The sequence below is a fragment of the Armigeres subalbatus genome, chromosome 2 (assembly GCF_024139115.2).
Source record: "Armigeres subalbatus isolate Guangzhou_Male chromosome 2, GZ_Asu_2, whole genome shotgun sequence".
NCBI lineage: Eukaryota > Metazoa > Arthropoda > Insecta > Diptera > Culicidae > Armigeres > Armigeres subalbatus.
In genome coordinates, this window is record NC_085140.1 from 158,291,434 (window position 1) to 158,771,385 (window position 479,952).

At 39.9% G+C, this 479,952-nt stretch overlaps 1 protein-coding gene across 1 annotated transcript; it reads left to right on the plus strand.

Annotated features, from left to right (window-relative positions):
• Nucleotides 1-1,334: 1,334 nt before the first annotated feature.
• Nucleotides 1,335-461,903, plus strand: LOC134211083 (cyclin-dependent kinase 14). The gene is made up of 11 exons (XM_062687675.1): nucleotides 1,335-2,029; nucleotides 8,292-8,821; nucleotides 153,441-153,518; nucleotides 337,067-337,258; nucleotides 397,323-397,519; nucleotides 427,855-427,946; nucleotides 448,253-448,427; nucleotides 459,362-459,623; nucleotides 459,700-459,912; nucleotides 459,982-460,161; nucleotides 460,720-461,903. Exons 2-11 carry the CDS (start codon nucleotides 8,626-8,628, stop codon nucleotides 460,791-460,793), a joined length of 1,659 nt encoding a protein of 552 aa, XP_062543659.1. The 5' UTR covers nucleotides 1,335-2,029; nucleotides 8,292-8,625; the 3' UTR covers nucleotides 460,794-461,903.
• The last annotated feature ends 18,049 nt before the right edge of the window (nucleotides 461,904-479,952 follow it).

Genomic DNA, 479,952 nt, shown 5'->3' on the forward strand with positions numbered 1-479,952 from the left:
TACGAAGACAATATCGCCCAAACCCACACTGAAGCTGTCAACCTTTTTGCTGTCTTCTTTGAAAAGGTGTACACCAAATCGTCATCTGCACTGCGTAACAACTTCTTCGCACACATTCCCATTCACGATATCGCTTTGCCCATCATTCAGTTTTCCCCTGATGAAGTACCCTCAAAAATCTTGACAGCAATAAAGGCGCAGGCACGGACGGCTTTCCCTCCCTCTTCTTTAAACAGTGTGCCACCCCACAACCCTGAATGAGCTGATTTCTAAAAAAAAATTAAACAGCTCCATGAGCGAAAGGACGTTCCCGAAGATATGGAAAAAAAAAATTAATGATCATTTAGGACATGTGAATCATCATCGTCCTTTAGCGGAGAAAATCTTTAGTACCCTGTCCAATAACACAATGCATCTAAATATATAGTCAGGATCTTTAGATCCTGATTCTCAATGTAAATGAAATAAAAAGGGTCAGTAGCATCTAGTGAAGAAATTCAGAATTACTATGATCAGATCCAGTATAGTCACGACAACTTGAATATTTTGGGGATTTGCAGAAGCACGGTGCTTGCATTGAAAATCAGATTTTAGTGGTTAGTTGCTGCTTCTTCTGGGAGATCAAGTACTATCATCAGCTTTTTCCTTGCGTGGAAAGACATTTTTTTGGAATTCGAGGAAGGCGAAAAGATAACACCAAGTAAAGGGTTCGAAGGTGTGGCTTGATATCTTGTGATATTCTTCTTATAGATCAAATTTTTCTGGGCAAATTTGCTGACGAGATCATGTGAAAATGTAATGAGAGAATGGGATTATTTTTTATTTAATTTTTATATTTATCACATGAAGAGTTTACCGAGAAATGGGATTATTTTTTATTATTTTTTTAATATTTATCACATGAAGAGTTTACCTAGAAAAGTTCTGTATCTTATCGACACTAGCTCCACCATGTGAGGTAATTTTGAATCAAATCGATCACCATGTGAATAAAATTATTTAATTTAAATTTAAAATTGTAACCACCCTAGCCATTTAAAGCTCAGCGTTAAAATCTGTTGAAAACTCAAGCGCCGCATTCGAAATAGCGGTGCTGTCACCGACAACAAAAAGAGCGAATGAAACGGGCTACACTACACACGCAGTTAGCATCGTTTGTGTGGGCCAGAAAGAAACACGCAATACGTCTCCGCCACCGACATCACTGCTTTGATACGGTAAATACGCGAGTAGAACAAGTTCCGCACCAAACAGCCATGTTTTGCTTCTGCCCACACGGTGGTGCGAACGAGATAGACGCAAAGATCCTTTCCGTCGTGCGATGCGGTTGTCATCGGACCTGCTCGCTGCTGGTGGTGATGCTGTGAAAATCGTCGTCCGGTCGCAGGTTGAACTGGCTGTCTGTAGCCGTTGCCTTTCAGTGTAGTCGTCCTCAAGTCGATTGCGGTCGTCGTCCGTCGTCTTGTCGTGGGTCGTCGCGGCGTAATCGGTCTCCTAGTGCTGCTCTTAACAAGATCTGAGAATAAAAAAAACGGATCCCGTGTGCGAAGATATTCGAAAGGAAAGCAACTAGAAAAATCTGCGGCTTCCTATGGAACGATACTCAATGGAACAAGGTCCGCTGCGGCTATTGAATTTGCGGTTGTTTTTGTTCGCGGAAAAGTGACAAGTGGGTCGAAATTCCTTCCGCGAGTTAAATGCTGGTTAGTGGTTGAATATAGGCAAAAATTAGAGCCAAATCCGGGCGTGAAGAAACCTTGCCAATTGCTAGTGTCGCATTTTTTTGGAGTGTTCTTTTAAAATATTGGAACCCGTGTCGTGAGTGGATTTTGGTTCTCCGGCTGTCAGAAAGCTGCTTCCGGTGACGGAAAACGTTCGATAGGGGATTTGCAGAAGCACGGTGCTTGCATTGAAAATAAGATTTTAGTGGTTAGTTGCTGCTTTTTCTGGGAGATCAAGTACTATCATCAGCTTTTTCCTTGCGTGGAAAGACATTTTTTTGGAATTCGAGGAAGGCGAAAAGAGAGTGGTAAGCAAAAAGAAATACATTCGCAATACATCTGTATTGGTAGCTCAGTGTTCCCAAATATTTTTGTTCGTAATACTTAGCTAAGATGTGCTATTATGTATGTATACGAATACCAATGGTCTGTCTCATATTTTCTAGGATTTAACTTAAAAGTTATTGGTACTATTCATCAAGATAAATGAAATATATTTCCTTGACTCGGTAAAATGTATACGGATTTTCGTTAGGATAATAAGTACAATTACAATCTACAGTCACTCACAAAATTAAGCATGGATTCCTTTAATGTTTATAAACATTAAGGAAAATAATTTGTTGTTTCGATTATCTCTATTGCATTCGAATATTTACATTTTCCTTCAATCTATGCGTGCATAAACATTTTGAAAATTTTACTCTAAACTTTATAGGAAAATAATCTCAAAATACGCCTGTTGAGTACACAGCAAATGATTTTCTATAAAATTTCTCATAATTCCACTGATAAGGGTGCCGCATGAATAAAATTACAATTACAATTGAGCGGTGCCAAAACTTATTTTGAATGAACGCGATGTATGAAAAGTGTTCATGTTTAGTAAACAGCGCGCCTCTCAAACGTCATTGTGTTCATTTGATGATTGTTATCACATCTAACATAAATATAGGGGCAACAGTTATACCAGACACTTTAAGTACTACACCTCCAAGTTAACTAAAGGTAATAGTGTCGCATGATCTAACAACAACTGACAGGCGGGCCCTCCTTAGCCGTGCGGTAAGACGCGCGGCTACAAAGCAAGACCATGCTGAGGGTGGCTGGGTTCGATTCCCGGTGCCGGTCTAGGCAATTTTCGGATTGGAAATTGTCTCGACTTCCCTTGGCATAAAAGTATCATCGTGTTAGCCTCATGATATACGAATGCAAAAATGGTAAACTTGGCTTAGGGCGATGACATAGTGACGCGTCAAGCGATGCGGAACGCGTCCAAGCATTCGTAAAGCAGAATATCAGCAAAAGAAATTTTATCTAGGACGCGTTCGCGCACGCACACGCGTTAGTATGTCATCGGCCTTAGAAACCTCGCAGTTAATAACTGTGGAAGTGCTTAATGAACACTAAGCTGCGAGGCGGCTCTGTCCCAGTGTGGGGATGTAATGCCCATAAGAAGAAGAAGAAGACAGGAGGTTTGCGTAGGCCCAATAAAAAAACAACCATTACGAACGACATAGAAGATAATACGACTCGATACAACCGGCAACGACCTAGGCGACAAATAAAGGATCACGATTGGAAGCTTGGAACATGGAACTACAAGTCGCTAGGCTTCGCAGGTTGCGACAGGATAATCTACGATGAATTACATCCGACGTCGCAGGAAATCTGCTGGACAGGACAGAAAGTGTGAAAAAGCGGGCATCGAGCAGCTACATTCTACCAAAGCTGTGGCACCACCAACGAGCTGGGAATTGGCTTCATAGTGCTGGGAAAGATGCGCCAACGTGTGTTTGGGTGGCAATCAACGCAAGGATGTGCATAAAAGGCCGTTTCTTCAACTATAGCATTATCAACGTGCACTGCCCACAAGAAGGGAGCCCCGACGACGAGAAAGAGCGTTCTATGCACAGCTGGAGCAGACATACGATGGATGCCCACTGCGGGACGTCAAAATCGTCATCGGTGACATGAACGCTCAGGTCGGAAGGGAGGAAATGTATAGACCGGTCATCGGACCGGGTAGTCTGCATACCGTATCAAACGCAAACGGCCAACGATGCATAAACTTTGCAGCCTCCCGTGGAATGGTAGTCCGAAGTACTTTCTTCCCATGCAAGAATATCCACAAGGCCACATGGAAATCACCTAATCAAGTAACGGAAAACCAAATCGACCACGTTCTAATCGACGGTAAATTCTTCTCCGACATCACGAACGTACGCACTTACCGCAGTGCGAATATTGAATCCGACCACTACCTAGTTCCAGTATGCCTGCGCTCAAAACTCTCGACGGTGTACAACACGCGACGGAGTGGTCCGCCGCGGCTAAACATTGGGCGGCTACAAGACGGTAGACAAGCCCAAGACTACGCGCAGCAGCTGGAAGTGGCACTCCCAACGGAAGAGCAGCTACACCCAACCGGCGGTTGTTAGATTTTCTAACAATTCTGTATAAGAATCTAACAAAACCTGTATAAGAACTGGGCATATGCGAAATTGTTAGATTCTTATACAAAAATGTAAGCTCTCAAACAAATATTGTTAGAAAAGCTTACAAAATTGTTAGATTCTTATACAATACTTGTATAAGAATCTAACAATTTCGCATATGCCCAGTTCTTATACAGGTTTTGGTAGTTTCTTATACAGAATTGTTAGAAAATCTAACATCCGCCGGTTGGGTGTAGGCACAGCATCTCTTGAAGATGGCTGGAGAGACATTCGATCCGCCATTGGAAGCACCGCAACCGCTGTACTAGGCACGGTGGCTCTGGATCAGAGAAACGACTGGTATGATGGCGAATGTGAGCAGTTAGTAGAAGAGAAGAATGCAGCATGGGCGAGATTGCTTCAACACCGCACGAGGGCCAACGAGGCACGATACAAACGGGCGCAGAACAGACAAAACTCGATTTTCCGGAGGAAAAAGCGCCAGCAGGAAGATCGAGACCGTGAAGAGACGGAGGAACTGTACCGCGCAAATAACGCACGAAAGTTCTATGAGAAGTTGAACCGTTCACGTAAGGGCCACGTGCCACAGCCCGATATGTGTAAGGAAATAAACGGGAACCTTCTTACAAACGAGCGTGAGGTGATCCAAAGGTGGCGGCAGCACTACGAAGAGCACCTGAATGGCGATATGGCAGACAACGGTGGCGGTATGATAATGAATCTATGAGCACGCGCGCAGAACATGCGACTTCCGGCTCCGAATCTCCAGGAAATCCAGGAGGAGATCGGCCGGCTGAAAAACAACAAAGCCCCTGGAGTTGACCAACTACCAGGAGAGCTATTTAGACACGGTGGTGAGGCACTGGCTAGAGCGCTGCACTGGGTGATTACCAAGGTTTTGGAGGATGAGGTTCTGCCGCAGGAGTGGATGGAAGGTGTTGTGTCCCATCTACAAAAAGGGCGATAAGCTGGATTGTAGCAACTACCGCGCAATTACATTGCTGAACGCCGCCTACAAGGTACTCTCCCAAATTTTATGCCACCGACTAACACCAATTGCAAGGGAGTTCGTGGGGCAGTACCAGGCGGGATTTATGGGTGAACGCTCTACCACAGACCAGGTGTTCGCCGTACGTCAGGTATTGCAGAAATGCCGCGAATACAACGTGCCCACACATCATCTATTTATCGACTTCAAAGCCGCATATGATACAATCGATCGGGACCAGCTATGGTAGCTAATGCACGAAAACGGATTTCCGGATAAACTGATACGGTTGATTAAGGCGATGATGTATCGGATGATGTGCGTAGTTCGAGTTTCAGGGGCATTCTCGAGCATTCGGGCATTCTCAGGGCATTCTCGAGGTTACGGCAAGGTGACGGTCTCTCGTGTCTGCTTTTCAACATCGCTTTGGAGGAAGTAATACGACAGGGATTAACACGAGTGGTACGATTTTCACGAAGTCCGTTCAGTTATTTGGTTTCGCCGACGACATTGATATCATGGCACGTAACTTTGAGAGGATGGAGGAAGCCTACATCAGACTGAAAAGCGAAGCTAAACGGATTGGACTACCCCTGTCACAAGACGAGTTTAAACAATCCCATTGAATTCCACCACTTAATTGTATCCTGACAGATACGTATTTCGACCTCAACAGTAAGGCCGTCTTCAGTGTCTTGTACTTGACGTCGAGTCAAGTACAAGACACTGAAGACGGCCTTACTGTTGAGGTCGAAATACGTATCTGTCAGGATACAATTAAGTGGTGGAATTCAATGGGATTGTTTAAACTCGTCTTGTGACAGGTGAAAGCATTCCACTAAAAAGCTCAAAATAATTTTCTTATCGGATTGGACTAGTCATCAACACGTCGAAGACGAAATACATGATAGGAAGAGGCTCAAGAGAGGTCAATGTAAGCCACCCACCACGAGTTTCTATAGGTGGTGACGAAATCGAGGTGGTTGAAGAATTCGTGTACCTTGGCTCACTGATGACCGCCGATAACGATGCCAGCAGAGAAATTCGAAGACGCATAGTGGCTGGAAATCGTTCGTACTTTGGACTCCACAAGACGCTCCGATCGAATAGAGTTTGCCGCCGTACCAAACTGACTATCTACAAAACGCGTATTAGACCGGTAGTTCTCTACGGACACGAGACCTGGACGATGGATGCTCGTGGAGGACCAACGCGCACTGGGAGTATTCGAACCGAGTTTGCGTACTATCTATGGTGGGGTGCAGATGGCGGACGGTATCGTTCACACCGCGAAAATCGGAAGAATGTGGTGGGCCGGGCACGTAGCCAGAATGTCGGACAGTAATCCGGTGAAAATGGTTCTCGACAACGATCCGACGGGAACAAGAAGGCGAGGTGCACAGCGGGCAAGGTGGATCGATCAGGTGGAGGACGATTTGCGGACCCTCTGCAGACTGCGTGGTTGGCGAAGTGCGGTCCATGGCTGAATGGAGAAGACTTTTATGTGTGACCTGTGCTGCGGCCTTAGTCTGGTAATAAATAAATAATAATGATTATTGATGAACGGAAAGCTAAGATACAGAGTAACATTTATAACAATATATTCAGACTACACGATATAGAGTAACTGCACATAACATATAGGCATCTTTGCCATGGAATGTGGTCCTTCCATGATTTTGAAACGCTAGCGAACCTAGCGGTGGAAGTCAAGCTTTACTGAACAACGCATTTAAGTCAGAGCAGCATCGCATGCTTTGCTGTCTCTTTCTTTTGCCTTGCATATACGAGAGTGCCGTTCGTCGATTGTTGATACACAAAGAGCCTACTTTGAAAATTGCAGTTTGCTCTATGATGTCTATCTGTTTTGTGGTAACAGGATAACTAGAATTACTATTTCCTTCTACAAGACTAATAGCTTGACCACATGAAGATAGATCATATGATGCCCTTATCAACTATCGTTCTCTATACTGCCGTGAATTGCATATTTGTCCCATATTAATAGGAAACCCAGCAAAGATGGGACAGATATGCGATTCACGGGAGTATAGTAGGACTAATAACTTAATAACTTAATCACCCAAGGAATACTGGATATCATGAATCTGAATATCTGTATCTTATCTATTAATTAATTAAATTAAGGAGTGGAATAGAACTTGACCATAACAATAGAAATTACAGACAACGTGAAAGAAATTTCGTTAACATTGTTTGGACTAACGAAAGTTTGGACAAGATTGTAACTTATAGGTTACTACTAACTCGACGACGTATAAACAAACATCCGTTCTCAACTGCATCAAAATAAGCTCTTAGATTAATGTGTTGATTTATTGCAATAGTATTTGATGAATTTATTGTGAAACAAACATCTTCATTCAAAAGTGTTACTTGTAAATGACATCAGTACCACATGTCAACATCGTCTGTTATTAGGTACTAGCAGACCCGACGAACTTCGTTCCGCCTGAAATTAATTTATAATATGATTAGTTATCAAGTTATGTTGAAAATTTTGCTTCATTTCCAGAAGGGAAGGGGTTTCAAACCATCACATACACATATATTCCCATCCAAAACCTCAACATGACAGATTTGGTTCCATTTGCTTAATTAATTCTCGAGTGATAAAGAAATTGGTGTTTCATTTGTATGGAAGCCCTCTTTTAAAAATGAGGGACGGGTCTCTAACCATATTAAGAACCTTCCCCGGTCCCAAAAACCGTAATATCAGATGATTAATCTATTTTTTGTCATTATATGGTGAGAATCTAGCAAAATAGACAAAAGTCTGACAATTCGGTACTACGGACATTATAATTTTAGTACTATGCAAATCGATATGGTTAAAACAAGTGAGATTATTTTATGCTTTCTAATATTTCTAAATGCGAGAAAGGTAGTATCACTTTTCACTGAATTAAGTTGGGTTTTTACTTTCGGGAACGCTATTTTGCAGAGCTTTTATGTAGCGGCCCTAAATTAAGTGCCATTTGGGTTGCCTTTTTCGACTATGCAACGTTGCATATGAGCTGTTTGAAGACTAAATTTGATCAACGTAACCATAATACTTAGTTTAAATTTAATTCATCAAAAATATGTTATTCTTTTTTGCAGACTTGACCATCACCTTTTGAACGACTTTTGAAATGGCTAGCAACACTTTTCAAGAAGAAGAATAAAAGTTTATCAAGTGCGTATGTGAAGTGGGGGACAAGAGAGCAAATTGTGCAATTCAAGTTTTAACCAAAATGTGTTTGTATTAGTGCAAAAAGCGAGCATAAAAATTTAAGTAGAAATATAATACAGTGAATTCCGCCAATAAAGATTATAAAAAATAAATACCACATGACGCAAGTCTGAAGAAAAGATAAGAAAAGTAATATCAGTGTGATATTTTGAGTGTACATATTCGGTGGTGTGCGTGATTAACGTCATACAAGTGTCAAACATGTATTGTTCGGCGGATAAAAATCAATCATCTGGTATCGTCGGCGGCAGCGGCGGTGGCGGCAGTGGCAGTGGGAATGCATGTGGTGCTGGCAGTATCAGCGGCGGCAGCAGTGGCGGAGGAGGCGGCAGTGTTGGCAGTGGAAATGGCAACACAACCACACCGCTGCAGAACAACACAAAAAGTGTCAAAGAAGGTAATGAAAATGCTGTTCATGTTTTTGTTGTTTTGTTTTTTTCGCTTTTGCCTATACGACGACCGCTCTCGATCGGGGAACAGTGTCCGTGGTTGCTGGTAATAATAAGTCTATCAACGGATAGGTGACAGATTTGCGCAATTTTGATTTTGGAAGGGATTTTGGCTTGGCCTTGTTTGGCATATCAAGCACCTGGCCAGTCACTCCCAGTGATGACAAGCTGACATGCTTTTCTATCCTAATTAGCAATCAACTTACATTTTCATAATACTAATCTGTGTTTCATAATGAGATGTTTGTTGTTTGCTCAGTTCATCAAGCTTACATTTATAACGGACATACATATATAGGAAAATTATACATAATACAATATGAATTATGCATATTTTGTCACTCCAAAATAAAATTTTAGTTTTATTTGTTCGTTTTATTCATTGTATTTTATTTAAATTATACCGTAAACAACTTTTATTGCCTGTTTATACCAATTATACCAATGAAATAACTTTTATTGCCTGTTGTTTGTTATGAATCATTTCCGAGTACCTGTCAAGTACCTGTATACCTTTTCGACAAGAAATTAGGAATTCTGTTCACGTATTTTGCCTTGCTAAGGCATAAGCTGATTCATATTTGTGAAGCAAATTATTTTTTTTCCGGCAATTTCCTATTTTATCACTCTAAAATTCAGAGGGGGGCGAGCATTTTAGATCAATTACATTATTTAGACAATATAAATATATCAGACGAGAAAACTCATAGTTATATTATACAAATTATAACAAGGAGTTAGACAAATTATACAAATAAAAAATAGTATGGCGCAATTACATTAAACTATTGGAAATAGTATACAGCCACTGGCCACGTGTCCCACAAACTCGAATATTTTTTTTCTAAACTTCTATTTTATATGCCTTTAATTTTATATTAATTTTATATTAATTTTATATGCAAATGTCACATACTGAACTATTTGCAGCACCGCACTCTAGATCATTTTTTTTGCTTTTGTTTTGTTTTCTCAACAGCTGACCCAAAATTGTGTTCTAATGATTTTTGTACATTTCCCCGTTAAATTCACCAACTTTTTGTATATACAAACCTTGCGAATCTCAAAACGAGTCAATTAGGGAAAAAATCTTGAAATCGGCCAACCCGTTCGCGAGTTAAATCGTCAGGAAGGGAATCTCAACTCATTTTTATTATATAGAAAAAGATTGTTATACAAAAAAATAAATGATTTTTCGCCAATTTTTTTTAAACAATACCTGGAGGAGCTCCCGAAGGAATTTCGGGAGGATTTCTTGGAGAAATTTTGGAAGAAATTTTTAAATGTATTTCGTGACGAATTTCCGAATGTATTCTTGAAGAAATTTCTGAAAAACAACCAGAATAGATTTTAAAAAAATATTTATAAACAAATTCCTGAAGGAATTGTTGAAAGAATTTCCTAAAGAATTATTAAATGAATCCATGAAAAGATTTTCTAGATTTTTACAGGAATTCATTCGGAAATTGCTTCAGAAGCTCCTGCAAGAATTCATTCAGGAACATCTGCAGGAATTCCTTCTGGCATTCTTCCAGAAATTTATCCGGAAATTCTTTCGAAATTTCGGACAGTAGTAAACAAACTCTGTTTTGAATCTGGAATTAGGACTTATGCCAAAAACCCAGATAAATCCACCTAGTGGTGATGGAGCCTTTCTCGTGTGTTTTTTTTGTGTCTTTATTAAGGAGACTTTCAGCCCGAGGCTGACTCGTCTCCGAGCTTTCTCGTGTGTTATAAAAATAGTATTTTGGCCATAACTTTTGAGCCCATAGTCCGATATGGCCAATTTTCAATTACGAATCAATGGGACAGGATACAGACATTGAGTTTTGAAAATGTACTCGAAAACTATAATCAACAGGCAAGTAATTACAAGACTTCATGATATATTTTTTGCAAACCCTTACACTTTTCTTGAACTGATTTGTGGCCGAAATTTCTGTTAACATTATCAACACAATTCTTTCCTTGTTTCTGATAGCAAGATATATAGATAGAAAACATGAATATCTATTACCAGTGTCCAATGAATTTAATAACAACACCATAAAAATGTTAAATATCTTAAATATCTATGTTTCGAAATGGACAAATTGATATGAAATTTGCGAAAAAGAATCCACGTGTCTTGGAGGGACTCGAACCCTCAACCTCCTAACGTAATAACCCCTACACAACAAGACCACTTAAAGGTCACGTCATACGCATAATTGTTCTATGTTTGCTGGGATTCATATGTACATGAGACAGTTATGCGTATAACGGCAGTGCATGGCTTGAAGAAACCCGTTTCTAATCAATTGCTTAAAGCTTAATAAAGCTTTACGGTAGAATTATTCAAAAAAGCAAAAAGATCATGCTCAGGGCTTAAATTATTTCCCCAACCGCCAAAAAATGATCACTGAAGTTTAATTCGGAATAAAGCTTCAACTCATAGATCCGTTTGAGCATACTGATATTCCAGCGTGCTTTGGGATCCGCCTCTAATTCAAATAATTTTTTGGATTCAGAACGGATATATTTTTAGAGCAAATCGTTTTTCACAGCCACAGGTGATCTCCGGAGATGAACTATTATGGTTCAGTGATGAACTCTAGTAATACGTAAAATCACTTAGATAAAACTTCTTCACAATTTTGATGCTTACTTGTGCAATTCATTCTTACTTGCGCATGCATTCATTCAATTGACCTTTCCCGTCAATTTTTTTTATTTGCTTAATCGATTCTTTGGCTTATTTGAGGTCAACTTTCCCAAAGAACCCATATTTTTTTTACGCCTCTAAGTATTTTTAAAATTTAATACAAAAATCGAAAAAGTGCTGTTTTTAAAGTTTGCCCGATTTTGAACGAACATCGGGTGAATTTTTCAGGCCGGTTCACACGTGCAGCACTTTTTCGGTTTTTGTTTTCGATTTTAAAAATAGTTAGAGGCTTCAAAAACTATGGGTTCTTTGGGAAAGTTGCCCTTAAATAAGCCAAATAATCGACTGAGACAATAAAACGAGAAACAATGTTTGGCGGGAAAGGTCAATTGTTGCTTTTTTTCACGATGCGTTTTTGCTCTTTGTAACCGAATACTTCTCCCATCTATATTGGATTTCCTATTTTAATGGGACAGATATACGATTACAGGCTGTTTAACTGATATATGTACTGCCGTTCTACGCATAATTGTCCCATGTACATAGGAAATCCCAGCAAACATGGGACAGATATGCGTATGACGGCAGTGTAGGTGAAAACTAATCGAGATTTGTTTATGCTGACAGCAACATTTGAAATACCGAAAATACCGGTATTTTACGTATTTAGATACCGGTATTTTTGGTATCCAAAATTGGCCGGTAATACCGGTATTACCGGTTTCGGTACTACCGGTTAGACCACCCTACTGCAAACTCACGGGATATATGGCTCTCGATGTTTTGACTGTGGACTCCATGGACTGTTTTGACTATTGGAGGCTTCCGAGCCTCTTGAAAGGAAGTTGTCAAGCATATTATTGGGAGGCTTCCGAGTTTCTCGAAGAGAGGCTTTCAAGCCTATTATTCGGAGCTTTTAAAAGGCGGCTTTTGAGTAACTTTAAAGGAGGCTTCTGAGCTTTTTGAAAGTATGCTTCCAAGCCTCTTGAAAGAAGAATTCCGCGCTTCTGCAAGTGAAGCTTCAAAGCCTCTTGAAAGGAGACTTACGAGCCTCTTGAAGGGAAGCTTCCAGGCCTCTTTAAAGGCGGCTTTCAAGCCCTTGAAAAGGTGCTTCAGAGCATCTTGATAGAAGGCTTCCGAGCCTATTTAAGGGAGGCTTCAGTGCCTCTTGAAAGCGGCTTTCGAGTCACTTAAAAGAAGGCTTCTGAGAATCTTGAAAGTACGCTTCAAAGCTTCTTAAAAGAAGAATTTTGTGCCTCTTGAAGGGAAGCTTCCGAGCCCCTTGAAAGGAGGCTTCCGTGTCCCTTGAAGGGATTCTTCCGAGCCTCTGTGAGGAACGCTTCCGAGCATTTTGAAGGCGGCTTTCAAGCCACCTGAAAGGAGGCTTTCGACCCATTTCTAAACAGCCTTAAAAAAGGCGTCTGAGCCTCTTAAAATGATTCTTCCACCCCTCTTGTAAGAAGAATTTCGAGCCTCTTAAAGGGAAGCTTCCGAGCGTCTTGAATGGAGATTTACGAGCTTCTTGGAAGGAGGCTAACGAGCTTCTTGAAATGACCTTTCTGAGCCTCTTGAAAGTAGGCATACACGCGTTTTGAAAAAAGGCCTCCAAGCCTCTCAAAAGGAGGTTTTCAAGAATCTTGAAGGGAGGCTTTCGAGCCTCTTGAAAGACGAATTCCAAGCTTATTCAAGGGAAGCTTCCGAGCTACTTGAAGCAGCCATTCGAGCCTCCTGAAAGCAGCCTTCCGATCTTCTTGTAAGTAGGCTACTGCGTCTTTTGAAAGTAAGTGGCTTCTGAGCATCTTAAAAGGACGTTTCTGAGCCTCTTGAAAGTATGCTTCCAAGCCTCTTGAAAAAAGAATTCCGAGCCTCTTGAAGGGAGGCTTCCGAATCTCTTGATAGGTGGCTGCTGGGACTCTTGAAAGGAGGCCTTTGAGCCTATATAAAGGAGGCTTCCGAAGGAAAGCTTCCGAGCCTCTCAAAAGAAGGCTTACGAGCCTCTTGAAAGAATGGTTCCGAACCTTTTGAAGGACGCCTCCGAACCTCTTGAAAGGAATTTCGAGCAGTTTGAATGAAGGCTTCCGACAAGAGTAGAAGGATGCTTCAAATTTTCTAGCAACGAAGCAACTGAGTGTTTTTTTTTTGGAAAACAGCCTTCTTGTCTCTCAAATGGAGGCTTTCGTACCTTCAGGAAAGCTTCCGAGCCCCTTGAAAGGAGGCTTCCGTGTCCCTTGAAGGGATTCTTTCGAGCTTCTGTGAGGAACGCTTCCGAGCCTTTCGAAGGCGGCTTTCAAGCCACCTAAAAGGAGGTTTTCGACCCATTTTTAATCAGCCTTAAAAATGCGTCTGAGCCTCTTAAAATGATTCTTCCACCCCTCTTGTAAGAAGAATTTCGAGCCTCTTAAAGGGATGCTTCCGAGCGTCTTGAATGGAGATTTACGAGCTTCTTGGAAGGAGGCTAACGAGCCTCTTGAAATGACCTTTCTGAGCCTCTTGAAAGTAGGCATACGCGCGTTTTGAAAAAGGCCTCCAAGCCTCTTAAAAGGAGGTTTCCAAGAATCTTGAAGGGAGGCTTTCGAGCCTCTTGAAAGACAAATTCCAAGCTTATTCAAGGGAAGCTTCCGAGCTACTTGAAGCAGCCATTCGAGCCTCCTGAAAGCAGCCTTCCGATCTTCTTGTAAGTAGGCTGCTGCGGTCTTTTGAAAGTAAGTGGCTTCTAAGCATCTTAAACGAAGGTTTCTGAGCCTCTTGAAAGTATGCTTCCAAGCCTCTTGAAAGTATGCTTCCAAGCCTCTTGAAAAAAGAATTCCGAGCCTCTTGAAGGGAGGCTTCCGAATCTCTTGATAGGTGGCTGCTGGGACTCTTGAAAGGAGGCTTTTGAGCTTATATAAAGGAGGCTTCCGAAGGAAAGCTTCCGAGCCTCTCGAAAGGAGGCTTACGAGCCTCTTGAAAGAATGCTTCCGAACCTTTTGAAGGACGCCTCCGAACCTCTTGAAAGGAAGTTTCGAGCAGCTTGGATGAAGGCTTCCGAGAAGAGTAGAAGGATCCTTCAAAATTTCTAGCAACGAAGCAACTGAGCGTTTTTTTGGAAAACACCCTTCTTGCCTCTCCAATGGAGGCTTTCGTACCTTCAGACTCTAGATTTTATTTCAGAAGCATGTTGTTAATATATGATTCAATATTTTGTTTCGAATAGGTAGATTACGTTGAATATTTTTAAATATTTTTCATACAACGTTTTATCCGTTTGACAAAAGACAAAAGACTGTACAGATCTTTATATACTGTGCTGGTTTTGCAGGGCAATATTAGATAGGCTTTGATTAACTATTGATTAATCACAATGAAAATTAAGAACAAGTTTCGAAATCAAAAAATTACACAATTATCAAAATTTGATCAATAAGTTTTGATTCCAATTGCAATACATCCGCCATTACGCATTCTTGTGTGAAGTATCCCCTGGGGCCAGCGAAGGTACCCCAGGTTGAGAACCGCTGCTTAAGGTAAACGTTATAATGTTAACATTGATATTCACCCGTCCACGCTGTGATTGATAATAGATTCTTGGAATTATCCACCGCAAGGAAAGGAATGCAAAAGGGAAGCCGGCTTAACAATATCACAATTTCGAACACAATGCGCCAGTTGCAATGTATCTTATCTCTGTTCCCCCATTGGTTCCGACGTTACGTAGCCTCATTTCTTCCCACTATCGCCATGTCCACTTGCTGCTGCGATGCGTCTTACCTGCCTTTGGCAAATGTCTTCAAACCAACCTCTGCTGTCGAAGGAAGTATGGCATTCAAAGGAAACAACCATCATTGTCATTGTAGTCGGCGGCGCCCTGATGTGGAATCGTTAATCCTCCCAAGAGGCTTAATCCTACCTTCTTATTTGGCTTCTCTTGGGTGTCGTTGCTGCCAGCGCACTAGAGCCTAGGTCGAATATAATGCCAACATTGTTGTGGAAATAGCTTAGATTTTACTTCACTGCACTGTCGAAGCTGTGATATGATGCATACTTTGACATTCGAGTTTTGTGAGCAAGGTCTCCGAAGTCCGATATTTGATAGGCTATGCTTATCAGTTTACGTTGGATCGGTTTCCTTCATCAAATGCATGTTGAGTGCGAATACGTTCAGCTTTCGAATTTTGAATGAAACCAATAAATACGATTTTGCGTTAACCGTCAGCTCACCACCCCGTTTATAAAATCATGGTGTTGTCTTTTTTATTCATAATTTATAAATGGGCCGGAAAAGAGCGATATTATATTGCCAAACTTCTTGTGGACGTCACAGATGTAAAATGCTCAACTGTGAATGCGACGGAGAGGATAAAAATAGATTTTTGTTTGCATTGCTGATGTGCGAATGGAGAAAGTTTTATTGGTGATTTGTTTTTAATTAAATAAATCATGACAGACTATCAGCTGACAAACATCTGACGAACTTATTCTTATCTGCATGTTTTCGCAAAGAAATAATGTCAATGTTATTGATTTATATTTAACGACAATTTTGGTGGGGTGTGTTTGAGAATATATAATCTAAAGTTGGGGCTTCTTTCTGTTTTTTTACATTTTGACTATATAAACAATCGAATAAAGCTTTGGTTGTTTAGTAATCAAAAATCATATTTTCTATACTGCCATAAACTGATGACGTTATGTTATGTTACATGCTCTAAAGTTACGGATGGGTTCCTGACACAGGCTGAAAACCCAAAAATACAAACATTATTTTGTCAAAAATCCTACGTAAAGGTGTGTGCCCCTCGAAAATCTACGATGCAGCTGCTAGCTGAAATTGATCATAAACATTGCGGCTTTAGAGAGATGTGACGAAATGCAAGTCTCCTGGGAATATCTGCCCATACCATAGTTAGAAGATTGTGCAGTGCCTATGATTCACTTTTTGTGATTCAGTGGTATGAGGCATTTACACAAGCTCTGTTGATGTCTAATAGATGTTCAGACCAAATTTGAGTTCGATAGTTTTTAGAAAACCGCATATTTATACAAATTCTACGAATGAAGTAAGCCTCCAACAAAATAAATCATTACATGCCATCCGGCATCACTTGTGACAAAACGTTTCGAGAACGATGAATCGATAAAACGAACCAGGCTCTTCAAAACTCGTTCAAGTTGCCGTTCGTACACATGGACGGAAATGGTCGTCTATCCATGCGTGATGTTATCAAGCGTACGCCGAGGAATGAAGCGCAACAAGAGAGAAAAGCGTCTTTACGCAATGCCATTCGGCAGGAATAAGTGCATCCCACATTCAGCATCACACCGCAGAACGCTGTGCTCGTTCGTTTATACTTTGTTGAAGCACATCTTTTCGCAACTGGATTTCACCCCGGTCGGCAGGAATTTCATTCACCTCCTCTTGTGATTCCGGAAGATTGCTCCATGTGGCCCAGTGGTTTGAGACTGGTGCATTACAGCTCTCCGTTTTCTCCCCCTTGTCAAGGTTAGACCTGACAAGATGGAAACATATTAGTTTCTTTACTTTTGATTTTGATTCATTTAGAGTCTTTACGCATTTTAGCGCAACGAACTAAACTAAGTCATTATGTCGCCGAATGTCGCATTAATTTTGCGATATATATTAAAACCAAATTATAACTGTACCTTATTTGTAACTACTGTCGTATTTACATTATCTAAACTTGAGATTCTAAAGACACAACTAGTAAACAAATTTAAAAGAAAAATCATCCCAAACATGCGCCAGTCTAATCTCAGCGTTCATTCCTAGTATAGGTTCTACTGCGACTCTGAGTAGGTATCGTATCGCTTTTGTGTAACAGAGCCATATCGATGCAATACGTACTCCAATAGAGAACACACCGAGATGCCGGAATGAATGGATAAAAATGTGAACAAATTTAACGCACCGTTTAGCAGTGGAGTTTACAGCAATCTGTGCCAGTGTGATGATGCGAGGTGGAGAGAAAAATAAACGATGGTCTCCGAAAAGGAACAGTTTGAGTGATACGAGCTGCGTATGATAAGCCTTTCTCACGTTGCCATTCATTTCCGTATATTTTTTGTAGACCTTTATTACATAGTTCTACTAAACTCTATAATACAAACTGGCATAAAGATGATGTTTCCAAAATTATTTCTAATAATGATCTAAATGTGTAATCGATAGTGCGAAACATTTATAACCTCAAGTTTTTTTTTACTTATGAATCCTGTACACCTCCGGTGGTGCAAAGGGCCGACTTGAAAGATCTCCATCTTGAGAGTTGCACAACTATCGCTTTAACCTGTTGCCAGGTTAGATTTCGGTCGACTTCTTTTATTTCTTCATTGAGGCTTTGCCGCCAAGAGCCTCTGCTGCGATGTCCCGCTGGGTTCCAGTCTAATGCTTGTTTACAGATCTCGTTTCCGTGTAGAGTGTGGCCGACCCAGCCCACTTTCGATCCCGAATTTCTGTTGTTATTGGCCTCTGGTGACAACGACGATGACGCTCGTTTTTGAGATCCAGTTGTGAGGCCACCAGGCCCGAATTATTTATCGCAGGCATCTGTTGATGAACACTTGCAGCCGTTGAGTGTTCTTCACTGATACATACCATGTTTCGCTAGCGTATAACAGCACAGATTTCACGTTAGAGTTGAAAATTCATATTTTGCTGCGTTCACTTATCTGCCATCTGTTTTTCCAGATATTTCTTAAACTCGCAAAGGCAGCCCTTGCTTTCTTGATCCGTGCGCCTATGTCGATCTTGGTACCGCCGTCTGACGCCATTTGGCTACCAAGATATTGGAAGCTTTCAACATTCTCCACTGGTTGCCCGGCTACTGCGAAACTGGAAGGAGTCACCGTGTTTACATCCAACGATTTGGTTTTGTTGACGTTGATGACTAAATCTACCGAAGAGGAGCGCTCGGCAAGGTCGTTGAGCTTACTCTGCATATCAGAGCGCCGTTGCGCGAGGAGTGCAACGTCATCAGCCAATTCGAAGTCGTTTGGGTGCTCCATAGTTATAGGCTGCCATAACAGCCCGCGGTTTGGTTCACGGTCAATCGCATCTACCAGAATCTCGTCGATTACGATGAGGAACAGTAACGGTGATAGAATACATCCTTGCCTCACACCAGATACGATCCCATTGTGCAGCACTCTACACGAGAAGTCCTGATACTGTGCCTCGATGTGGTCGATGATTTTCTCAGGAACCTCCTTGCGTCTCAGCGTGATTGAGACGGTCGAAAGCTTTTTCGTAGTCAATGAATACCAAGTAAAAAAGTTGTTCGAAGTGCTCGAACCAGCGTTTCAGCTCGTCAGTTGGGTCGGTCAATAACTGATCATTCGCGTCTTTCACAGGCATCGTTGCATTCATCTTCGCCCCGCTTAATCGTCGTGAGATATCGTACAGGAGGCGAATGTCCCCGGTTGCGGCGGCTCTCTCTCCTTCGTCGGCCAGAGAGTCTGCCCACGCTCGCTTGTCCCGTCGACATGATCGTTTTACTTCCTTCTCAAGAGCCGAGTATCGTTGACAGGCTAAGACTTTGGCTCCTCTGGTTTTTGATCGCTCTATCGCGGCTTTGGCTTCTCTTCGTTCCTCTATCTTCCTCCAGGTCTCATCGGTGATCCATTGTTTTCTCTAGATGCGTAGTTCGCCCAGATTGTTCTCACTGGTTGCCACTTGAAAATCTTCCGGAAGAATGGTAGACATTTCGTTCAAATAAAAATGCGGGATTGTCCATAGGCTAAGTACATCAATTTGAGGGCATCAGGTGGTCGAAAATCAAAAATCGACATTCTCGGATTCGTAATTCAAGTTGGCCTAGTATAAGCTAATGTAACATGAGGAAAAATAGGTGGCAAAATTTTGAAATAGGGCCCGATGAAAAAATAGTTTTCTTCATACAGAAAGTTTCATAAAAAAGTTTTTCAAAGTTTCGCCTAGGGACTACCACTACGTCTTTCTTTGGACTTTTCAGAAGGGATTAAAACAAAATCTGTGCTGTTATACGCTAGCGAAACATGGTGTGTATCAGTGGAGAACACTCAACGACTGCAGGTGCTCATCAACAGATGCGGTACATAATTCTGGCCTGGTGGCCTCACAACTGGATCTCAAACAACGATCACCATCGACGTTGTCACCAGAGGCCGATAACAACAGAAATTCGGGATCGGAAGTAAGATTGGGTCGGCCATACCTTATGTAGAGGCGGAAATGAAATATGTTACCAAGCATTAGACTAGAACCCAGCGAGACATCGCAGCAGAGGCAGACCCAGAGGCTCATGGCGGCGAAGCCTCAATGAAGAAATAAAAGAAGTCGACCGAAATCTAACCTGGCAAAAGGTTAAAGCTGGACATAGCTGGACATCGCTCACGATGGAGATCTTTCAAGTCGGCCCTTTGCACCACTGGAGGTGTACAGAAGACTGGACCAGCGTTGTATGGGGAGAAAAAAAAGTTGTTGAATTCTGTGAGACACCCCCCAGGATTGTGCATTAGGGTAAACAATTTATTCTCTAAAAATTTCAGCCTGATCGGTTATTGCATAAGGGGCCGTACACTAATTGCGTAAGCAATTTTTCTGGGTTTTTCATAATTATGCATGTTACTACAAAACGCGACGATTGGGATGGTTCATAAATCACTACATTTTACGTAACGTATTTTATGGATTTCCCCTATAGATGTTATGGGAATGAAAAGCTTCAATGTTGCCCTAAACTGTTACTGTCGTTGCGACTCTATTGACTCCATTGACGCTTCCTTACCAAAGCGACAAACTGTCAGCGATAGCAACAGTCTCATCGAGATGGTTTAGAGGAAGCTTTATTATGATTCGTAATTATATGAGTGCGGTAAGACGCGCGGCTACAAAGCAAGACCATGCTGAGGGTGGCTGGGTTCGATTCCCGGTGCCGGTCTAGACAATTTTCGAATTGGAAATTGTCTCGACTTCCCTGGGCATAAAAGTATCATCGTGTTAGCCTCATGATATACGAATGCAAAAATGGTAACCTGGCTTAGAAACCTCGCAGTTAAGAACTGTGGAAGTGCTCAATGAACACTAAGCTGCGAGGCGGCTCTGTCCCAGTGTGGGGATGTAATGCCAATAAGACGATAAGACGAAGTTATATGAGTACATAACATTAAAATGAGTACAAGTTACAAGTTTTGTAACTTAATCGGGCTCGCTGTACCACTGATGATGCTTGCAAAACTCTGTAGTGGAATTCAACTGTTTCTTTTCACTAACTTATGTTTTTTGCTGGATAGCGATGTTATATGTTAATGTTATTTATATCTGTGGAAATAATCGGATCGTTTATTGTTTGCCAAATCTGATTAAAATTGATCATTATTAATTATCTTAAAGATAAATCGTCTAGCTCAAACCTTTGTAGGGGTATGTGGCGGGACCATCATCATCATCATCATCATCAGTATAAAGATAACAAAAAAGCTTATTTCGAAGATGTAAAAAAGAATTTTTCTAAGTTTTTTTTTTAAATTTTATTGCCTTTAGAATTGTTTTTGCCTTTCTCGTACACCATGGTTATAAATCCGAAAAAGCTATAGTCCGCTCCAAAAATTTTGATGGGAGGCCAGGATGGACAACTTTCATATACCGATTACCTTAGCTCGACGAATTGATGTAATGTCTGTAGATAAAGCCTTTAAATCTAAATCATTGGATGGCGACCTAATCACACTTGCAACTAGCGTGGAGCTGATCTCTGACCAAAAAGTGCGACGTGGGAAAATATCTTTGGCAACATGGCCACTAGATCCCCTTCTATTCAATAAAAATGTGGAAATTGTTCTTCAGGAAACTAAAGAATAGCTTCTAGAATGACCCCTGGAATTGCTATTACATTTTTTTTCGTATTTCAGTCTGAAATTATTTCATAACTTTATATGAAATTTGTTTGGAAATTCAAAAATATTTTTGTCTAAAAATTCCTTATGAACTTCATTTGAAGAAACTCCTTATTTAAGAATTTCTCGTAGATTTGTTTCAGAAGAGTATATAGAAGAGTATCAAGGAGTCTCTCTGAGAATTTCTCCAGGAAATCCATCGGAGAATCCATCAAGAATTTATCCAAAAAATCCTCCTGGGACTCAAACCAGGAACTTTATCGCGATTTGCTTCAGAAATTACTTTCAGAAATTCTCTGGGAAATCCTTTTGGAACTCCTTCGAATACTGCTTCAAAAATTTCTTACGAAATTCTTCTTGAAAAAAGAACTTCCCGGAGTAATTCTTGGAGGAAATTACGGAATTTTAGGAATTCTTGAAAAAAATTTCGGGGGAACTTATAAAGAAGGAGTTCTTGAAATAATTTCCGGGGAAATTCTTGCCGAAATTTTTGGTAGAATTCATGGAGGAATTACTGGAAGGAAAAGGGGAAGATTTTCTAGAAGAATGTCCAAGGTTATTGTTTTAAGATATTGCTGCGAATTCCCGGAATAAATTCTCGGGAAATCCTGAAGGACTTTTTTGATGATTTTTTATAGAAATTTGGGTCCAAGTACCCGCAGAAACCTTGAAAATTCCGGCAGGATCTTCCGGAAAAAATATTTAAATAATTTCTAGAGGAATTTCAAGGAGAATTTTTGGAAGTAGATGAATTGCAGAAAAATTTCCAGGAGAATTTCCGAAGAAAAAATCCCTGGATTCCCTGTAGCATTCTTGGAGGAATTCTCGGAAGAGTTTCCGGAGCGCGAGTAGGAGGCTATCGAGCATTTCCACGTTAGCTGCTGAAGAAATTCAAAGGGAATCTCTGGAAAGACCTCGAAGTAATTAATGAAGAAAGCTTGGTGGAATTTCTGGAGTAACTCCAGAAAGAATATCAGTTACATGGGAATTTCTGGGAAAGGAGACGTAGATATTTCTAAGAGAATTCCTGAAAGAATTATTGAAGAAATCACCGATGTTCGGAGGAATTTTTGGAAGAATGCAAGGAAAAATATTCTGGGGAAATTTGACTAGCGCACTCCTATGAGTCCTTACCAAATTTTAGGAGGAATTCCTGGTAGAACTTCAATAAGAATTTGTGGAGAAACTTGCTGAGGAACTCCTAGAGGAACTTTCGGAGGAACTTCTAGAGGAACTACCGCAGGAATTCCTGGAAGAACTTCGGGAGGAATACCTCGAGAAGCTTGCGGAAGATCTCCTGGAAGAACTTACGGTAGAATTCCTAGAGTAACTTCTGGGGGAACATGCGGAGGAACTTCTGGAAGAATTTTCGGAGAAACTCTCTGAGGAATTCCTAGAGAAACTTACGGAGAAATTCCTGGAAGAATTCTGGAAAATTTCTTATGCACGACATTTATTCACCCCGCCGCAAATCATTAGCGAAATGATCTATCACGCTACCGCGGATAAGTCCTGAAAAAGAAATCCTATATGGACTTTTCGAACAAACTTCAATCGTATCCCTGAAAAAGCCCTTGGGAGCTGTTGTTCCAGGATGACGTCCAGTAAGACGTCTTAGAGGAATCTTAGAAGGAACTCCTGATTGAATCTCTTGTGGAATCGACAAGAGCATAGATTGTAACTAATCTTACTGCGCATGCGCCATGATCAAAACATATTAAAATTTTAACTAAAACGATTTTTTTTATGTATGTTCGTACTATCGAGGTAAAATGTACGTACAATTAAGGGTACGCACTATCGAGGGGACGTACTATCGAGGTATGCCTGTATATGCTACATCAGTGATCCCTTCAAGCCTTTTTATGCGGCCCGCGAAGGTTTTCTGAGAATACACTACATGTTGCCAATTGATAAATATTATATGACCCAATTTCTTTGTTTACTCGGGTACTTGCAAGTTCACATCACTAAATATGATGTTAGAGATCGTGAATAGTTTTATTATTATGATTCATGAAATTCATAACTTAATACATACACGATATGTAGGCCGACAACCAATATACTTCGATGTTATCGACCAAATTTGTATTTAATCGCAGATTCAAAGGAGCTGAAGGTTGAAATACAGGTAAAAATAATGTTGTCATACATGCTCCGTAATGCTTTTATTTTTCAAAATAAGTTAGGTTTTGCCAAAAACTACGTTGACTATCGACAATAGATTCTGTCCAGAATACCACTCGAATTATTTCCACAATCTGTTCAGAACCTTCAATCGGATTTTAATCAGAAATGTTTAAAGTCTGAACGGATTCTGTTCAGATTCCCGAAAGAATTCTTCTCAGATTTCCAAACGAGGTCTGTTTAGAATCCTAAAAGGAATCTGTTCAGAATCCCAGACGGATTCTGTTTAGAATCTCAAACGAATTTTGCTCAGAATCTCGAGAGCAGTAGGGGAAGTGCACTGGTTTTGGCCAACTTAGTGCCTAATTTGGCCAACCCTGAAAAATACATGTTTTTCCAAAATAATCGATCAAATCGACCAAAATAAATGATCAGTTGAAAGCAGAGTTGAAGCGTGAGGGATATATCTCTTGTTGGAACTAATAAAACCCTTGCGAATTGCTTTATTTTTGGAGTTATTCGCAAAATTGGCCAAATTAGGAACATGGCCAAAACCGGTACAGTTCCCCTACTGTAATTTCTCATTTTCAATGAGAGATGTCACGCGATGTTTACCTATCTACCCCTTTCAATATCTCTACAAACGCGAAGTATGAATGGCATGCTACAAAAATCTAAAAAAATATTTGTTCCGTGACAGGTCATGAAAGTGTGCAATATCTGCTTTATTTTTGTGATTATTACCATTTTCAACTCGGTTAGGTGTATGATTAATTTATCGACTAGTCACTATTCTTCGCATATTTACATATATATATATATATATATATATATATATATATATATATATATATATATATATATATATATATATATATATATATATTAAATTACTTAGAAATTTTAATTTTTAAATAAAGCACAACATCCTTTCAAAAGTTTCAAGACTGCCTTTCATGCGAAATTGATCAAAGAGCCCACGATTCTTTCATTTGGTCGCCAGAAATAGAAGAAGGCGCTTTGCACTCTGTCTTATGACGATCACGACCAACCCGGGAGCAACTTGACATATGTAGTACAGTGTCAATGTACCCCGAAATTTTGGTCCGGGTGGTCCTGTCAAACTCGAGATTAATAGAATCATTTCACGAATAGGGCGAAAATGGAATTAATGTGCAATGCAGAAAAAAGGTAAATGAAAATCAATCTAAACTTAAATTAATCAAAGGAGAATGGGACTTCCGTAGCTGAGTAGTAAGATGACCGCTTTAAGGTTGTTGAGGCCGATTACCAAAACATTTCTGGTGGGTTAATTTTCTCGGATAACGGTTTATCGTTAAGCGGGAATGTCGCATAACTTGAAAATTTATTCAAATTTTGGAGGCAGACAATTTTGTATTAGGTTTTATAATACAGACATTTTAATATGGAGTACCGTCGTCGGGGGTGACAATGGTTCTGAAGGATAGGAATGGGTCAGAGCCTTCACCGACAGTCAGGAGTGCGGATACTAAAATAGTTCAAAATGGTCTCTTATAATTCAATTTTCTTGTCCTTGGATACTTTAAATCTACTCTACAAGCATTAGTAGTTGAAACAGTGGCCCATTCTCACCCCCCATTTGACCATTTGTCACCCCGACGGCGGTATCATGAAGACAAAATCAAGAAAGTTGGAAAAATGGACGTGTAAGATGTAGCTTTAGAAAGTAATACATGCGGAATTCTAGCGCAAAAGACAGATTCTCCAAAATGAGAAACATTAAGCGTTATTTTGTGAATTAAAATGAAACTGCCGTGTCAGAAAGAAATTTCGATTTTTTTTCAATCAATTTTACAGTTCTCTGAATTATCTAATCCGTATTTGAGCATCAAGCTGCAAAATTGTAAAACAATGAATAATGGATTTGGCTCCGTTGCGCTTAATGCCCTTAAGCATAATAAGTAGACGAACGTATAATAGAAAAATTATTTGTTTTCCTATTTATTTATTTTATTTTCTTATATTTACTTCGCAATTAAAAATCTGCCCTATTCAAATGAGGATATTGTCTGTTATTTGGAGAAAACAAATGACGAAACAAAAAACATGACTTCCTAGGAGAAAAAGTGTGACGGTGGCGTAGGATGGACACATTGTTTATGTTTCGAAGCGCCATCTGCGATTTCCAAGTGGGTACGCGAAACTAAGGCTAAATGTCAAGTTGTTCGGGGGTTAATCACGACCTTTTCCAGTACTGCTCGAGAGGGTGCTGCTCAGAATCCCAATAGAGTTTTTCCCAAAACTTCTTCGTTATTTGCTATGACAAGTTATAGTGAACAATAAACCTCGAGCATGAAAAACACAAGATCATAATTACAGAATCGGTTGCCACATGATCATTTGGGGAAACAGCATAGAATATATTCTGCCAACTGAGCTTTAAAGCGCAGTCAATCATGTTCATGCTCAAGCAAAGGAGAATTCCAATCTTGTTATGAAAAATTCAACATTTTTATTTTGTTTGTCCGAATATGAAACAGTTTTGATATCCCTTCCTTTTATGTAAAGTTTTCATAGTTTTATTAAAGTTGAAGTTGAGGTTGCCTCATATTATGAGACTACTATTAAATCATGGTAAACCTGTATTGCCGGTTATGTTTTCAGTAACAGTATTTCATCAGCAGCATCTCTCCAAGTATGCCGGCACTGGCCACGTCGCGATGTCTAGCTGCTTGCGTGAGCCTATTCTTCGTCATTGTCGCTAAGCTGACACCTTCCATTGCTATCTACAATACTACGCGTGCTTTCTTTCTACTATGTCGTTTGGTTTGGTCATCCACTACCACCGCACGCGGTTGGTATTTTGGCTTGGTATTTTGACGACGCAGTCTGCATTAGGTCTCAGGATCAGGTCTGCATCGGAGCGAGTGCACCATGTTTATTTTTTTCTACGGTCACATCTTTACTTATTTTCTATACGTACGTATTTATAGCTGAAACGTATTTGTCAAGCTCCTCTCTTTTTTCGAAAATTTACGCTTTCTATTTTCGGAACAAGTATTGGAAAGATACTACCGGTGAATAGGTCTCTCGTCATAGTCGCGTGTTGATTTGTTGTGGTGTTTCACCACTTTGGGGAAAATATGGACCCGGTGTTATGGAGGACACAGATACTCCATGTTGTCGAATGATGTGAAGAACCAGCTTCCGTATTTCATGAAAAAAATGATTAAAAAATTATTTTGAAGTTCAAAATGAAATGAAAAGTCGGGCATTATTTTCCCACCACATAAATTCACTCAATCACATGACAATATTAATATTCAATTCCAAACATGGAAATATATGTATACAAACATGGTTAGAAATTATATCAATCGCTTATCTCAAAAGAAGCTTTGCAGGCACACATTAAATGGAACACTGAAGTGATAAAAATAATTTCGATACCCATGAATTCGAAACTGAAATTATTCGAAATTTATTTTGCCCATTTACCCAGAATAAAACATAAATTTTCTTCTTAGTCGATGGCAAACAATTTATTCTCGATAAGAGATCGTAAGTGTGGGTACTTTTTTTTTAATTAATATTATTCTTCTTTTTCGTCAGCCGCAATATATTTTCATTACGCATTCGGTGCTCATTGTGGGCGTGTCGTCGATGGGGAAAAGTTGCCGTTCGTCGTCGCATTTAGTATTCCAATATCGTACACAGAGTTGTTCGAAATCCATTTCCGCGTCTCGCGTTTGTCGTATTTCACTCGAAATTTTGGCCGACGGCTGAGAAGAAGATTTGTTCGTTTGGAATTCGGTACCGGCTATTTAGTCCACCGCAATCCCGGCACCGAACCGGCTCGTTGGTACCGTTCGGGAGGAATAAGATAAACATAAATTTTAGCACGTCCGTCGAAAAGGCACGACACATGTAATTAACGCTTTTCAATGCAAAAGCGCACGTGAGCTTGTTTTTATTGTTATGTAGGGTTACTGTTTCGGTTCTTCATCACATAGCTGAGCTATGATTGCTCTCATATTCAACCTCAAAAAGTGAAGAAATCGAAAGCCGTTTTATTTGTTTCTTTCTTACTTTAGGATTTTTTCGCATGTTAGCAAAAAGAATCGGCGAAAAGGGTGCTTTATTCATGTGTTTCGAGATTAGATGAATTTGTTACAGTGAACTGGATAATGGAACAGTTTCCCTAGTTGTGTTACCGTAGTAGAGTAGCACTGAAATCTTAATCGCGGATTAAGTAGAGAAGAAGTACGTTTAGTTTACTTTGCTATGTGCACAATAATACGATTAAAATGATTTACTTCTTTACTCATTCAATAAGATTTTCTAATTAAATAGTCCTAAATTCTGAGCTGTATAATTTTGTTGTAATTTGAGGTTTGTATAAGAATTACCTTGGAAATATCTGCAGGTACTACGTTTTTACGCTTCCGGCATGCTTTTTGAAGGAAACAACGGGCTAGACAACGAGCCAGTATGTAAGGTCCGTTGACACTGCTATTTTTTTAAAGTTTTGCAAACGTAGTGTAACTCGAACTTCCACTCCAGAACGTGGTGATGTTTATGCTAATTATACATAATCATTGATTTATCTAACACGTGTGGCCAAATCATGTCTACGCGAAACTTACACCACTTCTGATGTAAGCACATTCTCATTAAATTCTGTAATTCCCATTCCGCGAACGCAATCCAACGGCTTGACAGCTCACACATCATTTCGCCAGAAGCAACAGAAGTTTTGAACATCATACCACAGTCATTCCGAAACACGGTGTCTAGCTTATTTGTCCCCAGTAACAGCCAATGAATACGAAATTGTAAACATGTGAAACCGAACATTCGGAAACGGATGTTTTGAACGACGGTACCGGAGCCTTCTCTGTGAACGATGGTGTAAAGGACTAATATGTATGATGTCGGATGCAAAGTACGCGCTCGCCCACGCAGATTGAATACACAAAATTCAGCGATGCCGGGTGAAGTATCGTTTCTTAATTTAGTGTGCGCCGGTCGCGACAACGTTCATGCATTTGCGTATGTATTTTGATTTTCACGGGTCATCGTCCAATTGATATCTGTTGATATAACCATTTAAATTATTGAACAAGCCATGATTTTTGAACCGGTGATGAACTGGAAGGTTTGATTCAAATCTACAAAGTCTAAACACTAAAGATCATCCAACTTAACTCTACACCCTTGTTCACAAATATGAAATGAACGCGTCGAGATATTGGACCTAAAGTACCATCACTTTTCTTAGGGACACGGTTTGTCTGAGTATGCAATATATGTCGCCATCGCTGAGATCGATGCTGGTTGGTATGCATGAGAGATACCGTCATCACATCAACCACCGCTGGCTGCCGCTGATGAAGTCTGTTTCATTGAGGGCGAATGTTTTGGTTACGTACAACCCTATCCACCCCTTTCGTTACATACCGTTGCCTGTTGACTTTTTGCAACTGCTCAAACGCTTGAAGTCTAGCCACGTTCTCATCAACAACGTTTCCGGTTGAGTGGTCCTTCCTCTTCCATATGCTGTTGTCGGTGGTTGTCATCGGAAGAGAATAATCGATATCACTTTGTTGCGATGACAAGTTTTCTTTTTGCGATTTATATAATCATGGAATTTTGGGACAAAATGACAAATTATTCTCCACGCTCTCCATACTATCAGATGCAGAAAACAAAACCAATGACAACCTTAGACAACCAGACACAGCATTTGATGAAAAAAATCACAGACAACAGACGTTGAAAATTTAGATTTTTTGTATGCAGAAAAGAATCTAAACACTTGCCACGGGCGCTACTGCGTCCACAAATAAACTAGTTATCAATAAACGTTCTATATAAATACACTAATTTTTGGCAGTTTATCCTAATCTCTAATTGTAATTTTTTGAAAGTCAGCCAAAAGTTTTTTTTTCATTAAACAATCTAATTTAGCAACTCTCGGTAAGAATTTTGTTAAAAAATGATCGCTTTTTGTCATTCTCACACAACAAAATTGTACCAGAAGAAGGCAATAATTTCCCTTTAAAATCAAATTTGTGATAGAGTGCTAATATGAACATAATTCATATACAAAATTGAATCGATAAACCGAGCAACTGTCTGCCCGTTTTGTGCTATTTGGTTTATGTTCCATGACGTTGTCTGGCCATTTTCACTGCGTTGAATTAAGACAACTAGCTTTTTCATATCAATGCAGATGTGACTAAACGACTGATCCGAGACCATTCAAGTTCCGGAAAGTTACATAACACCTTAAGCATATCGGCTTTTCCCGTTTGGTGAAAAGGCCAATCCGGCTTAACTTTTTATTGACTGCATGCATTGCAACTCGCGTTCGTCATTCTGTGCGTTATAATTTGTGTGATTTTTTTTAAGCACGTAGATACCTTCCATCCGCGGATTAATTATGCTATCGTACCTGAGCAACGGGCGCGGATAATGAGCACTGATATCAATTGATTTAAGGTTTAATTATCTTTCGCGAACAGCGGCAACGGTCGGCCATCGCGAAACAAGAATGCGAGCCATTCGAGGAAGTCGATGCATGTACTTACTCCTTTGCTGCTTTAATTTTTAGCTGAGCAGTCCTGGTGGTGTATTTACCTTATCGAAAACATCTTCTTCGCTTGATGCATGGCACATAATCTTTGTCTTATTATTTTCAAGTCTTTTCGCGCGATGAGTTTTTTTCTTCTAAAAACTATGGGTAAAGATAACCAGGTTGTTATTGGCGATCGTTCAGTTTTGCATTCATTGCATTGATGGTAATCATACGAAATATTTGCACGTGATCATCCAGAGTATTTTGTAATGACACCAACATAGTCGCACGATATTGAAGTGACGCCATGCAAAGATGTACGTGCCTTATCTGTTTGTACTGAAATACTCAATCGTGTAAAACCGATGATGTTGGATAACAACTCATAATATCAGTTTTATGATTTTATTTTTCAAAATGGCTCGATTAAATAGAAAATGTTTTTTTTGAGATTAAGTGCAATGGTTCTCAACATGAAACAATTGCAGTATTTATCTTAGCTTTATTGACTGTACACTTTGTAATTGATAGTCGTGATTTTCCGAGAAGCAACGAATATGTATAGTTCACCAATTAAATCACTATAATAAATAAAATAAAAAAAAAAAAACAATTTAATCAATAGCCTTCTTTGGATTAGAAAACTATTCTCACTGCAGCTGCATGCTATGGAGTTTCATTTTTTCATGATCAATAACGATGTCTGCCACGTCCTCACAGTCAATACAGGAGGACAATTAGATTGTCACTCTGCATCTCCGTGAGTACAATGAGAAAGAGGTAATCTATAGCCTTAGTAAGTGAGTAAATATTTTTTTTGAAAAACGGTAGGTCAATGTAATTTACTCACTCGCACAACGTTCTGCGTGCGATAAAAAACACAAGCAAACGCGCATTCTTCACTTTCTAACCGCACAAAACAAAACTAAACACCAGGAACCGTGTCCGATAAGAAACACGTTCAAATTCGACTGCACAAAACCACGATCATTCTCTAACTTTTAATTGCAGTATTTAACAAACAAATTTTGAGAACTGTTCCCCCCATCTCTTTACAACAAATTAGTTTCAACATGAAATAAAATAATGAAGCTCCAATTTCATCGGATCTTCTTATAAACATGTGTACTCACCGCTGAAATAAAATCACCAAAAAGAAACTTCTTTGTTTTTCATTGGAACTATGAGATGGAAAACCCGAACAGTAGCCCTATACAGGGCTGATAAATGTCAAAGTCAATGCAGTGAAAAACATGGATCTCAGTTGTCATAAGACTAAAAAGCTCAAAATAATTTTCTTAACAAAATGGATCTCAGCATATTCTCCGGTCAATCTAATCGCCGCCGTCGTGAGTGCGACTGTAGCCCAACACAAGTCGCTCTGACAGGCTGCTCAGTTCGTGCGTTACCGCATGAATGTAAGTGACCCATTTGAACGCGTGTTGAATTGTTGTCATTTGCTGGGTGAATGTGTACATTTTACTGTGGTGAATTTCATATTCGTGGCGCATCGCATTGGCTGATGTGAGTTCTGTTGTTTACTCCTCTCCCCCTTCGGGAATGTGAGATCGATTTTAAGGTAGGAAAAAAAAAGAAGTACTAAAACATCACCTTCATCCAGTGCTGCCGTTTATTTACAACCCTGGCCCTATATTCAAATCCTTTTTCCTTTCTCGTACCGAAAAGCATAAGCATGATGACCGTGCATTTCGTAGTTGCTACTCCATGGGCGTAGCCAGGATTTCGAGAAGGGGGGCAACTTTTTTGGTCTTCTAAATCGAAGTTTTATAGTAGTTTTATATTTATTTTATTTATTCAGACTAAGGCCGAAGTGGCCTGTGCGGTATATAAGAGTCTTCTCCATTCGGCTCGGTCCATGGCTACACGTCGCCAACCACGCAGTCTACGGAGGGTCCGCAAGTCATCTTCCACCTGATCGATCCACCTTGCCCGCTGCGCACCTCGCCTTCTTGTGCCCGTCGGATCGTTGTCGAGAACCATTTTCACCGGGTTACTGTCCGACATTCTGGCTACGTGCCCGGCCCATCGCAGTCGTCCGATTTTCGCGGTGTGAACGATGGATGGTTCTCCCAACAGCTGATGCAATTCGTGGTTCATTCGCCTCCTCCACGTACCGTCCGCCATCTGCACCCCACCATAGATGGTACGCAGCACTTTCCTTTCGAAAACTCCAAGTGCGCGTTGGTCCTCCACGAGCATCGTCCAGGTCTCGTGTCCGTAGAGGACTACCGGTCTAATGAGCGTTTTGTAGATTGTCAGTTTGGTCCGGCGGCGAACTCTATTCGATCGGAGCGTCTTGCGGAGTCCAAAGTACGTACGATTTCCAGCCACTATGCGTCTCCGAATTTCTCTGCTGGTGTCATTTTCGGCAGTCACCAGTGAGCCCAAGTACACAAATTCTTCTACCACCTCGATTTCGTCACCACCGATGCAAACTCGCGGTGGGTGGCTCACATTGTCTTCTCTTGAACCTCTTCCTATCATGTACTTCGTCTTCGACGTGTTGATGACTAGTCCAATCCGCTTAGCTTCCCTCTTCAGTCTGATGTAGGCTTCCTCCATCTTCTCAAAGTTACGTGCCATAATATCTATGTCGTCGGCGAAACCAAATAGCTGGACGGACTTATTGAAAATTGTACCACTCGTGTTAATCCCTGCTCTTCGTATTACCCCTTCCAAAGCGATGTTGAATAGCAGACACGAAAGACCATCACCTTACCGTAACCCTCTGCGCGTTTCGAAGGGACTCGAGAATGCCCCTGAAACTCGAACTACGCACATCACCCGATCCATCGTCGCTTTGATCAACCGTGTCAGTTTATCCGGAAAACCGTGTTCGTGCATTAGCTGCCATAGCTGGTCCCGATCGATTGTATCATATGCGGCTTTGAAGTCGATGAATAGATGATGTGTGGGCACGTTGTATTCGCGGCATTTCTGCAGTACTTGGCGAATGGCGAACACCTGGTCCGTGGTGGAGCGTTCGCCCATAAAACCCGCCTGGTACTGCCCCACGAACTCCCTTGCAGTTGGTGCTAGTCGACGGCATAAAATTTGGGAGAGTACCTTGTAGGCGGCGTTCAGCAATGTGATTGCGCGGTAGTTGCTACAATCCAGCTTATCGCCCTTTTTGTAGATGGGACACACGACACCTTCCATCCACTCCTGCGGCAAAACTTCCTCCTCCCAAATCTTGGTAATGACCCAGTGCAGCGCTCTAGCCAGTGCCTCACCACCGTGTTTAAATAGCTCTCCTGGTAGTTGGTCACCCCAGGGGCTTTGTTGTTCTTCAGCCGGCCAATCTCCTCCTGGATTTCCTGGAGATCCGGAGCCGGTAGAATTATGTCCTGCGCGCGTTCTCCCAGGTCCATCACCATACCGCCATCTTCGTCTGCCACATCGCCATTCAGGTGTTCTTCGTAGTGCTGCCGCCACCTTTGGATCACCTCACGCTCGTTCGTAAGAAGGTTCCCGTTTATGTCCTTACACATATCAGGCTGTGGCACGTGGCCCTTACGTGAACGGTTTAACTTCTCATAGAACTTTCGTGTGTTATTAGCGCGGTACAGTTGCTCCGTTTCTTCACGGTCTCGATCTTCCTGCTGGCGCTTTTTCCTCCGGAAAATCGAGTTTTGCCTGTTCCGCGCCTGTTTATATCGTGCCTCGTTCGCCCTCGTGCGGTGTTGCAGCAATCTCGCCCATGCTGCATTCTTCTCTTCCACTAACTGCTCACATTCGCCGTCATACCAGTCGTTTCTCTGATCCGGGTGCACCGTGCCAAGTGCAGCGGTTGCGGTGCTACCAATAGCGGATCGAATATCTCTCCAGCCATCTTCAAGAGACGCTGCGCCTAGCTGCTCTTCCGTTGGAAGTGCCACTTCCAGCTGCTGCGCGTATTCTTGAGCTAGTCTACCGTCTTGTAGCCGCCCAATGTTAAGCCGCGGCGTCCGACTTCGACGCGTGTTGTACACCGTCGAGAGTTTTGAGCGCAGGCATACTGCAACGATGTAGTGGTCGGATTCAATATTCGCACTGCGGTAAGTGCGGACGTTCGTGATGTCGGAGAAGAATTTACCGTTGATTAGAACGTGGTCGATTTGGTTTTCCGTTTCTTGGTTAGGTGATCTCCATGTGGCCTTGTGGATATTTTTGCGGGGAAAGAAGGTGCTTCGTACTACCATTCCTCGGGAGGCTGCGAAGTTTATGCATCGTTGGCCGTTGTCATTCGATACGGTGTGCAGACTATCCGGTCCGATGACCGGTCTATACATTTCCTATACATAGTAGTTTTATAAAAACACATTAAGATTAACACATGAAACCAAATCCAACCCAAATCGAAACAATAATGATTAAAACAATAATGGATTTAAAAATGCGTGATTTATTGCTCATCAGATATTTTTAAATAAAGTGAGAAAAATATTAACGAGCTTAGTATTCAGAAAGAATATAAAATCGGCTATAACAATTATTATAAAAATCCTGCATTCTTCCATAAGTTTAAGAAAACTAGAACCATACATCTGAATTTCTAAACAAATCCACTCTGAAATAATATTTATTATAAAAAGGCAGAACAATCAATATGCAAGCTTTCGTCAGGAATTCCTTCGACAATTGCCCCTGGCATTCTATCCGAAATTCTATCAGGGATTCTTTAGGAATGCCTCCAGCAACTTCTTCGGCAGTGTCTTCAGGAATTCCACCATAAATTTTTCCGGGAATTGATCCGAAAATTCCACCATTATTTACTCCAAGAAAATCTTCACGAACTTCTTTATAAGTTCTGCAGAATTCCCTGCAATAATTCAAATAATTTCGTTGTTTCCCATAATTTTTAAGAATAAGAATATTCCGTGGAAATTCCGCAGAATTGCCAGTAAACATTCCTGAGAATTTCACGAAAAATCTTCAAATTTCTTGTGTAAATTCCATAAAATTTTCCGTGAATTGTTCTGAATACTTTTTTGTGAAAATTTCAAAGAATTTCTCCAGGAATTCCACCGGAAATTTATACAGAAACTAGTCGACCCGGCAGACGTTGTCCTGCATAGTTTTTCGCGTTCTTAACTACCCATACAAATCTTAATTTTAGTTTTTCACGATTTACTCAACTTTACATATGATTTTCACATGAGGAAATATCATATAAACCCGTCGGAAACTATAACGAATGTTTCTGCTGAAGAAATGAAAAACATCCATCCAGCCGTTTTCGAGTTATGCGGATACGAACACAGACCATTTCATTTTTATATATAAGATTATACCGAAAATTAAATTTTCGGAGGAATTCCTAGATTAATTTCCAAAATAATCCTGAAAGAATTCCGGTGAAAACATCAAGATTTCCACTGGGAGATCCTCCAGGAATTTCTCCGAAAATTCCTTCTGGAAGTCTTCCAGTAGTTCCACCGGCATTTCCACCAAGAATTTCTCTAGGATTTCCTTCGAGAATTATTCGGGTAGTTCTATCGGCAGTTCATCTGAAAATTCTTCCGGGAATTTCGGCAGAATTGGAATTTATTTAGGCTTCTTCAGGAATTTATATAGATTTTCCACCAGAAGCTCCTCCGAGAATTTCTCTGTGAGCTCCTCAGGGAATTCTCCAGGTCCTCTGATGATGATGATGGTCCAGCTACAAACCCCAACAAAGGTTTCAGCTAGACTAGATTTGTCTATAAGGTGAATTCTTTTGTTTCCGAAAATGCTTCTGGTAGTTTCCCCGGGGTTCCTTTGAAAATTCTCCCGGGAGTTTCTTCAGAAATTCTTCCAGAAAATTCCTCTGAGAGTTCCTCCGGGAATTCCACTAGCAATTCATCCGGGAGTTTCTCCGGAAATTCCTCCGGGGTTCCACCAGAAGCTATTCCAGGAAATTATTCAGGCTTTTTTCAGGACATCATTTAGACTTTCTTCAGAAATTAAGCTGGAAATTCCTCCCGAAGTTCTTCCGATAGTTTCTCTGGGAGCTCATCCGGGAGGTCCTCTAGGAATTCTTCTAGGAGTTCCTCCTGAAGTTCCTCCGGGAGTTCTTACGGGAGCTCCTCCGGTAGTTCCTTCGGGAAATCCTCCGGGAGATCCACCAGCAGTTTCTACGAGAATCCCTCCGAGAGTTTCACCGGCAGTTTCTCCGCGTGTTTCTCTGAAAAGGAACTCCCGGAGGAACTCCCAGAGTAATTTCCGGAGGAACTCCCGGGGGATTTTCTATAGGAATTTCCGGAGAAATGATCAGAGGAATTCTCGGAGGAACTGCCGATAGAACTTCTGGAAGATTTTATTGAGGAACTACAGGAAGAATTTCCGGAGGAAATCCTTTAGGAACTCTCATAAGAATTCTAGAATGAACTCCCAAAGGAACTTCCGTAAGAATTCCAGGAGGAACTCCTGGAAGAATTCTTAAAAGAACCTCCCGGAGAAATTCCCGTAAGAACTCCCAGAGAAATTCTCCGAGGAACTTCTGGAGGAATTTGTAGATAAATGCCTAAAGAAATGCTAAATGAATTCCTGGAAGAAAGCCTGATTGAATTCCCTAAGGAACTACTGGTGGAACTTCAGAGGAACATCCGTTGGAATACCCTAGAGGAAGAAAAAAAAATTTCTGAAGGAAATTCCGAAATCCCATTTCCCGTGAAATTCCTGCCAAATATCGTCCAGGAATTCCCTGTGAAGTTCCTGGAGGTTATACCGGAGAATTTCTTGGAAAAACTCCTGGAAGAACTCTCGGAGGAACTCCCACAAGCACTTCCGGAGTAATTCTCACATGGAAGTCCTGAAATAATTCTTAGAGAAGTTCCTAAAGGAATTTCCGAAAAAATATCTGAAGGAATTCCCAGAAAAATACCAGGAAGAATTAATGCAGAAATTCCCAGATGAAATCCTGAAAGTATTCCCAGATGAATTGCTGAAGAAAATCCATGCGGATTGTTCCGAAGAAATTTCTGGAAGAACTCTTCGCAGATATCCGAGTAAATTCCGAGTGAAGTCCGGAAGGAATTCTAGTACACTTCCGCGGAAAATCTCCGGGAGGAATTCCTGAAGGAATTCCTGGAGAAGTACCTGAAGAAACTCCCGAAAAAATACCTGTAAGAATTTCTGGGGAAATACTTGGACGAATTCCAAGAGAAATTCATGAAGATATTTCTAGAGGATTTCTTGAAGGATATTCTGAAGTAATTGCGAAAAGAATTCCAGATTGGAATGCTAGATGATTTCGCTATTGAATGTTTGGAGGTATTCCCGGAAAATTTCCTGGAAGTAAACCCGGAGGAATTAAATGAAGAGTTCCGAGAGGAATGCCCGGAGAACTTCCTAGAAGAATATCCGAAGGAATTTCTTATAGATTTACAAGTGAAATTATGGAGCTAAATCGGAAGATTTCCCTCATAAAATATTGAAGAAACTTCTGGTAGAATTTTGGGAAGAAATTCCGTATGTATTCTTTACGGAACTCTCGAATGCATTCCTGAAGAAAATGACGGATTCTTCCTGAAGAGAGAATAGTCGAAGAAATATCTAGAAGTAAATCTTGGAGAGATGAAAAGAAATCTTCAAGGAATTTCCTCGTGAATTTCCTAAAAAAAATTAGGAATTTTGTTATCAAAATTCAAATGACCATAACTCCATGAAATATCAACCGATTTCTTTGGTTCTGACATCGTTCGACGGGAAAATAAATCAAGTTTTGGAAAACTTGATGGACAGACGGCTGGATACCGGAGATAATCCGGATTATTTGAGGGCATGTCAAAAATGCAATTTTTTGAGCGCTTGTATTTTTTACTTGGGTGGAATGCTGACCCTTCTTATATTTTTTACAGAAACTAGAGCTTTTCCTGATTGATATGCTGACGTCACAGATCGAACAGCAAACACCTGAGATATGGCCGATCCCGTGAAACCGGTTCCACCTATTGTTCTCGTAGTCAGCGTTCTTGCATCAAGTGGTACCCCATGAAATAACGGCTGGCGCAGTGTTTCTGAGCATATATTTGAATCACAATTGTTCTAGAGGTGTGCGTCGGTCCGAAAATCGTCGTTGGCGACGGCGGTCAAATCTTCTACATTTGGTAAGGAAAATCGCATGAATTGTGTTTACTTGAGTGTAGGTCATCCGCTCTAACCGCAATCGGCAATTTATAGGCAGTCAACGCGTTCTTCGTTGGCAGTGCACGGTTTGATGCTTACCAAATCGGCTTCAAACAGCGCATGCGCAATTCGGTGAAGAGCGCGCGATCGGAACAAAATCGAAAGAGAAGAGTAAAACACGCGCATTTCTGCTCTCTCAAAGCGTTCAATGACGAACACGCTTAAAATCAATAACACAGATATATGTTTGCTTCACACAAAACGGACCTAATGCAGAACAACACCTAGATGAGCGACAGTTACACAGCCACAAAAATAGCTCGTGTGGTTTTATTGAACCTTGGATTTCAATATTTTCAACAGTATTTGGTTCCTCATGAAACAAGTAATCTGTACAAACGTTTACATCTTAAAAGGACCGTTATCACGACCGTACGAGGCATTTTTGTGCCTGTGTAACTGTCTCTCATCTAGGTGTTGTTCTGCATTAGGTCCGTTTTGTGTGAAACAAACACATCTCTGTGTTATTGATTTTAAAGCGTGAAATTTCCGCTTTGAATTATCATCTCGGAGCGCTTTTGCCTTTGATATTTGATATTCAATGGGATTAATGGCCCGTCTATATATTCGCTAGTTCTAGCGGATGATGCACTGCCCGACAATGCGGTAGGTAATTGTAGGTAATTGTTAATTGCTAAGATTCTATGAGGGTCAAAGTTATATATTAACAAGTTGTGGCTCGTGGATTTCCAAAAAATAACATTTTATTCACATTAGCATTTCTTCTTCTTCTTCTTATTGGCATTACATCCCCACCCTGGGACAGAGCCGCCTCGCAGCTTAGTGTTCATTAAGCACTTCCACAGTTATTAACTGCGAGGTTTCTAAGCCAGGTTACCATTTTTGCATTCGTATATCATGAGGCGAGCACGATGATACTTTTATGCCCAGGGAAGTCGAGACAATTTCCAATCCGAAAATTGCCTAGACCGGCACCGGAATCGAACCCAACCACCCTCAGCATGGTCTTGCTTTGTAGCCGCGCGTCTTACCGCACGGCTAAGGAGGGCCCCATTAGCATTTAATTAATTAATTACAATCACGACTTAACTCTATGCGCACACGAACTGAAGTAATTATTACTGCCAAAAAGTTCCTACACGATACCTATGTGCCTACCCTGTTTCTGCTGACTCCGCAGGGTCCAAAGTTCGATCGACGATGGTCGGTCGATGCACTTATTTGCTAACGCTGCAACCGTTCACCGTCTCCGTGTTCCGGTAGTCGTCAAGTGTATTTTCTGCGTTAGCACTTTCTGGTATCGACGCCAACGTAATTTTATTCCAGACAATACAATTTAAAAACAGTTGAAATAGCTCTATCAAAAATGTTGTTCAGCTATGTTCTACTTGCCACATGTATGTAAAATACAAGGGCAAGTGAAGATTACAAATTTTGGCTGTAATTGAAACGTTTAAATTGTTTTTCGATGTCACATACCTAATTATTCATTTGCTCAAAATATTCTTTTTTCACATCAATAATAAAATTTAAAACGACTATTTGGTTGTAAAATAGAAACCCATTAGCAAGTATTAGCTGTTCCCGGTAGTTTAAATTCATAGTTAAGCAATAGCATTTGTATGGTGCGTCAAATGGTTTTGATACCGAATATTTTTGTGTCGAGTTCGTTGATATTTCTGCTCCAACTTTCTAGAACAATGTAACCATTAAAAAAATTAATCGATTGATTTCATCGGCAATCGTAGTACCCTTTTACCCCGTATTTTCACTTGCTAAAGGGTATCTTTTATAAAACACTACGAGTAGAGAGAGTGTTTATGTCCTTAAACCACATGGATGCTCTCTTTAAAAGCAGAATTTTGCAAATTCACGCCCAGAAATCTGTCTACCGCACAATACTATCTTGGGGTCTATTCAACCACCGATCGAATGAACTTCGATTGTACTGAATGCTACATCCTTAGCATAGTTGGGACGCATCCAAATCGAAATCTCTGATTGGGAAACCCGATTTCAAGCACACTGCTTCCGATTGATTATTCTGATAAGTGCTCCATTCAGTTATGGCTCGTGTCGCATACCTATATATGTTTGTGTGTATGCCCCTGAAAGCGTATATTTGCTTACGTTCCACGTTAAATGACCCAAATATCCGTCGGTTCGATCCGAGATCAATAGAATTTATCGGGGCGTGGTTCGCATCTCTATATGAGCTCCCACCCAGAGTTGTTTAATCTGTGAACTATGCCGACCGTTTTGCGAAATAGGCCTGGGTTAAATGAACAGAATCGAACTAGATATGTTCCAACCCGATTGCAGTTGATTGGAATTTTTAATGAAGCACCCTTCGTCGTCGCTCATCGGTCGACTGGAAGATGGAGCAGCCGCGGTTAGCAAAACCCGGACTGCCCAAATTTCGACGAACGAAACGACAAGGTGAAGTTTCTCTCATGAATAATGAACGACAAATTGACCTGCCGGGAGCATGACTCGGATGATAGAACCATAGAACCGTGGGTGTACCCTTTCCGAGGATGATTCATCGTGTTCGGCGCACAGCAATAACGAAGGACGTCGTCGTAATGATTGACCCTCAACTTTTTATTGAGTGAGACGACGACAACAATGAGTACAAGGAAATGGTTCTATTCCATCAACCAAGGGACATTAATTGGCTCGCGGAAGACAACCGTCACTCGCGTCCATCAATTTGGAATGGTTTTATGCTCGTGCTTGCGCTTTGCAAAGAGGAATGCGTATTTCGGTTGATTAAAACAAGCATGATGCGGGCTGATGGAAATAAGATGACTGTTAGTAATTTTAGCGCGCGTTTCAAATGACTAGTATTGTTATATAAAGGAAGTGGGAAGCATAGTTTTATACAAAAAAAAGCTACTTGCAAATGATTAAAGCTGTTCTTCCATATCATTGGAATGTCACCTCCTTTCTTCTTCATCTTCTTCTTATTGGCATTACATCCCCAACTAGGACATTGTTGCTTCGCAGCTTAGCTTCCACTTTGCTCTTCCACAGTTATTACCTGCGAGGTTTCTAAGCCATGTTACCATTTTTACATTTGTATATCATGAGTATGAGTCGTGAAAATTTTCAACCCGAAATTTCCTAGACCGGACCGGGAACCGGGAACCACCTTTAGCATGGTCTTGCTTTGTAGCCGCACGTCTTACCGCACGGCTAAGGAAGGCCCCGCCACCTTTAGGAATGTCGCCTTTAGGCAAGGTTATGCCGTGCACATACTAATTGAATATTTTTTTTGATAAACTGCATATATTAATTTTACACAACTCCGAGAACCAACAAAAAACTATTTTTGATCAAATTGGAACTGAACCTTTCGATTTCTTCGATAAAGATTAATAGTTTTGGGGCAAACTCAACACCCTGGGGAACTTCCATCTCGAAAACTGCAAGCAGTGCTCCGTTATTATTCTTCGAGGTGCGTGTACATCTGCAATTTCTTATACAAACGGTTAAATTAGACTTACCGAAGTCTTGAAGGTCTCTTCCCATAGTGCTAGCTTAATTTATTGTCAGCAATAAAATCACTTAATGAGTTAGAGCGATTCCAAGCAACAGCATCAAAATTTAAGAAAATTTTTAATTCATGATTTTCTATTGAGTTGAAACTTTGCACAGTTTTTCAATTTCATCTAAATCGTCATTTTTCGATATCAAATCTTCATATTGAGTCACGACTAACTTTTCAAAAGGGTGTATGTGAAAATGGTTCAAAAATATTTAAAAAGCTGCACAGCAAAAACGGAATGTTCGATTGTTATGATTTTTTCAGCAAAGTTAGACAACTAAATGGTGATTCTTAAGAAAATGTGCACAGTAAAAAAAAATTTCTTGCCTTTAAAAATATCATTTTTGTCACAAAAACTCAAATATCTCAAAACCCTATTTTTTTCGAACGTAATTTTTTAGGAAAACGGTCCATTATATTAGCTATCTACCATAAAAATTTGGTGATGGTAAACTAATAAACAAAAAGTTATGACATTTCAAACATTTCACAATTTTCACATATAGTGAACAAAAAAAAATTTCCGTGTATTTTTTTTTTCAAGAATCGCAGTTTGATGCTGATTTTATTGTTAAGGGCCTTGCGTGAGTTAACCTTCTGTCTGTGCTCAAAAAAACTTACGTTGTCTGTGCTCTGGGGTCAAATTGACCCCAAATTGAAATTGCTATAACTTCCTTAATGTTTGGCCGATTTCGGATTTTTGGGGCTGTTTCGAAAGATAATTTAATCATCTTTCAGGTCGTTACCAAAGATTGAATATTGGTGGGCGGGTACATCGCGGGGAGGGGTTTTAGTGAACAAGGGTACAAAAACAGTGATTTTTCATGAATACATTAGTTATATCCGAAAATCCTACCCATTTTGAACTGCACCTTTTTAAAAAAAGGTTATGCAGGAAGGTGTGTGCTTTGGGATGAGGCGTTGATAAGTTTAGAACTTGGCCGCCAGGTGGTGGTATATTTGAATTCATTATTTTAGACTACTCAAGTAATTCCGATATAAAGCATTCTCCTTAGTGTAAATATTCCTATCGCACAAGTTTAAAATTTGTTAAAATGGCGTCTTAATCAAAGGTCGTCTAGTGTGAATGGACTGTCTTGTGACGGAAGTAATAATTGGGAATTTTACAAATAGGCGGAAAATTGGCTGATCTTTGGTTACGCATGTAGACTCAAAGGCCTTAATTCCGGGGTTTTCTTGGATGACCTAAAACATATTCTGTGAACACATTCTATTATTTGCAGCATCGCTGGAACAGGTTGAATACAAAGAAAACTTTTGATGAACTCTACCACAACATTCATGTTTGTCAAAAATGCTACAAACCAAAATACATCAGATCTCACATGAAACAATATACTCAAATATAACCGCTCACTAGCGCCGCATCTTGGAACAAGTGCTTATTATATCGAGCACCGCTTTGTAGTCCTGAACATGCTGAACAATGTTGCCGAATACAACTTGGGTGTAGGTATGAGGGATCTCAACCTAAAGCAATATTTCAAACATCCAAGAATATTGAAGTACACTAGCGCCGCCTAGTTGTAAATTTCCTAATTATTTATTCCGTCACATGACAGACCATTCCTACCAGACGAACTTTGTTAAAGACGTCATCTTTACAAATCTCAAATTTGTGCGATAAGAATATTTACAATGAGGAAAATTCCATATATCGGAATTACTTGAGTAGTCTAAAATAATGAATTCAAATATACCACCACCTAGCGATCAAGCTCTAAACTAATCAATACCTCATGTCAAAGCACACGCCTTCCTGTATAACCTTTTTGAAAAGGTGCAGTTCAAAATGGGTAGGATATTCTGATATAAGTAAAATTAGCATGAAAAATCACTGTTATTGTACCCTTGTTATTGTAAACCCCTCCCCGCTATGTACCCGCCCACCAATAGTCAATCTTTGGTAACGACCTGAAAGATGATTAAATTATCTTTCGAAACAGCCCCAAAAATCCGAAATTGGTCAAACATTAAGAAAGTTATAGCAATTTCAATTTGGGGTCAATTTGACCCCAGAGCACAGACAACGTAAGTTTTTAGAAAAAAGTACACTGTAGCGCATATTTTCAAAATTTTTTAAGTGAATTTGCACTTAGGAGACAGATCTCGGCGAGTTTTATCAAACTACCAAAAATTAGGAGAATCGGTTGAAAACTAAAAAAATGGCAGCCACTCAAAGTGGCCTGGGGTCATATTGACCCCAGAGCACAGACAAAAGGTTAAACAAGTTGTTTGTATGATATTCCATATTTATATATTCATCGATATTATGTATATTATATGTATAAATATTATATGTATAAATAAATAAAAATGAATTAATATTATCCTAAGTATTAAATTAAATGTGGCAGTTACACAATGTTGTTATAGAAACTCTAAGAGTTTTGGGTTTGAATTTTGGTATGGGTTATGATATCATGAAAACAGTTTATTAATACTTATTTTTATTTATTTTTATTCAAATTTTTAAAATATCGAACACTTTTGAATTATTATCAGCACAGTTTGAGTATAGTTTTGCTTTAATTTTATTTTCCGACAATGGAATGAAACAGTGAAATTTTTGGGTTCCTTGGATCGTTTTCGCGTTATTAAATTGCTCGCTGAGCTCTGAAGCCTTTATTTCGTACTCTTCAGTAGTAGTAAAACAAAATGATAATTTGGTTAAATCTTTTTCTTTTCTACGATTTGCCCAATCAAAAAGTTCTTTCGCAGTTTTAATTGGATGCTCACGTTCTTTGGCTAAACTTGCTCTTGTGGCCATGCGCTTTATTGTTCCTCCAATAGCATCACAAGGACCTTTGCCATGTGATGTAGCAAAAAAAAATGCCATTCTGCATCAATTCCGTACATTGATTTAAATTGACATAGGCTCGAAAAATTCTTACGATTTTTGTACTGCGACGCTGCTCCATCAGACATGAAATATATCTTTTTGACTTCTTTATGCTTATCAACGCGTAAAAAGTTAATCAATTTTTTAATGAACAAGTTTACGGATACTGAATCGTGTCTTAAATCTTCGGAAATTATAATAAAACTTAAGTGTTCAATTTGCGTACTTCCATTAAAATAAATAACGAATGGATGAATTGTAGCTTGTTGTACGTTCCAGTGATGGGACTGCACTTCATCTTGCAATACAAAGCTGTAATTTTCAGAAAATCACAAATGACTAAAAATTCACCATTTTGTAATGTATTTTTCGTATTTTTTAAAAAGCTGGATTGTTCTGTTTTAATGAAATCGTGAGGATTAAACTTTCTAATTTCAAGCAAAAATATGACACAAACTCATCTACAGGTTTTACAATAGTTTCTATGTCACACCTATCCGTGGTCACCCATTGCTCAAATGATAACTGATCAATATATTTTCTTCAAACTCAGCGAATAAAGTATTTTCCAATGATGAAGAATCTGGACAATCCGAACAAGATCGTAGATAGCAATTTGATGTTGTATTTTCACACAAAAGACTACCAGTTAACATTTTAATATCCTTTGTTAAATTGATTCTTTTCAAACTATGTAAAATAAGATTAATATTCTCATGGGTTGTGCACACACACACATTATGTGTTCCTGAATTGGAAAGAAGCTTACATTGCCTTGGCCGAAGGCTTGCAAATGAGGAAAAACCTATTTTAATATTATCGTGAATTTCCTTGAAGCGTGTGTACGCTTCTTTCAAAGTCGTCATCATTAATCGTTTTTGGATTGCTTGACGCTTTCCATCTTTTTACTGATACATAATCTTTTTGACCAGGCATAGCTCGACTTACTTCATCATCTTCAAAATATTGAACTACTATTTCTTTTGTCTCATCTGTTAATGCAGTACTAGACCTAGTATTTTTGGTTGAAAGACAGTTATTCTTCAATTGTTTTGCCTCTTTTACTGTATTTCTATTGGTTTTGAACTCATCAATGGCATCCTGAATAGACCACGAACTTGGCAGCATCGACAAAATCAATAATTTTTCTTTCCTTGTCGTGGCTGCATTCGAGAACCTTTCCTTCATATTTATAATTACCTCATCGTAGTCTGTATTTTCCACATCATCAGGTCCTAATTTGAAGAGGTTTCTTCGTACAGCTTCGTTTATTTCACGGTATTTTTCTCCGGGTAATAAACGTAGTCCATCTTACTCCATTTAATCAGGTCACTTTTATCCCAGCTATGCCCTCGTTAAAGCGTTCGATGTTGACCTTTTGGATACACTCATCTTCCGATTGATTTGTTGAAACAGATTTCGCTGATGGTACGGTGGCAAGGCTCTCAGCACAGCACTTAATACTTCTGGTAATTCCTCAGTTGTTGTCGATACATCTGGCAATTCCTCAGTTGCTGTCGTTTTCGAACTTCCTGCGCTCTGCTCAACCGATGATATACAGATTGCTCTTTTGTCAACGTTTAGACGGCAGGACGTGCAAATGCGTAGATTTGTATTCAATGTGGACATTGGAGCATAACCAGTCGCTTTCAGTTTATCTATGGTGCTTTCGGTGAGATTTCGTAACTCTTTTGAACACTTTTTTCTATCAAACGGCCTACAACAGTTGAGAAAGCGGCTACTCATGTTGTTCGTAATATTTCAATAAACAAAATCACTTTTAAGTTTTTACTGCCTAGTTTGGTGTCATTTGCTTGACTGAAGAAAAAAATTACTATAAGATCTTTAACAACCTTAGTAGTAGTAATTTTTTGCTTTTTCGTGAGCATTGTCATGGTATGTACCTATCATGCATTTGTTGTTGTTGAAGATACCCGTTTCCTCCCGATCATAAAGTCTATTCTCTAAGAGGTATATTTTTGCAGGTAAACTATAGACGTACACGTGTATATAAATCTTTGATTTTGCAGCTTTTGTCTTAAAAATAACATTTCTGATATGTTTCTATCAACGTTATTATCAACAGGTTTCAACACTATTAAAAGAATTTTTCGCCAGTCACGTGCAATGAAAATTATGACACTATCAATACTTTTGATCACAACACTGGATCGTGTCTAAGTTTCTTATAGATGCTATGAATAATTAAATCAAAATATCATGAAAACAACTTGTTTAAATCACGTCCCTTAACAATAAAATCTGCATCAAACTGCAATTCTCGAAATAACTTACACAGAAAAAATTTTTTACTAAATGTGAAAATTCTGAAATGTTTGAAATGTCATAACTTTTTGTTTATTAGTTTACCATCACCAAATTTTTATGGTAGATAGCTAATATAATGGACCGTTTTCCTAAAAAATTACGTTCGAAAAAAGATAGGGTTTTGAGATATTTGAGTTTTGTGACAAAAATGATATTTTTAAAGGCAAAAATTTTTTTTTTTACTGTGCACATTTTCTTAAGAATCACCATTTAGTTGTCTAACTTTGCTGAAAAAATCATAACAATCGAACATTCCGTTTTTGCTGTGCAGCTTTTTAAATATTTTTGAACCATTTTCACATACACCCTTTTGAAAAGTTAGTCGTGACTCAATATGAAGATTTGATATCGAAAAATGACGATTTAGATGAAATTGAAAAACTGTGCAGAGTTTCAAATATTTTCGAAATGGTCGCTCAGGATCGACTGACATGCCCCCGTGGAATGCCTCGTTAGCTTAATGCCTACCAAGAGATGAACCATCCTTGTACTGAAAATCTCTCTGATAAAGATTTTAAAACTTAATGGCCCATTTGGACTGGAGAATCGTTCTACTTATGCATGTTTCAAACATTCCGATACGTATGATATAAATGCCATAGTTGTCTTTTGAAATATCTGGAAATAATTTTCTACACCACCAAGACTCAACTGAGCCAAAGTTTTCCTTATTTAGAAGTTCTATCAACAGCAACACCATAGCTGCATGTGACACAGTGAGTCTTCAAATTCTTCGCAAATTTCCGCTTTCTCACACTGACTGCAAATCAACGCGCCCAATTTGTGCCTCACTGTCGAGACTCGACACACCAAATAACCAAAAGAAAGGGAACGTTTCGTAAATTGTTCTAATGTTTTAATTTTCTCTTTGCTGTGAGATCGAACGGACGGATGAATGACGATGATGGATGCGGAACATGTGCCCAGGCAGTATTGGCGGCTCTGTAGCCAACGCCGTGTGGTCCGCTTCATTCCCCAAATCGACCACGATTGGTTCATTTATCAGGCCCAGATTGGTCCGCTGCTGCTGTGCGGGACCGATGAGACATTCATTGCCTCCCCGAACCCCGGCAACGTAAATTGGGTTCGCAAATTGGGCGACTGAGGAGTAATGGTGGTCTGACTTGCGGGACGACGACGACGACGTGCCCGAATGCGAGGCAAAAGAAATGATGAATCGTTTATGATGTTTTATAGCACAAAACTGTCGATGATGCGGTGGGTAATAGATTCTCATGTGGGCTGCCCGAGAGTGTGGTGCTGTGCAATTCTGTGTCGCGTTGCCTACAACGACGACATTAGAGCGTACATGTGTTTCAGCAGTGTTTCCGCGATGCATCGTTGCCGCTGGTTCGTTGCGCTTCATATATGGGAGCTACTATTAGTTTTACTCTGGTTCATTGCAATATTCGCTTTGATAAATGAGATATTAAATAAGTGCCTGTTGGATGGTTTATTAAAAAGAATTGAAATATGATTTATCAGAGGGACATTCGCTGCCACGGAGGGCTAGTGTCGATTCAATTTCGACTGCATACTTCATAAAACTCTTGTATCTCTACACCCAACTTGTTTGAATTTTCAAAAGAATTCATAGAAAAATTCATAAAAGGATTGCTCCTGAAAGGTTTTCCGTTGTAATTCCAAACAAATTACCATTTGAATTTACAAAAGAATTGCCGAAGTAATTCCTAAAAAAAGTGTAAATGAAAAAAACGAAATTTTTTTTTTCCCTGGAGGTGTATTCAAATGAAAATTTTATATATTCCTGGAGGAGCTCTCGAAAGAATATCTGGACGATTTTCTGGAAAAATCTAAGAAGAAATTCTTGGAACGATTTCAAAATGTATTTTAGAGGAATTTCCCAATAAAGTCTCGAAGGAATTTCCAAAGAACAACCTGAATAGGTTTTTGAAAAGAATTACATAACAAATTTCTAAAGGAATTGCTGAATAAATTTCCTGAATAATTATTATAAGAATCCACGAATAAATTTCAAATGGAATTTTCAAGCAAATGCCTATTGGAATTTGCATATAAGTTTTTAGATTTCTGCAGGAATTCATTCGGAAATGACTTCAGAAACTCCTGCAAGAATTCCTTCAGGAATATCTGAAGGAATCCTTTCGGGAATTCTTCTAGGAACTTATTCGGGAATTCCTTTGAAAATCCGGTCAGTACTAAAGTAAAACACTGTTTTGAATCTGGAATTAAGACTTCATGCCAAAAAGAAAGATCCTAAATTGTCGGGATTGCAGTCGATCCATCATCAAACTTTTTTGGACATTCTCAAGAATTCCTTCAGAATTGCTTCGGAAATTTCTCCAGAAATTTCCTAGATTATTTAACCAGGTGATATTCCATGAATTTACCCAAAAGATCGTTCGGAAAGTCCTCCACACATTTTTCCGTAAAAAATACCCCCAGGAATTAATTCGGTTAGTCACCAAAAGTTCTTTCAGGTATACCTTCAAATGATCCTCCAGGAAATCCATCGTAAATTTCTATAAGTAATACATCGGTGATTCCTCCAGTGATTCATTACTAAATTCCTCAAGGAGTTTTTTCGAAAATCCTCCACAAATAAAGCTGGAAATATGTCCAGAAATTTGAAACTAAAGTTTCCTGAATCGACAACAATCAGTACCTAGGCCAGAACAGGACACAAGAGACTCTCCGGCAATCCCAGGGTCGGCTAACTACTGGGTAATCAAGGGTTTTTCGCGGTAAACAAAAACTAACAACACAGAACTTTCAGTTTTCTTGTATATAATTTATTGATTCCTAATTGTGGCGTGTGCGTGTTGTTCTGTGTAATAAATTTGTGGTAATTTGTTAAGTGTGACCTATTTTAAACGTTGGTACCGGTACATACCGCTGCTGCTTCGGTTGTTGGGGCCGGAATAGCCGGCACAGCGACTCCTGTCCAGCTGTGCGGCCAGAAATCTCGTCGGAATAGCGAGGCGAGCGGCTATGCGGACGATCGTCGTCCGACGTGACCAGCGGGCGTTGCAGGACGATGGTGGGCAGGCGTCTTCCCTCGTAGGCGCGATCGGCCGGCCGTGGCTTAGCCACCTTGGACGGCCGAGAGGGGAATTCCTCCTTGACGATTAGGGCCTACGGCCCGAGGAATCGTCCGGTGAAGGACGTCACAATCCTTGACGGATTAGGCGCGGAAGCCTGAAGGCTTCGCGGGCCGAGCCGTGTGCTGGATGGAAAAGCAGTCCGAAAACGTCGTAGAAAAAAAGACGTAGGAAAAGAGAGGTCCTAAAGGACAAGCTGGTATTAAAACCGGGTTTTGCAGTGCACAACGTTGAGTTACCTGAACACTTTCCTCCCATGTGTAATCTAGCTCCTGCTAGGAAAAAGGGGGGTGGGGTTGGTCACTGTTCTCACTGCACTTAAAACACGTCTACAGCACACGGACGCCTGATATTAAAGAGGCCGAGTTTGGGCAATGGCTCCTCTTTTAAAAAGAAATTCCCTCCATATTTCCCGCTATTTTGCATAATTTTCATCCAACATGGCATTTATCCAAGCTTGATGCCATGTTGGATATTTTATAGCACTCTCATATAATTACAGCGGTACCAAACCCTAACGCTTCCGTGGTAGCTCTGCTGGTATTACACGAGAAACGTGAAGGCTCCGACAAACCAACATAAATACAAAACAAAAATCTACAATTTGTAACCAAACGGTTACGAATTCCTTTAGAAATTGTTTCGAAACTTTCTTAAAAAACCCAGATTAATCCACCTAGCGGTGATGGTGCCTTTCTCGTTCGGTTTGGAAAAATCTCAAATAACACCAATATGTGGATTGGTCTTATTTTTCATTTTTGTTTATATGCATAAAAAAATTCTCGCCAAACGCAATTTGTTGCAAACAAATCGGATGAGCATAAGAGCAAAAAATGGCATTTTATTTAGTAGTTTTTAAATTAGTATTTTCGCCATAACTTTTGACCCAATTGTACGATCCGGCCAAGTTTCTATAGGAAACAATGGGACAAGATTCTGCGTCGAATGCAATCTGTTGCTAGCGACCTGAGAAGCACACATATTGCACATCAATCACAGTAACTTACATATGACCGGATTCAGTCACAATATGGTTACTGCAACCAGATTTGTTGAAATTGTGTTGCTTGGGGAATAGATGATGTATAAGTGCTAAGAAAGTGAGCTAGACTTTTTTGAACTCTTTTTCACAATAAATAGTAATTTGACCATAACATCTAAGCCCATAGTCCGATCTGGCTAATTTTCAATAAGAAAATATGAGACATTCTGCGTCGAATGCAAATGCGAGCAAATCGGTTGAGGAAAAGTGCCTGAAAAATGAGTGACATTTTTTTAGCGATTTTTTCATAAAAAAATGGTATAATTTTTTTTTTTCACAATAAATAGTAATTTGACCATAACATCTAAGCCCATAGTCCGATATGGCCAATTTTCAATAGAAAACAACGGGACAGGATTCTACGTCGAATGCAACTTGTTGTGAGCAAATCGATTGAGGATAAGTGCCCGGAAAATGAGTGACATTTTTTACGCGATTTTTTCGTATGAATTTGTATTTTGGCCATAACTTCTGATCCCATAGTCCGATCTGGCCAATTTCAAATAGGAAATAATGGGACAGGATTCTGCGTCGAATGCAATTTGTTGCGAGCAAATCGGTTGAGGCTAAGTGCCCGAAAAATGAGTGACATTTTTTACGCGATTTTTTCGTATGAATTTGTATTTTGGCCATAACTTCTGATCCCATAGTTCGATCTGACCAATTTCAAATAGGAAACAATGGGACAGAATTTTACGTCGAATGCAACTTGTTGTGAGCAAATCGGTTGAGGATAAGTGCCCGGAAAATGAGTGACATTTTTTACGCGATTTTTTCGTATGAATTTGTATTTTGGCCATAATTTCTGATCCCATAGTCCGATCTGACCAATTTCAAATAGGAAACAACGGGACAGAATTTTACGTCGAATGCAACTTGTTGTGAGCAAATCGGTTGAGGATAAGTGCCCGGAAAATGAGTGACATTTTTTACGCGATTTTTTCATATGAATTTGTATTTTAGCCATAACTTCTGATCCTATAGTCCGATCTGACCAATTTCAAATAGGAAGCAATGGAACAGGGTTCTGCGTCGAATGCAACTTGTTGCGAGCAAATCGGTTGAGGATAAGTGCCCGAAAAATGAGTGAAATTTTTTACGCGATTTTTTCGTATGAATTTGTATTTTGGCCATAATTTCTGATCCCATAGTCCGATCTGACCAATTTCAAATAGGAAACAACGGGACAGAATTTTACGTCGAATGCAACTTGTTGTGAGCAAATCGGTTGAGGATAAGTGCCCGGAAAATGAGTGACATTTTTTACGCGATTTTTTCGTATGAATTTGTATTTTGGCCATAACTTCTGATCCCATAGTTCGATCTGGCCAATTTCAAATAGGAAACAATGGGACAGGATTCTGCATTGAATGCAACTTGTTGCGAGCAAATCGGTTGAGGATAAGTGCCCGAAAAATGAGTGACATTTTTTGAGTAGTTTTGCGCACACACACACACACACACACACACATACACACACACATACACACACACACACACACACACAGACATCACCTCGATTCGTCGAACTGAGTCGATTGGTATATAACACTATGGGTCTCCGGGCCTTCTATAAAAAGTTTGTTTTTGGAGCGATCATATAGCCTTTACCGTATACTTAGTATACGAGAAAGGCAAAAATATATAAGAATTATTTTGGAAACTCCTCCGGAATTTTCTTCATGAATTCCCTTAGCAAATTTTCTGAGATTCAGAAATGCTTTCAAGTGTTCCATTCCTTCGGCTCCCTTAATTCCCCTTTCAGGAATTTCCGAACGAATTTCTCAAGGAATTTCTGAAGGAACTCCTGAAGGAATTTCTGAAATTGTTGAATTTCTCTATAAATTCCTCCAAGAATTCCTTCGGAGTTCCCTGCAGGGATTCTTTCGGAAAATTATCATGAAATTAGGAGATAGGTCCAGAAACTCTTTCGAAAATGCATCAAGATACTCCTTCAAAAATTCCAAACCTAGAACAAATCTTTAAGGAATACTTTGTGTATTGAGAACTTCTTTGAAATATCCTTAACGAATTATTTTAAGAATTTCTTGGTCAGAATTCTTATTAGAAATTCTTCAGCAATACCTATAGAAAATGTATCGGGGAAATCTTCCGAATTTACCTTAGATAGCAGAATTCCTTAAGCAATTTATTTGGAAAATTGCTCTAGAAATTCCTACAGAATTTGGTTTAGGAATTCCCTCAAACTTTTTTAAGAAATGCCTCCATCAATTACTTTTTCTTTGGAATTCCTTCGGACATTCCTCCGAAAATTTAACTAGTCTCAAACCTTCGGATATTCCTTTGAAAATTTTTCGGAAATCACTTCAGAAATTCATTCAGAAATTCTTTCAAGAATAATTCGGAAATTACTATAAGAGTTCTTTCGAAAATTTTATCTGGAAATTTCTTTGAAATTTAAATTAGAAACTCTTCCGAAAATTCCTATTTCATTCTTTAATAAATTTCTTGAAAAGTTCTCCTAACAAAATTTCCAGAATAATTACTAAAGGAATTCCGTGTGGCAGAGGAGGTTTCTAAGAATTTCCGAAGACATTTACAAAAGCCTTTCCAGCGAATTTTCAGAAGGAATTCCTGGCGCCATTTTCTTAATTATTCCTGGAATTAATTCCTGGAGATGTTTCCAAAAGAATGTCCGAAGGATTTCCTAAAACATATCCCAAAGAAATTCCTAAATCAATTTCCGAACAAATTCCTAAAGGAATTTCCAAAGAAATTGCTAAAGAAATTTACGAAGGATTTCTCCTAAAGCAATTTTTTAAGGTATTCCTAAAACAATTCTTGTTGATATTTCTAAAGGAATATCCGAAGGATTTTCTTGGGTATTTCCGAAGAAATTTTCAAAGGAATTTTATAGGAATTCGGAAAGGAGAAATTCCTAAAAGATATTGTAAAGTATTTTCCGAAGAAATATTTTCGAAATTTTCTTGGAATTCCTTTTTTAAATTTCCAAAAGAATTTCCGTATATAGAGCTCTTGGAGGAATGTACAAAGATATTCTTGAAGTAATTTATAACAATTGGAAATGCCCATAAGAAGTCCTTTTGAAAATTATGTTTGGAATTCTCGCTGGAAATTCCGAAGGAAATATTAAAGATATTTCCATTATTACACAGGAATAGTAAATTTTTAGAAAATATTCTAAAAAATTCCTAGTGACCTTTTTAATTGAACCAATAAACCGTAATACGAAGGGCAGGGTTCAGTCCGTTCAGCTATTTGGTATCGCCGTCAAAATTGATATTATGGCACGTAACTATGAGAAGATGGATCTAGGGCTTGGGCTCACGGGTGACCACTGAAAACTATACTAGCAGAGAGATTCGTACACGGGTCGTACAAAATGGACTTTCTACAAATCGCTCGTTGGGCCGATAGTCCTCTATGGACACGAGACCTGGACGATGCTCGTGGAGGACCAACACGTACTTAGAGTTTTGTAAAAAAAAGTGTTGGGTATACCTTTTTTGGCGGGGTGCAGATGGAAGACGCTTCATGGAGGGGCGAATGAACCATGGGTTGTATAAACTGTTGGGAGCAAGGATGTTATCGATCATTTAGTAATCTTCGTTCGATCGTTTAGTAGTTTTCAATAGCTTAAAACAGAGGCCTAATTTTAAAATGTGTTGTATGGTGGACTTCCAGTGCGAAGGGCTAGTCGCAGTAATTTATTCTAAATGATTTTTTGAAATTTCAATCATTTAGTATAAGTTACTGCTACTAGCGCTATAGCTCCGTTATTAATTGCGGTGGACAACAGTGGGCCAGGCAGGTAACCAAAATGTCTGATGATAACCCGGTTAAAATAGTTCTCCATTACGATAAGGCGGGCACAAGAAGTCGAGGTAGGTCTCAAACCATTATGCTGTCTATTATGCTGTGGTTGACCACAATTATCGATTCAAATATTCATATATTGGAGATCTTACCGAAATTATGCCACCAAACGGCTTTCTTACTTTTGGTTATTACGCTAAGTATTCAAAAACAATAATAATGGTTCAAAATCTTTTATTTAATCCATCAAAAGTTTTGTGCGAAATGGACTTTATGTTCGGCCAATTTTCCTTATCTCGGCTCTGGTGTTGGATGCTTTTTCGGCCCATGAAATGTTGATGTATTCACTGTAAATCGTTTGTATAAGTCGTAAGGTAGGCAATTATAATGTGGTGCTTCAAGTGAAAATTGTCAGCCGAAGTTTGGCAACGAGTGTTCTAATATTGTTCAAAAAAGTTTTGGTTAATTGTTTCACTATACTAATGAAAATAGTGAATTTAACATGAATGCTAAAATAGTGGGATTGTTATCCGTTCATCTAATGTAATGTAAATCCATTCCAAAAACTACTTTATTGGGCAAAAGGAAAATCTCTTGCACTGCCTGCCTACTTAAGTGGTTTCTAACAAACCGAGTCAAAGCAATTTTTCAAGCAGATTTATTGCGTTTATCAATTGAAGAAGTGCATGAATCGTGCGTATTATAAATAAAGTCGGCTTGATACACTTTTTCAAAGAAGCATTGATAAATATCTCTCTACAAAACGATGTATTATTGCTGATTTATTGATTAATTTGCGTGATCAGCCAACGTTGCATCCTGGCCTAACATTACATCCCGTTACCCTACATAACGAACAAGGGGGAAGATGATTTGCGTACTCTTCGAATACTGCGTGATTGGTGACGTGCAGCCTTGGTTCGATTTATTCAGATTAACGCCACTCCGGTCTTAGTATGAATTTGTTTTTCGGACTTTATTTCATTGAATTTTGAAATAACTTCACTAAACATTGTGAGATAATTATTTTTTTTATAGTTTTTCTTTTATATTGTATATGTATAATAACCCATTTCATGTCTTCTACTTTACAGGTATGCATACTAAATCCATTGCATTTATATAAGGTAAATATTTAAACTAAAACAACCACATATCAGTAATGGTATCCTACCCGTTCTCAAGATCTATTTCAATAATTTTTGAATAGAGATATATATGGCAAAAAACTTTAATTTTGGCTTAATGTAAAACACTTTTCACTTATTTTATATTTTTAGACTCGAAACTTAGACGCTTAGAACTGTCTGAATAGGTTGAAAATTGTCAAAGATTGCAAAATTACATTGCATATTCCATTGCATTGCATATCTCCACCACTTACATACATAGATACCGTTAAAGCATACATATTACTGTATTCAGTCTTCGAAAAGGAGCAATCAGGAATTGCGGTGCGTGCTCACCAATCAATGAATCATTGATATGACTGTGTACTTTTTTGAAATGTGTATGGTGATAAGAAATTGATGGAATTTGAACCGGGCTCTCTCTTGAAGCATCTCAAAGGTACTGACTGGTTACCTAACAGTGACAAGCAGTCAGTGGGCTTGTTTATGTTTTTATACTCCTGAGCGTAAGTTATCATTATTATTTGTTCAAACAAGATTATAAAACGCATCGAAACGCTGTTATCACTTTCATTCGAGAAATAGAAAAATCATCTCTTCCTTCAAGACTCTTTTGTAACTTACCCCGGCGAAGGCTGTTACCTGGCCATAGAGTATTTGAGCCATCTTCATAATTAGCTAATACGGAAATGATAATTTCTGAGAAACCTTGCACATAAAACCTCGGCAGAATAAAGAGAATAGAATACATTTATTAGTATCAACCTAAAATTAAAGTAACCATCATTCCAATAATTTTTAACTGGTTTTGTATTTTATCTCAAATCATCAAAATTTCTCTGCTCTTTTCAACTGGTACCTTTTATCATTTAGATGACCGGCAAATTTCTGTTAGCATATTAAATTACCATGTCGTGAAAAGCACCTGCTACAGAAATGCATCTACCAATCAACATAAAGAAGACGGAATATTCAGAGACTATTGCGACATTGCGAGAAATGAAAAAAAATACATATATATCCTCTTCTGGTTGTATAGCGCTCTATCTGTGGCGCTGTTTGCGATGGCGACAAGAAGCGTATAATCATCAAAGAAATTTTGCAAATTCGCACTTTACACATTGTCGGACCTGGAGGGCATCTTTCCTGCCGACGACACTTCGTTTTGGTTGAGATCCGACGCAGTGACGGGAAATGTCATATCGATGTCATGGGACTAATTTGTTAATAACTTTTTTCACAAGTAATTTACAATCGTATGTTTTATATAAACATAAAGCACTCAAAGGATACTAAAAATTTGTCTAATAGGTCATTGCTCTAAAACTAAAATTGGCGGCGTGAGAGCCGAATTAGTGTCAAATGACATTAATGTCATGACATTCCGTGACATTTTTTTAAATTCGTTATCATGCCTCACACTGTATATTTAGAACAATGACCTGTTTGGCAAAGTTGTAGGATCCGTTAAGCATTACATGTTAATAAAAAAATCCGAATTGTAATCAACTTTTGAAAAAAGTTATTAGCAAATTAGTAATAGCAACCCCATGACATTTTTTTGAACATTTCCCATCACTGATCCGACGACGATGACGACGGGCGGCGGCGACGTTGACGACAACCACGTCCATCCAAACGAGTTGAGTGAGAAAAAGAGACACTGCGCGGTTGTGGTGCAATCGTAGTTTCCTATAGCCAAGAAGACCACCTCTTGATGAACAAATGGAATAAAAAACAATCAACAAACGACGACGACGCTTCCGCACGCCGCACCGGATGATGGCATTCCTCTTACCTTACATATTAGCAGTGGGAGCTGTCTGTGTGTATGATGTTCGCGGATATTTCGATCAATGCAGATTGGATTGCGCGCATCTTGCTGCTCAATGTCATTTGCATATGCCGGTTAAGTTGCACTGCCGTAATATGGAAAAGTGGCGTATGCGTCAAAATCACAGTTTTGTATTAATTTTAGAGGGTAAAATGAAAACTTCTCGGTAATATTTAAATGGGCCTAATTACGTATACTTTATTTTGTCAGATAACGGCAGTATATTGGACAATGCACTTAATTACTATTACCGGATCTCGGCAAAAATATGCCGTAATTCGATGAACCGTGCTGGTTTCTTATTTGGATTCTGTATAAAAATTATGTAAAACCTATTCTTTATGGGCTATATAAACTCTAAAAACCTCCTAGATTCCACAGATTGGTTCTGACACTGAAAAATAAATAAAGATAGAACAAGTAGCATTAACCAGTAGCGTTAACAATTGATAAAATGTAGTGGCGTATAAAACGACCTCAATTAATAACGTTTAAATAGTCGGAGAGCTAAAAATAATAATTTTTGACAATAAAATCCGTTGAAACTTGTTTAGAGAAATTTCCTAACAAGCCTAAAAGACAGATTTGCACTGAGAATATCAATTTCAATCATTTTCGTTGGTTGTGACACTGAAGTCGTTTCTGTCAATTTACTAACTCGTATTTTAGGCTTATACTAGTATACATTTATTTCCTTTATTTTTCTGCGATTCAATTTTTAGAAAAGTGTTACAGTAGATATGTCAACAAGTATCAATCCAATAAGGTAAATTTTAGTAACAGAAAATCAAGCTCAATATTTCATCCACTCAAAAATTTCACGTTCGTAAATTTGCACGAACTTCAAAGGATAACGTTTCCGATCCCTCGTAATACCCAATGTTTACGAAAGTCGTCTATTCTAGTAGAGTGTAGTGTAGTGCGCAGTTATTGCAATGAATCGTCTGCCCTCTTCCGCAAGTCTAGCGGCAAATGCTTCTGGGTATGATGTTTCACAAGCTTAATGGAAAAACGGCTTTTCCTTCGATGATGATTGACCGCCAACGTTTATGAGTGAGTAATGAAAAAAACTGTGTCTGCATTTCTATGGGCAGCGAGTTCATACGGAGCACTATTGTGGTACGGCAAATGATCTTGCCAAAAACGCACAACGAACGTGGCACTGAAGCCTCCGGTATTGACACTTGAGCTGAGCATTGTCTAATGGTGTTCTTCGTTTGGCATGCAGCACGTCGATGTTAGACGACCATAAAGCTGTAAAAATCAATCGGTGTGGTGCAGTTGAAACTTGAAAGGTCTTAGAAAAAATCTATTTTTGCCTTTCCCATATAGGGTTACTGCTCCTGGATTTCATCTCATTGATCCTAAGTTCATCTCATCAACATTTAAACAATTAAGAATAATTTGTTTTGTTACTTATTTTTGTGATTTTTTCAGCAGTGATGATATGAATATATGTTCAGTGAGAAAACAGAACAGTAACTGAGTAACCAATATTGATCAAATAAAAAAAAGTTCCCCAATATGCAATATACAATTTACATATAAGGATGGGCCCTCCTTAGCCGTGCGGTAAGACGCGTGGCTACAAAGCAAGACCATGCTGAGGGTGGCTGGGTTCGATTCCCGGTGCCGGTCTAGGCAATTTTCGGACTGGAAATTGTCTCGACTTCCCTGGACATAAAAGTATCATCGTGTTAGCCTCAGGATATACGAATGCAAAAATGGTAACTTGGCATAGAAACCTCGCAGTTAATAACTGTGGAAGTGCTTAAGTGAACACTAAGCTGCGAGGCGGCTCTTTCCCAGTGTGGGAATGTATTGCCAATAAAAAGAAGAATATAAGGAAGAATATAAGTCAGCAACAGTGCTAAGTTTGTTGCAATGTAGGGAATCTTTATCGAAGCAAAAATAATCTTGGGCAACGTTCCTTAGGAAGCAGCTTTCGATAGCACATCTTAGATTTCAATAAAAAACAACACGATGAAACACGCTATTTCTAGCAACTGGACTTGATTGGAGAGAAATAACAGCAATCCTTGGAAGCTCATCAATTAGTGTAAGAAAAAACAAAAAGTGTCCCCAAGCAATAATGGAATTACATCTATTTTCATCGTTAATCGTTGCTGATCTTCTTCGTATAACGGGAGGCTCGAGGCTACCAAATAATTGGCTTCGCGGATGATACACTTTTTTTTTAGATATGAAGAAAATTTAATTGTGTTATGTCTAATCGAACGCAAGTTGTCGTAAATTTTATCGCATAATGGAGCGAAAAACAAATAACAATTTCCGTTAAAATTCCAATAAAAAACGGATACCTACGATGGCGGAAATAAAATCCGCGTTTAAATCGGATGAACAGTTTTTGAATATTGATGTTCCCTTCTTGTCCACTCTTATTTTAGGCACTTATCTATTTACTCGCCACAACAGGCATTTGTCAGGGAATCCCATTGCTTCCTATTGAAGAAATCGTCCGATCGGTCGTTGCGGTCCGAAGCAAATGCAAAATTACTAAGGGATCCGAAAAAAAAATTAAATACAAATAAACATATCTTGTTGATGTAATGAAATTTTTAAATGAAAGCGCAAAAATGATAAAAAGTGGAAATGAAAGATTCTAGTTTTATAGTGCTAGTGCTTCTCGCATTAATACATTTCATATTCTATAGCACGAAAAAGGCACGGCGTAGGTAAATTAAAAAAGGGTTTATTTTTCAATCCAAATTCAACCCAAATCCAATCTAAACCCAATCCAAATTCAATCCTAATTAATCCAAATCCAATTAAAATCCATTCCAAGTTCAATCACAATCTAATTCAAATCCAATCCAAAACCTATCAAAATCCAATCCAAAACCTACCCAAATCCAATCCAAATTCAATCCAAATCAGTCCAAATCCAATCCAGATCTAATCTGAATCCAATCCTAATTCAATCCAAGTCAATCCAAATCCAATTAAAAATCCAAATCCAATCCAAATCCAATCTAAATCCAATCCAAATCCATTCGAAATCCAATCCAAATCCAATCCAAATCCAATCCAAATCCAATTCAAATCCAATCCAAATTCAATCCAAATCCAATCCAATTCCAATCCAAATCTAATCTGAACCCAATCCTAATTCAATCCAAGTCAATCCAAATCCAATTAAAAATCCAATCCAAATCCATTCCAAATCAAATCTAAATCCAATCCAAATCCAATCCAATCGAAATCCAATCTAAATCCAATCCAAACCCAATCCAAATCCAATTCAAATCCAATCCAAATCCAAATTCAATCTATATCCAATCAAAATCCAATCAAAATCCAATTAAAATCCAATCCAAATCCAATCCAAATCCAATCCAAATCCAATCCAAATCCAATCTAAACCCAATCCAAATCCAATCCAAATCCAATCCAAATCCAATCCAAATCCAATCCAAATCCAATCCAAATCCAATCCAAATCCAATCCAAATCCAATCCAAATCCAATCCAAATTCAATCCAAACCAATCCAAAACCAATCCAAATCAATCAAATCAAACCAAACCAATCCAAACCAATCCAAAACCAATCCAAACCAATCCAAACCAATCCAAATCAATCCAAACCAATCCAAATCAATCCAAACCAATCCAAACCAAATCAAACCAAACCAATCCAAACCAATCCAAATCCAATCAATCCAATCAAATCCAATCCAAACCAATCCAAACCAATCCAAACCAATCCAAACCAATCCAAACCAATCCAAACCAATCCAAACCAATCCAACCAATCCAAACCAATCCAAATCCAAACCAATCCAAACCAACGCAATCCAAACCAATCCAAATCAGGTCAAACCAAACCAATCCAAACCAATCAAATTCAATCCAAATTCAACCAAATGCAATCCAAACCAGTCCAAACCCAATCCAAACCAATCAAACCAATCCAAACCAATCAAATCCAATCCAAACCAATCCAAACCAATCCAAACCAATCCAAACCCAATCCAAACCAATTCAGTCCAACCAATCCAAACCCAATCCAAACCAATCCAAACCAAACCAATCCAAATCCAATTCAAACCAATCCAACCAATCCAAACCAATTCAAACCAATCCAAACCAATCCAATCCAATCAGTCAATCCAAATCCAAATCAATCCAATCAAATCCAATCAAACCAATACAAACCAATCCAAATACAATACAAAACAACCAAACCAATCAAAATTCAATCCAAACCAATCAAATTCAATCCGAACCAATCCAAACCAATCCAAACCAAATCCAAACCAATCCAGTCAAACCAATCCAAACCAATCCAAACCAATCCAAACCAATCCAAACCAATCCAAATCCAATCCAACCAATCCAAACCAACCAAACCAATCCAAACCAGTCAAACCAATCCAGGTCAATCAAATCCAGTCCAATCAAACCAATCCAACCAATCAAACCAATCCAAACCAAGTCAATCCAAACCAGATCAAACCAATCCAAACCAATCCAAACCAATCCAAACCAATCCAAATCCAATCCAAACCAATCCAAATCCAGTCCAAACCAACCAAACCAATCCAAACCAATCCAGTCAATCCAATCCAATCAGTCCAATCAGTCCCAAATCCAGTCAACCAATCCAATCCAATCCAAACCAATCCAATCCAATCCAAACCAATCCAAATCAATCCAAATCTAGTCCAATCCAAACCAATCCAAACCAATCCAAACCAATCAAACCAATCCAAACCAATCCAAAGCCAATCCAACCAATCCAAACCAATCTAAACCAATCTAAACCAATCCAAATCCAATCCAATCCATATCCAATCCAATCAAATCAATCCAAACCAATCCAAACCAATCCAAACCCAATCCAAACCAATCCAAGCCAATCCAAACCCAATCCAAACCAATCCAAATCCAGTCCAGGTTCATTCCAAATGCAATCAGATCCAATCCAAACCAATCCAAATCCAATCCAAACCAATCCAAACCAGTCCAAACCAATCAAACCAATCCAAATCCAATCCAGACCAATCCAAATCCAATCCAAACCAGTCAAATCCAATCCAATCCAGTCAATCAGTCCAATCCAATCCAAACCAGTCAATCCAAACCAAGTCCAACCAAACCAATCCAATCCAATCAATCAAATCCAGTCAAATCCAATCAATCAATCAGTCGATCAAGTCAATCCAATCCAAATCCAACCAAATCAATCCAATCCAAACCAATCCATCCAGTCAGGTTCAATCCAAATTCAATCCAAATGCAATCCAACTCCAGTCCATACCCCATCCAGATCCAGTCCAATCCAAACCAATCCAAACCAATCCACATCCAATCCAAACCAATTCAAACCAGTCAAACCCAATCCAAACCAATCCAAACCAATCCAAATCCAATCGAACCCAATCCAAACCAATCCAAATCCAATCCAAATCCAATCCAAATCCAATCCAAATCCAATCCAAATCCAATCCAAATCCAATCCAAATCCAAATCCAATCCAATCCAAATCCAATCCAAACCCAATACAAATCCAATCCAAATACAATACAAAACAACCCAAATCCAATCAAAATTCAATCCAAATCCAATCAAAATTCAATCCGAACCAATCCAAATCCAATCCAAATCCAAATCCAATCCAAATCCAATCCAAATCCAATCCAAATCCAATCCAAATCCAATCCAAATCCAATCCAAATCCAATCAAACCAATCCAAACCAACCAAACCAATCCAAATCCAGTCAAATCCAATCCAAACCAACCAAACCAACCAAACCAGTCCAAACCAATCCAAACCAATCCAAACCAATCCAAACCAATCCAAACCAACCAAACCAATCCAAACCAATCCAAACCAATCCAAACCAATCAAACCAATCCAAACCAATCCAAACCAATCCAAACCAACCAAACCAACCAAATCCAATCCAAACCAGTCAAACCAGTCAAATCCAGTCCAAACCAAGTCAATCCAATCCAGTCAATCCAATCCAAACCAATCCAAAATGCCAATCCAACCAATCCAACCAAATCCAATCCAACCAATCCAAATCCAATCCAAATCCAATCCAAATCCAATCCAAATCCAATCCAAAGCCAATCCAAATCCAATCCAAATCCAATCCAAATCCAATCCAAATCCAATCCAAATCCAATCCAATCCATATCCAATCCAAATCCAATCAAAATCCAATCCAAATCCAATCCAAATCCAATCCAAATCCAATCCAAACCCAATCCAAATCCAATCCAAAGCCAATCCAAACCCAATCCAAATCCAATCCAAATTCAATCCAAATGCAATCCAAATCCAATCCAAATCCAATCCAAATCCAATCCAAATCCAATTCAAATCCAATCCAAATCCAATCCAAATCCAATCCAAATCCAATCCAAATTCAATCCAAATCCAATTCAATCCAAATTCAATCCGAATTAAATCCAAATTCAATTCAAATCCAATTCATATCTAATCCGAATCCAATTCATACTAAATCCAAACCAAATTAAAACCAAATCCAATCCAAAGCCGATCTAAATCCGATCCAAAATCTAATTCAAATCCAATCCAAATCCAATCCAACTCCAATTCACATTTAATTCATATCCAATCCAAATCGAATTTGAATCCAATTCAAACTCATTTTCAATCCGATCTAAATCCAATCCAAATATAATCCAGATCCAAATCCAATACAATTCGAATTCAAAATGCAATCCAATCCGAGTCCAAATCCAATCCAATCCAAATACGTTTTTAATTCAATCCATTCCGAATCCAACCCTTATCCAATCCAATTACAATCCAAATCAAATCAAAATCCACATCCATTCCAAATATAATATAAATCCAATTCAAATTCAATCCAGATCCAATTCAAAATCAATCCAAATTTATTCCATATCCAGTCCAAATTTAATCACACTTAAATCCAATCCATTCCAAATCCAATCTTAATCCTATCCAATCAAATCTATTCCAATCCAAATTGATACAAACTCAAATATGTTACGGTCAAAATCGAAGATAAAAAAATAATTTTTAAAGATCAATACGTCCCAACAATACGGGCCCTCCTTAGCCGTGCGGTAAGACGCGCGGCTACAAAGCAAGACCATGCTGAGGGTGGCTGGGTTCGATTCCCGGAGCCGGTCTAGACAATTTTCGGATTGGAAATTATCTCGACTTCGCTGGGCATAAAAGTATCATCGTGTTAGCCTCATGATATACGAATGCAAAAATGGTAACTTGGCTTAGAAACCTCGCAGTTAATAACTGTGGAAGTTCTTAATGAACACTAAGCTGCGAGGCGGCTCTGTCCCAGTGTGGGGATGTAATGCCAATAAGAAGAAGAAGAAGAAGAAGACGTCCCAACAAGTCGATGCATTCGCTATATTTCTACTTCTTCATTTTCTTTGATGGTACTTCTACAATGGCATGATTTTTACTTGTGTTCTAGTAGCATTTCCCAATTACCAATTGAAAGCTTCCCTATGCCGGTTATTGCAAGAGTATGTATGTATCTTGTGTGACAAGTGCACTATGCTCAAGGAGTCGAGAACTTTTCCGGACCGATAATCAAATTCGCTATCTCCGGTTTGGCAATCCTACGCCTTTGCTCGCTAGGGCTAACTGGAAAGGAAACCCTCGTCATACTTAACATTCCTCGCTAGATGTGTCGATGCAACAACTTCAAAATGTTACCCAAGTCTATATTTACCGCGTACTTAACAATCAATTCACAACTGTGTGAACGTTTGTCACACTTTCTGCGCAACAAACTACAAAGAATGGTATTCTTTGATCAAACAGTTCTTTTTTTTTCTATTTCCTCGGTTGAAACGTTCTACCGCTTCGAAAGCGCATAAAGTTCACAAAGAAAACGCAAAATATTGTTCCACAATTGCAAGTGAAAATAACCGGCATTTCCCGTTTCGAGCGAGCGCAACTTTTCCATGTCCTTTGCTGAAGTTGTTTTTTTTTTATTTCTTTTTCGAAAACTACAACTTACGTCACGTTTCTGTTTCCAGCCACATTGCAACGTAACGAAAGCAAGCTTCAGTTTGTTTCTTATTTTTTAGTGGAAACTTGCTACAGAAAAGTTGTGCGAAATATAAGTGAATTAAGTTTTTTTTTCTGATGCAGTACACTTCTGAAGTTATTGCATTATAGAAGGTAACTAACGGAAAGTCTTGCTATTGATAGCTTTAAACCCGTTGGTTTTCATGCCGAAAAAAAGGAATATTGTTTGAAAATAGATAAAGGACGAACAGAACTTATTGGCAATAATCTAGTCAGCTGACTTCTGGTTTGATTTTATTGCTATATTGTTTCCAAATGTTACAAACGAAAGCCATTATTTTCTCGCTTCAATAAAATTGCTGTCAGATTTTTGATCGACTATCGAACTGAAATAAATTCGATTTTTTTTTTCATTTTTTTTTCACCATATCTCACGTTATAACCATATGTCCGATAGTGAGTCTTGGGATCTCGTTCTGACGATAGCCACCACAATCCCAATCCCATCTCACGTTGTTGGTATCAACTTGCTTGACGTTCGGTACGTTCGGATGGATCCGTATCAACTTGGCAGCTACAAAAAATGCACATTTGAGGGTAGATTGGCACAGAGTCGGTATCCTGTGCGATTCCAATCTATTGCTGCCGTTTTCCAAGTCGTTGTTAAACGCTCGTTATCTAGTGAAAGGCAGCGGAGTAATTTTGTCGAGAACGTAAAAGTATTCACGTTGAATGGATACTATGGTTGAATGATGAACGATTGAGGACGTTTTCTTTTCATATTAATTATGAATCAATGTATTGTAAATCTAGACCAACATTTGAAAAGGGCGTAACAGCCAACATTTATTCCTTCTGATTCTTCGTCTACATATATAACTATATATGAGGGCAAAGAATCAGAAGGAATAAAGTTTGGCTGCTACGCCATTTTCAAATGTTGGTCCAAAAATACATACCGTTATTTTGATAAAACCAAACCTGTGGCAAAAGATTGCAACCCTTAAAGAGTATTCACTTCTTTGTTATTTCAGCAAATATGAATCTATTGTTTAAATTAACGTTAATGAAACCAAAAATAGGTTCAGTAGAATTATCTGTTTTTCACTGGTTTCAGTTTTCTCTACGGATAACATCGTATACAACCTGTGGCTGTGACTAAATTTCGTTTTTATGCTGTTGGAATGCTGTATCATGTTTCGTTTGTGTTTTCCGTGTTCTAAATCATCGGTGCGCATACCGCACGCGACGCGACATGATATTCCGATATCGGCGAAATGTTCTCTCTACAATCGCTCGTATCGTAAAATCTCCAACCCCAATAACTTGAGCAAACCGCCTCTATCTAGTTGCTGTTCCACCAGACCTATCCGAGCGCTGCGTGCAGCGTTCAATGCAGAGACTATCCGTGCAGCATGACGATTCCCAGATGACGCACCAATCCGCCAGCCGCCTCCAGTGTGGCGCGCTGATGCCATAGAAACGTTGCGCTCCCGAGGAAATTCGATTCCGTACCGATTTCCCCCGCGCCATGTGTGGAGGTACGTGTTTGTCTGGGCGGTGTCATTTTAATAGTGGGTCTGGTTTTATGGATATGTTTCCCAGTCTTCCTATATTTGCAAAACGATAGCGGCTGCGATGCGAACGTACGTTGTTGTGGTGTTATTTATTTTTAATTTGTGGCTAAATTTACCAAACTTTGCGCGTCGAATTGCAAGTTAAATGAACACGTTCTCCAAAAATAACATTTCACCCAAAGTTCAGAGGTGTGTTTTATTGGAAGTCATATATGCTAGCATCGTATTACCATAGAACAACGCTAATTAGCTGAAATTGATGTTATCTAGGCCACCTTTTTGAATTAAGGTGAGTCTTCAGCAAAGCCACAAATCGCCCATTCTGAAAACCACGTGCTTTTCCAAAGTTTTCCAAACCACGGATAAAAAAAAACATGTCGTGCATAGAGATGAAGTAATGGTTGATAATTTGCTTATTGAAATTCAGCAATCAGCATAATCTTCCCTTTGATTAGCATTCTCAGTGTGGATGTTTCAGTAACTCAAATGATAAATGATCAATAACGGCGCCGTCCTTGTAGTCATACACCCCCCCCCCCTATCCACGATCAACCATGTTCGTAAACATTGAATCCGCCCCAGGATAATAAAAAAGTGCCACTAAACTTCATTGAACTTTTTTCAAGCACAAACTCCAATAACTCGATATCGGCTCATGGAAGCCAATAATGCCATATGAAAAAATATGTTCTAGGTTACTGGTAGCTAAGGTACCAAGATCGACATAGGCGCACGGATCAAGAAAGCAAGGGCTGCCTTTGCGAGTTTAAGAAATATCTGGAAAAACAGGCAGATAAGTGAACGCACCAAAATACGAATTTTCAACTCTAACGTGAAATCTGTGCTGTTATACGCTAGTGAAACATGGTGTGTATCAGTGGAGAACACTCAACGGCTGCAGGTGTTCATTAACAGATGCCTGCGGTATATAATTCGGGCCTGGTGGCCTCACAACTGGATCTCAAGCAACGAGCTCCATCGTCGTTGACACCAGAGGCCGATAGCAACAGAAATTCGGGATCGGAAGTGGGGCTGGGTCGGCCACACTCTACGTAGGGGCGGAACAGAAATCTGTAAACAAGCATTAGACTGGAACCCAGCAGGACATCGCAGCAGAGGCAGACCCAGAGGCTCATGGCGGCGAAGCCTCAATAAAGAAATAAAAGAAGTCGACCGAAATCTAACCTGGCAACAGGTTAAAGCGATAGCCGGGCAACGCTCAGGATGGAGATCTTTCAAGTCGGCCCTTTGCACCACCGGAGGTGTACAGGATCCATAAGTAAGTAAGTTACTGGTAGCTAAGGTAGCTAAAGCCGGAAGGGTACGATGGGCAGGGAATGTTGCAAGAATGTCGGGAAGCAACCCAGCAAAGATGGTGCTCGCTTCCGATCCGGCAGGTCGGCGTGGAGCGCAGCGAGCGATGTGGGCTGTCCAGGTACATAACGACTTGGCGATCGTAGGGGGCATTCGAGGATAAAGAGATGCGGCCTCGAACCGTGTATTGCGGCGTCAAATTGTTGATTCAGTGTTATCTGTTTAGATGTAATCTAAATAAAAGAATGAATATTTTCATAATCCATGAGTCGATTTCGATATCAACTAATGTAGGTATGATCCAGTGTTGGCAAAATCTCAAATTCTTAAATCTCATCTATTTAAATCATGCGTGAGGCAAATCCCATCAGAATCATGGCCCAGAGAATCACTCGTGATTCGAATCGCGTTTTGCATCATTACAAGATTTTACGTTTTCTTCATTCTTGAATGCATTGAATTAACTTTTTTCGCCTAAAACATTGACTAATAAATCAATATGCAAACAAAACATATGCCTCGGCTGCGTTTTGTCGCTTTTCAGAGTGAAATCATTTTTCGGCGAGTGAGCGAAGCGATGCAATTCTGCTCGAGAAACTCATGCGCGATGCTCTCCCTACAGAATCGCAAGCGAGTTAGCTCGTGCATGAAGCCTCGATGATTCAGATTTGAGTATGATTCTACCAACACTGTTATTAACCACGAACAGGGTCGTTATGCTGACAAGACTTGATTCATTTCTACAAATCATAGGTCCCGGACCTTTTTGTTGTTTGTCTGTGTTGTCTTAGAATTGAACTAAGATTTCGGGAACATTCTAAAATAGGGGACACTTCTAAAGCAAATTTTAAATAGGGCGTAACAGCCAAAATTTATTCCTTTTGATTTTACATCTACATATCTAGCTAAATATGTGGACGAAGAATCAGAAGAAATAAATTTTGGCTGTTACGCCCTTTTCAAATATTGGTCTAGTTTTGTAAAAAAAATCTTTAATTGCTAGGCAGTTTAATAACACCTAACGTATTTACTACTCGCAAAATTCTAGATCTTCCATTACCCGAGCCGATATCACTTAAAACTGTTGTTTCTGCGGCATACAAGTAGAGGACTCGGAACTTCTTTTATGCCATTGTCTAGCAATTTTCAAATAGAGATTACAGTTTTTCAACAGAGGGCTGATGGAAACCTCTAAGGTTTGGAGAAGAAGTCCCAATACGATAGTATGATTCATCTTCTTCTTCTTCTTATTGGCATTACATCCCCACACTGGGACAGAGCTGCCTCGCAGCTTAGTGTTCATTAAGCACTTCCACAGTTATTAACTGCGAGGTTTCTAAGCCAGCTTACCATTTCTGCATTCGTATATCATGAGGCTAGCACGATGATACTTTTATGCCCAGGGAAGTCGAGACAATTTCCAATCCGAAAATTGCCTAGACCGGCACCGGGAATCGAACCTAGCCACCCTCAGCATGGTCTTGCTTTATAGCCGCGCGTTTTACCGCACGGCCAAGGAGGGCCCCGAGTATGATTCATATCAGAACCATAATACCGCATTGGGAAACGCTGGCTGTCAAGGCGATGTGATAGCTCTACAAAGTAATGGCACGTAGTGGGTCTCCAGTAGTCTTGCGAACAAAGGCGTAGGATTGCTAATCCGGAGATGGCAAGTTCGATTCAAGGTCTAGTCTAGAATGTTTTCGAGTGCATTAAGAAGAAGAAGTAATGGTACGTCAACTTGACAAACTACATCATCTAACGAATGGTCGCAGGAATTGAAATACCTAACAAGGAAAACAACTATTTTAATATGCACAGATGTAGCAAATAATAGTAAATGTATGGGAATGAAAAGCAAACCTCAACTAACCTTATTGGAAATAAATGACAAAATATGAAGCAGGATTTATTGACCTTGAATAAATTATGAGCTCACAATATTTGATGGACACATCATACTGCAATCCGTTTCAAGGGTTCCAAGTAATAAATTTGAAATCTAGTGTGCCCTTTTGTTGATTTAAATTTGGCTAACGTCAACAATGGTTCAATTATTAACTCTTGATAATACAATTTGTTTATTCTTTTTCAAGAAATTTCTTTCAACAAATATCCAACTAGCTCGAAACTCTTATCACCAAACATATTTAATCGATTTTTCTTATTTGCGGAAAATCTGAATAGTTATTTTGGTTTTAATTTGTTGGGGTCTGTATGAAATATTGATTACACGCACAAGATGACTAAACATTAAAAAGCAAAAGAGAAACTAGAACAGTTTCACAAAAAAGGAATATTACAATTGATTTTGTGTTTCTTAAATTCTTTATTTGTTCTCAACCCAATAGATTATTAGCATTTCGCACAACATACAACATTTAGCACATTAACGCTATATTTTTGGAGACCACTTTGCGTTTTAATTAAGATCAATCAGAGCATGTGGATGCGCCCTTTATGGAACAGTTTGTATAGTTTCACCTGGTGCACGATTGTTCAACAGCTATAAAACTCTCCATTGACTATACAATGTTGTGAAAACTCATATGTGAATATGTACATTAATATGTGGAAGATATTGATTTGGAAAATGTATTGAAGGTAACCACATTCCCTTCGATGGGACTCGAACCCATGACCCTACAGTACGCTAGACTGGTGCTTTAACCAACTAAGGTACGAAGGACCTCCGTCGGTGGTTACCTCCAACACATTTTCCAAATCAATATCTTTCACATAATGTACATATTCACATATGAGTTTTTACAACATTGTAAATTAATGTCCAAGTCGGGTGGTTTAATCCCCGGAAAAATAGGCAATTAACTTTGATTGAACTCTCCATTGACCTTAAAAAGTACAATTCTGTAATCGATTGCTCGTTACATCTTAGACGGGAAAATTTTAAAATTTGAAATAGGAAATTGAGTGGCCACTCTAAAGTAAAAAAAAGTTTGTGCAACATTTGACCGTGTGTAGAGCAGTTTGACGAACCAAGTTGATCAACCCAGTTCGTCAAACGGCTCTACAAACATAGAAAGCATAACGTTAACCTGACTAAATTCCTGTGGTCGGAGTCAATGATTGTCATACATGTCTGACAGTGTGTATTTACCCTTCATACAAACTGTCAGACAGAAGAATAAAGAAATATCAGTAGTTTTTGTTATTTGAAGACCTTGTTTAACTCTGCGTCAAAATCCACAGGAAGGTATATTAGTTAATTGGAAGGCATCGTTGGGTGTGGATACACTGTGATCAATGATGCGACCGTGTCAGTTTTTTCCACTCAATAATTTAAACGAACTTATTGCATATCGAGTAGAAACACGATCAACCACGCACTGATCAATTTACTTTTCTGCCCCACAAATCAGAATAAAGCAAGATCGTTCGAACCATTTGCGTATCGAGCAGAAACATGATCAATCGTACACTGGTCAATTCTCTTTTCTTCCACACGAATCCGAATAAAACGCACGAACTTTCTGCGTACCGAGCAGAAACACGATCAATAGCGCGCTGATTTATTTACTTTTCTTCCGCACAAAGCGATATAAATCGCTCGAGCTTTCTACGTACCGAGCAGAAAAACAATCTGATTAATTTACTTTTTGCTCCACAAAGCATAATAAAACGCACGAGCTTTCTGAGTACCGAGCAGAAACACGATCAATCGTGGACTGATTAATTTACTTTTCTGCCGCACGAAATCGAACAAAACGCATTTACTTTTCTGTCCCACAAATCATTCCTGATTTATTTACTTTTCTGCTGCACAAAGCAGAATAAACGCTCAAACTTTCTGCGTAACGAGTCGAATCAATCCTGCCCTGATTATTTTACTTTTCTGCCGCACAAAGCAGAATAAAACGATCGGACTTTCTTCGTACTCAGCAGAAACACGATCAATCGCGCACTGAGCAGTTTAATTTTCTAAAACGTTCGAACTTACTGCGTACCGTGCAGAAACACGATCAATGCACAGATTGATTTATCTTTCTTCCTTGCGAAGCCGAACAAATGCACAAACTTTCTGCATATCGAACAGAAACACGATCAACAGCGCACTAATTTATTTACTTTTCTGTTACACAAAGCAGAATAAAACGCTCGAACTTACTGCGCACCGAGCAGGAAAACGATCAATCGCGCACTGATTAATGTTATTTTCAGTCCCACAAATCAGAATAAAACCGGATTGTTTGAACTTTCTGCCTATCGAACAGAAATAAGATCAATGGTGCACTGATTATTTTTTTTCCGCGACACGAATCGCTCAAACTTTTTGCGTATCAAGCAGAAATACGATCAATCAAGCACTGGTTTATTTACTTTTCTGCCGCACAAAGCAGAATAAAATTCGTGATAATTCGGAAGATTTTTCATTCGAAATTAAAAAAATAATCCTTGGAATAATTTTCCGTGAATATTTATGTTTTTTTTCTGCGGAGATTCAGAAGAATCGCATATTGAACTTCAAAAGATCTTTCCGTAGAAATTAAGAAAATGAAATGGGAAAAATTAAGTAGCATTTCCTAGAACAATCTAGACAATTTTCCAAAAACCACAACGTTTTCCGCCGACGCCAGGTTTCTTAAGTTAAGTTAAGACGGCTTTGACGGCTTTGGCTCTATTATTGTCAGGGGTTTTTTTTATGACTGATTATGCTCAAATTTGGCCTAAACATTCTTTGTATATCAAAGAATATTGTGGCCAAATTTCATAAAATTCGGTCGACAAAAACCCCCCTGCCAATAATAGAACAAAACCTGCCAAAGCCGTCTTTCCCCTATCTTAGGAATCGCTTTTTAATTCAATGATTTTCACAAAAATAATAGCTTTCCAAAACTCTATCAGAAATCAAAAAAGAGAGGGATCCTTGAATCCAGTCTTAGCAGGAATAATAAAAGCATGAGGAAGCAAGCGGTAGTTTCGAAAAATTGGCAAAGCACATTTTGATGAGTTTGTGTTGAAAATCCGATAAATTTGACGGAGAAACTCTCAAGAACATTCTGAGGAAATTACAAAGCATTTCTCGAGGAAGTACCAAAGAATTTCCCGTGGAAATATTGAGGAAATTCTTCCATTCTTCCATTCAAGAACATTCTGAGGAAATTACAAAGCATTTCTCGAGGAAATACCAAAGAATTTCCCGTGGAAATATTGAGGAAATTCTTCCATTCTTTCATTTGTTGAACTATAAAAACTATCTCTGAATTTTTTTTCTGCTAGTTAGGATAGGCTGAGAGCAAACTATCATTGCGAAACCCATACCATTTGACATGTTTGGAATTAAGAAAAAAGGGAGCCCCAGCGACAATCTCTTTTAAATAACATTTTCGTAGATAAAACTTTCGTTTTGTTTTTTTAAACTTATTATAATCAGAATAAGATGCTTAGAATTAGACGTGGTTATAGTAATATATGAGAAGACGACTTATTCTATTAGAATTTCCTCATTGATTAATTGAAAGCTATTATATACCTGCCAATCCATGAATATTGAATATGTATCTTGTGTGGCAAGTACTATATGCACAGGGAGTCGAAAATGTTGCCCACCCGAAAACATCCTAGACCGGAACGAGAATCGAACTCGCCATCTCCGGATTGGTAATATTACACCTTTGCCCGCAAGGCTAACTTGAGACCAAATACCTACCTCCACTAGATAAGTAATTTCCTACCGAAGATAGGACTTTGTCATATGTTTTATTGTGTTTTAATATGTTTTCCTACAAAACCCGATTGCACTATATACTCATCATATTTTGCAGTTCGTTGCCTGGTTAGTTGATAGCATTCGCATTCAATAATCTTTAAGTGACAACAAAAAATGTGTAGTAATACATTTTTTATTTTAACTAAGAAAGTTCCCACTCCAATTGCTAATCTAATCAACCTCGGAATTGTGCATATCAATGGACTACAGTGAAAGAAAAAAAAACTCATCCACGCCAAACCAACTGCTGGTGCAGAGAGCAACCCCAGCTTCGACAAGGGGGAAAATCTCTAGAAACCCGAAGCGACAAGAGAACCCGTGAAAAATACGAACCATTTACAACGATGCTATTATTCATGTGATTAAAATTTCCATGAAATATTCATGTCAGCGCGTCAGAGTGCACCATTTCGTAGGTTGGTCGGTTCTCTTGGTTTTAAACGATCCGCGCCCCCACCGCCTTTCTTTGCGCGCCTCGGAGGCATGTGGTGCAACGGGCTGTTACTGCCACTTCTGCTACATTACGTATCACGAATTCAGCTGCGCTAACTCTACTCCGGAATTTGATTTCGGTGTTGTTTCCTTTTTCCGCTGCTACGATACGTTCTGGGTGGACCATTGTTCCCATTGTTGGTCTATTCTCCCACTGGGAATCATTTTATGAGTCCGATCTCTATCACACCATCCAGTCATTATCGTCGTTGGTCTCGTTGAGATGATGAAGGAAGGTCGGAGTTTTTCGGATTGAGAGGAACTTTTCTTCTCTATGAAATGGACGACTGGCTAGCGTTCTGATTGCGATTGTTAGATAAAGTGAACATTTTTGAGTTATATCCCTTGAGATTCGCTGAATAATATTGTTTAATTGGCTTTAAAGGAATAATCGTTCAAGCTTGAATCATTCGAATTGCTGGAGGCTTATTTATCGGTCCGACCACATTTAGAGTACAGATAGATACGAATAGATAGACATTTGCTTAATATAAATCCGACATTTTCTTGTATATTACACTATGATTTGCAAGGATTCATAAAAAAATGATTCGGTTTCGAAGTGATTCAAACATGTTTTTTCCGACAAAGACAACAGAAACAAACCAATAGCTGCGAAATCAATATTGAAACCTGATTTTTGCATAACATTGTCAGTCTAAAACATATCTTACTAGTAAATACCATCTAATTTAACTTGGAATCACCTAGTTAATAACAAATCGAATTACATATCTAAATGCTAAAATGATATTTTTTTTATTATTGGGCAAGAATTATTAGCTAAAAATTGTGGCTATTTACTATTTTTTTCTTATTATACCTCCCAAGTCCATACCAGCTCTTGTTTTCAAATACTATAGCTTCTTCTTATATTTGCTTTTGACAACTGAAAAGTTCTAAAGGTATTTAATCATCTCGCTGCAATACGAACATGTCGAATTATCTTAATATGTAATCTTATTAATAATGGATCAGCCAGAACATATTATTATGTGTACCACCACGACGCAAAGCAAAAATCATATTACTATGTGGCTATTATCATTAACTACGCCGAGAAACTTACGATAACTCAATAAGAAGCTTATGCTAACGAACTTGAACACTTTGGCACAAAATCTGTCCAACAACTCACTGAGGCACGCTATCCATTTCCAGAGCCACATCTTTCAGAGCACACATAAGTGTCGCTTCTGCACCGTTCTAGCAATTTTGCTAAAATTAGCACTCCCAACCAGTAGTAGCTGCATTGCATCGCCGTATTCTGGCTTCCACTCTCTCATTATGCTACATTAATAATTCAATTACCACCAACGCTCGGAAAATTGCATTCCATTTTACACCTCTGCATATTGACAGCCTGCTGTTTGCCCGAAGTACTCCGCTAGCAGCCGGCACTACTGACTGACTGGTCATCGCCCTTGCTCTTGTTGCGCACAGCCAGCCGATCATCGACGACGACGAACGTGAAAATTCCGTCAATGTCGATTTTTGCACGCTATTTGAAGTCCCGGTCCCGTGGACGGCCAAGATCATTGGCTTATGCAAAATATTTACGGGCTTGAGTGATGCCACGCCGGGCACAGAATCCGAGCGTCGGCAGACCCGCCCGGGCGTGTTCTAAATATGAATGCTAGTTTTTCGACCAAGTGCACGGTTGAGCCGCAGTCCAAATGGAAAATCGATGAGGGATGTTTAAAATAACAGGAGGGCGGATTTCCAAATAAACAAACTCGTTGATGATGCCGGCCACGGAAGTCATTCAGTCATATGACGACTCATTTGTGTACCTTATGCGTTCTCGTTCAAAAGATGATCGGATTGACGAAGACGCGGATGGGAACGATGTAGGACGGGTTAGTATAGTACTGGTGCTTCAATAACTGCAAGTTAAAACAACTGTTGGGAAACGATAATAAACAAAACGCTGCTGGATTTTTGACAGAGGATTTGGGAACAAGAGCGTGCACTAGTAAATAATTCAATTTTTATACAGGGAGTGTTGCAATTCCGTAACTCTGCAGCTGAAGGAGAAGTTTAAACTAGCCGTTATGATTTCCAGGGCTGTTACAACAGTCGCGGATTTAACAATTTTTGCGTTTTTGCGGATTTATATTTACACTTTCTCGAAAATTGCAATTTAAGATTTTTTAAAAAATTGATTGAATAAATTCTAAATGCTAATACATGCTAATCTGCTGATCTAATGCTAATCTTAATAAAAATGCCAATCTTTTACGTGAGTATATGAAAAGTAAGCAATACTTTGGGATCCAAACATATTATATCTTTATAATATTTTAGTTATCGTATGATCGTGTATGACCATAATCTTGCTGTTTATCAACCTGTCCACTGTCGGTTGAGCGATAGAGAGCCTCTCCATCTTTCTGACCTTCTGTTGCATCCAGTTTTGTTCTGTTCCATAGTGATTCCCAGAACTCCAGGCTATTCCAACTATTAACACCATTGCTTGGTTGGATATTTTTTTCGGTTGAAAACGTTTCTGCCATTTCGCGATCAAAAATGCCTCGTTTCTGTGAAAGATCATCTGCATGTCATTTGAATATTTTGTCTGAATCTTTTTCTAAAAGCCTAAATAACTTCATATTTTTAATGAACCCACACTTGAGTGGTCCTATGTTTTTAACCGAAGGCACATTTTTCTAATTATAACATCTGAGGCTTGAGAGTGAACTTTCTTTTTCTTTCAAAATGTCCCTTGTCATTTGATATAATGTCATTTGAATGACATTTTGCCTCCCACGCCTTAGACTACATATTAACCCTCAAAGCCTGAACGTACGATCCACGCTTTCATATAATCACTAAAAAAATGATAATTTTTGCATTTCTCAACCGATTGTGACAATCAACCCCTCAAAACAATCGCTCAGATCTCTAGTTTCTGGAAAAAGGATAATATTTTATATTTGCCACTTGGTTCCGGAAATATTCCGGGGTGTACTGGGTCAGGTTTTTTGGCATCCGTGGGAACACTTGTTTAGCACTCAGCATGTCATGATTTTGCAAAAGAAGAGCTCATTTGATGGGTTTCTGGACAACTTAGACATGTTCGGGAATCTTCCGGAATGGTGGAAAATGAACAGTAGTGATAATTTATGAACCTCGCTTGTGACATCTCAAACTTCATGATTTTGCAAACGAAGATCAATGGAGCTGATGATAATGATGATGGTCCCGCCACATACCCCTACAAGGGTTTGAGCTAGACGAGTTATCTTTAAGATAATTAATTGATATGCATTTAATCGGATTTACAAAAAGAAAAACGATCCGATTTCTTACGACAGATATAAATTTGAATATTTTACATCACTATACAGCAAAAAATATAAATTTAAAAAACTGATCTTTCCAAAACCGCAATCTTGCTAAAACATCAGTAGTGATACATACAGCTCTATGAAAATGCAAAACTTGTGATACCTCTCGCACAGATTTCAAAAGTTTCACCAGGAATCGCGTATCAAGTCAATTTTCGCTCAACAACTAGTATGTATCTATAGTATTCATGATTCTCGACAATACAGGCACCAACACTTGTGATACCGCTCCGTCGATATCAAAAGTTTCAGTTTAACCGCGAAACAATCTACTGGATAGCTATATCGAACATTCAAAACTCTTTCAGCAGTAACCATACAAAAGTCATTCACTCCTAATCATTCAAACAGATCAAAATGTGGCACACGAAAATTAAATTTGAAATAATTTATACCTGTATTTCGCGCGCCAGGCTCAAACTCTTGTAGACTACACAAAGAAAAGTTAAATTAATAATTACGTCAATAAAGTAAAAAATCCATCATCATCATCGAGGCGATCGTTGTAGTCGTTAATGCCCCAAAAACAATAAATAAAATAAAAATAAAACACACAAAAGTATCCGTTGGGTAAAACTTCGTCAAAACTTAAATTAGTTAATGCTAAAAAATTGTCGAGTAGCTGTCTAAAATGCAGCTTTGACGTGTGAAATACATTGTCTCTTGAACTGTGCTAGTGTCGCTGCACGTTTGATGTGTGTAGGCATCGAATTGAAAACATTTACACCCTTGTAGAACAATGAATTTTGTGAAGCACCATGCAAAAGAAAGGTGTTCTTACATCAACCGCGTTTCTCGTATTACCTCTATGAATGCCACTTCCTCTTTCACTTAGAACACCCACATATCGCAGCAGCCAACCATAAATTACTTTAAAAATCTACACCATCCTCAAATCACCAACTCCTTGCTTCACTGACAGCCACTGCAAGGCGTCTAACAAAATAGTTGAGGAAGTGAACCTATTGCATCTCAAAATCAAGCGCATTATTTTATTTTGCAAACGCTGTAATCTCGATATTTGTGTACCGTTAGCCAAGAATAGGATGGACGGGCAGAAATCCAGATGAGGAGAGATGATTGATTTATACAACAATATTTTACTAGCAATGGTCAAATAGTTTTTTAATCGGCAAAGAATTCCATACTTCTTGGCAATTTTCTTGATAACATTGTCAATATGTTTGTCAAATATTAGCTTGTCATCAATAATCACGCCAAGATATTTAATCTCCCGTACGCGATCAATTGCCTCATCATCCATCATAACAGAGACATTTTCACTTATTCGGTTCCGCGAAATTATCATGAACTTAGTTTTACTTATGTTCAATTTTAACTGTTTATATTTCAACCATCTACTTAGAGAATGCAAATCTTCGTTTAAGTGTGAAACGGCCTCTTCTAGGTTTTTAGCTGCAATGAACAGCACGGTGTCATCAGCAAAAAGATTTATATCACAAAATCGTAAGACTCGTCGCATGTCATTTATGTACATAATGAATAAAATAGGCCCTAATACACTTCCCTGTGGCACGCCGAGCGTGTTCTCCACGGGACTTGATACACAATCGTTAAAAAGCAGTCCGTTGAGATCTGTCACTCAAATAGCTTTCAAACCATTTGTAAGCAGAACCCGAAATTCCAAAGCGCTGAATTGTTTTTAACAATAAGGGCCGAGAAATTGTTTCAAAAGCGCGTTTTAGATCCAAGAACACCGCAACAATCGTATCTTTTTGCTCTACTTTTTCTTTCCATTTAGCCAATACCAAGTTCAATGCGGTTTCACAAGAATGACCTTCTCGATATCCCGATTGTTCCGGTATGAGCAAGTTATTATTATTTAAATACTCTAGCAGCTGGCCTTTAATAACAAGTTCTAAAATTTTCTCTAATGTGTGCAACATGTTGATGGGACGAAACTCTTCGGATTTAATCGTTCCAGCAACTTTTTGTATGGGAATCACAAGGGATTCCTTCCAAACTTGTGGCACGTGCCCAGTTTGTATAGATTCATTAATTAGGTCCAGCAAACTGTCTCCGATGACATCAAAGCAGTCTTGTATCACTTTTGCATTTACGTTATCTACACCAGCCGTTTTTCCCATCGAGAAGCAAATATTCCTTAATTCTTCCAATGTTATTGGGTGAAAGCCTTCAAATCTACAGTTAACATTGATCGGCTGTCGGATTTCGTCGGGTTCATCAACTAATTCAATAGATGCATTAATCGATGAAACACTGCTGACAAAATATTCGTTAAACTTATCTGCAATTAATTGTTCTGATAGTTCTAGTGTGCCATCAAAAGTTATGGACCGCGGTTTACTAGTACTAGGTTTCAAAAGTGATTTCAATTTCAGCTCACTCATTTGAAGGGTTTCTGAACAAGTTGTGAGTCCCTCCAATCAGTGCTAAACACTAGCTTACGACATCTCAAACTTCATGATTTGCAAAACAAGCTGGGCAAGTTTGAGAGTTCTTCAAGCATTGTTGGGTAGGATGTTAGGACCTGTCTGGGGGATCAGTTTATAAAAATCAAGCTCTTAAGGATTCTGGTCCTCTGGGTTTCTAAATAGTTAACACATTTTAAGTTATTGCTCAAGATTATCATTTACCAATTTGTGATTTACGTGTGAACCAACGCCATCTGAACAACTTACTTTGAACCTCGTATCGATGTCAGTTCATGTGTGAGGAATCCTTTGGTTCCACCAATAGATTGGAGCAGCTAACTGCTCTTATCACACTAGAATCAAATTCATGCAATTTCAGGCCTCGAAGCTCTTCAATTAACTGTGAAATGATGATGATGATGATGATGATACTACCATCTATTGTAGCAAGGCACCTGGTGATAGCACTGGCCATATCTGATAAACGATTTGATCATGACGGTGTTGAACTTAGTCTGTAGATTAAAAAAACACCTTAATAAAGATTAAAAAAAAAAGATTTGATCATGATTTACTATTGTTTGTAATTCATCAAACTCCTATTATAGAGTTACTTTGACCCTAGCATTACCAAATTTAGTCATATATGAGTTCCTGCAACCAAATCGGGTCAAATTGTGCTATTCGGGTACCCAAGTAGCACAGTTCTGACTGATTTGGTGTCAGCAACTCTATTGTCACCAGATTAAGTCGCACATAAGTCGCAGTCACTTGTCTATGACAAATGTGCTGCTCGGGTAGTCCCCAATGGCGGATCTCCGACGAGAAGTTCCCCGACAGGGGAACCGCGTTCTGTGGCTACGCGCTCGTCGCAAGCTGACAACAATTGCAACGTAGGAAACTGGCGCTTGCGTTTCCGTTCATTATTGACCTCTATCTTTCGCGGCGGTGTACTCTGACTCATGAGCGTCATGAACCGCTGTCAGCAAAACAGGTCTGCTGCTGCTCCTTGCGTTGTAGGATGTCAGTTATCTTGGTCGTCACTCTTGCGACAGTACTCCACTGCGTTCTGGCTCATTCTTCTGACGATGTTATCAGAGAGTAGTGTTCATTCCGCATGGCTCCTCACACTTCTCTTCGTTTCAAACCGAAAACATGTGAACAGAATGTACAGAGTCGTTTATGTCACGGCTGGGCATTGCGGGCATGTGGAGGAAGCTGCATGTTCGAACCTGTGCAGGTACCACCTGAAGCATCCGTGGCCTGTTAAGAGCTGGGTCAAGCCAAAGTTTAGTTTTTCTTAATGTCTGCTAATCCATGCCGACACATCTTATCTGAGTTGTCCCACTCCCTCTGTCATTTTGCTGCCTTTATATTTTCTCGCGCATTACATATTCCCCTGAGGGCGTAGCGCTCCTTGTCTTGCTTCAGCACCAGTTTGATGGGTATCTTTGCAGCATCTCGGTTAGTGAACGATTATCATCTCCGGTTTATGGTGCACCAGCTGTGGCTTCTTGCAGCACAACCATTCCTCGACGAGACTGATCGAATAGTTGCAGTAATTCGAACTATTCGATGGACTCTCCGTACACGGTCATCGTTACATCATCGGTAAATCCCACTAGCTTGATTCCTGGCGGGAGGTTCAACTTCAGCACACCGTCGTACATCACGTGCCACAGCAGTGGACCCAAAGGTGATCTCTGCGAGTGTTATTACTGCACAGTAACGGATACCACGCCGCATTCGATGGCGATCTCTACAGTGTCATCCAGTGATTTAATGGCGCCCAGAGTAGACCGTCTTCTCCGAAAGCCGAATTGCTCGTTCGACAATCCTTCCGCCTTCTCCACGTACGGTGAAAGTCGGTTTAGGATTAACATCTCCAATAGCTACCCTATAGTATCTATTAGACAGCTTGGTCTGTATGCTTAGGGATCTCCTGGGGGCTTGCCAGGTTTCGGTAACAGGACCAAATGCTGTGTTTTATATATATCCTGGAATGTCCGCTCGTTCAGGCACCTCTGCATGGCTGACCTGAACATGTCCGGATTTGTCATTATGGCTGCCTCTAACACCATGTTCAGGATTCCGTCTGGGCCAAGTGCTTTCCTCGGGTCGAGAGACTTTGCCACCGCCATTAGCTCCCCTACCGCCATCTATTCGTCGTTTGCTCGTACTCTCGCTGCTGGGCCAATGGATTGAGCTGCAATGCGGGAATAGTACTTCAATTTTCGTCTTCAGCCTCGTTGGACATCGCTTGGGAGGAGCCAGAGCTTCTCTTGTTTTAACCGTCACCACCTGGAAGGCATCTCCCTATGAGTTCGAGCAGGCGCTCTGGTACAATCTGTCGAAGTAGGTTTGTTTGCTCTCTTTGATGGCCTTGTTTGGGGCCTGGCTTGCCATTTAGAATAGCTCGATGCATTCCTCCCTCACTTCCGCCGAACGTGTTCTTTGCAGTCTTCTTCTATCCCTGAGGCAGGTTGCTCGAAGGGCTGAAATTTGCTTGCTCCACAAGTATACCCGTGGCCCGCAATTACACGGTCGCGTTTTCCTCGGCATGGCAGCGTCATACCCTCGTTACTGAACCGCATCCAGTTTGGCACCGCTCATACTTCCCGTTTTTTCGCCAGACTCATAGCTTCACACAGCCCTACGCTCGGGTTCTAGAAGTAGTTCCCCGGCTTTCTCTCCTTGCCTCCTGCTTATCCTGTACCGCAGTGGTTCTCAACCTTTTACTTGAGAGGTACCCTTCCAAGCCTTTTGAAAGAATAATTCCAAACCTCTTGAACGGATCTTCTGAATCTCTCGAAAGTAGGCTTCCGCAGGTCTTGATAAGAGGCTTCTTAGTTTCTTGTAAAGAGGCTCTCGAATCTCTTGAATGGCGACTTTTGAGCCACTTTAAAGAAGGCTTTCTTTGCATCTTGAAAGGACGCTACTGAGCCTATTGATAGAATAATTCCGAGCTTCTTGAAGGGAGGCTTCCGAGGCTCTTGAAAGGAGGCTTTCGAGCCTCTTAAAATGAGCCTTCCGAGCTTTTTGAAAGAAGGCTTTTGAAAATCTTAAACATATGCTTCCGCAACTATTGATAAGAGGATTTTGAGCATCTTGAAGGGTGACTTTTGAGCTACTTAAAAGGAGGCTTCCTTTGCATCTTTAAAGGATGCTTCTGAATCTCTTGAAAGTATGCTGTCAACCCTCTTGGAAGAAGCCGAGCTTTTTGAAAAAAGGCTTTCTTCCCTCTTATAAGGTGGCTTCCGAGCCTCTTTAAAGCAGGCGTCCGGGCTTATTGACAGGAAGGTTTTGAGCGTCTTGAAAAGAGGCACATGAAAGGAGGCTTCCAAGTCTCTTGAAAGGAGGCTTCCGAACCTTTTGAATGAAGCTTTCGAGCCTCTTGAAAGGAAACTTTTGAAAAAAAAAACACCTTCTGAGCCTCTTGAAAGGAGGCTTCTGATCTTTTTGAAAAAAGTCTTCCGAACCTCTTGAAAGGATCCTTCCGAGCTTTTTGAAAAAAAAGGCTTCCGGCTCTCTTAAAACGAGGCATCCGGGCCTCTTGCCAGGAGACAAAGGCCTTTCGAACCTTTCGAAAGAAGACTTCTGAACATCTTGAAAGGACGCATTCGTGCTGCTCTGAAGAAGGCTTCCGAGAACCGTAGAAAGATGCTTCTAAACCTCTTGCAACGAAGCAATAAAGCTTTTTTTTTTTAAAAAAAAGTCCTACATGCCTCTCAAACAAAGGCTTCCAAACCTTTAGATTCTAGATTTTAGTTCAAAGCATGTTTCTAACATATTATTCAACATTTTGTTTAGATCAGGTAGATTGCATTGAAGATTTTTTAAATTTGCTCATTCGACATTTGTCCGTTTGATCTTTTGTTCCGCAGCCCTTCATACGATGTTCTAGTTGAGGAAAGCAGAGTGCAATTAGCTTTGATTTACTGATCGCCATCCATATTATGTACAAGACAAAGTTTTGAAATAAAAAAATCACAATAATCAAAACTTTATCAATAAGCTCCGATTGGAATTGTAATACGTCCGCCATTATACATTTTCACCCGAGGTACCCCCTAGGGCCAGCGAAGGTACCCCAGGTGTACTTGTACCCCAGGTTGATAACCGCTGCTGTACCGGATAGCCAAATTGTTACTGTATGGGTTTAACCATCGTTACCGTACTACTGACTTGCTACCCACTAGGTCAATGTTAGGCCGATGACATAGTGACGCGTGTGCGTGGGCGAATGCGTCTAAAGAGCGGAGCAGAATGGATACGTTTGCGTGCGTTTTGACAGTTTTCCCATGGCAAAACTGTCAAAACGCACGCAAACGTATCCATTCTGCTCAGCTCTTAAGCACTCGTGAAACAGAATATCAGCAAGAGGATTCCTTTTGTCGTGGACGCGTTCGCGCACGCACACGCGTCACTATGTCATCGGCCTTAGGCGGTCGAACATCTGAGTGAATTGTTCTGTCGGCTTGTTTCGCCCTTGCTCTCTTCTTGCGCCCTTCTCCCTTGCTTGTGACTGTCATGGGCCTGCTCTCCTGCTCTACTGACGCCTGTTTGCATTCTGTGGGTAGCGCACATTGTCGGGCGAGTCTCTGGTGGGCTTGTCTGTCCTCCTTTATGCCGCTCTATCCTGTCGTAATCTGACAGTGTGACGAATCCCGTGCAGGAGCGACTACCTCGATACCATAGTCTGTTATGAACTAGCCTTGCATAAGAGGTAAAATACCAAAAAATAATACCAACATTTGATATGCAGAATACTTTCGGCATAATATACTTAGGTATTCCAACACCAAACGAATAATAATTTGTGATGCGTTTGGTATTGTAATAACTGAGTATGTTATGGCTTAAGTATTGTGCATATTAGTTTTTGGTATTATTCCTTTGGTATTTTACATCTTATGCAGGGCTAGTTCATAACAGAGAATGGTATCAATAACAGAATTAGGTATTATTGAGCTAATTTCTTCTGCTCGGGCATGCTACTTTTTGTAGAGGTTTAACAGAGCCCACTGTCAAACCCCACAGCACCTAACTCGTACTGGCCATGGGGAGGGGTAGCCCTTGGACATAGTTCCTAATATCTCCAATTTATACCACTCTAGCACGTGCTTCGTGTAGTGGTATGATGTTAAATCCGGCAAGAAGCTCATCGGATCGTTGTGAGTTTTCAGGAAATACACCTGTCCATTCATGGAGCTTTCGGTAAAAAAAAGATGTACTCTGCTTTCCGCATGTATAAATCGCTTGGTAAATTTTCTTGGCGAACTAAGGAACATCACATTTATCTTTGGAAGTCACAAACAGTTTTCCGGGAATCTGGTTGATGTCCTCCTTCACATATGTCTCATTATCCATTACGCAGGATTGTGGTTTCGTAAACATCTGGTTGTACAACATCCGGACACGGCTTTTGTGATTGTATTCTGTTTCTCGTCATCAATTGTGGACTTCTGAACCTTAAACGTACGTAGTCCACCTCTAGTTTTGATATTCTGCACGAAAGTCACATGTAACTTTTTAGCCACATCTTGAACTGAGGCGTTTAGTTTTCGTTAAAAAGCCACAACCACGAGTTTGTGATCGTTCTCGTTGGCCCGACTGCTTTTTTCTGAATCTTCGCTTCCGATCAACAGTCAGACATTCTTCGAACCCAATAATAAATATCCTCATTTTTATTTATGGAGTGTATTATTAAAAATATGTCTATGGCATATCTATTGAAAGCGTTTTTTACATTTTTTAAGTGGAGGCAGAACCAAAATTTTTAAAATGTTTGCATGTAACCATTTTTACATTTTGTTCACTATAATAGCGACCCAATATGTAATCTGCTATACTGCCGCTAACTGCAAGTCGAGCACATCTGTATATGGAGGCCCATATACAGATGTGCTCGACTTGCGGTTAGCGGCAGTATACATCTACATACCAACATTGTTTTATTTTTATCTATTCACTTACCACCCTCTGCCCAACACTGTCTGTGCCGATGTGCTACCGGCCGGCGGCACGTGTTAGATTCACCCGAGAGTTTAAGCACGGTTGCACTCGGATAATGTGTGTCGAAATTCTATTCAGCTGCTGGTGCGAGTAAATTCTCGCAGTCCATCAATAGAAACCCAACCTCATCTCCTCTACCTATATAGAGGAATTGTAGAAGCTGCGCGTAGTAAACCAACAAAACTCAGCGACTTCAATCGATCATGGTCAGCGAATGGACGGTGGTTGGTTGGTCGAGTGGATGATGCAGTAGCCATACGTAGGAAACAACGGCCGGATGGTGGCGGTGCACAGTGACTGGAAGTGCAACCTTATTACCGTCGTGGCCTCGATGGCCGCCACCGGTAGTTATATACAAACTTCAAAGGTTTGTTTTTGTTTTCGTTTGGAACGTACTGCTACTTGAAATCTATTTTCGGTGGTTCATAAAGTTGATTGCTTTATTAAGTATAAAGGTTTCAGACGTGGTGTGTATAGTTAGTGCCAAATAAAACGGCTGTTTGTGCATTACTGCTGAAGGCTATTGCCAAATGCGACCGCTGACTTAACTGACGACGGGTCAATTGGTGATCCTATTTTTTTTTTGTAGTTTACGTCGAATGACCTTTTTAAACAAGTCTTTGCACTGCTTTGCATTTCGGCACCGTCTGCTGATGAACTGCAGATTTACCAGTTTTGACATGATGATTAATAGCTTCCATTTTTGGTCTAGAAAAGTAAACTATATGGGACTTTTCAGTGCGCTTTTTTCAAATGAAATTCTCGTGGAGAGGATTAAGAAAATTGAAGCTTCTCGACTCGCAAGTACTCAAATGCGGGTTGAAACATGCGATGAAACGATGTCCAACTTCCGGTTATTACATCTTCTTATATATAAAAATGAAATGGTCTGTGTTCGTATCCGCATAACTCGAAAACGGCTGGATGGATTTTTTTCATTTCTTCAGCAGAAACATTCGTTAAAGTTTCCGACGGGTTTATATGATATTTCCTAATGGGAAAATTACGAGTAAGGTTGAGCAAACCGTGAATAACTAAAATTGTGATTCCTATGCGAACTTTGCATGGGTAGTTCGAAATGCACATTCTCGCCTACTATGCAGGACAACGTCTGCCGGGTCAACTAGTTATTAATATATATAATTTTTTTAAATTTATTGACAATTTATTTATTGAAATTTAGCTAGAATTGTGGTTCTCACCACAAAAACTCAACAAGTGGATGCAATTGTACTCGTTCCAAATTTGCTAAGAAATTTGACAAAATAGTTTCTTTTTCTGGAATTGTTTAAGGAAAAAATTGGTTGGGCAGCACCCCCATTCCCGCATTTTAACCAAATGACCTTATTTTTTGTACATCGCTAGATATCTACAGATAACAAAAATGTACCGAAAATCAAATTATTTGGATGAATAGCAGCTTAGCACTTCCACAGTTATTAATTGGGAGGTTTTTAGGCCAAGCTACCATTTTTGCATTTGTATATTATGAGGCTGACACTATGATACTTTTATGCCCAGGGAGAATGTCTGCAACCCGAAATTTTACTAGATCGGAGCTGTCTTGTTTATAGCCGCGCATCTTACCGCCCGGCTAAGGAGGGCCACCTTCCTTATCTGTGCTATATAAGGTTACAGTTTCGGTTCCTATTTAATTCCTATCTACATCGAAGGAACGATAAGCAGATTGGCTGGATTCTTGTTCTTGTTATGAAAAAAAAAGTCTTCTTCTAGCTTTTGCAATAATGCGGATTTGTATCACTGTCAGTCTAATATCCATGCATCACATCGAAGAACCATCGATATTTATGATAGCCAGCTATACAACACATTCTACTCTTATAATACCTTCTTCACGTATTCGTAGAAAATCCCGTACGTATCTCCAATATCGAATCAAAGAAAAAAACAATCGTTTAACGAGCACTCCCTCGCTCTCAATCACCATAGCCAGCAGCGGTCTGCATGCATGGATGGATAGCGGGTGATGATTCATAAACTGTTTTCTGTGGCCATACCAACCAGCAGCGGAAGGGTTGTGTTGTGCAAAGTTCAGTAAAGTAACAAAGCAAGGGACAGGTATTATACCGCCGTCATCGTCGGCCCGGACTGCTTTTAAGTGTATTAGTGCCCTCGTATTGCCCAAATTCTCTCGCTTTACCTTTTTATTTACATTTCTGCTGGGAACCCCTTCTTGTCAAGCATGGCTGTTCTTCAACTTGTCAACTTTTTTCTCCACACTAGAGCAGTTCTACCAATACTACAATCGTTGCCACCTACGACAACAAGACCGTCCATTCACAACACCGTTCAAACGTGTACCCAAACCGAGCCGTTCTCGTCAGTCGGTTGTGTTGTCGTCGGTGCTTGGGGTCGTGACAATCATGTCACGAAAAAGCATCATCGCCAGCAGGAGCAGCAGCAGACTGATCGTCCGGGGGTTGGCTTGGTATGATGACGTTAGTTGCGCGCAATTCGAATCTCGGTGAAAGGGAGATACTGACGTTTACTGCGTTCGTTCCCTCTATCAACGCTCACTACACCACACCACCGCCGCCACAGGACGTAGATACGCTGAGAAACAGGGATTGCGGGAGAAAAGCGATGCAATGTGCTGCATTACGGGGAGGGTTAGATTGAATGATTTTCCGGGTCGCACGGTGGGAGCGATTGCGAGAAAATATGGTTACTAATGTTTAATATTATAATGAGTCAAAGTGTATGACACGACTATTCACTACTTTAGTTACTCAAGATGCGACGAGCTTAACCCTTTCGTTGCCAACTCCCCTTTTGAAAACGAAAATAAAAATCTGTTTTGGCTGTAGCTGTAACTTTTTTATCTTTCAACATTTTTAGCAAGTTTCACCAAGAAAGGCGGAATTTATTCAAGTTTTAGGAATTTTATGGATTTCCAGAATTGGTTACTGGGTTCCGGAAATATTTCGGATTTAAATAGGTGTTAGCTGTTGGCCATTGTTGCAGTACAATGTATACAATTTCGATGATGAAACCGCGAATTTGACACTCTTGGCCCATTCGTGGACGGGCAGTAGTTATCGTCGCAGTAAGAAAAGCCACAGTAGCGACGAGTTGTATTGTCTTCATTGCTACTCGACGCATCGTCAATGACGCGCAAGGCGCTAGTTTCCGTCGTGCAACCAAATCGTCATGACGACATCGAAGAACGAAGACTTCATGCCATTATTCTTCAAGCGGCAGCTGCCATGCGAAGATTTTTATTAATTCTTTGTAATAATAAATTTGAAGTAACGTATGATGATGATGATGATGATGATGATGGACCCGCCACATACCCCTACAAAGGTTTGAGCTAGACGATTTATCTTTAAGACAATTATTTGAATTTGAGTTTTCAACAATTTAATCAGATTTGCAAAACAAAACAAAAACGATCTGATAACCATCACAGATATAAATTTCATAACTTTCCATTACTATCCAGCAAAAATAATAAATGTAAAAAAAACTGTTTATTTTATCTACAGATTCTCATAAGTATCAGTAGTGATGCTTCGAGTTCATAAAAATGCAAAATTTGCGATACCTCTTGCAAAGATTTCAAAAGTTCCACCAAGAATCGCGTTTTATGTTATTAAAAGTAACGTTATCCACTCGAAAGCATCAATAATAATCTATAAACTATGTCGTTGTCAACAAAATTGAAACTTGTGTTACCGCTCCGTCGATATCAAAAGTTTCGGTATCAACCGCGGAAACCAAACTCTACTAGATAGCCTATTACTAATCCGCAGAATCATTGAAACAGCTGAAAAAGCGCAAGTCTGTACTTAAATTTAAAAATCATTCATATCTGCTTTACGCGCGTAAGACTTAAACTTTTGTAGACTACACAAGAAAAAGGTCAAATTATAATTACGTCAATAAATATAAAATCCATCATCATAATTGAAAAACACAATTGTCCAAACAAAATATCCGTAGGTCAAACTTCGTCAAGATACAATTATTAATGATTTTTAAAAAGTCAACTAAGTAGCTGCTTAAAATACAGCGTTTACGTATAACACAAAGTCTCTTGAATTGTGATAATGTCGTTGCACGTTTGATATGTGTAGGCATCGAATTGAAATCATTGATTCGATCACACAAATATCGAGGCTGCAAACCATTTACTACCTTAAAAATGAACACCATTGTTAAATACACAATTCTTTGCTTCACCGAGAGCCACTGCAATGCATCCAGCAAAAAAGTTGAGGAAGTGAATCTGTTACATCTTAAAATCAAACGCATAATCTTATTCTGCAAGCGCTGCAATCTCGATATTTGTGTCTGATTTGCTAAAAACAAAATATAAGGACAAAAGTCCAAGACGTGAAGACGTTATAAATGATATCGAAGTATGTCCAAGTTAAAGACGTTAAAAATTATATCGAAAGATTTATGTTATCAAAGTTCGTACTTTTTGCAATCAATTGTGTGAAGAAGTGACGACGGAAATCGTCTTAACTTTTGGCTGCGCGACTATCTTCGTGGTAGGCATGCGGCGCGAAGAAACCGAATAGGTGTCGCGTCGTGCAATGTTATGACGAAGACTATGTTTTTTTCGGTTTCTGCATACGACGAGAATGACTATTGTCAGCCCTGTGGACGGGTTTGACGGCAGTCTACAGTTTCCGTTGCAGTCCTTCGGTTTTATGTCTTCCGCACCAAGAGAATGTCACTTATCATAAGACGTGTTCGTACTATCCCATTTAATTCCACTACTTGAGTGTGCCTTTGACTGATATTTCGACCTCAACAGTAAGGCCGTCTTGCCGTACTTGACTCGACTCAAGTTAAATTCAGACCGCATCGTGCTTTCGTGCTGTGCGGTTCTTTCTCTCTTTGCGGAAGGAAGTTTTTAATACTACCCGAAGCTATTTTAATTTCAACAGTGCTTCTCAGCGCTATTTGTACCCACTGATCCCGTTACGATCTTTGCAAGGACCCGTGCCTTCGTTTTACGTTGGACCCGTTTGCGGAAGTAAAATTCCGACAAGCGGTGGTAATCCTGCAGGGACACCGTTCTGGGAAAAACCTCTTAGAAGGTCACGTCTCCACGCTCAGCAATGAGTATTAATAAAAACAAGAGGAAGGGGGAGTCTTTGAATTCTCCACTTCCTTCTAAGAAACAAGGTTTCAAGACCGTCCTGCCAAAGCGCGGAAAAAATAGAAGGAAGCTGGAGAATTCAGATATTCCTTCAAACTCTAATGTCGGAAATAATTTTTCTCCTATCGAACTGAGCAATCAGTTCGATTTGATTGAGCAATCAGTTCGATTTGATTAATGATGATATTGAGCAAATCAAATCTAGCCCAGGTGATTCGATTCATGCGAAAAAGCAAAGGATTCCGCCGATTGTGGTATCTGTTGCCGAGTTTTCTGGCTTTAGGAATGAGATTTTGAGTAACCTTCAGGGGATCAAGGTTTCATTTCAGATTGCTAGGAAGGGTGACTGCCGCGTTTTGCCGGGATCCTTCGACGATCGCAAACGCCTTCTTCAGTATTTAACTGAGAAGCGTCATAAATTCTTCACATACGACGACAAAACTGAGCGATTGTTCAAAGTCGTCTTGAAAGGTCTCCCCAGTGATGACAAATCACTGGATGAGATGAAAATTGAAATTTCTCAATTACTTGGATTTTCAACAGTCCAAGTAATTAAGATGAAAAAGAAATCCCATTCTGGTACTTCACAGAGGGACATTTCTCAAGAATTTATTTAGTTCATTTTAACAAAAGTGAACTAAATAATATGAAAAGTTTGGAAAAGGCCTGTATTATGTCTCATGTCCGTGTTACATGGGAACATTTCCGCAGGTCTGGGGGAAATTTCCAAAACCCCACCCAGTGCCGTAAGTGCCAAAAGTGGGGTCATGGAACCAAACATTGTCACATGTATGCTAAATGCATGATTTGTGGTGGAACCTCTCACGCCAAGGACGCATGTCCTGTGAGAGAAGATTCCAATAAATTTAAGTGCGCAAACTGTGGGGGCAATCATAAATCCAATTTCTGGGAATGCCCTTCACGCAAAAGTTTTGAATTCCGTGCAAAATTGATGACGGAAATTCCAATCGGATCCCAGATTCGACGGGTAGAAATTTTTCAAACGCTCAAATTTCGAAACCGGTTACCGGTCGAGCAATTCATACCCACCACAATTCACAAACAAATTTTGCCGCTCGTCAACGGGTAGCAAGCACTTCAGTAAATTCCAATTTTTCCAATGTACCTACGTATGCAAACATCGCTGCTGGTAGACAAAATTTCTCTTCTCAAAATGAGGTTTATACCCATGTCCCAACGGAAAATAACGGTCATGTTGCCGATTCAGGTAGCATGACTGCTTCCGATTTTGATTTTTAACTGAACAATTGCATCACATGATTGATGCAATGTTCAAAGCAAATACCATTCCTGAAGCTGTTCAGGTTGGTATAAAGTACACACAAAAAATTGTTATCGGACTCCGTTTCAATGGATCCAAATAATTGTGTGAAAGTTCTAAATTGGAATGCCCGCTCTCTAAAGGGTAAGGAAGATGAATTATTCAACTTCCTTTCAGTTCATAATGTGCATATTGCCATTATAACTGAAACGTATTTAAAACCAGGACTCTCCATTAACAGAGATCCAAACTATTTTATCTACAGAAATGATCGTCTTGACAGCGCCTGTGGTGGGGTCGCCATTGTCATTAATAGACGTATCAAACATAAATTATTTTCTTCGTTTGGAACCAAAGTTTTGAAACCTTGGGAGTTTCTGTTGAAACAAATTTTGGTCAATTTTCCTTCATTGCAGCCTACTTGCCTTTTCAATGCAATGGGCAGCAAAAGAATTTGTTGAAAGCTGATCTTCAAATTCTGACTCGCAACAAATCAAAATTCTTCGTAATTGGTGACTTCAATGCCAAACACCGTTCATGGAATAATGCTCAAAGCAATTCCAATGGTAAAATTTTATTTGAAGATTGTTCTGCGGGATATTATACTATTCAATATCCCAATGGACCAACTTGTTTTTCTTCCAGTCGAAATCCTTCTACAATTGATTTAGTTTTAACGGATTCAAGTCAGCTGTGTGGCCAATTGGTAACTCATGCTGACTTTGACTCTGATCATCTTCCTGTGACATTTGAAATCTCACAAGAAGCCATTTATAATCCAATCAGCTCTACTTTTAATTATCATAGAGCTGATTGGGATTTATATAAAACGTATATCGATAGGAATTTTGATGTTGATATTCCTCTCGATACCAAAAGTGATATTGATAATGCTCTCGTATCTTTGACAAATTTAATTGTCGAAGCCAGAGGCATTGCAATTCCTAAATGTGAAATTAAATTCAACTCCATTATTATTGACGACGATCTTCAGCTACTGATCCGTCTTAAAAATGTGAGAAGAAGGCAATACCAAAGAACTCGCGATCCCGCGTTGAAAGTTATTTGGCGAGATTTGCAAAATGAAATTAAAAAACGTTTCGCTATTCTGAGAAATACCAACTTTGAGAATAATGTCTCGAAGTTGGATCCCAGTTCGAAACCCTTTTGGAAATTAACGAAAATTCTTAAAAAACCTCAAAAGCCAATTCCAGCGTTTAAAGAGGGAAATAAAATTTTATTAACAAATGGCGAAAAGGCTCAAAAACTTGCTCAGCAGTTCGAGAGTGCCCATAATTTTAGTCTAGGTCTCACTAGTCCAATTGAGGATCAGGTTACACGGAGCTTCGAAGACATTCTCGAACAAGTTGGGAACTAATTTGGATGAAGTGAGATCTATTACTAGAAAATTTAAAAATATGAAAGCCCCGGGTGATGATGGTATTTTCTACATACTTATCAAAAAACTTCCTGAGAGCTCTTTATCCTTTTTGGTTAATTTATTTAACAAATGTTTTCAATTGGCATACTTTCCAGATAAATGGAAAAACGCCAAAGTTGTTCCAATTTTGAAGCCGGACAAAAATCCAGCTGATGCTTCTAGTTATCGCCCAATCAGTTTGCTTTCTTCAATAAGCAAACTGTTTGAAAAGATTATTTTAAATATAATGATGGTTAATGACAATTCTTTTTTTGCTGATGAACAATTTGGTTTTCGCCATGGGCATTCAACCACCCATCAGTTATTAAGAGTAACGAATTTAATTCGGCTCAACAAATCTGAAGGATATTCGACTGGAGTTGCTCTTCTTGATATAGAGAAAGCATTTGACAGTGTTTGGCATGAAGGTTTGATTGTAAAATTGATGAATTTTAATTTTCCTCTGTACATCATTAAACTGATCCAAAATTATTTATCAGATCGCTCACTGCAGGTAAACTATCAGAATACTAAATCTGATAGATTACCTGTAAGGGCTGGTGTCCCCAAGGCAGCATACTGGGGCCCATATTGTATAACATTTTACTTCTGACTTACCTGATTTACCACCAGGGTGTCAAAAATCTTTGTTTGCAGATGACACGGGCCTTTCAGCCAAAGGGCGAAGCCTTCGTGTCATTTGTAGTAGATTGCAAAAAGTTTGGATATTTTCTCCACTTACTTGCAAAATGGAAAATTTCCCTGAATGCTTCCAAAACTCAGCTTATAATTTTCCCACATAAGCCGAGAGCTTCTTATTTGAAACCTTCTAGCAGACATATTGTCACTATGAATGGGGTTCCAATTAATTGGTCTAGCGAAGCTAAATATTTAGGACTTCTGCTAGATCAAAAATTAACTTTTAAAAATCACATTGAAGGCCTTCAAGCCAAATGTAACAAATATATTAAGTGCCTATATACACTTACATATAAACAGAAAATCAAAACTTTGTCTTAAGAACAAACTTTTGATTTACAAACAAATTTTTAGACCTGCCATGTTGTATGCTGTGCCAATATGGACTAGTTGCTGCAATACCAGAAAGAAGGCACTCCAGAGGATTCAAAATAAAATTTTGAAAATGATTCTGAAGTTGCCTCCATTGCAACAAATGTCCAACAAAATCATTTCCAATTTTAGACAAAAATCGTTGCAATCTTCTATTGCAACGATTAACTCCTTGTACCCTTAGTATAAAATAGGTTAAGTTTAGTTTAAGTTGAAAACATTGTAATTCATACATGGTTCAATTCAACCAGAGGAAAACTTCTAACTGCCAGAGGCAATTGAAATGTATTAATAATACCTAAAAAGTAACATAGCAAATAAGGATGATAGTGTTAAGAAAACACGGAACACCTAGTCTAAGAGATGAATGCATGTATTAGATAATTAGCAAATAAAATTAGTTAAAAAAAAAAAAACTCAAGTTAAATACCAGACACCAAAGACGGTTGAGGTCGAAATACGTATCTGTCAAAGGTACAATCAAGTGTGGACTTAAATGGGATAGTACGAACTCGTCTTATGACGAGTGAAGACATTCCACTAAAAGCTCAACGTAATTTTTTTTGTCAAGAAGAATGTCGTCTGCGTACGAGAGAATGTCAACTCTGGCGACAAAGGAGCTTGTCGCGACGATACAGGCCCCCATTTTTCAGAAAGCAGATGAAGGCGGCGTTACTGGCGGTATCGTTTGCAAGAGTGTCTCTCATGCTTATGGGTCGGGAGTCGTAGGGGACTCTGGGAACTTAGTATTTGTGACACTGGTAGAAGTTAAGTTCCATCGAATTAGGAACATCGAAGACTTAACAAAATATTCGGAAGCAATCAACCATACAATTAGGGAGGTCTGCCCAGGTGAGTGTGGTACCTCCTACTTTCTGAGTTGCGTCTTGGTGCACACTTAATTTTTTTACCGGGATCTCAGTGAAAAGGTCAACTTTTACCGAGATTCGCACAGCCGTGCCCCAGCAAACATGTTTTTTGTCGAGATTTCTGTCAAAATTGCTGAAAATCAGCAAATAATTTGCCGAAAATCAGCTAACAAACATATTTTTGGCCGGAATATCAGTTTTTTATTTTGCTGGCGCACGGCTGTGCGGATTTTTGCCGAGCTGCAGAAATAAAAACTAAGTGTGTGGATATTTTCCAACTGTGGTACCAATCTTCTCATAATACCTTTTTTACCCAGGGTTGGGTATCCCACAGAGAGACGAATATTTAGCATCGATGATTTTGATACGCAGTTTCAGCATGACGACCTACGGTAGTATTGCCAGTTTTTCTTGTCAGCTCGCTAGTTGGCAAGAATGTTCTTTTGGTTTCTAGATAATAAATTAATATCAAATTATAGCTATTCTTTCCCGGATTAGTGCAATGACAGTACAGTACTGTTATAAGGACGAACTCGGTAGTCTAGTGACTACCGTTTCTGCCTTGTAAGCAGGAGGTCGTGGGTTTAATTCCAGGCTCGCCTCTTTCCTACTTTGTATTTCTATCTTAGTTCTTTCTGTGTTTGAAATACTCCAGTGGCATCTATGAGAGGTCGTAGAGGTCTCTGCATCTTTCTTAAGTAGGTGTCCAACTAACCATCCTTCCCTTTCCTTAGCATTCGCAAGGACGTGTCCAGGACAGATCTCGGCTATTAGAGAGTTTATTGCTTCTATCTAAGACAGCGGTTCTCAACCTTTTTCTTGAGAGGTATCCCTTCGTGTTTTTGTATTGATTGAGGTACCCCCTATTTAATGAGCGTTATTCATAAGATTATTTTGAAAGAGTGCTTTCGAACCTATTGAAAAATAAAGCTTTTGAGCATCTTGAAATGACGTTTCTAAACCTTTTGAAAGTAGGCTTCCAAGCTTCTTGAAAGAAGAATTCCGAGCCACTCGAAAAAAAGTTTCCGACCCTCTTAAAAAGGGAACTTCCGAGCCTACTGAATTGAGCTTCCGAGCCACTATTGGGAGTTCTTCTTCATTGGCATTATATCCCCTACTGGAATACTGGCGCCTCGCAGTTTAGTGTTCATTAAGCAATTCCACAGTTATTAACTGCGAGGTTTCTAAGCCAAGTTACCATTTCTGCATCCGTATATCATGAGGCTAACACGATGATACTTTTATGCCCAGGGAAATCGGGACAATATCCAATCCGAAAATTGTCTAGACCGGCACCGGGAATCGAACCCAGCCACCCTCAGCATGGTCTTGCTTTGTAGCCGCGCATCTTACCGCACGGCTATGGAGGGCCCCACTCGTGAGAGTTGGCTGACAGAAGTATGAGCCCCTCGAACGGAGGTTTCTGAGTCACTTAAAAGGGGCTTCCAAGTCTCATGACAGGGGTCTTTTGAGCCTCTTGAAATGAGCTTTAGGGCATCTAGAAAAGACGTTTTTGAGTCTCTTGAAAGTGGGCTTCTGAGCCTCTTGAAAGGGGGCTTCCGACCCTTTTGAAAAGAGGCTTCCGAACCACTTGAAAGGGGGCCGGCGGAAAAAAGAATTCTGAGTCCCTTGAAAGGAGGTCTCCGAGCCTAATGAAAGGAGACTTTGACTATCTCAAAATGACGTTGCTGAACCTTTTTAAAGTAGGCTTCCAAGATTCTTGAATGAATAATTCCTAGCCCCTCGATAGGGTGTCCGAGCCTCTTGAAAGTCCGAGCCTCTTGAAAGAGGGCTTCCAGGTCTTTTGAAAGAGGGCTTCCAACCCTCTTGAAAAGGGAGCTTGTGACCCTCTTGAAAAAGGGGCATCTGAGCCTCTTGAATGAGAGCTTCCTATCTTTTCAAAGGGGGGCTTTCGAATATTTTGAAAGAGGGCTTCTAACCCTCTTGAAAAGGGAGCTTCCGACTCTTTTGAAAAGAGGCTGAAAAAAGAATTCCGAGCCCCTCGAAAGAAGGTTTCCAAGCTTCTTAGAAGGGGACTTGGAAGGAGGCTTTCGAACCGTTTTGTGTTGATCACAAACACAATGTCGGTAGTAATTACAAACGTATACTTATCAGTATGTTCACTTGATTCGCGAACCCAAATCAAAATTCCGATATAATAATGTTCATAATTTTTCGCGTGTAGTGAGATTGTTTTGTTTAAAATTACAAGATCTAATAATGATCCATAATTCGCATCCGCTGAACCATTCTGAACCTTTTGAAAATCTTAAAAAATACACGTCAATTACTAAACTAAGAACCCACAACATACGTAATCATACATGTACAAAATTAACCATCATATTAAATCATGTCATACTAAGGTCAACTTTTATAGTACTGTACAATATTTTAACATCTTTTTAAACAGCACTTGGGGTTATTATCAATGAATTTTCCAGCTTATGCTTTTACTCCAGGCTATGATACCCTTCCGTGTATCACGCAAAACCGAAAACACCCATGTGTAAGGAGGTTGCGATGCCTATTTGCCTCCCAATAGGTACGATGACTTGGCCCAGCGACTCCCTTGTACAACATTAAAATAAAAATGAAAAAAAAAAAAATTTCCCCTATATTATAAAGGTAAACAATTCTCGCTTAACTTTTCAAAAGGACCTAAGTAACATTTTTTTCATGATTTAATTTGAGTACTGCAATCAAAAGCTTTCATGTTTTGCTGTTGATTGCGCTATTCAAATTAATTCATGAAAAAAATGTTACTTAGGACCTTTTGAAAAGTTAAGCGAGAATTCAAACTATGTAATGTTTTAGAAAATACTCAGTAATTACGAGTAGCGAGCTGAAGAGAAGCAAACATTATTTTGACCATGTTCGCAACTGCACTACGCCAACTGTATTTCCAGCTGTTAATGCTGTGCTTCTTAGATCACAGCGTAAAACAACCCTACAACACAGAGAGTGTTGTGCTGCTTCAAGAGCGAGCACAAACGGCTGTGTGGGCGCAGAAGCGCTGGCTGGGACTGCGAGACTGAGCTGTAGACAGATAGAGCATAGAATCGCCAAACAAAAACATACCTAGTTGAATCACTGATAAACGTGCTGCCTCATCGGCCATGCAACCGGGAGCCCGCTGGTTTTTGGTGAGAATTATATTGTGATAGGAAGGGCCGAGCTCTCTGCTTCTCTCCGATAGTACCCACACGCTGATTTCAAACTACATAGCAATGAGTGACGTTATTTCTTGATTCGACGCGATTTTTCTATGCTTCTGGAATCCAGTTCTAGGGAACAATCTGCGCGTGTTAGAATGTAGTCTCACCGCTGGGTACAATCTTCGCTCATCGTCTTTCGCGACTTCCCTCCCTATCCTGGGTGCAGGGGATTATTTATTTTATCGCCAGTCCGGTCCGGTTTGAGATGGAAAGAACCGAAGAGAGCGAACTGCGACGCGAGAGCGAGGTACAATCAGGTCAGCGCCCAACAACGACAGACTTCGATAGTAAGTGCTCCAAGTTACTGCGTTTAGTAGCAATTTGTACTCCCTCGTGTTGAAGCGCCGTTGATCGTCGTGTCGCCGCCGTCTTAGCGTTGTGCTATTCCGTGGTTCTTGGCTGTCTACCAGTACGGTTCGTTGGTATTTGTGCGTCTTGGGTGTGTGCGTCTTGTCCCATAGAGAATTGCGGATCTCGCCAGGCCTCTGTGCTGTCTATCCGTCGTGGCTGTCGTGCTGTTTGCAAAGTATTTGAAGATTGTTGTATTATTGGGAGTGAAGATTGCGGTGCATAAGAGTTCATTGGCGGTCCCTCGGGAATTGAATGCAATCAGATAGAATCACGGTGCTCGTCGTCGTCGTTGGTCGCCGAGATTATGCGTTACACGTTTCGAGACTTGCGTGACTTCGGATTGATGCGTTCGCTAATTAGCTAATTAATTCTGTGGTCCACTGTGTGCTGGTGTGATCTTTGCGCCGGTCGTTGAGGTAATCCGACCTTATTCTGTGCTGCCAAAGTGCATATGTGCTGAATTGTAATTAATCGTCTAGCCGCGTGAAATCCGAGCAAGACAGAAAAAGGTGCAGCGTGTCGATAATCCTCTGAAACTGCCTGCCAGTGCTAATTTCGTAATACACGGTGCAGTTATATACTGTGGTGTGGTCCGGGATCTGTTGTACCCCACGCGTAAACGACTACGTCAACTGCTCCCATTTAAGGCATGAGCAAGTATTACTCACATATAGTGCTGTCGTGCTGCCGTTCAATTTGTATGGGCCTGTTCGTAAGCACTGGAAAATTTGCATGAATAACTGAGTGCTACTAATCAGAACCAATCTCGGGTGTCACCGTTAGTGTTGAATGTCTATTCGTGTTGTGCTCCGCAGTAGTGTCGCAAAGTGAAGTATCGTGTTCAACGTGTGTTGCCGCTCCGTAAATCGATTCAATCTATGCTATATTGTATCATAACTTCAATGCATCGTTTTAGTTTTAATAGTAGCACCAGCTGTCGTAGTTTACACGTTGTGAATGAATATTACATGTACAAACTTTAGGCTTTGAAAAAGGTTTGTAAGGTAAACACATTTGTTTAGAATGCGAATCGATCAAACAGGCTCATAGTGTCAGAATCACGATAATTTTTGAATATTTATTTATTGGGTAAATCTTATAAGTGATTTTCATCTTTCTCACTAATGATCAAAAACGATTATATTACCCGTTTACGTTTTTTTGCACAGAAGACGTTGAAGTAATTAACTTATTATCGAACTCGAATCATTCAAAACCAGAAGGAAGTATCAGCATTTTGTGTATGAATTGCATGATGCCTGGCCAGACACGAACAACAAAGAGCTTAGCAATTTTAACTTGTTCTTACCAGAAAAGAATAAAGACAATATTGCGCACAATGTTATTTGAAACGGGTGATATATTTGTGATGTATTCCCAGATGGAGATTTTAAGTTCATTTCCGAAAAAAAAAAAATGATTTCATTTGTTGCGCCTCAATTTTGACAATCAGTTTTCCATTGTGAGCTTATCGACGGGAAACAGAAACGTTATCCAGTTATCAGCTCAGACAACGATAATCTCACCACTTGCAAGTTAAATATACATTGAAATGAATCAATGTTTAGGTTCATTTTTCATTCAGAGGGACACTAAGGAATGTCAAAAGTTGAATAGAGTTCCAGTTACCCATGATGTTTTTTTTTTAAATATTAGGCCATGTTCGTTTCATAGGGGCCCTCCTTAGCCTAGCGGTAAGACATGCGGCTACAAAGCAAGACCATGCTGAGGGTGGCTGGGATCGATTCCTGGTGCCGGTCTAGGCAATTTTCGGATTCTAAATTGTCTCGATTTCCCTGGGCATACAAGTATTATCGTATTAGTCTCATAATATACGAATGCAAAAATGGTACCTTGGCTTAGAAACCTCGCAGTTAATAACTGTGGAAGTGCTTAATGAACACTAAACATCGAGGTAGCAATACCCCAGTGGGTGCCAATAAGAAGAATAAGAAGATGTTCGTTTTACTGATAACTGCTGTTGACGTTTTTACTTACTGTCTTGGCTGCTATAGTAAGTGTGAATTGAGGATAAACTACAATCCATTTATTTGGTTTAAAAAATCTATGCAATTTGAAATTCTTGATGTCTATTGTGGTTGCATAGAACACAATAAAATATCTGTTCATTCCTTTTCACTAAAAATAAATTTCTCTTTTGGGGACTCTTCAAGTTTTGTTCAGATTTTCTAGGATTCAAAATTGTCAATAAAAAAATTAAAATAGATAATAATCATGATTTTGACACTGTGAAGCTTCTCCCAGAACAAGTAGTCGAAATATGTATTGAATCGCATCTGTTTAACTTTCCAATTTCCTACCAGCATAAACCGAAATCGCCGAATGAAAGATTATCAAAACAAATCACTACCGGATCGACCTTTCCTCGCTATCTCCCAGCATTAGTGAGTGGCTCATAAACCCCCGAAAAGAGTAATGATGTTTGAAAATTAATCCCAGCAAAAGTGGCGAAGATTTATTCTCCTCCTCCTCCTTCGCACCGTCATCATCGTCGCTCTCGTGTTGTGCTCGTGTTAGAAACCAGCAGAAGCAAGAGGAAACCCAGTTTCCCGAACCGTGTCAGTGGCAATAACATCATTTTCCTGCCATAGTCAGTGAAAGTTTGTGTGAAAGATATCCCTCGTTCCTGCTGCTGTTACTATAGCCGGAGCCGTCAGATTGAAGAATTAATTATTAATTGACGGGAAGAAGAGAGGAGGCCTCCCGAATTTTGTTCTGTGTGCACAGCTGGTAATATTTGGTTGTGTGTTCTGAAAATAAAAAAAAATCGAAGGAGCCAAACTTAGAACAACTGGAAACAGAAGCGGTGTAACAACGACCGTCGACTGGTTTTATCATTGATTTACTTACCTCACCCGGTCGGAGGTGAGGCATCAAGTGAGAAACGCGGCAACGCGTTCTAATCGGTCAGGATTGAGCCGCCTATGTACATCAAGAAGGAGTCGAAGAAGGAAGGTAGGTTCAACCTTGGCGTTTTTTTCCTCGCAGTTTGTTTTATTGGTAATCGGATGGATTTGTGTTTTATCATTTAGCTATTTGCTTGCCTCTTCATGACACGAAGACATTACATAGATACGTTTGGAAGATTATGCAAGCAAATAGAGTTTTATTGCTCTCTGAAACTACTGAGTTGTGTGATAGAATATAAATAGAGACGTCCCTTTTTGGGTTATCAAACATTCGATTTACGAACATTGGCTTTGCAAATACAGCAAATGTCTAGTTTTATTATAATGTTTTTCTTTTTGTTGCTACAGAACGTTCACCGAAATGATGCTATGCATGTGAAATGTGAGGACCGGTAGTCGAAGTCTATCCGTAAATCAATAAAGATACAAATTTATAGTTGCGCTCTATGTCACCATTGATTGTAGAGCAGCGATATGGCAGTTTCAGTTTTATATCTCATTGGCCTCTGATATTTACATGCTAGCACCGAACGTACTAGCGCTTTTTTATTTATCTCGGAGTGCGCTATGCTATTACATAGTTTGATTAACTATGAGTTTGTTGTTTACGTTGTTTAGTGGTTTAAAGTTAATTTTAAGTTCATTTATAAAAAAACCAGATTAATCCACCTAGCGGTGATTGTGCCTTTCTCGTGCATAATAGAAATAGTATTTTGGCCATTACTCTTGAGCCTCCCCATTACTCAATTTTCAATATAGGAAACAATGAGAGAGTATTCTGCGTCGAAAGGAACTTGTTGCGAGTTGGCTTAAAGATAAGTGCTTGAAAAATGAGTGACACTTTTTAATATTTTTTTTCTATAAAAAAAGTGGTATTTTGGTATTCTGACCAATTTTCAATAGGAAACAATGGTAGAGTATCCTGCGTCGAATGCAACTTGTTGCGAGTAAATCGGTTAAGGATAAGTACCTGAAAAATGAATGACATTTTTTTTGGTGGGTGCGCACAGACACACACACATACACACACACCGGGACCATAGTCCCTAACCCCTAATCCCAAGGCGTCAAGCGACCCGTGCCGAGGGGATGCATGGCCAGGGGGGTGAAATAATAAGCTAGGCCTTTAACGGAGCCTGTGGGGTACCTGGGCACCCTCCACAGTAATTGTCCCTTACCGCGTCATGCTGGGCTCAGGCGTGGTGGACCTCTTTTCCCGAGCAACTCGTGGGACCAAAATGGAAAACCAAGTCAATTCTTCAATTAGTGGTAGTAGTGTAGGCGACAACCCCTTCGCAAGAAGTGGGTTGTTCAGGTCTCCGCCTAGGAGGCCAGAGGCAATAGTCGGCAGCTCAGTGCGCAGCGCCAGCGTGGGTCACTCAACCTTCCTCTCGGCTAGAAAAACGCCGGTAGGGGTTATTGACGGCCCATGGCTTGTAGAGGAGATGAACCGCAAACGCGATGGGCTTTCTGCCTTCGAGGTGGCGACGGAACAGCTGGACGCCATCATCGACTTTGCGTCATCGAAGCATAATATCAGCAAGGACCTCAAGAGGAGCTTGCAGAAACTTCGAAAGTCGATGCTGGACGCCAAGCTGGAGAGGGCGGTCGGGGCGGCCAAGTGTAAACCCGTGAAATCGGTGGAGTCGAGGTCTACCCAGACTGAGGCCCAAGGATTCGCGGACTCGGGCAAGGTCGAATCGACCGAAGGCGTGCCAGCGAAGACGGTGGTGCCAAAGTCTACCCAGACTGAGGCTCAAGTATTTGCGGGTACGTCGGGGGTGACTGCTCCAACGGAGCAGACACAAAAACGGGGGAGACAGTCTCCAGGGGATGAGCTCCCTGGGGGTCGCTGGGGGTTACGGCAGGCTGGAAGTTCTCAGCCGCACCAGACCAGGGAAATAGAGGGGGATGACGCCTCCTGGACCCTGGTCAAGAACAAGAGGAAACCGAAGACGTCAAGGGCCGAAAAGAAGGCCCAGGCGAATGAGGGTAGCAAGAAGTCTAGGGTAGGCGCCAATCGCTCTAGGGGCGATGCCCTAGTCATCACGGCGGACGAGGCTAAGTACTCGGACGTTTTGAAGGCGATGAGGAGTGACATCAAGCTCGGTGAACTCGGCGCCGACGTACGTCGAATAAGACGTACCCGGATGGGCGAGATGATACTCGAGCTGAAGCGGGGCGTCTCGCAAAAGGGCGCCGCCTACAAGAAGTTGGCGGAGGAGGTCCTAGGCGAGACGGTCAAGGTGAGGGCACTCACGACGGAGGTGAATCTAAGGGTTAAAGACCTGGACGAGATCACTGAAGTCGAAGAGCTCGTCACGGCACTGCGGCGACAGTGTGAAGTAGAGACGCCCACCGCAGCCGTTCGGCTACGGAAAGGTCCGGCAGGGACGCAGGTAGCATTGGTTCGGCTATCTGCAGCGGACGCCTCCAAGGTAGTCAAGTTAGGGAGCGTCAAGGTGGGATGGTCGGTATGCCCTGTGCGCATATACGAGCAACCCGAAGTTTGCTTCAAGTGCCTGGAACCGGGGTACAAGCAATGGGACTGCAAAGGCCCTGACAGAAGCAATCTCTGCCGACGCTGCGGATTGGAGGGACATAAGGCACAATGCTGCACGAACCCTCCCAATTGTTTGATTTGTTCCAGCAAAGCTGTGAACAGCAAGCGGGGTTCGATGTACCCGGCGTTTAAGCGTGCAGCAAAATCAAAGTGCAGGTAACGCAGCTGGCTTACTCAGCCTCGCCCGAGTGTTTGGTGTGCGCAGGTTTAGAGGAAACGGCGGAACACGTGTTGTTCGTGTGCTCACGTTTTCGCGCAATGCGTGACCACATGCTTGCCACATGTGGTCTGGACACTACCCCGGACAACCTAGTTCGGAGGATGTGTGAAGATGAAGTTGGCTGGAACGCCGTTTTATCGGCTATCGCCCAAATCGTCTCGGAGCTACACAGAAGGTGGCGCGTGGAATCAAGGATGGCTAGTTCAGGCGCAAATAAGAGGTGGTCCAAGGGATCGGAGTCGGCTTCATGGGTCATACCGGTGGTCATGCTCTGTGGTCGAACTCGATCCTTTTATCGAACAAGTGGCCGCGCGAAGAACAACATGGTATCGTCGCTTTCGCGGCGGCGGTCAACCGGGCGGGTTCCGAGCCCGAGGACGGAAAGGGGTCCTCGTCAAGGCTGGGGCAGGCGTAGGCCTCGCGTCGGCAAGTCCCTCTGTGTGCTGGCGAATAGGCCCTATCGCAGAAAGGTCAATTTGGGGTGCACGCGGCATCATCATTCTTGATACCAGTCGTGCAGAGGGAAGCAGGCGCGAAGTCGACCCTTCCCACCTTCCGAGGACATAGGGCGTGGTAAGGCCACCTGGAAAGCCGGCAACGCTGGCACGATACCATGGTGTTCTTCTAAAAAGCGAGTTACGGTGTTCGGTGCTGCAAGGACACGCAGCTAACCTCGAGGGTGCGTTGTGCAGTGGCCCCCCTTTGAAGCATACTTTCTGGTTGTACCGAAGGGACTATGGGCTTGGCGGCAATGGAAACGGTTTAGCGGGTCGGGGATGTAGTCCTGCCTCCCTCGGTGATCCCTAACCCCGCACTTCCTGGTCAACCCAGGATGTCTGTTGAGCAGATTCCCCCTCCATTGTTTAGGAAGAAAAAAAAACATACACACACACATACACACACACACGCACACACAGACATCAATGGGGGCAGCAGGGACAGCAGGGACAGCATGGACCATGTCCAAGGGCTTGACGACCCCTCCCCAGCTGTCTGTGAGTCAGGGAGAACTACCTAGGGCGTGGTGGGATTTAGCAGTGGGGTCTGCTAAAATCCCTCCCCAAAAAACCACAAGCGCCCGTAATCAGACTCTATCAAAGCGACTGTGTGCCGCTTCAAAAGCACAAGCCCAGGGAGTGCCCTACTTCGGTAGGGTAGCGCGTGAGCTGCTTCGGCAGGGAGTGAGTGATCTGTTTGTGCTGAGGCAGGAGTGTCATAGCGCGTCGCCGCTATTGTCACCTCGAAGCGCAGCAGAAGTCTGAGTATGGACTGCACATGCTGAGGTAGGAGTGTCGTAGCGTAGTATCGTTGATTCGTCCCTACATACCGCTATCGACACCTCGAGGCATGGCAGTGGAGTGTTAGAGTGAGTTGGGGAGTGTCCCTACTTCGGTAGGGTAGCGCGTGAGCTGCTTCGGCAGGGAGTGAGCGATCTGGTTGTGCTGAGGCAGGAGTGTCATAGCGTGTCACCGCTGTTGTCACCTCGAAGCGCAGCAGAAGTCTGAGTATGGACTGCACATGCTGAGGTAGGAGTCGAGGTAGCTATCGACACCTCGAGGCATGGCAGTGGAGTGTTAGAGTGAGCACCCGAAAAAGGGTCACATGGAGCGAATGGTCTTTGGAGAAGCTGCTTCGGCGGCAGGGTAGCAGTGAGTTGTACCCACACACCTACAGTTGTGCACATGTGGTGCATGGGGAGTGTCCCTGCTTCGGCAGGGTAGCGTGTGGTCTGCTTCGGCAGTGGTGTGATTGATCTGCTCGTGCTGAGGCAGGAGTGTCGTAGCGTAATATCTGTAGGCCCAGGCAGTTACCGCTATTGACACCTCGAGGCATGGCAGCGGAGCGCCCGGGAGAGCATCCAAGTAAGACTCAAATGGAGTGAATGGTGTGCGAGCACCCAAGTCAGTCTCGCATGGGACGGGTGCCTGTGTGAGCGATAATGAGCGAGTACGTTTAGTACTGCCATCCCCCAGAAGTAGTACTGGGAGGTAGTTCCTGGGGGAAACAATGGTGGAGCCCAAGGGAGTTTAGTCGGTATTACCGGTATGGTCGAGTCCGACACTCCAGTACACTTCCGTGTGGTAGTTTGGCAACTACAATGCACGTGTACTGGGTTAGTGTGTAAATGCATTCTCCCTTGTAAAAAAAAAAAAAACACACAGACATCACCTCAATTTGTCGAACTGAGTCGATTGGTATATAACACTATGGGTCTCCGGGCCTCCTATAAAAAGTTCATTTTTGGAGCGAACATATAGCCTTTACGTATACTTTGTATACGAGAAAGGCAAAAATATTGAAAATTGAGTATTTTTTTGTTTCTTAACCCTTTCAGGACGGATGGGTCATATATGCCCAGCGTTTTAGATTGGCTGTGTAAAATCGCAGAAGAGAGATATGTAGGTCCCCACTTTCTTCAGCAAAACTGTTCACCAGGATGTTGAATTTGCAGGAAAAATATCGGGGGTCAAGTTTGACTATGCCCTGAAGACCCAGATATCCGAAACCTTGGGAAGATTTCGCTTCTGAGAGCGTGCAAATGAATCTGACATGTTTGAATCCTAAATCACATTGCTTGACAGTTTTGATTCCTCAGACAAGTTAAGCGGTCCTGAACGTTATGCCTGTGATTAATATTCAGGAATACGAGATGCTCAAGCTGCTCCAAAACGTTCTGGAATTCAGCCCACAGTATCTACCTGACCAACAAAGGTTTTTACAATGTCCTTATCACCAGTTTACACCCAATCTGGTTCAATAAGCATATATGCATCATGCAAATCCAATTTTCTTTAATACGGGATGCTCAAGGTACTCCAAAACGTTCGGGAGTTCAGCCCAGGGTCATTTTTTTTCATTTATTTAGTCTACATCTAAACAGATTTTGAACGAATTTGACGCCACAATACACGGTTCGAGGCCGCATCTCTCCATCCTCGAATGCGCCCCACGCTCGCCAAGTCATTTTGCACCTGGTCTGCCCACCTCGCTCGCTGCGCTCCACGCCGTCTCGTACCTGCCGGATCGGAAGCGAACACCATCTTTGCAGGGTTGCTGTCCGGCATTCTTGCAACATGTCCTGCCCATCGTACCCTTCCGGCTTTAGCTACCTTCTGGATACTGGGTTCGCCGTAGAGTTGGGCGAGCTCGTGGTTCATTCTTCGCCGCCACACACCGTCTTCTTGCACACCGCCAAAGATGGTCCTAAGTACCCGTCTCTCGAATACTTCATGTCCGTAGAGGACTACCGGTCTTATCAGCGTTTTGTACATGACACATTTGGTGCGGTGGTGAATCTTTTTTGACCGCAGTTTCTTCTGGAGCCAGTAGTAGACTTGACATCCACAGACGATGCGCCTTCGTATTTCACGACAGCCGTTAGCAAGGATCCAAGGTAGATGAATTTATCGACCATCCTCAAAAGTATCCCCGTCTATCGTAACACTGCTTCCCAGGCGGGCCATATCGCGCTCGGTTCCGCCCATAAGCATGCACCTTGTCTTCAATGCATTCACCACCAGTCCAATTTTTGTTGCTTCGCGTTTCAGGCAGTTCTGCCACCATTGCAAATGTTCGGCCGACAATGTCCATGTCATCAGCAATACAAATAAATTGACTGGATCTGTTGAGAATCGTACCCCGGCTGTTACACCCGGCTCTCCGCATGACACCTTCTAGCGTAATGCTGAACAACAGACACGAAAGTCCATCACCTTGTCTTAGTCCCCGGGGCGATTCGAACGAACTGGAGTGTTCGCCCGAAATCTTCACACAGTTTTGCACACCATCCACCGTTGCTTTGATCAGTATGGTAAGCTTCCCAGGGAAGCTGTTCTCGTCCATAATTTTCCATAGCTCTACGCGGTCTATACTGTCGTATGCCGCCTTGAAATCAATGAACAGATGATGCGTTGGTATTCACGGCATTTTTTAAGGATTTGTCGTACAGTCAGATCTGGTCCGTTGTCTAGCGGCCGTCAACGAAGCCGGCTTGATAACTTCCCACGAACTCATTCACCAATGGTGAAAGGCGACGGAAAATGATCTGGGATATCACTTTGTAGGCGGCATTAAGGATGGTGATCGCTCGAAAGTTCTCACACTCCAGCTTGTTGCTTTCTTGTAGATGGGGCATATAAATCCTTCCTTCCACTCCTCCGGTAGCTGTTCAGTTTCCCAGATTCTGACTATCAGTTTGTGCAGGCAGGTGGCTAGCTTTTCCGGGCCTATCTTGATGAGCTCAGCTCCGATACCATACTTACCAGCTGCTTTATTGGTCTTTAGCTGTTGGATGGCATCCTTAACTTCCCTCAAGGTGGGGGCTGATTGGCTTCCATCGTCCGCTGAACTGACGTAGTCATCTCCTCCGCTGCAAATTTCGGCTTTTGCGAGATGCGTTGAGCTTCTGATAGAACTTGCGTGTTTCTTGAGAAAGGCACAGCTGTTCCATCGCCTCGCACTCCGCTTCTTCCAGGCGGCGTTTCTTCTCCTGATAAAGGCGAGTCTGCTGTCTTCGTCTTTCGTCTATAACGTTCCACGTTATGAGATGAAGTTGAGAGATTTGCAGTTCCACAAACCGAATTTCCAATCGCTAGTCCCTTTTCGTCGCAATGGTCTTCGCCGACGGTTCCGGTCCGTACTCTCTTGTAGATTGTTCGTTGCGTATGTTTTTTTGGCTGGCTTGTAGGGCCTGACACCAACCCCCCTAAATTTCCGGAGGACCATGCTGCCGTAATCTGGAAGAGTGACGTAACAGCCATTTCACAGCATGCATGTTTTCCATTTTTCTGTTAAAGAGCTCGATGAGTAGTACTCGTTAACGCCATTTTTGGAAAATGGCATATACGTCACTTTTTCAGATTACGGCAGCATGGTGCACCGTTACACTTAGAGTCCTTCGCTGGCACTCGGACGATGATCAGCCGCCCCTAACATGAAGAACAGACGCTATTGTGAGCCGATCCTGACATGGAGAACAGATGCTTAGTAAGATTTGCTCCCGAGAGGAGCAAACACCCTCTTCCCTGTCAGCATACAACCATAGTTCCCACCTGGGTTGGTTACCCGATCTTCCCTAAGGTTGCTCGTATCTCGGCCAGAACCGCGAGGAGGTAGGGATAGGAGTTGCTGGGTAAGAGGCTAAGGACCGCGAGATGGGGTCTATTTTATTCCTTCAGGTACGCGAAGTACCAATGGTACGCTTTACCCAGCATTTGCCGTGCCAGAACTTTTATTTGTCTTTATTAACGAGACTTTCGGCTCTCGGCCAGCTAATCTCATATCTCGAACTTTTTGTTTAGGCTTTTTGAAATCCTAAACAAATTCTTTAAGTTTCGAAATAATTATTGGGTCTCAGATTTATAAACTTTGTTTGTCAAATTAACGATTTGCCCCAATGTTTTGTTTCGTCAGTGGTCAAGGGAAAATCAAAAAATGAATATAAAAAAATGAAATAAAACAAACTCAGATGACTAGACATATTCCATTTAATTCCATTACACTTTGTAAAGATTGATCAGTGTCTCATACTTGACTCGACTTGAAAGACTAAAGACGTCATTATCGTCACTTTTGAAGTCATAGTACGTATACTTGTAAATATTGCAAAGTAATGGAATTAAATAATTCATGACAAGTGAAGACATTACAATAAATAAGCACACAATTTTCTTTTCCTCTGTTTGTAGTAGATTGAGAGTTCGACTGCTAATGTTTGAGTATTTTTGAGTTTTAGCTTTTCAGTCTGTGGATTTTTAGAACAACCGTATAAGATCTGTTCCAATGTTTCGGCAAATTGTTGTTGCCTTCATCAAGGAAAAATCATGAATGTAGTTCTACGTCTAACGTCTTTGCTAAGAAAATTGTCTCTTTTAAAGTTGGTAGATGGTTCGTGTAATATGTTTCATAAATTGAACTTTTCATATTTTAGAATTAATTTTGTTTTGCACTATTAAGCATGGAGTTACTTTTAGCTGATGTTAAACTATTTTTTAGATACTACCAACATATCTACCAACTTTAAAAAAGGCAATCTCCTTAGCAAAGACGTTAGACGTAGAACTACATTCATGATTTTTTCCCTGATGGAGGCAACAACAATTTGCCGAAACGTTGGGACAGATCTTATACTGTTGTTTTAAAAAACCCATAGACTGAAAAGCCAAAACCTCAAAAATACTCATCTGTTTTGTTGAATAATGTTTTGGTTATACATAATTTTTGCCGAATTCATTGCTCCTTCAAATTGGAAGTTTCGGCCAAAAGATATTATATATTAAGATACATTTTATGTCGGCCTCATTACTTACTTGATACTTGATGGGCTACAGCTCTTCGATGAACCTACGCCGAATGGAGTATCCTTCTCCACTGGACTCGATCCTGGGCCAATCGCTTCCAGTCGCCCTGAACATTGAGCGCCCTCAGGTTCTCTTCAACTGCAAAAAGCCATCGTGTACGCGGCCTTCCACGAAGCCTGCGGCCTCTTCCGGGTTCTCTACTAAATATTATCTTCGCTTGACGTTCTTCCGGCATACGAACAACGTGACCAGCCCACCGTAGTCTGCCGTGTTGTATAAGCTTAGTAATATCCAGCCCTTTATACACCTGGTACAATTCGTGATTCATGCGACGCCGCCAGATACCGTTCTCCTGTTTACCGCCGAGTATTGTCCGCAGCACCTTACGCTCAAATACTCCGAGAGCTCTCCGATCAGCCTCCTTTAACGTCTATGTCTCATGGCCGTATAAAGCCACCGGAAGAATCAGAGTAGTATACAGCGCGAGTTTTGTTTTCGTTTGCAGACTACGGGACTTGAGCTGGTTACGAAGTCCGTAATAAGCCCTATTTGCAGCTGCAATACGCCTTTTCACCTCGCGGGTAACATAATTATCGCACGTCTCTAATGTTCCACGATACACAAATTCTTCTACCATTTCAAATTTTTCACCATTCAGCACTATTTTGCTACCACCATCACTAATGAACCCACGTTGATTGCCAGCGACCGTTGATTGCTGGTATTGATCGTGAGTCCAATCCTCGCTGTCTCCCTCTTAAAAGGCGCAAAAGCCTCTTCCACGGCACGGCGATCAATTCCGATAATATCGATATCGTCCGCAAATCCCAGGAGCATATGCGATTTTGTGATAATGATACCGCTTCTTTGCACACCAGGTCTCCTAATCGCTCCCTCGAGCGCTATATTAAACAGTAGGTTCGAGAGTGCATCACCCTGCTTTAATCCATCTAAGGTAACAAATGACGTCGATATTTCATCCGCAACCCTTACACTTGATTTCGATCCGTCCAACGTTATACGAATCAGCCGTATCAGTTTCGCCATACCATGTTCAAGCATAATCTGCCATAATTCATTCTGTTTCACTGAATCGTACGCCGCCTTGAAATCAATAAACAGATGATGTGTCTGCAAGTTGTACTCCCGGAATTTATCAAGGATTTGTCTCAGGGTAAACATTTGATCTGTCGTTGATCGGCCCTCACGAAAACCTGCTTGGTATTCGCCGGCGAAGGACTCTTCAAGCGGTCTTAATCTGTTGAACAGACTACGGAACATAATTTTGTCGAATTAAGGAGGCTTATTCCTCGGTAATTGGCGCACTCCAGTCTGTGCCATTCCTTAAAGAGAGGGCAAATGAGGCCGTCCAACCAGCTAGCAGGCATTTCCTCGTCTTCCCATATTTTCGACATAATATGGTGCAGAACTTCATAAAGCTGCTCACTGCCATGTTTGAGAAGTTCAGCCGGGAGCTGGTCCTTCCCCGCAGCCTTATTGTTTTTCAGCTCTTTGACAGCTTTTTAACCTCATCTAGTGTAGGTGACTCCACAGCTTGTCCATCGTCGCTAATATTTATTCTGTTCACCGATGCACCGTCACTTCCTCCATTCAACAAAGTCTCGAAGTGTTGCTTCCACCTGGCAGCCACTTCAGTTTTATCTGTCAGCAAATTCCCTTGTTGGTCGTTGCACATGATGGGAGATGGCGCTGTCTTTCTCCGCACGCCATTGACAGACTCATAAAACCTCCGCATATCGTTCTGCTCCATTTTTTCCTGCGCCTCACTAATAACTTGTTCTTCGTACTCTTTTTTCTTCCTGCGGTGGGTTCGTTTTTCGGCTGCTCTTGCTTCCTTGCACCGATCTCTATTCGATCGGGTACCTGACACCAACATCCGGCTTCTGGCAACGTTCTTTTCGTCTGTCACTCTCTGACACTCCACATCGAACCAACCCGTCCTGGGTCGCCTCTGTGCAGTGCCTACCACTTCTCGTGCTGTTGTGCTCACCTCACCGCTATACGGATCGACTCCCATAGATCGTTGATGTTGTCGCTAACGTTGATTGCACTTATCCGTTCGTCGAGCTTCTGGCGGTACTCGGCCGATACTCCTTCCGCCGACAATCGCTGGATATTGTAACGCATTGTTCGCTGTGATCTTTCGTTCGATATAGTTGACAACCGTGATCGAATTTTACTGACAACGAGGTAGTGATCAGAGTCAATGTTCGGACCTCTGAATGTCCGCACATCGATAACATCCGAGAAATGGCGCCCATCCACCAGAACATGGTCTATCTGGTTGCAAGTTTCACCATTTGGGTGTCTCCAGGTGTGCTTTCGGATGTTCTTTCGTGCAAAGTAGGTGCTACTGATGGTCATCCCTCTGGCAGCAGCAAAATTTACTAGCCGTAGGCCGTTGTCATTGGTAGCGGAGTGAAGGCTCTCCCTACCGATTATACGGACAGAATAAGTCTTCTCTACCGACCTGAGCGTTAGCGTCTCCGATAACAATTTTCACGTCATGCTTTGGGCACTCTCCATAGGATTTATCAAGACATTCACAAAACGTGTCCTTCACGTCGTCGGATTTATCGTTTGTCGGTGCGTAAACGTTGATTAGGCTGTAATTGAAGAATTTGCCCCGTATCCTCAACACACAGATTCGTTCACTAATGGGTTTCCACCGCATCACTCGCTTCATCTGCTTGCCCATCACTACGAAACCAACTCCATGCTCTGCTTTTTCACCGCCGCTGTGATAGATGTTATACTTGAATACAGTATTGGTTGTGGGGTCCACGGCTCGGAATTCACGTTCTCCGGATCTAGGCCATCGGACTTCTTGAATAGCAGCCACGTTCACTCCAACCTTCTGCAGTTCACGAGCCAGAAGGCTCACTCGTCTAGGTTCATTTAGGGTCCTGACATTCCAGGTACAGAGTTTCCAATCATAGTCCTTATTTCGTTGCCGGGTCGGTTGCCAAAATAACGTTCTCTTTTTCTTCTATCTCCATTTTTCGTGGTATTTGAGAGGCTTCAGTAAGCTACCTTACCGGAATTGCGTTACCTACATCGCGATGATGGGGCTGCCACCTTAGGTATAGCTGACGCGATACAGCATTTCGTTAATCAGCCGCTGGGTACCAGGCAGACGCTGTTTGAGCCGCACCTCCTGGTGAACAGACACTCGAGGCGTACCTTCTCACTCTAGCTGATGTCAGAAGGACAAATGTGCCCAGGCTGCACTACCAGCTAAGTACACAACCCTTAGCTGGCGGTCTTTTGTCATCGGACGACCCGTGGAAGCGTGAGATAGGGACTTGTGGGGACCAGAGCTCTGTTGGGCGCTCCTTCCTTGATGTCAACCCACCATTTTGCAGCCCAATTTCTTATATAAAAAGTGCAATTTTCACAAACAAGCGACAGTGGTAAAGGGTGCGGAAAATCAAAAATAAATATTAAAAAGAATGAAATAAAACAAACTCAGATTTCACAATTGTCATAAGTAAAGATTGTCACTTTGTAAAGATTGATCAGTGTCTTATACTTGACTTGACTTGAAAGACTAAAGACGTCATTACTGTCTTTACTGTTGAGCTCATAGTACGTACACTTGTAAAGATTGAAAAGTAATGGAATTAAATAATTCATGACAAGTGAAGACATTACATTAAATAAGCACACCATTTTCTTTTAATCTGTTTGTAGTAGATTGAGAGTTCGACTGCTAATGTTTGAGTATTTTTGAGGTTTTGGCTTTTCAATCTGTGTTTTTTATTTAGAAAATTTGTTTAAGATCTGTTCCAACGTTTCGGCAAATTGTTGTTGCCTTCATCAGGGGAAATCATAAATGTAGTTTAGTTCTACGTCTAACACGTCTTTGCTAAGAAGAGTGCAATTTGTCTTTTTTAAAGTTGGTAGTTGGTTTGTGTAATATGTTTCATAAATTGAACTTTTCATATTCTAGAATTAATTTTGTTTTGCACTATTATGGATGGAGTTACTTTTAGCTGATGTAAAACTATTTTTTAGATATTATCAATCCATCTACCAATTTTAAAAAAGACAATCTCCTCAGCAAAGACGTTAGACGTAGAACTACATTCATGATTTTTTCCCTGATGAAGGCAACAACAATTTGCCGAAACGTTGGGACAGATCTTTTACGGTTGTTCTAAAAAACCCACAGACTGAAAAGTCAAAACCTCAAAAATACTCATCTGTTTTGTTGAATAATGCTTTGGCAATACAGATTTTTTGTCGAATTCATTGCTCCTTCAAATTGGAATTTTCGGCCAAAAGATATTATATACCTATTAAGATATATTTTTTTTGTGTCGACCTTATTAACTTCATATAAAAGTCAATTTTTGTCACTACAAATAAAATTAAAAGTCACTATTTGGTCAGTTGTTCTGCAGATGAAAGTAACTATTTGGTTCCTTTTTCGCCAGTGTTAGTCACTAAAGTCATTATTTTGAGCGGCATTGATCGCTACCAGCCCTGTAATAGGAACGAGCTTGGGATTGAACCCACGAATTCCTGGTTGTAAGGCAGAAGTGGTAGTCACTAGACAACCGAGCTGGTCTCTAATATTGTTGTTGTTCTTGATAAAAAGGACATATTTCACGATGGCTGGCTTGTGGCTTTGTTTTATGATCATCCTAATATGAAAAATATCGATGTTCTGTTAATTCATTAGTTTTTTTTTCGGATTTGCGCTTTCTGGTGATATTCGACTCCTTTTAGTGATAATGAATCTGCTGCTTTTCAACTCCAATACATGACACTAATTATTTAGCACCAAGATTTCAATCATACTATATTTCATGTTTTTCTAAGGACTCTCATTTACATACTTGTGCGTTTATTGCTTGCTCTACCGTAGCAAGTTGCCAAGTGTTCATTGGTGCAAGTGTCTGGTATAAGATTGAGTTATGCCTGTAATTAATTATTGCGAAACGGTCGATTCTTCCGCACCACACTAACCATTACGCAGCCACAGCCGGTCGGCCAATGAAAGGCGATATAAAATTCAACCGAAGAGAACTCTAACAATCGCGATCGTCACTTGGTGAACGCTGTGACGTGGTGATGATGGTTGCGACCAGCCTCTGTGGGAGTTGCTCGACGAAGGAAATGGGAATCGTTCTGTTTTTGTTCCGAGAAACCACCAGAGCCGGTTTGGTAGAATGGATCTGAACTGAACCCCGTTTGGTGCTGCTGCTGCCCTTGTGCTACCGAGTAGCAGCTGCTGCAAAGTGGTCATTTATTTCGCTCAAGTGAGAAGTTAATTCCGTGCTGAAAACGACTAAGAAAAACACCATCTGCCTCTGACCTATGAGGTCATAACTGTGTTACTGGGCTGCTGGGCGGAGATTGTTGCAGAAATTTCAGCAAAATAGTGGTGGAAGGTTGTTTCAGTTGTGCTGAACTGGTTTTTAAGACGAATCGCACATGAAATGGTTGGTGGGGCACTGGTTAATTATGTCTTTGGAGAAATGAATAAAAAATCCGTATCTTTAAGTATCAACCATTTTTTGAAAGACTAACTATACTATACACTTATTTATACACTGTATAGCGCTTAACAAAATTAAAATAACACTTCTTGATCATCTGATTTAAGATTTGCTTCTTTGAAAACACGAGTAGGCGTCAAGTCAGTCATTTTTGATTTCTGTGATATTCACGAAAGATTTTTTTAAGTGGGCTTTCATCCTGTAAACATTTTAAAGATTTACTTTGCGTATTATTGTCACTATAACTTCCTAAGTAGAAACACAGGTGCTGTGTAAATTATGTATCATTTACCCAGACCCTAATTTTTTTGAGCTAAGTTTGAAAGATTTTTACTAATATTTTATTCATTCTTCTCTATTTCAGGTATGCATTATCATCAAGCAAAACGGAATCATTAGTTCACAAACATCACTGAAAATAGAGTGAAGGTGAGGGCTCAAGCTAATTGAAACCAGTCATGTTGATTGACTCCGGCAATGGCGGTCAACGATGATGAGTGTTTCCCGTATTGCATGTTAAGACCACCGATCGTATCAATAACGTCCAACAGGAACACATTCCATTTGGTGACACCTTCGAAGGGACCTATCCGACTATCCAACACACCACCCATCAAATGGTGTGTATGTAAACATAGCCACATTAACAGAGACGTGATGTGCATTAGTGTACATTTATACGAGCGCGTTAAGCCGGACGAGCAATTACGATGACGCACATCCCGAGCAGAGTTAAATAGCAAACCAGTGACAATACTGTATAATTTTTTGGATGATGTCCAGATTTTTTTCATTCACGTGGAGTCAATATTACTATTATTTATAGTTTTATGATATCCTTCTCATTTTCGACCAATAATTTGCATTATAGACAATGTTTACCGTTGGATTTTTTCTACTAAACACTTCATACTAATGTGAACAATTCTGATTTATGAACATTTTGTTTTTATAATGACATCACACAACGAGTTATTATCTTCTATGTTGAGAGTAAGTCTTTTTTAGAACTTTTTTTTCCTAAGCGAGTTGCTTAAAAAATATGTTTACTATTATATTCATCGTTGAATAAATGTTGAATTTGATAAATACAACGACTAGGGGGAATGACGGCTTTGGCAGGTTTTGTTCTATTATTGTCAGGGGGTTTTTTATGACTGATTTTGCTCAAATTTGGCCTAAACATTCTTTGCATATCAAAGAATATTGTGGCCAAATTTCATAAAATTCGGTCGACAAAACCCCCCTGCCAATAATAGAACAAAACCTGCCAAAGCCGTCTGTTCCCCTATATCTTCTACATATAGATTTACAGCTCCTAAATTTCATCTCAAAGCTCCTTTGTTTATCCTATGGAAAACGAAGCAAGGGCTTTGATTTGTTACTTATTTATGTGATCTGTTTGCTTCGCTGTGAGATGGAAAACGAAACAATTCCTCTATATTTAATCTTATTTTGTTACTATTTAGGCATTTCTTCATATAAAATTCCAATTTTCAACAAACTATTTTATACATACAAAGATTGAAGGTTTTTATTCTGGTAATCATTTACCTTTTTCTCCTGTACGGGATAATCCTACATACATTTGCTTACCCAATCGCGAGCAAGGCTTAGTTCAATGTTCATCGACCTCCGCCACCTGGTAGTCCGTGGTGCTGGTCCGGTTTTGTTGCTGCCCATTAACTCACATGGCTGAATGTCACCATCGTCACAATTCAAGCAGTTTTATTTACTGAGCAGTGACATATATCCATGGCTTGAAAACGCAGCTATGCCCACTGTTGGAATAGACTTTATCAAAATAGTTAAGCAGTGAAGGGAAGAAGCTTTGAAATGATTCTCATAAGAGTACTCTGCTGCTGTAAAGTTTCCGGGGGTACACATGTTCGAAATAATATCAATAATTGGTCAATTTCGCAATTTTTTTCCACAAGTATTAACAGTGTGGCATAATTTACTAAGAACATATGCTTTTGTCTTTTTGTACTCTGATTACATGTATCAGTATCCACTGTAACGAAGGCATATTATCTCCATCTCTCCTATTAACACCACCTTTTTCATACAATCAGGCATGAAATTTCTTCTCATACCGTACTTTCAGCATGAACGATCTCCGACAAAAGAATCCAAAAAAACATCGGAAAGTAAAGCGGAGCATATATTCATTGAAGGAAAAAAGTGCAAACTAGTGCAAAACAGAGTGAATCGAAAACGCGATGTGGATAAACGTTTTCATTTAGCAGCGTGGAATGCTTCCTGGTTTTCACATGCGATACTTTCCACGGTGCTTTTTTTTTCGCTCTCCATCGTTTACATTTAGGTTTTCAGTCACGAACGGAAATAGATAACTGGGAACATTTTTGCAAGGTCACCGAACCAGCAATGCCGGCAAACTGGACAATTACGTCCGATGTGGAGCGAGCAGTGAAAATGTTCCGGATTAGATGGAAAAACAATCGCTAGGACCGTGATAGCTGTTGAAGTTTCTTCCCATGGTAATAGAAGATGGGCTAATGAAGAAGATATATTTTATTAACGTTGTGGGTCAACTTACAGTTAAATCTTTTATGACACTGTGGACAATGATCGTCAGCCACCACGATTTCTCAGCTGTCTTGAATCTAATAGTGGTAATTTATTAGAGTCAATCGGAACATTTCCGCTTCGAAGCTTAGTATAGACTGTTCCAAAAATCATAAGCACACTTGATTTTATAAATATTTGTACCTTTTGATATTTTTAAGTTTTTGGCTGCGTATAGTTTATTATCTTGTCTACTTTCTTCTAGTGTTGAATATTGCCGATTTTATGGAATATAAGTCATGTTTTAGGATTTTTTTCCTTCACATGGTTTTGAGGTGTTTGCACAACTCAGTTTCAAGTAATTTCTTTAAATTTCTCATCATTATCCATACTAAATCCATTGCATATGTTCATAATACATATTAATTAAGCACGATACAGGTGTCAAAATTTAAAATATTGTAACCGAAGGAGAATTCTAGTCAATTGAAATTCACAGGGTGCCGCTACGAAAAACGTTAAATAAATGTCTAGCCCTCGTTTTTATTTATTTAACATGTTTTTTGCTTATGACTAGGATTCCTAATGGACTCCAGCATATATCAAAAGCCAAAGTAATTTGATTTTAAAGCCACGTTGGTATCTATTTATTATTATTTACGTAGACAAAGTTTTGCATTTTTTCGAGGTTTTATAACCAATGCAACATATTTTCAACCACTTCTCGACGACTAACATTCCTATACACATTCCTTCTTCAAATAGCTCTACGTTTTTACTAGATGATTTAAAAAAAAAAGGTGGAATAAAAAGGGTCAATTTGTGCAAACCAATTCTTCTGACCCAAAATAGAAGCTAAATAATTTCTAAATTTGAGCAAAATATTTGGAAAATTTCATCACGTTTATTAAATGGATATATTATCTATCTATAGGATATGTCCAAATTCTCATGGACCATTACATGCTTTTTATTTTGTCGGCAATTTTTTAGTGAACTTATAATTTCTGGAACACTCTATATTTACCCTTTATCAGTTAATCACTGCTAGTGTTCTAAGTCAAATATAACCAGTGCATTTGTATGTGTAGCTTAGATGAATAATTTGGGTTAGGCCACTCGACCTTATTACGCTATTTGAATTACTTATGTGCTGAATTTGTTGATTTTTGTTATCTATCATGTAAGACCTCAAAAAGATGCGCACTCATAATTAATATTAAAATGCGGCGTTCAGAAACATCACTCAATACGAAATACGACACATATACGAGAATTTGAGTTGAAAAATCAGAAGGGTTGTGGTTGTGTGCAATACACGACCGCCCGACGTAAACTACGCCAAACCTTTTGGTCCAATGATAAGTCTAGCATCATGTAAATATTAGGTTGTTAACCGCTACAGACACCGTCCAAGCGAATAAACGACGCACGCCTGTGTTTCTGTTACTGACACCAATTTTCTACCGTCACCCAGCGATTATGTTTTGTACTTGAATAAACGCAAAAAAGCGTTCATGAATTTGTGAGCTATGAAGTTCACAGTGTATTTTGAGTCACAGATTCGGAAACAACAGTCAAGTTTTCTGAAAAGTTCTGGAAAACGTGACTGATGCTTCTTAATCCATGATTTAAATCACGGTGTATTTTTGCTGGTTCACGAATTCGGGAACGCTTTTTTTACGTGTATTATTGAAAATGAATCGGTCCTTGTCAGGACAACCATTATATTCGGAAGAAAGACTGTACTGTGAATTATCAAATGCAAGGCCAGTGAAATTTTCTCGCCAGATTCTGAGCTTGGTTATGTACTGTTAAGGGCTGTACACATGTTACGTAAGCACGAATGGTGGAAGGGGGGTCGGTCGTTTTCTTACGCACCACATAAATAAAAAATCATTTGTATGAAGGAAGTCATACATGAGGAGAAGGGTAAAAAAGAACAGAAAAAATGCTAACGTAATAAGTGTACGAGCCCTTAGTGGTTTGAATTGGTAATTAGGCCGTTTCAAATATTTCATTTAAATTATGTCCTGGTCCACGAAAGGTCAAGGGGGGCGGGATAGTAAAAAAATAATATCAAAACGAACAAAATCACAAAAACTCCTTGAATTTGTTGAAGAATTTACTTACTTACTTACTTATGGATCCTGTACACCTCCGGTGGTGCAAAGGGCCGACTTGAAAGATCTCCATCCTGAGCGTTGCCCAGCTATCGCTTTAACCTGTTGCCAGGTTAGATTTCGGTCGACTTCTTTTATTTCTTTATTGAGGCTTCGCCGCCATGAGCCTCTGGGTCTGCCTCTGCTGCGATGCCCCGCTGGGTTCCAGTCTAATGCTTGTTTACAGATTTCGTTTCCGCCCCTACGTAGAGTGTGGCCGACCCAGCCCCACTTCCGATCCCGAATTTCTGTTGCTATCGGCCTCTGGTGACAACGACGATGAAGCTCGTTGTTTGAGATCCAGTTGTGAGGCCACCAGGCCCGAATTATATACCGCAGGCATCTGTTAATGAACAACTGCAGCCGTTGAGTGTTTTCCACTGATACACACCATGTTTCGCTAGCGTATAATACATACAATAACAGATTTCACGTTAGAGTTGAAAATTCGTATTTAGGTGCGTTCACTTATTTGCCTGTTTTTCAAGATATTTCTTAAACTCGCAAAGACAGCCCTTGCTTTCTTTATCCGTGCGCCTATGTCGATTTTGGTACCGCCGTCTGCCGCCATTTGGCTACCAAGAATTTGTTGAAGAATGTTTTGAAAAACTTCAAAATTCTCCGAAATTTTATTGTTTCCCCCACAAAATATTAATTTGGGGAAAAATCCGAGGGGGGGGGGGGACATAATTGTTATTCAATATTTGTATCGGCCTTATTGAGACGAATAACAAGAGAATTGATTCGAGACGAACTACAAAACCGTGGGTCGTGGAATCATGGGCTCCAAGTCGGTCAGAGGGGAGACAATCAGCGGGTGATTGCTTCAGAAATTCAATGGAGTCTTTATCCATTTGGTTGTCGCCAGCACCCGAGTAGCACACTTGTCACATATCAGTCACTGTGACTCATATGCGACCATATCTAGTCACATTGGAGTTGCTGCAACCAAATCGATCTGAACTGTGCTACTAGGGCAAAAATAACATTTTGTTTTTCAAGATTCTGACTTTGGTTTTATTGCTCAGGGCCAATATTTGTTTAAGAGAAAGTTGATCTTAGACGAATCTTCATCACAATACAAAACACAATCGCTTGGCGACAGCTGACAGTTCGTAGGACGCTGCAGTAAATTTATTCACAGACGACGGTTGAAATTTTCTTTACTATGATGGCGTCTTCATCGGTTTAGCTGTTGTCGAAACTGAAGTTTAGTTTTGCTGCTATTAGTGAATGAGTGATTGTAGCAACCACCCGTCGAGGGCAGCTGCTCGGACGGACAGTATTGCCACGGTTATATGAAGAAATTATGATTAAAAATAAACTTTCACTTGTTATGCTGTTATTTTTAATCATTGACAGCACATAATCGAATACAGAAACACGCGAAAAAAAATCACTGGAAATTTTACAAGTCACTAGCGTTTGCACTTTGGAAAAATCATCTCAACTTTACCTTCTTTCTAAATATAATGATGGTTCTGAAAAGAACCGATTTATTTTAATTTATGCGCCTCACTAACAGCAACTATTCGACTGCACGACCGCCATTCGATGTTTCGCCGCTACAGACGCCGTCGATTGCCGAATCCGCCGACGATCACCTCCGATGCTGATTGGTACACGGACGTGAAGGACGCGCTGCTACTGCCGTGACCGCCACCGTAGCGAAAAATTGTCTACTGCACACCACCACTGTTGCGACAGTCGTTGTCACTGGGACCGCTTCTGGATGCCCTGGTCAACTCTCCATGAAATCTATATTCATAAAAATGAATTTCTGTCTGTCTGAACCTTATAGACTCGGAAACTACTGAATCGATCGGCGTGAAAATTTGTATGTAGAGGTTTTTGGGGCCGGGGAAGGTTCTTAAGAATATTCGAGACCCCTCCCCAGTAAAGAAGGGGGGGGGGTCCCATACAAATGGAACATTAATTTCTTAATAGCTCGAGAATGAATCAAGAAAAAGGAACCAAATCAGGCATGTTGAGGTTTTGGAAGGGAAGATATGTATTGTTTGTGCTAATCACCGCGCGTTTATTAATTAATTAATCCGCTAGATTGGCTTTTCTCGGTGATATTTTAAACTTCACAGCATTATGTTTCGTGACGCGTTTCGGCTTACTGACCTTCAGCCATCATCAGACGTAACGTGCTGGATGTAACCTTTCAGCTTGGTCAGTCAAATGAAAGGTTACATCCAGCACGTTACGTCTGATGATGGCTGAAGGTCAGTAAGCCGAAACGCGTCACGAAAAATAATGCTGTGAAGTTTAAAATATCACCGAGAAAAGCCAATCTAGCGGATTATTTAATTAGGGAAGATATGTTTCAGTGGTGGTTCGAAACTCCTCCACTTTCTGGAAAGAGGAGCTTCCATACAAATGAAGCATAAACTTCTGCATAACTCGAGAACTAATTAATTTTAGGCGAAACGAAGTTCGTTTGGTCTGCTAGTCCTGAATAAAAATGACGCGCACACGCAATACACGGGTCTTTTTATACACAGGGAGAACGAAGCTGTGATCCAAAAGGCCCGTACCTTACATCAAGCTGATGTCCGTGTTGAGGATGCATGAACGGGATTGACTAATTCTGAATTTTTCACCGGGTTTGGAACGTTGAAAATCAATATTAACGATAGAATTGGAAAATTGCTGTAGAGTTTTCGAATCGAATGATAAGCAAATCTCGAAAATCCATCGAAAGACATGGACGCTATTAGTGTTTGAAATCTCTTCTAATTTCGTGATGGTCTCGAATTTGGAAATTCCCGTTTTACACCCTGTATCCGAGTCTTCCTCGAGATAATTCGCTTCATATTTACCAGAAATGGATTGTACGACAATTCCCTGAATGCAATTTCCCCGAGTGAAACAATTCCCCAAAAATAAAGTACCTCTTTGCTAACACATCTTCGCAATCGACTGTATGCATCCGAAAAGAGCAGTGTTTGAGAAGTTCAAGACTGTCCTTTTGGAGATTATCATCTCAATATCCTTCGATAGTATTAGATGTTCTTGATTCTCCAAGGTTTGTTTTAAATTATAAAGAATCAGAGTACAGTGTTTTCAAAGGTAGTTTTTGTTCCAAAATAGTCGAAGTAGAATCGCGAACAGCAGCGTTTGGTATTTTTTTCATCATCGAAAGCAAACTCCTTTTCTGTATATGCCTTCTAAAGAAGCACGCAAAAAAAAAGCGTTTTTGAATTCGTAAACTAACAAATTAACGGCGTATTTTGAGTCACGGATTCGGGAACAACGGTTACGTTTTCTGGAACGTTCTGGAAAATGTGACTGGTGTAATCCATTACTTAAATCACGGTGTATTTTTGCTGGTTCACGAATTCGGGGCCGCTTGTTTTTACGTGAGTGGTGGATGTGAATCCTTGTAAACAAAAATAATGCATTTTCCCGGAATGAGGCAATGGTGAATATGATTTCTTCTTCAAAAAGAATGCATCTGCTCGGGATGACGCAATGGTAAATGTGTCCTTTCTTTTGAAGTGAGGGTTTCCCCGAATAATGAATTGTTATTATTCTTTCTTAACATGTATCTGCCCGGAATAAGATAATGGGGGATGTGATCCAATCTTGAACAGAAGGCATTTTCATGAAGTAACGAAATGGTAGGTTTAGTCCCTTCTTCAGAAATAAGGCAAAGGTGAATTAATAGAGAATGGGAATAAGGATTAATGTGATGTCTTATTTTGATGCAGCCGAATTTGGCCAGCATAAGGAAAGCATATATGAGATCCCTTCTTAAGCAATATGTATTGGATGTATAATATTTCACCGAAAACATTTTGCCGAATCAATTTTCGCAGAATAACGTTAGGTGGTATGACATTTTATGGCTCATACCTTTTCAGAATGTCCTTTAGCCGAATGCCGTTTTTAGAATTTCTATTAAACCATTTGGCATTTTCTTAGATAAGTGTGATGTAGTATAGTAGCAGTTTGAAACATATAATTGCTCCATACCAATCTTTGATTATACCTGACAAGCGCGCTCCTTTAGTGACCGACTTATCTCCTCTTCTTGCCTTGTTGCGGGGAGATGTTTTCTCTCGTGAGACGCCTTATACCGGGTAGACGAGTTCATTTTAAGAAGGCATTATTTCCTCCATTCGCAATACACTGGGCAGACGCGATTATTTAAAAAAGACATTGCCTCATTTTTTCACTGTATTTCAGGAAAATGAGTTCATTTAAAGAAGAAACCGTCTACCCTTTTCGCCTTATACCGGGCAAATGTGTTCATTTGAAGAAGGCATTATCATTTCATTTCCCCTAATACTGGGATATGCTATCATCTCTTTTCACCGAGCAATCTGATTCATTTAATGAAAGCATTTTCACCTCACTTCACCTTATACAGACCAAATGTGTTGATTCAAAGAAAGTATTGCCTTCTTTCAGCGCATTGTCTTCTCCTTCTATGGCTCAACATTCCATCTGAAACTTTGGCCTTTTTTTAACTGTTCTACTAGAATTTCTACAGTTATTATTGGCAAGTTTTCCCGTGCCTGTCAGTTGCAGAACGTCTTGTTTGGCAATTGGCCACTGGCAAAAACAAAAACTGTGCTCAAGGAGCCGAACATGCTACCCACCCGAAAACATTTTTCCGGAGGAATTCAGAAGTTCCTTCAGGAATTCCTTCGGAAGTTTCTTCAGGAGTTTCTTTGGAAGTTCCTCCAGGAATTCCTTCGCAAGTTTCTCCAGGAATTCCTTCGAAACTTCCTCCTGGAATTTCTTCGGAGAAACTTCCGAAGACATTCATGGAGGAACTTCTAAAGGAATTCCTGGTGAAACTTCCGAAGGAATTCATGGAGGAACTCCGAAAGAATTCCTGTAGGAACTTCCAAAGAAACTCCTGGAGAAACTTCTGAATGAATTCCTGGAGGAATGTCCGATGGAGTTCCTGAAGCCGAATCGAGATTGAAACTCGCAACCTCTGGATCGGCAATGCTACGCTTTTGCTCGCATGGCTAACTGGATACCCATTGCTTTATGCCGCACTTAAAAAGAAGAGAGAAAGCATTCGGTGAAATGTTACATTCAGGGAAATTGCATTCGGGGAATTGTCGTACAATCCCAGAAATGCATCACGCTTGAGTTTCTCCGAACAAAAATCGTATTTATTTTAAGATTTACATTTGCGTATTTTTTCTAAGGTTTGCATTTCTATGAACCGAGCCTTCAATCGATAGTCGCTTTTCGTCGCTGTGATCTTCGCCGATTGTTTCGGTCGGTAAGCTCGTGTTGATTTCACTTTGCTTAGGTTGTTTAAGGCCGACTGTCCGTAATTCCACATATTTCTGGTGGACCATGGTTAAAAGTATTGCTTAGTGTACCTCGCTCGGGCTCGGACGTTGATCAGCCGCCCCTAACATGGGGAACAGACGCTTTGTTTTTATCTGTGAATTAAATAAATAAATGTGCCTTATCCGCTTGGTCAAATTGATTTATATTTGTACTTTTAAATACGCGAAGTACACTTGAACTACATCCAAATTTTAATATTCGCCGATCTAAAAATATACATGCAGATGCAGCTAATATAAGTTGCATATACAGTTACATATGAGCGGAAAAAATAGCACCACCATGTTTTTTACTAATATTTTCTTAATTTATGAACAGATGATGATAACTTCAGTGCAAAGTGTAAGCATATTCTGTTTCACAACTTTTCAGTGCATTACATTGATAGTAATGTGAACCATTCACAATTAATCCGAAAAATTCATGAAAAGTTGCGAAATAAAAATAGCACTCCTTTGAAAAAAATATATATTACACCCAATATTTTTTTACACGGTTGGTATTCTTTAATTTCCCGGTTAACATGATTTTTCACATTTTTTCAAATACCACTTGAATTTTCTTTGATTTTTTGTGAATTTTTTCATGGGGTTAACTCATAGTTTCATCAACGCTAACGGTCGTAATCAACTAAAACCCACCCGTGTAAAAAAAGAATCGGGTGTATGGCCCTACTGAGGGTAGTGGGTTCGAGTCCAATCGAAGGGAAAGTGGTTACCTCGAATACATTTTTCAAATCAAAATGTACATATTCACATGTGAGTTTTAAGATCATTGTAAATTAATATCCAAGTCGGGTGGTTTAATACCCGAAAGATAGGCCATCAACTTTGATTGAACTGATGGAGAGTGAAGTTGAATGCAAAAACTGATGAAATTGAGCTTTGTTTTCGGTATTTTTGCAGTTCCTTCGGTCGAAAAGTTCAATCTTGATGGTTGACAATACTATTTGTGCGATTTGCACCTAAAACTGGTTGAGTTGTCAAAATTAGTCGAAACCTTGGTTATGAAGCAATGATGATTATAAGAGTTTTGAGAGTTAGTCTGTCCTTCAGGCCCTAATTCCTTAGAAAACCTTTGTGTTGAAATTGATCGTTACTTTTATACAAAAGGTAAATGAATCGTCAACATAAATATGAAAAAAAATCGTTTTAGTGAATGCTGGGAGCATTTCGAGCTGAACACTCTTGGAAAAACAATTCTGTCCAGCAAACAACACATTTTTGAAGTACAGGGTGCGGCAGAAAATAATGCAAAAATTGGTTCTTTATCTTTCAAATCCCATTTGAACTGCTCCAAGCAATAATCTCAACATTTTCTAGTTCAGTTAACATTATAAGGTCCTTCCAAACAAATTTGCTGAATGTGTGCTTGTGTGTGTGGAACCAGCTCGATCTCGCTCATTGTTTTAACTGTCAATCGTTTGATTGATTGCAGCGTCGCACTCTAGATCGATTTCAATTAGAGTTGATGGATTTCTTCAGATTCAGAACTTATAAAAACGTTGTATTTTGACAATTTTCCAACTTTTCCCCGTCAAATACACCAACTTTTTGTATATGGAAACATAGCTGATCGCAAGACGAATCGATTAGTGATAAAATCTTGCAAATCGATCCATCCGTTCGTTAGTTATATTGCCTCAAAGGATATGCAAACTCATTTTTATATATAGAAAATAGAAGAAGACTAGTTGAACGTACCCGATCTTGCTTGAGTTTGTCTTATTTTGCGTTCTAACTGTCAATTTTCATGGCAGCGCCGCACTTTAGATCAGTTTTTGTGCAATCGCATCGGGTTTCTTCACAACCAGCCCTTAAACTGTAATAATCTTTTCGGATATATAAACACAGCTTATCTTATGGCGGATCGATTAGTGACGAAATCTTGGAAATCCCATTTGTTCGTCAGTTATATTGCCCCAAAGGAAATGTCAACTCATTTTTATATAGATAGAAAAATAAGATAGAAGAAGAAGATAGAAGAAGAAGATAGAAGAAGAAGATAGAAGAAGAAGATAGAAGAAGAAGATAGAAGAAGAAGATAGAAGAAGAAGATAGAAGAGAAGATATCCTCAAGACGACGCTGGAGCTAGAACACGCCTTTCGAACCTAGTTCTCCGACATCGACTGCCATATGCATGTTATGGCTGATGTTGTTGGTTTGCAGGCTCGTGCTTCAACATACGCCCCAATCGTATAACCCAAACGAATTAAGAACCGGACTGCTAGGGGCTACAAACCTTTCAACCAAAATTTTATGTTGTTCTTCAGCTATTGTTGGGTCGATTGGACATGTAACATGGCACTTCACCATGCTGTAGGACAACGTTTTGATCCTCGGAGAATTTGGCCTTCACCCAGGGAAGCACTAGGTCCTTTAAAATATCGATAAACAATTCGGTATTGATTTTAACCCCAACATCAATGAAATCATTGATCACATTTTCAAACCGTTGGACGCCACCAAGCCAAACATCATGACACCAGCCGGATTGGTTTGGAATTTAAACTTCACTTTCTCGAGAATATTTGCCATTTTCTTCGGTGAAATCAACCGGTTCGTGCGGCCGTTGGCGTCAGCGTCGATGCTGAAAAGATTTTCAAATCGGAGAACAGGATTATATTTTTTCCTTCTTCAGCAAAGAAAGCAATCTATTTGAACGAGTCACTCGTAGTTCCTATACCCGGTCCGTAATCAAGTGGCGTTTCACTCAACCTTTGGAAGGTACATACAAGTTCTTTCTCGGCTTCCGCTGCTTAGATCCATCATGCAGATACATTTTAAGGCTATAAACTGTAGCCAAAAGACATTCTACCATCATAGCAATCTCATTCGGCGTCTTCTGGGCGAGCAACAAGCAGCAATCACTTCTCTCGCGTACATTTTTGCCTTTCTCGTACAACTAAGTTGTACCGAAAGGCTATCATTTCACTCCGAAAACGAACTTTTTATAGAAGCCTCTGAGACCCATAGTATTATATACCAATCGTCTCAGCTCGACGAGCTGAGCACATGTCTGTCTGTCCGTGTGTATGTATGTGTGTATGTGTGTGTGTATATGTGTGTGCACAAAAGCTATAAAAAACATTAGACAACTTTTCGTATAGTAATCCTTAACCGATTTTCTCGAAACAAGTTTCATTCGACAGGGGACAAAGCATTGTTGATCACTATTGAATTTTATAACGATCCTTCATTGCGTTTAAAAGTTATGAATAAAACGGTAAATCGAACTATAGAAGCGCCATGTAAGGTTGGTGTCTTAACTAAATGCGAGAAAGGCACCACCAACGCTAGGTGGATTAATCTGGTTTTTTTTTACAAATTTGGAATAAAATAATTACCATCTCTCAGTGCGGCATTTTAAAGTAAACATATTACGGAGAAAAAGAAAAATTTGGATAGCTCCGCGGAAATAACGCGCAATGAGCAATCCCCGCAAGGAAGAAGTATAACATAGAATGCGTTGATTTCCACTCTTATTTTGAAAATATGTTTGACAAGTTTGGTTATCCTACAGTTGAGAGAATTGTTGTTCCTAGGAGGTTTGGCGTGGAGGTCGGAAAGCTTTTAGTTTACTCAATTCAAATAAGCGAGTAAAGGGGAATTGGACTGAAGTTTGTTATTCAGCATCATGGTCATTGAGGTATCGTAACTGAACAACCAATATGGATTGGAACTGCAGTTCTTGCCATGGCTAGTCCTCGAACCCATTTCAATGCAAACGAATTAGACATGTGCCAGTCTAACCCGTTTGCAAATATTCGCATTTAAAGCTTATCTATACAGCATCATGACATTATCTTCCTTTTTCTCCTGCCGTTCTACACTGCTCGTATTTGCTATTCTTAGGACGATAGAACATGACAAAGATGACGACACATGGGCAGAAGCAATTGAGTAATTTTCATAAATTCATAAAAAAAGTTTTCATATGCATTTTCCAAATCATTAGCAGTTCTGATATGACATATGAGTCAACTTCATGTACTTACTCCTTTGAATAACACATTGTAAGTAAACATAGTAACGATAATTTGGCAAAGCTGTCTATGATCATTTGCCAGGAAAATATACGTTTGATGCGGTTTGGATTTTCCAGGAATCCCAATTTTTCTTGCAATGCGTAATAAACAAATAAACTTTCAACTGAAATTAGTCACTAGCTACTCGAATTAACCCAATATTCAAGTTTAAACATTTTCGCATTATTTTCTGCCGCACCCTGTAATTCTTGAGAATGACTCCTACTATCGAATGGTAGTAGCCGCCAAGTTGCGAAGGCCGACGGAGGTCCTTCGTAGTTTAGTTGGTTAAAGCACCAGTCTAGCGCACTGAGGGTCGTGGGTTCGAGTCCCGTCGATGGAAAGTAGTTACCTCCAATACATTTTTCAAATAATAATCTTCCACATAATGTGCATATTTACATCTGAGTGTTCAGACGTAATTTAATGTCCATATCGGAAGGTTTAATACCCGGAACATAGGCAATTTACTTTGATTGAGCCCCCATAACAAAGTACTTTATCATAAATTTTAAGATAGTTTTTGCTAAAATATTACCAAACATTGATGAAAAACTGAAGTGGTGCTATTTTTATTTCGCACCTTTTTTCATAAACTTTTCAGCCTTAATGTAAATGGTCCGCCTTAATATCAATTTAATGTACTGTAATCATCTGTTCAAAATTTAAGAAAATATTAGCAAAAAACATGGTGGTGCTATTTTTATTTCGCTCTATGTACAAAATTGATGCTAATCTCGATTGACATTTGAATAGAAATAAAAAATTCTTAGCTGATCCATAATAATGTAGGGAGTGCGCAAAAATATCTGTTATCTTTATAAACTGTGTAATATTTCGACTGTAATTCAGATCAATAACAGAATACAGCAAAAAACATAAGACAAATACGCAAACGGTCGTCTATTTGTCGTGGCCGAGCGAATATCCTTAGGACATCCGTCGAATATCTGAATTCTCATGGGCTGTGTACTCACGAGTATGTTCTGACAGAACGAGTAGCTCTAGTGATACATAGACAATGTACCTAATATTCGGATTAGTATCGTCTCTTCTCTTTCTTTGTTTCGTTTTGTCAATCGAATTTATATTCGTGTGCTAATGGGCGCCTACTATTCGAACGCCGATTGCTTCGATTTAAAAATTCAAATCTCATTTAAATAATTCATGCTTTCATTTTCATTCAATATCTTCGATTATTATTTTAATACAAGCCGCTACTACCACAATCCCGCTTACCTCTACTCTTTTCTATGATTCTATTTGGTTAAACAATAAATCGCTAAATAACACTTTGTTGAATTTTCAATTCTCTATCATGTTAGTTTTCCAGTCCCAAAAACATCGATCAAACAACAAAATCAGAAAATCTTCAACCATCGTTCTTTTTCATTGCTTTTCATATTATTTTTTGGCTCTACGTCTATCAGAGGCAAAGGCCAACTGTTTCCTTTCTTTCTTTTTTTGTTCCGACAACAAAATCAGAAAACCTTTAACCATCGTTCTTTTTTCATTGCTTTTCATATTAGTTTTGTGGCTCTACGTCTATCTCAGGCAAAGGCCAACTGTTTCCTTTCTTTTTTCTGTTCTTGTATTCTGTGCATCACTACCAAAGTTCAAACTTGCGTTTCCTTTTTTTTCAGATCATCTTGTACTCTTGCTACTCCGTCTATTTCCACCGGAGAGCATTTTTTCAATCTTTTTCATCGCATTTTTCTGTTTTTTTTTTAATTTTCTTTTCTTTTCGTACCATCTTGTACCTTTGCTTCTCCGTCTATTTCCACCGGAGAGCATTTCTTATCTCTTGTTTTTCCTCCTACTTTCTCTCTTTTACACAAAAAAATACCCCGAATCATGGCCAGCTACCAACCGCGCCATGTCGTGGCCGAGCGAATATCCTTAGGACATCCGTCGAATATCTGAATTCTCATGGGCTGTGTACTCACGAGTATGTTCTGACAGAACGAGTAGCTCTAGTGATACATAGACAATGTACCTAATATTCGGATTAGTATCGTCTCTTCTCTTTCTTTGTTTCGTTTTGTCAATCGAGTTTATATTCGTGTGCTAATGGGCGCCTACTATTCGAACGCCGATTGCTTCGATTTAAAAATTCAAATCTCATTTAAATAATTCATGCTTTCATTTTCATTCAATATCTTCGATTATTATTTTAATACAAGCCGCTACTACCACAATCCCGCTTACCTCTACTCTTTTCTATGATTCCATTTGGTTAAAAAATAAATCGCTAAATAACACTTTGTTGAATTTTCAATTCTCTATCATGTTAGTTTTCCAGTCCCAAAAACATCGATCAAACAACAAAATCAGAAAATCTTCAACCATCGTTCTTTTTCATTGCTTTTCATATTATTTTTTGGCTCTACGTCTATCAGAGGCAAAGGCCAACTGTTTCCTTTCTTTCTTTTTTTGTTCCGACAACAAAATCAGAAAACCTTTAACCATCGTTCTTTTTTCATTGCTTTTCATATTAGTTTTGTGGCTCTACGTCTATCTCAGGCAAAGGCCAACTGTTTCCTTTCTTTTTTCTGTTCTTGTATTCTGTGCATCACTACCAAAGTTCAAACTTGCGTTTCCTTTTTTTTCAGATCATCTTGTACTCTTGCTCCTCCGTCTATTTCCACCGGAGAGCATTTTTTTTCAATATTTTTTATCGCATTTTTCTTTTTTTTTTCTTTTCGTTTCGTACCATCTTGTACCTTTGCTTCTCCGTCTATTTCCACCGGAGAGCATTTCTTATCTCTTTTTTTTCTCCTACTTTCTCTCTTTTACACAAAAAAATACCCCGAATCATGGCCAGCTACCAACCGCGCCATGTCGTGGCCGAGCGAATATCCTTAGGACATCCGTCGAATATCTGAATTCTCATGGGCTGTGTACTCACGAGTATGTTCTGACAGAACGAGTAGCTCTAGTGATACATAGACAATGTACCTAATATTCGGATTAGTATCGTCTCTTCTCTTTCTTTGTTTCGTTTTGTCAATCGAGTTTATATTCGTGTGCTAATGGGCGCCTACTATTCGAACGCCGATTGCTTCGATTTAAAAATTCAAATCTCATTTAAATAATTCATGCTTTCATTTTCATTCAATATCTTCGATTATTATTTTAATACAAGCCGCTACTACCACACTATTCATCGTACATTTAAAGGACACACAATAAACCGTCGCAACGACTACAAAGTAGCGGATGAAATGCTAATGTACTATGAATTCTCTGGTTCTATGCAGGAAATTGCTATGGTTCAGAACATTACGCCACCCACGCTGCTCACATTTTTGCCTCAACTCTACATTTTTTTGTACATGGGGTCGTTTTTTGCTCCCATGTTTTTGCCCAGAGCATATTACACGCTATTTAGTTATTATTGCACCATGCAGTTCCACTTGCCATATCGCTCGGTGATATCGTTTTATGTCGAATGGCTGGAAAAGTTTCCGGTGGTTGCTCACCGCATCCTATTCGAAAATATAAGAGAGAAAATAGTATTCTACCAAAAACTTGTTACATTTTTGTTGGAATATCAATTGTGTCAACGTGGTTCATATACTGTGCGACTCTTTGAAGTCGTTTTTGAAGCGATGTAACCGATTGGTACCGCTGTTTACTAAATGATAAGCAACCATTCCCATGTAAATAACAAATATCTAATTCTATGCGTAAATATGTTAGTCGTATAGTCTATTTGGCGCACTTACTATAAAAACCCGTAGTTACAACCGTTGCAAATAGTAATAAACTCCTAATGAACCATCTGAAAAGAGATATCTATGGTTTACGAAAAAATCTTCAAATATATTAACCTCCCATTGTTTAATGATCTTCTTCCTCATTGGCATTACATCCCCCCCCCCCCACTGGGACATTGCTGCCTCGCAGCTTAGTGTTCATCCCTTCTACAGTTATTAACTGCGAGGTTTCTAAGACAAGTTACCATTTCTGCATTCATATATCATGAGGCTAACAAGATGATACTTTTTATGTCCAGGGAAGTTGAGAAAATTTCCAATCCGAAAATTGTCTAGACCGTCACCGGGAATCGAACCCAGCCACCCTCAGTATGGTCTTGCTTTGAAGCCGCGCATCTTACCGTACGGCTAAGAAGGGCCCACATTGTTTAAGGATGTTTTGCCTCATATGGTCCACTTTCATTCGCATGGAAGGCAAATTTAAGATTACGATCCGCTCACTCTTGCGTGAATATCTTCATTAGAGTAAGTTATATGAAATATCCATGATGATAGTCAACTGTGGGCCTTCCTTAGCCATGTGGTAAGATGTACGGCTACAAAACAAGACCATGGGTTCGATTCTCGGTCCGGTCTAGAAAATTTTCTCGACTTTTCTGGGTCGAATGTAAAAAAGGTAACTTGGATTAGAAACCTCGCAGTTAATAACTGTGGAATTACTTAATGAACACTTAGAGGCGGCAATGTCCCAGTTGGGGATGTAATGCCAATAGGAAGAAGAAGAAAAATTGTAAAATGTATCCATGGTAATGCTTTTCAAGTGCTATTATAATTTTATTTTCAGTTTTCAAAATTCAATAACGATTCCGTTATCAACACACTGGCCAAATGAATAAAAGTATATAAAGGAAACAACTCCCTTATTCTGGATGAATCATGAATCTCCCATTATAACTGATGGATGAATTCATCAGTTATAATGGGGGAATTTTTTTCCAGTCATTTTCCGACCATTGAGAGGCATAATTTCATTTCGAACCAACCGAGCGTAATTTGATGCACTCTGATTATGCAGTTATTGTTTTTCGCAGTCTGCACTTTTTTTTTCTTTGCTACAAACAACCCAACAATAATCGGCCAACCAACCGACGCTCGCTGATGATGATTATGATGTGGATTGCGCGCGAATCGCGAAACTTGCAGCTCCGGCTTAAATGGATACGTACACATATACATATGCCGAAAAAATACCTTCACCATGCGAATTAATATGCGAATAATTAAATTTTCTTCCGGCGTCTGGAGCGGCTTTTTTTTATTCCGTGCATTTTGTGCTGCATGTTGAATTTTAATCTAATTATGTAGTTTATTGAGTTTATACAATTGGGTTTCCGTTTGCGTTCTTTGAGTTGGGAACTTTGATAATGTTCCGAGTCGCAATCTGCATAATTGAAATTTGATTCCGCTGGAACGAATAGTGGGGCAGAAATTGGCAAATGTACAACAAAAAAACTAGAGTTTAAGTTATAATAGTAACAAATACCAAATAGAAATAATGTTATTTGAGTAACATACCTACATGATTGAAAAAGGTGAGTATAAAGTACGAAACAAACAAACGAATGTATATAACATTACATACATTATGTATTATCAACACAAAATCAACAAAAAATCTAATACAATACATAACACGTTAACTATCGGCAAAATCGTCCACCAAATCCACTCGTTTGCGGCCATCTAGTGAAAGGCTGCCCATAACCTTTCGGTCGGTTTTCTGCAAAAGCTGCATCACGGCATCGTCCGGTTCGCAGCTGTACATTCTTTTTTCCACCAGAATGTAATTGCACGGTTCTGCTGAATATTTTTGGTGCTGGTGGTGTTTTCTGAACGAAGGGACTCGTTTGACGGTGGTGGAATCGCAACTTTTGCATCTCGATGGATATACTTTTCTCGCGTGGACCTCCGGAAAGTGGTCACCACCGTCTACGTCTTTGTCTCTCACCATCGGTGGGAAATAGGAAACCTGCCGTTTCTTGGTATCGGTAACTTCTAGTTCGTCTGCCACTGTCGACGTGGGAGAAATCTCGGAACTGACTGATTTATACGGAAACGATGGGAACTGCGAGGATGCTACCGATGACGCCGCAGCTGGAACTGTTTCCTCTTCCGAACTGTTCGGATCACTTGGTCCATGGGGGCTCAAGGGCAGGGCACGTTTTATAAACACCGAGTGTGCCGGATTTGCTAAACTGTTGACGAGGACGACTGTTGTGCACAATATGAGAATAATGAAGGTTGAAATTCTATCCATTTTGGAGAACTTTGCAACTTGAACTAAACCACAGCCGTGCGGTCGGGAGGTCTTTTATAAATTGGAGGTTAGTCGGAACGGAAGCTATCATTGTGGAACGTGTCGGGGCATTAAAGTGCGATTTAGTTATCGCGGAAGAAACGATATTTGGCTGTCTAGTTCCGGATTTTACTGAGGGGTCATTTACAATGTACGTTGATCTTCCGGTTGGTGGAAATGTGAGGGAGGATGATTTCGCACGAAAATAGATGAGAAAACTATGTTTGCCAACTATTTACAAGATATCTTAAAGATGAAGAAACATTTTATGATGCCTAACTAACAGTCTACGTGATTTTTATACAGTCCCTCACACCTTATAGAGCCATACGTGATGTTTTGTGCTTCATAAAATCTTAATAAACAAGGCATGCAGTTTGTTCAGCTCAAATGTTACAAGCTTATTTTCATTACTGTTTCCAAACAAAAATATGAGTCAGATTACGTTATGTACCTTATGTCATACTGCTGTACATTGACGTTAGGTTTTACTTATTAATCATACTAGTGGGTTAGCTATAAACGTTAGGAGCTAAGCAAACACCATAATGTATTAGTTGTATCAAAAATCAAAAAAAATTCGACAATTTAAAAATTTTAATTAACATTTCTTCTCAATCACAAAATTGCAAAGCAAAATTGTACCAGCATTATTGGGATAGTAGAATCCGTACCAGAAATACCTGTCGTTAGCGTTACTCTACTCAAACGAGGTTTTATTACACTCTGATTTTTGTTTTATTTCTGATTACTGATTGCTCTCAGTCAAGTTTTTTTTTCTGAAAATGCTTACTCTTCAACCTTCTTGAGGTGGCCCGATCCATTGTAGTAACGAAAAGTTTAACAGAATAATCTACAAAATTAGCATAACCCCCTTCGTAATGAATATTGTAGTCCTCAGTGCTCTTAATTGCGACTGCACCTATGTTTTTAAAAAACAGCAAATCTTGATAACGCACTGTACATGCACCCATAAATCACTTTTGATTGCCTCTGTATGCGGCGAGAGTACACCAATTAGTGCTTATAATTACTTTTGCAACAAACTCTACACGACGAACAAACACTAGACGCGATCGTTTACTCCTACATAAAGTTCTTTGGTGCCGTCCGTGAACCTGACCTTTGATAGTGCAATTTTCTCCTCGGCTAAAGTTATAGGGAGTGAACGGGACGCACTACACACTATGTCTTGTGTTGTGTGTACTCTTTCTTGCCGAGTTGAGGGTTTCTGCTGACGTGCGTCGTCTTGGCCGTCGTCGTCATCACCGTAGTTATCGTTGATGCAGCAAGTTACAGATTATCGACTAACGAGCGATAAATCTGCCACTTGAGCAGTAACCGGCACTCCCTGTATTCTATGTGCGCGCTGTATTGCAATTATCAAAGATATTGTTGACACACACAGGCGACCACCGTGGAATATGTGCTCAAGTAGTGAGCATTGTTACCAAAAGCCAGCTCAATGAGCTTCCCATAATAAAATGGAAAAATATGAAAAACAGCAACTGAGCAAGCATCAGATGTGGATCGGGCATTCTGTACTACCTTCATTAACGGTTTGTTTGCATTTTTTTTGTTAATAAAAACATTTATTTAATTCAGTTCAATCAAAGGTAATTGCCTATTTCCGGGGATTAAACCACCCGACTTGGACATTAATTTACAATGTTGTGAAAACTCATATGTGAATATGTACGTTATGTGAAAGATATTGATTTGGAAAATGTATTGGAGGTCCCTACAGTACGCTACATGACCTACATGACCCTACAGTACGCTAAAGCACCAGTCTAGCGTACTGTAGAGTCATGGGTTCGAGTCCCATCGAAGGGAAAGTGGTTACCTCCAATACATTTTCCAAATCAATATCTTCCACATAACGTACATATTCACATATGAGTTTTCACAACATTTATTCAATTGTAAAAAAAAAACTTACCTATGTGTGTACAAAAGGATGTTTTGCTATTACTGCCCGGAACATTTGTTTTAGCAAAAAATATTGTAGTTACAAGATAAAGATAGTCGCTATCATCACTGGCGAGGATAGTGCGCTAAATGTCAATAAAGGAAAAATTCATACGATTTGATAGTTCTGTACCCAACATGTTTAGGGCAGCAGAACAAAGAGAACCGAAGCGACATTCTTTATCTTGTAACTAAAATATCTTTTGTTTAAGCTTATTTTTTATCAACGAAAAATGTATACATATTTATATGCTGTATACATTTCAGTCGTTCCTGCTGCAATTTCCAAGTACCATCCTTGGAGGTCTATAGCCTTGCCTGTTGCACAACGCATGTGTGGCATGGCTTGATTACGATGTCAATTGGAGGAAGTGATATCAATCTGTCTAGCGATGGCGTTCCATGTGCGTCCGTCCTTTCCTGATATGACAGGCTTACTGAGTGGTTTGAATAATTGCGCGCGTTGTTGAATTTAAATCATTGTCGCACCGGTAAGGAAGAACATTGAAGGAACAAAATGAATCACATCAGTATAGCGATGACGCGCAAAAGGGTCCCGCCTGTGTTTCATACTACGGTGGAGAGGATTTATTTTAGACTATGGACGCTCAACGTACTTTGAACACTTACCATAATTTTGTGAATGATGATGCCACTCTCTGAGGCTGACATACACCAAATACATGAGGTTCTCATATTCTTGACAATCACAAAGTATAGTCGGCCAATATAGGGACTGGGTCTTTGCCCCAAGGAGGGGAGAAAAGATTGATAATTTAAACGACACACATCCTCTAATAGCTACTAATCATACACAAATGATTCGTATACACCAGTGGTGCTAAGCACTTTGGGCGTTTTTTTTCCTCAATTTGGTTGTCACACAATAGAAATGAGCTTTGACCATACAAATTAGCACTTGGTCGAAAGCTTTCAAATATATCTATCTGCTGAGGGTAATAAAACGGATATTGGTGTTAAATTCACTCCGTATGAATCGATCAAAGCAAAACAAAAGTGCGGCCCGCGGGCCGCAGTGTAACTTTACTTTGATCAAGTCGTACGGAGTGATTTCAACGCCAATATTCGTTTTAATACCTTCAGCTGATAGATATATTTGAAAGCTTTCGTCCAAGTACTAACTTGATTGAAGAATATTTTTTTTCATTGTGTGACAACTAAATCAATGGGAAAAACGCCCAAAATGCTAAGCACCACTAGTATACACGATTAAATTAGTTAGGAAAAAACTCGTATCGTTTATGCGTGAATAGACAGAGTTGATTATGTGCTTCCAGAGGTTTTTGCTGTTTAAAATATGAAAAAAAAAACTGCGAAATAGGAATTGAAATTGTGATGCATTTTTTATCAGAATTTTCTCAATGTTTACGTTTTGGATGTAGGCCCTTTTCAAATCTTAAGCATGAATTTTTCCATCTTAGCTTAGCTTAGCTTGATTGGCTATACCCATCGTGATTGGCCGAGAAACAACAAATAATGCACAGCTCACCAATTGAATAGTTTTCTCGGGACTAGAAAGCTATTCACGCTGAACATGCTTCAGAATTTTCTTTAATTCAAGACCAATAACGATGCCGACCACGTCCTCACAGTCAATAAGGATAAGGGGAAGAAAATTAGTTCTACACTCATTGCTACAAGAGACCGACGAATTCTCTGCATCTCCATGAGAAGGAATAGGAATAGGATGTTACTTGGGAAAGAAATATATTGGAAATCGCCTTGGCAAGCGAGTATTTTTTTTTAACAACGTCATATTGATGATGATACAAAAACGGAAAAGCAACGGGTGAATCTTAGCTACATCGCGACGACTAAAACACGCACTGCACAACGCTTCCTCGATGGCTAATCCTAAAAAACACGCACTGAACTGATTAACTTTATTACCGGCCGCGCAATGCAGAACACAATATTTCGGCAGATCGCGCGATCGTTCTGCTGTCCGAAACAAGAGAAAACACGCACTCTATTGTTTTATTTTCCATCTTTTCTTAAATTTGTTTGTGACGTTCGCCTCATTGAACGACCGGCAGATTGGTTGGGCCAGAAACAAACAGAAAAATGAATGCTGTCGGTCGAGAACATCCAGAATACTCACTGAAAAACTTTGTTTTTGATAAGAAAATTATTTTGAGCTTTTTAGTGGAATGTTTTCACCTGTCATAAGACGAGTTTGAACAATCCCATTGAATTCCACCACTTAATTGTATCCTGACAGATACGTATTTCGACCTCAACAGTAAGGCCGTCTTCAGTGTCTTGTACTGGCTCGACTAGTCGAGTCAGATACAAGTGGTGGAATTCAATGGGATTGTTCAAACTCGTCTTATGACAGGTTTGTTTTTAAACTAATTTTATTAGTTAATTATCTAATACATGCTTTCATCTCTTCGACTAGGTGTTCCGTGTTTTCTTAACACTATCATCCTTATTTGCTATGATACATTTTTAGTTATTATAAATACATTTCAATTGCCTCTGGCAGTTAGGATTTTTCCTCTGGTTTAATTGAACCATGTAAGAATTACAATGTTTTAAACTTAAACTAAACTTAATCTAATTTATACTAAGGGTACAAGGATCTAATTGTTCCAAAAGAAGATTGCAATGCTTTTTGTCTAAAATTGAAAATTATTTTAGTGGACATTTGTTGCAATGTCTCAATATTAGAAATTCTATGCATTTCATTGGTACTATACCACGGAGGCAACCTCAGAATCATTTTCAAAATTTGATTTTGAATCCTCTGAAGTGTCTTCTTTACACTTTACATTTATACAACATGGCTGGCCGAAAAATTTGTTTGTAAACCAAACATTTGTTCTTAAAACAAAGATTTTCTGTTTATGAGGCGATATAAATACTTAATATATTTAGTTGTTACATTTGGCTTGAATGCTTCAATGTCATTTTTAAAAGTTAATTTTTGATCTTGCAGAAGTTTTCAATATTTAGCTTCGTTAGACCAATTAATTGGTACCCCATTCATATATGTCTGCTAGAAGGTTTCAAATAAGAAGCTCTCGGCTTATGTGGGAAAATTATAATCTAAGTTTTGGAAGCATTTGGGGAAATTTTCCATATTTGCAAGTGGAGAAATATCCAAACTTTTTTGCAATCTACTACAAATGATACGAAGGCTTCGCCCTTTGGCGGAAAGGCCCGTGTCATCTGCAAACAAAGATTTTGGACACCCTGATGGTAAATCAGGTAAGTCAGAAGTAAAAATGTTATACAATATGGGCCCCAGTATGCTGCCTTGGGGAACACCTGCTCTTACAGGTAATCTATCAGATTTCGAATTCTGATAGTTTACCTGCAGTGAGCGATCTGATAAATAATTTTGGATCAGTTTAATAATGTACAGAGGAAAATTAAAATTAATCAATTTTACAATCAAACCTTCATGCCAAACACTGTCAAATGCTTTCTCTATATCAAGAAGAGCAACTCCAGTCGAATATCCTTCAGATTTGTTGAGCCGAATTAAGTTCGTAACTCTTAATAACTGATGAGTGGTTGAATGCCCATGGCGAAAACCAAATTGCTCATCAGCAATATGAACCATCATTCTATTTAAAATAATCTTTTCAAACAGTTTGCTTATTGAAGAAAGCAAACTGATTGGGCGATAACTAGAAGCCTCAGCTGGATGTTTGTCCGGCTTTAAAACTGGAACAACTTTGGCGTTTTTCCATTTATCTGGGAAGTATGCCAATTGAAAACATTTGTTAAATAAATTAACCAAAAAGGACAAAGAGCTCTCAGGAAGTTTTTTAATAAGTATGTAGAAAATACCATCATCACCCGGTGCTTTCATATTTTTAAATTTTCTAGTAATAGATCTCACTTCATCCAAATTAGTTCCCAACGAAGGGTCAAAAACATTATCTTGGTTGAGAATGTCTTCGAAGCCTCGTGTAACCTGATCCTCAATTGGACTAGTGAGACCTAGACTAAAATTATGGGCACTCTCGAACTGCTGAGCAAGTTTTTGAGCCTTTTCGCCATTTGTTAATAAAATTTTATTTCCCTCTTTAAGAGCTGGAATTGGCTTTTGAGGTTTTTTAAGAATTTTCGTTAATTTCCAAAAGGGTTTCGAACTGGGATCTAACTTCGAGACATTATTCTCAAAGTTGGTATTTCTCAGAATAGCGAAACGTTTTTTAATTTCATTTTGCAAATCTCGCCAAATAACTTTCAATGCGGGATCGCGAGTTCTTTGGTATTGCCTTCGCCTCACATTTTTAAGACGGATGGATCAGTAGCTGAAGATCGTCGTCAATAATAATGGAGTTGAATTTAATTTCACATTTAGGAATTGCAATGCCTCTGGCTTCGACAATTAAATTTGTCAAAGATACGAGAGCATTATCAATATCACTTTTGGTATCGAGAGGAATATCAACATCAAAATTCCTATCGATATACGTTTTATATAAATCCCAATCAGCTCTATGATAATTGAAAGTAGGGCTGATTGGATTATAAATGGCTTCTTGTGAGATTTCAAATGTCACAGGAAGGTGATCAGAGCCAAAGTCAGCATGAGTTACCAATTGGCCACACAGCTGACTTGAATCCGTTAAAACCAAATCAATTGTCAAAGGATTTCGAGTGGATGAATAGTATAATATCCCGCAGAACAATCTTCAAATAAAATTTTGCCGTTGGAATTGCTTCGAGCATTATTCCATGAACGGTGTTTGGCATTGAAGTCACCAATTACGAAGAATTTTGATTTGTAGCGAGTCAGAATTTGAAGATCAGCTTTCAACAAATTCTTTTGCTGCTCATTGTGTGTGTGTGTGTCATCCTCTACCCCTCACCCAGCTGGGGGTGTTGGTCAAGTATTAATGCGAACAATTTGATCAAATCTCATGCTCCGTAATGGTGCCCTTTTTGTTATGAAGGCTAGTACTATAAAAAGGATTCACTTCTGAAGCAAGAAAGGTGTCTTCAGAAAGTGCAGGGGATTGGGATGTACTAGATGTTCACAACAGGTGCAGCAAAATATCACAAGGACGCCCTTGTTCACACTAACTACTCAGGGAATAGAAGGTCGAGAAGAGCCACCGATGCCAACTAAAGCTTGAACCGGATACCTGGGACTCCCACAATATCCGCGGCAATAGCAGCAAACGTGCGTATTTAGTTTTGGGTAATGTATGGAGCATATAATAATATACACACTTGAAATATTTTACAGTATATTAACAAACTTTGAACAGAACAACGTTCCGTATTCAGTAATAGAAACTTTTACAGGTCATTCGGTAATGTTAATTTGTGATGATTTGTCACAAGTACCGTACAGTTAGTATATTCTAAATGTGAAATAATCGATTACTCGGGTAATAATATACATTGTATTTGATACATTCAATGATTGTTAACATATAAAATAAACTAGCAGATGAATAGCAAAATTGTTTTCAATTCATTTTTTTTTTTTTTTGCAATGTGTCAGCACATGTGTTCATATGTGCTTAAATTCAAAATCAAACACATGTTCATGTATTTCTAACCATTTTTAGTGATTTCACTATAATAAACCTAACGAAAACACCACAGCAGGGAAATGCAAAATAGGCGATCGTTGAAATTATATTTTTTAGCAAATAATGTTAATACAGAATGTGCTAGCTACTAGATATTCAAACATTTTTATTGATAAATATCTGTAAGTTTTAACTCATGATGTTTCTATCACAACACATAACAACTCTCAAAAAGTTTGTTTTAATATGTATATTCCATATGATTTTTCTTTTATTTCATGATCGGCATAAATTATTCGGGGATCCTAACAGTTGAAAAAAAACTTAATCATTTTCTTCGTAAAGAATTAGAGACAGTCTGCAAGAAATTTCCGAATTGGCTCCGAAAATTCGAAAGAGTTTACTAGAATTCCGTACAAAACCGCGAAGATTCTATATCACCGAACGAATTACATATTCAAACTACTGAATTTCGAAAATTGTTATTACCGATGATAGTGTTATTACAGTACCGATACCCGAGGAATAGATCATCTCTACCGAACTAACAGTATTTTTTAGTTTTACCGGAGTGTTTGGTCAAAATAATTGGCTACCAGCGAAATATATATTTCAAATGTGTATCAGACATCAAGGATAAGGCAATAACTGGAACGTGCTTACCAATTCCGTCCGCGCATCGGTATTCCATTAATAAAATAGTTTGATAAGGATCATTATCCTTCCTGGTGGGCATTACGCCTTTAATCGTCCTTGAAACAAATTGCAGCGGTCGATCATTTCATAATTCATTACGAACATTCTTCATTCTGCGACGTCCTATTCCTCTTGCTCCTTTCCGCAACAATTGAACCAGGAATCGCAACGCATTCAAAGGAGGGCGGCTCCGCCGGACAAACAAACATCACGAAAACTTACAATCGGAAACTTCAGCATTTTTTTTTTTTGACGCAAAAAAAATCAACTCCATTTCTCAACAAATTCTTTTGCTGCTCATTGCATTGAAAAGGCAAATAGGCTGCAATGAAGGAAAATTGACCAAAATTTGTTTCAACAGAAACTCCCAAGGTTTCAAAAACTTTGGTTTCAAACGAAGAAAATAATTTATGTTTGATACGTCTATTAATGACAATGGCGACCCCACCACAGGCGCTGTCAAGACGATCATTTCTGTAGATAAAATAATTTGGATCTCTTTTAATGGAGAGTCCTGGTTTTAAATAAGTTTCTGTTATAATGGCAATATGCACATTATGAACTGTTAGGAAGTTGAATAATTCATCTTCCTTACCCTTTAGAGAGCGGGCATTCCAGTTTAGAACTTTCACACAATTATTTGGATCCATTGAAACGGAGTCCGATAACAATTTTTTGTGTGTACTTTATACCAACCTGAACAGCTTCAGGAATGGTATTTGCTTTGAACATTGCATCAATCATGTGATGCAATTGTTCAGTTAAAAAATCAAAATCGGAAGCAGTCATGCTACCTGAATCGGCAACATGACCGTTATTTTCCGTTGGGACATGGGTATAAACCTCATTTTGGGAAGAGAAATTTTTTCTACCAGCAGCGATGTTTGCATACGTAGGTACATTCGAAAAATTGGAATTTACTGAAGTGCTTGCTACCCGTTGACGAGCGGCAAAATTTGTATGTGAATTGTGGTGGGTATGAATTGCTCGACCGGTAACCGGTTTCGAAATTTGAGCGTTTGAAAAATTTCTACCCGTCGAATCTGGGATCCGATTGGAATTTCCCGTCATCAATTTTGCACGGGAATTCAAAACTTTTTTGCGTGAAGGGCATTCCCAGAAATTGGATTTATGATTGCCCCACAGTTTGCACATTTAAATTTATTGGAATCTTCTCTCACAGGACATGCGTCCTTGGCGTGAGAGGTTCCACCACAAATCATGCATTTAGCATCCATGTGACAATGTTTGGTTCCATGACCCCACTTTTGGCACTTACGGCACTGGGTGGGGTTTTGAAAATTTCCCCCAGGCCTGCGGAAATGTTCCCATGTAACACGGACATGGGACATAATACAGGCCTTTTCCAAACTTTTCATATTATTTAGTTCACTTTTGTTAAAATGAACTAAATAAAATTCTTGAGAAATGCCCCTCTGGGAAGTACCAGAGTGGGATTTCTTTTTCATCTTAATTACTTGGACTGGTGAAAATCCAAGTAATTCAGAAATTTCAATCTCATCCAGTGATTTATAAACACTGGGGAGACCTTTCAAGATGACTTTGAACAATCGCTCAGCAGTGTCGTCGTACGTGAAGAATTCATGCCGCTTCTCAGTTAAATACTGAAGAAGGCGTTTGCGATCGTTAAAGGATCCCGGCAAAACACGGCAGTCACCCCTAAGGTTACTCAAAATTTCTTTCCGAAAGCCATAAAACTCGGTAACAGATACCACTATTGGCGGAATCCTTTGCTTCTTCGCATGGATCGAATCACCTGGGCTCATTTTCGTCATGAATCAAATCGAACTCATTGCTTAGTTTGATAAGAGAAGAATTATTTTCAATGTTAGAGTTAGAAGGAACATCTGAAGTCTCCAGGTTCCTTCTGTTTTTATCCGCGCTTTGGCATGATTGTCTTGAAACCTTGTTTCTTAGAAGGAAGTGGAGGATTCAGAGACTCCCCTTCCTCTTGTTGTTATTAATGCTCATTGCTGAGTGTGCAGACGTGACCTTCTTAGAGGTTTTTTTTCCCAGTGCGGTGTCCATGTAGGATCACCACTGCTTGTCGAAATTTTACTTCCGCAAACGGGTATAACGTAAAACGAATGCACGGGTCCTTGCAAAGATTGTAACGGGATAAGTAGGTACAAATAGGGTAGTATTAAAAACTTCCTTCAGCAAAGAGAACAGACAACCGCACAATACAAGAGCACAATGCGGTCTCCCTATTGCTGCCTTTCGTAGACCAATGTTATGCTCGGCCGCTCCATGTTACCGGTTTGAAAACTATTTGTTGTAGTTCGATGAGAACCATGATCACTTTGCTTGTTATGCTTATGTTAGTTTTATCAGCTGCTTTGAACACTAAACTTCTATTGTTGGATAAGCACTGATGTTTGTGGCACGAAACCACTCGCTGCATCCAATGTAATAATTTAAGCCGACCTAACATCCCGAAGAATACCAGCCGTCTGTATAAAAAGGTTACCTAACATGAGTAAGGTGACAAATACAGCGATATTGAACGATTTGTCAATTAAACGAGGGTGCTCATTGCCCAAGTCTATAAGGTACCCCGGGGCAAGTGGGACCTAAAAAACGCTAGTTCAGCAAAATCGCTAACGCATACTTAGAAAACAGGGTATTTCAGGACATTAACCACGGATACATCATTATATGCTTCCGTTGATGAAGTGTAGACGTGTTGTAAGCCATTTATTTAGTTACAAAAATATTGGTAGTGACTTAAATAAATTTACCTGTGGGACCCACTTACCCCTTCAAACGGGGCAAGTGGGACCTAATCTGATCTATACTGTCAAACGAAGCTAATTTGAAGAATGTAGATATAATGTTCATGTAATTTCTGAGTCGTAGTATTTCAGATCATGGATGGAGTTTTATTGCTTGTCAGACTTTTGTTTTTGGCAAAAAAAGGGATTACAATGTTAGCAGATATAAAAACAAGACAACAGCCAGTTTACTGTTTAATTGTCTGTTATCTGGTTTTACATTAGCTCACTTTCTAACCAAATGTGCTAGATGGAAGAGATAAGCAGATCTTTGTTCACTTTTCGAATGAATGTTTCTCTGTTTAACATAAATTAGAACTTTAAAAGGAACGTTTTTATTCAGGCGGTGTTGTAAATTTGTAATAGAACGAAATGGCCAATTTATGTCTTAAGCACTTTATTTATCTGAAAATCTGTTAATCTGATGCGAAGTTCAAAAATCACAAAACACAAGACAAAACCTGTTGATCTATTGTAGGATAAATCGAGGGATAAATAGATTGTTTGCACTGTAAACGGAAAAAAAACGGAAAAAGGTATAACCATTGCTCGTTTCCATGAGGGAGATAATTTTCAGAAAGTAAAATACACATTTGGTAAATCAACTGTACATTACTTCTTAACAACTAAACCAACGATATCAACTGCATTTGATTCAGATCCATATGATATATGAGTGTCGAAGTTATTCTTCACTAGACAACAATCTAAAAACAGGTAAAATGGCTCTATCGAAGATATTGTTCAAATATGTCCCACTTGCCCCATGTATGTTAAAAATCAAGAGAAAGTGAAAATTTGCAGATTTTGGCTTTAATCAAAACTTTTAAATAGTTTTTGTTGTCACACATGAATTTAAAAACGACTATTTTGTTGGAAATCCATTGAATTAAAATAAAAGTAATAGATTTTGCCGGTAGTTTAAAGTCATGATTAAACAATACCATTAGTATGGTGCCGCAAATGGTTTTGATTTCAATTTTTTTTGTGTCAGGCGAATTCGTTGATAATTCTGCTTCATCTTTCTAGAACATTGTTACCATTAAAAACGTTCACCGATTAATCGGCAGCCATAGTACCCACTTACCCCGTATTTTCACTTGCCCCGGGGTACCTTAACCAAATTTCGAAGCCTATTTTTTAAAGTGGTGAAACAAATTTTTGTGATAAAAAAATGGGCTTAAACCCTTTGCTATATATTATCATCTGACATTGATGCACTGATTTTGCGGATGTGATACAACAGACATCATGTCTTGGAACCTTGAATGGTAGTGCAGCCTGGTCGGACTATTTCGTCAGAGATAATGAAATGAAATCTCTTCCTTTCTGCAATACTTTTCTGATACGTTTTTTGATGAAAATGAGTTGTAGCTACGCTTGAATATAGCTATAAAGCACTGCACGTGATGATTTGTCTCTTTTTCGCTGCAAAGAAATTAAATAGAAAGCAACAAGGCCAGTAAATGTCAAAATTTATGGAGAACGAAAGAGAAAGAGATTTTTTCGTGCAGTGCCCTATATAGGTGTTTATATCTCGGTAGAAAATTGATCAAGTTAATCGAAATCGACAGGGAATCGACTACCTAGATTCACTGAGTAGAAGTTTTATCAAAACTAGGAACGCTTTGTTATGTCTCATTAAAAAAAAACAATTAAAAATACTACAGATTATAGCAATGGTATGTAAACAATCTTACATTGAATTCATTCTTGATAATTTTATACTAATACTTAATTGATACAGCTCTTCGATGAACCTACGCCGATTAGATACCGTCAAATGGGTCAAATGCATCCCACTTGATCCCATTCAGATGCATTTTTCAAGGATGTTCGTTATTTTTTTTCAATCTGGACATCAAAGCTATCAAACTTTAGTATGTTATGTATAGCACGTTATGACGTTTAGAAAAGAACATTATTCCGTATCGTTTTCAAGCTACATGTTTAAAAAATTTCTAGTTATTTTCTGCATAAAAATAAAGGCGAAAATCGCGACTCGCCTTACGCAGACGGGAAGTACCCGAAACTCAAGGCTTCCACATTTCGAAAGAATAAATATCATTGAACAAACTGCGTCTTAAAAGTTATATGAATTTAGCAACAAAACTTCAAACAATACAGTAAACAGAGCTGACAATAGTCATCGTCGCAGCCTGAAATGCCACAGAAGCAACGAGTTGTAGTATCTTCACCAGTCTTCAACAGTTCCTTTGCAACTCGTTGCATTGATGTAAACTCTCGATACAATCGATAAGGGAGCACTTTTTCTCAAGTGATCATTGCTTTGATGAACTCATTTAGGAAAATACTGCATCATTGAATTGAATCCTCAGCAAAGGCAAACACGTGGTACGTATTCTTAGAAACCAGTTCGATTTTCACTTTGTTTTACGTCGCAAAGACGACTGATGTTAGCAACTGAATTATGTTACAGATTTTAGCTTTTGTAATAATTTATAATAATTTCGTTGTAATTTCAAATTACATCACAGATCTGAGGTGGTGTAGATACAAAAACATACGAATTATATCCACATAATAAAGAATAAAAAGAGATACAGTCAAACCTCCATGAGTCGATGTTCTATGACTCGATATCGACTCATGGAAGCAAATTATGCCATACTAAAAAAATATTTCTGGGTTACTGAGATGGTCCCTTCAAACAGCTATCCAAGGATTTTCTTCTCCACTCCTCGATATTTCCATGAGTCGATGGTCCCTTCAATATTGACTCATGGAGGTTTCACTGTAGATACAATTGAATACTGACATCACTGGCCATATAACCACATAGCTGCCACTCGAATATTTCTTTTAAACCTTTTGTTAAAATGAATTTGAATTAACGTATATAGGTGTTATAAATGTTTGCGATAGATTTATGTTACCAGCATCCCTACTATTTATTTGACGCATTGCTGGTATTATCTATTCTGTCTATAGTTACGTGCAATCAATCATGTGAAGAAGTGACTTCGAAAATTGTCATGACATTGGGGTGTAAATAATATTTTTAATTTTTTTGTGAAAATAATATTTTCGGGGAAAATATTATTTTCAAAGAATTCAAATTGGAAAGAAAAATCACTTTGAATTTTTTTTTCTATCAGCTCCATCAGTCCATCCCTTCTGAAGACATAAATTCATTCCAGTCAGGCAGGTAGGCAGTTAGGCTACAATGGCAGTATTTTTTATATACATTAGGCATATTTGAAACGATATTTCGATACTCATACATGACCATTCTATATGAAAATCAGCACTGGCGTTATGATTTCGGGGATATATGATCTTCCATTTAGTATAGGGTGTCATTACTGATAAAATGGGCTTCGTGGCCGTGCGGTTAGCGACGTCAATCGTCTAGACGCATGTGCTGCGGAGTGTGGGTTCGATTCCCGCCCCGGTAAAGAGAATACTTTTCGTAAAGCGAAAAGCTCTCCACTGGTCCACTGGGTGTTGTGTAAATGTCCTGTCCGTTGTCTCATGCTAGATGTTAAGTGTTCAGTCTGTGCGACCTCTGGTCGAAGACGCTGATTCTGTCTTTTCTGTCTTTTTTTTTTTAAATAAACAGTAAGCTCTTTAAGTATGATATCTTCAAGTGCTTTTAAACAAAATTTTGTATAACAAATGTTTCCCAAGTAATCAAAACCTTTTGAGCTAATGTAATGCAGCTCACCCGGTTTTTGCGAAAGATTAGTTTTTTTTTTGTTGCGCTAATGAACGATAATTTTATACCTCAACAGACGATAATTGCCGTTTTTGCTTCCCCACGGACAATCTATTACAACCGTATTTTCCTTCGTCACTGGGCAGCCCGCTAATAAATGCTAATGACTATCTCCATAATGCGATATCGTATCGAATCTTTTTGCTTCTTCGACCCAAACGGCGCTCCAGATGGCGCTTCGTCTTCATCCCACCTTTTTTTTCTCCTTTCAGTAATCTTCGTTCAAAGAGCTCTTGCAGTTCATGTGCCTACTACACGTTAATGGCGTTCCGCATTGATCCGGTGTGAAAATGCAAAGATCCGTGCAATCGTAATGATGTACCTTTTCCGCCTACATCAACCACCGCACCGCTGCCATTCCATGATTCCCATCATTCTCGTAATTAATCTGTTTGCATTCAATGAGAGTGCAGTTTAATTGACAGGGGCGATAAATGGATTTATAATCCGCATCTCATGACCGATTAACGAATCGAAAGTGTGTGATTTTCAGCTGACATAACAAACCGAGTGCACCCATACACTTCCTGGTAGGTTTTCGCAATCAAAGGATTCGCTTTTTCCAACAGCAACAGGGAATGTAAATCGAGATGGATAAAAATGTTTGTTTTATATCAGAAGTGTCGTCACTTCAATTAATGCGACAGCTATGACATTTTTGCCTTTGAGGAGATCCATTAATTACGTAACGTAAAAATTGGCCAATTGGCCATTGGTTCAACCCTTCCTCTCCCCTATGTCACACTTTTTGTATGAATAATTTAAAAATTTGTATAGATTGTCACACTTCAGGCAATCCTCCTCTTCCTCTAGGCGTAACGTATTTTATTGATTGGACCTTTGCCAATCTGCCTCTACCAATTCGCTTTATGTTTTAGTTTTAATTGATTTGTAAATAGCAGTTACTGAACAAGCTTTATACGTATTGTATGATTAATTTATTTCTATTTATCTTTTATTTTCTTCTGCAGGAGTAACAATGCGTGAGAAAAAAGGAGGCGCCCTACAAAAGCTGAAAAAGCGGTTATCGCACAGCTTTGGTCGATTATGTAAGTACGCTTGTCATTCGTTTCTTATGCTTTTGAATAAGAAAATGCTTTTTGTGAAATCCAAATATAAACCTATAAAAAAAGAATAGTTTGCATATTTTAAAAATAAGAAAAAATCGTACCAGAAAATCCTATCGAACAACTCCAAGCCAGTTGAACTAGCTTTTACAACTGTTGACACTACCGGGATCGAATCAGAACCATTTACTAAATTACATCATATAGACCGTGAAAGCACCGCACGAAAATTGCAAGTTGAGTCCGCCGAATGCTCCCAGCCAACTTTTGGACCAGGTAAGGTATGGTGTATGAACACCGCCTGAATCGTCCGTATAACCACTGGGAATGGAAACGGGGCTCCCAATGGCGGCTGCCCATTAAATTTACATACAGTGGAAAAAGTTGAAATAGTTTTCCGGGCAAAACCGGATCCATGAACAGCAGAATATTCTATACCCCTATACCCACCGAACGTATTCTGCTACGGGATGCGCTTTGGCTTCAGCAACATTCCGCAGGGGAAGTTCAATGGCTAGGTGGCTCGAGGGGGTTGATTTCAAATTGCCGGATTTCCAAAAGCTTTCAACAGCTCACGCACTATGCCCGGTCAGGTTCTATTCTTAGTATTTTTTTATTACCCAAATGGAATGAAGCAATTTTGAATGAAACTTTTTGTGCTCGGTCAAACGTCGACGATGTATGGATGTTAGTTGCGGTTCCGGCTGGGGTAGAACGCAACACTGAATAATATCCATAATGGTGATGAAAGTTGACGCTTTAGGATGATGATTATAAGTTTTTTTTCTTGTGCGGACATTATCCAACAGAATAATTGACTTGAAATTTCAATGGAAAGTTATGCAAGCGTTTGAAAATAATTGGACATAATAAATTAAATTGCACAACATATATTTCTGCATAACACCGATTATGTGATGCCACGTGAAAAGTCGGTAGGGTGGGTTCCGTCATGTAGAGCTTACGCCCTTGGGGCGTTCGAATCAAAAGTATTTACTGCTTACACTATATTGTAGGATGTGTATGAAAAACAACACATCATGGACACGAATGAACTATAAACTCCTTCAGCTATTGTCGTTCATATCACCCAAGTTGGAAGACTGTGTAGGTCGGGCACGTAGCCATAATGCCAAACAATACGGACTGTTCACAAATCACAGTCAGTTGAAGCGCTACAGTTCACACAAACAAATCGAATCATTTTTACAAAAGATGTTACCGTCGGGGAAAAGGTGTACAATTACCCAAACTTGCGTTACGTAATCTGTGAATGGCGCCTCGTTTGTGTTTCGGGTACAAGAATATAAAGTACACAGCGCTTAAAGTTAATGTAGAAGACGAGTTTTCGGTCCTGATTACACATAAGACATTTTACTCAAAGGTTTTTTACTTAGCCGAGATATCAACCATTTGGATCGCACTAACATTTTCTTCCTAACATTTGAACGTGATGACCAATCGTTATAAAATTCAATAGTGATCACCTAGGCGTTGCCCCCCATCGAAAGCAGCTTGCGAGAAAATCGGTTAAGGATTACTTTAGGATAAGTTGGACTATGTTTCTTAGCCATAGCTAGAGTAAAAACTAATTTCTTAAAAAAAATCAAACATAACAGACGGACCTCGGTAGTAAAACAATAATATAAAGAAACGCCGTTCGAAAAGTTTAGGTAAAGGTATTGTTTTTTTTTATCTTGCTCGTACAATAAAGATGTACAGAAAGGATATCATTACCGTGTTGCCCGCTAGTCTAAGATCTGCGGTGAGGGAATTTTCTTCAAAGCCAGAGACCTTCCACCACCGGGAACGGTGGGTATTGATTGGTCCATCAAACGCTGTGCACACTATGGATATCCTCAATCCTCATAGCGGACTGTCAAGTGGTCGCATTGTGTATAGCCTTCGTCCACTCTCCAGTTCATGTCACTGGTCAACCCAGGGCTAGGACTACAGAACGTGATGTCAATAATCGTCTTCATACCGTTCCAACGAAACGTTCTAGCTGGCGAGAGTACCGTGTCTGGCTAGAGCCTACAATAGGGTTTGCCCTCTAGTGGTGGTGCGGGCTTCTCCATTCCCTTGCGCGTTAAAGTCGTCTGCAATAACCAACGGCTTCCGACCTTCCCGGTCTGTCAGCCGTCTGAATAAACTGCACTGTAAGAAGCTACAGTAGAACACTTTTATTCTATCTATATCTGCTCTCTTCGCTAGCGTTGGAACTACCTCCTGGACCGGAGATCGGCCTTTCGTCCAAATCGCCTGCCATCCGCCACCCAGTTGCCGTTGTCGTCAGGGATTTGGTACGGGTCCGCAATGATAACAACGTCCGTTTGCCACTTGGATACCAACTGTCTTAGTGGTTAAGATTAATCTGTGCTACTTGCACAGTGATCACTTGTTATCTCCGCGAAATGCACAAAACGTTCTCGAGTTATGCCCACGTTATCTTCCAGATCAACCAAGGCTTTTGCAACGTCCTTATTGTCGCTATATACCAGATCCGTTTCAAAAGCATATGCGCATCATGTAAACTGGATATTCTTGAATACGAGGTGTTTAATGTACTCTAAAATGATCTTAATTTAAGATCAAGGTTTCTAACAGAAGCACAATGACTAAAGAGGTGTTTGTGTCGAGCAATGTCCATTCGAATGTGGCCGGGGACTATTTTTTGTTAGGGCGAAGAACCACTGCGCTAAGAAGTTCCAATCACTGAACATGAGTTCTTTAGGAAATTGTACGATACGCTCACCAGAGCAACTTATTCCTCTTATTGATCCATTATTCGATGATCCATTCATTCAAATTTTCAATCCGATATCTGCGACTAAGATTAGACTCAGCCGCCATCAGCATGGTTTTAAATTGCAGCTGCGCATCTTACCGCACAGTTGAGGAAACCAGAGTAACCGAGAACATATTTTTAGTATGGAACCATATGCTTTCCCGAGTTGACATCTGGTCTTAGAACATCAGCTCATGGAGCACCCACTGAAGCGTGTAAAATTAATGAGTGAAATCGTATCGGCTCAAATTACCTGCTTAATTACTTAACGCTGAGCTTTATCATTCATGCCTTGGTTGATCGGGTAGATAAGAAGTTCTGGAGAGCCAAAAATTCTGTAGTAGCTCGCAAAAGTAATGAGTGAAATCCTATCGGCTCAACAGACCCCCCGCTGGGATGTTTAGCGCTGAACGAACACATCGGTCATGATTTGGTTGATCCGGCAGATCAGATGTCACGTTTTGGAGAAGCAAAATGGTCTGTAGTAGCTTGTAAAAGTAATCTGATCGGCTCAATTGACCTGCTGGGATGTTCAGCACTGAACGGATATATCGTTCATGACTTGGTTGATCAGGTAGATCATATGTTCTGAACTCCAGGACGTTTTGGAGAATCAAAAAGGTTTATAGCAGCTTTTAAAAGTAATGAATGAAATCCTATCGGTTCTATGGACCTGCTGGGATGCTTAGCGCAGAACGGGTATATCGTTCATGACTTGTTTAATTTTTATTCTAATGACTTATGGATAAGTAGATGGTGTAGATTTAAAATAAATTAGCTCATGTCATTCATAAAAACTCCATGTAGTCCGATAAATGATCATTATGCCTGCGTTTGACCTGACGACATTTCCGATTCCAACACACCTGAAACTTACATACCTGGATACCTGGTTGGCTACAGCGTCGATACACCTATGCCTGGCGTATTGTAGAGCTCCATAATCGTCGGTCTTGGGCGATGTTCCTCCAGTTTCCCCGAACGTTCAGGGTCCGCAGGTCCGATTCCCCCGCGTGCAGCCAGCGTGTTCGTGGCCTTTCACGAAGTCGCCGGCCCCTATCTGGTTCTCTGTTGAATATTGTTTAACTAAGCTATTTTTTCTTCCGACATTCGCACTAAGTGACCAGCCCACTGAAGTCTGCCGTATTTTATACGATTCACAATATTTTCTTCTTTGTATACTTGATACAGCTCATGATTCATGCGTCTGCGTCACACACCATTTTCTAGTTACCCTCTGAGTATTGTACGCAGGACTTTCCGCTCGAAAACCCTGAAAGCTCTTCGGTTCGCCTCTTTTAATGTCCATGCTTCATGTCCTTAAAGGGCCACTGGTAGAATCAGAGTTTTGTATAGAGCAAATTTCGTTTCCGTCTGCATGTTGCGGGACCTAAGCTGGTTACGTAATCCGTACAAGGCCCTATTTGCAGCAGCAATACGTCTTTCCGGAAACCCAACGTCTTGCATAGCTCTTCTTTCGACGTCGAAACGAGGACATACGAACAGTATGTGCTCTGCAGTTTTATCAACACCTGGGCAGTCCGGGCAAGCGGGGATCTTCGCGTCTATTACGACCCCAAGGAGCTTCAAACTCCGCTTTGATGCGATAGCGACTTCACCCACGTGAATCACTGCATGTTGAACCGACTTGCGGTTGTTGACGATAACCACCTCCGTCTTATGTTGAGCAAGCTCCAGGCCTATAGCGCTCATTCAATCCTCCACCGAACTGGTCGCGTGTGCTGCGGTCAGTTCTACCTCGGGAATTGACTCCCCGTAGACTTCCCAGGTTACGTCATCTCCAAGGCTCCATAATACCGGGCTCAGTATTAACCTTGTGGAACTCCTGCTGTAATAGGTATGCTTCTCTGACCGGCATCGGCTTTCCAAAACCCGGTACAGGACCACCGGCAGGCTAAGCCGGTGTAACGAGAGCGCGATGGCATCCCAGCTTGCGCTGTTGAATGCGTTCTTCACATCAAGTGTCACTAACGCTCAGTACCAGGGATTTGGCCACCGCGAGTAACTCTTCGTTCATCACCGGAGCCACCATTTCGGCCGCACCCATATTGCCTTGCGGTAGTCAGTCCCACTAGCCTGCGCTCTGCGTTTCAGAACCAAAATCATTTCACCGATCTTGGTGCGTCTGACGCTTCGTACGACCTGTCCCAGCGCCGAAAGCTTTCGGCCGCCCGCATCGATTTAAGGACTTCAGCGTACTTTGCCTTATCAGTTTTCACCAACAAGGCCTCGCCTCTGTCCTTAGCTTCCATTGCGGGTCGAGATGCCTTCGACTTCCGCTTTGCACTACTAACCAGCTGCCAGGGATTTTCGGTCCCTTGTGACGTTGGCACAGACTGGACCCTCTTGCGGCCCGGCGACTTGCGCCTGGTTGGTGCCTTTCGCCTTTTTGGGCCGAGAAGTCACCTTCTCGCATCGGAATTCAAAGGAATTATTTTGTTTTGCTTCACTCATTGTAAATGGGTCCCCCTTGTGCTGCCGTCGAATCCTACACGGGTAAAAATCCGTTCCCAGAAATGAGAAAATAATTCATGATTCCATGAATCCATCGTGTTTTCATGCTATGAAAATACACCAGGAATATAAATCATGATTTCATGATTTATTTTCGCGTAACGCAACCAATGCGTTACAATTTGGTTGCTAAGATCGACAGAATAAAAAAAACCCAGATTAATCCACCTACAGTGAGATTTTGACCCTTCCTTAGTTATATGGAATTTTTTTTCCAGACTCCAGTATTTAAAACGAGATAAAACTACTCAGCTTCCCACGGCGATTTACCGTGAAAGTGACAAAATAATTGCCTACCCAAAGGCGGATGTCTTGGGTTGAGTGACAACTTAACGAATGATAACGTACTGTACTTCATGCTGCCTATCTATAAGGCGCTCGTCGGATTGAATAACTATTGTGACATGGTTAGCAACTATCGTAACGCTGGTTGCATATATTGTACTCGTAATTTCCAGAGACCTCGATATTAATTAATCCAGAACTAACTAAATCAGTAATTGATCTGAGCGAAACTCAATAGCGTTCAATAATAACATATATTTCACCTTATGCATGCCTAATTTGGTAAAACTAAACTTGTTCAATACATTAAAAATGAGCGAGATTTTTATGGTAGTAAATTTCAGAATTTGCACACATACGCACACATACATGCATACAAGTGATCTATTAGTGTCTCAAAACATGCTCACATTTGCTATCTAGCTTCTACTGAAGAAATTTTTGAAATCCCTATCAATTTTTACGTTTTTGCTTTTCTGAGAAGATTTTTTTGTACATGCTTCTATATGTTCCTCAATAAAAATCATTTGTTTCTTTGAAACAAATCAGAAAAATAGGCATAATTCCATATCATATCATTTGTTATAATTATGTTTTCAATGTCAAAGTGAATTTGTTTCAAATACCATACATTTTATTTAATAATTCACGAGATTTCTTGATAGATTAATACGTAACACACCTGCGTAACGCATACAAAGTGAAATTATAGACACTTCCGAAGGAAGGGTCAAAAAGTTACACTGAGCGAGAGTCCAGCGTGTTACCTCTCAGCCGTTCTTACTTCTCGGGAATGGAGTGTTCGAAGTATAACCGGTTATGCATACTGTTGTCCAGTGGTGCAATTTATCAACAATGCCTGCTGAGTGTGATTCTTTTGTTTTGTATTTTTCTCTGCTCCTCTTTGCCTATGACGGTGCCTTTCAGTCAGAACGACAAAGCAAGAGTAGCTTAGCAAGCTCGGTTTGCCAACAGCGGGCTGAAGCTGATGATCATTCGGCACAATTTTCCTGTCATTGTCTTTCAAGTGATAGTATTCACCCATGCATTTAAATAGGGCCGTCGCATTCACACAGCAGCGAGTGAACTGAATAGACTGTCAGTGCGGGCTGCGTGTGCAATGAGAAGAGAGATCTTTTGTTTACTTTATCTTTGATTGTTGCTGCTAATCATTTTCAGTTTTCACTGCTAGGAAGTGAGTGTGAAGAGGGAATGGTATCAATATCCAACAAATTTCAGTCACTGAGATTGAGAATTCGCACCCCTGCTGTCGTCTGATTAGGATTGCCTAGTACCATGAATAATGTTCCTGAAATCATGAATTATAATCATGGTTTCATGAACTGACCTGATTCATGATTTCATGATTTTTTTTTAATTCCTGTGGGTATGCATTAGTTTCCGTGTACTGGAGTAGTCGTCTTTAATGATCCCATGGTTATCTTTACATGCCTTACTGCATGCAGGGGGCCATGCAAGGGTTGACTTTTACGTGTTCAGAGCCAGATCAGCGCAAGTCAGGAAAGGGCATCTGAGCCTACTACCACCCTGCAGGCAAAGCTTGGTGGCAGGATTGGACAGCGTGCTACAAGGTCCGCCACGGTTTTAGGGGACGGAAGACAGCCTATCCATTAACCCACTCGCCGTTTCGAGTCAGTATCACCCGGCTCTACTAAGAGAGTAGAATGTCAGACTGCCAGCCCTCGCTTTCACAATATTACGATATCCGAGACAAGATCCGTTAACACGCGGCCAGAATGCCATAATCAGGAGCTCGCTGGCATTGATCCTGATGTGCCAATTGGCACCCCTTGGGCTCCTGTGCGCTTTGAGTGGCACACGGTCGCTTTGATAGGGCCTGCTTGCGGACACATGCAGCTTTTTGTAGAGGTTTAACAAAGCCCGCTGCCAAGCCCCACCACGTCGTAGGCAGGCCCCCTTACTCGCAGAGGCCGTTGGGAGGGGTCGTTAATCCCTTGGACATAGTCCCTGCTGCCCCCAAATCAGATATTGATGTGCACGTAGTTCCTGTAACGGTACTACAGCCTTATCATATAATGAAAAGGCTCGAGTAACACGCGCACGCTAAGATTCATTTAAGCAGCATTTTTGTAAATTCACTCGTAAATATGTGAGTAATTCAACATATTGCGCAGATTCCGCCTTATTAGACTCCTGCGCGAAAATTATTTGCGTGAATATTTTTCCCGTGTCACACACACAAATGAATTGACACTTTTTATTGTTTATTTGAGTAAACAAAAACATGTGTGTTTGATAAATAACAACAACAAAAAACAATTACGAAGATAGTTTGAATGTATTGGTGCGCACGCTAAAAATTCGAAGTAAAACGAAGTCGCGCCAGAGTCTAAAAATTGATGCAACGGGCAATATTCTCCAACGATGTATTTTGATGATAAATTGGGCTGTGTAACAATATACGAGAAAGGTATAATCTAGGGGGACTAATTTGAGCGTTTTATTAACGTACGGGCTTAGGCCAAAGGATCTCAGATTTGAATGCAAATTTATCAATAAATATGTTTTGTTTATATATTAACGTAAATTGAAAATAGAAAAATAGGTCGTCTATTTTCCCGGAAACCTTTAATGAAAATTTGAACCAACAAAAGAAGAATTTCATAAGCTTTAATCCCCGAAATTTAAGGTTGCTGTGAAAATTCGCTTGATTTTCACCAAGAACCCCTATTCGACCAATGTAGCTAGCAATATTCAAATTGTACACACGTCATGGATTGATTGCTCAATATTTATGTAAAAGTTGGGAGCTTTCATTTTGGGAGTTTGAATAGACTGTTGGAGGGTCAGATTAAGTTTCTTGTGATTTGATTTATGTACTGAAACAGTCCTTAGAACAACTTGGTACCATCTCATCAATCATCCTTCAGTGTCAGTGCATCGACCCAATTATTCACTAATTACAATATTGCGGCATCGTTTACTAACAAAATGATAGGTTTGTTCAACAGAGCTGTACATTAATAGCATCAACAACATCACGTGAGAAAACACGCCCCCGGCCAAGCAAAACTAGTGTTTATTCAATATTGTACCCTTCATCGTCAAGCATCAAGCCGGCAACGGCGAATGTACAATCATGCAGAAGTGAATCGGCATCTTCTCACTGGTATGAACGCCGAATTGCAGTGGACCGTGCATCCGAGGGTTGACTAAAATAGATGTTTTCATACGGTATTCATATCAAGTGCAGTGTTACGATCATGTAGGCAAATATTTCGCTAGCTATAGAAAGGCACATGATAAATATGCGAGTTTTTGCGAGCGCAGAAAAAAGTGGATCAGATTTCAGTCAAACGAGCTACAAATTGCTATTTCTGATGAAGTAGCATTGACAGGCTTATTATGCAAATCATGACAGCAAGACTTTCTGAACTTGGGTTTCAAAATATTTGTTTTAATGCGTAAATTTATTAGACGTTTCAGTATATGTAAACACCTTTCGAAGCCTTTTATTCCTTATGTGAGTAAGCAATAATTATTATCTTAAGATTATAAATTGTTACAATTCTTTTTGTAGATCATTTTAAGATCCAGTCAGCACTGATTGAATGCAAATATAGATGAACAAATATTTCGGCGTTTTAGTATTTTGACGGTTGCCTTTATTTCGACCTGAACTGAATGACCTTCCCTTGTGTATCGTATTTGTTTCAATGTCGTTGTCGTTGAAGTTGACAACTTCATAGTTAAAGTTTGTATATTTTCTGGCATGTAGAGTTATTCCACTAAACAAGCTTTAAATTCTAGATAACTTGATGACTTGACATAAGACTTTAATTCAAAAAATTAAAACTATTGGTGCCACACTCAGCATTGTGTAAATTTAATTAGTATTTGTTTGCTCCAGTGTTCAAACAGTTGATTTCCATATCCTATAAACCCATATTTTCATTTATTTCAATACTTCTTCAAATAAGATAACAACCCAGCCACAATTTAATACTCGCAATTAGCAATCGCCTAATTGTGCACCAGCCAGTGAACTGATTTATCTGTTACAACCCGCAACAAAGCCGGGAGTCTACCGCGTCGCGTCGCCGCACTTATTTACGTTCGGATTCTGCCTCCAGTCGGTTCAGGCACTGTAGCTGAGCTATTTATATGTACATATTTCCATATGACTACTGGCGATTGTTGTGGTGATTATCCGAGCAAATAATCACAAAAACCGCCAATCCAGGCATGGTTTGTTTAGCATGGCCCGGCAAACCCGCCCGCGGCCTGTGGTGAACGTTGCTAAATTCACTAATAACTCATGTTTTGGGATCACTGACCGCATCAATGGATAAATGTTTTGCGTTGTACGGATACGGATCGGACCAATCGGTACCCGGCGATCGATCAAAAGTTAGGCACCTATGAAATCGAACGTACAGGCGCAGTAATATTTATGCAAATGTTCTCCATTTGTATAGTTTCGTGCGGTCACGTCATCTGCGTTTGAATTGGGTAAGCATAAAACTAGTTGATGGTTGATACCGGTACCTGTTATGCATTAGATGTGTTTTAGATGAGGAAGGTTTGAATTTATGGAATATCAGATTGCTTCAATCCGATTAGAAAGTACGTGCTTTTCGCGATATCCTACTTGATACTTGATAGCACCCGGTCGATACATTACGAATGCACAATTGGAGCCTTCCTTTAATGCTTGGTAGATAGCATCCGGTCGATACATTTTGAATGTACAATTTGAGGCTTCCTTAACACTCGAGCAGGCGCGGTGTTATTTGTTGTGCAACACTAACGTAAAAAACTCGCTAGCGAAAAAGAATGTGCGTTCAAGGACCGCACAAAATGGCTTCTGCAAGTTATGTTTTCATTCTACGAACAAAATATCAGTCAGTCAAAAAGGCACTTTGTGCGGTTTCGCTGAACCCCGACCATATTATAAAAAGTCTTCTGATTGGGATCATCCATGTGTTGTATAGATAATCCTGAGATTTTAATTGGATTACCCAAGAAAACTGAATTGAATTCTGTTATTCTTGAAAAGAGGGGCAGGCGGTAAGATGCATTAAATTTGTTTGTAATCTTGATCGTCCCGATGAAAATTTTAATTAATTGCATATTATTCGGCAACTCGGCCGTACGAAAACCATTTTTTGTTAAATATCTTGGCTGTGCATATGCACAGCATATGTTTCGAAATGGACAAATTGATATGAAATTTGCGAAAAAGAATCCACGTGTCTTGGAGGGACTCGAACCCTCAACCTCCTACTCTCTAGATAGGCGTGATAACCCCTACACAACAAGACCACTTAAAGGTCACGTTTGCGGAAAAGCCATCAGAATCCGAGTACCAACCTCCACCGCGGTAAGCTCTCTTTTTGCAAATTGAATATCTTTCGGATGCTTGATTTGTCCAATCTCCACATGTGCTTTACTATTGTATACCCACAGCCAAGCGAGTGCACATTGTTTATTAAACGAGAGGATCGCACTCCATGCCCCCCAGAAACTGTCTGGGCGGGACGGTATAGAATGCGAATTCAATCGCACTCTGCTGTGCCAAAGGCTTGCTTGGCTAAAGCATTTGATGAGTTTGATTGCCTTAACGTAAGCGGTCGCGTGTACTCAGACGACTAATGACGGTGAAAGACCGACACTTGATTACAATTAATTGCATATTATTCGGCAACTCGGCCGTACGAAAACCATTTTTTTTAATTTGAGGGTGCTAAAACGCCATGTTCGGGATTTGAGTCAAAACTAGCACTAGTCGACCCGGCAGACGTTGTCGTGCATAGTAGGCGAAAATGCGCGTTGTGAACAGCCCATGCGAAATTTGCCAAAGTTTTCGTGTAACAGATTCAATTAATCACAAATCGCATCGGACATCGTTCAACGCGATAATTGAGGATATCCTACACAGCAAAAAAAAAATACTTTGTTACCCGACTAGAAGGTCATATCAAAATTAAATCAACCTATGTTATTATGTTATACTAAATTTTTATAACAAAATTTGTTAGAAACTTGGTGCAGGATGTTGTTAAAATATCTAAATTTCTATCAAAAATTACACTACTGGAAACAAAAAACTATCAAATTTTGTTACAGTTTTATCATAAAAATAACATATTTTGTTAGAAATTTATAACAGAATCAGATACAAAATATATTATTTCTGTGCAGTTGCAAATTTCTACAGCTCGTGATAGGTCTCCAGATTGTGATCAACAATCAGAAATTTTTGTTTTTGTCTGAACAAGAATGTTTTTCGTCAACATGAAATTAACAACATTACAAATAAGGCAACCTTTGCAAATTATATTTGCGTTGTGATATCCATATGGCCGGAAGACTTTGCTACATCTATTTTAATTGCCTACTGTTGGGCAATTCGGTGTTAAGCATTTTTTAAATCATATTATGATAAAATCCTGTTACAACATTTGAAAGATAATGGCTGCTAAGAACAAAATTCTATCAAAATAAGTTATAAATATCACAATATGTTAATATTGTGTTCAGTTTCAGTTATGCTCTCCTAGTCGGGTGTCAATAGGATTTAAAAAAAAATAATCTCAGATTTTCAGTTTTTCAACCTTAAAGATAAGTATTCTATGATTTTTGAATTTTTAGGAAATCTGTGCGCCGATAACAATATTGTCGGCAACGGCGTGATAAATCATTTCTAGTCGGCGGCAAGGGTGTGTATGGGGTTATTTTAAACGTTAAACTTTTTTCGTCAATATTTGATGTACTATACCTAACGATGAATTCTTTCGGAAAACTCTTGAGAAATTCTCCAGTTCTCTCTCTTCCTTCGAATACTCCTACAGGAATTACTTTAAAAACTCCTCCTGCAATTTTCCAGCAGTTACTCCCAAAATTCCTCCACGAGTTCCTCTGGAAAGTCCTCCATGAGATCCTTCGAATATTTCTCCAGGAGTTCCTGCGGAAATTTTTCCAGAAATGCCTCTCAGAGTTCCTACGAAAAGTTCACCAGTAGTTCCTCTGCAAATTCCTCCAAGAGTTTCTTCAAATATTCCAGGAATTCCTCCGGAAATTACTCCAAAAACTGCTTCGGAAATACATACAGGAGTTTCTTAGGAATTTACTCCAGAAGTTGCTCCGGATATCCCTTCAAGAATTCTTCCAAGAGTTCCTTAGGAAATTCCTCCAGGAGTTCCTCCAGAAATTCCTCCGAAAGTTCTTCACATTCAAGAATTCCTCCAAAAAATCCTCATTAAGGTTCTGCGGAAGTTCTTCCAGTTATTTCTCCTGAAATTCTTCCAGGAGTTCTTCGGACATTCCGTCAGGAGTTCCTCCAGATATTGATCCAGGAGTTCCTCCGGAAATTCCTCCTTCTACGGAAAGACTGCCAAGTGTTCTTTTAATAAAAATCTCCAAGAGTTCCTCCGGAAATTACTACAAAAACTTCTTCGTAAATACTTCAAGGAGTTTCTTCGTATATTCCTCTGGAAGTTCTTCTGGAAATTCCTCTGTGAGCTCGTCCTGAATTTCCTACAGGAGTTCCTGAATTCCTTCAGTTCCTTCGGAAACTCCTCCAGCAAATCCAAAAGCTACTCCAAAAATCCTACAAGAGTTCCCCCGGAATACCCTCCATTAGTTCTTTGGAAAATTCCTCCAGGAGTTCCTTCGGAAATTCCTCCACGAGTTCCACCGATTTGTTAGGTGTTTCGGGAGATATTTTCGGAGGAACTCTAGGAGGGCTTTCCGAAGGAACTTCTAGACGAATATCCGATGTAACTACTGGACGGAATTCCGCAGTCCTGGAGGCATTTTTGCTTTTGAGAGAAACTGCTGGTTGAATTTTCTGAGGAATATCTGAAGGAACTCATGTAGGTCTTTCCTGAGGAACCACTGGAGGAATTACCGAAGGATTCCTCAAAGAACTTTTGTAGTAATTTCTGGAGAAATTTCAGAACGTACTCCTGGTGGGAATCGTTGCGGATTTTCTGGAGGAACATCTGAAGAAATTTTCCGGAGGAATTTTCGTAGGTGCTCCTGTAGGAATTTCTGGAGGAATTTCCGGAAAAAAAAATCCTGGAGGAATTTCTGAAAGGATCAATGAAGGAATTTCCAAAGGAACTCCTGGAGGAATTTCCGACGAAACTATTGGAAGAATTTTCTGAAGAAAATCTGGAAGAATTTTCTGAAGAAAATCTGGAAGAATTTAGGAAATTTATTTTTTCCTCCATTCCTACAGGGGTTCCTCCAGAAACGCCTTCAAAAGTTCTTCCGGAAATTCTGCCATAAATTTCTTGGGAAAATCCTCCAAGAGTTCCTCTCCATTTCTCCAAAAACACCTTTAAGGGTCTCCAATAGCCTTGCGAGCAAAGGCGTAGGATTGCCAATCTGGAGACGGCGAGTTCGATTCTCGGTCCGGTCTAGGATGTTTTTGGGTTGGAAACTTTCTCGACACCCTGGGCATACTGTATCCATTGTACTTGCCACACAAGATACATTCTCATGCAATGGCGGGCATAGAAAGCTTTCAATTAATAACTGAGGAAATGCTGAATATATAACTGAAAAGCAGCCCAAGTTCCAGTTGGAATGTAGAGCCTTTGAAGAAGAAGAACCTTTAAGGACACTCTTCATGAAATTCAAGTTTCAAAGTGCTCGCGTTTTCGGGGTCACGCCACTCGATACGGAGGCGGCGCACAACTGTCATTTTTGTTGATTTAACTTTGCTGCGTCGCAGCATGCGTGAAATAATAAAAATGACAGTTGTGCGTTACTTCCGTATCGAGTGGTGTGCCCCCGAAAACGCGAGCACTTTGAAACTTGGATTCTGTGATAAGTGACCTTAAGAATTCTCACGCATACTTCTCTAAGAATCCCTTCTGGAGTTCCTGAAGCAGACTCTCTGGAAGTTTTTCAAGAAAATTCTTTATGAGTTCCTCCAGAAATTCTTTAATAAATTTCTACACAAATTCCTTCAGAGTTCATTCGGAAATTCATCCATGAAGAGTTTCTACGAAAAGTCCTTCAAGAGATATTCCTCCAAAAATTCCACCGAAAATTTCTCCAGGAATTTTACCGTAAATTACTACAATTAGGCTGTCCATGAGGACATTCAGCGATGGGACTGACAATTGAAATCAAAACAAAGTGTGTATGCAGTTGAACGGAACTCACTTCTGGTGTAAGCCGCGCTTAACAATTTCCTTTGAATTGTTCTGTCAGTCCGGTCATAATCTGTCAAAAAATCAAGGTAAACGAAAATCGTCAGCTGTTCGCAGCTGTCTTATGGATTGCCTTATAACTCCTTCAAGGTTATCCGATAAATCTTACAGCAGGCTTTGCGGAAATTCCTCAACGAGATCCTCCGTAGGTTCTTTTAGTAGTTCCTTCGAAAATTTCTCCCGGAGTTCCTTCGGAAATTCCTCTAGAAGTCCCACCGAATTTTTCGGTTTTTTAAGGTGTTTCGGAAGAAATTTCTGTAAGATCTTCTGGAAGACCATTGGATGCATTTTCAAAGGAACTACTGTAGGAATTTCCGAATGAAGACTTATAAGCATTTCCGTAGGAATTTTTGGAGGAATTTCCGTTGGGACTCCTGAAGGTTTTTCTAGAGGAAGTTGCGAAAGAACTTGTTGAATTTATGGAAAAAAAAATCTGAAAGAACTCCAGTAGGAACCACTGGAGGTTTTACCGAAGTATTCCTGGGAAATTTCCGGAGTAATTTCTGGAGGACCTCCTGGTGAAATTTCTGACGATACTTCTGGAGTAACTCATGAAGAAAATTTCGGTAGAATTTCCGTAGCTACTTCTGTAGGAATTTCTGGAGGTTTTTTTTAAAGAAACTCCTGGAAGTAGTCGCGGAAGTATTTTCGAAGCAGTTTTTGTGTAGTAGTTTCTGGAAGAACAACTAGAGCAGTTTTTGAAGGAATTCCTGGCGGACTTTCCGTAGGAACTCTTGGATGAATTTCTGAAGAAACCCCTAGAAAACTCTTCCATTGGATAATTTTCCAAAGGAGTTTCTGGAGGAATTTTTGGAGGTCTTTCCTGGCGGAATGTCGGAAGAAATTTCTGCTAGAACTCATGGCGGTTTTTCCGTTGGAATAGTTGGAAGGATTTCCGGAAGAATTCCTGAAGGAATTGAAGGAATTTCCTAAAGAGCTGAGTGAAATTTCTGAAGGAGCTCCAGCCTTTCCGTATGAACTCTTTTAGAAATTTCCGGTGAAATTCCTGGATAAATGTCTGGAAGAAATTACCGTAGGAATTCCTTGAGGAAACTTCGGAGGAAATGCTGGCGGATTTTCCGGAGAACTTCCTGAGCAAACTCCTGGAAAAATTTCAAGTGAAATTCCTGGAAGAAATCCAGGCGGATTTCCCGCAGAAACTCTTAGAGGATTTTTCGGAAGACTGCGTGGATAAATTTCCGAAGGAACTCCTTGAGAAATTTCAGGAAGAACTTTTAGAGGAATGTGGGAAATCCAGGACAAACTCCCGAAGAAGATCTTCTGGAGGAATATACGAAGAAACTCTTTGAAGCATTTCTGAAGCAGTTTCTGTAGTATTTTCCGGAGGAACTCTTGGAGATTTTTTTTTTAAATAAATCTTGCCAGACTTTCCCTACGAACTCTTGAAGAAATTTGTGGAGGAGCTCCTGGATCAATATCTGGAGGAACTCCGGGGGGAATTTCCGTAAAGTTTCTTTAAAGAATTTTCTCAGAAAAAGCAAGCATTTCCGCATGGGCTCCTTGAGGAATTTCCGGAGGATGCGCTGGCGGAAGGAACTTCTGGAGGAGTTTCGGTTGACGGAACTTCTGAAAGACTTTCCCGAAGAACTTTTGCGAAAAAATTCGGAAGCACTCCTGAAGGAATTTCGGGATAAACTTCTCTTTCGGGAAGTGCTCCCGACTTCCCTGGGCATTAATTATCATCGTGTTAGCCTCATGATTTAGGAATGCAATGAGCTTAGAAACCTCATAAATAATAATTGTGGAAGTGCCTAATAAACAGGGCCGCTTGGATAATTTTATTAGAATACAGCAGGCAAGGAGAAATTTATGTAGAAGTAGATTTCAAACCGAGCTGAGGGCAATTTATTTTTTGTGATGTCATAAATAAACTTCCTTCTGTTAAGATTCCAATTGGAAAGGAACGGAATATAATAAGCGTTGACACTGAGAGCCAGTGAAAAGAGATAAGTTTCCACGCTGACACTCTTCCCTTCCTCTCCAATTGCTTTTCAGAAGAAAGGTCATTCGATTTATGTGGCCCGATTGAGTTGAAACGCTTTTTGTAGCTTTTAAAATAATCGGCATGAAAAACTGATATGGGAACTGTTCTATTTTCCATCTCACTAAACATATATTCATTTCATCGCAACAAAGAAATTCAGCACCAATTTCGTCGCTTCTTTTTGCTAACATGCGTGTTTAAAATTCCTTTCCATTGCTTTGTTTATCGTAGGATGAATATCGGAGCTATAAGATGAAGTCCAGGAGCCGAAACCCTACTTCAAAATCGCTCACAAGTTTGCGCGTGTATCAGGGCTCAATGATTTATTAAAAATTTTATTATTTAAATTAAATTTTATTATTAACTTTTTAATTTTTTTAATTAAATTTGTTATTGATATCAATTTTCATATTTTCAATGGATTTTTTTTATTCCTTACAGACAGTTGATTTTGTGTAGAATCACATGCTATTCTCGCGGGGCGATTGCGCGGGGGTTGGAACTCAATTCACATGGTTTTTGGTTGAATGATTGGCAATGTTTTGATTTGCACCGTGAATAAGCACCATCAATTTAAATTAAACAATTTTAATAATACGCTCATGATTAGTGTGTTAATTACCTTTCGCACTTTAAAAAGTAACACATAAACAAATTATTCAAATTAGTAAGTTCGACCGAGGCATTGCCTTGTCCAGGGCTACCGATTAGGGTCATCCACATTGTATGCAAATTCGTTCACGTTCCATCGACTCGGCGATTTTTATTATTATTTTTTCCTGCAAATACAACAAACAAAAGAAACCATACAGCAACCGCGCGGAAAGCGATTGTTTATTGCTTCCTTTTTTATGAAGACCCAAACGCAAATAATCGTCTACCCTGGCGGTTCGCTATAAAACATACACACATGTGTTCGCGATCCTTAATATTACAGTCGTCGGGTAGAGTCATATTTGCGCCTCGCCGGCGAAATGGAAGCATATGTTGATAACCTCCTACCGTATAGCGGCGCGGCGACGGGCGGACAGTTCGCGAAGTGCTTCGCTAGTGCAGCATGCAGGATTTGCAAACTAAGCGGAATAAACCGCGCAATATAAGAGCAGTACTCCGGATACGAACCCGCGGATGCGATGCTAATGCGAGAACACACAAGGCACCAAACAAACGCATGCCGGAATGATTTGGCTGGCATGTGTGTTGTTTGTCCGCACTACCTATCTTTTTGGAGTGGGTTCGTGGATTTTTCCCTCTACTTGTTATTAGATATTTGAAGCTTGTGTTCGAGAACTCACGTAAGTCCACATATTTAAACTGATTATATTGCTATGCAACTCGAAATAACTTGTCTAAGAGTACTTTATCAGTGATTCAGAATGTATCGGTTGTGTAGACCTATCCAATAGGTTTGGTTTGTGCATCCAGTTCAAAATTTTGTGACATTCTTTGCATCAATCGACACTATCTGAGAATGTCATACTTGTTATGTCAGATCATTACGAAGAGACGATTTATTTATTTTGGTTCCTCCAGTAACGTATAAGAAACGATCAGAGAAATATAACTTCAAGAACAATCACGCAGATAGGGTCATAAAAAGGCTGTCATATCTGTTATTTTTGGCGGCAAAAATTTTAGTTCACACTTGATAAGCACATCTGAAAAACAATTTTTCGTGCATGTTACAACTGAGCAAAGATAAAAAATAGATTTCCACTGGCTTTTGTGGCTCTTTTTTCAAGCTCTGAGCCCCTGGAAACGTTTATTAGTTTAGAAATTGTATTCTAGCGCGATTAACCTGAAGAAGTTGCTTCCAAATTGTCTAAAGAAATTCTTCCTAGACCATCTGTGAATATTCCTCCGGGTATTCTTCGTAATCATCGGAGACTACATGCGGAAATCCCTCCATGAATTTTTGCAGAAATCACTTTGGAAATACCTGCAGAAATTGGTGAGACTTCGGAGACTCATAGAGTTTTATACCGATCGACTCAGTTCGACGAAAAGAGGTAATGTCTATGTGTTTGTGTGTCTGTGCGCACCCACCAAAAAAAATGAAGTAGAAGTGTCACTCATTTTTCGGGCACTTATCCGATTTGCTTTCAACATTCGATGCAGAATACTGTCCCAATGTTTCCTATTGAAAATTGGCCAGATCGGACTACGAGCTTGGAAATTATGGCCAAAATACTTTTTTCATAGAAATATTGCGAAAAAATGTCACTCATTTTTCAGGAATTCATCCTTAACCGATTTGCTCGCAACAGTTTGCATTCGACTCAGAAACCTCATTGTTTCGTATTGAAAATTGGCCATAGAGTAGAGTGGGGCAAGAGTACGCACTTAGTTTTCAATCGATCATGTGGCCCTTATGAAGCAAGCTTCTGCATATCAAATCAGTGTAGATGATTCATATACTCTTCCTTTATGTTACCCAGTGGAAAAAATATTGAAATTATTGAGATTCGTTTTAGTAGAACCCTTATTGCAAGACAAGTGAAAAACGCACTCTTACCCCACCGGTGGGGTAAAAGTGCGCATCGGGTGGGGTAAGAGTACGCATTTATCCAATCATGTGCTTTAAGTATATATTAACACAAATAAGAGTTAATAACATTTAATTGATGTTTAATGAGCATATATTAGGGAATGTTTAAAGATTACGTAACTCTTAAAGGGGGAGGGGGTCCTAAAAATGTGCACTTTCATACGAAAAACCATTGTTTTTTATATATACAAAAAATTACAGAGGTAAACGTAACGTAAAATTTGGCTATTTCATCACCCCTCCCCCCCTATGTTACACTATTTGTATAAATCCTCTAAAAATTATATGGATCGTCGCACATCTCACAACCCCTCCCAGCTAAACGTTGCGTAATTTATGAATGTTTCTTTTGATTAAATGAAATATCATTTAGATGAAATTGTGTTTTCGTACTATGTTTAGGTGTACAACAAGTCCTAATACAATTTCATTATTTCGCTTCAGTGCTTTGTTCGCTAAGTCCTTTCTAACACCAAATTACTTCAACTTATCCTAAAAACTCGTGATAATTTCAAATTCTGTCCCTTTTTTCTTAGTTGTGGATCTTTACGCTTTGGAAGAAGTCTTATTTCGGCCGGAGATACGGGTTTGACACCATAACTTGAAGATTCATATGCGTACTCTTCCTGCGTACGGTTCCTGCGTACTTTTACCCCACAGTCCCAAAAATTATTCAAGTAATGGTTTTGACTTCTTGGAAAACCAACCGGATTGGTGTTCTGTACCATAAAGTACTCTATACAATAGGTTATCGAAATGGTATAATGTTCTCCTGATTGAACGTATATATGGTAATGAAATACTAGTTGCGGAAATCCAATTATTTTTAGCAAAATGACCAAAAAGTTATCTAACTCCATATCTCCCTTGTTGTTTATTCAAATCGTTTACAATTACACATGATAATAGTTGGCCAGAATACCTGTCAAACTGATGCAGTGCTGCTAGTTTATCTTTTTTTATTACTTCAAAAAATCGAAAACGTACTCTTACCCCACGCGCACTCTTGCCCCACTCTACTCTAATGCACTATGGTCCCGGAAGTTATGGCCAAAATGCCGTTTTTTATTTGAAGAAAAAAATTACGCTTGTTTTTCAGGTACTTATCCTTAACCGATTTACTTGCAACAAGTTGCATTCGCCGCAAAATACTCTACCATTATTTCCTATTGAAAATTTGCCGAATCAGTTTTTTTTTTAATTTTAAATGAACTTCTGTGAAAGCACTTAATCAAATTAGGCATCGGGTTCAAATGAATATAAATGTTTGTGTTTTCATTTGCCTGTATAAAACCTGATTACCTTTAAATGAATGCTATGAAAGCAATATAAAACGTTACGATGAACCACACATCATGATGTATCATATCATTTTTCGAAAGTCGAAAGTGTTGAACACACTATAGAAGAATTCTGAAAACTTTCGAAAAATGATATGATGCATCATGGTGTGTAGTTCATCGTAAAGGAATAATCAATCAGAAATTGACAAATATCTCGAAATTGACGGGATAAAACATGTTATTTGTACTTCAATAGACATGTTCTGTAATCGTCATGTTTCTGAATTAATTAAAAATGACAAGAAATGACGCTCCTGGTACGTTAAATTATGCGACTGTTATAGACTTCGACGTCTTTAGATCTAGCATTTATTAAATATTCAACTAAAAACTAAATCCGCGCGAAACCCCAAAGTTGCAATGTTAATTCGCGCCACATCCGCGTAAATCGCGAAATCCACGAAAATCGCAATATCCGCGTAGTCGTAACAAACCTGCAATTCAACAAGTGCCACCATTGCATTGCTATCTGTTGTGAGTAATTTCCTCCTTCGAAAACAGTGGTGACTCCTGAACATTCGATTGGGTATGATAAACCAAGGGGCATAATAAACATTTGCTGGCCTAAACCGACGCGCCTGTAGTTGGATTATTGGCTCGACGATAACTAAAACCACAAACTACAAACGGACATATACTGGACGACCACCGCAATATAAACTAGGTTCAACTCTAGAAGAATTTGTTTACCTTGGAACGCTTGTGACATGTGACAATGACGTTTCCCGTGAAATGAAAAGACGTATTGCTGCTGCGAATAGGGCCCTTTTACGGTTTACGTAACCAGCTTAGGTCCCGCAACATGAAGACGGAAACGAAATTTGCTCTATACAAAACTCTGATTATACCAGTGGCCCTTTATGGACATGAAGCATGGACATTAAAAGAGGCGGACCGGAGAGCTTTCGGGGTTTTCAAGCGAAAAGTGCTGCGTACAATACTTGGAGGGAAACTAGAAAATGGTGTGTGGCGCAGACGCATGAATCATGAGCTGTATCAAGTATACAAAGAAGAAAATATTGTGAATCGTATAAAATACGGCAGATTTCAGTGGGCTGGTCACTTAGTGCGAATGTCGGAAGAAAGAATAGCAATAACAATATTCAACAGAAAACCAGATAGGAGCCGGCGATTTCGTGGAAGGCCACGAACATGCTGGCTGCACGCGGTGGAATCGGATCTAGAGACCCTAAACGTTCGGGGAAACTGGACGAACATCGCCCAAGACCGACGATTAATGGAGTTCTACTATACGCCCGGCATATGTGTATCGACGCTGTAGCCAACCAGGTATCCAGGTATCAACTCTAGAAGAACCGAATGGTTGTTTACAACCTACGCGATATCACTTTCGCTTTCCTTGATATCTGAAGCCTAGCGGATAGATCTTTAACAGTTAGAAGTCTATTGTTTGCTCGAGTAGCAGCATACAGTAGATAGAAGTTTACTTTTGGTGATGAACAGGAATGTAGCTCGTGAGGTACAATAATCTAACATCCTAACCTACCCAGGAATTGCCTAATTTTCTGAAAAGATAAATAGATTATCCTCTTTGATGGGATAAGAAATGGGAAGGTTGAGATGGAGTCTTTAGTTTCGTTGATTCGCTATTAAATGTAGAAATTGTAAAAACACAATTTTTCTAAAGGTTGTTTAAGTATTCCGAATACCCTTTTTAATGTAATCACACTTACAATCCCGTCAACACCAGGATTTGTCCGATTTTCCATTTCATGGGAGGTTTGTAATCCCCCTGAATAATAATTAGCCCGCCAACATTGATCTTAACAGATGGTTTCCATCGTTTAATTATCCCCTGTAGCTGACATCAGGGGGGGCCTCTTTAGCCGTGCGTAAGACGCGCGGCTACAAAGCAAGACCATGCTGAGGGTGGCTGGGTTCGATTCCCGGTGCCGGTCTAGGCAATTTTCGGATTGGAAATTGTCTCGACTTTCCTGGGCATGAAAGTATCATCGTGTTAGCCTCATGACATACGAATGCAAAAATGGTAACTTGGCTAAGAAACCTCGCAGTTAATAACTGTGGAAGTGCTAAATGAACACTAAGCTGCGAGGCGGCTCTGTCCCAGTGTGGGGATGTAATGCCAATAAGAAAAAGGAGAAGCTGACATCAGTATTCACGCTGCCTTCGCTTCTGAAAGTATTGAAGAAACTTCTACATCAATTGGATGCGGTTAAGCTAGACATTTCCCAAATCAGAAACCGGTAAGTTTGGCTTTTCTCGTAACGCTGCTAGATCACTTTTACGTAGTGTGTTACGGAGTAAGATCTACCAAACCGAGCCCTAGCTTAATCCATTATTCGAGCTAGGGCAATAAGTTGGAGTAATAAGGATTTATCGTATTTAGTCCTCGTTACCAATAAGGCAAAGACAAAGGTGCTGTTTGAACGAGATGGCGCCACAACATTTAAAGTAAAATGAATTTCCTTGTATGGACAAATCATCCGTTCTCATCAACTACGCATCGCATCAATATGAAAGATAGGTCAAAAAGCAACAAATAATTTTTAGATTATTTGTACCCACGACTTGTTCTACAGTTCTAAACAATAAAAGAGATTTCATTGTACCTCCATACTAAATTCTATAGCTTTATACTTTCAATTTCTTCAAGACTGTTCTCCACCTCGTGTGTGTGTGGAAGGAACATTGAAAACTTACGATATCGAACAGCAGATGTCACTAGTGTATATGCAATATTACATTGATACAAACACGCAGCAACACCACCAGTCGCCTGATAATGGAAATATTGCAATTATACCATCAGGTGTAGTGGCTGTTGGTAAAATGTTTTGAAAGGGTCTCAAGCGGAATTTTTGCTAGAATGCAACTGACGATCTCCTATTGCAGTCTCTGAATTATAACTAAATTATCTTTACCTTGCATATGGTTGAAGGACTCGAATTCGCTTCGTTTGAGGCTAAACTATATGCAGCGAAGTAACTTTTTAAACAATTAGTTAAAACACCTCGGTGCCCATCGTCCTCAGCTGAACTGATTGCTAGAAAAAAAACCACATTAATCCACCTACAGTGAGATTTTGAACCTTCCTTAGTTATAAGGAAATATTTCCAGACTCCAGTATTTAAAACGAGATAAAACTACTCAGCTTCCTACGGCGATTTACCGTGATAGTGACAAAATAATTGCCCACCCAAAGGCGGATTTCATGGGTTGAGTGACAACACATGCTGCCTATCTATCAGGCGCTCGTCGGATTGTAGTTATTCAACATAATTAGTAACATTGTAGCATTGTAACATTGTAACATGGTTAGTAACTATCGTAACGCTGGTAGCATATATACTCGTAATTTCCAGAGACCTCGATATTAATTAATCCAGAACTAACTAAATCAGTCATTGATCTGGGCGAAACTCAATAGCGTTCAATAATAAGATATATTTCGTCTTATGAATGCCTAATTTTGTAATACTAATCTTGTTTAATACCTTAACAATGAGCGAGATTTAAATGGTAGTAAATTTCAGAATTTGCACACATACGCACACATACACGCATATAAGTGGTCTATTAGTGTCTCAAAACATGCTCACATTTGCTATCTAGCTATCACTGAAGAATTTTTTGAAATCCCTTTCAATTTTTGCGTTTTTGCTTTTTTGATAAGATTTTTTTGTACAGACTTCTATACGATCCTCAATTAAAATCATTTGTTTCTTTGAAACAAATCAGAAAAATATCATATCATTAGTTACAATTATATTTTCAATATTAAAGTGAATTTGTTTCAAATACCTTACATCCTTTAATCTATCACGATATTTATTGATAGATTAAAACGTAACACACCTGCGTAACGCATATAAAGTGAAATTATAGACACTTCCGAAGGAAGGGTCAAAAACGAGTAAGGTACAGTATTACTGTTCTGTTTTCCCAAGAAAGGATAAGGGGCGCGCCTCCAATTAGATTGTTCTCTGTGGAGGGTCTAACAAAACTGTATCGAAACCGATAACTGTACCGAAACAGATACTGCATTACTTCTCAATAGTAGTGGAGTTATTCATCACGCACTTATACACTGAGGACACAGGAAATGCTACAATAGATCTAATAACTGACCAAAGTGGCACACCCGAACAGAAAAAAGCGTCGTTCATGTCTTAAGTTTTGATCGGTCTTACGGTATCTTTATTTCTTTCTTCATCCCTGCCCATAGCAAAACTGATCCTGATAGTTTTTAGTAGCACTCTACTAAGCCATTTTGAAGCGAGATATAAGGAACTGTGTGAATTATACAAACTCCGTTGTATGGGTAGCAGGTGCTCAGGAATTCTGCTGACAAAAATAGTGATCCATTGTCGCATACAATATCCTCAGCAATTCCGTATCTTGAAAAGATAATTCTTAGTTTGAAAATTGTAACATTTGCTGTTGTAGATGACATTATCTCTATCGCATGATAACCGACCTGATGGCATCTGAATGGTATCTGAACCTATACAGATGGACTTACATGGTTTCTCAAACAAGCGATTTATTTGCTCGTTAACCCTTAAGAGCGCTGTCTCAGAATATCTGTAAGTTGACAGCAGCATGGTTTTCTATGCTAAAGTGTGGACGATGATGGTACTTGTATCTGTAGCGATAAAAATCTCAGCACTATATGGAAGGCGGCGACGGCAACACATTGCACAAAATCAACTCAGACGTCATCGTCGTCGTCAGCAGTCGGCGAATAGCGGCGAGCTTGCACCAGAATGTGATTATGCTGCTGAGCAACAACGGACGGAAATCAAGCAGCAGTTGATGCACACGGGTGTATGTGTGTGCATTATGTACGTGTGCGGTGATATTTTTTATTGGATGAAGGTGTGCGCCTGCCCTCTTCATATTCTGTCGGCAGGAAATGATTATGAGTCTGCGGCGAGGGTTCAGGTTTTGTGTGTTTTTGCCTTTTTTTTATTTTGCGCTGCTTTTAGCACATCGTCGAAGACGAAACCCTGCCGCCGGGTTTGATTGTGGCCGGCAGTAAAAAGTGAAAGAACGACGACCTTTCCAAGGGCACCTAATGCTTCCGGCTCTATGTACTAGCTCTGCCTGTTCGTGGAACTCATTGGGTTCTCTTCAGCATGGAATAGAGCAACAAATCTGCATTTGGTTTGGAATAGCTTATTTATCCATGTCACTTATTGGATTTATTGTGTAGGATACACCGTCTTTATACGCACAATTGTCTTTTTCTCATATGTCAAGTTTTATTTCCAAAAAAATGTGTGTATGTCACTCATTTTTATTCTTAATCAGTTCGACTCGAGCTGAAAGGTTATTTTGTTATTTGTAATTGAAACTTTGGCCGAATTTATAATTGCATTCCACGGTCGTACACTCTACTGATTACTTCAACTGAATCACTCGCTTTTAATAACTGCATGATTAACAGAATAAATTGTTTGCTTAACACTTCTTCATTCGAACTGCCGTTTACGCTATCTTTTTAGAAATGTAGTAAACCACGATACATCAGAAATCCGATAACAATTTTCGCATATCAATGGCTGACCGATCGATAACAACGTCTGATTTATATACACTGGATTTTGTTTTTACGCGATTTACATTTTCTCAATTTTCCACTCATCCTAAATATTTAACGTATATTAATTATCATGTGATTTTTCTTTGATTTATTCTGGATTTTTTGAAACATGTTGCGAAGAGTTTGGTGGCAAATTGAAGTCACACGATCAAAAATACGAGCGAAAAAAATCGTGTAAAAACAAAATCCTGTGTACTCTCACTTCCTAAAGGTCCAACTGATAAGAGCATTGTACCTACTAGGGGAATTTCTTGCTGGTGAACTAGATAAGGCGTTCATGTTGTCATCTGATGATTCCACGTTTAAAGTAGCACGTTTGCAATAATTTTGTTTTTTTCTCTAGAAAATGCACTCACTCATACACTTTCTAAATTTGTTTTTATTTTTCTCTTTTCAGGTACGTATTCATTGAAAATTTTGTACAAAAATGTGTGAGTTGAAGCTGAATTTGAATTGAACTTAATTTCCGGATGATCATTTCTAGATTTAATTCCTTCCAATCTATCTAGCGGCAACTTTGATAAAATTGCTTTATATTGCCGATATATTGCCGTTTATCGGTTTTAATATATTAAGAAAATACCAGCAAGAAATGCCTAATGAATAAACCTAATTAACACGAAATCCAAAAGCTACACACAACGTATTATAAAAATCACTTTAATAAAGAAATAAAAAACCAGATTAATCCACCTAGCGATGATGATGCCTTTCTCGTGCGGTAAAAAAATCATATTTCAATTTTCAATAGGAAATGATGAGACAAGATTCTGCGTCGAATGCAACCGGTTGCGAGGAAATCGGTCAAGAGTAAGTGCATTAAAAATGAGCTAGACTTTTTTTACGCGCTTTTTTATGAGAAAAAGTATTTTGGCCATAACTACCAAGCCCATTGTCCGATCCGTCCAATTTTCAATAGGAAATAATGGGGCAGGATACTGCGTCGAATGCAGCCTGTTGTGAGGGAATCCGTTTAGGGTAAGTACATTAAAAGTGAGCTAGACTTTTTTACGCGCTTTTATATGAGAAAAAGTATTTTGGCCATAACTTCCAAGCCCATAGTCTGATCCGGCCAATTTTCAATAGGAAACAATGGGGCAGAATACTGCGTCAAATGCATCCTGTTGCGAAGAAATCGGTCAACGGTAAGTACAAAAAAAGTGAGCGAGACTTTTTTACGCGCTTTTTTATGAGAAAAAGTATTTTGGCCATAACTCCCAAGCCCACAGTTCGATCCGAACAATTCTCAATAGGAAACAATGGGGTAAAATATTGCGTCGAATGCAACCTGTTGCGAAGAAAACGGTCAACGGTAAGTACAAAAAAAGTGAGCGAGACTTTTTTACGCGCTTTTTTTATGAGAAATAGTATTTTGGCCATAACTCCCAAGCCCACAGTCCGATCCGGTCAATTTTCAATAGGAAACAATGGGGCAGAATACTGCGTCAAATGCAACCTGTTGCGAAGAAATCGGTCAAGGGTAAGTACAAAAAAAGTGAGCGAGACTTTTTGCTCTTTTGGTGCGCACATACACACACACACACACACACACACACAGACATCACCTCAATTCGTCGAGCTGAGTCGATTGGTATATAACACTATGGGTCTCCGAGCCTTCTACAAAAAGTTTGTTTTTGGAGTGAACATATAGCCTTTACGTATACTTAGTATACGAGAAAGGCAAAAAAAAACGTGTTATGATCTAAATTACATCCAAACATGTCAAAAGATCATTTTAATTATTCAATTTTGTATCAGGGGATTTGACTAAGTTCTTTCATATGGATATGACACATTTTGCGTCAACTGGATTAAATGTAGATTTGTAGACATTAACACAAAAAGCAAACTTTGCCTACTTAGTTCTTCCTAAATTGATCTAGACCAGCGGTTCTCAACCTTTTTGCTGCATAGTACCCCTCCAATTAAACCCTTCAGATATAGAAAATGCACGTAGAAGCTTATTGGAAAGAATGACTACATATTGAAGTTTCATTTACCTTCCTTTCATAAAAGAAATAACAGAGCTGTTTGTTGTTCAGAAAAAAAAACCAAACCTTATTTTTAAGTTAAATCGTGAAATTATGTCGAAATTAGGATTTTTTGTATTTAAACATTTGAGATTTAGAGATTAGTTTAGGATGAACATTAAGATTGGGACAAAAAAAAATGGTTATGAATTTGGAAAACTTTTTGAAGATACTTTAAGATATACCTTTGTATCGAAATTCTGGAACATTATCGAGATTTCAAAGAATTTTCATTAGTTCTTGAAAAAACTTTGTGTAAAATAGAAATCTTTAAATACAAAACGGGTACCATTCTGGTTTGAATTTCAGGGATGAAATAGAGATCAACTAAATTTACCCGTAATGCTGGGTAGATACCTTTACGTGGTGTGTTACGGGGTAAGATCTACCACGGTTACATTGCCAGCTACAGGCAAATCCTGACCCAACGAATACCTTCCTCATTATCCAACTCCGTGGTACTTATGAGGGTGTCGCTAAGTCGGTGGCCTCTCGTTAAGTGAGTACTGCAACACTTCCTTCCTCTCCCTAGTTACGGTGAAGATGGGCGTGGCCAGGAGTAGTAATCCTCATGCTTTTGTTATTTTTGTTTAAGACTGGAATCATGGACCACTCCCCTTCTTGATTTCTGATAGCATTCTAGATAAGGATCTCAAAAGTAAAACATGAGTATCACTAGTGTCCAATCTTATCTACGAATTACACCGTAACAATGCTAATGCTAATAATGCTAATGCTAATGAAATAGAGATTAACTAAATTATTCTTTTGAAAATCGAATTATTTGTAGGCATTTTAATGAAAATCGCTAATTATCATATAGCGATGTGTTAACAAATGCAATATGTTTCCTATAAACAAACGCAAACAAATTATTTTAATAATTCCATATAAAAAAAGTTATAAACTCATTAAAATCATTTCGGATTCCTTCATTCTTCTTCTTAAACATATTGGGTTGAAGATAACATTTGAAATGTATGGATTTTGCATTGTTTGGGAGCATTTTCTCATCGTGATATTCCAGTTTAAATTTTCCATTGTCTTCATCGCAAAACTAACTAACTAAGAACCCAACACCGTTGATTCTCGAAATTTGTTGTTGAATATAAGGTGATAGTATGCAAAGGGCCACTGTAGCGCAATGTTATGATTGACATCTGCTGGATTTCGAATCCACATTTTCGAAACGACAATCTTTCTCTGTACTTTATAACTTCTTTTCTCCAGATTTATAGACACTACTATTTTTAAACTCCAGGGGTCTCAAGTAGCCTTGCGTGTTTTATCAATCCGGAAATGGCGAGTTCGTTTCTCGTACCGATCTAGGATATTTTCGAGTTGGAAACTTTCTCGACACCCTGGGCATAGTGTATCCATTGTTTTTAACAAGCTTTCAATTAATAGTGATCTCCAGGCCAACGATCTCGAATCTTTCTACGTAACACCCTTTGAACCAGATCGAAGTGAAGAGGACGTAAAAATTTACGCCTGCGACATTTCGAATGCACACCCGTCCCTAATAAAAGTGACAAAACTAGTTCCTCAAGGCAAAAACATAGCAGATCTTTCTTTCGTGTCTTTTAAAATAACAGTTTGTAAAACATTTTCAAACGTTATCAGCGACGCATGGTATTGGCCGGAAGGGATTACTGTACGCCCTTTTGATTTGAATAAAAAAATGGATCCTTTGTACGTCTTCCGAACAACTCTTAAACAGCAAAATCTCCACCGAAAAGAATCAGCTCTCCTCACCAGGATGCACAACATATAGCACTTTGGAAGCCCCGGAGCCTCCCATTGCAGTCGAGACCTTCCAGCCAGCGCTCATCAGTCATCCTGGTCCTGCGTATGGGTCTGGTATAAGGGGCTTCCAGCCTGTGCAATCAGGCAAGTATTACTCGATTATGAACACTGCTCGCTCTGAAGACATTTCCTCCCGCAGCTCCAATATCACCGATTTGACTCCAATTTCCCACCACCCAGGACGCATGACAGAAAGCACTTTCTCCAATATCACCGATTTGGCTCCAATTTCCCACCACCCAGGACGCATGACAGAAAGCACTTTGGAAGACCTAGAGCCCCCCATCACAGTCGCGACAATGAAGCCAACGTACATCAGCCGTCCTGGTCCTGTGTTTGGGTCAGGCAGTTGGGGCTTCCAGCTCGCGTTACCAGGCAAGTACGATCTAACCAAGGACACCGCTCGCTCTGAAGACATTTCCTCAACAGCTCAACAACCGGGACGCCTGATAATAAGTCCTTTGGAAGTCCCGGAACCTCCCATCACAGTCCTGACCATCCAGCCAGCGTTCAACAGTCGTCCTGGTCCTGTGAATGGGTCAGGTGGTATGGGCTTCCACCCTGCAGAATCTGGCAAGTACGGTTTAAATGAGAACACTGCCCGCCCTGAAAACATATCCTTACCCAGCAGTACTTACATCTCCAACTCAACACGTCGCAACACCACCGAAGCTCGTCATCCACGGCGCGCAATCACCTCCCATGCAAATAATGCAACAACTTCCGTAAACGTTTTGCTGTACTACCAAAACGTTGGTGGTATCAACACTTCACTTGCCGATTATAAGTTGGCAGTCAGCGATGGGTGTTACGACATTTATGCTTTTTCCGGAACTTGGCTCAACGAGAAAACCACATCGAATTTGTTATTTGATGCATCATACTCCGTGTACAGACAAGATCCCGATCAAGAATGCATAACAAAATTATAACAAGGGGTGTTATTTATTTCAGAAAAATATTGTAACAAAATGTGTTATAAATTTTGCTGGTTAGTTGTTAAAATAAAAAAAATTATATCAAAAATACCTCTAGCCGTAACATAATTAAAACAGAGGTTGATACCTTCATATCAACATTACAACAAACGTTGATATAATTTTTCTGTACAAAAATCTACTTTCAATGTAATTGCCTACATCACGGATAGAAATCTGGTACACTACCACGCCGGCTTTACATCCATAATGTAGGCAATTAACTTTGTTCCAGCTATGTATTAATATCGAGCGGGTTTAAGTTATACTGAAGGTGATTACCTCCGATTTTTTTCCAATGTCTACAAAAAATGTAGGCAATTATTTTGTGAAAATATTCATAACTAATGTTGTTAAAATTTTGATATGAAATAAAACTGGCCGAAGACACATTTCTATCGAATTATCTAATTCTCGCGCTTAGTTTCATAGGGGCGTAACTGCATAGATCGATTTCTCTTCGTCGATTTTTTATTTTTATTATTGTACCGAATTTCGCTAGTTTGTCGATGATTTAATGGTTTGGTTTGATAAAGGATGATTGTATCTTGCACCAGAATCAATAATCACGGTTGTAGCTTTTGAAACAATTGAGTTATTAACAAAATATAAAATCGATTAAGAGAAATAGATCAATACAGTTACGCCCCTATGAAACTAAGCGCGAGAATTATAACACACGTTGTTTTAAATAATAACAATTGATAGAATTGAGTTATAATTTTGTTATGCATTCCTGATCGGGATTGCTCGCCGTCAAATAGCCGTAAACTCACCGGGGGCGGCGTCCTGCTAGCTGTTCGTTCAAGCTTTAAGTCCCGTAAGCTGGATCCTCCATCCGACTTAGAAGTTAAGCAAATATGGGTCGCTATTTCTACTATCGATGCCACGCTTTACCTCTGTGTTGTTTATTTTCCGCCTGATAGAGTCAACGACGATAACTTAATTGAAAAATATCTCAACTCTCTGAACTGGATCGTTTCGCAGCTGACACCAAGAGATAACATCGTTGTTTTAGGGGATTTCAATTTGAGTTCAATTTCATGGAAACGAAATTCTTATGGTTCCCTTTTTCCGATTTCATCTAGATCCTTCATCAGTCAAACATCACGAGAGCTACTTGATGCATTCAGTACTGCTGGCCTCGGACAAATAATGGACATCGAAAACGAGAACAATCGCATTCTCGATCTATGCTTTGTTAGCAATGAACTTTGTACAGATTGCACAGTTCAACAAGCCCCATCGCCGCTTGTTAAAATCAGCAGACATCATGCTCATGCCATGATAAGTTTGAATATTAGCCCTTGTCAGGACTTTCGAGACTCTTCTGAAAGCATTTTGTATTATTTTAATAAGGCCGATTTCGTTGGCATGAATGTTTTTTTATCACACGTCGACTGGGATGGCATATTTCAAGACTGTGACTGTAATTTGGCAGCATCGACTCTGTCCGGAATTATGCTCTATGCTGTTGATCAGTTTGTTCCTAAAATTAATCGGCCAGCTCCGGCCAAACCAGCTTGGTCTAATCGTTTTCTCAAAAAAACTCAAAAGGCTCAAGCAGACAGCTTTAAGACAACACAACAAACATCGAACAGAATCCACAAGAAAGCTAATACTGAGTACAAGAAATATAACGATTATTTGTATAATGCTCATCAGGATGATCTGCAACGTCGCTTTAAAGCCAACCCAAAACAGTTTTTGGCGTTACGTCAACGATCAAGAGTCCGGATTGCCTCCGACGATGACTAACGGTTTGATAGAAGCCAACTCTACCGAAAGTATTGCAGACATGTTTCGTCTACAATTTAGCAACGTTTTCAACAATGAGCAGCTCAATTCAAAAGATGTTACTACTGCTACAGCGAACGTTCGCTGTTTACAGAATTCCAAGCAACCAAGCAACAAGCAACGAACTGATATAGTCTACTGGATGTGGACCCGACAATATTCCTTCACTGGTTCTGAAGCGTTGCATTATTTCTCTTGCATCACCGCTAACAAAAGTTTTCAATCTGTCATTGACCACAGGAGTTTTCCCAGACTGCTGGAAGCATTCGTATGTTTTTCCAGTATTCAAAAAAGGCTGTAAGCTAACTGTCTCTAATTATCGTAGTATAGCCGCGTTGAGTGCCACCTCGAAGCTGTTGGAGCTAATCGTACTTCATAAGCTAGTTCAGTGCTACGCGAATTATATTTCACCGGAACAGCATGGATTTATGCCCAAGCGCTCAACAACTACCAATTTGACTTGCTTCACCTCGTATTTGATACGCCAAATTGAAATAGGTCATCAGGTTGATGTCATCTATACGGATTTATCAGCGGCGTTTGATGAAATGAATCATGAAATTGCAGTTGCCAAGTTTGACAAACTTGGCATGAATGGTAACATGCTTATTTGGCTTCGCTCGTATCTAACCGGCCGCAGCATGTCTGTTAATTGGGTCCGGTGTTCCTCAAGGCAGCCACCTCGGTCCATTCTTATTCCTGCTTTACATGAATGATGTGCATCTTGTTTTGAAGTGTCTAAAACTGTCATATGCCGATGATCTAAAGCTATATTTTGCGATAAAAGAGCCTAATGACGCAGCCTTTCTGCAACTACAACTGGAAACCTTTGCCGAATGGTGTCACATTAATCGAATGTCATTGAACGTCTCCAAATGTTCGATTATTTCATTCGGACGTAAACACTCGCTCTACCATTTCGACTATGCAATTGGAGAGATACCGCTGAAGCGTGAATCAACAGTGAAAGACTTGGGAATACTCATCGATTCTAAATTAACCTTCAAGGACCACGTTTCGTATATTGTGTCGAAGGCTTCATCGCAGCTAGGATTCTTGTTCCGTTTTGGAAAGCAGTTCAACGACGTATACTGTCTGAAGGCACTATATTGCTCAATTGTGCGTCCTATTTTGGAGTATTCGTCTGCCGTCTGGTCCCCATATTACCAGAATGAAATTCAACGAATTGAAGCTCTACAAAGGAAATTCATCCGCTTTGCACTGCGTCGCCTCAGTTGGAGGGACCCGCTTAATCTACCCAGTTATCCTAGTCGATGTAAGCTGATTAATCTGGATCTGCTTGAAGCGAGGCGGAACGTGGTAAAAGTCTGTTTCATCGACGATTTGTTACAAGATCATATAGATTGTTCATCTCTGCTAAGTGCGTTGAACATAAACGCGCGTTGTCGCAATCTTCGCATGCACTCATTTTTTAGTATTCCCACCGCAAGAACCAACTATGGGTTACATCACAGATAACAGATGTTGAGGCTGGCATCCCATACGTGTGTAAACATCCGCAACCGTTAATTTAAATGTATTTTAAATTGGGACCGCGTTTGGCAATCGATTGGAGATGGCGCAAGAATCATTGTTATTGAAAACGCAGCCCGATTGCGGCTGTCAAATGCATTGGCTGCGTTCGACGGTTGTAATTCAGCTGCATCCTTAGATACTGCCGCAATCAGTTGAGTAGATGGCAGTAGTGGGCCAACGTATATCAATTTAAAAGTTTACACAGGATTTTCAATAAAATTTGTTCTAGCTTCAATGTCTGTTATCTGTGGTTACATGAACCGTTGCGTAGTATGTGCGGCTTGTTTAATACATGTTATTTTGTGTTCGATTTTAACGTGTCTAGGGAAACAAATAAGTGTAGTTTTAAACGTATTTTATGTTAGATTTATATATAGTGTAGTTCTGAAGTCATTGGGATATAATTTTACCTATAAATAAATAAATAAATAACTGAGGAAATGCCAAAACAGGCCAAGTTCCAGTTAGGTTAAAATGTAGAGCCATTAAGGAAGACAAAGTCTATTTTTAAACTTGCACGGCAAATGCTGGGTAAAGCGCGAAGCTGGTACTTCGCGAACCTGAAGGAATAAAATAGACCCCATCTCGCGGTCCTTAGCCTCTTACCCAGCAACTCCTATCCCTACCTCCTCGTGACGCTGGCCGGGATACGAGCACCCTTAGGGAGGATCGGGTAACCAACCCCGGTGGGAATTATGGTCGTATGCTGACAGGGAAGGGGAAGTTTGCTCCTCTCCGGAGATGTAAGTCTTACTGAGCGTCTGTTCTTCAACGTAGGAGCGGCTCACAACAGCGTCTGTTCTCCATGTTAGGGGCGGCTGATTATCTCTAAGTGAAACTGTGCACCATGGTCCACCGGAAATAAGGAGAAATGGTCCTCTGGAAATTCAGGTGGTTTAGTGTCAGGCCCTGCAAGCCTGCCTTTTAAAAAACTCACGCAACGAATAATCAACAAGAGAGTACGGACCGAAAAAATCGGCGAAAACGACTGCGACGAAAAGGGACTAACGATTGGAAACTCGGTTCGTGGAACTGCAAATCTCTCAACTTCATTGGGAGCACACGCATACTCGCCGATGTGCTTAAGGACCGTGGATTCTGCGTCGTAGTGCTGCAGGAGGTTTGTTGGAAGGAATCAATGGTGCGAACGTTTAGAGGTAATCATACCATCTACCAGAGCTGCGGAAACACACACGAGCACGGAACAGCTTTCATAGTGATATGCAAAGGCGCGTGATCGGATGGTGGCCGATGTGCAGGTTGAGGATCAAAGGCCTCAAGTATTGAATAAAATCCAAATCGAGTTCTACAAAATGGAATTTTGTGACATAGTCACATATTCAAAAAGTTTTATTATTATCTGAGAAGATGCTGCCAGCTCCGATTACGATTTGACGCGAAATGCATTAGATATACAAATCAAAATATCTGCCAGTTTCGTTTGAGACTATGCGAAGACACTGTGTTACCCAACATGCTTTCATTATATGCGAAACAATCAATTTAAATTCTCAAACTTTTGCTGAAAATAATCTTCTGTTCTTATCTGGGGTTAATAGTTCACATATTCTTACAAAATTTAAATTTTCGAACACTCGCCACAGTCAATCGAAATGATCAGCGATAATTCAAAAGTTTAGTTCAGTGTAAATTGCATATACGATAATGGAAAAATAAACATCTGGTTGAATACGTTTGTTGTGCCCATATGCGGTGTGTGATGCAAATTGCAAGAGTCAAAAGTTCTGTAGCTGTACCGTATTAGAAGCAAACTCCTAATGGTTTGAAATGATACAGAAGAGTTTCAGTCAACGTACATTCCATGCGAGTCCACCACGAGGGTATGCTTAATTTAGCAAACATCAAACTAAGACCTTGCCTTGTATTAACAAAAACTTATTTCAATACCCGCTTCATTGGATTCAGCGAATTAACATTATTGGCACTTCTATTCACAACACACTGTTGCTGTTTTGATCCATCTACTCTGCTCAAGTTCTCCCCCATCATCTATGTGGCGCACTAATTTGATGCCACCGTTGAATGATTCGCCCCATCTGCTACGCATGAAGAGCGCCAAGCGAATGTGCGCGGTCAGCACTTTTATTAATCATTCCAATATAGCTCTCGTATCTTGTTTGAACTGATGAAGGCCATGAACACGTGCTGAGAAAATAATACACTGAAGGCTTCCGAGATTAACTGAACAAGAGTATGTGTACAGCGAATGATTTCAAATTTCCGCAAATAATAAGTCTTTTAACAACTTCCTTTTTTGGCGATATAAGTCCAACAAAATGTCACTTGTTTCGTCTCTATTCATACCATTTCGGTATATAATAACCACAAATTATTGTGTTGTGAATAATTCGTATCTTACTCAGAATCTTATTACAAAAAACAACTTAATTCTCCGAGTAATGATACTGCCTTTCTCGCACTTAGCAAAGACACCAACCTTCTCAAGTTACATTTTTAGTTTTATAACGGTCATGAAAACCATTATTTGCTCTTGATAATTTCTTTAAAACCAGCATAAAACCAAAATGTTACTAGGGTTATATGACGCTTATATGGTTCAATGTACAATTTCCTTCATAACTTTCAAACGCAACCTTCGATCGTTTTAAAATTCAATAGTAATCAACTAGGCTTTGTCTCCTGTCAGCGGTTGGTGGCTAAATGCGAGAAAGGAAGTTTCACACTAGGTTTCACCTACTTGGGTAAATCATGAATTGCTTCCAACTAATCATTTCAGATACAGTTCAAGATAAAGAATTAGATTTGCGAGCTATGTTCCATGCATTCCTTTCTCTCCACCTAAAGGAAAAAAGGGTTCGCATCGCAAAACTTCCTAGCGAGAAAAAAATGTATTATTGGATTATACTCCAACAATGCTTCCCTGAAGTAAAGAAATATGCGATTCTATCTACTCTACTCTGCATGTACCATTTCGGAGAAGACGTTTATGTATTTAGGATTGAAGCAGTTTTGCAAATATACATTGCTCAAATACAAACAGGAAACGGATTTTCCAGGATAAGTATTCAAAACCCGATGCTTAAGCACTCAACCAATTCTACAATCCTGTAAGAGAGGGAAGCGCAACGCAATCAAAGGAAAGCGCAACGCACACGCTGCAGCCGTACCGCAATTGCTAGAATATCATAATCTTTCTGAGCGCTAGACGTTCGTCTGCCAACCACACACAACTGTGCACAACTGCTTGCTGTTGCCAGGGAAGATGTGCGCCTATCGGGAAAAATAACTCGGATCAGATACGGATCATTTTGTTAAACAGGCGAAGAAAATCCCATACAGCGGGAGATGAATTCAATTGGATTTTGTTTGCGGTTTGTCGAATGTTGTTTGGAATTAAGCTTCGGTGGAGTTTTTTTTCGGAAATGGATTGCGATGAAATTAAAATATGGAGATGGAGACGTATTGAAATCTGCACTAAATTATTGCATTAGATTAGGTAAAGGGCCATGTCGTTTACACATCGCTTAAGAACAATCACGAAGAGTCCTAAAATGGCTGCCACAATGGCCTTTCTAGCCCCCATCTGACGTTTTTGACGACACAAATGTCAATCGATAGGTGTTCGCACATCAGAAAATCATTTTTACGTATGTAAGTATGATTTAATTAAGATATTACATTGAAATGCGAATCACCTAAAGTAGATGTGGAGAATTTATCGTTGTAAATCCCGATCAAATAAAGGTAACAGACGTATAACCAACTGTGCTATTTTGTTCTGTGGATTTTATAATAAAATCTATTGCACCTTACATTACCGTATTTTTATCTTTTTCATTACTATTCCATGTCTGAACATGTTCTACAGACCAGCAGATCAAGTCTGACATGAGGATTATTTTATTATAATGAAGAGAACGGCGAATTTGCGCAACAAGTGACTACACCAGTCGCAATAAACACATTTGAGTGGAATATTTTACTCCTAATTTAAAGGACAACTCAATAACGGGTGTGAATTTTGTTTAAAATTATCGTTTAATCTATGACACCGTACTGACCGGACCTTTGAATGGGTCCAAATAGAACAGATAAACAACAAAAGTACATTATGCACTCACCCCATGTGTAGGTTCATGTTGTTGTTCTTCTTCGACTGACTGTGGTGCAGTGCAGCGAGTGCAGGCCGACCGGCGGCGGCGGAGTTCAACAAAATGAGACATAAAGTGCAGAACTTAGAAAACACCTGCACCTTTATTCCGTGGTAGGTGTGCACAAACGAAGTGCACTGCAAATGAATGTTTATGGAAGGCAGGCTGCCGGCGAATATGCATTTGCTTTCATCAACAGCTACAGCGGTGCCTGTTGGCTCTGGACGCTGCTGGGGTGAATTGCTATGGAAAGGTGGCGGTATTCGCTGGTTACATAGGATCAGAACAGGTTCGGGTGGATCGGGAAAGACATATGTATGGACTTTTAGTGCAATTACTGTTCATTTATCACGGATATAAAGTGCAATCTGCCGGTTGTGATTAATAAGTTTGTACTTCTTTGTTGGGTCGGAAAACTTGTAGATTCCGCGGTATGATGTCATATTTTCGAAGAAGGGATATAAAGGTAGGCGATGTTTAGTGCCGCAATTTACGAAAAGATTTTGTGACGTTAGAGAAGGCTCCGTTACACGATTCCAACACTATCAGCAGCTTTTATGTAATTTAGCTGAAAACATTGATCAGGATGTGACGCAGGTTTACGACACAAAATTGTTGTTATCGTCGTCGGAGATGACAATGGGTCACTGTTTCATCTACAGGGGTTAGACAAAAAGGTATGTTCAAGATGCATTTTTTCCACTGCTTGTCATTTTATGTGACGTTAACTTTCATCATGTTTTACGCTTTCTCCGAAAACTAGAACTAATATGCCGGCCATTGGTGGCTGTAGATCGAGAATCCATCTAAACTACACAGAGATATGGCCATTTCCGTAAAAACGGTACCGGGAACGTGATGAAATGATAATAGATCGGAATAATGCAAATATGAGTATCTGACTTCTTGGATTTGCGAGACGATGATCACAGAAACATTTCCAGAATGATAGTGTCCATTGCCACCCTTATAGCAGGTTCCATGGGCTTTCCAGGATGGACCGGTTTTGGCACTATCTGGAACCATGCTTATATGGGTGTCAAAATTCATGTTTTCCCAAGACGATGAATATAGGATCTTTATTAAAGATATATTTTGAGGACTGTAAGACTCTTTGGCCAATTTGTAGTTTCTGGTTTTGGCCAATTCGGAAGTTCTGCGAAAGTGACATTTGTTCAAGGTGTATGGCCAATCCCGTATCGTTTTCACGAAAATTACCATATCTCTGCGTATACTCAACGGATTTTCGATTTGCAGCCAGCATTGGTCAGCATATTAGTTCTAGTTTCTAGGGAAAACATAAAACATGATGGCAGCAAACGTCATATAAAATGACAAGCAGCAGAAAAAATGCATTTTTAACATACCAATCAGATGTTTCGCATAGGGCCAGTATACTGGAAGAGTTTCCGCGTTCGATGGTCCCAGTTTGATCAAAATCGGATCATTCTACGCAAAGTTATGCTGATTTGAATTTCGACAATTTTTTGGCTATCTCAACCTTTTTGTCTAACCCCTGTACATACATCTACGATTTTGATATCCGAACTCTATACTGTCGGTGAGGGCGCTGATCCATTCTCACCCCTTAGATCCCGATGACTTAACAAAAGAGAGATTAACAAAAATACCATAAACCCGTTCGTAGATTTAGCCTTGAAATATTAGGGACAACCTAAAATCATTATTTTACAATGAGGATTTTCGTTGAATATAATTTCAATGGAATATTCAACAAAACGTTATTCAGTTCGATTGGTTGGTTGGGGCGTCCAGGCATACCTCGCCTAGCGTTCCGTTCATAGGAGCTGTCCAATCTCTGTCTATCCATTCTTCCCTTGCCCCAACAAAATAAGTAAGATTTTAGACCGAGAACTATCTGACAGTTATTTGTACTGGATCGGAGGTTAATTTTCGAAGCCCTCCTTAGTTCGGATGCCAAGCAGACCGAAAGGAAGCTTGCTCCACTGTAGAACAACGGCGCTTACTGTTCCATGAGCCTCTGGCTCTGCTGCGATGTCCTGCTGGGTTGCAGTGGCAGTTGCTATTGGCCTCTGGTGGCACAGGGATTTCTCAAAATGCTTCTTTAACTCGCTTTTTGATCCGTGTCCAACCTACATCGTTTTTTCGTGTATAGGCTCATTTGTTTAATGAAAAACTCTACGGAGCCGATAGGACATGGTACATTTAATATTCTAACAACGCTTTGGCTACTTCCTTCAGTTTTCACAAGTAGCATTTCAAGATTTATTCCACTCTAGAATTGGTTTTCAAACCCACTATTACGTGACAGCCTTCTGATGACTGCTTTAAGAGTAATTTATGACCGAGTGGCCCACAGTGGAAAGCTGCTTTAAAGCTATTATAAGAGTATTTAGAAACTCTTTTTAAACTACCTGCAAAAATGGGAATTTGGCTATTGACAGTTGTTGCAAAAAGAGAAAAAAAATTGCAAGCATATAATAACCAGATGGATTACTTATTGAAATCATGATGAGGTTGACATACAAATAATATTTGTTCAGGTTTGTTTTTCGATGAAGGAATTAGATAAATCCAAGAAGCATAGAAATTGTTACTTGGGTATGGTTACAGGTTGCTATAGTACCCATGGCTTGGTTCATGTTAATCGCACCTACAAGAATCTCGTCGATAACGATTGAAAACAGTATAGCTGTGATACACTCTTGTCTCACAACAGTTACGACTCTGATGGCATCGGGCAAGACCCCATTCTATAATGATGAGGCCGATCATTTTATCAGGGACTCCCTTGAGTCGCAGGATGCTCCATATATTCTCGTGATTGAGAAAGTCAAGAGCTTTTTCGTAGTAAATAAAAACTACGTAGAAGAAAAAGGACTTCTGAAATTGTTGACCTGTTCTTAAATAGTACAGAGCGTGACAATACAGTATACTTAACATCTTCCGTCACGGAATCCGGCCTGCCGCCGTCGAACAGTTACATCGATCTTCTCCTAAATCCGGGCTAGGACTCACACAGTATAAAAATGTTACGGCATATATGATGTAACAAAAATGATCCATTCGATTCGACTCAATTTTTCACCGCTTTTTTAAAATTACAGGTTGTCTTCACTATGGAACTTGTATTCAAGATTGTAAACAAGTAAAGTGAATGTAAAATTGGGGGATATTGAAAGGAAAATTATGATGACCGATCGATCTCTTGTGTTCATGCGTGGAATACCCCTGACCGTAGGTGGTTGTGGCCTGGCTGGTATTTAAAAAGTTGTTCAAAGTGTTCAAACCAGCGTTTCAACTGTCACTTGGGCCTGTCAGTAGCTGACCATCTGCGTCTTTCACATACATAGTCACATTAATCATAGCATAGATGATGTGAATTTCCCCGTTCGCTTGTCCAATCGACATAAGCCATAACCCGACCAGTTAGTCATAACAAAATTTTATCACAATTATATCAATATGTGTTACACATAACAAAACTTACAATAATTTTGATATAAATTTTCTGCCAAAGATGGAGGAAAGAAAATTTCATGATCGTCATAACATGATTATAACATAATATGTTATGTTTATTTCTACCGAAAAAAAATTGCCTACATTGCCTACATGGAAAAAAAACGAAGGTACCACCTACAGTATAACTTGAACTTATATTCAAAGTAGAAACAGCTGGAAAAAGTTAATTGCCTACATTATGGATAACCATAATCTTTTCAAGAACATAATTTGTTATAGTATAAGCTATTTTCACCCCTTTTTATGTAACACAACGAGTTATAATTTTGTTCAAAAATAACATATTCAGTAATATTTTTGTTAAAACTAGAAGAGATTTTGTTACAATTTTTGTTATTTTAACTACTAATGGTACATGTTTTATAACAACCGCTGTTATAAAAAATTTCTGTAACAGAATAACAAGGCCTGATATAAATCTGTTACTATCTACTGGTCGGGAAGCCAGCGGTTCTCAACCTGGGGTACATGTACCCCTGGGGTTACCTTCGCTGGTCCTAGGGGGTACCTCGGACAAAAATGCGTAATGGCGGACGTATTACAATTAGAATCGAAACTTTCATAAAGTTTTGACAATTGTGTATTTTCCATTTCAAAACTTTGTCTTGTACATAATATGCATTATTTATTTTTATTTTTCAGACTAACGCCGGAGTCTGTGCAGCGCATAAAAGTGTTCTCCATTCAGTTCAGTCCATGGCTGCATGTCGCCAAACACCTAGGCTTCTTGTTCCCGTAGGATCGTTGTCAAGAACCATCTTCACCGCAGTCTTCCGATATTCGCGGGGTGAACGATGGGTGGTTATCCCAACAGCTGATGCAATTCGTGGTTCATTCGCCTTCTCCACCATTTGCACCCCACCTAATGAGCGTTTTGTAGATAGCCAGTTTGGCAGGGCGGTGAAGTCTATTCGATCGGAGCGCTTTATTTCTCGGAAGGATTCACCCAGACAGCTCGTAGGCCTCCTTCCAAGATGTTTAAAAGCCTTCTTTCGAGAGGCTTGGCAGCATCCTTTCAAGATGCTTGAAAATCTCCTTTCAAGAGGCTTGGAAGCCTCCTTTCAAGAGCCCTGGAAGCCTTCTTTCAAGAGGCTCGGAAGCCTCGCTTTGAAATACCAGGAATCCGCTTTTCAATAGGCTCGCAAGCCCCCTTTTAAGAAGGTCGGAAGCCTTCTTTCAAATAGCTCGGAAGACTCCTTTCAAGAGACTCAAAAGGTTCTTTTCGAATGGCTTGGATAACTGCCTTTAAGATGCCGGGAGCCTTGTTTTAGGACGCCCGGAAGTCTACTTTCAAGAGGCTCGGAATGGTCGGAAGCCTTCTTTCACAAAGTTCAGATGGCTCCTTTCAAGAGGCTCGGGAAGCTCCTTTCAAAAGGCTTGTAAGCCTCCTTTTAACAGGCTCGGAAGCCTATTTCAATAGCATAACTTCAAAAAGGCTCGGAAGCTTATATTCAAGAGGCTCGAAAACCTACTTTCAAGTATCTCGGAGGCCTATTTTCAAGAGGCTCGGAAGCCTCCTTAAAGAGGCTCAGAAGCGTCCTTTTGAGATGCAAAGGAAGCCTCCTTTTAAGTGGCTCGACAGCCGCCATGCAAGAGGTTCGAAAGCTATGCAGGAGGCTCAGAAGCCTCTTATCAAGGTGCGGAAGCCTACTTTTATGAGATTAAAGGGCTTGAAATTGTCCTTCCTAGAGACCTGGAAGCCTACTTTCAGGAGGGGGTACCTCAATTAATGCAATAGTTTGAAGAGGTACCTCTGAAGAGAAAAGTTGAGAACCGCTGTCTTATATCAATCAAATCCATATCATGTTTTGTTATTATGTTCGTAACTTCTGCCTGGGACTACATGCATGTGTACACCATCAAAAAATGCACCTTAATATCATTCAAATATCAAGATGTGTTATGGATAAGAACAAATTGATGGCACATGATATTGATCACTTCTTGCAAATAGCATAACTTGATCTCCTCATGATATTTTAGTGCAAAATATTGATATTGTCGTCTGATATTTTATTTCTTAAATTAATCATGTCCATATCTCATTTTGCTATCTAATCATTATTTGATATTATTGAGTTATTTTCGTCTACTCGGGGTGCAGTTGGTGTGAAGTCAAAGAACAAGAATATTCCAAAAGAATAACATCACATGCGCTGGTCTGTCAGATTATTCCGGGGCGACAGTCGCGTAGCTAGGATATTGCAAAATAATCCGGTGAAAGTCGTTCGTGATAGGGTAAAATACCCAATGGTGGAGGAACTAAGCACACCCTCACGCTATTTATACGCTTAGTCTCAATTGATACGGAATTTCGTTCACCTGTAGCATGTATTTGAAAGATTTTCTCATCATCTTTGCATGGAAACTGCTAGCACCGCCTCAAAATTCGCCACCATACTCTAAAATTGAACCTTCAAATACTGGTACACTGTTCCAATAGTTGCGCTATTTTTAACTTGTGTTCCTATAGTTGCAAATCCCATTGTTTGCATACGGGACTCGCAACTATAGGAACACTACCGCAACTATAGGAGCAAAGGGCTTGAAATAATAAACAAATTTACAGATACTTTACCGATTTTCACCTAATTCCCGCACAATTTTTCGTTGCACAAACCCCTCAAGGGCCCATGTTTAAGTCTCCTTCTTTACAATTTTTACGTCAAAGACATTGATGAATGTCTCATGCCAAATTGCTCGTTAAGGCAGCTTGCAGATGATTATGTTGTATCCGTTTCGGAGCCAACCGCAGTTGATCTGCAAGGACCGTTGCAAGATACTCTGGACAATTTGTGCACTAGGGCTACAAAGCTGGGTATCGAATTCTCTCCGGAGAAAACTGAAATGGTTTTCTTTTCAAAAAAAAAAGCCGGCTAAGTTCCCGCTCCAACTGATGGGTAAGACAATCACTCATAGCATGTCTTCTAAATACCTCGGGGTCTGGTTCGACTCGAAATGCACCTTCGGGAAGCACATTGTGTATCTGACACAAAAATGTCAGAAACGGATCACCTTCATGCGATCAATAACCGGAACATGGTGGGGAGCGCATCCCGAAGATCTTATGACGTTGTATAGAACAACCATTTTGTCGGTCCTCGAATACGGTAGTTTCTGCTTCCAATCCGCGGCTAAAACACACATGCTGAAGCTTCCACGGATTAAGTACCGCTGCCTTCGTATCGCGTTAGGATGTATGAATTCGACACATACGATGAGTCTGGAAGTACTTGCGGGAGTACTGTCTCTGACAGATCGTTTCGCGGAATTATCGCTCCGGTTCCTCATCCGTTGTGAGGTTCTCAATCCATTGGTTATCGACAACTTCGAGAAGCTGCTCGAACAAAACCCACAATCTCCTCTGTTACTTTTAATCTGTCAATGAAGCAGGAGGTTCATGGAATACCAGACTTTCTGTGTGCGGAGGTCATACCTCCATTATTTGCAAGCAAATACGGGCACGCCAGTGAGGAGAGAAGCTTTTTTACAGAGGGGTAAAAATTAATGACTCCACTGGTTTCGGTGTTTTCAACGTTTTTCATAGCGCCTACTTTAAGCTCAAAGAGCCTTGTTCCGTGTATACTGCTGAGCTAGCAGCTATACTATTCACTCGAGCAAATCGCATCTCTACCTCCTGACCACTTTTTCATCTTCACCGACAGTCTAAGTTCCTTGGAGGCTGTTCGGTCAATGAAACCGGTTTAGCACTTAGCGTATCTTCTGAATGGGATATGGAAAGCTTTGAGTGCCTTATCACATCGGTCTTACACAATCACCATGGCTTGGGTCCCTTCTCATTGCTCGATCCCGGGAAATGAGATAGCGGACTCTTTGGCTAAGGTGGGCGCTATGGAAGGTGATATTTACGATCGGAAAATCACCTTCGATGATTTTTTCACATTAGTTCGTCAGGAAACCTTGAACAGCTGGCAACAGAAATGGACAAATGGGGAGTTGGATAGATGGCTGTATTCAATTCGCCCGCAGGTGTCGAAGCGTCCATGGTTCAAAAAATTGAATATGGGATGAGACTTCATTCGAACCATGTGTCGTCTAATGTCCAATCACTACACTCTAAATGCACATCTTTTCAGAGTGGGGCTCTCGGAAGGAAATCTCTGTGTTTGCGGCGAGGATTATCAGGACATCGATCATTTCGTATGGGCGTGCGATGAGCATCGTGGCCCCAGATCTGCGCTAACTGAACATCTCCGGGTCCGAGGAAAACAACCAAAGCCTATTAGGGAAGTATTGTCGGGCCTTGATCTTGAGTACATGTCCCTGGTCCACCAATTTTTGAAAGTTGCTGATGTAAAACTGTAATCATTGTCTGCCCATTCCCTTGTCTGTCGTACCCCATATCGAATGTCTTCCTCTTGTTGTACATTTCCATGTCTGTCGTTAATCCCTTCCGTATGTCTTCCTCTCGTCGTTGTCTCCCAAAAAAAAGTTTGTTTGTCCCGTTACAGATGTAATAATGCGAGGAATGTCAACTTTGTGAACATCAGAATCGTAATTACTTCTTCTTCTTCTTCTTATTGGCATTACATCCCCACACTGGGACAGAGCCGCCTCACAGCTTAGTGTTCATTAAGCACTTCCACAGTCATTAACTGCGAGGTTTCTAAGCCAGGTTATCATTTTTGCATTCGTATATCATGAGGCTAACACGATGATACTTTTATGCCCAGAGAAGTCGAGACAATATCCAATCCGAAAATTGTCTAGAACGGTACCGGGAATCGAACCCAGCCACCCTCAGCATGGTCTTACTTTGTAGCCGCGCGTCTTACCGCCCACATCGTAATTACTTAAGCACCCTAAAATCCTTTCCTTTCCTACTGTATTATTGTATTCCCTAACCTCGACTAAACCGCGAGTCTTTCGGTTCCCCAAAACTAACACTATGTATTGTATAAGAATCACGAAATGAATTGTTAAACTTGATTTCGGCTCCGTAACGCTTCACGGCAAATGAGCTTTCCAAATAAACGAAAGATTAAAAAAAACTTTATCAACTATCGGAATAGTAACACTAGTATTCCGACAAGTGGAAGATGATTTGTGGTTCCTCTATACGCTACTCGGTTGAAGATGGGCAGCTATAGATCGAGCAGAATGGAGACAACTTTTGTGTCCTAACTACGAAGGTTTAACCTTATAACGAATAATAAAAATAAATAATTACGAAGCTCACGTGATTTTGTGGTTGATTTACTCCTTTTAACATTTAAATTTCCTATCAGACAAATCCAGTTATGCTGATTAACTCCATCCCGGTATAGCATTCATTGATGCAGCATTCAACTTACGGCTTACACTATCAATTCAATTGATTTATAGCAGACGGCACAATACAATGTATCACACCAACTCTATTAAAAATACAGGAAAATGCAGAACCTGAACCTGTGGTTCAACGGCGGCACAATCATGTGAAGCAACGCGTCGCTTGGAAACAATGTAAGCCATCACTTTTCAATTATTTCAATTTTACAAAAATCTCCCCCAGTCGTACAGTGTAGCCACCTACCTGGAAATCGAGTGCTATCATCCTCTTTTTCGCTGTCCGGAAACAGCAAATCTGACCTTTGGGACACCACAGCAAGCAAACAGCTCTGTAACGATCCCCACTCACTCACTATCAATCATCGACTCTTTTTTATGTCCGTAAAATGTTTTCCCAGGGAATCCGTACATCATTTTAACCACCCCACTTGATTGCTACGAGGTGTGCCAATTGGGAGAAAAATGGATTTCGACTGCTCCATACAGAATCGACAAAATGAGATTCCCTCCCACTATCAAACCCAACAAAATCGCAATATCAGTGGTGAGTGCTGCTACAAACGAGTAAAACTTTTTTCTCACCACCACCACCGATAAATATTATTTCATTTTCAACGCCTGTTTACAATAATAAAAATGCTGAAAGTTATTTTTCCTGCTTCCATCACCCCCGTCCTCCTCTCCTATTTTTCGAGTTATTGAATGGTTGTTGGCTGGGAATTCCACCCAGTGTGCCCACCCATCCAATTCATTTATCCGGACCCCGGGTTCGAGTTTTCGCGTAGAACGGCGGCGCGGTGTGTGCTCTGATGGGTTTCTGTTGTTAAACCATCATCAGCAGCAGCAGTTCAGCCAGTCAGCAGCGCTCGTCAAATTGATGATGCACAACACAGTCGAGCAAAGTGGAGTAAAAGTTACTTTTCCCTTTTACGTAGAACGATCAATTTATTCGCAAATGTCCGCTGAACGAGATTGCAAATTGCGGAAAAAATATTTCACTTGATGTTTCATAACTTTTAACGTCATGTTCAATGGGTCGTGTTTTATCGACGGTTGGTTATACGAATAGAGTAAATTGCGCTAACTTTTTTATACTCTTTCGACCAGAGGGTGAACATAATTTTGATCGGTTCTTGTAGTAGAATGAGTATTAGAACACTAGAACACTTATCCCAAGATGCTGAGCATTACTGATTTAATCCAAAACGAGAAAGATAGCCAACACAACTGACAGTCATTCATTTATTTGATTTATACAAACTTCTTATTTGTCAGTTTTAAATCGACCCATTTATCGAACAAAAATGTTAATTTCTTGAAACATTATTCCTTATACTGTTCTGACCTCAATATGCGACAACGAATTTTTTTCGTCGCATTGAAGGAAAACTGGCTTTTCTTCAATTAGCCAAGAAACCTGACAGGGAAACAGACCATGAATGAAAACGAATCAACAAATGCACAACACCATTTACGCCTGTCGCCGGCCGGTGCCGGTGTAATAGATGAAGATTCATTAAAATTGTGAACATAAGAAACCGAGCCCACTCCTCTGCGTCGCTGCTCAAACCTGGGTTAAGAGGAAGGAAGCTGTACATCAATTCAACCATCATCATACCTCATTTTCCACAACGAGTGTGCTCTTCTTGCATTCAGTAACTCTTGAGCCCCAGGTGTGAAGGGCGAAAACTTGATGCCATTTGCCATTTGGTTGCATCCTTTCCTTTCATTAACGTTATATTCTGCAGGTAATTTTTCGTTTCTCTAGCGACAAGCGACTGCATCTGCACGTAGGTAGCTGGTCGTACTTTATCTAAGAGCAGAGCACGCGCTTCGTCGTCTATTACCGAGGGTGCTTGATGCTATTGGACTCGGGAAGATTGACTATCCTGCTAACTATGCCTGAATGCACGCTAAATTGGAGAATGAACGAACGAACGAACGAGGAATGCATTGTTCCATCAGGTGCTTTTGACGACGATGACTACCCTAGTGCTGGTGCATAATATGGGCGAGCACGTGGCAACGGACAACGTCGCCAGTGGCCTTACCGGAGAAGCAACTGGGGTCTCATATTTGTGTACCGCTCCAAAAAGAGGGGTGCAAGGTGTGCGCTGTGATGATTCTGCTGCATTCATTGCAAAGGTTGTTCATAATTAAGCATTTATTTTCGCTGTGTAAAACGTGGCTGTGAATGTGAATTGTTTGCGCTTGCTGACACACGTTCAGATTGTCTGGGGAGACGGCTTCTTTCTCTCTGGATATTAATCCACCTGTGTAAATGTTTAGTATTATTAGGATAAATAACTTGCAGCCAGTGTTGCCGGAAATTCTCATCTATCGAAATCACACGAAATATAAATATTTGGTTTGAGATTCGGTTATAAAATTTGGAATTGGCAAGAGCAATGATATTCACTGGCTCGTATAAGCCATTTTTTACATGTCCAAAAGTGTATTTGGGAATCCTTATGTTTATCCAAAGCACCCGAAAAGTTTTACTTCATCATTCATTCAAAATATCACTTTCAAATCATCCTGTGCTGCACTTGAGCTGTCACATACAACAACTCCTAGATTTATGATACGGATTGTCCCGAAAGAAACTTTTTCTCAACCTTGCCAGCTGTGTCGTCGGAAACCATCATTGCAGTTGTGAAAGGCTACTTAGACAGACGATATGCACCGTTTGTTTCCTTCAGATTGTCGTATCATTGTTCGGCTGACTCCTGCTTCTGTGCGCTGATAAACTGGCGTAGCTTGCAGCAGCATTTGCATTGCTTAATGTGATTTTAATGTACAAACTACTCTTTCAACATTGGATTACTAGTCTATCCGTGCTGTTGCTCGGTCCGAGGGCGAGCGGTAGGGTCCACCGGTTAGTATTTCAGATCGTCATCTTCCTATCGAATCGATGATGTCGTTTTTCGTGCAGTGTAGCACCGGGGAGACTCTAGCGAATGACATAAGGGGCTGTCCATATACCACGTGGACAGTTTAAGGGGGAGGGGGTGTATAGTAAATGTCTACGGTTCATACATTTTTTTTGAGAATTTATATGAGCAGTTGTCCACGCTGGAGAAGGGGGTATATTAAACTGACCAAAACCTGTCCACTTGGTATATGGACAGCCCCTAACGACATCTCTCGGAGGGTTGATGCTCCCGTCTGTGGCTCAATCGAGTACGGTGTGGTGGAAAGTCGTCCATCAGGGGCACTATAATGCGCTTAAGTGCCAATTTCTGACAATATAAATAAAGTGACATCGATAAAGTAGCAGATGGTGGGGCTCGGGCTCCCAGATAGAACCTATCACCTACGATGGCGTCCGTCATCCGCACAGGAACAGAATGTTGGACACGGGCGACGGACAATCGAGAAGGCAAAATGCATCAGCCTGTGTAGTCAGGGAAGCTCGGCCTGTGAAAGCATTGTACGACAATGTGAAGGCAATTTTCATTTTATCGATGTCGTTTTTTATTTTCCGGATCTTATCGTGAAACGGAAGAGGAGAATGGATTTCAATTTAAGAGAATATAGGTTTATGTCATGAAAAATCTTTCAAAATTAATCCTAAAGTTGTCGCAGGTTTTATTTTCGATATTGGAAAACAAACGAAATCATCCACTATTGGTATTTTAATATAATCTGAATATTCAGAAATTTAACTGATTTTTGTTGTATAAAGAAGTTTAATTCCGCGGAGACGAGCCAGCCTCGGGCTGAAAGTCTCCTTAATAAAGACAAAAAAAAAAAAAAAAAAAAAGTTTAATTCCGAAACCTATGCAGAAGATAATTCAATTATTGACCTATATCCCATCAATTTCTCGCAATCGTAGCAGTTGTATAATTGACATTTGACTTTAAATTCATTTATTTTACTTATTATATTTTTCATTACATGGTAAGTGGCAAGCTATATGGGAAGCCATATAGATTATAATATTTTTGTAATTATTTTTATAATGATATTATTTAAATTGATTTTTCATCCCAGTTTTTAGGACGCAGTATTATTATTATTAGTTTTATTTTTGAGATTTTCAGCCTTTGGATGGTTCAACTCGGCTTAGGAGGCAGTTGATTTGATATCCCAACTTTTTTGTAGACTAATTTTCACAATAAAAAAAAATGATGACCTTACTTGGAACTAGCGGACGATAAGCTAAGGACCCTTAACTTTTCTTTGTGTTCACCAAAGTGTTGGAAGTGTTTTAATTTAAGCCAGACGATGGACCTCTGATGTTCTTGACCTAGGAGGGGTGTTGAGGATCACCTTTTTTGGAGCCACTGAAGTCTTAGGTGATGGGTTTTAGCACTCTTCCCAACAGGCATGCCGTATTCCATCACATATTTGCTTGTAGACAGCAAGCTTATTTTTCAGGGACAATGATGACCGACAGTTGATCAGCAGGTACAGTAGTTTCAACCAAACGTTACATTTCGTCACTGTTTTGTCAACCTGTTGCCTGAAAATAAGCTTGCTGGCTAGGATGAAACCATCAGCCCCATTGGCCCATGTTTCTTTTCACTGCTATTGAGGGTGATTTTACAATCCTCATGCGGAGTGGGAGAAGATAATGGACTGGGTCTTCACTGCATCCAGTCCCCTTTGGTGTTTGGACACTGGCAGGGATTGAACAAAAAAAAAAATGAAAAACACCGTTTAATCACCATTGCATGAGCTGAGCATAAGCACACGGTTGCTACTCCGTTATTGCCAGGTCAGCTCTAATTACACAGAGAACCAACAAATGATGTTTGGGACTAACATCATCTATACAATGTGTAAGAACTGGTGACAGACAAATAAGCAATACCAGCGCCGGTCGTGTTCGAATGCAGGTCAGTTAAGAAATAGGTAAGGAATTGTTGACATGATACTCGCTTTGATAGAAGCCGACGAGTCATCTGCACTTCCACGAGAAATCACTGGGATGTTGGATATACAGGGTGTTCAATAAGTTCGAATACACTTTCAAAAAATGTTTAAAAATGGGGATTAAATTATTTCTTTTCCCGGTTGCATTTCATTGGAAGTATTGTTTATTAGGTACGTTTGTAACATTTCTTTTGGAATGACCTCTATTTTGTACTTCTTCACGAGCTTCAAACGTTTCTAAAACCCATCGCAAGCGGCACGCACGGTCTGCATGGGCATTTCGTTCCAGATTTTGAGAATTACGTCTTGAACTGGTCCAAGATACTGTCCTTGTATTCGTACAGCTTTAACATAATGAAGGACCAAACAAAAAAGTTAAGAGGGTTCAAATCCGGGAAGCTTGGAGGTCGCAATATTTTGTCCAAAAAGTCGATGAAATTGTCCCCATATTAGGCTAAAATCGCAATTTCCGTATATAAAGGGTTATCGTCCTATTGGAACACGTAGGGCTCATCTCCGTCTTAGCACCGGGCCACTGGGGGCATCAATCGTCCCATAAACCTCAGTTTTGTAGTACGCCGCAATGATTTTGACCTTCAAAAACTGCTATTTATGGTACCCCAATCCATTTTCAACGCGCGTAGTAGGCAAACAACAAGTGACAGAATGTCAACACCACACACATGGGATAGCGTATATATAACGCTAACACTGACACCAATACTAATACAGAATATGTACATCGGGCTTACAAACACAATGATCAAACATTTGTATTCGAACTTATTGAACACCCTGTATGGGGTAGGGAGTGTAGCAGGGTTCGTTTTGGTAAATGGTCTGCCGTGTGTAACGTGTAGTTTGATATAAAACAAAAACAATCGAACGAACACTAATTATTTTAATTATCGACCGCACTACACAACTGGATGCGAACTAAATTTTCACTTTCTGATTAATTTACCCACCCGCACAAAGCAGAACAATATTTCGATGACCGGCCGATCGCTCTGCTTACTGGAGACACACGACTAGACAAGAAACAAATGTTCACTTTCTCCACACTGTTTAATCAGCATTGCAATCACTAAGTATAGTATTCACCTTTGAACTACCGTCGGGCGGGGCTTCTTTTGACTCCGGGGGCTACTTTGGATTTTGGATTTTATAAAAAAAACTAAAAGAAAAAAAAATACCAAATTTGAAACAAAAAGGTGCCATCCAACTATCAACAAGACACCCGAATGGTGATAATGGCAATTTGAGGCTAGTTAACGTTGTAATTTTTGTTTCAAAATGTCCAAACTAGCCCCCGATTTGTCAAAAGAAGCCCCGCACGACGGTACGTATTTAATATGTGCAAGATTTTGCGAAGAACGTTTGCAATATATGAAAGTGTCCGGCTTCTGTTTGATTCAAATTTCTGACTTCGGAGGGATTGGATTTATATTTCGGATACAAAGATTCAAACATCGGACACCTGATTACACAGTACCGGGCAGAATAATTGAAAACAATTTTCACTGCACAGCTCAGACTGTCTTTTAATCATTTCGTTGCATTATTTTAACATGTCATATTAGACTGTCATACAGTCTTTTCCCGATTTTGGCAACACGACCGGATTTTGTTGCCAAAAACGGGAAAAAAATTTCATACAAAATTTCATTTTTTTTTGTTTGCACGATTGAAGCTAAATACTTAGAATAAGTACTACAGAGTATGTGGAGTGTGTTTGAATGTTGCACGTGCATCATAATTGATATTTTTGCTATATTATTCAAAACTCGGAGATTGTAGTTCAATCAAAATTGAAACAAACTCAAGAATGGTAATTAAACGATAATGTAACTAATTAGCCAATTTCATAATACAAATTTAATAATAAATAATATTCGAAATTAACAATAGCGTCGGCCACGTCCTTACAAAAATTTGTGGTGATAAAAAAAGACGTTTCTATTGTAGTCCATTGAAGTGCTGACTTCAATCTGACATCTCATATAAATTTTAGTCCACCAAAAATGCTTGTTTTATCATAATTCACTATATAAATCAAATAGCGGACCAACGGATGACTAAATGTGCTACAAATTTTGAATTCTTATATAATGGATTTTGATGGAGGACAAATTTCTTGTGGTCGGTGTGATAAAAGTAAAGTTCTGTGCACAATTATCACTGACACTATGGAAAAAATGAACGCAAGGCATAAGACATTCCATTGTTTTAGAAAATGGTAACGGAAATCTGCATTCTGCACATTGGTGAAGCGTATCCAATGTAGTGTGAGTATGGGTTAACTACACTCGACTCACTAAAACCAAATCCCTTTGCACTGGTCGGTCTTCTATCACTCAACCCAGGAATATTTTAGTCCGCAATGATTTTGCCATTTGCGGCATGCCACCTCTGACACTCGACAGCAGTCAACCTACGGACAAACTGATGCTCGTTACAAATCATCGCACTCCAGTTCTCCATGCACTACTTTCATTATTATAAATTTGAAAAGATGGAAGAATCCTACATCAGACTGAATAGGGAAGCAATCACAAACAGAACACTCGAGTGCGGGCATTGAAATTGTGAGTGAGCATTGATCTATTACAGGCCTGGTAGCGGGTCACTTTTTAGTGACATGGTCACTTTTTTCGGACAAGTCACTAAAAAGTCTCTTTTTTCGACCTAAAGTCACTAAAGTCACTTTTTCTCACAAAAAGTCACTTTTTTCAACTATTTTGAATCTATTGACTAATTTTTTTTTAAATAGAGCTTTATGTATGCGTCGGAAGATGCTTCGTTCATGGCGGGAGTTAAATTACGGATCTTGGAAAAGTGATCGCTCTGAATCTTCGCCAGCCATTCAACTCGCTGCTCATTTCACATGTATGTAGCTTATTGAAGGTGTTTTACGTCACAAATTATAAATTAGTATACAGTCATGCAAGCAGAAGACCTGCTGATTTCGATTTTCCTTAACTCAAACTTTATACAGTAGGGGAAGGTGGGGATTCTTGATTCCCCTGTTTTACCGAGAACTAAAGTAGTATTATTATAGCGCATGTTTATAATAGATCCTCTAGACAAATGATTCTTTTATTGACAACCTTATTTACTCTATTATTAACTGTGTTTTGTTTCTCCTAAAGATGTACTTAGTGGCCACGCAAAATTTGAACAACTTCTCCTAATAATGACCAAATACTATCATTTTTGCACAGCCCAATAAATGATCTTCACTGATAAAAATGCCAACATTCCACCACAATTTCAGGATATTTTGATTTTGAGTTGTTGTCTCAATATGATAAGACTTGATCCCTCATTAGTCATCCATACAAAAAATTGGCGAAAAAATTCAAAAAAAAATAAAAATTGTTTTCAAACGGCATTTTTTTTTGTAGATTTGAGAGATGTAATGGAGGGTTTTCCCAAAAAACTATTTATGGAGTAGATATCATAGAAAGTATATCAAGTCTCCCCAGTTTTGAAAATTGCATGTGCTGTCGAATAGTAAAAATCGTTCACGAAGCAAATCGGAAAATATGCGTATTTTGGAAGAAAAATATTCAAATGTTCAGAGATCATGGTCCTGCATTTTAAGCTGGAGGTCGGGAGTTCAATCCCAGGCCCGTTGTACCTGAATCTTCGTAATTTTTGTTTCGTGTTCTACCAAAACGATCCGTTCTGTTGTTTCTTTCGCACTAAAAATTCTAAAAACTTCCGTGGCACCTATGACTAATCACGCAGATTTTTGCCGAGAAAACATTTTTCGGAAAAGAAAATCAGGTCTATATTATTCGCTCACTTCCAGTGCTTACACACTTAAAATAAATCGCCGAATTCGGTAAAATTTTGCCGAAATCTCAACAGCAGAACTGTTCGGTAAATAATTTAACTGATTTTCGGTGATTTTGACAGTTGAGCAATGGAAAAAAATTCAAAAAGTCTGTAAAATAAATTACCGAACGGTTCTGCTGTTGAGATTTCGGTAAAACTTACCGAATACGGTGAAATGAGTTAAGTGTGTAAGCTTGGTTTACTGCACGTATTTGCTACTCTATTATGACCAGATCAGCTGTTCTTGCACAGAGACTAGCACTCTTCTTCAATGTGCAAGTACTGGTGATCCCATTTATTAGGGTCACTCTGCCACGTCAGGATGCAAGTCAAAGTAGGGAAGGGGGAAGAAATGATGATGCAATCACTCGTCTACTGCAAGTCGAATATACCTCTGCACTTTCCACGACTTCATGCAGAATTTGTAGGAATTTTTGGGTTAGTTTCGTGGCTGTCTTAATGGTAAACGAGCTGTTAATGTAACAGGATAAGAGAAAGCAACTAATAGAATTTATTATTGGTTGGATGTAGAAAACGAGCTTTTTCATTCATTTTCAATTCTAGCAGTTGAAACTAGAATAGTCAAGTTGAAGGTATAGCATTGAAATGGAAGTCCATTTCCAGTTCAAGCGATTACTAGAACATGAGAAATATAGAGAAAGACACAAAAGTAGGAGAATTAAACGGATTGAACCCACGACCTCCTGCATATAAGGCAGAAGCAGTAGTCATATGACTACCAAGCCCGTGTTTCGCTCACTTTCAGTGGCGTAAAAAATAATTTGCTCGCAAGACTACTCATAGTTTTGAGTAGTCCTGCTTTTGACTGATATTGAGTAAAATTTCCGTGAGATTAAAAGAGAGAGCAATACAAGTTTACTTAGTCACTTAGTATATAAAAATTAGCGTGTACGATTTTCATTTCTTTTTTGAGTTCGTTCTAAGAAAAAAGAGTGGTGAGTGAAATATGTTTTCCGCCACAAATCACTAAAAAAAGGTTCTCCTTCGACCCGTTTCATTTCGTCTTATCGAACTTGCAATTGAAACTGAAAGTCACTATTTGGTCACTTTTTCTGCAACTGAAAGTCACTATTTGGTCCCTTTTTTCGTCAGCTTTAGTCACTAAAGTCACTATTTTGAGCGGCATCGGTCGCTACCAGCCCTGCTATTACAACCGTAGCATCCATAGCCAATGAGTGAACTGCCTCGCTCAGATGGATACCAAACAACGAGGAGGAGTGATCATTTCTGTGATAAACAATGAGCAACACCATCTAACAAGCCAAGCCGTGGTGAGGTATTCATGTAAGCAACGATTTTCGCATTAGTACCTCGCTCTTCTTTCAAGGTGATAAGATAGGCGACAGAAAGTATCAACGCCTCTCATTCAGTGTGCTAGAGTTCAAGACTCATAGAGGTCTTCATTTTTAGGATGCTTGAATGGCTTTTATATCAGCACACCGTAACGACGCTCATTTTTGTGTTACCAAGTGATTCGCTTCAATAGGCTTCCCTTTGGTGAGCGTTGAAGATCATAAAAGGTAAATCATCGAAAGTCCAATTTCAAAGATCCTAGAAAGCTCATAACTTGCCCCGCGGAAGAGCATCAAGTTGGCTTAGATTAACCCGATTTTTTCTCATCATCTGATTTTTTTCAATGCCTGCTTGAGAGCCTTACGATTACATGTTACCAAATTCTTACCATCACTGTTGAGCTGTTGGCAAACATGCTGGAATCAAAAGGCTCGTTATGCAATTGACACATCATGAAACTGGAAAAGCCAACAGTGTTCTGATATTAATCACAAGACAAACTTGCGCCAATTCAAAAAAATAAGACTCTTTGAAATAAAATGGTTGCTTATTGTCTATACGGGAATGTAACAGAAAGACGGATAAAATGATAAAATGACAGTTCTCGGCTGGTACCAGAAAAGAGGCGCATAATGAGCAAAACGACTTGATGGCTATATAGCGCATTTAGAAAATCGAATGTGCTAATCACTAGCAATAAAACCTACTGGGGTTTACTCATATAGTACCGTTTGCATTGTAATGTAAACAGGGGGCTTCGCTTATTAGGTTTTGTACTATATTCAACGGTGTGAGTCAGCTTGTCGACGACAACATCAGTGAGAATGACTAAAAATACGACATTCTACGGTGGGCTGGTTAGATTAGGATAGTGTGAATAGGGACATGGAAACGTAAATAAAAAGAGCATAAAAGTTTCAATAGAAATTGTTTGCAATGAGCGTGATACATGTGGTGCTTCATTATTTCAGTGAACGTGCCCACTATTCGTACAGAGACCATAATACGCATGTAAACCTTAATAACATTCACTTTTGGTTTTGTTTATCCTATTACATATTAATGAAAAGGTTTTAGCTCTAAAAAGTAATAAAAAAAATATTTTCGAGGATGTTGCCAAAATCGGGAAGAAAATGTTGCCAAAAACGGGTGTTGCCAAAATCGGGGGTAGACAAAAACGGGTGTTGCCAAAATCGGGATGGGACTGTATTAGACTGTAACTATACTAAAACAAGACAAAACTATTAGTCTTTCCGATCCAGCTTGACGAAACATTTCAAAGAAATATTTCAGAAAATTTCCCATACAAATTGAAGCGTCCGAAGTTTGATTGTTTCCGAAATTTGATAATTCACCTCAATTCTAAACAGTTTTTGCATCTCTTTTATTGTCGTTCGTTATCTAATGAGAGCGATTTCTGCATACCCTGGCCTAGCGCTCTTAACATTTTACCTTTGGCAGATGAATCAAATATTTGGTGAGTGTGTTAATGATTAGGATGTTGTCCACTCTACTAGCCAGGCATTGGTTCGTGTTGTTTATTTGCCTTTGAAAGCGCCTTTTTGAAAGCGTGGATGTCGCTGATAGTCGATCGTCCACGCCCTTTTGGAATCTGCCGGAGTTGACTCGAAGATAGTTTCGCCGGTACTGCAGATGCCGATTTACCGCGAAGCCCACATTCGCCCACACCGGATAGTGACCCGAGCTGAGCTCCTTGTAGACAACCGGTTGCGAGAGGTGGTCTTTCATGTTAGTGATGTACAGGTTGATTGTTGCATGGACTCCGCATTGATTCATCTGAGCGGGAGAATCTTCATGATCGCGTAGTGGCCTTTCTCCGCATCGCTGCTCCAGATGGCACAGTTTCAATAGCCACGACTGTTGCCAAATGCTTGATGTCTGGCATTCAGGTCGCCGGCAATGGCGTACTCACCTTGCTGCGCGTTGGCTTGAAGATGTCCTGGAAGATGAATGGCGGTCGTTGGGGTAGATGAGCGTGATTGTGCTGACAGAAGTGGTAGATTCAAATCCGATGGCCTCGATGACATTCAATTGGAAGCTTGGCAGCGTGCGACAGTAGATATTGTATCGAAGAGCGATGGTCACACCACCTTTCCAGGTCGGCCGGGCGAATCTCACTATGCAAAAGTACGGGATTGTAACCAACGTTCACCCCCAGTTTCAGTAGGCGATGAACGCCTTCTCCTTAGAGGAATTTTTCAGCTCAATTGTTTTGCTCTTAAGCGAGCAAGCGTTCCATTTGATCAGGCTCACCCCTTAGCAGTCTGATCAAATGGATCGTTTGCACCCCCAGGCATTTTCAACGATGAAAATGCCTGAGTGAAAACCTGGTCGAAACGGGTGGCAAAGGTGCTAAAGGTGCCTTCCTTAGCTGTGTGTTAACATGCGCAGCTAAAGGTGGCTGTTGGGGTCGATTCTCTGTCCAGTTTTCTCGATTTCCTTGGGCAGAAAAGTCAGCATCATCGTGTTTGCCTCATATTATACAAATTCAAAAAATGGTTGTTTGACTCAGAAACCTCGCAGTTAATAACCGTGGAAGTGTATTGAACACGAGGTGGTATTGAAGTTGCCAGGCGGCAATGTCCCAGTGGGGGATGTAATGACAATAAGAAGAAGTAGTCGAGTGGTGAGGTGCGTGAAGATCGGAACCGGTTGTTCTTCGGCAGGTTCTTGGTTGAAGTCTTGTTTTGGATTTCTAGGAACTCCGTCTGATTCGGACAAACCTGATAACCTTTCGGTGCAACATTGGGGCTGTCCATATACCACGTGGACAGTTTAGGGAGGAGGGGGTATATCAAATGTCCACGGTTCACACGAAATTTTAAAAATTTGTATGAGCAAGTGTACACACTGGGGGAGGTGGTATCTAAAACTGATCAAAACTTCTCCACCTGGTATATGGACAGTCCCATTGTTGTACGAAGCGATAAATTCAGAAAAAGATTAATCATATTTTTCAAATAAATTGTATTTTTTTCGTTTTTCTTGTAGTATAATATATCAGATACAAATTTTAAAGTAGGATTGTTCACCGTACAGTCTTTTTAGTTGAAACATCGCTTTTATTTATTTTTTATTCGAGTAAGCTTATGTATACCTTATAATAATTTTTGATGTTTTCTTCTACTTTCAGGTAAGTTTTCTACAATGATGTGCCGTTCTGTGATTCAGGTGATATTTTGAATGTTTTGAAAAGGATCGATTTTGGTGCAGATACATACAGTGACCGGCATAATAAAAAGTCCACTTGCCGTTTTTCATAAAAACGGTCAACTTTGGATACCTACCCGATCAAGAATGCATAACATAACTATAACAAGGGGAGATATTTATTTCAGAAAAATATTGTAACAAAATGTGTTATAAATTTTGCTGGTTGGTTGTTAAAATAACAAAAATTATATCAAAAATACCTCTAGCCGTAACATAATTAAAACAGAGGTTGATACTTTCATATCAACATTATAACAAACGTTGATATATTTCTTCTGTACAAAAATCTACTTTCAAGGTAATTGCCTACATCACGGATAGAAATCTGGTACGCTACCACGCCGGGTTTTCCATCCATAATATAGGCAATTAACTTTGTCCCAACTATGTATTAATATCGAGCGGGTACAAGTTATACTAAAGGTGATTACCTCCGATTTTTTTCCAAAGTCTACAAAAAATGTAGGCAATTATTTTGTGAAAATATTCATAACTAATGTTGTTATAATTTTGATATGAAATAAAACTAGCCGAAGACACATTTTTACCGAATTATCTAATGATAACACACGTTTTTTAAATAACAACAATTGATAAAATTGAGTTATAATTTTGTTATGCATTCCTGATCGGGTAGATCTCGGTTGCGTGTGAACAAATTTTGCTGATAATTTGACCAGTAGAAAATTATTGCGGTAAAAAAATGGCAAAAAAAATATTTTTAAAATGAATGGTCGAAACTTCAGATCAGAACAACCGAAAAGAACTTATCGAAATTTCTGTTAAAGTACGCTTTACCAATCTATGATTAAGTTCTGGATCACTTCATCAAATTCTGAGATATTTGCTGTCGTAAAAATTGCCACCAGCGCATTTTTTTTTCTAAGCAATTTCTGCCGGTAATTTTAGAGATTATACACAGTTCTTACTCTGCTATAACCGCAGGTGGCCACCAGACGGCCTAATCCGGAACAACCGTAAAAAGTGTCATTTTGGAAAGTTTGTCCTACAACAGCGCATTTTTTTCTAAGCACCTTCTGTCGGTGATTTCAGAGTTCATACACAGCTCTTACTGTGCTATACCCACAAGTGGCCACCAGACAGCTTTCTGAATCCAGAACATCCGTAGAAATGGTCATTTTGTGAAGTTCATCCTAGAGCAGCGCAATTATTTCTAAACCATTTAGGACGGGGGTTTGAGAGATATTTCACAGATATTACTCTGCCATGACCGTGTGGATGTGTTTGTAATGGTTATTTTCAAATTCCTGAAAATTCCTCAATAAGGTACCATACCTAATTGAGAAACATATAGTGCACTTTGCCTTACTTGATGTATTGTAACTCGATTGGAATCCAGGATAGCGCGATCGATTTCTTGATAATCCCAACAAACATTGAATGCTGTTAGAGTTCTTATTTAGGAAAAAACAAGCTACTTCAGCTAAAAAACTAGCTTATTTAGCATAGATTGTTTGTTGGGATGTGATAGGAACGCAAAAGACGGAATTCTAATTGGTTACTGCTCGAGTAGTCAAGTTGAAGGTTCATGATTGAAATGGAAACCGTGCGAAAATCAATTTCTTGCTCTAGCGATTGCTGGAACATGAGGAATATAGAAAAAGATACAAAGTAGGAGAATGAAATGGGTCTGAGATCGAATCCACGGCCTCCTGTGTATGAGGCAGAAACGGTAGCCATATGACTACCAAGCACACTTTTCTGAACACATTGGTTTTCAAATCCCAAATAACTGTAAATGCCGGCACTTTTAAAATCCACATATTTTGAGATATCTAACAAAACCCATGTTTTACTACCCAGCGGATGTAATCCAAACTAAACAGTTTTTCATTATATTGGTTTTCATCCTCGAACAGCTGTGTAGAAGACGGCCACCCTCTAATATCACAGATCCGGGAATATATAACCAAACTGGTGATCTCTCATGCACTAGCACTACTCTACGGATGAATTTTTAACTTCACATTTTTTTCAACATATTGGCTTACAACCCCTGAACAACTTTGTAAAAGACGGCAATTTTCTAAATCCCATAGATCCCGGGATATCGAACTAAACTAACGGATCTCTCATATACACTAGCGCCGCTTTACGGCTGAATTCTGAACTAAACAGTTACACAACATTTTAATTTACAATGCTCGAACAACTTTGTAGAAGACGGCAACTTTCCAAATCACACAGATCCCGAGATATCGAACTAAACTGATCTCTCATATACACTAGCGCCGCTTTACGGCTGAGTTCTGAACTAAACAGTTTCACTACATATTGGTTTACAATGTTCAAACAACTTTGTAGAAGATGATAAATTTCTAAACCAAATAGATCCCGAGATATATATCAAACCAAACTGATCTCTCATATACAGTAGCGCCACCTTGGGGATGAATTCCAAACTTATCAGTTTCCCAACATATTGGTTTTCAATCCTCGAATAACTTTGCATAATAGCGTCGCTAAGTGGAAGAATTCCAAATTATTTTTTCCTTGACTCATAGGGCTGCATGGGATCGATCATAGACGGATTTAGATTTGTTTCACTACGCCAGGATTTTAAGAAATGTTACAAGAAACACATCGCCGTTTATTCATAAAATTGCCTATTTTTACCGGTGTTCCGTTGGTTCCGGATCTTCCAGAGGACCAGCAGAAGATTCATTGAACTTGAAAAATGCCCTTAATGAGAGTATATATCCCCTTTATTATTTTCCAGAAAAAATATAATTTTAATTGGCTTCAATATAACGGATTTTCGGACTGTTGTACTTTTTACAACACGCGAGTCTCGTGTTATGAAAGTTGATGCGAGTTAGGAAGTTATTAAAAGAAGACTATGGATAATTCAAGGCCTGGATAAATTCTTACTAGAATATATGCAAGTCTTCTTCTTCATCATTGACATTACATCCCCCACTTTGACATTGCCGCCTCGCAGCTTATTGTTCATTAGGCACTTCCACAGTTATTAACTGCGAGGTTTCTAAGACAAGTTACCATTTCTGCATTTGTATATCATGAGGCTAACATGCTCAGGGAGTTTAGACAATTTCCAATCCGAAAATTGACTAGACTGGCACCGGGAATCGAATCCAGCCACCCTCAGCATGGTCTTGCTTAGTAGCCGCGTATATTACTGACTCGACACTGAAGACGACCTTACTGTTGAGGTCGAAATACGTATCTGTCAATATACAATCAAGTGGTGGAATTAAATGGGAAGGTACAAACTCGTCTTATGACAAGTGAAGACACTCCACTAAAAAGCTCAAAATAATCAATTGAAACATTATCGGATCTTGTTGAAATTTTGTAAAGTAAAGTTTTGTAAAGTTAAAATGATTTAGTTTGATCGAAACATTGTTTAGTTTTGTGCAATCAGGTCATGTAAATTCTTAATGGGACGGTACACACATGACTTGGTATTTTTTACTCATGGACATACAAAATCGCAATTTTTATTATTATTTAAGTACGTTATGAACACTATTCATTGGGTTAACTCAAAAGTGACGCAGAGTCAAATGAAACTGTTATGCGAGTGGGGGCAGTTAAGTTTCTATGGAAAGAGTTAATAATGTTAAAATGGCCATTTAAAAATGAATTTTTGGAGTCATGAATAATTTAATGAAAAATTTTGCTTAAAAATTTCAAATTTCATTTCGAATTATTTATAAGTCCGGACTCGGGGGACAGCTACCGGATACATGAATTTATTTTGAATAACACATTGACAATTGCTCCAATTTGACCAATTGTCACCCCCAATGTCGGTACGAGAAATAGCACGAGTTCTGAAAGTATTTTTTGTTTTGTTTAACTCAAAACTCTTACAATACTTACCTTAAAATCCCCAAACTATGCATTTCTTATAATCCTTTGTTGGGAACTTTATAACTTCGAGACAAATGTAATCTAATTTCGTGGTGAATTCAACTTTTATGATCAATCTAGGTTGATGAATCATATTTTGGTATTGGTATCAGCCAATAAACTTAACATTCCGTCTATCGTTATAAACTTTGTGGATGCGTCTACCCAAGATTAACTCTTCACCAAATGGCTGTTATCTTCCTGAAATTCAGCGTTCTATTTACCTAATAAAACTCGGTGCGAGATTCGAGTGGCACTGCCACAGACAGAGACTCTATTTTATTGCGTTTTATTCTAAGGTTGGCCAACGAAAAAGCGCACATAACTATCGGTACAAACCCGACAGCGTAAAGCATGGTGTCATCGTCGTCGACGACGTCGAACTTTTCTAATTTGGTTGATGAAATCACTTCTATATCCACTCGAAAGCGAGGACCCTCCAAAAAAGATGGCAAAGCGTGCGAAACGATTCGTTTTCCTTTGCAAAGTTTTTCAGGTCACACCGAAAAAAAAAGGTACAGCATCGCTCCTCTCGAAAAGCTCCCAGCCTCCATTAACTTATTTCCCTGGGGGCTATCCCCCTGACTACCTGGAGCAGGGGCAAGCTATCTTATGTGTCAGCGTTTCAAAATTTGTTCCAGATATGTGAATAGAGTCGGTTTTATGTCCGTCCGGGAAGGATCATTCTCGCAATCTCGATCCAATTCAACCTTTCAGGGATATGCTACTACACGTGATTGGAACGTTTGTGCACAACTTTTTCTCCAAACAACAATCATGGTGACGCTTGCTTTTATTTTTGTAAGCCGTCATGTTTCCGTGCACTTTATAATTCCGCGTATCAGTCAGTTTGTGTTTTTGTGAATGATGACGAAGATGAATGGTGCAAAATTTGATCCCGTAGGATAAGCTTCTGTCCTTACCAGAATGTGATGCTCGGGTAGGCGTCGTATAATGAAGAATAAGGCGTTCAGTTGTGAGATGAATTTAATCTTTTATTCACTTGATTTTGGTTGCTCTGTCAGTAATACTTTGAGTTGAAAAGGGGACATTAATCTTATATAAGTGCTTATGTAGATTTCCCATATTCAAGTGAAAGTTAAGTTGATTTATCTGAAGAAGGTTTTCATAATAATGTTTACTCTGAAATGCTGATTTATTTTAGCTTTTTACATTTATATAGAGGAACGGTTCGGCACTTCATCTAATAGCTCCAATTTCCATCCCATCAAAAACAAAGCAATGAGAAGAAACTTGAATTGTTTTTTTTTATTTTTGTGATTGTTTTTAGCAGTGAGCACGCATGTTAGCAAAAAGAAGCGACAAGATTAATGCTGTATTTCTCTGTTTTTCTATGAGATGAATATATGGTCAGTGAGATGGAAAATTGAACAGTTCCCCTACCAAAAATAATAATAACAACACGGTTTTTTCTTTTATTTTGTTCTATAGCAAAAAATTAAATCAATTGAAAAATAACGACAAAGATGTTGTAAACAAAAAAGTGGTTTAAGGTGAATCGCGTTGGAATCCAATTTCAAAGCTACATATCACATTCAGGGACACATAACTCTAAAAGCAAACAACGGATAAAAGCGAAAAGCAGTTTTCAGCAGTTTGCTCACTTGCAGTATACACGAAAAATGGTTTTCAGATGTGCTAGTCGCCTATAAAATTACATTTGTGTGAGCAAAAACGCGAGATGAGGGGACTAGCACGGCCACTGTGGCATTCATTTTTGGACTCTTATTTACTTTAAGGTGGTTATACAACAAAGTCACAAATCGGCCATCTTGGAAACCACGTGCTTTTTCAAGTGATGTTTCAAGAGCACGAATTGAGAGAACCACAACGCCAATGGGGATGAAACATCCGTAGATCATTTGTTTACTCATGCTAAACAATCGACTTTAATTTCAGCATTGTACGAAAATTATTACGCTAGATTTGAACTTTTGATAATAGGAGTAGAAAACCGTGTGGTGAATTTGAAATTCACCACATGGCTTGATTGTATAATCACCTTAAGGTGATTATAGAATGAAGCCCGTGGTGAATTTCAAATTCACCACACGTTTATCTACATACATTTCCAAAAGCCCAAATCTGGCGTAATAGCTTTCGTACAGTGCCGAAACTCAAATTATGTTTGTTCAGCATAACTAAGCAAACGATCTACCATTATTTCAGCCCCATACGCGTTATGATTCTTTCATCTCGTGCTCTTGAAAAAAATATTGGAAAAGCACGTGGTTTACAAAATGGCCGATTTCTGGCTTTATTGTATAATCACCTTAAGGGCTATTGCTTTTTCTCAATACGCAGCAAGTTGTGGGATAGAATCCAGGTTGGTCTATTTCATGCTTTATGTATGCGATGTGTATTTTATAATGACTATGTATTGCATTTAGAAAGCATCACAAACACTACACGGAATTGTTCAGCTATCCAGGGCATTTTGAGTTCTTAGGCTCAATGAATCACAAACCCGTTCATACCTTTAATAGTGTTTGCTCCGTATGGATCAGTTGAATTAGGTTATGTTAACGTTCTACAACTCTTTTTTCACCTCACACTTCTGATTTCTCAGAGTGAGGATCGAGAAGGGAGAAAGGAATAGAAGAGGGCGAAAAATAGAAAAACAAGGGAGAAGAAAGAAGGTACAAAAATAAGAAAGAAGGGAGAGTGAAGAGCTAATGGGGAATAATAAGTGAGAAAAAAGAAGAGAAATAAATAAACCTCAATTATTCCACCTAGCTGTGTTGTTGCCTTCCTCGTGAATAATATTCGCCAATTAATATGACTTTTACGTACACTTAGTGTACAAGAAAGGCTAAATAGGAAAGACGTAAGAATTAAAAATAATAAGAAGTTGTAGTAAAAAAAATTAAGATGGGGAAAGGAAAAAAGAGTAATTCTCGCTGAGACCAGGCCACTATTTGCACGAGGTTCTTGAAAATGCCTTAATTTATATTCATTCGAAAGCTTTCTGTGAGTATATTAAGATTTTTTTTTAGATTTCTTAGAAACATGAATCCCTGGTTAGTTATACACGAAATTATTATAATGGAACCCTCGATTTTTGTCAATTCTTGACTCACCACAACTGTTATAACTCCAACATTTCTCAACCGATCATAGAGATAAGCATATCGTTGGAAAAAGGAAGAGTGTATCCTCAATTTTCAATAATAAAAATAGAGGCAGCCATATTGAATTTGGCCGCCATCTTGGATTTCTTCTTTCCGCCTAGTTGGCAACCACCGATTTTGAATATTAATACATCGATGGAATGCTTAGCTTATATTGTGCATTGGGTCTAAAAATCGCAGGTGTATTTTTTTTTCCTTTCAAAAGTTATGTACGATTATGTACGGTTGCACTGAGGAAAAAGGATAAGCCTAATTCTCATCGCAAGAAATGTTCTACCCTGTAGGAATCGGTTATAGGGTATTTGTCAAAATGGCGTTCTGTCGATCGATATCCGGCCAGACACCGTGTTGGTGGTTCAGGAATCTTCTGACGATGCAGGCTTCAAAAATCACTATCGTAATACTATGAGAGATGTGAAATAATTCCAAGTAAAGCTGAGCACCTCGAATATTCCTACTGATTGCAGCAAATACAGAGCATTAAATCCGTGATCAACCCCACACACAGTGCGATAGATTTCGAGGCAGTTCTGTCATAAAACAACCTCGGAACATGTTTATCACGGATGTTCGAGCAAGAACATATTTGTTTATGGTTATTGTGTTTATCTCAAGTGAAATTTATCCATTGTATTCGAAGTAACCACAAATACTCGCGACCGTGATTTTTACACTCTTTTATTACTCGTGCGTGAAGCACCATTGCATTCCTTCATGGACCGTTGTGACTTTTTGCTTTTCTCGTACAACAAAGTTGTACCGAAAGACTATATGATCGAAGTTTTGATAGGAAGCCCGGAGACCCATAGTGCTATATACCAATCGACTCAGCTCAACGAACTGAGATGATGTCTGTTTGTGTGTATGTATGTGTGTGTGTATGTTTTACAAATTTTGTAGACTCACTTTTTGGAACTTAGTATTATCCGAATCACTCGCTACAGGTTCCATTCGACGGGGAATCCACATTGTCCCATTTTTTGCTATTGAAAATTTGCCAATTCGGACCATGGGATCAGAAGTTATGGCCAAAATACTATTTTTCATAGCCAAACCACGCTAAAAAATACTCATTTATATTTTTTAGTATTTTTTGCATGAGTAAGGCATCAAGACCGCTAGGTGGATTAATCAGGTTTTTTTTTAAATATCGGCAATTATGCACAAAATCAGATCTGGGGCAGGATACCTACGACCAGAACTGTCTGACATCTACAATGTCCAGAACTCCCTTACGTTAATAATGGTGAACGTTTTTATTTACTGTGTCATAAAACAAAAAACAAAAGCGATTCTAGCGTTGTTTTCGAACAAAAACATTCAGAATCAAACTGAAGCTAATCGGAAGCTTTCTCAAACACGCACTAATAATTATTAGTTTCAATCGAATACATTTCAAATGAGCTTTTCGAACTGTGTTTGAAAGCCATCACTATTCCTGCTGTGCATCTTGTGAAACATTCTCCATGATTAACACACTTTCAACAAGTGCAGTATGAGTAGCGGAAAACGAATCGGTAATCAGATTACCAGTTTTAATTTTCGATGGTCCAAGTACCAGCACTTGGCATCTGTATTCGCTTTTGAGCACAACAAGCTTTTTCCAATGTCATTGGTGGCACGTGGTGCAGTGGTTGGTGGCTTCATGGAATTGATTGAGAAGGGGTTGTTTTCTTTCATATTTAATTTGTTATCGTACCAATCGATCGACCCACGCTTGCTAATTTGATCTCTCGATGCACTCTTCTGTATGGCAGCACTAGAATGTAAATGTGGTCTGCCTTAGCAAAGGGAGTTACATATATTTAAATATGTTTTATATTCTGTTCGGCACCGTAAAGACTTCGGGTTTGGAGTGTCTGACAACCGAGGCCAAATGCGGGCGTTTGTGGCTGTTTGTAATTCATGTCGTAACCACCACGTTGACAACCTACACATAAATAAACGCCACGGCGGGCTGACGGTAAGCAGCTTCACAAAACGTATTGAATCTCTAATAGAGTTTTGATATTTGACATGTATTTTAATTTCCGTTGCGTCTGGTCGACTTTGAGTTATGACCCAAAAATACATATGTGGAAATATCTTATTTCCAATTTATTTACCAGATCATAAGCATCATTAAAAAAGGAATAATCAAACGATAATTGATACAATTAACTTTGATTTAAACCCGTAACAACAAATTGGTAATGGATAGAATATACACTGAACGATGCCTGATTGATTACAATCCAGCATTATGTTATAGTTTATTTACACCTAATTATTAACAGTTATGTTTACATATGTTATATACATAATGTTCCTCAAATTGTACGTTGGAAACACATAATATGTAGATTTAGGTGTTAAGAAACAGTGTAAGCCCCCTTTGAAAATTTAGCACGCAAATAACCAAATGTTATAAAAACATTCCAAAGTTTGCTCCTGAAGTAGCACTTAAAGCAAAGCATAAAAAGCTGATTACGGTAACAAAGTGAGTGGCTAACCTCCTCCAGTTTTCCCTGAACGTGCTGGCATGCAAATTTCTTGCATTTGTGGAAACTGTAGGAATGAAAAGGGACTCCACCATCCATTCACGCCAAGTGATGGGTCTTTATTAAAACCGTGAGTGTGAACGGTGACGGGGCACAGGTTTTTTTTTCTCCCCATTGGTATCCGATGCCACCAGAACCGACGTTGTCATTAAAAGCAGTCGAAATGGTTTGGGGATGGGATTTTTAAAATTCCATTTGGTTTCCACGAACGACCTCCGTCACAGTGGTTGGTTGTTAACGTCGTCACTGAGAGGCAGGTGTCCCCCCGGTAGCGAACATCATTAATGCTTACGTTTGCTTTTTCATCGGACCCATTTCGGGTATCCATTGAAAAATATAGCGTCGAAATTGTAGATTCGTTGGCCAGAGACTTTGTGGTCCCTGTTGGAATTTAATTAGTTAGAGGCGCTGCGCTGCGTTCCGGTTGTCAACAGGAGCGAGAATCGTTATTTCGCGTGAGAGGGATACTATCCCAAGGGGCAATTTTATGGCATGTCACAGGTTCCGACGGCAATTTAAAATTCCTCGGAAAATCAGATCCTGGATATGGATGTGAATCAGAATTATCATCGGTCGTCATTCACGAGATATTAAGGGTAGTTAAAAGCGCTGGTCTAACCGTAATAAGAATAAAATAGCATCTGTGCACACTAAACCTTGAAAATTTAAATTTTTAATTCTAATTGGAGGAGGAAAACCTGGATGCGTGTTTGGTTCAACGGTTGTATGCAATAAAAAACATGACGTGCCAAAGCGACTGGTCGGATGTATATCTACTGGAGTTAGACAAAAAGATTGAGATTGGCAAAATTTTGCTCTAGTCTAGTTTTCTGTCATTATCCCTATTTTGAACTGGTTTCCGGTCACAGTAGGTGTTCCAGGCTTTCCGAGGATTTGTTGAAAATGCTTGTCATCTGCTTGTAATTATTTGTGGCCTTTCATCATGCATTATGCTTTGCTCAGAAAATAGAACTAATTTGACTGATGCTGTCTGCATATCAAGAATCCATCATGTAACCTGAGATAATATTTTTCCTCGAAAAACTGTTCAGATAAAAATACCCAGTGAGAAGATTGACGTGCCATCCACCAAGCCATAAATCCGCCTTCAATCCACACGTAACCATCTCCCATATTGCCTCCATGTGCCAGGAAAAAAACAATACTACTGACTCCACTGCTTGATCAAGGCAGTCGGAATACCTTAGAACCGGAAGCCATACTTCAACTGGAATCTTCGGGTCGGCATCGGCATCTGATGACAGTCGCGGGCTAAGAAACCAAATGTAGTGCCCTAGGAGTCGAGGCGCAGGTAAGCTGAACCGACTATGGCACCCAGTGGACAATGATTCAAAGAAGAGCCTTTCCTGATCCCTGGTAGTCACCTCTCCTGCACATGGAGATATTAGATAGACGGAAGATGGACGCACCTTCCTCCTAAAAGCCAGTCAAGCACAAGATCTCATATCGCTGTTTCTCGGATCGCATCTTTATTCCCGGACGACGACATGGGATGCAAGTCGCCAAGTATCAGCATCTCAACACGGCAGGATAATGCTCCGCTAACACTCGGTAAAACAAGACTATCTCCAATACAATCAGACACTCCGAACCATCCAATCCGAGCTCCAAGGGCTTTTCTTCACTGGCGCTTTCTGGGCACCTCGAAGATACCAATCCGTGCATAAAGAAGTTTGCGATTTTTTTTCTACCTCGTCTATATTAAAGAGGACCTTGCAGTCGTAGGAGCCCGTCTCCGCTGTAGCATGTCAATATAACACCCACCATCCACCATAACCACCATAACGTCCTTATGCTTAACGTCGCGGACCCCCGGAAAAGCGGGTTTAACTTCAGGCAGATTTCCCTAAGATCGCGTGCTCTTAGGACGCTTAAGATTGAGAGGCTTGTCAACCGTCGACTACGACAGAAAGTGGAGAAGGACGGGAGACTTGGATTCTGGTACCACTCGTATTTCGCCAAACTATGGAATTTGCTTCAGAACGCGTTAGAGGAAGGGAAACATCCGTCTCCCTGGACAAATCTAAGGTGTATAACCGCACCTGGACCCCTCTAGTTCTTAGTCACCTAGTGGAATGGGGTTTCTCTGGGCTTCCATTCAAATCTATCTCCGGCTAGTTCTTTCAGGTGCTATATGACTGCAGATCCAGGACATACCGGGCGGACACTGGGGTCCCACAAGGATCGGTAACGCTGTTCCTCGTGCTCGAGGACATGTATGCATCGGGTGCCACTCCGGTCTCAGTCTTAAACTGAACTTTTGATGGGATGCTTTCGACTGTTGTGCTCAATTTTGTTTGACTATTATCGGCTCTTTTAGTCTTATAAAGCAGCTAAAACGTTGTTGCATCTATTCTCCGATCTAGAACTAGAAGATCTAGATCTAGAACCAACTGAATTAAAAGCCTATCCAAGCCAATGCAAACAGCTTCATCTTACAAATGTTTCGCATCATATACAAAACACGTTCAACCGCACATTTATTCACCAAACATTAAAAACGAAAGTTCTAAATCTAATTTAATTCTAAATTAATCTAATTTAATTACGAAAGTTCTAAATCCTACCTGAAACACGTCCGATCACGCACCAATTGTTTACTCACTCGGCCGTGCGAACTATATGCTTACTGAGCAACTTATCAAACTTGTATACAAGACAAGATGTGTAGAAAAAGTTGAAATGCATTATCAGAACCAGTGCTTCCCGTGCGTGCGTTTGGAACTTTTTAAAAGAACTTTATCATGAGGTATAGCCTCCCGAATAAGTTCTTTATCATGACAGAGAATAAGTTCATTAGTGCAAGACACCTGACCTGGTCATAATGGAGTAGCAACTACCCGTTACGGTTGAAGTTCAAGTTCAAGCAATTTTGAAGATGGATATGTATGTCATTTTTAAAGATTGCACTTAATCAATGTTTTTAACACATAGGGTAAGGGAGGTATTTTGGACCACTTTAGGAGATGGCCGAACAATTTTTCGAATAAAAGTTATATTTTGTAATAATTCTTGATCAATTCCCTATACAACTGAAAAATGGTGAATGCTAGGTAGGATTTGTAGGTAAAAATGTTGTAAATCCCACCGAAAGTACCAAACTATCATAAATTCTAAAGATTTGTGAGATTTAATTTTGGACCACCTGTTTTTATTTTGGACCACCTATTGAACATATTTTGGACCACTCGAATAGTTTAGTATTGCTTGCAAAGTTATGTTACTATTAAATTAAATTAGTGATTTCCAGCATTTTCTACGTTTTTATCCTTGAAGTACTTGTAAAGCAATATATTTTTATAACACGCAAAAGCTAAGAACAATATCTACTAGCTAAGGGTGTTGAAACTAATATCATTCTCAGTACCACTCGTACTCGTACAGCATCATCAAAGCCAAACAAACGTGCGGCCGTGACCGTGATCGTGATGTTTGCACCTGGTCACTCCTACCCTGTCATATTTTTTATGTAGTTTGCCAGATCTGTTCCATTTGCATCATTGGGTTGCCCGGTTCTTCCTTGCTTCTTGCACATTCGTTTTCCAAACAAAACATAATCGTAAAACGCGGAACTCTGTTGCATTGGCAAGCAGCACGGACGGAGAGCTCTAGCAAAGATTGGTTCTTGTCATGGAGCTTCCTTAACTATTTTCGTATGGAAATAATGAAAACAGTTACATGTTGGTTTAATAGATATTTTCCTAGGGCTTAAATCAATGAACAGTAATTTTTAAAATAAATGCGGTATGAACAGTAATTTATGAATGGTTTGGTTGGTAAAAACAAAAATTTATTGTTATTATTATTATTGTTGTCTTTCAGCGCTTGGCTGGCTCACCTCTGGTAGCAAAAAGGCAAAAGTTTAAGAGATCTAGAACTTAAAAAGAAGATATGTCGAAAATATGTTCGGTTCAATGAAAAATGAACCTATTTTGGACATGCCTCAGAATACTTTTTTTAAATCTGCAAAATTTTGCCCGAGATATGAAACTGCTTCAATTAGGTTTTAATAAGTCAACAACATCATTCACATGTTTTAAATCTATGTACAAATAAGCCTACAGCTTTTAAAAGTTGACTTCAATTTTACAATGTCGTCTTGGTTTTGGTCTAATCCAGCCGGGATGGGTAAATGCGTGAAAATATTCTTAATAATTGCTATATTTTATAAGAAAAAAATATAGGAGATACCTTATGGATAGTTTCTTTTTGCAATAAAATTTAAATGTTGCGTGTTTTATTTAGTTTTGTGTGATATAAATGCAAAATTCAGCTAGGTGGTCCAAAATATGAGCCCGGTCCAGAATACAGCCGTTACCCTATCATATTGACCGTAATGATAACAATAAAAAGGATACGATCAGTTATTTAAACCGCTTAGCAATTCGAACATTATGTTTATAGTGTTCTAATGATCTTTATTTTTATAGAACTTAGGACAAGCCTTGTCCAATATGAATTATACCGAAGAGTCAACAAAAATTAAATTTTTAATTTTGCCCTTTTTCTTCATATTTTTTATACCCAATGCCAAATTGACATTTGTAATTCCAAACGAACAAAACTTTTCCTCATTCACTGCTGCACTTAATTAAATTGCTCATAATTAAAATCGGCTAAACTTACATTCCCGCGACGTGCCAGTTCTGGGTGAATTTCGCCTATTTCCCGCTTCCACGGAAAAGTTTTTAGTTGCCTCCCACGCGGTGCCAGTAGAACATGTTTTACCACATCAAGTGAACCACAAAAATCAAGAATTCCTACAATTTTTGCATTTTCCTTCAGTTTAAGTTTAGACGGCGAGGATGCCTGTTCTGATGATTTCCAATTTTATTTTCTTGGTATGTGATGGGTTTGTAGGGTTTTACGTTCGCAGTCAATTGGAATGGTGTAGTATTTCAATTTAATTCTGAATCGAATGCATCAGTAATGAAAGAGCGAAAAATGGAAAACAAATTTTTCAATATATAAGTGTAACATTTACAAAACAAAATACGGTATTTTAGTAAAGATGAAATTATACAAAGGTTAAATATAATTAATGAGTGAGAATAATGAAATGACTTAAAATGTATCTAGGACCTGTTCTCAAAGCTCAAGAAATGTACTTTCACTGCTGAGTTGATTAATCCGTCTTATTTTTTTTTGCTGCTGTTTTTATTTCCTCTGGCCGTTTCCATGAAACGCTCTGGGTATCAAAAGTGACGAAAACAGTTAATTAGCATATTTTCCAGCGAAAGTAGAAGTTTTCGGCACGACCCGGGGTGGCTAGGAGATTCGTTCCTTGTCCAGAAATAAAATCCACGGATGATGTGGTCGTTCCGCGTAAAATGACACTACGTCGTCAACCATGACGCCAATGTACTTGGCTGTTTTATGATTTGGATCGTAATTAAATTGGAATGCAAATTACGAGGCCCTTGGGCTTTGGATTTCAATTACGATCTACAGTAGGCAAATTAGGGCTTCACATTGGATTTGTGATGTTAATTTTCAAACTTATCATAATATTATGCAGCAGGCCAACGGGGAGTGAGAGGCATTATTGAAAAGAGTTTGAAAAATCAATTTCCCGTTTTTTTTTTGTTTTAATCGTGCTGAAAAGTTGTACCGATAGATAATCATTTCTGCCAGCATCCAGGCGCTTACTTATATATGTAAAAGCAGCTTGAAGAAAATCGCCAGAAATTGTTATAACGTAAGTCATGTAACGCGAATTTAGTTCAAAAAAAGCAACCTAAAAAAATCATTTCTGTTGTGCTCATAGAATTTGATTACGATCGATCAGAAATTAAACATTAGGTAATTTGAGTTCAATGGCTGAATTTACAGAGCCAAAGAGGTTCGTTTCTCAGTTCAACACAAGAATATAACATTTGATTGGTTGCTATACAGGCCAGTCATGATAACAACATTCAATATTTCATGTTCATACGTTTTCTATAAGCCAATAAACCCGCATAATTCAACTTCATATCTAAACCTTTCTCCAACACAAACTTCCATGAAACTACTACAAAAAACTCTCGACTGGACCGTATCCACTCTAGATGTGTCACATGATTTGCCACCGACAACGGGTCCTCCTGGTAAGAGCTTGTAATCGGATTATATTTCTTGTGATACTGCACGTACAACTGGTCGCTGAATGAGTTACGATGCGGTGGCTAGACTGTAAAGCTACAGCATCCTTTTCTTTCATGCAGGTTATGTCGGAGAAAATTCTTCCAAAGCACTTGTAAACAGGTTATTTTTCAAGCGAGCTGAGCGGTTTGCCCTTGATAAATCCTGTCAAGGGCAACCGTTTTGCTCTATTCCGCACGTAATGATTTCATTTCAAGCTCCGTTGGTTGGTGGCCGCGGTACAACATCTAGTGAAAAAATATGAATCAAACGGCTACTCACGTCTCCCCCAAAAGTGTGTTATTAAAAAAGAAATATTACGAGCCGTTATTACTCATAAAACCATATTTGCGCTCGGTAAATGAGGGGACGGCGGTGGTTCAGCCATCCATTTAAATCCCGCCCGTTCCACGCTTCCAACCGAAGAATAGGCGGTAATGTACCACACGTGTCCCGTGCTTGGGGCGTGGGAAACGAAAAAGTTGGCCGTCAACAGCGATTTTTTTTCTTCGTTCGTTATGCCTCCGAATTGTTATTTAATTTTTCATTTGCGCGATGAATAATTACGGAATAGAACCCTGCTAGAGAAGTAGAGAATAATGTTTACTAGTAAACTAGGTAATTCATCTACTGAAGCTTTATAATACGAGACGAGATACAATACTAGAAGCCCGTACTTATGATTTATTCGCTTTATCGTAAACCAAGGTGTAACGAAAGGGCTGTATGTCCAATTCGAAAAAAAAATTGGAATATAAGATATAATGGGTAATGTTTACAACATAACCGCGAGTAGATGTAGGACTTGTATAAACGTAACATTTAACTTCTAACTTTTGGATCTATGGAGTTTGATTATAGGTATTGATATTAGAAACGACAACTTCCATGCTGTGTAGAACTATTAGGAAATTGTTTATTCAAAACCCCTGGGAATAAAATTATTATTATTTTTATTAGAATTGCTTTGTTTCTAACTATTAAGCCCTTATTTACTCAAGCAAATGTAGGGCTTGTATATATATTTTTATTAATGATAGTATTTGAATACCGGGATCATGTGGATTATGAAACCAATCACCTGGATGATCAGACCAAATCTCTCTAATTTTATTCTTCTTCGTTCATCACCGCTGCCCTCGCTGTCTCGGCCATCATCGGCCTCTAGCCGTAAACTCCGAGCGATTGGATCCATCGCAATCGACACCACTGCATCCGACCATCATCAAGCACAGAATGACAAAAATAAGCGCCCACTTCTTTCATTCATATTCGCAGACCCACCGCCAGTTCTTCCGCTGCGGTGACTGCATGCTGTCGCTGTGTAGGTAAACACAGCGAACGAACGAACGAAACGAAAAATGCGCGAGCAAAAAGCACGTCAGTACGCGCTGCTGTCACAAATTGTAATGACTCGCACACGGTAGACACTGCTTCTTTTATACTCAAAGAAAATCTTCCGATAGACTCGAAGGTCCGTGACATACCGCATTCTGATGTCCGTGTTAGGAATGCACGGGATTGGTTACATATGAAATTTTTACTGGATTTGACAAGAATTGAAATTTTCAATAACTTATCGTTAATAATTTTAAGTTTCAATGAAATAGGCAAATTGCTGGAGAGTTTCCGAGTCGATTGATATATAAATCTTAAAAATCCATCGAAAGATAAAGGCGCTAGTAACGTTTAAAATCTTCCCTTCCAGCGTAACGCTCTCGATTTCCAAAAATCTAAATGACACCCAGTATAGTAAAGAAAGACGTAAGTCCTACGTCAAAATTCGGGCATATTTTACACCCGATTCTATTTTTACACGGCCGTTTGCACACACTCAAATCATTTTACAGATTTCGGTGAATTTTGCTTCATTTCATCGAAATCTCAACAACATAATTGATCGGTAATTATATCACCGATTTTCTGCGTTTTTTTTCCTTTGTTCAACTGTTAAAACCAGCGAAAATCTGTAAAAAAAAATTTACCGTACATAAATCTGCAGACTCCATTTTTTACCGGGATCTCAGCAATTTACTTAACTTTTACTTAACTTTTACTGAGATAAAAACTGAGTGTGTGTGATTTATTTTAAGTGTGCATACACAGTTTTCACACAGTTGCTACATTTTGCATAGTTCGCCGAAAAGTCATAAAACTTTTTTTTTACACGGATTTTCGAATTTTAAACTGAAAATCGCATTCCCGTGTAAAAAAGAATCGATTGTACAAAACAAATAATTTTGAAAATTCAACAACGTGTAAAATTGTAACTAATCCCAACAAACGAATATTTCTTGCCTTGATTTTTGAAACCGTCTATTGTTTACTTTCTCTTTCGATTATCACAAAGCCATGCTTACGTTTACATTGGATTTTTCAGTAAAGATCTAAAGAACCAAGCATTGTCTAGCCAAGCATTGTCTATTGTAAAAAAATGCAACTAATGCAAAATTAGCCTTTTTATTAGCGAAGGAGAGCGTTATGAAAGAGAGTCTCTCATTTGGACATACGACGTTTCCAAAAAATCATGCTAGATTTGACTGAATTTAATAAGCACGCACTGTTGAAATTTATTTAGATTAGTAAGATTGATTGAATGTAACGTTTATTTGCATGCTCCAGATATGTGCATGAAAATCTTACACTTAAAATCACAACATATTTTGATTTATGTATGTATATAAGCGCATATAAAAAAATATCCAAGATTGTGTACACTGTGCTCGACGAAAACTACGTAAAATATTGTAGAGCCGTATCAAGAATTTTTTACATCTTCTGACGTGAAAACAGTATGAACTTTTACAATGCCAGTCGCTACACATTTTATATATTTAAAATTATACTTAGTTTAAGACAAACGTTTTTACTAAAAGTTCGATTTACTACGAATTTAAAAATTGTTGGGCATTGTTTAGTGACACAACTAATGCTACTTCACTTGTATCAACCAATCATCAAAGATCCATGAAATTTAGTAATAACTCTTCGGAGCCGCAATAACATTTCGGAGCCGGAATTTGTAATCGACTGATGGCACTTCAAATTTGAATGCACTTAGCTGTTTTGTGTAATTTACGCCACTACTCGACGCCTCAGCACTCCTCATGCATTATGAGCACCTGCTTGACCTGCAACAGAAGGCATTAATCTACCTGCAGCATACTGAGATACCATCCGACCGACACTCCTACCCAGCTAATTGGATATCCATATACCACCCTAACACCCTAGTGCAATGATAGATAATATCCTGAAAGTAAAAAAATGATTTATTATTAAACTCGTTACAATTCAATAATGGCTAATACTCGAAAAGTAAGAAATTTCTAAAGCTCAAATCGCGCTATGTAGGGGATGCATGAACGGGATTGGATGGTTCTGATTTTTTACTTGGTTTGTTTATTTATTTAACATCAGACTAAGGCCGGAGTGGCCTGTGCTGCACATAAAAGACTTCTCCATTCAGCTCGGTCCATGGCTGCACTTCGCCAACCACGCAGTCTGCGGAGGGTCCGCAAGTCGTCCTCCACCTGATCGATCCACCTTGCCCGCTGTGCACCTCGCCTTCTTGTTCCCGTCGGATCGTTGTCGAGAACCATTTTCACCGGATTACTGTCCGACATTCTGGCTACGTGCCCGGCCCACCGCAGTCTTCCGATTTTCGCGGTGTGAACGATGGATGGTTCTCCCAACAGCTGATGCAACTCGTGGTTCATTCGCCTCCTCCACGTACCGTCCGCCATCTGCACCCCAATTACAGATGGTACGCAACACTTTCCTTTCGAAAACTCCCAGTGCGCGTTGGTCCTTCACGAGCATCGTCCAGGTCTCGTGTCCGTAGAGAACTACCGGTCTAATAAGCGTTTTGTAGATTGTCAGTTTGGTACGGCGGCGAACTCTATTCGGTCGGAGCGTTTTGCGAAGTCCAAAGTACGTACGATTTCCTGCCACTATGCGTCTCCGAATTTCTCTGCTGGTATCGTTATCGGCGGTCACCAGTGAGCCCAAGTACACGAATTCTTCAACCTCCTCGATTTCGTCACCACCGTTAGAAACTCGTGGTGGGTGGCTCACATTGACCTCTCTTGAGCCTCTTCCTATCATGTACTTCGTCTTCGACGTGTTGATGACTAGTCCAATCCGTTTAGCTTCGCTTTTCAGTCTGATGTAGGCTTCCTCCATCCTCTCAAAGTTACGTGCCATGATATCAATGTCGTCGGCGAAACCAAATAACTGGACGGACTTCGTGAAAATCGTACCACTCGTGTCAATCCCTGCCCTTCGTATTACTCCCTCCAAAGCGATGTTGAATAGCAGACACGAAAGACCATCACCTTGCCGTAACCCTCTACGCGTTTCGAAGGGACTCGAGAATGCCCCTGAAACTCGAACTACGCACATCACCCGATCCATCGTCGCCTTGATCAACCGTATCAGTTTATCCGGAAATCCGTTTTCGTGCATTAGCTGCCATAGCTGGTCCCGATCGATTGTATCATATGCGGCTTTGAAGTCGATACATAGATAATGTGTGGGCACGTTGTATTCGCGGCATTTCTGCAATACCTGTATGGCGTATGGCGAACACCTGGTCTGTGGTATAGCGTTCACCCATAAATCCCGCCTGGTACTGCCCCACGAACTCTCTTGCAATTGGTGTTAGTCGACGGCATAAAATTTGGGAGAGTACCTTGTAGGCGGCGTTCAGCAATGTGATTGCGCGGTAGTTGCTACAATCCAGCTTATCACCCTTTCTGTAGATGGGACACACGACACCTTCCATCCACTCCTGCGGCAGAACCTCATCCTCCCAAACCTTGGTAATCACCCAGTGCAGCGCTCTAGCCAGTGCTTCACCATCGTGTTTAAACAGCTCTCCTGGTAGTTGGTCATCTCCAGGGGCTTTGTTGTTTTTCAGCCGGCCGATCTCCTCCTGGATTTCCTGGGGATTCGGAGCCGGAAGTCGCATGTCCTGCGCGCGTGCTCCTAGGTTCATTACCATACCGCCACCGTTGTCTGCCATATCGCCATTCAGGTGCTCTTCGTAGTGCTGCCGCCACTTTTGGATCACCTCACGCTCGTTCGTAAGAAGGTTCCCGTTTATGTCCTTACACATATCGGGCTGTGGCACGTGGCCCTTACGTGAACGGTTCAACTTCTCATAGAACTTTCGTGCGTTATTAGCGCGGTACAGTTCTTCCGTCTCTTCACGGTCTCGATCTTCCTGCTGGCGTTTTTTCCTCCGGAAAATCGAGTTTTGTCTGTTCCGCGCCCGTTTGTATCGTGCCTCGTTCGCCCTCGTGCGCTGTTGCAGCAATCTCGCCCATGCTGCATTCTTCTCCTCAACTAACTGCTCACATTCGCCGTCATACCAGTCGTTTCTCTGATCCGGAGCCACCGTACCTAGTGCAGCGGTTGCGATGCTTCCAATGGCGAATCGAATATCTCTCCAGCCATCTTCAAGAGATGCTGCGCCTAGCTGCTCTTCCGTTGGGAGTGCCACTTCCAGCTGCTGCGCGTAGTCTTGGGCTAGTCTACCGTCTTGTAGCCGCCCAATGTTAAGCCGCGGCGGACGACTCCGACGCGTGTTGTACACCGTCGAGAGTTTTGAGCGCAGACATACTGCGACGAGGTAGTGGTCGGATTCAACCCAGACAACCACACATCGCATAAGAATGCACGATTAAAATCGTTTACCGATACAAATTTCATCAAAATCACATTGTGGTGCAAAGCTCATCAGTTTATTCATAAATTTTCCCGCACACTAGGCTATTTTACGAGTTTATTCCAGCTTCATTTCTCGGGTACTTATTCAAAAGGACGTATGTGATTTTGTAAACAAAGATTCAAACGTCGATTTGTCCAATCTGATGGCACTCCCACGCAAACCAACACCCCACCAGATAGCCGAAGGCTTCCCCTGCCTGTCTGTGGTGATGGTTTGCGTGGGAGTGCTATCAGATTGGACAAATCGACGTTTGAATCTTTGTTTACAAAATCACATACGTCCTTTTGAATAAGTACCCGAGATTTGTTGACATCGCATATGCCTGCAAGCAAACTCAAACGAAATCGGATTATCTGTCAAACGGAGTTTGTTATCACAAACTACATCGCAATGTATAACGAAGAAACTCGCATAAAATTCGTGCACTTCGCATACACTACCGTGCTAGGGATCCTATATTAAGAGATATGCGAATACTTTTCCAGACGATTTAGCAACGCTGTTACTTTTGTAAACAAACGCTGCCAGCACTTGCCGCACTGAAAAATGTTTAGGCTTGCACATGACTTTACATTCGAAAACACTTTTTGATTATTTTGTCTATCCTCTAGCAGTGCATTTTCGCTAACATTAAAAAGCAATTCGAATGAACACGATATAAGGCATCAACTAGACTACTTTTACTTACGAAAATTGTTTATTCGATAAAACTTTTCATAAAATCTATTCCATCAAAATCGCAATACCTTTCGATCTGCAACAATAACGATGTTTATTTGGCTCAGATTTTGACAGTTCTCAATGCTCGATTGGCTCAAGATGGCCGCTTTCGCATATCTCTGAATGTAGGATCCCTATACCGTGCAACGTCGGATAAGAAATACACATATATCGCCTCCACTTTTGTACGTAAAAAGCGTTTTCGCGACTGGTGTGCGATGAAAATTGTGCGCAAAGGCATCGCATAACAGAAAAACAAGTCTATTATGCATGCATTCTGGTTGTCTGGGAATATTCGCACTGCGGTAAGTGCGTACGTTCGTGATGTCGGAGAAGAATTTACCGTCGAATAGAACGTGGTCGATTTGGTTTTCCGTTACTTGATTAGGTGATTTCCATGTGGCCTTGTGGATATTCTTGCGGGGGAAGAAAGTGCTTCGGACTACCATTCCGCGGGAGGCTGCAAAGTTTATGCATCGTTGGCCGTTGTCGTTCGATACGGTATGCAGACTATCCGGTCCGATGACCGGTCTATATATTTCCTCCCTTCCTACCTGAGCGTTCATGTCACCGATGACGATTTTGACGTCCCGCAGTGGGCATCCATCGTATGTCTGCTCCAGCTGCGCATAGAACGCTTCTTTCTCGTCGTCGGATCTCCCTTCGTGTGGGCAGTGCACGTTGATGATGCTATAGTTGAAGAAACGGCCTTTTATCCTCAGCTTGCACATCCTTGCGTCGATTGGCTGCCACCGAATCACGCGTTGGCGCATCTTTCCCAGTACTATGAAGCCGGTTCCCAGCTCGTTGGTGGTGCCACAGCTTTGGTCGAAAGTAGCCGCTCGATGCCCGCTTTTCCACACTTTCTGTCCTGTCCAGCAGATTTCCTGCAGCGCTACGACATCGAAGTTGCGGGGATGTAATTCATCGTAGATTATCCTGTCGCAACCTGCGAAGCCTAGCGACTTGCAGTTCCATGTTCCAAGCTTCCAATCGTGATCCTTTATTCGTCGCCTAGGTCGTTGCCGATTGTATCGAGTCGTATTATCTTCTATGTCGTTCGTAAAAGTTGTTTTTAAAGGCGGCTTATTGGGCCTGCGAAAACCTCCTGTCTCGTCAGAGGGCCGTCGTGTCAGGTCTGTTTAGCGTCCCAGCTAACACCAGTACTTGGGCTTGTGCGCTTTGAGCGGCACACCGTCGCTTTGCGGAGCATACTTGCGGATACATGCAGCTTTTTTATAGAGGTTTAACAGAGCCCACTGTCAAACCTCACCACATCCTAGACAGGCACCACAACTCGCAGATGGCCTGGGAGGGATCGTCAAGCCCTTGGAGATAGTCCCTGCTGCCCTGCCTTACTTGGTTTGTAATCTAATCTAATCTAATCTCATACTTGTGTAGCCTATACTTTAAAGTAATGTGACCACACAACAGTCCCGCATTATCACTATTCATCCCGCGCTAAATAGCGTCCCACGAATCGTCCCGCATTCAATTCTCGCTTAACTTTTCAAAAGGACCTATGTAACATTTTTTTCATGAATTAATTTGAATACAGCAATCAATAGCTTAACTCATGTTGTTCTGATGATTGCGCTATTCAAAATAATTCATGAAAAAATGTTACTTAGGTCCTTTTGTTAAGCGAGAATTTATTTCTAGATATGTACCGCGAAAATCTGCTTCTGTGACTCAGATAAAATTATCTCTATAGTTTGTTTTACCCAAGCCTTATACTCTGGGAATCTTGTAAGCAGATTTTGCTTGCATCTATTTCCTGCTGCGTGATTGTTTGGTTTTTGACAGGGAACGTCCAAAATTCCACTCCATTTAAATTGCATGCGGACCAAAATCTTGCGGAAAATTTATCCGAAAATTTCAGGCCGGATTCTCCAACTATTTAAAACGGTACGGGATTTTTGATTTTCTGAGGCAAGATCTATTCAGTTTCACTCGTTTATGAGCGATTCCAAGCAACAGCATCAAAATTTAAGAAAATTTTTAATTCATGATTTTCTATTGAGTTGAAACTTTGCACAGTTTTTCAATTTCATCTAAATCGTAATTTTTCGATATCAAATCTTCATATTGAGTCACGACTAACTTTTCAAAAGGGTGTATGTGAAAATGGTTCAAAAATATTTAAAAAGCTGCACAGCAAAAACGGAATGTTCGATTGTTATGATTTTTTCAGCAAAGTTAGACAACTAAATTGTGATTCTTAAGAAAATGTGCACAGTAAAAAAAAAAATGTTTTGCCTTTAAAAATATCATTTTTGTCACAAAAACTCAAATATCTCAAAACCCTGCCTTTTTTCGAACGTAATTTTTTTAGGGAAAACGGTCCATTATATTAGCTATCTACCATAAAAATTTGGTGATGGTAAACTAATAAACAAAAAAGTTATGACATTTCAAACATTTCACAATTTTCACATATAGTAAACAAAAAAAAATTTCCGTGTATTTTTTTTCAAGAATCGCAGTTTGATGCTGATTTTATTGTTAAGGGCCTTGCGTGAGTTAAACAAGTTGTTTGTATGATATTCCATATTTATGTATTCATCGATATTATGTATATTATATGTATAAATATTATATGTATAAATAAATAAAATGAATTAATATTATCCTAAGTATTAAATTAAATGTGGCAGTTACAATAATGTTGTTATAGAAACTCTAAGAGTTTTGGGTTTGAATTTTGGTATGGGTTATGATATCATGAAAACAGTTTATTAATACTTATTTTTTATTTATTTTATTCAAATTTTTAAAATATCGAACACTTTTGAATTATTATCAGCACAGTTTGAGTATAGTTTTGCTTTAATTTTATTTTCCGACAATGGAATGAAACAGTGAAATTTTTGGGTTCCTTGGATCGTTTTCGCGTTATTAAATTGCTCGCTGAGCTCTGAAGCTTTTATTTCGTACTCTTCAGTAGTAGTAAAACAAAATGATAATTTGGTTAAATCTTTTTCTTTTCTACGATTTGCCCAATCAAAAAGTTCTTTCGCAGTTTTAATTGGATGCTCACGTTCTTTGGCTAAACTTGCTCTTGTGGCCATGCGCTTTATTGTTCCTCCAATAGCATCACAAGGATCTTTGCCATGTGATGTAGCAAAAAAATGCCATTCTGCATCAATTCCGTACATTGATTTAAATTGACATAGGCTCGAAAAATTCTTACGATTTTTGTACTGCGACGCTGCTCCATCAGACATGAAATATATCTTTTTGACTTCTTTATGCTTATCAACGCGTAAAAAGTTAATCATTTTTTCAATGAACAAGTTTACGGATACTGAATCGTGTCTTAAATCTTCGGAAATTATAATAAAACTTAAGTGTTCAATTTGCGTACTTCCATTAAAATAAATAACGAATGGATGAATTGTAGCTTGTTGTACGTTCCAGTGATGGGACTGCACTTCATCTTGCAATACAAAGCTGTAATTTTCAGAAAATCACAAATGACTAAAAATTCACCATTTTGTTATGTATTTTCGTATTTTTAAAAAGCTGGATTGTTCTGTTTTAATGAAATCGTGAGGATTAAACTTTCTAATTTCAAGCAAAATATGACACAAACTCATCTACAGGTTTTACAATAGTTTCTATGTCACACCTATCCGTGGTCACCCATTGCTCAAATGATAACTGATCAATATATTTTTCTTCAAACTCAGCGAATAAAGTATTTTCCAATGATGAAGAATCTGGACAATCCGAACAAGATCGTAGATAGCAATTTGATGTTGTATTTTCACACAAAAGACTACCAGTTAACATTTTAATATCCTTTGTTAAATTGATTCTTTTCAAACTATGTAAAATAAGATTAATATTCTCATGGGTTGTGCACACACACATTATGTGTTCCTGAATTGGAAAGAAGCTTACATTGCCTTGGCCGAAGGCTTGCAAATGAGGAAAAACCTATTTTAATATTATCGTGAATTTCCTTGAAGCGTGTGTACGCTTCTTTCAAAGTCGTCATCATTAATCGTTTTGGATTGCTTGACGCTTTCCATCTTTTTACTGATACGTAATCTTTTGACCAGGCATAGCTCGACTTACTTCATCATCTTCAAAATATTGAACTACTATTTCTTTTGTCTCATCTGTTAATGCAGTACTAGACCTAGTATTTTTGGTTGAAAGACAGTTATTCTTCAATTGTTTTGCCTCTTTTACTGTATTTCTATTGGTTTTGAACTCATCAATGGCATCCTGAATAGACCACGAACTTGGCAGCATCGACAAAATCAATAATTTTTCTTTCCTTGTCGTGGCTGCATTCGAGAACCTTTCCTTCATATTTATAATTACCTCATCGTAGTCTGTATTTTCCACATCATCAGGTCCTAATTTGAAGAGGTTTCTTCGTACAGCTTCGTTTATTTCACGGTATTTTTCTCCGGGTAATAAACGTAGTCCATCTTACTCCATTTAATCGGAGTCACTTTTATCCCAGCTATGCCCTCGTTAAAGCGTTCGATGTTGACCTTTTGGATACACTCATCTTCCGATTGATTTGTTGAAACAGATTTCGCTGATGGTACGGTGGCAAGGCTCTCAGCACTTAATACTTCTGGTAATTCCTCAGTTGTTGTCGATACATCTGGCAATTCCTCAGTTGCTGTCGTTTTCGAACTTCCTGCGCTCTGCTCAACTGATGATATACAGATTGCTCTTTTGTCAACGTTTAGACGGCAGGACGTGCAAATGCGTAAATTTGTATTCAATGTGGACATTGGAGCATAACCAGTCGCTTTCAGTTTATCTATGGTGCTTTCGGTGAGATTTCGTAACTCTTTTGAACACTTTTTTCCATCAAACGGCCTACAACAGTTGAGAAAGCGGCTACTCATGTTGTTCGTAATATTTCAATAAACAAAATCACTTTTAAGTTTTTACTGACTAGTTTGGTGTCATTTGTTTGACTGAAGAAAAAATTACTATAAGATCTTTAACAACCTTAGTAGTAGTAATTTTTTGCTTTTTCGTGAGCATTGTCATGGTATGTACCTATCATGCATTTGTTGTTGTTGAAGATACCCGTTTCCTCCCGATCATAAAGTCTATTCTCTAAGAGGTATATTTTTTGCAGGTAAACTATAGACGTACACGTGTATATAAATCTTTGATTTTGCAGCTTTTGTCTTAAAAATAACATTTCTGATATGTTTCTATCAACGTTATTATCAACAGGTTTCAACACTATTAAAAGAATTTTTCGCCAGTCACGTGCAATGAAAATTATGACACTATCAATACTTTTGATCACAACACTGGATCGTGTCTAAGTTTCTTATAGATGCTATGAATAATTAAATCAAAATATCATGAAAACAACTTGTTTAAATCACGTCCCTTAACAATAAAAATCTGCATCAAACTGCAATTCTCGAAATAACTTACACAGAAAAAATTTTTTTACTAAATGTGAAAATTGTGAAATGTTTGAAATGTCATAACTTTTTTGTTTATTAGTTTACCATCACCAAATTTTATGGTAGATAGCTAATATAATGGACCGTTTTCCTAAAAAAAATACTTTCGAAAAAAGATAGGGTTTTGAGATATTTGAGTTTTGTGACAAAATGATATTTTTAAAGGCAAAAAAATTTTTTTTACTTTGCACATTTTCTTAAGAATCACCATTTAGTTGTCTAACTTTGCTGAAAAAATCATAACAATCGAACATTCCGTTTTTGCTGTGCAGCTTTTTAAATATTTTTGAACCATTTTCACATACACCCTTTTGAAAAGTTAGTCGTGACTCAATATGAAGATTTGATATCGAAAAATGACGATTTAGATGAAATTGAAAAACTGTGCAGAGTTTCAAATATTTTCGAAATGGTCGCTCAGGATCGACTGACATGCCCCCGTGGAATGCCTCTTATAAATAAATTGAAGAAAAAAAAACGTGGATCATATTCCTGAAGGCGGAAGTTTCAACCAGAATAGACTTTTAAAAAAATCCTCAGCAATCCACCAATGTATTCACTCGGTTGTGTAACCAAAACGTTTTTTTTATGCTCTAATACTGAGTCGTTTGGCATAACGGACATTTGGCATAATTTGGAACTGTTGAAGCGAAATGGTTATTTGATGTATTTTTTCACATATTTAGAGTAGATCAAGCATATGTTCTAATAGACTTATACTGCCGCCAACCGCAATTCGAGCACATCTGTATATGGAGCACCATATACAGATGTGCTCGACTTGCGGTTGGCGGCAGTATACTGATGATAGACATTTTTTGGAAGGACGGACAAACGAAACGGCAGTACTCCTTCCGTGAAAGGGATCACATTCGTCATAGACTTATTCCATGAGAACGTCTACATAAAGAAAACTTTTGAGGAATGGATCAAATCCAAGATTGTCTCAATCCGGGCGAACGCCTCCTTTCAAAAAAGAAATCACATCCACCATTGCCTCACCCCGGGCCAACACCCGGGATTAAATTCAACACCTAATTCCAGGAAAAAATCCTACACCCAAAGGACGAATATTATCTACCATTGCCGTATTCTGAACAAATTTCTATTCCCATAAAAGGAATCACTTTTACCTTTGAAGAAGGAATCAGAGCTACTATTGCCTTAATCCGGACAAACGCCCTACTTTCAAAAAAGGAATCACACCCACCCTTACCTTAATCCGAGCAAGCGCCTAGTTTTAAAGAATGCATCACATCCACCATTGTGGTTCGTAATCCGAGTAAGCGGCTACTTTTAAGGAAGGGATCACATCCACCATTATCTTAATCCGGGCGAGCGCCTACTTTTAAAGAAGGGGTCATATTCACCATCGCATCATGCCGGGCAAACGCCTTCTTTTGAAGAATAGTTCACATTTACCATTGCCTTAATCCGGGCAAGCGCCTAGTTAAAAAAGAGATTGTATGCACCATTTCTTTAATCCGGGCAAGTGCTTATTTCCAAAGAAAAAAAGCATCCACCATTGTCTTAAGGACAAGCATCACAAAATCCAAAACAACATTCACTCGCGTTTTCAAGGGCACACCACTCAATATGAAAGCATCGCACAACTGTCATTTTCATTATTCCAGGCATGCTGCGACGCAGCAAAGGTGAAATAATAAAAACAAAAGTTGTCCGCTTCCTCCGTATCCAGTGGTGTGCCCTGGAAAACGTGAGTTAATTTAGTTTTGGATTCTTTGATGCTAGTACTTAATTCGAACAAGCTCCTACTTTTAAAAAAGGGATCACATACACCATTGCCTTAACCCGGGCAAACACATCCCGATAGATGCTTTAGTTCCAATAACATTTATCATTGCATCATACTCGGCTAATACGTGCTTTCTTCGAAAGGACTCTGGTTTTTTAAATATTATTATTGAGCTGTGTTATATTAACCATTCCGGGTTTTTCAGCAAAACTTAGTCTAGTAACTAATTTTATGAACACAAAAAATGTATGCCATATGTGCGTTATGCTAATGGACCCTCACTTTTGTCGCTGTTCTCAATTATGCCAAATGTCCGTTAGGCCAAATGTCCATTATGCCAAGTGGTCTTTATGTCAAACGACCCGCTCCCTTACAAAGGTTGTTCAGACAGTTCAGCTCATTTTCTTTCACTGAATCACAGAATCACATGAATCAATCAACAGATGGAGAGTCTGCAAGTTGTAATCTATCAAGAATCATCCGTAGCCTTAACACTTGAGCCGTCCTTGATCGAACCTCATGAGGGCTGCCTGGTCGACGAAGGACTTCTGAAGCGGTCTCTGTCTGTTGAACAGAATACGTTACAAAATTGTGAACGTAGTTTAAGAATTGTGATCCTTCGTCCTTCCAAGCAGCTTTCCTGTTTCCGCTCATTTAGAGCGTTATTAATTCCATCTAGCTTTACATAGTGAGAATAAACGGGCCCTACTTATACTTATCTAGATATCGTTTTTTAGAGGTCCGTAAAAGGCATATTCTTTTGTAAAAAAAACGAAGAATCGATTGGTGATATTTTCACTGCTGATGGGCGAAAAAACATTCTTGCCGAATATTGGTGAAATGGATTGGACAAAATTCGTGTTTTATTCTAAAACCGCTGCTGAAAATTTATTCTCGTGTGTTGGTGCGAATCAATTTCAAGATGATTTCAGGTAGGCAAATTTTAATGACTATTATTATACTGACATTATCTATGTTCGTTCCCCCTCCTACTAACATTGTCGCAATGAACACGCATATCTCAATCGAATGGCAGTTGATAGTTTGCATGATTGGCTTGTGAAGCCCCGTAAGCGAAATGTATTTTTTCATTTATTTAGTTAACATCTAAACAGATAACACTGAATCAACAATTTGACGCCACAATGCACGGTTCGAGGCCGCATCTCTCCATCCTCGGATACGCCCCACGCTCGCCAGGTCGTTTTGCACCTGGTCTGCCCATCTCGCTCGCTGCGCTCCACGCCGTCTCGTACCGTTTTTTTTTTTTTTTTTTTTTTTTTTTTTTTTAACGAAGGTAATGGAAATCTGCAAACAGACACCTGGGGAGGCGAACCCAGGTAGTGTGGGGATGGGATCACCACTCCCGACCCACTAAAACCAACTCCTTCCTCTCCAGTCATTCCCCGGCCCGCAATTAAGCAATACTTCGGGGATGACTATTGGGCATTGCGCCCCTCCATGACGTACACAAGTGCAGGTATGCGCCTCAACTCTTCGACACTCCCCCATGCAACACATTTGCACAAGACATACTGGCACCACATGTGCCCCAACACTCACCTGCCTATGCCGCTTGAATGACTGCAAGGGAAGATCAGGCACCCTGCAGGGGTACCCCAATGCCGCCATCTCACAACATAGACAGTCCTCATTCAGTATGGTGCTCACCCCCGTCCTGCAACAGAATGGCACCACTTGTCTACCAAGCCGAAGGCGACCCTAGGTTGGTGGCTCCTATGCCGCTCCTACCTCAGCTACGAGGCAGACCCTTTCATGTCTCCTATTTCTGAGGTGCCGCAGAGGCATCAACCCCCCGACACTCCTGCCAGTCATAGCGAGACTTTCGTGTCCCCTACTTCTGAGGTGCCGCAGAGGTATCTGCCCCTCGACACTCCTGCCAGGCCTAGCGAGACTTCACTCATTCCGTCTCTGACAGCCGGATCACACTACTGCCTAAGCAGCCACTCTGACCATACGTACCATGCGAGTCTAACTTGTGTGCTCGCTCATACATTCAGTCCCAATCGCTTGCACCACTTGTGCACCACTCTTTGACATTCAGTCACTCACTCAGTGGGGGTTGTAATACCCCATCTCCCATTTTTATCCACTCTGTGCACCTCCTGTGCATCGTTTGGGCGTGGAACACCCGGCACGTCAAGCGTGCCTAACACTCACCTACCCGGGCTTTGATACTGTCAATAGGACTCTGTAAGGTACTATGCCGGTAGCACCCACCCATTGCCGTTTCTGAAGCCCAGGTAGTCCTCAGCCAATGTGGTGGTCTCCCATCCTGGGACGGGGTCACACCACTACCTTACATGTCTCCGATTTCTGAGGTGCCGCAGAAGCATCAACCCCTGACACTCCTGCCAGACGCAGCGAGACTTTCGTGTCCCCTACTTCTGAGGTGCCGCAGAGGTATCTGCCCCTGACACTCCTGCCAGGCCTCACCAGACTTCAGTCATTCTAACACTACCGACCATGCGTACCATGCGAGACTTACTTGTGTGCTCACCCATACACTCGGTCCCTCATTCTGTGGGGGTATTACGAGTAATACCCCCAACTCCCATTCTCTTGCACCACATGTGCACCACTTGGGGGTGTGTGGGTACCACCCACTGCCACCCGCTTGCCGCCGAAGCAGCCCTCACTCTGTGGAACCTCCACAGGCTCCGTTAACGACCTGGCTAATTGTTTCACCCCCCAGGCCATTCATCCCTTCGGCACGGGTCGCCTGACACCTTGGGATTCGGGGTTAGGGGCTTGTACACACGGTCAAGCACACGGTCGCTTGATAAGGTTTGCTTGCGGATATGTGGTTTTTGGGAGGGAATTAACAGCGCCCCCTGTTAACCCCACCACCTCCTAGGCAGAACCCCCTGACTCACAGACGGCTGGGGAGGGGTCGTCAAGCCCTTGGACATGGTCCCTGCCGCCGCCGCCGTCTCGTACCTGCCAGATCGAAAGTGAACACCATCTTTGCAGGGTTGCTATCCGGCATTCTTGCAACATGTCCTGCCCATCGTACCCTTCCGGCTTTAGCTACCTTCTGGATACTGGGTTCGCCGTAGAGTTGAGCGAGCTCATGGTTCATTCTTCGCCGCCACACACCGTCTTCTTGCACACCGCCAAAGATGGTCCTAAGCACCCGTCTCTCGAATACTCCGAGTGCTTGCAAGTCCTCCTCGAGCATTGTCCATGTTTCATGTCCGTAGAGGACAACCGGTCTTGTAAGCGAAATGTACCGTTAGGAAAAGGACGCCAAAAAAAAAAAGAAACCAAATGACTATGGCGATTGGTCTATGTAGGGGCTTATTATGCAGAATCCTTAACATAAACACTGATATAAAAAAGCAAAACACATGTTATAGAAAGTGGAAATGATTGCTCGAGATTTATATGATGTTTTTCGGAGCACGTCACTGTGAATTTCTAATGCCTCTAATTCTACTCCGATTGCAATAGTTTGAGTTTAAACATGTACAATGGTTGGTAAAATAGCTAAATTATCATATTCAATGAATTATTGATTAAATGTGTTGTGCAAACAACACAAAACCATTTGAAGGAAAAAATCAATGAACATGACTTATATTCCATAAAATCTGCAAACCTCAACACATTGAGAAAGCTGACAAGATTCTAAAATATACGTAACTAAAAATGTATGTCATACATATCGGAAACATGGGGTCTGTACAATGAAGTTTATAATCTAAACGTTCCTTAATTGGTCTACTTTTAGTTTATTCCTTTCTAATCTAATCTAATCGAACACAATGGTCTACTTTTAGTTTATTCCTTTGATGAAAAATTTACTTTTGGAGGGGCTGTTCTCATACCACGTGGACAGAAGTCGAACCATTTTAGGTGTGTATTTCCCTCCATCAGCGTACACATCTGCTCATGCATTTTTTCATATCCCTCAATCGCATGGTATACGTAAGGAGCTCCTTAATATTTTGGATATTGGATTTGACGAAAAATTCTTCATAAGCCAAAATCCCAATCAATATGAAAGACGCTTTTGCTCCGATGTGCTTATTCAAAGCCGGACTTTCGCCATGCATGGGACGCTTTGAGAGAGCCTCTTTTCTCTTTCTACACGCTTAAAATAAATAACACAGAGATATGTTTGCTTCACACAAAACGGACCTAATGCAGAACAGCACCTAGATGAGCGACAGTTACACAGCCACAAAAATAGCTCGTGTGGTTTTATTGAAGCTTGGATTTCAATATTTCCAACAGTATTTGGTTCCTCATGAAACAAGGAATCTGTACAAACGTTTACATGTTGAAAAGGACCGTTATCACGACCGTACGAGGCATTTGTGTGCCTGTGTAACTGTCGATCATCTAGGTGCTGTTCTGCATTAGGTCCGTTTTGTGTGAAGCAAACATATCTCTGTGTTATTGATTTTAAGCGTGTTCGACGACATGTGGCGGTGCGTCGTTTCGGTATCGTAGAGTAAAATATAACAAAATATATCACATGGCACATATAAAAAATCTGTGCATATTTTACGATTATGTATTTATTAATCGTCAAATTTGTACAAAACATGATAAATGCACATAATACAAATATATACAATAAGAATGACAAAAAAATCTATCGAGAGTTTAAATGTTAGGGACAACATTTCTGCCTGTGCAGTGCTGTGTCAACTAGGGTAAAACGTCCTATCGATGTGGTATATCCTAATGTTGCATTGATGTTAAAATAGTTCATACTGGATATAACATCATCAAAACAATTGTGGATCCGTTAAAACCCTTCGAACTAACCACTAGAACACCCTTTGTTCAACAAAATTCCATTCAAAATGATGAAAAATCTTTATGAAAAAATCTTTAATTCTTTAAAAAATTGCGTTTCTTGAGCCTATTATTGCGGTAGTGCTAAGGTCCTATTGTTGTGGTATCGCTCTCCATATGAAATACAGGCAATACCGCAACAATAGGGCTGACCTTCAAAAAATATCGCAAGGATAGGCAGCTGCGTCCTATTATTGCGGTAGTTTTTTTTTATTGTAATAAAAACAAAACAACATAAGTTTAGCAAAATTGACGTAATGTTTACGAAACTAGAGTTAAAAGAGCACCCTATTCGACAGCCGCAATGTGAAAAAGATAAACAGGTCATTTTTAAAGAATTTTTTAAATAAATTTGGTATGGAAGCAATGCTTAACCCCTCCATAATGGGTGGCAAAACCTGGAAAACCTGGGAATTATTGTCAACCTGCAAAATTCAGGGATGTCCCGGGACAATCAGGGAAATCAGCAAGTGACAAAGTGAACATGTTGTATTCACATAATTAATTCAAAGGTTCAATTGACGAGTCGCAAGTACACGTTTTAATTTTAATGCATATGTCATAGGCCGGCAGTGAGTCACAAACAAGCTGTCAAACAAGTCGCCTTATAATTGAAGAAGGAAAGAATTTATTTCTTGTGGACTTGAACACTTGCGAAGTGTTTAACTGGGGCACGTGACTCACCAAATTGAATATTTTTCCTCAAATTTAAACATATACCTACGCCATGATTTCTCTAAAAAAAGGATTTTCACCAATTTAATAAATTTTTGCACGATTTTTTGAAGAAATTCCTGCATGAATTGACTATTGAATTCCTGGAGGTATTTAGAAATATCCTTAGAACTTCTTATTAGAATTACTTCTGGAATGGAAAATATCATCAAAAATTCTTCCAGAATTTTTTTTTCAGCAATCTGAATTCTTTTTGGAATACCTCCTGGATTTTTTTTGAGAATTCCTCCTGAAAATTTACTTAGAAGTAATTTAGAATATTCCTCCAACGATTCCTTTATGGAATCCTCCGGAAATTCTTTCGAAGTTTCAAGTTTCAAGTTCTCCGGGTATTCGCTTAGAATCTCTATACGGATTTTATTCTGGATTTTCCTTCAGGAATTCAAAGGACAATTACTTCACGGGTTCTTTCGGATGTAGTTTTAGAGAATCCTTCTAAAATTTCTCCAAGAATTTTTTTGTAAATTCATTCCAAATATACTTAAAAAATCCCTTCGGAAAGTCATTTAGAATTTCCTGAAATAATTTTCAAATTAGGGGAGCTGTTCCGTTTTCCATCTCACTGTGCATATATTCATTTAATCGCAAAACAAAGAAATACAGCCCCAATCCTGTTGCTGAAAAAAATCATAAACATTAAATAAAAAAAAAAACAAATTTCTTTCCATTGCTTTGTTTTTGATGGGATGGAAATAGGAGCTATGAGATGAAATGCCGATCCGTTCCCGAAGCAAATATCAAAGAAGTTTCTGAAGTACTCCTAAAGAAATTTTTGAAAGAATTCCTAAAGGAAATTTCGATGTAATTCCTAAAGGAGTTTTTGAAAAAACTTTTGAAGGCATATTTGAAGGAATTTCTGGGACAGGAGGAGGAATCCTTCAGATATTCTTTTTGATATTTCTTTAAAAAAATATTAGAAAATTCTTAGAATTCTTGAAGGAATTCCTGAAGGAAATTTTCGAGGGATTTTTTTAAAAGAATATCTAAAGGAACTTCAGTGAAAATTCCGACACCTTGCATTCTGTTAGCATTTCCTCAGTTATAAATTGGAAGCTTCTCTATGCCCGCTATTGCATTCTACACACCGGACCGAGAATCGAACACGCCATTTACGGTTAGGCAATCTCTATATGATATCGATTGAGTTGGGAGAATGATCTAATAACTATTGTCCGGTCAATCTTTCTGAAGTTAGGCAAATTTGATCAATTAAGTCACAATAATTTTTCCCTAGGTTAAAATAAAAAAATAGAACTACCCTAAGCTCAACGCACCAGTTTTTGTGCACATCACAACAAAAAATGGAGTCAAAACAAAACTGATGCAGTAGGATTGTGTTGCTACTTCCGCCCCTGGCTGTCATCTCTATTTTGCTGGGTGAGAAATTTCGAACCAAAGCAAAAACAAATGCCTTTGCATGACATCAGCATGCCGTCGCGCGCTCAATTCGCTAGTGGCTTGTTTGAGGGTAATGAAATTTCATTCACAAAAACGCGGCGACGATGGCGCATTTTTTTTTCTCTCTTTTCATTATGATGTTGTAGGTAAATGCTCTCATCCAGAGTGTTGCAAGATGTGTAGATCCAATTTGAAAACGAGCTTAACTGCTCATAGTCGAAAAGGTGAAGGTGCGGATGGAGATATGAATTAGCGTAGGGAGATAAAATAATGGCTTACGGTGAAAATCATTTTGGTAGAGTGTTCAGAAATAAGTCGTAATGCGTCTCAAGTTCATTTCGATGATAATAAAAATCACATGAGAAATTTCAATCTAAAAGTTATGATTTAAAATCTAGTACATATCCAAAATCTCCGACTGCAAACACCCTCTGATAATAGGTTTTGAAAGTGAACTATATTTATGTCATGATGGATTTTTTTTTCATTTTTTGTGATAATTTACGTATGAAATTGTTGTTTTAATTTTCTTAGAATCAAATCACATAATCTTTTTTAAATGCTTTAAAGCTCATTCGCATGATTTATTTACAAAGCCAAACCCCTTATTATAATAGCGAAAGGCAAACTACTAACAACACAGTGTCAAAAATAATCAGCCTCAAGCACGAAATTCGGAATTATTTTCATTCCAATCTTCCGCAAGAACACCACCTCAAAACTAACAGTTTCCGAAGTTTTTCTCACATCAATTGCGTCTGGTTGGAAATCATGTGAGATATCGTTTGATTCATGCCTGCCTTCTTCCACCGTCATCATCGTTGCTGTATCTCGTCGTGCTGGTGCAATTGAATTTCATAGCAGACAACCGCCGAAAACTTTCCGGACAATTGTTTCCGCATCTTTAACTGGGTGCAAAATTAAATAAAGTTTGCGTGCCTTCGTTGTCGTTGCCGTCATCGGCATCGCTGTCGTCGTCGCTGCAGTCTGTTTGTCCCGGGCCAAACTGTTATGCCTGGGAAAATGGCTGGCTCGTACCTAGGCCGGAAATGACTTAAATAAGAACGTCCCATATAAAATTAAAAAAATCATTGAAAATTTGAAAAATTGCTAAGAAGAAGAATAAGGGTGACTAAATATCATCTTTCCAAATATATACACATCTCAATATTTTCATAAGTTAGATAAAGCCATGAGCTTTTTTTTTATATTTTTTCAATTTATGACAACTTTTGGAACATTCAAAATTGACAGCTTTTCTTAATTTGTGGTAGGGGAACAGACGGCTTTAGCAGGTTTTGTTCTATTATTGTCAGAGGGATTTTTGTCGACCGAATTTTATGAAATTTGGCCACAATATTATTTGATATGTAAAGAATGTTTATTCCAAATTTAAGCATAATCAGTCATAAAAAACCCCTGACAATAATAGGACAAAACCTGCCAAAGCCGTCATTCCCCGACGAATTTCGTTTCGCCTAAAATTGATTTATTCTCTGCTTAGTTCTCAGGTTATGCAGAAACTTCTGTTTCATTTGTATGGGAGCCCCACCTTGCCAAAAAGGGAGGGTCTCGAACCATCTTAAAAACCTTCCCTGGCCCTGGAGTCTAAAAGGTTCAGACAGACAGAAATTCATTTTCATGTATATAGAAGAAGAAGAAGATTGGAAGTTTTTAAGTTTCATATAAAAATGTACATTTCTTATAAATCTCGCTAATAAAAAGTCGAAAATAATATTTTTCATGAAGAGTTTATATCGCTGCCATCCGGAAATGAAGCTCCAATTTGGATTGGAGGCAAAATTCGTGACTGCTGCAGTCGGAATTGCAGATCGGATGGCGAACGGCTTTTTTTTATCTGTCCTAATATATCTGCGAATAGGAATGCGTTCCGTTTCGATTCAGTCACTGAGGAATGGCACCGTTTGGATTGTCTCCCTCGGCACCGCAGAACAGGATTTAGTGTCAGTTAGTAAACCAACTCACGACCGGCGATCGCTAGTTGGGTGGAAAGATACCAGCTTGTGGCGAATTTTTGAAAATCGAAAGCTTTTTTCTTGATGCCGTCACGAACTGACACCACACGCTGCCGATTGTGGCGTCGTGGCGCAATGACGTGGTGGAAAATTGGAAATCTAATAAACTGATGGCAATTTTCTATTTGTTCAGATCATTCTTCGTTTGCTCAAGTGGGATTGCTGCGTTGCAGTTCGGTTGTATGGAATTCAGCAGTTCTCAAAGTTGTGTGGATAATTTGAGCGAATAAAAGCGCCCTCGTTGTTTGCTTCTGGACTTGATCTCATAACTCGTATCCCCCATGGATAATAAATGCATGTTGGAAAAGCAAGGGACGAGACTGATGCTGTATTCCAATGTTTCATAATGATGTGAAGAGTTTTACTTATGAATTTGTAGTATTTCAAAATCGAGTTTTTAGTGTCAATCCTTTTAATTTTACTTTTGAATGTACAAAAATATCATAACAGTGAAAAAAAAAAACATTTTAGAAAATCACCAATCTTCAAAAAGATGCACAGGGTGCATTTATAATGAACGGATCGTTGTTGTGTTTGACATATTTTCCATCTGGGAATATTTTAGTTATTGAGAATCGCTGATCTTATCAGATTTTACTGTAGACTTCCAAAGGAAAGTGATCAAAAGCAAACTCTTTGACACATCCCATCGAAGGAATTGTTCTAACGCGAACCGGAAATGTACTGCATAATGATGCGATTGGTTGTCACATGTCCGTTGGGAAACGAACCGAGAGGAGCGTGTGGCAGTGATAAAATTGAAATGCTATCCATTGCAATGGGTCGTACCTTCCATCCAACGAACGACAATCGAAAGGATGATAAATTTTGCATTCCCACAGAATCAGACAACTCCACGTCGCGGTCCCATCGGGCGACAGTTACGAGATGTGGTTTTAGCAGTGTCTGGCTGCTGGAAATAGTGGAAATCTCATTTGCTTGGTCGGCGTGGTTGGCTTGGCAATGTCGATGCTGTCTGTGAATGATGCGCGCCGCGCCAGTCCGAACATCCCGGGGATTAAGGGAGCGGCAACTGTTCTTGATAAATTCAAACTGCGGGTGATGTTTCGCTCATGACGACGGTGATGATGCAGATCCAACAGTGGTATATATGCTACGTACTTTGACGAATATGAATCATGCATATGCACTCCGGTGAATTGTTATGGGAAGCATAAATAGATTGAAATTGGAATGAATATTATTCAGATTGTTCGACAATATGATGCAAATTCAATGCTGATCCAAACTGAGTAATAAATTTACTGAACTCGTCTACCTCTTAGAATGTCGAATAACACCATACTGACATAATTTTCCCTTGTAGAAATATTAAGTATGATGAGCTTACAACAACTCAAAACAATGATGAAAATAATTATAATGCCAGGTATAAATTTTCAAACAAAATAGTACATCTTTTAAGCACTCATGAAATCATAAAATGGATATATGAAAAAAATAATTAAGCCAAATGCTATGAAATCAACCAAATAACAATCAACTAATCAATGTTTTTCCTTTTGATTGCAGGTACGTACCTCAAATGATGATCGAGAAAAATCCCATGCCGGGAGAAGAAATATCTTTGATACTATTGGTAAAACTTAGCAGTAAGAGTTGTTAAGCATTTTCAAATAGTGGCGGCGTAAATCAGCGGTCTGATTTTTTTTTCACATTTTAACATTTTTGCATTTCTTTGAGAATTAAAATTAAAATCCAAGGCCGTTAGTTCAATTGCTACGCAAAATTCAGAAATTTAACATAATTTCCCTGCAAATTGGAATCAATTTCCAAAGATCAAAACACCAATCTGCCGTAAAAATTCAAAAAAACTTTCCATGGAAATCCCAATGAATTTCTTTGGAAATTCCAACTAAATTCCCGTAAAAAATCCGACGAGTTTCCTGTTAACATTCTTTTAAATTTCTCGTGGAAATTCCTTCAAATTTCCTGTGAAAATTACTTCGAATTTCCTGTGGACACTCCTTCGAATTTCCCGTGGAAATTCCTTCGAAATTCCTGTTGAAATTTCTTCAAATTTCCCGTGGAAATGGCTTCGAATTTCCAGTGGAAATTCCTTTTAGATTTCCCGTGAAAATTCCTTCGAATTTCCGTGGTAATTCCTTTGAATTTCCCGTGGAAATTCCTTCGAATTTCCCGTGGAAATTCCTTCGAATTTCCCGTGGAAATTCTTTCGAATTTCCCGTGGAAATTCTTTCGAATTTCCCGTGGAAATTCTTTTGAATTTCCCGTGGAAATTCTTTCGAATTTCCCGTGGAAATTCCTTCAAATTTCCCGTGGAGATTCCTTTGAATTTCCCGTTGAAATTCCTTCGAATTTCCCGTGGAAATTCCTTCGAATTTCCCGTGGAAATTCCTTCGAATTTCCCGTGAAAATTCCTTCGAATTTCCCGTGAAAATTCCTTCGAATTTCCCGTGAAAATTCCTTCGAATTTCCCGTGAAAATTCCTTCGAATTTCCCGTGGAAATTCCTTCGAATTCGAAATTCCTTCGAATTCGAAATTCCTTCGAATTTCTTGTGGGAGTTCCTTAGAATTTCCCTTGGAAATTCCTTCGAATTTCCCGTGGAAATTCCTTCGAGTTTCCCGTGGAAATTCTTTCGAATTTCCCGTGGAAACTCCTTCGAATTTCCCGTGGAAATTCTTTTGAATTTCCCGTGGAAATTCTTTTGAATTTCCCGTGGAAATTCTTTCGAATTTCCCGTGGAAATTCCTTTGAATTTCCCGTGGAAATTCCTTCGAATTTCCCGTGGAAATTCCTTCGAATTTCCCGTGGAAATTCCTTCGAATTTCCCGTGGAAATTCCTTCGAATTTCCCGTGGAAATTCCTTCGAATTTCCCGTGGAAATTCCTTCGAATTTCCCCTGAAAATTCCTTCGAATTTCCCGTGGAAATTCCTTCGAATTTGCCGTGGAAATTCCTTCGAATTTCCCGTTGAAATCTTATATATAAAAATGAAATGGTCTGTGTTCGTATCCGCATAACTCGAAAACGGTTGGATGGATTTTCTTCATTTCTTCAGCAGATATGTTCGTTATCGTTTCCGACGGGTTTATATGATATTTCCTCATGCGAAAATCGAGGGAAAAGTTGAGTAAATCATGGAAAACTAAAACCAAGATTCGTATGGCAATTATCCATGGGCAGTTAGGAACGCGTATTTTCGCCTACTATGCAGGACAACGTCTGCCGGGTCAACTAGTCGACCCGGCAGACGTTGTCCTGCAAAGTAGGCGAAAATGCGCGTTCTGAACTGCATATGCGAAGTTCAGATACGATTCTTAATTTTAGGTTTTAAAAAAATACGGATACGAACACAGACCATTTCATTTTTTTTATTTCCCGTGGAAATTCCAACGAATTTCCCGTTGAAATTCCTTCGAATTTCCCGTCGAAATTCCAACGAATTTCCCGTCGAAATTCCAACGAATTTCCCGTCGAAATTCCAACGAATTTCCCGTGCAAAATCCAACGAATTTCCCGTGGAAAATCCAACGAATTTCCTGTGGAAATTCCAACGAAATTCTCGAGGAAATTCCAACGAGTTTCTAATGGAAATTCCAACGAATTTCCCGTGGATTTTCCAAGGAATTTCCTTAGGAAATTCAAGCGAATTTCTCGACGGAAATTCGAACGAATTTCCCGACGGAAATTCCAAAGAATTTCCCGACGGAAATTTCAATAAATTTCCCGACGAAAATTCCAAAGAATTTCCCATGGAGATTTCAACTAATTCTCCTTGGTATTATATCTGTTAGTATTATCTGAAGTTTGAAAAACAAATTGCTAATTAAACTTAAAATGTTCATTCGCGTGTATATTGAATAAGTGGTACACTTGGCTATGCGTAGTAAATAATGGGAATGTTCTGGGCTGAATCGAATTTATATTGCCTGTTTCTTAATTTCCCACTTAATTAATTTTTAATACGCATAGCCAAGTGTACCACATCATTAATCTTTGCAGACTAATTGTGGCTTCTAGCTACATACCCTCTATGAGAGCTATTAACTTGTGGATATAGTTTTCAAACAACAAAAAACGTTTGCAAGTGATACAAAGCCAAGTTGAATGATATCCCCAACTTGGTTCAGTTGGGTTGCACACGCCATCTCTCGTGTCGCAACGTTAATCAAGTCCGTCGACCTCAAGCCAGAAGCAGCGTGTTCGCCATTTCTTGCCTCGCTCGTGGCGAACAGATCAAGATTAATAGAACCTGGCAGCGTGCACCGAAGATGATGGTGTCATAATTCTCAATCCGCCAATAAACCCCAAGATAAACTGAGGCTGCTCTTAAAGCGCACGCTATTTGGCATGCGCTCGCTATTATATCCACGTCGCGTTGCTGTCGCGATGTCGCTGCAATCGTTATGAATTATGGAAGTCATTGTTTGCCAAACAGATTTCATTAATAATTACGACGTTATTAACGATTATCGTGATTTCATTTTACCACGTATGGGTATTTGTACTGGGATTGGCATATTTGAACGATACTCTTGCGTCAAGACATCATCCTCGGGCTTTAAGATGAATCACAGCGTGTTGATTTTTGATCCACATTAGGATTGCCTGCTGCCGGAGGGTTCGACTTTTACTTTTCGGACTCCTGAAATAAGGTTCAATATATTTTAGCACCACTTTCGTTTATTAGTATGACGCCCTAGTCATTCAATGTGCCGTAGTACAACCCTCGGAGTTCGGTTGTGATTATAATTTAGAGGCTATTCAGGGCACGTTTCTGCAATTTCGAACCTTTTTTTTCGATGTTTTCATCGTTGATTTCATTAGCGTTGTTTGATAGTTTTTTATCCGGGATTTGGTCATTGGCTAATACAGGATTTTAATGATATGGTAAATATTGATACATTTCTGAAATAGAAAGATTAGGGTTTTGTGAACTATATTTCCCTTTTGTCTTTATCTTACAATGAAGTTTTTTATTATCATTATTATTTTACATTTTTATAGGCTTTGGATTGGGCAAGTGTTAGGCAGACTTCGCAATGTTGAGCACTTTTCAAACACATCCAAATTAAGTAAAACAAGTTCTGTTCGACGGAGAGAAAAGAAAGGTTTTGCTATCATCAGTTAGGTCAATGTGTACAATTTATAAGCGGCATCGCTGTATCCAAGTTGTATTCAACTTTGATCATGTATTCGTTATTGAATCCCAGATTTGGTAATATTTGAGTACCAGTCTTGCAACTGCTGCTGCATACGAAAAAGGCCGTTCAATTATCCTAGTTGGTATCTTTCTTAATATTCTTATCTAGCAATTTAAATTTCAATTTATATCCTGTATCTTCAACTTGATTATTCTAAATATAGCAAAAAATACATGAATTGGAAATTGCTTGAATTAGACTGTCATCCTTCGACAACCCGTTCGTTAACCAACACGAATCTCTGCTACAGAACCCCAAATTACGATAGATTTCCACATGAACACATTGACTGCATTCTGATGTGTGACCTAACATTGAGATTACCATGTCTCGTACATTGAAGATGAGTATTAGTCAATAAAGCTCATATTCCATGCTTTTCAATCCTTCTTGATTATGTGAAGAAAATTGTACGTAAAGACTATCTTAAGTTGCATCATACAGTAGTGCAGTGGTCCGAAACCGATGAACTCAAACGTATGGCAGTTCTATTAGCACGTTGAATCAATTCCAATTACTAACTTCCTCGAAAAGAAGTAATTGCGTTTTTGTGTCAAACTCGCCTTTCGTTACCAACCAAAGGATATGGCACACGCACCCCACACTCGATGAGCTGTTCAACCGAAAGGAATCGATTGTGAAAGCATAAAAACACAGAACAGAAGCAGGATCGCCGGCCGCGGAGACAGACCTGCCAAGCTCCATTCGGTCGCACTAGAAAACATCCTGCCGGAATTATTGGAATTTGTTGATAAACTTTGTCGTTTCTCCCGTTCTTCGAATTTTTCAACCGGATGTAAACTTACGGAAGGCAGCCTTTTATCCGTCGCAGGAGGGAAAATGAAGCGATAGAAGAGGACACATTCTGACAAAGAAAATTCCTTCGCAGTAAATAGAATGGGAGATTTCCTCTCGACAATCCGGCGAATTGAAGTAAGAGCCATTGACGCCCCGCCAGCCATAAGCTACAAAGCGAACGGCAACTCCGAAGTTTTCTTTTCTATGGCAAAGGATGGCACTCGAGATGGAAAAGGTAAGAGGACAGCTCATTTAGCGAAGGATTTTTCCACGTGTCTTTTTGTGTTGCTCCTGGTAAGCAAGAGATTGTGCTCAACGGGCCGGTAAGAGTCAGTGTTCCCAGATTGTTATATAAAGAGTTTGTTTGATAAGTCGAATAATGAACGAGATTATGGAAAATATCCTCAACCAGTGGCTGGCCGTTTATTTGGCAGCACAACCTCTTCAGTAAATGTTGCAAAACAGGAACAATTGTATAGGAGCCATAGGAGCACGTGTCCTTAATTCTTCATGAAGTACACCACTCAGGCAAGTACGAGACACTGAAGAATTAAATGGAGCGCTACTATAACACGGCATATAGACAGATGAACAATGTGATGCTGGCATAAGCTCAGCTACTGTAGAAAAATATTTCGCATTCAACCGCTGGTTGTTTGAGCCCAGCTCGCTGAACATAGCAGTTTGCATCATTGGTTTGTTATTTTGACTCTAACTGTTGAAGAGGGTCTACGTGAAAATCTCCTAAAAAATTTCGAGAAGTTTTAACATAAAAACGGATTATTCGATTATTTTGGTATCATTGGTAAAATTTTAGATAACTTATGAGGTCCATGTGACAAAATATGCTTACTTGATACTTGATAAGCTACAGCTGCTTACCTAATGGAGTAATCTTCTTCATAAAACTCGACCCATGACCAATCGTTTCCATTCGATTTGAACGTTGAGTCTTCTCAGCCTCAAGTTCTATTAACCCTTTCAAGCCCACGGGGTCATATATGACCCCAATAGAAAAATGGATGTATAATCGCACGATGGATAAAAGTGAGCGCTCAGCAAAAATTTCTTGAAATCAACTCCCCTATCAGGGAAAATTATCAGGCATGGGCGATCAAGGCCCTACGACAAGCTAGAACGCAATGAACACGGTGATGTTACGAGAGAGAAATTTTTTGGTGTATTGGTAGTGGATTGTATTGTTTCAAAATAAGATTTTTATTCAAACGTATCCGTAGAGTTACTGCGATGTACAAAAAACTATTTTTTAAGTTCCTTGGACGTCCTAGGCCATCCAACATTCCTTGAGTTTAGAACTTGAAATCTACAGTTGCAAGAAAATCGTTTTTCACTACTGAAAGCTTCAATATGCATTCAATTATATCCATTACACCTCTCGGGAGGACAAAGGCTATCGTAGGATAGTTTTGAGTTATTCTGGGCAATCCAAACTATCCTTGACTTCGAGACTTGAGATCTACAGCTGCTAAGAAGCTCTTATCGGTACTCAAAGCTTCAATATTCGATCAACTATACCCATTACATCTCCCGGGAGGTCAACAGATATGGTATGATAATTATGAAATATTCTGAGCAATCAAAAGTTTCCTTGAATTCGGGACTTGAGATCTACAGCTGCTTAGGAGCTCTTTTCGGTACTCAAAGCTTCAATGTCCGTTCAATTATATCCATTACACCTCCCGGGAGGTCAACGGATATGGTGAGATAGTTACGAGATATTCTGGAGAATCCAAATTGTCCTTGAGTTCGGGACATGAGATCTACAGCTGCTTAGAAGCTCTTTCTTCAATATGAATTCAATTATATCCATTACACCTCTCGGGAGGTCATCGGATAGCGCAAGATAATTTCAAGATATTTTGGGCATTCCGAACAATCCTTGAGTTCGGGACTTTAGATCTACAGCTGCTTAGAAGCTCTATTCGGTACTCAAAGCTTCAATATTCGTTCAATTATATCCATTACATCTATCGGGAAGTCAACGGATATGGTAAGATAGTTATATGATATTCTGGACAATCCAAACTATCTTTGAAATCGGAATTTGAGATCGACAGCTGCAAAAAAATATCTTGAAATGTTGACGCTGGTATATTCAACTGTAATAATCACATACATATAGTAACTTTGAGAAAATTTGAAATGTTGGTGCTGATATATTGGAGCTTTGAGTTCCGTAACTCAAAGTAACCATTAGCACTATATTTTGACTTTTTGGCAATATAAAGCTATATAAGCTAGGCTATATAAGGCAGTATAAAGCATATTTACACTGTGGCAGCGTTATAGTCGTACGTACAGATTTTTTTAATGCGTACGGTTAGCAGGAAAATGTACTACTGTGCCTGTAGATCGCATGTTCTGAGCTCACGGTTTTGATGATCCAAGATATTCCAAAATCATCCAAACATGTCCCTTGATTTTCAGAAATGTATTATAATGAATACATATGAATGAATGAACGAATACGTATCCAAACTTGAAGGATGTTCCAAAACCAACTTACCATGTCTCCTGGTCTCCTGGAATATGTTATGGACATAGTTGAATAGATATCAAAGTTTGGAGCGACAAAAAAAGTTAGAGTGATGGTTGCAGATCGCAAGTTCTGACTTCAAGGATGGTTTGGATGACCCAGGATATCCCAAAACCATCTAACCATGTCTCTTGATCTTCACAAGTATATTATGAATATTGTTGAATACATATCCAAGTTTGAAGTGACGAAGAAAGCTAGAGTGGTGGCTGTAGATCGCAAGTTCTGAACTCAAGAACGGTTTGGATGACCCGGGATATCCCCAAACCATCTTACCATGTCTCATGGTCTTCTGAAGTATGTTATGGATATGGCCGAATACATATCCAAGCTTGTAGTGGCGAAAAATCTTGTGTCGTTGCTGTAGATCGCAAGTTCTATACTCAAGGACAGTTTGGATGAGCCAGGATATTCCAAAACCATCTGACCATGTCCTTTGATCTTTAGGAATATGTTATAGACATGGTTGAATACATATCCAAGCTTAGAGTGACGAAAAAAGCTTGCATTGTAACTGTAGATCGCAAGTTCCGGACTCAAGGACAGTTTGGATGATCTAGTACATCCCGAAAAAATATTTTTCAACTTGTTTTGTCAGTTCTCCATTATAAATCACGAAAATAAATGGAACATATCTAATTTACTGCGTAATACCGCTTAGAAAAATTTGGGCCTGAAAGGGTTTAAACTGCAAAAAGCCTTCGTGGTCTTCCACGAAGCCAAGTATTGTCCGCCGTACTTCACGCTTAAATACTCTAAAACAGCGAGCCTCCGAGCCTCTTTCAAGCCCCTTGGAAGGCTTCCGAGTTTCTTGAGAGAAGGCTTCCGAGCCCCTCGAAGGGAGGCTTTCGAGCCTTTTGAAAAGAGACATCTGAGCCTTTTGAAGGAGGCCTCCGCGCTAAAGAGGCTAGAAGAAGGCTAAAATGAGGCTTCTGAGTATCTTGAAAGGGCGCTTCTGATCCTCTTAAAAGTACGCTTCCAAGGTTCTTGAAAGAAGAGTTCCGAGCCTCTTGAAAGGAGGTTTCTTGCAAGGAAGCTCCTAACTCTCTTGAGAGAAGGCTTGCAAGCTTCTCGAAAGGAGGCTTACGAACCTCTTTGAAGACGGCTTTTGAGCCACTGAAGTGGAGGCTTCTGAGCCTCTTGACAAAATAATTCCGAGCCAATAAAGAGCCTTCCAAGCCTTTTAAAAGAAGCAAAAAAGAAAAAAATTTAAAGAGAAAAGCTTAAAAGAAATTTTACGGGCCTCTTTAAAGAAGTTATCCGGGTCTCTTGAAAGAAGGCTTTTGGGCCTCTTGAAATAAGGTTTCCGAGCCTCTTGAAAGGAGCCTTCCGTGCTTCTCGAAAATGGGCTCCCGAGCCTTTTTAAAGAAAGAAAAAAATAAAACAGCAAGAAAGTTTAAAGAAACGCACTTAAAAGGCATCTGAAATTTGGCTGCGTAGCCACTTACCGCCACAAGCGACCACTTGGGCAACTTCCGGAGGGTCGGATATGATGCGGTCTTCAACGTTAAGGAAAAAACTACGCTTGCCACTGAGTTTACTTTTTTACAGTTCAGCGGCGGGTTGGGCCTTGTTGGTGAAGTCATGTAAGTTCTCCCATATGGGACTATGTAGTCCCATTGCATTCTCTTGGAATCTTGAATCTCATAATATTTTTCTCTTTCTTGGAATACTGGCGGAAAATCTTCTAAGGAATTGGATGGCCTTCTTAAGCGCCTTTCGTCCGACTACCAACGAAGAGATTAGAGTTCGGCTGCTGGTTTGTGGAATAGACGCCCAAGCAGCATCTAAACCGGCCGGGGTGAATTCGGATAGTGTTGACGGTGAGCTGTTCTCTAGGGTACGTTGGAGTTAGTGATCTTAGGCTTCGCAGTGGGTGGCATCGTACCGCCATCGTGATCTCCGGGAGATGTTAGGAGGAGATGCGTTGGCAATGACCATCATTGAGAAGTGGTTACTCCCAAAAAGGGTGAAAGGTGCCTCCCACTCAATTAGGGGGAAAATTGGACGACTGGCAGTGATCACCTCCAGTAGCAGAGGTCAAATGACCTTGAAAAAAGTAGGTGAACCATTATTGATCGGCCAGGTCAGCCGACTCAAAAGCCAACAGTAGGTCGACATCACGGGGATCGGACCATGGATCGCCCATGCCGCATTATGTACGTTCATGTTTTTCAAGAGGAAGAGATATTGTTACTCACCTTGTTTCTGATGCCTCCACACTTTATTTATTTCATAGAATTCAATGAACTTCACCGAAATATCAACAGCAGAACTGTTTGGTAACTTTTTTATTATTCAACTGTCAAATTAAAAATCAGTTAAGCTATCTACCGAACAGTTCTTCTGTTGAGATTTAGGTGAAATTCCACCGAATTCTGGAATTTATTTAAGTGAGTGGTAGAGAGTAGCAAGGTAGGTAGATGTTGACTATGCTTATTGCTTCCTCAAAGACGGACTTCAACGACTGGAATGTCCTTGTTGAACACGTCAAAAGGGATGTCTCGAAGGATCCCTATTACCACTGAATGCCAGCAGTTGCATTCTTGTAAATAAACATGCATAATGCAAATGCACATCTGTGCCCTGGCATAGGATCAGCGAGCGGAGCTGAACTAAGAGTAAACTTCTGGACATGGGCGGACTTATCGTGCTTAGGATGCTGGATCAATTGGAACATTTAACCCGGCTTGATGTTCCCGGGATAACCTGATACCTCCTAAGGAGATGGAATTTATCTTCCGGAACGGATGGACCAGGGTGCCATGGAAGGCTAGCGGTTAATAAACTTTTTGAGCGCGAGTGGTGATCGCAAAAGTGCTGAGTGCGTATTCAAATCGCCAAAACATTTTGAGCGTGAGTGGTGCTCGCAAAAGTGCTCAGTGCGTATCCAAATCGCTAACACATTTTAAGTACGAGTGGTGCTGCAAAAGTGCGCAGTGCGTATCCAAATCGCTAAAACATTTTGAGCGCCAGTGGTGGTCGCAAAAGTGCTGAGTGCGTATCCAAATCGCTAAAACATTTTGAGCGCGAGTTGTCCTCGCAATAGTACTTAGTGCGTATTCAAATCGCTAAAACATTTTGAGCGCGACCCGAGTAGACGAAAATAGCTCAATAATATCAAATGTTGATAAGATAGCAAAATGAGATATGGACATGATTGATATAAGAGATAAAAGATCAGACGATAATATCAAAATTTTGCACTAAAATATCATTAGAAGATCAAGTTATGTTATTTGTAATAAGTGATCAATATCATGTGCCATTAGTTTGTTCTTATCCATAGCATATCGTGATGTTTAAATGATATTTCGGTGCAAATTTTTGATATTGTTGCCTGTTCTTTTATCTCTTAGGGTAAACTGGGGTAAAATGCACCCCCGGGGCAAAACGACCTTTTGGAAGTTTTGGCGGTTTTACAGACATATTTCCAAGAATGTTTACTGCTAGATTCGTAGTTCGAGATCCGAACTATATGCGCTGTAGTAAATACTCTCGAAAAATTGCCGAAAATGTCCTCAAAAACGTCAAAGGGTCGTTTTGCCCCGGGGGTGCATATTACCCCAGTTTCCCCTATATCAATCAAGTCCATATCATGTTTTGTTATTCTGTTCATGGCTTCTGCCCGGGGAGTGGTGCTCGCAAATGTGCGCAGTGCGTATTCAAACCGCTAAAACATTTTGACCGCGAGTGGTGCTCGCGAAAGTTCTCGGTGAGTATTAAATTAGCTGAAATATTTTGAGCGTGAGAGGTGCTCTGTACGTATTAGAATCGATGAAAAAAGTATCAACATAAACAAAATGCAAACACCTGAAGAAAATATGTTTGAGCTTCATTGTACCTGTTTCTGAGACTAGTGACGATTGGTGCGAGCACAGTCAACAGGAGGAAGACACCTCGTTGAAAAGACAATTCAGTGGATAATGACAAGAGCAAAAGAAATACACGAAAATGAAAATTTATTCAAAATTGAGTTGTTTTCACTCACTTAGCACTAGGTAGTTTGGCTTAAGCCATGGGACAAGCGAGCGTGGGACATACAGGGGTTAGACAAAAAGGTTGAGATAGGCAAAAATTTGTCGAAGTTCAAATCAGCATAACTTTGCGTAGAATGATCCGATTTTGATGAAACTGGGACCATTGGACGCGGAAACTCTTCTAGTATGCTGTTCCCATGCAAAACCTTAGACTGACTACCTGACTAATGCTGGCTGCAGATCAAAAATACGTTAGGTATACGCAGAGATATGGCCATTTTCGTGAAAATGGTACGGAATTGACCATACACCCTGAACAAATGTCACTTTTGCAGAACACCTGGAACCTGTTACAAATTGGCCAAAGAGACTTACAGTTCTTAAAATATATCTTTGATAAAGATCCTATATTCATCGTCTTGGAAAAACATGAATTTTGACACCCATATATGCATGGTTCCAGATGGTGCCAAAACCGGTTCTTCCTGGAAGGCCCTTGGAACCTGCTATAAGGGTGGCAGTGGACACTATCATTCTGGAAATGTTTCTGTAATCATTGTCTCGCAAAGCCATGAAGATAGATACTCATATTCGCATTATTCCGATCTGTTATCATTTCATCATGTTCCCGGAACCGTTTTTACGGAAATGACCATATCTCTGCGTAGTTTTTAAGAACTCTCGATCTACAGGCACCATTCTTTGGCTTAATAGTTCTAGTTTTTGGAGAAAGCATAAAAAATGATAAAAGTAAACGTCATATAAAATGACAAGCAGTGGAAAAAATGCATCTTGAACATACCCTCGAAAAACCCGGAACATCTCCGGTGACCAAGGGCCAATTTGAGGTTGTACAGAGAGACAGTGTACTAGAAGAGTTTCCGCTTCTGATGGTCCTTATCAAAATCGGTTTGTTTGTACTCACTGAATGAATTTTATTTAATTGTTAAATATTGTGAAAAATAAAAGAGCAGATTTTTTTTCCAACTGTGTAGCACATCACTGCCCGTAGGACATTTTTTAAATATTTGTATAGACCGATACTGAACATTTACATATTTTATTCTCTAAGTTAAATATACTCTAAAATGTTACAAATATAATCTACCTCATAGAAAATTGACCCGACGAAATCGGCTACGAATCGACCGACTATTCCACCATTGCTTATTGAAATTTCACAAGCATCGGCCGGTAGTGCCGATTTTTACGAACTAAATCGGTTGATTCGTCATTCGTTGAAATTGGTGTCTACGAAAGTCCACTATTAAACAAGCTATTTCGTCGGAAGTGGTTAACTAACCCACGCCTGTGTTATAAGCGTATGTTGCAACAATCGGCCGATTGTACCCGACGAAATCGGTCGATTCCAGCTGTCAAATTTTCTCCGTGGTAATATATAAAAATTGAACCTGAAGTTTGGCAACCTTGTAAATTCCATCAGTGGTGATCTAATCTTGATTGAGTTTTCTACGTCTACTGTTAAAAGTTACCCCAAGTTTTCTGCCGGCAAAGCGACAAAAGTAGAGTGCCTATATGTACTACGTTTGGATTAAGGTGAACCGCGTTATAATCCAATTTCAACGCTTTCATACATGTCCAACAGCAATCGCCAGGCAACACCCGAAAACAGTGTCACATGTTTGTTCCGTAGACACATACACGAAATAATGACAATCAGATGTGCGGATGAACTACGAGATGTTGACATTTGTGCCGTCAAAATGCGAGGTCACCAATTGCGGCAGTCACGTTTGGACTTTGCTGTGATTCTCCTTAAGTGCTACCAAAAACATTGAGCCAACAAATAACAATTTCAATGCTATCGATTTCCCACACCTGTAGGCATGGAAAAGCTCTTGTTGAAACCTGATGCTTCAGCTCCATTAAACTTTCCCTCGTGACATGAACAAAAAAAGTTACAGTCCCCGCGAAACACGCTATTCGACTCGAACGCAGACAAATAATTCAATTACGTGTTCCTTCGAGACTTTGAATTATCCTTGCGAACCATAGCACCACCGGGGTGCTATCTTATCGATCTTTATTGTTAGTAAAAGTCTCTTCTCGGAAGGTACCTTTGTTTACCCGAATGGTTAAATTAGCGAGAGAGTGTCTACGTTACGTAGTGCCATTAGAGCGTAAATTATTGCCACCCTCCACCGCCTGTAGCCGACTTTGCCCAGTTCAGCTTGAATACAACTGAAGGACATCAGAATTTGCCGAAGCCCGACATTCCAAGAAATGTTTTGATCAGCTAAATAAAAAGGGGGAAAAGATGATTTGTCACGTGAATGCATTCTTCTCAGAATGAAAAGAAAACGCGTTTTCGTGATTGGGTGACAACTTGGGAAAGTTCATTTCTTATTTTATTTTTCAAAATTCATAAAAGCTGGTCACAAAAAACGTTTAATATCTTCGAATCTACAGTTTTGCAAAACTGCAGACAATAACAGAAATAAACTGACCCAAATTGTCTCAATATGCCAACGAATATTTTTATGTATTCTCTATTATCCGTTGTGTCACATGAGCACAACATCAAGTTATAACGGAAACCGTTTTATGTATCATATAAATTTATTCCGTTTTACATCTGTGATATGCCTATTCCATACCATCATCGCTTTGTTAAAATAAAATTAAGGAATATTAAGAACAATTTCACCAGTCGTTTTAAAATACGGCCACCCTTATTTGATAAACAAACACTTGAATAAATTCACCTATTGTTGTTGTCGCCTTTATTATGCATTAAGAAAGGAATAAGAATGTAAAAAAGCAACGAAAATTAAATTAAAAATTCTTCTTACATTCAATTACTTTAATAATACTCGTAGCCGACTTTCTTACAATGTTTCGAATAGGTCGATTTGTAGACTGATGTTCTCGTCGAATACAACTTGTTAGGAGTCAACCGGTTGTATACTATTTCAGACCAAAATTTTGTATAAATTCACACCATAAATAGACCGTGGGTGAAGTTACCCTAAGACAAAGGGGTTTCGTCATTGTTTTGGAAGACGGTGGCTTCCGCTCGTCATCAGGCAGCAGACGCGCGCGAGCAGTGCAGGAAACTGTGCGGCGGGAGGCAAACGTCTTCCCGGGCACGCACGTATATGAATATATTATAGGAATATGGCGGCCCACGGTTCTTGGCGTAAAATTAACATAATAATAATAACAATAACAGTAACAGTCAGTAGTATTAGGCGTTCCGTATACTGGGTATGGCACCTACCACTAATACTGCCGTGAGTTCATGTAAGGTGGATCCAAGGAGGAAAAACTCAATAACGTTGTTCTACATGGCATGCGACACAGTCACCTCTGTTTTGGCACATTCATGCCATTGAACCGCGTACGAAATTACAGATTTAGGGAGGGAGTATTTGCGGGCCCCTGAAGGAATGCTTGATGATTCGGTGTGTTGAAGGAACATTGTTAGGAAAGCGTGACTGAGATTTCATGTGTTGATTTCTGTGTCAATAATACGATGTTCCTTTGGAAGATATTCGGAGTTTGCTGTGATGGGATAATGTACGCGTAAAAATGGATAAAGAGTCTTCAATATACCTGCATTGCAGATTCTAAAGAAGTCATAAAATTTCATGACGGTTACGGAAAGTCATTACAATTGATTTCTGCTTCCATCAGTGCGAAACGATCTCGTAATGGATTACTTTATTCAATTGTATAAAAAATATAAACCTCATTTTATTAGCTAAGTTAAGGTTTTGTTCTTCAGATTTTCGGATGTTCGATGAACTGTGCAAATCTTGTTTACACTAAGTGAACGTAAAGGCTATATATCCACTACAAAAAAAAACTTTTTTTAGCGTTTTTATGTATGTTGTGTCATAATTCCATTAATTCGCAACAAGGTGCATTCGAGGCGAGTTCATTACCACTTTGAAAAATTGCCCGATCGGTCGTTGCTTTCCGATGTTATTGCAAAATCACAGTTTCTTTTTCCTAAAACCTTCTTGAAGATAATAGCTCATCAAAAATAAAACTAGACATTGACAACAAAACATGATATGAACTTGTTTGAAATAAGAGTAAAAATAACAAGCGGAACAACAATAATTTGCACCGAAATATCATAAAGTCAGGTTTTGCCATTAACAAGAACTTATCAATATCTTGAGCTATTAGTGCTTGTTATTTTTACTCTAATTTCTAACAAGTTCATATAATGTTGTGTTATCAATATCACGGCTTCTGCTCGGGACTCGACAAAGCATCATCGCCGCTAGGTGATTTTTTTCCTATGTAATTCGGCCACAAAAATCTTCAATTTACAATGATTTTTTGGGACAATTTTTAGCGTGGTATGTCTTAAAAAAATCTTGACAAAAATAGGTCACAACCTGCCGAAGCCGTCGTTTCCTCCATATAGCAGGCCTGGTATCGAGTCACTTTTTAGTGACTTGTCACTATTTTGAGTCTAGTCACTAAAAAGTCACTATTTGTATCCAAAAGTCACTAAAGTCACTATTTTTCGGAAAATGGTCACTAATGTCACTATTATTATCAGGGTGAAGGTATGTATAAAAGTTAGACAAAAAAAATCATGGTTTTGAGCTACAAAGCTCACATAAATTATGTTTCGGTTCTAAGGACGAGTGATACTTGGATAAACACACCGATCTATAAGAAGCATACGCATTTTTGGGATGTAAAAGTTTACCGCCGCCGGGAGTGACAATGGATCAAATAGAGGTGAGAATAGATTACTGTTCCAAATACATAGAATGCTTGTATATGAGGACAAGAAAACTGAAGTATAAGTGACCTTTTTGAACGATTTTGTTATCTGACCTCCACACTGTCGGTGAGGGCGCAGACCCATTCTCACCCCCTGACCCACTGTCACCCCTGACAATGCGATTGAATTGCATTCCGTATATATTGGATTCGCTCCATTTGATATTTCAAAACATTATACGGGGACTTCAATATTATCCGATGACAAACTTATATAGTCGAAGTAAATAAACAAAGTACATCTTATCGGAAAATTTAGTAAACAAGTAATAATTAAAGAATGAAGATTAACATAAGAAAGATCATACACACAACACACAGCAGATTTTACCCTTGAACATTGGTGGAGCCAGAGGTGGGCACCATTCGTCGCAAGCAGGCTGTAGTTCACAACGGCAGCGTTCTTGCGCCAAGTGGTGACCTTGTGCCAATAACTGACCCCACCAGTAGTAATACTTAACTGCTAGATGAATGCAAAGAGAATAAAAACAAAAACAAGAATACAAGGTATTCATTAATTTCTCGGTTAATTTGAACTTTCACAGCTTTTTAAAAAACCACTTGAATTTTTTTGGATTTTTTTTTGTTAATTTTTGTCGTGGGGTTAATAACTCATAGTTTTATTGACGCTAATGGTTATAATCGACTAAAAGCCAACCGTGTAAAAAAAGAACTGGGTGTACACATTGCTGTTTATATTGAATGCATTTTCAGAAGGCAAAATGATTGACTTAGTTTTGGCCACACTTTTCCACTGCGTAGTCCTATGTGCATCAAGAAGAATAATGAGCGATTAAAGTGTCGATGACAGAAAATACATTATGATTGTTAAATGGTTGTTAAATCCGCCTTGCAACCCTTCGAGATAAACCTCGAAAAAAAAAGTAGAGCAAGTTATTTCAGAAGTGATTCTGGCATAAGCCACCAAATTCAAAACTTTTTGATTGAAATTATTTCAGAAATATCACATTTTTTAAAAAGATTATGTTAATGGCCAATTAAGAATAGATGCCCAAAAAACTAGTCTGGAGGTTGTGGAAATCTAACATAATGCTGTGAAAAGGAACCACTTGACTAAGCACGTCTTACCTGTCAGTTTGCTTGGAGCTCAATGAGGAAGAGATATTCTGGGTTGCTACGATGCGTGAATACTTGCAATGAATGCAAGTGCGTATAATTGTCATATGACAGGTACAACGTGGCATGCTCTGTTTATGTTTATCATGTAGTACCACACATCTTCCCTCTTCTCCAGAAAAAAAAATCGATTCGATTAGTTCCATTTGAATATTCAATAAATCTTCCGCCATTCTATTAGCAATTGGCGCCACTACCAACTAGGTCATATGTTAAAATTCATTTTGTTTTTTTTTATTTCTACATTGTCAAATAAAACTAACTTCTTAGAAGTTTTTAAAAATATCATAATTGATGACATAACTAATTCACAATCCACGAAGTATTTCATGGCTGAATTAATATGTTATACAAAAAAAAAGTTTTATAATAATGCTAGATGCATCTATGCTTTGGCATCTATCAGCAATCCATTTTCGAAATCTAATAATGAAAACAATATGACTCATAATAATTTTCATGTATCACTATCAGACCCGACGAACTTCGTTTCTCCTAAAATTGGTTTATTTTCTAGTTAGTTCTCGAGTTTGTAGAAATTTCTCTCTTATTTGTATGGGAGCCCCCTTTCCAGAAGAGGGAGGGGTTTCGAACCACCACAAAAACATATCTCTATAAACATAACTCTATAAACATAGCCCTCTTTCCAAAGAAGGAGGGGTCTCGAACTATCTTAATAACCTTTCCCGGCCCCGGAAACCTCTGCATACAAATTTTTACGCCTATCGGCTTAGTAATTTTCGAGTCTATAAGGGTCAGACAGACAGAAATTTATTTTTATGTATATAGAATATAAATTTCCTCTACAAATAATCACCTAAAGCTGGTAGCTTTCGGTTATTTTGCAGGATTCATTGTACAAACTTTGAGTCTTGGAGCTAGAACTTCTCTGATCCAGGCTTGTAAAAATAGAAGTTTTACCAAACATGTACCTTTTATTCGTTCAATTCAAGACAATTTGCTTAATAAATATGCGACATTTTTCAGCTAGTATTCTTATGCTGACAATTTGTTTGCTTTTGTTTGAGAACATCTTGCCAACCGTTCCATTGCACGAATGTTCTTGTTTTTGCTCATATGCAACGCAAGCAACAAGAAATCGAGTTCAACTACCTGTAAATCAAAGCTTTGAAAGTGTGCTAGCCGAAGGCACTGATTCTTTGATCTAGAACTCTAAATTAAGCGAGGAATAGTAAATCTAATGTTTTCTTTCTAAAATCAATCATTCTTTGTGAAATTAAAGTACGAAAACATGAATCTGTTTTTTCTCTCTGATTAGTTGGTTTTCCGAACGGCTAAGAGACATGTCTACGATCCATCTCTGACCGGAATGAAACACAATCTATATCCAAGCAATTATTTATATTTTGACATAAATTCAGTTACATCAATATATACAGGGTCGAGAGAATCATTCGTGCGAGCAATCAATTTTCATCTATTGTGACTGGCCGAGATAAATTCCACAACAGCTAACTTGATTTAATTCACTTTATTAACTTTAATAATGATGCTGATTAGATTTACAATGAGCACATGCTCGCACCCGGGGAGGCTGATTCTAACTGTCAATTAAGGGGCGAGCAAAGTGTGTGTGTTGTCAGGTGTAAGTAGTAAGGTGTCTTACAAAGCAGGTGTAGTGTATTGAGTGCACAGTAAATAAAGCTTAGGTATAACAACATCGCATTCAGTTGTACTACAATTATTAATGTTAGTGGGTATTAATGAGAAATCTTCCATCTTCTTTCTGCTTCATGAGACTTTCAACATTCAACACGGTACAATTGATCCGCTCTGCGCGATCAACTTGACCCGCTCTGCGCGGTCCACTTGACCCGCTCTGCGCGGTCCACTTGACCCGCTCTGCGCGGTCCACTTGACCCGCTCTGCGCGGTCCACTTGACCCGCTCTGCGCGGTCCACTTGACCCGCTCTGCGCGGTCCACTTGACCTGCTCTGCGCGGTCCACTTGACCCGCTCTGCGCGGTCCACTTGACCCGCTCTGCGCGGTCCACTTGACCCGCTCTGCGCGGTCCACTTGACCCGCTCTGCGCGGTCCACTTGACCCGCTCTGCGCGGTCCACTTGACCCGCTCTGCGCGGTCCACTTGACCCGCTCTGCATGGTCTATGTGGCCCACTCTGCGCGATCTTGAAGATCCGCTCAGTGACAGTGCTATACACTTTTCCTCTGCTGTTTCACTTCGCTAACAGTTTTTTTTCTCACCTGAACAGCAAGTAATCTGTTGTCTTCTATTGGTTTAGCAATTCTGATAAGAATAAACTCCAAATGGTTCCTTTTCAACAAAATCACTTTATTAGGTCCCTCTTAGCGTTGCAACGATGAAATTGCAACTCCTGGCACCGTCGGGGAATCAATTTGATTATTTTATATCATTCTTTGGCTGTTATACAGAAAACGTCGAACCCTTCTTCTTCTTCATCATCTATAGCTCTATACTCAACTTTATACAAAAGTCACTATTTGGTCACTTTTTCTGCAATTGAAAGTCACTATTCGGTCACTTTTTCGTCATCGTTGGTTACTAAAGTCACTATTTTGAACGGCATTCATCGCTACCAGCCTGATATAAATTTTATATTAGTTACCAAACAACCCATCACACAGGAATCAGTTGCTAGCAGTTCACCAACTATTCTTGAAACGTTATTTGGCCCGAATTACTGAAAGGCAACAACAACAGTCTGAGAGACAGGCCCATAAATAAGGCTCGTCAGCACATTTACCCTTTGGCGACAATCTTGGTACAGTTTTGACACAAATCCCGAACATCCACTTTTTTGGTAATTGCGACTGTTTATTTCAAATGGCCATCTATATATATAAAAATAAGTTTGCATTTTCTTTTGAGACAATATAACTCAAGAAGGGATGAACCGATTTGCAAGATTTCCTCACTAATAGATTCGTCTTGGGCTCAGCTGTGTTTATGTATACTAAAAGTAGGTCAATTTGACGAGGAAAGTTGGAAATTTTTTTAAATGCAACGTTCTCATGAGTTCTGAAGGAAGCTTCCAAGCTCAAAATGAAATCGATCTAGAGTGCGACGTTGCAATCGACAATAAAACAAACAGGGCCAGATCGGGTAGGATCGACTTGTTTCAAATATAATCGCGTAATTCTCACCATAGGGTATTGAATTCGTATCTAATACCAATGAAACTGTTGTTTTAGGACGCCAAAATGCCATTGTTCGAAATATGAGTTGAGTCATGGTTCGAACTAACCATAATCTATTCTTCAGGTTAGTCACTTTTTCGCTCGTATCATTATTAAACGCTTTTTATCAGTTGTGCTTTCAACAAAATGTTTAGCTGAAATCTAATCATTATTTAGGGTATGCATGGAAGCGATGCCATCCTCGTAAAATTGGGTAGGTACCACCTGCGACATCGTACAAACCCTTAGCCAAGCGCAGCGGTTTTCAAACAATTCGTTGATTGATACCCCATCAGACATTGACATTGATTGTGGTTTGCCTATTTTGTATTTTTTTTGCAACAATTTGCATTCGATGGATAATCCTATCCTATTTTTTATTGAAAGTTGACCGGATCGGACTTTGGGATCAGAGGTTATGGTTAAAATCGGGGACGTGAATGGTTGACATTTATTTTTATAATTCAACCTGCCATGCAGTCAAAGAAAAAAAAAACAAAACCATGGCATCCGCTGTAGCCACGGCCAAGCCTACGGCAGTCAGTGCATGCTTTTACTATTCTAATTTAAATATTTAGAACTAACGAATCAGTACCTGTGGCTAGCACTATTTCCAAGGCAGTACGCCTCAGGTAATGACATAAGATTTGGTTCTGTTTGTGCTGCGCAAGAGCCAAAAAAAAAATCTGTAATTTTTTTGGTTTGTTCGAAGCTTGAAACTAGACCGTAAAAATGTTAATATCCAGAGAATAACAGTGTTTACTGTACTTTTCCCAACATTGCAATGCATTGGTAAAAATACATGTGTTTTGCGCCAGAAGGGCATAAAAAGTCTCGCCCATTTCTAATGCATTTACCCTTCATCGATTTGCTTGCAACAAGTAGCAACCGATAGAAAATCCCGTCTCATTATTTCCTATTAGAAATGGACCATATCAAATTGTATAATCGGAACTTACTTGCTTATGGGTCCTGTACACTCCTAGTGATGCAAGGGCCGTCTTCAAAGATCTCCATCCTGGGCGATGTCCACTGTCCAGCTATCGAGCGCTTTACACTTCTGCCAAGTAATATTTTAGTTGACTTCTTTTATATTTTTATTGGCTGCTAATTTCATTCAGCGTAATGATTTTGCCAGGATTTGAAGACTTGGGACCCGACCACTAGGTGGTAACAGATTTATACCGCAACTTGTTATTCTGTTACAGCATTTTTTATAACAGAGGTTTTTATAAAACATGTACCATTAGTAGTTAACATATCTAAAAATGTAACATAATTTCTTCTAGTTTCAACTAAAACGTTACGAAAAACCCAGATTAATCCACCTAGCGGTGATGGTGCCTTTCTCGTTACTTTCGACTGACTAATTTCTACGCACCTTCGGTGTGAAAAAAAGTATTTTGGCCATAATTTCTGAGCCTATAGTCGGATCCGGCCAATTTTCAATAGGAAACAATGGGACAGGACTCTGCATCGAATGCAACTTGTTCGTTTAAGGGTAAGTGCCTGAAAAATTGGCACAAACATACGATACTTTTATCGAACAAGTGGCCGCGTGAAGAACAACATGGTATCGTCGCTTTCGCGGCGTCGGTCAACCGGGCGGGTTCCGAGCCCGATGACGGAAAGGGGTCCTTGTCAAGGCTGAGGCAGGCGTAGGCACCGCGTCGGCAAGTCCCTCTGTGTGCTGGCGAATAGGCCCTATCGCAGAGAGGTCAATTTGGGGTGCACGCGGCAGCATCATTCTTGATACCAGTCGTGCAGAGCAGGCGCGAAGTCGACCCTTCCTACCTTCCGAGGACATAGGGCGTGGTAAGGCCACCTGGAAAGCCGGCAATGCGTTGGCACGATACCATGGTGTTCTTCTGATAAAGCAAGTCACGATGTTCGATGCTGCAAGGACACGCAGCTAACCTCGAGGGTGCGTTATGCACTGGCGCCCCTTTGAAGCATTACTTTCTGGTTGTACCGAAGGGACGATGGGCTTGGCGGCAATGGAAACGGTTTAGCGGGTCGGGGATGCAGTCCTGCCTCCCTCGTTTGCTGTTGGACGTGGCCCCTAACCCCGCACTTCCTGGACAACCCAGGATGTCTGTTGAACAGATTCCCCCTCCACTGCTTAGGAAGAAAAAAAAAACACACACACACACACATACACACAGACAGACATCACATCAGTTCGTCGAACTGAGTCGATTGGTATATAACACTATGAGTCTCAGAACCTTCTATAAAAAGTTATATTGTTTTGGAGCGAATATATAGCCTTTACTCGTACTAGTGTACGAGAAAGGCAAAAAGGTTTTCAATTGAACAAAAATATAACTTGATGTGTTATACGAAAAGTGATGAAAATAATTGAAATTATTACAAATTATGTTATTGAAAAAAAAGTCATCACTGCTTGTATAATACCAGTATTACTATTCGTGTTGTAATTATATCAAATTTAGTTATGACAATCATGGAATATTTTTATCGTCATCCGGAACAGAGAATTTATAACAAAACTATTCCAGATATTGTTATTTGTAACACGAATTGATATATTTGTGATATAGTTCTGTCGGGGATACATTAGTTTTCAAGGGCCCACTAAGCTGACGTCGAGTGACTGTAGTTTGTGACTTTAATATTGAGGTAAACTCGACCAGTTGGTCATAACAAAATTATATCAATATCAGCATGCATGCTTGTCTAGTAAAAGTAATATCAGGATTTCTTTTGTAGGTGTTGTTTGGGCAGAGAAGTGAGTGAACCATGCGAAAAATCGTAACCCTCAGCAGTTTTTCAGTAAGTCTAGTTCTCAGGAAAATTCAAAACCTTGAAATAGCTCCTCAATTTTCATTGAAAATACAATCCGGAACCATGAGTTTAATGTTTAAATGAGAAAACTGAATCGAATCAAGCCACATTGCTGTGTGCCAGAGTTGAAAACTTTCGAAATGAGATATAGTATGCCATCACTGACGGCTCCAGGGTTCTGATTATAGCGGGTAACCAATAACTTTAACGTAATCGCTTCATTGATAATTTGGCGTCAACAGTCGGAACTATAATTGAATCGGTTAACTAGTTGAAAGCTTGTTTTCACATAAAGTTACGTCAAATGAAATTGAGTTAAAATGTTTAGAATAATTCACCCCAAATCTTGTTTACAGACGAACGAAACTTTCGAACGAATGCAGTTCGTAATTGAGTAATATAATTGTCAATGGCCTTGGCCTCCAGCAGCCTTGCGAGCAAAGGCGTAGGATTGCTAATCCGGAGATGGCGAGTTCGATTCTCGGTCCGGTGGTCTAGGATGTTTTCGACACCCTGGGTATAGTGCATCCATTGTACTTGCCACACAAGATACATACTCATGTTTTGGCGGGCATAGAAAAGTTTTCAATTAATAACTGAGGAAATGCTAATAGAATACTTAGTTGAAAAGCAGGCAAAGTTCCAGTTAGAATGTAGAGCCATTGAAGAAGAAGAAGAATTGTCGAAGTGCGACTTACCGTTAAATTCTTAAAAATCAGCAGCTGAACCTTTGTCATAAATTTGCACGTTAGGACTTCTTCAAACAAGTTGTTCGAACAAAGAAGCTTTGATCTCACTTGATACGACGATGCACTCAATGGTAAAAACATACAGACATATGGTACAATAAACCAAATTTGGAAGTCGTTTGTTGCAAGCATCAAATGTCATATGATTTGATTTATGTTTTGTCACTGACCATGGTAGATCTTACACCGTAACACATCACGCAAAGGTGTCTGCCCATCATTACGGGGAATGAATCATATAATTTTGAATACGAAAAACATAAATATTTCAGAAGCTTTGGTCACCCTATCATTATCCATTCTTGTTCGAAGTTCCTTCAATAATGTCTAAGCATGTTTAGGTTGTTAGCGTTTAGATTTCATAATTCTATCCACGGAAGCCTTGGAATAGGATCTTACGACGGTGGGATGGCCGCAAGTTTCAATACAAGGGCATCATTCTAGCCGAAATTCTGTTTTTCCCTTTTAGCACTAAACCTCTCTCAATTTAACATGAAATTGAAATGGCCCTTTTTCATTAGAATAATTCCACCCAAATCCTTTAAGAAATTAAGGCTAAGCTATAAATAAAGCACAACACTCGGTAACGACTAAGGGGATGAATTATGCCTAGGAGAGCTTAAATCCTTCAATGAGTGAAATTGTGTAATAAATGGCTTTATTCTTTGTCTTCGCCGTTGGTATGGACCCGCCAGCTTCCAGTGGCTCTAAATCAGTGTCTGACTGCGTGCGGCCTGGGGGAGACAATGAAAAATGTTTGGGTCGGTCGGTTCGACGGCTTTGTCGCTGTCACTACTCACCAGTGACAGACACGGTCCCCCAGAAAACACAGTCGACTGCGTTTGACTCCATCCATCCTTCGATTCGATACAGCAGCAATACACGGATATGAGTTAAGGAGCGGATGAGGATGAACTTCGTGCGAGGGGATTTTTTGCTACCCTTCATTAAACGATAAGCCCACATGCTGTGAGAGTTTGTGCACAGACAAGTCGATATAACACATAGCACATTTACTCATAAAATTCATAGTCGCACAAACACTAACGACATCTGTTTTTCCGTCAACTTAGGCAAAGTCAAACTCAAGCAAAGGGATCACGCGTGCTACGAGTGATTGATTGACCAACTAATGAAGTTGAATCATCTATTTGAATCATCGTCGGTTTTCTTTTGTTCTCCTTCGTTAAAAATAGTGAATTTACGTTTGAAGCATAAAATAATAGATGCTCTTCCAGTATAAGCAATGAATTGCCCCCAAATCAATTTCAAATGCGTTTTTGAACCAAAATGATTTTTTGGAGAAATGAGATATAGTATGCCATGAAATGAGATATAGTATGAGTGAAACGATGCGTTTTAGCATGAAAAACTCAAGCGTGATGCATTTCTTTAAAATCGCAGACGATTTCGTTCGCACGGGAGGGCTCGATGATTGAGATTTATGAGTGATTTTACCAACACTGCAATGATTATTCAAAACGGCCAGTAAATCAGTATACGATGATAAGTTCCCAAGTGTTATGTCTAGGGGGCAGCATGGACTTTGTCCAAGGGCTTGACGACCCCTCCCCATGGCCAATGCGAGTTAGACCGGGACCATCGTCCCTAACCCCTAATCCCAAGGCGTCAAGCGACCCGTGCCGAGGGGATGCATGGCCAGGGGGGTGAAATAATAAGCTAGGCCTTTAACGGAGCCTGTGGGGTACCTGGGCACCCTCCGCAGTAATTGTCCCTTACCGCGTTATGCTGGGCTCTGGCGTGGTGGACCTCTTTTCCCGAGCAACTCGTGGGACCAAAATGGAAAACCAAGTCAATTCTTCAATTAGTGGTAGTAGTGTAGGCGACAACCCCTTCGCAAGAGGTGGGTTGTTCAGGTCTCCGCCTAGGAGGCCAGAGGCAATAGTCGGCAGCTCAGTGCGCAGCGCCAGCGTGGGTCACTCAACCTTCCTCTCGGCTATAAAAACGCCGGAAGGGGTTATTGACGGCCCATGGCTTGTGAAGGCGATGAACCGCAAACGCGATGGGCTTTCGGCCTTCGAGGTGGCGACGGAACAGCTGGACGCCATCATCGACTTTGCGTCATCGAAGCATAATAACAGCAAGGACCTCAAGAGGAGCTTGCAGAAACTTCGAAAGTCGATGCTGGACGCCAAGCTGGAGAGGGCGGTCGGGACGGCCAAGTGTAAACCCGTGAAATCGGTGGAGTCGAGGTCTACCCAGACTGAGGCCCAAGGATTCGCGGACTCGGGCAAGGTCGAGTCGACCGAAGGCGTGCCAGCCAAGACGGTGGTGCCAAAGTCTACCCAGACTGAGGCTCAAGTATTTGCGGGTACGTCGGGGGTGACTACTCCAACGGAGCAGACACAAAAACGGGGAGACAGTCTCCAGGGATGAGCTCCCTGGGGCCGCTCCAAAACGCGGAGGTTACTACCCCGAACAAGGGTAGTGGGGCTGAACAGGTACCTCCAAAACCGGGGAGGAAGGACCTGGAAAGGTCCGTCCACTCAGGCAAGACGGTGGTAAGGGGTTACGGCAGGCTGAAAGTTCTCAGCCGCACCAGACCAGGGAAATAGAGGGGAATGACGCCTCCTGGACCCTGGTCAAGAACAAGAGGAAATCGAAGACGTCAAGGGCCGAAAAGAAGGCCCAGGCGAATGAGGGTAGCAAGAAGTCTAGGGTAGGCGCCAATCGCTCCAGGGGCGATGCCCTAGTCATCACGGCGGACGAGGCTAAGTACTCGGATGTTTTGAAGGCGATGAGGAGTGACATCAAGCTCGGTGAACTCGGCGCCGACGTACGTCGAATAAGACGTACCCGGATCGGCGAGATGATACTCGAGCTGAAGCGGGGCGTCTCGCAAAAGGGCGCCGCCTACAAGAAGTTGGCGGAGGAGGTCCTAGGCGAGACGGTCAAGGTGAGGGCACTCACGACGGAGGAGATTCTAAAGGTTAAAGACCTGGACGAGATCACTGAAGTCGAAGAGCTCGTCACGGCACTGCGGCGACAGTGTGAAGTGGAGACGCCCACCGCAGCCGTTCGGCTACGGAAAGGTCCGGCAGGGACGCAGGTAGCATTGGTTCGGCTATCTGCAGCGGACGCCTCCAAGGTAGTCAAGTTAGGGAGCGTCAAGGTGGGATGGTCGGTATGCCCTGTGCGCATATACGAGCCACCCGAAGTTTGCTTCAAGTGCCTGGAACCGGGCACAAGCAATGGGACTGCAAAGGCCCTGACAGAAGCAATCTCTGCCGACGCTGCGGATTGGAGGGACATAAGGCACAATGCTGCACGAACCCTCCCAATTGCTTGATTTTTTCCAGCAAAGCTGTGAACAGCAAGCACCCCATGGGGGGCTCGATGTGCCCGGCGTTTAAGCGTGCTGCAAAATCAAAGTGCAGGTAAAGCAGCTGGCTTGCTCGGCTTCGCCCGAGTGTTTGGTGTGCGCAGGTTTAGAGGAAACGGCGGAACACGTGTTGTTCGTGTGCTCACGTTTTCGCGCAATGCGTGACCACATGCTTGCCACATGTGGTCTGGACACTACCCCGGACAACCTAGTTCGGAGGATGTGTAAAGACGAAGTTGGCTGGAACGCCGTTTTATCGGCTATCGCCCAAATCGTCTCGGAGCTACACAGAAGGTGGCGCGTGGACTCAAGGATGGCTAGTTCAGGCGCAAATAAGAGGTGGTCCAAGGGATCGGAGTCGGCTTCATGGGTCATACCGGTGGTCATGCTCTGTGGTCGAACTCGATCCTTTTATCGAACAAGTGGCCGCGCGAAGAACAACATGGTATCGTCGCTTTCGCGGCGTCGGTCAACCGGGCGGGTTCTGAGCCCGAGGACGGAAAGGGGTCCTCGTCAAGGCTGGGGCAGGCGTAGGCACCGCGTCGGCAAGTCCCTCTGTGTGCTGGTGAATAGGCCCTATCGCAGAAAGGTCAATTTGGGGTGCACGCGGCATCATCATTCTTGATACCAGTCGTGCAGAGGGAAGCAGGCGCGAAGTCGACCCTGCCCACCTTCCGAGGACATAGGGCGTGGTAAGGCCACCTGGAAAGCCGGCAATGCGCTGGCACGATACCATGGTATTCTTCTAAACAGCGAGTCACGATGTTCGATGCTGCAAGGACACGCAGCTAACCTCGAGGGTGCGTCATGCACTGGCCCCCCTTTGAAGCATTACTTTCTGGTTGTACCGAAGGGACGATGGGCTTGGCGGCAATGGAAACGGTTTAGCTGGTCGGGGATGCAGCCTTGCCTCCCTCATTGGAGGTGGCCCCTAACCCAGCACTTCCTGGTCAACCCAGGATGTCTGTTGAGCAGATTCCCCCTCCATTGTTTAGGAAGAAAAAAAAAGTGTTATGTCTGTATGTCTGTGGTATGTGTGTAAAATAATTTAGAACCGTGGGGTAACAACAGTGATACAATGGAGATGATGCGATTTCTGTAATCCTCATATTGTACTGATGACAGTAAAATATGTTATCACAATGTTATGTAATATCAAATAATTCAGTATTTTAATATCATTTTTTTCATATAGCTTAACACAGTTAAACGATCAGCAGTAGCAGGCACATTACGAACTTTATGAGATCAAAGGTCGAACGAGACAAGGTTAAATGAAAAAAAAAAGGAAATTCATTAATATTGTACTCATTACAAAAATGTCTTCTTCTTCTTCTTATTGGCATTACATCCCCACACTGGGACAGAGCCGCCTCGCAGCTTAGTGTTCATTAGAGTGATTCAAATTTTGACTTTTTTGCTCCCCTATGCTTAAACGATGGCATTTGCCATTTTAATAATCGTCCTAAATTTTTAGCTAATTTGGATGTAATTTGACTGAGCACAAGCAGTTTGAAGCTTGTATGAAAATTACTATGAAAACAGTAACTTTTATGAAAAACCGTTCCCCATTATTGCCCATTAAGCTCTAAAAATGTATGAATACGTTAGCAACATAGGAAATTTAACAAGGGAAAATATCGTCGTTGTTGCTAAGCGATTTGATACTGGCAACAAAAGTTATTAGGGAAATACTGGATTATGTGAAATTCAATTTAACACGTAAAAGAATAACATCAATATCAATAATGAGCATTTCTGTTTTCTTTATAATTTTGCTCTCAAAAGTCAGATTGCTTCGCAACAACAACTGACTTTCAGTTTAGAATCTATTCTATGATGGCGATGCGTTAAATATATTGAAATAGATTCTGGGCTGCTTCACGAAACGATCCTTTACATAAGTGACAATTTTCATAGTAATTTTCATATAACCTTCAAACGGCTCGTGCACAACCAAATTACATCCAAATCAGCTAAAAATTTGGGAGGACTATTAAAATAGCAAAAACAATCGTTTTAGCACAGGGGAGCGAAAAAGTCAAAATTTGAATCACTCTAGTGTTCATTCAGCACTTCCACAGTTATTAACTGTGAGGTTTCTAAGCCAAGTTACCATTTTTGCATTCGTATATCATGAGGCTAACACGATGATACTTTTATGCCCAGGGAAGTCAATCCGAAAATTGCCAAGACCGGTACCGGGATTCGAACCCAGCCACCCTCAGCATGGTCTTGCTTTGTAGCTGCGCGTCTTACCGCACGGCTAAGGAGGACAAAAATGTATCAGAAGTAAAAATGAGTACATAACATATTTCGGCGATTACGGCAGTTTTGCTATTTGGACTCTAAGGTTATTCAATTTTAATTCAACAAAGATGTATAATTTTGACTATGTACAGAGTTTTTATCTGGTTCGCAAGGGGAAAACGTAATTCAAAATCGTGATATTCTAAGAAATTTTTAGTTTTTTTTCAGTTTTTGTCTGGTTCGCAAAGAGATATTAAACGTTTTATTAGGTGACACAAAAAACCTCAAATGTGATCCGCACATGGTTGATATATCATAGGAATTCATTCAGCCGAGAAACCATCAAGACCCAAATTTACCCGTTGCTCCTTTCATTATAAGCTTAATTTCCTAAATTTCCAAACTCGATCAACACCGCTCCCAACATTTCCCTCATTAATCCATCGACCCGCGAAACAGTCGGCTTTCGTCAAACCACTTGAGCGTTTTCCCGAAAACGTTTCGCTCGCCTAGTGCTAGGAATAAAAATGTATGCGTTAATCGCAAGCGTAGAGTTGCCAGCAGCCGCCCGCCACCCGCCGAACGCAGATTTGTGGATAGGTTGGCAAACATTTTCACGTCAAGAAAGAGGAAAGAACTCATTTAGCACGTCGTTTATCAAGCGGTCCTCGGCTGATGGCACGGGGCAGGTCGGTGGGTTGGATCACATGTCGAGTGAAGCATCAACTAGGTCGAACGCCTTCATTTTGTGCCGCTTAAAATATTAGTATCACGCAACGCTATACCATACCGGGCGACCACCGACCCGGCGTTGCGTTCGTTGGTGAACTAATGTGGAGGCTCCGCTCTGGCTGCCTGCCCGGTGGTGTTCTGACGATTTAAATGTTCCGGTCGTCGCGCGCCGTCCGGGTACGTACGTACGGTGCGTAGCCATTCGGTTTGTAGCCGCGCTGCACTTGTAGCGATTCCGACTGGTAGAACGTCAACGGTCGGTCCTCGCTGTTAGGAATCCAGGAAGTGGTTTTAATTATAGCGTGTGCGATTTGCACATTTTTCCATCAAGTGGGAAATTATGATCGTATCGTGTGAAGAAGGAAGGAGATGAGAAGACGAACGAGCGACCTGTGGATACATTGTTGCGATACATTTAACGGAGTACAACGATGAGGCTTTGGAAGTGAACTATCGTTTTTTCACGACATTGAGTTAATTAATTCATCACTGCGAATGCAATCCCAGCACTATATAGGATTTCTGATACATTTCGTTTCTTTTCAACAGTTTTGCAAAGTTGGATATTGAGTGGGTATATTCGTAAAGTTAGAGTTTGTCTGAAGCCGCCAATGGTATATTCCATCGATTTGTATATGGATCCGAAGTACTGCATTATCGAACTTTTATGAACCTCCGTAATTTTTCCAAGAAAACAAAGTTTAGAGCACCAGGAAAAGGATACGGGGTGTTTTAAAATCTTAAATCTGTGAAATTTTGAATACGCCCTATTTGAAAATGGTATAATTATTCCCATATACAATGTAGGGTGGGTAGGGGGTCCCGTAGCGTAGTTGGCTATACGTTCGCCTTATAAGTGGACGGTCATTCCCAGCTCCTCCACCAAGCCCTTGTCAGTCGCCAAGGGGCAGCCTAAACGGTGGCGTTTTGGGGTGGGCGTCTTATCGACACGGCTCCCCCCAACAAATTGTTCTTCTCGAATGCATTCCTCCAACGTACCGGGATAAATGGCAACCGAACAATGCAACGAGCAATTGGATTCACGATATGGACAAATGGACACAAAGGACTCACGATGAGGATCCCGGCAATGATAACAATAACGAATGTCTTAAAGTAGATTATGTGTGGACTGTGGATTCTGTTCAGCAGAATACCACAGTAGACCACGGCACAGTATCGGTTAAGAAACACAGAGTGCCTACCAAGTAAAGAAAGGAATAATAAAAAAAAAGTAAAGTGGGGCATTATGTGTACTATACATGCATCTACCCTAAACATTATTCTCTTCTCAATCAGTAGAAGTCATAAAATACATGTTTTAATGAGACACAAGAGACCTGACCCATCCCACAAGCAAAAGAGCTTTAGAGTAGATGCATGTATTTTTTTCCTGTTCGGGTGTGCTACTGCGACCAGTTATTAGATCTTTTGTAGCATTAGATGCATGTATAGTACACATGGTCATTTTTTTCAGATCAGTGTTTTATTTCTATATACTCCTATATAAGGAATTCTCCCGAGAATTCTTGGATATGAACTTTACAGGAATTCTTGTAGAAGGAACTTTTTAGAAGTCCTGTCGAAGGAATTTCCTATTATTCATAAGAGAAGATTTCTTCATAATTCGTGAGGGTAAAATTCCCCATAGTTATCAGAGATAAGAATTATCTAGAATATCTGGGCTGATGTGAGTAATTCACCAGGATCCTACCTACCTGGTTGGCTACAGCGTCGATACACTTATGCCTGACGTATTGTAGAGCTCCACAATCATCGGTCTTGGGCCAGTTTCCCCGAACGTTCAGGGTCCCCAGGTCCGATTCCACCGCGTGCAGTCAGCGTGTTCGTGGCCTTCCACGAAGTCGCCGGCCCTTATCTGGTTCTCTGTTGAATATTGTTTTCGCTATTCTTTCTTCCGACATTCGCACAAAGTGACCAGCCCACTGAAGTCTGCCGTATTTTATACGATTCACAATATTTTCTTCTTTGTATACTTGATACAGCTCATGATTCATGCGTCTGCGCCACACACCATTTTCTAGTTTCACTCCGAGTATTGTACGCAGCACTTTTCGCTCGAAAACCCCTAAAGCTCTCCGTTCCCCCCTTTTAATTTCCATGCTTCATGTCCATAAAGGGCCACTGATAGAATCAGAGTTTTGTATAGAGCAAATTTCGTTTCCGTCTGCATGTTGCGGGACATAAGCTGGTTACGTAATCCGTAGAAAGCCCTATTCGCAGCAGCAATACGTCTTTTCATTTCACGGGAAACGTCATTGTCACTGTCACTGCCACTGTAAACAAATTGTGCAACAACTTCAAACACATCTCCATCACCCCCATGCCACCATGTACTTTGTCTTGGTAGAGTTAATGGTTAAGCCTATCCTCGGCGTCTCCTTCTTCAGTGCGAGAAAAGCCTCCTCTAAGGTCGATATCGTCCGCAAAGCCCAGGAGCATATGGCTCCTTTGCACGCCAGATCTCCTAATAGCGCCTTCAAGTGCAATGTTGAACAATAGATTCGAAAGTGCATCACCCTACTTCAATCCGTCTAAGGTCACAAACGAGGTTGACACTTCGTCTGCAATCCAAAAACTTGATTTCGAGCCATCCAGCGTTGCACGTATCAGTCTAATCAGTTTCGCCCGAAAGCCAGGTTCGGACATTATCTGCCACAGCTCATTTCTGTTCACTGAATCGTACGCTGCTTTGAAATCTATGAACAGATGGTGAGTCTGCAAGTTGTACTCCCGGAATGTATCAAGGATCATCCGCAGGCTAAACATCTGATCCGTTGGTGACCGGCCCTCACGAAAACCTGCCTGGTATTCGCCGACGAAGGACCTCAAGCGGTCTCAACCTGTTACACAGGATACGCGACAGTGATCCCTCTGTAATTGGCACACTCTAATCTGTGCCCTTTCTTATAGATTGGGCAAATGAGGCCATCCAACCAGCCGGCAGGCTGTTCTTCATCCCCCCATATTTTCTGGATAATGTGGTGGATTGTTTGATGCAGCTGCTCACTCCCGTGTTTGAAAAGCTCGACCGGGAACTCGTCCTTCCCAGCAGCTTTACTGTTTTTCAGCTCGTTTAGAGCCTTCTTAACCTCGCCCAGCATTGGTGGTTCCACAGCTTGAACGTTCGCCTGGATCACCGGAGAATAAATTTCTCCAAATTCCTGAAGGAGAAATTCCTCTTAATTTCTGGGGATGGAATTCTCAAAATTCGTGCGAGATTTATTGCTCTCAACTTGTTCAACAAAATCTTCTATGTAATCTACCTAATCGAAACAAAATGTTGAATGATATGTTAAGAATATGCTTCTGAACTAAAATTTAGAGTCTTCACGTTCGGAAGGCTCCATTTTAAAAACATGAAGGTTTTTTTAAAGCTCGGTCGTATCGTTGCAAGGGGATTGGAAGCATCTTTCTACGCTTCTCGAAAGTCACCTTCTAAGCACTTCGAAGTACTCCTTTCAAGGGAATTGCAAGCCTCTTTATTGCGAGTTTCCGGTAGCGGGTAGATCGGAGCTACCAAAGCGGACAAAAGCAAACAAGACTGGAGGGCTAAAGCACCAACAAAACATCAAAAACCACGAATCTTCAATTTAATATATATATATATATATATATATATATATATATATATATATATATATATATATATATATATATATATATATATATATATTTGGGGATTGATCCCACCTTTTTTTTCTTACTACTTCTTCCTAACAACCAGCACCAGATTCGTACCCACGGCTTCTTCTTCAGGGACAGAATTACGACGACCAACGGGAACGAATCAAACCGCTGCACTTGGTCCTTCCGGATCTAACTATGCGTCCGACTGTGGCGAGTGTCTTCTGTGAGTTGAGATTCGGAAAATGAATCACGTCGCATTGGAAGATTCACACAAAGTTACCTTTTACGTTTGCGAAAATTCGGTTATGAACGGTCCGTCCAAGTATTGCGGCCCGGCCCGATACACAATCTTTTTTCCTGCGTGGGCAGTCGTTTACGATTCAGGTGACTTTCAAGAGGCCCGGAAGCCTCCTTTCGATAGGCCCCAAAGCCTCCTTTCAAGAGGCCCGAAAGCTTCCTTTCAAGAGGCCTGGAAGCCTCCTTTCATGAGGCCTGGAAGCCTCCTTTCAAGAGGCCCGGAAGCCTCCTTTCAAGAGGGCCGGAAGCCTCCTTTCAAGAGGCCCGGAAGCCTCCTTTCAAGAGGCCCGGAAGCCTCCTTTCAAGAGGCCAGAAGCCTCCTTTCAAGAGGCCTGAAGCCTCCTTTCAAGAGGCCCGGAAGCCTCCTTTCAAGAGGCCCGGAAGCCTCCTTTCAAGAGGCCCGAAACCTTCTTTCAAGAGGCCCGGAAGCCTCCTTTCAAGAGGCCCAGAAGCCTCCTTTCAAGAGACTCGGAAGCCTCCTTTCGAGAGGCCCGGAAGCCTCCTTTCAAGAGGCTCCGAAGCCTCCTTTCAAGAGACTCGGAAGCCACCTTTCAAGAGGCCCGGAAGCCTCCTTTCAAGAGGCCTGGAAGCCTCCTTTCAAGAGGCCCGGAAGCCTTTTTTCAAGAGGCCCGGAAACCTATTATCAAAAGGCCGGAAGCTTCCTTTCAAGAGGCTCGGAAGCATCCTTTCAAGAGGCTCTGAAGCCTCCTTTCAAGAGGCCTGGAAGCCTCCTTTCAAGAGGCTCGAAGCCTCATTTCAAGAGGCCCGAAGCCTTCTTTCGAGAGGCCAGAAGCCTCCTTTCAAGAGGCCCGAAGCCTCCTTTCAAGAGGCCCGGAAGCCTCCTTTCAAGAGGCCCGGAAGCCTCCTTTCAAGAGGCCTGAAGCCTCCTTTCAAGAGGCCTGAAGCCTCCTTTCAAGAGGCCTGAAGCCTCCTTTCAAGAGGCCCGGAAGCCTCCTTTCAAGAGGCCCGGAAGCCTCCTTTCAAGAGGCCCGGAAGCCTCCTTTCAAGAGGCCCGGAAGCCTCCTTTCAAGAGGCCTGAAGCCTCCTTTCAAGAGGCCAGAAGCCTCCTTTCAAGAGGCCCGGAAGCCTCCTTTCAAGAGGCCCGGAAGCCTCCTTTCAAGAGGCCAGGAAGCCTCCTTTCAAGAGGCGCGGGAGCCTCCGTTCAGGAGGCCAGAAGCCTCCTTTCAACAGGCCCAGGAAGCCTCCTTTCAAGAGCCCAGTAAGCCTCCTTTCAAGACGCCTGGAAGCCTCCTTTCAAGAGGCCCGGAAGCCTCCTTTCAAGAGGCCCGGAAGCCTCCTTTCAAGAGGCCCGGAAGCCTCCTTTCAAGAGGCCCGGAAGCCTCCTTTCAAGAGGCCGGAAGCCTCCTTTCAAGAGGCCCGGAAGCCTCCTTTCAAGAGGCCCGGAAGCCTCCTTTCAATAGGCCCGGAAGCCTCCTTTCAAGAGGCCCGGAAGCCTCCTTTCAAGAGGCCTGGAAGCCTCCTTTCAAGAGGCCCGAAAGCCTCCTTTCAAGAGGCCCGGAAGCCTCCTTTCAAGAGGCCCGGAAGCCTTCTTTCAAGAGACCCGGAAGCCTTCTTTCAAGACGCCCGGAAGCCTGTACCAACTGTGCCCTTTCCTATAGATTGGGCATATGATGCCATCCAACCAGCCGGCAGGCAGTTCTTCATCCCCCCATATTTTCTGGATAATGTGGTGGATTGTTTGATGCAGCTGCTCACTTCCGTGTTTTAGAAGCTCGACCGGGAACTCGTCCTTCCCAGCAGCTTTACTGTTTTTCTCCAGGGACAGAATTACGACGACCAACGGGAACGAATCAAACCGCTGCACTTGGTCCTTCCGGATCTAACTATGCGTCCGTTGATTCGACTGTGGCGAGTGTCTTCTGTGAGTTGAGATTCGGAAAATGAATCACGTCGCATTGGAAGATTCACACAATGTTACTTTTTACGTTTGCAAAAATCCGGTAATGAAATTGTCGAAGTATTGCGGCCCGGCCCGATGTACAATATTTTTTCCTGCGTCGTCGTTTACGATTCAAGTAACTTTCAAGAGATCCGGAAGCCTCCTTTCAAGAGGCTCGGAAGCCTCCTTTCAAGAGGCCCGGAAGCCTCCTTTCAAGAGGCCCGGAAGCCTTCTTTCAAGAAACCCGGAAGCCTCCTTTCAAGAGGCCCGGAAGCCTCCTTTCAAGAGGCCCGGAAGCCTCCTTTCAAGAGGCCCGGAAGCCTCCTTTCAAGAGGCCCGGAAGCCTCCTTTCAAGAGGCCCGGAAGCCTCCTTTCAAGAGGCCCGGAAGCCTCCTTTCAAGAGGCCCGGAAGCCTCCTTCCAAAACCTACGTTCAAGAGGCTTAGATGCGTCATTTCAAGATGCTTAGAAGCCTCCTTTTAAGTGGCTCGAAAGCCGTCTTTCAAGAGGCTCGGAAGCCTCTCTTCAAGAGCTCGGAATAATGAAAATGTCATGGATTGGCATATATGGCAATTTTATGGATTGGCATATATTCCGCAAATTTTCACTCCCATTTTTCATATATCAACTGAGTTACACTTATTTTCATTTACAGCAAAAAATAATTCAAAAGCGTGAATGGGTTCCTCTCAAGAAAAAGGTTGAGAACCGCTACTCTATGTGATCCATGTCACCAAATTGGATAAGCCTTAAACAAAAAGTCAAATGCAATTTGATTCAAATGATTACAAACAGCGGTAAGATGCGTGGCTGAATCGCTGGGAATATTGATATATAGTCCGCTGGAAGATATTAGTTCACGCGAGGAGGTCTGAAAGCCTAAACTGCAGAAAATTCTTGAAAGACCTGAATCATTTGGCTAAAACATATCCAATTTGTGTCTTTGGATTGCTATAATTAGGTATCAAGGAATTATTCGTTTTACGTTCTCCCAATGAGTGACGTAAAAAGAGGTTTGAGTGTACACGTTCTTTTATTATTATTTAATATTTCAAATGTGTAAGGGTTTGGACGAAATTTTTCTTCTAACAAATTATTGCAACGGCGAACCGGTCAAAAATAGTGGCGGCGGCGGCGCTCCAAAACCGTCGGCGGCCGCTGCGCATAGCTCTACCCGGTAATGTTGGCAGAAACATTGATTTCCTGCACACGGTTTGAACAATCCATCTTCGAAGCGCTATAACATTTTTTCATAGACGTCCCGGCATGATATCTTCTTCAGTAAACGTATTGAGTAGGGTAGTAGGGTGAAAATCGACTTTTCGAATTTCAAAAACGGGTAGTGCTCAAAAGTTTCATTTCCTCATAAAAAGTCCTTATGTAAAATTTCAGTTCAATCGGTCTTCGTTAAGTGTTTGACCAAAACGGTCAAAGTTTGACAATTGAATTTTTATTTTTGATGCCAAATTTCTTAGAAATGCATGAAACGTCGAGATCTGAAAAGTCATTTTAAAAAAAATCGATGATACACCAGATCTCGACGTTTCATACATTTCTAAGACATTTGGCATCAAAAATAAAAATTCGAAATTTTCCTGGAAAAGTGCCGCAATTTAGTTTGCATTCTGTGTTCGGAAAGGTCAAAAGTAAAAGATTTGATCCAGTTCACTACTGTAACCCCTATAACAATAAATTTGATGAATTTAATTCGATAATTTTGTAAGAAAAGTGTAACATGTTTGTTTTGAAAGTGTCACATTGTGTTTTCCTATTGTACTTATCAATAATTATAATTGAAACAAATATCTGGTTACAAAAATTAGCAAAAGACCTATGCAAAGTATATACGGTAACCTTAGCAAGTTCTCTGAGCCAGCCAGTAGCATCAGTTAAAAGATCGCATATCATTCATTCTAAAACTTGTTGAAGGGGGCCCTCCTTAGCCGTGCGGTAAGACGCGCGGCTACAAAGCAAGACCATGCTGAGGGTGGCTGGGTTCGATTCCCGGTGCCGGTCTAGGCAATTTTCGGATTGGAAATTGTCTCGACTTCCCTGGGCATAAAAGTATCATCGTGCTAGCCTCATGATATACGAATGCAAAAATGGTAACCTGGCTTAGAAACCTCGTAGTTAAGAACTGTGGAAGTGCTTAATGAACACTAAGCTGCGAGGCGGCTCTGTCCCAGTGTGGGGATGTAATGCCAATAAGAAGAAGAAGAAGAAGAAGAAAACTTGTTGAAAAGCATATAATTTTTTTTTTTGCATGATGACCGTGCATTTCGTAGTTGCTACTCCGTGATCGACCAGAACAATCGCAATTGCACAGGGAATTAATGGATGGAAGCATGGGATTTGCTCTCCAACCTCAATGTGCACAGTCCGAGAGCTCTAGTATTTTGGATAGTCGATAACGGCGCTGGCCACGTCCTCACGGTCATCGGGGATGGGAAGGAATTGATGATGCAGTCACTCGCCCACTGCAAGCCGAGAACACCTCTGCACTCGCCACGAGTTCCTGCGGAGTTTTATTGGAATCTTGGGGTTAAGGTTTTTATGGCAGAGGTTCGTCTTGGTTAACGGGTTGCCAATGTGATAGTTATGAAAGGGTGGTGTAGTATTCTAATTGGATGTCGAAACGAACTTTTTCGCTCATTTCGAATTCTAACAGTTACCTGCTAGAACTAATCAAGTTGTAGGTATAGGGATAGAAGATGGAAACGGTATGAAAGCCCATTTCCAGTTCTAGCGATTGCTAGAACATGAGAAATATATGAAAAGATACAAAGTAGGAGGAATATAACGGGCCTGGGTTTGAACCCACGACACCTCCTGCGTATGAGTCAGAAGCGGTAGCCATATGACCACCAAGCCCGTTCGTGTTGAAAAGCATATAATAGGAAGAAAATATCACACCTATTCATATTGTTGCGTTCATTACTCAGCCACATCTTATCCGAATTATTATACCTCTAGGACGTCTGCATATGGTGTCTTTAGCACATTATCGCGGGTTCAATTAGTTCAATTCATTTAGACACACACACAACTAAGAAAATTTGCTATTTTGTATTTTATATTTCTATCAGCCATATTTTATATATTTTTATGTTTTTGAAAATGTATATAAAATGAGTTTCTACTATTCTGCTTAATGTTCTTTATTTGAATTTTAAAGTATATGAGCCTATACATATACATAATTCTAATAGTGCGAACTGGTCATTCATACTCGTGAAGACAATTATCCTAAAGAAGCTTCATTCGATTTTCATCAATGTATTATATAAACAATCTCTTAGGATTACCCCTAATCCACATATTTGCCCTTCTTCATAGCGACCGCTATGTTAGCCAAGAAACGAAATGGACGGAGACAATCTGCTTCGATCAATCATCTTAAACAATTTTCCCAAAATCAGATTTTCCCCCATCACAACTTGAAGCAATGTATCCTGTTGAGGAAATATTTCAAGCGTCAGTCTAGTGATGCTTTTGCTGCTGCTTCTGCCATTTGTGTACCATCGACGACCGCATGAAAATCATAAATGCCATCGGCTGACTGCACAGAGTCGCAATGCAGGGGGACCTCAATGGGAGCTCAACAATAAGCAAATACCCTTTTTTGTAAAGATTGTTGCCCTTTGGCTTTGCTGTAGCATGCAGGATTCGAACATTTGAACATTTTTCACAAAACTGAAGAGACGAAGAAGGAGTGGATAACATGGTTTTGCCGGAGGCGAACCATAATTTTTCCCGAGCTGACTCGAAATGAGCATAGCGAGCGAGTCACTTCAAGAGGGTAGGCGTTTTTGCTTATGGGAGGGATTTTCCTCGAGGGAGAAACAATTTGGTAAATAGAATGCGTTCCGATGATGTTGAGTGTGGAGTTTTTTCATCAGCAAGATGTAAATTATTTATTTTTTCGCTTAGCTCCTCCAAAATCGCAAGCATATTAGGGGAAACCGCCAAATGTTGAACGGCTAATTTTGTCGCCTATTGTTGAACTCCCATAAGAATTGCACGTGCGTTCAACAATAGGCGAAGAAATTAGCCGTTCAACATTTGGCGAATTACCCTACATCGTTTTCTTTTTTATCTTCTTTCTATTCACAGGTAAGTCTCGATGGAAACGAACGTCACCACTTGAAAGTGTCTTGAAAGGATCAATGGCTTTTTTGCGTTGATCCTTATATCAAGTTCGTCTGAACGCCAATCCAAGGAGAGAGCAGAGAAGCCCATTTACGTAATGAACGAGATTACCATTTATGTTTCATATCACAGCTGTCACATGCATAAAAGTAACGAACCAAAGCCGTAAAAACTTTCCTCAAAAGAAGATGGTAAAAGCTTCAAATAACTGACAAAGAAAGTAACTTTTTCCATCCTTCCAACCTCAGAAGATGGTAAAGGCGCACTTTTCCAAACGAAAAACTATGCTTAGCAGCAAAAAGTGACATTTAGTAGGACGAGAAAGTCCTTTGACTTCACTTGGTTTGTACAGGCACTTGTCCCTGGCGCTTCCTTCTCATCGCTATGTCGTAGCATTGCGATAGATCGATAGGTTATCGTTAGAAAATCGGATATTGCGGTCACAAACGACACAAAGTTAGTTTCCTGTTCGCAGTTAGCCGCGTCGTCCAATGGTTTTTGCGTAAAGGCAACGATAAACCGATATAGATAGATTTCTCTGGTGCTTTAACTTTTGTCTTTGAAATCAACCCAAGCAGTTAGATCCCACCACCCTGCTCGAGAGGAGCGGATATTTTCGCGAGATAATTTCCGCTGGATCGGTTGAAAACTCCATTAAACAACTGGACCGAGCATTTCGGTAATCCTATTGCCTGGCACCCCAAAGCTGTACAATATCGGGTTGGGCTTAACGGATGATAAATTACCTGTGAAAAATAGAGCCTTATGCGGATAAACGGGTATCAAGTGGGAGCGCTCGAGCCATTTATTCTACATCGAGAGCAAAAGTTTGTAGGCTAACAAAAGTTGAAAGGATTAAGATCGCCCCCACCGCCTCCGTGCACGTCCGCCTGCTTGATTTCGAGCGATGGCCCTGACGCCGGTTAGGTTTCTGATAGCCACCAGGATAATAATGATGCGAAGGTCGTAATTTTCTTGAAGAATGGTTATTTTATGTTAATTGTGAAAGCTGACTCTTGGGCGGTTTATGGGATGGAAAGGTTCAACACACTCATTATTCACTGGAAAGGTTGGGGAATAACAAATGAAAATGTTATTTGAACCTTGTAGCTCGAGGTGAAAATAGTCAGCTCTACTGAATTCGTAATAACATTTTTTTGGAAACTGGTATAAAGAACATAGGATTAAGTGTTAAGAGCGATTCCAAGCAACAGCATCAAAATTTAAGAAAATTTTTAATTCATGATTTTCTATTGAGTTGAAACTTTGCACAGTTTTTCAATTTCATCTAAATCGTCATTTTTCGATATCAAATCTTCATATTGAGTCACGACTAACTTTTCAAAAGGGTGTATGTGAAAATGGTTCAAAAATATTTAAAAAGCTGCACAGCAAAAACGGAATGTTCGATTGTTATGATTTTTTCAGCAAAGTTAGACAACTAAATGGTGATTCTTAAGAAAATGTGCACAGTAAAAAAAAATTTTTTGCCTTTAAAAATATCATTTTGTCACAAAAACTCAAATATCTCAAAACCCTATCTTTTTCGAACGTAATTTTTTAGGGAAAACGGTCCATTATATTAGCTATCTACCATAAAAATTTGGTGATGGTAAACTAATAAACAAAAAAGTTATGACATTTCAAACATTTCACAATTTTCACATATAGTAAACAAAAAAATTTCCGTGTATTTTTTTTTTCAAGAATCGCAGTTTGATGCTGATTTTATTGTTAAGGGCCTTGCGTGAGTTAAACAAGTTGTTTGTATGATATTCCATATTTATGTATTCATCGATATTATGTATATTATATGTATAAATATTATAATAAAAATGAATTAATATTATCCTAAGTATTAAATTAAATGTGGCAGTTACACAATGTTGTTATAGAAACTCTAAGAGTTTTGGGTTTGAATTTTGGTATGGGTTATGATATCATGAAAACAGTTTATTAATACTTATTTTTTATTTATTTTTATTCAAATTTTTTAAAATATCGAACACTTTTGAATTATTATCAGCACAGTTTGAGTATAGTTTTGCTTTAATTTTATTTTCCGACAATGGAATGAAACAGTGAAATTTTGGGTTCCTTGGATCGTTTTCGCGTTATTAAATTGCTCGCTGAGCTCTGAAGCCTTTATTTCGTACTCTTCAGTAGTAGTAAAACAAAATGATAATTTGGTTAAATCTTTTCTTTTCTACGATTTGCCCAATCAAAAAGTTCTTTCGCAGTTTTAATTGGATGCTCACGTTCGCTAAACTTGCTCTTGTGGCCATGCGCTTTATTGTTCCTCCAATAGCATCACAAGGACCTTTGCCATGTGATGTAGCAAAAATGCCATTCTGCATCAATTCCGTACATTGATTTAAATTGACATAGGCTCGAAAAATTCTTACGATTTTTGTACTGCGACGCTGCTCCATCAGACATGAAATATATCTTTTGACTTCTTTATGCTTATCAACGCGTAAAAAGTTAATCATTTTTTCAATGAACAAGTTTACGGATACTGAATCGTGTCTTAAATCTTCGGAAATTATAATAAAACTTAAGTGTTCAATTTGCGTACTTCCATTAAAATAAATAACGAATGGATGAATTGTAGCTTGTTGTACGTTCCAGTGATGGGACTGCACTTCATCTTGCAATACAAAGCTGTAATTTTCAGAAAAATCACAAATGACTTAAAATTCACCATTTTGTAATGTATTTTTCGTATTTTTAAAAAGCTGGATTGTTCTGTTTTAATGAAATCGTGAGGGATTAAACTTTCTAATTTCAAGCAAAAATATGACACAAACTCATCTACAGGTTTTACAATAGTTTCTATGTCACACCTATCCGTGGTCACCCATTGCTCAAATGATAACTGATCAATATATTTTTATTCAAACTCAGCGAATAAAGTATTTTCCAATGATGAAGAATCTGGACAATCCGAACAAGATCGTAGATAGCAATTTGATGTTGTATTTTCACACAAAAGACTACCAGTTAACATTTTAATATCCTTTGTTAAATTGATTCTTTTCAAACTATGTAAAATAAGATTAATATTCTCATGGGTTGTGCACACACACATTATGTGTTCCTGAATTGGAAAGAAGCTTACATTGCCTTGGCCGAAGGCTTGCAAATGAGGAAAAACCTATTTTAATATTATCGTGAATTTCCTTGAAGCGCGTGTACGCTTCTTTCAAAGTCGTCATCATTAATCGTTTTTGGATTGCTTGACGCTTTCCATCTTTTTTTACTGATACATAATCTTTTTGACCAGGCATAACTCGACTTACTTCATCATCTTCAAAATATTGAACTACTATTTCTTTTGTCTCATCTGTTAATGCAGTACTAGACCTAGTATTTTTGGTTGAAAGACAGTTATTCTTCAATTGTTTTGCCTCTTTTACTGTATTTCTATTGGTTTTGAACTCATCAATGGCATCCTGAATAGACCACGAACTTGGCAGCATCGACAAAATCAATAATTTTCTTTCCTTGTCGTGGCTGCATTCGAGAACCTTTCCTTCATATTTATAATTACCTCATCGTAGTCTGTATTTTCCACATCATCAGGTCCTAATTTGAAGAGGTTTCTTCGTACAGCTTCGTTTATTTCACGGTATTTTTCTCCGGGTAATAAACGTAGTCCATCTTACTCCATTTAATCAGAGTCACTTTTATCCCAGCTATGCCGTCGTTAAAGCGGTCGATGGTGACCTTGTGTATACAATCATCTTAGGATTGATGTGTTGAGGCAGATTTCGCTGATGGTACGGTGGCAAGGCTCTCAGCACTTAATACTTCTGGTAATTCCTCAGTTGTTGTCGATACATCTGGAAATTCCTCAGTTGCTGTCGTTTTCGAACTTCCTGCGCTCTGCTCAACCGATGATATACAGATTGCTCTTTTGTCAACGTTTAGACGGCAGGACGTGCAAATGCGTAAATTTGTATTCAATGTGGACATTGGAGCATAACCAGTCGCTTTCAGTTTATCTATGGTGCTTTCGGTGAGATTTCGTAACTCTTTTGAACACTTTTTCCATCAAACGGCCTACAACAGTTGAGAAAGCGGCTACTCATGTTGTTCGTAATATTTCAATAAACAAAATCACTTTTAAGTTTTTACTGACTAGTTTGGTGTCATTTGTTTGACTGAAGAAAAAATTACTATAAGATCTTTAACAACCTTAGTAGTAGTAATTTTTTTGCTTTTTCGTGAGCATTGTCATGGTATGTACCTATCATGCATTTGTTGTTGTTGAAGATACCCGTTTCCTCCCGATCATAAAGTCTATTCTCTAAGAGGTATATTTTTTGCAGGTAGACTATAGACGTACACGTGTATATAAATCTTTGATTTTGCAGCTTTTGTCTTAAAAATAACATTTCTGATATGTTTCTATCAACGTTATTATCAACAGGTTTCAACACTATTAAAAGAATTTTTCGCCAGTCACGTGCAATGAAAATTATGACACTATCAATACTTTTGATCACAACACTGGATCGTGTCTAAGTTTCTTATAGATGCTATGAATAATTAAATCAAAATATCATGAAAACAACTTGTTTAAATCACGTCCCTTAACAATAAAATCTGCATCAAACTGCAATTCTCGAAATAACTTACACAGAAAAAAATTTTTTTTACTAAATGTGAAAATTGTGAAATGTTTAAAATGTCATAACTTTTTTGTTTATTAGTTTACCATCACCAAATTTTTATGGTAGATAGTTAATATAATGGATAAAATATACGTTCGAAAAAAGATAGGGTTTTGAGATATTTGAGTTTTTGTGACAAAAATGATATTTTTAAAGGCAAAAAAATTTTTTTTTTTTACTGTGCACATTTTCTTAAGAATCACCATTTAGTTGTCTAACTTTGCTGAAAAAATCATAACAATCGAACATTCCGTTTTTGCTGTGCAGCTTTTTAAATATTTTTGAACCATTTTCACATACACCCTTTTGAAAAGTTAGTCGTGACTCAATATGAAGATTTAGATGAAATTGAAAAACTGTGCAGAGTTTCAAATATTTTCGAAATGGTCGCTCAGGATCGACTGACATGCCCCCGTGGAATGCCTCTTAATAATTTGGGGGAACGCAGTGCACAGAAGGGGTACACAATGAGCGACAAAGTTTTGCAATATATTTAAACTTGGTCGTGTGTACTAAACAGCTGTTCTCCGTTATGCATAAATACGATAGGCATAATGAGCGTTAGGCATAATGCACGTTACGCATAAAATTCTGCTGAAATGACAGTCCATGATATAAGAAGACAAGTGGTGGAATTAAATGGAGCTGCACGAACTCGTCTTGACAATTTTTATCATATGGGATACTTATTAAATACCGTAAACAAACAGTAATCAACTGCCATAGAACAAATTTGCTTTCAACGATGACAAATACTTCCTAATCCCATTTGCTCCACACAATCCGAGGCATTTTGGTTGTAACCTCTGCAAAAGATATTGTAGAACTAAGATAATGCCGCTCATTGATTAAATTTTAATTACGTGATAATGATGCCTCCATCCACAATACTCTAAACGACCTGCGAAGCTGGTGTCACAGCAACCGGGCTATCGTTGCCGAGCATCATCGCCATTAGGCATTGTTGCTCTACAGTAGATTGGAACTGCAGAAAAGAATTCATCGCCCGGTCGCCGAAAGCAAGGATGAACACTGACTGTAAACACAAAAGCTGCAAATAGCTCTTGGGGAGGGGTTCGGTTCAGTCAGTGGCTACTGATAAGCACACACCGGCCGAGATGCTACCTACACTGTTTACGTATGCTAATGTCGTGTATCTCCCCGCATTTAGGTTCGAAGGGTCGGAACGTGTTCGTGCTTTTCTCATTCTATATGCATGTAAATCGGCCCCCTCTATTTGATTATATCGAGCTTCGCATTTTTGGTTGAGATTTAAACGTATTTCTACGTATCGTGTTGGTCGATAAAATGTGTCTTTGCTCTAAATCTGTGCTCTGTGTTTAATCTTTCTTACTTATGGACCGAACTTGTGGCACACATTGTGAATGCGAAATGTTCCAAACATAAGGAACGAAAAGGGTAAAGGTTCGAGGTGTGAAGTTATGCAAACTTTGATATTTTCATGTTTTCGGACAACGTTATTATTTTTTATTATTATTTATTCAGACGAAATGGCCTGTGCAGTACATAAGAAGAGTCATCTCCATTCGGCTCGGTTGATGGCTACACGTCGCCAACCACGCAGTCTACGGAGGGTCCGCAAGTCATCTTCCACCTGATCGATCCACCTTGCCCGCTGCGCACCTCGCCTTCTCGTGTTTTCGGATCGTTGCCGAGAACCATTTTCATCGGGTTACTATCCGACATTCTGGCTACGTGCCCGGCCCACCGCAGTCATCCGATTTTCGCGGTGTGAACGATGGATGGTTCTCCCAACAGCTGATGCACCGTCCGCCATCTGCACCTTGCCATAGATGTTTCGCCACACTTACTTCTCGAATATTCCAAATCGCTTTGATCCTCTACTAGCATTGTCCAGGTCTTTCCCTTTCAGTCTGATGTGAGTTTCTTCCATCTTCTCAAAGTTACGTGCCATAATATCACTGTCGTCGGCGAAACCACACTGCTGAACGGACTTCGTGAAAATCGTTCCACTCGAGTCAATTCCTGTCCTTCGTACTACTTCCTCCAAAGCGATGTTGAATAGCAGACACGGAACACCATCACCTTGCCGAAACCTTCTGCACGTTTCGAAGGGACTCGAGAATGCCCCTGAAACTCGAACTACGCACATAACCCGATCCATCGTCGGCTCGATCAACCGTATCAGTTTATCCGGAAATCCGTGTTCGTGCATTATCTGCCAAAGCTGGTTCCGATCCATTGTGTCATATGCGGCTTTGAAGTCGATGAATAGATGATGTGTGGGCACGTTGTATTCGCGGCATTTCTGCAGTACATGACGTACGGCGAAAATCTGGTCCGCGGTAGAGCGTTTGCCCATGAACCCCGCCTGATACTGCCCCACGATCTCTCGTGCTAGGCATAATTTTTTTTTGTGGGCCAGAATGACTGGGTGGATGGGTAAGACCCGGTGAAAATGATTCTCGACAACGATCCGACGGGGAAAAGAAGCCGAAGTGCGCAACGAGCAATATGGATCGATTAGGTAGAAGACGATTGGTGGACCTTCCGCAGACTGCGGGGCTGGGTACGTGCAGCCATGGACTGAGTTGGATGGGTAAGACTTTCATTTACAGCACACGCCACTCCGGTCTTAGCCTGAGAAATAAATAAATTCCTAAGATGGAAGCCCGGGGTTGGAAAGCTTTCGTTATCATACCGGGAATTTTGTCAGTTCACACTGCGACGTGTTTCTCCGGAATGGTCGACCATAAAACACACGCACACATCTATGCAGCTGAACCAAACTGTCAAATTATGAAGCTTTCAGTTTTGTTGTTTTGTTCGCTCAAACTTGTTTTTACTAGTCGTGTATTCGCTCCCTTGACCGGATGAATTAGTGTTAAATACCGGAGTTATCACGGCTCCATCGATTCCCGCTGGCTCATGTCAACCAGGAGGTGCACGCCTGGTGCGATGGGCCGGTAGAAATTTTAGCTAGAGGCACGGAAGTGAGGAAGAATATTACCGGTGCTCATAAAAAAATAGGAGAAGGAAGTTTTGCGCGGAGACTCAACAGTAGATTGGCCCAGCCTAGTATGGGGAGAAAAAAAGTCGTCGGATTCTAAGGGGCACCCTCCAGGATTTTGCTTTTGGGTAATAAAATCATTCTCTGAAAATTTCAGGCTGATCGGTTATTGCATAAGCTGGCGCATTTGATTTGAAGTTAATATGGGGGTTTCAGCCGAAATATATGGGAAAATACACCTCTGTTGTTACTATTTCGTACAGGAAATTGGATGGAAGAGCCCGATTGAGCCCAGATTTGCAGGAAATGAAGTTAACATGCCCATGAACAACTCGACATAAAATTCTACTATTACTAAATAAACTTTAAATCAATTTTTGGCTGATTTATTTGGAGTTGGGTTGAGCACTTTGAAATTCATTAATTCTAGACCAACATTTGAAAAGGGCGTAACAGCCAAAATTTATTCCTTCTGATTCTTTGTCCACATATATAGCTTTATATGTAGACGAAAAATCAGAAGGAATAAATTTTGGCTGTTACGCCCTTTTCAAATGTTGGTCTAGAATTGCCATGAAAACATACGCATGTAATCAAAAGTGCCTGCGATGCGAATGCGTGGTGGCACTGAAACATAAGTAACTGCACGCGCGCCACAGCACATATCGCAGCTACCTTCGATTACATGCGCTTCTTTTCATGGCAATTAATGAATTTCAAAGTGCTCAACCCAACCCCAAATAAATCAGCCAAAACTGATTTAAAGTTGATTTAGTAATAATAGAATTGTATGTAATTTTAGTTTAATAAAGCACGACAAGTTGTTAACTGTTTCATTTTAATCCACAATCATTTTTATAATAATATAATAAAATAAGACTTTAACTTATGAAAAAATTGAAATTTGAAATATCTTTATTGGAATGTCTTTACTTGTCCGAGTAAGTCGAGTCAAGCACGAGACACTGAAGACGGCCTTACTGTTGAGGTCAAATAAGTATCTGTCAAGTTACAATTAAATGGGATACTACGAACTCGGCTTATGACAAGAGGGATCACTGATTTGTGAAACATTGTACAACCTTATTGATCTTTCGACTTGCATTGACTTCATGACTTGACTTACATCCTCTGTAATTTCCACCAAAGGTTCCACGGCAATTCATTTAATAAATCCGTCAGGACTTCCTTGAGAAATTCCTTCGCAAATTAACCAGAAATCCCAAGAATATTTCTCTAAAATATTCGCAAAAAACTTCTCCTAGAAATTTATCAAAGATTCCTCAGTGTATCTTCAGATCCGTAATTCCTTACGAATTTTCTTACAAATTCTTTAGGGAAATTTCCAAATTTTATCCACAGAATTCTCAGACCACCAATCACAAAATTTCCACAATTCATTCAGGGAAGTATCAGAGTTCTACCCAGAATTCAGGAAACACTCTGGAAAAAATATTGAATTTAGTTTCTAGAAGAATTCTGGGAGTTCCTGGGAGAATGGGGTAAATTCTGGAAATACGCTAGAGGTTATTGACACTTTCATGGAGTAATTCAAGGAATTTCCTGGAGGGGGAATTCTACCAACTCAATGGCCGTGGAATTCTGGGAGTTTACAGAAGGAAGAATTTTGGGAGTTTGCAGAAGGAAGAATTTTGGGAATTCACTAACAGGACTGGGAACTCCCTGGACTATAAATAATAGGAATTTGTTGAATGACTATGAGAACTCATCGGAAGAGAAATCTTGGAAACTCGCTGGAGGAATTCTGGGAACTCCCTGGAAGAGGAATACGTTCGAGCAATTTTGGGAACAATTTGAGCAACTGGGCAATGGCTGGAGGGGTACTAAGAGGAATTCCTTGAAAAGACTCTCAGGGGTTTCCCGGAGAAGTTTCATGATGTATTCCTGATGGAATTCCAAAAAGAAACCCTGCAAGAACTTCAGATGGAACTCCTGCAGAAATTCATGCTATAATTCATTCATGAGTTAGTGCTGGAGTATCTTCTGGAACTCCACAGAAGATCCTGCTGTCGTTTCCTGTTTATGCTGAAGCTCTTCACCAGGTTTTGCTGGAATTTATCCACAAATTCCTCCTGAAATTTCATCATGAGTTTTTCTTAAAGTTCCAACTGGTATCCCTCCGGGAGCTCCTACTGGAATTTGTAGGGTACAGGATAAGCGTATAGAGATTATTATTAATTATTGGTTTAATACACAAAGGAAAATATTATAGGTAACACGTCGTAGCATCACGGATGCCTGAATTCACTCGGAAGTTCTTGTGAAGCTGCTTTTGGAGTTTCTCCAGAAGTTTCTTCTAAAATATCTCCTGGAGTTACAACAGAGTTCCTGCTCCAAAGGTTCCTCCTCGAATTTCCTCCAGTTTCTCCAGGAGTTCCCGAGGATTCTCCAGAATTTTCTGCAAAAAGTTTCTCCATTGTTTTTTCCTAAAGTATCTCCAGGAGTTTCTATTGGACTTTCTCCAGGCCTTTGTCCTGTTTTCTATTTCAGGAGTTTCTCCTGCGTTTTTTCAAAGAGTTCCTCCTGGAGTATCCCCAAAAGTTTCTCCTGGAGTTTCTGGAGGAGTTGTGTCTGGAGTTTCTTCTGCAGCTTCTCCTAACATTTCTCCTGGAGTTCGTTCTACAGTTGATCGTTCGGAAGTCCCTCAGGAAGTTCCTCCGGAAATTCCTCCAGGAATTCCTGGAGGAATTTTCGGAGGAATTTCTGGAGGAACTTCCGGAGGAACTTCCATAATCTCTGAAATTTCCCCGGAAGTTCATCCAGGAATTTCTCCAAAAGTTCCTCCAAGAATTTCTTTAAAAGTTCCTCGTGGAAATCCTACGGTATTACCTCCAGGAATTATTATGGAAGTTTCTCCAAGAATTCCTCTGGAAGATTTTCCAGGAATTCCTTTGTAAGTTTTTCCAGGAATTCCTTTGTAAGTTCCTCCAGGAACTCCTTTAGAAGTTCCTCAAGGAATTCCCCCTGAACTTCCCCCAAGAATATTTCGGAAGAAGAAGAATTCCCGAAGGATTTCGCAGAAGGAATTCCGGGAAGAATTCCCGAAACAATTACCGGAGGAACTCCCGAAAGGATTCCTAAATAAAATTCCCGGAGGAATTCCCAAAAGAACTCCTGGAGAATTCCCGAACAAACTTCCGGAGGAATTCCCGAAGGTGTACTTATGGGGTTATTCCTGGAGGAATTCCTATAAGAATTTCCTAAGTAATTTCCGAAGGAGGTCCCGAAGGAAATACTGAAAGAATTCCCGAAGGAACACCCGGAAGAATTGCCAAAGGAATTCCTAGATGACTTTCCTGGAGGAATCCCCAGAGGAGTTCCCCAATGAATTCCCGAAGGAGCTTCCGAAGGAGGAATTCTCGAAGAAATTCGCGGAGGAATTCCCTGAGGAATTTCTCAGAGGAGTTCCAGGATGATGTCCTGGAGGAATTCCCAGAGAAATGTCTGGAGGAACTCCGGAAGGATTTCACCGAAGAATACCCGAAGGATTTCCCGGAGGAATTCGCGAAGGAATTCCTGAAGGAATTCCCGAATGAATTAAGGGAGGAGTTCCTAAAGGAATTCTCAAGAAATTCCTGGAGGAATTCGCTTCGGAGTTTTTTCGTTGCACGTGTTCATTAAAGTGCGAGAAAAGCAAAGCACTTTTTTTTTAACACAAAAACTGGTCGGTTTTAACTCTTTTGATTTTCTTTGAGAAAATCCCGAAATCATGGAAATCGATGGAGAAATTTTCAGAGAAATTTCTGGAGCAGTTCTCAGAAGATTCCAAAGAAATTGCTGGAGAAACTCCGGATGATTTTCTCGAGAGTATGGAGTCCTGGAGTTCCGGATGGGTATCTGGAGAAATCCTGGATAATTTCACGGAGGAATTCTCGGAGTAATTACTGGAGGAGTTCTCGATAAAAAGAAGAATTTTTGGAGGCATTCCCAGAAAATTTTATGAAAGAATTTAAGAGGGAACTGCCGGAAGAAATTCTGAGGGAACTGCCGGAAGAAATCCTGAGGGAACTCCCGAAAGACTTTCTGCTAGAATTCCTAGAGAGATTCCTGAAGGAATACCAGGTGGAATTGCCGGAGACATTCGCGGAAAAACTCTTCTTAGTGTTTTCGGAGGCATTGTTGGAGAAATGGCAGGAAGAAATTTCAGTAGGCATTCGTGGAAGACTCGGAGGGATTCCTGGAGGGATTGCTGGAGGAATCGCGGAAATCAAAATCGTGCGTAAAATTTCTTCAGGTAGTTCTCCTTCAGGATTTGGTCCGGGAATTTCCCCAGCAATTTCTCTGGATACACTTTCTGAGGAATCAATTATTTATCGAACTAAACAATTTACTCCCATCCTCGCCCTCATCAACCAAGGCCAATGGCTGGGGTATCAACTTGGGCACTGCAGACACCGCCATCATTTACAATTTAAATTGGCTATATCACTATGATATTTATATTTGCATACCAAAAATATATAAAAATCGGTTTTCCTCGAGCTACCGTGGAAAAACAAGTTTTCAATGCAAAAAACAATATTATTTTTTGCAGATTGCTTCCAAAATGAAAACAAAAACAAACTGTCAAAATTATGCGAGAAGCTTTCGTTGCTCACGCATACAATCACAAACAAAAAGTATGCTGCCCACCGGGGAGAGAAAATATCGTCGGCAAGAAATTTTTATGACAGCCCCGGGCACGGCGCGCCGGTGCGATGTGAACGATTGCATTGAAAACACATGCAACCAATTTGAAACATAACCCGACCGGGACCCGGCCCCGGCCCGGCACGGCGCAATGAGAATAGCGCTTAAGTGAGAACCTATAAATGAAAGGATAATCGTTGTGGCAAGGGTTCGGAACATAAGGGCTGGAACATAAGAAACCTGATCATGGACAGAACTTTTGTCCATTACTTCCGCTTGGTGTTGTGCCAATGGCTTATGATTTAGAAAAGCACCTTATAGGCGGCTTTCAACAGTACATTCTGATGGCAATTGCAAAATATTCGAGTTTAAATCTTTTCGTAGATAAGACATTTAACAACTTCTATTTACTCATCCAGTCACATCTCCTTCTCCCATATATTAGTAATCATCAAGTCCAAAAGGCTAGCCAGTATTTATCCATTGCATTTTTAAAGTTGTTTTATAGTAGATCATCCTCAAAGGCTTTGTTAATTGCATCCAACAAATTTTATTTCTGGGCTTCCTGAAGATCTAGCGTGACATACACAAGCAGACAGACGAGCAGCCAAGTTTGTTACCGTTTCATCCTCACCTGCCGCTTTGGAATGAACTTTTTAGGCAAATTTTGCTACATATTTTTCTTGCACAGCTTTTGCATGTTTCCTTAAGTTTCTTCCAAAAATAGTGGAGAAACCGCAAAAAATATCTAAAACATTGCCGAAGACACCAGAACGATCGGACAAGCCGTTTCCAAGTTACATATATATCTTTGGAAATGTTCAAGGTGCTTTTGTTTAGGCCCTTGTCAAAAGTTAGGCTAGAGTCAAAATGGCAAACAATGATGCAAATTATGTTTTGTGATCACAAAGAATGTATATGCAAAATTTGAGAAAAATAAAAAAATACAAAATTGAAATCTCGAAAAAAAAATCATGATTTCACAGAGAATTGCTCTATTGTAAAACATATATTCGTATATCCGAAGCCGTCTAAACTTTTCTGAGTACATACACCGTAACATACTCGGTCTCATCTTGAAATAACATAATGAAGCACCAATTTCGTCGGATATTCTTGTAAACGTGCGAGCTCACCGCTGAAAAGATCACAAAAAAGAGAGTCGTGATTATTTACTTTCCAACTCCTTATTTTCGATAGGATGCACCTAGAAGATATAAGATAAAGAACAGTAACCCTATCTACAGAAGCATCCAGAAACAGAATGTCCCACGTTCAAATATAATAATTCAATACAATTATATCAATTTTATCTAAAGACATAAAATTATTGCCCTTTGAATGTTCATCAAGTGAACCATGTCTCCCGAATTATCCATACTTAGCAAGCTCTCAAATATTAATTCCCCTAGATTTTAAATGCTGGTGAGGTGAGGTGCTCTCTACGATAAGTGCTTAGTGGTTCTTGTTCTTTTCTAACGAATTTGATACTTGCCATGAGTTAATTAACAATACAAGCATTCGTTTCTAAATCTATCATGTTGTCCGAGGGAAAATCACCGGTTAGTCTTGTTCCATTTCTTCCACAACTTCATTCCACAATTTCCACAGTGAACAACTCAGCGTACAGATTTAAACACGTACATGTGTTTATCCTGTAACCCGGTACGTACAAACTAGAAAATGGTGTCGAACGAAAAACAATTGTTGGATGGAACGAACCGTTTCCTCCTTAGAAACTGATGGTTTGGATAGAAGGACCCTTCCGAAGCATACCACCGACTCCGTTTTTGCGAAATGCGATAGACATAGAGCGATTGCGGCGTGTTGCCAGCGTCACTAATCTTCTTCTCCGAGAACGAGAACAGGAAAGTGGTCTATCAACACTTGTCGGCATGGTAGTAATCGACCAGGAAATGGATGCGACTGTGGGAGCCGTCGCAGCCCGTACGTAGCTTCAAAGAGAAAAACCGAACATGGAAAACCTTTTGAAAATTCCCCCCGTGTGACAATTTGTCGTCATCGGTGTGCGGTATGTGTTCTAACGAGCGATGGGTGTTTTAGAGGAAACCATCTGGGCTGTGCATGTTCCGAGTTTGAAGAGAAAGTTTTGTTTCAACAGGCAAAAAGCATTTGCTGCTCTATTCAGCGAACTGGATTTTGTGTAATGATGGAGAAATGTGTCATTCTGGATCATTTACTTCCTGTCTCGTTGTTCAGCCTCGTTTCCGTTTGTCTTCATCCCAAGCAAAATTACTGCTGTCGATGCCGGGGGATGCTATAGCGCAAAGTTTATTGCTTTTAAATCGTTTTGAATAATATAACGAAATCTTGAACGTGCAGCATTGATGGGGGAGTTCGGGAAGATTATTTCGCTCGATTACGATAATGAATATTGCAGATGACAAAAGCGATTGACATGATGTCCCTTGTCACAGGAGCAATGGGGAGTTTATGGGAATTTTGCAGCGTATTTTATATGCCAAATGACATGAATCGTCAATAAAGTAGAATTTCTGGTGTAAAGGACGTATTTTGAAAATAAATGGTAGTATAAATTTGATTCTGATATAATTTTATTAATTCAACAAGACTTTCAATACTAATCATGTTATTCGAAGAATCATGATCCTACAGTGTCTGAATTTAAATGTGGTACTTTTACAACTTTAATAGATGTCAACCATTATTCCGTGTTCAACCATTGTGATTATGACCATATTACAACAAATCCAAGAAATATGCACATCAAACTGAGGTACACTGTTTATGGTCAGCAATATAGCAGGTGGTCTTGCTTTTTCTAGTCTAGACCACATGAAACTGAGGGAACTATTTACTTTTTAGCTTGACTCCCATGTAGCCATGTAATAAAAGTAGCAACAACATGATCGTCTAGCGCAGTGTTTGTTAGTGGCATCACGTCTCTCTGCTGGTGGAAATTCAACCCCTTTCTCACCGCACCGGTGTATACGATCGTACAGGCGCATATTTTCTTCTGTTCCGAGTTCAACCTGACCGAAAGGGTTATAGTCGGTCAGTTATTCCGTTTTAGAAGCATAGAAGACTGTTTCGCTAACCAAGCAAAAGCACACCGGATGGCAGGAAGAATGATTTGGACCATTTACGGCTCGCTCGAAAAGATGGGAATTATTGAAGTGATGGTCGGAAAGTTTTTCCCAGCCATAAAATTTCCTCCCACGACGGCACTTTCTGGGTAAGTCTAGCAGCGGGGTGACCTGCTGATAGCTATTGTTTGCCAGTCTGCGGCAGACGATAACTCATCTCCACTGACCGTAGTCTGGTGTGGCCCTCTTAAAAGGTGATGATGCCATTTTTCATCTGTTCCTGTGGAAACCGAAACATAAAAGCCAGGGCGATGGTGGGGGTGTCTAAAAATTGTAAACCAAGCAAATTTTCTCCGGCTTCGTGGCTTGGGTGCTAATTTGATGTTTCTTCACGTATCAACAGTAACATACATAGTGAGTCCATGATAATAGAAATGGCTAACACATTTTCATATAGAACGTCGACTATTCATTTTCTTTTGATAGGTTGCTTTTGTAGGATCACTCTAAAACGAACTTTTGATAGGAGACCTGGGGACCTATAGTGTCATATCAGTCGTCTCAGATCGACGAACTCTGATGGTGTATGTGTGTTGTATATTTTTGAAACTTAGCCAAGGCCTATTTATTCGCAACAAAATGCATTGTTTGCTATTGGGTATTGGTCCGGACTGGGCATTGCGTTTCGTAACTATTGGGCAATTAAACCCGCATTAGAAAAAAATATTGGAAAGGCAAAAAAAATCAAAATAACTTTTGTTTTTAAGGTCACTCCTGACGGAGTCCAAGTTTAAAAGTGCTCGCGTTTTCGGGGGCACACCACTCGAAACGGAAGCAACGCACAACTGTCATTTTTATTATTTCACGCATGCTGCGACGCAGCAAAGCTAAATAAACAAAAATGACAGTTGTGCGCCGCCTCTGAATCGAGTGGTGTGCCCCCGAAAACGCGAGCACTTTTAAACTTGGATTCCGTCAGGAGTGACCTTAAAATCAGCTGCAATGCATATAAACTAATACAAACAAGTGCTGTTTCGACCTTTCCAATACGATTTTCTCAATGCGTTTTATGATAAACGAGGAAAGCATTAAGGGTTCTTTCTAAAATTACGTAACGCTAAATTCGGTGATTTTGGACCCCCACCCTCCCCTTCGTAAACTTTTTGTATGGAAGGTTTAATATTTTTGTATGGATCGTAACGCTCGGCTTGACTCTCCCTCCCCCTTCAGCGTTACGTAATTTGTGAAAGGCCCCTATTACCGCTAGGTGGTTATGTTGTGTTCGTACGCTTTGTAATTCGATAGATTGAGTGAATCGATTTTCTTAATCAGGATTATATCACATCTTTATTCTCCACCCTGAGAGCAAAGGCGTACACCAAAAAACATATATAAAAAAAACGTTTAAAGTCTTGGCATACACAAAAGGCTTCAAGATTCCAATAAAAACCCTTTTGGTTAACTTAGCGGGAATGATGCCTTCCTATTGCATTATAAAAAAAGTACTTTGGCCATGGACCAAGATCGAGGGCCATAGAGAGATCCGGCCGTGGCTGCCGAAGCTATGGTATGTTCAGACAATTCGGTGGATGATAACGCGCAGTTTTTCGAGTGAAAAAACAAGCGATCTCGTCTCGTGAAGCATCGATTCCCACCCATGTCGATTGGCGGCGAGAGTCAAAAAAGACGGAGTTGGCCGCGGGCCAGTCCTACCGCCTAGGAAAACCAGATGATCTAAATAATGATACAGAGAGTAATCGTATGGTGATTACACCGGTCGTAGGTTTCCGCATTTCATGGACCCTGAAAACACATCGAGACCGCTTCAAATCCTACAGAACCAGGGCGTCAATGATCTGTTGCCATTCAACCCATTTCTTTTTGCCTCTACTTCCAGTCATTCCTTGGAGAAGCGATAGACATGCAAACAAAGAGAACACGGGCGCACTATGGGGCCTCCCCATACAAACTGGCGGACAAAAATATTTTCTTCCTTTTTTCGAGCTTATAAGATGTTTTTAATGTTGTCATAACAGGAAAATGTTGTTAAGTATCAATTCCAGTCATTTCGCGACTAACTTTTGAAAAGGGCTTAATATTTTGACTCTTTTATCAATAATGTATATAAATTTCCAAACGACATCGAATTTTTATTCACAAAATATCAAGAACAAATAGGGAAGAACGTTTATTATAATAGACTATTGAAATTTGTGTTGTAATGATGCACACTAAAAAAACCGACAAGTTTTGGAGCAATGGCGTTTTTTTCTAATCGCGTTTTCTCAAAATGGCGCAAGTTTGCGCAAGATTTTCCGTGGGAATCTGAAAGTACACATCCCAAATATGATCCCCAACTAAATATCTCCGCGGGGAAATGCGGGGAAAAAAAGTTTCTGACTTTTAAAGTTGAAACTACATCTAATTTTCAGTGTTTTCTCCGTATTTTGATTTTTTAATTTTTTTCCTTTATGATATCACGATTTTATTATTATTCCTTTCTTTATTTGATAGGCACTCTGTGTTACTTAACCGCTACTGTGCCGAGATCTACTGTGGTACTCTGCTGTACAGAATCCACACAGAATCTATTTTTAGATTTCCATTATCATTATTGTTGTCGTTGCCAGTCCCAATATCACGATTTTCGTTAGTACGATATGAAAGCTCTTTTAATTATCTTTACAATACTATATATAAACCTCAGTATCGTATCAGAAAAAACCTTTCGAAAACTGGTAGGGGAAGAGGTGGTAAAATGAACAGGGGTGGTAAAATGAACAGGTGGCTATTTTTATGTTAAAACACTATTTAGGCGTATGTTGATCATGCAGACCTTTTCCTCGAAATAAAATAAGGTACCTGAGCTAATATTTTGGTTTTGAGACCGAACGAATAGCTTTTACTATCCAAAATATCAAACGAGGCCGTGAAAATAGGGTCTGATGTAATTTTTAACCATTTTTCCCCAAGCTTTAATTCTTAATAAATTCATAATAACATTGATTCAAACCTTTTCTAACCACAGCGGCAAAGAGGACAACCTTCACAAAGATGTTGCAGGGGTAAATTGTAAAATTATTGGTTTGCATAGTTAGAGAAAGAGTTATTTATCACAAGGTACGTATGGGGGTAAAATGAACACTTGTATCAAACTTTCACAAATTTATGATAAAAGTTGTGCAATTGTGAAGCGGAAGTTCAAGAAACAAACCATATCAAATAACCAAGTTAAAACTTTGAATATGTAAATTTAATTTAAAAATATCGGATATTTCAATACTTTTTTTCTTCTTTTTATTATATTGATAATTAAGCGTTTTTCAAAAGTTATACCAGGTTTTCAAAAGGCACTCATAATCTTAACTAGTTATATATACAGTGCCAGAGATAAAAAAAGAAAATTAAATGTTTCAAAAGGGTTTTAGAAGCGATGTTCATTTTACCACCAGGCAGTGTTCATTTTACCCGCACTATTTTTGTACATACGAAATTTCGATGTTTTCTATTTCGATGAAAAACTATATAAAACAATGTTTTTTAGCGAAAAAATTGTTCAGTGCAATAAGAATATGAGTTAAATTGCTGAACCAAGTGGTAAAAATTGCAAATTATCCTCGTTTTATTATTGAATTCAACGCAAGTCCTTAACGTGTTCATTTTACCACCTGTTCCCCTATAAAGTGCAGCAAGATTTTGAAGAGGAAAACCGCGTTTTTTACCTTTTCTCAACTTTGATAACGAATATCTCAAAAACTATACATCGTAGGGACCTGAAATTTTGGGGTTTTCTTATCTTATGTATCTACTTTCGAAAAAAAATTGTTGGTGAAAGTGGACTTTCCGATTAAAGTCCACCTAAATCCACGTAGTGGGGAAATGAGAAGTGAGAAGTCAGAGTCACACTAACGTAAAATGGACAACCTAAGTGATGATACCCTTGTGTTAATAATCGAACACCCATAGCTCAAAACATTTTGATGCGTAGTGTGAAATGTGGACGCAGTTGAGCCTTCATACAACTACCTCCTCAACCAACTCAAGAACCAAGGCGTTCGAGACTTGCACTGGATTAAGAAAAGTCTACCTGAAGGTCTCCGGTGATCACGGAGAACGTGAACTTCGGTTGATCCCGTTGCCTCGATGGCTACGGACGAAGCTACCAACTTTCCAACCAACCGCCCAAATTGCCTCGATGGTCAATTCAGCAAGTTATGTAAAAACCTAACTACGAGTCATCACGCAGAAAATGCCTCGTGTACCTGCAGGAGGTTGAGTTCAAAAGAATACGAGTTGACCAGAGGGTCTCGTATGTTCAAGCCTAGTCAAACAGGAACCTACGCGAAAACCACCATAGCAAGCAAAGACCAGAAAATCCAGGAGCTACAAAAAATCATCACCGAACTACCGTTTCCGACATAACAGAAACAATCAAAAAGCTGTAAGAAAACCTTGAAGGCAAGTACAAGGCCATTGCTCAGCTACGTACCATGGTTCAAACGCACACCTAAGAAACAGCACCGAAATCGAACAAGCAAACGAAGAAGAAGTAGCTGTAATGCAACGAAAGTTTTTAACATCTTCATCGATTCTTCGGATATGGTGGACGCGACAACGCAAACACCGAAACGGGATCACTCCGAAGACAACAGTGACTCAATGTCCGGTTACTCAAACCCCCTTTTCCGTTACCGTAGTGTCCGTATATGTACATCTCAAATGAAACATTCCCCGACTTCTAGAACAAGATAGCGAAGACCCTCAAGGGCCTGCCGTAGCCGGAAATTGTTCTGGGGGGACGTGAATGGCTACCATCATTCCTGGGGTAGTCGTTCTAATGACGTACGAGGTGGAGGTGTGCGCCCAGCCGACCACAGTTCTTGGCATCACGCCGTCGCCGACATTTTTGAATCGTCGCATACCCGTTTAAAATTTGTTATGCTGCTGATCTATAAATTGTGGGCTTCGTGGCCGTGCGGTTAGCAACGTCAATCTTCTAGACGCATGGGTTATGGGGCGTGGGTTCGATTCACGCCCCGGCAAGGAGGAAACTTTTCGTGATCGAAAAATTCTTCACCGGTCCACTGGGTGTTATGTGTCCTGTCCGTTGTCTAGTGTTGGTAAGTGTTCAGTCTGTACGACCTCTGGTCGGAGACGGCGTTCCTGTCTTTACTATAAATTAGTCGGGTCTACATTTTTGGCCAAATGACATTTTACGTCCAATGGGCATTTTTTTCTGATGGGTATATCCCGTTAGGCATAATTGACGTTAGGTATAACGGACGTTAGGCATAATGAACGTTAGGCATAATGTAAAATGACCTGAAGTACAGCCCATGGCATAAAGAAGGCAGAATTATGCCTAACGTACATTATGTCTAACGTCCGTTATGCCTAACTTATGCCTAACGTCGAGGACGACTATCTCGGCCAAACGGCGTTTTCGGTCAAATGACCTGCTAGGGCTAACGACTTGCTTGTTGCCAAACGACATTTTCGGCCAAACCATTTTCGACCTGTTAACCGTTTTGGGTCAATTTCCCTAAATGACTCTCGACAAATGGCTTTTCATTGAAAAACTTTCGGCCAAATGAGGTAGGCCACAAAACCGAAAGTTGATTGATTGAATGTTATTTGGCCGAAATGGTCGTTTAGTAGAACGGGTCATATGTCATTTGGCCGAACGTGTTGAAATATTCGACCATATTATTTATGCAGCAAATGATATTATCTGCTGTTTGACTTGTGTTTGACATTCTACCGAACAACCATTTTTTCCAAATGACCTGTTAGGGAAAATGGCTAACCAGTTCGGCCGAATGTCCATTTCTACCGTATGTTACTTTTGGCCGATATACTTTTTTGGCCAAACAGGTTTCGACCTAACAGCCGTTTCGATCAAACGACCCTTCCTCTTTTTGAACAATTTCCTCAGATTTGCAAAAAAAGAAACATTTCATGGACAAAACAAGGAATTTCTTCTCCACAGAAGTTATTTTAAAATTCTAAAAAAATCCCGTTGATATTCCGAACAGTCTTCTGTGAAAATTGAAAAATTAAAATTTTCTCGTGGAAATTTTGAAAAATTTCAGTGGAAACTCCGGAATCTAAAAAATACAAAGAATTTTCTATGGTTGATTCGAAGTACTTGCTGTGAAACTTTCAAAGAAATTTTCTTGGAATTTCTGAACAATTTTCCGTTGAAATTCAAAGAGATTCTTGTTGAAAATCACGTCTCGATCCTCGTGGTGCTAGACAGCGCTCCCAGTTGGATGTACCGGACTGCGAAATTGAGCGAGAGCTGGATACTAAGTCGCCAACCTCTGTCGCCGAACTTTCGGAGCTAATTCTCCGGGCAGCACTGAACACGATCCCTGTACTGTACTTTGGTACTTTGTAGAACGACAAAAAGGTGGTCAAAACCAGACGTTAAGCCCTTCAAGAACGGATACAACCTGATAGCCCCGACCTGGATAAGTTTCGTTTCGAATACCAGATTGCCCGGAACGTCTGCCGGTAAACATTCCGCGAAGAAAAAGAAGAGCTGGAACGAGTTTCTGGATGGATACAACAGTGAGCAGTCTACGACGAAATCGTGGCGGCGCGTGAACTGTTTCCAGGGGAAAAGGCGGTCCTGAAGATTGACGGTTCAACTCAGTGCGATTCGCCCCGTGTTGCGGACGCTCTTGACTACCATTTCCGACTACAGTCTTCCTATCAGGAATGTCTCGAAACGTTTAGGAAAAAAACAACTCCACCTCCGAAATTCTCACCTTCAAGGTTCCCCAAAACAACGGGGAAAATTTCAAAGTCGGCTTCTCCCTAGAGGAGCTTGTACGCTCTTTTTCTTACAAGGGAGAATGCATTGACGCACGATCCAGCAAACGTGCTTAGTAGTTGCCAAGCTACTACACGGAAGTGTACTGGAGTGTTGGGCTCGACCAACTAAACTCTCTTGGGCTCCACCCATTATTTCCCCCAGGAACTGCCTTCCAGCATTACTTCTGGGGGACGACTTGTACGCCCTCTTGTAAGTGGCCCTCTTGAAGGCCATCAATAAAGAATGGCTGAGTGGAACACTCTCTGTGGAGTGGCTAATGTTGCCATCAAGCGGATGGTTAACAGGAGATTAATTGGCGTCTTAGAGAGTTCCAGTCGCATAGACAACAGGCGTCTTTCGTTCGGGCTGTGGCACAAGCACCTATTTTGCATCACTCCTGGGCTCTATAATTGCCGTAACGCTATTCCCGATAGCGATGGAGAATGTCTTCGTCAGGCTACCAAAAGGCAAAAATAATGAAGGAAGCTCCAATTGATGACCATGCAAAAATGTTCCGCCCAAATAGGCTGTTGACTGAGAAGATCTTTATTACTATTGTTACGGTTGGTAACACCGTAACACTATGTTTTAAACTCGATTTGTGCATATGTACAACATGTGATACACCTTAATTACTATGTTTAAAACTCGAGTTCTGCATATGCACAACATGTGGAAGATTTAGTTCGGAAAATGTATTGGTGGTGGTGGGTTTAAACCCGACTTGATTAGGTGGGGTTTAAACCCACGACGCCAGTACGCTTGCTTCCACTTCTAAGCTACGAAAGACCATAGTTAGTAAGCAATACACCTGTCTCGCATACTAGGTTCGTGAGTTTGAACCTCATCGAATCAAGTGGTTACCACCAATACTTCGAATTTCAAACATATTAATAATAAAGATCTTCTCAGCCTACTGCCTATTTGGACGAAACATTTGTTTATGATCATCAATTAGAGCTTCCTTCTTTATTTTATTTCCCCATTGACTTGCTTCCATAACAATGTTTCATGTCTTCACCCTTTGTGTCAACTTCATCATACAGTGCAGTTACAGCAATAGAATTGGGTTTCATAAAGAGTAGATGAGCAAGCTCAATAAATCATTCCATTTTGACAGCACTATAACTGCATAGTGCATATAACCAATTTCCATCAACAATACGAAGAGTAATGAAAAATGGCTCTCCCATCTTTCCCATCAGTTTTGGCTCGACAAGTTCATCACAATCAATGGCGATGGGCATGCATCAAACTAGTAATGATGGCGACGCGTGTTAGCAATGTAATTAAACTAATTTTAATTTAGGTGATAGAATAATTTTGAATGGTGTAGTTGATGTCGTTGTTGCTTCGTTGATTTTTGGCAAGCGTTATTCGGGTGTTATATTTTTCATGTAAATTGGGCCAGTTATTTATTACAGCATATGGCACTACTTATTATAAACCTTTTTGAGTAGATTTGATTGGTTTCATTTAACGAATATTATCCAGAGCTTAGCAAATCATATATCTTATCGTATATTGCACAGAGAAATAAATATGGCGAATGCAAAGGTTGGTGTCCTCAATTAGTGATTTAAATCATAAGATCAATTTAATCAAACAGTTTAGTTTTGCGAAACGATAAACGATTCGATTTTTGAAGTGAGTAGTCGATAAGTTCTGACAAATTACACATCCCAGTCAATTTCCTCATAACATCCCTGTTCTAGTTCTAATGTTCTATTGGAGGCTGCATCACTAATTCCAATAATGTGGCCAAACCTGCAAATGATCGCATTTTAATTAACATTTCCCGCTGATGCTACACGGTGTCAGTGAATTCGTTTCCAAGCTCACTTGCAATGCCATTGTTAGATAATCGGCTATAATTTCGTAACGGATGAGTTTCCCTAGCGCGGCAAGGGAAATACTGCTGCTGAACAAAACTGTGTTCCTCGTACTTCCTACTTCGAGTAGTTCCTCCGTTGGGGTTTTCAGATGTATGAACCAACGAGGCGGCAGATGACAGTAACAATAACAGCAGCATTGGAGGAGAGAACAATGGGGCGTAAAATTTAATTACACCCAGGGGAATAGTGAGACCTCAAATGACCCGGTCGGTGGAGTTAAAGTAATACCAAACTGGAAGTGGTGGACTTATTTCTCGATACGGTCGATTGGGATTTTGTGACTATGTACGAAACTCTTGGATTGATTTGTTGACATCAAAAGCTCTCGATTAATAGTGTTGCTGAAGCCGCAATGAGCCTCTTTGAGATTATTACCATGAAGAATGATTTTGTAAGTGTAAAGAGTCGTACATTAAATAAAAAAAGGTGATGTAAACTAAAATGCTACTTACAAATAAAGTTGTATTGTTGGGTATGACACAAAATATTTTATGCTAATTCATTCACGATATCTACTTTGCATTTTCATCAGTTACTAAAAACTAGTTAAATCCGCAGCATGTTCGTTTTACACCCAGTCTCCTTGTCTGTGTTTACGAACCATCATCGCGCTCTCATCATTGGGTGTTAATGAGATTGCATGGGTGAGAACTGCGATAAAGGTTTCTGTGTTATTTCCAGCTTGAATCGCTATCGAAGACGGAAGTTGGGTGGTGGAGTAGTGTCGTTTAACTTAGTACATACCTACTAAATGGCGGCGCCAAGCTTCTTCCAGTGCCGGTTTCTTTTTGTTTTTTCCTGTTTCTGTTGTCTTAAGGAAATACGCTTGCATCTTACATTGAACTGTTTTGTTTGAGAAGCTGCATTGCATATGAGACATTTTTGTACATGCAATTTGGATTGCAATTATCAAGTGTTGGTTGCACTTGTTAGTCTAGCCGTGTTTTAATTTTTGCTGATGGCGACTCATGCAGATAGTCAGAAGATTCGGACTATTTTGTTAAAAAAGATTTTTGTTTATCAAGCAAACAATTCTATTCTATGTGGGTTACTAGAGCGATTCATTTGTTTGCTGCTAGAGCGAATTCAGTCGAATAGGTTACTAGAGCGATTCATTTGTTTGCTGCGTTTAGCTAAATATTAGTTTCTCGTCAACGAATCATTTTCTCCATGAGCCGATCACTTAGGTTCACCGTGTGAGATGCAGTATTGATAATTTTCACGAGTTTTGGTTATCGTCTGTTGCCTTACTTTTTGCTATGTGGAAAACTATATTGAAGGTCGAAAACATGTGTTTTGAGGTGAAGAATATTTATGAAATATGCAAAAATATCCATTTCCTACCGGTAGGAAACGAACCCCACACCTCCCAGTGTGCTATAAGTCTATATTGGTCGTGAATTTCGTGTTGGATGTGGTAATAATAACATTACTGAAGCAGAGACAGTTTGTTCACAATATTTCAATGCCTTTTCGTGAAGAGGGAACAGGGTTTGAAAAAAAAATCACTCTCAATAGATAACAAACAACTATAAAAGGAAGGTGAAAATCTCTTCGAATTATTACAAGTCATAAAAACAAATTTATTGCACTTAGTACCTACTTACTTGATACTTGATGGGCTACAGCTCTTCGATGAACCTACGCCGAATGGAGTATCCTTCTCCACTGGACTCGATCCTGGGCCAATCGCTTCCAGTCGCCCTGAACATTGAGCGCCCTCAGGTCCTCTTCAACTGCAAAAAGCCATCGTGTACGCGGCCTTCCACGAAGCCTGCGGCCTCTTCCGGGTTCTCTACTAAATATTACGCTTGACGTTTTTCCGGCATACGAACAACGTGACCAGCCCACCGTAGTCTGCCGTGCTGAATAAGCTTAATAATATCCAGCCCTTTATACACCTGGTACAATTCGTGATTCATGCGGCGCCGCCAGATACCGTTCTCCTGTTTACCGCCGAGTATTGTCCGCAGCACCTTACGCTCAAACACTCCGAAAGCTCTCCGATCAGCCTCCTTAAACGTCCATGTTTCATGGCCATATAAAGCCACCGGAAGAATCAGAGTAGTATACAGCGCGAGTTTTGTTTTCGTTTGCAGACTACGAGACTTAAGCTGGTTACGAAGTCCGTAATAAGCCCGATTTGCAGCTGCAATACGCCTTTTCACCTCGCGGGTAACATCATTATCACACGTCACTAATGTTCCAAGATACACAAATTCTTCTACCACTTCAAACTTTTCACCATCCAGCACCATTTCGCTACCACCACCACTAATGAACCCACGTTGATTGCCAGCGACCATGTACTTCGTTTTGCTAGTATTGATCGTGAGTCTAATCCTCGCTGTCTCCCTCTAAAAAACACAAGAGCCTCTTCCACGGCACGGCGATCAATCCCGATAATATCGATATCGTCCGCAAATCCCAGGAGCATATGCCATTTTGTGATAATGGTAGCGCTTCTTTGCACACCAGCTCTCCTAATCGCTCCCTCGAGTGCTATATTGAACAGTAGATTCGAGAGTGCATCACCCTGCTTTTAATCCATCTAAGGTACCAAACACGTCGATATTTCATCCGCAACCCTTACACTTGATTTCGATCCGTCCAACGCTATACGAATCAGCCGTATCAGTTTCGCCGGAAAACCATGTTCAAGCATAATTTGCCATAATTCATTCCGTTTCACTAAATCGTACGCCGCCTTGAAATCAATAAACAGATGATGTGTCTGCAAGTTGTACTCCCGGAGTTTATCAGGGATTTGTCTCAGGGTAAACATTTGATCCGTCGTTGATCGGCCCTCATGACAACCTACTTGGTATTCGCCGACGAAGGACTCTTCAAGCGGTCTCAATCTGTTGAACAGAAAACGGGATATAATTTTGTACGCCGAATTAAGGAGGGTTATTCCTCGTTAATTGGTGCACTCCAGTCTTTGCCCTTTCTTAAAGAGAGGGCAAATGAGGCCGTCCAACCAGCTAGCAGGCATTTCCTCGTCTTCCCATATTTTCGACATAATATGGTGCATAACTGGCACGGCAAATGCTGGGTAAAGCGTACCATTGGTACTTCGCGGAGGAATGCAGGAATAAAATAGACCCCATCTAGCGGTCCTTAGCCTCTTACCCAGCTACTCCTATCCCTATCTCTCCTATCCGACGAAAAGGGACTAGCGATTGGAAACTCGGTTCGTGGAACTGCAAATCTCTCAACTTCATTGGGAGCACACGCATACTCGCCGATGTGCTCAAAGACCGTGGATTCGGCATCGTAGCGCTGCAGGAGGTTTGTTGGAAGGGATCAATGGTGCGAACGTTTAGAGGTAATCATATCATCTACCAGAGATGAGGCAACACACACGAGCTGGGGACAGCTTTCATAGTGATGGGCGATATGCAAAGGCGCGTGATCGGGTGGTGGCCGATCAATGAAAGAATGTGCAGGTTGAGGATCAAAGGCCGGTTTTTCAACTTCAGCATAATCAACGTCCATAGCCCACACTCCGGAAGCACTGATGATGATAAGGACGCGCAGCTGGCACGTGAGTACGACAGCTGCCCAAGTCACGACGTCAAAATCATCATAGGAGATTTGAACGCTCAGGTTGGCCAAGAGGAGGAGTTTAGACCGACTATTGGGAAGTTCAGCGCTCACCGGCTGACGAACGTAAACGGCCTACAACTAATTGATTTCGCTGCTTACAAGAATATGGCCATTCGCAGCATCTACTTCCAACACAGCCTTCCGTATCGGTACACCTGGAGATCACCACTGCAGACAGAATCACAAATCGACCACGTTCTGATTGATGGACGGCACTTCTCCGACATTATCGACGTCAGGATATATCGTGGCGCTAACATCGACTCTGACCACTATCTGGTGATGGAGAAACTGAGCCCACAATTATCCGTCATCAACAATGTTCGGTACCGACGACCGCCGCGGTACGATCTAGAGCGACTGAAGCAACCTGATGGGGCCCCTCTTGAGTACTGCTAGAATACAGTCAAAGCAGCCATTAACGACGCAGCGGAGAACAACGTCGGGTATATGGGACGAAGTCGACGGAACGATTGGTTCGACGAAGAGCGCAGACAGATTCTGGAGGAGAAGGACGCAGCGCGGGCGGTCGCGCTGCAGCAAGGTACCCGTCAGAACGTGGAACGTTATAGACGGAAGCGGAGACAGCAGACCCGCCTCTTTCAGGAGAAGAAACGCCCTGGAAGAAGCGGAGTGCGAGGAGATGGAACAGCTGTGCCGTTCTCAAGAAACACGCAAGTTCTACCAGAAGCTCAACGCATCCCGCAAAGGCTTCGTGCCGCGAGTCGAAATGTGCCGGGATAAGGATGGGAGCATCTTGACGGACGAACGTGTGGTGATCGAAAGGTGGAAGCAGCACTACGAGGAACATTTGAATAGCGCTGAGAGTACAGGCAGTGAGAGTCAAGGCAGCGGAGGAGATGACTACGTCAGTTTAACGGACGATGGAAGCCAACCAGTCCCCACCTTGAGGGAAGTTAAGGATGCCATCCAACAGCTAGGGACCAATAAAGCAGCTGGTAAGGATGGAAACGGAGCTGAGCTCATCAAGATGGGCCCGAAAAAGCTAGCCACTTGCCTGCACAAATTGATAGTCAGAATCTGGGAAACTGAACAGCTACCGGAGGAATGGAAGGAAGGGGTTCTATGCCCCATCTACAAGAAAGGCGACAAGCTGGAGTGTGAGAACTTTCGAGCGATCACCATCCTTAATGCCGCCTACAAAGTGATATCCCAGATCATCTTCCGTCGTCTGTCTCCATTAGTGAATGAGTTCGTGGGAAGTTATCAAGCCGCGGCTTCGGTGACGGCCGCTCGACAACGGACCAGATCTTTACTGTACGGCAAATCCTTCAAAAATGCTGTGAATACCAAGCACCATCTGTTCGTCGATTTCAAGGCGGCATACGACGGTATCGACCGCGTACCCGACTGGAAGGTCATATCAAAATTATATCATCCTATGTTATTATGTTATACTGAATTTTTATAACAAAATTTGTTAGAAACATGGTGCAGGATGTTGTTAAAATATCTAGATTTCTATCAAAAACTGCACTACTAGAAACAAAAAACTATCAAATTTTATTACAATTTTATCATAAAAATAACATATTTTGTTAGAAATTTATAACAGAATCAGATAAAAAATATATTGTTTCTGTGCAGTTGGAATTTTCACAGGTCGTGACAGGTCTCCAGATTGTGATCAACAATCATATTTTTTTGTTTTTGTCTGAACAAGAATATTTGTTGAGAACATGAAATTAACAACATTACAAATAAGGCAACCTTCTTAAATTATATCAGCGTTTTGATATCTATGGCTGGGTGACTTTGCTACATCTATTTTAATTGCCTACTGTTGGGCAATTCTATGTTAAGCATTTTTCAAATCATATTATGATATAATCCTGTTACAACATTTGAAAGATAATGGCTACTGAGAACAAAATTGTATCAAAATAAGTTATAAATATCACAATATGTTAAAATTGTGTTCATTTTTTGTAAGGCTCTTCTAGTCGGGTAGAGCTATGGAAAATTATGGACGAGAACAGCTTCTTTGGGAAGCTTACCAGACTGATCAAAGCAACGGTGGGTGGTGTGCAAAACTGAGTGAAGATTTCGGGCGAACACTCCAGTTCGTTTGAATCACGCCGGCGACTAAGACAAGGTGATAGACTTTCGTGCCTGTTGTTCAACATTGCGCTAGAAGGTGTCATGCGGAGGGCCGGATGTAACAGCCGGGGTACGATTTTCAACAGATCCAGTCAATTTATTTGTTTCACGGATTACATGGGCATTGTCGGCCGAACATTTGCAAAGGTGGCAGAACTGTACACCCGCCTGAAACGTGAAGCAACAAAAGTTGGACTGGTGGTGAATGCGTCAAAGACAAAATACAAGCACTCGGAGTATTCGAGAGACGGGTGCTTAGGACCATCTTTGGTGACGTGCAAAAAGACGGTGTGTGGCGGTGAAGAATGAACCACGAGCTCGGCCAGCTCTACGGCGAACCCAGTATCCAGAAGGTAGCTAAAGCCGGAAGGGTACGATGGGCAGGACATGTTGCAAGAATGCCGGACAGCAACCCTGCAAAGATGGTGTTCGCTTCCGATCCGGCAGGTACGAGACGACGTGGAGCGCAGCGAGCGAGATGGGCAGACCAGGTGCAAAATGACTTGGCGAGCGTGGGGCGTATTCGAGGATGGAGAGATGCGGCCTCTAACCGTGTATTGTGGCGTCAAATTGTTGATTCAGTGTTATCTGTTTAGATGTAGACTAAATAAATAATAATGGTGCAGAACTTCATAAAGCTGCTCACTGCCATGTTTGAGAAGTTCATCCGGGAGCTGGTTTTTCCCCGCAGTCTTATTGTGTTCAGCTCTTTAACAGCTTGTTTAACCTCATCTAGTGTAGGCGACTCCACAGCTTGTCGCTAATATTTATTCTGCTCACCAATGCACCGTCACTTCCACTATTCAACAAAGTCTCGAAGTGTTGCTTCCACCTGGCACCCACTTCAGTTTTAAGTGTCAGCAAACTCCCTTGTTGGTCGTTGCACATGACGGTAGATGGCGCTGTCTTTCTCCGCACGCCATTGACAGACTCATAGAACCTTCGCATATCGTTCTGCTCCATTTTTTCCTGTGCCTCGCTAATCACTTGTTCTTTATATTCTTTCTTCTTCCTGCAGTGGGTTCGTTTTTCGGCTGCTCTTGCTGCTGCTGTACGCTGTGATCTTTCGTTCGATACAGTTGACAACCGTGATCGAATTTTACTGACAACGAGGTACTTATCAGAGTCAATGTTCGGACTTCTGAATGTCCGCACATCGATAACATCCGAGAAATGGCGCCCGTCCACCAAAACATGGTATATCTGGTTGCAAGTTTCACCATTTGGGTGTCTCCAGGTGTGCTTTCGGATATTCTTTCGTGCAAAGTAGGTGCTACTGATGGCCAGCAGTGAAATTTACTAGCCGTAGGCCGTTATCATTGGTAGCGGAGTGAAGGCTCTCCCTACCAATTATGAGACTGAAAAAGTCCTCTCTACCAACCTGAGCGTTAGCGTCTCCGATAACAATTTTCACGTCATGCTTTGGGCACTCGCCGTAAGCTTTATCAAGACATTCATAAAACGTATCCTTCACGTCGTCGGATTTATTGTTTGTCGGTGCGTAAACGTTGATTAGGCTGTAATTGAAAAATTTGCCCCGTATCCTCAACACACAGATTCGGGTTAAGTGACTTTTTTTTGTAGTAATTTCCATACAAACTTCGTGTGCTCAAATTTGCTAAAAGTTCCCGATCTGGGAGAAATATTAGGCATCAGCGATTAGGGCCTTACGACAACCTAGAACGTTTTGTATTTCTCAAATTTGTTTGACTAGTCGCGTTTAACGTCATTGAAAAAGAGATAAAGAAAAACCTGTTATGGTCCCTTCAGTGTTTTCGGTAAATTGATACAAAGTAATTATTTTTGTGAATATGTTTAGATGTTCATTAAACTGCAATTGGTTCAGAATTGTTATCGTGCCGGTTTTATCTTTGAAACGCCATAGAAAGAGCTGTTTCGACCTTGTTCGAGGGAAAGGTTTTTCCCATAGTTCTAAAGATTGATCCTTGTTCAAAGAAAATTGAACTCTATTCCGACATTATGTCGTACAGAGAAAGAATCAAAAAACGAACAAAAAACACATTTCCATGACGTTAATCCAATTTCGTATCGTTCCAGATCGGAATACCTTTTCCTATTGTACAAAAAAAAAGCACGACTACCGACCGTCTTGAAGAAAAACTTTTCTTCAATAGAGCCATGTCCTTCAATTTCCTCTGCATTGTAGGTTGTCTGCTCCAGTGCACTTGGTTCTCGATTTTGCCTCCGGCCGGCCAGCCTGACATCCATTCTCCTGGTTTCCTATGCAGTTTCCCAGTCGGTCTACCCACTCAGTGAGGTAGGCGCCGCCGTGTCGTTGCCTCGGCCCCTAATCCGCCCCCAACGATGTTACACACGAGGCAGGTCACTGGCACAGGGCTCGGGTTCAGTAGGCAGATTACGTAGCCAGCGCCAGCGAATGAACCCTCTCGTACCCCTATGAATGAATAATCATCTCCACGGGGCAATCAGGAGTGCCGTACCATATCATCGCAACGTACCTCACCCGTTATACCCCTGGAGTGCCGGATAGCCGTTCTGCGGTGTATAAACTAAAATAACACTCAAATTGCCATATCATTCTTCGTTGGGTGTTTTTTCTGCTCTTCAATTTTCACCGAACTCTCGGTACTATGTACCGGGTGGTGCGGTACCGACCGAACGTTCTCGCGTTGCCTTGCCCATGTCTATTTTATGGTGATCCCATGACGGAAAAACTAGGTCAATTACTTGCATAAACTACGCGGTAAACTGACTGAATTTTATTTCCTTTTTTCAGCCTAGTAGGGTGACTTAACCATAATTTAGTCGTTTTTGTTATTATCAAAAAGATTTTCAGCTCGAGGCTGGCTCATCTCTTCGATTTTCTTTAAATATTTCAGCCTTCGGAATGCTAATCACTAATGCTTTTGAGTTGAAGCGATGGATTTCATTTCTACTAAATGAAATATCAATTTTATATAGATATCTATATACATAAAAATGAATTTCTGTCTGTCTGAACCTTATAGGCTCCAAAACTACTGAACCGATCCTTCGAGACCCCTCCCCGTTTTAGAAAGGGGGGCTCCCAGACAAATGAAACACCAATTTTGTCATAACTCGAGACCTAATCAGAGAATAAATCAATTTTAGGCGAAACGAAGTTCGTCTGGTCTGATAGTGAAAAATATAAACATACCAGAATCGGTGTTAAAATCACAGAAGTAGAGGTACAGAATATACTGAAGTGCAAAATGTAAATATATATGAGATACAATTGATATATAAACTAGAAACGAGCTTCTAATAAAGATATTTATGTGTCTATGGAATAAGGTGTAAAATCCAAGAAAAAGTCAATTGTGAAAATCTAACATTAGTATGTTTTTAAGATGCTATCCTCAGCTAACCAAAATCAGGCACATTCACCCCACCTTGCCATCCAACAGCAAAGAATCCCGCCCCCCGAAAGCAGGAAAGGGATGAAAACGAGAGTAATTTAAATTTAAATTGGAACTAGCTGGTCAACAGCTGGCCATGTTCAGCTATACTCTGTAGTTGGTTGTACCTTGTCGCTGTTGGTACTGGTAGGTCTTCATTTTTAAATCAGGTTGAGAGAGTTGGCTTGCTGGCTGGCGGGTCAAAGCGGCGGGCGATGGTGTAACTTCTATCATGGATGCTCGTCCCAAGTACCCATTTTGCAGCGCACAAGTGGGACTTCATGATCCATGTGCACTTTGCACTTCCCGCCGCCGCAGCCATATCTAATGGAAAGGAAGGAAGTGGAAGCAAAAGTATAAAGTGTATATCATGTTTGTTTGGTGGTTTTCGCTGTAATGGGATACTGACTACACAATCAGGCAACCGTGGTAAGTTCTGGGTCAAGTGGTTTGACTATGAACCGGCTGTAGCAGCATCGTGAAGAGCATCCAATATTTGCTTAATTTCGAGTCCACGGCTTCTCTGGAGGTTAGCATCGCTGTTAACTTTAATCCCAGATGAAATTGAGGTTTTGTGCCTTGATCCTACATTGATTGAATATTAATGGAATTTTCTTAGAGGATTGCCAGCGCGAGATTCAAATGGAATACTAGGAAAATCCATTTGCTCAATATAATAAAACCGGCGTTTCGCCGCGAACAGTGTATGCGTGAGCACATTTTTCTCGGAAGCCCACCTTAATCTGGCGCCGTAGACAATGGAAAGCACTGAGTTTGTGTTTTATTACGTGAGAGGCTCATGGAATGGAAAATGTTCAATGAAGTATCGTACCACGTACGCATTGAATCATTCCATTGAGTAATGCCAATGGCGAATGGTTGGCAGCATTTGAAGTTACATTTTTCTTCTATAGAAGTCTCATCTCTGCCATGTACTAACCGTCTTTAATCTATATCACCTGTACGAAAGACATTTATATTATAGAATATAAGTCGAATGTAAATTTAGCCGAATGTATGTAGATTGTAGATTTCTTATTGATTGTGGACTTGTTATTTGATTTCTAAATAAACCCTAAAGTTTGATTAATTTAGGAACATTAGGGGTGATCCCAATCAGTCAAAATTATTTTATTTTTTAAATCAACATGATATTCCTGGAAGGAGCGTTCCACCTCGAAATGTGAGACCATCCAATTGATTTTTTTGAAACTTTATTTTCGTGATTTTTTATGGTTATAGGAGCTCATCATGTCACCCATCCAATCGATGACTGTGCAAGTATTCCTCTCAGTTTTATATAGCTAATGACGGATTTCGCATCAACTCGACCAGCGGTTGGCAGCACCATCTCAGAATCGAATGAAACTTGGTTTTTAGGAGCATCTAAACATTGTATATGTGCTTTTTGGAACTAAGCGTTGACCGTTTTACACGCAACAAGTTGCATTCGACGGGGAATTCAGTCTTATTGTTTGCGCTTGTTTGCACTTTTTGGAAATCGGAAATTCGGTAAATCAAACCTTCCTCTGTGTATAATGGTGGTCCTGATTTGATTTTAATAACGCCTTTTCAATAACTAGCAACCGATGACGAATACTCAGTGATCTACCACTGAATCACTTCGACGCCACCGTGGCAAATTATAGGAAATATAAGTAGTAGAGAACAAATGGTATAACAAAATAATCCTCAAAAACCAAACTCGTATTATTTCTAAATCGTGCTTAGACTTACTATGAAACCTTACACACTACAAAAGTTTGAAACCACTAAAATAAGTATTGCAACCAGAGCCGTAGCGTGGAGTCTCAGCGCCCTTGTCGAAATCTTCATTAAGCGCCTCTTACTCATATTAAGGAAAATAATATATTAGCATTTTATATTTAGAGAAAAAGTTGGATGAAGAAGTACACGGAGAAAAAAGTATGGTAAAGACAACCATAATTTAGTTTAATTCAACCAACATCAGAAGGTTAACCATTAACCGGAACGGCGAAAGAAACAGCAAGATTTGATCATTTCGCCGTTCTACCACAGAGAACAGACGTTTATCTTCATTCGCGTGCTTGTGTAAAAGTTTGTATCGGTAATTTTGAAGTATGTCGTTATGCCCCCGTTGCGCGGTGCTAGTGTGCTGAAAAATATGGTTAAAATTTCCCGTGTTTTACTTTTTAGCGCTAGTGTTCATTCCGAATTGCTCCTAGCCTCGCTCCTAGGTGGCAGCACTACATTGTTTATGTAGTGTATGCCAACGCCATCATTTAGTGAGATTGAGTTTTTATGTCGGGCAGCCTGCGTTGGCGGCGCTGAGGTGCGATTTAAATCTTTACACACGTTTTTACCGAAATTTTATTCGAGCATCCATGTCTGTTCTCTGTGGTTCTACTACGTTGCGTAGGGCCATTTAAGCATTATTGACCATCGCCTGTGCGATTTCCATCGATCATACAAAAAATATGCCCGTTGATTGCTGCTCCATTTGGTCATTTTATAAACGCTTTTCTTCCTTTAATAGACCTAATAGGGGCAAATATAAATATGAGTGAAAAGTCCATTTATCACAAATAGTTTTCATGTTTCCAACTTACCATAATAGTTTTCCATCTGGTAAAGACGTCGGAAATATCATTCTTTTTAATGAATGATGACACCTGCGCACACCGGACACTCGGGCGAGGCCGAGTGTCCGAACCGGTGTAGGTACTGTCTGAAGCAAAATTCTGTCAAATTTCTGGAAAATTCAATAAACTAATAAAGAGTAAGATGATGAAAATAAAAAATAAAAAAAAAATGCGTAGGTCGACGTACTATTTAATGATGTATTTTGGATGGACATCATAATATCTTTTAACCTTTGGCTATATTTAGTGTATTATTAATAAAACTTTCTCAAAAACACTAGTGATCGGAAATCTGCTCAGCATGTTTCACAGAAAATGTTTTATCAATTTTATGTAGGAATATTTCCAATATAGCCAAAGATCCAAAATAAATTCCTATTTTGAAAATACCATCGTCTTGCTACAAGTCAAATAGGTCAATAAAATCCAACTCCAAAAGACGTCATTATACACCTGGAATCGCTAACGGACCTATTCGAATCATTCCAATCAAGAAAAATCCAATTCTAGAGTGGGCCTTCCGGTGGTTTGAAGCCACTATTTGGAATAATAAATGTATGTAGAAAGATGGTCGATGATTATGACCAGGGTCGAATCTAGAAAAAAAAACATGATTTTAGAGTGGGTTGATTGATCGGAAGCGCCAAATCCGAAGCTGGTGTGGTTTGATCGGTGGTATTAAGGAATTACTGAACTTATTCGCGTAAATTATTTACAATACCTTATCGGATCAAGTAAACTCAACCCTGGAGTGGGTAGGTCAATGGTTTATAGACACCTGGTGACCTAGTTGGGTCAATGAAACCCAGCTCTAGATGACGTTCGATGTTCGGAATCGCTATCGACAATCATCGGATCAACTCTGGAGTGAGTCAGTTGGTGACTGAAATCAGCATCAAAACTATTCAGTTGAGAAAAATCAAACTATGGAGTGGGTCTGTCAGTAGTTTTAGGGACTTCTGGACATAATCGGGTCAGTAAAATCCAACTCTAATATTCGATCCAATTCGAACCAATCTGGATCTGATTTTATAGTTGAGAATAGAAGAAAAACCCGTTATGAACACTGAGAGTCATTAAGGAAAGCCTTCCATAATAAATTAAACAATAAACTGAAAGTTCTAGCAAAACAAATCTGTCTTAAATTTCCCGTTGCAAATATTCATATCCAGCAAATTTGTCAGATGGGAACCATTATTTTAAATACACATACCTCATACCAAGTCAAACTCAAAATATCGCTGCTCATCTAATATTTAACGGCTTTGCTTTGTTTCGCGATTGCTGCAATTGGAAATGTCCAAATCCATGTGACTGTCGATGTGTAAGAAAAGAAATATTTTTTCTTTGATTTAGATTGTTCAAAGCATTTCTACAACAAACTTTTAGACTTTGTGTCGACCCCTTAGCCAATACAATTGTTCTTATAGTGTAATCCTTATTTTTGGCGTCCCCTTAAGGATGGCGCCCTTAGCGGGGGCCAACCTGGCCAACCGCACGCTACGGCTCTGTTTGCAACATCTACTTTGAATATTGCAACACCCCCAAACAGAAAATTATTAAGCTTTTTTAGTAGAATGTCTTCACCTTAATACTATACTATTTAAACGGCCTTACAGTTGAGGTCGAAATACGTATCTGTAAAGATTACAAGATGGTGGAAAAAAATGTTCCGGAATTTCCGAAGGGCTACTTGGTGGGCACTCGGGGTCGATAAGTTGTCATTGATTTTTTTTTGCTTTTGGACGGGTTTCCTGAATTGACCACTTCTTAGGATGTTCCGAAACTTTCGGAGGGTTACTTAACGGCAACCCGGGATTTTACGCTCATTTTGCACCTAAAATTGATTTGTAACAACATCGCAGTTTTTCAAGACGAATATCTGATATTCATTATTTCCTCGAATGTTGCTTATAATGATTTGCACTTACATTGCTACAGCAAACGGTTTAGAAAAGGTCGCAGATTTCGAGGTCGAACTACAGAAAATGGCCACTCATCTGGAACTTCCGGAGGATCACTTAGATGTGAGCGCCGGTTCAAAAATTGTCGGCGGCAGCGTTTGTCATTATTTTGGTCGGCTGCGGTGGCGTTTCCGGGTTCACGCCGCAAGTTATTTCTGCCGTCGGCGACAGCGTGAATTGATGTGGCGATTTGTTACCTATATTGAGTTTGTTTCTAAAAATGAAAATACAAAAATTCCGTATGTTTTAAATAAATACAGTAACGAGAAAATCGTTCAAATTTTGCTGAAAAAGTCTAATGGAATACAAGAGGTTTTCCCAAAATGCTCAATGGGATTTTTTTTTTAATTTTCCACGAGTTAAATTGCCACTAGTAATTTTTTGAAATATCGACGAGAGATTCATTAGATTTTCCAAGCGAAGCTCTTTGCAATTTCCGAAGGGATTGTTTGATATTTCAAAAGAAAATTGTTGGAAATTAGGAGAACAAATCTATGGAATTTCCAAATGAAAATGTCTGTGATTTCCAATGGAAAATATTTAGAATTTTACAGAAAAATCTTTGAAATTTCCATGGTACCTTTAGAATTCGTTCCATATTTTTACGGGGAATAATTTAGAATTTCCAAGGGAAGTTCCGACGGATATTCTTTGGAACTTCCACAGAAACTCTCTAGAAATTCGAAGAAAAATTATACGAAAATTCAACAACATTTTTCGGACATTCCTCGGGAAATTGTTTAAAATGCGGATTGTGTGTGTGTCCAAACTAACCCCCACTTGCTGGCAGTGATGTTATGGAAGAAAGCTGTCTGTATTACAATCAGATTTAATCCGAGAGTTAGAAAGTGTTAGCTCTACTGCAGTTCCAGTGACCCGTTTCAGATTGCCTGGTATTTCATGACCAATCCGAGGTCACTTTCACTTACAGTGAGCCCCGCCTGTTTATGCTACCATTATCAACATAACCACCATAAACGGCGCGTATTTAGTTTTATAAATTTATAATACAGTATAACATATTGGAACAATCTCACCAAATTAATCCCCCACCGGACATTGGAATCAAGAAAGCGAATTTTATTGCTAGTGTCCACGGAATCGCACGAAAAATGGCTGCTCAATTTTGTTCTTGATCTTGAAATCGTTCTATGCGGATTTTAACAAAAAACTATTTGAATTTCATCGGAAAATTGTTCAGAATCTACAAAAAAAAATCTTCGATAGATTTACAGGCAATTCTTTGGAATTCAGACAGATTTTTTAAAATCTTTCGGAATCTTCCGAAATTTCCACCATTTTTTTTAGAACAAGTTTTTCAAACAAGTTTTTCAGCCGAATGACATTTCCCGTCAGATGGGTTTCTGCCAAACGACATTATCGGCCAAAAAATTTTCCAACTTGTGATCTTCGGCCAAACGGCTCTTCTGTCGATTGTCTGAAGACAATTTGTTCGAGAGGCACTTGACTAAATAACAGGATAAGCCGAAAGTCATCTAACCGACTTACATTTGGCCGGAAAGGCTATTAGGTCGAAAATGGTTTGACCAAAAATGTCATTAGGCTGTAAACAACAAACTGCCGAAAGGAACATATGAACGAACTGGTAATTCGGTCGTAATGGCCGTTTGGTCGAAAACTTCATTTGGCTGAAATGGTCGTTTTGCAGAATTAATCGAAAAAGTCATTAGATCGAACGGTTTATACGGCCGGAAATTGTGTTTGCTGAACGGGGACTGACATGACCAAAAATGTTGACACGTTCGGTCGGATGACACGATTCGGACGTATGTCAAATGGCTTTTTGCCCAATAGTTTGTCCGAACAATTGACATACACCCGATCAGTCTGCTATATCTGGTCCGCCTGCACTTATGACAAAGTCAGTCCAGATCCAGTCATGCCACCAGAATGGCGGACGTCAGAAATGTAGAATTTATCTACAAGTTCAGGCGGGGTTTATCCCTCATTATGTTAAGTTATTCAGGAAGGTTTCACGAATTTTGAAAACCAAGCTACAGGGTTTTCCCATCATACAAAGTTGGCTCTGCAGATCGTTTGATATCCTAAGACCTTAGCGCTAAGATGGTTTCGAAATTAGAAGAAGCGATCCATCACTAGTTTCTGGAATCTACCGAAATGAACAATATTTTGTTCCAGAACATTTGGGATTTCGGCACTTTGAATTTGCCTAGGCATTACTGTTTAATGACAATAACAAGCTTTAGATATTGTCTGGCACGAGACTAATGAACAATCTTCAACGAATGTCCCGCTATCTGATAAAAATCGTTAAATATTATGGAATTTTAAGAATTTTAAGAATTTAGAATTTTAATTTTAAAATTTTCAATTAAACAAAACTCTCCAGACCTAAAATAGAAATTAATGTTTGAACATTGATATAAGAATAGGCTTAAAAATACCATTTAAAAAGAATGTAAGAATATTTGAGGCCCTCCTTAGCCGTGCGGTAAGACGCGCGGCTACAAAGCAAGACCATGCTGAGGGTGGCTGGGTTCGATTCCCTGTGCCGGTCTAGGCAATTTTCGAATTGAAAATTATCTCGACCTCCCTGGGCATAAAAGCCTCATGATATACGAATGAAAAAATGGTAACTTGGCTTAGAAACCTCGCAGTAAATAACTATGGAAGTGCTTAATGAACACTAAGCTGCGAGGCGGCTCTCTCCCAGTGTGGGGATGTAATGTCTGTAAGAAGAAGAAGAAGAAGAAGAAGATGAAGTAAGAATATTTTTGAAACAAAAAACTTGATGATAAAATTGTTTGAGCCTTTAGTGGTAGAATTAAATGAAATTTTACGAATTCGTCTTATGCCAAGGAAATAAATTTTTAGATAAATATAAAATTAACAAAGATCAATATGCTCTATTACCAATAACCGACCAGGAGAAATTGGTTCAATAATACCTAATTCTGTTATTGATACCATACTCTGTTATGAACTAGCCCTGCATAAGAGGTAAAATACCAAAGAAATAATACCAAAAACTAATATGCACAATACTTAAGCCATAACATACTCAGTTATTAAATTGAATTTCAATACCAAATGCATAACCAATTATTATTCGTTTGGTATTGAAATACCTAAGCATGTTATGCCTCAAGTATTCTGCATATAAGTTTTTGGTAATATTTTTTGGTATTTTACCTCTTTTGCAAGGCTAGTTCATACGAATTTCTGTTATCGAGGTCGTCGCTCCTGCTCGGGTATAGCCCACTCTGGCTGATTTGAAGAGACAACGCAGTGGCGCCGTTGTGTCAAAAATGGCAAGCAATGTAGTGAAGAGACAATACGAGGGGTGCTTAAATGTATTCAGTATAATAACTCCAATTTTCAAAAATTGTTAAATTAGTGTAATTTGGTGGGCCACCAATGGTGGCTATCGTTTTCAGGCGTTATTCACCCTTTGTGACGCAATATGGTGTGAATGTGTTGTCTGTTGCCTAATTTATGAGGATTCATGAAGTGGACTATATTGTTAATATGCAATAACAGTTCGCTGACTGGGCGCTTTTAACCGGACTGCTTTTAAACTGGGCGTTCGCTAACTGGGCCAAAGCCCAGTTAAAAAGCAGTTATCCGTCAAAAAACAAAAACAATCACTAGGATGTGAGGGGAGAGTAAATGGTATATTGTTGTCGTTCCATGTAAAACATTGATCAAAACAATGCATCGTAAATCCCCTCGACAGTCCAGTTAAAAAGCGGCGCTCGTTAACAGGACTGATGTTTTAGCCCAGTTAGCGGATGGATGCTGTACTATATTTGCTATATCTTTAATATACAATATGTATGAAAATGACAACTATTAATAACAATAAGTTAGTATCATGTGAGAAGACCTGCAGTGTCGAATGTAAAATTTTGCAGTTGTCTTCTAGATTTTTTTGATAGCACTTTATTGGATTGAAACTGTATATTATGCACGTCAAGCATCATCACCATATATTTAATACTGTGGGGTAGCTACGTCACCCCCCAAAAGCTGTCGCTCGTATGCTCGCGACAAGGACTTTGACATATTATTGCTCAGGCTGTGTAAATCGGCAAAGAAAGGTGTGGCAAAATAAATGCAGATTCTTTATATAATGAAGATAGATTGGTCTAGGCACGGTCGGTAGTGCCTCATTTCTCATCAATCAATTCAAACAATGTTATGAGCTACGGTGGAGAAGCTAAAGCTCGTTGAAATTTATTTTTCGTTTTTCGTACCATAATATTAATGTCCAGGAGGTTCCACAAATATTGATGTTAAATTTGCCTTACCCCCCGAAGGAAGTTGGGGAACAGCTTTTATCGAAAGAGATTTTGCGCTTTGATCTGTGAGCGAATCCTAATTGAATTTGAACGCTTGGACGGAAAAGATCTGTTCATTTCGTACCAATCGAAAGCCATAGCTTTCAATTTAATTATAAATATTCTTTTTCTCTATCTTCTTCGGGTCATTTAAAGCGAGAACTTTGATTGTGTCATCATTGATGCAGAAAACTTATTTTTCATGGATGAAATATTAGCAATTTTATTATTAGGTTTATTCATTTAGTAATGATGATGATGACACGATAGTTGATTTGTTTGGCAGTGATGAAGTTTGTTTGGCATCATGGTGATGAATTTTCGACATCATCCGGCATATAACAATTCCAATATGGGAAGATCCATTAATTACGTAACGCAAAACTTGACCATTTTCAAAACCCATCCACACCCCCACCCCCCTTTGTCATCTGAAGCATCTGAAAATTTTGTATGGGTCGTCACACTTCGAGCAGTCCCCCTCCCTTCTCCAAGCGTTACATAATTTATGGATGTTCCCTATGAATTCCTCATAAACCAAATGCTAAGAATTATGTTTATTTGAATTTCAATCGGATCATTTTGAGCACAACTTAGCTGACTAAAATTTCACTATGAACTTAAATATCTGCCTTTTCTTTTTACCAATCGGCTATGCCAATTGCTATCGATTTTACCAGCACACTTTCGTGTGTGTGTCATAAAATTGATGGAATTTTCTGCCAACCTCTCCTACTATGTATATGCCCAGTATCATGGCTGCCAACGAAATTTTGTCAAATCTTTCTGCATCGCAAGCATATTTTTGATTGTTGTCCTTTGCTTTTTTCTACCCCCCACAGCGATATCACGGGAAGAGAACGACGATAGCACACAGCACAACAACCACCACCACCCGCACCACCTACACCACCACCACGGTCATGGCCACAATCGTGGCAGCAAAGTGCCCTTCAATGGTTACACATCCGAGGAGTATCTGGATCGATTGGAACCCAATGGAAACATTCCGGTCGACAAAACCTACAACAAACGTAAGTATTCCGAATGCCATTCCGATCGAAGTTCATGGCCAGGCAGAACCTAAGTCAAGTGAAACTGATTTCCATTTCAACTTACTCAAAAGCAGTTATAAATACCAATTAAACCACTCTCTAAGTTCCGAACCCACCGAGTTTCCCCTCTTCCATGACTAAATAGTCCAATGAAGCAAACTTTGCGATCAACAAACCTCCAACAGCAACTAACATAGCCACACGGATCGGTACGCTTCAGCTAGTTTTCCCATAATTAAACTTTAACCTTTTGCTCGTGATATCATGCTGTTGGTGAGGAATCGGCGGCGGGGTACTGAAAAAGTTTTCCATTCGGAAAGTAAGTATCTTGTAAACGCTCCGATGACATCCTTGAACTTCTCCTTTGAACAGAGGGAGCTCAATTTCTTAAATCATATTTGTAGACTGAAATAAAAACACCCCATGGAAAATAACAAAAATTCCATCAACAAATTTAGAAATCGCCAGTTTTCAATTTAGAAGGCAAACTTTTGAATAGTAGAGATCCAATTTTTCGTAACATACACACGTTTTGTATGTAGCAGCTTAAATTTTTGTAAGGCTCGTTATATTTCTCGAAGACCCCTTCCCTTCCAAGGATTACTTATTTTATGCACCTTCCTAAATATAACATTTCCATATATGATTGAAGATTTCCATAGATATGGTGATTACACCCGATTATTTTTTTACACGGGGGATGCGTTCCGTGTAAAAAAAAAATTTCAGTTCAAAATTCGAAAATCCGTGTAAAAAAAGTTTTATGATATCTCGACGAATCATGCAAAACGGAGCAACTTTGCAAAAATTTTGTATGGGATTTTTTTTTACCCGGCCGTGTAAAAAAAATCCGTGTAAAAACAGAATCGGGTGTATGTTCCATATTTGGTGAGATGAGATTAGAGAATGAAAATTTTTCTAAGTCAACATTGTAATAAACCTCCCTTAACGATGATAGGTCAAAACCTGCCTGCCTTTCGAGTTTACAAACATTTATTTGTGTAAGTGCATCAATCGAATTAAGAAGTTTTTCGTTTCAAATTTAGTTTTAATATTCGTTAGAACATAACATATCCTTATTGTACGAAATCGACCAAAATCTCCAGAAAGGTTATAAATTGTGCGGGAATCAGATAGTGTGGCTGGCCACCGATTTGTCGTTGTTTGTCCTAGAGCTTTAGGAGCGCATGGCGCAGTAGATCTCGGATTGGGGTCAGCTGAAACAAACACCGAACCGGAAGAAATATAGATTAGCGCACGTACCAACAATCACGGAGATGGCGCCAACCATGCTGTGAAAGTGATAAAGGGAAAAGTGGGTTGTCATCTAAACATGGGACGGACGTGACGATAGAGTCAATCGTTTGTTGGGATGAGCTCCAGAAGGAGGGGGTTTCCCAAGGCAGAAAGTTATTTGATGAGATATTTCTTCTTGATTCACATGTTGTGTCTTTGGTGATTTTTTCTTCTTAGGATTTATTCTTCTTAGGAAACATGTTGTTCATCTGTATCAACTTTTATCTAAGTTTTGGATTAAAGTTTATTTATATTAACTTCTAAAATCAACTCAAAGTCCAACTCCAGTTCAGAAATGTTTGACAGTTGCTAGTTTTGCTGTAACAGTACTTTCCACACATCCAATGAAATCCAGATACAAGCAATATCAGACCAGGCAGCAATTTCTTCTCATCATTTGATCATTCAGAACATCAAAGCAAGGGTTCTCGTGTTGGGCTGGATTCATATGAAGCGGACAAAACATTCTGATGCAAGGTACGATTTCGCATGACAACAGCTTCACGTTAGGAATATTTATTGAGCATGACAACAACTCCTCGTAAATAGAAATCATATTACGAATGTTCATAAGGTTTAGTATGGCACTACGTACGTTGCTTGCTGGTTGTCTGTTGCTTTCGGCAAGCTCCACACACTGACTTGCGTTTACTGTTTGTTCAGGCCCAATAATAGCGATTTAGCATCAGCTAGCTCACAACCGGCGAACGCAATAACGCAGCACTAGTCCTGCGATTGCCATTTCGCAAGATAAATTCAATTTTCTCATTAGTGAACTCTTCGCCGCTTCCGTTCGAGCTAGCATTGAGCAAGCTTGGCAAGGAAATCGACCTTATCGTCGGATTTTAAGGTTAGAGAATTATATTGGGCGAAATTGCATAGAAATTTCAACATATACAGAATTGACATCTCTTAACGTTAGCATTTTTCTGTATTTTGTTTCATGAATTTTGGAAAGCCCATTCAAAAATTCATTTTAAAGAAACTAGTCTCATGTTCTAGATATTTTAGAAATTTCTATTGAGTTTGTTAATGTATGATTAAAAAGGTTTTCTTTTATTCCTATTAATTCTTTATGTAAACCAAAGAAATTTAATTCCTGAAACAGGATACTCCATATTGGATAAAAACCTTTGAAACCGTTTGTTGTTTCGGAACTTTGAATTGTTTCTTCTCATGAGAACACACATCTATTGGAAAACGAGATGCTTTAAACATTTCAGAATCTTAGAAACCAATTTGAAAAAAAAGCTTTTCAGAATTAAGGGATTGAGACGGGTATGGTAAAACATATAGATTGAATAAGAGGGCATATACTTAGGTCATGAGTAGCATATGAGAGTGACAGGTGAACGGAGTTAGCCCTCAGTTTTGAGATATATTTCGCGGGAAGAGATAGTGCCTGTCAGATAGATCGAGCAGCAGCATAAGACGGCAGATTTTTTCAAAGTATAATTTTTTGTATAACCCTATACCATGAAAATAATCTATAACTGTTCTATTACTAGAATTTGAATCAATGGATATCGATGCTTTCAGTAAAATTTAATTCTACTTTAATTCACCGAGTTGAAAGTGGTAATAAACACAAAAATAAAGCAGATATTGCACACTTTCATGCCCTGTCACGGAACAAATATTTTTTGAGATTTTTGTAGCATGCCATTCATCCTTCGCGTTCCTATCAATGTTGAAAGTGGCAGATATGTAAACATCGCGGACATCTCTCATTGAAAATGAGAAATTGCAGTACTGGTTGGGACATATCTTAAACAGTCGTTCTAAAAATCTACAGACTGAAAAGCCGAAACCTCGCAAGTCACAAATAGTTTAAAATAAACAGTCTCTCTCACTCTCAATCTACTAAATATCAAGATGGCGCATTATTTTCAGACATGGTATCTCTGATAGGATAAGCAAACATTTCCTCGAGAGGTTATCCCTGATGCGGAAAAAAATCATTCCCCTGAGGGGTAAACAATCATTCCCCCTAGATGGTATCCTGAGCCGGCAAGCTCTATCCATGACTGCATGTCCGAGATCCGCAGTTGATTAGAGTTCATGAGTGATATTGAATTACTTATAAATACTACGTAAACATTGAATTTTTCGCTGTGATTGAAAATAAGCATGACTCATGGCCCTCTAAAACTTTGTGTGAAATTTTGTTATTCCGTGATACTTTCCAATTCAAATTTAGTTCATACATCCAGCTTCCTATAGGAGTTTGAAGACTGTTGGAGGCTTGCTGCCTCTTGAAAGTAAACTTTCGTGCATCTTGAAAGCCGCCTCCCGAGCCTCTTGAAGGGAGGTTCCCGATTTTCAGTTCTTAGCTCCTTGAAAGCTTAGAAGAAGAATTTCGAGTCTCTCGAAAGAAGCTTCCTAGTCTTTGGAAAGAAAGCTTCCGAGCCTCTTGAAAGGAGGCTTCCCAATGGAAAGTTCTCAGCATCTTGAAAGGACGCTTCTAAGCCATTTCAAAGCAGGATTCCAAGAAGAAGAATTCCGAGTTTCTCGAAGGAAAGCTTCCGAGTCTTTTGAAATGAATTTTCCGAGTTTCTTCAAAGGAGGCTCCCCAGCCTATTGAAAGGAGGCTTCCGAGCCTCTTGAAAAATGATTTTACTCTAAAAAGCGACAAACCAATCGAGGCCATTGTTTTAAGCGAAAAAATTGATTCAATGTGTTCAACAAAGAAGAACACGAATAAATCATGCAATGGTAAAAAATGAATCATGAGCGATTCTCTGGGCCATGATTCTGATGGGATTTGATTCACGCATGACTTGAATCGTCGATGATTTGAGCTTTTACCACTCTTGACAGGAGGATTCCGAACTTCTTAAAAAAAAATGTTTCTGTTCCTCTCAAAAGGAATCTCATGAGCTGCTTAGAAGAAGGCTTTCAAGCCTCTTGTGGCGAAGCTACAGAGCCTTTCGGAAAAAGGCCTTCATACCTCCCAAATGGAGGCTTTCGAACCCTTAGATTCTAGATTTTGTTAGAAAACAAGGAAACTCCCTGACGAAGAAAAAAAAGCACTTGAGTTCCTGTACTCCGTTCCACGGCAGGCTACTGACTGATAATTCTGCCAGTAGCTGCGCCTGTAGCTCTCTTTATTCAACAACAGCTATATACCATACATCCATAACAATATTCCTTAATTTACCCAAGAGCAACTACAACTAACTGGCGCCTGCTTCCTAACCATCTACTGTGTGCCGCGAAGCCTCGCACTACCGAACGTTCCGACACGCTGATGAATTCCGTCCGACACTACCCATGATTTACGTGGCCGATCCATGATCCCACTGCGCCACGCGACTTATGCAGACAATCTACTGCTGTAACGTCGACGGTCAATCCATCCCACTAAGATAGATCCAGAACCGTGATGGGCCCATAACCTGTTAGAAAACAGGTCCATTCCATTCCACGGCAGGCTACTGACTGATATGTGAACTTGGGGACATCGTACTCCCAGGGGTACATATACCTCAGGTTGAGACCCGCTTTTCTAGAGCTCTATCTATGACTGAATATTCGAGAATAGTGGTTGACTTGAGTTTAGCGTTTAACATGTAAACAAAAGGTTGCGTGAAAAAAATAGGGGAACTGTTCCTTTTTTCATCTCTCTGAACATAAGGCTTGTTCGTGACTAAATCTTTAACATAACATTGAGAATAAATGAAAGATGTAGTCGGTTTAATTCGGCGCAATTTTCACTTTAAATGACTTCATTCTTTGTCGATGCTTTGATGTTCTGTAGTATTCGTCTCAATTTCTCATCCTTCTGGTGGTTCCCAAAATTCGGTTTTGTTACACTCCCTGTCATTCTAGCTATTGTCGAATAAGCATCAAACTATTGCAAGGCGCTAGGTACAGTGCTTACATGAAAACAAAAGTCTTTTGGCAAGTTTCAGGGTCTAACGGCCTGGATTTTATTTGCGGCTGCACACAATAGATTTTCGGACCTGCTCCCTTAGATGCCCCTATCCATAAGGTACTTGTAATACCAGGTTAATTTTGGAAGCTTGATTTGGAAACTTTATATGGATATCATTTGGAAGTTATGTTAAAATCATATGAAATTAGGAATCAGAATAAAAACTTAATGTGATTTTTTGGACAATTTTATTTGAATGTATTGTAAATCTCGGAAATGTCACCTTCTCCGTTTAACCACAACTTTAAAGCTTCGTGTTAAAAAATAACTGTAAAATAGCAAAATAGATTATATTACTGCAAAATGATAATAAAAAAAATTAAAAATAGTTTAGCAGGAGGAAGATGTAGGGATTGAGACGGGTATGGTACAATATATAGATTGAATAAAAGGTTATATATATTAGTCATGAGTACCAGATACGAGAGTGTCAAATGAACGGAGTTAGCCCACAGTTTTGTGATGTATTTCGCGGAAAGAGGCAGTGCCTCCGAGCTGCTGCGGATTGAACAACAGCTGGAGATGGCTGATTCAGAATTCAGATGCGTCTCCTCCGAACACACAATCTTTCTGAATTTCTCCCCCTGGAATCTTTGGAAACTTTCGATGATTCTCTTGGAACCTGTTGTATTAAAGAACGTATATAATTTGTTATGCTTTTGTCTTTCTCGTACAACAAAGTTGTACCCACATAAGGGCGATCATTTAACACTTAAACTCACTTTTTATAAAATGGGGCCGTTCACATATTACGCAACTTCATATGAGGAGTTGTCTTACGCACCATATGAATTAAACATCTTTTGTATGAAATAAATCTTACAAGGGGGTAGGGGTTGAAAAACCCAAACAAATAGCTTACATATTATGTGTACGACGAATCTATGACAGAAGGTCGAATGACAAAATGCCGAAAGGACAAAAGGTCGAAAGACAAAAGGTCGATAGCCATAGAAGGTCGAAAAGGACAAAAGCTCAAAAGGGACAAAAGGCCTATCAAGAACAAGTTGATAACAAGTTGGGTGTATTCCAAAAGAATTTATAAAATGCATTTAACTTCAAGCAGAAATGACGCACTCATCTAATCAATCAAAGTTGAAGAATGATCAATTTTCAAAGAAGACAATATTATGAATATCTAGATAGTTCTGAAAGAGATAAAAAAATATTGTTAATTAGAAATGAATAAAGCTTGTATTTCGCGAGACAGAGTTGCCCTATACAGTTGGCAAAAAATGCTTTTTTATTTTTCACTGTTTTTAACAGTTAAAAAAATATCCAATGAGTTCCAATAATAGGGAAAAAGACGGCTTTGGCAGGTTTTGTTCTCTTATTGGTTTTTGACGACCGAATTTTATGAAATTTGGCCACAATATTCTTTGATATGCGAAGAATGTTTAGGCCAAATTTGAGCATAATCAGTCATAAAACACCCCCCTGACAATAATAGAACAAAACCTGCCAAAGCCGTCATTCCCCCTACATGAATATCTAGGTTTTCTGAATGTCACTTCGATCTGTCGAAATAGCGCACGCCGCAGCCACGCAGGCGCACGCATTGAAAATACACCGGCGTATAATACACGCCGGTGTATTTGATCGAAGTGACATTTAGAAAACTCAAACATCCATCTATTAGTGGTACTTATTGAATGAATTTTATTTAATTGTTTAAAATTGTAAAAACAAATGTGCGAGATTGATTCTCTCCGTTTCAGTTTCTTGTCAATTTCAAGCTTATGTCCTTTTCGACCTTTTGTCCCCCCAAGCAGCACGCGCATCATCTTTTAAAAAGCTGTTTGTTCCTAATAAATTGCATTTAAGACACTGGCAATACATCGAGTCACATTGGAACCACTTTCCAGTTTCATAAACACACAATGTTTCATTTCCGTTTAAGTGGCGTCGCAATATGCCAAGCATCTGACTTCATGGGTGATTTGAAATTCAATGTGTTTCATATCAGAAACAAAACAGATAAGTCGCAGAATTAATACCTCTTCGGTTCATTGCTGTTACGACAATGTTGCTAATATGTTGCAAAACGCTTTGAGCTTCTCTGAGCAGTATTTTATGTTTGACAGTCCCCTGCATCTTCCGTATAAGGTACAATGAAGTTACAAATGACTTTATTGTTTATGTAGTGCAGTTGTAGCAGAATCTCCAAAGAAATTTGATGGTGTGATGGTTATAGCAGAAGGTTGCAAATCTCAGGGTCCATGGTTCGATTCCCGGTTGGTTTATGATTTTTATTTTTATTGTAGCCGCAAGATGTTGCAAATAGGCTCCACCTCTTGCGCTTTTTGTGTCACAAAGGAGTTCCAAATACGAAGCGTTGTACATAATTCAGACCTTTAGTAAGTCACACTATAGTTGCTGTTACTCACTGAGAAACAAGTGGTGTTGTTTGGGCCGTTCGACGTTTCGTCCTTTCGACCTTTGGTCCTGTTCGACGTTTCTTCCAGTTCGACGTTTTGTTCTTTCGACCTTTTGTCTCTTTCGACCAAGGTTTTGTCCTTTCCGACCTTTTGTCTTTCGACGTTTTGTGTTTCGACCTTTTGTCATTTCGACCTTTTGTCCCTAATCCATTTACGACCCCAGGCTTTTAAAAGTATTTCCATAATCTCTAGCATGACATACGTTCTTTACCCAAGCAGCACAATCGAAGCGAATTTAGTTGCTGCGACTTGATTGTGACTGAATCTTGTCATAAATAAGTTGCAACAATCTATTTGAAACATGTGTGTTACTCGGGTACCACTCGCTTGGGTGTGCACCAATTTTCGTCGCAGTAAATTTCGGTTACCTAGACCATTTAGCATGTTGCAATTTGAATTTCTTGATCATGATTTACATCTATAAAACTAAATGAGTAATTACATTGAAAAACGTAAGGTTTATGTAGGGTAGGAAGATTGATTCGGGATGATGTTTAACACTTGATAGTGAGTTTGTTGAATGATATATTGAATAGAAGCGATTAAAACACTAAAATAGTTTCATTTGAAAGGTCAAGTTGAAACGAACTTTTTATAGACGACTCGGAGACCCATGATGTTATGCTCCAATTGACTCTGCAAACTCGACGAACTGAGCAAAATGTCTGTATGTCCGTGTGTATGTGTGTGCACACGAAAACCGATTAGCCAACTTTTCTTATAGTAATCCTTATTCGATTTTTTCGCAACAAGTTGCATTTGACGTGGGATAAACTCTTGTTGATTTGATAACGATCGGGCATTGCGTTGAAAAGTTATAAAGACAATATTGTTCAAGCCATGCAAGTTTGATACATTGCGGTACATGTTGGATGTTGATATTTTTGGTATCGCACAAAGTCGAAATTAAATTATTGCATCGAGAAAGGCATCAACATCGCTAGGTGGATTAATCTGGGTTCTTATAGCGTCACAGGTCATTGGAACGGATATTGATATTTTAATGTACTGTTTAGGATAGTTTTACAACAGTTGCATCTTAGCCGGGAGAATTCCAAAATGTCAACCAAAAAACAGAATTTTCAAAAGGAAAATTAAAACTAACGAATGAAAAATGTTCTCCTCTGCTAGACATAAGTTCATATAAGTGAGCAATTCTCGGGTACTTATTCAAAAGGACGTATGTCATTTTGTAAACAAAGATTCGTACGTCGATTTGTCCAAACTGATGATACTCCCACGCAAACCAACACCATGAACGGATAGCCGCAGCCTCCCCCTACCCGTCCGTGGTGATGGTTTGCGTGGGAGTGCTATCAGAGTGGAGAAAACAACGTTTGAATCTTTGTTTATAAAATCACATACGTCCTTTTGAATAAGTACCCGAGAATTTATGAGAAACGAAAAGTTTATTGTATTGCGTCAGTGGCTGAATACTCTTACAGTCTTCGATCAAGGGTATGTTCACTTTATACCTGCCTTTAACTATTTTACTCCCAAGCACAATAAGCTTTTAGGATGCGGATGCCGTTATATTAGCAAGATGCAAGGCACCGAACATCTACCGCTGGAATAGGCGGTTCATAGTCATCTTAGCTAAGGAACAGCCTAACAAGCAGCAAAGATAGTCGATAGAATGTCTACAACATTTTTCTATGACAACATTTAAAAATGGTGTTTTTGACTCTCTTGATTGGATGAATTGTTTGAATTATTCTTAACAACGAAAACGCAAATTTAAGGAAACATATTCAAATTCGCCCAATGCTAATGTGTCAGCTTATTCCGTTGTTTTTGCAGTGATAATCGTTCCGATTACAGTGACTATAATAACAGTGTCGTCAAGCGTCAGAATTGGAACAGAATCGTCTGTCAGTTCCATACAAATGCGCGTTCCAAACGAGCAGGAGACCTGTCAAACGTGGCACATGACGTTACTCTTCTTATAGGACTCTAGTTCCGATCGATAATCGTGTGCGTTGCTGTCAGTATCGTTGCGGCTTGCCATTTCCGATATGGCAAAATCCGAACAAAACTATGCGACTCCGAACGGCCGGAGAACATTTGAGGAAAAATAAATTTATGATTATAATACCCACCATAGGCATAAAATTTTGCTTCCCCGATGTTGGCCATCGGAATTTTCGACGTTTTCGCAGCTGGCAGCGTGCGTGTGTGCGACGACCGTTGAGTACAACGCTGGCTGGTACACAGAGGAAAACAGATTGGATCCTGGGGCGAAAGCTTCTAGCTGAGTAAATGTGTGGTGGAACCGTGCCAAAAAAAATCGGAGGAACGTGTTTGGGCCGCTTTCACGATCCATGTGCCTGCAGCACAACACGTGAAGAGATGATGCAGTAGCGTGGTGGAATAGGCGGACGCGAATGGGTGTGGTCGCGTGGTGCGGCACACCTAATGACTATTGTGACCAGACGAAGACAGGCGCCAGAATGTCCTGCTACGTGGCCCGAGGCTTTGTCTCGTAGGGATATTTAATTATTGACGTAAGCTGGAGGCAAATAATTCCTATAACTATAAAACCAATTGATAGTTTTGTGTCGTATTACGAAGCGCTATGTGGTCATTTTTATGCTAATGTTCGTGGACATGTAATTTGGATAGGACGATACCAGGGAGACATTTCCATAAAAAATATTGATTAGTTTAATAGTAGCGGAGGAATGAATTGATGATTGCCAGATGCGTGTTATTAAGCAAGACTAAATAGGCTATTGATATTTTCGTATGATATATGCACGAAAACTTTTGGACTTTCTGAACTGTATTTATCAAATGCGGATATTATGGAATAATAAAACATTGATAGTAAAGATTCTGCCTACAGTTATAGTTGATTAACTGTTAAACCTTAAATTTTCGTAACCAATAGTAGAAACCCAACAACAATAAGCAAAATATATAAAATCCTCAAGGAAGCAATCATCAAAATCCTTCCTGTCACTCACTAGTTGTATTCTCTGTTCGTTGGCTATTCCCATCTATTTCTATAGATGGTGTCACCGGAATAGACAGCTCACCGTGTTAAAGGCACGTTTGTCCTTGCTTCCAGGAAGGCCATAGAGTTCATATCCTTTGACAATGCCCGAGTGAACCACAAACGCCATTACAACAAGCCACGAAACCGACACGTCCATCGCACTGAATGTGTTTGCGGAGTGTCTATCACGAAAGAAAAAAAAGTTTATGAAAGGATCCGAAACGAAAGTTTGTGGAAATGATGAAAGAAAACGAAGGTTGTATCCCAGATCACGTTGATGTAAGCCTGAAACAGCTACGTAGATTATAGCTTGATACCACTTGGTAGATTATGGCTGAGTAGTAACAAGTCTTCAATCTATTCTTTACCGTTTCTCGTGTTAATATGAAATATGATCTTCGAAAACAATTTGTCCTTCCATCAGTTTGTCCTGGACTAATCTATCAACTTTCTCATACGAGAATCGATTGTTGTGCGCTGAACCACCGATTTCCGTACAGTCGTGCAAATTGGCCACCCTTTTCATACTGACCACTGTAGTGGAAGGATGAAGCATCAAAAGCTCCAAACGTGCCGTTATCAGACACAGAGCTAGTTTAGGCTGTCGTTTCATCGTAACTCACTCACTTCGAAACTATCGTTCCTATGATTGAGTGCACAATTTGATCCAGTTGTCGATGAACGTAGGCAGTGGCAGCACACCCCTCACGGCTGATTTGACAGGTTGATATTTAATGCCGTCCACAGATCCGGACAGAACCGGCTTCAGGCTGAGGTTTGGAACACTGCACTGACTGGATGAACGATCCAGCTACCACAAGCCGGAAACGTGAGGGAGTAATTTCGTAGATTAGGTTACGATTCATCCACCGTAGCCATAACGTCAAGCCAGTCAGTTAAGCCCTGGTGCATGTCGTGTGTTTGAGATGGATAATGTTGGGATGATTCCGAGGCGAGCTGACTGAGAAGGAACAAATCCTGTTTGTGTTATGTTCGATCTACGAAAAAGGATCTGTGGGAGGTTGGCGGAGCTGGAAGCAGCGTACCCACAAACTAATCTGCTCTGTTAGATGACAGAAGGAACGGAAGGGTTTTGTTGGTGGTTGATTAAATTATATGAAATATAAATGAGTAGGTATGTGACTGGTTGATTTGGGGTTGAAAGATTCATTTTCCTATATTTGAATTAGGCAAAACAGTTTTTGGATTTGACTTTTTTGAAGTTTAATCCTAATTGAAAAAAATCATTGAATGATTTTTGAAGCTAACTTCATAACTTCACTAACAAATGACATAGGTAGCATAGAAATTGGCGTATCAGCTAGTGGTAGAGCCAAATGCCACGATAGTGTGTGGCATGCATAAACAGTTTCACCACTTACTCTAAAATGCACCATTCGATGAAATAACTTATGAACACATATCACTGAAATAGCTCCAAACATTCTATTCAGCGAATTTGAGTTAACTAAATTTTGAGTTGTAAACGTCACTTATGGAACATGTTAGTTTGAATAATAATAATGTTTTAAATATATAATAGCCCTGTTTGTCTGTCCGGTGACTAGCCAACCAGACAAAGCACGCGGGAAAATTCTGCAAAAAAAAAAATTTGACACTTTAATTCTATTTTACTATCAGATTAAATGCATGAATTAATGAACTGTTTATATTGAAAAAAAAAAAAAAACACTTGCCACGGGCGCAACTGCGTCCACAAATAAACTAGTGTTAAATATTGATGGTAGTATGTTCTGTAGGTGGCTACTTATGCCTCGATATGACGCGTCGGAAAGTAGGGAGTTCGCATTTGCTCATGTTTTCTATCGGATGCAGAATAATCGCGCGATCATCGAAATGCTTGGTTCTGCTTTGTGTGTGGTTCTGCTTCTCATATAACCAACTATCCCTTTCCCGTGGCGCTCACGGAGATGCAGGGAATTCCTCGGTCTCTTGTGGCAATGGATGTCGAACTAATTATCCTTCCCTTATCTTAAATGGACTGTGAAGACGTGGCCGGCATCGTTATTGGTCTTGAATTAATGAAACTCCAAACTCCAAAGATGGCTATTAAATTGGTGAGCTGTGCATACCGTTTTGACTCAAATCCCGAACATGACTCATATTCCGAACACTGATGTTTTGGCGCCCTTAAACTAAAAAGTTCATCGATTTCAGGTACGGAGGATCAAGATTACAAATTCAATATCCTATGAAAGAAACGCGATCATAGATGAAATGGATACTTAAAAGCGAGTGTTCGGAATATGAGCCATGTTCGGGATTTGAGCCAAAACGGTATTTGTTGTTTCTCGGCAAATCACGACTAGCAACTACAAAGTGTACAGTATATCAAGCTAAGCTAAGATGGCTCTGGAAGTAAGTGCTAGTTGATTGTGACGAATTCAAATCAGCCCGAACTAGTGATTTTGTTTATTTTTTACATTTTGCGGTGTGGGTTGTGTAAAATATCTTATTTTGTGCCTGCTTTCGTGTTCTTCTTTCGTACGAAAAAGAATTGGCCTTTCGACAGGTCGACAGTCGACAGAGATGCTGCTCTTTGCGAAACAACGTGCCGTGACAGATTTCATCGATGATTTTGGCGTTTACGACCGTCCTCGTGAATGAAGACCGTCGAAGACACTGAATTGGAAGCAATACCCAATAACGACCCGTGCTGAACCAAAGATGAGCTTGCTATAGTATTAGAAGATACCTGCTAAGTTTTTTCCCAGATACTACATGCGCTGAAGATGACGGGGAACATGGGTTCCTCACAAGTTGAAGCCAAGAGACGATAAATGTCGTTTGCCCGCCTGTGAACAAAACCTCCAGCGGAAAAAATAAGGGTTTTCGTGAAGGGCAATTAAATTGGATTCCTTACATTCAGCGGTTCTCAACTTTTTTCTTGAGAGGTACCCCTTTGATCTTTTACATTCATTGAGGTACCCTCTATTTTTTCTCAGTAAATGCAAATAAGCCTAACTCATGAGATATATAAAATAGTGACCTGAAAACTAACGGAATATAGGCAATCCAAAGAAATTTCTGAATTTTTTGAATGAAAATTAATTTCATACATCAAGCCTCCTATGAAACTTTGAGGACTTTTGGAGGCTTCCGAGCCTTTAGAAAGAAAGCTGCATAGTCTCTTGAAAGGAGGCGTCCGAGCCTCTTGAAAGGAGGCGTCCGAGCCTCTTGAAAGGAGGCGTCCGAGCCTCTTGAAAGGAGGCGTCCGAACCTCTTGAAAGGAGGCTTTCGAACCTCTTGAAAGGAGGCTTTCGAGCCTCTTGAAAGGAGGCTTCCGAGCCTCTTGAAAGGAGGCTTACTAGCCTCTTGAAAGGAGGCTTCCGAGCCTCTTGAAAGGAGGCTTCCGAGCCTCTTGAAAGGAGGCTTCCGAGCCTCTTGAAAGGAGGCTTCCGAGCCTCTTGAAAGGAGGCTTCCGAGCCTCTTGAAAGGAGGCTTCGGAGGCTCTTGAAAGGAGGCGTCCGAGCCTGTTGAAAGGAGGCGTCTGAGCCTCTTGAAAGGAGGCGTCTGAGCCTCTTGAAAGGAGGCGTCTGAGCCTCTTGAAAGGAGGCGTCTGAGGCCTCTTGAAAGGAGGCGTCCAGACCTCTTGAAAGCAGACTTCCGGACCTTTTGAAAGGAGGCTTTCAGACCTCTTAGAAGGAGGCTTTCAGGCCTCTTGAAAGGAGGCTTGAGGCCTCTTGAAAGGAGGCGTCTGAGCCTCTTGAAAGGAGGCGTCTGAGCCTCTTGAAGAAGGCGTCTGAGGCCTCTTGAGAGGGAGGCGTCAGAGCCTCTTGAAAGGAGGCGTCTGAGGCCTCTTGAAAGGAGGCGTCTGAGCCTCTTGAAAGGAGGCGTCTGAGCCTCTTGAAAGGAGGCTTCTGAGCCTCTTGAAAGGAGGCTTCTGAGGCCTCTTGAAAGGAGGCTTCCAGGCCTCTTGAAAGGAGGCTCGAGCCTCTTGAAAGGAGGCTTGAGGCCTCTTGAAAGGAGGCTTCTGAGCCTCTTGAAAGGAGGCTCTGAGGCCTCTTGAAAGGAGGCTCTGAGCCTCTTGAAAGGAGGCTTCTGAGCCTCTTGAAAGGAGGCTTGAGCCTCTTGAAAGGAGGCTCTGAGGCCTCTTGAAAGGAGGCTTCTGAGCCTCTTGAAAGGGAGGCTCTGAGCCTCTTGAAAGGAGGCCTCCGAGCCTCTTGAAAGGAGGCTCGAGCCTCTTGAAAGGAGGCTTCTGGAGCCTCTTGAAAGGAGGCTTCTGGAGCCTCTTGAAAGGAGGCTTGAGGCCTCTTGAAAGGAGGCTTGGAGCCTCTTGAAGGAGTCTTGAGCCTCTTGAAAGGAGGCTCTCCGAGCCTCTTGAAAGGAGGCTTCCAGGCCTCTTGAAAGGAGGCTTCCAGGCCTCTTGAAAGGAGGCTTCTGAGCCTCTTGAAGGAGGCTTCCAGGCCTCTTGAAAGGAGGCTCTGAGCCTCTTGAAAGGAGGTTTCTGAGCCTCTTGAAAGGAGGCTTCTGAGCCTCTTGAAAGGAGGCTTCTGAGCCTCTTGAAAGGAGGCTTCTGAGCCTCTTGAAAGGAGGCTTCCGAGCCTCTTGAAAGGAGGCTTCCGAGCCTCTTGAAAGGAGGCTTCCGAGCCTCTTGAAAGGAGGCTTCCGAGCCTCTTGAAAGGAGGCTTCCGAGCCTCTTGAAAGGAGGCTTCCGAGCCTCATGAAAGGAGGATGCCGAGCCTCTTGAAAAGAGGATGCCGAGCCTCTTGAAAAGAGGATGCCGAGCCTCTAGAAAAGAGGATGCCGAGCCTCTAGAAAAGAGGATGCCGAGCCTCTTGAAAAGAGGATGCCGAGCCTCTTGAAAAGAGGATGCCGAGCCTCTTGAAAGGAGGCTTCCGAGCCTCTTGAAAGAAAGACTGCGAGCTTCTTGGAAGGAGGCTTCCGAGACACTTATAACTTCCAAGCTTTTTGCAACGAAGCTACTAAGATTTTTCGGAAAAAGCCTTCATGACTCTAAAATGGAAGTTTCTCTACCTTTTTGATTCTAAATTTCAGTTACTTGACGGTTTGTCTTTTTGATCTTTTGTCCCACAACCCTTCATACACTGTACTGGTTGTGGTGGTTAGGATTCAATAAGCTTTGATATATTGATCTCCATGCATTGCATATAACGTACAATTCAACGCCTAAGAATAAAAAAATACACAATTATTTGATATTAGTAATATCCGCCATTTTGCATTTTTGTCCTAGGTACCCCCTGGGGCCAGCAAAAGTACCCCCAGGGGTACATGTACCCCAGGTTGAGAACCGCTTGGGTTCATGGTTTCTGGATGCATTCCTGAGGAATTTCCGAAGAAATTCCTGAAGAAATATTCGAAGGAGCTGATGGATGCATTTTCGATGGAAATTATTGGAAAGTTCTGAAGAATCTTTCATAAGAATCTTTTCGTAAGAACATCTAAAGGAATTCTTGAAATAATTCCCGAGAGTATTGCTCTAAAGTTGAGGGAGTTTCCGGTAGAATTGATGGGCTTACCGGTTACGTTCTTGGGGAAATTTTGGTTTTAATTCTTGGGAGATTTTCCAACTTTCGGTTGAATTCTTGGGGGAATTTTCGGTTGAATGCCTGGAGGGAATTTCCGGTTGAATGCCTGGAGGGAATTTCCGGTTGAATGCCTGGAGGGAATTTCCGTTGAATTCTTGGGGGAATTTCCGGTTGAATTCTTGGGGGAATTTCCGGGTCAATTCTTGGAGAATTTCCGGTTGAATTCTTGGGGGAATTTCCGGTTGAATTCTTGGGGGAATTTCCGGTTGAATTCTTGGGGGAATTTCCGGTTGAATTCTTAGGGGAATTTCTGGTTGAATTCTTGGGGGAATTTCCGGTTGAATTCTTGGGGTAATTTCCGGTTAAATTCTTGGGGGAATTTCCTGTTGAGTTCTTAGGGGAATTTCCGGTTGAATTCTTTGGGGAATTTCCGGTTGAATTCTTGGGGGAATTTCCAGTTGAATGCTTGGAAGGAATTTCCGGTTGAATTCTTGGGGGAATTTCCGTTTGAATTTTCGAGGGAATTTGCTATTGAATTCTTAAGGGAATTTCCGGTTGAATTGTTGGGGGAATTTTCGGTTGGATTCTTAAAAGAATTTCCGGTTGAATTCTTGGGGGAATTTCCGGTTGAGTTCTTGGGGGACTTTTCGGATAGATGGATAGATGGATAGATGGATAGATTGATAGATGGATAGATTGATAGATGGATAGATGGGTAGATGGATAGATGGATAGATGGCAAGATGGATAGATGGATAGGTGGATAGATAGATAGGTAGATAGATAGTCTACTCGTAAGTAAATAAAAATTAGTAATATATTTTTAATGATAAACATTCTTCCAAAAAATTAATAAAGGCAAAACAAAATAGAATAAATATATTTAATAAAAGTAAATTTTCTGCAAACAATGAGCGGTTTCATAAAAGAGTTTATCTATGAAAAAATGCTCTTGCTTTTTTTTCTATATTTTTGACGGGAATTTCCATATTTTAATGACTCTGTTGTTTTTTTTTTAATTTTTTATGGAAAAAATGTTAGAAAATCTAGCATTCTCTTGGTCATTGTAGGTTTGAATTTAGACTGGATACATTTTGTTTTTTAATTAAATAATAATTTTTGAACATGCGTCTCCAGATAGCCTTGCTACCAATCTAGAGACGACGAGTTTGATTCTCGTTTTAATCGAGCATGTTTTCGGGTGGTAAACATTCTCATTCTCGACGACGGACATAGACGCAATCGGAATTAGATATAGTGCGTGACAAATGACACCAAACAAGTGAGAATGTTTATTTTTTCATATTTTTCAATTATAATTTTTTTCTATAGCCATATATTGCAGAAATGAATTGAATCCTAGCTTTCTTTAGCTGTCATAAGACATAAGCCATAAGACATAAGGCTACAAATGTGATTCTTGAGAACATTAGAAAATCCTAATTGCCAAACATCTCGTTGAAAGGTTCATACTTATTCTTGGGAGCTTACATTTTTCATTTCTATTCAACTACCCGTCGGAATCATTTAACTGATAGTGATAAGCTCGCCAAATTGAGTGTCTACATTAAAAATTTTCCACCACATTATTCATTCCCAGTGCGCGGCTTTTCCTCTTCTATGCCTGAGGTAGATATGCTTGGTAGAGGCGAACTTCGGTTGGGATATTTTCCACTAGACAGCCACCATTTGGTATGTGGCCCTTTTTTCTCCGTTCTTAAACGAGCTTTGTGCGTGTCCTTTTTCAAATCGCCAGCGGGAAAGTTTCCAACACCACGTTGCACAGTGGCACGGTGTGTTTGTCCGAAGAGGCTTATTTTCAAAAAATCAGTATCTCTAAAACACTCACTACACGAAAGTATAGGTTTTCCTCTTTCACGTAAGTGCATTTTTAAAATGTTCTATCGGGGGTCATTTTTCCATACATTTTTGGGGGGGTTAAATCGGCTATCATTTGAGATTTCTATGGAATTTGCACCAAAAACAGTGAAAAAAAAAAATTGTTCTGAATCCCCCGATAGAACATTTTAGTTTACCCACTATATGAAAGAGGAGAGCATCTACTTTCACGTGGTGGGTGTTTCAAAGATACTGATTTTTGAAAAATAATGTTTCCCCATAGACACACCGTGAGTGGGCTCAGGGAGGATCAGTATTTGAAGAAGCACCAGCGAGATGTTATCATTATTGTGCTTCACTGTGACCACACTACGGAAACGGTACGCGGTGGTCTTGGTCGGTCCGAACGGAACGGTTCTGAACGTAGGTATTCTCACCTTTGGCAAGATGAATTCCAAGCTTAAGAGTTAAACACTTCGAGTGGAAGGATGTAAATCGTTGTCATCGCTTTGCCGCTTTGTGGTTACGGTTGTTCGGAGGGTGGGCGTTACCCACCGACACCGAGGTTGGCTGAGAAGTCGTTAAGGTCAAGATTTATGAACCATTTAGTCAGATCCTATTTGGGCGTTGTAAACAGTTAATGGCACTTGGTCTACCGGTTTCCGTTTCCGTTGGTTTTCCGTGGTGGGAGCTTTGTGCGAAACTTGGTTGGAATAAAATGCTTTTGATGAAGGTGAGATCGTGGAGCGAATTTATGACTTTTGATATTTATTTCCAAAAGTGTGAAAGTATTTCATAAGCTGCTGAATAGAACATAGAATTGATGCTAATCTAGTTTGTAAAGTGTGTGAATGTTAAACATTCATGAGGTACAAAGGTCAACAAAAGAGATTTAAAAGCTATGCAGAGATAAACAAGGTTGTTGACAAATGTAAGACAACACATTTATTTATAATGGATGTTTTGCATACAGATGTTAATATCGAATGATAATGCTTGTGGGATTCAAATTTCCTAATGCAAAGAATGCTACCAAATTTTGTTTTTGGTATAGTGTTATTGGTGGTAGAAACGAAAATGATAACGTACAAAAATACACTCTAGTTTTTTTTTAGTCTCAGCTCTCTAGTTTCCCGGAGTAAATCAGATATTCGTTTACCTGAAGTAAAAAACCTACACACAGACATCATCGCATTTCGTCAAAATTAGTCAATCGTTATATAGCACTATGGGTATCCGGGCCTCCTATAAGAAGTTTGCTTTTGGGGCGATGTATAGCCTTTATGTATACTTAGTGTGATAGAAAGGCGAAATCTGAATGATTTGATATAAAAATACAGGACAGATTTTTTTTTAATCTTTCCAAAATTGGTTAGAACAATAAAATGTTTTGTTCTGTATCATATCGCATCGAAGAATTGACGATATTGGTTATTGCATTGTTTGCTCTTAGTTTTTTTACTTAGCTGTTGAAGCATCAATATTTCGTACAAGCCTGTATACCAACGCAGAAGCCAAATGCGGCAGTGCACGTGGACCGTGTGTGTCGTTCCAAGTTTCAAGACCTCTCTTAAAAACATCCCTGTGCAGATGTGTCTCCTAGTTAATTATCATGAATATCTCCGTACTCATCCTCTACCGAGGCAACTTCAAAGTCATCCTCTTTGAACAATACATTCTGTCCTGGAAGTTATTATTCCGTGCGTGTGAGCACACAAAATTCAAAAACAACAGAGATCCAACCATTTCGCACTTTCTTCAGACATGGCACGGTACGCTACGCTATGATAATGCACTTCCCCTTCTAGGGGCTCCTCCTGGGGAAAGATAACGAGTTTCAACAGCTTGTGTCCAAATGAGCAAAACTCATACCGAGCTGTGGGGAATCAAGTATCTTCATCGTCAGCAAGCAAAAGCATCGGCGAGGAAGTTTGCCCGATGGTGTACCATGATTTCCCTAGTACGTTCGCAAACACATTTATCCCACTCGCTCGTGGTTAGATACTCATCATTGTATTCAATTCCAATTTACAGCTTCGCCAAACAACCTCCCTCCGGTTGGCTTTATATATTCGCAACGAAGACAACAACCCTCTTAATCCCAAAACCAAGTCCACCGCCATCGTGATTCTTGGCGATGTCCTTTCCCGTACACCAGTCGGTTGGGCGAGAACGATGAAGTACAAGTTCTTCCCGGGTGGATGCCAAGGGTGAACTTGGAAAGTTGCACGGAACAATATTTTATTACATAGCAATTGCTACTGGTGATGATGTTGATGCCACTTACGACATCAGTTTAAAGTCGTTGAACACGGAAAACGATAAGCGTAGAGCCCGTTGACGCAAGCAAGAATCCAGGCGTGAATTCCAGTCTGACAAGGTCCCATCATTGCTGCTTTCCCAACACCCGGCTTTCCATACGGCGGCGGGCGACTTGCTTCGAAGGACACGCAGAAGAAGCAGCACTTCTAGAGGGTTTTAGGAGTACAATGTTTAATATTAATTATTAAAAAACTTTGTAATTAACTTTTCAGTGAGTTGAGTGAAAGAACCGGATGGTTCTTGCACTTGGGAGCTCACACCGCACCAACCGGGCTGGCAAAGATAAGTGACTGCCCTTCAAATGGAACGTGCAAAAGAGGACAAAGTTCAACCGTGTGCAAGGTTGATTCACGTGGCGGTGTGACATCAAGCGGCAGACCGGACCCTGTTGGTGGGTGCTACTGACTGTGATGATGGAGTTGCACTTGGGTCTTGGTACTCGGAAATGTGTTGTTATAGTACCGAGTTTGTCGCGGGTGGTAGATCTGCTCTATAAACAAATTAATTTATTGCGCTGGCACGCGCCACTTGAGATGCTGGAAATCAGTTGGAGCGGCCTATGGGGGCAAATTAATGGCGAACCATCATGTGCACATGCTTCTAATGGTGAACCCATTATTGCTGCTTGTTCAATGTAGGAGCATTGAAAAATAATTTCATTTTTTTGAGAATCGACAAAAATTAATTCCTTAATACCAGCCAAAAAGTTGAACAACTGAAACATAATCGGTTAAATGCTAGAGATTGTTTAGCCTAATTAACCCAAAAACATTCGGGAAGTTAAACCAAAAATCATCAATGTTCCAGATCTTCCGAAGGACCGTGTCTGGGGCATTTAAGGGTCACAGAAGACTTTCATTATTGACTGCAGCCTCAATTCGCCAGAATGGATTGCTACGAAAAAATCTATTTGGATGAATCACCCAATGGGTTTGTTCTATGAATCTACAGCTTTCGTTTGGTGCCGAAAATCGGTTGAAATTTGAGGTTTTGTGATCGTGATGAAATCTTGGGTCCTCAATGCATAATGTGTATCTTTTTTTGTTGTGCCTCTCCTAGATGTCGCTGGCAGCTGGTTTTCTCAGGGAATCTTAGTTTCCGAAAGTTAGGGATAGTCAGAATGTTTCAGATATGTATCTCTTTGTTTTACAAAGTTACAGCATTGTTTTGGGTGTGCTGTGACCAGAATAATCACATAAACGTGAGGACCAGTGAATAAATTCTATTCTGGCGTTTTATAGGGTGGAGACGGCCAAACGAATCTGTTGTCTGCTTAATACCATAACTTTCTCTTGCAAAATACTTCACAAAACTGGAGGCTATCACTTTCCCATCTGATTCTCATGACTAATGCCTACGCCCCATTATTCGGTTCATATATTTTCCTATACTTGTATCATTCCCTACATCCTCCTTCCGGTCTACTCTACTAGTATGCTGAAGGTGGCTGGGTTCGATTCCCAGTCTCGATTTCTCTGGACATAAATGTATCATCATGTTAGCCTCATGAAAACGAATGCAAAAATGTTAACTTGGGTGACTTGTCTTAGGCGAGGCGGCAATGTCCCACTGGGGTCCCAATAACAAGTAGAAGGAGATATAATAGAGATCCTTTTCTTTTTTTTGGTTTTCACTATTATTGTTACAAAGCTTTAAACTTCCGAAGAACAGAAAACATTGTAACATTTCAGAAATGTGTAAATCTAACTAAGTTAATCAAATAAATTAATTTTCTAACTCTGAATTCAAGTCAACTTTGCAGTCATACAATCATACATAGTGCTTACCAGAGTCTAAATCATCAGTATAGAATCAAAATCAGGATAACAAAACTAGATGGTTATACTGCCAGTTGGATTACGCAAAATGTAAATTATTTGATTGCGAAATTCTGAATATGCTTACTGACGCTGCTGTGAATGCTATCGATGTCATCGTTACGATTGGACTGCAATCATCAAACGTTATATGCGATTTTTTGTTTGAATGAAAATTCCTTCAACTTTTTCTTGTATAAAATGGTGGTCCAAACAAAGATCGATTTATTTCCAATAAGACCGATACAATAATATTTTGAGGGGTCAAAAAAAATCAGATAATTTTGAGGATTTTCAAAATAAATAACAAATCCGAGGAGTTTTCTGATTTTGACCTAATTAACATTTCGTATAACTAAAAGCAGCAAAACCAATGTCAGAATCTTATAAGAAAATTTAACTTCACTGATACTGACGCTAACGTCACCCACTCGATGAATTACTGCTGAAATGCTGTGGATGAAAAGATATTTTAGTTACTAGATAAAGATTGTCGCTGTCGTCGCTGTCCGGAACATCTTTTGCTGGCGAGAATAGGGGAGCTAAATGTCAGTGAAGGAAAATCCATACGATTTGACAGCTTGGTACCCAACATGTTCCGGACAGCAGAACAAAGGGAACCGAAGCGACAATCTTTATTTAGTTACTAGATATCTTTTTGTGGATGCCATCCACGCGAATATTTTTTTTTTTTGGTAATTTTCTGCCATCATCAAACGATTATGCTTTGTTCTTTGAAGAAAATTCGTCTCGGCATTCAAAAAAATGAAATGATGTTTCTGAAAAGAACTGATTTATTATCAATAACAAGTTTATTTGTGGACGCAGAAGCGCCAGTGGCAAGAGTTCTCGCTTAACTTTTGAAAAGGACCTAAGTAACATTTTTTTCATGAATTAATTTGAATAGCGCAATCAACAGAACAATATGAAAACTTTTGATTGCAGTACTCAAATTAATTCATGAAAAAAATGTTACTTAGGTCCTTTTGAAAAGTTAAGCGAGAGTTTTTTTTTCAAAAATTTTTCAACGTCTGTTGTCTGTGATTTTTTTCATCAAATGCTGTGTCTGGTTATCTAAGGTTGTCACTGGTTTTGTTTTCTCCATCTGATAGTAAAAACACTATGGGTCAACTATTTGCATATTATTCGGCAACTCGGCCGTACGAAAATCATTTTTTGTTAAATATCTTGGCTGGGCATATGTACAGCACATATTTAGAAAATGGACAAATTGATATGAAACAAGCATTTGTTTACTTTGCTCGATAGGTAGACGGGTTGACAGTTCAATAGGTAGATTTGGCTTCACTCTTTCCACAACTCTATATATAATAGACTCTGATATAGCCTTTACGTATACTTTGTATACGATAAAGGCAAAAAGAATTGAAGTGTCAAATATTTTATTTTTTGTGAGAATTTTCCTGTGGGCTGCCTCTGGTTGGCGACAAACAGGGCTATTATATTTATTATGTGCCTTACAGCAACAAAATCAAAGTCAGAATCTCGAGTGAAAACTGTAGTTCATTGCTACTGTTGCCAACGTCAGCTACTCGACGGTTGGCCACTAGACGCCACCCGTTCGGATACATTTTTGTAGCATCTTCCTCCGACGAGCATTTGCACTGCTAACGTCGGCAAATTTCTGCCGTCGCTAAACGATTATGATATGCCCTTTGAAGACAATTCGTCTCTGTTCAATCTTCTCCTGTAGAACATGATGGTTGTGAAAAGAACCGATTTTTTTTTCAATAATATGCCACTCCAATCACAAACAAAATCAGAATTTGGAAAGAAAATTTTACTCGGCTTCTACTGACGTCAACACTTGATTATTTGCCGCTGAAACACGTTTGACGTCATACATGCGAATATATTTTGACAGGGTCTCTCTCCGATGAACACCTGTGATTCTGCTACCGACGACAATTTTCATTCTTTCAGTATCGCCACTGATTTTGCGAGACAAGAAGAGCTTTACCAGAAGCTGGATGTTAGTGTCGGTACCCAGTTGAATAGCAAGAGAAACCGAAAAACGAACTACTGGAGGAAGACAGTAGGAAAGAATGGAGCAAAACGATATGCGGAGGTTTTATGAGACTTTCAGTGGCATGCGGAAGAAGAACGCGTCATCTCCCGTCATATGAAACGACCAAGAGTGGAACTTGCTGACAGATAAAGCCGAAGTGGCTGCCACTGATGTCCCGCTATGATGCTATTTTTGCAATCAACCCTTTCTTCTCATGAAGTGTTAGTCCTGAAAAGAATAGATTTTCTTTTCACAATGTCCCTTTCTAATAACTAATAGTAATCAAACGATGGTCAAAACATTGCGTGGAAATTTAACTAAAATGCTGCTGCTGTTGGCGATGGCTAATCGATGATTCTCTTTCCGCTGGGACCGCTGCTACCAGCGTCAGCTGTTGTGCGGACCTCGTGTCCGCACTCCTTGATTGAAGCCTTGATTGAATTGAGGATTAGAGTCGATCAAGCAGTTTGACCAACATTTAATCCGCCTAAAACCTCCCAAAACAAAATCGCTCAAATTAGTTGAAAGACGGTATTAGTCTACATATTCTGACAACTTTTCGTGACGGTCTTAAATTTAAATATGCAGAGTGACTTCCCTATCTTCACAAAGGACGTATTCCTAAATAAAAAAAGGGATTGTCTTCAATATTTTCATTAATGCACATGAAACGCATCACTAATAGGTGGATTATTATGGGTTTGAGAAAGAAATATCTCACTTACCCTATCTGTATACATTTACGATATGTAGCATACCATGAGATACTTTTTTTTCGCAAGCTGTCATGATAAAGAACTGATTCGGGGGGCTATACCCAAGAGATGAGAGAAAATCGATAACTTGTTTTTATGTTGTGAAATCGCCGAATATGATTACTTAATTAAAAATCCTTTTGGTCGTTTTAACGTTTAAAATAACAAAATGTATAGCACTGTGATATGACACTGTGACATCAAATCAAAAACTATTACTACTATCGATGAGTGCAAATCGAAAAATAAATTTGATATTTGATAAGAACACAGCTTGATGTCAGATCAATTACAATCAATTACAGATACAATTTAGAAATCTTCAGTAAATTGAAATCAAAATATGTTCTCTATATGCTCTCATTATGTTTTCAGACCTTGCTCCAAACGCAGAGGGCACGGGTTCTGATGATGCATTTCAACTTGTTTCACACAGCTATGTGAAAAAAATATGATCCTCAACACAAAATGAGCGAAACCAAGCGTTTTATCATTACTTCTCAGATGCGACTGTCTGTCCAATTCTGTTTTGTTTGCACTTGTATACAAGTTTGATAGACTTGTTTTCATGGCTTTTATAATTCGAAACAGTTTTTACCTCTCTTTTATCGTTGTTCGTTATCTATTGAGAGTGATTTCTTCAAATCCTGCTCATAGCTATTAAAATAAATAAATTGATTTTTCTACAAATCTGGTTTTCCTTCATTCTTTTCCTTGCGGTTTTTAAGGGTGCCGAACCACAAAATTAAAAATTACAAAAATGTCAATATTTCAAAATTGTCAATAAAAATTTTCAAATTGATTAAATCGAACTAATTCCTTCGCTAGCAGTAAGGTTGTTCGTTTAGTTATCCATTGGTACACTGAACTAATGCGGCATAATATCAACTAATGCTAAAAACAAAAAGGTGTCCTTACCCGATCCTTTATATATTAGCTTTGAAGTCAATAATCAAGATACCGTCCATGGTCGTTGGAAAAAAGGAAAAATAAACCTTCGAAAGCGTTCTCTAGAAACTTCGTCGAATTTTCTTTTTTTTGGCTCATGGCTTCCTTACCGATCCGGAAACATCCATGGCCGCCAGTTTCATCGCTTGGCCTAATTCATCTCGACAGCAACGTTGCCGACCTCACCGACGCGCCGCATTTATTATTCATTAGATCAATCTTTATTAATAAGAATTTTTTGACACATGCTTCGGAGTAAATTTCTTTTACCAAATAACGAACCAACACGATGGGATCTCCGCATTTGATATTTCCGATTGAATTTCTCAATTCGCCAAAAAAAAAGAAAGAAAAAAATGAAAATGTGATTGGTAAATTATCGTCTGAAAAGAGCACCGGATACGACACTCCAGCTACAAATGGATCAATCCTGTTCACACAACCTCGAAGATGGATTGATTTCGGGATGTGTATGGCATAAATCAAACTCCGATTGCGTGCAATTGTTTGAAGAGTTCGGCATCGGAGAAAGTCGTTTTCTGGGTGGCGTACCAACGTCAAAAGTCAGGTTCTGTGACATGGATATGCTTTTGCTCGCATGAATTATCTCCTTGATTCGTTCGTCGTCATTCTCACCCCCACTTAGTACCTGCTTCAGATCGGTAAAGTGGGATGAGAAAATCCGTCGGCGTCAACATTGCAATGGTCGCCACCGTCGCTACGTGACAAGCCAGATGCCGTCTCCTTGGGGAGTTAGATAGAGCTATACCAACACGCCTGAACACGTTGCTGGATTACGTGTTCGATCACCTGGCAATTCTGGATGGAGTGGTTTTGATAGAGGAAGAGGTCCCATAACAACCCCCCGTAGGTAAATCGCCTTTCCGTCATTTTCCCATATTAATCGTGTTTGTGATAGATGTAACCAAACTAGGATGAAAATTATAAAAAGAGTATTGAAACAGCTGAAAGGAAGATACCTACAAAAATATTTTTTCCTCGCGTCTACTCGTGCCAAATGGTGAAAAGCGGACGCGTGGTGCGTTGTTTCCCATCCAACAGGCGTTTGGATTTAAGGCAACAGATAATTACGACTTATTTTGATGTTGAATAATTGATATTTTGCAATATTGAAATCTTGATGTTGTGATAATAACCACCAAAAACGATACAATTGAAACATTATATCAAAATTTGCTAAGATATTGTTTAATTTTCCCTGAGGTTTAGGATTAATATGATTGTAAAGTCTTATTGAAAGCTATTTTCTGTTTAATGCAAGACCCTTCCTCATTGGTTTGTCTACAGTTTTACGTTTGATATGCATTCTCATTTATACGTCGGGCTAGAAGTGCGTGATTTTGCTCTAATAATAAAACAAGTTTGACATCCAAGAAGTGAAGCGTTTTAGCGTTCCACTTTATGAAAGTTAATCATGTGGGTTCGAACTCCTTTTTACGAATTTCATTCCATTTACGAGCTCTTCTAAAAAACCTAAACACTTTCTAACGATTATATAACTACGACATTTTCAAAGCCGTGTGGTACCCATTTTTGGCAGCCCTAGTTGGCACGCAGATGAAGCCCGGCAGCAGCAATATTCTCCTGGGGCTCGATTGCTTAAACGAATTGATTTTCCCTCGTCTTGTTCAAGTGTCGAATTCCACGACATTTCTGTCTACTGTTTTCATATCCCCATCTTCCCTCGCAAGTCAAGAGGAAAACACGAATAGGTGTCCTTCTCCCCTGTATTTCCGTTCAGGCTACAGGAACTACAGCCCGCTGTCTGAATGACTACAGGACTAACCCCGGCCAATACGACATACGACGTAATACGTCTCCATGAAATAATAATTCAATCAATGTTAGGCTCAGCTTGAAGCTATATAGCAGCTTTTCTGCCAGCTCCTAACTGTAATAGTCGATTTCAATCACAATACTGTCTGAACTGAACGAGCGTCATAGCCCCTTTTGATAAGACAGCGTTATGCTTCAATGGATCTCCCGTTCAGTTAGTTGCCCTAGTCGTATATTAGGAGATTCCGACCGAAAGTGGGGGGAAATCATGGTGGGACGCTTGGAGTCATTTCCCAATTATCAAGTTATTATAGCCATAGTGAGTATCTTCCATTATTGCCACAGGTGCTCCGTAATCAACAGAAATGAACCTTTTGAACCATAGCAGGAGCAAACTTGCCGAACTGAGTGACCGGTCATTATAGATTGATTGGGACTTATCTTTGAGGTGTAGAATGGATTACAGTTCGATTGACTGCTAAATTGGCTTGATTGCGACTATCATTGTGTGGATCGAATAAGAGTTTGAACATAATATCATGTTTTTTTATTCTTATTGATGGTTCTTAGATATTTGGAAGACAAATATTCAAGAAATTTACGGAGAATCAATATGTTTGAATATTCGACAAAAAAGGAACTTATTTGGATAGTTGATAGTTGGTAGTGAAGATGATGAATTGTCTACTAACTTTAAGCTGTCTTTCGAAGCAAGTTTGATATTTTCCCGTCGATTCCAATATCATAGCGCAAAATAAAATATAGTATCGAATGTTTTCACGATGTAGTGTAAAGGGTATGAATTTTTGTATTATGCATAATTTTAATAACATTCACGATGAAATGCATCGCGTCCACTTACCGAACATATCTTTGCTTAATATAACTATCAAATAAATTAATTAACTCAAACTCCTTTCCGTAAAAAATTATTATTATTATTTATTCAGACTAAGGCCGAAGTGGCCTGTGCGGTATATAAGAGTCTTCTCCATTCGGCTCGGTCCATGGCTACACGTCGCCAACCACGCAGTCTACGGAGGGTCCGCAAGTCATCTTCCACCTGATCGATCCACCTTGCGCGCTGCGCACCTCGCCTTCTTGTGCCCGTCGGATCGTTGTCGAGAACCATTTTCACCGGGTTACTGTCCGACATTCTGGCTACGTGCCCGGCCCATCGCAGTCGTCCGATTTTCGCGGTGTGAACGATGGATGGTTCTCCCAACAGCTGATGCAATTCGTGGTTCATTCGCCTCCTCCACGTACCGTCCGCCATCTGCACCCCACCATAGATGGTACGCAGCACTTTCCTTTCGAAAACTCCAAGTGCGCGTTGGTCCTCCACGAGCATCGTCCAGGTCTCGTGTCCGTAGAGGACTACCGGTCTAATTAGTGTTTTGTAGATTGTCAGTTTGGTACGGCGGCGAACTCTATTCGATCGGAGCGTCTTGCGGAGTCCAAAGTACGTACGATTTCCACCCACTATGCGCCTCCGAATTTCTCTGCTGGTGTCATTTTCGGCAGTCACCAGTGAGCCCAAGTACACAAATTCTTCTACCACCTCGATTTCGTCACCACCGATGCAAACTCGCGGTGGGTGGCTCACATTGTCTTCTCTTGAACCTCTTCCTATCATGTACTTTCGTGATGGACTTTCGTGTGGACGTTCGTGATGTCGGAGAAGAATTTACCGTCGATTAGAACGTGGTCGATTTGGTTTTCCGTTTCTTGGTTAGGTGATCTCCATGTGGCCTTGTGGATATTTTTGCGGGGAAAGAAGGTGCTTCGGTTCGGACTACCATTCCGCGGGAAGCTGCGAAGTTTATGCATCGTTGGCCGTTGTCATTCGATACGGTGTGCAGACTATCCGGTCCGATGACCGGTCTATACATTTCCTCCCTTCCTACCTGTGCGTTCATGTCACCGATGACGATTTTAACGTCCCGCAGTGGGCATCCATCGTATGTCTGCTCCAGCTGTGCGTAGAACGCTTCTTTCTCGTCGTCGGGTCTCCCTTCGTGTGGGCAGTGCACGTTGATGATGCTATAGTTGAAGAAACGGCCTTTAATCCTCAGCTTGCACATCCTTGCGTTGATTGGCTGCCACCCAATCACGCGTTGGCGCATCTTACCCAGCACTATGAAGCCGGTTCCCAGCTCGTTGGTGGTGCCACAGCTTTGGTAGAAGGTAGCCGCTTGATGCCCGCTTTTCCACACTTTCTGTCCTGTCCAGCAAATCTCCTGCAGCGCCACGACGTCGAAGTTGCGGGGATGTAATTCATCGTAGATCATCCTGTCGCAACCTGCGAAACCTAGCGACTTGCAATTCCATGTTCCAAGCTTCCAATCGTGATCCTGTATTCGTCGCCTAGGTCTTTGCCGATTATATCGAGTCGCATTATCTCTTATATTGTTCGTAATGATTGGTTTTCTAGGCGGCTTATTGGGCCTGCGCAAACCTCCTGTCTCGTCGGAGGGCCGTCGTGTCAGGGCTGTTTAGCGTCCTAACACCAGGACTTGGGCTTGTGCGCTTTGAGCGGCACACGGTCGCTTTGGTGGAGCCTACTTGCGGATACATGCAGCTTTTTATAGAGGTTTAACAGGGCCCACTGTCAAACCCCACCACATCCTAGGCAAGCCCCACAACTCGCAGATGGCCTGGGGAGGGATCGTCAAGCCCTTGGAGATAGTCCCTGCTGCCCACGAAAAAATAAAACCGTAATTGACTCTATAATTTATTGAAGTCTTGGAACGTGCGCATTGAGAATGGAGAGATAGTCCCTAGTTGCATTATCGCTTTGAACTGTTTCTTTGCAACAACTTCGAATTGTGCTTCCAATACTGCTAATGGTCATACCGACGATATTTTCTACAAATTTGATGTATTATTAGCTTGATTCAAACATATCCTTTTCTTTTTCTTTTTTAGGTACGTATTTCACAACACCATAAACTAGTGACGAAACCGTAAGTGATTTTATTTGAAATCAGAATAGAACGGCACCAGTGGAATTTTCACATTATTTAGTTTTGCAATTATTTCAGCATCTACGAGTTAAAGTATGGGAAAACAGTGAAATACGCATCCAACGTGTTTTTACTAATATTTTGTGTTTTTACTAATATTTTCTGAAATTAGGAACAGATGATGATAATTTAAGTTCAGAATGTGAACACATTCTGTTTCGCAACTATTCAGTGCATTACATCGATTTTAATGCTGACCATTTACATTTAAGCTGAACAATTAATGAAAAAAGGGGCGAAATAAAAATAGCACCACTAGTTTTTTTATCAATGTTTGGTAATATTTTAGCAAAAAAATGCATAATAAAGTACTTTGTGATGACAGTAACAGTTATTCTCTAGAATATATATTTTTTAAATCCTTAATGTATGGACAGAGAAACGAAATTTTATCATATTTATGTTGTCGCATCGATTTTTTTTTGAGTAGCTGAGGGGGGGGGAGTTGGCGGCATTCTTGATTCCATTGTGCTTGCCACACAAGACACTTACTCATGCAATAGCAGACATAGAAAACCTTTATATCAATAACTGTGGAAATGCTAATAGACAACTAAGTTGAAACGCAGGCCAAGTTCCAGTGGCAATGTAGAACTATACAAGTAGAAGAAGAAGAAGAAGAAAATTCAGCTAGGAAAACATCCCATCCCCAATCATAAGATTTTCAAAGTACAAAAATATCCATCGACAGGGATGTCACTTTCCACCCCCACTATAGATTCGTTAAAGTCAGCTACCAGACCAGGGTCCTAGTGAAAACTCTACCGCCCGGGTAGAATAAGCTATCATTGATAGCAGGTTACTCTTAGTACTGGAGCATAGCTGCTTAGATTATCGAAATCTGGTCGAAGTTCAATCGATTTCATTCATTCATTTATTTAGTCTACATCTAAACAGATAACACTGAATCAACAATTTGACGCCACAATACACGGTTCGAGGGCGCATCTCTCCATCCTCAAATACCTACGCCCCACGCTCGCCAAGTCGTTTTGCACCTGGTCTGCCCATCTCGCTCGCTGCGCTCCACGCCGTCTCGTACCTGCAGGATAGGAAGCGAACACCATATTTGCAGGGTTGCTGTCCGGCATTCTTGCAACATGTCCTGCCCATCGTACCCTTCCGGCTTTAGCTACCTTCTAGATACTGGGTTCGCCGTAGAGCCGGGCGAGCTCGTGGTTCATTCTTCGCCGCCACACACCGTCTTCTTAAACACCGCCAAAGATGGTCCTAAGCACCCGTCTCTCGAATACTCCGAGTGCTTGCAAGTCCTCCTCGAGCATTGTTCGTGTTTCATGTTTCCGTAGAGAACAATCGGTCTTATTAGCGTCTTGTACATGACACATTTGGTGCGGTGGCGAATCTTTTTTGACTGCAGTATCTTCTGGAGCCCACAATAGGCCCGACTTCCACAGATGATGCTTCTTCGTATTTCACGACTAACATTGTTATCAGCCGTTAGCAAGGATCCAAGGTAGACGAATTCCTCGACCACCTCGAAGGTATCCCCGTCTAACGCAACACTGCTTTCCAGGCGGGCCCTGTCGCGCTCGGTTCCGCCCACAAGCATGTCTTTGACGCATTCACCACCAGTCCAACTTTTGTTGCTTCACGTTTCAGGCGGGTGTACAGTTCTGCCACAGTTGCAAATGTTCGGCCGACAATGTCCATGTCATCCGCGAAACAAATAAATTGACTGGATCTGTTGAAAATCGTACCCCGGCTGTTACGCCCGGCTCTCCGCATGACACCTTCTAGCGCAATATTGAACAACAGGCACGAAAGTCCATTACCTTGTCTTAGTCCCAGGCGTGATTCGAACGAACTGGAGTGTTCGCCCGAAATCTTCACACAGTTTTGCACACCATCCACCGTTGCTTTGATCAGTCTGGTAAGCTTCCCAGGGAAGCTGTTCTCGTCCATTATTTTCCAAAGCTCTACGCGGTCTGTACTGTCGTATGCCGCCTTGAAATCAATGAACAGCGTTGGGACCTGGTATTCACGGCATTTTTGAAGGATTTGCCGTACAGTAAAGATCTGGTCCGTTTTTGAGCGGCCGTCAACGAAGCCGGCTTGATAACATCCCACGAACTCATTCACTAATGGTGACAGACGACGGAAGATGATCTGGGATATCACTTTGTAGGCGGCATTAAGGATGGTGATCGCTCGAAAGTTCTCACACTCCAGCTTGTCGCCTTTCTCGTAGATGGTGCATATAACCCCTTCCTTCCACTCCTCCGGTAGCTATTCAGTTTCCCAGATTCTGACTATCAATTTGTGCAGGAAAGTGGTTAGCTTTTCCGGGCCCATCTTGATGAGCTCAGCTCCGATACCATCCTTACCAGCTGCTTTATTGGTCTTTATCTGTTGGATGGCATCCTAAACCTCCCTCAAGGTGGGGTCTAGTTGGCTTCCATCGTCCGCTGAACTGACGTAGTCATCTCCTCCGTTGCCTTGACTTTCACTGCCTGTACTCTCAGCGCCATTCAAATGTTCGTCGTAGTGCTGCTTCCTCCTTTCGATCACCACACGTTCGTCCGTCAAGATGCTCCCATCCTTATCCCGGCACATTTCGGCTCGCGGTACGAAGCCTTTGCGGGATGCGTTGTGCTTCTGGTAGAACTTGCGTGTTTCTTGAGAACGGCACAGCTTTTCCATCTACTCGCACTCCGCTTCTTCCAGGCGGCGTTTCTTCTCCTGAAAAAGGCGGATCTGCTGTCTCCACTTCTGTCTATAACGTTCCACGTTCTGCCGGGTACCTCCCGCACTGCGTCCTTCTCCTGCAGAATCTGCCTGCACTCTTCGTCGAACCAATCGTTCCGTCGACTTCGTCCTATATACCCGACGTTGTTCTCCGCTGCGTCGTTAATGGCTGCTTTGACTGTATTCCAGCAGTCCTCAAGAGGGGCCCCATCGAGCTCACCCTCTTCCGACAACGCTGCCTCGAGATACTGCGCGTATGCAGTGGCGACATCAGGTTGCTTCAGTCGCTCTAGGTCGTACCGCGGCGGTCGTCGGTACCAAACATTGTTGATGACGGATAACATGGAGAACAGACGCTGTTGTGAGCCGATCCTGACATGGAGAACAGACGCTCAATAAGATTTGCACCTCCGGAGAGGAGCAAACCCCCCCCCCCTTCCCTGTCAACATACGACCATAGTTCCCACCGGGGTTGGTTACCCGATTTTCCCTAAGGTTGCCCGTATCCCGGCCAGCACCGCGGGGAGGTAGGAACAGGAGTTGCTTGGTAAGAGGCTAAGGACCGCGAGATGGGGTCTATTTTATTCCTTCAGGTACGCGAAGTACCTAAAACTATCTTATCCTATTTTATACTAAGGGTACAAGGAGTTAATCGTTGCAATAGAAGATTGCAACGATTTTTGTCTAAAATTGGAAATTATTTTGTTGGACATTTGTTGCAAGGTCTCAATATTAGAAATTCTATGAAGTTCATTGGTACTATACCACGGAGGCAACTTCAGAATCATTTTCAAAATTTTATTTTGAATCCTCTGGAGTGCCTTCTTTCTGGTATTGCAGCAACTAGTACATATTGGCACAGCATACAACATGGCAGGTCTAAAAATTTGTTTGTAAATCAAAAGTTTGTTCTTAAGACAAAGTTTTGATTTTCTGTTTATAAGTGGATATAGACACTTAATATATTTGTTACATTTGGCTTGAAGGCCTTCAATGTGATTTTAAAAGTTAATTTTTGATCTAGCAGAAGTCCTAAATATTTAGCTTCGCTAGACCAATTAATTGGAACCCCATTCATAGTGACAATATGTCTGCTAGAAGGTTTCAAATAAGAAGCTCTCGGCTTATGTGGGAAAATTATAAGCTGAGTTTTGGAAGCATTCGGGGACATTTTCCATTTTTGCAAGTAAGTGGAGAAAATATCCAAACTTTTTTGCAATCTACTACAAATGACACGAATGCTACGCCCTTTGGCTGAGAGACCTGTGTCATCTGCAAACATAGATTTTTGACACCCTGGTGGTAAATCAGGTAAGTCAGAAGTAAAAATGTTATACAAAATGGGCCCCAGTAAGCTGCCTTGGGGGACACCAGCCCTTACAGGTAGTCTATCAGATTTAGAATTCTGATAGTTTACCTGCAGTGAGCGATCTTATAAATAATTTTGGATCAGTTTAATAATGTACAGAGGAAAATTAAAATTCATCAATTTTACAATCAAACCTTCATGCCAAACACTGTCAAATGGATTTTTGTCCGGCTTCAAAATTGGAACAACTTTGGCGTTTTTCCATTTATCTGGGAAGTATGCCAATTGAAAACATTTGTTAAATAAATTAACCAAAAAGGATAAAGAGCTCCCAGGAAGTTGTTTGATAAGTATGTAGAAAATGCCATCATCACCCGGGGCTTAAATATTTTTAAATTTTCTAGTAATAGATCTCACTTCATCCAAATTAGTTCCCAACGAAGGGTCAAAAACATTATCTTGGTTGAGAATGTCTTCGAAGCTTCGTGCAACCTGATCCTCAATTGGACTAGTGAGACCTAGACTCAAATTATGTGTACTCTCGAACTGCTGAGCAAGTTTTTGAGCCTTTTCGCCATTTGTTAATAACATTTTATTTCCCTCTTTAAGCGCTGGAATTGGCTTTTGAGGTTTTTTTAAGAATTTTCGTTAATTTCCAAAAGGGTTTCGAACTGGGATCCAACTTCGAGACATTATTCTCAAAGTTGGTATTTCTCAGAATAGCGAAACGTTTTTAATTTCATTTGCAAATCTCGCCAAATAACTTTCAACGCGGGATCGCGAGTTCTTTGGTATTGCCTTCGCCTCACATTTTTAAGACGGATCAGTAGCTGAAGATCGTCGTCAATAATAATGGAGTTGAATTTAATTTCACATTTCGGAATTGCAATGCCTCTGGCTTCGACAATTAAATTTGTCAAAGATTTGAGAGCATTATCAGTATCACTTTTGGTATCGAGAGGAATATTAACATCAAAATTCCAATCGATACACGTTTTATATAAATCCCAATCAGCCCTATGATAATTGAAAGTAGAGCTGATTGGATTATAAATTGCTTCTTGTGAGATTTCAAATGTCACAGGAAGGTGATCAGAATCAAAGTCAGCATGAGTTACCAATTGGCCACACAGCTGACTTGAATCCGTTAAAACCAAATCAATTGTCGAAGGATTTCGAGTGGATGAAAAACAAGTTGGGCCATTGGGATATTAAATAGTATAATATCCCGCAGAACAATCTTCAAATAAAATTTTGCCGTTGGAATTGCTTTGAGCATTATTCCATGAACGGTGTTTGGCATTGAAGTCAACAATTACGAAGAATTTTGATTTGTTGCGAGTCAGAATTTGAAGATCAGCTTTCAACAAATTCTTTTGCTGTCCATTGCATTGAAAAGGCAAATAGGCTGCAATGAAGGAAAATTGACCAAAATTTGTTTCAACAGAAACTCCCAAGGTTTCAAAAACTTTGGAAAATAATTTATGTTTGATACGTCTATTAATGACAATGGCGACCCCACCAAAGGCGCTGTCAAGACGATCATTTCTGTAGATAAAATAATTTGGATCTCTTTTAATGGAGAGTCCGGGCTTTAAATAAGTTTCTGTTATAATGGCAATATGCACATTATGAACTGTTAGGAAGTTGAAAAATTCATCTTCCTTACCCTTTAGAGAGCGGGCATTCCAATTTAGAACTTTCACACAATTATTTAGATCCATTAAATCGAAGTCCGATAACATTTTTTTGTGTGTACTTTATACCAACCTGGACAGCTTCTGGTATGGTATTTGCTTTGAACATTGCATCAATCATGTGATGCAATTGTTCAGTTAAAAAATCAAAATCGGAAGCAGTCATGCTGCCTGAATCGGCAACATGACCATTATTTTCCGTTGGGACATGGGTATAAACCTCATTTTGAGAAGAGAAATTTTGTCTACCAGCAGCGATGTTTGCATACGTAGGTACATTGGAAAAATTGGAATTTACTGAAGTGCTTGCTACCCGTTGACGAGCGGCAAAATTTGTTTGTGAATTGTGGTGGGTATGAATTGCTCAACCGGTAACTGGTTTCGAAATTTGAGCGTTTGAAAAATTTCTACCCGTCGAATCTAGGATCCGAATGGAATTTCCCGTCATCAATTTTGCACGGGAATTCAAAACTTTTTTGCGTGAAGGGCATTCCCAGAAATTGGATTTATGATTGCCCCCACAATTTGCACATTTAAATTTATTGGAATCTTCTCTCACAGGACATGCGTCCTTGGCGTGAGAGGTTCCACCACAAATCATGCATTTAGCACCCATGTGACAATGTTTGGTTCCATGACCCCACTAGTACCAGAGTGGGATTTCTTTTTCATCTTAATTACTTGGACTGGTAAAAATCCAAGTAATTGAGAAATTTCAATTTTAATCTCATCCAGTGATTTATCATCACTGGGGAGACCTTTCAGGACAACTTTGAACAATCGCTCAGTTTTGTCGTCGTATGTGAAGAATTTATGGCGCTTCTCTTAAATACTGAAGAAGACGTTTGCGATCGTCAAAGGATCCCGGCAAAACGTGGCAGTCACCCTTCCTAGCAATCTGAAATGAAACCTTGATCCCCTGAAGGTTACTCAAAATCTCATTCCGGAAGCCAGAAAACTCGGCAACAGATACCACAATTAGCGGAATCCTTTGCTTTTTCGCATGAATTGAATCACCTGGGCTAGAGGTATATTCGATTTGCTCAATTTCATCATTAATCAAATCGAACTGATTGCTCAGTTCGATTGGAGAAGAATTATTTCCGATAGTAGAGTTAGAAGGAATATCTGAATTCTCCAGCTTCCTTCTATTTTTCCGCGCTTTGGCAGGACGGTCTTGAAACCTTGTTTCTTTGAAGGAAGTGGAGAATTCAGAGACTCCCCCTTCCTCTTGTTTTTATTAATGGTCATTGCTGAGCGTGGAGACGTGACCTTCTAAGAGGTTTTTCCCTAGAACGGTGTCCCTGCAGGATTACCACCGCTTGTCGGAACTTTACTTCCGCAAACGGGTCCAACGTAAAACGAAGGCACGGGTCCTTGCAAAGATCGTAACGGGATCAGTGGGTATAAATAGCGCTAAGAAGCACCGTTGAAATTAAAATAGCTTCGGGTAGTATTAAAAACTTCCTTCCGCAAAGAGAGAAAGAACCGCACAGCACGAAAGCACGATGCGGTCTGCGCGAAGTACCAATGGTACGCTTTACCCAGCATTTGCCGTGCCGATGCCACTGGTAATGATTTTGTATATCGTGTGACGTGCAGGGGTAATTAAGTTGAAACTGACCAGAATAGAAAAAAACCTGATTAATCCACCTAGCAGTGATGGTGCCTTTCTCGTGCGAATAAAAAATAGTATTTTGGCCATAATTCCGGAGCCCATAGTCCGATCTGGCCAATTTTCAATAGGAAACAATGGGACAGGTTTGTGCGTTGAATGCAATTTGTTGCAAGCAAATTGGTTAAGAGCCCGTGCGGGTTCAAAGCAAGACCATGCTGAGGGTGGCTGGGCTCGATTCGCGGTGCAGATCTAGGCAATTTTCGGATTGGAAATTGTCTCGATTTCCTTGGGCATAGAAGTATCATCGTGTTAGCCTAATGATATATGAATGCAAAATGGTAACTTGGCTTAGAAACCTCGCCGTTAATGACTGTGGAAGTGCTGAAGTGAATACTAAACTGCGAGGCGGCTCTGTCCCAGTGTGGGGATGTAATGCCAAGAAGAAGAAGAAGAAAAATAAACCAATGTCCCCGCTACCAAATTTGGTCACATTTCAGTTGCGCTACTGGTTTAGCAATGTGTTTAGTATCGACCGATAAAGTGTCAAGTAGTGATACATACTGCGCTGCTAAACGACCAATACTCGCGCCTGGATTTTAGGCCGTAATGACACCTAACGATGTGGACCATTTTTCTGTATTTTGAAAACGTCTGAATTCATGAAGTGTGTCCAAAATCCAAAAAAATATCGAAACACCAGAATCAATTGATTGTTTTGAAATACAGCTAGGTTCCCATTGCCCAACTAATATGAATAATATTATTCTTGTTAATGAACAATGTTTATTTTTCTATATTTGTAAAACAACAAATTTTAAGAGAAACACAAGTTTTGATAGCATTTTTTTTTTTATTTTCATCAAAGCATATGAATATCTAAGTAACATTTAATAATGATATCATATCATTATTAGCCCTTGCCCTTGATTTTATTCTGTTATTATTTTTCTGCCCGGGAGAGCACCTAATCCAAAATACTACTCATCAAAAATTCATTATTGATGTTTTTGTGTTTTTGAAGTTGTTTTTTTTTGTGCTTAGCTTACAGGTTTCTTGTTCTCTTCTTTATTTGTCTTTTATTGTTGTTAAAGCAACATTTGTGTGACTTTTTTCAACTTCCAAAAATGGTGGTTATTTCGGTATGCATCTTACATCGAGCGTTTCCCTTCTGCATTTTTAATCTGTTTTGCCTTTGTCTTTATTGTATTGGATATCGACTGCAGCAGATGAAGCAGCAGAATTCGCCCGTGGCCTTATTTCCTTATTTATAACTTCCAGGAATAATATTAATTACGGTGTACCTCCTTCGCCCGAGTTTTCTCCGTCGTAGTCTTTGTGCTTTGCTGTATAGCCCAGAAAATGCTTGAAGTATAGTAACAATACTGTACAAGACAGGCCAAACTTTTATTTATTTTTTTTTTCTCAATTCGTTTCCCAAACGAGCTAACCAATTTGAGGGCCAAATACAGTAGGGAAGTACTTTTTCCTCGTTTTCATGCTTTTCCCACTGATGATATCTACCTACTATCCAATCCATTTGTGTCCATGGCTAAGTGCCGAACTAACTTCGCAAGCAGCAGCAAACAGGAGATAAAGTTGAAATGGAATTGCTAATAGAGTAATGCAAAATTGAAAATGCTGCTGCCTAGTACCTGGCTTCTATCTGGGCGCAATATCTCCGAGAGTTGCCGAACCTGTCCCAGGATGAGAGCTTATTATATTTGGGCCAAGTGTCCTACAGCAGGATGAGACACTAACTTTGTTCCATATTTTGTTTGCTGGATTTTTCCGTGTGATACCATCTCGAGAAATTGATTCTGCTTTTGTTCTAGCCATAGCGGCGCTAACGGTGGACCTTGTCTAGACACTTTTATTATTGCCTAAGAAAAAGTCGGCACTCATAAGAAAGTGACTCGAATTCGATTACGTTTTTCTCTCGATTAAACGCAATTTGTTTCTCAAGTGAGAAGTAATATCGCTTTGGTAGTGATGAACTTCGTAGGACAAAGCAGAAGTTTTCTGCATCAATTGAACATTGAAAACAATAATGTAAAAAAGGCTGTCTGTTACTCGTCACTCGGTGCTACGAAATGCAGAAAAACTTTTGTCCCCCTCCCGGAAAGTACTTATCTATGACTTTTGCATTACATTACGCTATGGATTCGGTCCACAACGATGCTTGTTTGCTGGTTACAAGGGCGCTTACAGGAAAAGCTTTTACAACTCGATATGGCTTCAAGTGGTTGTTCTTCGCTTGGATCATTTGATAATAGTACAAATTATGCAAAGAATGCAAAAGAAGTAGCTTTAGTATGTTATTGGAGGAGCTAAAGGCGAGCTGCCGGTCATGGTTAAACTATGGTCTCTATTCTAATGGAAAACGTTATGCGTTCTATTTTAACACATTGGGTGTCTGTTCTGTCATTCGTTTTTTAAATAAAAGAAAAATCTTAGGTTGTACCAAAAGCTATCATTTAAGTAATTTCAATGACATTTTATAAGAACACATGTTTTTATTTATAAACAATTGAATCCAGTTTGATGAATGGGAATAATGTCCATGTTTGTATGCTGGTGTGGTCAGTTTCAAATATCATGCAGTATTTTTTTTATTTCCTGTGCAACTAACGAAACAAGTTACATTCGATGGGATCGCATTAATTTCTATTTAAAGTGTTTCACACCCCTTCAAAAGTTATAACAAACTTATATTGATTGTCTAAACCATCTTCATTAGACGAGCGTTTCTTAAATGAAGGTTCTTGTCATTAGCTCATCACTTGTGAAGAAAACCCTCTTCTAATGACGAAAACATTCGTTCACTTTAATTAATTGTTTCTCGTTCCTCGGCTGCGGTACCAGAGCTGTCAAAGACTTTGATGGCAAAATATCGTGCCAGACTGTCGTAAATCAAAACGCACGAGCTGAAATTTCCCATCTGGAGGGCTGTTTTGGGATTAAATTTTCCTTCAACGTAAGGGTGACCTATATTCGCTTTTTTAGATGCAATAAACTTTGCTTCGAGTATTTGCCCTCCCACTCATTGATGCCCGTCATCCCTATCAACGGAAATTCCGAAAGCAAAGAGAATTGCGTCTTCAACTATTTTTATCGATCCGTCCCTTTTCCTCTCTTCATTCAGTCAGCCACTTTGAGCCCCAATGAAGCTTCGTTTCGGAAATAAACGCTGAAATATTCATACACAAAGGACATGGCCGTAGGTTTGAGCGCCTCTGGGGCTGCCACCATGCTCGTGCAGCATCATTGTTTCAAATGGGGCAATAAAGCAGTCCCTTTTATGGTCAACGTTTGCGTTTTCTTTTCGGCTGTTGCTTTCCACCCGGTCGGCGGCGTTTCAAATGAAGCAACCAATAAGACCACATGCTAATCCTTTTGGGGCGGTCGGTGTCGCGGCTAGAAAATTGCCCTTTAAATGATTCCGAGAATGGCCTCCAATGGGCCGCCGCCGGTCGTTAACGCCATCCGTGTCTCCACAGATGGGATCGTTTAAATTAAATAAACATTAGAAGTGCGATTGTGTTTGTGTTTGCGAAGAAATGGTCAATAGAAGTTTATTGGATAAGGGTTTAATCTATCACTGGGAATTGCGGATGGAGAGGGAATATACTTTCACTTAGCAGTAAATTGTTTCGTATTGTTACTTTTCTTTATTTGAAGAATAGCAATAATTCTTTTTCGAGTGGTAGCATATCGTAACAGGTAATTCGATAATCTTCCCGATAATCTTCGACTGTTGCTGACCAGATAACCACCCATGGGGGTAGACTCCTTGAAATAGTGGGTTTTAGTGTAAGATCTTATTCCATTTATCAAGCTTACATCTAAAACAGAAAACACTGAATCGATAATTTGAGGTCACAATACATGGTCCAAGGCCATATCTATCCATCCTTGGTTTCGCGAGGGCTGCGAAATGGTGAGTTGACATCCGGGAAGGGGCGCCTAACATAGCTCTGGTCCTCACAAGTTCCAATACTCACGCTTCCACGGGTCTTCCGATGACAATTGACCGCCAGCTAAGGGTTGCGTACTTAGCTGGTAGTGCAGCCTGGGCACTGTTGTCCTTCTGACATCAGCTAGAGTGAGAGGGTGCGTACTGTGGGGTCTGCCTAGGATGTGGTGGGGTTCGACAGTGGGCTCTGTTGAACTTCTATAAAAAGCTGCATGTGTCCCCAAGCAGGCCCTATCAAAGCGACCGTGTGCCGCTCAAAGCGCACTAGCCTAGTCCTGGTGTTGGGTGGGACTTTAAACAAATTTGACCCGACTGATCGAGCGTCTGTCCACCAAGGAGGTGCGGCTCCAACAGCGTCTGTTCTGGCATCCAGCGGCTGAGTATGAAATGCTATTCCCGGAAGCTATACCTAAGATGGCAGCCCCATCCCGGTGGATAGGGAACCTTGGGCCAACAACCTACTGTTCCCGAAACATCAATTTGTTCGAGAATCCGATAATGAAAGAATACGGACTGATTTTACGGCGACGACTCTTAGCGCGAAACAACGGACACGAATAGGAACATGGAACGTTTTAACCCTAGCCCAGCAGGGTAAATTGGCACAACTTGCCAATGAGGCACGCCGCATGAAGCTTGAGATCCTGGGACTGAGTGAAGTCCGTTGGCCAAACTTTGGAGAACACAGAACGCCGTCGGACAAGTTCTGCTATACTCTGGTTTACGAGGTGAACACGCTCCCCGGCATCGCGGAGTTGGCTTCCTACTAAGCGCTCAGGCACACTCTGCGCTCATGAAGTGGGAACCTATAAGTGAAAGGATAATCGTTGCCAGATTTAGAACACGGGTCCGAAACCTTACTATAATCCAATGTTATGCGCCAACCGATGCTGCCGATCTGCAAGACAAAGAGAACTTCTACAGTCAACTCAATGCCGTCGTGGATAGAATTCCGAAGGGTGATATCAAGATCTGTTTGGGCGACTTCAATGCGAAGATCGGATCCGACAACTCGAACCATGAGCGCATTATGGGACGCCATTCTCGGAGAAATGAGCGAAAACGGAGAGCTGTTCGCAGAATTTTGTGGTAATAACGACATGGTGATCGGGGGATCGCTCTTCCCTCATCGACCGGTTCACAAGGTCACGTGGGTCTCCCGTGACGGCTTTACAGAAAATCAAATCGACCACATCTGCATCAGCCGAAAATGGAAACGGAGCCTTCTTGATGTACGGAATAAACGTAGTGCCGATATCGCGTCTGATCATCACCTCCTCATCGGCGAAATACGCCTGCGCATTGCACGGATTCGTCGGCAGGAGGAAAGAGTTGGACGACGATTCAACACACGCCGACTGGAAGATGCCACGGTGAAACGGTCCTTCGTTGAAGAACTGGAGACGCGTGCTGCAGATATTCCGGAAGGTGGCAGCGTGGAAGACCAATGGACCGCCATCAAGAATGCCTTCATCGCCACCAGCGAGAACAATCTGGGCGAACTACGCACCCAGAGAAAACAATGGATCACCGATGAGACCTGGAGGAAAATAGAGGAGCGAAGAGAAGCCAAAGCCGCGATAGAGCGATCGAAAACCAGAAGATCCAAAGTCTTAGCCCGTCAACGATACTCGGCTCTGGAGAAGGAAGTAAAACGCTCATGTCGACGGGACAAGCGAGCGTGGGCGGACTCTCTGGCCGACGAAGGAGAGAGATCCGCAGCAACCGGGGACATTCGCCTCCTCTACGATATCTCACGACGCTTAAGCGGGGCGAAGATGAATGCAACGATGCCTGTGAAAGACGCGAATGATCAGTTATTGACCGACCCAACTGACCAGCTGAAACGCTGGTTCGAGCACTTCGAACAACTTTTTCAAGTGCCAACCAGGCCATCACCACCTCGGCATGATCTGCCTAGGATCCGACGTATAACACGTGTCAATACCGAAGCTCCATCACTGCTAGAGATTCAAACAGCCATCCAAAGCATGAAATCGAATAAAGCCCCAGGGGTCGACCGCATATCAGCCGAGATGCTCAAAGCTGACCCCATGACATCCGCTCAACTACTGCATCGTTTATTTCGTAATATCTGGGACACCGCAACTTTCCCGGTCGACTGGATGCAAGGTATCTTAGTGAAGGTGCCCAAAAGGGTGACCTGACTGTATGCGATAACTGGCGAGGCATTATGTTGCTGTGTACCGTTCTCAAAGTTCTGTGCAAAATTATCCTAGCCCGGATTCAGGAGAAGATCGATGCGACTCTCCGGCGGCAGCAAGCCGGATTCCGTGCCGGAAGATCATGTGTGGACCATATTGTCACGCTCCGCATCATTTTGGAGCAGGTCAACGAATTCCAAGAGTCCCTTTACTTGGTATTCATTGACTACGAAAAAGCTTTCGACCGTCTCAATCACGAGAATATGTGGGGCGCCCTGAGACGCAAGGGGGCTCCTGAAAATTATCGGCCTCATCGAAGCACAGTACGAGGCCTTTTCGTGTAGAGTGCTGCACAATGGGGTCCTGTCCGACCCTATCCGGGTCGTAGCTGGTGTGAGGCAAGGATGTATTCTATCACTGTTACTGTTCCTCATCGTAATCGATGAGATTCTGGTAGATGCGATTGACCGTGAACCAAACCGCGGGCTGTTATGGCAGCCTATAACCATGGAGCACCTAAACGACTTCGAATTGGCGGATGACGTTGCTCTACTCGCGCAACGGCGCTCTGATATGCAGAGTAAGCTCAACGACCTTGCCGATCGCTCCTCCTCGGCAGGTTTAGTCATCAACGTCAACAAAACCAAATCGTTGGATGTAAACACGGTGACTCCTTCCAGTTTCACAGTAGCCGGGCAACCAGTGGAGAATGTTGAAAGCTTCCAATATCTTGGTAGCCAAATGGCGTCGGACGGCGGTACCAAGATCGACATAGGCGCACGGATCAAGAAAGCAAGGGCTGCCTTTGCGAGTTTAAGAAATATCTGGAAAAACAGGCAGATAAGTGAACGCACCAAAATACGAATTTTCAACTCTAACGTGAAATCTGTGCTGTTATACGCTAGCGAAACATGGTGTGTATCAGTGGAGAACACTCAACGGCTGCAGGTGTTCATTAACAGATGCCTGCGGTATATAATTCAGGCCTGGTGGCCTCACAACTGGATCTCAAATAACGAGGCTCCATCGTCGTTGTCACCAGAGGCCGATAACAACAGAAATTCAGGATCGGAAGTGGGGCTGGGTCGGCCACACTCTACGTAGGGGCGAAATCTGTAAGCAAGCATTAGACTGGAACCCAGCGGGACATCGCAGCAGAGGCAGACCCAGAGGCTCATGGCGGAGAAGCCTCAATAAAGAAATAAAAGAAGTCGACCGAAATCTAACCTGGCAACAGGTTAAAGCGATAGCCGGGCATCGCTCAGGATGGAGATCTTTCAAGTCGGCCCTTTGCACCACCGGAGGTGTACAGGATCCATAAGTAAGTAAGTAAGTTGGTTTCGCCCCACGCTCGCCAAATCGATTTGTACTTGGTCTGACCACCTAGCTCGCTGCACTCTATGCCTTCGTGTAACTGCCGGGTCGAAAGCGAACACCATCTTTGCAGGGGTGCTGTCCAGAATTCTGGAAACATGCCCTGCCCATGGTTACTTGCCAGCTATAGCTACGTTTAGGATATTGGGTTCGCCGTAGAGTTGGGCAAGCTCGTGATTCATCCTTCGGCGCCACATACTATTTTTTTTGAAAACCGCCGAAGATGGTTCTCTCAAATACCCGCGTCTCTCGAATACCATGAGTGCTAACATTATTATCAGCCGTAGACGAATTCGGCCACCACTTCGAAGTTCCAGACTAGGCCCTTTTTGTAGGGCGAATACCCGACAGTACTTTTAGATGATAGCATCGTCCGGCCGGCCTACTCAGATACGGGAGCTCAAGACGATGATTTAGAGTGCGTACCACGTATAGCTACTCTAATGCCGATGAGAAAGCTGACACGGTTGCGATTTGTCTTTCAAATAATGCTGTTTGGCTGGCCTGCACCGAGTCGGGAGCCTGAGACGGCTAGGCCGTTGCGCACACCGTTCCACAGGCCTTCATCTGAGGCGAAGTTGACACAGTCCGGTGCTCATATCCTCTCACCAATGGTCTGTTGATCAGCTTTTGCGGCTTTCATATTACTTCACAGGAACTGCTTAATGAAGCTCTCAGCACAGAGTACTCCCAAATGATTCTTCAACCCCCAAACTTGTTGACTACACATAATAAACTTCAGCAATCTGCTCGCTTTTCACTGCGTCGTTCCTTGGACCGGAACTGTGCAATGGAGCTGCATCCACACGCTTCTTCCTAACTGGCACCTGCGTTCAATTTCCACTGTGTCATCCCTCGGACCGGGTTTCAACTCCCGCGAACTGTGATATGAATGGACTCATGCTGACCACCCAGCCGTTATACACTCTTGATGAATCTCGTGCTGCGTTTCATACGACTTATGCGGCCAGTGTATAATTCCGTACTGCACCACGTGACTGGTGCGGCCAATCGATGGATCTCACTACCTTACGCGATTTGTGCGATCAACCCATTGATCCCGTACTATGAGAATCGACTTATGTGGTCGATCCATCAAATACCTATTGGCTTCTAGATCAGGAATCCTTTCTGTTTCAATATCATGGCTGAACCAATTACTATAGCTGTCTTACACACAGCCTTTCCTATTGCTGCAACCACTACCAATCACCACTGTTAACAGTTAGAATTTATTTCCATTTCTAACTTAAACTAATTATGAATTGCTAACATTAAAAACTTATTGCTAGGATAAATAATTAAACTCTTATACACCACACCTATATTACCATATACCAATTAGAACATCCCTAAATTACAAATTACACTGATAACACATATGAACGGCGATATAACTGCCAAATACACATGCATGTAGACGACGATAGTAGCGATAATAAACCGATCTTCAGTAGCCATCGAATCGTCAGGCAATAAAGCAGATTATTCGAATCCAGCATAAGTGCAAATACAATTGTCGTTTTTAGTGTCGTTTTAAATAAACTGTGTTCAATTCCAAATTCATTGATCAGTGTGCGAATCGATTTAGTGGAAGAAACTACAAGTCATGACTTCAATCGAGCTGCGAACTGCGGAGTTAGTGAACAACCACAGACGTCAGCACACCTTTTATTCCTTAACTCAGTGGACTGGATATTTTTCCTCTCTGGACTGCCGCTAAAATGTGGCGGCCTGATATACAACTCCAAGAGACGCGAAGAAAATCCTCACGGCATAACAGAGCAGGACTCTGAGATGCGACTCCTGGTTTTGGCCGAGCAGATCCTTCTGCAATAATCGCAAAAGCTTCAACCACTTCAAGGAGGGTCTTGTATTTGTTCCCGTGACAAGCACTTTATAAGTATCGGGGAACGAAAGTAGTGAGTTCGGATGCTTCGTTCTAAAACAGACAGTCTGACGTGTCGTGTTACCACTCAGTCATTTCTATTAAATAAAGATGAGATGATCCAAAAAGAACAGGTTCTACGTTTTCTGGTAGATGGGTCCAATGTACTTCCATTGTTGTACCCTGTCTAAGCAATATCAACATCAATGATTGGACGTTGCGGCTGTGATCGAGAAGCGGAGTGGTAGAAAATAATAGTTTGTTCAACTAGTTGCAGAAAGATGATTTTTTCAGCACGAGTTGTAAGTTTATCTATTCTCCTACTTTGTATCTTTCTCTTTATTTCTCATGTTCTAGCAATCGCTAGAACTGGAAATGGACTTCCATACCGTTTCCATTACTATTCCTATACCTTCAACTTGAGTATTCTAACAGTAATCTGCTAGAATTGGAAATGAACTATAGAGCTCGTTTCCTACATCCAACTAGAAATTCTATCAGTTACCTTCTCCTATCTATCACATTGGCAGCTCGTTAACCAAGACGGACCTCTGCCTTCCCAACCTAACCCAGAAACTCCAACAAATTCCGCATGAACTCGTGGCAAGTGCAGAGGTATATTCGGCTTGCAGTGGGCGAGTGATTGCATCATCATTTCCTCCCCCTTCCCAACATTGACTTGCATTCTGACGTGGCAGGCGCCAGTATGACCTAACAAATGAGATCACCAGTACTTGTACATTGAAGATGTGTGCTAGTCCCAAGCAAACATCTGTTGGTTCCCTGTGCAAGAACAGCTGATGTGGTCATAATGGAATAGCAACTACGAGCAGTCAATCAAGCTCAAGCTCAAGCTCAACGAGTTGTAAGTTTATCTAACGAGGCTTGCCGAGTTGGATAAATAATTCGAGTGCTGAAAAAATCGAGTTTTGCAACGAGTTGCACACGCTTTTTTGCAATGACGAAAAATGGGCTTTAATATAATAAATCTGTACCACATGATCATTCTTGCCAAAAAATCATGTTGTTACAATAAACAAACAGATTCCATGTTATCGTGCCACATTGCATGCTCGAAAGACCATAAAGCAATAGATAAACCTGCCTTTGAAAAATGATGTCATGTCCATCAAACTATTTCAGTTATTACGCGATACAGACAATACACTTTTTGAACACTCAACCAGGCTAATTTATAGCTAAATGAGTTCTTATGCTGGTTTTTCATTGTAGCACTCAAATGAGTGCTATGGATTGGATCTTATGCAGCCCATTTGAGATGCATAATGTCCATTAAAGCACTTATTTCATTGGTGTGCAAAAGTAGGCCATTTTATCACTCCAACATCAACTGTAATTAAACCTGGTATTATGGTCAGAAATTGCTAAAAAGAGCTTGATATGATTATTATATTATAATCTAGGTGACCGAGAATATTGAATATTTTCACAATCACAATGTTTTGAAAAGGATCGTATAGTTTATTATTGTTCCTTTTATTTTAATTTTCATGCAAATTCAGACCTTCTTTTATTTGAAAGTATAGATTGGGTGTGATTTTTTTTTCTCTATTTACCTGATTGCCTAGCATTTTGACAATTTTAACTAATTGAACAAACCAAGTGAACTTGTAATTGTCATCTTTGTAAAATCAACAATAAAGATATATTTGAAATTCAGCAAAAACAAAGTGAAGACATTTTAGTATTGTCTGGAAGGTTTGTTAAGTTTCATTCGGCCTCAGCATTCTTTGATTTACAAATAACCTTTGGTCTAACAATCCTGGCAATGAAGGTTCAAAGCCTGTCAAAGCAGTCATATCCCCTATGCACTTAGTATCGGAAAAGATTTAATCCCTTGTAGGGGTATTTGCCATGCAATATCCTGGTCTCCTTCGTGTTTAGGATTAACAAAATTTTGTAGCAAGAGATTTAAGATTTGGAATTCCTAGTCTCAGTGCTGTGTCTACAATATTTATACAAGAATATCATCAGAAGAAATTAATCCTATACATGCAATAGGGCACTGCACGGACTGCTTTGTCTCTTTTTCACTGCAAAGAAATTAGAAAACAACAAGGCCAGTAAACGTCAAATTTCATGAAGAACGAAAGAGAAAGAGATTCTTCCGTGCAGTGCCCTATACATCCTATAGAACAGTGGTTCCCAACCATTTCAGTGTGGCGACCCCTTTGACGATCATCCCAGTGGCCCATGGCCCCTTCAATATGTTATGCTGAAATCAAGAACAAACACACATTTTTAAGTATATTTATTTCAATAACTTGGATGGCATTTCATTCCAATATTAAATTTTCCAGCAGTAATTCTTTCAGAATGAAAGAAAAGTCCCTTTTGTATTTGTATTTGTTATACCAGCTTACAAGGTTGCGTGTTTGATGAAGTTAATATCAAATCGGCCTCAATTTCCAATCTGTTTCTCCATTTGGTCTTCATCTGGAGATGTGTTGAAAATCCATTCTCGCATAGGTATGTAGAAATAAATGGTATTAGAATCTTCAAAGCTTGTTACGCATCTCTGGGATCGATTCGTATATTGCATACCAAAACTGGCTCAAGTGTTTTTCACCGAATAACTCACTAGATGATGAACCATTCAGTATGTCCAAATATTATTTCAGAATTCCATCGGGAAGGCTTACCACGTCCACGTCACGTAAATGAAAACGAATTGCGAATTAATGAATCATCTTCTTGAGCCAGCTCAAGAAAATAACAAGTGAGTCAAGTTGATCCATAATTTCCAATTTTAGCTCTATGTACATGCAAATTGTTTCTGAACTGAATCAGATTGGTTTTCCTGTCCTGTAGTTACAAATTAAATGATCAAATAAATGTCTGATAGCGAGACTTTTCTACCATCTTTCTTCATTGAGATTGACAAGAAAATCATGTTTATACTGACTTTTTGGGAAATTTGATCATCCTAAGTTCAAAACATTACATTTTGCTTATCAACGTACGGCAGTGTTGAAAAGAAGGCTTTCGTGATCCTAATTTATTTCTTCGTAGAGCTCTTTGAACAGCCGTGTGTTGCGCGCTTCAGATTTGATGTAGTTCACGGTTCTGAAAACAGTCCCCAGCTCTTTTTGCAATGGTTGCGGTAGGGTCTTACAAACAAGGGCATATCGGAAAATCATGCAATGAGCTTGGCATTTACTCTTCTCTGAAATTCTGATTTTGACACAAGTATTGCTGGTACAAAATCCTCAAACTTTTTTTTGGTATTTGTATTATGCATTTTTTACAGCTCTTTGCCTATGTAGGGTTACTGCTCCTGGACTTCATCTCATAGCTCCGATATTAGTCCTACGAAAAACAAAGCAATGAAAAGGTATTTGATTTGTTTATTATTTTTGTGATTTTTTTCAGCAGTGAGCACGCATGCTAGTAAAAAGAAGCGACGAAATTGATGCCGTATTTCCTTGTTTCGCGATGAGATGAATATATGTTCAGTGAGATTGAAAACGGAACAGTTCCCCTATATAGTTATGTATGTAGACGAGAAATCGGAAAGAATAAATTTAGGTTATTACGCCCTTCTCAAATGTTGGTCTAAGTTTCATATTTTTGTGATTTCTTTTTGAGTTACGTGTTCACGAAGATACCGGAGAGAAACGTCAGTATCGTCCTCTTACGGATACGACCAGGATACGAGCAAAAAAGCTTAAAAGTTCCACAATGGTGAGTGAAGCAATTATTAACAATGGTTCAATGAGATTGCCAAATTTAATTTGATAAATATTTTACAAACCTCTGATCAATGCCGAAATTGATTCTGTAAATGTGCTTGGATAAACAATTTTGGACATATGAATTCATTGAATTTTCTTATCAAATAGTTGGTCTGAATTCAAGAAATGTGTCGATGTAAACAAAATTTCAAAATCGATTAATTATTTTGGAATACCAACAAATATGGACCAAACAATTATAAATAACATTCATCATTTATTTAGTCTACATCTAAACAGATAACACTGAATCAACAATTTGACGCCACAATACACGGTTCGAGGCCGCATCTCTCCATCCTCGAATACGCCCCACGCTCGCCAAGTCGTTTTGCACCAGGTCTGCCCATTTCGCTCGCTGCGCTCCACACCGTCTCGTACCTGCCGGATCGGAAGCAAACACCATCTTTGCAGGGTTGCTGTCCGGCATTCTTGCAACATGTCCTGCCCATCGTACCCTTCCGGCTGTAGCTACCTTAACCTTCTGGAAACTGGGTTCGCCGTAGAGTTGGGCGAGCTCGTGGTTCTTTCTTCGCTGTCACACACCGTCTTCTTGCACACCGCCAAAGATGGTCCTAAGCACCCGTCTCTCGAATACTCCGAGTGCTTGCAAGTCCTCCTCGAGCATTGTCCATGTTTCATGTCCGTAGAGGACAACCGGTCTTATTAGCATGACACATGACACATTTGGTGCGGTGACGAATCTTTTTTGACCGCAGTTTCTTCTGGAGCTCATAGTAGGCCCGACTGCCACAGATGATGCGCCTTCGTATTTCACAACTAACATTGTTATCAGCCGTTAGCAAGGATCCAAGGTAGATGAATTCCTCGACCAACTCGAAGGTATCCCCGTCTATCGTAACACTGCTTCCCAGGCGGGACCTGTCGCGCTCGGTTCCGCCCACAAGCATGTACTTTGTCTTTGACACATTCACCACCAGTCCAACTTTTGTTGCTTCACGTTTCAGGCGGGTGTTCAGTTCTGCCACCTTTGCAAATGTTCGGCCGACAATGTCTATGTCATCCGCGAAAAAAATAAATTGACTGGATCTGTTGAAAATCGTACCCCGGCTGTTACACCCGGCTCTCCGCATGACACCTTCTAGTGCAATGTTGAACAACAGGCACGAAAGTCCATCACCTTGTCTTAGTCTGGTAAGCTTCCCAAGGGAGCTGTTCTCGTCCATAATTTTCCATAGCTCTACGCGGTCTATACTGTCGTATGCCGCCTTGAAATCAACGAACAGATGGTGCGTTGGGACCTGGTATTCACGGCATTTTTGAAGGATTTGCCGTACAGTAAAGATCTGGTTCGTTGTCGAGCGGCCGTCAACGAAGCCGGCTTGATAACTTCCCACGAACTCATTCACTAATGGTGACAGACGACGGAAGATGATCTGGGATATCACTTTGTTGGCGGCATTAAGGATGGTGATTGCTCGAAAGTTCTCACACTCCAGATGGGGCATATAACCCCTTCCTTCCACTCCTCCGGTAGCTGTTCAGTTTCCCAGATTCTGACTATCAGTTTGTGCAGGCAAGTGGCTAGCTTTTCCGAGCCCATCTTGATGAGCTCAGCTCCGATACCATCCTTACCAGCTGCTTTCTTGGTCTTTAGCTGTTGGATGGCATCCTTAACTTCCCTCAAGGTGGGGTCTAGTTGGCTTCCATCGTCCGCTGAACTGACGTAGTCATCTCCTCCGCTGCCTTGACTTTCACTGCCGGTACTCTCAGCGCCATTCAAATGTTCCTCGTAGTGCTGCTTCCATCTTTTGATCACCACACGTTCGTCCGTCAAGATGCTCCCATCCTTATCCCGGCACATTTCGGCTCGCAGCACAAAGCCTTTGTGGGATGCGTTGAGCTTCTGATAGAACTTGCGTGTTTCTTGAGAACGGCACAGCTGTTCCATCTCCTCGCACTCCGCTTCTTCCAGGCGGCATTTCTTCTCCTGAAAAAGGCGGGTCTGCCGCGGGTCCACGTTCTGCCGGATACCAAGTTGCCTGCCCGCGCTGCGTCCTTCTCCTCCAGAATCAGTCTGCACTCTTCGTCGAACCAATCGTTCCGTCGACTTCGTCCCATATACCCGACGTTGTTCTCCGCTGCGTCATTAATGGCTGCTTTGACTGTATTCCAGCAGTCCTCAAGAGGGGCCCCATCGAGCTCACCCTCTTCCGGCAACGCTGCCTCGGGATACTGCGCGTATGCAGTGGCGACATCAGGTTGCTTCAGTCGCTCTAGGTCGTACCGCGGCGGTCGTCGGTACCGAACATTGTTGATGACGGATAGTTTTGGGCGCAGTTTCACCATCACCAGATAGTTGTCAGAGTCGATATTAGCGCCACGATATGTCCAGACGTCGATAATGTCGGAGAAGTGCCGTCCATCAATCAGAACGTGGTCGATTTGTGATTCTGTCTGCAGTGGTGATCTCCAGATGTACCGATACGGGAGGCTGTGTTGGAAGTAGGTGCTGCGAATGGCCATATTCTTGGAGGCGGCGAAATCAATTAGTCGTAGGCCGTTTTCGTTCGTCAGCCGGTGAGCGCTGAACTTCCCAATAGTCGGTCTAAACTCCTCCTCTTGGCCAACCTGAGCGTTCAAATCTCCTATGATGATTTTGACGTCGTGGCTTGGGCAGCTGTCGTACTCACGTTCGAGCTGCGCGTAGAATGCGTCCTTATCATCATCAGTGCTTCCGGAGTGTGGGCTATGGACGCTGATTATGATGAAGTTGAAGAATCGGCCTTTGATCCTCAACCTGCACGTTCTTTCATTGATCGGCCACCAGCCGCTAAATTTCCGGAGGACCATTCCTCCTTATTCCCGGTGGACCATGGTGCACAGTTTCACTCACAGAGTCTCTCGCTGGCACTCGGACGGTGATCAGCCGCCCCTAACATGGAGAACAGACGATGTTGTGAGCCGATCCTGACATAGAGAACAGACGCTCAGTAAGATATGCACCTCTGGAGAGGAGAAATACCCCAACCACCACCACCCCCCCCCCCTTCACTGTCAGCATACGACCATAGTTCCCACCGGGGTTGGCTATCCGATCTTCCCTAAGGTTGCTCGTATCCCGGCACCACGAGGAGGTAGGGATAGGAGTAGCTGGGTAGGAGGCTAGGGTCCCCGAGATGGGGTCTATTTTATTCCTTCAGGTACGCGAAGTACCAATGGTACGCTATTAAATGAGCTCGAAATAATTTTCTAGTTAACTGTGTAAATTACAATCAGCTCTCGGACTGTGCACATTGAGGTCGGAGACCAAGCCCATGCGTCCATCTATTGGTTCCATGTGCAATTGCGATTTCTCTGGTCAATCACGGAGTAGCAACTACGAAATGCACGGTCATCATGCTCAATTGGCACCGAATATCTCGATTTCTTCGATACAGATCAATAGTTTTTGGCACTTTCAGTGCAAAAACTGTTAGTAGTACTCCATAATTGCTCTTCAAAGTGCGTTCACATGTCGACGGCTTCGTACAATAGTGATATAGCTCAAAAATGTTCGTTTTTGTCATTTTGATGAAAACCATGGAAAATGGTATAAAGTTTTACTTAACAAAATCCCAGGTCGAAATTCACAATACATCAAAAGCCATGTGTATTTCAAAATTTGACTATTTTTTGAAAACTTCATATTCATGAATTTTTAGATTTTTTAGATTTTTTGCTGAAACACACAAAACTAATCCATTTGTATTAACAGAAAGATCCTTGAAATTCGAAATAATCACAAAAGTATAGAAGTTTCTTCATTTGAGTCAAACATTTAAGACGTCGTTTCTGAAATTATGCAGATTTTTAGTTGTGCCTGTATTGCACGAAATGGTCTGTAGGGCAAGACGGTATAATATGCCCCCCTAAGACAACTCATTGATAATATTTTACTTTTCAACGCAATTTATGCAAACTTTGTGTTATTTGGTAGTCCAAAAAGTCGCAAATGTATTGCTCATGAGTAGTCATATAAAAATAAAATATTACATGTTACATAAGTATGCAGTTTCTCAAATAAACAGCATATTTTCTTGTAGCGCACGACAAGGAAGGATCGATAAAAGCGGTTAATTTTGTAGCTAACGTGACACTAATAAAAACTAACATTTGCAATCACGAATTTACCAAATTTGTATATAAATTGAAATCAAATATAAGAGAGGGACGAGACAAATAAAATATTCCTCCAGGTCAGTTCAATCAAAGGTAATTGCCTATTTCCGGGGATTAAACCACCCGACTTGGACGTTAATTTACAATGTTATGAAAACTCATATGTGAATATGTACGTTATGTGGAAGATATTGATTTGGAAAATGTATTGGAGGTAACCACTTATCCTTCGATGGGACTCGAACCCATGACCCTACAGTACGCTAGACTGGTGCTTTAACCAACTAAGCTACGAAGGACCTCCGTCGGCCTTCCTCCAGGAATTTCTCTAGAAATTTCTCCTGATAATTCCCTAGGAATTCCTTTGGATATTCCTCCAGGAAATCCTTCGGATAATCCTCTAGGATTTTTTCTAAACATTACTTCGGATATTCCTTCAGGAAATCGTACGGATATTGCTCCAGGAATTTGTCCAGATATTCCTCTAGGAATTTTAACGGATATTCCTCCATAAATTCCTCTGGATATTCCTCCAGATATTTCTCTTCCGTATAATCCTCAGGAGATCATCCAAATTTTTACCAGGAATATCCGAAGGAATTTTTGGACGAATATTCCGTCGAATTTCTGGATGAATATCAGTGAGAGTATTTGGAGAAATTATTCGAAGGAATTCCTATAGGAATATCCGGAGGAATTCCTGGAAGAATATCCGAAGGAGTTCCTTGAGGAATATCATAATTTCTGCAGGAATATTCGAAGGAATTCCAAGGAGAATACATGGAGTAGGTCCTGGAGGAATATCCGGAGGAACATCCAGATTTATTTTTGAAGGAATATCGGAAGGAATTCCAGGGAGAATATAAGAAGTAATTCCTGGAGGAATATCCGGAAGAATATCCGAAAGAATATTAGGAGAAATATCTCAAAGAACATCCGGAGGAATATTCTTAAGAATTCCTGTATCTGGACTAATTTCTGGAGATCCGGTATGATTTCTGGAGGAATATACAAAGGAATCCCTGGGAGGATATCAGTTAAAAGTAACTTCTGGAGAAATATTTGAAGGAATTCCTGGTGGAATATCCAGTGGACTTCCTGGAGGAATATTCGAAGGAATACCTGGACGAATTTCTGGAGAAATATCCAGCATAATTTCTGGAGGAATATTCGGAGGAATATCTGGTTGAATATTCAATGGACTTCCTGGAGGGATTTCCGGATAAATTCTTGGGAGGAATTCCTGGCACTGACACTGAAAACGGTGTTACTGCTGGAGTCGAAATACGTATTAGTAGAGATAACAAAGTAATGTAACTAAAACGTGTTGCGCATCTGGGGATCACACTAAACGGTTTTTGTTGTTTAACATATTTACCAACAACATTGTGGATTTCCCGCCATATAGGTGGATTGGCAATCCCTCTTCGTTGCCGAATAAGTACAGTAAAAAATTATGGTCAATCTCTTGCAGGGTGTTCCTACATTCCGCTGGCAGCCATTCACGGTAATCATATTGGATGGCGGGGAGGCGAACAAATGGAGAGTGAGTGCGGCGATGCTGGCCCCATTATACGTCCCCATCGTTACACGTCATCTCCGGTATATTCGGCGTCACAAATGTTCATCTATTGTGTTGTATCGTATTGGGCTCCGTTGGCAACCACTTGGTAAAGCGCCGCCAAGGCAAGACGAGCTGAAAATGTGCCGAGCGGCGAAGGAAGATTGGAACAAAAATCGATGGCTGAATTGGAAAGTGGTGAAGCGGCAGGAATGAAGTGTTATTTGTCGAGAAAGTGGCTTTGATGGCGACATTAGGTTAGGTGGTTTTGTTCTACAGTTACATTATTGTTATTGTGGTTTTATGGCGGTGTCTGTGTCGTCAGTCGAATATCCCAATAGCATTGCATTAATGTAGAATTGAATATCCTTCCTTTCAAGATAAATAGATTAAGATATTTTGGACGATTTTCAAAAATATAACTTTAACGTTCATAGAATCATAAGTTTTTTCGGTATGTTTAGAATTTGTTTAAAATTGAGCCTAATCGAATGTCCGGTTGGCAGATTATTATTATTAATTTGATTAAAAATGTTCATTAGAATATGGTGGGGTTTTGGTCACCGTGATGAATTGTTAAACTATTGCGTTGTTGCCAGAAATCGAGAGATCTTGTCCATCACATAATTCCATCGTGACAACAAAATGTTGCCGTAACGCGCCTGTACTTTCGTCACCAAATGCACCCACCTCCATGGTTGCTATTGAAGAAGCGCAGAAGGATTGTGTTCGAAAGAGAAGATTCTAGATCGAGTAGAAGAAGAAAAAATTCTAGCATTTTCAATAGCTAATGGCGTGGAACTGGGCTGCTCCATTTCCGTGGTACCCTTTCTACAGGATTCCTTTTCCCAACAAAAGGCGCTGTTTTAGTGACCCAATTTCCGGCACGTTAGGAGCATCATCTTCAGTTTGTTTGAATATACAAAGCTCAAGCTTCGTCAAGGGTAAATTCAACGTAGACGCATAGCGTTTTGTTTTCTATTGAAATTGAAAAGGAGCTGTAAAATGCTTCAATTGTATGATTTTTCCTCATTTTAAATGGATACAGCGAAACATTTTGCACTGCTGTACTTCACGAACATAATTCTTGCTTCTTGTCTCTTAAAAATAAAAATAATACGAACAAAGCGTATAAAGTTGAAAGTGCTTCCGAACCAAACCTCATCGTGCAAGCAACGGTTGCCGGAAAATATCTCACAGAAGCTCGTGCTAGAATTAATTATAAACTTTGCTTCACCATCCTTAGGACAATTTGTATGAATAAATCATCTCTCACTGTTCCCATGTTCGCCGAAATTTATCTTGGGAATGTATGTATGAGTTCCCGGGTAGATCCACTTCACTTTCCTTTCCAGTCAGCAGTTGCAAGCGGTACAATATACCGAAAATCAAAGAGAAGGCGGCCGGCACAGCGCTCCGGAAAAAATAAATTCACCTTTTTCCGACATATGTCGGTGAGATGTTATGCAAACACTGGCTATACTAACCATTGCTTTGGGAATCGCCCCAAATATAGCATCAGGTAATCGCAAAACAAAAGGTTTCAGCTATTTTTCCCCCAAGCTGGAGGAGTTCTTCGGTATTGGGCTATTAATTCAGTGGTAAATGATGAACTTGAAAATGGTTTGCGGAATTTCGTTGAACAGATTTATTCGCATCGTTTGTTGAAATTTTGATTTTACGCAAATAGGACATACAATTTTATGAAGCAAATAAGATACGTCTACATATTTTTTGTTGGTTTGACTTTAGCTCCAAGGTCCCAGGGGACAATTGTATAAAGGGTCAATTTTCTGTTTACCCCGACCTACAGTTCTACGTCATGAAATTGTGGTTAAAGAACAAAAAGTTGAATTGTTGTGCTGTATAATTCCAATTTAGTTAACTTCTAATCCATTATATTTCGTTTCCGCTCTTGAAAGACGTTTTCCCTCTTAATTACCTACTCATTCTTCCAACCACTTCCAACCAACCACGTTTCTACGTTTTACAAAAAGCTATTGAGGTAATTAGAAGGCCAAAGAAGAGGAAAGCGTCAGTCACGAGAAGGTCTCATTCTGTGACAAGATTTCGGTAATGGCATTTATCAAAGAGCTTTCACTTTTAAATTATCATCACTCGTGCAATAAACGAAATAGACGATGAAAAAGCATCCGATGGTGCTACTTTGTGTCAACCTAATTGAATTTCATAAAGCACCAGCGAAGTTGAAATAATTGGTGATGCTCTGGAAATATCTTTTCACGAAAAATGTGTACCCTGCAAATGCAGTTGGTAAAGATTTTTTTTATCGGTTGTGGGTTGCACTTTTTTTCATTTCCTGCAGCAGCGCATTATATGCACACCTCGGCCAACATTGTTGGTATTTGCACTGCACTTTAAATTTCCATTTCGCGTTTTCTTTGGTGTATTTCTTTGACAAGTGCCCTTCTACCATTTCGCGTAATGGAATGTTGCAGTAATAGTTCTCCACCTGTGCAAATGCAAAGCTGCGAGATCGCCTTGGAGAATGTCCGTGGAACATCAAGTTACCAGGTAAACAGACGGCACTTTCTAGCGTTCTCGCCGGAAAGGAAGAGCTTTTACCAAATGTGCACTACGTCGACTCGACTGCCACCTTGTCTAGCTGGGTTTACGTTGAGAGGAAGTCGGTGTGTTTGTTGTGCGGTGCTTTTAACATTGCGTTTCCCGATTATCTGTGCATATTAAAGTGAGGTCGTGTTTTGTCTTACTAGGAAAGTTTACTACTGGTGTCAATTAAATATCCTTTTTGCATTTTATTTATTCAAGAACTATTGCATATATTATTTAAACTTATCCGAATGTATTTTCTTTAGTTTTAGTATTGCAATGCCTGAATGTGCTCGGGGCCCGGGTGTTTAGTTTGCAAACAAATTAAGCTGAGTGAATTTCCCTGGTTAAAATTGTAGATCAAATATTTGTGCACTCCGCTCTACTATTACTGTTACTTCACTTTCTGGTTTCTGACTATTTGCCGGACAAGTCGTACGCCAATATTAGCGAATTCGTAATGAATTTCATTAGCAACTAACAACTGAACCCTCTATCTGGGCTACCCGATTTATGCACCCTCTCTACTCGACGGGGAAGCTGTGATAATTAATATTTACTCATTGCTGTTATTTTTGTTCGCTTTCAGATTGGAACCGAGTGGGCGATCACGAACGAGTGCACCGCCAACTGTCCGTGTCGTCCGATAGTAAACTTCTCGACGAAGACATTCGGGAAGAAACACGTGTGATAATGCGACCGAAGAAGCCACCCCGGCCCAAGTCCGAAGTGTTCCTAAACAAACATGACCTGCATCCTCGGCGGAAACGGTTTAGTGCATTTGGGGTAAGTTTAATTACGAAAAAACACAATTGGAATAATAGAAAAATTCAAAATGTTGAAGATTTGATGTAACTTTCAATGTTTGATTGCTCAACATCAGGGTTTGAATCCAAATGAGAAAAAAAAATCTCTTACTTTTTTCTGTATACATTAATTATGATATGTAGCATACCGTGGGAGACTTCTTTCGCAAGTTGTGATAAACAACGGATTCGGGGGACTATACCCACGAGAAATTCGTTTGTAAAAGCTTTAAATGCGGAAGGCGCTGGTTATGATGATGCATTTCAACTTGTTTTACAGAGCTGTGTGAAAAAATATGGTCCTCAACACCAACTGAGCAAGCACAATGTTTTATCATTACTTCTCGGTGGGGGCGTCCTATCCGGTTTTGTTTTTTTTCGCACTTGTATACATGTTCGATCAACTTGGTTCGTAAATCCTGGCGTAGTGGAACAAATTTTAAATCCATCTATATGATTCCATTTGACCCTATGAGTCATGAAAAAAATTAATTGGGAAATCTTCTACTTGGTGCCGCTAGTGTATAGGAAACCACCAGTTTTGTTCGATATCTCGGGATCTATGTATAGAATTTAGGAAGTTGCTGTCTTCTACAAAGTTGTTCAGAGGTTGAAAATCAATATGTTGAAAAACCAATATGTTAACAATTAATTGCATATTATTCGGCAACCCGGCTACAAAGCAAGACCATGCTGAGGGTGGCTGAGTTCAATTCCCGGTGCCGGTCTAGGCAATTTTCGGACTGGAAATTGTCTCGACTTCCCTGGGAATAAAAGTATCATCGTGTTAGCCTCATGATGCAAAAATGGTAACGTGCATTTCTCGCAGTTAATAACTGTGGAAGTGCTTAATGAACACTAAGTTGTGAGGTGGCTTTGTCCCGAAACATGTGCTGTGCATATGCACAGCCAAGATATTTAATACCAATATGTTGACAAAACTGTTTTGTTTAGAATTCATCCGGAAGGCGGCGTTGCTGCATATTAGAGATCAGTTTGCTTCGATATCTCGGGATCTGTGAGATTTAGAAAGTAGCCATTTACTACAGTTATTTGGGAATTGAAAACCAATGTGTTGAGAAAAGTGGATTTGGTAGTCATATGGTTACCGTTTCTGCCTCATATGCAGGAGGCCGTGGGTTCATTCTCTGGCGCGTTTCATTCCTACTTTGTATCTTTCTTTATACATGTTGACTTTATATATCAACTTGACTATTCAAGCAATAACTGTTAGGGGTCGTACACTTATCACGTAATCAATTTTCCTGGGTTTTTCGACCCCTCCTCCCCCCATGTAAGATTTTTCCCATACAAATGATTTTTTTATTTATATGGCGCGTAAGAAAACAACAGACCCCCCCTCCCCCAAAAGTGCTTACGTAATATGTGTACGGCCCCTTAGCAGTGTTGTCCTACGCTCTATGAAAAAAAATCTGCTCTTTGATTTTACACCATCTAAACGATTTTATAATCTTAATTTAGTAAGCGCGATTAGTAGAAGGATATTTGAATTTTCTAAATTTCATGTCAAATTGGCAAAAAAAAATGCTAAGCAGAGCCTCAGGAGCGTGCGCTGTAAATACACTCCAGTGTATTTTCAGTACGCGGCTCCAGCGTGCATTTTGACGTAGGACTACGCCTTTCCGGAACATTGGGGGGTCATTCTGCAGTTTCAAATTTGAGACCGTCACGAAAAGTGGTCAGGAAGTATGGGCTAATAACTCAGCCGTCTTTCAACCGATTTTAAAGATTTTAGTGTTAATCGATTGACGAACTCTTTAAGATTTTGCTCAACTATCGAAAACATGAATTCAAAGTGCTGAACTATTGAAAAATTGAATTTTACTAGGCACTGAAAATCGGTAAACCAACCAATCGCGTATGTGCATCGCAAGCACAGACATCAAAATCGTGCAACCTACGGGCTCGACTCCAATCCTCAGTTCAACTAAATTTTCTCGGAGAGCGGACACAACGATGACGCCCGTAGCAGCAGTTTCAGCAGAAAGTGGAACATCGAGAGGCCATCGCCAAAAGCAACAATCTTCGGACTATCGTTTAGTTACTGTTAGTGGCGCATTTTGGAAAGAAAATCGGCTCTTCTCAGGACCAAAATTTTATGAGAAGAAAGAGTTGATTGCAAAAATGGCAGCGATTACGGTCCCCGGATACCAGTGGCGTCACTGAAATGTTTTCTTAATAGTGACTATTTAGCAGAAAAGTGAAATTTTTACGCAAGATACAATCTATCGTTTGTTTGCTATGAATGATTAGAAAGGCGCATTGTGGATCAAAATCGATTCTTGTCAAATGTACTATTGAGAGGTAGAGCCGAAATATTTTCTCCAAAGTGCACATCATAACCGCTTGACGACGGTAGAAATTTGGAATCTGCTATCTATTAAAAGTGCGGGAAGCAAACAATGATGACGACTCACATCATTGAGTTGCATCAAATGAGATCCCAAGATTCTGATTTCGGTGTACTTGCTGTTTATTATTGGAAAGGCGCGTCATTGGAAACAAAATCATCTTTTTACACGAGAGAAGGTTGAGCCGAGACAAAAATCTGCAAAAACGCAAATCATAATCGCTTGGTGACGGGCAAAATTCTTTGTCTGTAGCAGCCGATGCGCTCCTTGCATGGAGATGTTGCAAAACAATGTATTAGAATGGATGACGTCTATCGTGTTTCAGCGGCAAATCCTAAATTGGCTGACAGTGGCATCAGTAGTGGTAAATCATTTCAAAATTTTGATTTCCGGTGTGCACGGTACGAAAATTTCTCTCCTCTTTGAGTGAGACTGTTTCCCTAAAAGGGCCGTTTTAAGTGAAGCTACTTCCTCGTTCATTTACTAGGAGCTGACTTACTTGGTGACGACTTTGGAACCCTCCGAAACGGCGGGCTTGAACAGCTCGACACGCACGAAGATGTCGTTTATGAGGCTGTTTATAATACTCGACGCCTTCGATGAGACGCCCTTGATGAAATGATTTAGAAAAAAAAATGCGTGAACTTTCCAAAATAACCGTTTTTACGGACGTTCCGGATTATCCGGAAGGCCATCTGGTAGCCATCTGCATTCATAGCAGAGTAAGGACTGTGTATTAACTCTCAGATCACTGTCAGATATGGTTCAAAAAAACAAAAATACGCTACTCTAGACTTGAAACTTGACAAACTGTTAAGAAAATTATTTTGAGCTTTTTAGTGGAATGTCTTCACTTGCCATAAGACGAGTTTGTACAATCCCATTGAAATTCCACCACTTAAGTGACAAAATGACCATTTCTGATTATCCGGAAGGCCGTCTGGTGGCCACTTGCGATCATAGCTGGGTAAGTACTGTGAATTAGCTCCAAGCTCACCGTCAGAGTTTGTTTGGAAAAAAAATCGCTGCTTTAGGACGAACTTTCCAAAATGACCATTTTTACGGACGTTCCGGATTATCCGGTAGGCCGTCTGGTGGCCACCTGCGATCATAGCAGAGTAAGAAATGTATTTTTACTCCAAGATAACTATCAGAAATGGAAAAAATGCGCTTCTTTAGGGCGAACATTCCAAAATTACCATTTTTACGGACTTTCCGGGGTTTCCAGAAGGTCATCTGGTGACAACCTACGGTTATATGTGAGTAAGAACTGAGAATTACCATTGTCAGAAATGCTACAATTCCCACTACCTTAGGATGAATTGTTAATGAAATAAATGAATAATTCATTTTCGATCACTTTTTCCCGTACACCTGATCCTTTTATTTAATTATATTTTCCCGAACCTTCCACTTTTGATATATTCTCAGTTGGAAAAGACATAATTATTGTGAGAAATACATAGTGGTTTAGTGCAAATTGGTCAACTGACTGAAAAGATATCTCACTTTTACTTTACTTTACACTTAACGAGGTTTCAAACATGCAACGTATCCGTGTTACATCGGTTGAAGGTCTCTAGTAAACGCGTAGTGAGTCAGATTCTATAAAATTTTAAATGATTCAGTTCTATCAAAGTTAATTGCCTATTTTCTGAACTCTATCCCGTAACGCTGGGTAGACACCTTTGCGTGGTGTGCTACGGTGTAAGATCTACAACGGTCACATTGTCAGCTACAGGCAAATCCTGAAAAACTCAGATGTGAATATGTACATTATGTCCAACCACTTTCCTTCGATGGAACTTGAACTCACGAACCTCAGTACGCTCGACTCTGGTGCTTTTAACCAACTAAGCTACGAAGAACCTCCGTCGGCCTGCGCAACTTAGTGGCTACTGAATAAGCCCGTGATTCCAAAATTGGTCGCAAAATCGAAACACTCGCAATCCATTTTCCAACCCGGAAAAAGTACCATAGACTCAACAGTCTAAATAATTGAATTGCTCTAAGATATACAATAGCATATATTGTTTCTTGATGGTTGCACATATAGTAGGGTGGCTCAAATTAGTATGGGAAAACCTATTTTCAATTTTTTTGATGGGTCGCCCTCTTATTCAGTTCTTTTTGATGCCCTGATACTCTGGACAAAATTTCAGCCAAATCGGTGCTAATAACTTAGCCGGGCAAACTCTTACCTTCTCGCGATTTTCTGCATAACATTCTGTATTAAATTTTTCAAGATCCGAATGATTATCATAGTTCTTCATCGTAAGTTGTGCCGTCCAACTGCAAATCACTGTTTTTGGATGTTTCTGCATACATTTTTCCATATAAACTTCCAACGAGTTTAGCACCGCCCAATCGTTGACCGATTATGTAGTATCAACACCGTGGATATAATATGGCAACATAGGTTTCTAATGTTACAATACTTGCAATTGTTTTGACGTTGGACAACGTCTTACCCGAAGATACTGGGTGTCAAATCAGATTCTAAAATTGGGGACCGTCACGAAATCAGGCAAGATTTTAAACGTTAATAGAGCCTTTATCTTTCGATGGATTTATATATCAATACTCGGCAACTCTACAGCAATTTGTCAATTTCATTGAAGCTTTTGATTATTTACGATAAACTTTTGAAAATTTCAATTCTTGTCCTACCTAGTAAAAATATCAGAACCAACCAATCCCGTTCGTGCATTCCCAACACCGATATCAGACAAGATGTAAGTTACGGGTCTTGTGATCTACCGTTTCCGGTTATAAAAAGTCGCGTCATTTCTGTACGATGATCCACTGTGAGTGGTCACGGAGATCGGGAACGGAGAGCGTGCCGGTGGTTTCTGCATCTGTAGCGGTTTAACTGCAAACTATCGAGTGGCTGTCGGCGTAAAATTTTCTTGCATGTTTCTGGATCGGGTTTTGTTGCAGAACCAATAAATTGATTCTTTTTAGAACCACCATTTTCAGGGGAGGTACGAGGAGACGTGGCCCCGGGTTTCTTCAAATCTTATATACCAAAACCAACCCTTTTTTTGAACATTTTGGGGTCCCCACAAACTGTCGGGCCCGGGGCCCCATTCCGGCTAAATGCGGTCCTGACGGTTTTATACAAGAGAAGGTCGTTGTTTGGAGAAAGTTGCCGTCCGTAGCAGAATCACGAACGCGCGTTGGAGGGAAATGCTACAAATATTTATTCGCATGGCTGGTAACAGAGGCTCAAAATTCTGATTTGGTTTTGTTACTGTTTGTGACTGGAAAGGCGAATTATTGAAAATCAACCGTTTCTTCAAGTATCTCATGGATGTTGCTATCCACGCGAATAAATTTCTTCAGCGTCTTTCTCTGACGCGCGCTTGTAATTCTGCTACTGACGGAAACTATCTGCCATAACCAAGCGAATCATTTGTACTTTGATCAAAATTCGTCTCACCTCAAGTTGTGGCTGAAGAGCTGCTTTCACTGATGGTTGCCAATCGTTAGTACTTCAGACAAGAAAATTTAATCTGAGCGCTGCTTATGCTGAAGACGACTACGACGACCGCACGACCCACACCACGGTCTCTTGGCGGTATCTCGAACGGAATGGCTCTCACGCGCGGAAAAGCTGCTTTCTTGTAATCAATAAAGTTGACCCTGTAGCCACGCCCTTTTGGTGAGTGTTACGGTTACACAATATTTGCACTCATACCGATCAACAAAGAGGCGCGACTGATCTACTGTGGTATTCTGCTACCAGAATCCACACAGAATGTATTTTCAGATTTTCCATCATTCATTGTTGTTGTTTTTGCTGGTCCATCTCACCGTGAGTACATTGTGTCCATTTGTCCGTGTCGTCAATCCAATGATCGTTGCATTGCTCGGTTGCCATTTTATCCGGGTAACGTTGGAGGAATGCCTCCGAGAAGAACAAGTTGTCAGTCGTCATCGGGCAGCCGTGACGGTAAGGCACGTACCCCAAACGCCACCGTATGGGCTGCGGATCCGGCGACTGACGAGGGTTTGTTGGAGGGGCTGGGAATCGAATCCTTGATCATCCGCTTGTAAGGCGAACGTGTAGCCAACAATACGGGACCCCCCCAGGCGCGACTGATAGGGCTGATGGGATTTATTAGCATAGTTACGGTGTACTTCGTAGATTGGACACTAGTGATACTCATGTTTTTCTTTTGAAATCATCATTCAGATTGCTATCAGAAATCAAGGTGGGTGTGGTTCTTCTTCTTCTTATTGGCATTACATCCCCAAACTGGGACAGAACTGCCTCGCAGCTTAGTGTTCATTAAGCACTTCCACAGTTATTAACTGCGAGGTTTCTAAGCCAAGTTACCATTTTTGCATTCGTATATCATGAGGCTAACACGATGATACTTTTATGCCCAGGGAAGTCGAGACAATTTCCAATCCGAAAATTGCCTAGACCGGCACCGGGAATCGAACCCAGCCGCCCTCAATGTGGTCTTGCTTTGTAGCCGCGCATCTTACCGCACGGCTAAGGAGGGTCCCTAGCAGCACAATTCACGTTGATTTGGTTGCTAAAACTAATATGTGACCCAATTAGGTCGTATATGAGTATCAGAAACATATTTACAACATGTGTGTTGCTCGAGGTGGGTGTGGTCCTTGATTTCAATTTAGGATAAAAATCACAAAAGCATAAGGATTACTACTCCTGGCCTCGCCCATCTTCACCGTAACTTGGGAGAGGTAGGAAGTGTTGATGTAGTACTTACTTAACGAGAGGCCCCCGACTCAGCGACACCCTCATAAGTACCACGGAGTTGGATATTGGGGAAGGTATTCTTTGGGTCAGGATTTGCTTGTAGCTGACAATGTGACCGTGGTAGATCTTACACCGTAACACACACCCAGCGTTACGGGGGTGATGGGGCTTATGGGATGGATTATAAGAAAACTGTTTCCCCTCGCGCGCGTGGCATTTGCTGAAGCAAATTTTATTCTAGCCCATGGCGTGGGTCGTGTGGTCCTCTCTTCGACAGCTGTTAGTGATTCGAAAGATGCATTATTAGAAATTAATCGCTTCTTCTCGGAGCCACTATTCTATTCAAAGGAAGATTGGGCGAGACGAATTTGTTCAAAGTACGACGTCAGTCAGTTGCCGTCCGTAGCAGAATCACGAGCGCGTATCGAAGGGAATTGTTACAATAATATCCTTACGTTGTCCAACGTCTACCTTGCGGTCGTGTCTTGTACACAACCCTTCACTAAATCCATAGTTGAATAATAATGGCTTTAAACATTTGTTAGTTTCTCCTGACCTAAAGTAAAAGTGGGTGGTAATCTAATTGCGGCAGAAAAAAACACAAATACTCCAAGAAAAGTACTTCGGAACCATGTACATTTTTTTAAAACATGAATGTTACTATTAGAAAGTTTTTTTTATTTGCAGCGTAAACACGAGTATGATACTAACTTACTTGATACTTGATACTTGATGGGCTACAGCTCTTCGATGAACCTACGCCGAATGGAGTATCCTTCTCCACTGGACTCGATCCTGGGCCAATCGCTTCCAGTCGCCCTGAACATTGAGCGCCCTCAGGTCCTCTTCAACTGCAAAATCCATAGTGTACGCGGCCTTCTACGAAGCCTGCGGCCTCTTCCGGGTTCTCTACTAAATATTATCTTCGCATGACGTTCTTCCGGCATACGAACAACGTGACCAGCCCACCGTAGTCTGCCGTGTTGTATAAGCTTATTAATATCCAGCCCTTTACTACCTGGTACAATTCGTGATTCATGCGACGCCGCCAGATACCGTTCTTTTGTTTACCGCCGAGTATTGTCCGTAGCACCTTACGCTCAAACACTCCGAAAGCTCTCCGATCAGTCTCCTTTAACGTCCATGTTTCATGGTCGTAAAAAGCCACCGGAAGAATCAGAGTAGTATACAGCGCGAGTTTTGTTTGCAGACTACGGGACTTAAGCAGGTTACGAAGTCCGTAATAAGCCCTATTTGCATCCCAGGAGCATATGCGATCTTGCGATAATGGTACCGCTTCTTTGCACTCCAGCTCTCCTAATCGCTCCCTCGCGCGCTATATTGAACAGTAGATTCGAGAATGCATCACCCTGCTTTAATCCATCTAAGGTAACAAATGACGTCGATATTTCATCCGCAACCCTTACACTTGATTTCGATCCGTCCAAAGTTATACGAATCAGCCGTATCAGTTTCGCCGGAAAACCATGTTCAAGCATAATTTGCCATAATTCATTCCGTTTCACTGAATCGTAGGCCGCCTTGTCTGCAAGTTGTACTCCCGGAATTTATCAAGGATTTGTCTCAGGGTAAACATTTGATCCGTTGTCGATCGGCCCTCACGAAAACCTGCTGGGTATTCGCCGACGAAGGACTCTTCAAGAGGTCTCAATCTGTTGAACAGAATACGGGACATAATTTTGTACGCCGAATTAAGGAAGGTTATTCCTCGGTAATTGGCGCACTCCTGTCTGTGCCCTTTCTTAAAGAGAGGGCAAATAAGGCCGTCCAACCAGCTAGCAGGTCTACCCATATTTTCGACATAATATGGTGCAGATCTTCATAACGAGTGTGATACTCAAATTACGTAACGCTTAGAGGAGGGAGGGGGAGAGGGGGTTGAGCGAAGTGTGATGATCCATACAAAATTTTCAGATGTTTCATACAAAAAGTGTGACATAGGGGGGGGGGTTAAAAATGCGTTACGTAATTAATGGATCTTCCCCAAGAAGCTATTCAAAATTATGGAAAGACCAACTGATAGATTTTCATCAACCGAAAAGTCTGTTCTACTCTGAATGTTTAAGATGGCCTTCCATAGGGTCTCTTAGTTGTCAATATAGAATACGAGGCTAGATTTGAATCCTAGCTCGGTTAACCGTTTGCTTTGGAAGTGCTTAAGAGCAATAAGCTGCGATGCGCCAATATCCTGGCTGAGAATTAGTTGATAGTGAAAATAGTTTAACAATGAATTATTTGCTTTGAGCATGCTTACAGCGGCACTCTAGGAGTTTTTTTTTTAATCAGTATGGCAAAAGGCATAATATTAATTACATAAGCACTTAAAAGGGGAGTGAGGGTCTGTCGTTTTGGTAAGCACCATATAAATAAAAAATCATTTGTATGAAAGAAATCTTACAAACAGAGAAGGGGGTTAGGGAAACCCAGAAAATTGCTTGCGTAATAAGTGTACGATCCCATATGAGGTTGAATTTCTTGAAATAAAACATCTTAATCGAAAAAGTATTTGGTAAGCGTAGTAGCGGACACAATCCTTACATAACTGCATAACAAATATTGTTCTCGGAAAACTTCCTACCTTCGAGGAAATCCGCGTTAGATGTCTTTTGCTATACAAATTCGTGGCGGTTAACTTATCCTGGCTATTCGCACATATACATTATGACCTACCTACATTGTCTCACAATGATGAGCGCAGCGGCGCGTTTCGATAGAAAATACATGGGCTAAATGTCGAAGCGTGCCACTGCGCTCATAATTGTAGCTCGACCTTCAGCGCTTGTTTGGCAATAAATGAAAACTAAAATAAATTTAAAAAAAACCTGCTAAATCTACATAGCGTTGATGATGCAGACAGACATTTGTTCAGCTCGACGAGCTGAGTCGATTTGTAAGTATTGACCCGATTTGTCACCCCCGATTACATCACGTTTTCTACCCGATTTTTCCGAAAAAAATTGAAAATTTTAGTCTTTCTTTTCATTTTATTGCAAACAGCAATGATTTTCAAGAAATATTGTGCATCGTCTTTTGCATCGTTTGCATAATAAACCACTTATGAATCATTTCTGAGTACCTGTCAAGAATTCTGTAAGCCGACAAGAAATCTCCGATCACAATTCCCAAGGCATAAAATGATTCATATTTGGTCGGGGTTCAGCCCAACCGCACCAAGCGGCTTTTTGACTGATTTGTGATATTTTGTTCGTAAAAGGACAACGGAAATAGTTTCATATCACTTTAAACGTACATTTGCAGTATGATATCAAGTTTGAGCAGAAAAATCGGTAATTTTTCGTTGGCACTTGGTGCGTTTTGACTGAACCCCGACCATTTGTGAAACAAATTAAAAAAATGAGGATAATTTTTTCCCGATTTTGTCACATTTCCTATTTTATCACCCCAAAATTCACCATGGGTCTCCGAGCCTTCTATAAAAAGTTTGACTTTGGAGTGAAATGATAGCCTATCGGTACAACTTTGTTGTATGAGAAAGGCAAAACATTTGCATCTAACCCGTTGAAACATACAAAGTGATTGTATAAAAAAGCAATCTAGATTCCCACAATTTCACTTATTAGTTTGTTAAACATATCCCCTTTCCACTCCTGAAAGAATACCGTTTCCATCGGTCTCCCCATTGGATTCACAACTCATCATTTATTGATGATGCACATCGTACACACCCGCAGAGCTTTGCGAGTCTCTTCGCACACAGAAATCCCTTTTCACATGTGGTGCAGTTCAGCTTCCTGCTAACTCTGACACCATAGATTTACCCGGAATCAGATATGAATGCTTCGGGACCAACAACGCGATCCCGGCACATTCATTTTCTCCATTCCCATGCACACATGCTGTCCGGATTGGAAGCAATTTTTAGTTTTGGAGCTGAAGCGATGCGATGGCGGCTTCCAAACGTGACCTAATTCCAGTCCATAACATAAAGTTGTCCGTCCCGGCTCCCGAGTCAGAAAGCGGAAACTCACTAGTCCGATGTGACAAGATGCATTTTTGGTTTGACGCTGAGCTTTGACCGACGACGACCGTCCGTGTTGGTTCGATTTACAACCGGCAGCGTACTTGGAACGGAATAGTGGCGAACTGTTCCGCCTTTCCAAGCGACTATGGTTTGTGGATGCACCCGACGTGGTATGAAAAACACAGCTAGCAGCTTTTTGCAATGTAGACAGGCAGAGGGTCCTTTGCCGGAGGTGAAGAAACCCCGAAAGAAATGCACTGAAACCACATGACGGCAAAGCTAAAGCAGTCACACTTTCCGACCACGTTGGTGGTGTCCTACGATGCATAACGAATTGCAATGACAGGAAATGAATACGTTGTTTCCGGCGACACATGAATGGGGATTCTATTTGGTGGGGGAAGACTGGTGAAGACTTCCGGAGAATCGTATCGTAATGATTTTGGCAAGTTTCGTCGAAGGAAATGTTGCTGGATCGTGTGGCTTAGTATATTATTGCCTTTTGATAATTACTCGTTCGTAGCTTTCATAAGCTAGCACAGCAAACTTTGTTTTTTGATGTCCTATTTTCGTCATAACTTTTAAACGTAACAACCGATTATTCAAGGAATAATGTTTGAAATTAGTTTATTAAGCATAAACTAATGTGAAATCAAAACACAATTCAACGATATATTATCAATGAATTGATAATTAGTTTTCAACATAACACAGCTCTCATCAATTCGTAGAATATCAAACGCGTACTTTCGTGTGGTGAAACATGGTAATTTATTTTCCTGTTTCTAATTAAACTTCCAAATTTGGGTCTGTTTCATGCCACAAATCCAATTTCGAATCACGTGGTTTTCTATTTCAGACATTCGTCGCCTCCCTCCAGCATTGAGGTGGTGCTTAGTCACATCACCTACACAAGGCCCTTATTTAGCATGGCCTGCAATGCTGTAGCTGTAATATTGGTTTGTCACGGGTTTCATTCGCTTCAGCAGACATTTCAGGAATAATGTTCCACCAAATAGTTGGTCTTCCAATTAGCTTCAGAAAGGAAATATATAGACCTAAGTCTGTTATAAACGTATTTCGTTTTGCAAAAAAAAAACAACGAATGAAACCAACGTATGAATGACTGTGTGGTAGAAATATCAGTTACATCTTCACTGAGTTTCCTTGGAAAATGTAATTAATACTATTGATGACCCTGATGACGATGTCCGGCACTGTTGAATTCCACCGCTGGCAGCGAAGATTGATTGCCAATTAGATAGATACCTTTCCCCGGTCGTAGTCGCTCGGTATTTTGCGGTGACGTTTAATTTACTGTCGATTGTGCCACAATTGATCAAGCATCCAGACGATTCGAGTGCATATTGCTTGCAAGTGCTCTGGCATGCGCTTGACATAATTGAAACTATTCAAAGTGTCCTTCAGGGAACGAGCGAAAACGTTTCAATATGTATGCCGAACAGGGCCCACGTCATAGAGGAAGTGAATCGGAACTGTCATTATGCAGCTTGTTAGGGAACAATCGACTGGAATGATCATCGTTGGAAAATAATATGAATGATTCCTGTGACTTTTCAATGCATAGCTATTCAACATATTTTTTTGAATCTCAAACCTTCCATTTGCATACGACAAAACTCAAAAATAAATGGCAACATATTTTAAACTGAAAATAATTATACTTCAACAATTTTCTCATGATTATACGCCAACAGAAAAGTCCCCCACAGAACAATGCTAATCATGGATAATCCAACCGGCCTTCATGAACCCAGTCAACAGACAATCAGCATTTGCTCGTTCATACCCAAATTGAATGTTTTTTTTTCTCCCGGTAACACAAGCGCGAGTTGGGGAAGCCGTCATTTTACCGTTTTCCTTCCAAGGATTCAAAGTCTCAGCTTCTTTCTACCGAGATGCTCTTACGTTTCCTCGTGATATAGTAGGGGGGATGAAACCAAGGAAGAAACGTTGAAAAGGTGGGTAGATTATCGAAATGAGAATTATCAGTAGCTGGAAGTTCCTCTTGAATGTTTCAACATGGTAAAAGTGATTTTCTTTGTTTTGTGCTAGGGGAGGGCTAGGCGTCATTTTTCTCCTTGGCAATTTGAAAGCTTTCCATTTTCAACGAGGTACTTTCGGATAAGAGATAGCAAATATTTGCCCTGTAAACAGGGATGCTAATTTCGGTTGTCATATTTTTAAATTGAATATCGATTGGATGTATAAACGTTGGTTAGAACGTTGCAGGAATGCAGGATTATGTTTCATGATTATCTTCGTGGTATAAGTCAGTGGAAATCATAGCTACTTGCGCAACAAATTATTATTGATTGAATCAATGCACTGGCAAAGCCAATCGTCTATCATTTGCGTCGATATTCATGTGTGTTTTAGTCTTATTAGATAATTTTCGACACTTTAGTTACTATGTGAGATTTAATTTGAAATGGCATTAAAATAAAAATTCCATAAAAAATTAGAAACTTTCCCTAAAATTTTTGGAAATAATCAATAAAGAAATCAGTGTACAAGCAATAAAAAAATGAAATTTCTATGAATAGTGCATAATTTCTAAAAACAATAAAGAATTCAACTCGAAACAAAAATATAGGGTCGGTGTACCAATTGTCGCCATACATAAGAACAACTATTTTTTTTTTAAATAAGTAAAAGGCATGTGGATGGACTTTATATATCAAGCGAAAGGTTTTACTTCCTGCTCCTTAGAGCAGCTGTGAAAACCACAATAAAATTTGTAATTATCCTCAAAATTGATTAAACCATAATAGGAATGCATGCGCCAGTTGTGGCACTATTCTTAATTTTGGTTCCTTATTTGGCAGATCCTATTGTTTTCTTATGCGACAACTGGTGCAAAGGACGTTAAAAATGAGGCAAAATCAATTTTTACAATTATGCTTTGCTTGTTTTGGAGGAAATCAAAGGTGTTATCGTGTCATATGAATATGCTTTATCGGTATACCTAGCCTATGGGGTATAATAATACATTAGAAGCGAAAATTGCAATTATAAAATCAGAATTCTCCATAAAGAAATCAAAATGTTTTATTGACAAAAATCAAAATTTCCATAAATAAATGAATATTAGCAATGAACAATTCCAAAATTTTCTACAAAATATTTCTTGTTTCCACAATAAGACAAATAAGACAAATAAGACAAATAAGACAAATAAGACAAATAAGACAAATAAGACAAATAAGACAAATAAGACAAATAAGACAAATAAGACAAATAAGACAAATAAGACAAATAAGACAATAAGACAAATAAGACAAATAAGACAAATAAGACAAATAAGACAAATAAGACAAATAAGACAAATAAGACAAATAAGACAAATAAGACAAATAAGACAAATAAGACAAATAAGACAAATAAGACAAATAAGACAAATAAGACAAATAAGACAAATAAGACAAATAAGACAACAAGACAAATAAGACAAATAAGACAAATAAGACAAATAAGACAAATAAGACAAATAAGACAAATAAGACAAATAAGACAAATAAGACAAATAAGACAAATAAGACAAATAAGACAAATAAGACAAATAAGACAAATAAGACAAATAAGACAAATAAGACAAATAAGACAAATAAGACAAATAAGACAAATAAGACAAATAAGACAAATAAGACAAATAAGACAAATAAGACAAATAAGACAAATAAGACAAATAAGACAAATAAGACAAATAAGACAAATAAGACAAATAAGACAAATAAGACAAATTAGACAAATAAGACAAATAAGACAAATAAGACAAATAAGACAAATAAGACAAATAAGACAAATAAGACAAATAAGACAAATAAGACAAATAAAACAAATAAAACAAATAAAACAAATAAGACAAATAAGACAAATAAGACAAATAAGACAAATAAGACAAATAAGACAAATAAGACAAATAAGACAAATAAGACAAATAAGACAAATAAGACAAATAAGACAAATAAGACAAATAAGACAAATAAGACAAATAAGACAAATAAGATAAATAAAACAATCATTCAGAAATTCCTTCGATTTTTTTCTGGAATTACTCCTTATGTTTCTCTAAATATTCCCCCAGGAATTCCTTCAAATATTCCTTCAGAAATACTTCCGGTTATTTCCTCAGGAATTCCACCAGATATTCCTCTAAGAGATCATCCGGATATTCTTCCAAATGTTCCTCAAGAAATTCTTTTGAATATTCCTCCGGATATTCTTTCAGGAATTTCTCCAGATTTTCATCTAAGAATATCTCTTGATATTCCTCAGGAATTCATCCGGATATTTCCTAAGGTTTTCCTCCAGATAATTCTTCAGCATTTTCTCCGGATATTTCTCCAGGAATTCTTCCGGACATTACTCCAAGAGCTCCTCCAGATATTGCTCCAGGAATTCCTCCAGATATTCCTCCATGAATTTCTGCAGATATTCCTCCACAAATTTCTTTGGATATTCCTCCACAAATTTCTTTGAATATTCCTCCACAAATTTCTTTGGATATTCCTGCAGAATCCCTGGAGAATATCCAGTGGAATTCTTTGAGAAATATCTACACCCAGGTTTTTCTTTTACACGGTTTGGTTTTAGTCGTTTAAGACCTTCAGCGTCAATGAAACAATGAGTTAACCCCCAAATTCACAAAAAATCAAAGACAATTCAGGTGATATTTAAAAAGCTGTGAAAGTTCGGGGTAACCGAGAAATTAATGAATTCCAACCGTGTAATAAAAAACCTGGGTGTATAGGCATTCTAGGAGGAAATTCGGGAGGAATATGTGGCGGAATTTCTGGTGAAATATAGGGAGGAATATCCTGAGGAAATTCTAAAGGAATATCCGTAGAAATTACTGGAAGAAAATCTGGAGGAATTCTTGGCGAAATGCCCGGAGGAATTCTTGGACGAATACCCGGAAGAATTCCTAGACGAAAATCTGGAAGAATTTCAGGAGGAATATCCGCAGGGATTCCTGAAGGAATATCCAGACGTATCCCTGGAGAATTATCCGAATGAATATTCGAAGGAAATTATGGAGGACGAATTCCTTGACAAATATTCGGACGAATTTCTTGAGGAATACCCGAAGGAATGTGCGGAGGAGTATTTCATTTTCATTTTCATTTTCATTTTCATTTTGCAGCGTTTGGTGGGGCAATGAGAGCGCAAGTCAATCCAAAGCCGATAATAGAGAGGGTAATGGCAGAAGAGTCCTTGCAGACCACTTGAACGCCATGGGGTAGGATAAGGATGGGGTGGAGTGAGGTTCGGATTAGTATTAGTGTTCTATTTTTTAACTTTTATTTATGCAGAATGAAGATTAATTGACTTTGTTTGCTCTGATTGTAGGTTATGCGTTCGTCAAATCACTTTGTTTACCTAAGTCATTGTTTCGTCAATGTTTTTAAGCTGTGTCGACACTACAAACTCAATGTAAGTTGTATCATGTAAAAGTGGAAACTGCTAAAGAGCTTAGTTTGTTCCATTATATTTTTTGTCAAGGTTGCCTATAGCTTTAAACTGTTCTAACAAGTAGCTTTATCGTTGATTAATTACGGTGATTATCTATTAAGTTCTAATCAAGGTCAGGTATAGGATTCACTTTTCGGTGGTAAGCTAAAGCTTCATCACGCCTATTGCATATCTATTTGTAAAAATTATCGAGAATGAAGCCGTTATAAGATTGTTCATATACCATCATTATAATGTGTGGTATTTTTTATTATTGCTCTTCGAAGTATAACAAAATAAAACTGGCACCACGTTCCTAGTTTTGAAAAAACTTCTACTCAGTGAATCCAGCAGTCGATTCTCTACGAATATCTTGAATACTTTATTTTTCAATAAATGCCTAGCTAGCTAAATGTAAGCGTGGCTACGACTCAGCGTCACAGGGAACGCATCAGAAAAGTATTGCCAAAAAGAAGAGAACTCACATCATTATCACTGATGAAAAGGCCTTTGCCTGACTGCACTACCATTCAAGGCTCCAAGACACGATGTCCGTTGGATCACAAGCAAATGCCGTAAATTAGTGCGTCAATGCCAGATATGTAACGCGGCACAAAACAAAAATAGTCAACATGTGATATCACCATGACAGGATATGTCTTTGGTTGCCATCTCAGTGCTAATGGCGTAAGCCGACCCACTGCGGCAAGGTAACATATCCGAGGGGAAGGAATATGCGGAGGATTTGGAGAAATTCCTATCATAAATAAATATCAGGAGGATTTCGCGGAGAAATATTCGAAGGAATAATTGGAAGAATAATCGAATGAATTCCTGGAGAAATATTCAAAGGAATTCCTGGAGGAATATCCTGAGAAGTTCTGGAGGAATATCAGGAAAAATTCCTGGTAGAATATCCGGACAAACTTCTGGAGAAAAGTTTAAAAGATTTCCAGGGATATTTGGAGGAGTATTCGGAGGAATTCCTGGAGATATATCCTGAGGAATTCTTAGAGAAATGTCCGAAATGTGCCGAAGGAACATCCGAAAAAAATCCTGGTAGAATATTCGGACGATTTCCTGGAGGAATATCTGTAGACATATTTGGAGGAATTCCCTGAGAAATATCAGGAGGAACTCCTGGAAGAATATCCAAAGGAATTCCTGGAGTAAGATCCAAAGGAGGGAGCTTCTGGAGGAATATCCGTGGAAAATTCAGAGGGATGCCCTGGTGAAATATCCGAGAGAATTTTTGGAGTAATATCCTAAGGAATATCTGGACGAATATCCGAATGCACTCCTGGAGGAATATCTGAAGGAATAACTGGAGGAGTATTTGGAGAAATTCCTAGAGAAATATCAGAAACATCCAAAGCAATTCCTGGAGAAATATCCAAAGGAATTCATTGAGGAATATCCTGGTAGAATATCTGAAGGAATTCCCAAAGAAATATGCGGATGAACATTCAGAGGATTTTCTATAGGAATATACGGATGAATTCCTGGAGGAGGATCCGAGGAATATGCGGAGGAACTCCGAGGCGAATATCCATAGGAATATCGGGTCGAATATCTGGAAGAATTCATGGAGGAGTATTCGGAAGAATCCCTGGATATATATCGGGAGGAATTCGTGTAAGCAAATCCGAAAGAAATTCTTGGAGAAATATTCATAGCAATTCCTGGAGGAATATCCGGAAGAATTGCTGGAGGGACATCTGTAGGAGTATTTGGAGGAATTTCTTCCAAAGGAATTCATGGATATTTATCCGGAGGAACTTCTGGAGGAATATCCGACGGAGTCCTTGTACGAATATCCTTGATGAAAATTCTAATGAATATTAGGTGGAATATTCCGAGGAATTCCTGATGCAATATCTGGAGGAATATTGGAAGGAACTCCTGGAGGAATATCCAGAGGAATTGCTGGAGGAATACCCGGAAGTATTCCTGTACCTATTATATATTATAATTCCTGGAGGAATATAAGGAAACAATTATTTGGTGGTTTAATTGCCATATTTGTCTTGTTTATTTATTCGTCCAATATAGCGGTCTCAATCTGGGACATGTACCCCTTGGGGTGCCTTTGCTGGTATCTGGGAGTACCTGAGACAAAAATGCGTAATAGCGGACATTGTATTAAAATTGCAAAGAATACTAATGTTAGGATTTTTTTCGAATAAGCTTAACGACTGTTTTTTTTTCAGCCTATTCCGTTGACTTTTCCGTTAAGTTGTCAAATATAATAGCATAAATACCTTCTGTTGAGCATATTTATGGGTGCCCGACGTTAGGCATCAATACATTAAGCCCCCTTCTTTTCATAAGCAAAGTGGGATACATGCCCATGCGATGAACTACTTGAGTCGAATTTTGAAATCAGTCTTAACTTAACTTAACATGTATACAGTTGCACATAACGAGTATCGTCTTTTGAATAATCGGGGGTTACTTTAGACGTTTTGAAACACAAATTACAACGTTATTTTTTTTATCAAATTGCCATTATTATCATTCGGGTGTCTTGTTGATAGTTTATAGATGGCAAGTTTCTGTTTCAAATTTGGTATTTTTTTTTTTCTAGAAGATCAAGAATCGAAAGAAGACCCGCACGACGGTATCTCGACTAATTTATAATTTTTACTTCGTAATTGTTATTCGAACTATAGTTCTCCTTAGTGAAGATTGGGACAAACCGAGCATTAATTTTGACATACTATTAGAGAGGAGTTCAATGCAAGTTCTCTTAAAAGTTGGAGTCCTGGAGTCCATGCGCTAATTACGTAAGGGTTTGTCATTTTCTTACACTTCATACTAAAAAAGTACAGCGTGGATGAGGTTGCAAAAAACTAATACTTCTAATATCCATTTCTATCCAAAAGAAGGCATGATCTAACGTTTTTCGTCTCTTAAATTACCAACAGCGGAGATTGAGATTGACCAGAACGCCGACATTTTCAAACCATTTGAAACTATTCTTTCATAGCTTCAGTATCAGATTTCTGCTACATCGGTTTGTGAATGAACAATCGAAATACATACATACTTGATTCCCTAGGCATAGAACATGACCAAATCCGGGACTCCTCTTCAATCCAGTCACATTATGGAAGGTGCAAGTTATTAGTTATGGGAGGTTATGGAAGGTTCAAGAGAAATTACGCAGTATTATTATTTTAGTTTCTCAATTAAAAGCCCAAGTAACTTAATTTTTAAAAGACCCATAGAAAATCAACACTTCTTTGGAGTACAAAAAAATGTCATAAATGGACAACTTGTAATATTCTTTTAATTCCTGGAATTTCGTACAGAATTCCAAAGTTTAACTCATAGTCTCATATTCTCAAAATATTGTCTGATACTAATAAAAATCATAATTTCGAATATTTCTAAGAATTTTGAAAGTTTATTTTTCAGTACATTCAAAGTTAATTGCCTATATGCCGGGTATTAAGCCACCCGAAGTGGAAATTAATTACTATGTCGATTATGCATCTGCACAACATGCGATAGATTTAGTTCGGAAAAGGTATTGGAGGGTAACCACCCCTTCGGTGGGCTTTGATCTCACGACCGCATTACGCTAGATAGGTGCTAGACAGGCGAAAAATTCTCATTAGCTTCTGTATTTGTTTCTTCCTGGTGAGTATACTTTCTCACCTCCACTGAATTCCTCCAAGCATTCTATCCATGTATCTTGCGTACTACTACTCCACTTCGAAACGAGCTCCATTATGTCCATGTGATTCAATTTGAATCGTTTCTTTGGATAGCTTTGATGAAGTATGAAAATGTTTATAAGTAAAATGTAAAAAGTTACACATACTTCCAAAGCAACACTTGTCATCATTCTCAATACTTCATGTAGTCAAAATGAGAAACTCACTGGAACAACTCTTGAGCATATTCCGTGAAAATATATACTGTTCAGTGTTTAACTTTCGACTAAGTATCCATTCGTTCTTTTGATCAGGTGGGCCGTGATCCATTCTGTTGAAACTTATTTTAGACTAAATGTCCCTTCGACGATGTCTTCTCGGCCAAATGTCATTCGTTCAAACGTCATACAACAGAATTTACTAGTACTATTTTTCGATGTAGAACCGTACAAAAGTACGCCAATACGTTGTAACGTCATGGCGGAATTTGTCAATTTGCATAATTTTCCACGCAATAATACATGTTTTGCATTTTTTATAAATAAGAAAAATATTATGAAGCAATTGATTTTTTTTTCATTTTTTGTTAGTTATAATTCAATTTGGTCGTTATTTTTCATTACGAGCAAAATAAATTTAACTATATTCTCTGTCGTATAATATTGGGCTAAAATCAGTTGTCCTAGCATATACATCCTCCGATGGTCAGTTTATTCTCTATCTGGCATCCAAAATTTCCTGTTCATCCTAGTGGAACAAACGTTCTAAAACAGCTATTTTATGTGGACTTGCTTGAGTGGAGAGTTCTCTGCCTGTTATGTTTCTTGTTGCTGCAGTCTCTTTACACCAATTGAATCCTTGGAATCCTTACTGCGGTTTGTCCAAGAGTGGCTGTCGCATTATTTTTTGCACAGTAAGGCAAATAAAGTTTCGAATATTGTTACCTTTTCAAATATTTTCATCGCCTTTAAACTGGAAGAAGGGGGATAAGCAATGGTCACCGTCGTTGCTGGTGACGTCCATTCTCGGTGTTGTTTTTTCTTGCCTTTCAGATGTTGGACATTTTTGACATTGCATGTAATTTTATGAAACCCGTTTCGGTGGATGTTGACCTTTCTTTGTTGATGCCTAACAATGAAATTGTCGTAGGTATGAGCCGAAAAAAGAAAACTAAAGTAGACCGACGAATGACTTTGTGGTGCTAATTTTTGTATTTAATGCCTTGTTTTATTTCAAATAAAATAACTGTACGGAGTGATTCAGTTAGTAAAATATATGTTGGGTTTGAGAACTGACGGGAGAACCAACGATTGAACGCGCATTATAAAAGACTATGGTACGCAGGGCTTCAAGTCAGATAACAATTAAATAAATAAAAAATCTTGAAAAAGATTGGATAGGATCTGATAAGAATCAGGTGCCAGAATATTGGTATTAACTCCTGAAAGTTTGTGCATAGGTCATGTAGGTATCCTAATGGATAAAGGAGAATGGAATAATCTTTCACCCTACTGCATAGGCCTTCCAAGACTTAACCTTTATTATACTTATGTGAATAAACGCTTTAAATGTTTTTTATTGTAGTTTTTTAAAAGACTCTTACCTTCAATTACCGCATGTAAATTGGTTTACCTTCATCACATATACTAAAACATTCAATTCTGCAAAACTTTTTCCTACTATATGCTGCATGCATCAATCATCGAAATGCTTTTCCAACCTGCCATCATATCAAATTGCAGAACAAAAGTAAAAAGCTTCAAGAGAAATTTACGTTTAAAACGTTACATAAATCATATCACTTGTCTCCGGCTCTTTGTCTGTGCATACATTTATCCGTTTGTGAACACTGATATGTTACTTGCCATATGTCTCCTTGTAGCATCCACACGTTTAGTACGACGTTAGACACGAAGAAAGATGATCCAACATGGATTTGCAATCTGCAATGGGGGAGGCTGAAAAATGACAAAAGAAATGTCGCTTTTGAACTTCCCGAAGGAATGTGACGTTATGACCTGGGATGCAAGACGTGCGAGCAAGAAATGCACACACAGTCTTCTTCGTGACAGACGTCACTTTCACAGTTGGATACTGCCGTCTTTACGAAGCTACGCTGTCGGAAGGAATTCTACCCACCTATGGTACTGCGAATCAAAACGGGGTCGTCAAGGTGCAGGAAAAGCTCAAATTTGAAATAATGAAATCATGCAGAGCAAGTTGAGTACAGCAAACATGGCAACGAGAACGCCCTATTCATCTGAACTTGTCTTTATTTTTGTCAAAGGTCCTTATTGTCCTGGGCGCTATGGTGACACACCGAGTAGTGGGACTATAGTGAACGGGTTGAGTGGGAACAAAGGAGAAAGCCCTAAAGTGCAGTACTTTATCCTTATGCAACTCCACTTCTCGGGCGCGAGTAGCTACAGCTGGGATGGGAACCGGTAGGAGTGATAATTTTTTATGGTTTTGAACGTTATAAAGGAGAAATGATGGGAATATGCTAAATCCACGATAGTCATTAGTGTAGCTAGGATTTTTTTCATACTGCAAGTAAAGAACTAGTTCACTATTAAAAAAGTACAGATTACTGCCTAAGACGAGGTTAGTACTTTCCATTTAATTCCACCACGTTTTGTAATCTTTACAGATACGTATTTCAACTTCAACTGCGAGGCCGTATTCTGTGTCTCGTGATTGACTCGACTTAAGTCGGAAAACTCGTCTTAGACAGTTGAAGACATTCCACTAAAAAGGTTAAATATTTTTTCTGAAATACAGATAGGTACTTCTTCTTTCACGGCTCTACATTCAAACTGGAACTTGGCCTGCTTTTCGACCTAATATTCTATTAGCATTCCCTCAGTTATTAATTGAAAAAAATGTTTCCCATTCGAAAACATTCAAGACCGGACCGAGAATCGAACTCATCATCTCCGGATTCGCAATCCTACGCCTTTACTCGCAAGGTTAACTGGAAGCCCCCGCTTATAGGTATGAAAGGTTGCAATTCAAGCATTACCAAACGGCTTTTTTTATTCGTTCTTAAGTAAAATTATATTTAAAATGAAAATATGTTCAACAGGTTTTCCATTAAATGAAAGCAGAATTGTTCTAATATTTGTCTTGTAACACCATTCAAATATGTATTTGCAAAGATTTCAGATTTTTGTGGAATCTCCCCCTTTTCTTGCTACGTGAATTGTGGAAGAATACGTAGTGCTGCAGAAACACTGATAAAAAGAGACATCTAACTGCCATCGTGGTGGGGCCCTTCAAAGCCTTGCTGTAAAATGTGCTGCTTCAAACCACACAATGCTGAAGCTGGCTGGGTTCGAATACCGTTCAGAAATTTTCTAGTCTGCCACATACGCACAGCGTGTTTGTGCTAAGCACATGATGTGGAAGTGCATATGGTACATGCCTGAGAATTCCTACAATTAATAATGATAAATTGTGAAAATGCTTAGATGTGGCAATGCTCCTGGTTGACAGGCATCATCAGCAAAAGAAGAAAGAAGAACCGCCTCCGTTGCCTTAGTTCTTGTATGCAAATGTATGAAGAAGTATGACGCTTATGATTATGTATTGTGTTCCTGATGGTTTACCATTGTTGCTATGTTGCGCTGCTGCTGGGATTGGTGAGTGGTGACTCGCCCACGGGGTGGAGAGTGGAAATGTATGTCGGATTTCACAAACGGGAGAAACGTCGCCGAACAATGGCGCCAATATCAAGGCTAGTGGATTTTGCATGTGTCGTGCCGGGTATTGCATTGTTGAAACCCGAGGAAAACCGGAATACAAATGTTGGCACATCGACACTGTGGGGATGCATTTAAAAGGCGCACTATGGAGTGATAGTATCGTTCAATTTATGACAAATGCCGTTTGTGTATCAGGATTGTTCAATGTCCTTCGGTAAATAAAAATGCATTTGAAAGAAGCCATTTTTGGTTTCTATTTCACTAGATAATCAATATCGGCTGACTAGCTAAAGATATGTATGCAAGTATGTATATAATATTACAAAAAATATTCACAGTCGTTATCTAGCTTTTCAAACAATTAACTGCGATTGATTGAACATTGTTATCTCGTATATGATGTTTTCTCATTTATCATATACTTTTATCATTTATCATTTATTTTTACAATACTAGTTGACCAAGTAGGCGATTTGAACTGCCCATGTAATATTACAATACAAAATTTGTTGCTGATTTAATGATTGAATTTAATGCTGATTGAATTTAATGCTGATTTTAGTTGTTCGAGATTTTATCAGTTTTTTCATGCTTCTCACATAAAAATATCATATAAACCCGTCGAAAACTATAACGAACGTAACTGCTGAAGGAATAAAGAAAATCCATCTAGACGTTTTCGAGTTATGCGGATACGAACACATTTCATTTTTATTATATAGATAGAAGATAGATTTTTATTATAGGAAGAAGAAGATATGAAAACTCGGCGGAAGATTATATTATCGCAGTTTGTTATAATGTTGATATCGTGAATGATTTTAATGAAAAAATGCTTGTTTTTATAACTCAATTACATAGCTCTCTTAAAAAGCCACATATCAGCCTAATCAGTTTCGTTTCAGATTTGATCAAGCTGCTCTCTTCCAAGTTTGAGAAGCTCCCAGCAGCTTTACTCATTAAGACTATTTAGAGCCTTCTTAGCCGCATCCAGCGTCGGTGGTTTCACAGCTTGATCGTCGTCGACTATATCCATTATGCTCCGTAACACACCTTCGTTTTCACCGTTCTATAAATTCTCGACGTACTCCTTCCTCCTGGGTGCCACCATAGTCTCCCATTGAAAACTGCAACTTCTATGTGACCTGATTCAGTCACAATCAAGTGACTCTAACCATTTTCTTATGACTTTTTCTTTTTGTGGCCGATTGGTTTCTCTCCAGCCCTTGTACCGCTGTATATTTCATTGGGTACAAGACCAGCCACTAGCATCAGACTTCTGGCAGCATTTTCCTCGTCCGTCACTTATACTGGCAGTCCTCATCAAACAAACAATTTTGTTGACGTCGCCGTAGAAGACTTTCAAATTCAGCGACTGGTGCGTAGGTCTCAGTGTAATCAAATATTTGTCGTTGAGAACATCCTTTTGTTACCAACCTTTAATCTTCTTTTATTGCAAACACCCACTTAGAATGGATTGGTTTGACTAATTCAGGCACACAGTTAACCATTGTCCAAGTCTACGATGTAACGCATCGAAGTCGTCTCAAATCTCCAACTTCCTGTCTTCAGAATTCTTTAATTCTTCAATGTTTTGGGGAATTTCTTCTTTGCATATTGCCGCTATTTTCGCTGTGAAATACGAATACCAGCTAGGCACTTGGGACTATGCGACAAGTATGCGATTGTAGGGAGTATAAGACTTGCCGCTTAATATTTAAGCAAATATTCAATAGCTTTGAAACTATCGAAGTAGGCCTGATGCGTGCCACAACTTGTAGTCAAATAAATAGTAATCAAAGTAGTCGGGGCAAGTGGTTGACAGTCTCATCACTGCCGCCGACATTTTGCATTGGCGCACCGCCGTTTCTAATTTGTCATGCCGCTGGTCTGATATTTTCCACGCCGTTTCAAATGTGTAGAAGTTCACAATATTTTCTTTGAAAATTCCAAGGATTTAGTGGAATTTCCTTAAAATAGCTGAGCTAAGCTTGATTGACTGTACACTTTGTATTTAGTAGGGTTTTGGTCTCCGTGAATTTTTATATTTTTGGTGAAAAAACCGAAAAAAATCCAGAATCCAAAAATATATACACTTTGTATTTGCTAGTCATGATTTGCTGAGAAACAACAAATATGCAAAGCTCACCAATTGAATAGCCTTATGGTAATTATGAAGCCATTCTCTCTGTACATGTTTTGAAGTTCCATTAATTCAAGATCAATATCGATGCCGGCCATGTCTTCACAGTCAATTTAGGATAAAAATATGAAAATTTGTTTGTCACTCATTGCTACAAGAGACCGAGGAATTCTCTGCATCTCCGTAAGCGCCACGGGTAATGGAAAGTTGGCTAGATGAGAAGGTAATCTATAGGAACTCGCCTCGGTAAGCGACTAAATAATTATTTTGTACGAAGTAACCCTAGTAGCACAACTCAGATCGATTGTTTTGCAGTAACTCATATATGACTGAATTTGATTGTATATTTGAAATAGAAACTCGTTTACAACATATGTGCTACATGGAAATTTACGTACCCACACAATGCAGAACTACGCATTTCGATGATCGCGAGATCGTTCTGCGTCCGATAGAAAACACGAAAATTCGCACACACAAATCTCGATCGTTCTCGCAGTAATTGATTTGCTTTGCGATCGCACAAAACTAGAGAATCTTTTTTCTGGCACTTTATTGTCCAGGGATTGCGAAAGAAAATGTGCCACAGAAAATGTGGGAACTTTCTTTTTCCAAAAGCAAAAAAATCTTTCTGATCAAGTGCAAACACGTGGATTTGGTGCAGATTTTGAAGACTTTTGAAGAAGAGATTTACAAAGCCGCGAATTCCGTTGATAAATAAATAAAATTATGGGAATGATTCTACTCTGTTATTCAGAAATCTTTACTTTGGCTCTAAAATTACATATCCTATAGAATGCACGTTTCTTGAAGAACTTATTCAGCTATTTTGGAGTTCATCACTTGACTCGCTAAGTACGTCAAGTACGAGACACTGAAGACGGTCTTACAGTTGGGGTCTAAATACGTATCTGTGAAGCTTACAACGTGGTGGAATCAAATGGAATAATATTAAACTCGTTTATGACAGGTGAAGACATTCTACTTAAAGAGCTTAATAATTTTCTTTCAACTCAACTGAATTTAAAGTTACATCCTTGATTATTGCTTCTGGTACAAACTGCAACTATCCTTTATCTCCCCGACCGAACCATAAAAACTAAGTTAAACTATTGGAATTCACTGCATTGATAAGAAGAAAAAATCGATGAAGAGAAATCAATCAATGCAATTACACCCCTATGATCCAAAGCGCGAGAACTGTTTTTTGCAATGATTACCAAAATTTCAAGACTACTTGAATAAAAAAAGTTATTTGGTTGCTTGAATTCTTTCGACATTTAAACAAAAATATTTCCCGGAATTCGGGAATCCCGAAATTTAGCCAATTCCGGGATTTTTGTCCCGGGATGGACTCTCCACACAAAACAGAACTAAACACCCGGATCTCTAAACACGTTTAATCACGCCCTGATTGATTCATTTTCCGTCCGCATTGATTGGTTTACTTTCCGACCATACAAAACAGAACTAAATCATCCAGATCTTGCGAAAAGATTGTGTCCGGTACGAAACACGGTTAATCGCGCACACGATTCAGTTGTTATTCCGTAGAATTTCCCGGCTGTTATGAGTTGAGCAAAATAGATGCGTTTGCATACGTTTTAACAGTTTTCCCAATAACACGTTGAAGTTTCGAAAAGCTCTCCGTATAAACTAAGATAAACTTTGAGTGGAAATTCCGGAGGAATTTAATCGAAATGTGATGAATTTCCCATGAAATATAATTTTTGAACGAAGAAGCGTCGTTTGGCAGAAAACCATTTGGCTGGAGACCACAAAGCCTAAAGCTGTTTGGCCGAATATGCTATTTGACCACCTAGCTTAAAGTTATATGGCCGAAAATGCTATTTGAATGAAAGGGTCATACGCCCGAAAATGTCGTTTGGTCGAACAATTCTTTCGGCTGAAAAAGTCGCCAAATAGCTCATTTGACCGTAAATGCCGTTTAGCCGAAATAGTCGTTTGGCAGAAAAAGACATATGGCCGGAAAGAACGTTCAGCCGAAAGTGTCGTTCAGTTGAACTGATCATTTACCGTTTAGATGAATAGGTCACTTAGCAAAAAATGCCGTTTGGCCGCAATGATTGTTTGGCAGGAAGGATATTTTCGGCCCAAATGGCTCTTACTGACTAACGACCATTTCTACCAAACGGCATTTTCGGAGAAATGATCTATTCGGTCAAATAACATTTTCGGCCCAACTACCATTTCGGCACAACAGCATTTTAGCCGTTAGGACAATTAACTTTTTCGGCCAAATTACCAATTCGGCAGAAAATTCTTTTCAACTGGATGTCGTTTTCGGTTAAATGACATTTTCGAGCTAATATTCTTTTCGGACAAATGTTCAATTTCGCCAAATTGAATTCGGCTGGATGACTTTCAGCTTAACGTGTTATTCATTAAAGTGGTATTCGGACAGATGCTTTGCTGAAACCCGTATCAATATCATTTAGCCGAAATAGGCATACAGACGAAAATGTCATTTGGCTAAACTTGTCATTTGGCCAAATAGGTCATATAACTGAAAATTCCGTTCGTCGAAATGGTCGATTGACAAAAGGCCATTTGGTTGAAAATGTCATTTAGCCTAGCGGGTCGACATTTTGAGCATTAAAATATTGCATTTCATAATTTGTGCACAAATCCTTGTTTGCTCCTGAATCAACAACGAACCGCACAGACTTTTCCTTAGTATTGAAATTGGTCATAAAGTGGCTCATCGCATCAAATAAACAAAAATGCGAGTGTTACAAATATGCGATCATGGGCAGTATGAGCTCTAGAAGTAACTGCTGTCGAAAAAGGTTCGAACCCGCAAACAAAACGCTTTAATAAAAATGGTCCTCAATGGACATGAAATTTTAACCATGCTCGAGGAGGTCTTGCGAGCACTCGGGATATGCTAGAAACGCGTGCTTAGAACAATCTTTAGCGGTGTGCAAGAGAACATTGTGTGGCGGCAAATGATGCATCACGAGATCGCCGAACTATACGGCGAACTCAGTATTCAAAAGGTGGCAACAGCTGGAAGGATACCATAGGCAGGACATGTTGCAAGAATGCCAGACTGAAATCCGACGAAATTGGTGTTCGCTTTCGCTCCAGTAGGAGGGAACAATCTTGCTGGGGGGAAAGGTACAAATCGATCTGGCATAGAGCATGGAGCGCAACCGATGAAGGATGGGACCTCGAACCGTGTATTGTGGGAAAATAAGTTTATTTAGTTGTTTATTTGGATATAAGCTGAATAAATAAATAAACAGCTATAACAGTTGTAGTTAGATTCTTCGTACTTATTTTCTCTTTTGTTCCCAAACATTTCCATGTATTTTTCTTTAAACTTTAAACCCAATCAAATGTAACTTATTGCGCAAAACATCGAAACAGTCATCGACTTTCATATTCAAAAATTTGAGTAGCGAATTGTATATTTTAGTTGCTTATCCATACAAATAAGTTCGAGAAAACCGTTTTAATGAGGTCATTACCAAAAATATAGGACAAAAAAAGGCTTGATTTTTCGCATAGAGGGAAGGCCTTCGATAAAAGGAATATAAACTTTGGCCTGACCTGAGGGCAGGACAATGAAGCCGATCCGGATGGCGTCCACGTACCATCGATGGCACTGGGTAAATACAAATAATACATCCTCTGGCTCTGGTACATATATCTCTTAGCGTTAATATGTGGATAAACATTTGCGGGAAACTTTCCTGCATGTGAAATATACGTGAGATCTCCCATTGTTCGAAGTGAGCTGCTGCTTGCTAGACTGACAAACAACGGACCATCGTGCAACGTACGACTACAATCTATGTTTTAGCTGTGGCTGAATCGAACCCAATGGAGACGCATCATCTCTGTTGCCATTTCTGTCCGTTTAAAACAGACCCTATGGTGAGATTTCCGACAGCATAAGAGGCAAGCTTTCCTTCCTGCAGCAGCAAGACTTATCCTATTCCAAAATGTAAGCTTATTGTTTGAATCCGAAACTGGCAAATATTTACCTCTATTCTAATATCCGTTATTGTTGAAATTTCGGAGCAGATTGAATTTCTCTTCGCAAGCGAAACCATTTGTTTGCAGTTGATGTTTTGGTTGTCTCCGAGCATATCCCCCCCTTATACTACACCAACCTAAATCGAAAGAGCGTTTGTTAAAATGACAATCATTTACCTGTGCTAATCAACTTCCTTCTCCTTTATCTACTTTCAGGGTGACTCCCCTTTCGGCAAATCAGAAGCTTACATCAAACTAGAACAACTCGGAGAAGGGTCCTATGCAACGGTATTTAAGGGTTATAGCAAGTGAGTATCTCCTTCATCGCATCTTTCACGCAGCGATTCGTAAACATTTGTTCTTCATCAGATTTGTAAATTCGTTCAACTCCCCCTGGTACCATTTGTCGTTCGGATAAATTTGGGTCCTTGAGCGTACAGGACAAAAGCACAATGAAGAAAGGTGTGATCATTTCGCACCGTAATCGCCACGTGCACTGACGGTCGTAAATGTCTCTGCTGGGAAAAATTTACTGTGTTTGAGGGCCAACCTTGGATGAGGACATCAGTCTTTTTTTCCGGTGAAGCATTGTGATGGAGCCAGGGCAGGAGATTTTTACCGAACAAATGCGGCCGAATAACGTGTAGAAAAATATTCAAATTTGTTATTGCATTATTTATGAGCTCAGTTGTGTCCTGCGTCCCTCGTCCGTCAATAAAATTATTTAAATTTCTTTACCTTCCACGCCATTGTATGTGGTCAACAGTTGGGGAATTGCTGAAGCTTCAATATTATGGCTAATTTTGGATTATCGATCTAACTGTGCAAACATGTTCGGTTTTATTCAGCTCAATCACTAAACTAGCCACACCACCACGCTATCTGTATGGAAGCGTTAAGTTATTTGGTCTACATAAGCTACTACCATTTGCATTTATGGCGCCACGAAAAGACTCGAATATGAAAGAAAAAGAGCAAACCAACGCTTGGCGGCAATCAAAGTGAGCGAAAAATGGTTATCACTCTCCAGGCTGTTTTTCTTTCCCGAAAAGCGATTTCTCCCTGAAAATTCTGGTGAGGGAGGATCCTGTGCTCCTGAGATTGAGTGAGCATTACGAACCCTGGTCACAAATAACGGTGTGGTGTGGGGCCATTTGGCCGAAAAGTTAAACAACAAATTTCACAGATTGTGAGTAGTGAAATGTAAGAATTATTTATTTATTCAGACTAAGGCCGAAGTGGCCTGTACGGTATATAAGAGTCTTCTCCATTCGGCTCATTCCATGGCTACACGTCGCCAACCAGGCAGTCTACGGAGGGTCCGTAAGTCCACCTGATGGATCCACCTTGCCCGATGCGCACCTCGCCTTCTTGTGCCCGTCGGATCGTTGTCGAGAACCATTTTCACCGCGTTACTGTCCGACATTCTGGCTACGTGACCGGCCCACCGCAGTCCTCCGATTTTCGCGGTGTGAACGATGGATGGTTCTCCCAGCAGCTCATGCAACTCGTGGTTCATTCGCCTCCTCCACGTACCGTCCGCCATCTGCACCCCACCATAGATGGTACGCAGTACTTTCCTTTCGAAAACTCCAAGTGCGCGTTGGTCCTCCACGAGCATCGTCCAGGTCTCGTGTCCGTAGATGACTACCGGTCTAATGAGCGGTAATAGCGGTAGATTGTCAGTTTGGTACGGCGGCAAACTCTATTCGATCGGAGCGTCCAAGCGTAGCGGATTCTATAGTACGTACGATTTCAAGCCACTGTGCCACGTCTCCGAATTTCTCTGCTGGTATCATTTTCGGCAGTCGCCAGTGAGCCCAAGGACACAAATTCTTCTACCACCTCGATTTCGTCACCACCGATGCAAACTCGAGGTGGGTGGCTCACATTGTCTTCTCTTGAACCCCTTCCTATCATCCTCGACATGTTGATGACTAGTCCGATCCGCTTAGCTTTCCTCTTCAGTATGATGTAGGCTTCCTCCATCTTCTCAAAGTTACGTGCCATAATATCTATGTCGTCGGCGAAGCAGACACGAAAGACCATCACTTTGCCATAACCCTCTGCGCGTTTCGAAGGGGCTCGAGAATGCCCCTGAAACTCGAACTACGCACATCACCCGATCGATCGTCGCTTTGATCAACCGTGAACTGTAAGAAATTAGAAGTGAATAGTGTGAATTGCGAAGTGTGAAGCGAGAAGTGAGGTATAAGACATTTCTCATTCATATATAAATAAGACCTGAGAAGAAGGAAGAGAACTAAGGAGTAGGAAGTAAAATGTGAGAATTGAGAAGTGTGGATTAAGGAGTAAGAAGTGAGAAGTGATGAGTGAGAAGTGAGAAATGAGAAATGGGAAGTGAGAAGTGAGAAATAAAAAATAAGAGTGCGAAGTAGGAGTGAGAAGTTAAAAGTATAAGAATTAAAAATTTAGAAGTGATTATTCCATTCTTTTTTCTTCTTTCTTATCTTTTTTCCTGCTTCTCTCCTTTTTCCTTATTCATTCCTTCTATCTCATATCTCACCACTCAGTTTCCAACATCATGTTTCTCACATGCCAATCATCATTTCACACTTCTCACCCCTTGCATTAGTTTTTCTCACCACTCACTTCTTATTTCTAACTTTTCATCTATCACATCTCAATTCTCACCACTCACTTCTGACTTACCATTTCTCATTTTCCGCTACTCCAGTTTTTATTACTTCAAACAACTCATTTCTAACTTGTTACTGCTAACATCTCACTACTCAGAACTCGCATCTTACTTCTACTCTATATTCACTTTGAAAATTTCATTTCTCAGGTTTCACTTCTCTTTTAAACGCTTAATCCCCTAAAACCCAAACTTTTGTTTTCGTTCATAATAACTATTTTCCTTTTCAATTGATCTGGACAATTAAAATTTTTAATTCATGATTTCATCAATATCACAATCAATCCATCTATTATTCCAGTTTATTATCCAATAAAATAATTTCTTGAATCTATTCAATTTTTTTAATTTTCCAATAGGGGGAATGACGGCTTTGGCAGGTTTTGTTCTATTATTGTCAGGGTGGTTTTTTATGACTGATTATGCTAAAATTTGGCCTAAACATTATTTGCATATCAAAGAATATTGAGACCAAATTTCATAAAATTTGGTCGACAAAAACCCCCTGACAATAATAGAACAAAACCTGCCAAAGCCGTCTTTTCCTCTATATAAAGAGTTAGAAAATTCTCATTCAGTGCTGAGTTATCGGATTTTTCCTTTTTAAATCCCATGTTTTATTTTCCGTGTGAAAAGTTGGAGAACTATTTGTTAGTGTATAATTCATCACTATAACTAAAGACACAATATACAAAGACGCGAAATCTGATCCCTGAACAAAAAAATCAACCGGCATTCTCGTATGCGCAACACTGCTGCTGCTGCATAAACTTTTCAAATTGGTATATAAGATTTTCATAAATCAACAATATTGAATTAGTAACGCGTTCACTAAACCAAATCGGGTTGTGAATTCACAATAAACAAGTAAACTTTATTTCCAACCATTTGTTAGGGTTGATTAGCTCAAAATGATCAAAAAATAACAAAATAATAATTGAAACATGTGTATTTATGATAATCGCAATAGCCCTTACCAAATGTTAAGCGCGATTTTTTGGAATGACGGGTCTCTTGCTCGATTGGAATGACACTCACAGTATATTTGAAATTCCAATTGGAACATTTCCTGTCTTTGTTTAAAGTGTCTTTAACCCTCAAACTGCCGGGACGAATCTTGACAACTCAAAACAGCTCGTCCTCGGTCAATTTTCAACTAAAATGCAAGCGGTTTCAACTGTGAACAAGGAGAATAGTAGTTCCAGAAAGTAGATGGGTAAAATGCTCAGCATGCCCCTCCTCTTTTAGAGGGGGGAGTTTTGACGTGTGGCATAAGTCATTTTTTGAGCAAATGTTCAGTATTTTGAAATTTGTAACGTGTTTAGTATGAGTAAGTAATGGTCAATGTGAATGATTGACAACAATAGCCAAATAGACATAAATTGGCCTCTGGATGACCACTGAATAGGTTCCGGAAACCCGGAATATTTGGTATAAAAGGCCAACATAGAATCACGGAATATACCGGTTTTCCGACACCTCAAGCTTCCCAGACACTCATAAGTAACTTAGAAAACGCTATAGTTTCTTGCTAAGGTGAACCTGGCCATTCGATGGCCATGGAACAGGTTCCGGAAGACCGGAATTTCCGGTAAAAACGCCAACATGAAACTACAAAACAAATTAGGCTTCCGACACCTCAAACTTCTCTGAATTTCATGAGTTATCTAGAAAACGCCATGGTTTCTTGGTAGGGTGAAACTGGCTATTTGATGGCCACGGAACAGGTTCCGGAAATCAGAAATTTCCGGTAAAATGGCCAACATAAAACTACAAAACAGATCAGTCTTTCGACACCTCAAACTTCTCCGCAACTGAAGACCAACGTAGAACTACAAAATATAGCTACATTCCCCTTATCCTTATTGTATAAGTGAATCTCGAATTACTCCAATAATATTGATAAGCAATGCAGTATTGGTTTTCGATACAGTTCTTGTTTTGTTCTCTCAAGAGGATCATGATAACCTATTTGAACCCTCTACGCAGTGCAATCTCATTGAATCCGCGAGCCTTATCAATAAGAATTCAATCCCTTTGTGAGAAAACAGAACAGTAATACTGTTACTGTCTTATAGGTACCCAAGCAGCACAAGCCAAGGGAATCTGGTTGCAGCAACTTAATTGTGACTCAATCCGGTTATATATAAGTTACCGTAATCTATGTATAACATGGGTGCCACTCGGGTAGGGCATGATATACGATCTTGTGTTGACTGGGAGTTTCTTAGTAGGGTAAAACTAGCCTTGGGATGACAACGGAACAGGTTCCGGAAACCTAGAATTTCAGGTACAAATGGCCAACAATGAACTACAAAACAAGTCAGTCTTTCGACACCTCTAACATCCGGTACAAAAGGCCTCGTTAGGCTATCAGAACGGGCTTTCCAGGGACTCCGGGTCTTGTTCCGTGGCAATAAAATTGCCAGTACTTCTCTAAAGGAGCATTTTGGATTTTTTCTGGATTACTCAAGAAATTCTCAGAAGTTCAAGGTGTCTGAAGACTGATTTATACTGATGTTCTATGGTTTACTAGAAATACCGGGTTTCTGGAGCTTTTACCGAGGCCATCGCATGGCCACTTCTACCTAACAAACAATTTACGATGTTTTTTTTACTTATGCGAAGTTTGAGGGATCGGTAAACAGATTTATTTTGTAGTTCTGTCTAGATCTTTTCCTGTAACGTTGGATAGATCACTTTCTCGTAGTGTATCACGGAGTAAGATCTACCAAACCGAGCCCTAGCTTAATTCGTTTTTGAGCTAGAAAAATAAGCGGTTATGGTTAAGGATTACACTATCAATAGCAGTTGTGAAGTATAAATAACTTAACTTTTCGGATTTCCGGAGCCTGTTCCATGGCCATCGCAAGGCCAGTTTTACCCTACCAAGAACTATAAGGTTTTCTAGATAACTCATGAAATTCTGAGAAGTTTGAGGTGTTGGAAGCATGTTTTGTTTTGTAGTTTTATGTTGGTCTTTTTGGAACTACTATTTTCTTTCTGGAACTACTATTCCCTTGATCATAGTTGAAACCGCTTGCATTTTAGTTGAAAATTGACCGAGAACGGCTGTTTTATGTTATTAATTATTTTCGAGCGTCTTAGGGGAAAATGTTACACGGTTTAAAAAAATCTTCCTTTTACTTCCACTAGTTTGTTTCGTGTCTACACAAATACGTATTTCGTCCACTACTTGTGGACATCTTCAGTCGATAAACAACACACTGAAACGAAACAAACTAGTGGAAATAAAAAGAAGATTTTTTTTTTAACCGTGTTTTATGTTGTCAAGATTCGTCCCGACAGTTTGAGGGTTAACTATAACCTTCTTTTGTTTTAGCTTAGTTGATTGAAAAATTCTAAACTACAAATATTCCACTCTTCAAAGTTATACGAACAAAAACCCGAATGAACAAAAAATTACTCAATTTCCAATATTTGTTATAAATGTGTAGAATTTTGAAATACTATTTGAAACCACATTTAAATATGCGTTAAAGTTAATATTATTGACAAAAATCAAAAACTTTTCGAATTTCGAACAATTGAAAATCACAAAAAGTATTTAAAGTATCCTGGGTTGAAAAGGCATTTTGTTGAATAGTGTTCGACCATGACCCTTTGGGCCAAATGGCCCAGAGATCAAACATGGAGGCTCGAACGAAATTTCTTGAAAAACGTGTGTAAACAATCAAACCGAACCTCAACGTCATCGACTTCGACATTCCAACTTATATTCCCATTTTCACATCCTGTATCGGCGACATTGCAAGTTATTTCAAAATGAACAGTACATAGTTACACACAGCATAGTGAGTGCAGATTTAACACAGACAAACAGACGGAACAGCTAGAAAAAAAATCCTGAAAGATCCATTGTCAGTGAAATTATTACCATCTCGAGTGCATGTTGCACGAAACGTTATTTAGTACGAGAATATTAATAGAAAGCGCCAGTGTGATATGTCAAGTATAAAACCAAGCTATGCACGCGCATCTGGATGTGATACTAGCAATCAGTTAAATTTAAAACAACCGTTGAACAATAGATATTTAATCAATGTTACGTCTGTTTGTCTGTGGCTTCTACGTCTTTTCTCTGTAACAGTATTTAGTACGACAATGGCAACAGAGGGCACTACTGTGAAACGTCAAGCACAAGGCTTTATGACGCCTCTGGATGTGAAACGAGCAATTAACCCTCTAATGCTCAAGACCACCATTAGACGGGGTACTAATTTGAGTAATAATTTGATTAATTTTCAATTGTTTAGATTTCAAAACGTTTTTGATTTTGGTCATGTCATGTATGTTTAAGTGTGGTTTCAAGTTGAACTTCAAAATTCTACAAACTAAAAAATAATGAGAATTGAATAGTGCTTTGTGTCTTCGTGTTTTCGTTCCTTTGAAGAATGAAGTATTTGTAGCTTAGTATTAAAACTTAGTATTAAAACATAAAACCGCTTGTAATTTAATTGAAAATTGACTGGGAACGAGCCGTTTGAAGATGTTAGGATGCGTCTTGTCAGTTTTGAGTGAAGATTTTTTTTATCTCCAATACGGAATAAAACCAAATCTGATTTGAAAATAATACAGGAGGGAATCATATGTCTTGTTTTTTCATCAGGTACTGCCAGCCGAAAGGCCACAAGGCATCATCAGAGGCAGTGGCACAATATATTTGAACACAGGGCATAGGCATCGAAGAAAGGCGAAAGCGGCATTATTGGTATCAGTATCAGAAAACATATTTGAAAACAAAAGTGAATCACATGGCATAACCAGGCGTGTCGATTTGACTGGTGCAAAATCAAGCCTAGTACTATTTGGCCATCGAGCAGAAAGTGATATCATAAATAGCAACCGAACGTAACAGAAATCGATAGGAATCCAATTTGAGAACGAATGAAAACATTCCGGAAGCATACCGGAAGCACTTCTATTCCCTGTGCATTTAGCACACAAGAGTAACGGACGCAATTCAGATCTTGAAAAAAAAAAAACTTTTCTTATGGCGAAGAAATGTCAAATTGAAATCTCATTTTCCGGAAGTGCCTCTCCTGTCATTTTTCCTCTTTCTATGCTTGTAAAAAGTTGTAGCAGCTATTTTCTAGGAAGATATTCGAGAGCGGTCACCCATAACCAGAAAAAAGTTGGAGTTGTTTTTTTCTTGAGTGAGCTACTCCGAATGTGTTTACATTCGAAAATTGTGAGTTTGTCATATAACTCCATATTGGATATTCAGTATTTTTCCAATTATAATTTAAACACTTTTTATTCAGTTTATGACAATAATATTGAAATTCTATTTCGGGGATCGGAAAACAATTCTATAATTGAATAAAGCAAGATGGTGTAATTATTTCTATTTTATGGTCCATATGGCGCTGAGTTTTAATTTGTTTTTTGCTTTTCGCGTATTTAAACTATACGTTAAGGCTGTACTATCACTCAAAAAAAAACTTTTTATAGAAGGCTCGGAGACCCATAATGTTATATACCATTCGACTCAGCTCGACGAATTGAGGTGATGTCTTTCTGTGTGTATGCATGTTTGTGTGTACAAAAAAAATGTGAGACATTTTATTTTGGTACTTAGCCTTATCCAATTTGCAGGTTGCATTCGACGCGGAATACTTCCTTATTTTTCGCTATTGAAAATTGGCCCAATCGGTCATTGCGTTCCGAAGTTATAAAAAAAACATTGTTTTTTCCCCATTTCTCCCATTTGCCAGAACCGATTTTTTGTTCAAAAACTGCTGCAATGCATTTAAATAAACGCTAATAAATGTGAATTGATGGAAATAACTGAATCTATCTCCCTAAAGTGCAATTTTGACCTCTCTTATGTGCTTTTCTTGTTACTTTTATGTGTTTTCTTGCTTTATAATACACATTGTGGTGAGATTAATGAGGATCGTATCTATTATATTGGGGGTAGGAAAACAGAAATCAAATAAAAATTATTTTAAACTAGTAAATTTTAATGCAACAACGCTGAATGGTATTAACACCTTTCTAATATAAATCCATGCAACGGAGAAATTATAGATTTGGGCACCATGATATATTTGAAATACCGTGACGTCAGTTAACCAAGTTTAAGCTAAATAACAAGTTTTTGACATAAACATGGAATGCTCTATGAATTAAAATCGTATAAGCTACACATTTATATCCAAAATATTTCAGAAATACACTAATATGTACATGAATAAAATGTCTACACTCCTTCCAAACCGTACAAAATTAAAATGTTCCAAGCCCCTGATCTAAACTCCAATCTCGACGAGAAAGTTTTTGCCCCCTAAAAAGGATTGACATTCTGGTGGCCGTAGGAAAGTTTCGCTGCTAAATTTCCATATTAAAACGAAACCGTTTGATCCTTCGCTATCACGCGATTGACGAGATGCTGCGCTATGTTATAGTTTGTGCAAAGTCTTTAGTGCTTTGACTCGACGATTTATATGGGAACTGCACGATGATGAAATAGCTCGGTGGAGCTCATCCGTGAAAGTAGGTATACGTTTGCAGAATATTTTTCGCATTATGGAGCCATGATGAGTTTCATAATGTCAACTATAATTCTGCTGAAAAGGAGAGCTATAGTGTCGATTAGTTTAACGTATTTTTCTCGTTAAACATCTATTCATATATGTATTCATATATTCATATATAGACATCCTTATATTCGTACCTAGTATGTATTCCATGATTTATCAGAACAATCGAAATTGTACAAACGGAGTGTTTCATTCACAATGTGAAGAGTATTCCGAACCCAGATTTTATCACATTCCGGTTAGGCAGGCGAGTCTCTAGTAATGATCGATGTACTCGAGGTATTATTAGGGATATCTAAGAGGGCAAAATAGTTATTTATATACAAGGAACACTGTGATTGTTTAGAGATCTTTCACAAATAACGTAATGCTGTAAGGGGATGGAGGTGGTCAGGCCAAGACCTACGGTCCAATAAAATAAATTGAATCATCCATATAAAAAGTGTTACGGGGAGCCCCTCCCTGCTGTCTAAAATTGCTCAAATTAAAGTTCATAATTTTTGAACCGCCACTTCGCACAATGCACATTGGTCCAGGTAGCAGACAAAGTGGTAATACGTTTTTCAAGTCAAAAATAGCAGATATATAAAAAAAACTTTGTTCTACAAAGTTGTTCCTAACGGTAAGGGGCTTAAAGGGGTTTTCATAAAAATGTTGGGCCAGATTTGAAAAAATAAAAAATAAAACTTTATTTATTTGTATACAATGTTCCGTGAAATTGTAGCTCAGCAAGTTTTCAAGAATTTTGCTAAAAAATGACCGATTTAGAGCAATTTTCCCAAGTTTACTTGAGGTGACCCTTAAAAAGGCAGGTTTTTTGCTCTAACTTTTTTGTTTCAAATTTCTCAGCAATGTGGTGATCAGACCTCTTTTTTGAGCTTTGCAGGGCGCAACTTTTCATGGACTTATGGCGTTGTCATATCTCATACGGATCAAAAATTATTTAGGTTTTTCTTCGAAATAAACATTTTCTTCTAACGGATGTATATATGAATAGCGCTAACATTTTTTCAATCTTTATTCTTCTACTTTAAGGGTCCATTTTAGTGTATTTAAATCAAAGGGATAGTTGAATATAACCCCATATTAATGCATTAAAATATTATCGTTTTTAGTCATTTTCATGCACTGTTTTTTCCAGATATAATAAAAATTTACTATAGGGTAAATCACTATTTGGACATATGAACCCGATTCCCGGCTCACTGCACAGAAAACTAATGATTTATACTGTTTGGAAGCCGTAGATTTATGATCGATAATCTTAAAAAAAATTTCCATTTATCTCGCACAATACTCAGTATTTTTCAATCATTTATTTTACTCCTAATTGATCTAGTTATAGAAAATAAAAATGTAAATTTCAAACTTTCGCTCTTCATTGCAATACCACTGTGTCGGGGTGAATCTCTCCACTTTTACAAACGGTATCATCAAATAAACAGCTACCTGAAAATCGTCACAGTCCTTGATACAATCATTACTTGAAGCTGTAAAACGCCACACAATAATGTTAAAATTACGCACTCCGATCCTTTTTATTTGATCGTATCACTAGAACATATATAAACATATAGGAATACATTTAAAAATGTATTCCCAAACCGAACAAAAAATTACCTCGGCCCAAGAACGTGGCTAGGAGTTCTTGGGCCGAAGTAACCGTGTCGCCAAAACCCCAGGAGCCTTTTTAGTATGAAAATAATCTTTAATCGTTAAGAGGAAAACTATCTAAGACGTTGACGCTATCACGTTATTTATAATTATCTCGATTTCTAAAAGTTAAAAAAAAGTTTTTATTTGCTTGGAAGGAATTTGAGTAAGTGAATATATATTAGAGTGGGGCGTCATGGTCATTTTTTCAAATCAATGGTTTTTCGAAGCCACTCTGGGTCCTAAACAACTGTGCAGAATTTGGGACCGATTGGTTGCTTCCTCGCTTTCCGCATCGCGCTTGAAGTTTGTATGGAAATTAGTATGGGAGAACGTATATTTTTGCATTTCTACTACTAGAGGTCTCAGTTCATCGTTAACCAAGTGGCACATTGCGTTAAAGTATAACCCAAAGGATGCCGAAAAACTTTGCTGAAGAAGGCACGTTGCTGGAACGTCCACGAAAAAAGTTATAACGCTTCGAACATTGAGTGTACAAACCATATGCAAAAAATCGTTTATTCTGCCAGCACTGCCGTACTACGTAGACTAATAATTTAACTGAATGTTATTTTGAAATAATTGATCTAATACGGCTTTAGAGATAATGGGAGCTATCTGGAATAACTTCACAACGAAAAAAATCCGATAAGAAGGAAGATGGGTTTTGCCCTCGGACAATCATAGGTTGTCCGGTAGTGCTGGCAGAAACATTGATTTCTTGTATATGGTTTGAACAATCAATTTTCGAAACGTAATAACATTTTTTGTATACCTTCCAGCTACGTACCTTCTTCGGTAAAGTCTTTCGGCATCTTCCAGACTATATGCTAACGTATTGAGTCACATGATTGATGATAAATTGAAGCCGCTAAGAGCAAAAATGTAAAAAAAAGTACGTTTTCCCATACTAATCTCCATATAAATTTAAAACGCGATGCGGCATGCGAGGTTGCAACCAATCGAGCCCATATTTTGCACAGTTGATTGGGGTCCCAAAACGATTCGGAAAAACCTTGATCTCACTTGATCGGACGAAGTTTGCGTTTTTCCATACAACTGCGCCCCACTCTAATATATATATTCTCAACCAAAAAACAATTATTATGAATAATACCATCTGGCATCACGTTGTCGTAGAACTTGAATGTTTATGTTTACGTCGCATTTTTTTAAGGTTCCGAGAGAGAATGAGAGATTTGAGATGTTGAGAGATTAAGGGAAACTCGCTTATGCCGGAAATTGAATTGAAGTATGCCGGAAAAGCAATCGCTGTGACTGATAGACATGCTACACCTTGTTAATTGAAATCAAATAAAAGCTTTTTCAAACGATGATTAGCAAGAATAGCTATTATTTAGCAGAAGTGTACCCCATTGCAGTATTACACGACCCATAGAATTCAGGAAAAGTTGCTTCCTGTCAAGAATATCAATTAAATAATGCAGTCGTACGCATGTTAGGCCAAGGATGGGGTATGAAACCCTATATCCAAACTTATGTGAAAATTGCAAAGAAATCGATCGTTCCACTACTGAGAACCAGGCCGTCAAACTCGATAATTTTGTTTATAGAATATGGCCGCCTATCATATTGTCCAGCAGTGTAGCCAGGCCATGCTGAAGGTGGCTGGGATCCCGAGCAGAAGAAAATAACTTGATAATAGCTTATTCGGTTATTGATTCTCAACACAATTCAAGACAAAATTTTCAAAACGACTTATTTGCTTTTGTAAACAAAGATTCAAACGACGATTTGACGAATCTGATAGCTCTCCCACGCAAACCAACACCATCAACAGGTAGCGGAAACCTTTACCTACCTATTGATGGTGTTAGTTTGCGCGGGAGAGCTATCAGATTCGTCAAATCGTCGTTTGAATCTTTGTTTACAAAAGCAGATAAGTCGTTTTGAAAATTTTGTCTTGAATTGTGGACTTGTATACTAGCATGGTTGTTACGACTACGCGGATTTCGCGATTTTCGCGGTTTTCGCGGATTTGGCGCGGATTTACATAACGATTTTCGGACTTCGCGCGGATTTGGTTTAAATTTATTAAATAAAATGCTAGATCTCAGGGTTCTCAGGACGTTTATTTGAAAATTAGTTTTATGTCTATCTAGATGGGCTTCATCTCCGTTTGCAAAAGTTATTGAACACAAAATTTACGTTTGCAATCAATTATTCACATTATTTTTCGGATGTTTACAAGCCTTTACTAAATGCCATGATTACACACTTGAGCATTCATTAAACAAATGTTATGAGAGGAGGGGCGCCATTTGTTGTCATTTTTAATGCATTCTAAAAAATGACGCATTCAAAACATGTCTGTCTAAGGTAATTAAAACCATTTTTTTATCTTGGTAATTTCGTCGTAGTTCCAAAGTATTAGTCGGTTTCTTATTGATTATTCTTTTTACGATGAACCACATAGCATTATATATCAACCGTCTAAGACGAGTTTAATACTTTCCATTTAATTTCACTTCGTTTTGTTATCTTTGCAGATACGTATTTCGACCTCAACTGTGAGGTCGTCTTCAGTGACTCGTACTTTACTCGTACTAAGTCGAGTCAAGTACGAGAAACTGAAGACGGCCTCACAGTTGAGGTCGAAATATGTTTCTGCAATGATAACAAAAAGTAGTGGAATTAAATGAAAAGTTGGATACATTCCACTAAAAAGAGCTTAACATACTTTTTCTGATGATGTATCATTTTTCGTCAGGAATTCTCCCATAGTGTAGAACATTTTATATTACTTTCATAGCATTCATCCAGAGCCAAAAAGGATATGCAACAATTGAAAACTCAAAAATGTTCCTTGATGTTATACACATGTCTCAATTTAATACCGTTTTGACTCAAATCCTGAACATGACTCATATTCCGAACACTGGTGTTTTAGCGCCCTAAAACTATAATTTTCATCGGTTTTCCGATCTGAGGATTACAAACGAATTCAAGCTCCTATGGATAGAAAAACACCAATAAAACCAAAATGGTATTTTTAGACCGAGTGTTCGGAATATGAGTTACGTTCAGAATTTGAGTCAAAACGCTAAGTGCTTCCGCAGAAATTCGTTCAAACATTAAAAGGTGATCTTACGATATCCCTGTAAAAACGCGGTAATTTCATGAGTATTAAGCGCTAACCGCAGAAATTACTGTAAAAAAGTTTGAAATAATGTCGCCTTCATTAAGAAAGAATTTCCGGAATGTTATCCACAGGCATTGATCATTGATCAAAACTCCGAATGTATTTCCGAAAGGTTTTTTTCCCCAGATTCCCAGAGAAATTTCCATAAGAATTTGCGTTGCGATTTTCTCAAACATTTTGTTAGCGGCAATCACAGGAATATCTGTAAAAAAAACCTTTCTAATTGCAATTCAAATTTAACGAAAGATTTTTCGAAAGTTTTTACGCAGCCAGTACTCGCATTCAATTTCTGCATGAATCTCCAAACCGTTTTCCGCAGGAATTAATGAAGGGATGCCCACATGTAGTCTCTGAAGATTTTCCACAGGTCGTTTTTGAATAATTTACTTGAATTTATAACAAAATTCCAGAATGAATTTGCGCATAAATTTCCTGGGGAACTTTTACAAGAATACCGGGATGTTTTCGGAAATGTATTCGAAATTATGGAGCGACTTTTACAGAAGTTACACAAGCAGTTGGATTGCTGCAAACATTTACATGAAGATTCGCCGTTGGAATTTCCGGGATGAATATTCGCACGATTGGTGAAATTCTGCAGATTTTTTTTTCGGAGATTTTAGCTTTAATTGTAGTAAAAAACGATACAGGAATCCCTGCTGAAAAATTGCGGCCAAATTGACGCCGGAATTGACGACGGAATTTATGCATGAATTAATCACAAGAATTCAAGGAGGACTTTCCGCACAAATTCCTTACTAATTTTCGCTGGAGTAAAGGCAAATTATTCTGCGAAATTCCCGAAAAAAATTCTGGTGAAATTTTCAAAAATACTCCTCAAAGAAATTCCGAATGAATTTACACTTCAAACTCACGATTCTTACTTGCAAATCAACGGAGCTTGAGCAACTTCAGTCATAACTTCAGAAGAAATTTCCTTTTTCAGCAGATTATTTATTATTTGCAAGTTCATCAATTATTATCAAATCTGGCCTAAATATTCCTTGCATATCAATGCATCTTTGTGCTGAATTCCACTTACAAAAACGGAACAAAACATGTCAAAATCATCATCTCAAAAAGCGGTGCGTCTTGAAATAGTTTTGGATGTTTAGTTCTTGTTTACTTAGCTTCAGTATTTCTAGTGGTAAAAACGTAGATGGTCGTTAAGGGTTACTTAATTAACTGCGATTTTCTTAGTCCTATTTTCAATTTGGTACAAACGTGTGCAAAATTGAAGCTTTTAATCATATTCTAAATCAGGAATATTATAAAAACGATCTCAAAGAGAAGACGTTCAGTAGATTGTGATAACCAAAATTGATATTTCACGTCTATTTGCTTAGAATTTAGTTCTGGGTCGCGTTTATTTGGTGCGTAATGGATTTCATGTCGCGCGGAAATGGCGCGGATTTGATTTTAGTCGGCGCGGATTTGGCGCGGAAAATATTTTAGGATCTCCGTGTATATGAAATAACAAAATATAATATCAAAAACTAATATGTAAAATTTCCCAGGCATAACATATTTTGTTATTACAATATCAAAGGCATAACCAAATTATTTTTCGTTTTGTATTAAAATATCTGATCACGTTATGTCTGAAGTATTTCGGATATTAATTTGTTTTACTATATTTTGTCATGTTTCGTCTTATTCATATTAAGTTCATACGAAATGCTGTTTTCAAGTTATTAGCTTCTGTTCTGTCTCTATAACAAACGTTTGCCATATCACTGAGTATGCCATGGAAGAAGCAAAATAGTGCTTGAAAATGACAAAAAAACGAAATTTTTTCAACGCATTAAGATGGGGCTACATTCAACTATCCCCTTAATTTAGAGAGTCCAGACTCGGATCCCAGCCCTGATGACGGTGGTTCCTGCATCTGTAGCATTTCCGCGGCAAATTATAGAGTGGCTGTCGTCGGTACTCATGGTTCTGGCTCTGGTGTTGCTGCAGTTAGTGATTGAAAATGCACATTAATCGATTCTTCTCAGGACCACCATTTTATACAAGGGAAAATTAAGCCGAGACAAATTTTGTTCAAAGTGCAAATCGTAATCGCTGAATCAGAAGCGCATCGGAGGGAGACGCTGCATAAATTTATTCGCAAGGATGGCATCAGTACCAGTCAACCAACTAAAATCATAATCTTGAGAGAAGTTTTCATTTGGCTGGTACTGATGTCATCCTTACGAATAATTTTTTGCAGCATCTCCCTCCGCAAATATTTATTTTTCTGGGTCTCCATCTGACGCGCGCTAGTGATTTTGATACCGACGGAAGCTTTCTGTCGTCACCAAGCGATTAGAATTTGCACTTTATAGAAAACTTGTCTCGACTCAACCTTTATTGCGTAAAAGTTATTATTGTTACATTTAATTATTTTTCAGAATGCGCCTTTCCAATTACTAACAGCAACAAAATCAAATCAGAATATTTATAGAAAAATTCCCTTGACTGCCAATGATGCCTTTCAGGCGATTAAATTTTTGCAGCGTCTCCCTTCGACGCGCGTTCGTGGTTTTACTATAGACGGCAATTTTCTCCTGTTTCCATGCACTTATTGTTTAAACATGAACAAAGTTCGTCTCTGTACAAACTTCCCTTGTACAGAACAGTGATCCTGGAAGGAACCGATTAATTTCCAATAATGTGCCTTCCGAATTACTATCAGCAATCACTCAATAGTTTCAATTTACACCCAGGTTTTTTTTTCGCGGTTGGAATTCGTTAATTTCTCGGTTAACCTAAACTTTTGCAGCTTTTTAAATACCCCATGAATATTCTTTGATTTTTTTTTTGAATTTTACAAATTTTCTTGTCCCAGCGGTCCCAGTATCGGCATCGGCAAAGTTGCTGCAGGAAATTCTATTCCCATCGACGGCGTGGTTCGTATGGTCCTCGTCGTCAACATTAGCAGCCTTTAAGTGACATTTTCTCGCAACTTTCGGACTATCGATTACCTGTTTTGCTACGATAGCGTCTGTGGTGGTTGTGGCAGTAGCGCGGTGGAGTGCATTTCTGCAACGGTGGTGTCCGAAGTACAATCGATTGACAATAATCAGTGGAAGCAGCTCACAAAACACAATTTTCTTGCAAATCCAAACTATTGAGTAGTTGCTTTTAGGACCACTATTCTATTCAAAAGAAGGTTTAGCCAAGACGAATTTTGTTCAAAGAGCAAAATAATCGCGTAGAAACAACAGAAAGTTGCCGTCCGTGGCAGAATCACGAACGCACGTCGGTGAGAGATGCTACAAAAATTCATTCGCATGGATGGCATCAGTAGCAATTAAGTGAAATTTCCTCCAAAGATTCTGGTTTGATGATTTGGTCAGTACTGCAACCAAATGAAAGTATCGCGGATTCTTTGATCAATTTTGCAGGAAAAGCAGTCATGAAAGAATGTTGTGCATTGTTTTAAAAAAGAACTTCTAAATTATTTAATATATATATATATATATATATATATATATATATATATATATATATATATATATATATATATATCTAATATACAAAGAGTAATGACTATTCGATAAATTAATCATATTCCTTTAATCCACCGAGTTGAAAGAGGAGATAAACACAAAAATAAATCAGACATTGCACACTTTCATGCCCTGTCAAGAATTACATTTTTTTTAGATTTTTGTAGCAGACCTTCCATCCTTAGCGTGACATTGCGGTACGGACTGATTGATGATTGCGAAGGCCCATTATCGAAAATAAATCGGCTCACTTCAAGATCGTCTTCTTATACAAAAGAAAGCTGATCTGAGGAGAAATTCCTGCAAAGTACAAAACACAATCGCATCTGAAATACTCCTTTCAAATGAAAAAATAATGCACCTTATAGTTTTTGTTTTAGTTTATTGGAGAGATTCTAAAACTTCTATGACATGCGTATCGCGCACCTCATATTGAATAAATGTCGATGTAAGCAAAAAAAATAATTTCCGGAGTTGGCATACTAAAAATACCCAAAAAACAGAGAAATCCATCTAGCGGTGATGATACTCTTTATATTTCGACCTCAACAGTAAGGTCGTCTTCAGTGTCTCGTACTTGACTCAAATCCAATTCATTATAAATAATCACTGTTGTAAGTTGAACAGGGGTGCCCAACATCTTTCGAGGTCGTAATCCCAAACGCAACATATGTGGTCAACATTTGATATTATCTGAACATGAGCCAGACCATTGTTTTTCGCCAGACAAAACAATATTTTCATCTTAACGCGAAACAACGAAATAAAGCACCAATTTTGTCCCGATAAGTTATTATTATGATTTTTATTTCATCACTTTTCATGTAACACGCTGAATTATATTTTTGTTGAATTGGAAACATATTAAATAGCGTTTTTGTTAAAACAAAAGACATTATTTTATCTACTAATGGTACATGTTTTATAACAACCTCTGTTACAAAAAAATGCTGTTAGTTCAGATATAAAACTATTACCATTCACTGGTCGGGGTAGCTTTTTTTGATAACATGCGTGCTCACTGCTGAAAAAATCACAAAAAAATGTGAAACAAATCAAACCCCTTTTCATGCTTTTCATATCATGGAATGATCATAGGATCTATGAGATGAAGTCCAGGTGCGATAACCCTAGCAAAAGTATCTTGTTGCTACCAAATCGATGTTAATTATTCTGGCCTTCCAAAATGTCAACATATTCTGACATTCATATCACTGTTTTGAACGTAACTCCAAAATCATTTGGCTAATTTGCTGTTATGCCCCAAAGATTGTGTCACTTTTTTGTTCATATGTTCATTTTGGCTCAATCTTTGTCGTTTTTAATTTTTCTCATACGTGCTCGCTGCTAAAAAAAATCACTAAAATAAGAAATAAAGAAATTTAAGCTCCAATTCTATTGATTAATTATTACGTTAGGGGAAATGCTACAAGGTTAAAAGACTATTATTCTTCCATTTACTTCCACTATTCACTTTTTATGTATCAACAAACAGATACGTATTTCGTTTCCTACTTGGAAACGAAAGTCGATAACAAAACACTGAAGAAGTTTCCAAGTAGGAAACGAAATACGTATCTGTTTGTTGATACATAAAAAGTGAATAGTGGAAGTAAATGGAAGAATAATAGTCTTTTAACCTTCAAATTCTATGTTTCCGGTAGTTTTTAACATGTTTTGAATTCAAGGAGCAGTAATCTTACGCAATCTTTTTCACGTGATGATAATATACGAAATCCCGTGAACTAATTATCACCATTGACGCACATTAAAGAAAATTAAATTTGTTGACAGCGCTATTGCTGTTTTTTTGAGATTTGCTTCGTATGTTGTGTACAATAACATGCTGTCACATGCTTGGTCGATAAATAGTGATTATGTTGAATTTGTTAAAATCCAAACGTCTACCATTGAATCTTCGGCACATAGAATAAAAAGAAAAGCGAATAAATAAGATAATCTTAGCCATCAGTTTTTCTCGCTTGTTGTTTATTTTCCCATCATCATTACTGTCCTCAGCAGAACAGCATCGTTTTCATCTTCATCAGATTATCCAGTTCCTCGTGTCACATCTATTTGCCGATGTTGGCTTATTTTCCTGACAGCTCCGAAAGCGTTTCGCTTATTTTTTTCCAGGGTCGTGTCATTGATGTGTCTATTAAAATGAAATCTTATTTGAACCCTTTTTTTTGTGAAGATGTCCAAAAGAAAATGACGAGTCAAACCAATTTGTTTAACTTTCGTCTCGTAAATGTGTTTTCTGCTATTCTTGCTGCAATAGAACTTGAAATACTGGTACAACAAGTCAAGGGTTTTCCGGGCTTATATTTAACGCCTCACAATGAAAATTAAATTGAAACAGAAGCAATGTCCAACCAGAATTATTTGGTCCATTTGAATTGTATCTTCCATTCGGAAACAAATAAAGCATTCGTTTGTCATCGATTCAAAGGCATCGGAATGGAAACGCTTTCCGATTGTCGTTCTATTTCGAGCTCAAATCACTTTCCGTCTGCTTCCTTGGGCGATTGTCACGAAAGCAATATCGGAAAAACAAACAGCATCGCTGGGCAAACAAGCAAAAGTGCTCAACGTCGATCAACGGTTATTTATGGACAGTTTCTTCGCCCGACCATGATTGGAACCCATCTCAAACCTTTAGGACCATAAACACCATGCGTCCCCATCATCATCATCATCATCGCGATGCATCGTAGTTATAAGCGGATCCATCACATAAGGAGGCAAGTCACACACAATCCCCACTGTGAAAAGGCAATTGTTGACGATGATCGCGTGGGACAAATTCATCACGTTCCACGTGCTCTCTCAGCGATGGTTGTTGTTTATTAGAGGGAAAAGCTCCAATTTGTCTTCCGCGTGGTGGAGCATCCCGGCAGGAGCTTTAATCGAATTAAACTTTTGCCCATCACCGTTGTTTGTCTCTACTGCTACTGGGCGGGATCATGGGACGTACGCGAACAAGTTGCCCATTTTTCTCGAGAAACTTTATCCTTTTGATATGTGCGATAACTCATCTAATGTTTTGTTTTCCTTTTTTTTCCTCCGTTTGCAGTCTAACGAATCAAGTGGTGGCGCTGAAGGAAATCAGGTTACAGGAAGAGGAAGGTGCACCGTTCACGGCAATCCGGGAGGCGTCGCTGCTGAAAGAACTGAAACATTCGAACATTGTGACACTGCACGATATTGTACACACGCGGGAAACGCTGACATTTGTGTTTGAGTTTGTGGTAAGTTTGGGGAATGATTTATGGGATATGAGAGATAAGGGATTAGTGTGACGTATATTGCACTTGTTCTTTTCTCGTGTAAACTTAATCGCTTCTACGTCTCTTGCCACTTATTGTTGTTGGGAAAGAATCAATTATGATAAAGTGTTGGTTTTAACTATTTTTCAGATTCAATTTGCTTTGAATTTTCTAAGCGTTTGAAATAGTGTCCCTTCAGTCCTAAACTAATACAATTTTTTTGTGAACTTTTTCGCTAGTTCTACGTTAATCACCAGACACACACCAAAATACAGTACCTTTTATAATCTACGCAAATCATCGCACATTTGTTCAGAACCAGTAAAGGATTATAAACATTCAAAGTTTTACTGAAATGTTCATCTGTCTATTCTTGGATTCTTATAGAATTTTTGTCCTTTTTGCTTTTGTATTTTTCTTCAAATATGAAAAGCATTATAGTTCAGAAATCTGAAAATCTTGCTATTTAAAGCCTACAATATTTTAATAACGAAAATGTTATTAGACATTTAGAATCTTAGTGTTAACATATTTTGTACAATAGAAACTTAGTAATACATGAATCACTTGTTTGAGAAACTGCATATATCCTTTTTACACAATTCGTAGAAAACGACAAAAAATTGTTTTTGAACAAATTTTTCAATTTCTTCGAAACAGATCAGTAGTTGTTGGCAATACACTTTCAGTTCAGAAATGGCAAGCAGTGCTCCATAATCTCCGTAATATTCAAAGTGCGTGTGGTAGTTTTTCAAACAAACGAAAAAAAATCATACATTTCCGAACTAAGTTTTTTTTAGGTTTTTTTTTTGCCAGATTACGTTATTTTGGACATATAAAAATGGAGATATAAAAATCTCATTTTGACCAGAAAAAAAACAGAAAAATCTTTTAGAAAAAAAAGTTCGTTGTACGAGAAAGGCAAAAAAGTCAGAATCCATATTCATATTAATCAAAACAATTATGTTATTATGTATGATACTGCCATCCGTCTTTTTATTTCATCTTTTTAGAAATCAAGAAATCTATTTCTCGAACTTTGACCCAGAATGAAGCATATTCCCCGATCTAAACCAGAACATCTCTTGAAGAGCTATTGGTTTCCTATCTCTGAAGGAATAAATCTAAAACTAGCTGGCTTTGAAGAGAGGTGAAGAGAGGCTTTCTCGTCCAGGACATGGAATTGAAACTTGGTGAGAGAATTCCATTATATATATTTACCAAATTATGTTGAAACTATATGATTATATGCCATAAAAAAACCATCAGGGCACCCGATTGAAGCGATTTGGGTAGGAAGAGTGGAATCGCCAACTTCCTACTGTTAACATCTCGTGGATAAAGGGCGGGCTCTTCTCCCCATCTATTGGGTCAATCTGGGAAACGAGGGCTAGATTATAATATTGTATGTACGAACTTTCTCCTGGAAGGAGATTCTCTATTCATCCCGTGGATTCGCATAAGTGTCTCTGCTTATGGAACCACCACACCCATTTTTGGCCCTTCATACAGGAGTCTGATGAAATACAAACAGTAGTATAATCATGATCGAATCGTTTGTCAGATATGGCCAGTGCTATCGGCAGGTGCCTTGCTACAATAGATGGTAGTATCATCATCATCATCAGTTCTACGTTAATCACCAGAAATTTGCAAAAAAAATCTATATATCACGAATCACCATATTCAACGCCCAAAAAACAAATCTGACAATTATTGGATAAAAACTGGGCATATACAATACAAATCTGTATTATTTCAATACAACAATAGTATTAAAAATATTCTGATATTGTATATGCCCAATTATTATACAGTTTCTGTAAGGTTCTTATGCAGAACTGTATTAAAATCTGCCATGCGCTGGTTGGGTGAAGGATTCTTGAATACTTCATTTCATTGTTTTTTTTTTTGTGAAACTCCTAATCCTACTTTTCATTGATTTTATTCCAATACGATTCAAACATCCTATGTGAAATAATTCCATTTCGAATGATTTTCTGCCATCGTTTTCAGGTTAAAGTTCTGCCAATTTTTGCCTTTCTCGTTCACAAAGGTGTAACGATAAGCCTGCATGTTCGAATTCAAAAACGAATTCAATAGAACATACCAATCGAATCAACTCGACGCATAATGGCTATGTCTGTCTGTATGTTCGTAAAAAAAAGTCAAATTTTCTCGATTTACCTGGACCTCGAGTACATATTATTAGCCGCATGGTATGGTTTTCCATAAAAGGCAACTTGGCTTAAAAACTTTGCAGTTAATTAGTCTTAAAGTCTCCATGAATATTAAGCTGCGGAACGAAAATGTCCCAGTTATGGGATGCAATGCCAGTGCTATAAATAATAGTGAAGTAGAGTGCTAAATAACCAACCGTTCAAATCGAGTTGCTAGATCTTTTTCTTGCAATTCTAATTCAGTTTCAAATTCCAATAAAGCCCACCGAAAGCCGGTAACAAACAACCCCTTTTATTTATGGCCCTTCGAGTAATAAAGCCGCTGCCCAAAAACGAATAGAAAGCTTCATTCAGAACAAACGCCCATATCCACTGTCATGAATTTTCCAACAAGGAGTCGTATGGTAACGAAGTAATAATATACCTACCATGAGAGCAATCGGAAGAAACAAAGTTTCAATCCTCGCATTTCCTGCCTTTGTTCTAGGGACTCTCGTCCCGGGTTAAGGGGAAAGCACAGCCAGCGGTTTCCCACACGCACCTGATTCAGAGGACGCACTATAGTCGTCGGTAGCCTAGTATCAATTTTCCACTTCAATTTGATTTATTGCTTCTTGCTTGTTTTACCGTGGCGGTGGTCGTTGTGCAATTTCTTATTCTCTTCTGACTTGCTCATCGACAAATAGTACCGAACCGATCCGATTGTGTGTTGGTAAACTCCAACCGGCAGGCTCAATTGCTTTGCGGTGTCCTGGATTTTCGCACGTTGGTTGATTTGATGGGGTGGGTGCAACCAAATCATACCGGAGAAAGAGGGATTATCGGTTTGAGGGCTGGGGAACTGGGGAACGAATTTCGTTCTGCCTCCTCCCTTGTGCCCCATAGTCTCTCTGACGGAGTGAAATGATTCATGACTCCTTGGAAAGCCGTGGCAGAACAGACTAGGTAGATAGAATGGAAGTGTGCTTAATGGCATGATGATGATACCGGATGTTTGTCGGTTCGTTTCGTATACAGTGCTGATATACCATGTTGCTCTAGTTTTGGAGCTTACTGCAAGTGGTTCTCAAACCATTGGGTAGGATGAGTTTATTTTATGGAGATGAAACTTTCATAGTGTTTTAAAACAAACGTAACATACATGCCACACAATGTTCTGGATCTTAAAAATTGAACTCCTTCGAAGTCTTGACGAAATAATTGACGAAATAAAAATATTCGGTGTCTATTGTTTCAAAATAATATAAGGATACGGCAGCAGTCTTCAAGGTGCAACATGTGTGAGATGTTTATGTAAGTTTTGCACCCAATCATGCTTGCTATGTTCGAATTTGCACATAGCAATCTAAATACGAAATTTGAACTCAGGCGAAATGTACAATGTTCAAACATCGGGCTTAAACTTGGGTTCAAACATGAGCGATTGCACACGAGAAAGCACTACATTTGGGCTTTCTTGACGTTTCCCAGCCTTGTTATTCATACCTCGAATGAGATGAATTCAACCAAACATCAATTAAAGTATGATTGAAAATTTGAAACATGTTGTGCACGTTTTTTTTGCACATTGCATAACGAAGCGTCTATAGAGGTGAGGTCTTGATTCAGGCCTTTCATTCACGACGTCGTAGGTACGAATCTGGTCTGAGCGGAGCTTTTTGTTCTGATTTCGAGGTTCTGAATGCGATTCTTCTTAGGATTTCGGAATTCTGCAACCGCCTAAAATTGTTTAGTAGGGAAAATGATGGCTTTGGCAGGTTTTGTTCTATTATTGGCAGGGGGTTTTCTATAACCAATTATGCTCAAATTTGGCCTAAAAATTCTTTGCATATCAAAGAATATTGTGGCCAATTTTCAAAAAATTTGGTCAACAAAAACCCCCTAACAATAATAGAACAAAACCTGCCAAAGCCGTCATTTCTCCTACATGTTTCTAAAAGTTTGTGATAAGATTTTTCTGACACGTCTATTAGGGGATAACATCATTCAATTTACTTCACGGCGGTACTAGAACATGCTTTGTTTGAGTACGAACATGCACACGGGAAAACTACACTTGTTTGAACGCGGTTCATGTTTTCCTGAAGACTGGGCAGGTCTTTTCTTCTTTTTGTCATAGTCTCGAAAACCAATAAAAGAGACACTTTTTTGCCAAACTCATCCGTACCAAATTGTAGACTCAGGAGAAACGTTCTGCTATAGTGGAGTTCTAGCAAATGGACGTTGTTTTTTTTGGTTTTAGCCTCTATGAGACGAATGACGGAAATACCTGCCGTGTCTCTACTTGGTCTGTGTGTATTGAAGGAAATCCCCAGAAGTTTTCAAACATTGCAAAGTGGCAAAAATCGTTTTATCGCGTTTATTTAATAAAACTTTTATTATACGATTTAGCCTAATGATGTATTCCAGGTATTTCATCATAAGTTAATGCGCTTCTTAGGAGGTATTCAGCTTAATGATTGATCACCCTATCACTTTATTACTATTTATGCCTAAAAATTTTGAACATGTTCAACATATGAGTATATGTACAGGCATATGGAGACGCATGGTGCATTGTTACATCAACTCCTTGGAACTAAACTTTTTGTGCAACAATTAAAGGTTTATAATATTGTGCATATCATGGAGAGCTTATTTGCATGAAGTTATGATCAAAACAACCTGGCATGATGTTGAGGCCTACTTAAAGTTCCACAACAGTAATGACAAAATACCGAAGATTGATTTCTGTTTTGAGCAGTAGGAAATGGTTGTTGATTAAACATACCTCACATCGCTTACAACTCGACTGTTCAAGTATTGAATCATAGTACTTGAAATGCGTATGAGATTGTCTACCTCAATTTACCCCTTGTCAAGTTGCAGTAATATCAAATATGCCTAAAAAATCCATAGAAACTGTTATAACTTTTTGGTTACCGACAAGAAACCACCTTTACGATACCGACAGGGGACCCGGGTGGCGGGTACCCAAGAACTTTAACCATAACATTGTCAGTTTTCATCGATTCCGGTTGCTACAGATTCAGGAACTTGTCCTCTGTTCGATCCATGTCGATTTAAATAAACTGGGTATCGAAGTGGGTACCGGTCATGTCCATTTCGTATAAATTAAAGTTATGCATTCAGCCAAATGAAGAAGAGACCGATGAGTTTCGTTGAATATTCGAAGAATATTCGAAGAACTTCCCGTGAGCCTATTGTGAACATAACATTATTATGAACCATTAGAACTTTAGTGTTACGCGCCATTTCGATCATCCAAAGCGCGATCATCCACACTTTGCATATGCCACCGGCCATGCATGGTGTGATTTTTTTTTTCGTTGAGGAATAGTGAAAGTAATTTATTAGTGTTTGAAAGATCATGCGTAAGAGTTGCGCGTCGTTTCAGTCCTTCAAAGAGCTATGCTCCACAATTTGCATAAGCATTCGAGCGCGCATGGTGTGGAAAGCGCGTTTGATCTCGTTCCTGCAAGTAGTTAGTTCGTTCAGCTTTGTGCGGCCGAATAATAGTTCGTTAAAATCATTGTGGCTCGGTCGCATCACTTATCAGAGTGAATCTAGATCCAACGATGCCTACCAACTAACGGATAATCCTTCCCGTGGTTTTTGTGGAGAAGCAGAGGTAAACGCGGTCTACAAATAGCAAAATCCACCTACTGATATTCCGTTCCGTTCCTCAAACTGACAAAAAGGACGTGACCGGCGCCGTTATTGATCATTTGATCATCTGAGTCACTAAAACTTGTACACTAAGAATTCTTGAACAATCCCAGTCAATCATTCAGTTGATTCTTTGTGCAATTTCACTGATTCTGATCAATTACGGAGTAGCTACCATAGATATGTGTAGTCAGTCAAAGCTAAGCGAAGCTACCCGACCAGTAGATTGTAACGGATTAATAACAAAACTTGTTACAAGTACCATTAGTAGTAAAAATAACAACAATTGTAACAAAATTTCTTGAGTACAATAATAATTTTAGTTATTTTCATCATATATCATATAACACATCGAGTTTATTTGTGCAAACTGAAAACATATTTATTACGGTTTTGTTAAAAGTAGAAGTAATTTTGTTACAATTTCTGTTATTTTAACTACTAATGGGGCATGTTTTATAACAACCTTTGTTATAAAAAAATGATGTAACAGAATAACAAGCTCTGATATAAATCTGTTACCATCTACTAGTCCAGAAGTGTTCTATTCCAGGTCATCCAAGAACTTTAGATCTACATACACAACCAGAGGGCTGATTTCTCTTTTAAAAACTGGTTTATCCCCTTTTTGATCGAGAACACCAAATTGGATACGCCTTCAATAACTGTTCCGTTTCAGACCATCCAATAATTTTCTGGAGTATACGCCTCTAGGCCTAGACGCGCAACCAACCAACCAACCATTTCTTTTTGAAAAAGGTCCATGCCCTTTTCAATCTGTAGAGGTCTTACGGTCTACACGGTCTTCAACTCAAGACTAACTTTTCAAAACGATTTATCTGCTTTTGTAAACGAAGATTCAAACATCGATTTGACGAATCTGATAGCACTCCAACGCAATCTAACACTACCAACAGGTAGTAGAAACCTTCACCTATCTATTGATAGTGTTTGTCTGCGTGGGAGTGCTATCAGATTCTTCAAATCGACGTTTGAATATTTGTTTATAAAAGTAGATAAGTCGTTTTAAAAATTTTGTCTTGGACTATTGTTGCATCCCAGTTCAACCAAGAATTCATTGGGAGCTGTTAGCCTTTTCTAATCGTTTATGATGATTGTGATCAATAGAGCTGAACTGGATGAACAACAATTGTTCCTTTTCAGTTCATTCAAAAATGTACTGGATTTTAGGCCTTCAGGTCGTCACGTATCTCTTTTATAAATGGTCCATGCCTTTTGTAATCCATAGAACCAAATTGGATAAGCAATAAGCAAGAAATCAAATCCTATTTGATTTAAAAGAGCACTAAAAGCACGTTAAATTCCTAAAAAAATCTCTTAAATGGATCTTTCGTTATGGGTAATGATCTTAAGGCCTGTACTCAAATTCTTGGAATTCTTTGATGGACTGGAATGGAGCATGCTTTCAATTCAAAATCAATTAGGTTCAAATAATCTCAAATAAGTAGAATTTCTGATTTCTAAACGGCGCAAATAGATTCTTTGTTACACGTTTTCACCTCAAACCTTCAGTTAATTTTAAAATCAACAATGAACAAATTTTGAATATAATTATGCTGACATTTTCCGCGATATTCCACAGAATTTTAACAAGAAAAGCTCATCGCATACAATTCTGTACATTAAATAAATAGATAACTGGCCGAACATTAAATTATATTAGGAACGAACACAAAATGCTTAGTAGACCAGTGTAGATTTTTTTCTTCAATGCCATTGAGAATCACAATTCAAGGGACGTGAATGAGAATGAAACTGTTAACCGTATGACCAGACCACCAAGTTCTCAACTGAAGAAATTAAAAACTGTTTGGAATTAAACTAAAGAAACTCAATACTGTTTTGCTTAGTTCAGATTTCTATCCATTCTAGGTATGGCATAGCGGCTGCACTTTGCGTCCCATATTTATGAAAGGTACCATGTGATACGTTCAAAAAACCATTCGATGAACAATTCGTAGAAAGTCTTGAGAAGTATTTGCATTTTTTCCTAATCCTTTTGATACCTTCGACACCTATATTACTGTTACTCACAGATTTATTTTTCGATATTTATATTAAATTTGTTCTTAAACGTAAAGGAGAATGTTTCTGATTAGAAAGCAAAAAGCACAAACGTGTGAGGTAATGTTTGCAAAGCTTTATTTGCGAATGGATCTCTGTTGTAGTATTGTTTATTAATTTAATAATTTCGATTTTTAATTTTTGCCAACAGGTCACATATTGAGATAGTGCTGATCTTATTAGGAAGATATATTATTTATTATTGGTCTATTTTATTCAGACTATTATTTAGGCCCACTTTCTAACTTCAATAATTTTGATAATATTATTTGTAATTTGTTGGAGGAATCGACTATGATGATGGTGTTGAGGGACATGCCTTTTAGACTACTAATATCAAGAACGAGTTTTTCGAATTTATCCAAAACCGAAACTGCACCCACGAGAAACTGATAGTTGATATTATCATCCACGTATTATTATTTATTTGTCCACACTAAGGCTTAAGTGGCCTCTGCAGTAAATAAAAGTCGTCTTGATTCAACTCATCCTTGGCTGAACGTTGCCAATCACGCAGTTTGCGGATTGTTTGCAAGTCATCTTCCACTTGATGGATCCACATGCTCGCTGCGCACCTCACCTTCTTGTGGCCGATCGCTTTCAAGAAACATTTTTACAGGATTATTGTCCGACATTCTACCTACGTGCCCGACCCATCGCAGTGTTTCGATTTTTGCAGTTTTAATGATGGATTGTTAAAAGGTTGGATTGTTCTCCAAACGGCTGATGTTATTCGTGATTTATTCGCCTCCTCTCAGTACCATCTTTCTTCTGCGCCTAATCTTATCATAGATAGGGGACAACACTTTTCTTTTAAAAACTCCAAGTGCACATTGATCCTCCAGAAACATTGTCCTGGTCTACGGCTACCGGTAAAGGACTACTGAATACTTAACACCTTGCATTTGACAACGGACAGGACACATAACACCCATTTCTCGATCACGTAAAGTTTCCTCCTTGCCGGGACAAAGCTAGTTTTGCGCCAAACACAATACTTTATCATAGGTGACATGGACGAAAAGCATGAAGCCTGCAGGATCTTGACGAGGGAGTCTACATAGGTTTGCGAGCACTGAGAACATCAGCACCACCATTTTTTTTTCAAGTTCGTTTATTTGGTAGGCTCAGGCGTGTATAACACTTTACAGAGCCATGGTTCTTTGTGATATATACAATCAATATCATTTTATTATACAGTTAGTGAGAGAGGGGTAGAAGTCGGCGTACTCGTGATGATTCGAGGTTAGTTTACAATGTTCAAGGATGGACGGGGCTTAGGATTTGGGATCAGGAAATTTCAGCTTCTCATCCTGGCATTTGGCGTCATAGACGATGTGTAGGCGTATGTGTTATGGAGTGTGGGTTCGATTCCCGCTTCGGTAAGGAGGAAGCTTTTCATGATCGAAAAATGGGTGTTATGTGTCCTGTCCCGTTGTCTAATGTTTAATGCAAGGTGTTAAGTATTCAGTGGCACACCTATGTAGACTCCCTCGTCAAGATCATGCTGGCTTTATGCTTTTCATTCATGTCACCTATGATAAAGTATTGTCCTTGGCGCAAAGCACGCGATGATGTCATTTTGCAAGATTGCCGCCGCTGTTAGATTGTTTTGGGTAGTTGTCCGCGATCATCATGATCCAACCGACCGACGGCAGTTTCGATCTGAAAACTCTCATGGCTTCAAAGAGTTTTATCAATGGATAAGCCCCCTCATCCGAAGATGTTCTGATCAAGCTTGACAAGACGAAAATATTGTATGACAACATTCATATTTGACTTGCAATGCATCCCCATTTTAACGCCGATTTTGATATCGTTAAGATTTTGTTTGAAAAATCTATCAGATCACTCCGATCATATTTGTTTTTGATAGATCAAGTTTTTAAATTCAAGATTCTGTTGTAGTCTGTTGGGTTATTCAGAGACTATACATAGAAAAGTATGCCATTCCATGAAACGTAAAACCAGGTATGATCCGGAATTGCAAAAAGTATTTTTTTATTCAAATCGTAAATAACTTTTAAACGAATAGAAATAGAAGGTGTGACGATGGGGGGAGGGGGTTGAAAATAAATCTCCAATTTTGCGTGACGTACTTTATGCATCTTCCCTAATTAGAAATGCGTTAATTTCATAGTAGAACCGTGACTACTTGTGCTACGACTTGCCGATCTCACTAACATAAGTTTGAGCACCTCTGGCTCTCCAGAGTATTGTTTGGTTTGGGAAAATTTTCAGCCCGGAAACAGGTGATTTCTTGGAGTAGGCCGAAAGGTGGAGTAGGTGGTGAAAATACATAAATTACATCCAGGTTTGGCTTAACCAACAACAGCTGTAATAGTCGCAGTCGAACAACAATTGCTATTCCTCTGTAAAGATGTATGTAGATGGAGAAGACAAAGAGCTTCAATAGATCCGAAGGATGAGAGATCATTATGTTCAAAATGCTTCGTTGTTATGGTTCTTGCGTGGCTTACATGATATTTACACAAAGGGAGAGATGTTTCAAAAAAGTTTAGTCAAGCAATTTTCTAACAGAATCTTATGAACAAAAAGAAAATTAAACCCTAATATAATTACTTCATTGTGTTTCATGACAGTCGGATGGTATGCTTGTGCGAAATATCAAATTATTTCATAATCCGGTGATTTTTACTCTGACCATCCCTAAAACAGCTTTTGCTGTTGCTGCTTCAATTAAAGCGAAATTACTACATTAATAAGCAGCATCCAGAAAATTCTATATACCGCAACCATATCATGGGAAAAGCCGTAGAACCGATTTATTGAATTTAATTATTAATTAGAGCACGCCCATACAGACGGGCTCCACATGGGGCAAATCGTTGTAATTTATGTTTGTTTCACGGCAAACTCCTGTTCCAACAACCTTCCCATTTCCTGACTGCTTCCTTGAAGCAGTATCACCTTACAATTGAATTAGTACGATTATGTGTTTTCCCCCTTCTTTTTCTTCAGAATACCGACCTCTCACAGTACATGGAGCGGCATCCGGGAGGGTTGGACCATCGGAACGTGCGGTTGTTCCTGTTTCAGCTGTTGCGAGGACTTTCCTATTGCCATAAGCGCCGAGTACTGCACCGGGACGTGAAACCTCAAAACCTGCTTATCAGTGAGATGGGCGAACTGAAGCTGGCCGATTTCGGGCTAGCCCGTGCCAAGAGTGTTCCAAGTCATACATACTCGCACGAGGTTGTTACACTGTGGTATCGACCTCCAGGTAAGTGATTGCTTATTTAAAACACATGAAATGAAAATTTATTGGTTAATATTAACGAGTTGCTTCCGTTCCGTAGACGTACTACTAGGGAGCACCGAGTATTCAACTTCACTTGACATGTGGGGCGTCGGGTGCATATTTGTAGAAATGATCACTGGTATGCCAACGTTCCCCGGTATCCGGGACACGTACGATCAGCTTGACAAGATTTTCAAAATCCTCGGAACCCCCACGGAGGAAACGTGGCCGGGTGTAACGCATTTACCAGGCTATAAGCTGCATATGTTAGGTATGTTCGAGTTTCTAGTTTTGTTTGACTCGTTATTACAAATTAACAACCAAACGTTTATTCCCGTAGGTTTCTTCAAGTCCCGCAAACTAGGTTTAAGTTTTCCTCGCCTGTACGATATTATCGAGGGTGAAATGATGGCTAGTGCTTTTCTACAGTTGAATCCGGACAATCGGATAAGCGCCGAAGAGGCGCTCCGACATCCGTACTTTGCTCCGTTGCCAAAAAAGTTATACGAACTGCCGGATGGTATGTTTTAATTTTTTTTATAACACTTCACTGCATACTTTTACTTCAATCAGTAATATTAGATAATTAATGTCATACAACGCTAGAACGCTAGTCGATTAAACAACGAAAATATGATTTTGTCTAATGGTTTACTAAGTTTTGTTTACTTAAAGTTGAATTGTATTTTTAGTACATTCATCTTAATGAATACTCATGTTATCGATTTCATCATCATCATCACTAAGATAGTCTAACTTTTTTTTGTACGTTTGTCTTAAAGGATACTTATGTTCTCGATTTCTAATTCGGAATGCTTTGTCGTACTTGTCTCTTAGTATTCTCATTATGTTTACGCATGTCGGGAACCAACAGCGCTCATGTTGTTGCTAGGTGTATGAAACATGCGTATATCGTTTTAATTCATATTTTCTTACACATTACGTAATATATTATCGATATAGTATGAGACTTTAAAACATCCCTTATTCAGTTAAAAGTGTTGGTTTCCTGTGAAGTACTTTCGGAAACATAATTGACTTAGATCAAAATGTTCATAATTGTATTTTCTCCCTTCAGAAACGTCCATCTTTACGGTGGAAGGTGTGTACCTGCATCCGGAGCCGAACCGCCACCATCAACACCATAAATGAGAGTTAAGACAAAGTAAAACCCTAGATGCAATACGTTATTATTGTTAGTAGTGAATGCACGTGCACAATGTGCCACCCCCGTTCTGCGTTCTGTGATCAACATAAAAACAAAAATGTGTGTGTGTATGTAAGAGAGTACTAGAGAGAAAGAGAGAGAAAGACAAATCGCCGCGAGGGCGCGACTTTTCGCGCATCGCATTCAATGTCCTTTGTAGTAAATGCGTTACGCAATTATTACAGAGTGGTTGAATTGAGTGCTGAGCATAGTCAATGAAGATGTTTTCAAGGAACTCCAGTGTGAATTCGACACTGCAAACAAAACAGTAAGCAACAGCTCGTGGATTTAAACATAAATCAACGGAAACTAGGCAAAATGAGGACCAGCATACGACGCATCGAGTTGAGTGATTTTACTAGAAGCTACACCATTAGTGAAGGGACATCTACATGTGCTGCTGTCCAGTCCAGGCAGAATATGCTAATATCAAGTTAACTAGCTAATCAGTAATTAACCACCTAACTAAAGAACGTTCAGCAACCGAGTAGTGGAGTAGCTGTACTCGAGTGTAGGAGTAATCCTTCAGAAGTAAAACAAATAGAACTTGTTGTCCACTCACACACGCATTTCGATTGCGATTTTAACTGGAAATCCATCGTCACCAAACACGAAAGCAAACATGAAAATCATCATCAGTAGCAGCGCAATCCTAGGTTGATTTTTCATTAATTTCGATTTTTAACGCAACCGTGTAACATTAACCTAATTAACGTCAAGCAATCGTATTATTATTAGGTTGGATTACTTTTCTGTATCATTTCAGTATCCAACTTTCCCAAATGTTTTAGTTATAATATTTTTTTTAATTTCATCTTTCAGTTATGTTCGTTAGGGGAAAATGTATTAAATCATTTAGAAATTTCATTTGTGAGTTATGAACACTCATGCATGCATACGCAATCAGGCGCGCAGGTGCAGTTCCTGTCGTTGAGATCTCACCCGAAACTGGTGGAGATATTTTGTAGGAATATAGAAGGAGAGAGATTTAGGAAAAGTGATTTCAACAACAAAGATATGAAAAGAAAAAAAAACTTTCAATGATGAAGTTTCAATTTTTGTTTTATTTATAGTTTTTGAAGTTTGTCCCTAAGGGTAGCACGACATACGGTTTCTTCAAATATTTTACCGAATCTCTATTTGATTGGGTACTGCTTATTGTTTTGACTTATATTTCAACACATCAAAATTCTATATTCTATATGATTCTACAATAGATTTTTTTATTTCGATTTTTATTTAAAAGAGTTGGCATTTAATTTGAAATTACAATAGAATAAATAAAGTAATAAAACTCTAAATAGCCGTTTCAACAAGTATTACGAATTTGAGTCATATTTGGAATATCAAAACATTATTTGAAAAAAAAAATCAATCGACATTTAATTTCTTAGTTATTGGACACATTTCTTCTGCACGCCTTTTTATTTTCAGAGACAGAACAAGTCACTTCAACTACACTCAAACAGGTGACATCCAGCACACAATCACGTCTTCAGCCCTTAACTAATTTTACTGTGCAAATAAATAGAATAGAACGGCATTTGTCGATATTCATTTCTTACGTTTATTATTCGGCTATTGATTATTAGGCGGCAAATTTTGATTGGAAGTTTTACAACATGGAGCGAGATATCCGGGCCTGGCTTTCCAAGTGTCTGATCAGAACAAATACGAGCTGTGACGAAGTTGTTCACTGAGTTTCGATGCAAGTGGTAGTAAAATGTAGATTTCTGTCCTTGCTTATTTTATTTCATCTTTGAATTTAATTCACACATCTTAGTTTCTTCGGTAATTAATTGATTCTTTTTTAGTAAGTCAAAGCTCTAGATCTATCTAAACATTGTTTATATTATAAAAAATATTGAAAATGTTGCTGGCAAGTAGAAAAGTCGACGGTGTAATCCGGTGTATTACGGTGTAATCGACACAATTTGCATCGAAATATCACAAGAATAACAAATTTTGCTATGGGTAAGAACGAACTAATAGCTCAAGATATTGATTAGTTCTTGTTGATAGCAAAACCTGATATTTTTATGATATTTTTTGTTATTTTCGGTTCGTAAATCTATTTATTGCCCAATAGTTCATAACAGTCCCATGCTTGCTGGATTTCCTATCTACATGTTATAAATTTATGGGCATTTATGACCGACTCGAAGTCGTTATATATTTTAGTATTTTACTACTGGAAGATGAATAAACGCCAGCAAGCTCTATGATCTTACATAATTAGGGTAACCGGCGGTAATGTTGGCCCTGGATGTAACATTGGCTCATCACGTAAATTAATCAATATTTCAGCGATAATACATCGATTTGTAGGGAGATATTAACCACTGCTTCTATAGAAAAGTGTATCAAACATATATCTGCTTCATAACTCTAGATTTATACACTTCTCAAACTATTACAAGCATTTATCTTGCGTGAAAAATCACTTTGACTCGGTTTTTTAGCAGCCATGTTTCGTTGACTTATGCAGGCTGGCTGAACTAGAGTTTTTCTTTTGCCCAATAAAAGAGTTTTCTGAATGAACATACCTGCTTTCGCACACCAGATGAATGGATAACAACCACACTATGTCAGCTATCATTTTTATTTCACAATTTCCATTAGTATAGCGACATAATTAAACAAAACTTTTTTGGACAATACTGGGGGCACCCGTAGCCAAATGGTGGCATGTGCTTTCGATTTGTAGCACTACGTTAGTATAGGTGAAACTCTGATATCAAAACATTATCACCAATAACCCGTACTGGAGAAAATAACCGAAAGCTGCAGATAGAATATCCGATGCTTGCGATTAGGTTGCTAAGAATTTTTGTTAAAACAGGTTAATCCACTCAGCGGTTGAGTTTCATTCGCAAATTACATAACGCTAAACTCAACCCACACCAAGCCTCTAGTAATGCTTCATGTATGGTAGGATTCTGAAATTTATAAAGTCCTTAACGCTCAGACAAGTACCCTCCCACAATCTGAAACATCATGTAGTTTGTAAATGGGCCCTCATGATGCTTTTCTCGAATCACGATATAATCGCTTTCATTCGCAGAACATACCAAAAATAATTGCCTACCTTACGGCTTCCAAACACGATTCAAGCATCAACCTTTCGTGGTTCGATACACCATTTTCTTCATAATTTCGCAAATAAATGATTCAATTAGTGTAAGAATATTTAGTTTTATCATCTTTCGCACGAATCCTACAAACATTTTCTCATTTAATAATGGAAAGATTCAATGGATCGTATGTTTCATTAGATAAACTTTCAACGTCATTTCATGTAAATAATTTCAAGTCAAATTATTTGACAAATACCTTCATCATAATTTAGATTAATTATTGCTTGCAAAAAGTTTTTTGATCTGTAAAATGATACCGAAAAAGTATTCTTTCAACTCGGGAAGTTGAAACACGTGAGAGTTTTGAGAGGATTCACAACAGCTGATCGATATAGAGAGGAGTGGAATCAAACGCACGTACCAATCATAAAACTTCAATGCAGGCAGAGTTAAAAACAAGCATCCAATAATTTTATTTATGAATAATTGTGTAATAATATCAGCTAGTTGGCACAGCTATAACTGTTTATGCACAGTACAAAGCAAGGAATTGCCTAGAATAAGTTTTACAATTGGCTTTCTTTAGTAGTGCGTTATGCATCATCCCCACCTAAAGCGTTGTTTACGTTTTGGAAGAGCGAGAGCAACACAACTGCCATGGTTTCAACTAGCAGTAAATCTCAAAATTATGCGGCAGCCAATAATTAACGTATGCAATTTGTTTGAAGGTACAACATGAGGGCTAGAACATGTAGCCTTTTTGCAAGTGCAGTTTTTAATACAGTTTTCATTTTTTTAAACTTCTACACTTGCAAATATGGCAAATATTTGGGAAATAAACGATTCATATAATAGTATTTTCGTTAGCATGTCCTTGGTAAGCGTGCTATTGGGGGAATCTGAAACGCACTCTCACAGTCAGTGTGGTAGTATTTTACATGCAACCAATTAGAATTCACGCTCAATAAGATGATTTGATTCTCTCTATTTGTTTGCATGCTGCCTTTATTTAACGCAAGCAAAATGACTGGTACTATAAACAGCAACCCATCTTTATCTCTCGTATGTTCGAAATCAACACTCACTCGTCCCAAGTGGGCTGAAAAATTATCCACCTGATAGGGACAAGGATGCCGAACTTTTGTCCATTTCTCTCGAGACTTTCGCTGGTTTAAATGAGATATTGCGGACATTCATCGTCGTTTTTTGCTATTTGGCGTCAAAACCAAATGTAAGCAAGCTGGCTGGTGGAATAATTCTGGTTGGAAATGCAATATATGAAGATTTATAACGATAAATGTGCTCAACCGTAGCATAATGGGCCAAGGTTTGAGCCGTTACCCCTAGTACATGGCTTCATTGTGCAATATTTTCAGGAAATCGGAAACTAGCAGGTTTTTTACATGATCTACTTCTACTTCTTATTGACATTTCATCGCTCTATGTGACATTGCCATCTCGCAGCTTAGTTTTCATTCAGCACTTCCTCAGTTAATTACTGTGAGGTTTCTAAGCCTAGTTACCATTTTCGCATTTGTATATCATGGGCCTAGCACGATGGTACTTTTATGCCCAGGGAAGTCGAGACAATTTCCAATTCGGAAATTTCCTAGACTTGACCGGAAATCGAACCCTTCAGCATGGTCTTGTTTTCTAGCCGCGCGTTTTACCGCACGGCTGAAAAAGTTCCCATGATTTGCACTTATATTAATTTCGTCAATTGATATTTTGGCAACATCCTTTTATGCGATTAGAGGAAAGGGGTGGGTGCAATATGCCCTAGCTCAGCTAAGACTGCTCTGACCATGATTCCATAGTTGACGTATCAACTATCCGAAATTTCAGCGAATTTGATTTATTACGCGTTTACTGAAGTTAATCGACCGCTGCAACATCGATACGTTGCTTGTTACAAACCTCATTTAAGTGCTTACGAGTTGAAATGTTTTAAATGTGTGATGTTTGTCCCTAAATTATTCGAAATACTTGCGAAAGTGCAATGGTTGTTACGTCAAACTATGAAATCAAAGGCAGGCTGCTGTAATGTGTTAGCTGTAACGATTTTCATGGGTATTTTGCCTCATGCTACAGTTAAATATCATAGCTGGATGATGTCATCTTGAAATTGTAGAAAATCTGAATCATATTAATATTAGGGTTACGGCAGGTATATTTAAAAGAGACACTTTTTTGCCAATTTTATCCGTACCAAATCGTAAGCTAACGATAAACGTTCTGCTATAGTGGGCGTTGCTTTCATTGGTGTCAGCCCGTACGACGATGGACGGAAATACCTGCCGTGTCGCTATTCACATTTCAAAAAAGTAATGATATTTTGTTGCCGGAAAACTTATGTGACTTTGGCGAATCAGCATTTTGGTATGCGTGGAGACGCTTGGTATGTTGTAGATAACTTCAGCTAGGGCATTTTGTCTTGCCAAAATGTCAGATGTTTCATCAAAATTGTGAAAATTTCGGTTAATCCTACCTTCCTATCTACTATTTTAATACTTTTTTGCCTAACCTACATATTTTTTTAGATCTAGTTTTGCTACGGCCTTCCCAATCACGGGAAATACTTATAAGGGAATACCCAAAAAGCGTTTTGCCTCTGGCGGCGTTTTGGAGCCTCCTCCCCTTTGTAAATGTCGGAGCGTAAAATTTTGTCGCTCCATTGGGGTTTATTTTCCTCTTGATGTATGTATTGTTAACGAAATTAATCTGAAAAGAAAGTTACTTAGTTATACCTAGACATTATTTCAGTTTTGTTTTATTTATTTCTAACTTTCCGAAAGCTTATGTTTGTTTCATGTTTGTATTTTTTGCGCATAGAAAATAATCACACAACTCGTGGTAAGTAAAAAGCAAATTCCTCAGGGACCGATTATACGATTGATGTTTTACTGTGTATTTTGTACCAAGAAACTGTTCTTAAAACCCTCCTCGACTGATTCAGTATAATAAATTCCACGACAAACACAAGAAATTCAAACCTTACAGTATCATAACAAATCTCAATTCCTAACCAATGTTTTCAACCGTATTCCTGTAGCAGGTAGCTTAGAACCGTACTGAAATTAATTCACGCTAGAATCTACCATAGCATAATACCAACGGTCGACAGTCAGTCCACGTCAATTTGGAGATTAGCAGCTTAACCATAATTCGTTCAACTGTTACTATCGCCAGACAACTCTAGAGCATCTCGTTACAATTCTCAATCAAACAGAATATCCAAAACGCCGTAGTGAGAAAAAAAAGTTTCAAACACTAATATTAGACAAGTCAATAGGCATAGCACTACTAACAAATTTCCACATTTCCGTAGCATCTGTCAGTAGCTTTGTAATGGAAAACCAGTTGCGTTTATTTATTTCGTTGCTCAATGGTTTCGTTGAAGTTCATAGGAGAAGAAAGCATTAATAACAAACTAGTGGTCTGAAGGTAGAGTAGATCGAACAACCAACAACACAAGAACGAAGGCAACTTTGAAAATAGTAACGAAGCAACAATACACAATTAACTGAAATCAAAAGAAGGTTAGGGCAAGATTGAGATTTAAAAAATGGGAAAACTAAACGGTATCGAACAACAACTATTCAAACTCAAAGTAGAGAAGCAGATAGTAGCGTAAGAGACATCCAATTCAAAGTGGGCTTTTTTCGAGTAGGGACAGGATCTATTTGAGCTGCATCCTTATGACGAGCTTCGATTTCAACCAACATTTTAGATTTTGTGTACAGCGTTAGTGTTCTATGTCCTAACGAACAAAATAGTTGGTAAACGACTGATACTGGGAAAAGGCATGCTGTATTAAAAGATCTTTCTCCATATGTTAATAATTATAAGTAATGTAAATTGGTGGATCATATTTTACATTTCTCAATCATTTTCAAAAGCTTCATGCCACAAATATACTTTAAGAACAGAGATTTTTTGTCAAAGAGGGTCCCAAAAATCTTTCGATAGTTTGAAAATATACTCGAGTTGCTGATAAGCTTTTACAATAATATTTGTTAAAGTGCGGCTTAAATGTTTTGATCCTCTGTGTGACGCGGCCGAACGCTGCCTTCTAGTCTGTTTCAACTGTATCAACTTGACCGATAAGAGGTGAGCCAGCCTAGGGCTGCAAACCTCTATAATAAAGATATACAAAAAAAAAAAAAAAAAAAAACTTGACCGCCAGAGTCGGTTTTAAATGACATCGTCGTCGTCAAGATCCAATTCTGAGGCCACGAGGAGCGAATCATAAGACGTATACATCGGTTGATAAATACTTGCAGTTTCTGCGTGATCTCTGCTGATACACACCACGTCTCACTGGCGTATAACAACACAGATTTCACGTTAGAGTTGAATATTCGAAGTTTGATGCGTTGACAAATCTGATTCGATCCATATGGCCGGGGTCTCCAGTAGCCTTGCGAGAGAAGGCGTAGGATTGCCAATCCGGAGACGGCGAGTTCGATTCTCGGTCCGCTCTAGGACGTTTTCGGGTTGGAAACTTTCTCGACACCCTGGGCATAGTGTACTGTCCCTGTCCCTGTGTACTGTGAATATCCCTCAACCACATAACTAAGGATATCCTACAACAAATTTGTGCATGAATTGATATGAAATGATTTCCGTTTTCCCTATACGAACAAAATATCACAAGATTATAAAAAAGCCGCTTGGTGCGTTTTGGCAGAACTCCGACCATATGTAAAGTAAAGGCAAGTAAAGTTGGAGGGTTTGTTCGTATTGACATCCAATGATTGGTCTTGTTGACGTTGACCCGCCGTAGAAGAACGTTCGGTCAGGTCGTTCAGCTTACTCTGCATATCAGAGCACCGTAACGACAGTAATCAGTCAAATCGAAGTCGTTTAGATACTTCATAGTAATAGGCTGCCAGAGCGGCTCACGGCTTAAGACGGCCTATAAAACAAAAGACTAGTCAATCAAGGACCAAAATAGTCCACACACATCTAATCTTTCGAAACGAGGTGAATTTTGAGCGATTTAAACATAATAAGAGCAGGGTATCCAATCATGATTTGAACCAAATGGCGGGTTTCAGATGAGCCGTCAAAACAAAGTTGATTTATTTAATTAAAGAAACATGTTACAACTGCGATTTCTAGTTTATATGGAAGCTTAGTTAATTATCTTTCTAAAACCATCCTGGGTGGACATATTTATGCTTAATTTCATTGAAAAAACTTAATAATTACATAACTTTGATTCGTACCATGGTTTCAACTACACTGTTCATGGTTTGAACTAAATTCGTACCATGGTTTGAACCACTGCAGCAGCTCCTAAATATAATACTAACTACATGCATGAAACGCTGAGGAAATCTATAGAAAAGCTAATTTGTTTTACTATTCATCTTCTCGCATTAGATTAGTAACTTGAAACGCGTGAAAATCGTCTTAATTATCGATATGAAGATTGTGATTTTTTCATATTGGAAATGTAAACAAAATACTCCAGCTAGGCGCATGCAGCGCTCCTAGCGGATAGTAGCAGAACATGACTGCATTTCACTTCAGTTCAAACCATGATACGAATTTAGTTCAAATCATGATCAGTTTTTACCTTGTATATAAATGTTACTATTTGAACTATTTGAAACTCTTTCTAAAATGAATGATGGTGTTAATCGATTACAGATAAAAATGGCTTTCTTTTGATATATTGATCTCACTCCTGTGTCATAAAATGCGTCCCTCACGTGCTTTTTTAAATTATGCCACTGGTGGGGGGGGATTTAGCGCAAATTCAGGACGTTTTTAAATCGCTCCATTTTATTACTTAAACAATATGCACGAAAGTTTAAATGAACTCTATCACTTCCAGTATATCTAAAGATGCCATTCATACTGTTTTAGGTTCATTTCCTCCCAATGAGGTGGTCATTTCTACTGATTTCAAAATGGTTCAAACCATGATACGCTTTTCACTAGTTCAAACCATGATTGGATACCCTAATTTTTCTACAATATTAGTTATATTAACATAAGTTATATAAACATATGTTTTATACAAGCCACGTTCAATTTTTTTTATACAAGCCAGGATTTACTCTGCGGACGGTTTTGAGAGGAGTAACAAGAATTCAATATAATAGTTGTATCCAAGCATAATAATTATTATATGATTTCATTGAAGTAAGTTCTACTAAATATAAATATGATGTTGAATTTTCTCTAGCACGACATTTTTTAATAATCAGCTCAAGTGATATGGTGTCTTTACTGTCATTTGAAGCTCCTTTATTACGTTCATAGTATAAAAATGTTACAGCATATATGATGTAACAAAAAGGCTCCGTTCGATTCGACTCATTTTTCCATCGCCTTTTAAATTTACGGTTTTCTTTACTATGGAGGTTGCGTCCAAGATTGCTTACAACAAAAAATTGGATGTAAAATTAAAGGCGTTTGAATAGAAAATCATATGTTCAAATGTTGAGTAAATTTCAGAATTTTTAAATTGTTTTCATTTGAATTGATTAAAGCAAGTGCGAGAACTGTACGCAATTCTATATATTTTGATTCACTGCGCAACAAATTATGAAAAAAAATCTCGCTTCAATATGAAACCAATAATTAACTGAAGTTTGGGGTCTCTAGTGACCCCTGGTGAAAGAATTTTCGAAAAAAATTGGAACACGGCTTCAAAATCCAAGACGCAAGTTTGTATGGAAAATTAGGGATGCTCAAGCCAAGAGAAATATCAAACATCGCTGGTTGACCAATAATTGCCTAACTTACGGGGATTATACTGCGCAACACTGGATCGCGCTTCAAGATGCATTAGCATTAGCATTAGCATTGTTACGGTGTAATTCGTAGATTGGACACTAGTGATACTCATGTTTTACTTTTGAGATCCTTATCTAGAATGCTATCAGAAATCAAGAAGGGGAGTGATCCTTGATTCCAGTGTTAAACAAAAATAACAAAAGCATGAGGATTACTACTCCTGGCCACGCCCATCTTCACCGTAACTAGGGAGAGGAAGGAAGTGTTGATGTAGTACTTACTTAACGAGAGGCCACCGACTTAGCGACACCCTCATAAATACCACGGAGTTGGATAATGAGGAAGGTATTCGTTGGGTCAGGATTTGCCTGTAGCTGGCAATGTAACCGTGGTAGATCTTACCCCGTAACACACCACGTAAAGGTGTCTACCCAGCATTACGGGTAGCTGGATCGCGCTTCAAGATGCAACCAAAAATTAACTGAGGTTTGGGATCCCTTATGATCGGTAGTGAAGAATGTTTTGGAAAGAATTAGAACGCGGCTTTGCGATCCAAAACGAAAGTTTGTTTGGCGCCCTGGAGGAGATGTTTAGTCCAGAAGGAATTGGTCAGTTTTGAAGAATCTCATTTTGTTTCTCTCACTAACCGCGCTTCAAGATGCAATAAAAAATTAACTGAGGTTCGGGGTCCCTTATGATCGGTAGTGAAGATTTTTTTGGAAAAAATTGGAACGCGGCTTTGCGATCCAAAACGAAAGTTTGTTTGGAGACCTGGAGGAGATGTTCGGTCCAGAAGGAATTGGTCAGTTTTGAAGAATCTCATTTTTTCTTTCCCGCACCGCGCTTCAAGATGTAACCAAAAATTACCTTAGATTTGGGGTCCCTTATGATCGGTAGTGAAGAAATTTTTGGAAAAAAATGGAACGCGGCTCTTGAATCCAAAACGAAAGTTTGTTTGGCGTCCTGGAGATGTTTAGTCCAGGAGGAATTGGTCAGTTTTGAAAAATCCATATTTTTTCTTTCACTAACCGCGCTTCAAGATGCAACCAAAAATTAACTGAGGGTTGGGATCCCTTATGATCGGTAGTGAAGAAATTTTTGAAAAAAATTGGAATGCGGCTTTGCAATCCAAAACGAAAGTTTGTTTGGAGTCCTGGAGATGTTCCTTTCTCTAGAAAAGTCTTCGGTTTCCATCTCCGTCAACATCATTTGGATTTGGATGTGGTTGAGTTCCCCAATGTTGATAAAGTTGATTGTCTTAATAACGAGCGTTAATACTGTATGAATATTGATCATTTTCGCATGTCGATTCTCTTGAACAGAGCTGAGCCAGCTGGCTGCGACCCTCTTTACTGAAGAATGAAATTAAAAAAACTTTTTTGTGAATATGTAATAGCAGGGAAATATCGCCATACCTATGTGATTGCTTTTCCTTGGTTAGAATTATCACAACGCCATTGTCCTTTCCTGTCATTGCTGGTGGTCCATCAATCGTAAAGGTAGCCTCACACCTCGGGAATTTGTTCCGCGGATTATTTCCCCATGTATTTTTACATATGCGATGTTTTCAGGATCTGGGCACGAAAAGTTAAAATCCCGGCCCCATTTAAAATGCACGGGGACCAAAATCCGGCGGAAAATTCTCCCGAGGTGTAAGGTAGCCTTAAGGCCAATTAAGCTTTCGAAGGAGAAAAAAAGTCCTTTAAACAGGTTATAACAGCTCTCGTGTTTTTCCCGTTACTTGCTCACTGCATAAGGATCAAAACTCCCAATTTATTCGAATATGACTATTAATTCCTCTAATGAAGATAGCCACCTTTGCCATGATTTTCTTGTCAGCATTTTCATCGTTTGCGAGAGAGTAGAATATGAAGTATGCAGCTTTTTCACGAAACGTAGCTTTTAAATCTTTTGAGAGAACTTTTACTCTTCACCTTGTTCCACGCAAACTAATGCAACTGAAGAAGACTGTCCTAAGGTGTCCTAAGGAAGATACATGATGTTAACAACAACCGAAATTAACAAGTTCTTCGTGCAGGAAAAGTTTCATCTGTTTTACCAAAATCTTACTGACAGCAAAACTGACCCGTACTGCATTTTCTGACTTTGTATTTGCTCGAGTGAAGAGACTTTGTTGCTTCTATAATCCACTGTACCAATAGTTTGAATCAATAAATGAAAATTTAAATTGATCGAGCGTCTTAAAAGCTCTATTAACTTTTGTTCCTTTCCTGGGCCCTTTAGAATATCATATTTCACAGAATGCTTGGATTCAGATTTTATTCCTTCAATACAGCAAAACTTTCCGAACAAATTAAGCAAACCGTCCTTCCTTTTTTCAACGAGAATATAAACTACTCGGCAAATGCTGGGTAAAGCGTACCATTGGTACTTCGCGTACCTGAAGGAATAAAATAGACCCCATCTCGCGGTCCTTAGCCTCTTACCCAGCAACTCCTATCCCTACCTCCCCGCGGTGCTGGCCGGGATACGAGCAACCTTAGGGAAGATCGGGTAACCAACCCCGGTGGGAACTATGGTCGTATGCTGACAGGGAAGGGGGGGTTTGCTCCTCTCCGGAGGTGCAAATCTTATTGAGCGTCTGTTCTCCATGTCAGGATCGGCTCACAACAGCGTCTGTTCTCTATGTTAGGGGCGGCTGATCATCGTCCGAGTGCCAGCGAGGGACTCTAAGTGAAACTGTGCACCATGGTCCACCGGAAATAAGGAGGAATGGTCCTCCGGAAATTTAGGGGGTTTGGTGTTAGGCCCTGCAAGCCAGCCTTTAAAAAATCATAAGCAACGAACAATCAACAAGAGAGTACGGACCAGAACCATCGGCGAAGACCACTGCGACGAAAAGGGACTAGCGATTGGAAACTCGGTTCGTGGAACTGCAAATCTCTCAACATCATCGGGAGCTCACGCATACTCGCCGATGTGCTCAAGGACCGTGGATTCGGCATCGTAGCGCTGCAGGAGGTTTGTTGGAAGGGATCAATGGTGCGAACGTTTAGAGGTAATCATACCATCTACCAGAGCTGCGGCAACACACACGAGCTGGGAACAGGTTTCATAGTGATGGGCGATATGCAAAGGCGCGTGATCGGGTGGTGGCCGATCAATGAAAGAATGTGCAGGTTGAGGATCAAAGGCCGGTTCTTCAACTTCAGCATAATCAACGTCCATAGCCCACACTCCGGAAGCACTGATGATGATAAGGACGCATTCTACGCGCAGCTGGAACGTGAGTACGACAGCTGCCCAAGCCACGACGTCAAAATCATCATAGGAGATTTGAACGCTCAGGTTGGCCAAGAGGAGGAGTTTAGACCGACTATTGGAAAGTTCAGCGCTCACCGGTTGACGAACGAAAACGGCCTACGACTAATTGATTTCGCCGCCTCCAAGAATATGGCCATTCGTAGCACCTACTTCCAACACAGCCTCCCGTATCGGTACACCTGGAGATCACCACTGCAGACAGAATCACAAATCGACCACGTTCTGATTGATGGACGGCACTTCTCCGACATTATCGACGTCAGGACATATCGTGGCGCTAACATCGACTCTGACCACTATCTGGTGATGGTTAAACTGCGCCCAAAACTATCCGTCATCAACAATGTTCGGTACCGACGACCGCCGCGGTACGACCTAGAGCGACTGAAGCAACCTGATGTCGCCACTGCATACGCGCAGCATCTCGAGGCAGCGTTGCCGGAAGAGGGTGAGCTCGATGGGGCCCCTCTTGAGGACTGCTGGAGTACAGTCAAAGCAGCCATTAACGACGCAGCGGAGAACAACGTCGGGTATATGGGTCGAAGTCGACGGAACGATTGGTTCAACGAAGAGTGCAGACAGATTCTGGAGGAGAAGGACGCAGCGCGGGCGGTCGCGCTGCAGCAAGGTACCCGGCAGAACGTGGAACGTTATAGACGGAAGCGGAGGCAGGAGAAGAAACGCCGCCTGGAAGAAGCGGAGTGCGAGGAGATGGAACAGCTGTGCCGTTCTCAAAATACGCCCAAGTTCTATCAGAAGCTCAACGCATCCCGCAAAGGCTTCGTGCCGCGAGCCGAAATGTGCCGGGATAAGGATGACGGATCTTTACGGACGAACGTGTGGTGATCGAAAGGTGGAAGCAGCACTACGAGGAACATCTGAATGGCGCTGAGAGTACAGGCAGTGAAAGTCAAGGCAGCGGAGGAGATGACTACGTCAGTTCAGCGGACGATGGAAGCCAACCAGCTCCCACCTTGAGGGAAGTTAAAGATGCCATTCAACAGATAAAGACCAATAAAGCAGCTGGTAAGGATGGTATCGGAGCTGAGCTCATCAAGATGGGCCCGGAAAAGCTGGCCACTTGCCTGCACAAACTGATAGTCAGAATCTGGGAAACCGAACAGCTACCGGAGGAGTGGAAGGAAGGGGTTATATGCCCCATCTACAAGAAAGGCGACAAACTGGAGTGTGAGAACTTTCGAGCGATCACCATCCTTAATGCCGCCTACAAAGTTATATCCCAGATCATCTTCCGCCGTCTGTCACCATTAGTGAACGAGTTCGTGGGAAGTTATCAAGCCGGCTTCGTTGACGGCCGCTCGACAACGGACCAGATCTTTACTGTACGGCAAATCCTTCAAAAATGCCGTGAATACCAGGTCCCAACGCACCATCTGTTCGTTGATTTCAAGGCGGCATACGACAGTATAGACCGCGTAGAGCTATGGAAAATTATGGACGAGAACAGCTTCCCTGGGAAGCTTACCAGACTGATCAAAGCAACGGTGGTTGGTGTGCAAAACTGTGTGAAGATTTCGGGTGAACAATCCAGTTCGTTCGAATCGCGCCGGGGACTAATACAAGGTGATGGACTTTCGTGCCTGTTGTTCAACATTGTGCTAGAAGGTGTCATGCGGAGAGCCGGGTGTAACAGCCGGGGTACGATTTTCAACAGGTCCAGTCAATTTATTTGCTTCGCGGATGACATGGACATTGTCGGCCGAACATTTGCAAAGGTGGCAGAACTGTAGCTTGTGGGCGGAACCGAGCGCGATAGGGCCCGCCTGGGAAGCAGTGTTACGATAGACGGGGATACCTTCGAGGTGGTCGAGGAATTCGTCTACCTCGGATCCTTGTTAACGGCTGACAACAACGTTAGTCGTGAAATACGAAGGCGCATCATCTGTGGAAGTCGGGCCTACTACGGGCTCCAGAAGAAACTGCGGTCGAAAAAGATTCGCCACCGCACCAAATGTGTCATGTACAAGACGCTAATAAGACCGGTTGTCCTCTACGGACATGAAACATGGACAATGCTCGAGGAGGACTTGCAAGCACTCGGAGTATTCCAGAAACGGGTGCTTAGGACCATCTTTGGCGGTGTGCAAGAAGACGGTGTGTGGCGGCGAAGAATGAACCATGAGCTCGCCCAACTCTACGGCGAACCCAGTATCCGGAAAGGTACGATGGGCAGGACATGTTGCAAGAATGCCGGACAGCAACCCTGCAAAGATGGTGTTCGTCTCCGATCCGGCAGGTACGAGACGGCGTGGAGCGCAGCGAGCGAGATGGGCAGACCAGGTGCAGATCGACTTGGCGAGCGTGGGGCGTATCCGAGAATGGAGAGATGCGGCCTCGAACCGTGCACTGTGGCGTCAAATTGTTGATTCAGTGTTATCTGTTTAGATGTTAACTAAATAAATGAATGAATAAACTACTCTGGATAATCCTTATTGAAAATGCGACGTTCCACATCAACCTTTTGTGTCTTGGAGTCGCCTAATGCAATCATTTCAAATTATATAAAATTGTATTTATCGTTTCAAATTCAAATAAACGCAGCGCGTATTTAATGATAAATAGTAAAAAAGAGTTTCTCAAGCCATATAGAAAAGCTGGCGGGCGCCGAGGGCCGTACGTTAGACAGCCCTGTGTTAGCTTAGAGCATATCTGAAGACAGATTCGGATTCAGCGAGCCAAAATCTACTGAAGACACATCATTTGGTTCTGCGGACACGCAAAAGGTTAAATTGTGTTCCCCCATGTTATGCAACTCATTTAAGTGCTATACTGCCGTTATACGTATAATTGTTCTTTTTACATAGGAATTCCAGCAAACATGGGACAAATATGCGTATGACGACAGTATAATGGTCACTTAGGTACTCATTTTCTTTCATACGGAAGAGTAGGTTCTTTGATCACTCAAACACAAAATGTAAAACCAACATTATGATCCGGGATTACAAAAAAGTTTTTTTGCAATTCCTGATCATAATAGGGGCAGTAGGGGCAATATGAACATACGGGGCAATATGAGCCACCCTCATTTTGAGCTTATTGACAAGTTTTAGCATTTAAAAGTTATATGATCTTTAAGAGGATGCTACACATATGCATCAACGTGAAAACCGCATTAAAATTCAATTCAAACATGAAAATACACTTGAAAATGTAAATTTTCGCTGCATAGGCAAAATTATTATAAGATTTGAAGTTTATAAAGAAGGTTTTGACACAAAACTGATTAAAATACAGGTCAATAATACACCACAATCAAAAGATATATTAAAATTGAATATTGTACACACATGTTTGTATTGATACAAATCTGAGTTTATCATAAAACTTTTTCTTTTCCAAATCCAGTCTCTATGGGGCAATATGGGCATACCTGCACTGAGCAAGATATCAGGCCTTAAAATACGAACAAGTTCAAATTTCAGTAGTCAAATACAAGAATATTATCATATATCTAAGATTCACTACGGAAAAATTACAACAGCGCATTACTGCGATTGAAACAGAAAAAATGACCATTGGCCAATTGAAATGTGGCTGTTCAAACGATGAAGAGTGGCAAATCGGTTCAGTCCGCTGGTGTGCGGTTTTTTAATATTATTTGGTATGGAATACTCACAACTGTTGTAGGAATATCATATTCTTCCATATTACGGTACTTCTTTCGCCTAAATAAACGTTTTGGATGGGTGGCCCATACTGCCCCAAATGGTGGCTCATATTGCCCCGTATAGTCGGGAACACACATTGAAATCAATAAATTTTCAAAAGTGCATTCCAACAATTTCCACACGCATTTTTTGTCATTCATCGACATTATATGAAAGGTAACATTCTCTAGTATAAGTCAACTACATTTGATCGATGTTTTTTTAGCTTTTCAGCGGTTTTCGGAACGATTCCCTTAGGTGGCCCATATTGCCCCGATCACCCCTACCTGGTTTACAGTTGACGTTTGGGTGATAAAACGGCCTACTTTTCCATACCAATGAAATGGGTGCTTTAATGAACATTATGCAACTCAAATGGGTTGCATAATATCCATTATAGCACTCATTTGGGTGCTATAATGAAAAACCAGCATTAGAACAATAGTGATATGACCAAATGTAGCTCAATTAACTTGGTTGAGTGTTTAAACAGTGTATTATCTGTGTCACGTAATTAATGAAATAATTTAATAGACGTGACATCAAATTCTCTAAAAGCAGGTTTATCTATCGCTTTGTGGTCTGTCGAGCATACTATGTGGCACGATAACATGGAATATGTTTGTTTTCTGCAGCAACATGACATTTTGGCAAGATTGATCATGTGAAATAAAAACAATTGTACCATTTTGGTACAGACTTATCACATTAATGCCCATTTTTCGTCATTGCAAAAAATAGCGTGTGCAACTCTTTGCAAAACTCGATTTTTTCATCACTCGTAGTATTTATCCAACTCGGCAAGCCTCGTTTGATAAACGTACAACTCGTGCTGAAAAAATCATCTTTTTGCAACTAGTTGCACAAACTACTATTTATGCGTTATGCGCTAATATCTTAAAATCGCACTGATTTTTAATTGAAACATTTTTTTCTGATATATCGAGGATCCATCACTTAAAATTCGCTTGGTTATGCAAATTCTCAATTGTTGTCATGCGAATAAAAAAAATAGATACTATTGATTTAGATAGATTATTTATTTTAATTATCTCATTTTTATTTCCTTATTGGTGAAAAATGCTTTTTAAATACCTACTAATGAACTGCAAAAAAGCCCACTGAAATGGATGAAACAATGTTTGAAATAAGATACGTAAAATTGAATCCAAGATTAAGAACTAGACAGTAGAATAGTAGTGTAGTAGCCAACCCAACAAACATCCAAAAATATGACAACTACCGAATTGACTTAGAAAATGACGCGAATTCAGTCAGTAGAAACATCAAATAATTTGAAAGGAGCATTTAAAATTTTTAGATGTATGAATGTTTGAATTTTTATAGTTTAACAAGATTAATTTCGTTCTGAATTGAATGTGATAACACAATTATAGTTAATGAACTAAGAGTTAAACTGATTGAAAAGACAAGTCATGATCCTAAACAAAAATAACCATTTATAGACATTCTCCTAATCTAAATTCAAAACTAAAAATTAAAAAAAGTAGCGTAAAATGTAGGGTAAATAACACAAAACAAGAAACAAATTTCAGATGTTAGGCAATGAAAAATGGCGTTTGAGTCACTGTAGTGACCTTAAATGTACTACTAGTAAACGAATGCAAGGAAAAGTGAACAAATGTTTTTTATAAGACAAATGTGAAATGGTATTTTAAAACCTACTTGATAATAATTCATAGAACAAACAATTGGATTAGGACATGTAAATAAGGAATCTTACCAAAAAAATCGATAAATCGGGATAAACGTGGAATGCGATTTCCCCTATGCAAAAAAAAATATACAGGATTTATGTAGGTTTAGCGAAATGCAGTCACATTTCTACATGTCGATATTACAGAAGGTTAAGCAAGAAAAAAAACATGTTGCGATTGGTTACGGATGACTGGATTAAGAATCTTTTTTATACAAATATGTGCAGATGAATCGATTTAAAGGCGAACAAATTTTTGACCGGCGAGAGTTTGAATGCAATCAAAAGAAATCATGATGAGTTACAAAAGGTGACAAAGAATAGTAATGCATTTCACGAATTTTGTTATTTATTTTTTGAAAATATTATCTAGTCGTTGAAATGCTTTTACCTACGTAGTTCACGCGAAAGCAACTGCAGATATGGGTCCTTTGTTGTTATTCCTCAGTAAAAATTAAGTAGTAACCAGTCTAATGGACACAACAATGATATTTAGAGCTAACAAACAACAAATAGATGTAGGCAAACGATTAGCAGAGTTATGGAAAAGGGCATTATTTGAATTGAAAAGGATTGGAAACAATCAGCACAGCATTAAATT

What these genes read in the sequence shown, in the direction of transcription:
- LOC134211083 (XM_062687675.1), top strand. Translation starts at nt 8,626, where the DNA reads ATGTATTGTTCGGCGGATAAAAATCAATCATCTGGTATCGTCGGCGGC. An exon ending in GCACAGCTTTGGTCGATTAT is followed by an intron (nt 153,519 to 337,066) that starts GTAAGTACGCTT and finishes TACCCCCCACAG; the next exon opens with CGATATCACGGGAAGAGAAC. An exon ending in ACTGTGGTATCGACCTCCAG is followed by an intron (nt 459,624 to 459,699) that starts GTAAGTGATTGC and finishes TCCGTTCCGTAG; the next exon opens with ACGTACTACTAGGGAGCACC.